Below are 475,307 nucleotides of genomic sequence, written 5' to 3'. Positions count from 1 at the left end.
CAGTCTGAGCCAGAACATTTGAAATGCTTTGAAAACTGACAGGGACTTTGATGCAACTGTAATCTCGTCTTCTAAAGTTTTATCAGGACTTATCGGGGGGGGGAAAGAGGAGGTGAGAAATGACATGCACAGGAATGTTGATCACACTGATAATATTCACTTTACTGGCTGGAGGGGAGAAAAAAAATTATACTAAAAATGTGTCTGGCATGTTTCTGAGAGAAGAGTCTGACCTCGTCCTTGTGTCCCAGAAACATCTCGCTGCTTTACGAGGAGCGGCGTTACCGCATCACGTGCGCTCTGCCAAGTTTTAATCGCAGTGTCGGGGATTTTACCAGAGGTTAACAGATGTAGCAGAAACTTCCAGCCTTATCTGACAAAACAAGATCCCTCATTCCTTCCTGTTCTGAGTCTTTATCTCACTTTTCCTGATAAAAATATCTCACTTTTCCAAAAAATGAAAGACAACCTAGAGAAGTACTCACTACATTCTGTGTCAAATATATATATATGTGTGTGTGTGTGTGTGTGTGTGTGTGTGTGTTGGTCTCCACTTTTCTAGTGCTTTACACTGGATAACATGAACCCATTCTCTCACACACACACACACACATACACACTCCAATTTTCACATGCTAGACGCTAAACAGGCCACCATCAGGAGCAACTAAGAGGTTCAGTATCTTGGCCGAGGAAACTTTGGTAGGCAGATAAAACCGCCAAAAATCTTATTGCAAAGGCACCCGCTCTACCAGTTGAGCCCCACCCTGCCATTTGTGTGTGTGTGTGTGTGTGTGTGTGTGTGTGTGTACACAATGGTCCCCAGTGATATACTGCTTTTATTGCCTTGTGGTTGCAAACACTTCACCCTGGTTTACACACACACACACACACACACGCACACACACACACACACACACACACACACACACACACACACACACACACACACACACACACACACACACACACACACAGATGGTGGCAAGGCTGCCATGCATGTCACTACCTAAACAACCGAGAGGTTAACTGTCTTGCACAAGGATGCTGAACCTAAGGATCGAACCACCAACCTTCCAATCAGAGGGATGCCCTCTATCTACACAGCTCCCCTGTCGAATAGGCACATTTATTGTTACAGATATAAATAAAAGTCAATGTAATGTCTTCTAAAAAGTAATGTAGCTCACTATTAAAGGGTTTTCCAAAGCTGAAGTCATGCTTTAGGAAGCTGGGGATGATCCATGGCCTAGTTTCATGCGGAACTGCAGAAAATGGAAAACACATGGAGTGCAATATGTCACATTACAGAGCTCTTCTTTTTTTTAAGCCAAACTGTCCATCAGTCTGTTCTTCATTAACTCCCTCCAACCTACCCGGCAGTTTTCAATGGAGATCTGACTTAAAAAAACTACAGGATAACCTGTCCTGTCGACGTGAACGCTCGGAGTTCCCCGATTGTTCTCTTGAGTCACTCGCATCGGACGGGAACATTGGTCAGAGTGAATCACTCCGCTGACCAGACAACGGCACGTCTCAGACCTGTTTCATGTGAGCAAACCGGCGTGCAGACAAAGCCTTGCTTGTGGCGGAGGCAGTTAAATCATGGTGGATGCCCCGTTCTCCTGACTCCGACATTCACTGGAATGCCCAGTTTTTTTTTTCCTTGACCAACAGACTGTGAGAATACAATATAAACAAGCTGGATTCATTGAAAACCTCACACAGAGTGACACAACGTAAAAGGTCAGCAGAGAGAGTGAACCCTAAACAGCGACGATGCATTATTTTCCTATATACAAACACACACATTCATAATTAAAGAGGTTAAAGCTACACAGAGGCTCATTGGGAGCAGCTTTACAATCACCATGGACATCTTCACCACCAGATGCAGAAGGAGGCCACATCATGAAGGACCCCACCCGCCCTGAACACACACACTTTTTTCTCCCGTTTCCTGCAGGGAAGAAGCTGTAGAGCATCCGGAGCAGGACCACCAGATCTTCTTCTCCACAGCGGTGAGACTGCTAAACGGGGGTGCTGCTCTGCAGACTCCTCAAGAGAACAAAAAACTATATTTTTTTTTCCTCTCATTCGAACTGTGCACGAACCAAACTTTGCACAATCCAAACTTTGCATTTTCACCTGACGTACTTCACCTGTAGGTACAAAGCACCTTCATCGACTATGCTGTATTATCTCCTGTATATTGTTTACGGCTATTTCTGTTGCATTCTTATTTTATTCTGTGACTTTTTTATTTTATGATCCGTGCATATCTCACACGCAGACGCGTCTATTGCACTTTATCTGTATCGCTGCAACTGGCTGTCAACCGGGAGTCTTTAAACTAATTTCATGATTTTCTCCCAGAGTGGAATGACAATAAAAACCCCCTTCAAATCTTTGAATCCTCTTGGAGACTCTTTATGAAAAACACGTCTACCCCGGCAATTATTCTATACCTGATTGGGACTGTTTCCTGTTTCCTGAAAACCTCCGCCTCGCTCTTAATGGTGCAGTTATTACAATAACGTTTGTTTATTTGACAGTTGCAGTTTTTACAAGCCCGGGGCGACCTCACACGTCGAGCCAAAAGGGCCCGAACACACCTGGGCAATCTCCTAATAAAACCTGTGATTTTCTACCTCGAAGCACAGCGGGGAGTGATTTCGGAAATAGAAAGTTTCTCCTCAGTGGTGTTTCTGTTTTCAAACTACGGCGCCCATTCTCATAATACATCTAATCGGACTATCCCTTTGGGTTTTTGCAAAAGGGCGTATTCCAGTGTGTGTGTGTGTTTACCCTTCATCTTGGTTAAACCTGTGACATCATTAGTGCAGCCCCGTCATATAAAACAACCCATCTGTGGATTTGAATTAGCTCGAGGACAAGATCGTATGACTACGGCGTTGATCAACGCATTCTTTTGTGGAGTTTTGATTGACAAGAGTTTGTATCTCCCATTCATCTGAAGCTCTCATCCCCGAGGCGCACGCGTCACATTTCCGCCAGTGAAGCGCCAGGTCTCGTCTGGCAGCAGAGAGCAGAACATACTAATCGTAGCATATGAGAGGGTCCTGGCGGTTCGCAAAGGGAGAGGCCTGTGCCAGTTTGTTTACGGCGTGATAATCAGAAGCAGGCATCTTGATTGTGTGCTGGCAGAACATCAGCAGCCGTGCCGTGACTGTCGGGCCACACGGCAATTACGCTGACCCCTTATCTGTATGAATAGCAGGTCTGTTACCGCGGTGAATCGGGCCCTAATGACAGATGGGTATCTGAAGTTCAAAAAAAAAAAAAAAGTTTCAAAACGTTTTGTTATTAAGTAAACTTGTCACTCGAGTCTAGAGGTGATCGTCTTCTACTGCTTCAGAATACAACACATTAGTGGCCAACATTAGCAGTACCTTTTGCTCGCTCTAAGCAATCTCAGGCAAAACCGTTCTCAGTTCTACTACCTCAGTGGTGGAACAAACTCCCAGAAGCAACAAGACTAGCATCATCTATCTCAACCTTCAAGAAACAGGTAAAAACGTTTCTCTTTCAGGACTTTTTACTGCGCTGATGCCCCAGATCAGGTTGGCAGCAAGTTAGGCTATGCAGTGTGTGTACGTTTGTGTGTCTCTGTCCAAAAAAAAAAAAAAAAAAAAAAAAAAAAAAAAACACTAACCCAAGCTTACTGTTCTGTATATCTCCTGTGCATCGTGTATTTGCAAGTGTATTTGGAGTCCCTATGTCCTCTATTGTAAGTCGCTTTGGATACAAACGTCTGCCAAATGCAATGTAATGTAATGTAATGTAATGTAAACAAGATAACCGGAAAAATCTTGGTTGTAAAATGATTACTGCAACGGACATCCAGCGAACATGGGGTTTTGTTTTTAGGGTTAAAATTAAGCACAAGTAATCTGAAAATCTGTGGATACAACTACGACTGAGACATAATAATAAAGAAGTTCAGTATCTGAATTTCCATGAGGTTTACTATCTGTTGCTTAAGGAAAAAGAAAAAAAAAGCTGGATATTTCAAAACATTCAAGATGAAAGCAATCAGGTTTGTTATTCCCTTGGATGCAAGCTGTGAGAGTTCTGCACAGATCACATTGCAATGAAAGATTTGAAAAATGGGGGGAAAAAAAAGGGGGGGAGGAGAAGGGCCGAGACTGAATCAAAAGTAAAATGCATCTTGTGTAATATTACCAAAATTACTACCAGCTTTTACCTACAAGCCCAACTTGCAGCTGTGGTTAATAGGGCCAGTGAGCAGCTACTTAGCAAATTTCCGGAAAACAAAAAAAAAAAAAGAAACAAAACAAAACACCATTTCAGAGTGTGGGAAAGGCAACAAACCTGTGGATGAAACTATATTTAAGAAGTGAATGACAGCAGTGATGAGGCGGTGGGTGGCAGTGGATCAGTCAGCTTTACAGAAGATTCTTTCAATATTTCCACAATTTTAAACCACGAAGGGCAGTTAAGAATAATTTTGAAATGATCAATCAATTGTAGGGTCAAAAACTGACAAGAAATGGAAAATGCTGACACAGACATTCCTGTTTTCCACCATTCATACTCACTAAGAAGCATGACATACAGCATATTACTGGATATAAGCTGACTCTAGTCAGTTGAATGTGTTCATGTGACCTAATAACCTAAACTATGACCTATATATTGTTTTTTCAAATCCCCTGATCAATAATATTCATTTCCATCTCTGTACATTAATTGTGAGTTCTGGTTTTACAAGATGAATGATAATATTTAAAAAAATATATATATATCTTATAAGAAGTGCTTCTTGTAACCGCTAGTCCCGAGGTAGGAACATGACTAACTACTTGTTGTGCTTCATTTGTGATGCAGGTGTGAAGAATCACATAATCATACCCTTTAAAAACGGTATGATCGTCTCAAAACGCCATGCTAAAATTAATTCGCTTTGCTTTGGAGCCCTCGGTGTGTGAATTTTTTTTTCCAAACCTCTGTTCAATCCATAGTTTGGGCAGCGGATGTGCACGTTTTCCCCCCTTTCTCCTCAAAATATTAATGTAACAAAGTGGAGGCTGTATTTCATTCATTCATTCTCCAGATCGCTTTTCCTGCGCTCAAGGGGTCGCAGGAGGGTTGAAACCTATCGCAGCTGTCACGGGGCGTCACGTAGAGAATTAAAACCATTCGCACGTTTTATAGAGACATATTTTGCAACCATTCACTTTCTAAAGACTGTGTTTCATTTATTCATTATCTACACCGCTTATCCTGCATTTTGGGTTGCTGGCGCCACTCCCAGCTGTCGCTGAGCGAGAGGCATTTCACCCGGTTAATCACAGGGCCACATATAGAAACATACAACTATTCGCTCACTCTCGACTATCCCTTTTGAACACAACTAAAGTCCGGGATGGGGGGGGTATTAGGGATCACGTCAATGACATGGCCGGTGTTTCAATCTAAAGGATCCTGTGCAACCTTATAAAACGGCTCCCCTGCAGCTAATTACCAGTAATCATGTTTTATAACCCAGCAGTCCAGGGATTTTATTAACTAAATACCAAGGTTCTAGTTTTATGTATCCGCACAGATGTTTTCTGAGTGATTCTGCTTCTTCAGCGTTGAGAATTTAATGAGCACGTCTTATGAGGCTCAGTTGCCTCCTCGGTGGAGCCCCCCCCACCCCCGCCTCTTGCATCACACTTTGAAACATTTTTTTAAAACAGAGGACGGCGATTTTTGTTTAAAAGAAAATGACACGGCCCACAAAGGACAGGGATTCTCACATGCTCTAATAATCCCCGTCCCACGCAACAGCCGCTCATTCATTCATTCATTTATTATCTATGCCATTCCTCGTGGGTGCACGGAGCAGTTGTGGGGCCGATCCCAGCTGGCAGTTCCCCGTGGATCACTCGCCAGTCGATCTCAGGGCTGCCAGTAATCATATTAATTGTATACAGATTCTGCAGAAAGAAAAACAGAGGTAGTTTCACTTTGCACACGTTATAGATGGTAACGGACCTGACCTCCCATAACGCGGAAAGATAAATGCCACGTTCCTATGCCTGTGTTTAGAATAGGGCTCTCTTTCATCTTGCGTTGGGACTCTGCCAGGAAAGAGTCTCGCTCTCCAGGGGTTTGACGCTTCCAGGTAAGAAATTCGAAATGTGTTTTTTTTGTTTTTGCAATTTAAAAAGACACCCTCCTCCTTTTTTTTTTTTCTCTCTCTCCACGGTATCTCACATTCCCTCTGTCATTAACTTTACGGGAAGGAATTCCATGATAGTAAAAGCAATTGTGTGAGTTAGGGAATTCATTGGTGTGTGTTTGTGTTGGGTGTGGGGGGGGTTTCTTAGAAACACAAGAGTTGATACCTCCTATTCTATTTCACAATGTTTTCCTTTGAACTGTGTACCAGTAAGTGATGACACGGGAACATCTGGATGCTACTCCTCTGGCAACTCATTCCTGTTACAATATTTTTCAAGCACTGAAGTTTATGTATTTGAGCTTGCCCCCCCCAAGAAAAAAAAAAAAAAAAATCTGATTCCAACAATAATAATATATATAATGCATTGACAGATGAACTCACTGGTGAAATTCTCTCCATATATTTTTTTTTTCCTCCCTCTGTGTTCACAATAATCCGACATTTCTCCACTCCACTTTTCTCCATGCGAGCCTGCACTCCAAGCCCCCCCATACGTGAAAGGGGATACCTCCTCTGTCAGCCTACAGCAGGGAGCACGCTCAACCATTGGCGGACGCCCCCAACACGCAAGGGGCGGGAGGGGGGGAGGGGGGGATATGAAAATATCAGAGTAATGGAAATCTTGTTTGATTTTGTCCTGCTTGTGTAGAATTTGTACACACTGTCAGGGGCACACACAAACACTTCTGGCATCAACTGCGGAGAGGGATCGGCGGCCCCCGTTGTTTAACACATTTCAGAAATGAAACATCGTGAACTTGGCTTTCCGTGAACTTATTTTGTCTGAGAAAACCATTACAAAGGAAAATATCGCAGCTCAACTGGTCTTGTTCATTTCTGCCTGGCCGCAATGGGAGGTAGATTGAATGTCAATGCAAATAAGTTTCTCCGAGTTTTCTGTCGCTGTGATGAAAAGGTCCCAGCTAGGGTTACCGGCTCTTAATCCACGCTACTGCGTTAACTGTAAATAACAGCAATGACGCAGCGCGGATCACTTGTTTTTTTTTAATAAAAAGGGCCTTTTTCATCCAAAAAAAAAAAAAAAAAAAGGTTGGCAGCAAAGAGAAGCAAGCAAAACAAATATATGTAGGACTAGAATGCAGAGTTCTCAACCCCGTTTAGTCAAATGCTTCACGAAGAAGTACAATTGTGCCTCAAAGGGTGGAAATGCCTCACATCAATATTCATTTCGATTCCAGAGCGGTGCATTTTCCCTTTGGTTCCAGTCACCGATTCTGTTGAACAAAGGGCAAGCGATAGGTCGCCGTTCCCTCTTTACAAAATTCACATAGATGTCAAGATAGGACGCTTTAGATAATGCTTGTTTTTGGACAAAAGGAAACCTCAAGCTGTGACTGAGGTGAAAAAGCAGCCACATGGAGCCCAGAGGAGAGACACTACACGCCTCTTTTTCCCCATTTCGGACGGGACGTTCCCAAAAAAACGTTGCTGTCAAATCAAGCGTTGCTGTATTTGAATATGTACAGACGGAAATGTGTTACTTTTATGACTAAGTGCTATAGAAAGTGTTAAATGACTGTCGCAATCTGGTGGCGGTCTTTTCACTCACAAATCTGGATAGGAGAGGGCTTTTTTTTTTTTTTTTAAATGTTAAATGAAACACTGACATCGTAAACCATATAATCAGCGAGTCTGTAACTGTAGAATAACGCAATGGTTGGTTAATCATAAACGGCCTCTGCACGCTGCAGCGTGTGTCTGGATTTAATATCCGCCTGTGTCACCGTAGGCAAACAATCTCAGACCTCCTGCACTTTGGACCTCTGGACACCGCTTGGAAATTCAGATGGAAGCGATTGCACGAAGCCAAGCATTTTCAACCTCAGCTCACAGCTGTTACTGCTCCTGATGCTCCAGCTGATGGGTGGGGCTGGACTCCTATATTTCCAGACAGAATAGAAGGAATTATATTGTTGCCTTCAAAAGAACGAGTGTCAGGTGATAACCTTGTCAAATGTAAGGAGAGATGTACTGTAGACGGCAGCTATTTGGATGCTCTAACAAAGACGTATCCTGAGAGTACTTTGGGGCCCGGTGCCGTCTCGAGGGATGTGTTTACTTGAGCTCCACTCCTTCACTCCATTGGAGGCCCGGTTTGATTTTGCAGGCTCCGCTAACAATGTTTGCTCTGCTTTACAGCCTCTGTGTTTGCTTTCTCCTTCACTGGAGCGACCGACTCTTAGTTTCGGCAGTGCTCAAGTGCTGGCATTTTCAGGGGGTCACCAGCCTAGGGCTCAGCCCACCCAGAATGTTGTGCATCAGGAGATAACAAAACAAAAGTCTTTAGGTGGTTTAGTGTGTGGATGTCACCCTTCCTGGTGCAACACACAGACACACACAATGCTCATTTAGCATTCATTAGAATGGGGAGAGCTTCCTTCAGACTAGGAGGTTTTTTTTCTGCATTCGTCAATTTCGAACCACTGGCTTTCCCTGGTGGATATGGAAAATTCATTGGTTATCCATAGTGGTTGCATTCAGGGTCATAGGGGGGCTGGGCGAGAGGTCCAGGTTCACCCTGGACCGGTCGCTAGTCGAGCGGTCACCAAGCACTACCTCGCTAATCGCACCTAGCTCCCAACCCCGCCCCCGAAAAAAACAAAAAAAAACAAATGTATGAATGTATATGGGTTTGAGATGGCTATTTGGTAGAGCGGTCACTTCAGACTTCCGACTACTGGTAGTTCGGCTCTTCGGTGACTGAGTTGCACTTTTTGCAAGTCGCTTTGGATAAAAGTGTCTGCTAAAAGACTGTAATGTAATGATAAAGAATCAGTCATTCACCCTCTCATTCACACTTAATACAGCGACGAACGACCATTTACTCCCTCATTCACGTCATATATTGGATATGCAGGCGTTCAAAAATCCTATAGTGACATACTATTCACCCTCTCATTCATATCATAAAGGCATGCAGCCATTCACCTTCTCATTTATGTTATATGGAGACGCGTCATACAAAGGCATGCAGCCATTCACATGTCCTATAGACATAAAATTCAATATCTCATTCACACGTCATATCGATGCATATTCTCGATGGCATCCGGACACAATCATTCATCTTCATATTCACACATCACAGAGACATGCAGGAATATATTCATGATATGGATAATATCACCAGATAATCAGGAAGTCAAAATTGTGCTTCCATTGGTGAATCCGGTTCTCAATCGAAGAACATAATAGATGTAATTCAGATCCACGGCGGGCAAGAAGATAGTGTATTGGAAAAAAACAAAGACATTAATCGTCCCCATTAAACTACACTTCGGCCCTACAACACAAATTTCAAGGATCTTCGTTATATTGTGAAGGTTACACGACAAAACTCAGAGTCACAACATTATCCGGTCTGTCTCCCCGGCAACTGACCGACAACTGCGTTTATTTCATGAAAACGCAAATGCAAGCGAAAGAAACAAAAGAAAAGAAGAATATGCCACGGACGAATACTTTCATACTCTTTCACACAGGGGAAAAAAAAAAAAAAATTGTTGCCACACACCTTTCCCCGCCAAACGGCCGCGGCTTGAAGTCAAAGTTTTATTTATCCTGATGCAAACGACACAGAGCTGTTATTTAGGCCTCCGACCCCTGATAACACCTTTGTTATAATTGTTGGGGGGGTGGGAATGGGTGGTATTATTAGTTCAGCCTGCTTGCTGGAGTGGGGAAGGATCACATGAGGCCTTAGGGGGGATGGGCAGCTTTCACGGTGCTGTTGTGGCTTTAAGAGTTTACTACCAATCACACACACACACACACACACACACACACAGTGCAGAAAGTTTTTTGGGAGAGCAGTGGGGCGATAGGAAGTGACGGGAGTGCTTGAGTTGCGAAAGCAAAGAGCGGGGAGTGGAGGAGGAGGAGGAGGAGGTGGGTGGAGAAAAAAAAAGGTGAATATCAACACAAAGCGAGGCAGAGGAGCAACGTGCCGGGCGGCGGAGCTCCAAGCGGGAGGCGGCGGCGGCAGACCGGAGCCCGCTCCGTGGGAGTGGAAGGTCCTGGAGCGCTGGAGGTGAAAAGTAATTTTTTTTTTTTTTTAAATTCTCTGCTTTTTTTTTTTTTTTAATGAAAGTTGGGGATTGTTGTTTCACTCTGTGACTGAGTTTGTTTTTTTTTTCTCCTTTTTTTTTTTGGAAGGGGTGAAGCGCAGCCCCACGGAGGAGCCAGACTTTAGGAGGAGGGGGGGGAGAAATCCAATAAAACGGCGGAGGAGGTGGTGCTGATATGAACGCGGATTTTTGGATGTCGCCCCGATTTTTCCCACTGTGTGTTTCCACTGCGCCCACGACGCGGGGATGTTCGCGAGTCGCATCGCCGCGGCTTCAGTGGGGATTCTGACCTGCCTGTGCGTCTTGGCGCCGGCCGTGGCTCCGGGGCTCGGCTCGGAGCTCCGGGTCCGGGTCCGGCTCTCCGACGGACTGGTGGCCGAGGAGGTGCTGGAGGCGGACAGCGAGAAGGACACGATATCCGTGGAATTCAAGCAGGGGGACGGCACGCTCATTACTTTCGTGGCTGATTTTAAACAGGTGAGTGGGTGGGCTGGTAAGATATATGCGTGGAAGTTCTCTTAAAGTCACATGATTGCGTCCCTAATCGATCTGTGATTGGTTATCAAGTCTTCACCCAGGAGGGGTCAGGTGTCAAAGTGACTTCAGGTGTGAGTTGTTTTTTTTTTTTTTATTTGTTTTTTCCAACAAAAGGTAGAGGTTGGAAACATCAAATCAAACTATTATTTGACTCCTGGGTAAACATCCCCTCACATTACCTCTCCCTGCGGTGATCAGTGTTGGAATCAGTGAACTCAAAGTTGGCCGCCCCCAGGCAGGGATGTAGTATCTCGCACACACACATACGGCAGAAGCTCAAAATAAAGCTTCGCAGACTCTCCTAACTCCCGCATCATCTGATGGGGAAGTCTTTCATCCCTTTTTTGCTCTCGTTTTGGCGTGAATATCACAAACGCGAGCGCAGCTGTTGCTACTTACACGTGGACTTGTGACCCCCCCCACCCCCAGGTTTGGGACCGACCTTTTGGGTCCACATGGTGAAGGTGTCTCTGAAAGCAGGCGAGAGCGTCCTTATCCGATCGTCCCCCCCCCCCCGAATAACTATCCCCGCCGCCGATTTCGGATTCATCGAGGACCAACGGGAGACCCGTAAATCTTGAACGCTGGCCGGAAAAGTATTTTATTGCCGGGTGTGTGAGGGGGATCGGGGCCACTTCCAGAGGCAAAGGCATGTGTGTGTGATGGTTGCTGTCACACAGAAGCTGACAAGCTGGTGAGATGTGAAGGGGGAGATTTACCAGGATTAAGTGGGCATGTCTGACCTTTTTGATCTGTAAGTCTGGTTCACTAACCAAAACAGCTAATTTAGAGTTGAAAGAGAAGAGGCCATCACCCCCGATAATTGGGGACACGCCGGTATGAAGACACGGACGCCGGCCTGTTTCCCTGCTTCCCCCTTCTCCTCGCGAACGCACAGGCTTCTACATATTTCCATATGGTTTTATTTATTATATAAAGCCAGCAGAACTTCTTAGATGTACCTCTCTGCTGCACTGATTTATCTCTTCCAGTTGTAGGTCAGCCTCCGTATCCCTCCTCTTGTGTTTCTTTCTCCCTCCCTCCCCCTTAATCTCAGCCTCTTGCTCACTTCCTCCTGTTCTCCCCCTCCGCATGTGGTTCTTATTCTGCTCTTGTTGCAGTATCTCCAAGATTTATGGAAAGTTGGAAGAGCTGTCACTTCCAGTTGCCAGGAATATAATGTCCAGATGAACCCATGTGGGATGGAGAGTGTTTTAACAGCGACGTTAAATGCCGGGGCAGCCTGATGGCCCGCGCAGACATATGGCCGGGTATCAGATGTATTTTAATCATTATTCATGTCACTCGTTGGGACGAGTAATGTATTTCATACATGCGTGAAAGTTACCGTTATCATTTTTGCGACTCATTGATTGTTGCGTAACGTGAATCGGGCTTTGAGAATCCTCGCCAGATTGTCGTAAATTGCCAGACCAAGTCGCAGTCAGCTGTTTTTATGGCGATGTGGCAAAGACAAAAATGGGAACCCGCGTTGCCATTTTGCGCCGGAGGAGGGATCTTCTGTTTGTGTTGATTTCAAGAGCGGTGAGACAGTAAATCACTGGAAGAATGGACCATGCTGTGCAGACCTTCAGGAAGATTATGTAGCCTCTTAAAATATGTAGCACGTCATGTTGAGTTAACCTTTTTGATATGTTGTCTTAGATAGGTGATTGTATTCCAAGATGTGTTTCTTAATATATCCCAAACTTGAATCCAGACTTGGGTGGAATTCATCATAAAAGTTCACATTTTTTTTCTTTAGTAGTTATCATTAACTTTGGACTCATGGCAGAAAATTCACAGAGGAAATCAGGGCCCAAAGCCATCGCGTTTCAGGATTTAGACAGTTTCACTGTTTCCGAAGGGTCTTCTGGGTGACGATGCGGCAAGAGTGTGAAATGATATTGGCCTTTTTCACCTCCCTGCTCCCTTTCAAGTGATCCTTGTAAATGAACTGTGGAAGAAAGACGTCAAAATCCCAACTGTTGGTCAAAATGTTGCCTGTTTCAATCAAATGGGTAACAAAGTGCCGCGAAAAAAAAAGCATAGAACTGGGTTAGAAACAAGAAGTTTGAAATGGTCCGAGCCTGTATACATCACATTTCTACATGGAACCTTGTGTGTGTGTGTGTGTGTGTGTGTGTGTGTGTGTGTGTGTGTGTGTGTGTGTGTGTGTATGTGTTTGTATATGTGTGTATATGTATATATGTGTATGTATGTTTACATACACATATATAAGTATATGTATGTATGTATATGTGTGTGTGTGTGTGTGTGTGTGCGTGTGTATACTCAGACATTCATGGTCACCGCAGTTGATGGCGGGCGGCCCATATATTGGACTTGGTTGCACCGTTGTTGTACACAAATGAGTGCTTTGAAATTCCAAATAGTTTTGCAAATTGAAAATAAAGCATTTCACATGCCAGTTGCTTAGGAGTTTCTATTGATACTATCGGCCTTGGTTTAAATCGATCTTTAATCGGCGGAAAGCAGCGCGTTGTTAGTATAAGTGCTTTCAGCTTTCACTAAGAATACCTGCAGTCTGCTGTTATTTTGCATTCGGCTTTGGATGGTTAATTATGTTTCTGTTGTAACCGCCTTGCAGTATTTTCATGGTCTGATCGCTGTCTCGGGCCTCCGGGCCAGAAAACTTTGCCAGGGTTGTGTTTTGTCTCCGCTGCGATCCTAGCTTTCAAAGTCTAGTACGGTATTTACATTGGAAACTCCAAATTATGTTTAACAGCAGCAATCTGTTTACAGTATAGGAGTATCCTTGATAGGACAGCCATGTAAACATAGATATTCCGTCGAAAAGTGGTATTCCTATAAACATGTTTGTTAGATTCCACTCCACCACAGCTTTGCGTTTTCCCCCAACAAGCACTGATGTAATTTATAGTCAAGTCTAAAGACCTTGAGTGAAACTAAAGCTTGGGATTAATCCAACAAAAATGTCTCACTTATTTATTTCTTTTTCGAAGCTGTTTTTGGTCAATTTATTCGGGTGAACATTGCCAGGAAAAAAAAAAAAAATGCTGGTCAGTTAATACTTCGGATGTCAAGTTCTCACGTCAAAAGTTGTGTCTTTGTCAATGCAGGAATGTAAGCAACCCATCTGAATTGACACACGCTATTCGCCAGATGTAATGAGGCACATCCTCGCACACATTTACATGCTCCGGAATCTCGGCTGCACTTGAACAAAGCCCCCGCTAATAAATCTAGATTCATGTAAAGAAAAACATTTTGTCAATGGGCCACAAAAGACAGCCGTATGGCGCTGTGGGGTTTAACATTTTCTGAATGCATTCCACAAATGATATAGAGTACATGCATAAAAATGGGATTCGCATTCCCCCGTTGAAATTGCCAGTGAAATAGAAATGCTGATTCGCATGCCGTTCCGAGTTGAATAACTGGCCTCTTGACGGTCGACGAGCTCTTGAAATCACCAACGGCAACAGTGCACCAGACGCCACCATTTATATTCACTTTAGTTTTGGTCTAACTCGGGTAACACGTTGGAAAATGCGCATTTTACAATTTATCGCCGAAGGCACGGCCAGAGCCGCTCCCGCTGCTCTCATGGGTCACATGAGAGGCAGATGTTGGCGGCTACCTGGAATTCAGTCTCACACTGCTAAGACTTATAATTTAGTAAACAATAACACTGGTGCAGGGGGAAAAAAAAGTAGGTTAGCTCATGTATCAGCTTTATTTCAGTCACCAAAACATGAGTTGAGACCAAGGTGGCCTTAAGTAACTCCAGTCAGACCTGGTTGTTGTTGGCTTTTCCATTTTATAGCTGATTTGCATATTTATGGATTCTTACCACTATATACACATACTGTGCTACATACACTGTATATATACAGTCATATTTTATGTATCTCTTGAATTGCCTCTCCAGCCTACATTGCACTTTGCATCGCTGTTTACCGCAATGTCAGTATCAGGTGTAACCGTGTACCGGAGCCAAATTCTTTGTATCTGTGAACATACTTTAGCCAGCAAAGCTGATTCTGATGAGAAGAGTAACCGTAGTATCTGCCACAAGAACCATTTTTTCCCTTCTACTCATCGTAGAAACCTTCAGTTGGTCCAGTCACCACTTTATCAGTTTCGCCACACCCAGACTGTTGTTCATTTTTTTTTTTTAAATCGCTGGGAAAAACTTTCCTCTATAAGCCAGTGGTGTCTTGCCAAGGATAATATTGTTTCAGATAGTGTTAAGGACACGCTGTAGTGTGAAATGACCCCACATACTGTTGTGATATTAAGCACAGTTGAGTCACTATGTCCCTATAACAATGTGAAATAAAAAAAAAAGCTTGTTGGAGTTTGCTATAAACCGTCAAACAAATACACTTCTCTCTTGGCTGAAGCCCAAGCCTGCAGAGCAAATATGTGTAACAAAACTAACAAAAATATGAGTAATTTAATTCGCACCTTCTCAACAAAATTAAACTCCCGAGTTGCAGCAACTCGGATGGATCGACACGATTTGCCTTGTAACCCCAATTTTTTAAATTTTTTTGGTTCGTTTTACACCGGTGTGATAAAAAAACCTCTCCCACGTTTTTCGAGGATTAAATGTAAAAATCAAGATAAACAAGTATACTTGTCATGCTGTGACTCGACGTGGGGAAATTTGAATAGTGTGATTCATTTGGAATTGCCACACTGTTTATTCGGAACGTGTCGGAAATGAATGAGCAGTCATGGCCTAATATATTCATGGATTTTTATTGTCGATGTTGAGGATCTTCTTTTTAATTCCCTTAATTGCTCACTGTTTGCCCATGATTGCAAGCAGCAGTCTTTCACCCGATAAACCAATACCGTTTCGGTCTTGAACTTCAGCACTTCTTATTCCCTATTGACTTTAAAAAATAGCTCCTTTGCTCTTGTCCTCGGCCTTCAAAGCTCACATGGGCCTCCTTTTGGCCTCTCGTGGCCCCTCAACCCCTGTTGATGTCTTTATCCTTCTCCCTCCTCCCACCCGTCTACCAGATGTTCATCTTTAATGCTTCAGATAAAGAAAAGGCTTTCAATTCCCACAGTCTCTCAAAGGCATTTTTCACCCACCTGATTCCATTTCCTCCCCCCCTTTCTCCGATGATCTGGGACGGCAGGGATCTGGAGTACCGGCGTTTGATCATCCCTGGTATTGTTGCTCTTTTCAATTTGCAAAGTCATCAGTTGTCTACCTCGGAGAATCTAAGATCGCAGTTGGCAACAGAAAAGCCAGCAAAGGTTTTCACTCAGCTCAGCAAAAGCCTTTTTTTTTCCCCTCCCTCTGCCCCGCCGTGTCAAGGAAGATAGTTAAATTCAATTCGTGGCTTTGTCACTCTGGTTTGCTTGGCCTGTTTCGTTTCAAACACACTAACTTGAATGAGTGCCCTGTGTTGTGCAGACATTGTGACCGAATATTTGAATTCTGAATGGAAAACTTCATTTCTAAACAATTCTTCAGTTCTCTGTGTATTTTTCTAACTGATTGAATTACAACTCTGCTATGTAAACAATTTAAGTTCATATAGGAAAGTCTGACAGCTGTATAGGCTGCCTCAAAGACAATAACCAAGTACTGTAATTTCCGAATCATAAGCTGCTACTTTTTTCACGCGCTTTGAACACTGTGGCTTCAACAGTGATGCGGTTAATTTATGGATTTTTTTTGTGGGGGGCTAACAAGCTTCATGCCGCCAAAACATTTAGCCTCGTCACATCGGACAAAACAACATTACCGTGAAATTCTGAAGCTGTTCAATTCCGACACAGAAGATGATTTTTATGGTTTTAGTGCGCAGGAGGAAGATGAAGATAGCGATCAGCTGGAGTAGGACAAAGCGGGGATAGAAATAGATGGACGGATGGATGGACTTTTCCTTGTTCCATAATTAATCTTTTTCGTCAGCCGTGTTACTGGCACTGTTTGGAGAAAAGCATTTCTAGTATGTATTTATGGATGTTACCAGTATCTATTTAATTAAAAGTTAAAAAAAGAAATTCTGTGTAAATATCTCATATTTCAACATGAACACCTGCAGCTTATAGGCAAGTACAGCCTATATATGTACACATATATGTATGATTGTATTTATTTTTAGCCGGTGCGTCTTATATCCAGGAGCGCTCAGTAGTCCGGAAATTACGATTTTGTAAAATAACGTGATCACTGGTTGCCAAGCCATGATTGATTGCTATCCACATATCAGATAATTTTCTTTTATGTTGATTTATATTATAAATTCATTCATTCATCATCTGTACTGGTCAGCCTGTACTCTGGGTCACTAGGGTCTGGATCCTATCCCAGCTGTCACTGGGCGAGAGGCAGGGTTCACCCCGGACCAGTCGCCGGTCAATCGCAGGGTCTTATACAGAGACAAACTTTCACTCTCTTAGTCACACTTAAGTGCAATTTTCCCAATTTTTGTGCAATTAACCTTCCGCGTATGTTTGGAATGTGGGAGGAAATCCGAGAACCGCGAGGAAATCGACGCAGACACGGGGAGAACATGCAAACTCCTTGTGGGAATTGAACCAGGCTCGCTCCTGCTGTGATGTGAAAGCTCCATCCCATTTTTCATATATATATATATATATATACACACACACACATCACATATCATCACTCTCTTAAAATAATCGCCTAAGTCATTTGTTTGTTTTTTTTACAATTTTTTTTTTTTCCTAAATTATTTCTACATGATGCTGACCACCTCTGGCAAAATTGCCTACATCCTCAGTTAAACAGATTCTACCCCTTTAGTAGAAATTACCTATGTCAAGAGTTCAGTTTTTGTGTTTCCTGAAAAAATCTGGAAAACAACTTAGGCGGTTATTTTAAGAGGGTGACGATATATTAGATACTGTATAATTTAAGTAAGCACCTATTAGTAGAGGAGAGACAATGTTAAATCCTTGTATCTTTCAGATAATGTGCCTCTACAAAGAGTAATGACTATATCTACATATCTATATATCTATACTATATCTACTATATAACTATTTCCTTTGGGATAAATAAAGTTGTTCTTATTCTTATATCTCTGAACGTCTCATTGTTGTCTCGTTTTTTTTAAAAAAAAAAGCTTTTAATTGTAGTGCTACAGGATATGAAAGCTGCAGAACAATAGTTACAGTGAATCAGATTGGGACACTAGTTGTCTCCATTGTTTACCCCCTTATCTATCCGCCTCATTTCCTTCCATGTTAACACTTGCTGGTTTTCTCCCGCTCATTTCCTGAAGGCAGGGTTTACGTAAACAGCTCGCGTCAGTGGATAATTGTGTCTACTTTACATGAATTAATAGTTCCCTCAGTGTGATCTGGACTTGTCTGGCAATGGTTGGAAGGGCTTTTTGCAGATCAAATAAACTTCAAGTATAAACTCCCAAAGTTAGCTACCTTTCACTGTGGAGAGGAGAAACGCCAACGGGAGCAGCTTTTCTCCCCGGTGTTTTTACAGTCCATTCACGAGCAGTTTTTTTGCTAATTGGTTCACTTTTTGGACAGCCAGGTGTCCGGCCACAAATGTGACTCTGCATTCCTGCCGTCGGAGCCTCTGTAATTAGGTTCAACTGGGGCATCCCTTAGTGCTGCGACTTCTCTCCTGACTCCTTTTGTCTGCGAGTAGGCCTTACCCTTTCAGCCTGATCTTTAATCCGCGTTCTTCACCTGCATTCTTTGACGAGGCTCCTCTCGTGCACCGCGAAAATTACCATCCCCTGTCACCAAATACGGTCGATCCTTTCTTTAGGAAGCTCAGTATATTTTGTCATTTATGAAATGACATAGACGTTAGCGGGATTGTTTGCAAGGCTTTGTGTAATTTTCATCTTTAATTGTTGAAATTTGTCAATTAATATACGTTTATCAGAAGTTTCATTGAAACGGCTGTTTAGAGTTTCTGGTACTTCTGTGTTCAGCCACCATTTATTTAATTAACAAAAAAAAAAAAAATTAAACCAAGGGAAAACTCACAGACAGTCATTCCACGGCCATCCCAAATGAATCATCAAATAGCGGCTGACTAGCAGGAGTCCAGAGCCAGCCATCAGCCTTATCAACCGACAGGGTCTTAGAGGGGATTGGAAAACAGGAAGAACCCCCCTGCACAAGGGATATGCACTGGCCCATGCACTGTGCGAGTGTGTGTGTGTGTGTGTGTGTGTGTGTGTGTTTGAATTACCATCCATGCATGCAAGTGTGAGGACAGTTTGGAGTGGCTTGAAGTGAATGGGACCCAGTAATGTATTCACTAGGTTATTTAAGTACTTGGTTTTATCGTACGCCTTCATATTACCGTCATTTTCGCACACGTTGAAGAGTCTATCTGGGCTGCCGGGCTGCAGCTACATTGACTGAGATTGTTCACTGTAAATGGCACCCTTAGAGTGTCTGAATAGGCTTTTGTGTTCCCCTTAAATAATCTGGCTCACCAAAGGTAACCGCTGATGAAACAACCCCCCCCCCCTTCTCCTGTTTAACAGGTCTCTCTGTGACCCACTAGTGAGGTTGCATGAATGCAGGCCTGTGTTTGGCTGCTGGCCAGTGCTAGTTTGTCTGCAAATGGTCCAAGTCCTGGGTGTCACGAAGCAATGCGAAGGAATCTGTTCTTGTGTGGATTATTTATAGCTGTGGTGACATTTAAACTGCTCTGGTGGGGGCAAAAAAACTCAAGACTACACTGTCCTTTGATTATGGTATTTCTTGCCTCTTTCAAGATGGGAAAATGCCACCCTTTTAATTCTTAATGTACCTGGTTATTTTCTCTTAAACGTTGGGTCCGCAAACCTTTAATTTCATTTAAGTCTGGGGGTAATGCAGTTTTAGGGAGTGACTCATGTTCATGACTTTGGGCTGCATTTCACCATGGAGATTTTGGAAATTCAAAAGATCGAGGTTTGATATTCAAGAGCATTAAGTTTAATTGACCACAATGTGCCTAAAGTGAATTAGAAGTCCGTTTGCTTTTAGCCTCTTGGGCGTATAATATGTCTAACCTGGAATGCAGCCACTATGAGGTATTCTTATTATTTGCAGACAGGGTAGCAGTTTTGCTTTGATTTTTTATTTATTTTTTTATTTTTTTCCAAACGTATTATGCAAAAGCGAGATAAAACCGCAGTACCATTTTAATTCAGCATGAACTTGGCACTTTTTTATATTTGGCTTAATCTATTGCAACGTAAGACCTATTCTTTTGTATCGGTTTCGTGATCAGAGCTTATATATTCATGATATTTTGCACATTTATTGTTATATACCCTTACTATTGCAGTCACGCAAGCATATCTTGCTCTCTAAATTCATGTAACAATGGCCTTGATAAGGAGTCATGTTTTTTTTTTTTAAAGCCACATGATAAGTGAGGAATTCTTTCAAGAGAATCGATGAGATATGGATCACGCCTGTGTTAGTTTTGCACACTTGTTTTAGAATTGTCAACAGCTGCGGTATTATTGAAGATATTTCCCACTGATGCTAATTTCACTTCCTTTTGCTTACATATCCATCCATGTCATCATCTTTGCTTTGACTGATCAAAGATGAAGATCAGAACATCACATAATATTTCTATGAGGGAGCACTTCTTAAAACCCATGCATTTGGGAAATTATTAACCATATTAAGTTTCACGGAGATAAATTCGGGTGTAGGTTGTGAATGACTCATTTAATACATTTTGATAGCTGGCTAGGCCCAATGCCAATATTGGCTTTTTTTTTTTTAATGAGTAACTACCATTAAAGTCCTCACACTCCTTTAATTCCCCACTGTTTTCTTTTACAAACAAATCCCCATGTATCTTCAAACTGAACCTTTAGGCGAGCAGACATGAGCCACCGCTTCTGTCTGGGTATTCACAGTAGCCGTGATGTCACTGTTTGCTTTTGAAAGCCCCGCTGATTATCATTTCTGCTGCACCTCAACGGCTGAGAAATAGACCGTTATTATTACTGATTTAACCCCGCCAGTAACCTCAGTCCGTTCATAATTAACTGGAAAGGTGCTTATTTTGGTAGAAATGTTGGAAACCCGAAACCCCAAAAGGTGCCGGTCTAGACATTTCCCAGAAGTTTTGACACCAACTCCTCGATGTATCATTCAGAATTCCTTTTAAATATATCCCATAGTCAAAAGCCAAAAGGTCACACTGGGCCGTTTAACATGAACAATGGTCCCAGGATGATATTAGCTGGACACGAGAAGTAACATCGGTAGCTGTACCCTCTTCTCGACCTTTTGGCAGGAATCCAGTCTCCGGACACTACCAGGAGATAATCATTAATCTGGACATATAATGAAAAAGAGGAGGAGGAGAGCTAAGTGTCCGCACTTTAGCGTGGTGTAGTCTCCGAAGAAGCCGGGGTTGGTGGAGCCGCTCTCCTCTCTGTAATTATCTGGAGGACCCTGGGGCAAATCCATGTGGCTGACGTGAATGTCTTCCCCCTTCTCTGTCTTTCTCTGCCTATACATGTGTGTACACACACACACACACACACACACACACACACACACACAGTGTCCTTGCATAGCGCCATGTGTCTGCAATATGGGAGGTCTTGAAGTAGTGGCCTCTGAGTCTCCCCACACTTGAAGGCAAATGGTACTTTTGCCTGTTTCTCTGTTGGCTTTGTACCGTATACTTATTATCTCATTCTATTTACCGCTTTACCGGTAACTTCTCTGTGCTCGAGGGCTCTTAAATCGTTCTGCCGTAAAAAAATAAATAAAATAAAAATAAAAAAAAATCAATGCGGGATCGTTATGACAGTATGGGGATGTCTGAGATATTTATTTTTGACTCCCTTTTGCCTCCATGTTCCCTGCAAATCCATCTTTTCATTGGGCTTCACAGAGGCGCGTGAGGTTAATATCACACGAAGGCCACAAATCAATATTTGTTCAGTAATTTGCTCTCCAAAGGTCACGGTATCCCACAATTGTCTGCCGGAATACCCCATGCTTGTATTGTATCTCTGCCAGAAACTCCTTTCAGAGACAAAAGTGGTTTCTCACAATGAGGAACCAGTGATGGTTTATGAAAAGCTGCAGAGCTTCTGAGACCAGCTGTGTTCCTATCGGTCCTTCGTACAGTCATTTCATTCTGGCAGCGGCTCCGGCGAGTTTCAAGAGAGCTCTCAATGAGTTATCTGTGGTCTGTTTATCGTTCCAGTCCCCTCTGCTCGGGGAGTGAGAGCCTTGAAACGTCTCCTCTGGAGCCTGTTTGCCTCAGATGGGAGTGTGAAAAGTGGAGGAGGGGCATTCGGGACCAGAGCTTAAAGTGGGAAGGGGGTGGACTCGGGGTCGTGTCAAATGAATAAGAAGACAGGTCTGTTGGAGCTTCCCATCATGCTTTGCTGGTCTACTCACAGAACTCTTTATGGCCTTGGGTTTGGTGCCAGATCTCTCACGTACTTGCCAACACCAACATGTTTTCTCGGTAAACTCTCCGTTATCATCATTCAGCTTCTGCAGTCTCTCATAGATTAACAGGAGAAAATGTGTTTCGATACCCCTTATGAGAGATTTTGATGATCCTTTTCAGACCTCAGCCTCTTTTTGAGAGATAAAACAGCACAGTAATACTGCACAGGCTTGCAAAATAGAAATAAACTGTCAGATGTGGTTCTTTGAGCACAGCGAGTATAATTTACTTTACCAGACAGTTGTTTGGACAACGCTTAAGTCCATATATTAAATTACTTAGAGTAAATGGAAAAGTTTAAACGTAAGCGCCAAAATGAAGTTTGCTCCTCTACGAGTTTGCATTTATAGACAGTAGGACATTTTAGCGCGGCTTCACACCGATGGCTGGAACGCAAAACCTCCTATTTGACAAAAAAACACTTTTTTCAGGAAATGAAAAAACATTTCATTTGATTATAGTATGGTCTTTGTTAAAGATATTTAAGAATATTCTATTGTTCAGACTATATTTCTGTGTTATAAATTAAAAATACATAGCATGTTTTTTTTACCACTGACAATGCCGATGAGTGTTTTTTTTTTTTATTTTTATCTGCTTCATTGTGCGCATAGGAGTTTAGTCATGTGACATTTATGTCAAAAGAAAAGGCGGGATAATCTTGCAGATAGACTGAAAATGTGAAGCCATCCCGTTTCTCACCATTCAATGCCGAAACCCAAAATCGAAAAATTTGCAGATAGGAGGTTTTGCATCCAAGCCATCGACACGCCACCTCAGCCTCTTCTGGAAGTCGTATGTTTATTCATTCGGCCGGACATCTCTCGCCCCTCGCAGGATGTGAAGATATTCCGAGCGCTGATCCTGGGCGAGCTGGAGAGAGGACAGAACCAATACCAGGCCTTGTGTTTCATCTCTCGCCTCAACCGCAATGAGATCATTCCCAGCGAGTCCATGGCTCGTCTCAGACAGGTACACACACGACAGATCAAAACACCCCGCCGCGGCATTCATTTGTTTGTGTGACAAACGCCATTACTTGCTTTTCATCAAAAGTTTCTGATGTAACGTGTTCTCTTTCATTCTCCAGAAAAATCCTCACGCTATCCGCCTGGCAGAGGAGCGGAGGGGGCTGGAGCAGCTGACGATGGGCGCGTCGGTCAATCTCAGTCGGGCCTGGCAGCTCAGCTCGCACATCCACAACATGTGTAGCGAGGCACGGGAGGCAATTTACACAAGAGAGGCCGATGTCAAACACTGGCTGGCCAAAGGTCGGTGCTCACTTGGTTCTCTTTTCCGATGTTCGTCGGAACAGATGCGCTTTGTACGCAATCAGTTCCAGAATATCTCGCTTAACCCGCCCCCATTTTTGCATTCTCCCTCTTTCACTTCACCGACCAGTCGTTATCACCGCAACACTCCCGTTTCTGGTCCGTGTCACACAGAGCGTTCTTTCCAGTCAGTTATAGTTTATAGTTTGAGCCTCGAGTTTTCGTCACCTTGTCTCTTTACATTTCCAAAAGATTTTCTGGTGTCGCTTCTAAGAAATTTGTTACCGGGACACGGTTAAAGGTCGACCCTCGGTAAAGACAAATGCACCCAACCTCTTGTTTCTGTAATCCAGTGAAGATAAAGAGATGGGCTGGCTGTTAAGACATAATCCTCCATTTTTTTTATTCAAATGAACACTTTGCCACGGTAGTCTTATTTCAACATATAAAAAAGAGACCCCTTAGTATCTTCTACTCGGAAAAGATTGTATTGTAACGTCGACAAAAAACACTGCAGCTTCGCTTTATAATAATGACATCTCAAGTGTTTCACCAAACCTTTAGTGACAGATTTTGCAATGTTTTGGGCTCTCTTTCTCTTTTTTCTCTTTCCTAGAATAAGGGAAATCATTGTAAATCCCAAGGTATTGCAGTATCGCCACCCACATGTTTTGCCCAGTTAGTGTTTTGTCCCTTGCCTTTGCCCTATTTATTTAAGGATACGATAGGGCACGATAGGGGTTAGCGCCACCTCAAATAATACTTTATCATCTAAATAACTGAAAGTGGTAACAGCCTCCTAATGGCTTTAGTGTAAGACAGTTGTTTTTTTTTTTGCTCCGCATTTAAGTAATATTTTGGACGATGGTATAGGCTGATAATTCTAATGTAATGAATATATGACTGGAACAATGACTAGATAACAGAACACAAGAAATTCGCGTTCGGTTACCTCAAAAAGATTTCGAAAAAGAATGGCGGCATATGCTGGGAAATCTACCTTTTAACAGGTTCAAAAAAACCTGCTCTAAATATGTGGATGAACACGTTGCATCATCATAACAACATGAAACCACATTGTGAAATTCAGAAAAAACCTTTTCCTTTGCACAAACCCAGAACTACACGCCATACAAGCTGTGTGTTATCACTGTAATCCGTCTGTCGCGTGTATTTTCCCCCGTAAAGCAAGGACATCCATCTTCTTGTCTCAGCATCGGGAAGATGGCTAGTTTTCTTGAGTAGAAATGAAGTCGAAATTGTCCCGGGTGGGGAGAATCGATATGACGGCGCTACTGTTCTTTTACAGCACCACTCTGGAGGAAACAATGTTGACGGTCACGGTTCTACGCCATTATCTGTGAAGGCCATCACCGCAGCATCTCCTTTGCATAACAAAGCTGCCCTTTTACTACACCATCTCCCCTCTTTTTAGCCTTTTTGTGATCCTGTTTGAGTTCATTACAATTTGTAATCGGTTGAAATCTGAATGCCCCGTGCAGGCGCGGATACTGTATCTCTCTTTTGTTTTTCAAACGACGAGCTGTGATAATAAAACGCCTCTTCCCTTTGTTGTAGGTGTGGATGGCTCCATATTCGAGGTCCTGCCCCAAACAACAGACGTGCAGAGTATTCAGGTCTGTCACTCTACTAAGGACTTGTGGCAGCCGTGTCTCTGCACATACAGCTTGCGTCTGGAGTGGTATCCGTGTCTGCTGAAGTACTGCCGTAGCCGGGACACAACGGGCAAAGGCTCCACCTACAAGTGCGGCATAAAGAGCTGCAGCAAGGGCTACCATTTTACCTACTACGTTCCCCAAAAACAGCTTTGTTTATGGGATGAGGAGACCTAACATTTTGTTACGGACCAAATACACTTTCCCCGACCAGGCCAACGCTGCTCCACCCATGCTACTCAAAGTAAACACAGTAAAACTGGGCCACAGTTTATATAATGTTAAGTGAAGCGGTCTCAGGTGGGGGGTAGTGGTGAGCTCCAGATGTTCAAGCTGAAAAAAAAAATCCAGGTTCCAAATGAGAACAAAAACCTTTGTGCAAGGAGAAAGAGCGATATAGCACAATGTTGCAAGAGGAGCCGCCAACTATAAGCTGTCTCTGGGAAAATGGCATATAACTGGCGAATAATGTGATGCTGCCACAGGGCTGTCATTTTTGTGCCTTCAGCAGGAGAAATTATCGGGACAAATGACAGACCGACAACAGTGACCTTTTAATGAAAGCAACAGCCTAGAGCTGACAAGCCAGGCGAGAAACAACGGCCCGTGTTTGATCCTGCAATCTCACTCTTCAATTCTATTGAAGGCAATTTTGGATGGCAGGCATTTCTATCTCATCGTTCAAAGAAATGTTGCTGGCTAATTTAAAAAAAATAATAATGCATCTCCAGTGCTAGCTTTATTTATTTTGGTTGCAACGTGAAATTATGGATGACTATTTTTGTATCTTTTTTTTTTTTTTGTGTACAAATAACCTCATGCAGATTCTTTTTGCATTAAATAAACTGTTCAATACCACATTTCTAAACCGCAGGTCCTCATCTCAAGAAGTATTCAAGCTCAATCGGAAAGACTTTGAATTTGAATGTCGTATCTATTCTCATCTTATTACCATTATTTTATTTTATTTCTTGTTTCTTTTGTGACCTAATACAATGTAGATGAACTGGATATATTATTCTGTTTTGATAGAGCAGTTCCATCTATGTATTATCTACCGCTTATCCTACACTCAGGGTCGCGGGGGATGCCATAGCCTATCCCAGCTGTCATTGAGCGAGAGGCGGGGTGCACCCTCGACCGGTCGCCAGTCAATCACAAGGCAAAATATTGAACCAGCCAAACAACCGTTCACTCTCTGATTCACACTCAAGGGGACTTTCCCCTTCCCCCCCCGCCCACCCCCAATTAACCTTGTGCATGTTTTTGCATGTGGGAAGAAACCCACTCAGACACGGGAGAGCTTGCAAACTCCACACAGAAAAGTCCAATGTTGGAATTGTCCTTCGTGCTGTGAGGCAGAAGTGCTAACAATTTATTTCTAATACTTACATTCTCAATCTGACATAGTGTGCCAAATGAACCAAAGTAAAACAAGAAATAGTAGAAGACTTTTCAGATTTCGGAGGAGCGATCCAGGATTTTGCCTATACTTGTTTGGACTTGTTGAAGAGTCACACTGGTACGTGACCATTTTGGATGATCTCCACTGCCACCTTCTGTTCATTTTTAAATTTTTTAAATTGCCCTTTTTTTTAATAATTTCATGCATAAACCAGTGGCAGCATTCTGGACTTTATTCCATTTATTTATTAATAACCCTGGTTAATTATAATATATATGTCAAGGACCACTTCTTGAAGGCATAGGACCAAATTTTTTTTAGAGCAACAAGTTAATTTTGATTCACCTTACTGCCATCTGCTGTCTTTGGTATGTTCTGCTAACTTAAAAACCAAATGAGTGAAAGCATTTCTATTTGTGGCCATTTCTCGTTATGCCCTTTTCTAGAGAGCAAGTGCCTTAATATTTCCCACCTTTTTTGCTTTGTAATTATAGATGAAGTTGTCAAACGTTTTTTTTTTTTATATAAAAGAGTTCTACGTGCTACGACGTAAAAGTCGCCTAAAGGATAAAAATGAAGCATCTGGACAATGTACCTTTTCAGAGTTGTGTTTTACATTTAATTGTTTCAATAAAGTTTTCTTTGCACTGCACATCTTGCATTGTCTCCTTTCCCGTTGTAATACCACTTAGCACCGCTAGATGTCGCCATATACCGCGTTAGGATGCGGTGTTCCAGCTGTCCCCATCGCACTTGGCAGGCATCAAGGATGATAGCATGTTTTTGCCATACATTCGCGTCTGATATGTAAGATAAAATACAATTTAGGATAATCCGGGCGAAGCACATGCTAACTTTCCGAGAATAAATACGTGGGGGAGGTGGAGGGGGGGATTCATGGATGCTGAGGGCGCCTCGGCAGACTGCCACCGGTGGAGCTCAAGCGGAGACAGCGGGGAGTGTATCTGCAAACAAACCTTCGTCGGGCTTCTTTTGGAGAAACATCTCGGTCGGACGCCGTGTGTCCGAGGCGCCGAAGCAAGTCACGACCTCATGTGTCGCATCGTAGCACAGGTATATTTGTCATTTCGACATCAGGATGATCGTTGGAAGTCCGTCAAGGGGGAGGGAGCGCTTTGTTAGCATGCTACTGGCTAGCAGCTAACCACGGAGTTGTGATTGTGACAGCATCACCATGTTGCTCCTGACTGCAGTTTCACTCCAGTTCTTTCCTCCAGTTTCGAAACATCGGTGTGCTTTCACAATCTTCTACCCATCGGGAGTGCTATTTTTTATTTTTTTTTATTATCATTTAGATTCCAACATGAAATTACACTCGGATCCTGCCTGATTGTTCCTTTTTACTTTCATCCCAATATCATTTTAATGATCTAGAACCGAAACAACCAACGTAGGCAGTGAATAGGGGATGTAAAAACAAACTTTTAAATGTTTTCTTTTTATTTTATCTGATTAATGAATACATCTTATTAATAGATATCAGGCTGCTTTCCACCACCAGGTCACCCACTGCAGGATAAATCTACCCACCAAATAGCAACAAGATTTCTAAGGAAATATTTAGTTTGGGTGGAACTGTTTGAATAGGACCAAATCTTATTCAATGAGCTCTCATGAAACCATAACTCTTCCCAAGGAACAATATAAACTCGCAGGAGAGTATTCATGTGAATAACGAACATTATGTTCTTAGTATTTGAATAGAAGCCTTGTAACAGCTTTTCTGTCCCATAACCAGAAGATAGTGTGTATCAAATGATACAGGGTAAATTTTCACCGGTATGGTTAAAATAAGGTGCCTATTTAGAGACAAGCAAAAACTTTCAGAATCAAATGGTAGATTTCAAACAGCTTGATGGAATGGCTTGACTTTTGATCACTCTGTGGGTTATATGTAGTTAACTCTGTGGACAGGCCGGGGGCGGAGTACCCTGTGACCTCTCATCTAGTTTCGAATCCTGCTAGAAGTCCGCGAGAAGCCAGAATTCCTCGTCGCTGCTGTCCAGCGAGGGTGGGGACGGTCTCACCTCTTAGTACGAACGTCACAGCAAGGGGAAGAGACGTCCCCCTCACCCCACCAGACGCTCCAGCAGCCAACTGTAGTGCTATTATAGTTCAAGCAAAGACTAATTGTTGTTCGGTTACAAAGAATTTCACAGTGCAAGGCTTTGGATGGTAATGCTGTCTTGCTCTACTGTAAGTGATATTACACAGCGAGATGTGACTCCTGAACTTTTTTTTTTAAATTTGATTCAAAAGCCATGCTTACATCTGTTGACATATAGTTTATTTTCTTGATGTTTTTTTTTTTTTTCTTCAGAGGAGAAGATGCTTGTGGTATGCGCGCTCTTGTGCTTGTCCGGGTGGGTTTCCCTCTACTTCATCCTGTGCAACCTCAACGCGTGCCGGAGTTATGAGTGGAACTGTCGCCTTGTAACCCTGGTGCACGGCATCCTGGCGATCTGCATCACAGCATACATAGGCTATGTGGATGGACCTTGGCCTTTCACTCATCCGGGTAGGACAGCTCACCTTCTGAAACAAAGATAAATGTGACTTAAGTTTCGGTGATTCCCATTGTAACATTATGAATGCTATTTCACTAAAGTATTGGAATAACGTAAATCCAAGAATAGCTGTCAAATAGGAATGTTTGCTCAAGCATTATACCCGCCAATTATATATATATAACTATGGAGCTGTCAGTTTGACATGTATCTACCAGTTTCCAGAAAAACACACACAGACACACACACACACACACACATATCTAGGTGATATTTATATTTCAGTTTGTAGTGTCAACTTCCATAATCAGCTGAGTTTTTGTCTCTTCAGATTTCTCTGTGCTTATGAAATAGTATAATAAAATTTCACGATATTTGACTCAGTATAGCGGTAGCAAAATAATTTGATTTTTCTGTCTTAATATTGTACCAAGTCCCTAAATATGTATTTATTACTCTTTTTCTGCATTGTAACATTCCCTCATGCTTGAAAATGAAGTGACTGACTGATTCATGTCTGTTTCTGGATGCTAGGCACTAAGAACACCCCTCTGCAAATAAGTGCCATGATGCTGAGCCTGGGCTACTTCATTTTCGATATGGGCTGGTGTGTGTACTTTCGTACCGAAGGACCTGTTATGCTTGCCCACCACACCATGAGCATCTTGGGAATCCTGTTGACCCTGTGGTTGGGGGAGTCGGGCATTGAGTCTTGTGCGGTGCTCTTTGGCAGTGAAATCACCAACCCCCTCCTGCAAACACGCTGGTTCCTCAAACAGACAGGACACTACGGGACCTTGCTGGGGGATGTTGTGGACGTTCTGTTTGTGCTGCTGTTTGTGGTGATGCGAATCTTTGTGGGAAGCACAATGCTGTACTGTGAACTCATCTCCCCAAGACCCAGATTCTTTATCAAGTGCGGGGGAGTGGCCATGTATGCTTTATCGTGGGTGTTTATGGTGGACATTGTTCGATTCGCCATTCGGAAGAGCAAGAGTTGGCACAAACAACACAGAGACCAACAAGATATGATAGCAGCCAATGGGCATGAGGGGAAGATGGACTGAATGGGTTCTGTGTACTTTAAAAGTAACTGTAAAAGTAACATTATTTGTTTTTTGCACACTGGAATCAAACAGGAAAGAAGGAATATTAAGTTTTGATACAAAAACTGATCACTTGGAATCATTCTCCACATCATATGACTTATATGAAAGATGCCACCCGAGCACATCGGCTAAAAACACGCATACAGGGATGCTAATTGCATGGCGGGTCAAACGAAACGCTGAAAGCCAACGCACTTTTTATTAACATGAAAAGAAATGTTGATCTCACTCGCAGTGAACCACGTCTTGCTCAGTGCCACTCAAAAGAGAAGCTTGCTATTTAAAAAGACCTTTGATAAAATGTAAAGATTTTGTGAGTTTATGTGTATCATAGTACAAACTCTTCAGTGCATGAGAACAGAGCAGATGTTTAATAGCTCTTCTCAGGGAGATAAAGAAAATGATTTCCCTCATGTTTTTAAATCACTCACAGTCAATACTCTCAGCTTTTGTATGTTGATGGAAGTTCTATACAGGCCAGTCTTCAATTTTCACATATCATGTTGTCTATTCATGAGAAGTGCAGATCTCCCAATTACACAGACCTCTCTTTGAAATCAATCAGACTCTACACACTTGTCCTATTTGCATCTTGTGAAGTGTGGCTTGTAATGGGAGATTCGCTGTTAGAGTGTGCCAAGTGTTGAAAAAAAACGTCCAAACCTTTGAGTTCGTAGTCAGACAAAATTACCTACATTGTTAGCAGTAAGCTCTCAAGTGACAAAATTGTAAGATATGTCAATTCTACATTTGCCTTTTATCAGTGATTTAAATTTAATTTACTATTTTGTCTTCGGACACAGGTGAAAGTCTGAAACTTGCAGTTGTGTATTCAAGGATATATACTTTCTGGCTGTTAAATTGTTGTACTGTGTGAAACACAGAGTTATACCTAATGTTTCATGTCTTTTGTGTTACCTTTATAAAGAAAAAGGTCGTCCAGTTTAGGGATCGTAAACTGATGTTGAAGACACAAATGAAAGGATATTTTATTTTCTGATTTACATAGCAGGAATTTGAATAGTGGTTTTATCTAAGTGGCGTGAACAGCAATTTAGATATTTTAGGTGTCATTGCATAATTTATTTGATATACTCTTTAATGTGATATTTATCTCAGTCAAACTGTCAAGACACGAAAAGTAACATTGGATGATGGAATGCAAAGTAGGATGCGACACGTTGCTAAAGTTCAAACAAACCCCAGTGTAGCCAGACCACTGCTGTGCTCATATATTTGTGTGTATTGTTTTACATGTCCTGTATTTTATTTTAGTACATATAAATGTAACATCTACATCTCCCCTTTCATAGATAGCGCATTAATGTCTGTGTGATGTGCTGCCTTCATCCCAGATCGAAAACCTCGGCTTCAGCAATTGAGTCACGTAAGGATCGATGACCTTTTTCAACATATGACAAGAAAAGCAAAAACGGAACTAGCGTGTGCCTTAGCTGCTGAATGTACTGCCCTTTTTAGTGTGTTGTTCTGTAATGTGAAACCAACAGCATTAAAATATAAAAACACCAGTACTTAGGTAATGAAGAATTATTTCTACCTTTAACTTTCAGGATTTCTGTACATTTTTGAGCCATTTGTGGATGGAGTAAAAGATGACATGAAAGTAGTTGATGTGAGAGGAGAGGGTTACATTGAGGAGGATGATTCTCTGATTCTCTGCGGCGATCTCTGTAAAATTGATAATATGCCGTATGTATTAAATGTTCAAGATCATGCAGTAAATACAATCTAATTCAACCTTTCAAACTTGGGTTTTACCCCTGATGTCCACAAGGTGGGACTATATCAACGTCAGATGAGGAATCTGTGAGGAAACCTGTTATTTGACAGCTAAAATCCATCATTGTGTATGTATAGGTTTTAATTATGAATCAGTTAAAAATAGATAAAGAAAGATTAAGATTGATGATAAATAAATAACACAACATTTGAGGTAACATGCCAAGCACAATATACTGTGTGGAATGAGTTTCCTGAAAAACAATTCCATGTGCCTTCAATACACAACGAATAAAGGAAATCATGTGACAGGATCCACTGTCAATTTAGTAAAAGGGCTAATTGTAATATTTATGACGTTTATATACTCATTAAATATTGTCGTGTTGATAGGATTTAGACGGGTTTGTTACAGTGCTGGAAATCCTGGGCTTTTCACTGGCCAGCATCACCCACATCTCATTAAAATTGATTTTTTTTCCTTTTATTCTTTTTAGTAATGGGTTTGTTCAATGTTAAATATATTTTTCTAATTATTTTGTATAAAGAATGATGTGCCAATGAAAAGTTATTCATGGGTGACGACAGGATCAATAGACATTATCTGTACTTAACATTAATCTTGGTTACCAAGTCTGTGAATACACTTACATATTTGCTTTTTCTTCAAATATATATATGTCTTGTTGTTGGACTGAGGAGACTGAATTTGGAAATAAAAATATCCCATTTAAAGAGTAAAGACTGGGCTTGATAATAGAGGCAACAAATGTGAATTGCCTATTTGGAATGAAGATATAAATAAGTAAAAATGAATCTTGAATATGTGAAGCAGCTGGAATGTAGGGCATCGTCTGTGAAAACATTGCCTGACTTCTCTGCCATGAAAATGAAAAACCCAAGGTTTTTTAAAGATTCAAACAATTAGAGTTGCCCAAAGAATTATAACAGCACCAACAATAATAAAGAACATTGAAAAAAAATAATATAATAATGATATTATTATTTAATCAATAGTTGTTCTTTGCCATGAAACACCATAATTGTCTTTGAGATAAGACAACGACTCCATATAAATTTAGAATCAGATTAGCCTTTGAAAAATATATAAAAATCAATCAGTATATTTGTCAAAACTTACAATGTTCTTGCCAAAAATGCAAAAATATAATATCTAGTGCAAATGAAGTTTCTCTCTCCATTAATTCACCATTAGTACTAACTTGCAGGTCGAAGTTTAAAACGGGCCCTTTTTGATTAAGACCTTGTCTATTGTAAAAACCTGAAAATCCCCGAAATGAATTCAAGGAATCGTGGCAAGTCTGGATATAGTAATTAATGTATTTTATATTTCTTAAAAAAAGTATATCTCGGAAAGCTACGGTGTGTGCTATTTAGCAGCCCCTGCTGCTATTCGCCTCTGAACCATATAATGAGTTTTCCCCTCTCACGGCGGAAGTGGTTTGTGGAAGCGGCTGTTGTACTCGAAGCTAGCTGGCTAGGGCGTTGCTAGCGGCACAAAAGTGTGAATCTTTCGGTAGCTTTCAGAAAAGTTATGTCCTCGTACAAATTACGCCCTCCGCGTGGAAAAATCTGCGTTTGACGTTCTCCGGAAGTTCGAAGCGCGTCGGGTTTTTTTCGGAATTGTTTTTTTTTTTAATTTTTGTGTTTACGGATAACGGGTTGTTACTTTGTCCCGTTAGCTGGCCGCATAGCCGAGCTAGCCAGCTTTTCCATCCACGGGAATTCTGCCCGAGAAACGACTGATATCTGGAAACATGGAGTCAAGGAACGCTGCGCTGTGCTAACCGACTTCACTGGATTTTTCTTTTCCTCAAGGAGACTCTATCGAGGACACAACACTGAGACGAATCTCCAAGCCAGTCGACATTTATCCGGTGTATATATATTTTTCGTTCGTTGTCTGGCTTATTGTCGTAAACGGGAGTTTGCTTAGTTTGCACTCGAAACAGGAGCCCACGAAGCAAAGTTTTTTTTCCCCCTTCTTCTGAAAGAGCTCATCTGTTTAGCAAGCAGGGAGCAAGCACGGAACATCCAACGCCAGCTAAACTAACCGTGAGGACAGATTAGTTGAAACCAATGTGTTTTTATTTTAAATCGTCCACCGAGCCAGTGTTGCTTTTGAACGTCCCCCCGGTATAACATTAGCTTGCGGTGTTTTTTTTTTTTTTTTTTTTGCTAATTTGTAGCACGGGTCGTTTAAACTCGGTATCGAACGACTCTCGTGGTCACGGGAGGATCGTTCACACTGCCGCAGACAGGCGTTTCTTTTTCGGTGCAGGAGGGGGGACACACACCAAATGGGACTGGAGGAATTTCCAGCATCTTCAACGATCATTTAGAAGCCACCGGGGGGGCTACCAAGCCGAACACGGGTGGTTGCAGACGGGACTACATCGCTGAGCCACGACGTCTGTTGCGTTGGAATACCGATCGTGTGCACACTTTTTTTTTCAATATCAGCGGAAAAACAAATTGGGATGTGAAAGCAAAGGATTCTGACAAGGAGTTCATACATGCACGACAACTTGTGCCGGCTGAATCAGTGGTATTGTTTATAACCGGGGTCGGAGACAAGCAGGCTGGACGGCTACCACGACAGAGGCCCCAAATATTCTTTTAAGGTCTGCACAATGAGATTTTTTGCTGTCATTCACAATTGACAGGGGGTATTGGTTTAGACATTGCTTAAAAATACCCCCCTCCCTACCACCACCACCACCTCTGCTGATTTACACGTGTCTGCAATTCATTTATTCTCAAACGTAATTCTCAAAATCCTTGGCTTCCATAGACGGATACCAGAAAAGGACGCAACACGAAATCGCCTCATCACGCTCTGGAAAATGTTAATCGGATATAAATTGCTGCAAATTTAGAACCGGAAGCCCAATGAGTGACACACAGTGCAGCCTCACTGACAGGTAGGGTAACAACCTTTCCGCTTTATTATGCATGCATTTTAAGTGCTGTTGATTCACTGAAGAAATTCAATAGTGACTTTGCAAGCTTGTTAAGGTTATTACCATAAAACCCGACTTTCATGCTGATTTTGACGTTTTTACAAGTAATTTGCATTCTTAGCTGTGTGCTAGTTAATAACTGTTATACAATCTAATTACCATGAAGGGTTATCCGATCTTGATGGAAACTCTGCTGATCTCAGCATGGTTAATGGAGTTCTCTGCAGACAGTAGAGTACAACTTGTCCAAAGAGACGGAAGGCCACCGTTTATTGGACTGGGACCAGTCATCTGTGATCCTTGTAGACCTTTGAGTATCAATATTACCTTTAAGCCTTCAAAGCTAACCCTCTTTTACACCTATTAAAACAATCTCTGGATTTAGACAAAACCTGAATTCCGTCAAGTAATCACCTTATCCCAGACATCAGTGAGCTTAACTTCAAAGCTTGGACACTGCTGTCAAGACTGTCTGTGTCATGGATGCTGTGCTGGTCAGTAAACATTGCAGGTATTCAGTTATTCATCCAGGAAGAGGTGGTGTTTTTTTTTCCCCTCCAATTTGATTCAGTGCGATGAATGTTGTTTGCAGTCTGTATTCTTTTTATCATCACAAGATCCAATTCTGCCACAATTTTGATGATGGAAAATACAGAGGATTCTCCCCTCAATCAAATGTGCTTTGGCAGGCCATCGCAGGCAACTGTGGTTAATATGAAAAGAAAATCTGTATCACACAGGTTGGGTTTTGAGTTTTCATGGCTAGGAAACAAGCTTTTCAGCTTTCAGCTGTTCCAGGCCCAGCCCAAACGACCCCCCCTTCCCCCACTGCAGTGATCACAACAGTAGCTGGAACCAACTGATGCCATTTCAATATTATTGCTTACACAAGTTCAGTTTCTATGATGACTCTGGAGGCCTTTATCAGTAGGCTGTGAAAGTCCTCAGTCACCTCAGCTAACCTGTATTTTATTGGAGATTTGCAGCTGAAAAGCTGACAAATCAGATACTAGACGCGTATAACATATAAGAGGGGTCAGAGGATTAATACTCATGGTTTGATGCACTCAACATATGTATTTTGAAATACATTCAAGCTTTTTTGTGAAATATCATTTTTTGTATCAGTTTGGGGACCATTAGTTCAAAAAATACTTTCTTTTATATTCTATACTCTAAATTCTAGAACAAAATATTTTTCCCTGTTTCACGTAGAACTAAGAACCTTTGGATAAACAATGGAGTTCAGCAAAACATAAATACACACTTCACCTTTACTCACATTCATTAATTTTATTAATATGTAGTTGAACTGACAGAATACCATGACTTGTATATTGTAAATATACAATATACTTTGCTTATTCCATCTAGCTATGGGATAGCTATCTTTCTCACAATGCTAAAAGATGCAACATATCAAGTGCAAAAATATACGCTTTGTCAGGGTAGTTCTTTGTACTCATTTACTTTGATAGGCTATGAGAAATTTAATAGTTTGCTCGTGTAATAGTGAGTTTTTCTGTCTGTTGGCTTTAACCAGTGTGTCATAAGTGTGTCTCCCTTTATTGTAGCTGAGTTTGATGCAGATCATTATCTTCATGCAAAAGCTGTGAATGCTATCCAGAGTGCTTGTGTTGAAGTTTAACTACCTGGTCTGTGATGGCACTTTTTTGTCAAGCTATACCCGTTTTGGAATGTGCGTGTGCGTGTGTGTTATCCAGTTTTATAAAGAATTTTTACATTATTCATTATTGTTATTAGTATGTTTTTGTCGCTGCAAGGGGATTACAGATATCCTTGCTGTTTGTACCTGGCCGTGTGGTCAGTGCATTTTGTTTTTCATCAGTTTGCTTTGGTTGGAGTGTACATCTGACATCTATTGGGGATGGGCCGATGGGTCAGTGTAGTGTGCTGTTAGCTCTTTGTCATAGAGTTTGCTGATCTCCACGTTTTTCCCACCCCCTCACCCACCCTGAGGCCCTCCCGGGAAGTGGTACTGGTGACATCACTAATAATTATAATAGATTTCAATGAGGGCAAACTGGTAGTCCTCTATGGCTCTCCCAGGTCTCTCAGGTACATTCATGGAAGCTCATCAGCATTTGTCTTCCTCATTTCTGCCTTTGACAACGCTCCAAAAATAATACTTTGAAAAAGAAAGGAAAGCAAAAAGTGTGTTGGACATACTTATACTCTGTATCATGTTTGAAGAAATAGAAATCATTATAATATATTATTAACATGAAGTATTCAACGTGGAGTAATAATAATACTGCCTTTGAATTTGTTTTATTTACTGCAGTAGAATACATTTCTGTTAATACTGTATGTGTTTTCATATTTAAATTAGACAACTAAGAGGGTTATTATGTATCTCTTGTATTTGTAATCCCTCTGATAATGCAGTATACGACTACTCCATCTACTCAGCACTTACACTGGGTAAGCTGTGTCTGCTGCCCAGACTTGTGCATTAATGAATGTGCAGAAGTCATTTAGAGCTCTTACCTTTTTTCCCTGCATTTATAAATTAATATACAGACATTATCTACAACTAAAAGGAGCTGAGGTTAATATACAAAGTTAATATCAGAATTCTTATAATCGTGACCTCTAGAAAAGAATTGGCATCTGTAAAATACAGTGGAAAATAGACATAGGACAGACAGAATTACGCAATTACTGGTACTGTTTAATCATCACAGGGTAAATGATCAACTGGCGATGCTGAGAAAGTGGTAGCATTGTTGTTTTTTAATTTTAGCATATTATTATTTAAACAATCCAAATGGTAAAGCTAACCTTTTTCTCTTCCTCGAACACACAAACACATCATTTTCCAGGATAAGTCACACTTGGTCATTAAGCATTTTGAAGGATTATTTCTTGAAATATTTTATTTAGCTCAAAAGAAGACACAAGTTGAATGTTAAGTGCTATTCAGCACATTGTCTAACATTAGCTTTTTATGTGTGGCTTTTAGCTTAACATTGTAAGGGGGGCGGGGTTGTTACTTGGAATGTCATTACATTGTATTATCGACAAATGTGAATTTTGTAAATTGCATTCATTTGGTCATGAGCACTATATTCTATGTGCCACCCTGTGATTAAGTTTGCTCTTATTTGAGACTGAGCTAAGCCATAACGAGAGAATAAAGATGCTAATCAATGAGACGTGGCCTCAGAGGTTTTTTGCGCAACCTCCGTCTAGAGTTGCTGTTTGCTGTTAAAAACCTATATCCTTATAATCATGCATAGGCTGAGACTTTGGGTCTCTGTGATGAAGTATTCTTCTGCCATGTCAGTATTCTTTTTAATCGTAGGTGCACTCATTGTATTAGCTCACAGGAAATGTGTGCTCAATGAAAGTATGTATATTTATCATTGTTGTCAGTTGTTGCAGTATAACATTGTTTGTATTGTAATGCAATGAACTCACACAACAGAAAAAGGTGTTTAATGGTGAAATTGAGTGTTGGTAAAAAAAAACTTTTGGTCTCAAATCTTGCAAGTTGTTCTGTGAAGACCTTATTTAGTCATTACTAAGTGCAGTTTACTTGATTCCATGTTTGTCTGTTTTCTAAGCTTAAATAGGCTTTCATTTTATGCAACCTGAGCAATCCCACATTTGTGATTATAGCAGGTTCCGGCAAAATAATTGTAGCCTGGAGAAGCAACCTTTGCCACTGGTGTCACACTGCTAAATACAACTTCTATTGCATTGCATTTACTGAGGCTGAGTCATGAGTGTCTGACAAGTGGTGAAAAGAGCAACTGTCAGTAGCACTGGTGTGTGTGTGTGTGCGCGTGTGTGTGTGTGTGTGTGCGCGCATGTGTGTGTGTGTGTGTGTGTGTGTGTGTGTGTGTGTGTGTGTGTGTGTGTGTGTGTGTGTGTGTGTGTGTGTGTGTGTGTGTAACAAATTTAATTTATATGTTTTTGGGTTTACCCATGGCAGACTTTGTCTCAAAGAAAACTTCAATATGTTGGATATCAGGATGAGAAGAGAAAGGCAAAACACCTAATTTGCTTGGCCACCCATTTCCCCGTGGCAGAGCTAACTACCATTAAGGACAAAATGGGGTATAAAGTGGTCATTCTGGCAAAATAAACAGACCAAATTACAGAGGACTGACAAGACATGGGTGAAACCTCTCATCTGCCACCTCTGAAAATAAAAACTTATGGAAGTTGTCACAGTGCCACATCGGTTGTTCCGGTTAACTGTCGTCATCATCCCCAGGACCACAGAGGAGAAATCTACAAACGAAGTCTATAAGATGTATGTGAAGGTTCTCAATCATCCAGGTCATGGTCTTACATTGTCAAATCTCATTTAACTACACTTTGTTTAGTTTCTTGAAGACATTTCTACTCTCATCTGAGAGGCGTATTTGGTTCTCACAGGCCTTTAAGAGTTTTTGGTATATAACTGCAAGGGGAGGGGGGTTCATTGGTAGAAGGCAATTACTAAAAGATATTCTGCCATTTAGAGAAGAGAAATATCATTAGTTGCACTTCCAACCATAAATAGTTAGGTGAATTTGTATCTAAATTATTAAGTGTTTCAAAAAGCAGGTAATATTAACATACTTCATAGGTCTCTCATAACAACATAACACCACCATTTTCTCACCATCTTCCTTATTTGACCCAGTAAAGTCATATGTGCCTGAATGTACATTGCTCTCCCAGGGTTCCCTAGTGTCTGAAAAAGACTTTGCAAGTGGGTCTTTTTGTGCACCAACTTTGTGGAACAGTCTGCTTCTTGACATCTAGCAGGCCTACTCTGTTGTTGTCTTTAAAGCAAAGCTGAAGGCCAACTTATTTGCTGCTGCAAGAGAGTCCTGAGTTGTGTTTTTGTTTTTTTTATTGTGTTACTTTTTGTGGTGGCATGGCACAGTGGTTTGTGCACATGGTGGCGCATGGTGGCTTCCGCCTCACAGCAAGAAAGTTCTTGGCTCAATATAAAAAAAACTTTATATATCTGTTGATGACCACATCAAAAAGGAGAAAAGTCCTTGTCTCAAAATAGGAGTGCTTTCTGTAATAAATAAATGTGTTGAAAAGATTGAACCAACAACCAATGGAAAAATACCAGTCTTGTGGGACGCAAACTGAATTACTCTCTGATTTTTTGCTCTTGCAAAATAATGTTGGAGGGGCAGGGGTCATTTTGTGGGGGAAAGGTTTCAACTATTCACTGAAAGACCTTAGCAGGCCTGCCTTATCACCAAGTCCATAACTTGTCAAAACTTGCTGTTTTCAGTGTGTAACTTACCACATGGTAACTGGCTCAAAAGTCTGTGTTTCAGTTTATGAAAGGCAGTGTGAAAAAACATGAAGTAATCAAGGGTTGGCCAGTTGCAAGCTTATCACATCACAGTAAATTGAACAGCCAGCCAGAACAATCCTGATTTTGAAAATGTACATTGTTTGCTCTGACAATTTCATGGAAAAGTCTGATTCATTTGATCATCAAGGCAAATATATCCTCTAACATTGTCTGTTATACTTGGTTGGTTAAACATTTTGCTTGCAGTTGAAGAATAAATGGTATATCTCTGACATAATAGAATAGAAGTTAATGGACCATGCATGCACACACACACACACACACATACACACACACTATATATGTACATACACACCTATATATGTGTGTGTGTGTCTCTCTCTCTATCTCTTTCTCTCGATAGATAGATGCATGCACTTACTATTTGTGAGAATGTGCACTCAAGAGAATCTACAGTGCCTAGGTAGTATATCAGAAAAATAATGCGGGAGGTCTCCAAGGTGCAGCTTCTGTCCATCTTTTGTCTGTGGAGGTTCTCAGTCATCAGGGTCATTTTGAATTCTTGTCAAAATCTTCTTGTCGTGGCAACTGGACTTGAATTTCTTCACTTGAAGACATTTCACCTCTCGGATGAGGGGTGAAATGTCTCTCTTGTGTCTATTTGGATTGTTGTTGAACAGAACTGGGATTCACAATAAACCCCCCAGAGCAGACAATGCTTTAACGTTGTTGAAGAAGGCTCCTCGTGTTTTCCCTTTTTTGGTGTAGCTGTAGATTCTGCAGTTTTGGAGCTTGCCAATGGCTTTACTTACTTTTACTTTACTTTACTAATGAGACATGGAACCTTAAGTGTACATGGAAGTTTAATGTGTCTCTGTCTTTCGCTATAACTTTTTGGAGCTGGCATGCCAAAATAATTCTGCTTTCATGGTTGGTGGAAACCATCCCATGGGTGCTCCCGAGAGCATTGGGATGCCTAGCAATGAGGGTAAATAGTGCTCAGAATTTGGCTGATGTATACAGAAGTACATTTTTGTTTAACAAGTCCTATTGTATTATACCATCAATCTACCGGTACCTGTAGCTAGCTCTGTCAGGTTGTCTTAACCTGTTCCCCCAAACAGAGAATAGATACTGAACATGCACTATTTGCAGTACAATAAAACACAGCATCTTCATTTATCATTTTTATAAAAATGAGGAGCATTTTTTTTGTGAAACTGTATGGAATAATATACAGTTCTTAATATCCTGTAATGCCATAATTCTGTCAACCAACCAAAAACCTTGCCAATACAAACATTTCACAGATAAGTATCCCACTAAAGTTTAGGGATGGAGTATGATCTCTTAGCTTCGTTGTAGTGTAACAGAATTTTTTTATTTGGGGTTTGCAGGGCTGTATAAAACTGTTAAAAAGATTGATAAACAGAACTAAACAAATAGTTACTTGAGCCGGTATCCATAGTCAGCACTTATGACATTTTTTGCATGTTTTGCTGATAATATGAATGCATTATTAGACAATACATAATTAATGATTTTCCACATGGCCTTATCAGCAATTTGCATTTGTATTGGCTCTAAAAATATAGATTTAGTCCAGCTTTGGTCCAGAGTCGTGAAGTGCCTGAACTCTTTACCTGTGGCTTGCAAGTCTATCCATGGTTTGGGTAATTTGTTTTTGTTAAGGATATTTTATTGTTTGGATGGAGGGAATTAATATGCAGTTATAACAAACAAGACGATGAGATGTGGGGAGAGAAAGAAAAGCAAGTCTGGTGTAGTTATGTTCCTTGGTGGGTGGAGTTTGGGCATTAGTTCTCTTGCTGGGAGAGTTGGGGTCCATCACCCTGCACTGTGATGCTGATGCTTGTGGACATTATATAGTTTTCCCCTGTTGGCCCAGAGAGCTACTGTGCCTGGACATTACTTTCAGTCCACAGAAGACCAGATCATTTATAAAAGAAAAAGGGAACAGGGGAGAATGTTTGTGTGATGTCTTCACATGTCCTTGTAAATACTTTGTTGTCAGATGGACATTGGAATCGGTGAATAAGGCTAGTTACTTATTATTGTAAACTTCAAAGTATGAAGAGTTTGTATTTCAATCATCCCGTCTTGGAAATTAATATTTAAAAAAAAAAAAAGTATAAAAGTAAAGCCACTGCATCTATCCAAATCATGTGACAATTCCACTGAATCTGCAGTGAATCCAACAGGGGTGCATAGCTCTCAATGATTAAAAAAGAAATGTAGGTCAAAGTGAATGAAGAAACAGTAACCATGTGGAAATAATGGCAAAAAAGTCAGCGACAGAGAGAGTGATTTCAACTCTTAAAAAAGCTCCATTTGTAAGTAATTTGGATAGTAATGTGTACAAGGACTATTGAATAACATATCATTGATGGGGTCATGACCGAGAACTGTCCCATTCTCAAGTTTCATTTCTGATCACACCAGTGCATGTGAGCAAGTGACAATTATCAAACATTTGTTTAATTTAAGTTTGATTTATGACTCCTTTTAACCAATAACATATAATTGAAAACTAGATTGCAGTCATTCTACAGGTGACAGCTGGGAGCTGTGAATGACAATAGTAGCAGCGGCAGCAGGAGGAGGACAAGAGGCGGAACTTTGAATTTGGCAGAATCATCCTGGCTGGCATGTTGAAGTCTGCCTGTGAATGGTGACAGCAGACAAACAGTGTACCAATCAACCTTTACAAAGTTGGGGTTTCACTTAACTGTGTCCGTTCAGTCATGAATATTGCACATATACAGCTCATGGGACATTTTTTTTTTTGCCAAAAGACATTTGAAACAAATTGAACCTTCAGTAGCTTTTTTTTTTTTAAGTTTACATTTTGCTCACTGACGCTGCCTTGGTTATTTTTTTGAAATGTTTGAAAAGTATTATGTCCTTATTCAAACACTGGTAGATTGTATGCTGTCTGTCTTGATGATATACATTGAAACACATTTATTTATAACCAGCAGGCTTGAATAATGCAAAGCCTCCTTTTTGGCTCTCATGAAAGTAAGCTGCCCAAGTATTGGTGAAGATGAGTCAAGGACACATGTAACCACAATTAAGAAGTGAATATATTGGTCGACCATCATCTTTACATTTTGTTGTTTGACTATTGAAGGATTTAAAACAAACACCTGCTTATCTCTGTGTCATTTCATGTACTGAAGTAGCCCTTTGGATCCTTAGTTAGTGGCCTTGTAATTGCCTTGTAAAAGGAACTCAGGAATAAAAATCAGTAGAGTGCTTTGGCAACTGTGACCTTTGTCTGGATTGGAAATTACTTGTTTTGGGTGGGTGGATTTTAAAATCTACCAGTGGAGACAATTCACCATCTGCCAACTGTATCAAGCTCACCAGTTAAAAAATAAAATTCCATTATGCACTAAATCCATCAAGGCATCCAAGAGATATTTAAGGAGATTAGAAATACCCTCCTGTCATCAAAGACATAGGGAAGGGAATTCATCACTGCTATTTGATCTGATACCTCAACAATTTTGTTAGATTCCTGATCAGGTTAAGACATGGCAAAAGGAGGTTTCAGTATCAAGAAGAAATTAGCGGCATTTCACCATTTCACAATGTATTTTCCAAAACAAGTGCATTGATATCAGCCCTTTGTATGTGTAGATCATCAGGTGAGTTGATCATTTTTTGCACCTCCTTTCTTCCAAGCATTGACTACTGATGTATCAATCCCAGTCTGTTTGGCTTGATCAGTAGTACTCATGCATCAGTCAAATGAGGTGTGTTGGGATACGACTGCTAAGTCTTGCCACATAAATAAATTGATCAAAGCAATAGTTAAATGAGAGCATGCTTCAGTGGTAAGTTATTAATTCATTTCACTGTTACCAAGGTGAAACGATATATGCCATTTGATATGATCTGTGATTAAATATCAACATAAAACAGAAGGATGAAACTGTACGGATGAATAACAGCTGATCATTTGTCGTCATGACAAATCGATGTGACACAGTTTGTCTCTATATTGACTAGACAAACCATTATTCATTTAATACTAAGACACATTCTTGACTGTGTGGATGATTCATCATCAAAAAAAGAAACACATTTCATGAATCATATTCTGGCTATGAGAGGAAGTAATGAGACGTGCTGTTGTCTTAGTGGTGTTGTGAAAACCTTGAGCAGACAGTTTACCCAGTTTTTGTCTGATTGTCTTCAGCGTCGATTTCTTTCACGAACCGCCTGAGACCACTGCCATCTTTCACCTTGAAGAATTATTGTTCTGGCCTTATTTTTGTGTTTATAATATTTATGTATGCAGGAAGAACCCTCTAAGACATTGGTGGTACTTGGCTTCTATTAATTTATCAGGGTTCTGTTCTTTCAATCATATTTATGCTTAGCATTCTTGAAGAGAACTGTTGTCAGGGCATACTCCCTTTCATTTGCTGAGCACAGGCTTAAGGAATCCTCTTCCACCACACATCACTGACCCTTTAATTGTTTTAGTAACCTATTTTTGCTAGATTTGTTACTAGGCGTGGTCCAAAATAACCTTTTGATGCCATGATAACCTAAAGCAAAATGCCATACTACCACAGTACCTAACTACCATTAAAAAAACAAACAATCAATTTGACCTTTGGAAACAAAAATAATGTGCTAATTTGCTGGGGTGTGATGTTCTACCAAAAGTGGTCATTGCAGATGTATGGCTCATATCAGGTGGATAGTTTTAAGTGTAACCGCTGCGTAAAAGAGAAGGTTTGATATTTTTTGCTTTCCTGCTGCCTTGTAGCTCTCTATTGAAAACATTTCCTCGTAACCATTATGAATCTTGAAAGACATTTGCAGTAGCAAGTGCTTGTTTACCTGTCAGATAGTGAGTGAGCGTCTGCTCATTGATAGTTGGGAGCATTAGCGGGGCTTATGACCAGCTGCAATGTTCGATGGCGTAGCATGGTAAACCACCTCTTTTTCTTTCTCAGCGCTGGAGGACAGCAGACAGCATAGCGTGAAGAAATGTCTATCCCCCAGCCTTCATGTCAGGAATCCTGATGAGGTTTATTGGGGCAGAAAGGGCACTGTTTTCCCCCTGAGGCTTTAGCCTGAGCTCTGAAGCTATTGCTCCTGCCTTTGCAACACACACCACACCTCTCTTCATCAGTTTGTCTCATACGCTCACTTAATGCTCTCATTCTTGAAATGTTTACGGTCACACGGTAAATTCACGGTCACATGTTGAGTGACACCAGTGTTTTAAAATTTGACAGAATTGTACAGAAGATGGTTTAAGGAGGCCAAGTATTGCTTCGTGGCTGTAGACCTCTCCTTTCTCTGTGGCATAGAGGGGAAAGTAGTGACGTCTTGTGCTTTGCAACCACATTCTGTGACTCAGGTATATAGATTAGATAACCAGCAGTTTCTTTGCGCCGTCTTATTGGCAAACTGCAGGCACGCATTACGCTGTTAAAAAGGAGGACGCACAACACCGCTGCGACAGAATCACTTACCATTATAAAGAAGTGGCATGAATGGCCAACTGAAAAGAAAATGTTGTCATTAGTTTACTTTGCAGATTAATAACATGACTCAGCACAAAGCACAGCTGAGAAGACAGCCACCCCTGAGCCCCCTTTAAATTTCTGCCATGTTTTCCATTGCCGTCTTATTATTTGAGGACATCAATCCTGCAGTGCACAAAGTAATGTTGTATTTCAGCTCCTGGAATGGAACACTCCTCAGCTTGATCTTCGCAGCCTGAAGGCAACTCCCAGGATTGTCCAATCCCCTTCTAGTTCCAGATAGGCCCCACCTGCTTGAGCTTTAACAACACTGAAGAGTTGCCTTGCTCAGTTTCTGATGGGAAACCAGTCCACATTACTGCAATCCATTTGAATTTAAAATGGGGGTAATGTGATGGAGCAAAATGTATCTAACATTCTCCCTTACTTTGTTTCATTGTGACAAGATTCTGCCAACTCTCATTCCTATCCAATTCCTCTTTTTTTGATTATGTAGACTTTAACGTTGTATTAAACACAGTGTTTATTTAAATGAAGTTAATTTTGGGAGGAGCTATAAATAGTCTGAAGGGCTTCCCTTTGGCTCAGCACTTAAGTGTTCCCTGTTTTACTTCCTCTTCAGTTTCAGGAGAATCTTTCACAGAAATAACTTTGTGTCAGTCTCCTGCTCCCATCGGGCTCTTCATCCCTCCCTTCTTCCCTACACACTACTTTTCTCTCTGTGCTCTTGGTCTGGTCCTGGCCTCTCTTGTTGCCACTGCTGAAGTTGGCCCAGCTCTGCCACAGTTTTCCATCAAAACACCAAACCTCAATGGAGCATTCAAGCCCAGGCCCGTTTCAGTCCTTCCCCTCCCTCCAACCCCACCCAGTTCTAACTCTGCCTCCCTTCTCTTTTTTGCATTCCCTAAAAATGTCATGGCCATATGCAGGAGGAGCTCCTAGTCTATACACAGAAGTTTTATAGCTTGATCTTAGGAATTAAATGAGATGTAGAGAATTGATTAAAAATCTTTGTCTATTGGTTTTGCAGAGAGGAAAAGGGCGGTCTTTGATAGACTTTTGGTATATTGCACTGCTCTTGCATGTTTCCTCTAGATTCTGGCCAAATAAAGTCTTAAAATCCTAAACTGGTCACACAATTAGAAGAGCTTCACTTGTTTTTCCCATTCTTTCATACAAAGTGATACATTTTATTGTAGATGATGAAGTAAAAGATTTGTGACTGTGACGTTTGCCTCCCTCGAAAGATGACCTGTAGCACCTCCACCTCCTCACATTTATTTTAGATTATATACTCTTTTGGGTTTATGATTTAATTCTTGAAAGTAGCAAAAAGGGGTACGTCACCTTAAAAAAAAACATGATAGTTCATCAGTGCTGAGCAGCATGAATTACAAAAGCTGGAAAAACGGCAGATTTACCACGTAAATGAAATGTATTTATGTGGTATTTGAAACTCAAGTACATTGAAGCGCCGCAAATCAAAATACAATATGCTGTCTTTTTATTGTACTAAAAAATTTAATGTAAAAATAAGTGTGGTAAGATCTAAGAAGTCATTTTAAATCAGAACAATTAAGTCTTTTCAAAACAACTTTTTCAAACTTTGACACTCATAGGTTTTGTAAGCAGACTGCAACCAGTTGTATTTCTATTTATTTATTTTTTTTTATATATTTTTGAAAGCTATTTATGGTAAGTATTGCAAATTAAATGAAATGTATGATTTAGCTTAAAAGCAAAATATTTGTAACTAACAAGCTGTTTTATGTTAGTAACTACAGGAAAAGCTTGAGTCACTTATGGAACAGCCTGTGAGGTACAATGGAATGTCCCTAAATAAAACTCCTCTCGGGGAAAAACTTTGTCTCTGTGGCAAACTTAAGTTTCAGACTTATGATAGTATTTGTAATACTGATATTTTGATGACATGGTGCTCTATCCAAGACGGAATTGGCTACAGATCTCAGCATTTAACTGATCTGTTCATATTTATTAATTTTTTTCACAAGCAGATTACTGCCCTGTAGGAACTGACATTCTGAGATTTTGTATCGTTGTACACTTTAACTTAAGGCTCATCTCATTATTGATTTCTGTCCTGGGTTATATAATTGAAATCAGTCAGCATTTCATTCCCAGTTATTTCAAAATACAAAGTGTACCTACAGGTTTTCAGAGCTATGGAAGAAAACTGCTTTGAGAAATTACAGGGAATGAAGCGGTTAACCACTGCTGCATAAAGGAAAGATTCACTAACACGTAAAAACTAGTGTGTCACTACCTTGGCGACTGCAGGTGAAATATACAACATGGGTATAAGCCAATGAAATGTATATGCCAATGAAATTTTAGGTAAGCAATCAAGAGCGATCAAAGCTTATCTTTATGTGAGTTTGTACACGAGATGGACAGATTGACAGTTTCACTCAATGATTCTTTTTTTAAACATATATAATGACATACAGAAGATAATTCAAAATTTCAGTTTGGTTAATATGTTTACTGTTAAATCTCGCTCAAAACATGTGAATTGAAGAAGTGTTCCATATTCCAGATTAAATACATTTGAAAATGAATGAATAACATGCTCCTCTGTAAAGTAAACTGGTTCAACAGCTCAACAAATTCACCCACTGCAGTATATTTATACCAAGGCACGCTAACGAGTAAAACATAAATTTACAAACATTCAATTAAAAACTGTGTGCTCTCTCACTAGTTTAATCAAGTGCAGCAGCTAATGATAGAACCGTATTTATATTTCAAAATGTGAAATAAAGGAATGTGAATGGTTACAGTTACTGCCCAGCACAAGCCCATTGATTAGTAAATAACTGGTATTTATTTTTAGTAAACCTTTTTGGACAAACAATTGTAATCTAATTTTTGTAAATTTGAAGTAGCACCGAGAAGGAATAAAATTCAACTTAAGCACAGAGAAATTAACAGAAGGCTTAATTTCAAATAAGTTTTGGTTTATGAGTAATGACCTCAAGTGACCTTTATTCAATGCATGTGTTTGTCGTTTGCTCTTCTCTAACATATATCAAATCATGACAAAGGTTAATATATAGGCTTAATCATACTTTGGCCATTATCGGGTTTTCATGTTTTAATTTAGTCCTTAAACCAAATTAGGCTTTAGATGTTGGCCTTTGTGTTTTGAATAAAATGTCATAATTGCACTCACAGTAAAAATTATAGACAGCCTGACACATCATCCAGCTCCTTAAAAATGATCCATGTGACCATCTTGTTCCTATGATCAACCAGAAAACAAACAAAACAAAACAAAAAAAACCTTCTGCCTACTCAGTTTTGCCATCTCTCAGCTTGTGCTTACCCATGCTCCAGTTCAGCCTGTGTGTTTATGTGCTCACTTTTCCATCCCTTCAATTCAGAGGTTTCATGGGAGTGGGCTACTTAAAGCTATTTTTTTTTCTTTCTTGGAGGCTCTGGAACTTATTACAGCCCTAGGAATTTTCATAAACGTACCATTCAGCTGCCCAGCATGGCTCTGAATGGGACACACTGTCGCCAGAAGAAAGAGTTAATGTGGGCTAGTTAGTAGTCAGACTTCCCCATTATGATGACTGTTTTTTTGAAATGTGTAGTTACTCATTCGTCTGTTCATAACTAATGATCTGGTCATTACTTTTCAGTGTTAATCAGTGCAAGTCAAACTTTCCTTCTTTTTATATCTCTATATAATAGCTATACATTTTATGATCAAAACCACTTTGTGATTAGATTATTTTTTTGTTTCTGCTGTTACCCCTAATTCAACTGTTTGCTCTCATTGAAATAAATCAAGTACACCAAACGTATCAATCAATCTTTAACTTTGGCTTGTGAGAATATACCATGTTATTTACTAAAACGGGCAAAACATGGCTTCCCCTAACTTTAGAAATACACTATGTGACACCCTTTTTATGATTATTATAGATTATTGCACAGAGCATTTTTTGCAATATATTCATAATGCAAAAATTGACAGGGTTAGCTGGGCCACGTTTTGGAAATGGCCCTAAGATCCAAGGGAGAAAAATGTCAGTCGCTATTAATTGCAGCCTGTTTTCTTTACCCGCACAAACTCTGTCGATGCACAGTACAGTATCATCTGAAATACAAATTTCCAAAGTGTCTGCCAAGCGCCAAGTCAATGCTGAAAAATTAATTTCCAGGAAAATCTATCTCTTTCCATATGGTGCTAATAGTACTCTGAAAATATTTAATCCCTCAATCATTCCATTGCACTAATCAGTTTCAAGGCTTGGGGCCTTGAAGGAAACAGGCGATTGATGTGATTAGGATTTGATTATTACATTCGTGAATTCTGTATGGAACTAAATCGAGGCATACACAAACACACGCCGCACACATATAGCTAACATCTGTGAGACAGAGTACACTTGACCTGGAAATGGGTTTAATCTGCAGATGAAGAACTGTGTTTGATCAGGATTATCATGTTTACCACTATGTGGGCCTCAGAAGCTTTCTGCTAGGCATCAGGTTTTGCTTCCCCCATATAGCTAAAAAAAATCTTGATTTGTTTATTTATCTTAATGATTTAAAGAGGAAATTGCAATGCTGACGGTCATTTTTGTCTTATCCCACAGGTTTCCCAAGAAAGCAAACAGGTAAGAATCTTAATTTTCCTTAAAAAATTGATTGTATATATGTTTTAAAACCAAGGGGTGGGCTGTTACACGAACCACCAGCTTACAAACCATTGGTTTACGTACACAGAAAACCAGATGAGGGAAACAAGGCAGGGTTTGCAAGACCTGGTGCAACAGAAGAGTCCTCAGAGTCCGAACTAAACATACCCCCTCTCTCACCCCTTCCAACTCATGTTCATACACATATACACACAGCAAGGGACAAAGGAGTCCCTCTTCTAAGAGCGGCCCATCTCTGCTTTTCACAGTGAGCAGAACAGTGGCCTTTCACAGCTGGGGCTGGTATAGGCAGAAGCAGCCATACATGGCCTGCTGAGGTTCAAGCTGGAGTTTGGCCTTGTTGCACCTCCTCTGAGGAGCTTCCTTTCTCTGGCGTTGCACTCTGGGCACTCAGCAGAGCGGCTCCACATCCTCTCTGGCTGTCACATTATACAGTAGACACACTCAGCATGATTCATACAGTAGGAGGTCCTCCAGCCACATTATTGTCTGTGCTGAAGTGAACAATTGCTGGTTTTGTGTGTCACTCTGATTCCTCCTGAACTTTCACTGGCTTATGCAGCGCAGGCAAGCTAGTAGTCTAACAAGATGGCTTCATTTGAGTTGCATAGCCTTTTGAAATTAAAAGGATACATTGTTGTATGGAAAAGCACATCCTGCACAAATGCCACAATTTTGCTCTGTTTGTTTGAAGTGAGTCTGCCTGTTGGCTAGTGAGCAGACTCAAGGATATTTCTCTTTCTTTAGAACCAGCAGCATTCTCAGTAAGGACCACCCCCCAGACAAGAAACCTAAAAGTGATAAACCGTCACTTCCCTCCCATGAGTTTGACCCTACAGGTAATGTCCGTCTTCCATTTTCCAACTGATCTGACTGTTTTCATGGTTTTGCTCACTCTTTTCTTCTTTTCCAATTGCTTAATGCATCAACATATATGACTGTTTGTTTGTGTTGATTCATCTGAATGATATGTTGTTCACTCTTTCTCTGATATACCCATTCAAACTGGTTTATATCCTGCACATCGCTTAGAGTTGACGTTTCATTTTTAACTGATTTAATTAGAAAGGTCATTCAGAATTATGACATTGAAAACAGCAGAAATGTTCAGTTTTGCATGTAAAGATATATCCCAATTTACCATAGAATTGCATATGAGGATAAGCCTGCACCCACAAAGATAAATGGGGGAAGGGATGTGGCTCTTGGTTACCATGACACATCCAAGACATACATTAAAAATCAGTAAATCTGAGAAAAATGTGAAGCCCTGACACCATAAGAAACTCTTTAGCACATTGCTGGGGTATTCATGCTCGAACAGAAAACAAACCACCTTATCCTGATGCATCAGTGGTGAGTCTTGACTGTAAAAACAAAGCATGAAAAAATGTGTCCTTTGGTGTAAAAGGAATCTTATTAATGCTGCAAAAATAATAAAATTATTTTCATACGTTGGAAGGTAAAATTACTCACGTCAGCAATTACCAGCAAACAAGTGTGTCTGACAATCCATTATACAATGGCTTCATTTGGAAATTCACTTTTAATTTAGACAATAACACCAAACAGGATTACCTTGGGAATATTCAATATAATTAGGAATCAGCAATTTAAATTCTACACCGGTCATGATGTGTCCCCCAGTGCCAATGTTCTTTCCCCCCCTACTATCCCTCTTCCTATGCCCATGTCCAGCATGGAGTGTGAAGAACCTCTGAAAGCACAATTATGCACATGCTTCTCCTCCATGTGCACATGAGAGTTGTATTAAGTTGAGTCTCTGAGCTGTAAGGCCTCATCTCCATTTCACATTTGCTAATTTACTCTTTGCATCTTTTTTAGGGGACAAGTGTGTAATATTCAGCCCAGACAATGGATACTCTCTGCCTGTAGTCATGCAAGAAGAATGTTTGTCCATGTTCTATGAAAGATTTATGATTTTAAATTTAGATGAGTTGCAGTCAGAAACCCTCATAGGTTATACATTAGCAATTTTGCAACATGTCACGCTTTAAATAGAATTCGATTAATAAAATCCCAACGTCATGCAACTGAAACAATAACAGTTCAGCAATATGTACGTTGCAGTCAAATGTCTTTGTATTCAAATCAAATGTAAATTTGTATGGTATTCTCCTTTGCTTTTCTCCTGAGCACTCCAGATAGAGAAGACATCTTCCCTTGCTTTAAAAAACAAGAATGCATTGAAATGCACTTTCACAGATGGCTACCATCTAGCTGTATATGTGAACCTGCCTCTTTGGCTTAGTTGTCGGTAGTATTTGGTATTTTTCATTTTTGTTAGAGACTAGATTTGATGTGTTTTGATGCATTATTCTACCTCTTGTTTCAATGGACCTATGTAACAATGTTGCAAGCTGCGTGATTTCAAGGTGGGCACAAATTTTTACCAGTTGTAAATGCAATCTGTTTAAAATCATTTTGAAGACAAAGTCTGGGTATGTTATGCATTTTGAATGTCAAATGATGGTTACCATTTGGGTTGGATCAATCAAATATTACAACAATTTTTTTCTATTAGAATGCGTTTTCATTTTGAAATATTTGCTCTCGCACTGGTATGGTCATTATGTTATATTGCAATGCAATCATTTTAATTGTTAATATGCTACATGCGCTTTATATTGTATGCATTGTTGGCCAATACGTTAAGGAAAAGTACTTCTAGAGGTGGAACATCTGAAGATGTATGTTTTAGTGTGGTCGTTGCTATTTTACATGTAAGGGTATGAATGTGAATTGTATGTATGGTTCCAATGCAAAACCTTAAGAAAAAGACAATAACTCTTGATACTTTTGAACATAATATTGTGATGTTAATGCAGGGTGAGACTGTTCTTTTTTTTGCTGTGGCATTTTCATGCTCTGATGGCAGTATGATTTAAAATATGACTAAATCTTCTGTAATCAAAACAAAACAGAAAATCCTCTGCAGTACATGGTGGATTATCTCTGTTGACTTGACTTCTAGAATTGCTGAGATAACAATTGTCTGCACCCCTTTTAAAACTTACCAGATATCTTTTTTCTGGTCGATTCCCCTGGGTTTGCCATGTGTTGATGAGGCAAGTTGGACACTAGACACAGGGTAGAACAAGTTTTGATAATGCTTATGTCACAAGTCATCGTTTTTTAGACAAGATTCATACTTTTATTTCTGACCTTTTCACACATGCATGATTTACTTTTATTCCTTTTGTTTCTTGCTAGCTACATGAACTCTTAACATCCTTTTTTTCCCCAATATTCTTTCTTAATATAAAGAAGTTTGGGCTTTTTTTGGATTGGCAAGAGCACTCAGTCACTGTGAATTGATGTCAAAGCTGACCTTTGATTTTTTTTAATTTTTTTTTCATGACTATTTGAAAATCACCTGGGTTACAACTATTCATGACATTTTAAAGTTTATTATAACTCGTAACAGATATTGGAAATGGCAGACAGGCCTGTCTATGTAACTGTAGCATCATTAGCTGTAGCGTGTAATGCCATGTTATCATCATCATCATTATTAATATTATTATTATCATTATAAGTAGTTGTAGTAGTAGTTGTTGTTGCTGTGTATACTTTACTATTCAACTTAAAGTAATTAATGATAAGTTCATTAATTCCATTCATGACCAATAGTTGACAGAATATTTAACCTCATCTCCCAATTTTACTCAGTAATGTTTAATAGAACATCAGACATTAGTTCTCATAATTAAGGATACAATCAATAAACATTCAGTAAATGAGAGAGGTACAATATTGACAGTTTATAACTTATCAGAGGTGTATTTGGAGGCCTCTAATAAAATGTAATCGAAGTCTGTGCACCTAGTCCTGATTGATTTTACAATCATTAATTTGAGAAATGCAGTTGTCCGTCCATTTTCAGAGACTGTCCTCTTGCCTTTCTAAAAATGTCAGACTGCCTGTATGTTCATTTATTTAGTCTTTTCCCATGATCATTTCTCCCTCATGATTTCTATTTCATGTTTTATGTTTCCTTTCCTTGTGTCCGTTTATGTTCTGTGTGTGCGCGCGTTATCTGCGTGGTTGTGGCTGTGAGCAGAAGCTCTGGTGGTGCAGAAGAGTGGCAGCAGCAGTGTGCTAGCAGAGGGGAAGCCTGAGTCCTGTGGTAAGATGTTCCTGGTAGAGTGGCTGGCGTGACAGCTGCTTTTATACATGCTTCAGACCGTGGTGTGAAAATGCCTCTAGATGTTTGATTACACACAGTGAGTGCACTGTTTTAATTTATTTTTATATCATGTCATGCCATGTCACAGCTGGAGAACTCTTGAGAGTTGGCACAGAATAACATCAACCTTGAGATCACCTGAACTGTAGTTCAAGTATTACTTTTTGAACAGGAAATGAAGGAAGTAAATTATTTCTCATCATTAAATTCTTGTCTTCCTTAATTAACTGTCATCATTTAGTCAATTGTTCATTTCAATTAACCTTACAGTGATCACACATTAAAGTCTTTTTATGTCCTGGGCCTGTTTAGGGGGCCAAGTAACAAACATAAATGTAGCAGGCTTAAAAACCAGCGGCAAAGAAGAAAACAATACTAACAACAAATAGAGAAACCAAAAATTTGGACCCACATACTGTATCACTCGCACTTCAGAAGTGTAAATTTGTGATTGTTTTGGATTATAGACATTCTACATGCTCAACTCCAAAGGATTCATGAAACAAAACAAAGATAGAAAATAATATCCAAACAAGTGAAATGCGATGATGATAGTTTATTGTTGTAATTTCAAACAATACAATGTTTGAGAGAGGGGATAGAACTGATTTGTTATACATACTATCTCCCTTTTCAATATCAGCTATTCCTCAATATCGCATTTGTGCATGTGCTGTCCATAAACCTTGAAAATTGTTTTTCTGAGTCAATCTTAAAAGCTATATATAACACCAACACTTGGGATCTGAAGTTATCTATTAAAACCAACACAGCATGTACATTGCTCGGCATAATATCCAGGCAAATATATGTTATACCCCCATGTTAGCCAGCAGACTTACGATTAATGATTGAAATCTGAGACATCCTCTTTCCTCGTGGACTACAAAGTCATCTTTTTCTCTCAAATTATACAATACATGATAGTTTTCGTATTTTGTTTATTTTGCGTTCAGTTAAATGAAATGACCTTGAGGAGCATTCAAGCCTTCACAGAAATAAGCAAAATTACTCTTTCATCAGGCATCCACCGTGTCCTCGACTGGTGACAATTTTCACGTTTCCAGTAAAATATTAACATTTTCAGAATGATTTGACTTTCAAGATTTACTCTCTAACCTTCGTAGGATTCGGATATTTTGAGTTTCTGATTTGTGATTTTCTGATGGCAGTGTTGTGACTGTATTAAAGGTCAGATAATTCTCCAGAGCATATCCTCAAAAACGGTGCTGATAACTGATCAGTTAAACCTTTTGAATAATACATTAGTTGAGATGGATTACCCTCATATGTGATGATGTCACACTCCCACTGATGGTTAATATTTGCCTACACAGTGTTCTGTTAACTTTGAAAAATAAAACAAAAAAAAAAATGCATCTTGAGGCAAATTCACCCTTGATCTCTAAGCAATATGGCTTCTCATTTTCATAAACACTTTGGTCTCCTCCCTCTTCCTTTTCCGTCCTATTCCTTCTGCCTACTGCTCTATCATACCCTTTATTCCCTCACAAGCTAGATTGTTGTGTCCCCTAACCGCTCTTCATCTACTAGCTTTTGCGCCTTTCAATCTCAAAAATCCGTCCCGCTATCGCCCTTATCGATCCACTCGCCCGTGGTTGATGCTGCACTTGCCTGAAAAACTCTTGACACAACAAATAAACTTGTTTTTGTTGTGTCACAACTCACAGTTCAGCACAATTTACAAACCATTTTAGAAAGATGTTTGAGGCTGGCACATTATTGCTGGAAGATCTCCATGGTATTACAAGTCGATATGAGCATTTAACATTCTTAACATTGTGTTTTCTTCCTTGTTTTGTTCGGTCTTTCCAGTTATTATCAACCCAGACAGTAGATAAGATGCAGTCACTTTTTGTCATGCCAATGAAACACCCAGAGTGATGTCACAAGTGTCTGGGTTGCCTTATCGGTTTTGAACATCACCTCGAATGACAGGCTTAGCAAAAGTATTTGGATTGGAAAATTTCATCCACGTGGATTATTTTGTTGTCAATTCAGCTATTTGGATAGCTGCTAATGTAGATTTCGTTTTCCTTAAGCCCAGTAGACAAAGTCACTGTACAGATTATCTCTCTCATCTGGTTTCTAGTTAGCGTCAGAGCTACTGGCTAGTTCCGTCAGTCTGTTTACATGACATCATGCATCCTACATCACTGAAAATGGCTTATATGAGGGGTCCAGATCTATGTCTCGAAGTGACAGCCAGTTTTTTCAAAGCATTCCCTGTGACTCATGAGAAAAAAAAACAACGTTCATATATTGTATTATTTGCAAAATGCAATTTTTCCCACTAAACTGAGGAGTCGGGAAGTATGCATTTTCTTTTAACTTGACGAGACAATGTTATGTGTTTACGTCCTGTCCATTTTACTTTTAGGTCTTGTCCAGCGATGTGTAATCATCCAGAAAGATGAAAACGGCTTTGGGCTCACAGTCAGTGGTGACAACCCAGTGTTTGTGCAGCTTGTCAAAGAAGGTAAGCTTTAGTTTCAACCTTTAAAGGAGACGGAACATGATATAATTACAAAGACAACTCTTGATCGTTATCACCACTCTGGAATTTTCGTAACGTAGTCATCATCTGAACCCACTGAGTGGTTATTTCCTGATTTGTTGAAACTTGTGTCCTTTTGCTGACCGGTTTTATCCACGCAAGTGGACTAGTTGTATTCTTGCTTCTTAAGTTCGTCACCTTCAAAATATTGGGCATGTCTAGTTGAGATAAGATTTATCAGCAACTGTAGTGAAGTAGATAAGGACTATTTTGTTTCTTATATACATGAAGAAAAAAACCATAATAATATAATTGACTTTCTTTTATATTTTCTTAACACTAGTGGGATGCGAAAGTGGGAAGAGAAAATTCCAAAAAGTTTTATATTTCCACACAGATGTAAAATTTAAGATCTAAAAAATCAAATAGTGATCAGTCTTAAGATTTAATAAAAACAGACACAAATCATCAGCTTTATGCTGTTTGCTATAGCGTCATAATTGTATGTCTCATACGCAAATCCCTTTACTTCTGGTAGAGCTGTGAAACGGGTCTTTCTTGTAATATAACCACTGTTATGGTGTTTCAAGATTGTTCTCAAATAGTCCCTTTGCAACATCTTATCTGTCAAAGCTACATGGTGCATCTGTTCCACAGAAATGTCAGCAGCTCCGCTTGTTCTACATGTTTTCCTGTTTCTTGAACACTCCTTTTCTTTTGTGTTTGTCAGATGGCGCTGCAATGCGGGCAGGTGTGCAGACAGGGGACAGGATCATCAAGGTACTATGGTTTTGTTTTTCTTTCTGTCGTCAGCCTGTAGTTTGTTCGGTATTAATACAAAGGCTTTAGGCTGCCACCTTGTGGTTAGTCAGTGTTGCTCCTCCCTTTTTCAAGGAATCTAATTGATGCAACCGACTATCGAGACTGTTCTCTAGAATGAAATCAGGATTTTTATTTTTATTCTGCTCAAAAATACACTGCTTTCCAACAGGTCAACGGAACCCTTGTTACCCATTCTAATCACATTGAGGTGGTGAAGCTCATCAAATGTAAGCCCTCCCGCCTTCTCGATGTCATTGCATGTAGTATTTACTTTGGGAAGCATCTGAAATATATATTTTTTAATAGATTGCATTTAGACAAGTGGCTTCTCAAATAAATCTCATATCCCTTTGATGTGTCTGTCCTAGCCGGCTCATATGTGGCCCTCACGGTGCTTGGTCGCCCTCCAGGGCTTGCCCAGATCCCTTTGTCTGAAGGAGAGTCTGAAATGTTGGGCGTTAGCATTTCCTCTCCAAACTCTCCAGCAGCAGAACGCCCCTATAGTCCTCAGGACCGGCTCTCCTCACAACCACCATGGGTACTGTCTTCGTTCATCACTTAACGTCTGTTGCCCGTTTCTCGTGTTTTCCAGTCGAACCAGGGTCTGGTGTTTTTGTTTGTTAGTTTGTTTTTGGACTTTTATATTACAAATTTGATATCTCGTTCAAAATGGGGTGCCTTGAATCTCATTCTCATACTTTTTTTTTTTTTTTTTTTTGACACTTACAGCATGTTTCATTTCTTCTACTCATTGTACTCGCGTAAATACTATAATAGATGTTTTCTTCTTGCCAATGCAAGTTATGTTTCTTTTATAATGTAATTTAATCCATTTCACTCTAGGATGAGAAAAACCTCTTTCGACAGGGCTAGTTTAGTACTTTATGTGCCACAACACTTACAAAGTTAATATGAGGTCACTAGTAGAGCCCTACTCCTGCTTTTATTTGAATTTCACTTGTTTTGGTGTCAAGGCTGTGAAGGAGGAGTACAACAGAAACCCCTCCCCCAAACTACTGAAAGACATCCAGGAACCTAAGAAACACATTCCACAGCCGCAGGGTCAGCTCTTCAGGACCACTGGGGCAACACAGGTACAGCCTTACCAGTCCACTTGTACATTTTCCCAGAATGCCAAAGTAACAAGGCATGAAAGGGATGTTCATGCACCAACAACACCTGTACATTTTTTGTGATCTTGTGTTGACTGTTCAAGCGAAACTGTAATTCCAAGCTTATTAGAGTATCTAATAAGAGTCTTTTTTCTGTGGAATTCCAAAAGTGTTGCCACTCTACTTGCTTGAGTTTGCTTCTCTGTATTTTAAAAACAGATGATGACATTTGTCTAATTACTAAAGTGTAAATAACAGTTTAAGCTTTTGAAGTTTACTGTTCTGTGTATAACTTTGGTCAGTATAAGTAATGAATCCTTAAACTTTTAGGAGGCTGTTCCAGGTGGTGATGCAGATGATGGTAGCACGTTTGAGACAGAGCACACACCCTCCTCAAAGGGAGACCACAGTACAGATGTGTCCTGGAGCAGCACACATGTAATTAGACTCCTCTTAAAATTCTAACCCCTTTAGAATTAATGATGACTAATATTGAGAATGTTTGTTAATGATCCAAACCACCAGCAGGTATCTTGTGGGTTTGGTCTTGGATCTCCAGAGAGTTTCTGCCCAAGGGAAACCTCCTGCCCCAGCCCAAAGAGCACACCCAGGAACAGCTTCAACTCCTGCCACTCCCCAGAAACAGAGGATGCCACTGACCTGGTAACTGCATATTTTGGGCCCATGGAAATACTTGTAAACGTTCAGTCCACTTTATTGCTCTTTAATCTGGTTAAAGCATTGGTAAAATGAGATTTGAGAAGTGATAGAAAGTCACCGGAAAAATTAAATCGAGAGAAATGTTTATTCCCTCACTGTACCATTTTGTTGTCTGCAGGACTCTCTGTCTCCTACAGTCAACAGTCCCTCCTCTTCTCGCCTCGTCTCACAAATTATTGGAGCTGAAGATGACTATTTTGATTCAGATCAGGAGCAGGTAATCTAAAATGGCTGCATTAGCATTGATATCACCAATATATAAATGCCAGTCGAGAGTAAATTAAAAAGGCAGTGAGCCATTAAAGAATCAAAGAAACGGTGGAACATAGCAAGTTTGAAAAATATTTTATGTAGATCCTGAATGATTTAAAATGTGAATTTTTTTTTTTTCAGACAAATGGACAGTGTAACCGTTTTAACAGCATTGAGCAGCTGAAGTCCCGGCCCGCCCACCTTGCAGCTTTCCTGCATCATGTCATCTCTCAGTTTGACCCTGCTCCTTTGGTAGGACCCCATTTTCTTCACAACTCGTGAAAGAATGTTTTGTTTTGTTTAATTTAATGTTTTCTTTCTATGTGTCTCTTCCTCGCTGCATTTAATATTCACAATTCTACATTCCTCAGCTGTGCTACCTCTATGCTGACCTTGTCAAGCAGACCAACTCCAAAGAGACAAGGCGGGTCTTCCTGGACCTTCACACCTTTTTTGTGGATCGGGGAGCAGTAAGCATTTTTTATGTTATACCCTGTGGCAGCAAGTCAGTTTATTATTTTCATTCTTTTCTGATTTTTTTTGTTTGTTTTTTTTTTGTCCAGATTATTTAGCAACTGACCTGTGTTTTAATTTCAGAATTTAAAAGTTGCTGTTCCAGAATCCATCTCTGTTGATCTAGGTTTGTATTTTAGGCTTTTGTCATGCTTCATGTGGTTTTCTACCCTGTGTGTCAAGTGATATTGAGGTTTTTTTTTGTTTATTTACACATACTGAACTTAAGTACTTCAGTTGCTGTCATAAAATACTTTGATCATCCTAATTATATCACTGTAGCTTGTATCATTACTACAAATTTCAAGTACTTTGCACTTATTTTGGATAATCATATTTAGTCCAGTTGTAAGGATTTGAGAAGCGCTTATTATGAAAGAATTATGTATGCATCTACATATGTTCACAGACCGGCGGCGGACAGAACTAATCCCGGAGGAAATAAACAGACATGTTCAAACACTACAAGACTCTTTGCTTCCAGACATTCAGAAGAATCTTGAGGATTTTCGGTAAATGCCTTTATTTTTTTTTACTTTTCATGAGTCGCGCCACTCAAGAAACCGGAGATTTACCAAATAAACGATCAAGAATTTGTGTCTAAATATGTAATTCTTTAAAGTCTTAATGTCATGATTCGTCGTATTCAACGGACCATAATTTATAGCACAATGTGCTTTGGCTTTCAGACAGAAGCGCAGTATGGGTCTTACAGTGGCAGAAGTGGAGCTATCCAGATTGGATCAAGAACGAGTGAGAGACCGTGTCACACTTGAGCGTGAACGCTCATATGCAGAAAATATCATTACCAAGATTGAAGATATCCTGTAAGTGACTGATACACTGATGCACACGTGCTGCCACTGCTTTCATTATAGCAACTCATGTATTTTTCTTTGCCTTAAGGGTTACTACTCAGACAGCAGAGGAAGAGAAGTGGTAAGCAAAAAAAAATTGGTTAGCATTTTTGGAAGTGAAAGAATATTTTTTAAAGGCGCACGGCTTTTTTATTTATTCATTGATTTTCACTCTTGCTTACGGATTATTGTAGAAAGCTACAATAGCTAAACTAATATCTTCCAGCGATTAATCATTGTGGGGTTTATAAGGATTAGAGACTGGACAGATGTTGCGGTGCCATTCATGCCACTAAAAATGTTGCACTTGGATGTATTTTTGTGACGTGATTAGAAAAATATATTTAAAAAGTTGATGGATGAAAGTAGTCTTCATTAAAATGCCATATGGCAAAAGCCTGCCACTTGTGGTTTGCGTCGAACTTGTACAAGGACGAGAAAGACACATGGCGTGAGCCACCATCTGGACATTTCTTTTGGATAGTGCCATTCCCTTGTGGTTTTGGTTGTATGTCACAATTGAGCAGCTGGCTTCAGGTATTGTCTTTCTTTCTTCTTTTTTTTTCTCCCAAACTAAGCACTACAATGCAGTATGTTATATACACATACATGAAGCACCTTGGAGTGAGGGTCAAGGAGCCTCGGAGTCTGGAGTCCAAAAGGGTCCGGATCAACTTCCTTCCTAAGATTAAGGTATGTAATTTCCCCCTTTGCTCAGCCAGGCTCTTGTTCCCTTCCATGAACTGACAGTATGTTATTTACCTTGATTTTAACACATCAGAAAAGCATAAAGCCAGAAAAGGAAGGAGAGGAGAAAGTAAAGAAACCAAGATTTCCAAGCATCCTGGGGCCTCAGCGCAGACCTAGCCGCATTGAAGCGGCATCAGGCAAGTTGAAACCAATTTAATCAAACCACATTTATGAGAAAACTATAGAAGCGTTTTAAACTTCTCACTTCACTTCTCCAATTATTCAGTTGGTAAAGCCCTCGATGGGCGCCCCCGACCTCAGAAACAGTTATCTCAGCCGACATTGGGAGCCAATGAGAGCGCGGAAGCCGTACGATTAAGAGGAAGCCAATCCAGTGAGGGCTCTGAGCTCATACACTCCACGTCGGTAGCCTCCTCATCCCCAAACAGTAACACCTATAGCTCAGATGGTAGCCGTGACACTGATATAAGTGAGTGACCAAGCCAGTGAATTCCACTTGTATACCGACAGAGCAGCCAATTCTAACTGTGTATCTCTTCCAGGTGGGACCCCAACCTCAGGCCCCACCAGGTTGAGTGATGGACTTCAGTGTGACACCCTGGATGGGTTGCCGTACCCAACATCACACTTAGACCTTTGCAGTTTGGACCAGTTACAAGAAGAAGACCGAGAAAATGACAGGTGGATTTACAGACCTATTAACAGCATTACCTGTGTTTTTTTTTTTTTTCTTATAAAGCAATCTTGCTTTACTATTGTTTTCGCTCTTCATATTTTAGACCTCATGAGGGAACACCAAAAGCCATAAGAAGGTGAGCATGCCTGTTAGATTGTCACGTCTCACCTAAATAGACGTGGAAAATGTGCCAGATTAAAACCCAGTTCCGTCTGTCTTCACAAGGCTCGAGGGACTTGGTGCGGCTGATGTACAGAGCGAGGATGACCAGGGAACAGACTCTGAGCATGACCCCCCAAACTGGCAGCAGCTGGTGGGACGGGAGGTCCTAGCCGGTCTCAGGCCTCATGAAATAAAGCGGCAGGAAGTAATAAATGGTGTGGATTTAATTAAAACCTCTTCCAAGTATCATGAATGACAATTTAATATTTTGAAATACCATGTTATGTGAAAAAAGACATCTGCATCATTTGAGGGTTGGCTGGGAAGTTTACCAAGTTGTTGCCAAATACTTCTCATGCTGAGTTATGTAAATGATCTCCCATATCAAATAACCATCTTGCATTGTGTCTGCAGAGCTGTTTTATACTGAACGGGCGCATGTGCGAATGCTGAAGGTCCTGGACAGTGTTTTCTACCAGAAGCTCTCGAAAGAGGCCATCCTGCCTCCCACGGATATCCGAAACATTTTTACCAATCTTGATGATATTCTGCATCTTCATGGTAAACACGCATACACTTGGAATAGTTTGCAGTTCATGGTTTTTACCCCGTGATTGTAGAAATCCAAAAGTGGCGCCAAAGGTTAGATGTAAAACCAGAAAATTAAATAAATAAAAGTTAAGTCTCAAGGATTTTTGTGCGCACAAAAGAGCGAGAACTTATTTCAACTTATTTCCATTTGTATTCATCTCCTTTCTTGCTTCCTTTCTTTCTCACATGCACACACTGATTGTCCATCGGCGTCTCCTCTTTGAATTTCAGTTTCAATACTGGAGCAAATGGCTGCTGTTCGAAAGAGAAATGAGACTTCGGTAATTGATCAGATAGGAGATGACTTGCTCTCCTGGGTGAGTACAGCTCTCAGGTTGAAATTGCATTTCTTTAAAAAAATTTTTATTGAATACATATTGAAGATGGCCGATGATGTGGGAAACGTGTATTGTGGACAAAGAAACTAAAGTGTTACCCAGCTTTCTTTTGCAGCAGGAAAAATGCTGTGAAATGGCTTTTTGTCCATTCTTATATCTCCTTTTTGTGTGTTTTGTTGTTTTTTTATTGTGTGACTGTAAATTCCGAACGTTAAGCTGTGGCTTTTTTCACATGCTTTGAACACTACGACTTAAACAATGGGGGCTAATGAGCTTCACGCCGCTAAAATGTTTATCCTCGGCACATCGGACCAATTCAATGACCGGGAAACTCTGAGGCCGTTTAACTCCGACACCGAAGAAGACTGCTTTGACGGTTTTAGCGCGCAGGAGGAAGCCCAAGATAGTGATCAGCTCGCCGGTGCGGCTTATATTGGGGCGTGCTCAATAGTCTTGAAATGTGCGTGCGTGCGTGCGTGGTATAAAAGCATTCAAAAATGTTCTTCACTTTTACAATATAAAAAGTTTCAAAGCCTTAAGAATGGCATAACAAACACTCTACTTAATTGGAAGAACTTTATAGAAGTAGTGTATAATAGGATAAGTGTGAAATGGAAGCATGCTTCTCAGTAAATGGACATTTCAAACAGTGGCCCAGATTTGCCTGACATTTCAGCACTAGATATGTTTGATCTACACAAGATTTGAGACAGCCATGTATCAGTTGGCAGCGTAGTCTAAGATATCTCTATAGGGGATAAGTAGGGTAAGTGGTCCCCCGAGGGTCGGAGCATTGATCGTCAATGGATAAAGTTGAGCTGTCTCTGCAGCAAGAACCTAAGCCTGGCCCCCTTCTGGGAATTACTACTGAATTTGGTTAAATACTAGTCATCTCCATGGCAACTACCCCTGACCCACATCGACGGAGTGACTGATCTGTCCGTCTTGTTCCTCTTGTCTTGGTTTGGGTGGTCGCAGTTCAGCGGCGGAGAGGAAGAGAAGATCAAGCAGGCTGTGGGGACATTCTGCAGTAACCAGCCTTTTGCTCTCGAGATCATCAAGACCAAACAGAAAAAGGACTCACGTTTCACTTCATTTATCCAGGTAATAATGGCCTCAACTGAAGTAATGGTCAGATTGATGTGATGAAATTGCGGGGTTTTGCTCAGAATATATAAAAAGGAAATACATGGGATTCTTTCAATTTAGGAATTTTGCTAATATACTCTATTTTGATAGTTCACTCACAAACCGAAGTTGATTTTGTTGGTTGTATATTTATTTTCCTTTGTAGGAAGCGGAAAGTAACAGATTGTGTCGCCGACTGCAACTCAAAGACATCATTCCTGTAGAGATGCAAAGAATCACCAAATACCCCCTGCTGTTAGACAACATCTTGAAATACACAGGTGCTCTACAGTCTTTATTATCTTTAAGAACCACCACCCGGCATGTCTCATTTAATTTTTGGTAGATTACGACAGTCATGCTACTTAACTTTTAAAAAAGTCATATAAACGCTATCCTGGAACGGATTTTAAAGGCTATGTAATGCGAATGTACTAAATTATTTAATGTGATTGGAAATCTGCTATTTCAGTTGAAGAAAAGTGGATAAAAATGAGACACTTGATGTCTTAAGCAGGGGTCTGTAGAGCAACATGCCAGTGAACTGTGATCTACAGTGACAAATGAACAGATTAGCCTGTTAATGGTCCTGGGGCAGTGGTGCGCATTTTGGAGAATGTCTAACCCGTTATTTGGATCATCATTCCAGTCTTGGCTTGGTTTTTGGTATCACACAGAGACAGCACTAACAATAAAATATAACCAGCTATTATGCCAACATAATGCCCTTCCCCACTCTATAATAATTGATGAGAGTCGCAATGTGTTAATGGACAGGGGAAATATCAATTTGCTGGACGGCCCCCAGTGGGGGAAGCTGGCTGGCTGTAGTTCTTAGTAGATATCATTGATGCCATGATATCTTTCAGATAACACAGTGGAGAAGGACAAGGTGAAGCAGGCGGCCGACTGCTGCAGAAAGATCCTCAATCATGTCAACCAGGCTGTAAAGGAATCTGAGGACAAGCAGGTGGAGTGGTGTTTTTTTTTAAATCACAGTTCTGTTTTACTTCATTTTATACTTTTTCTTGCCCTCCGCCCCTTCCATTTCATTCCAAAGCCCAAATATTATCCCTTACCTTCTCTCCTCTCCAGACAGTGGTCTCATTTTGAAAAGTTCTTATTTAACCTCTTCTGTTTCTCCACTGTTGTTCCACTAGAGGTTGGAAGACTACCAGAGAAGATTGGACCTGTCATCTTTAAAACAGACAGACAACCCCCTGATTGTGGAGCTAAAGGTGAATTACCCACATTATCCTTTCTGCATCAGTAACTGTACATCTAAACTTCTTTTAATTGTCTGCAAAGTGAAAAAGTACAGTTGTGTGGGAATGGCTCCAAAGACTCTTAGCCAATTAATTCTAATGTCTGCTTTTTTAAACATTCTTGTCACAAATCAATCAGAACCTGGATCTAACTAAGAAGACAATGGTGTACGAGGGACCTCTGTCATGGAAAGTGAATAAAGACAAAACTATTGGTTCGTAATCACCACATTTAAGCAATTTTATAAATGTGAATGATTTTTCTGTCACATCAACGTTCATATTTATCAGTCGACTTAAAACCCGTCTCTTTTTCTTCTTTAAGAGTTATACACTCTCCTCCTTGAGGACATCTTGGTCCTACTACAAAAACAAGATGAACGTCTGATCTTGAAATGTCACAGCAAAAACCTGGCCGGTACTGCAGATACCAAACAGATCTTCAGTCCCATCATCAAGCTCAACACTGTGCTGGTGCGCTCCGTGGCCACAGGTTAGTTCACGCCAAGGCATATTGTGCTGGAGGTTTATGAGATAGGATAGTTTTTTAAAAAAAAAAAGGATTCAGTTAGAAAAAAAAAAAACTCTCCAGACTCTCCAGAGTTAGCTATGCTGAAGATGCAATGTGAAAAATCGCACATTAAAGTCAGGCTTCATATGAGGGACATAATCCTGATTCACCTCAACTCAATTCTTCTTTCCACATTCTCCATTACCAGACAACAAGTCCTTCTTCGTCCTCTCAATGTCGGACAACGGTGCCCAAATCTATGAGCTGATGGCGTCCACGGTCTCAGATCAGAGAACGTAAGACAAAATAAGACAAAAGATCCATCCTTTAGTCACTTTAATTGGTCTTGTTTGTGAGTAAACTGATTTTTTGTTTATTTTCTCTGGCAAGGTGGCAACGTTTAATCACCCAGAGAGCTGATGCCATGAAAGCTAAACCTCACAGTGACATGCCATTACCTCAAACGGAGTACGTTGATTTATCTAATCTTTAGACTTTTATGTTTGGACTGCTGTCCCATCAAATGATTCTGTCAAACCTGTCATTAACTATTATAATGTATTTGCATGCCAGTGGGCAGCGAGACAGTGAAGAGATCATCACAGCTGGTGTCTCCAGGCCAAGCAAAGGTCCAGATCGCACATCTACAGGCAGCACTCAATCGACAGGTAATTGAAGCTGCTTTACCACTTTTGCTCCCATACTTTTTATTTACCGCTTATAATAGTCCATGCTTTTCAGCATTGTAGAGGGGTCCTCTGAAATTACAGCTCTTTATATGAATGCCATTTTATCTCCTCAGATAAAGAGAGCAGTCCAGCAGCGAGAAGTGTAATCCAGACCTCTCTGTCAGGTAATAATCCTTTTGAGGTTTTGAAAGCGGAGGAGGAAGAGGCAGACGATGACGAGGAAGAAGGTTTCGTTGATCCAGAACTTCCCTACCGAGTGGCTGAGGATGGCAGAGAAGGAGACTCCTTTAACCTCTTCCCCTCTAGAGCAGATGAAGCACTGAAGACATGTAAGTATTATGAATGGACTCTAAACGGATGCTACGGGTACAATTATCAATCATATAAGACAATTTGATTTTATGGTCAACTTGCACCGGGGGGATTGAAAATGGGCCCTGCTCTTGTCGTTTGCATCACAGTGGCAGCATTAAAACAGGTGTTGGTGACCCAGCTCATGTCACAGGAGGCTGCGGAGCGAACCAAACGCTCCACAGGGGCTCGTCTCCTCAGGACCACCTCTCTTCGGACCCCGGTAGATAAATGTGCAAGGGTCATGGTCCACAACGGCTCCGAGAGGAGCAACTCACAGACGGAGGATCCAGCTCAGGACCTGGGCTCCGGGGACACCGGCTTCTTCGACTCTCCTGAAGATTATGGTGAGAGTCCTATGTCTGAGGATTTGTCACTGCAGATCGAATAGGTATAAATTATAAGTAGCTTGACGTGAGATGTACAATCGCACTTAACACCCTTTTCACTTCTCTCAGCAGGTTATTTGGTTTTGGAGGGCTACGGCGGCACAGGGGAGACCAGCACAGATGATGACATCTTGGCATCGCCCACAGGGAAGCAGTTGAGCACGTCACAGGGCTGTGCCACTGATTCTGGCATCAACCTGAGGTTTTCTTCAGCATCACATGCTGGCAGCCTCTCCTCTTTTAGCAGACAAGTCCTATCTCATCTTAGAAACCTTCAGGCCAACCTCAACTATCTGAAGGTATCTGATAACCAGTCAACTTTTTTCACCTCATTGATGTACAAAGATGTAATTTTCATAAGAGATATGCTGTCTTTTTATACATTCATTATTTTTTCTTTTCTACAGGAGGTTGAAAACAAGTATAATAATCTAATACGCCAAAGGCCCGAGAGGTCAGCAGCAGACACAGATAACACAGGTAGCGCAATAAACGCAATAAAAGTCGCCGATGATTTCCTTGTTATCTGCGGGAAAATGTAAATAATTTCACCGCAGGTCATTTTTCTGACTGTGAACCTCAATTCTTTTTCCCAGATAAGAGATAGTGGGGGTTCTCGATGCGGCTGCTGGCTCTGGGCCCAAAGAGGAATTACTGACTCGTTGTCCGTTCCTACTTCATGAGTCCTGGACTTTTTGGACGTTCTATAAGCTTGTCCTCTCACTGCTGAGCCCCGCCCCCCCCCCTCCTCGTCTTCATCACAGTTGTCCCAGAGAATGAGAGACTGAGTGTGAGCAGAAACATTCAAAGGGTGCAGTCATCTTTGTGATGCCATAACCTCCTCCGTCAGCACAAGGCAATCAGTGAGGTGGAATTGCCCGGAAACCTCACCCATCTATTTACCCCCCTCCTCACCCCCAACCCCCTGCAAGAAAGAGAACTTATACCAAAATGTACAAAGATATGCATGTTTTATATATATACACATATATGTGTGTGTATGTGTGTGTTTGTATAGATGCACACACATATATATTTGTATATGTATATATATATATATATATGAAACACAAAAGAAGAAAAAGGAAAATTTTAAGATAATGTATTAAGATTTTTTTTTTTATCCCAAGATGTATTTATTTTCTTTTGTTTCATTTTTAAAAGTGTTTCCTGCATTGCTTGCATGCTTTTGGCCATGGTGTTACTATTTTGGCTGCTTCTCCTGCTTCAAGTCTCACAGGGTTAGTGTGAGTGTTTAGTGCACACTAGCATATGAGCATGCTAGCCTAGCTTACCCTGATGAAATGGTAGGAATATACTCAGACTGCTAGAGGCCAGAGTTGCACTGGTGATGGATAGATCCAATTTAAAATCTCTTGAATTGTGTTAAAGTCTAGAATTTCAGACAAATTCTAAGTGTGGTGTTAACTAGAATGAAGAGTCTGAAGGCTCTGATCTGGTCCTGTTACATTTCTGTGCCGCCTCCTTCATCTTCCTCTCGGTAAGGGGTACAATGCCTCTCCTATGCTCCTCTTCCCTTTGTGATTCTTTCCCTCCATTTCCCTGCCAACACGTATGGGTGTCATCTCTACAGCCGTGTGGCTTTCATGCTTACTTTCCCCTCCCTTATTCTGTATGTCATGCTTTCTCATCTGCCTTTGGGTGTCTTAACCCAAACCTCCTTTTCTGCAAGGAGCAGTGACGGTCTCTCTGTATGGGCTCCTGACAGAAACGCTGCTTCTTTCTGCTTCTCTTGGCAATCCTGATCTAAATGCCCGATACACTAATAATGTCATGAAGTTCAACATATACTGTACAATGATCCAGTTGGAAGGTTATGCATAAGTTTAATAAATAAACGGTGCCACAACATGTTCGAAAAGAAATACAGACATCTTCTGAGCATTGCCATGTGTATTGCTTTTCGGGTCATGAGATGTTCAGAGATGTCCAATGCTCACGGGTACCGGTTGAATATGCGGCTTACATATTACTAAATCAATTTTCATTTAATGGGGAAATGATTAAAACACTTCCTGAACCAGCTATGACAGAACATCCACAAAGTCATCTGTCACTTTTGACCTGAGAAATGAAACCGCAAAAAACGTTCAAAATTTTCCTATGTTTGGTTCAATTTGCTTGCGACAAATCTATTAAAATCAGAAATCTTTTCCATCATTCTGCTTTTGTCAATTCCCCTGATGATTTTTACTCGACCTGGGAGACGTGAGACTCCTTAATACTAAATTCCCCCTGATGGTGGTTATTCAAACTTCAAAACAGATGGGTTGTGTAAGCCACACATAGCTGCATAACCCAGGGAAAAATGTATGTCTGATGCAGCTTCTCTTGACTATACAAATATAAAAATGGACACGCAAAACAGAAATGCAGCAGTCAGCCTCTGCGTGCCCTGCTGCCTTGTTCGTGGACATGGAGCATAAAGTGGCGATCCTTCATTTCACAGTTTGCCTGCTGAATCAGGATTTGAACATATTCATCATTTTTATATAGTGTCAAAGGTCCTAACTCATTAATTTAGCTCAAATTAATTCTTTGGCAAGTCAATGACCTAACTTGAAAAAAATAATTAATATTAAAAGGCTTTTAACTTATAATAAAAGTTCACCCCTCCCCAACCCCCCACCTCTCCCACCCCAATATCATCTATTTTGGTTGTTAAAGGTCTGTACTTGGTAATAATTTAATGCTTTATTTAGCATTTTAATTTTTTTTTTTTTTTTTTATGGATGTCACCATTAACAGCTCTTAAATTTCAAAGCAAGGTCAACATTTCTAATTTAATCTATAGATTATTAATTTGTGAAAATAATGATACCTCATCTCAGAAGTGACCGTTCAAATATTTGCGTAGCTACCTTTATTTGCTAACGGAAAGTTTTGACGTTCACTGTCTTAACATGGGACTCGATCAGTGTGAATACTCAGATATAAGAGCTTCTCGCAGCTTATTTTAATATATACACATCAAGCCATTACATTTCAACTCAATATATTTCCAATTTTTTCCTCCACTGCATATATCTTTCGGTCTCAGACGTTCCCTGCAAGATGGTTTGCAATATATGATTTTTTTTTTTTTTTTTTTTTAGAATAAAAGTCCAACACAAAATGTACATTTTTGTGCAGTGTACAAGTGTTAAAAAAAATTCTAAAATGGATCTAAAGACCTTTCAGAGGAACCGAGGGCAACTGCCACAGTTCCAAGATGCTGCTGAAACCGTTCTCATAGGGTTTTGTGTTTTTTTTTTCAAGAACAGCAATAAGAAATCGAACCCAGTGGCTGCACTTATATTTCGTTTATAACACTGTACAACTACTTAGATAGGTTTTTATTTGTTGGAAGGTTTTTCTTTTGAAGAACTACTCATCATTTTATGTGAGTAAACCAATCCATCTCCTCCCGTAGTTATCCTCAAGTCAAATGCCAAGAATATCATTTGACCTTAATATCATGAAAAGGGGCGGTTGCATTCACAAAGAAGTAGAGGATTATTACCAGCAGGTGGCAAACTTCCACCATTAAAATCATGTTTAGAGGACCCACCCTGAAACCTGCAGTGACATAAGTCTTTTAAATAAGCCAAGGTACCCATCGATTTTCCAGATATGACTCCGTTGTCTGACAAATAAATTGACTAAGAAACGGTCCACTTTGTCTCTCTTAAGCAAGAGAGAGAGGAAAACTGGTCGAGAACGTAGCATTAATTGTGACTTTGGAGATGAGCTGTTGCTGCAACCTGTAGAAAAAGTCACATCACTGTGATGTCTGGCAGTTTTTTTTTTTTTTTTTTGCTTCGTGTGTCTAAGAAAGTAGGAGGAAGATGCACAGTGTCAGTCTGGATTACATTTTTCCTCTTTGACTCTCTCCGTCACCCTGACTGTCGGCATGCTGCAGCAAAACAGAAGAAGGGGAGCGAGCAAGAGAGAGAGAGGATGTGTTCTGAGACAATGAGAATGCAGACAGGGTATGAATTGGATATTGGTTAAAAAAAGAGTGGGATAAATAGAGCAATACAAAGGAAGAGGCAAGGGACGGCGTGTTACAAAGACACAGGGGAGGATGAAGAGGGGACGGAGAGGAGAGACGGACCATAATTGATTGTCTGATTTCTCCCCATGCACCTGTCACCGAGCTAATTGGAGCGGTGAAGGCAAACAGGAGAGAGGTGTCAGTCACATCTGAGGGGCAGTTCATGTTGAGCCTGGATGAGAGAAACCAACCCCCCCCTTCGCCCCCTTGGCGCTGTTCAGATATGCAACAGTTCTACAAGCGAGGCGGGTGCACCGGTCTTGTACGGGAATTCGACATTGGCCCTCGTTTGAAACCCAACGCCACCATCTGTATTGATACATAGATTTGTATCAATACCTGCTTGATACCGAGGCTTTATTTAACTCTGCTGATAAAGGGATCCCCCGGTTGATTGCAGGGTTGCACATCATTATGGTTGTTTCCATAGGGATTAATTCCAAGATAAGGATGCTTGACTAAACAATTCACCTGTGACAGGAAATAAACAAGGCAGGCTTTCCGTAGAATATGCATTAGCATTTCTATCCGCATCTCACAACCTCTTGAATTCGTTAAATTCTAAGTAAAGGTACATATGACTGAATCCACATGTATGTTAATCACACACCAACATGGTATTTGCGTGTAAGTTTCTGACCCGAGAAAATTTCTCATAAGTATGCTAATGCATCAACGGATCTATTATTATTTTCATATGTATTCACCCAACAGTGTCCGTCAGCAGTTCTGTACATCACGCTATAGAATGTATCATGCACTTATTGTTGCTGCCTGACTGCCTGCACTTCTGCCGCTGTCATATATTCAGTGTCACTGTCCGTGATAAAACTTGAAGTTGCCACTCGGCAAATCATGCAGAGCATTGGCTTCATTTTCTACCCCGCAAGGCTCTCTTTATGGGTTCTGCGGCGTGAGCCACATCAATACTCATCCGTGTACATCCTGAGCCTCGGCTTTTATCGCTCTATAGTCAATCACCGGTGTAATTATCAAACTTTGAATCATCCCTCAAAATGATTAGTTGTATTCATGCACGAGTCCTGGGTGATTTTTCTGGAGTTGAAAACAGAGCTTTTTTTTCTGTGTATTGAGTCAGAGCGGCGTAGTTGCACGGTGCACATCGACATACGTATAAACTCATTTGCTGCTGTGCTTTTCTAAGACTGGGTTAAACCCTTTATTTTCCCTCCCATCTGCAATAAACACAATATACATTCAAAAAGCAGCTGAAACCATCCTCACAGAGATAAGTCCATAAAATTAGTTCATTTGTAAAAAAAAACAGATCCAAGAAGTGCTCCGAACTGGTATACAAGTATATTTTGTTGAGGACTTTCTTGAGACGAGGTAATGGCGGCGACTCCCGGGAACCGTGGTGGGTCCCCCTCGTCCTCTCAGTCCAAGGCCAGGGTCCGATTCTCCTAGCCGATGGTGGCTGACGCTTATTGCATCAGAGGTTAGTTCGTACATATGGGGAGTGGAGAGAAACAGACAGATATTGTGTCTGCTTTTCTTCCAGCAGGACTCCAATTTATTGGTTATCGTGAACAATACATGCATTGAGAAGTACAGAGCTGCACTTACACAAAGGGTGGTATGTATAAGGAGAGGAACGTGGAAAGGTACCTATCTTCAAGACCGGTGTAAAAAGGAACCCATCTCCAAGTCCGTTGCGAGACCTTGGGATGATTTAATGGGGGTGAGAGCATCGACGGGAGTGTGTCTTGGAGAGGAGTAGAAAAACTACAGGGAAATCTTCAAACAATAGGATGGTAACAGAAAATTGAAAAAGTCCCAGCTGTACCACCACAACAGCTGGACTTCCATGCATTTTTTTTTTTTTTTTGTTATTGTTGTAACTCTCATTCCTTCCTGCACATCTGATGCGATCCAACCAGGTGAGGCCCAATGAGGCTCGCACATCTCTGTTGTATCTATTGCTCATTCCTGACTGTGGAAAACCAACAATGTGGGGCCATGTGGGGCAACTAGGTGCAGTAAATCTTTGAATTCAAGTTGTGTTTTGTAGTTGCAGAACTCCATTCCAGCCAGGCCGCTGTTGCACGGGGACCGTTAGGTGTGCCGAGGTATTTAAACTAGCCTAACCTTCTTGAGATTGTGTTTGCCAGGTGTGACAGTTGAATCTGTCTGCATTCTACATTCCATGTCTCTGCAGATTTGTAACCAGAAGCCTTGCCATCTTTATCTCAAAGGTGACGTATTGGAATATCGTGAATATCGTGGTGTCGGAGAGCAGCGTAGTCGTCACCTTCGAGTAAGAGGCACAAGCTTTGCGACACGCTCGCTTTTTGAATCCAGCCGTCAGGGAAAGGTTGTACTGCCTTCACAAAGGGACGGACACGGAACAACATTGGTGTCATAGACCAGGGGTCCCCAAACCCCAGTTTCCAGACCGTTACTAGTCCGATCATTTAATACCGGTGCGCAAAGAAAATGTTTCTTGGTACAAATAGTTTTTTTCATTAGACCCTCTGGATCTTATTTTGAACGAATAAGATAAACGACTGTTTTCGACTGTTTACTGCTGCATTTAACTCCTTCGCGCCGTTTCACACATCGGACACCGCGAGCTAGCCCTTGAAAACTTTGAGCCAAAAACAAAAGTCGTTGGAGAGCTTTTTTGGGAGGAAACGCGCAAACGATGAGCCGGCAGAAGCGTCGCAGACTGCCAGCAAAAAGAAAGCCGCATTTGAAAGAAAATATCAAGATCCCCTCCTTAAGCTCCGCGCCCGCTATGTATTATTTGCAGTGAACGGCTAGCTTATGAAGCTATGAAACCTTCAAAACAGATTCGCCACATTCAGACAAACATGTGGCACAAAAAGACAAGGCCTTGCATTTTTTTTGAAAGAAAAAAAAACAAAAAACTCAGCTTGAAGAACAAAAGCAGTTATTGAGGGCCACCACTTCAACATATTTCAACATATTTCACACGGTCGCAGGGATTAGAGAAGAGACTGAGGTCAAAACTTTAATCTGCCAGTTGGTGCATGACCACCTGATGCAGCTTTCAAAAGAATTTGAGCATTACTTCCTTATCGAAAAAGACCCCAAAATGCTAAATGAATGAATCCGCAACCTATTTGCAAACAAGAAAGGTCAATCAACCCTATCCTAACTTAAAGAGTAACAACTGATTAAGATTGCAAATGACAGTGATACTCCGTTCATGTTTGAGACGACCTCAACTCTCTTTGCATTCTGGATTAAAGTCAAAGCAGAATATCCTGACATTGCCAAAGAAGCACTGAAAGTCCATCTTCCATATCCAACCACATATCCTTGTGAGGCGGGTTTTTTCTGAAAACAACGCAACGGAGTAGTGGATATACGTAACACGATTCAAGTGTAATTGACCCCCAAATTGGGCCGTCTAGTATCAGTGAAACAAGCCCAGGGCTCCCACTGACTCAACGAGAGGGTAAATTGATATTGTAGTGTCTAATATAGTCCAATATAAAGTGTAATTGTTCTATTCAGATCAAATACTGTGAGACAACCAAACTTTTTATCATTTGAACCAGTATGTGGAAACATTTTAATGTATAAAACTGGTTCCTGGTACAAAAAAGGTTGGGGACCGCTGTCACAGGTGATGCTTTAGTTATGTTTTAATGAAACCAAAGCTGAATTGTTGATACAAGACTGAATGCAACTGTACTTCCATGCCATTTCCCTTCAATATCTGGCTGCACCATCGCAATGAGTCATTTTTGAATGCAGCCATGTTTTCTGTGCTTCACCTGACAAGTCTGGCGCTCCCTGACATGGTGCCGTCCGGCCGTGATTGTCCACCCATGTCAAAGTTCGACATGTGCATTCAGAGATGGTCTTGGTCGTTCTCAGTGGTTATTTGAGTTACTCTCAGTTTGAAGCAGCCCCCTGCCATTGATGAGACGCAGAAAGCTGCCACTAACCGAGTGTTTTCACGTCTTCTGAACATTTTCTGGAGACCCGGGATCAGGTGGTTTGTGACTTCGGCGTGTCCGCCTGACCTCATCCACACACCTGACTGCTTGTACACTTGGTTGAGTTTCTTCCGTGGGGTTGGCTGTTTTTGAAATATGTAAAAGAAAAGGCCTGCAGAGTGTATGATATTAAAGAGGAACTGAAATAGACAGCTATAATACTTTGGCTTCAAATAAACAAACTTTGCAGATAGTGATTTATAGCTATGGCTCTATCTAGGAGGGATGATGGTAGTCATTACAGCTTGTCCATCCTCTTTCAGTCTTTTCTTTCCAATATTGATATTTCCCTCTTATGAAGTAATTATGAAGTAATCTCCTCACAATGACCAATTTAAAGTTCGAGTATTCGTCTAAAATGCTACCTCCTTGCCTGTTTTCAAGCAGGACTGTTGAACTCATGTCAGTTTCCAAAACCTGTAAACCTGTAAACATCACCTGTGTACTTCTTCCTCTCTACCTGCACATTGGGCAGATGAGTAATGTATATTTCAGTCACGATATATTGAGAATTTTGTGTTATTTCATGTGATATAGCCAGACAGCTTTGAGTCCATCGTCCAGTAAAAACACAAGCTATACACCATTTGTGCATTCTTATTGCGCCTTTGACGAATTTCACTGATCTCTTTGTTTAAGAAAAGGCTTACAACCTTCTTTTTGAGCAAGCTTATAGTGGTGCCGTAGTCTTAGTTTACTGGATATCCTATGATGCCCCTTTCTCATGCCTCCCACTCTTCCCATCCTGGCTGCACTCATGTCTCATTACCACTGCTTGATAGTAACCTAATTTCTTCATCCTGGGCTCTCGGGCTCTCATTTTGGAGATTCCCGGAGGGCGTGGCTTGATCTACTGCAGTGTCTCGCCAGGCTTCCACAATTGCTATTCCTTGATAAGTATTAAAGCTATCATGCTATCATTTCATGTAACTGTCAGCTGCTTTTAGAAGTAATAGATAATTTGGACCATCTGTCCTAACCCTCATACCACCTTCTGTCTCTGTCACACTCTGTCCGTCTTTCTCTCTCTTTTTAACTCCCCCAGTTGAGGGAGAAGGCCGCCAACATTTAGTTGGGATCTGTTCAAGGCAGTATTTACTCGCCATTGTTGCAAAGAGCTTGCTCCTAGAGGAATTTGGGATTTCTGTAAGTCGCTGTAAAGTTTGTGGTTTGGACCTGCTCTACATGGAAGGTGTCATCAGACAACTGTTATAAACAAAATCTGACTTGACTTGACTTTCTAAGCAACAACCGTGGAAGGAAAATACAAACAACGATAAATAAACCCAAACTAACGAAAAGCAAACTAGAACTGTGAGAAGAACCATATGAGAGTATTTTGTAACATTTACTAAAAACTACAAGACATTGACATCCTTAGTTTAAATCAAAATATTTCAGTGCTGGTTGAAAAAAGTAAAATAATAAAAAAAGATAATAGGGATGGGATATTTCCTTCGGGATAAATAAAGTTGTTCTTATTCTTATTCTTATTCTTATTCTTATTCTTATTCTTATTCTTATTCTTATTCTTATTCTTATTCTTATTCTTATTAACTAGTTAATTTTGAAAGACCAGTTACAGAAAACATTACATTACAGTCTTTTGTCAGACGGTTTAATCCAAAGCGACCTACAAAAAGTGAAAAATAAGCTAACACATTTTAATCAAATTTGTATTGTGGAAAATTTCTCAGCATTGGAGTTCCAGAGGGTCAACGCGTGAAGGGGCAAGGCAGATGAGACAACACTGGCTGAAGGGAAACTCAAATAGAAGAAACATCCAGGTGAAGATATGAACAAAAATGCCGTTTTTTACAATTTATGTGGGAAGAAATTTGCCTATCACAGTAGCACCTCCAACCTCCATCACTATCTCAACACTTACTATGCTGTTGCTAACATGTTAGCTTTGTTCTAGCATGTAGGTCACTGATTTTAGCTTTAGCTAATGTTAGCTTTATACAGCAAGTAGGAAGGCTATGTTAGCTTTGTATGAGCACTCAGTTTGGTAATGTTAGCTTTGTACAAGCACTTAGGTCGGCAATGTCAGCTTTGTACAGCGCTTAGGTTGGTAGTGTTCACTTTTATGCAGCATTTTGGTTGGGAATGTTAACTTTGTACAGCAAGCAGGACGGTAATGTTGAAGTTTCTACCGGAGACGACAGCTTTGCTAATGCAAGCAATCACAGTGTCGCCAGGCTACACTCGACTGCATGCCTGGGATCAAATTCAAAATTGCGAACTGCGAAGCAGAAAGAGGATAGCAAAACAAATCCAGCTGCTGTAGGAGTAAGAAAGAGAAACACAATAGGTTATGTTGAAAAGACAAACAAATGTATATTTTCAGAAATCATCTATTGGTCTGTGTAGTACACTGATTGGAATTATGTTTTGAAGTTAAAGCAAGCTGATATTGATTCATCGTCACACAAACTTCCGTTTGTTTTTCGCTTGCCAAAAATTGAAACAAGATTAAAATAGTTCATTCTGGTTGATTAATTAATTTCAAGTCCTACGGTGATTCAATTTCCACCATCTATCTGTCTATCTTTCTATCTGTCTGTCCATCCGCCCATTTTTCCATCAAAATTTTGTGTAAAGATAACATTAAAAAAATGACAAATGAAGGAAATCTTGAATCTTGAGCAGGAGCCAATACTAGACTGATTGGACTGAAGATCAATGTGCTCCCCTCAGACTGATTAATCCATAGTCTCCCTGGAGTAATCACTGTCCCAAGCCCAACAATGAGCCACGCAAGATGTGTCGAGGAAGTGTTCAGCTGACGGAGAGATAAATTAACTATCTCTCAAAATGGGGGAATATGCCAAAATGTGTTACTGAGGTAGCACTAAGTCATGTATTTCAAACAACAACGGTAGCTGAACGTATTGAGCTGCTGCTGTGGGAGGGGGAACACACTAAATAACCCATCCAATAATAAATAGAAACCTGTAGCTTGGCATTAACCCTGTCTAATTACCACTCCGCACTTTGATTGAGTATCTGGGTAAAAGGCTTCAGGCAAGCCAGCTGGCAGTAGGCTCCCCGGGATCAGTCTGCTGTGAAAGAGAAGCCAGTGAGAGCGCCACCCGGGCTGAGCGCACCTCAGAGTCACAGCAGAAATCAATGTGGTGTTGGCAGGCCTTCTCCTGCTGCTGACCAACACCTGCTTCTTCTCTCTGCCAGGTTAGCCGGCCAGGGCGTGTGACTACTTTTGTGTCCGGCGTGATGTACGAACCAAGAGAAATAAGTTAGACCATAGATTAAACTGGAGGAAGACGTTTACAGCCCATTTGGAGTGGCAGTAGCACAGCTGGAATTGCTGCTCAGCATTTTCCTGAGGGGACGCGGCCAGCTCCCGGCTACCCATACGCGACAGAGACGAACGGAGACCGCCCTGCTCATCTTGATGCTAGATTTGGGTGAGAGTAAAAAATGATCAGACATTCATCATCCTTACAGCCTGTCATCACAACACACATCAAGGGGAGAGTAATTCAAAACAGAAGCTCGTTTTAATTATGGACTTGATCCGGGGTATTTTGACTTCAGGGATCCAAAATGGAACCGGCTATCAGATCCCAGATCTCTAATTATTCGTTATCTACGGTTCACATAGTTTTCCACAATATTAGTGTGTACTCTTTGCCTTGTTCTCTATTATCACATTTGAGTGTTTAAAGCAGAATTATGTAGATGTGTTGAGGAACACTGGAATTACAAGGTGTTGGCACAGTTATTTGTGCAGAATATTGGACGCGAAGCGACCCTAAAACCGAAGGCAAACAAAAGACCGACATAAAAGTCTTCCTTTTTACAATGACTTTGGGAAGAAGTGAATCATTCGTGCTTATGGATGAACTTGTCATTGTTATCGCAGCAGCTTTGTGTTATGAATGAATGACTTGCTAGTTTCAAACTTCTCTTTTGGGGCTCTGATCTTCCTCTGCCCTTTAGTTTTTTTCACCTCTGCTTTGCCGTTCACGCCGAAGGCTTTTTGATAATTGCGTTAAATGACGACGGCCGACGGCAAGGGCCTACTGTATATCAAGAAAGAAATTCAACCTGTCCGGGATCTCCTCAGAAGGTGCATCTCGGCGGTATCACAAAGGACGTTGTCGCCTCCCTTGGCGAATTCAGGTCTCGCTGATCTAGTTTCTCTAGATTGTATTAAAGGAGGACACTGAAAACTAAGGATGGGGATAAAAAAATCATACATTAAGTCACATAAAACACACATCAGCATTGAAGCACCAGTCGGGTCAGAATCTACTTAGATGGCACCAAATCCAAACACACTTGTCCGATGACACTTTCCATGCACAGTAGGTTTGGACCGCCGCCTTTAGTATGATTTACAGAAACCCATCACTCCCCCATCGGTAAGCACTTGGCAACGGTGGCGAGGAAACACAGCCTTTTACCAGGCTGAAACCTTGGACCGATCCCAGCTCAACATGGGACGGCCTTCTGTCTTGACCATTTGGGGTAGAAAGAGAGAGAGCGGGAGGGAAGGACAGAGAGACACCAATGATACAGAGAATTTCAGTAGCACCGAAAGTTACGTGATTAAATGACACAATAATAACATTGTTATTCATAAAAGAAATGCTAACGGTGGAACACTGCACTGGATCAAGCCGTGCCCACGGGGAACCGGCAAATTGAGAAAGGTGCAGGATAGGAGGAGTGGGAGGAATGAGAGAAGTGCATCATGGGATGTCCCTCCGCATAGAAAACACATGGCTTGTTGTGACAATTTGTGACTCCAGCGTGCATCACAGAGCCTCTCATATCCCTTACCATCGTGATGATTTCAAGACTTAAACTAATAAGTGAGACCATAAACTGGAGGAAATGCTTGCTGTGAGACACACAGTTACTGGGTTTTTCTCCTTTATGCAATAAAATATCTGTCTCCATTCGCTGTCTCCATGTACTTTGAAAAGGAAATAACTGTCTCAAGAAGATTTCCTCTCTATAATTTATAATTCAATTTTTAAAGTATTTTAAAAGTGTAACCAAAATATTGTTTTTGATAGACTTTTACTTTTAGTAGCCATGAACTTCTACAAGGGAAAATAAATGCTAATTTTTACAACAAATTTAAAAAATTGGCAAGAATTAAAATCTGTTGAAATAAACTTCCTTTTGGAATAACCTAAAAATGAATAATTCAAAATTTCAAAAATGTCAAATTTAGTTGTTCTGGATTAAAAGGAAAAAAAAGCTTGATTACATATTTGGATAGTTTGTAAATTGAAAAACTTAAATGTTTGAGAATAAATGAATAAATGAAGCATATGCAAAATCTATTAAATTCATTGTTGAAGTTATGTACAGGAACTACTGTTTGTATGAACTGTGGTTTGATTATATTGTTGCACCCTAATATGATACAAAAACCTTTTGAAACATGTTGGTTTTTTGGAATTGATGTTTTGCCTTTTCTTTAGAGCTTTCTTTTGACATAGTAGACTTTTCAGGGAGCCATTAAACAGAAAAAAATCACTCACCATAAAATCCTTTTTATTTTATATATGTGTATATATATATATGATTTTTATTATAATTTTTATATATTCATATGTATGTGTATGTGTTCATGTACATATCTATGTATTTATTCATTCATTTATTTCTTGAGAGGATATCTGTTTACCCCGACTCAGTACAAATGAGTCATTTCTAATCCAGACAGACAGTGAGACGGGAAAAAAAAGGCATTTCATAGACAGTGAGACAGCATCCATCCGTCTGACTGGTGAGTTTGCTTTCCGGTCTTGTATTATTAGGCTTTGCCACCAGCTGAACTTTGCGCTCCTCCCCTGTAGAGTTCTGAGCAGGTAGCGGTGTTCGACGGATCACGTCAATCAAATCCACCGATTTAACCTACATTTTCACGATTGTATAACTCTTGCATGTATGTGACAGTATAGGAAAAAGCGTGGGCTCATTTTATTCCTCCTCATGCTGTTTACGCTGCTCAGGACGAGTCAATTAGGAACAATTCCTCTTCCCTCCTTGACGATACATAGTTTGCTTCACTGTGCGATCAGTCTTTACAGGGGTGTTCACTATAAGCAGGCTCTGGCAGAATTCTTTAAATCCCACTGCCATAATTAAAACATGCTGTCCTCTAATGAGTTGCTGATGCCCGGCTGCTCGCCTGCTTTATGTTTTAAGCATGAGCATGAATTTAACATAAGCTTTGAAGCCGAAAAGGTTTGTTTTACATTGATGCCGTTTGTAAACAGCGAATCATAAAAACGGCCTCCAACTTAAGATGTAAGGGAGCGAAATGCAGTCTCTGGTTACCAGTGAATCTCTTCCCTTTGACGAGCCAGTATCTAATTCCTGCAGCCAAATTAATTCAGCGAGAGGATTCTAAAATATTCTGGGCGTCCAGAGAGCAGCGCCGAGCCTTTGCCGCAATCTCATTTCACCTTTTGCGTATCTTTTCGGTTGTCCATCTGAATTTCGGTGCTCATTTGTAAAACAACCTCTCTGTTTCTGTGTGTTTCCAGTGTGGTGGTGGTGGTGGTAGTAGGGCTTGAAAGGAAAGCATCATCTCGCCCAGATCTCCCAGCGTCAGCGGCGTCACAGCTTTGGATCAGACGGCCGTAATGCATGCTTGTCTAAAAGTCCTGAAAGTATGCAGAGAGATGAAGCCGGAGGAGGGTCAGGAGATTTAATCTACCTGACATGCTCCTGCAGAGTGCTGATCAATAATGCTGCAATGTTAAAAGTGTGCATCAGAAGACAATGAATCTACTCGGAGAGGGAAAAAAAAAAAAAAAAAGAACGAGATAAGACTGAGCAAATAAGAAGCGATGCCTGACTAGAATTGAAAATGAATCTTTTGTTCGGTCAACTTTTGCTATTCTCTCCACAGGCCAGAGGCCTAAACTACTCATTTGAAACATCCACGAGGGTCTCCTGCTGTCCGCTTTCATCTGCCAGCATCCCGCTGGCTTTTGAAAAGGGCATGAATTCAGTGGACTTAACTAATCCCCGGAAAGGCGTGAAGGTGAGCTGTGTCTCAGGAACTACTGGAGCACAAGTTCGCGCCGGGTTTCTGTGGAGAATAACTCGAGACAGAGGCCCCGCTAATCCCACTAAACTGCCTCACAAAAGCACTCCTTGAAAGAAGGGAAGCAAAAGATGGCCACCTATTTAGTGGCCACCTTATATTCTCCTTGAAAAATGGTTAAAAAGATGCTTTTTTAAAAAAAAAAAAAAAAAAATCTTTTCAAAGCAAAAGTGTTTGGCTTTTCTTCAACCAATATATTTGTAATTTTTTTTCACATGAGGATGTTTTCATTTGCCAAAGAAGACGTGCGCCCGAGTTTCGTGAGACACGAAAACAGCAGTGCTGTCCAGAACAGCAAATCCATTGTGAAAGAAAAACAAAACACACGCAGGCACAGAAATAAACACAGTAACATTAGATGAATAAAAATAGAACACAAATGACCTCAACATATGGTTGTTAACCCCCCCCAAAATGCAATGTTATTACAAAAACTTCCTTTGATTAGTAGTGTTTTACATAATTACACCCTGTGTGAAGTAATTCTTTACACATTAGTCTTTCTTTAAGTTTCCACATACACAAAAAAAGTTATAAATTGAATCAAATCAGCAAAAACCCTTCGCCTAACAAGGAGGACACTCAAGATTTTTTTTAATCTCTTGAGCAAAGCAATAACACAAAACTGGAAGGAAAGTGCATAATAAAACAGGCTCTATAGAGAAATTGTTTTGGCAAGAATATGGCCTATAGATGAGGACATCTTCAGAAAGAAGTCCTCCGTACTGCAACAGAATATTAAATAATGGAGTGCCTGAAAATACACGTTTGACTTTTTTTTTTCCTTTTCTTAAATCTGTCAATTATATGGATTGTATCACAAGTAATGCAATTTCTCGACTTCGCAGTAATGCATTACATCGCTGTGTTACAGATAAATATAACGGGATTAGCAGCATTGGTATAACACCAACACAAGGTTTGTAGGTTTTAATCTTTGTGTAACAGAAGTGAACACCATGCCACAAAGATAAGGCTATGACTTTTTCACACGTGAGCAAAGATGTTTTCATCATGTGGAGCTCAGAAGATACCATGCATTGTAATTCTGGGAGGGGTCTATGGACTTACTGTGGTGTTTGTGTGTGTGTAGAGTGTGTATAGAGTGTGCATAAAAGGAATGCTCGAAAAGGGACAAATTTTTGGCAGGACTGCATTTGAAAGCCTGTCCCTTGTTCCTGTTTGCAGCTTTAACACATAAGGCTAAAGATTTGTGTGGTGGTAGCCAGTTTAGCATTCTCAGACAAATACAATGATCACTATACTTTCCAAAACCATTGTCCTATTGCTCTCAAATAGGAGCTATGTAGGGATTTTATTTATCCATAATATGAATATAGATCATTGAGACTCTGCTAACCTTCAAAAAAGAACCCTGGCAAGAAAAGTGATGAGTAGTTGAAATATTTGCAATTACTTTAACCCGGAAAGTGCCTACTTTTAAGAAAGAGAGAGTGTTTGCAGATGTTAATGTACGGGTGTTCGATGCTATGTGACAGCAGCGCGTCATACTCAGTACAGTCTTAGTCAGGTAAAAATAACTATATACCAAAAGTGATGATGTGATTGGTGTTAAATGTATGTTTTTCTACATACTTAGGCATGTTTTAAACTGTTTAAAATCGTGCACGAATTGATAGGACATTAACGACTGAGTGCTGGGCGCCAGCACAGCTTTTCTCCCGTTCATTACGGTCTGCAGCCGCACAGAGGTCGCCCCCCCCCCCTGCAATCGTTCAACCCCAGGGGACACGCAGGCTTGTCTTTCTGAGCGGGGAGGGGAGGGGGAACCCGTTTTTAGATAATAGCTGATCAAATAGGCTTTTAATCCATCCCTGTTGATAGGGGTCAGCCGCCGAAAGTCCCTTTTCACCGGCGGCTACGATGGAGTTCACTGATAACAAAACACACTCTCCATGTACAAAGCCAGTTCTCGAGAGAAGGGTAATTGTGATGTTATTTATAACCCCGAATGAAGTCATGAATGGTGATTGACACCAGGACCAGATTACACCCGAGGCAAATGACGCAATCATCCCTGACTTACTCATTTGGGGTTAAAGAAGCAGCTACGCTGTTCTCCCGAAAGGCCAGCCGAGGCTGCAGACTACAGCGATGCCTCCCACATCTCAGAGACAGAATGTTAGCGGGAAGGTGCACACTTCACTGGCTGCACTATTTTCCCGGAGATTGCTATTTGATGTGGCTTATTCATTTGTACAGTTTGAGAGTTTTTGCGTTTGTGTACCATCTGAAGTGGGGCCACCTACTTGCCGAGAAGATCCCTCTTGAGCACGAGAATCTTCCCTCAAACTGTCACTTAAATCCTTTCACCTTTTTTTGTCATTGCTCTTTCATTCCGCCCGGTATTGAGCACGAGAGACACTTAAACTGCATCCCTTTGAGCAAAATAATAGCTGCTCGGGGGTCTTTTGTGAGTCGGACGGTAGTTTGCGATGAGCCACAAAACAAAGTGTTCACATGTATGTTGTAAACACGGCAGAACCAGTAACCATCTGGTGGTGTGATTGTTTTCACATCTGCTGCACGCCATGTTTGCATTTAACGGTCGTGACACCGGCGACAACAACGACAACAACGACAACAACAAAAAGCTATTTGTTTTGCAGCTTCGGATACTTTTACTGCTTTATTCCTAATTACTCGCACTCTGTTTTTCTCCCATCCCTCATGTTTTGTCTTCCCATCTCTCTTGAGCCACTGGAAGAAGGCCAGAGCCATTAGCCTGCTGTCGGTCTGAGGGAGGATGGGGATATATCCTGCTAGCTGATGCAAAAGTGCCACTTTGGTCACACATCACAAGAGGACTTTGGGGAATGAATGTGAGTAATTTCACAAACACAAACACACACACACACGCACACATCTCGATACATCGATAAAACAGTGCTGCCTCGCTACAGCAGTATTCTGGTTCACAGTTAATGAATATTTACCAACTGGCCGCGCAGTGTCTGCACTAACTCGCTGGGGAAACCCAGCTGTTGTAGCACTTGTGGTTCAAAGTTGTTAATCAACCTTTAACTCGAACAGCTGTCAAGGTGTGGGGTTTTTCCCTCCATGCTTGTACGGACGTGCATCGGTAAGAACTCCCGCTCCGATCTTCACCGTACGTGCATGTGCGATTATGTTTGCAGCATTCGCTTTCTTTCATCCCCGGTAAGATCAAATAATGTAACGTGATTGAAAGCTGATAATCCCCTGAGACTGTGTATCAGCATAGGCCATCTGTGCTGCAAAATGCCTGTTTATTCTATCATTTGATAAACCAGATCAAAATTTGAATATTACTTATATGCCTTGTTAATGTGCAGTCCTACACGTTGACCTCGTTTACTTGCAAGCGGGGTGGGGTGTAATGCAAAAAAAAAAACAAAAAACATAAACATAAATGCAACACAATGTAATGCCTTCCTGCAAAGTGCATTGGAGGTTTAATTATTTTAGATTTTGCAACTTTGCAACAAGCAAATGTACAATGTAAAGCATGTGTGCTGTAGGTGGGGTTGACTTTATGAATGCTTCCGTTCTCCAAAGCAAAACAAAAAAAGGCTTATCCGTTGCTATTTGTTGAGACGTATTGCTTGTGAATTTGGTCCTGTTTAAAAAAACAAACAAACCAACGACAACAGCATGAACAATCGCTGTTTCTGTAGTCATAGTATTCATAGTATGTGCTGTCTCATTGCGGTTTGCTTGGTTCGGCTCAGTTCTGTCAGAGGAAATGAGCCTCTCAGGTTGACAAGTGAATGGAGGAGCTGATGCCAAAACAGCTGTCTATACATTACCTCTATGAATGCAAATTAGCGAAATCGCTGACAATTGGTGTTTTGATTTGTCAGTGAATTGTATTCCCTGTTAGCGCACCTTGCCAGTTTCTGTCAATCAATACGCCAGTAGGGATGTGCCCACTGTCTGACTTAAGCATAAATGTGTCATCCATTGTGAGTTGCACTGCGCACACCATTGTTCACATCATTGTGAGGTGACTGTACCCTTGTGCTGCCATTTCAGCTGCCGCAGCCTCATTCGCAGCTGTCCCGCCCACGCATCACTGTAGCTCATTTGGGATTTAAGACTTTGTCAATAATGCCTATTGCACCATCAGTGTTCTACGTAATTACACAAAAAAAGAGGATCTCACTCAAACATGGCTTGTTTAATATGTGATGTGGTCACGCGGGAAAAAAAAAAAAATCGAAGACTAAAGATTTGCTCTTGTTAATGTCAGGCCACTAAGAGACACGGACAGACTCGAGATGAAACAGTTTCACAACGGAATATTAAGCATCACACCGACTTTGGCAGGGTTTATTCCCCTTTTTCTGTGGTTTGGTTTTCAGTAACGGCCAGGCTGTCGTGCGTCTCAGGAAAAATACCTTGCTTAGCGTGCTAGTACCGTAACTCCAATGCTCAGTCAGGGTTAAGATGTTTCAGTGCCTCATTAGCCACATTTGTCCCATCAGGAAACGCACACATTTATGTCCGTATCTAAAACGGGACTGCGAATATATATCTGTTCCCGTCGCAGGGACCGTCCTGATTCTGTCCGGCTCCGTGGCCATTTGGTGACCCGTCAGCCATATTACTGCTCTGCGCTGAGCTTTGAAAAAGTTGACAGTGCATTTATAGCTTCACTGACTCGCAATAATGTAGGAATTGTGCCTTCTCCTAATTGCTTGTAGGGACACTATGGGCTTTATACGGTGCCCAGTGTGAGCGGCCAAATGGGATTTGCAAGAAGTATTGCTAGTTTGGGTCAAGCGCAGCGGTCATTTTCTGGCACAAAGCCGGAGTGGCGAACCTACCCGAGGCTCCTTCTGGACAACTGGGCATGAGGAACATTCCTGGTGTTATCACTCACACTAGTCTAAATATGAAAGATTGTAACGCACGTACAAATATTATTAATTTCATCCATGTAAATAGCACTAAGTTTCAACCTTATGAATTTGCAACACATTTCGTAATATATTTCAGATCACGGCAAGAATCAAAATAGCAATAATTTAAGCGGATTATCCCGGTAATTATGTGGCGAAGTATGCACTCTGCAGTTCAAAAACATGCAGGAGGATAATTGGAAAAATTGCCCAGAATGTGTGAATGAACAAGTGAATGGTTGTTTAACTCGATGTGCGGTGTTGTGATCGACTGGTGTACCCCAAATCTAGCCCTGATGACGGCTGGGTTTGGCTCCAGCACCCCGGAGACCCCAAGAATTGGATACGTGGTAGATAATGGATGAATGGTTGGGAATGAGAGAGTGGATGTTTGTATGACTTTACAGGAATTTTTGCATTCTTTTCGAAGGTCAAAGATAAAATCAATGAGTTTTGTCGCCCCCGCCCTGCAAATATTGCAGTGAGTCATGAATGTTGGGGTTTATGTTGATGCCTGTTTTCTGTGTGATTTTGGGGTTGCTAGAAATTTTGTGGGTGTGGTTTGGGGTGCAAGGAATTCTGTTTTTTTTTTTGTTTTGTTTTTTTAACCTGGAATTGAGCAGGAACAGTTAGTTGTATTGCAGGCTTGTGTGGCGTGACTGTGGCCAATAACTGCTATTGCTTATTAAATGGACGTTTTACCGTCAACCGGGTGACTAAAACGCAACAATATGTTCAAATACTGACATGTAAGTGTTTCATTTTTTCGCTCTATTTTTTCGATCATTTTGGTTTTTGAACCGCTCCTTCCATCCCCACGGTTGAAGCGAGTGGCATCACAAACCCACCTGCATGTTAAAGGCTCAGCAAACAACCTTCCGATTGGTTCATCGGTGTTTCACCAAGAACACACTCACGTATTCATGACGTGACTTAGCACGGTTCTTTTAAACCACCCAAATGACACATTGGTTGTAGCATAGCTATATGTGAAAACGCACAATGCGGTTTGCGAAAGGTGCTTTTGATCATCAAAACAAGAAAAAAAAAGAAGAAATGAAGCGTGATGATTCCCTGGTTTCATTGAAATCGCTCAGTTTGAATCAGTCGGAATGAAATGCCATTCAAGTTTGTTTATCAAGGAGATTGATTTTGTGCTTTCAGATGCACAGGCCTATAATATAATACAAAACAAACAAAAGCAAAACTTGTGGAAAAAATGGAGAATCAAGCAGTCAACTGATTTATTTTAAAAGGGTAAGAAATGGGATTAATAGCACATGGAAGAGGCTGCGATGTATGCAAATCAGACTTCCCTCCTTTCAACTGTTCACTTTTTCATTCACATGGCTGGGTCTCCAATGAACCAACTGCATTTTTTTGGACTGCGGGAGGAAACCAAAGAACCCTGGAAAAAACGTACGCAGACAATAATAATATTTATAATAAAGTCAAACGATAAAAATAAAAAAAAACACAGGAATTAATATAATTTTCAGTGTTTAATTGCCCATTTCAGACAAGACGCAATACATAAAACAATAAAAAGAGTAATCTGCAGATATCCAAGGATCAGAGGCTGATTCAGACCTGAAATGTGAACCTGAACCAGCCTCACATTCGCCCTAGGGCTGATTTAAAACCCCAGACAAATTGAACATGTTGTGGCTGAAAGATGTTGGAGGTTTTTAATGGACAGAGGAGGGTGGGGGGATAACATTGCAGTCTTGTAGTTTTAAAATAAAGCTTTTGATAAGAAGACCACCTTTGGAAAGAGTCAGTATTCATTAAAGATCACAGGGCTGGGTGGAGGGATTTCTCACGAGGAGTTACGGTCACTTTGATGCACCTTGCCATGCCACACTGTTCCATCACAATAGAAGGATTATCTTGTATATCACCTCGCAGGCTGAAGGTTGCAAAAGTAGCGATATTTCCTGCATGAACCTGAATGCACCATACAGGTCACGGGGTACCGGTATGGGGTTTTTGCTTGTGTGACACTGCACAGTTTTGTCGTGTCATTTTGTGACTGACTTTCGTTAAACAATATTTTATTTGACAATATCAGTTCGAGGGTGTCACAGGGGTGAAGGCTTCAGGGGAGGTCCCCGATTCGATTCGGACAGGGAACTTTCATGTGCGGACTTTGCATGTTCTTCCCACGTCTGCTTGGAATCCCTATTGGTTCTCCGGTTTTCATCCATCAGTCCAAAACCATACATTTTCTTCACCGGGAAAGCTAGCAAACCAAGACACGCTAACAAAAAAAGTGAATGGCCCAATGTCTCTAAATGACGAGTAAATGGATGTATGTCGCGATATTACCCGTGAACGACAGGGTGAACAGTGATATTTTTCTACATAACGTGAATGAGTGAGCGAATGGTTGTATTTCTCTATAATATCGAGAAATACATGGACCGTGATGTTTGCAGATGACGGGATCTGTAGTGAGAGCAGAGAACAAATTGAGGAAAATCTAGAGAGGTGGAGGTATGTGATGGAAAGGAGAGGAATGAAGGTTAGTCGCAGCAAGACAGAGTATATGTGTGTGGATGAGAGGACGCCGGAGGGAATGGTGAGGCTACAGGGAGTGGAGATCAAGAAGTTGGAGGATTTCAGGTACTTGGGTTCAAGCAAGTTGGAATGGGTGGAGAAAAGTGTCAGGGGTTCTTTGCCAAAGAAGACTATCAGCCAGAATGAAAGCAAAGGTGTATAAGACAGTGGTGAGACCAGCGATGCGGTTTGGCCTAGAAACTGTGACAATGATAAAAAGACAGGAGGCAGAGCTGGAAGTCGCAGAGATGAAGATGTTCAGCTTCTCTTTGGGAGTGACCAGGATGGATAGGATCAGGAATGAGTCCATCAGGGGAACAGCATATGTTAGATGTTTTGGAGAGAAGGTCAGAGAAGGCAGACTGAGATGGTTGGGTCATTTACAGAGGAGGGAGAGTGAATATATTAGTAGACGGGGCTGGAATTGGAGGTCTCAAGGAGGACCAAAGAGAAGATTTAGGGACGTAGCGAGAGAGGATATGAAGATAGTTGGTGTGAGACAGGAGGATACATAGAATCGGGTTACATGGAGAAGGTTGATTCCCTGTGGCGACCCCTGAAGGGAAAAGCCAAAAGGAGAAGAAGATCGAGAAAAACATATTTATAATATAGAGAAATACAACCATTCACTCTCCTGTGCATGTTATACAGGACTGTCTCAGAAAATTAGAATGTTGCGATTAAGTTCTTTATCTTCTGTAATGCAATTAAATAAACAAAAATGTCTTTTTTCATGATATTCTAATATTTTGAGACAGGATTTTTGAGTTTTCTTAAGATGTAAGACATAATCAGCAATATTACAATAATAAAAGGCTTGCAATATTTTAGTTGATTTGTAATGAATCCAAAATGTATGACATTTTTGTTTTTGTAATTGCATCACAGGAGATAAAGAACTTTATCACAACATTCTAATTTTCTGAGACAGTCCTGTATATAGACATACAGCCATTCATGATGTGTGAATGAGAGAATGAATGGATGTATATCTATATATCCCGTGAATGGGAGAATGAATAGTTGGATGTCTCAATATGACAATCCCCGCGACCCTGAGTGTAGCATAAGTAGTATAGATGAATGAATGAATGGAAACTGTTTTCCCTTTACAAGAACCAAATGTTTTGGTCCGCTTAGTGGAAAATCATGTGCTGCAGAGAGGTTGCACTTTGAGACTTATTTTTCCTTCTTGAGCAAAAGCATGTCTGTGACACACATTACCCCCCCCTGCTCTTCACTCCACACAGTTACACTCTCTGTCGTTATATTCTGGCCAGAAACTGGTGTTTAGCCAATAAGCGGTGAATAGCAAACAGCTAAAAAACATGTTCGGCATGGCTTTGTGTTTGTCCCACAGGGCTCATGAAAAATTTATATCAGCCCCCCCGCCTGTATTACTCCACACAAATACCCCATTACTTTTCCATTTTGGTACATATAATGGATTATGGATGATGGGTATCATTCCACCGATTCCCACTCCGGGCATGACAATTTCATTTTTTTTTCTGTCAATAATAGTTTATAAATTACTTAACACATCACCACTGAATACCGCAAATTGTATTTTGTGATAATGCACTCCAGGACAAGGCGAGTTGACTCCCGTGCACGACCGTCTTTTTGTGCTTATGACAGCATTCCTCTTATTCTCGCAGCAATATCTGAACATGTCAGTGGATATCTCCCCGCTGCAGGTGATTTCTAAGGAATAAAGTCCTTCTGTAGATGTAATCCAAGTGCGATGCAAAACAAAAAAAAAAAAAAAAGAAACATAGCCCAATCTGCTATCATGGGAAAAGCATTGCTCAACTGATTTTCCTCCCACCCGCTCGTACGTGACAAGAATCATCAATTCTCCGAGCAACTCTCCTTTGCGGTACGGCTCTATGTGGAAGGGGTGCTTGTTGCGTTAACAAGTATAATATGACTGGCGGGTGTTTTGAGGATGTGCTGCCGTGATAATGTCTAGATATAATCCCCGAGATGCACCTTCTCGTCTCCTCTGCGCGGACACACCGATGATCAGTGTGTGTGTGTGTGTGTGTGTGTTTTGGAGTCCTACCAGGACGGTCGTCCCTCAATTTGGAGCTCGCGTAAAGAAATGGGTGACGCACTCGAGGGCGGCGGTCACGACCTCTTCGCCGCTCACGACCTCCTCGCCGCTCACGACCTCCCCCTTGTGCATCTGCAAGGTGCAAAAAAAAAGTGCAAAGCTGCGGGATGTTTGTCGAACCACGGTAAGGTCACCGGGAGCTCCTCTTTGGGAAGGCTATCGTTTACTTTTCGCCCACGCTTTTTGAGGGCCGGAGGGGGGAGGGAGGGGCTGACGTCTCTTGCATCTCCAGGAGCCATGATAAACACACCAAAACATCTCGACCCCAATGGGTTGCAGGAACATTAATAGATAAAAAAAAAGGAAGTTGCTCAAGGAAATAGAACATGCGACCATGTTTAAACAAGTTTATCCCTGCTGACCCCCCACAGCACCACTCCCCCACCCTTCCCCCTTTTGCTTTCCACGTCACTTTAGGTTTTGTGATCTCACATGTTGAAGGATCTGCATCCCGACGTGAAGAAGTCCCGGGCTCCTTCCCTCTTTTCACGCTTGGTCAGCTCCGTAGGGAGGAGGGGCACAAAAAAAATCAGTGTGTGTGTGTGTAAGCGAGAGAGAGAGAGAGAGAGAGAGAGAGAGTGTGTGTGAGTGAGTGAGAAAGAAACAAGGTTTCGTCGCTCTCCTCTCAGTCTGCTCCGGACCGCAGTGGATCCAGCCGGAGGAGGATCGCACCGACAACCCAAGATGTGAAAAAGAAAATTACAAACAAAAAAAGGGAGGTTTTCACAACGTCGGATGAACAGGAGCAAAAAAAAAAAAAATTAAAGAAATAACAAGAAAAAAAAAACAACATTTTTTTTTTCTCCCCCCTCCTCCCTCCTCCTCCACCTCTCCCTCCTCCTCTCCATCCTCGGCGGTAAGTGGGATGCAGGAAACGCAGCGTCGTTAGAATAAAGCTGCGCCTCCCGGTCAGATTCCCCGGTGCTCGGCCGGGATGTGGACTCAACAGGAAAAACCCAACTCTTCATCAGGGTGAAGAAGGACTGCCTGTTTCCAGTGAGGGGTTTGGAGGGGACAAAGTGAAAAGGTTTTTTTTTTTTTTTTTTTTTCCTCCCTCTCTCTCCCTCTCTTGCAACTATTCGGGATGTGGATTATTTATTTCATGTTTATACCTCGTGAATAAGGAAAGGGTGGTTGGTGTTGGTGTTGGTGGTGGGGGGGATCATTTTTTCCCCCCTTCCGTTTAGAGAAGAGACACCACCGGAATAGTGCTGGACTGACCGGCGGAGCATCTCATCCGCCTGGTTGTCGGCGGAGGGAGGAAGAAGAGGAGGAGGAGGAGGACCCGGAGAACTGGATGGAAGTGAGTTGCTTCCGTTGCAGAAAATAATCATCGTAATATTAATAAGAATATTAAAGAGAAAGAAAACACGCACGGGAATCCTGCGGTGGACACGCAAACTACACAGAATCTGTTGGAGGGGGAAAGGCGGAGAACAGCAGCAGCAGCAGCAGCAGCAGGTAAGACACACAAGTTTGTCCTTCTTTTTCTTTATTCCTCTCACCTTCTGAAGTCAATACAGATATCGGTTTTGCACGCGCGCGGGGAGCCGATCGCCGGCGATCGCGATTGATCATTCATGCATTCATTCATTCATGCATTCATTCCGAACTTGGTCAGTCACGCATCCGCATCATGATACAGATTTGCGGGATGCAGGTGCGTCGCTGTGGGAAACTAGATGCATCCTAATTGTTGCGTGGAATTGATCACCCCCCCCCCACACTCCTTCTTTGACCCCCCCTCCCTCCCCTTCCATCCCCTCCCGTGCGTCAGAGGAGCGGAGTGAGACTCGGAGTCTCACTGGGAGGCGCACAGATCATTAATTGATGAGGGGGAGGGAGGGTGGCGTAACCCCGATCGATTATTATTATCAGTGATCGGCCGCCGGTGCCGTGGAGCAAATCGTTAAAATTCTATCCCCACCCTCCCCCCAGTCGATGAAACTCTATTTAATTTGTTTACTGATTTTTCTTTCTTCATCCGCTGAGGTCATAAAAGAAGAAAAAGAAAGTCTTAAAAGTATTTTCTTTCGTTTGGAAAAGGAAATAGTTGGTGATTGCCCAATGGTGATTTTGGCGCCCCCTTGTGGCGACAACTGGAAGTTTCTCTTTTTTTTATTTTATTTTTTTTTGGCTCCGCTTTGCATCTACTTGTTTTGAGATTTCCAACCTAATTTCAGGTTGTAGCAGTACTACATGAATAAATAGTTAAAGATAATAAATGAATAAAGAATATACTAGCCAAACAAACTTGCCCGTCCGGGGGAGCTAGTCCTGCGTCCCCCGGATATTTATGTCACAGTGGCAACATAAATAATAGCCCTTTATTGGATCTTTTGCAAAATTAATGTTTAATGTAATGATGCTGTTGTAAATAATTGAAGACTAATTCTCACCCCGGGCGACACCCGTATACAACTTATTGGTTTGACTGCGACTACATTTCCCTCTGAGGAGCAATTCTTTATCTCGTGTCGCTTGTAATGAATTTTTTAAACCGGCGTATTTGGTTTAATTTCCCTCCCTTTTTAATCATCAGAATTATGGAGGATTTGATCGGCGTCTGTGCGACGCCGGCTGATGGGAGAAGGTGAAGTGTAGATTCCAGTTTTGCATAAATATCAACCGGTTTAGTGAATCTGTCTTACAAGGAAGGCGTTGGGGCGGCAGAATCAATCGTATGTTAATAAGTTCATTTGTAGCTTGGCAATTGAACTGCACACAGTGTTTGTTGCCAAGTGCTACAGCTGATGCCTGAAAGGGAACCTTGATTGCTAGGAAATGGATGAATGAATGTTGATAAGGGTTGAAATAGACTCGAACAGTGAACTGGGCGCCTTAGCATCAACTTTTATTCATTCTGACATTTCTTTTCCTATAAAACTGGTTATTTCCAATGGCCAGGATCTGTCCTTCAGGGCTTCATGGAGGAGCAGCACTGAATGCTACACAAAGAAAAGTCCCATAAACCCAATGGATAAATCCACTGGCTGTCTCTCTGGGCCCAACTCTTGGAATACTGTAAAGACAAGATGTTTGTTTTGACTCCATGAAAAGTGAATCAGTGCTCCTCCGTGGCCTTCTACTGCGTGTCAGGCTTTAAAATCCACTTGAAATCTGCAATACAGGTGAAAAAGAAACCTAAGACTACTCACACTTCCTCTCACTTTGGTATGCGATAGTCCCTCATTTATCGAGGAGGTTTCGTTCCAGAACCGGCCACGATAAAAGAAAATCAACGAAGTATCGACCATATATTTTTTTTATTATTTACATATATTTAAACAATTTATGACTCTCTCCAAACTCTTACAAAACCTTTACTCATTTAAACACTTCCTATACTCTTAAATAGAGAGTGACACTGCAAGTAGTGATCGTACATCGATGTGAAATGGACAAGGCTAGATGCTGAATGCATGCTTTGTGCAGGAGATGCAGAGGAATGATGTTACTGTCGCTGAGCTAATCAGAGCCCAGGATACAGAACAACATGCTCTGGTTGGTCGCCACCTGCCTTTACCGTGGAAATAATTGAAATAATAAATATGTAAAATTGCATTTATACCACAAAAACCCATGGTATCGTGAAATGTCCATGAAATAGAATGAGATGAAAAAAAAAATACAAATTTGTAACACAGTAAGATGCGAAAAGGTGAACCATGATGTGCCGAGGGACTATTGTAGTGTTTTAATCCCATATTCATTCATTCAGCAATTCACCCATCCATTCTGTCATTTTCTATACCAGTGATCCGAGGATCATTTTGGTATCGGTCCGCAAAGAAAATCTTTCTTGGTCCAAATTATAGTTTTTTCATTAGACCTTACGGATCTTCTTTTGAGATCCGACTGTTTCTCCTGTCATGTAATTTTCATACATCAGCTACCCCAAGCTAGCGGAGTAGACTGGATAAACGTAAGACAATTCGAGTGTCACTGCCACCCCAAGATAGGACCGTCTAGTAGCGTGGAAACAATCCCACTGAATCTACATTAGGGTGAATTGATATTATAGTGCAATATTATTGTAATTGTTGTATTCAGATTAAATACTGTGAACTGACAAAAGTTTTTATTATTCAGTTCAGTCACGTCAACACAAAGGACACAATATTGTTTTCAAAGATATTTATTCGGTTTTAATCTTTTAAATGATGTTTTTTGTAACAAGTTCAGCTTAATCGGTTTTAAAATTGACCCAGACGAGTGATGCCGATTTTAGCAGATGTTGTTGCGTCAATGTTGGATCAATTTTCAGGTCTTTTTCTTTTTTTTAAAGGCCTAAAAAACATTGGAGGTTTAGATGGCAAATGAAAAAAAAAAACACAGCGCACATCAAAAGCATCACCTCGAAATCACTGTCAGCTTTCATCTTCTGACTCGTTTTTCACAGGAAGGGAAATACGAGGAAGTGTCCTCACTCTAGACCAGGGGTGTCAAACTCATTTTGGTCTGGGGGCCACATACGGCCTAATTTGATGCTGAGGGGGCCGGACCAGTAAAATCATTACCGAGAAGTGACACTAAGTCCAAATTTTTCCATTGTTTTGGTGTAAAGGAGGTTGTCAGGTCAATGATAAAAATCTTTATATGTAATGAACTGCTCCTCTGAAAAATACATGACGAATATTAAAAATGAATATTAAAAAAGAATTCATGAAATGACACCCTAAAAATGTTGAGTTAAAAGAGTCACAAATCTTGTCACTGTGGGAAAATTTTCTGCTAGAATTTATTACAAAATTGATTGGTAGCATGTATAAGAGGAGGTATAATGTTTACAAGGCTAGTGGTGGCTATTGTACTTATTAAATCAATCTTTTTAATTTTGCCCATCTTTTTTGCTATTGTTTTTGTGTTTTTTTTTTATAGTAATAAGAAAGGAAGATCATTTTAACAATATCACTAGACATTTTCTCATCCAAAAATCATTTGTTTTCAAATTTTAAAGCAAAAATACATAGCAAAGTTACTTTTTAATTTTTTCCTTGCCTGTTTTTTTTTTTAAACACACTGAATAAAACACCCTGATGCATGTGAGAAAAAAAAGCACGGACCGTACTTACACAAAGATTTGATTTCAAACAGGGGGCCACAAAATATTGTTTTGAGGGCCCTGAGTCTTTGACCCCTGGTCTAGATGCTTAGGATCAGATCTATCGAACGTGGCAAATTTAACCCCCACTCATGTTGGGACAGATCTGGTCAGCGTTCATTTACAAGACGCAAACTGTTATTCAGCTTCGTAGCGACTGAGAAAAACGGTTTAAAGCCTAGAAATTGTTCCAGAGAATACGGTCTCAGCTGATAGAGCGCTTTTACACCTTTCCGATTCAATGCGCTTTACACCGGATCGCATTCACCCGACGGCAACGAGGCTGTCATGCAAGGCGCTAAACCGACCCAATCAGGAGCGATTTGGAGTTTGGTGTCTTGTTTGAAGCTCAAACCACCAATCATCTGACTGGAGGGACTACCAACACTCTACCAATCCCTAACATTTAGACCTTCATTCAAGATGGTGTGACCAAGCTGTTGTTTTTTTTTTTTTTGTGCATGAGTTCAAGTGACATCGAATCATCACGCTTATTTTCTTTGTTCTGATAATTATGATCAGAGTACGTCACAGCAAGAAGGTCACTGGTTTGATTCCAGAACGGAGAGATGGAGTCTCCATCTTCTCCATTGCCTTTGCAGGTTTCCTTTGGGTTCCTCAGTTTCCTCCCACATTTAAAAACACGCAGCAGTTTCCATTGGAGACCCTCAGTTCCCCTAGATGTGTGAACGTGAGTGAATGGTTATGTTTCCATATATCGTGGGTGTCAGGCTTCTTTTTTAGCGAGGGGCACATCAGCATAATGGTTGCCCTTAAAGAGCCACATGAACTAAATGTAATGTCAAATCAATGATGAATATGAATAGCTCATTCAAATTCAAAATGTTACATATGCATTTACATAGACGTAAAAAAAATGATGTTTACTAATTGCTCTGCTACTAGCTTTTGCTACTACGGTGATTTTGGATGCAGCTCTGGTGAACATATTCTGCTGCCGTCGTAGTTTGGATTTTAATTCTTGGATAATTTGTTGTTTTTCTGGAAGGCTAACTTTAGCATACTAAGCTCCCTGTTTGGACGTAGATTGGACTCTTTGACAACAGACGCTGCCTCATAATGCAAAAGACATACCGGTATTTCTCCTTCAAACACAAACATGTATTCGTTTTCCCATCTTTCTTGAAAAGGGCTTCCATCTGCATCAACTTTTCTCTTCCTGGACATTAAGGGATCATTTGTACCGGTAGTTCTTAATTCCACTTGTTGAAACTGGCACTGATGTAGATACACTGCGATCTAATGGCGGGATGCTGTCATTTTGCAGGTAACATGATCAGCATGAATAGCGGAAAATGTAGTTTATGGTCAATGCATGTGTTTGACTTATTTATTTTAAGACAATCAGACCTTTCAAGACGTTTTCGCGGGCTGCATAAAATGACGCGGCGGGCCACATTTGGCCCATGGGCCTTGAGTTTGACACACATGCACTATATGATGTGTCAGTGAGAGGGTGATGCAAGTCCTGAGGGGCTGAATAAGATTTGGAAAGTAGGTTTTATATAAAAAATAAAAGATAAAATCGGAGCCTAAAGCCCGGGACTGTTTGACACCCTATGTCTCACATCAGCGGGCAGTGACATTGACTCCAGTTACTGGGTGAAGAGACAGCGAGATCAGAAAAGCCGGGGCAAACAGCCTGAGGAAACAGATAAACAAACAAGCAAAAGAAAAAAAAATGTTGGAATTCTACAAAACAGCACGGAGGGAATGAATTCAGCCCTTCTGATTTTGTAATGGTCGTAAATGCCTGTCCGCTTATGATACGAGCCCATAACCATGAAAGAGAGAGAGGTGTAAACTCTATTCTCGACTATAACCAGGCGTGGAGCCATTGTTAGCCGGACGTATTCCTCCACCTATTGCATGTTTACCCGAACGCAGCAAATTCAAATAAAAAAATAAACAAACAAACAAAAAAAGTTCAAAGACAAAACACGCACGCTTGTTGTGTGAGGACGTGTAAGTGCATACCAGTACAAAGATGTCTGTGGAGGTTCTCAGTCATCCAGATCATGGTGAATTCTTGTCGAAATCTTCTTGTCGTGGCAACTGGACTCGAATTTCATTTCACCCCTCATCCGAGAGGCTTCTTCACTTCTAATGACCTGTGGGGAGTTTCCGAATATAACAGTCATATTCTGAAACTCCCCACGTATAACTGATAGAACAGTTATATTCGGAAGCTCCACACAGATCATTAGAACCGAGGAAGCCTCTCGGATGAGGGGGTGGGACGTCTTTCAGTGAAGAAATTCAAGTCCATTTACCACGACAAGAGGATTTTGACAAGTACAAGTACAGAGAGTTGGGTTTGTACCGGTCATCCTTCTTAGGCTGTCTTTTTTCAGTACAGTGAAGTTTCAGATACATGTATTTTGGATTATCCAGTTGCAAAGTATAGAGTTTCAATCATTTAATCATTTAATTAATTGCCTTGATAAATACTGGCCATTTGCAAATATTATTTTGAAGGTGAGGCGACTTGTCGGAGACTCAAGGCCAGATTTTTCTCTCTCTCTCCCACGCAAAGACCTCTGTTGACCCAGATTTATTGTAAATAATGACTATTTTATCAGGACCACAGGCCAGTCACTTAAAAAATGAACATGCACTGTCTCACAAGCTCTCAGTACTAACAAAAATCATATAAATTCACATTAGCTTTTTTGGTTAAAAATGACTTCTGTCCTGTCTATTAATAAATGTCAAAAAATAAAACAGCATTTTTAAAACTGGCTTATTGAAAAATTACTTGCTTTTTCCAAACTTTCTCTTTCCGGATGCTGACTTTGTAATTTTGGCAGTTAAACCTTCCACAGCTTTAAACAAATCCTTTTTTGTTCTTTCTGTGAACAATTTTTATTACTTTCAGGATATTTTTTGCATAACATTGTTTTGACCAAAATTACCAATTTATTTAAAAACTTAAAAAAGGTTCTGAATACATTGACTGAATGCATTTACCCTTAAAAATACCTTTTTTTCTTGAAAGTAATATTTATCAACAGGGGATCAGAATCGCTTTTTGTTTTTTTAACCACTTTCCTCATACTTACTGGTGAAAAGGACTTCTGGCGTTGTTTTCCTTGAACAATTCTTTTTGAAAGTGGTCGCAATTTTCCAAGCCAGTTGATATGATGCAGGCATTACGGCCTCTGAGTGCTCCGTATGTTTTTTGAAAAACTATTTTGACTGAATTATCAAACCCACCAAGTTGTGCTTGTGAAGTTCAGTCCCCTTTGGAAATTCCCGATCAATGTCGGCATGAAGTGAACTGAAGAGGCGCCAAAGATTTGATGCCTTGAAATGCGCTAATGGCGTCTGACATATGAGGCAGAATGCCCCGACATTGCGTTCGATATTATATATATCAATATTTGCGTCAATGCATGTGTGTGACATGAAAATACCGTAGCCCATTGAACTCAAGCTACACATACATATAAAGAAAAAAAGTCACAGACACAAAATTTGCCGTGAACATAAAATCCACATGCGGTTCGGCCAAGCCTTTGTATTCTATTTCTCGGGCAGTCTGGGTGAGTGGGACATCCCTCCAATCCGAAAGCTTGTAGTTCAATTCCCGGGTTCTCCTGTCTGAATATCGAAGGGTCGTTGGGAAAACAACAAACCCGAGTTGCTTCCAACGGCCTGGTTCGGCACAGTGCCTTGTATTGCTGTTTTTTGTGAATAGGTCAACGCTATCTTGCGTGAAGCAGCATGAAAGTGTAAGATTGGCTATAATTGCAATGATTGAAGGTTAAAAATAGGTCACTGCTTTGAGCGATTTATTTATTTCAAGCTTTTGACCCCCCTGCCCCCTTCCACCGCCATTAACCCCATTACTTTTTTTCCAAGACCGTCCAAAATGTTTATGTGCATTTAGCGTTCAGAACGTCCGAAAACCCAACAGTCCAGTGATTCTAAAGAACTCCAGCGGGACGTCGTGCACTCGTGTCATATTTATCCATAGGTGCTATTCATTTGAAAAAAAAACAAAACAAAAAAAAAACGACAAAAGACAGACGTTGTTATAGGTTATGTAAGAGTTACATGATGAATAGGGAAATGATCACAAAGGTGGTGGGACTCGCTCACAAAAACCTCCCTGTCTATTTTGAGCCTGTCGTACGGACCTACCGGACGACTCTGCGAGGGTCGACCGCGATGCTCGGTTCATTTTAAATGTTAGAATTATAAAGCAAATAAGAAGGCTGACGAGAGATTTGCAATTCTCAAAGCAATTTAATTGGCAGCGTGCGCTTTCTCGGGGTGTATTTAAATTCCTCCAGTGTTTCTGCTTTGGTGAGTACGAGTCCAGATGGACTCCGTTTGCATCTCTGAATTTCTTCGCCTGACGCCGAAACCCCGTGTTTTTTCTATCGTAGACATTCATCAGGTTTCGCGCTACTACTCTCAGCCGCTCCAGACGGATGTCACTCAGATGCATTTTGTGATATTTTAAGTTGAGTTTTATTATGCATTTTTCAGAACGTCGCCGAGGGTCCGCGCGACATTGCCTCTCCAGGTCCGCCTCAATAACGCTGAAGGTTAATTATCATCAAATGCTCTCCGCCTCCCACTGAAGGACAGAGTGACAATCACAAGTCCTCAGCAAAGTCTTTCTCCTGTGGGAAGGAGGAGCAGAGACGCTGTACCCTGCATGCGTCCTGCTTCATTTAGCCAATCCACGGTTGCACGCTCACACACTAAGCAATCAGCATACATTAAATATGGTTATTTTATCCCTATGCTGAGCACACTCTGTTTTAATCCTCTCCTCTACGGGTCATATTTACGAAGGGTGTCTCGGTCAGGTTTTCTTGGCCAAGGGTATCTGTCTGTAAATCCCATAGAGCAGCATCGCGGCAGAGTTGCTTACTTAAACAAGCTGGATGTTTTTCACACTGCAGCTATTATGCCAATAAGAGAGAGAGAGAGAGAGCGAGAGAGAGAGAGACTTTGGAGAATCTGCGTGTTTTGTCTGCCAGCAAATCATTTTTCACAATTGCATGAATATACTTTTTTTTCATAACTAGGAGCAAACGCTGAACTTCAGGTCGCATTAAAAAGAGAACCCAGCGAAAGCAAAGCTAATATTTTCTTTTTTTGAATAGCACCCCGACGGGCCCGGAATAATGAACTTCGGGCCATCCCAGCATACATTAAATCTAATTATTTGATATATGTCATACTTATTATGGCCATTGTCCTCCCCGTCCAGTTTTATTTTATCATCATTTTAGCTCTTTCTTACCTATGTTTAAGACACTTTTTCGCTTTTCGATTGCCTTCGCGGGCGTCCCGGTGGTTAGAAGGTTGATGGTTCGATTCCAGGCGACTCCCGCCTGCGTGTCGTAGTTTTTTTTGGCAAGACGGTGAATACGAAGGTGCTCCCGATGACCTTGTCAGCGCCTTGCACGGCAGCTCAGCCACCATCGGCGTGTGAATGGTTGAATGCTTTCTTTTTTAAAGCGCAGTGAAAAGGCCAAAGTGTAGACCATATATACCGCGAGTATCATTTCTTTTCAGAAAGCAATCTTGAACAAGAGTGTTAATATCCAACCATAATTGTTATTTTTTAAGTTAAATTTTTTTTTTTACATAGAACTTTTAACATGCGCTTTTCCAGACCCTCAATTCTTCATTTTTTCTCGCTGTCACATTACTTTTTCGGTGGCTCATTTACCTGCTGAGAAGGGAGGTATTTTCCATCGGTCATTTTGAATTTTAGTTCAACTGAAAGTGAATTAAATACAATTGACGGATAAGTGCAACTGAAGTGCTGCACTTTTCAGCTGCGATTTTCAATTACAACTGCCCTGGACCTCACTTTTAGCACAGCAGCAGGAGATACTCATCATCTGAGAGGACAGCAGCTGGCCACACCATGTTCACCAGGCTAAGTGTCACGAGAAACTCCCTGAACAATAATGGTTCCTGAACGGCTCCCCAGGAAGAAATATCCATTGTGATCCAGCAGAAAACGCACAAGTCTGAAGCTAAACTGGAATATCAACTGAGCAAGGGGAGCTCTATGTGGTTTTATTTAGATGTGGCATGGTGGCACTTCCACTTGCAACAAGGAGGTGTATGGTTCAATTCTGACAGGGTGTCTTTGTGCGTGGAGTCTGTGAGTTCTACCCGTGCAAGGGTTTCCCTCTACGGTCCAAAAACATGTTTATTTTAAACCAACTGCCTAGACTTGTGAATGAGATAGTGAACGCTAGTATGTCTCTACAGTATGTGATTAGTAAATGTTTCAGGGGTGTCAAGCTCGTTTTGGTCTGAGGGCCACATACGACCTAATTTGATGTCAAAGGGGCCGATCCAGTAAAATCATTACCCAGACGTAGCACTAAGTCCAAATTTTTCCTTTGTTTTTATGTAACGGAGGTAAACAGGTAAATTATAAAAATCTTTATATGTAAAAAAATCTAAAAAATACATGACAAATTAATATTAAAAATGGATATTAAAAAAGAATTGATGAAATTGCACCCTAAAAATGTTGTTGAGTTAAATCTTGTCACTGTGGGAAAATTAGCCACTAGAATTTATTAGAAAATTTATTTGTAGCATGTATCGGGCAGTTATAATGTTTACAAGGCTAATGGCGGTTATTCTGGCCCGTTTTTTTTAAGTTAAGAAAAGATCATTTCAACAGTGTCACTAGACATTTTTTCATCAAAAAATCAGTTTGTTTTCAAATTTTGAAGCAAAAAATATATTGCAAAGTTACTTTTTAATTCTTTTTCCTTGCCTGTTTTTTTTTTTTAACCCCCAGATGCATGTGAGAAGAAACGTGGGGCCGCACTAACACAAAGATTTGATTTCTGACAGGGGGCCACAAAATATTGTTACGAGGGCCGCAAGTGGGCCGCGAGTCTGACACCCCTGCTCTATATTATGCGTGAATGAGAGTGTGAATCGTATGCGTCTATATGACATGTCGAAGAGAGAGCGAATGGTTTTATATCTGTGACGTACAGTGAAGTTCATGGCCGGTGAGGCATGCCTTCCATGAGGCAGGAGAACTGCGTGCCTCACTTAGTGGCTCTTCACATTCGTTTTATGATTGCTCAGCACAAGAAACTAGTAACACACGCACAGCTGTCGATGAAAAAACAAAAGTGCAGCATGTATAAACATTTTAATAGCGACATACAGAGAGTATTGCAGAGCGTAAGCCGTCATTGCGCGGTCTACGTTGAGGCTCAACAGTCCGCGGCCTCACCACACGTCTCTTCTCAGTCGAACAATAAATGTGCTCAGTAAATAATCTAAATATTGGTGAAGTTTAGTGAAAAATACTTTGAAGTGCAAATCACTTATAAATACAACCATTTGATTCTTTTTTTTTTTTCCTTCCAAGTGAGGCAAGGCTTCTCCTGCCTCCCCTGACTGCACGTCCCTACTGGAGAGAATGGTTTTATGTCTCTATATGACGTGTGAACGAGAGAGTGAATCGTACGCGTCCATACAGAGAGAGCAAATGGTTGTATATCACAACATGACTTGTGAATGAGGTAACGAATGCTTGTATGTCTCCATACGATCGATTTACAACCGTCTAACAACCGATGAGATCGGCTGCCGTGGCCTGAGCGCAGTGGTATAGATAATGAATGAATGCATGAATGTTTGTAGCGAGCAATTTGACGAGATCCTTTCAAAAAGGAGAGGGGAGGGAGCGGTCGCCTTGTGATTCATGTCATCCACTGTACTCTGCATAGACTGACAAATGACACACTCGAAGCACTTCTCTCGCGTGAGACGTATGAGTGACAGACCAGAGAAATGCTTCTCCGAATGCTCCTCGTGACGTGCATGAATTGCATCGCTGACATGCAGCGTCCGTGATGTGGTTCCACTGAAATGTTTACCCAGCAAATGTTCTTTCTGCTTTGGAGGAAATGAGCAGCGCTGTTATTTCCTACTCATTTGTACTTTCTTTTTGCATGGACACCATTTATGAATTTGTAATCACATTGTAATTCAAGCCCCCATAGGCCGGTATTGATCGGCGACAGATCGCAATTATGCAAAATCGGTTCCAAGTACAGTTCCAAGCACAACTGATATTTTCTCTGTCATACTGGTTTATGTTAATCGATAGTAACTAAGTCTCGTTATGGGTTGTATAAATGATGCTCGCTGTGTTTTGCACAAAGGTACAAAGTAAACTTGCCGCTAAGACGCCGTAGGAAGACCAATTTGTCTTTTTCCTTTGCGGGGATCAAAGTCTGCTCTTACCGGGGTGCATTTTGCAGCCCCACACTGTAATATTCAGCCACATTTAATGGACTTTTCTTCTGGAGAAATAGAGAATACAGAAATGCCTTTATGAATGCTGCTCACGGCTTTTACTCAAATTCAAATTAAAGATAGCGTTAAAGAAAATAGAGGAAAACACGACTCTCGGCAAATTACAAAAGAGGCTCGACCCTTTCGAGGTCCAGAATTCGAGATTCCTCCTTGAAGACTGTAAATGCATTCATTTACAACGAGTATTTAGTCTTGTAAAAAACCCGGCCTTCATTTTTCATGAAGGCAATGATCTAGTTTACTGCGCACGTGCACATGTAACATCTTGTGGTCTTCGGGAATCTCAAATTTCCTCTGGGAGGTCCAGTTGATCCCATACAGAGCGCGGCCTTTAAGTTTTCAAGACTTTCACATGGAGCCACTGTCTCCGTGACAACCCTCGATAATCCTGGGGCGCGACTCGTGTTCCGGAGGTCTCGCGTGAAATGGAAAGCTTTAAAACATGTCTCCATCCTCCATGTCAGAGAGGAGCGAGGGGGATTCAGAACAAGGGCGGATATATTTCGTTACACAACAGGTTGCGAATAAAATACTTGCTTCCTATCTCTCTGTCCAACGCTTTCACTCTTTCTACGCCAACGGGTCGAGACAGAACGCCGCCACATTGAGCTGTGGGATCTGTCCTGGGTTTCTGCAGCGGTAAAAGGCAGTGTTTGCGCTTGCTTACGGGGGACTGTCGGGTTTTTGTAAATCTTTTGAAAGAGTTTTGTCCGGAGCTGCTCCACATGCAAAGTGTCATGAGACAGCTGTGTTGGGATTTGGTGCCATATAAATAAAATCGAACTTGAGTTGACTTGACTATAAAAATTACGGCGCGATCAAGCAGGAATCTAATTTAAAAGACCATTTTCCTATTGATGGATACCCGGCGTCTCGAAAATCAGTTTCCTGTGGCCCGTGCATTATGGGATAGCTAAGTCCCTTAATGTTTATAGCTGCTAGCCATACAGCTTTACGGTCAAATTCCTAGAGATGATCCAAAAGACCCATTTGGTGTGGTAATCAATTTAAAGTATTATTGCAGAGAAACTTTCTTTATGTACCAAATGCAGGCCAAAGTGCAGACATTGTCACACTTTGTTTTCTTTCTTCCGTGCGTCTACATTTTTCATTTTCTGCTTTGCAATGAATAAAAAAAAGGCAAAACTGTGGGCTGAAACTTACACCTCCACGGAGGCTTTTTGTGCGATCGGCGTGGGTTGTTACCCAGCTCTAAATTAAAATGAACTTAGACTGTATTGAAATACTTCATTATGAAATACTTGAACAAATCAAGGGCTTTACAGTTTTTAAAAAATAAAGTTTTCCCCTGTTTTTAACTTTTCTGTTCCCCACCGATGACCACTATCATCACACTGATTTGAACTTTCGAAGCCATCAAGACCTTTTCTCTCTTAACCGATGGTCTCCTCAGGCAACCATCAAGTAGAGTGATGGGGGAGTTTGTCAGATGAAAGTAAATAAACTCCAATATTATATTCCAAAGATAAAAAAAACTGCCTGGGTGAGCAACTATGATATTATGTTTGCGAGGCCCTTTTGCAAAGTATGGACAAGACGAGTAAAGGAAGATTCATGATCTCATTGTGTTTCTGATCACTTGATGGATTGGAGTGTCCAGCATTGTGCATTAACCGACTACCATTACCGTCCCTTTGAGCATCTGCGAAGTAGTACGAGCCGCGTTGTAAGAAAAAGCCTCGTCATGTACAGTTACGCCGGGGAGGTCCCGAGCAGAGTTGGACACCGATTGCAAAAGAAATAGAATACAAGTAGTCTTACTACATTTTTCTGTTCGGATTGTTTTTGAAAATGAGCTGAGATTGTGCGTGGATTGTACAACCCTCCAGCTAAATGTGAGGACGATGATGATTACGATGATGATATCTGCAGGTACCTGCAGGGTAAAAGGATGATACTGTGGTGTTTTTGTTTTTCTGAATGTAGTATTCACACGCATTCATCGAACATATCGTGCCTACCGGGGCTTGCTTTTCGATTTGCAGTCGATATGTGAATGAGAGGGTGAATGGTTGTGTGTCTCTCCATGAGGCCGTGTGATCAACTGGCGACGGCTCAGGGTGACCCTTGAACCCCGCTTTTTGCCCGACGACAGCTGGAATAGCCTCTAGCCCCACTGCAAACCCACAAATTGCAGGAAAAGTGGTATAGATCATGAATAAATTAATTTCAAGGTTGTTTTCAGGTTTGGTTTATAGCCTAATTTGTTTTGCATGTATTTTCAGAAAGTGCCAGGCTCAGTTTTATGTCAGTGTATTCCCCGCTATAAGTCCATGTTCATTTATGACTTTGTGAAGGGACATCCATCCTTTGTTTGGTTTCCCTCCCAGGTGACCGCCTCTCCTGTTCTGATGTAGTTCACCTGTGTCGCACAATCAGTCCTTGTCAAGGCTTCCTGTTTTCTAGTGTGTCTCTCACCTCCCTACCTTCTCTCGCGTCTTGTATTGCGAAATTAGCTGAGCTTGTATTTTGGCGCTGTCAAGAATTTGTTTTTGCCCTCCGCATTTACTCCCATTGTTTCCCCACCCGCCTTGTCCGAGCCCTCTGTTAACTTCACATGTTGTTATCAGTTTTACATAACGAACTCAGTTTCTATTTCAGTTTCCGGCCGGATTCTTTTTGCATTTTGCAGATTCTGACATCCCAACATTAATAAGCACCTCCTCCCCGCCCTTCTGCTTCAACAATCCGTCTCCACTTGACCCTCGATCCCTTAAATGGGGAGGTGAGGACGAAAATAAAACTGTCCTTCTGTCAAACTCTGTACTGTCACTCAACAAAACAAACAGATTAGACAAGTCTATAATCTTTTCTGAGAAGGTTTCTTATCAGTTGACATATTCAGACTAAAAATAGGTTAATTTGTTGTCTTTTCAACACCAGTGTTATTCGTCAAGTGCTATTTTAGTTGCAAGCATCATGTTTTGCAGTCTTCATACAGAATGATCCAGATTCAATGCATGTTTGCATGTTATTTCCATGTCCGCATGGGTTTCCTTTGGTCTCCTGCCGCAGTCCAGAAAGATTCAGTAGGTTCATTGGAGACCTGACATTGCCTAGCCTGGTGAATGGGAATGTAAATGGTTGTATGTCTCTATATGTGGCCTTGTGATTTATTGGCAAGCGGTTTGACGGTGGGCTCCGCCCTTTGGCTGAGGACAGCTGGGAAAGGCTCTGCGATCTTGAGCGCAGAAAAAGCGGTACAAATAGTGAATGCATGGAAACTTATTTGTATCCACGATTGTGTTTGTGTCACAAACATGTTACTACTTGCAGTACTCCTATGCGGCAGCCGTCTTTCTCGAAAAGCGAAGCTGTACTCATGACTGCAGATTAATTCAAGATGATGGAGTGTTATCCGAGGAGCAGCCCTGGCTAAGAAAGACTCTTATACTCTCAACGGAGAACAGCTTTACCAGGAATTTGTATTCGATTGTTGTTAATCATCTTGCTGTGTGCAATTAGGATAAAGTTTATGATGGCTGACTGAATATTCCTCTCTTTTAAATGGCAATAACAATCACAAGTCCCCAGCGTAATGTTCAGACTCCATTTGTCTATTACTCCTGTACTGTACATTAATGAGTTTTCCATTAACGATAAACATTTCACTTGGACTTGGTACCAAACGATTAATTCATAGCCGTTGACATCGGCTCTCTATACAGCCGGTCAGAGGAACATCTCTTGAATGTAAGTAGAAAAAAATCGTCGGATTGTCACGACTCTGCCATCGTGTATAATCTCACTGGACTGTTCGTAGGACGGCGTCAAATCCATACCAAGAAGATTTCAGGTGGTCCAAATGGTGAAAGGTCAGGTCCAACCACCAACGAGTACCCGATAAAGTGCAGGGTGAGTTCTTGTTCACACTAACATATCAGAAAGACTTTAACGACTTCCCCTTCGGTCTCCGATGTCTTCACTGAACTCACGGCGTGCTCGAAACTGGGCCAACGGTGCACGTCTTCAACTCCCCGATTGAACACAATGAACATGTAGCACTCTTACAAATCCAGTTAAGTGAATTTCCATGATTATGCTTACGTTAGTGGTATTAATCTACATAATTAGCTCAATTATCGCCCCCCTCTTCACAATTGCCAAAGCATGACTCTATTAAACACTGGAGGATAACCCGTGCACTACCAAACGCTCCACCTGCCCCAGCAGAACCAATCATCCTCACCGCCTGCTTTCTAACAACAGCAATGCACCACTGGAGCTCAACCCTGGGTTGCCTGCAAATTTGTCAGTCATGGTTGTTACCGGCTCGTTTTTAGGACCCGAATGAGCCCCGTCTAAATCCAGTAAGTGTGCATAAAGACTGCTCCCATGCCGAGTAGATGGTTTTTCACTCACTGGAGATCACCAGGTGGCTCACTCTTCTTTTGCAATGTACCTGAAAGTGTCCCATTCTTCGTGCACTACAAAAAGCACTTTCCCATCAAACGCAGCAATTACCCCATGATGCACAGATGTAGCCGCTCCTGCGCCGACCATATGGACCCATAATTCTCGTTCTCAATATCGATCCTTCATATCTTGAAATGTTCCTTTGCCGCCAACAAGCTAGGAGGTGATTATGCGACCGGGGACCTCACCTAGGCCGGTGGCACGAAAGAAAGTGTGATGATGATTGAAATGAGTGTGATGTGAATGAAGATAGTGGATATTGGACGTTTTAATCTAGGCTACGATGGATCGTGTTCGAACGGATGATTGCAAACCGTCAGCTGCTCAGATGGAAAATCATGAAGTCCAATTCGTTATCAGTGATTTGTTTATCTGTCCTGTTCAGCGCCGCGCGTGTTCCTGCTTCATTATTGTCGTTACTAAAAATCACTTGCACGTGAGTCATTTGTATGGGTTGATTGTGTCTTGACTGTTTGTTTGTGAGTGTCAAGCCACGCAAGTCATCCGTGACTTCCTGTTCTTGGTTTATTGCTTAAATTGTTTATTTTTTTCTGCTTTAGATTTTATCTACCTGCAGTTTGGGTAAATAATTTTTAAAATTCATAACGCCTAACATGGTTCTCTATTGGCCTGATATATCAGTAGCTGTGCTGTTGGTTGACATATAGACGACTGCGCTCGGTGCCTCTCCAGAGCTTCACCAAATAATGGCTATAAAATGCATTTACCGGGAAGTGGGCAACCTGATGCAACGTTTACAGTCGACACAACAGCCTTTTGAGCGTGAAAACAAATCATTCAAGTTCTGCTGTGGTTTCAGAGGCAGGAGTCAGAATATTCGATGTTTTGCAGGCTTTTGTATGTTATATGATGAGATACAAATGAATGTAAATCTGAGGTTGTCATAGTCATGTAAAAATAGACATTTACGCATAAATTACGAAGAGATGCTTCACTTGTAAAGTCGATGGTTAATCCTGGCTCAGACCTCAGTCGGTGGGGTGAATAGCAGGGACGGCGTGGTGAAACAGGAAGCTTGGAAAGGGGAGGTTTTATCTGCGGTCCATGATGTTAAAAGGTGCACCAGGACACCAGGGGCCCCGTGTTCAAGTAAGAAAATATGGCCTACAATTTACCTCATGGAGTCTAAGCTCACAAGCAAAGATTTCTCTCAGTCACACCACACAGTATTTACATCCTACCAAACTTGAAACTCAATTCGAATAATGATAGGTGTACATTTTTATGAAATATTAATGCATATTATACAATATGTAATGGAAAAAGGAGGGAAGTGATAGCAACACAATGTAAGACTCCAGATGGAGCTTTCTTTCTCCATGATAGAGCTGGGAGTTGTATTTTTCTGTTGTTAGAGACCAGGCAACGTCTCTTACTGCCCGTCTCTCGAACCTCCCCCCCTATAGCCGTGCCTGTGTCCATGCACAACACTGTACGCTTGTGTTTAAGGGCACCGACAAAAATGTTTGCACGGGCACCCGCAACAATTAGGCTTTGTCACGCTGCTCATCCAGCTGTCACCCGGCTGCACGGTTTCTGTCCGGCCTCCAGGAGGACCGTGAGGATTCTGCACTTGTTGGTGTTTTTTGTTTTTTTTGTTTTTTTTGGCAGGTTCAGCAGGTCTAGGTCAAAAATGCTAGGGGTGTTACATTTCATTTTTTTTTCCCTTACTATCCTGGTTTACTCCTGGGGACACAAAATGCCTTCTAGCCGAACGGGCTTTTTTGACTCTTTTTTTGAAAGCTCGGAAACAGAGGAGCTGATGGAGGAAGCATATCTTTCAGTCGGTGTTGCCATTGGCCATTGCACCTCCTGCTTCTTTTTCACAACTGTTGCCCATCCAGATCTGTGTTCCCGGGAATTAAATCAATTGAAAAAAGTAACTGCTTTAAAACTTGATCTCATAGCGGTATGTTTCTATACCCTTGTCTCGGAAGTGGTTTTCTACATAAGATGTCAGGACGATAGGTGGTTGGCTCAAAGCGAGAAGGTTTCTTGCTTTTAGTCTCATCACGGCCCTTTGTTTCTGAAAAACGTAGTGAAGGATTGTTTACTTGTCTCGGTTGGTTTGTTGCCCTGTGATTGGCCGGGGCCGGCCTTAGGTGAACCCAGCACCATGCGCTAAGATAATACGGATAAGATGAATGAATGAATGTTAGGATTGCATCATATTCTGAACGCTTGCAAAGATGGCTGCACGTTGCTATTCAACTCCGGGTGCCGAAAGTGCTTTTACTCGACTGTTATTTGGGGATTATACATTCTACTTTGATGATAACTGTGTTTGGACTGATCACGCTGCTGTGTGAACGCCTGTCTCGGCTAACACGTTACTAACGTGTCATAGTCAGAAAGATGTCTGTTTTTATCACATTTTTCTCTAGCGTGTGCATCTGACCGCTGCCAGGTCACGGTCCGGGTGAAAATGACAGACCTCCAGGCCATGGCTCTTTTCACATTTTTCTCTCGTTAGTCAACCCGTGTGTGCGTGTATGTGTTTGTGTGTGTGTGAGTATGTACAGAATGCCATTGGGAGTGGTTCATCTGACTGTCAGAGATGATCCATATTCACTCCACTAACTGTCAGCTGTTTAGACAGTGATAAATGAAAGGGAGAATATGTGCATGGCAGGCTGCCATAGATAAAGCACCTGTGTGGATGCTGACCTATCTCCGGTCAGGAGAACAGCTAGATGGACACTTTGTAGATACAGTGAATGGACTGTATTTCTTCCCAGCATAACAAGCAGTCCTTAGATAAGAATTTGTGGCTAACTTTCTTGAAGGTTTATACGCAGGCTTTACATTATAGCAGTTAAAGCACTTTGAAGCGATGCCCTTTTCTATATTCAATTTTTTGATTCAATGCAACTGGAAAACAAAATGTCAAATACTCCTTCAGATACTCTTTAGGCTCATACGTGTTCACCGTGAATTGATTAACTAACAATATGTAAGGCTTCTCTGTTTGTCCCTGGCAGATTTAATGCAGGGGGGGAAACATGATCTCCCCAGCACACAACATTTCTATTTCATATTTTCTTTCTCTCGGCTTTATCACCGGGTATGTGTTGCCATATCTCTAACAATATGTAGTTAATGCAGGGGTTTCCAGGTGGACCGTTATTGCAGATTAGCCGGAGTCGTCGTGAGCTGCTTTGATTCGATAAGCCGAACGTCTGATGTAATGATAAGCGCCGCGGTCAACAAGGGACACTGAGCGGTCTCAGTATTTGCAGCTTGCAACGGATGGGATGAATTGTTTCTCAAAAGCCGAACCGAGCTGGATGGAGCGTTTGATTTTGTGACAGGCAGCGGTTAAATATGATGGCATTATTTTGTGTTTTCCTGTAGGAGAAATAAAAAATGAGGCCAGTTACTTGATTCGGGCACTTGGAAGCGATTGATTCGGTTTCGCAAAGTCTTTAAGGTCAGTGTGAATCAGTGTAGATTTGAGAGGGCCTCTGAAATGGTCTGAGGCGGAATGAAAAGGAAGGAAGAGGTGCGCATTTCCCACCGTAGGTTGTTGACACAGATAAATGGTCCTCTCCCCACAGCATCACCCTCATTATTATGCTACAGGGGAGGTCAGATTTTCAGGACTGCAAATCGATAACACATTGAAGTTGTGCACCACTAAAGGATATGCGAGTGGACAGATCTTTCTCACATTTCTTGAGGTAATCATCCATTTACTAATAGCTAATTTTCACTGATGACCTGAAGTGCCACCCGATTGTTTTTCAGAAGAGCGTAAAGCAGCGTCAATTGTGCGATGAGGTGTTTGTTGTCTGTTGTTTGTTGCGACGCGCCACAGGACCGTCCGTATTTTGTTGTTTTTACTCAAAGAAGGTATTCAAACCTCATAGTATTTTCAAAAATTAAATAGCTGCTAGGACTGTACAGCTTTTTCTGCTATATTTTTTTTTTTGCTTCACAACAACATGATGTCATTTGGTTTCATTAACGTGTGTATATAAACTCAAGACTTGCTGTAGTAGCACTGGCTTATTCCTGACGGACCAGCGGTTGCAAACATACTCTGGCTCAAAATACACTGCCAACGCAGCAAATGTCTGAAACATGTTTGTACCCAGACTTTGACTGTTATGCTTACTCATACAAAAATTAATTTAGGGAAAGCAAGACCGGCAAAAACAGGGAAAAAAGAGGGACTGAACACACAAGTTGTCTGGCCAGCTCACAAAAATCAAGTGGGGATTTTAAATGAATAATTTAAGGGCAATTGGAGATACACTGCTTGTGCTTTACTCATGCAGGACAGCTGGAGTGGTCTGATGTTGAGGATAATGGGAATTCCATGGCAATGAAATCCCACTCGAACTCAACTCCTCTGGGAGAAAATCTACTCATTTCCATTTGTAAGCAGTTCTTTTCCCCCAAAAGATATTTTCTATTAATGACAGAAACCGACGACCATATCCAGGTGAAACTTGTTCGCTCTAACAACCAGATGTCTTCTGCGAGGAAAGCGGAGAACTTAGTAGTAGACATGTGGAGAATGTGCAAACTTAACACAGAAAGGTCCCCTGTTGGAATCCTACCCAGGACCTTCTTGCAGCGAAGCGGAAACGCTATCCGCTGCGCTACCATGGAATCCTGGTCCCATAATTGTAAACCTCAAAAGTACCATTTTCGGTATGGCTGCATATTATAAAAGAATGCGGAGGTCGGGGGGCAGTCCTGCTGCAGAGAAGTGGAATGTGAAAACACCAAGAACATGACGGCTAATACATTTTACTGTGCCCAGCATGGAGCGCTGTGGACTGCTGCTTCCCAGATGAGCGCCACATCTTTTAATTAACTATAAATATTCTCTATAATTATTACATCAATGCTGGACTGATAAGTTGAATTGGTAATGGTTTAGCTGTGGCTCGGTTGCCAGAGCTTCCAAGCGGAGGGTCGGCGGCTCATTCCCGGCTCCTTCTTCCTCCCGTCTGCGTGCCGAAGCGTCCTCGGGCAAGAAACCGAAACCCCGGTCGCTTCCGATGGTCCGATAAGCGCTTCGCAAGGCAGCCCTGATGACATTGTTGTGTGAATGGCTAAATGTAATATAGTGTAAAGCGGCCTTGAAACCGCAAGGTGATAAAAGCGCTATCTAAGTGTCTAAAGGTTCCCATCTGTAGAATCCGGTCTAAAATGGTGTCGGTTCATCATTCACTCGTCGCGCAATCATACATCAACATATCAATGGCAAAGGAAAGTACTGGCTCGTCGAGTTGCTATTTAAATTATTTCCATGAATGGCCAAAGCCACAATGATGGAGAAATGTGAGAAGCATATGGCAGCTGGATCGCGAAATTCAGTATCAGACTATTTATTCAAGCAAAGCCCGGGCTTCCCTCTCCAGGTTTCAGCTTTGAGGACTTTCGTGTTAATCTGTCTGTGTTTGACAACTTCTCCTGTCAGTGTGCACAGAAAATGAACATAGTTTGAATTGATCCGGGTGTATCGTTCCTAAATCTCAGCGACCGGCTTTCTGTGCCTCCCCAATTCCTCCGGGCCCGTGTGCCAGGCTGTTCGTCTGGCAGCGCCGCACTTCACTTTGATTTAGAAATGTGAATTCTATCAAGCATCAATATTCTCTTTTGAACCTTATCCAAATGGGTATTTTATAGAGCTGTAGGCTTTGCGCTTGATATTAGGTCTTTCCCAGCATTGCCTGTCCACCCATCATTCCCTCTCCAGTTCAAGATGAAAATTGGAACTCTGTTTCACTCGAACCTGCCTCAGCAAGATAATCCATGAAATGGACTTTTTTTGTTTTCTTCTGATTTCTATTCAAGCGACACCATGGCGCAGTGGCGAGAGACTCCATGGTTCAATTTTGTGTTGACTCTTCATGTTATCGGTTTCCTCCCACCGTAGGTTCATTGGGGAGACCCTACATTGCCCAGATGTGTGCATGAGTGACGGCCTGTGAGCGCGAATGGTTGGATGTCTCTATATGTGACCCTGATATCGATCCAAGGTTAACCCCGCCTATCGCCCAATGATAATTAGGATGGACTCCGGCATCCTGGCGACCTTGAGCGCGCTAGATAAAAATTAAATGAACCACTGTCTGTTCACTGTTGTCCTCAGGTGTCTGAGATCAAAATAGGACGAGCTGGTTTCAAAGTAGAGTGGGGCTCTTCTTGTGGACTGGGGAATATTGTACAGTCACGCAGGTTTACGACCCAAATGCCAACAGTGGAACAGGTCTGAAGGCATGAATGTGTCGGCTTATCTTCATTTGAGCGTTAACGCTGCTGTAACACTTCTGTCAGTTGATTATAAGTTGACGTATAGTGGGTTTCAGGGAAGCAGGAAGGGAAAAGTCTTCTATTGTGGGCCCGGGCAGCAGGACCCTTCTAAATTTGGCACCTCTGACACACCGTGACAACCTGGTTGCCGCCTTTACGTGAAAATCATTTATCCATTTTTGGGCATATAAACTTTTGAAGCTTTTTTAAAAATTCCCCTTTATTGCATTTTTATTTATCCATTCAACTACATTGTAATTTTTTTCTCAATAGTTTTGTCATTAAACACTCTTTCGGGCCTCCCACTTTGCCTCCCTGTGTTCTCGGTGGGGACATGATTGAAACAACCTCATACTGCGGCCAGTTTGTTGCCTCCATTATGCGCATTGTCATATTTTTCAAAAGGACAAACCTCACAGCCACAGCGGATCATGTTTTCAAACGAAATGCAGCTACGTGCACGGCTTTAACCGAGTCTTGGATTCAGTCGCCTTGGTTACGTAATCGCCCGGCTTACATCCTACACTTATTACTCATTGTTCTCTTGCTTAATTATTTCGAGTCCTCCCTGACTGTTCTATATCTATGGCTTGTTGGAAGTTTAGCACTTCGCTTGGAAACTTTTTGCCAGCGACCCCCTGTCCTTCCTTTGTCCGGTCGAGTTGCACAACGGCGTCCGTCCCCACAGTCCTCATCAACTTTCGCTCGGAGCCCCAACTCTTCCGCTCAGGAGCCATTATGTGCGACATATGCTTTGCGGCTTGCCGGTCATTCCAACAGGCGGGTCGGGGGTCGTGAATCAGTGCGCATCTGCGCTTCCAAGTTTGATTGACATATGGCAGTGGGGAGCAGCCGCATCCCAGGTGCGCAGGCAGTATGTCCCGGCTACTTTTTAATCATGTTCTCTCGGCCGGGGCTGATAAGAGATGTAAGGGCGATTAGGGTTCAAGGAGGATGTCCTTGTGCAGGAGCCTTGGGATTACGGCTCGTCAATGTGTTCTTACAGAGAGGATATATATACATCTGTATTCAGACGGCGGTCTCAGCAGGGGTTAGAGAGTTACCGGGGATATTTTGAATGGCGAAAAGAAACCAAGAGAACTTGCACTGAATGCCCGGGGATTGTGTGAACTAACTGTATGCTGAGGGGGCAGAGCATATGTATGTTAATATAAGTTTGGGCTGCGATTCTGAGTTAAATGGTGAAGGTATTTGGGGATGTCAAGGCATGACTTTTTTTTAATGATCGCTTCAGGGCTATGAAGAGAAGGCATTAAAGAATGAGCTCAAAAAAAGTCGCGCAAAACACTCACCTGCTGTTAAAAGCACACCGTGATGGGTCAAGTGACTCCGCAAAGGCGCTAGATTGGGACCAAATCGGCTTGCGGTGCTCCCATTCCTTGATTGCAAAAAAATAAAATAACCAACAGTGATTCAATTTCTACAACAAAACTAGCACATGAAAACATACAGAATGGTATTAAATAAGGTCTTCTGTTACTTGAAACAACATCAATTGTCTTCATACTCTATGGAATAACTGCTAATGTTGTTGTAAACGCGGAAAATGCTTTATGTGCCAGTTTTTCCTGAGGCACTTATGAACTTTACGCAAATCTGCCATTTGCGACAGTTACCTGAGAATGCAAATGATTGTTTTCTCCTCATACCCTGAACCTCTGCTCCATCTTTGATCACCCTTTTCTCACTCCGCAAGTATAAGAATCTGCCTCTTTCGTTTAAAGCTGTAATATAAGCAAATTTATGAGAGAAAATAAAATCCCATTCAGTGAGATGTTGCAAGCTCAGCAACTAAGATAGTATGTGCCTCCTAATACCTGTCTGGTTTTGTCCATCTAAGTGTTGAATGCACGCTTTTCACGTGCTGGAATCGGCGTAGAGATAAGAAGATGCAGAACAGAATGCTCATAATTACTCAAAGGTCCGGGTCGATCACCGCGAGTGACCCGCAAGGGGTGGAGACTGAAAAAAAATTATCGCTGCCTCACTGCCCGAAGCTTTCTATTTAATCCACAGCGTGTGCGTGCACGCAGTCTCTACGCCTAAACCACTGTGCCCACACTCGAACACTGAACATTCGCTCCCCCCCTGCTGCACGAGATACTTCATCATTACGGGAGCATATTTGACCTTTTCAGGCGAGACATTCATGAATGTCTGGGTAATTTTTCTCTATCTCACATTAAGTCATCACTGTTAGATTAAGAATAGTGTTTCGCATTGGGTACTAATCAGCCTGGTAATGGACTTTTAATTCCCTCCAAAGTGATTTTCAATAGACATGAAAGAAACATCAGAGTGAAATCATTTTATCATGGTACATTTTGTTTGATTTAGTCTGCGAATTGTTTTATGCCCTTTTATCAAAACTTAAGCTGCTTCTCTGCCGGGAAGTCGCCCATCCCCCTCCCTTTAAAACACTGAAATAGACTTGTTTCTTTATTTGTTTGTGGTTTATTTCCATCATATAAAAAAAAAAACAACAGACAAAAGAAAAAAATGCAGATTGGCTGTCCACTGCAGGCAGTCAGTGGTACACAACATTTTGCAATATAGGTTTAAGAGTTAATACAAACCCATTACTCCCACTTTCCTTGAACCAGGGACCTTCTCGTGAGCACTGCGCCACCATGTAGCCTATTTCTTTCTTTTTCTTTTTAAATTGTTTTATGTTTATACATTCTTTTAAACTCCACTCTCAAACCGTTTAATAGTTTGACTCCACACACAGAAACAGAAAGACCTCTTTTTTGTTGTACACACATCCAGATAATTATAATTAAATTCTTCCTTTTCATTGTGACACACTTCCCTCCCAATGAATAATTTCTGAATAATATTTGGTAATGATTTTTTGCTTTAAATATTAATCGTGCAGTTTGAAATAACGAAATCATAGTTCTTGCCCCAAACCCTCTTCACAGTAAGTGATATTTGGAAGAACTATTGAACAGTAAATTATCCATGATCCAACCCTTTTTGCACTGTTTAGTGCTGATGTGCTCTTTGAAACTTGTGTTTCAAGTTGAATGTGTTGCGTTTATGAATAACACATGGAAGATGATTTAAATTTCATTTTTTTTTTCATTATAGTTTTAATCCTGATCATCCAAAACTACCTCAACTTTTATTCCCGTGACATGCAGGTTTGACAAAACAGTTTATATGATTTTTTTTACATCAAGCATTTTATCGAGACAGAAAAAACACATAAATAAACAAAATTGAATGGTTGATTGAGGAGCTGCATTGTAAGCCAGTTTATCCAAAATGCTGGGCATTCAGAGCAGGACGCAGGGTTGACTAATGGCGTATGTAATTTATTTACAGAAAACATTTGTGTCAATCACAAAGGGGTAAAAAAAAAATCAATAAATACATGCATTTACAGATAAATAGTTGATAACCAACTTTATTTAACACACTGTGAATTCCCAGCAGGACATAGGTTCAATAAAACAACTTATATATTTTATTCATAAAAAAAAAAGCAACACATTTTTCAATCAATCACCGAGAAAAAAAATAAACCAGGAAGGTCATCAAGCTTTTTATCAAGCCAGAGAAAATACACAAATCAATAAAAATTCATAAATAAATAGATAAATAGTTGATAAAGGAGCTCTATTAAACCCCACTTTATTTAACATGCTGGGAATTTCCAGAAAGACATAGGTTCAACAAGACAATTTTTATGATTAATGTAAAAAAAAACAAAAAACTTTTTTTATCAATCACAGAGAAAAATAAAATAAAATAGGGGCGTCATGAAACTTATTATCAAGACAGAGAAAATACATCAAATCAATCAATTGATCGATAAATAAATAGTAGAAAAAGGAGCTCTATTATAACCCGCTTTATTTACGCACTGGTTATTCCAGGCAGAACATAGGTTCAATAAAGCAATTTGATTTATTTATGAAAAAAAAAAAAAACAACAAAAAAAACTTTTTTTTTTTATCAATCCGAGAAAAAAAAAAAAAAAAAAAAACAACAGAAAGGTCATGAACCCTTTAAAAAAAAAAAAGCGATCAAATTGTTACTTGATGTCAGTGAACGCAGCCGCTCCGCGGGAGGCCTCTCTGGTGAGTATCGGTCGGATCGTGTTTGTTTGTTATGAAAGTTTTCCGACGCCGCGAACAGCTACAAATCCCTTTTTATTTGCACAACACATCCTCTCGTCTCACACTGAGAGGATCCTCCACAAGGAAAACACGCAGACCGTGCAGGTGTGCGTGTGTTCGCGAATCCGCCCTCCTCCCGCTTGTGTTTTTCGGAGACCCGCCGGGGGCCCCCAGGGGCCCGGAGTGCGCGGCGGGTCTGTCTCTCTTTCTGGCTCGCTGCTAAAAATAAAAAATCTCGGCTTCCCGAAAAAAAGATATAAGTTAAAAAAAATTATTAATGTTAAGGGAGACCTCGCCCGGAGTCCTGTTTGTGTAAGTCATTTGAATTTTTAATGTTCTAATTCACCTCGTTTTGTTTTGCCATTAGGTATTCTATCAATTTAAAGGACTGAAAATATGAATATGTTTTAATTACTAGTATTATTTTGTTTCACGAATTTTTCAAAAGCCACAAGAATTTTGTTTCTTATTGCCGCTGAAAGACAATTTGATTGTTTTTTTGGGGGGGGGAGGGGATTTCAAGCCGTCGGCCATTTTTGGTATACTTTCCTACTGTTCCGCTCATTGAAGACATTGAATAGATCCAGAAGATTCTAGATAAAGGAGATAGTGAATGGTTGGATGTCTCTATATGAAGTGTGAACACGTCACTGAATGGTTGCATTTCTCCATATGACCTGTGACTGACAGATTGAATAGTGTATGATTCAGAGATCCTCTAAAAAAGACGGTGACGGTTGCCAAATGGTTTTTGTCGTCCCACGCGCTCCGTACGGACAAATATGCGCTCGAAGCATTTCTCCTACGTGATACGTGAGAGTGCCAGACCTGAGAAATGGTTGTACAAACTGACCCTGAGTCGGCTCCTTGTGACAAGCGCGCTTTGCATATGGCGTTGGTGATGTGTTTGCAGTTGAATGTCCACCGAGCAAATGTTATCTGAATGCGGCGGAGGAAATAATCAGAGGCGTTACATCCTGTAAGACGTGTGAGCGACTTGTCGTACGTCTCCATATGTGCCCCTTGATCGAGTGGCGATCCTGGTCCAGGATGAACCCGGCCTCTCGCCCGGTGACAGTTGTAATAGGCTTCAGCACCCCCGCGACCCTGAGCGCAGGATAAGCGGTATAAATAATGAATGAGTGAAAATGCATTGAGCATGAGTCAACAGACTGACATTAACTGAACGTCTTAAATTACGGGTTTAATCTGGACTGGCAACTGCAGATGTGAATTTGTCCTTTCACGTGGGTGGAATTCGTGTTTGTGCGCTTGGTGACTCACGATATGGGCCTGCTGCATTCACATCTGCTCCGTGCGAGCTCGTGTACGCCCGGCGCCTCTTTTAAGTTTGGAAGCAACATCTGCTAGTGTGCGCTCTGTATTATCTTTGGATAAAAAAAAAAAAAAAAAAAAAAAATGAAAACTGCCACTTCACCTCGAGAAATGCAAGTTGCTGCAGCATTTTTGGAGGTACTTCTACATGACAACAAATATGCTCTGGTGGCTCACTGGTTTTCCTTCTAACATCTGTTGGGATTTTACGTGGCCCGAGGAACAGTGGCGATACACGCAGCAACGGAGAGGCATGTGGAAGGGTGTTTTTGTGACCAATAAAAACACAGCTGGGAAAAAAAACAAAAAAAACAAGTAGTATGATTTAAAAAGTTCTCCGGTCTTTCTTGGTCACTCAGCTGCTGGGTCCTTTTTCAAACGCTTTGCTTTTTTCCCCCCCTTTTCTCACAAGATCTTCTCCTCCTATTACCATCCTAATTAGCCTAATGAGTTGAGCGGGCAGGAAAAAAAAAGAATGTTAAAAGCTGATGAGTTTGTTGCAGGCAATTATTGTACAGTCCTTCCTGTACTGGTGTTATCTGATGGGTGCAGATGGGGATCAGTGGACTTGCAGCTTCCTCCAAACCAGTGTGCGCTATGAGGTCTGGTATTGATTGGAGGGGCAGTGGCAAGAAAGCTGCAGATTCAGATAACTGAATTCAGGTGTCTTTTTTTTTTTTTTTTTCTTCTCCCCTGCCATGCAAGGTGACCAGGCGTTTTCCCGTTTCCATCAGCGTGGCCCCCTGCTGGACAGTGCATTCAGTGCAGAGTTAAGGTACCCTTAGTATGGTCTTTTAATCCAATGTACAGCTCCAACTCATTCATTCTTATTTCTCCTGTATTCATTTTCAGTAAATCCTATGACGGTATATTTTTCTTTTTCCAATAACTTTTATTTTACTGCCTTATTCCGGTGTTCACACAGTGTCATTGCACTTGAGCACCTCAAGCAGTAACACTATGTTGTACCTTTACCTCGGCAGAAATCAGCCCTTATGCACATGCATTGCGCTTAAACTTTGTCTGCGTCTGTCATGGCCCGGCACTAATTCACACACCCTCTTGGGAAGTTTTCTAATAGAATTGTGTAAATAGATGTTGAGGTTGGGCAGCTGGATGAAAATACATTAGCGTGTGACGGTTGAGTGCATCCACTTCATCACTTTTTTTCACGGAGAGGCGCCATTTTATTTTAATATACAATTAACCTGTAAAGTGGATTTCCGAGCACGCATTAAGTGGCAACTGTCGGGAGTTTTGCGAAACGACGCGTTTGGATGTACTGCTTTCCGATATATCATAAAACTGGGTTAATAGCAAATGACAATGATAACATCTTAAAATGTTGCTGTCTGATTAAATTAAGCTTTAAAAAAAAAAAACATTTGATTCATAAACCGTATTGAGGGACTGCATCCGGAACTGGGTGGCGTCGTGGACACCGATCATTTGCATGCGTAGTTCTATCACCGCCCCCGGGTTTATACATGTGGTTGCTCGTTTGTCAGACAGCTGTTCAGCTGCTGCTATACGTTTCGCAAAGATGCTAAATTGCTTAATGTTGGTTCTTAGCCCTGCCAGTTATATTCATTTTAGAGCCCAAACAATTAAACCCAGGTTGTTTTGTGTTCTGTTTTGACAATGCGGCGTGTGGAGTTGCCACTCCCCCATGCAGGCTGCACTCCAGCCAATGGCTGGTTTGGAAATCTTTAACCGAATGCCAGAAGCGGACTCCGACAGTTACCAATATGTTTGGAATTTTTTGCAAATAAGCGTTTAACCGAATGCGATATTGTGATATGGAATGTACCTCCTCAAAGAAAACCCAACTCACAACATTCTTCCAAATATATCTCATGTGATTTAAATTCACTTCTCTTAAGTGAAAATCTTTTACTGACACAGAGTCTGGGTCACTGGGAAAGAGCAATGGAGTGGAGATCCAAAACCACCGCTTTTCCGCTGAGCACAACCGTATGTATCAGACCGTAACGCAGTTCAGCTGTGAACTTATCTGCCGGAAACAAGCATAAGGTAGCTGCCGCTCGGCAAGCTCTCTAGTGCACCGATGAGAGTCGTTTTCCGAAAAGGACGAGAGATGAATCGGCCTACGGCGCTCTTGCCCTCTGCCATCGACATCCTGGATAGCTATGGTTTGCTTAAGCTCCGGGAACGATAATATCTTCACGCCGGTCGTTACTTTGACGTTTACCCACGATTGCGAAGACGTGAACCTTTCATAGCGCTGCTGCTGCGGTGAAACGAGTCAGGCAGAATTTTTGCCATATAATGTTTGTATAATTTGCAGAGCTCAAAAGAACTCTGGATTCTCAAATAATGGCGTCTAATGAGAAGATGGTTATTTTATCTTTTCAGTATTTTTTTTTCCACAATTGTATTACCTTTCCCTTTATAACAGGGTTTTTTGCCAGATGGCTTCTCACACATAAGAGACAGATGGCTTCTCACATGTAAATGTATCTACATTCATATATTACTCCAGGGGTCTGAGGTTAAGAACCATCCACGTATCAAAAGAAAAGTACCAAACGCCCTTCTTGTCAACCTCAGTAGGTAAAACCCGCACCGTCTTCTAGAATGAGACCCTGAAGCTCATCTTATCTGTATCGCTGCCATTCTATCAGCGTCTGGAGGATGATTGAGGAGGCGCGCACGTTTGTGAACAGAGCCCTGGCTAGGCGTGTTCTATGATCTTCACCTTCACATCATGATTGACACCGCATGGCTACTCTCACATGATGAAAATGATTTCTCCCTTAATAGGATACGATAATGTAACAATTTTTACCGAGTCCATCCAAGGCAATTTCAGGGACGGTGAATTGTGAAGGTCTGATGGCTTGTTCTCATCGGTGACATACTGTGGACCCTCACTGTAAATGGTGTTATTTTGGCAATTATTGTATCTTTCATTTTTATTTTTAACTCCTGGCTGTAACCCTGTTCGGGCGCAGCTCTACTTTTCATCGCTCTAAAATCAGTCTTCTATTTACACCTCAGTGACTGTGACACTTTGTCCTCACGTCTAATAGAATTAACAAGCTCGAAACTGTGTGAAAGTAGAAGTTCGGCGGTTGAAGTCATGCGATCCTCTGGCAGAACTTGCTCATAAAATTAGGAACGGCTGCCGGATTGAACCCGCAGTCTGCGCCGTACAAACGTCTTACAAAATTAATTTTATACAGTTGTTAATCCCATTGTTGTTGATGGATATTGTTTCGCTAAGTGTTACCATTTACATAAACCTGACCTGCTGCTTTTTATTGTTAGAATTGAGGATATCTCAGAATTTCAAAATAATCGCAAGGGACGGTAAACCGCGGTTTGCGCTCAAATCAACAAAGTTTCATGCTCCGTTTTACAGTTTCCACCCATCGTCCAAAAACACGCAGTAGGTTCACTGGAGTCCCTAAATTGCCCAGATGTGTGAATACAGGACTGTCAGAAAATTAGAATATTGCAATAAAGTTCTTTATCTTCTGTAATGCAATTACAAAACCAAAAATTGTCATACATTCTGGATTCATTACAAATCTACTGAAATATTGCAAGCCTTTTATTATTTTAATATTGCTGATTATGGCTTACATCTTAAGAAAACACAAAAATCCTATCCTAAAATATTAGAATATCATGAAAATTGTTTTTTTTTTTTTTTTTTTTTTTTTTTAAATTGCATTACTGAAGATAAAGAACTTTATCACAATATTCTAATTTTCGGAGATAGTCCTTTAGATGTTTTTATATCTGTCTTCCTCTTTACCTCTCTGCTTTTCCCTTCTGGGGTCGCCACATCGAATGAAACTTCTCCATCTAACCTGATTCTCTGTATCCTCCTCTCTCTTACCAATGTGTGTATGTCCGTATGAGGTGGTACTGAGAGAGAGAATGGATGTATGCTTCTATATGTAGCCCTGTGATTTGCTGGGAGAACCCTTGCCTCGTGCCCAACGACAGCCGGGCTGGGCTCCAGCGACCTTGGGTGCAGGGAAGAGTGGTATAGGTAATGAATGAATGAGGTTCAGCGCAAAGGTGCTTCAATATTAGCCTCATCTTGAACACGGGGTCAAAGCCTTGCACAGCTGACATTGGGCGAGAGACAAGAACCAACCTGGACCGTCAAATAGAAAGATTCAGCTATTCGCTCTCTTATTCACACCTATTAATAGTCTAACCTTTGGATTCTGAGGGCAACGCAGAGAACCAGAAGAACATGCACCCTGCTATACACACACACACACACACATACACACGAAAGGCCTCAGTCAGAATCGAACCAGGAACCTTGCGTCGAGGTGTGAGCGCTAACCACCGCTCTGGTTATACTCAGTTCTATAGCTAGGAATAGAGGGAATGGATTTTTGAATCCATGAATATTAATAACAGATCAATTAATGAACATAAAAAGTGGACTGTCTTTTTCATCAGAATGAATGTGAAGTGATTTTCTATTCTAACATAAAACTTAAACAGTGTTCAGTTTCTTTTTGGTATTCAATATTTTGTTCACAAGGAGGGGATGACAAATTCCTATCTTTGTAGAATTTATTCCAAATGACATCACTGGATTTTTATTATGTGCTTGTGTGTAATATATGTATATATCTGTATAAATGTGTGTTTCTCTATTATTTTAAACCCTTCCCTCAGAAAATTTAAATTCTGGAAATGTTTTTTCGTTTGTATTTCCATAAATTTTTGGGGGGTTTAATCTTACAGTCATTAAACAATTCTTCCAACTGAAACAATGGAAGAAGTTGAATTTCCAGTTTTCATTTTAATAATGTATTTAAGACATGAATATTGACGATCTGGGCTTGACAATGACTGCTTCCATCACCAGCCACTGCCGCTAGTGAATTCCCAAAGATGCTAGCCACTGTGCGATTTCACTAGCCACAATTTTGTCGTTGACGTTTCGTCCATATAGCGTGTACATCGCAAAAAGAAGAACATGTGTCTTCTTTAGCTTGGTTGACTCGGTTGAGACTTTAACGCCACACTGTCCTGAAGCAAACCAGCTGTCTTTGCCCGTTTAGTCGCACTGCTGTGGATATGACCGATGATTATTTCTGAAACTGCTTTTCCAACCACTAAAGAGAGACCCTTTTTTTCACCACCATATTTCTCCCAGCTAATGCAGTCCATCACTTCCTCTTCGTGGTCATATTGTAGCTGTTTTCGCGAAGAATTGCAGTTTTCGTTGAATCATTGACACGACACGATGTGCAGATCGCTCTTATGGGAGTTGCAGCCTTACATTCTTGTATGTTTATTAGCTCAGATGCCGTTTGACAAAAGTACAATCCGGCCAAAGTGGCTTTTCAGAGCTGCTGTCTTATTGGCTGCTGCTGAAATCCATCCAACATTGGCCGAATTGGCCTTGTTGACAGTCCAAATGATTCATTTTCTCGCGGCTAATTTTCCTGCCCAAAGACTGACAACCCCACACTGTCAGGTAAACTGATTCTAGACATATCGGGAAAATACCGTCTAATTTGGATTTAAAATAATCACAAAACACTTGATGACAAGATGAATCAGCAGATTGGGGGACGACTAATCAAGGGAAAGCCTTTAGCACATCATTTTGGTCTCATCTGTATTGACTGCCATGTCTGTCAAATGAATGTCAATTAGCTTTGCGATGTTTAACCCGGTTTTGAGGACGACTGAACGCACGTACAGTCGTTCGATCAATTCATGGAAATATTCCAGTTTTATGGTTTAAAAAAAAAAAAAGCGGTTGACGGAGCGGGATGTAGATGGAGATTTATTGCATGATCTACAGTTGTGACCTGCAGCAATGTCAATGTCACCTACGTATTTGATTTATTTTACCGTAAGTGGTTGCATTTTTTTTTTTTTTTAACACTGCCTGGTTTTTATTTGCGTTGAATGGACAAACAAATCCCGCCGAAGTACTAGAGCAGCCGTTGCCCCTGTAATATACGGTTTATTCAAAGTTAAATGGTTGTATCTTGCTTCCCCCCGATTTAACAACAAGTTAAAACCATACAGGCACTTTATCCTGCCATGTTTCTCCGAAACAATATTAGAATATGTCACGTTCAATTGGTGGATTGCAGTTATGTCATATATTGCATGAAGACTGTGAATGGTCTACTATTAATGCTTCTGAAGAGGGTAAGGCCTCTATTTTTCATTCCTGGCTTTTCATCACGCCACTGAGGTTTATTAGTAAAGCCACAATGAATCACTTTCCAGTGTGATTGCCTATGGGCCTTCTGGGAAAGGCAGTATGTTGTTCAGAGGGCATCTAGCCAAGTTGTGTTAAAATAGGAAGCATTCTTAATGAAGGCAGAGTGCATTATGGGTCAGTTGCTGTGGACAATTGCTCTCCGGAGACACAATCCATTCGCCCATAGACATTTCACCCCTTGATGCTCACGTGCCCGGGAACATAATTTGCACTTATTTAAATCAGCACATTGAACATTTCCCACCGTCGTATACAGAGAAACCTGTGTGTGTGTGTCTGTGGTAAACACACGGAAAGGCTTAGCATCAACGTTTAGAAGGGAAATGATGATTTTTTTTTTTTGGTATATGACGCATCTCACTCTATCAGGACTTCTGATCGTTCGATGTAGGAATCGAAGCAGAGTTACGCCCAAAACTGTTTTCTAACTCCCATTGCTCATTAGAAGCATGTCATGTCATGGTTTACTTTGGTGGAAGACGGTTAGAGAGGAGCTTTCTGCTGCTTTCTTCTCTCATCCTGAGCTGTGATATAACCATGAGGTTAATTGCAGCGCCAGTCTGAGCAGGATGAAAAGCTTTACAAAGCTCACGACATATTTGTTGTTGGACATATTTCCGTATAATGAAGGTTTCTACTTTGGGGAAAAAAAAGCTTGGAGGTTCAGAAAAAAAAAAAAAAAATAGATAAGCACTCATTGACTTATCTATATGGGAGTTCTATCAGAAATCCAGAGAGTTTCTTCAATCATTGAGCAAAAAGTCAATCAACACCTCCTTATTGGCTTTGGCTTTAAAAAGACTGAATGACGAGTGATCGCCGGCGATGTTTCATCCATTCACCTGCCTGGTGCTCCTCTTCAGTGTTTCTATAGTAGCCTTTTAAGATAGGTGTTGAGTAACAAATCATCCGGGTTGTCAGGTTAACAATGAACCTGCTAAGTCCTTAAACGCACCCCAAGTCCCTGCCTCACCGTGATTTATTCAGCGTACCGTGACCCGATAAGCATCGGCCCATCATGTACCGCCACATTCTGTCTGAGGACGTCTACAGCGCCGGGATCTTCGCTAGCTTTTGCCCAGGAACGCTATTGAATTGGACGGTCCCTCGTAAAATTAGAAGGGATCCTCTTATCCCTGCAGGGATGGCTTGTAGTATCTCATACCTAAAACCGGGAATGAAATGTCAGGCATCTCGCACCATATTAAGATGAGAATACGTGAAAAGGTGCCGTATGTGCAGCCGTAAAACACTGACCGACCTGCGGTTTTCCCTGATATTCAACATCACAATTGGCAAAAAGGCACATATAGTGGACGGCGTGCTGTAAATTCCGCTTTTAGAACGGCAGGATCTTGTCGCGGTTCTACGGTATGCACAGCATGTAATTAAAATATTTGAGAGGAAAGCTTCCTGAATTAGTTCATTACCAATTCTGTTGTGGACACTCCGGCTCAGACAAGGATGTTAAGGGTATCATTAGTGCAGCCATGTGATGCTTGAGCCGGAATAACAACTGTCGTTTAACTGGCGATTAGAGGTTCACTTCGTCACTCTCATTATCATTTTTGATTCGTATCCTTTCTGCTCATGCAGTTGATTCTGGATAATGTAGGACACAAACTTTGGCTCTCGCCGGGTTCATGGCAATGGAGAACATTTTGCTTTCCGAATTGAAGGTTAACCGTTGTAAAGATTCTGCACAGAGGGGAGGAAAGAGGGGGGCGCCCAATCATGTTGACCCAATGATTCATCTTGCCCTCCCCTGTTTAGTGAGTTGCGGTTTGGTGCGCTTTAGCCTTGTTGTCGGTGGGTGGACAAGGTGACCCGTGCTGTAGATCAAACTGCTGAACAACTGCTTGGGGACAGGGTCCTGCCCGCCTGACTGGACATCATTTTTCTCCATTTAGCCCCATCTCACACCTGTAATAGGGTGGTCGTCCACATGAATGCTCCCGGCCCCGCCGCGATAGAGCCGTGTTTTCACTCACATCGCTCCGTCATTAACAACCAGACTGACGCCGGTTCGTCTTTCCCTCGAAAGGACGTTAACTCTGTGCTTTGAGTTCAGATGAGGGAGTTTGAGTAGAATTCGTCAGAAATGCAAACCGATATTGAATTGCTCAGTGAAAATTGTCCATTGATCTTGGATTTACTGTCATATTTAATCAAACACTTTTGCCGGAAAAGCCTAACGCAGACAAGTGAAAATAGCCTGCACCTGGCAGAGGCTGTCAGGATGATGAAGGCTGCCATTTTTAAAGCGAGAAACCCATGGGATTTCCACTTCTCAGACACGTTGACATTTCCTTCACTGTATTCATGACTGATGCTCTTCCTTCAGAGATCAGTGCATTTGTAGAATCCACGTGGAGCAACGTGAATGTTGACAAATCTTTAGATCAATCTGAAATATCCACCGGTCTTGTTATGGTTGTTAACAACACCAGGAGCCCACAGATCACTCTCTGATACCCAATGCCATTTTTGGAATCGTTTTTAAAAACGGTCTAATTTCCAGTCATCTTTTGCCGACACATTCTCTTCTGCAATATCGTGCGTGTGTGTGCGCGCGTGTGCGTGTATGTGTGTGTGTTTAATAGCATTTTCTGATGTGAACTTGAGACTTCAAATTGGGTTCAGGGCTGGTCTTACACGCGAGTGGGGATTGCCTATGTCACACATCTGATTTGGGAAAAAGCTGGTGTGTGTGTGTGTGTGTGTGTTTGCAGGAGGCAGGGAATGGAGCAAGACGTAGTAATCTGTATTCTATGTTGGGCGCCTGCTACAGAATCCAAATCTGTTCCCGCACGAACTTGATTGCACATTTCACAGTCTTTGTTCAAGAGAGCTGACAGGTTAATGTCCATGAAATGACCTGTGAGGCTGCTTTGGATATTGACGTTCTCAAATTCTTCTTGTGATGTCTTGATAAGTTCAAGTTTCTGATTTGTAGTTAGGGGAAGAAAAAAAATAATTTCATGTTGTCCGAGCGTCAGAGCGGCGGAGCGCTCGAGGACATCAGTGAATGGCTTTTATCAGTTGTCTTGAAAATCTTCAGAAATTAAAAGCAAGGTCAGGGCTGGAGCGCCGGGGTGTCACATCACTCAAGGCCAAGTTTCTGTGTGATTCACATCCAAATTGTTCAGAAAAATGTAGCCACGAGGCATTTTTTCTAGTTTCCGACCATCTGTGCGGTGCATGTAGAGTCCATGTTGTCACATGAATGGGAGAAAAATGATTACGGTAACCTGTGGTCAGCAAAGCAAAGGGATAACATAACAGTGACTGTCATTATTTAGACCAGGGGTCTCAGACTCGCAGCCCAATTGTGGCCCTCGGAACAATGATTTGTGGCCCCCTGCCTGAAATCAAATCTTTGTGTTAGTGCGGCCCGCACATTTTTTTCTCACATGCATCTGGTGTTTTTTATACAGAAGATTTTTAAAAAAAAAATAAACAGGCAAGGAATGAAAAAGCAACTTTGCAATGTATTTTTAGCTTCAAAATTTGACAGCAAAATTATTTTTTGATTTAAAAAAAAAAAAAAAAAACATCTAGTGACTTTGTTAAAATGATATTTTTTTTTCTTATTTCTATAAAAACCACAAAAACGATAGCAAAACAAAAACAGGCAAAATTAAAAAGATTGATTTAATAACCAGAATAGCCACCATTAGCCTTGTAAACATTACACCTCCTCTTATACGTGCTACCTATCAATTTTCTAATTAATTCTAGTGGCAAATTTTCCCACAGTGACAAGATTTTCTCTTTTAACTCAATATTTTTAATGTGTAATTTCATCAATTCTTTTTTTAATATTCATTTTTGATATTAATTCCTCATTTATTTTTTTAGAGGATCAGTTCATTACATATAAAGAGTTTTATAATTGACCTGTTAACCTCCTTTAAACTGTAACAAAAGAAAAATTTGGCCTTAGCGATACTTGTAGGTAATGATTCTACTGGTCTGGCTTGACATCAAATTAGGCCGTATGTGGCCCTCGGACCAAAATGAGTTTGACACCCCTGATTTAGACACAGGCATGAAATCAGCAGGGGCATTTGGCTCGATTCCATCTATTTAAACACACACGAAGAGCTAATCCATCAAACACGTGTGCCCCGAACGAAATCGGAACAGACATGACTTTCAGTAATTAAAAAAACAAACAAAAAAAAATCTTAGATCCATGGAAAGGGTTGACGGTTGCTGTATTTATCGCTCATCGAATACCAAAGACTATAACATTTTGCACCTTTTTAGCAGTATGTTGCTGGCTAAAATGCTTTTTCTCATTTTCTGGAAAGGATCAAAAAGGAGCACTCGACCCATATCTTTATTGGACACAATTCGACAAGTCAGGATGATACATTTAGTCAGCAAAAGCCGCGTGAAAAACTTATTAATCATATTTATGCATACATTAAGTGCACGGGAACTCAGCAGGCTCAGCCAGTGCCAGTCCCAGACCTGAAAGCTCTCAATTCACTTATGCATAAACGTCTTTGCACCATCAGATAGCTGCTTCACAATGGAGGTGAAAAGCTGCTTTGTGAATAACCACACATAATTCTACATTACAAAAGGTAACCTTGTTGAGCGAGCTCTTTTAGTTGCATCTTTCAACGAAGGTCAGAGACGCATGTGAATGTGAATGCTTTTTTTTTTTCTAGTGAGTCACAATTAATGATGGCTGCTAATCTCTTTACCGTATTAAGAAAGTGTTTTGTCTCAATTTATGTTAATCAACAAATATGTCCTTGGCAGAGGGCTCGTGTTTGTTGACCCTGACGTGAGAACCAATGACATCATAATAATGGAAGCGAGTGTGAATCGGCTCATGTTCTTTCTTCGGCTTTCTTATAGTTAGATCATATTCTGTGTGTGTGTGTGAGACACACACGGTCCCCTTGTTAGCTTTTGACTCAAAGCAGTCTAGTGCTGGTGCGCTCGGCCTTGTTGGAACATCGACTGGGTTGACAATGGAGACTGAGTTCTGTGGAGACACATCGTTTTCTGGCTTTTCAAAGCGCAGTGGTGAAATGGTCTGCGGCATTTTAGTCGGTTGGTGGTGGGTAGGCGTTTCATTTTGTCACGATTATTTATGGGATTTCTTTTGTCATCTATGTCCAAGACAGAGGTGCGGTTAAAAAAAAAATAAAAAATCACCGTTTAACTGTCATTGTATGAAGCGTCTGATTGATTTAAGTGCTCGATCAGAAGATCATACACGATAGCTGGCTTTCACTTCAGACATACCAACGTCGGGACTGTCCATGCCATCTCTTTCCCGATCATAATAGACATCGCTTCTCTCTTCACCCTAAGATTGTAACCCTCCTCACTTTTTCTTTACTGCCGCTCGTCTCCTCAGTCCCTTTACTCACCTCTTCTCATCGCTTATCCTCGCTAACATCCATCCTTGAATGAATTGCTTTTCATTCACAGTGTCCTTCTTTTCCAATTGCTGCAGCGAGAGCGCCGTTTCAGTCGTGTCCGTGAACTGTGTTTAGAATTCACTTTGTGTGCACAGCTTAACCTCATAATAGTAATTGTATGCTCCCTAACTTTTGTTTATTCCCTAAAGTGGAGGCTGTTGTTTTTGTGTCTCACCGCCCCCTGTTATTTGACACTCTGACATTTATTCAGGCATAGAGCAGGGGCCTCCATCCTTTTTTTTTTTTTTTTTTTTTTTTCTTCCTCCAAGAGCAACCTCTCCAAAATAACAATGGCCGAAGCTTCCTCGCGTTCGGTAGCATTCATTCTTATCCCTTGTTTCAACCCAAACAAACTCAGTAAGCTCGTTTTCCTGGACATTTACCAAATGCCGGTGTCGGCATCTCACAAATATTGTTCTAAAACCTCACAGACAATATTTGTATCGCTGGAGTCGACAGACTCGTCACAGTGAATTGAAAACAATCGTCCCGGTTCACATCCGATTTACCGCGTCTGCAGATGGTGTATACGCTGTCCTTGCGAAATCACAATATTAGCCCCAACTTGTACATCGGCATTAGCAGAAAAACTTTCTGTCTTAAGGTTCATTTAGGCTCAACGTTAAATATGCATACAGATGGAGCCTCCTGTTCATCCTCTGCCTATATGTCGTAGTCCTGTATGTTTTTCGGCGGGCATTGCAATTTTTTTTTTTTGGATCAAGAAGAATGATGGTAGTCATTTATTTATCTAAATGTCCACAGCAAAATATCTTGCCTCAGCTGAGGAGCCTTGCAGCCCAAAGAACTTTTACATAACTTGAGGAGTAATAAATTGGTCTTTTATTGGTGTCAGAGGTGCTTCTTTTTCCTTGAAAGTTTTATATGTAAAACATTTGAAAAAGATGAGTTGCCAGCAACTGCGTTCTGAAAGTTTTGGACATTTTCTTTTCCTTCATGTCGCACTTCTGCTGCAATTTATCCATTTGATATAGTGCAATCATTTTTTCTGTTCTGTTTTTTTTTTCTTTTGTTTCAAGTTACCCTCTGCTCTTACGCCAACCCTGAAATAGCGACATAAAGTCGAAGCAAAAAAAGTTGGCCCTTAGCATGGCTTTCTTTTCCCTACCAAATAATATGTTTTTTTTTTAGTTTTTTTTTGCAAGCATCCTCAAACATCAAACATGACTGTCTGACAGCTGAAGGTCTTTAAACTCCCCTATCAATGTCAGCGTCTGGCTTCTTTTTCTGTCACTTTGAGATTATCACAAGGCCAAACAAAGGCCACTGTGAGAGATGCTAGCATAAGTTGTAGCTCATTTTAAACCAAAATAAAAAAAAAAAAAAAAAATAGCTTGTACAATTCATTAATGTGCCATTGCATACCTGGTGCTTTCAAAGTGCATGATTTTAGAAAGCTTTCACCTGTTTAGAAGTGCACTCAAAAATAAGTGATGGCGGCAGAGCTGCCATACCAGGCGCTAACGTTGTCTTTCCGTCCCTCCTGCAGACAGGATGGGTCGGGAAGTGGACCGCCGACTTTCCGATTTGAGGAAGTGAGCTGCCTCTTTCTCAACATGTACCGTATTGACCTTTATCCCCACGTTCGGCTCCGACGGACTTGTCAGGGAAGCAACCAGAGACCTTTCAGTTGGTGACAACAGTCCACCAAAAATGACCAGGAATCTATTTCCCTGGAGGGGAAAAGAATCCCTGGCCATCCTTGAGGTCTGCCTTTCCAACACAACTCAAGTTAGTAAAAGTTCCTGTGGTTGAGAAGGGGCTTATGATTATCTGTCCAAAAAAACAAGGGCTATTTTGCAAGCTTGAAAATACAAGAACGATTATATTTTGTAAGTGCGCTCTAAGAGTTACTGAAAATATAACAATTATTCTACGAAAACGCCCGAAGTGGAGTAAATGAAGTGCTTTCACATCAAGCGTAGCAAATCGTCCATGAGATGAAAAACTTTATTCGTCCAAGCAACATTGTTATCATTCTGTTCAGTGGAGGCTCGTGCCACTGAAATCTGGGAGTGGAAACCATAACATATCAAACATTACATTTGCCATATTGACTTTATTTTGAGTGCAGCCCTAAATCAAGATGTTATTCATGCATTGTGTGAAAGCTTAGAGTGTGCCTTTTTCAAATATGATCTTGAAATTCAGGACTGCGGTTCGAAGCAACCCGATCTTTCCAAATTGATTTCCCCTGTTTTATCGCACCGGGGTATAATTCTGCAGGGCAAGATGTCCTTTCTCTCGAGAAGATGTCGATGCCGTGTGTCAAGGAAATATGAAAAACACTGTTTCTGAGCCGTGTATGGCGGGTCATAACGGAAGGCATGACATGAAGTAAAATGTGTGGGCTTAGACATTTCATAAACTGTTGTTTTAGTTCTTTTCAGGGCATCGCTGAAGCGATAACCTTTTTAGCAACTAGACTGTTGTTTTCTTGCATTAGGACTGCATGGAACTAGAAAACATGGAAAACTCTGCTCCAAAAAACATTTTTACTCCTTCTGCCGGGCAGTTTGTTTTACAGTTCTGTAGGAACACATGGCTTTGGTGCTTTGTGATTGGTGGTACTCATAAACCACAGCCATTACCAGATATTTCATGTGTTTTGACATTTTTAAGGGAGTCCTACTTGATCAATATTTGTACATGCTACATAAAACAATTGGAAAATCTCTTGACATGGTTTAGATTGTGTAAAATTAAAAAAAAAAAACAACAACTTTCACTGGTAAGCTGCCATTGTTGTTTATGTCACAATAATGTTCTGGGTAGCGATGTCACTGTTCTATTTATTTTACCGTCTGGTGCAAATCCATATCATCTGTGCGACCCTTCCCTTTTGAACCCGAGAAAGACGAGAGGGAGCAGGATAACGCTGAAGACCGAAATCAAGATGAACTTCAAAATGAAGACAAAGAGGGAAGAGTCGGCCAAAGTTGTGCGTGAGGCAACTTGGTGTTGCTATGCTAACAGAGAGATAGCGTCCGTTTTAAGGAGCTCCACTTTTTTGTCATCCTCCGTTCACTGTAGACTTACGGACCGCTGTGCTGACCGACCGGGCGACTAGTCGTCCGCTTCCTCCCCGATCGTGTCGATCACCGGCGTTTTGTCATCAGATGCTACTTCTGGAGTGGCGAGTTTCTGACCTCCACTCCGGAAAACATCTAGCGTCTCCTGCCTGTGGCATTTCTTCAAACAGGCTTCACTCATTTCCCGAGGGCCTTTTCTCTGCTCGTGAAAGAAAACTGTAGTCATGACGTTCGGTTTGAGTCTCCGTTGAAAACTAGCGGCCCCCCGTGAGCTCTTTCAGCAGTTTAGGTGGGCTAAATGCATCAAATACATCCGGAGAAAAGTGGCAAGAACACATTTGCGGATCCTTAGGAAGTCGTGTACGTCCACAAGCCATTTCCAACTCCTTTCTTTTCTCCTTGTCCCTTTGAAAGCTGTGTAGACTAGCATCAGTCCCTTTGTTTCCCAGAAGCTGCACAATGTGGCATGATTACCATATATACCGCGCTGTACTGAGAAGAAGTTAACGCTAGAGGAAAGCCAAAGTTAACACAATGCCACCTGTTAACGTCATCAAGCCAGCATGTGCTGTGCTCGTAAAACAATGGCTGCATGTGTTGGTGAAAATGTGTTATAGATTGTGATTTTTAAAGAAATCTTCATGCTTTTATCAACAACACATTTCAGTTTAAGGCACACATGAGAGCATATTTATGCTTAGTAGTCCTCCCAAGCGGGTTCCTTTTTAAATAGCATTGTGGCTACAGGTAACCGGATTCATGAGAATTGCAACGACATGGACAGAACCAGTGAGAAATGGACAGATGACGAAGCCCAAGCTGTTCTAACCAAACAGAGGGGTTATAAACCGTTTCACCAAAATAAGTACGGAGTGAGCTAACCCAGAAGCACTGCAGAGAGAAAATAAAATCCCACCGTGCCGAACACGTGGCAGCTTCGCTCGCCATGTTCCCCCTGCCGCCTTCCTCTTCTCAGCGGGGGGTTTTGTTTTCGAGTGTCGTGTTCAAGGCGCTTGTCACGGGTGACCCCAGTCCCGACTGTGGTCCCTTACGACCTGTGCAAATGCAAAACTAAAAGCACCCCTCCCCCCTCCTGGCGTGCCATAGTTCCTGGAATCAAATTCGAGCTTGACGGTTCTTAAAAGTGTGTTCTGAGAACTTTTCTGTCTGAAAGCGGCTTGGAAAAATTTCCATATCCATCAGGTCTGAGTGATCCTGACCTGACAGCTGACTTGTAAAAGACGCTGATGCCAACCCATTCGGACCTGTTGAAATACCATAATTTCCAGACTATTGAGCGTACCTGAATGTAACCGCACCAGCTAGAAATTAATAAATATGTTTACATATATAGGTTGAACTTGTTTATAAGCGACAGGTGTCCGTGTGTAACATGATATTTACACAGACACATTTTTTTGTAATTTTTAATTAAATACATACCGGTAACATCCACAAATACATGCCTTCAATGCTTTTTTTTCCGAACAGTAATAATTAATAATTTTATTATATGCACTCCTTATCTTTCACCTGGTACTTAAGACCTTAAGACACTTTATAGCCTTGACTTGTTACTTAGACACTTTATAGTTTATTTGTATTTCTTACCCCCCCCCCTCCCTTTTTTTTTCTTCTTTTTTTTTTTTGCTGTTTATAAAATTTTCTACTATTATGTATTATTGTTATGTTTTACTTGTGACTCTGGCACAAGAATTTCCTTCGGGATAAATAAAATTATTCTTATTCTTATATTAATAATAAATAACACAAGGAAAAGTCCATCCATTTTCTATCCCCGCTTTGGCGTATTCCAGCTGATCGCTGTCCTCGTCTTCCTCCTGCGTACTTAAACCGTTAAAGCTGTCTTCTTCAGTGTCGGATTTGAACGGCGTCAGAATATCCCTGTAACTTCATTGGTCTTGTGTGATGAGGCTGAATGTTTTGGTGGCATGAAGCTTGTTAGCCCCAAAAAAATCCATAAATTAGCCGCATCATTGTTTAAGCCACGGTGTTCAAAGTGTGTGAAAAATGTAGCAGCTTATAGTCTGGAAATAACAGTACTATCCTATTTAGATAGATGATGGTGGATAACACTCGAGCATGACAAGGAGCATTGAAGTGTAAGATTATTGTAAATAGTATTCAAACTTTATTTGTCGTTTCTATTACACTGTCTTGAACTGTCACATCTTCGTCTCATGTTATTTCACATGCTAGGTTTACCTGGACTCCAGTATTCCATGTGTTCAGACGGTGAAGGGTTAATTTTTATGAATTTTAACAAGATCTTAACAAGAGGAACAAAGAAAATGTCAGAAAACATCAGTTCGATTCCAATAGCGAGGAGCAGGGATGTTTTCCTAATTTCCCTAATAGTATGCCGCAAGTGTACCCAGACATATCGTCTTGTTTCTATTTTGCATTTTCATACTGTTGAATCAGAGTGTTGCCATCTCTTGTTTCGATGAAGGTCCCGCCTCAGATAAATTACCGTAAGAGCTGCACGGTTTATCAATCGTAACCGTATTCCGCCGGCTCCTTTTGTTAAATGATTTAACTTTCTTTTAATGGCTGTTTTTTTTTTGCACATGCCCCCCTTTTCTCATTGTTTTGTAGACACGCTTATTTATTACACGACACTGTGAAGATTCGCTCCGTCTTTGATTCACAGAATGTGTCAAGAAATAGAACAAAATAGTATGAAGAAACAGACGGCGCGCCGAATGCGACCGGAGCGAATCAAAGCGGCTTTGCATTGCACGGGAACACGGACAAGGCGAAACCTGGAACGCTGCTCGCAGAGGAGGAAGCAGAGAGATACTGGCTTTTTGCAACGGCGTTTGATAGATAATGAGACGGTCGTGACTGGTTCTGCATTCCGACTCCACGATGGACGCGGAGTAGAATTGCCAAGGTGTGATACGGTGCTATTTCAGTATTTTACAAATGGTTGCATAGAACAACGTCTTACACTAACCAGCGTCCTCTGATAGAAAGCTAATGACCACTGGTTGAAGGTCATGTTCTCACTCTTATTACTCATAAAAAAAGCACCGAGGAACGACCGCATGAAATTTTGAAAGCACGTTGCAATCATCGTATAATAATTTTCCTTTTTTATTTTCAATTTTTAACCTGACTTGTCTAGATGGACCCGTACCAAACTATGACTCATGCGAAACTGTGGATGATAAAAAGCCTCCATTGTAATTTCTGATGGGAGATTGTATTATTTGGGGGGGGGGTGACATTCAAATTATTAGTCTGCCGAAAGCGGGACGCTCGTGTTACTTTGGCCGTGTCCCAGTCGAAACACGTGACACCCGTGTTATGCTGACTCATCCCTTTTCCACACGCCGACTGAAATTAACCTGAGAATGTAAGGTGCACTGCATCCCACCGCTATCTACTGACACACACACACACACACACACACACACACACACACACACACACAGATAGTCAGCCAGAATTTTATTGCAGCCGATGTTTATTTATTGGTTAAAATCAAAGCCTTTTGCTCTGCCTCGCTTCTTTTTTGTAGCATGATTTAAAAGGACGGGAGTAAGAATTTACTGAGACTGCTGGAAAGCAACCATGTCTCTACTCCTAACCCGAGCTGACTGGAATCTGTCTCATGAGCTGCCTTCATGAAATATTTCGGTAAACATTTTTTCCACAATTGCTGCCGTGTAGACGAGAGTTCCAGTTATATTGATCGGTGAAGGTTTCGGGAATCAGAAAAAAAAAAAAAAAAACTCCACAGATTGTGAATGCAACAGATTTTTGATGGAAATGTGTAGGTGTCAAATCGACGCCTTGATTGTTTTTCTCTGAAAGAAAAAATAAACCCTTATAAGCTATTTGCCATATATCAGCGCTTCTGAGTGCATTGAATATCTGCACAGTTTTGGTTAAAGCGCAATATGTCAAATTTCATATCTGAGGCCGTGAGTACCGCCCCTGCCTCAAAATGGTTCGATTCTAGTTACCCTCTTTTTGCGTGGCGTTAGCAAGTTTCTTTGTGTTCTACGATTTCCTCCCGTGGTCCAAAAGCATGCAGTAGGTAGCATTGGAGACGCTAAGTCGGCTAAATATGTGGTTGAGAGGGCGACCGGTGACACGTAAAGCATTGATAATGAATGAATATATATATCGAAGAGCTTATAAAGCTGCAACGTATCAATGGATTTTGTTGAGAAAACAAATAATCCATTAACTCTTCCAGAGGCCGGAATTCTCTCGGAGTGATTACCTGGGGTTGTTTCTCTCCCCTTCAATCAGCGGAGCGTCTATCCTCCCCCAGCCTTCTCGTTCCTGTCTCCCATCCTTTCTCCTCTCTCCATGGCGATGCGTCGCTCCCTCCCCTTCCCGTTAACCGCCCTCAACACTGCGACTCAATTATACAAGACCCCATACAAACAGCTATCTACACATTCCACCCAAAAGTTAGATCATCCACAAATCCCAGATTTTCATTATAGATAATCCCTACACATGGAAATGCTGTAAGTGTAATGTTCTGCTCTACTTAATCCTTAATAAAGTATGAATTAATCTAAGAGAAGTAGAATGATGTCTGATAGAGAATGAGAGAGATGAAATGAGTATTATGTGCAGATTTCAAACCGCCACTTCTAATCCCCCACCCCCCACCCCCCCCAAGCCAAGGCTGCCAGTCTATCTGGCCCGGCTCGGTGCTGCTGGTGGGGCTCGGTGTGAATGCGGTGGGAGTGACAGTAAACTCCCACGGAGAGACAGAAGCTACAGCGGCAGCCGCTGATTAATTCTCGTGCCGGAGCCGCTAATGATTTATTTATTTGGAAATTACAGAGCCCTGGGAGAGCTGGGCGCGATTGATAACGAACCCTGAGTGAGAGCAAGCGGAGGGAGGGCGGTGGGGGATGCAGGCCCGGAGTTTTAACTCTTCATCCCACCTTGCCGCGTCTCTGCGCATTCATTATATATGTGCGCCTGAGGATCAGTTCCCGGGGAGTGTACCAAAATGTCTTGACATCGGTGAAGAATTTCCTGTAGAATATTTTGTACATGAGTAATACAGTGGTCTGTTCTGCCGCAGGCAGGAGTTTAGCAACAGCACAAGACTCCCGGAGTGAGAATATTGATGTTTGATCATGGGGGTGCCCGGCTTTAAACACAAGGGCAAATAAGTCTTTTTTTTTTTCTCCCCCCCCTCCTGACAAAATTCAAATCTTTATTCTGAAGTGAAACACTGCCGTATTTGAACATCTGAATGAATTATTATTTCTTGCAAACTGTAACGCAGCCCCGGTGCCTGGTGAGACGCACTCAATGGAAAGTCACATTTCAATACAAAGCAGGGTGAAGGTAGAGTGGAAATTCAAAACAAATTAGAGCGGAGGGGATCAGTGTGCCGTCACATTATGCTCTCCGAGGTGACACCTTTGAAAAACCATTCCAGCATAGCGTGTGTCAGCATGGACGGGGACCAGAGTGATGATCTTTCCATCTCTGTGTACTAAAGTGAATCACTGCTGGCAAGTGATTCACTGGCTTTGAGGGAGGAGGCGAGTGGGAGACGCATGCACACACACACACACACACACACACACACACACACACACAATCAATTGAGAGTAATTTTTTTTTTCGGACTACATGTACTTCCTTCTGTAAAATTTGTAAAAGGTGACTTGTGATTGGTTGAAAGGTCAGGGGATTATCCTCCGCTGAGCTATTCTTCATTCAGTTGAGTTTCCTTGACAGCACAAGAGGAAGTAGTTTGTGATTGGTTGTTCTTTTTGATGGAGGGCAAAGCGGTTTTGGCCGCAGGGTGACGTCCGAGTCAGAGCTCACAGGACTCCTGTGGTAACGTAAGCCGATCGACAACACCGCAGCAAACGCAATTGCTGAATTTGTTATTTAGTAAATAAGCAGAATATTGTTGTACTTTCATTGCGTGCACATACACACACTTTTTTTTTTGGTCATTTTGGTATCAAAAGGGGCTTTGCCATCCATGCTTTCTTTGATAAACCACTGCTGAATTCAAGTAGCTCATTTTCTTACTGAATCTTATGTAACCACCACCGGGATCACGGCGGATGAGGGAAGGGCATGACAGCCTCACAGACTTCTTAAGCAGAACTTACAAATCAGTTTTATGTTAAACCTGAGGTTGCCTAGAAATAGATCACATACAATAATACTGGAATGTGAGGTTTCGTTCACTTCTTTCGATAACATTAGCTGCTTTCGGACAGAAAAAGTTCAAAGAACACGGATCCAAGAACCGTCCGGTACGAATTTTCGTTCGAGGAACTTCCCTCCTCCAGGGGAACCTTCTAGTTTTGCATCTGCAAAGGCAGCAAGGGACCACGGTTAAGACTGGTATGATGCAAGCGTCTGCGACGGTGACGTGCAACTCCACGCTCAAAGGTGACCTTTGCATCCTGGCAACATGGAGAGCCAAGTTGCCATCACATTCATGTTCAGCATGGAGGAAATAATGACTATGAGCTATCAAAATAGTTAAATTTGGTTTTAATTATCTCCCTGAGTGGCTCCGTTGTGTAAAAAAAAAAAAAAAAACTGCTGTTAGGAAACTCACAAAACTGTTTATGTTCCGCTGAAAATCCAGGAAATTCCTGTGTGGTGTTGCAGGCCAGGAGAGATTGGGCCTTTTTGTTGTTCTTTTTCTTGTTAAGTCTTGAGAAAAACAGCCAACCAGTGACCAGAATAATTTTTATAAATGGCGCTCCGCAGCTTTGGATAAGTATCTGGTAATATCCTTGGCATATAAGTTCAACCAACCAACAACCAACTGTAGTGGCCCCTTAAAATACGAATCACTTGATATACAATTTTTTGACGGCATGAAGCATGAGTTGAGCAAATTTTATCCTTGAAATAAGAAAAAAACGAGTCCTGGAGCGAGAAAATCAAAATTCTGAATTAGCCCGGTATGCGCCGAACAAACTCCCATGTGTTGAATATGCTTCGTGACGCCGCAGTGTCTTCTGAATTCACGCTGCTCGCCGCTCTAACCTTGAAGAACGCCTCGCAGCTTCCATCCCTCGGCCATTTCGCCCTGGTAGTTCGTACAGTATGCATACCTCGTGTCGTCTTCCTGTCTCTTTTCTATCTTTTTGCTTATTTTTGTCTATTTTTTTTTTTACAATCATCATGGGCCCTAAGAAAGCAAGTGCAGAAAGAAGATGCTTTCTATGGAAATTAAGCATGAAATAATAGCGAAGAACGGACGTGTTGTACGTGTGACCAATACCGCACATAAGGGGCGGGGGGGGGTGGGTGGGGGGGGGGGGGGGGGTGTTGGAACACATTAATTTTGTTATTTTGAATAGGGAAAATGAATTTAAGGTACGAAAAAAATCAACATACGAAGCCACTTCTGGAACAAATTGAATTCGTATCTTAAAGGGCCACTGTACTTCACATGAGTTCCTATAGAACTGTTCCTATAGGACTTAAAATGGTCCCACATCCTAGACCCTATGCTGACTGAATGCAGAAGAAGCAGCCTAATTCCTGAAATGATTCTAGGAACTGCAGAAAATTCCTGGAGTGCGTGAAGGGTTACAGGTTCCCATGTTTCTATTGCAGGAGCAAGGATGTTCAGAAGTAACTTTATCTTCAGAAACATGACAAGCACATATGGCTGTTTCTTTGTCTATTTGACATTTTCATAAGTCAATATTGAACCTGAGCAAAGTGCCCTTTTTTGGCAAAAAAAAACAACCAAATATTCATAAACATACTAATCTGAAATGAGGGAACTTCCCATTATAGTGGATTTGCCTGTTTTGTCAGTGTGGTCTAAGCACATTTACTGTGGGAACTGCATGGTTGTATTGTGGGTGAAGGAGCTGAGCTGGAAAAGCTCCCGATTTACCAGCCAATTTAAATTCCAGCTCTCACCTTACAGAAAGAATGAAATCACACGCACAAGTGGCTGAAATGAGTTTCCCTCATTCGGCAGCTTGGCTTCGCCCTACAGATTGGGTGGGAAGGCGGGATATCTGGAGCGGCCTTGGAGTAGGCTGCTTCACTGCGAGACGAGTCAACTTTGGGGTTTTTGACATAATCAAGAAAGAACAGGCTTTGACCTGGTTTTTAAAAGTGATCCTTGTATGATAACTTAAAGAAAATCGCAACGTGGGCAACGCTTTTGTGCTCTGGCTTCTCATTTTTTTGAAAAGCAAACAACGCTGCCGCACACCGCAAGCTAACATGTGAACACCGGAGCGATGCCCAATGCACAAAATAAAGCGCAACCACAGCCCCTTTTATCTCACACCGAATGATCATTATCTAAAATAGGAACCGCATACTCATTACTTCCAACAAGTGTCAATGAGATGTAATATTTCTGATGTAAGTGCAACTGAACAATTATGTTATAGGGAGCGCATGTGGACGGGAGCAGCCCCGACCTCATCGCCGGCTACGGCTTTTCGCGCAGTGTTAAACAGAACGTAGACCCGATCTGACACCATGACTCAGCCTAATTAATCCTGATCTCATGTAACGCAGAGAGGAGAATGCGTCTTTCTTTCCCTGCCCTTTCCTTTCACAATTTCAGGTTTTCTCACCATTGTGTTCATTCTTTTGCTGTGATATTTCCCTTCAACCGTCCAAGGATTAATATTCTTCCTCGCTTCCCTTTCCCCCCGTCCTCTATTCACGCTCTCTTTCTTCCCTCCCTATTTCTCTTAACTCCTTTTCCTCTGACCTTGCTCCCTCTCTTCTTGTTTTTTTTTTTTTTTTTTTTCTTCGCACCCCCTCGCATAGGAGATAAGTGTAGCCTTTGTGTCTCGGGATTAAGGTAACTCTTTTCGTATGCACCCTCACTTGGTCCTCGGGAGTCGAGGGTTGCAATCTGCTCAATAGAACGTGACAGCTCCCTTAATTAAAACCACCGTGTCAGGATTTAAGAATACGTCGGTGTGCGGTTTGGACTCGCTGTCCGTGCCCCGGTCGGTGGCCGGGTCACCTCACCTGCTAATTTTTCGTTCAATTTTCCCCGGTTTCGCGACAGGCGCTAATTCAGAAAGCGTCTTGGACCCGATCTGCCGAGTCGGGCGCATCGGTGACCTTAGATCTGCCTCGACGTGATTGTTATTCAATTTAAATCGCCGTTGCCGTTTAGGATGTCGACGTAGCGATAATATCCCTGTTTTTTGTAATTATGGTGTTTTTTCCTCTTTTTTTTTTTTTCCCCAGCTATCATATTGCAAGTGATTTAATGACTGACAAAACCGACTGGCCCACGAGCTCAGGAGGAGTCCATCACAACTACTGGCTGACGTGTTTACCGAAAATCTTATTTACTTTGTTGAAGACAGGGTTGACAGTCGGCCTGACATCTCACTGTCTGCAAGTGTTTAAACTTGACTTTACCCCTCCTTCCCCCCATAACATTCCCCTTTGCACACGTGGAGTCAGCTTGGATCTCTTCATTGATGTTAGTGACCCACAAAATATGAATTCCATATACCGCGCTGACCATTATGGGCTGGCAGAACATCTCTTGCTTTGAATGACACAGACCTTATCAAGATGAATGCTTTCGTTTGGAACGAGGGAAACTTCGCAGACTCGTTCGAGGATCCAATCCATCTCCTGTCGATCCTGACAGGATCAGAAGAGCTCTGCTGTGAAATGGTCATTGAGCCGTTTGAGACCGCATACTGTCTAAAACAGTATGCAGTGTTAGGCAGGTAACATAATTGGTTTATTTTCTGCAGTCTGCTGGTTATCGTGACCTCTGTCTCGTCTGCTTTAAGAAGCTATGTAACGTGCAAACAAAAGATGGCCGCGTGTGCATTCCCATGCGTGTTTTTTCCTTCACTACACATCACATCTTCAGCAGATTATCCACCTTGTCACTCCCAGACAGTTGCCATCATAGTGACAGGACTTTACAACCATTGTCACTATATATGTATTTTATATATTTTTTTATATATTTAATTTTATATATATGTTTTTTATTTCTTATATATATTTTATATATATTTATATATATGTGTGTATATACACTGCTCGAAAAAATAAAGGGAACACTTAAAAAACACATCCTAGATCTAAATGAATGAAATATTCTTATGAAATACTTTGCTCTTTACACAGTTGAATGTGCTGACAACAAAATCACACAAAAATGATCAATGGAAATCAATTGTATCAACCCATGGAGGTCTGGATAAGAATCACACTCAAAATTAAAGTGTAAAAACAAACTCCAGGCTGATCCAACTTTGATGTAATGTCCTTAAAACAAGTCAAAATGAATCTGTGTTGCTTCCTGAGTGGACACTATGATTTCACAGAAGTGTGATTGCCTTGGAGTTACATTGTGTTGTTCAAGTGTTCCCTTTATTTTTTTGAGCAGTATATTTTTTTTTTTTTCTTTTTAACTTTAACATAATTTTCCACAGTTTCTTGGGTGTCTCGTTGATTTAAAAGATCAACGCGGGGCACCGATAATCGAGCGAACCAAAGGAAAACAGAAGGGTAAAACAAAAACCTAATTCTGTGACGGTTACAGACTATTAGGTCTTGTTCTCCGCTTACTGTGGTTTTGTGATCTGGAGAGGGGTGGAAAAAAAAATGTCTGAAGAAGAAGGAAAGAGAGGCCATGCAAGGATTGGTTTCATTTGGCAAGAAGGGTATGGATAAAATGACCGCTTCATCCATCAGCTCCCAAATAAAGACCTGTTTTACTGTTTAATAGCCCCTCCATTCTGCCTCTATCACACAAATGAGGCCGGATGACATTTCCTCCCCCAAGTCCCATTTAACACAAAGGCCCATCTTATTTCCATACCAAGGATTTAAGCCAGTAATTGTTGTTTTGGTCATCGTAATTGCTACCTGGATTGATTTGTCAAAACCGAATCGATCCGACTGAAAGACAAGTGATTAACTTGTGGAAATGTGTCAAGTCCCCCCTCCTTCTCCCCTCGTGTCCATGGTGAAGGCCTTCAGTTGCAGTATCAAACTGTATATACAAATCTCGTTGGCAGTCTATATTTGTACGCTCTTAATCAAAGACGGACACGGCTGAATGAGGTCTTAGTGGCGTTGATTCAACAAGGTATTTGAATTGTTCCTTTGGGATTTGAGTTCATTTTAATACAAAGTGATTAAGTCCTGCAAAGTACAGAGTCGATGGATTAATTTGTCATATTGAGAAACCGGTCTGATATGGGCTTTGTGGCATAATGCATCATTCTCTTGAAAGTAGCCATTAGAAGATGGGCACGCTGAGCTCATAAAGGGAGCGACATTGCCAGCAATAATACTTAGTTAGGCTCCGACATAAATTATACTGGGCCTGTGCTAAGGGGCCCATATTGTGTCAACTTTCGAATTATCCTCACAAATTTTGTCCTCTTTTGGATGTGTTGATACAGTCCACGATGGATCTGAACCAACAGATTTTTTCATTCCAAATCCCAAATGTCGACACAGAAATCTCGACTGCACAGACAAGACACTGTTGTCTGAGTCATCGGTTGAGACCGTCGCTACTTCGGAGTCCGATTCTTTGTAAGCTGACGGTTGTGGTATTAGTTAGTATAGTCTTCTGCTGCCATCTCCGCTGCCGTTCTGCTTCTAGGTTTGATGTGTTGTACATTCAGAGCTGCTCTTACCGGAGCCACCGCTGCCTTTGTACCGGCTTGATCCGAACCCTATTTATGTTCTACTGCTCTTGCATGACAATTGAATATAGTGCCTTTGGGAGCAGGCTTTGTATGGTTGATGTGAAGAACTGCAGATAAAAGCAGCAGTGTGGAAATTTAGTTGTCTGTCCACCCTCTGAGCTAATTGGCTAACTACTGGCTCCTTAAATGATGATAGATTTTACCACAAACAACATCAGTCTAGCAGCGGCATGATTTTTGGCCTCGAGCCTTCCCGGGATGCCGTCAGAGGCTTATTTTTAAAGTGGTTCGTCACATTAGTGAGCGTCATTCAATTTACCCGTGACATTTGTTGCTTGTCTGAGTAAAATTGTAACAGCTTGAGCTATGGGCTTAATTTTTTTCATCTTTTTGTAAACTTCAAGCCGTTAACTAATCGAGAAACTTTCAGAGACGCGTTTATGAAAATGCGTCCTTTCATAAGTGCGCACTCGATTATCATAATGTCCCTCTTTCCGGATTGCCTGAGAAGAGTGTCCAAACTGTCCAGAACGCGGCAGCCCGTGTTCTTACCAGAGCAGGTCCATTTGAACACATTACTCGGGCTCCAGCCACGCTTCACCAGCTTTCAGTTCGGGCGACAGCGGACTTGAAGGTACCGCTTCTCACCTATGAATTTGGCCGTGGCACTGCACCATATTATCTGTCTGATTTGGTGAAGCCATGCGTGCACTGTCCTGCAAGGGCTCGAGGTTTTGCGTGTCCCTAAGGTTTCGACGAAAGGGCCTTTTTCTTTTTGTGGTTGACCGTCCTGCTCCTTGACATCAGGCAGGCCTGCTCTGTTGATATCTGCGTGGGTTTCCACCCACAGTCCACAAACGTGCAGTGGTTTCCTCGGATGCTTCTAACGCCAAAGGGTCCCTGACTACAGAATAGGTGGTATAAATTCATCAAATGTGTGTTTTTGGGTGTTTGTGTCCTGCTCTTGACCCTGCTCACTTGCATAACAATTTAATGGAAGCAGGTCTATGAATATGTTTATTAGCAGTGTCTAAAAAGGAGAAATTCACCCTCACCATCCCAAATAAACCCATCATTACTAAGAGTTTACTTTCAGAGTAAGCTCTTAGTCTTAAATGACAATACCAACTGCTCCTGGTAAGATGGTCAGGCAAGAGTGCGCATTTGTTTTTTTTTGTAGTATTTCCTACACTTTACAGAAGTCTTTATATTTAATCTTCAGAGGTTGGGCCTTTTACAAGACCTCGGGGTAGGATCCCATGCATGGCAGTAGTTTTTTGTTTATTTTGCTGCCTGAGCTTTTTTATTGGCATGGTTCTATAACCACAGCTTGAGTAGTCTTCCCTTTTTTGTCTTTTATTGTGCTCAATTTCACATCATGCCTGAGAGGAACAGCCCCTTCCTCAGTGGGTTACGATAAAAATATTGACCCACGTGCAAAAGAGTTACTATTTAGAAAAGAATAAGTGAATGAATAAAAATCTATGAATAAATGCCATCTCCTAGGGGACCAGCATAGTGTGTGGCTTGTTATCGCATCTTGTAACTCTTGTAATGAGCACTCTTTCTCTCTTTTTTCTTTTATTTTCTTTTCTAAAAAGACCATGTTACGTAAAAGAAAAAGTACATTGAACTTCTGGGTTTGAAAAGAATGGTTCATATCAGCTTGTACCTGACTGAAATGAATGCTTGCAACCTTGACCTGTGTCATAAATAAGCCATCGCATTAGTCAATTCATGAACAAATTCCTTATTTTTATTATAATTTAGCTAGATTCTTTACCCTGACTTATTTAACCCTAAGTGGCAGCAATTCTCCAGGCCCATTACTGTTCATTGCAGTGTTTTGAGCAAAGCAGGTTAAATGTAGCATCCTTTTAAGGATGCTATTTATTTCAAATCTTAATATGATTATGCTATTCCTGGTTATTGGATCTGCTTTTTTTCTTTTTTTTTTTGCAAATGCAGCAAAGCTGAAGATGTTTCAGCTTTTGCTCTATGAGAAATATTTCTTTTTTCATGTTCCCACCTCATTTAGAGTAAACAAAATTGAATTAATCACCTCCCCGGGAGTACTTTAAATACATCTCTAATAGTTCCAGGGTCAGATGCAGAGCCATCATCATGCATTCAATATTCTTTTATGGCTGAGGTAAAGCTGCATGCCACAGCATTTTGTAAAAGATTAAATCACCAGTATACATCATTTACTGCATATCACATAAGCTAGTTATTATTAGATGTACACCACATGATCAGATGCAATTCCAAAAGAAAGGGGATGTCTTCTAAAATGATTTATAGAGAGTGAATCAAGTGGCAGACAATTTTGGGATTTGGCTACTTTCACAATGTTATGTATGGCTGTATAGGTTTAAGGCACACACTATCCACACTTATTTAAGTGGGTCTCAATCTTGGGTTGAATCTCCTCCAAGTACAATATTATGGTTCTTGGTACACCACTAATACTTCTAACAAGTTGAGTAAGAACACGTAAAGAGCATATGAAAATATAATGGTGGCATTTTTATTGAGCTATTAATTAACCATTTAATCAGTAAAGCTGCAAAGAACTATTAGATTTGGTTTAGCACACCTGTCTGGATTGATAATCACACAAATATCCAAGTGGTCTCACTTAGCGTGCATTGATATTTGATAAATGACACAATCGAGAAATAAAAGTGAGGTTTAAATAAAGCCGAACTAGGGATGCAAAGCCTCTGGCTCATACCTCCCTTTAGTAAGTAAATAATAGAGACAGTGGGTCTTTTTTTTTGTCTTCAGGTTTATTTTGTGTGCAAGTTTCTGGCCTATTTTTCCAGCTAGCAGGGGAAGAACTGGTTTTGCTGGCATCTAGTTTAAGCGTTGGCCACGGCAAGTCATCCGTAGTCTATCCAACTGGCAATTTTCTTGATGTAAGGTGACTTTGAAATGCATTTACATGAAATGCACATTTCGCAAGCTGTTTAAGCTCTGTCAGTTATCTCATGGGTCCTGTGTTTACAATTACCATCATCTACAGAGCGCTTGAAGCAGTGTGACATTCACCAGAGTTGATGGCATTTTTTTAACAAAGCTCTTTTAGCCTTCTTTTCTGAAGCCACTTTATCATTTATCAGTAGAAAAAGTGAAAAGCGACACTCCCACGCGCCTTTTGACCTCGACTAACATTGGCAAAAGAGATGATGTTTGAATATGTTCTTTGTATGGTTTATTAAATTATCCTGCCCACGTTTTGCGATTTGTTTGAATAGTGATGTTGTAGAGATATCGGCCATGGTCTGTCTGAAGTAGGCAGGGTCAAAAATTACAGTTGCGGTGGCTCTGATCAATTGCCTGTAAGGAACTGCTATAATAGGGACAGCTTTTTTACGAACCTTGTAGGAACTATTGTAGAACACACCTCCGAGCGGGCTAGCTGAGCCCTGTGACGGAAACAGAGCGGTGTCTCAGGCTGAGAGTACATAGCTAATAGATACTGAAACAGAGGGGTATGTGCAACAGTAACATGCAGTCAGGGGAGGCAGGAGAGGCTGTGCCTCACTTGTCAATCTTGGAAAGAAAAAAATGTAAAATGAAAAAAAATATTAAATGGTTTTATTTATCAGTGATTTCCACCATAAAGGTATTTTTGATTTAACTTTGCCTGTTTTTTTTTTTTTTTATCAAAATAGCTGGATTTTCACATTTACTGTTCAGGTACTCAGAAGAGCATTGCTGTCTCTCTGTATGTCCCTATTAAAATGTTGAAACACTTTTGCTAAATGAACTACATTTCCAATGTGCAGTATTTTTTGTGAACATCGGTAGGTGTGTTGCTAGTTTCTTGTGTTGAGCTATCATAAAATGGCTGCGAAGAGCCACTAAGTGAGGCATGCAGTTCTCCTGCCTCATGTTAGGGGGCACTTGTGATTCCAGAGTCTTCGGATGTCCTCGCCCTGTTCAGTGAATATGCTGGTCTGTAGGATTCATATGTTTATTAACTGTATGATTTTTTTTCAATAGCACATCTAGCTTAATGTCACACATCAACACCATTTTATTTATTTATTTCATGTGTTGACATGGGAACAAGAGTATCTGGGATCTGCTCAGTAAATCCGCTGCCAGATAGTTCACTTCCCTCGTGTTTGCTCTGGAAACACACAAAATGAGATACACTCGCTCATAAAAAAAAACAATTAGGGATTTGTTCTGATTGCCTGTGTGCACCCTGTTGACATTCACACCAACATGTTATTCTCATTGAGATCTCACCATTGAAATAACACAACAGATATAGCAGAAAGCATAGTCAATTTCAGAATATGAAGACTCAACGTCCCCAGATGTTGCGTGCACGCGTATGACTCGTAATGTTGTTCTATAACTTTCCACTGCTCACATTATCAAGGCTTGCATCCCCATTTTGTGTTTGCAAGTCACTATAGTTGGAGGCTCTTTGTGTGTGTGTGTGTGTGTGTGTGTGTGTGTGTGTGTGTGTGTGTGTGTGTGTGTGTGTGTGTGTGTGTGTGTGTGTGTGTGTGTGTGTGTGTGTGTGTGTGTGTGTGTGTGTGTGTGTGTGTGTGTGTGTGTGTGTGTGTGTGTGTGCCCATGTCATTTACACACAAAAGTGTTATGTCGAACATGCAGGTGTAAAACGTGTGTTCAAGGGGTATTGGTGTATTTTATCTCCACTTGTGTTTGTCTGTATTAATGAGCTAATTGCCGATTGCATGTAATTGCAATGTAAAGTGGAGGCAGACAATGGTGACTATTGATCAATCAATTAAACATTCAGGTCCACTCTTGTTGTTAATGGTTGAGCTTATATTAGTGGCATATATGTCATGCATCTTGAAGGCAAGGATAATAGATGAGAGGGCAATGGATTCCAGGCTCCGGTCGCCCTGTTGCAGAATTGTCCTCTGTCTTCCCCTGATTAGCCTTCAACATGTAGAGCGGCGTGCTAAGGTGTGTTTACCCCTGCAGCGCACACACTCCTGCCCTCCATAGGTTCACTTTGGAGAATTTCAATTCCCTGCTTTTGCATTTAAGATGAAAGATTATGAGGATTTGCCCTGGATAAACAACATGAGGATCCTCTGCATTTTTAATGGCGTCATAATGGAGATGCTTAACCTTTTAAAACTTGGAAATAATATCCTAATAAGTGCTACGTAAGCAAGATGTTTATGAGAAACGTAGCCGCATCCTTTAAAAAGACTCACAAAACTACATTCCCCATGGTTATGAATAGATTCACTCGCTACGTATATGCTCCACATAGCTACACGTTATTGATTTTCTATGCATTAGGAATTTATTAACTTTAACCTTTATCTTTTATTTATACAGTCATCTGACTTAGGGTGATATTTGTAAACTTCTCCCGTTGACAGTTTTGAAGTAACTCCCCACCTACGAGCTGAGAATATACTTTACTGTCAGCATGAACCATCACAGTGGGTTTCCTCCAGTTACATCAAGAAGCAATGAGTGCGATATAATGATGCACAATTACAGACATCGGCACTCCAACTTTACTGCTAAACAAAGTTTATTTTACATGAATTGAGTCCCCTCTGTGTTTGTGTCATGATACAACTGAATCATTGATATCTATCTTGAACATTGAGTTGCTAAACATTGATCTGAAACATGATGTTTTATGTCTAATAACTTTCCAATATTTAGGATTATTGTTAGTTCTTATTTGCCACATCTTCATCCTATGAAAAATGCACAAAATCCTGTTATGGTGTGTTCCAACTGGGAAGTTCGAGTCAGAAATAAAGTAATAATGAATGAATGGATGAATAATAGCAGCAACAATAATGGTGATAAAAGAGTGAACTATTTATTGTATGACTATTTATGTGTCTCGCCAGTGAGCAGGGACAGGCTCCAGTCCCCTTGGATTCAGGATAAGCCGTATAGAGCAGGGGTCCCCAAACTTCTACCTGCGAGGGCCAAATAACTTTTCCCTTCTCTGACGGGGGGTCGGGCCAGTTTGACGATTGCGGAGGTGTCTAAACGTAAACATTTTTTGTTTTCCCTAAAAGCCACACACAACCAAAAAATAACCTTTTCTGGGATCTTGACAGGAAAAAAAAAAAAATCAGAAAATAAATAACATTAGTAATGACATAAATAACACTATTTATGAAATAAATAAGAACCAAATAACCCTTTTCAGGTTTTTCACAGATAAAAAGACCAAGGAACATTAACTTTCTTGTGGAGACAACTGTTTGCATCTCTCTCATGTCAAATTCGAACTCATACCAACACCTACCAAGTTAAATAACGCATTAAATACTGCATTCTGAATCTATTTTTCTCTTACCTAATCTTTTCGCCATTATTCCGTGTTATTCGACAGGGGTTGTGTCCAGTATTTTTTTTTTTTTTTTGAGGGAGGGCTTTCAGATGAGACACAGACTGCAGAAGGGCGGAATAGAATGTTATGTTCTATGCATGTACAAGTCACGATTACGTGGCCAGAATGGTGGAAAAAAAATCATAATGCATCTCTGGTATTGTTCAGGAGGAGGGCCGTATCCGGCTCCAGGGCCGTAGTTTGGGGACAACTGGTATAGAGAATAAATGAATGAATGAATATTCCAAATGTATGAATGTTTTAGGATACAATATATCAATGGACCACTTGAGAAAAGCAATAACACACATTAACTGTTCCAGAAGCCAAATTCTTCTTTGAGGGAATCGATTAACAACAACAATACTAATAATCCTAAACAAATGAATGTAGGATTGTGTTATTATGTTCTCAGAGGAGTTTTAGTGCTTGCAGCTGGTGGGTTACTGTCCGTCAAAGACCGAGTGACGGTTGGAAGCCCGGCTTGTCAGGAAACATGATGTTAGACATACTCCTCAAATCCAGAGATTACCTCTGACAATCCTCAAGTGGACTTAAGTGAAGTGTTCGCTGGCCCTGAGAATGTGAGCACCGATGTCAACGTTGTGAGATAATCGTCTCTCTGACCCTGGCTATACGTCCAGATGAATGACTTACTTGACTAGTCAGTACTTTTCATAATGAATGATGGCATACGCCCAGTAAAAGCGCATTACATTTGAAGCGGCGGTATTCCTCCCCTGTCGCTTTCAAGATGGTAGCAGTAGGCCTTTACAAGTCTCAGCAGTCCCTATCTCTAAAAGTAGTATAATTCATTCATAACTCCTTTGCTGTTGTGATTAATGAGCCCACACATCAGCAAACTGCCTCCAGAAGGCGGAGGCAATGTACGAAGTGTATTTAACAAACAGCGAGAATTGTCATCAGTCTCTGTGTCAAGCTGTTGCAATGCTCATCAACACCATGGGCTTCCTTCTCGTGTTCTACATTATTATCTTCAAGGATGCATGGAAACGTTGGGAATAGATTCAGCTCCGTCTTGCAGGGTTGGTTTCTCTCACCAGTATGCCTCCTTCAGGCTTTTTTTCTGATTCAACTTTAATGGGAACACACATAGGAACTGTAGAGCACATTTTCAGCCTGCCTTGATCTAAGTCTTCTCTGACTGCTAATCATCACCCAAACTCCCCCCCGAAAAAAAAGACAGATTTAAAATTGGGTCTGTTAAGACCCATCGAAATAGTCCCTCTGCAGAATTTTTGAACGCCGTAATATAGAACTAATGAGTCTTCATTCCCTAATGATAAAACTGAATTGAATTCAAAGATTTAAACACTGCATTTGAGCAAATTTGCATTCACGTTAGATATTTGGGGGGGCGAGGGGTGTGTTCCCCCCCCCCCCCCCGCATCTCAGAGCCTCATTGAGCAACTAGCACACATTCATGCACTTCTCTTTACTGTCATTAAGCACATACCTGGGGTGCTTGGCTGCAGCAATGATGCTTGACTTTAGCACTCGCGTGCTATTTTCTGGCGTCGGCCATCAAACTAAACAACCGGAGTGCGGTGTAGAACCTGTTGAACCCGTGATCGCATGCTTTCTTTTTCTGTATCTCTAATTATGCACTTATTAAGAAACCAACCTGGATTCTCCGGCGCAGGTTTGGTATACAGACAGCTCAGGATCTATCTCTGAGTTTAGTTTGTTAACAAATGATAATTGAAGCTGTTGGCAGTAAATTTGAGTAAAATGAAGACGCAGTGGGGCTCACAAATATCTTTTCATCTTTAATTTTTTTCTCCACTTCTATAAAATTCATATTGTTCTGATTGTGCTTCGTCACGTCTCGCCTTATTTTCCTCAAGTCGGATCACCGCGGTTGTCGATCTTAAGCGCCCGCTATCACGGAAAATTAAAGAGATGGTTTGCTTTATAGTGCCTGAGCTTAATTGTGTTTAATAACACAAATCCTTTTACTGTCAAACTCCTTCCAGTTACTGGATCGCTCTTTCTCGGTGCTTCTGTTGGACCTATTACATTGCCCTTATTCCGTGTCAGCTTTGATTGATTCTGCAATCTATTAAGAAATGAAAGGAGTAAGACCCATTCTTATCTATCTTAGGTCTGCTTATAGTATATATATATATATATATATATATATATATATATATATATATATATATATATATATATATATATATATATATATATATATATATATATATATATATATATATATGTGTGTGTGTGTGTGTGTATATATATATATATATGACTATATATATATATATGACTATATAGGACTGTCTCAGAAAATTAGAATATTGTAGTAAAGTTGTTTATCTTCTGTAATGCAATTAAAAAAACAAAAATGTCATACATTCTGGATTTATTGCAAATCAATTGAAATATTGCAAGGCTTTTATTATTTTAATATTGCTGATTATGGCTAGCATCTTAAGAACACTCTAAAATCCTATCTCAAAATATTAGAATATCATGAAAAAGTAATTTTTGTTTATTTTAATTGCATTACAGTCTTGTGTCGGAGACAGTCCTGTGTATGCGTTCTGAAATATGAGATTTTACAATAGACGGCAGCGGCAGGTAATAAATAAGATTCAGATATTGAAGCCCGACTATTCACGGCACCTAAGTGTTAAATTTCTCTGGCTCTGGCAGTGTTTTCAAAGAGTCGGAGTGAAAAGATATTCACCTCACTAGGAATACAGTTTCACCATGAGTTCTTTTCAGAGTGAAGGGGGTGAAATTATGTTTAGAGCGGTGCGTGAGATATTGCATGTGGCAGGGCAATTTCCATCCTGAGCCGAAGCAGCCTGTCTACTCCACGGTTTAATTTTCATATGTGATTGCGAAAGATTTTTCCAAGAGGCGACTGGTTGTATGATTTTGTCAGATTAGTGTCAGTAGAATTGGCACCTTTCTAATAAGTTATCTGGCATGGAGTTGTCACCGCAGTTGCGCGTTCGCTCAATCTGAAAGCATCTCCTGATCACAACCCCCGTGGAGGCAAGACAAGTGTGCATATTCTTCCCAAGGCGCAGACCCGTTTTGTTTCTGATTTGGCGTAACTTCTCGCGTCACGAGCGCTTGATAGTTTGGTGATGAGCAGCTCTCCCGGAGAAGGTGAACGTAAATACACCGACCATCTGCAAGGCGACGTCGGCAGATAGCACGCTGCGGCGTGGCTCCCGCCCTCCTCCCTTCTTACTTCTTCATGCTGTGGGAAGTGAAGCTGCACAAAATCCACAACAGCATCTCATTATCCACTAAATAGTACCAAATTAATTACAATGACAATGACAGATGGCTTGTTACTGGATCATTGAGACGGCGCCCAGGGGAGGAATAGGAACACGCAGGTATAGAACATTGAATCGACAGCCGCCACACGTGTCCTATGCACTCTTTCAATCTCTTTGACAGACTCATATTTTTTACGGCGCCGTGTGATTTACATCACCCTCCTCCACAAAACGTGATTAAATACATCAGAGGAGAGATTCAGAATTGTTATCGATGCTCGCTGCATCTTTACCCTCCCCACCCGCAGCTCTTATAAGACGTGCGCCAGTTATACAGAATTGTGGATGACTGAAAAGAAAATGTCGTTTAGAGAGAGATATCGCGAAATTATTATAAATTCTATTAAACATTTCCATTTGCTACGGAGCGACTGATGTGCAGCATTACCAGAATGTCTTTTGTGTTTCCGCCTCTAATTTATTCTCTAAAGCTACACTGAGCGGTGCTCGCCATCGGTCTCCTTATTGAAATCGCTTCACAACAGATCACGTGGAGTTCAGGTGGAAAGTCAATTTAAAGTCACGTGATGCGCTTTGAAGGATGAATCTACGGCTTTGAATTTTCTATATTTCAGCACTTGCAAAGGAACATTTCATAATTATTCCGGTGCTCTGGGAAGGTCGCCTCACATTTGACGTGCAATTGTCTTGCTCCGAGTGCTGCACTCATCCTTCTCCGGCGCCTTGATTCTTGATCCTCCACTTTTCGCGAGCCCTCTCCCTCTCTCTGTCCGACTGACCGACTTAAAACTGCAGAAATAAATTGAATTCACGTCATGTCGGCGTGCTAACTGCGCTGAATTAGTTGCTCCGGTTGCGCTTTGCAGAGATTCGCTGACGAAAGCAAAGGATTCGAGGATTTAATCCGTTCGAAAACAAGCTTGCAGGTGACATTACCGGAGAAGTACACATGCGATTGCGTCATTACAACCTAAATTTTAAATCACTGGAAAACAGGGGATAAAACATGAAACGGAACACAGCTATATCCAAGTCTATACAAGACTGTCTTTCATTAACTATAATTGGTAGGCGGTCACAGGCTGGGGAGTGCCGCTGCCAATCACAGCTATCATTTGGCAACCGGCGGAGCACGGCCTTTGCACGTTGCCAGTTGATCGGAAAAGCGCATTTAGACCCAGCCATTCGCTTGGGAGACTCACCGAAGCTGTTTTTTTAAATCTTCCAACTGCCTTATTTTAGACCGGGGAGGAAGTCGGGTGACCAAATAAGAACCCACACAGGTATGGGGGTAAACGTGCTATCTCTTAACAGGAAGGCTCCTGTAACCTTCTGGCTGTGAGATAGCGGTGCTCATCACTGTAGCACTGTGCTGCCCAAAAACAGAGGGCATTGCATCGCGGTGATAAATCACCCTTTCTCTTAACGATATTCATCGAGGACACGAACCGTTTAAGCTTTCAGTGTGGAATTGTTTCCTATTTTTTGCCGAGAATGATTTCAATCTCTCAACAGGGTGAGGTCTTACTTGCCTCGCTTTGTGCGTCTGGACTCTCCAAATGCTTTCAATGGCTGATGTGCACAAGACCGCCGTCTAACATGTTCGCAGTGTGGTTTGTTTTGTGTTGCGGTGCCAGAATAAGAAGGAGCGCCTCTTAAGAAAAAAAATGAAAATGTTCTGTACTGCAGCACAGATTGTCCTATATTTACCTTCCATCACTTAATGGTACTCTCACAGAAGTTCAATTTTCTACTGCCAGTGATGGCAACACCTTTTATACCTCTGGACATTTTTTGCTGGTTATATTGACCCGGCTTGCCATTTTCCAGTCTAGCCTGCAGGACCTGATGTTAATATCCAAATTCAATCAAAATATGGTAGTTTGATAGTTAATCTGGAATTAACTCAGCTGCAGAGAGGTCTGCAGCAGCATCCAGCGTTGGTGTTTGCCCCCTTACTCACAGAAATGTTTAAAACATGCACCGACTTTCTGTGGCAAAATCCCTAAATTGCTTTAAAAGTGCATGTTGAGCAATGTTGGTCTTAAACTGGTGGCTCCCAAATGTGCTTTTTTGTGGATTTATTTAATCATATCTTGTGAATCACTGAAGGAACCCCGTTCTTATCTGGTAATGATGCTGTCAGCCTTTCACCACTTGGCCTCTTTATCCATGGATTGCTGCAATTTCCTAGATATTGTTGCATGAATTCAAAGTACAACAGATTGTACAACTAAAAAAAAACAACCAAATATGTTAATATAAATGTACAATAACCTCTGAAGACCAGATTGTTTTTTGGCTCATATTTTTAATCTATCTTTGCAATAAGTATAAAAACTAAGAAACATCTTTGACATGATGTGTTTTTTTGTCAAGCCAAAATGTGATGCACATGAACCTTTTTTGCACCAGAGACCAGTTTTATGCACAGCGGGCGCAGAGCTCGTGTATCACCTGTTGCAATGAACCCGTAACATAGATAGGAGTCTTGATATTTTCTTTTAAATGCAACTTTCTTTTGCTTCTGCTGTCTTATCGTTTGCTTGATCCTCCCAAAAAACCTCTCAGGTGACTTTTGTTTCTGGTAAATTTTTTTCAAGGGCTAGCTTGTGGTAGCTAATGTGTGAAATGGTGTGAGAGATAAGGGCGAAGGGGGAAACCGACGTTTTTTTCAAAATAACATCAAGGTTTAATGAAAAAAAAAAAATGTTTTCTTTGTGGACCGGTACCAAATAATCTATGGACTGGTATTGGTCCGGGGACCGGACGTTGGGGACCCCTATATTAGGAGGTAAATAATGAATCAATAATTGAAACTAGTAACTGTTGCAATGACAAAGAATGTGCACAATTGACTTTATTTCCTTATGTATATTTTGCGATGTCCATGCGTTTGACGCAGTGTGTGTGTGTGTGTGTGTGTGTGTGTGTGTGAGAAACTGCAAGACACTATGAGTGGAGACCATTTTACTAAACACAACGTCGCTGCTCTTTAGACTTTCTGTGCTGTAACAGAGCACGCTTTATTCAAAATAAATAAGAAATATCCTGCTTGAGGCGACACCACCGACTGACTTATAATGAGATATTAATAAATGGAAATCAAACTATGTTTACAATTGATCTCTAATATCTACTTGGACAAGTCAATTCAACACAGTTCTTGGGTTCTTATTTGTTCTGCTAGTTTTTCCATTTCAATGTTATTGCAGGTGAGTTTTTTTCTAGATTCACATTGTTATGATAAACTAGAAATGAAGAAAGAAACAAGTTATTATATGTGTGTGTGTATATATATGTGTATATATATATGCATTTTGCAGCTTTTGCTGCCTCTTTACCTGTATACAGTATCCAGTAATTCCTCGCAAATATGTTGATTTTGTTCAGTGAGTTATTTTCATGAACAATAATAAAACATTATTAACCCACTGAGAATGTTTATAATATGAATTTATGAATTTTTAATAAAAAATGTTCTGGGCTTGGTTACTAAATGAGATGGGCAAAATGTGAAGAAAAGCCATTTATAAAGACCCCTTTTTACCGTCTCCAAACTCCAGCCTCCAAAAGAATCAGTAGATTCAGTTAACACTTCTAATAGATTAAATAAAAAACTAAACATTGCAATCCTCTTGAGGGCAAGATTAATTGCAGGGCGGTTGTATGATAGTGCATTAGTTATTAGATGAATAAATAAATTGTCAAAGGGGAGTGTAGGCAATATATGTATAACCCAATTATTAATATTTAATTTACAGCATAGTCATTACCTTTTTCTTTAGTCCAACATGTAAATGTACCGCTCTGCTCTCCTCATTACCCCCACATTATCTGTTCCCTGGGCAGCACTTTTTATGAGTGCTGTGAATAAAATAAACTAAAAAAAAAAACACCTAAAAGCATCCTAAGACATATTTATCTGTGAACAGTTGTTGTAATAAAACATCACCATGCCGGTGCTTCAGGTGTGAAAACGAGTCACAATTGGGATTAACTTCTCTATCACTAGGGGATCTTTTCAGGGATCTTTCCCGCACTATTAGTATTCACTAAGCATGAAATGCTATTCTTGAAAGCATTGGAAAAATGGTTATGGAGGGACTTACTTAAGGACTTCAGAGTGGAGGAGAGGGCCTTGTCTATCACACCTCAGGTTATCGCAGTACACGAGTGCTACTGTGAACTAAATGAAATTAAAAAATAAACACGACCAATGTTAATCCATGTCATATATCACCTATGTGTGTGTGTGTGAAAGACAGCAAGTATGAGTATGTGAACAGCACCTTACTGCCATCTGATATGGTTTTCATCGGTAGAAGTCACACATCCTCCCCTCCACTTTTCATGTGAATCCGCTGCCCGAGGGTGAAATACTATCTCCTGTGGGTGTTTATTGACTTTGAGCGGTTCGAGCGGCGGAGGGTTAAACCCTGCCCATGTAAATACCTCCGTTCCCAGGAGGGCGAAAGAAATTTACACACCCTCGACCTGCTAAACTCCCAGAGAGTCCAACTGAATATAGGCTCAGATTAGGTCACTCTGTACCCTCTTATCTGTATAAACTCCTTAATTGCCCTAAACTTTGCCATTTGGCAAGTAGTTAATAGTCAGATTTTATACGCTATATACAGGACTGTCTCAGAAAATTAGAATGTTGTGATAAAGTTCTTTATCATCTGTAATGTAATTAAAAAAAGCAAAAATTACTTTGTCATTATTCTAATATTTTGAGATAGGATTTTTGAGTTTTCTTAAAATGTAATGTAATCAGCAATAATAAAATAATAAAAGGCTTGCAATATTTCAGTTGATTTGCGATAGATCCAGAATGTATGACATTATTGTTTTTGTAATTGCATTACAGAAGATAAAGAACTTTATCACAATTTTCTAATTCTCTGAGACAGTCCTGTATACCAGATATGATACGATCATTTGCGCATGCTTGAAGCACAATGATTTAACCAGAAGACGGCTGCAATGATGAACAGTGCAAAGACAACAAACAAAAATGGACTAATTGATGATGCTACTGCAAGACACTACTTTTGCAAGAACAATTAATATATATATATATATATATTAATTCTTCCCTTTTTTTTTTTTTTTTGGCATTGCTCTTACTCTGTCTTGAAGAGTTGTTCAACAATGTCAGGCTGGACAGGTAAGAATCAATAACCCCATCAACCTTTAGGAGAATCTGAAGGCCGTTGCCAGAAGCAGAGAGCCTGCTGGTTTTTGTTGTGTGTGTGTGTGTATATACATCACCTCACTTTGCGGATAGATTTATTAAAGCTGTGTCAACTAAAAAAAACAGCAGCTTCCAGCTTTAATGTACTTAAGCTTGAGGATCAGCTTTATGTTTGTGTCAATTAGTGGGGTTGGTGGGTCTAGAGAGGCAGATGCAAATTTCCTTTAAGCCCCGGTTTGAGTCCTCTCTGCCAGTTAAACGTTCGTATTAAAAACAAATAGTTTTTTCCACAATATTTCTTATGGTATGAAATTGTAATATTAAGTCACACACAATTGAACGTCTTTTAAAATGACAATTTTGCAATCATTGGCCGATGGGCTCCCTCATAAAATCAGCACCGCCGTGATTTAGTGTGCTGACAAAACGCTAGGTGCTAACATAATAACAAGAAACAACCATATAATCATAATGTGCAATGAAAGTCATCCCATTAGCATTACAATATATATGAGCAGACAGCCATCTGTGCGCCCCAGCATGGAAAGTTTCACCCGTCCTGCTCATGCAAATGCATTTTGAGGAACAACTGAGGGACAGCACAGTTTTTGTATCATAATAAAACAAAGCGGTGCCAAAGGAGAGGTTGGATGTTTCAGTTTATGTATGGAATTTGAGGGAAACAGTCCTTGACAAGGAACACTGCCATATTAAGTATTAAAGTGTCTCTATGCCCTGGTTACTTTAATTGATTTTGGCTGTTTCTGCCACTTTTTAAGAGGTATTCTTTAGAAGTAGTTAAAAAAAAAAAAAGAAGAAAGTTTGTGGTCCTGTTTGGCTCTTATCGGCGCTTTCCTTTGAAAACGGTCACCAACCGCAGTCAGTCACCAAAACTTTTTTTTTTTCCCTTCCCTTATCCTCGTCTAAACACATGCAAATACCGAACCTATCTGTGTATTTTGTATTTTAAAAAGGACAGCGGCTTAAAATTTCCAGACCTCATCTGTGTAAATATTTAGTGTATTTGTCAAAACCAAACAGTTTGGGGAAATGATCCATGTTGGCAATATTTTTGCCAAGGTTTTGAGGATATCTTCATTTGTTTTTTTTACCCTTTTTGTGTGTATAGATATATAAATCATGTGATCTATTGCCGACTGGTCCAGGGTGAACCCTGCCCACTGACAGCTGGGATAGCTTCCAGCCCCACCGTGACCCTGACTGCAGGATAAGTGGAATGGGGAAAGAACAAATAAGGATATAGATATATCCTGTGATTGACCGTCTCGGCGTCTATATATGCGCAGTGTCCTCTTCGCCAGTGACGGCTGGGGTGGGCTCCAGCTCTGCTGCAACATTGACTGCAGAAAGACAAGGAACATGTATGTATATATATATATATATATATATATGTATATATATATTTTTTTTTTTTCTCAAAATTGACGATAGAAGTAGAGACAAACTCAGCCATCTGGCTTCCCATGTGTGCAGGATATAAGACACTTGGTCGCCCAATCTGTCGATGGCGGTGTTTCGCTCATGGACACACTATGTAACGATGCCTGTGACCTTACATGGAGCGGCTGACTGAGTTTGCTGTTGAATTTTCTGGATTTTTCTCAGAGGCTGGAATGATGGTTTGCCTGATCACTCACTCACTCACTCAGTGAAGCAAGCGCTACTTTGATTAGCATTTGAATGTCTTGTTTATTTTCCATTTAAAAGTATAAGTCAAACAATCTTGAATTTAGCTAACGTGTCCATGCCATTTGTGGGAATTTATTTATAGACCTTTGACTTTGCTTGTTGCGGCTGGAGAGGATATTTAGATGTAAGCGGAAGAAAAATCGACCGGTTTCATGTCTCCTTATGAGTGTTTTTCTTTTCAGTGATGTTCACCTGATGCAGAACCATCCAATTTGGTCTCCAGGCCATCTTTCATATTTTGTGATTGCACCTTCAACTATATCTGTGATTTATTGTTGGCCACTACTCATTAGAAATTACCATCTTTTCAGGCTTAAATTTTCTAAATATACATATACAATACTATTTGACAATAGTTAGAAATGCCATAAAAAATGAGCAAGCCAGATCTTGCATGGATACTTGTGAGTGGAGTGGTATCGAGAAGCAAACAAAAAAAAAAGTGTATTTCCAACTCAACAGTCTGCTCTTAATAACAATATTAAAAAAAAAAAAAAAAAAAAAAAGTCATAAAAGTTTTATTTTAGGATTTCCAAAGTGCAGCCCCAAAACTAACTGGAGCAGTTTCACACGTATTACAGTATCAGCCTTCATATTTGTGCTCTGACAGGCTGGACAACTATTGGTCCCTTCTGTCTTTTTCTCCACTGTTACATCAGATAACGTCTGCAAAATGGAAGCAGCGTAGAAGTTATCCAAACCAGGGCCTGGAACAAGTCAAGAGTCTTGTGTACTCGGTGGTGTGCAATCACTGCGATTAAATATTTGGACGACTTGCGGGGTGATGGGAGGGGTGGATAGAGCCATGGGTGTGTGGGTGGCGGCTGGAGTGTGACGGGACCTTCTTTGTGCAGCACATTTTCTGCCTCTCGCCGACCTGCAGGATGTTCATTACGGCTGGCATCCAACCTGAGCCCAAAATAATTTACTTTCCTTTTAATTAACCCATCATTCTGCGCCATCGTTTTTCAAGAAACCGGTGTGGATCTGTGAAGTTGTCATCTCCTCATCAATATCGTGAGGTTTTCAATGTCTGACTGGATGTCGGCGGATCAGCAGTTACTGTGCGGGTTCGGTCTCTGTTTTTGGTGCTTCAGAAAATCCCATATCCTTGTTTCTTTATGATCTGTCGAGCTCATAATGGTAGCAGTAGTTTTGCTGTTGCAGTGGTCAGTCGACGTTTTACATGCCATTACATTTTAGGTCACTCTGGGAGATGCTTGTAGTTGAAGTTGGCAGCTGTTTTTTTCTGTGAAGTTGTTTTGCTCGATGGTTGTTTACTCATTTAGCCTTTTGGCTTCATCATCATACATGATCCATCATCCTAAGTACTGTCAGGCAGGCCTGGGATAATCTGACCTTGGACCAGGGGTGTCAAACTCAAATACACAGTGGGCCAAAATTCAAAACTGGAACAAAGTCATGGGCCAACATTAATATTTATTGAAAAAAAAATCTTCCTCCAGATATAACAATGAACCTTTTCATAGGGACCCAAACAAGTTTTGCTTAAAAACTAAATATGGAACAAGCATAGCTTAATTCTATCCACGAAATAATTTAATATTTTTCAGAGGGGTAGCACAGAGCCAGTATTAGCATAAGGTTGTTATGACCACTGTACACAGAGGAGAGGGCATTTATGGGTCCTGTTGTGATGTTCGTGCCAAAACACCAGCAGAAAATTCTGGGATTTGTGGAATTTGCGATACATGCACTGTACATACTGGCCGGCCAGCTCTAATAGTCATAAGGTATGGCTTTGTGGGCCAAATATAATTACAGTGCCAAATTTTGCCTGCGGGCCAGAGTTTGACGCCTATGCCTTAGACTCACTTTGTTCTAGATCAAGGGTAGGCAGTTATTTTGGCCAGCGGGCCACTTTTCCTATTTAATTTTTATGCGTGGGCCAACTAGGTATCATGTAGATTGCACAAAATGAAAATTACAATTTAAATTTAAAATTTTTTTGGCATTTTATTTCAACTTTAAAATCATGAATGTTCATATAAATGCACTGACATTACTTTGTATGTAATCATCCTTACAAAATTTAGAAAAAAAGCAAAACGGGCCAGATGTCACACGCAGCTGAAAAATGCCCTGGTCTGTTCAAGATAATAGTTATTCAAAATTCAAAGATTCACAGTAATAATTATGATATGTACAGTGTGGAAACGTGTTTCCCCATATGATGAAATTCTTACTTTGCTGTCCGCATTTGCCGTGTTTACATCTCCGACTTCATTAAATTTATCGTGAGAGATAATTTTGTCATGAGGATCATGATTTTAAAAATAAATACACATTTTTTGGATGAGAAGGCGAGAGAGTCGTACTTTCTTTTGACAAGAATTGTGAGCAGTTACAAAGCCATGTATCGCTTGTCATTCCGCTTTTCAGTGCAAATGATTGACAGGAGAAACTTGAATTGTGATTAATAATAAAACATGGAAGGGGGTATCTAAAGTACAAGCACAGATTTGTCGAAATAACACAGTGAAAACTTGTTCAAAACATATTCTGTGTCACATTGGTATTTTAGTTTGTATAATGTCTCCTGGGATCGGCACAGGATTTTTTTTTTTTTGCGTGTGTTTATATCAAATGAGTAAAACAAAATGTGTTCGTAATTTAAAATGTATTAAAATATTCATGGGAAATAAAACAAAAGAGCAGGTTATTTATCACACTTTTCAAACATGAAATACCATTTAGTTTAATATGCAAATATATGCCATCTAAGCAATCCGTCAATGGAATGACTTTGTGTGTGTTAATAATAAATCATTGACTGACTTGAATAACATTAAGATCACTACCCAACATCACACATGCCTTGTTTTCGATGTCATCGTTTTAATCTCAAGATGGCAGCCAGCTCTTTCTTATCTCCAGAAAGTATCACTCCACCATTGGAACATGGGCCGTGATGAATTGGAATCCCCTCTGAGTGGGAGCAGATTGAACGGTATCCCACATCACTAAAAGTAAAGAGCACTTTAAGCAGAGAGAAAGCGTGAATGGAAGTGAGGGGAATGAGTTGTAGAGCAATTGATATGTGTTTACGCCGGAGCGAGGGGATGTAATCGCCGCTGAGAGTCCAATTTCGTTCACCTCGGAACACAAATAGTTCGAACGCATCTAACAATTAGGAAGAGGACGATTTCCAATGGTCTCCACTTATCGAGCATTTTTGTCACCTTGTGGATTCAAAGGGCTTCACAGTGGATTTCAAGTTCACCCATTCATGCATTTATACTGAGCCGCCACGGGACGTCCATTGAGGTCGGAGACGCTGTGATCGGTCGGAAAGCGCCTGTTCGATTCCCGTATCTTTAAATACGTGAGAAACTGCGAGCTTCTGAAAGCGCACTACAAGTGAAGACAGTATAAAAGCAATTACAAAATGAAAATAAAAAAATAGGCAATTAGGCTGAAGGGGACGGTAAATAAGAGCGGAGTGGCGTAAAAGATGAAACATGTTTGTATAAACATAGTTTACCAACACCGATTCAATGGTTGACCTTCTCTTCTAAGTTTAACTAAAATCCTGCAACTTCTTTTTACAACATTTATATATTACCAAAACTTTCTTTATATGATAAGTGTGTGATAGATGTCTTGCTGTTTCATCATTTAACTCACGTATATATTAGTATGTATTATGAGTCTGTGCTGTCCATTTGAATGGTCTTAGCATTTGTCAATGTGTATATATTAATATGAAGTGATATCCAACTATAAGGAAAATTAGCTTTTGGCTAATCACATCGTTCATCCTGAACAAAGACGAGTGCGTACACACATTAGAAGCCAAACAAATACAAAGACATTTCAGAACTCTCTGTCCTCTGTCTTTGAGATGTCATATTTTCCTTGAAAAATCGAATTAGTATTGGATTTCTCATTCATGCATCCATCAGGCACACAATAGCAATGAATGAATACTGTCAGGGTTTGCAAATACAATAACGTATTGTCTAGCGCGGATTGATTCTCCCCGCAATAGGTCATCATTTAAAAACAACAACAAAACATTGACGACGAACAACTTTTTGGCTCAGTGCGAGCGTGCACCAAAGAAGAGGAAGATGGTGCAGAGCCCCTTGCTCCCTGCAGAGATGTATTTTGGTTGTGGGAGAGTTCAGTGCAGATCCGCTGAGGTAAAATACATGCAATCTCATCCCCTCTTTTGGTTAGGGACATTGGGACAGACCTATTTCAATAATAGCATCCATCTACTTGAGCTTATGCAAATGCAGGAGACTGAAACATAGGACTTTTCAGGCAAAATAATTATTTGTTCTGGAGAGTCGGACCATTTATCACATATAACGTGATGGAGTGGCTGCGGAAAACTCGGGAGAGGTGGAGATTCCAATGAATTTAATTTGTGGGGCAGACAGCGGAGCACCTCCGCATATGGAGGTACAAACATTTCGGAGATCCTACAGACTGTTTTTAAATTTCAAACAGGATGGAAAAAGGCTGCGTGCCATTATCTCATTCAATGCAATTACCATGGTGGATTTTCACAGGGGAAGATTTCCTTTTATCAATTTCATTCAAATGTTTATGTTCCTTTCTGCCGTGGAGTGTGCAGGTTGTTCTCTTTGTGCATGTGTTAAGACTTCTCTCCCTGGGTGGATTGTCTGAGTCCTCATACAAGTTGAGGTGGGAATAAATAACCATATATATATATATATATATATATATATATATATGTATATGTATATGTGTGTATATATATATGTATGTATATATATATATATATATGTATGTATGTATGTATGTATGTATGTGTATATATATGTATGTGTATGTATATATATGTATGTATATATATGTATGTATATATGTGTATATATGTATATATATGTGTGTGTGTGTGTGTGTGTGTGTGTATATATATATATATACACACACACACACATACATATATGTGTCTATATGTATATATACATATACATGTGTCTATATGTATATACACATATTTATGTGTATATGTGTATATATATATGTATATATATAAATACGTGTGTGTATATAGATATATATAGATATATATAGAGATATTTGTTCAGTATATGCACAGGTGTCAAATTAAATGAAGTGTACGATTTTGGGTGTCCAGAACAGCTTCGCTGTGTCCCAGCACATGAATAATAGGTTGCTGAGACTTCAATGCTTGAAGGATGGACACATTTTCTTTAAAAAAAAAAAAAAAAAAAAGAAAGAAAGAAAAAAAAATGGCCTCCCTCTTGACCGCGATGACGTTGAAGAGCGAGGGTTCGGTAACTTCGAAGGTGACAGGCCGCGCAAGCTGTTGAGGGAAAGGGAGGGAGCCCGGAAAGAGACAGATGATCTGGGCGCTGGGAAGGGAGTGGGGTGGAAGTGCGGTTTTGAGAAAAGTGAAGAAAGGGAGGATGGAAAGTGATGGATAGCATGAAAGGGGAAAAAGATAAGGAATCTGGAAAAGCTGTAGAGAAGGAAAGGATGGAGAAAACATAGAGGAGGAGCACTTCTCCAGTAAATTACTATGCATTCTATTTTTTTTTAACATTTTCAATTGTAAGCTTCATTTTTTTGTTTGTTTTAAATGCTCTTTTAAGTGAAGGGTGTTTCAAAGGATGGCTGAATCACAGGGGGGAGGAAAAGGCTCCGGTGTTTATCATGCTGTCATGATATGTGTTGAGGAAATATCAAATAACATCCTGCTCTATAAATTCACAGAAATGTGCATGTCATAAATTTACGTCCATATATATATATATATATATGTATATATGCAGTTTTTGTTGTTGTTCATTTTTATCTATGAGTTATAACCGACCTCCAAAATGACTACTTAACCATCGGGATTTGGTTTCTATGGCTGGCCTGATAACATTTTAAAATTTTAAAGCGGCTGTAAGATTAGATGTTAACAGCGGCAGAAGTCTCCGGGGGACTCGCCCCTTAAGCGCCCCGCTGCGAGAAAACTGAAGATGGAAGGCAAACAGTGTTTCGTACGCTGTTCCCTCTAGCATTCTTTTGTGAAATGAAAGGAGTAAATCAAATATAAAATAACGATGCATGTAAATCCAAAACAAAGATGTATGTCGATTAAAGGTGTCAATCTATGGAATAATTCAGTAATTGAAATGAAAACTTGTAACACACTTAATAGATTCAAAACCTAAAGAGAAACATTATTATTTAAAAAAGATAGAAAACTGAAGTACGAATGCCTATTGCATTCCTATTTTGTCTTGTCTTAATTTCTAAAATGAGCTGATGAAATAAGAGCACGCAAAATAAGCTCAAGCTTCAGCCAACACCTTTTAATTTAAAATTAAAAGGCTTAATTTTTTTTTTTTTTCATATGAATGACTGTTTATTGTTTACTTATGTTTAAATCCTGTTGCTTTTATATTGACATTTATTTATTTTTGTTTTTAATTAAACAAGTGGAAAAGACCAAAATAAACCCACTAAATTTAACTCAAACAGAACTAAGTCTCTAGTTCCTACAGACAGCCAGGACCCTATCTGCGTGTTGTAACTTAAGAAACAGCGAAGTTAGAAGTGATTTCATCTTCAATGTCTCTTTTTCAATTGACTTCCACAGCTGGAGAACAATTTGATGCAGAACAGAATGAGCATTACAGGTTATTTTTACCCCCCTTGAAACAAATAGCTGACGTCTACTTATGTTTGGTTTATAGGCCTTCAATGCGTACCTGCGTAGAAAGGGGCAAAAAATTGTCACTCTTCTAAACTACCTGCCCCCTTTACACACAATTAAACATGAAGTTAAATTATCCTAAAAGACAAATCTTATGAAAGTACATTGAAAACATGTATTTCAGTGGTGGGCCATCAGGGCCTGCAACGCCTTCTCTGCTGGCCTAAAAAAATATAATAATTAAAGACTGATTTTTATTCTATTTTGTCCATGATTAGCTTTATCCTGGCTGTGTTGCTTCTAGACATGTATTTTCATATGAAAGGCCTGCAGAATCAGATTCAAAGGCGCTTGAGCAAAAAACAAATGTCGATGAAACTGTTGCTTCAACCAATCCGATTTTGAGTTGTGACACCGACGCCTTCTAAAAGGCTACGCTAATGTCAGCATGTTACACGCCTTTTGATTGGATAGTCAGAGAGTGTACTAGCCAGAGCTAGCAGGCTGCGTCTATAGCGCGCTGCATGGACACAAATAAAGTTGTGTTGATGTAATAGCTAATTTGTCAACTCATTTTTGAGATGGATTTTTAAGGAAACGTTAAGAAAGGGAGTTTTTATAGCCATGAAAGAGTTATTGAGGAGTGGATTGACAATTGAAGGCCTAGGTGTGAAATGCACGCCCCGCCACTGATGTATTAACATGATTGTATTCTTGCATTATACACAATAATATATGATAATTGAATAAACACACCGATGTGTTTTGTTATAGAAGAAGTACGTCTGTCAAATGACGGCCATGATGATGCTTTCAGATACTTTGTACAACTTCCTTTATCGGCAGTTTGGATTTATGATCGATTGGCCTCGGCTTCACCCCAGTTAATTCCTTGTCTCTCTCGTCCTCTCTCTCTCTCGAATACAAACCTATCCACACACACACACACACACACACACACACACACGTACACACATACACACACACATACACTAGCTGTTGTTGACCATTACAGCAATATTGCTGCTATCTCTTACCCCGCTTCCATAATTATAAATTGGTCCATGTTCCTCCGTCGCAAATTTCCCACTTCGCCACCGTTGCTGGAGGCCACCTCTTGGTGTGGATGAAGGCTGATTTAATTAAAGTCAGTGTCTGACAGAGGTAATAGACGAAAGGAAAAGAAGACTAGACACCGGGACATTAGCTGGGAGAAGTGGCTCGTTCGCTTTCATCACAGAAGTCAAGCCGTGATGAGGCAAACAAGGCTGTTTCACCGCGGCAAAGGACTTGATCGGTGGTTACCGGATCGCTTTTGATGCTTTTAACAAAGCATATAGGGAAATCCTACCTCATTTGAGGACATGAGGGATGCCTCCGGCGACTCTGCTGAGGTTGTCAAATGGATGGATTGACCGGAAGAGGATATAAGACAAATCACTGCATGAGCTAGGCCACTTATTTACTTTACTTCCGTTCAATATGTTGGTTAAAGGATATCTTTTCAGTGTAAACAGAGGTCAGTCAAGTGCCATGGCTGCAGTCTCATAATGTAGTCTCTTTTTACTTCTAAACTGCCTTATGGATGAACCATTCTTGTCACTCTGAGTTGTTTCCTTCTTGTACAACTTACCCCGCTAGTTAATGTCGATGGCTTTTGTGCTCGCAGTCATAAAATCCACGATAATGCTTGGCGTGACGTACAATTTCCAGATTACCCTCACAGAGATGTATCTGGTCCTCCCGTACTTCCCGTCATCACATTGGCATCGGTGCTTTCAGTAAGGTGAGGTGTCATGTGGTCCGACCAACCTCGTGTATTATCTCATTGAGGGCTGTTACATGTGTAATGGAATCATTTGCTACCAGTCAGCTGTCATAATCCAGTCATGAGTCATGGAACATAAACCCGAAGAACGATTTCTAGGTCCGTGACAGGGCTCCCGTCTTGGAAAAATGGGTCTACCTGCCTGGGTACATTGGCCCGGCACGGCTATTTGACATGTGCTTTCAAGTAACTTAAATGAAAAAAAGGTGTTTAGAAATAAAGTGAAATAACCAATGAAGAAAAAAGCTATGCGGCTTTCACAGCTACCGCCTTTGCATTTGCATTTTAGTGAGAACACACAAAGGCGACGCAAATGATAGTTGTGACATTTTAAGGACATTTATTGTCTTGGCGCCAGGGTTAATGACGGAGAACATCTAATAACAGTTGTCATGGTAGCACATTGGTTCCGATTAACTCTATCGAGCCTCTAAATTCATCGTAATTTGGTTTACAACCACTGTTGGTTGGAACATCAGAATCAAAATCAGAATTGATTTATTCTCCAAACAATTCTACAGCTACAAGGAATTTGTTTTGGTTAGCTGTGCTAAACAGACAACATGCAACAGGCTTTGAATACAGTAAAATCAGGCTGATTGTGGCGCAAAAATGGCAAGTTGTGCAAAGTTGTGCAATAGAGGGGGTTGGGACAGTGTCAATGGGGGACCAGGGCATTGTCGATGAGACTGGCTTCATCAAATTCACACAAAAGATTAGGAAAATAATAATAATCAAAGAAATTAATATTGTTTCGCTTCACCTCGACCGGGTGGATGGACTTTGAGGGTTCCTGGAAGCCATCCTACGTGTGTTCCATACGTATGCGGGATATATCGCTCAATCGCCCGACACTTCCACTTTTACTTCCTCTTCACCCCCCAGAAGTGCATTCAATCCATCCCTCCTTTTACACGCTCGGATCTCGATCAGCGGTGTCCATCATAACCGACCCCTTTGCACTAAAGTGTCCATCATATGTGAGCGCTAGAGTATCAAAAAAGAAGAAGCTTTGTTAACAAGCATCATTACAGAGAACCCCTTGTTGAGGAAAGCCATGAAAGATAGCCGATGAACCTTAAAGTATATTTTCAAGGTCCGTATCACCCAGTGGACTACATAAGTGAGTTAAGAGCCAAGTTGAACAGCTCCCCCATTGGCCAGTCTGCACTTGCGGGGAAGATGAGGATGAAGGCGGGGAAGCAACTGAGCATACCAGTCTCGCGCCGCAGCAGGGAGGCAGAGCTGATGAGCTCTCTATGGCAGGGGGTGATCGATGGAAAAAGCCACACTCTGACTTTCGAATGGAATGAAAAATACTTTGCTTTTTGGGCTTTTTTATTCATCTATCAGATTACTCATAGCATTGAATGTATATACAAAGAAAACAATCGCTAAAATATGCTGCTGTGATGGAAATCTGACACATCCAGTGTGTGTTCTGCTTCTCGCTAAATGACAACGGGAACTGGCTCCAGCACCCCTGTGTGCACGTGATACTACGTGAATGAATGAATGAATGAATGAATGTTATAAAACATCTACGCTGTATAAAGAACGGCAAGCCCATCAACATGCTCTTTCACAGTTTCTTTAAAGTAGCGTGAACTCTGGAATTGCCTTCCCTATTATTCCACCCACAAGTGTGATAATCCTCAATGCCTGAAGTTTCACCTCTATATGCTTGCATATATTTTATCATGTTTAAATAAATTGTTCATCAGATTCATCAACCACTTCATAAAATTGCGCCAAACACATCGCTCTTATTTTTGTATTTGGTCAGCCTTTTATGGAAATCTGTCTGACCGAGGATAACACATATAGCTTTATTCTTAGCCACATCAGCGAGTGTTAATATGTATTTTGTGTAAAATTACACATTTTATTTTATTCGTCCCTCCAGCACTAAATACCCGATCAATGGTTTGCTCAAACAAGCCTCCTTGACAGGTGCTCATTTCAAGTACGCAATAAAGGAAATGAGCTGAGAAAACCTGCTGTGTATTTTATGTATCCTTATTATTTTTATATATTTTGTGTGCCAAAATACTCTGTACAATCTTTGAACTCAACTCGGGGGTCTCTCGTGAATTCAGACTTCGTTTTGCATGAAGTAAATCAATTACCGCCAGGCAATACGCAATTGAAATGATCAAATTAGAGGGGAGGCAGTGGGAGGATGTGAGTGTGAGAAAGGGTGGGCGGGATTGAAAGTGATACATGAGAGGGTGAAATGAGAAGCTCGGATAGAGAGGGAGGAATCGTTGGAAATAAGAAAGCGATCCAGCAAGGCTGGAAGACACAGGCACAAACAAATGGCCTGTTTTCTGTGAACCCACAGAAGAATCCACCTGCCAATACCATGAATATATTGCACTGATTGGTGACACTGCTACAAAGGGTCATGGGAGTGATTTGTTAGCGCTAAAATATCCATGTTTTTTTCATTTTTCTTGTAGTGTTTTGACACCGTTATGAGTTGTGGTGCCTGCAAGTGAGACCTGGGACGGTTAAAGTCAGGTTTGATTTACCTGCAAAGCGGTCAACGCGGCTGGGACACTTTATTGAGATATGGTTCGTGTTCTGTGGCTGTTATTTAATAAAAGCCACTCCCTGTTGTTGGTGTGCGCTATACTCGAGGGGGGTGGGGGGCCAAAAATGCAATCTCTCTCTAAATTGCTCAGTTTATTTCTGCTCTACTTAAGAGCATGACATCTCACGTGGCTCAAACGTGCCGGTTTTCCCTTTGTTTTTTGGTTTTCTGATCCAACTGGGTATAAACAGGCACATAAACAAACTTGCTGACAAAGGCAAGTTTCCTGAGCTAGGATTCTCACATGTGACTCCGGGATAAATTTTTTCATTGGCAGGTCTCGAGCCACGGGAGCCAATAAGGGGTGTTCGCAGTGATCCATTTCCCTGATCACAAAAAAAAACAAAGACAAATCTTAGTTGACTGGAATTAGTCAGGAAACCAAAGACCATAAAGGTCAGGCTTTTACTATTATGATCCAGACGCCATCTTAATGTCTGCTCCAGTTTCTGCGGTAGCTTCGAGCGGGACTAACTTACTTAGGCAACAAGTTCCATTTTTTTTTTCATAGGGAGTAATATATTTTGTCTGAGACTACAAATTTCCACTATTTTTATGATTATTTTCTCTCAGATCCTCTCTGCCAAATGACACAAAGCCTTAAAGTCCCTGGAGTTTGAAATAAACTGAACGTTCTCCCCGCACTTATAAATCACTCTGCTTTGATTGAACGATGAACACTAAACAACTAATATTTCTCGAGTGACAAAGAAAGCTTTTAATATTCATCCATTCATTGAACTGCTTATACTGCGCTCAGGGTCGTCCATCCCAGCTATCGTTGGGCGAGAGAGACGGGGTTCACCCTGGATGACAGGGCGACTTAGCATAGGTGTCAAACTCTGGCCCTTTGTGTATATTTGGCCCGCGAAGCCATACCAAATGACTGTTAATGCAGGGATTTCAACCTATGAGATGGTTTGTCTGATGTAGCTTTTTATTCTCATACATATATCTATATTGCTTATTCTACATGCAGGTTTGCGGGGGTTGTCATTGGGCGAGGCAACATATAGAGCAGGGATGGGCAAACTACGGCCCGCGGGCCACATCCGGCCCATTGGTCTTTTTAATCCGGCCCGCCACATATTTGTACAGAATTTAAACTTGATGTGAATGATTGGGTCAATGAATATGGCAGCGCAAACAGGAGATTATTTTCTTTTTGGAGCTACTTCAGAACACTTGAGAATTTTCCTGAGTCGAAAGACACAGATTGGCTTTGTGATTTAGCCTTTACTGTGGACACACTGACACACAGTGTGAGCTGGATGTGAAGCTACAAGGGAAAAACTGGTTTGTGGATGAAATGCAAGCAAACGTCAGAGCCTTCAAAACAAAGCTGGTTTTATCGTCAAAGCAAATGTCAAACGAGTCTGATATGTACTGTGAATTTTTTTTGTAAATGTATCGTATCTTGTGGTGACCCGGCCCGTCTGTCAAATTTTAACAGTCAATGTGGCCCCGTTGACATCAGGCAGAAGTAATAGTTTGCAGCATAGATGTCAGAGCAAAGGTCTCAAACTCCTGCCCGCGGGCCAAATTTTGGCCTGCGGTGTAATTATATTTGGCCTGCAAAGCCTTACCAAATTATTTTTACAGCTACAGCTTACTGGTATTACAGCCTACAGTGCATGTAATGCTAATACTACAAATCCTAGCTTGCTCTGCTAGTGTTTTGGCGCAGAAATCAGGACCCATAAACACCCTCTCCTCTGTGACAGTAGTCATGGCGACCTTATGCTAATACTGGCTCCTTGCTACCCCTCTGAAAAATGGCGTAAAGAAAATAGGAGCTATCTGGACAGGTGGGAGGCAGAATATCTGTTTACATGTAGATGACAGACCTGTTTGTCTTGTATGTGGAGCCAATGCGGCTATAACCAAGGAGTGCATTATTACGACACTATGAAATGAAACACCAAGACAAATACAGGACATTTATTATTAGCCTGTGGAAAAAGGTTACCGTTGAAATTGAATTCAGAAGGGTGCAAATAAAAAGAGGCATATGATATTTATTCAATTTTTATTTCAGAAATGAATCCCGTTGATGTGTTTTTTTAATTTGAATTTCGATTTGTGCAAGTTATATATTGTATAGTATGAAGCTTTGCTTGTTCCATATTCAATTTTTAAGCAAAACATGTTTGGGTCCATATGAAAAGGTTCATTGCTGCATTTGGAGGAAGGTTTTTTTTTTAAAATAAACATAAATGTTGGCCCATGACTGTGTCCCAGTTTTGAATTTCGCTCCACTGTGTATTTGAGTTTGACAACCCTGACATAGAGCGACATGCAACCATCTTCTTTGTCCTTCACATGTCATATAGAGCCATAAGACAGTTCACTTTTTCTTTCACACATCTTGGAAATTTAGTCTCCAATAAACTCCTGCATGTTTTTTAGACAGAGAGACAGAAAACTCCCCAGCTTTTTTTAATATTTAACTTATTTTAGCAAACAGCTCACCACAGGTCAGAGAGGACATTGTAGAGTGAGGGCGGATGCCGTACCAGACAGCTGCATCTATATTATAATCTTATAGTTATGGTAAACAACTGTCTGTGTCTGGGGCTTTTCATCAGGCAAAAGTAATAGCTTGCAGCAAGGGGAGAGCGGCGGATGAAGCGAGCCATCCTCCAGGAAATGTGTTTTTGGAGACTTGGTGAATGAGTGGTTCCTGCCTTTGCAAAACTTATTCTCGAAACACGTGTGAAATAGTCGGAATTTGGTGAAAAAATGTCGGCCGGTTTTTCCAGCGCGATTTTGGCGATTTGAAAATGCAGCAGCAGGTTCTGCTCTATGAAAGCTTCTGTAACGATCAATAGCCATTGGTTTTATCCATTTTTTCCCCATCCTGTTCTTTCTTTTCTTTTTGGACATTTTATTGATATTCTGAGTTTGCCTTCACTTTTGCAACAGTTTAATAGGTTATACTTTTTTGAGATGCGAACGCAGGTTTGATGTTTCATCCTTCTTGAGCCACAGAGATTTTCAGGGGAAAAAAAAACCAAAAAACTTCACATTGCTTTATCCGTTGATACGAAATCCAAAATACTCACAAAAGGGTGGACAAGCGTTTTTTTGTTTTTGTTTTTTGTTATTTTTTTATACAGGGTTTGTTGCATTTATCCCCCACTGCTGGCTGTTGCCAAGTCTCATAGTCTTAAGTGCATTGTTCAGCAATAGAGAATATTCTGGCAAATACTGCACAAGAAAACATCACCTATGTCCGTATCAGTTTTCTAGGAAGAGGAACATCTAGCCGTTTTGGAAACGATACTTTCAGGATTGGTTCATACGGTAGCATATTGCAATACGGTAGCTCTGCACGAGCCCAGTGACCGACGCGCCGGTTCAACTACAAAGCAGATCTGCTAGAAATAGGTCAGAATCTCTGAACATTTGGGCCACCAGCAGATTGCCTGTCCCAGCAGACGGCATGCAGCACGGCCTGCTGTGGTTCACGTGCAGATGCGGATGAGGCTGCTGCTTCTGGCTCGGAGGATGCGCTCCTGGCTGGAAGGCTGCGCCGCTGCACTTTTAATGCCCTTGCAATTTCACACGCCGTTACGTCACAGTGGTCTTCACATATTACTCCCGACATAAAATAAAGAAAACTGAAATAAATATACCGCCATGGGTTTAAAGTTTTTGCCGCGTTCGGTCTGGAACTTTGGATGTTTTCGGAGGAAAACTCTATTTCTGCTGAAATGGCGGTAAGAAAATGAATATGGAAATTACGGCCGTGTTGATGTGATTGAATGTGCTCACTGCTGTAGATGTTAAGGGTGTTTACTTGTTGAAATATCGTCATTCGGTGTCGTTATTTATGTTGCTTATTAGCGTGTTATGTATGTTACTCATTAGCATAAGTTAATAGGAGACATTTGTTATTAATGGTGAAGGACTGGGGCTTATCATTTGAATTATGTTTTCATAATCAATCAGTCAGTCCGGGGAATTCTTTTCTTCGTATGATGCACGAAGCAGCACATTTAACTCGCGTTGTAAAATGCTTCCGGTCTCCCAGCGCTCATCATGGGCCGATGCTGGACTTTGGTGACTTTCGAATTCCTTTAACGCTTGGTCATCTAACTGTCTCCTCCGCATCCTCTTCTCTCACACCATCTAACTTCATGTCCCCTTTAACTCCATCAATAAATCCTCTCTCCGGTCCTCTTCTAAACCTCAGCATCCCTCTACCCAGACCTTCATTATCTCTCCTCTGCACACGTCCAACCCATGTCAGTCTAATTTTATCACCAGAACATCTAACATGTCCCTCTGTTGGATCTATTCCTGATCCTATCCATCCTCCTCAGTCCCAAAGAGAACCTCAACATCTTCTTTTCCTCAGTGGTCTGCTCTCATCTCCTGCTCCGACGCCTTTCCTTTCATTCTGGTTGATACTCTTTTATCACACGTCGTATCTGACACTTTTCTCCACCCATTGCAACCTGCTTGCACATGTGTCGGCACCTGGTCATTTTACCGCTTGTCGACATTTTGAGCCATAACGGACGTTTCTTTCAAATCCATATACATGTAACTTTTATCTGTGGATTTGTTTAATTCATCTGTTCTGTGCAATTGATGTATTGGATATCATATTTAGCAAAACATCCATTTGTGTGTGTTTTGTATTGATTACTAGTCCTCCCCCCAATTTTCCTTCATCATTTTATAATGTATTGAGCTCTGAGCCAGTGAAATTATGAATGTTTCTGTGTGGTTTAATTGCATTTTGATTCGACCGTCACGTAGAATTTCTTGAAAACTGTGCCGAAATATAAATTACTTGCTAGAAATGTTGAATTTTGAAGTGTAGTGTTCAGTATCTCACACGTTCATTGTTCCATATCATAATTTAAGCTAGTTAGGACGGTCCCTTGAGGGTCATGCAGAATGTGCACGGAAAGAAGGGCTTGCTTGTAGGAAGCAAGTAGGGGTAAAGGTTTCAAACTGATCTTTTTCATGCATATTCTGTAGGATTTAATGCTATATAAAGCAAATTTTATTTTAAAATAATTTATGCTTTATTTGATTTATTTGATTTAATGATTTATTTTAAAATTAATTATTTCTCAATTTTACACTAAATAACCTTTGCAGATAATAGCTTGGTTTGATTTTATCTGTCTTTCCTGATTTTTTTTTTTTTTTTGTTGTTGGAAAAAAAGGCAAAAATCAGACAAGCCGAGTCACGCGGCAGCAGATAAAATTGCCCGTGAATATATATTACAAAGACTTTGTTACTTTGGGACTGTAATGAAATCAAAGCTGCAGATATTAGATAATCAGTGGAACAAACCAAAAGAGGCATAATTGACAATAAAAAAAAAAAAAAACATTTTCGTGATCATACTTAATCAAGGCAATTGATATTGAGCTGAGATTATGCTGTAAAATACGCCTGCAGGGTCAATCATATGAAGGCTTATGGTATCAGGAAGGCAATTTTAACAAAAAAAAAAAAAAAGATGAGGTTCATGGAAATTGAATGAATAGATTAAATATTACACCCTAAAGCCTTTATAATATTGTCTTCTCAGTGATCATTGATTTTCTCTGCTGCGTCTGTGAGTGATGAAGGAAATATTAGATTTAACGTCGTAAATACCAGCCCGTCTAAAGCGTTAGTGTCAAAGGAAGATAACTGCTGTAAGTTCAGAGCCACAGCTTATGATTTGTGTTTATTATTCAAATAGTATACCAATATGATTACAGTTTATTATTTTTCCAGTTAAACATTATTTGCGCATTTGGGTGTTCATCAGATTTTCCACAAACCTGAGATGAGATTTGGTGCTCGAATGGACGAATCTGGCGTAAAGGGCTTCGAAACCTCAAGGGCCATTTACAATTCTCAAATGTTCACAATCTGGAAAATATCCTACTCACTATCGTTGAAAATTAAACAAATCATTAAATTCTTAGATTCGATGAGTGGGGGATTTGAATATTTTAACTTTTGTTAAATATCAATCAATAAATTTGAAAATTATCAATAAAGTTGACAACTAGTTGATCATTGGTTCCTCCTGCAGGCTTATTCTATACATATGCATGCCATTAAAACTTGATGTCAGGCAGTCAAAAGAAGCGTTTCTTCATGTCAGCATGTGATCTCTATATAACCCATTATTTAGCTGATGTTCCCAAAACCGGACACCCAGTGATGACATATCAGTCACTATAAATTAGTAATAACCATCATGTTTAGTCTACAGCTTGGGCGCCGCCCTTGTCCTTAACTTGCGACGTAACATGTTTGTGATGTATGTTTGAGTGTGTGAGCATGTGAGTTCATAAAATAGTGCAGATCTGATTTACAACATGATGTCCGAGCTAATGCAGAGGCCTATTGGCGTTACTTGAATTTTTTATGTGCCCATAAATTAAAAAAAAACATCACACACACACACTCACACACTTCTGTGGCTCTCTCAAGGCTCTTCCTCAATGTCAGCGTTGTCGTCACGGTCAAGCATCTCATCAAAGAGCCATTAGAGTGTGTTGTTCACTGTGTGCGTCAGACTGTGGCAGGTTGTGATGGGCAAACAGATTAGAAGAAACTAGACTCCTGGCTAAAAAAAACAGCAAACAAAAAAATAATAATAAACAAATTAAAAAAAGTTAGAAGGTCCTCAACATAACAGGACTTTGAGAAAGGGCTGGAGGCTTAGGTGTGTGTCAATTTGTGTATTCCATGCATATATGCTAGTGTACTGGACGGTGGATTCAAATGACTTATTTCAACATCAGTGCCCACCGAATGCCACCCATGTTGTATCACTTAACAAATATGATTTACCATATTTTAACGACGATAAGGCGCACATAAAAGTCTTAGATTTTCTTCAAAATGTGCTGCCTATAGTGCAGTGCGCCCTGTGTGTGTTGTTTGTTGTAAGGCGGACATAGTAGAGAACACCATGTGAACGTTAAAGGGGGAAGTGTGGGCGTTGATTGTACGAGTATGTGTGTTATGCAGAACATTGTTGTTTTAACAACCCTGAAAACATTGCCTACAAACACATCTGGCCCAACATGGACGAGGTGCCGCTCACTTTGGACATCCCGGTGAGTCACTGTGTGGAGTTGAAGGGGACCAGCACGATAGCGATACGCATAACGGGGTACAAAAAGTCTCTTCGGAGACCACAGTTTCACAAAAGTGGAAGGCAGCGCCGGGCGAGTTACGCCACAGTTTGCGTATGGATTGTAGATGCTCGGGCTAACGTGTCTGCTGGCACTGTTGTTCGAGCTTTCGCAAAAGCCGGCATTATTTCCGAGGAGCCGCGCGGCACGGAAAGTGACTCTTACAGTGAAGAAAGTGAACCTGACATGTTTGATGGAGATTTAGCGCAGCTGTTCAAATCAGAAACAGAGGATGATGACTTCGATGGGATTGATTGTTGGTGATTATCGGTAAAAAAAAAAAAAATGTGAATACCAAACTCAGTTTTGCTCCCGCTCTATTTTTGAAAACGCAAACTTGTATGCTTATGTGTTGTTGTTGTTGTAAGGCGGATGTAGTAGAGGACACCGTGAGAACGTTAAAGGGGGAAGTTTGGGCGTGGATTGTATATAAAACCCGCGCCCTATAATCAGGTGCGCCTTATGTGTGTGTTAAATACAGTGATGCTACACATAACTGAGACCGCGCCTTTTAGTGCGGTTCGCCTTATGGTCGGGAAAATACGGTAACGTACTGAGAGACCTTTACAGTTTGATGAGTTGGCTGCAAAATCGGGGAAATCTGAGAAATAGACTCACCGAGCCCCCCTTTTTTTTTTTTAGCTCCATCCTCTTTAAACATGGCTGGAAATTTTCTCACATGCTCCCCGCGGTAGGACATCTTCCGTGTTCCATGTAGGGAGGGGGAATTCGGAAAGAGCTGCGGAAGGCAGGATGTGATCCCAACACTCCACTTCTGTGATCGCTGAAACCGAAACCTCGAGTTCCCAGATCTCTTCATCACTCCCCTGGGATTTATACACTTTGTTGGCTTCCAGTTGCCTCTTGGCAATTTACATTTCTTTAGCAGCTGAGGTATGTGCTTTCCTACTGTGATATGACAAAGTCATCCCACGCAATGTGAATATGGAGGAGAAAGCGTTGGTGTGGACTTTTTTTTAAAAAAAAAAAAAAAAAAGAAGAAATAAATAAAATATAATTAAAATAAATAAATAAATAAAAAAAAGAAGTGTTAATGCCTGAGCTGACTTATTCAGACATATACCCAGACCATCAGGGCAAAGAATAAATATGCATTTCTTTGATATTGTGATTATTATTATTATTATTATTATTTTTGTCGTTGTTGTTGAATTTAAGTTTTTAACAAAGCAAGCATGGGAATAGATGTTTTTCAAATAACTTTATTCTCATATGCATTAATTTTCATGTACATATATTTATAAATGTATATGGGTATGTTTCACATTATAATTAGTTGCTGTTGTCCATCACACAAAACGTTATTTTAACATTATAGTGTATTTCTTCAATAACAATAATACATATTATTTGATGGGAAACTAGGTTTCTGACACTTGTAAAGAAATGTAGTATAGATACTTCTGCTCTGATTGGATTCATGGAAAAAGAAAAAAAAAATCAAAAAGTGAACAATCATGTGTCAGAGCGATGGGAGGGGCAGCGTTTAAGATGAGGAAGTTAAAAGTTCACGCGAAAGACCTTCGGCCGAGAGGAATTCCCAGTGAAAGATGTTAGATAAATGCCGGTTGCACAGTACAGTTAAATAGACTTCGTGGTGAATGGACTTATTTTATGATCCCCGCAGAAGTCCGAGGCGCTTGAAAGTGTTGCTTCATCGGCCGGGGTCTGGCGTGCAGCTGATCAGAAGCACCGAGGCGCCGCGAGTCAGGGTTTCTGTAGTTCAACTGATCGAACTGGCCCCAATCTTCTGAGAATAGTTTTCCAATTGCTTGGGATTGAAAAAAAAAAAAAAAAACAACAACAAAAAAAATTATATAAATCAAAGTTAAATGATATAAAATCAAATAAAAATAGATGGAGGTTAATATATTTAAAACAAAATTAAATGAAATATTGGTGATTTTTTTTCTTAAATCAAAGTTAAATGATATAAAATCAAATAAAAATAGATGGAGGTTAATACATTTAAAATAAAATTAAATGAAATATCTGTGTTTTTTTTTTTTTTTCTTTGATCATGATGAAGGAAGCAAAGCAAATTGCTGAGATATTCAAGCACATGATATTAAACTGAACTCTGTCTGTCTCGCTCTTGCTCTCTCTCTCTCTCTGTGGGATTTCCTACTGACTAAACACATTCCTCACTCTAGCGCTACGTGCCGTCTGCTTTCATTGAATCGGCGTTAAATTATGCGCATACCTGTGTACCAGCCGCCCCCGGGGAGGCATCTAGTACTCCAGGTCCTACATAATAAATGACCATGGACAAATGTATGATGCTTGAGCACCTGGTGTCCTCAGGTAAGGTGAGAGCCCAACAGGATTCAAAGTCATGTTGCGTTAGTAATTCTGCTCACCTGGGGAATTGTGGCAAGGACACACTAACAGTCTGGAGTTCTGCGCTCTCAATTGCTTTTCGAGTGTTTCGTTTGAATCGGCCCGTCTGAACACTCCCTGCGGCGGGAGGGAACACCTCGGGCCTACTTCATTAGTTTATGGAAAGTTCCACGAGACACCCGTCATATCGAGATCGCTTTCTTAAAGCGTCACATCGCTGACCGCTGTTTCATTACCGAAGCTGCTTTAATACATTTTCTTCCATATGAATCTTAGCTGATTCAATATTTTCTTCCAAGAGCTGCCACGGGGTCACAGAGAGCAAATGAAGACCTGCGGTTGTCCATGAGAAAGAGACCGAGAAGGAGAAACAGTGGGAGAGAGTGTGTGCGTGCAGCTGCTCCTTGGTGTGTCCAGGGCAAAACTGATTTAAGGCCCCAGGCCACAGGAAGAAGGCTATTCAACACTCCGGGCACGTCCCTGAAAGCAGCAGCAAAGGAAGCACTGCCGCTATTCAGCAGCGTCGACTGCAGACACCTAAATGAGTCTGTTCTGTCGTGCAATGCCCAACGTGGCAGACCGCCATGCGATGCAACCTCTCCAGCTCCCAACACGCCCTCCCCCTCTGGCTTCTACCTCGCTCTCTCCCCCACTTTTTTCTTTCCCTTTCTCTTAAAAATCTACCTGTCAGCTTTTTGGCGTGCTCTACCATCACACTTGTCAATTCCTTGTTCATCCGTGCAATTTATCTTGCCGTTACCTTTTCCGTTCATCCACGCTCTTACCGCGTGAACACGGGGAAGCTCTGATTGGTCGACCCTCCTTTACGATCTGCGACGTTCCCAGATGTGCCGTTTGTGCCGGGGAACCATATGTCGCTATTGATGGCCCGCGACGATTCCGGATGATTCCGGTCGCTAATTTGACCGAGCAGGCGCACTCGTGGTCTTGTAAAGCAATGCTGGCCTGGACACATATTGACACAACGCTATAACACCAGGCCCCTGCAACAGGATACCATTATCAGTTACAACCAAATACATGAGCTGCGATGCAATCTGAACATGTGAACAATGTACAAAGAGAAAAATTAAAGCTGTTCCGAACAGACACACACAAATCAGCAGGTGTTTTAAGGTTTTAAACCCCCAGTGAGATGTTGGCGTTTTCTTCATTGTCAAATCTTCTCATGGCCACTGGATGTTTGTTTTTTTTTTCCCCAAGACCTTTCACCTTTCTTTAGGGAGGGGTCTTTAGTATTAGAAGACGAAATACCTTTCCTGTCACCTTCAGTTATACCATGATTTCTGGACTATTGAGCGCACCTGAATATAAGCCACACCGGCTAAAAATAACTAAATAAATATATGCGTATATATATTGGTTGCACTTGTCTATAAGCCGGAAGAGTCCACATCGTAACATGAGATATTTACACAGATTTTTTTTTTTCTCTTTTAATTAAAAACATATCAGCAACTTCCACATATGCATATTGGAAATGATTTTTTCCGAACAGTGCCTGTAACTCTGCTGATGAAAAAGAATAATAATACGCCTATAATACTTTGTCCTACTCCAACTGATCTCTATCGTCGCGTTTCTCCTGCACACTAAAACCATTAAAGTTGTCTTCTTCAGTGTTGGAAATGAACAGCCTCAGAATTTCACAGTAATTGCAGTGGTCCGATGTGACGAGGCCAAATGTTTTGGTGGCATGAAGCTCGTTAGCCCCCAAAAAATCCATAAATGAGTCTCATCATTGTTTAAGCTTCTGTGTTCAAAGCGTGTGAAAAAAGGAGCGGCTTGTAGACCAGAGATGAAAGAATATAGAGCACACCATCAGTGATATTTGACCGCTGCATTTAACCCATCACGGATGAACCATGAGCAGAAGGCAGCTAAGGGTTCAGTGTCCATGCTAATGGAGCGCGGAATCCAACCAATCGACCAAGGACAGCCGTGCTAACCCCCTTAGCCACGCCGCTCTGTGGGGAGTTAGCGCACCTGTCTTTGAATCTGAATTGAGATGTCGTTGCCCAGATGACAAACACCAATGTACAAATTGGTACATATTAATATAACAACCCCAGTCAACCCAGTTACTGCACAACAAATCACTTCTTGATACCAAAAACCCATTCAACTTGGACCAACACCAACCCAAGCAGTCACACAGCGGAAACCCCAAGATTTTTTGAACTGAAGAAGCCCAAGTCCAAAATTTGCCACCTTGAAAATGATTAACCATGACCTAGATGACTAAGGTCACACTTAGACACGTTGGAGTTCTCTTATTTTTCAATCGCAGCTGCTGTTTAATATTAAATTTCCGAAAAGCAGGAGGGTGGAGCGGTTCTGCAAACCACTGAGCCATATCATCGGACAGTCTGTCTAAGATTATGATTAAACAACTTGTTATCCATCAAGTCGTGGACTCTGCCTGACCTCCCATGTATGCAGTTGAAGGAAAGCGTGTTAGACGTTCGCTTCCATGGATCAGACTTGTTAATGCAACACATTTAAGGAATCCTAATATCAATCTGGCAAATTCGGAGCCCAGGCCAGCATCTCGGCCATTGGACCAGACGATTTCTGTAGAGAATACATTCTGTCTGCTTTACTTCCCATGGTTCGGCCTCTGTAAAGGATGAGTGATGGGTGTGTGGACACCGTTGTTCGTGATGTAAAAGCAATTGTGAATCATCACATGGTTCTAATGCTCACATGGTCATTGTAAGTGTTTCAAGCGTCAGCACGGACACTCTGACTCGGCCTTTGACTTTGCGGCCACTCACCCATTGAATTGGTATGCGCTGTGTGTTACGCCACCTTTCTGCTGCAACTTTCTATTTCTCCTGTGTTGAATCAGACAACATAGGCAAACCTTCACTTCACAGACTCATCAATGAGCGTTGGCGGCCCATGACCCTGTCATCAGTTCATTGGTTTTCCTTCCCTGAACCGCTTTTGACAGCTACAGACCACTGCAGACAGGAAACATTCCACAGGAGCTGCAGTTTTGAGACACTTTGACCCACTTGTCCCTTGTCATTTGCTCACATTCTTATGCTTGACCATTTTTTTTTTTTTTTTTTTTTTGGCTTCCAATGCTTCAGCTCTGAGTTTACAACTTTGGTGCCTCATAAGTTGAAGTCAAAGTCAACTTTGTTGTCAATACTGCCGTACGTTCACACATACAGGGCATTGAAATAGCGTTAAGACCCACGGTGTAAAATTACAAATAATTATAACTAATTTGTCGCGGAAAACGACGACCAGTTATGCTGTGGTAGCTATGGTAAATCCCCGCTGAAATGACAAGTTGCCATAGTAACGAAATAATCACTGTAACTGATGACTGCTTACGATGTTATCGTTGAACTTTTAGTTTCAAATTTCAGAAAGTGGTGCTCCCTTAACTCCCAAAATAAAATCACAAATTACATTAAATCTAATTAATTTATTAAAATATTAATATTTACTCGAAGATAAAACTCATTGCAAATTATGCATACGTTGATCTCTCTAATTCCCTAAGTTTCAAACTGGATTTCAAATACACTTCTTTTCATGCCATTTTTGCCCATTTCTTTTTTTTTTTCAACCTAAAGCAATCATTTCAATGCCAGCTATTCAAACTCTTCAGTATAATATTTAAACAAGTACCATCATCTGTGGGGCTACTACTCCAAATCCCCACTCCCTTTCAACAAATAAAGAAAAACTAATTTATAAGCAGTGGCATTAAACACATGATGTTGCTTTGTAAAATGAACAAATGGCACCATTCCTTGTTCAATTGGAGTATCTAGCTTTTCATTTAAATTGTACGACTATGCATGCCAAATGCTAACGCTGTGATCAAGACTCCAGTCGTGTCTTAATAGATCTACATCAAAACTTTTGAAAAAAAAACCCATATATATATATATATATATATATATATATATATATATATGTTTTTTTTTTTCAAATAAAGAAATAAAAGCAAAAAACATAAGCCGTTTTGATATCTATCTTTTTTACACCTTATTGATGCCTTTGTGCTTCTCCACATACTGTCGTATCTGTCCTCTTCTGCAGACTATTTGTAGAAAATAAATGTCAAAAAAAAAAACACGCATTTTTTTAACTATGTAATTTATGTGAGAAATAGTATTTTCATGCCCTTCGTATCAGCCGCAGTCCAATAACTCCTGTCAAGACACACAATCTGGACCCTCATTTCAGCGAGACACACTTCAAGTGATTCATTATCTTGGTCCGTAACTTGAGTAGCCAGTGTGAGATATTATGATTAGCCAGGGTGGCATAGAAAATTATGAAAACCGCACAAACCCGTCAAAACCGACTTTACGTTGAACCCCCTGAAAATGCCTCCATTTGCCCGTCTTTTTATAGACTTTTTCTTTTCACACATCTCCTTGTGTTTTTTTTTTTCTCACTGTACTCATTCTGTTTGGAGTGAATAGCCACAGGATTTCATCACCACTGGTTTTAGTAATAGTCTTAACGAAAACGGTTACGCAGCAAGATTATAGACAATAAAGGGATTTACTCTTTGTTTTGATTAAATCGGCTTCCTTTTATGAATGCAGTGTTTAGCGTCGGCTGACATCTGAGCGAGCGGAGAAAATGGCGAGGATGCGGTTCTTTAAGCCTGCATGTTTGCGCGGTGGTACTATACACAACTTTTCACCTAATGGCCCGGTGCCACCTGGGAGTTGATGGAGGAGGAGAGGGGTGGGTTAGTATCATGGATGGTGTGATGACAGCTCGTGAATTCTAAAAGCTTTATCGGTCCTCTGCAGCCTTCGCGGGCAGTTCACCGATGCCTTTCATTTCTCCTGTGTGTTGCTTTGAATATGGCTCTCCAATTGGGGTCACGGCACCAACTGATAGGGAACTATATTCCCTTGTAACTGGAGGCAAAGTTACAGAGTTCAGTTTTGAGAACGGAGACAGACTCGCCGTCAAGCTGACAGACATACCTTCCACGGCCCGGGGTAAATATTACAAATTGAGAAATATGAAACGCAGCATTTTCATATGGAAGTTGAAAACCTCATGTCTCGGGGCTGTAATGCGCCTATAGTTTACATGCCTATAGTTTACTTGCCTTGCTCTGAGTTGGGTCAAGTTTGTAAACTTAGCTTTTTGGATATACTCTCAGTTGAGTGGAAATCGAAAAGAAAAGTACAAACTAAGTTCTACAAATGGGAAAAAAAAGGAATGTGAAATCTTTTTTTTTTTTTTTTTTTTTTTTGCTAGGCCAAGTTTCGCCTCGTTTCTCGGTTTAATGGGCGGTTAACCTACGATCTCTGTCATCAGACGAGCAGGGATTAGGACGTGTTCCACTCGGCCCAGTACGTCACCTCCCGACCCTCAGTCCTGTTGAAAGAACACTTCACCCAAACTAATGAAAGCTCTGTAATTATCCCCCCAACCAAAGAGAAGGTCAACATTAGACAACCAAATGCACACAATCCGAATTTGTTCCCAGACACCCAAAAGGACCAATGAGTGCCTATTCAAATAGAGTAAAGCGCCTGAATCTTGTTAGCCAAAACCAAGTTAAATGTTTTTTTTAAGAAGATTATCCTGTTGGTTGTTGTGATAATCATTTCAGGCACAATTGCGCGTTTGTTTTGGAGTGCCCCTGTAATGTCACTACGGTTTTGAGTCAGACTACAGTGCGGCCGCAGTGCTTTATAAACTCCTAATGTGCATTAATTCAAGTGCAACACAGTAGCAGGAGCGATGCTAAAAAGACATGATGTGCGGCTCTAACTGCGTCCATAAACAAATCGATGCGCATACATCGCAAGCGACATCCTAAATCAGCCTTTCCTGTTAATGCAAATGACAGATGGTGATGATGTAGCTCCTAGAGACTCACATCCTGAACATCTTTTGGAGCCACCGGTAATGTTTCCTTGTCAAGTACAATATATCTACATTACAACACAATTGAATCCTCTCCTGAATGAGGGAGGCCCTTAAATCTTTTGCCTGGACTTTTCACTTGAAGTTTCAGTAATGGGAAATATATTTCCTTCAGCAAATGTGGTACAGTGGCAAGTTAACATACCCCTTGCGATAACGGGTATATATATATATGTACAAATATGCATGTATATCAAAACATTTTCGAAAACATCACCTCAGCCGTGGTGGCTCTTAGCGGCTGTTTCGCCAATCCTTCCCTGTTGGTTCCCTCTCCCAGATTACTGGCGTGTCGGTCAGTGGGATTGATGGTCTTGCCAAAACAAAAACAGAAAAATCCATACCGCTCTTTTGGCCTTTCCATATTATATTGATTTTATGGTGAAATAGCAAGCCGCAGTGTCATGTACCGTTGCTGCCACTCGTGTTCCGGAGTCGATCCAAGTAAAGCAGCTCCAATTTACTTGGTTTCTTTTTCATATATTACTTTAAAAAGGCTAAAAAAAAAAAAGAAAAGTGAGTCTAATAAAAAATGCATCTGCTGACAGATTGTACTCAAGTAGAGAATGCAACATTTATGAGCACCCGTAATCTATATCCACTCGCCCGCATATATGCAACATGCGTAGATGCAACACGAGAAAAACGCACCGTCTCATTAATTTCATCTGTCACTGCATTGTTTACAAGGGGGAAAAAACATACCGCAAATAAGATTCAGTTCTCACTTGAGGGATTCAGCTGACAATTAAAGTCTTTAATCATTACTAAGACTTTTATGCAACCTCCATGCTATTTAATATTTACCATAATTAAATTTTAATTTTCAATGGAGGAAGTTATATAAAACACGTAAGATGCATAACACTAAGTATGATTCAGTAGACCGCTGCGGCTCAGTTGGTGGAGCCGACATACCTCCAATATGAAGGTTGGCGGTTAAATCCCAGGCTCCAGGATCTTCGGGCACGACACCAAATCGCCTCCAGTTCTTCCTGATGGTCTAGTTAGCGCCTTGCTTCGAAGCAATTACAAAAACAAAAATGTCATACATTCTGGATTCATTACAAATCAACTGAATTATTGCAAGCCTTTTATTATTTTAATATTGCTGATTATGGCTTACATCTTAAGAAAACTCAAAAATCCTATCTCAAAATATTAGAATATCATGTAAAGTCATTTTTTTTTTTTTTAAATTGCATTACAGAAGATAAAGAACTTTATCACAATATTCTAATTTTCGGAGACAGTCCTGTACAACGTTGGACAAAGGTTCTGAAACGACAGTTCACCTCCTCTTGGTTGAATTATATACTGCTCAAAAAAATAAAGGGAACACTTGAACAACACAATGTAACTCCAAGTCAATCACACTTCTGTGAAATCATAGTGTCCACTCAGGAAGCAACACAGATTCATTTTGACTTGTTTAAAGGACATTACATCAAAGTTGGATCAGCCTGGAGTTTGTTTTTACACTTTAATTTTGAGCGTGATTCCTAATCAGACCTCCATGGGTTGATAAAATTGATTTCCATTGATCATTTTTGTGTGATTTTGTTGTCAGCACATTCAACTGTGTGAAGAGCAAAGTATTTCATAAGAATATTTCATTCATTTAGATCGAGGATGTGTTTTTTAAGTGTTCCCTTTATTTTTTTGAGCAGTGTATTTTTAGTTCCTGATTGAGATTCTCTTTCCGTCAAAAATTGGTGGCGATTCAAGAACTGAAGGGACCTAGTTGAACAATGTTGTGATAAAACTTTAACAAGACACATCCAAGTGATCCAAATCGCGAGTTTAAGTGATTGATACTGGCCAATATGCAGTTAAAAGGCAGTTACACTTTGTAATGAGTATTTAACATTTTACTGTCCCTTTTCACTTACGAAAGGACTTGAAGCCGAAGATAAGAATTAATTAAAAAAATGATAAGAAATTAAATGATTGATAAGAATTTAAGAATTTTTCCCACGTCGGCTTTCCGTATTTTATCACAAAGTAACATAGCACACCACAACATACCGTGTTTCATCACATATTACTTTAAATTATGATGCATTCTTTGAATATCAATGCAGGGTTCCTGCCGGGTTCAATGCAAACCACTAGTGTGTTTGTATTTTCACTTTGGAATATTTCGATTTAATTTCAATGCAGACCTGATTTAAGACACGGATTCAGTCCCTAGATATTTATATGTGGGATTCATTGAAAATGCAGCATGTCGATCTGTTGCAAAGATGTTTTACCTGCCCGGTCGGACGTTCGACGCCAAAGGCCCGAGGTCCTGCTAATGAACCGACAGACAGCTTCCCATGATGTCATTCGCAGATTTCGTTCCCTCTCGTGGATTTAATTTTGGAATGAGCTAGCGGGAATGAGCTAATGTGTGTCTTTCAAATCCCCTCCAAGATTTATGTATTTAATAGCTGCTGTGTTAGTTGTTTGTGCAGCTTGCGCTCAATTATCCGTTTCAGTCATCGGATTTCACCAGTATTACACTGCTCTGTAAAAGACTCGACTGCTTCCATAACATCTGGACACAAAGCTTCATCTTTCCATTATTTTTTACCGCTGCAAAACAAAGTTCTGTTGAGAATGTGAGTTAGCATAAAATATTGAAGCCTGCGGGTAAACATTCCTCCTCACAGATGGTCCAAAATACATGAAAACTATTTCATAATGTCATTTCAGAATGTTGCTCTCTCCATGCAGCGGTTGTATTTTAAAATGTGCCTCGCAGCAAACATTTTTACAACATCACACACGCACACACACACACACACACATATAAACACATACGCAAACAAACAGAATAATTGCATATTTGTCTGAGCCTGCATAATTACATGCACATGTCGTGGTTAATTTGCAAACAAATTCTCCACCTGCGATTTAATCTGTATCAATAGCTGATCGGAATTATAAGCCACAATGTGTATTGAACGGCGGCATGTTAGCGCTTTGTTTAACGTATCCGCCTCACGGCAAGACGGTCCGTGGTTCGATTCCTAAACGGGACTTTTCTGTGTCGAGTCGCCGTGTTCTCCTCTTGTCTGCATGGGTTTCCCTTCGAGTTCCAGGTTTTCTCCCACAGTCCAAAAACATGCATGAACTGTAACATTGATCTCTATATATGTTCATAACTGTGCAATATTTCATAACAGCTACATGTAAAATATTTTTTTTATACTCTTGTGCACTCCTTGTCTATCACTTGGTACTTAAGACCTTAAGACACTTTATAGTTTATTTGTATTTCATACTCTCCCCTTTTTTTTCCTTATTATTTTTTTATATTATTATATACAATTTTCTACTATTATTTATTATTGTTATATTTTTCTTGTAACTCTGGCACAACAATTTCCTTCGGGATAAATAAAGTTGTTCTAATTCTTATTCTTTTTATTCTTATGAGGGTTCATTACACAGCCCAAACCAGACCTGGGCATTTTACGGCCCACGGGCCACATCCGATCCGTTTTGCTTTTTTAGCCGACCCGCCAAACTATTTTCTTTGAATATTTTAATTAGTATTTTCAATCACTATTGAATTTAGAAACTCATTATTTTTTACCTTTTGTTTAATTTTGTATGGATGATTATATACAAAATGGTGTCGTACAGTTATATGATAATAAATAATCTTAAAGTTGAAATAAAATGCCCCAAAAATATTTAAATTTTATATATATATTTCAAATTTCATTTTGTTCAATTTACATGATACCTTGTTGGCCAGCGCATGAAAATTAAATAGGAACTGTTACCCGCCAGTCCAAATAACTGCCCACCCCTCGCCTAAACCATCCACATGTGAATGCTTGTATGAGAGTAAGAATAAGAACAACTTTATTTATCCCGAAGGAAATTGTTGTGCCAGAGTTACAAGAAAAAATATAACAATAATAAATAATAGTAGAAAATTGTATATGATAATATATAAAAAAAATAAAAATAATAAAAATAATAAAAATTAAAATATAACAATAATAGATAATTGTAGAAAATTGTATATAATAATATACAAAAAAAAAAAATTGTATGTCTTTATATGTGGCAATATGCGCGACTGGGGACTGTTTCTGGGTGAACCCAGTCTCTCGCCCAATGACAGCTGCCTCCCCCTGACCTTGAGTGCAGGATAAGTGCTGTAGATATTGCATGAATGAACTGGTGTCCATTGAAGGACCAACACCGTTGTTTTGTGAACCGTAGTCTTCTTCTTTTCCTCTTGGATGGAGGAATAATCGTCAACCGACCTCCGTCCGACCCTTTTCTCTGTATTGTCTCATACCGATCAACTTGGTGGCCGCTTTCACTCCATCCGTTAATCTCTTCTTGGTCTTCCTCTAGACCTCCTGCCTGGTAGTTGCAGCCTCTACATCCCTCTAGCTAGATCTTCACTGTCCTTCTTCGTGTCCATGTCCAAACCGTCTCAGTTTGACTTTTTCTCCAGAACGTCAAACCAGTGCCGTCCCTTTTGATGGACTCACTCATGATCCTATCCATCTTCCCAAAGAGAACCTCAACCATCTTCACCTCTGCTGCCTCCAGCTCTTCCTCCAGTCTTTTCCTCAATGCCGGTTTCTCTAAAACGTACAGCATTAAGTTCAACGATGCTAACGATGCTAAGGTTTCCAGTTGTCCTCCTTTTTCCTCCCTCCTCACTGTAACAGGGCACTTTTCTTTTTCCAGCGCGCTTGTTAACACTGAACTTGAACACGTGTTCTGCTTTCTTAATTACAATCAACGGGATAAGAACCCTTTCTGGTTGTTGAGTGTGTTTTGCATTGCTGATTGGCCTGTCATGGCAGACTGATGCCAACTTATGACGATGTCATGTGTATTTTAATTCCACTCTTCATACCGTGAAGTATCACATGTACCGAAAGACCAAAAAAAAAAAAAAAAAAAAAAGTCTGATGTCGGTTTGAATCCTTCTGGATGATATTTGACGGGGAATGGATTTCCTAGCTTTGACTTTCAGCTTGCAAGTTAAAGGCAAAGAGATAAATGGGGGAAGAGGTCGAAGAGGAGAACGGAGAGGGGAGGGAGGTAACCGGTGGGAAAAGAGATGAGAAGGCATTTTTATTTATATTTTTTGAAACCTAACATCTGTTCCCTTGTTTAAAAGCCCCCATTATTATTTATCCCGCATTACCCCACAGTTTGAAATATTAACTGAACGTCACCTTTTTATTCCGAGCCCACTGTAAATCGTCTGGGGCCGGCCACGCACGTATTTCAGCTAATTATTGAAAAGTGGACTTCTTGGCTGAATAGAATCGCACTTCCGAAGCCGTAATTGATTCAACGCCGTAAAAGGAGAAGCCGAAGGACTTCGGGGACAAATCGACGTGGGCATTGTGGAGCTTTCGATATCTTGTCTTTTTCCTCTTTACCTTTACAGATGCTTGAGATCAATCCAAGGAAACACCAGGGGCACCAAACGAACCGCAAACCTCTGTGGTTTAAAATTCACAAGAGCGCATCATGTTCAAATAAAATTCTTCATTAATTATAACGGCAGAGCTTATGGAGGAAAAAAAAAAACAAAAAAAAACATTGAATTTCATCCCATTAGTAAAGGGCATTCTTTAGGTATTAACTGTTCAGAGGAATTAAAAGCGAGTATAATGATTCAATGACTTGTAGTTTGTGCTTTCGCTGGAGCGTGCCTTCGCCCTTCACGAATTATTTCCAAAGAGCGTCAAAGCGTCCGTTTCTCCGCTCGTTCGATTCCGCCCGTGCTTTTCGACACTTCCTGCCGTGTGATTTCGCCGCGGTGAAAAGCGATTAGGTCGGCCTCGATGAGAAATTCGATTTTCCCGCGAGTTAAATCCGCCGTTAGAATGTAAAGACACGAGATTACAACGCTCATCGTTTATATGACTTTTTTTGATTTATTAGATTTTATTTACTGTAGAATTAAATGCGTCCAGGGGGGAGGGGGCCCGTGTTTTCGTCCGTGTCTGCTGCTGATGCCCGGCAGAGTTTGTTGCGGTGACAATATGAAAAAATGCTGGATGTGCGATGTTAAGAGGAAGGGTATCTAGCTGAGCAAGGCACAAATGATAAAACAAGACCATCAGCAAAACAGGACAGTGAACTTCGGAGCTGCAGTTTACGGTGCAGATTCTCCTCGTTGGTGAATGTGATAAATCGGACGTCCCCTGTCGTCCTAATTACTACGGCTGATCCTGAACCAGAAATATCATTTAAAATGCATTACTGCAGCTCTGATGTTGCTTTTCAGTGTACATTATTTTCAGGGTATTAAATGCGGCGCCGCGTCTTTTTAATTGCTTGTGTGCTCAAAAGGCAACGGCGAGAAAAGCCTCACGTCTGAGGATTACGAGTGGATTTTTCTTCGCGTCGATAAAACGACATTCCCCCTTTTTTTTTTTTTGTCTGGTTCTGATCCTAATTGCCCGTTTCTGTCTTTTCCTTTTCCTCCCTGCAGCGCGACCGGATGCGGAGAGGCCGGCGTGCCGAACCCCGAACCGCGAGCCGGCGTACCTGCGAGAGAGCTGTGAGAGCACATACTGTATATCGGCGTGTGTGAAATGAGGAGAAGCTAAGTGGCTGCTGCAACCACCCAACTCAAGACAGCTTCCTGCGCCGCAAGATGGATTAGAGTCCCACACCTCACGAGATCAAAGGTAGGAGAAGATGTTTGGTAATCAGCCGCCACTCACGCGTCCGGCGCCGCGGACGCTCGGAGAACGACGAGACGAGAGACAGAGTAATGAATGATAATGAGCTCCGGCTGCGGGGCTTTCTGCCATCTTTGCAAACTCCAAAGATCCATCATCTCGTGTAAGCCTCGCTCGGCCCGCGACCGGCGTACGAGGGGAAGTCTAATGACGGTCAAAAAGCTATTGATATTTAAAAAAAAAGGCCTGTGTGTTAATTAAATAGCGAGAAATCATAAATTGATACGGCCATTATTGCCGTTTTTAGTCTTCGGCCGGGCTTCGACTCTTAGATGACCTTTTTTTTTATCATTTAAATGCACGTCGTTCCTTTTTCACCTGAACCCCTTTTTTACCTCTTGTCATGTGCTGCAACTTTCTCCCGCGGGATCGCGTTTTATGCTTTCTTTCCAGTCTTTGTTAGATTATCCGGGTAGTTTTGCCACCGTCAGGTTGTTTCGTTCTGCTCAGGCTGTTTCCCCGTTTTGTATCTTTTTTTTTTTTTTTTTTTTGTTAGTTGTGTAATAAAGTTTGAATAATTCAAACTCATACTCTTAGAGTTGGATTTGTCAGCCTCCCGTTCATCAGTCAAATGGGGGAAACATCATTTAATTCAGTTGCCGCAATCCAACTCCATACAAGAAGAGCAAGTATATATAGCTAAATGTAAGAAATGTAGCCCCCATTCTAACAATTCTCTGGAAAATATGTTGAACAGACAAGGCTCAGTAGTAGTAATAATAATAATAACCCTAATGATAATAATCGTAGGCCCTGTTATTGACTGGCGATCGGTCAAGGCTACTGCAGAATAAACAGTAGAAAAAATGTCTGACTGACAAAGTGTAATAATCACAAGAAAAATAAGACTATTAATTAACTATCATAACGATACCTGCTGAGTCAGGTAAGGTGAATATTACCACGTTGCGTCGTAGAAGAAGAAAAAGTTCTTTGTGACTTACTCGTTAAGACTAAACCTACATCCCTGATTGCAAAATGTTCTCCGTCTCCAGACAGTTCTTATCCGTCTCAAACATTCCATTTTTTGCATGGAAATGTATAAATATAAATTATTATTTTATTGAGATTTTATGGAACACTGTGGTTTCTGTTTATCCGAGGGAAATGTATCCACAGAGATGCACTTTAGTCGTGCCTTACTGGCTTCTCCTCTTGAGCTGCTTTGGCAGGACCATGAATTAACTGAAATACGGCGTTTAACTTTTGACTTGTTTTATTTGGAGAAGTAGAAGTAGTCTTTTCCTAATGCCAGAGTCATTCTGTGCAGAGTGTACGTGAGCTCCGATGTTATTGGTTCTGCCGGAGAGAGCACAATTAGAACCGGAGGTTGTAGAAAATAGGAAAAAAAAAAAACAAACAGGTCATTTTTTTTTCCTGATGAAAAGGAAATTCGATTTGGAAATCGGACAATGAAATTGAGGAAAACAACCTCTTGGACTTCCTGCTCTGAGGCAACAGTGCCAACCGTTTCTGGACTTTGCTTATATAGCGGTTTCACAACTTGGGGTTTATGCTCACACATGCACACACACACGCAAGCATGCCATGTATTGCAAAAACCGGGCCATCTGGGGCAACTAGAGGGGGTTGAGTGTGTTGCCCAAGGATGCTTCAACATGCAGACAGAAGGAGCCAGGGATAAATATGTGCAAATAGTAGAAAGAATATTTCAAATGAAGAATCCGAATCAGAAAAAAACATTTTTTTTTTTGTCTCCGGGAGGCAAATGGGGGGCATGTGGGGTAGCAGCATCAAATTGTGAACGTCAATAAATATATGGTATAATACACTACTGTACAGAATTGTGCAAATTGTGCCATTGGTAAGAGACTGCGAGGTAAGCTGCGCTCTGCATTTATATAATAATTATATTGGTTGGACATCTCTTGGGACAAAGGTTGACCTTCTCCACTGGGGTTTGCAGGCGCGGCGGCCGAGTCTGCGACTTGAGTGGTTTAGCCACTCCAGGCCGGGTGTAAGATTTGGGACTGATTTGCGAGGATCTTTTTATCTGTTTTTAAGATTTGACTGTGAGAGAGAGGTCTGATGGGTTGGCCAATTATTTCGGAGCAGACCAAGGTAGTGCGCTCCAGGCGATTCCTTTCAATGGAACGGAACCAGCAGGTGAAGGAGAAGGTCATTAGGTTCTCAATGAAGGTGTAATAGAACATGAATGAAGGATAGAGGTACAAATATAAAAAAACTATGTTCAATATAATCAATAAAATAGAAAATAAAAAAAATAAATACTAAATAAATTTAACTAAATATAAATAATAAATATGTGCCTTACAGGTGAACAGTTTGAAATGTAACACCAAAAGCTGCCCGAATCAAAAAAAAAAAAAAAAAAAAATCTGAATTCTACTCGACACATGCCTAAAGATTATAAAAACACTGAAATCAATATTTGAATATATACATTCAGAATTTGTAAGAGTAAAGTAAATAAATAAAACTCCACTCGCCGTGTTTGGAGAAAGATAAAGGATGAGTACAACCCCAAGAACACCATCCCAACTGTGACGCATGGAGATGGAAACATTATTCTTTGGGGAAGCTTTTCTGCAAAGGAGACGGGACGACTGTGCCGTATTGAGGGGAGGATGGACGGGGCCATTTATCGCAAGATCTTTGCCAACAACCTCCCTAACTCCGTAGGAGACTTGAAGATGGGTCGTGGCCGGGTCTTCCAGCATGATAACAACCCAAAACACACAGCCAGGGTAACTGAGGAGCGGCTCCATAAGAAGCATCTCAAGGTCCTGGAGTGGCCGAGCCCGTCTCCTGAACCCAATTGAAAATCTTTTAAGGGAGCTGGAAGTCCATTTTGCCTTGCGACCGCCCCGAAACCTGAAGGATCTGGAGAAGATCAGGAGCGGGCTAAAATCCCTGCTGCAGTGTGAAACGTCTGATTTCTGTACCAACCACTACAGGTTTCTGTACCAAATATTAAGACTTCTATTTTTCTGATGCATCAAATACTTTTGTCATGCAATAAAAAGCAAATGAATGACTTAAAAAAATCATACAATGTGTTTTTTCTGGATTTTTGTTTTAGATTCTGTCACCCACAGTTGAAGAGTACCTATGATAAAAATGACAGAACTCTAAACGCTTTGCAAGTGGGAAAAGCTGAAAAATCAGCAGCGTATCAAATACTTGTTCTCCCCGCTGTATTTATGTGTTTGTGTGTGTATATATACACGATATCGGCTTAGGATAGAGGCTACTGTTGAACTAAAGGCAAGATAGTTTTGCGATAAAGACCACATGTTGAGCATACAGTGCAGGATGCTTTAAAACTTCATGTCGCGATGCTGTTACATAAATTCAGTCGCCCCGCAGAAGAGCTTGATTTATTTATCTTCGGGCACAAATCCATCCACCCGCTGTCCCCTTTTTTTTTTTTTTTTTTTTTTTTTGGAACACTAAAGTGTCAATAGAAAGGAAGATTGTCTTCAGAGCAGCTTGTGGTCTTTATGTGGTGGGCAAAATATACTGTTACCTGGAGGCTTCGCTGCAACCGTTACCTGCTGTGCTGTGTTCTGTAGAACAAAAAAAAAAAAAAAAAAAGCAGCTTAGAGGTGAAAACTGAAAGGAGAGCTGGATTTACCAAACCACCAACAATGGAGTCAATACGTTTTTGTTGAACAAAACTGGGTTTTAGAGAACACGGTAGCCTAGTTCCTAGAAGCTCATGGTTTTGCTGCATATGATGTCATAGTGCACGTTTCTCTTTTAAATATATATTTGCGGTTCAGTGTTTCCAAGCTTAATACCTTCCATGTTGCTGATATTGTCCCAGGTAATCAGGCTTACACGCCCCGAACATTCACCCCGATGTGCTTAGCTTATAATATATTACAAACGCTTTTCCGTTTGGAAAAGGCTACACGCATCCTTGTGACGGGTAACATGCTTTTCCTATTTTTCAAGCCGCCGTATTTCCCTCGCCTGGCGGCTCCAGTATGCTGCGAATGCAAATGCCAAAACACGCACTCTCAAACACACCAAACACAAACACACACACACACACACATTCCATGCTCTAAAGACACCGGGTTTCTCCGAGGCGCCGGTGTCCTGTGAAATCTGCCGCTGACTTTTCAGTAACTTTGGCTCAAGGATAGCGCTTTTAGGAGATGGTTTCAATTTCATTGCCCACATGTGCGGTCTTGCATGAGATGCAAGTTTTGAATATCACTCCGGTGCAGATGGTGTATTATGGCCCCTCAGTTTGTGTCAACCACAGTGTTCCGTTTTGCCATTGGGTAAATCCGTTTGCTCAACCCGCGGTTTAAAATGAAAAGTAGTGGTGGTATGTCACGCTCATTAAAATGAATCTTTGTTGCGCTTTGAATTGTGGAAACCCTCAACACCGCCTGTAGTAAATTCTTATTTCCCTGCGTAGTAAAAAACACACGGCGTGTCGAATTAAGTTAGTGTTTTCTTTCCAGAGTTGGATGTGGTTCGCATGTGTGTTTGCGGCTGTAGTTTCGACTGTGGACGTTGACATTTTTAATGAATTCCATTTACTTGTGTGTGTTGAGTGAATTCTTGAACCCGCATCAGCTCTGTCCGTGTTTCCTGCCGGGCCACCTGCCTTTCACTTCCCTCCTTCCTGGTTGCACCTGAGAAGTAGAGATAAGACCAGCTGATGTTTGTCTGCTCCCTAGCAGATTACCGAGGCAGACAGGTACAAGAGCTCCGGCATCCAGAGTGTACTGGAGGCAAAGGAAAAAAACCTGCTTGAGAGGACTAAGCTGACCGCAGCATCCTTGTTTTCCTTGACGTGCACGGTTTTTGCTCGGTCAATTACTCTTCAAAGAAAAACAACACACTGCAGAGGATTTTTAAAAAAGTGTCTTGGTGAGGCGAATTGAATATATTCAATGTTATAAGAATTAAACATATATAATTACAATCCATTTTATTTAAGGTGCCTTACTTGACACTCCAAAATACAAATTACAAAAAAGGAGCTATAAAGATAAAAATGATAGTGACAAAATAGTTTGGGAAAAAAAGGTAAATTAAAAAAAAATATATAAAAAAAAAATATATATATATATATATATATATATATATATATATGGGCGCCTTACTTGACACTCCAAAATACAAATAAAACAAAAATGTGAGTGTGTGTGTGTGTGTGTGTGTGTGTATATATATATATATGTACACACACACAGACACACAGGTATATATATATATATATATATATATATATATGTGTGTGTGTGTGTGTGTGTATATGTATGTCTCTTAAGATACAAATGTAATTCGATCCAGAAGTGGGTTCGTGTGTTGATATTTTTTAAATTAAATTAATGTTCCACCTTTAAATAACAAATTAATTTGTTCCACCCCCCCAAAACTCACAAAATAAGGATATTTATATTAAAAATAAAAACAGAAAAAGAAGGATATTAATAATGCAAGGGACATCAGAGAGAAAAAAAACATTGTTATTGTAAACTTATAGTGATGTAATATGAATCCTTACCTCAGACACAGACAACTTCAGATGGCGGCGAGTGGTTACGAGGGTGCGAGAGAGGCTACGAACATAAACACTGAGCGATAAGCAATCGACTTGACCTTACAATAAACTTATGATGATTATTAATAAATTTAACTTATTATTGCAATAAACATATGCTGATGTGTTCACTGGTTGTCCTACCACTTGCTTTCTCAGAGCCCAGGATGATTATTAAAAAAAAATACACAAAATAAGCACAAAGATATTAAATGTCTGTACTGTACGAACTACCTGGAAAAAGTAGCCAAGGGATGCTGGAAGCTGTCAGGCTGAGGTGCAAGGTGAGAGCGGCGTGGGAGCTCGCTTGCTGCGAACCACGCAAATTTCGTATCATGAACATTGTTTTTGTATTTCAAAGATAAAATATACTAGAATCGTCCTTCGTATCTTAAAAAAAAATTGTATAGAACGTGATTCGTATCTTAAAGGGCCACTGTATATATATGTATGTAAAATATATATGTAAGATTATCAGAACGATAGAATGATTAGATAAAGTGAACAGAATACAGGAAAAACATTCATTTATGAAAATCAGTCAGTTTTATTGACCATTTCTCTGCATGTACTAGACATACGTAGGAATCCAAAAGACGTTTCTCACAAGTCCACGATTTCCTGAAATTAGCAATAAAACAATAGCAATCAAATGCAAATTATCAGTGAAGGGCACTGTTACATTAGACAGTTAACCAGTAACTATGAGGTATATTCATTATCATTATTTATTATCTGAAATGCTCATCCTGCACTTATAGTCACCGGGGGGCTGGAGCCTGTCCCAGCTGTCATTTGGCGAGAGGCGAGGTTCACCCTGGACCGGTTGCCAAGCCCAGGGCCACATATAGCGACACACAACCATTCACTCATTTATTTACACGTCACATTGTGACATACTGGGAAAGCCAGAAGAAACCAGAAGTGTTCTCCCTGTATTTGCCCCCTGTTGGAATTCAACCAGGGACCTTCTTGTTGTGAGCCATTAAAAGATATTGATTACATTGTCAATGCATCAAATTATCCATATCTCATCTACTTCTGCATGCAATTTCAAGTAATTCCCTCAAACATGCCATTGCTACAATCTGCAGTTGATGGTGAGAAAATAAACTACAATATTTTGAGAGCGTATTATTTGTTTTTCTTAGCCTCGATGAAAATCCGCTATTATAGTGTTATATAATTGCCAGAACCATTTTTTTTTTATTCGTGTATCTATTTTGCAAAAGAAAAACAAAACAGAGGCTCATTTCACATGAGAGCGAGTCTTCCATGAGTGATGACCTGAATAAGATTGCACTTCAAAAGCCATCTCCTTGTGCCCGTCTGTGTTTACCTTTTTATTTGTCTGTTCTTTTCAAAGCATAAACTAGTATAGTCAATACTTAATGTAACAAAGTGGCCTAATTAGTCATTTTCGTCTCCTGCTTAGATTCGGGGTGGAAAATTACTGAACCTTGTACTGCAAGTCAGAGAAAGGCGCCAAAATTGGGGGGCTCGGGTGGGATGGGTTTGGCGGGGGGGGGGGGATGCTGACGTTAAAGAGGAGCGGGTTTTTAGTTTTTCATCTAATCTGGCTCCCTTTTATAGCTGAGAAATGTTTTGTGCAAATCATTGAATTAAAATAAATGGAAAAAATTAAATGCCACTGAAGCCAGTAGACACGAACATTAATATTAATGCAATAATGGTAAAACCAAAATTGATTTATTCATTCATGCATTCATTATCTATACTGCATATCCTGCAGTCCAGGTCATTGTAGGGCTGCAGCTTTTCCAAACTGTCATTAGGCAAGAGTCTGGGTTCACCCTGTACCGACGGCCTGTCAATCATATGACCAAAAACAACCATTTGCTGTCTCATTCACATGTCTGGTCGATTTAGGGTCTCAGTTTAGCTGCTGCATGGTTTTGGACATAGGGAGGAATCCCATGTAGACAGCGGGAGAACATGCACTCTCTGCTCAGTAAGGCCCCTGGTCAGAATCGAACCAGGACCCTTTTTGCTGTGAGCAGAGGCCCATTAGGCAATATAGGCGAATGCTAAAGGCACCACAAAATCAGGACAAATTCGGCTTTATCCATCCACCCATCCATCTTCTGACACCTATCCGAAGTCGAGTCGCAGAGGGCAGCAGCCGAAGGTGCAGGGAGACCTAGACTTCCTTCTCCCCAGCCACATGGTCCAGCTCTTCTGGGGAATCCCAAGGCGTTCCCAGTTCAGCCTAGAGAAAATCTGAGAAAATTTGTCTGTAATATAATAACATTAAAATTTGTCATTGTTATTAACTCTTACAATGGAAAAGCCCACGTTGATTCACATGTAAAGTAATGCCCAATTAATATAGCTTCAAATGCTAACACAGTGATCCCTCGCTATAACGCGGTTTACTTTTCACGGTTTCGGTACTTCACGGATTTGCATCGTGCATTGTGTTCTGCATTCTTATTGGCTAAAAAGTCACTCCGCTTCTTCTCTACCTGTGCGTCAATAACGTTGCAGTTTATTATGTACGTAAAACAGCTTGCCAAATTTACATTACGTACGTGCAAATTCTCTTGCCATTTCGAGTTTCTCTAAAACCCATAATGTTGACAAAACGCTCTGGACCGACAAAAGCACCTGCGTCAGGGCCCAAAAGGCAGCGGAAGATGCTATCTATCGCAGATAAAGTTAAACTTCTGGACACGCTAAGGGAAGGTAAAAGCTATGCGGCTGTAGGTCGGCATTACGGAATGAATGAATCTTCCGTTTGTTCCATAAAGAAGGAAGAAAAAAATTAAGAACAACAGCAGCAATGTATGATAGAGTATTTAATTGTATAATAATTGTAAAGAAAATAAAGGTTTCTACTTTATGGATTTTGCCTATCTCAGGTACTTTTTGGAACGTACCCCCCGAGAAAAACAAGGGTATACTGTACCAAATATCCCCCTCCTCCTCCTACACCTCATCGGTACCTGGAATACTTAGGGGTATTCATTTAGGAATTCAGATTTTTTTTCTATTTATTTGTCATTTGTTAAACTTATAAATTGGGTGACATGTCTTGACAATGGTAAAAACAATGCTTTGATTTTTTTTTTTTTTTTTTTTTTAGTAAGAGTAAATCTCCGATGGAGCGGATGCCATTTAAATCTTGCTAAGGGCACCGCATTAGGTCAGGCCGCCTCTGGCTTTGAGACCGAAGTTTTATGAAATTAGGATTTGAATATAGGGCCGCACGGTGGCGCTCCGGCCTCACAGCACGAAGGACCCCGGTTCGATTCCGCAAAGGGGACCTTTCCGTGTAGAGTTCACACGTTCACCCTCTGTCTGCGTGGGTTTCATCCGGCCGTACCCCGCCTCTCAACCCATGACAGCTGGTTTAGGCTCCGGCATCCCCCGCGACCTTGAGTGAAGGATAAGCGGCTGAAGATGGATGGTTGGAGTTGAGTAAAATGTCGTTTTTTTTTTCTTACCGCATACAATACGGGTAACCATAGGAACATGATGTCAATTTGCGAGAAGCTGTTAAAGCATACCTGGAATTCTCGGTTTGAAGTCATGTTTTACTTGAATGACAAAGCAGGTGGACAGAATTTCTGTTTGGGAACCACAGCGGAATGTTGTGAAGCCATGTGTCGTAATCAGAGGAATAATGGAAACAATGAAAACAAGATAGTTGTGCGATGATTGGCAGATCCCGGCTTCATGGTCGCTACTCATTGGTTAAGGTGAATCAAATCCCCTCCATCTCTTCCCTGAAATCATTCACGGCGTTGACATTGTCAGACTGCAGATGGAAATAGGGTGCAGTGGGTTTACAATTAAGTCCTGTAACTGGCAAGGCTCAATCTTTCTGCTACCTGGGATGTACAAGAATAGGATATTGTTATACGGTTTTACCTGGAATAACATCGGAAGATGATACGGTCGCTTTTATTTCTAGATGTGTTTGTTTTCCCTTTGCTGTGTGTTATTATTATTATTGTTTGAAATGCTCTCATTGACTGACTCTCCTACAGTCTGAGACCGAGGGTCTCGGTATTTCTGTGGACAAATGTGAAGATGCTGCATGACTGCGCCTCAACTGGCACACAGATCCCTCCACATGTCTGACAGCTCCACCGGAAAATGAAATTAGAGGAAAGATTAGACGTAAGAATAGCAGTGGACGAGGGATAATGCATTATTCAGTCTGGGTAAGCCTTGGCTATCGAACATATGCGGGGGGCGGAGGGGATCTAAGACTTTACAGAAAGAGTTGGAAGCAGAATTTTACAAGGATGTGCGGCGGGGGAAGAGAGCCAACACTGAAATCGACATTAAGCGCAAACTCTCAAATAGTTGCAAATATATTTGCATTTCTTTTGGAAGCTGTGAAACTTACCTTTCCCCGAACCTAATTCCTCAAAAGTCAGTATGGAACAATTTAAGTCATATTGTTTGTATGCAAACTGCATACCAGTTCCAATTGAGTGGAATACACTCCATGTAGAAAAGTATGTTTTATGGTGCAATAAAGTTAGTGTAATTAACAGCAAACCGTTGTTAATATGATTGAACGGCATATGGTTGATGACCAGGGGCTGTTTTCAGCTGGCTGTCAGCATCTGGTCAGCAGATCATATTCAAGCTCAACACAAGCAGAGAGATTTATAGAAGTGTGAGTGGTCCGGCAGAGAAGCCCTTTCATGGCAGTAAATGTAAATGGACGTCAGGAAGGCTCAGATAGATTCAATCTCTTAAAAGAAATGATGAAACTGAAATCCAAAACGTGATAGATGTATTTATTATTAGGGGGGATAATAAAATAATAATGATACCAGTCCATGTCGTACTGCACCTCTAGTTCAGCAGCAACTGGGATAGGCTCGGGCATACCTTGTAACCCTGCGTGGTAGACAATGAATCAGTGGCTAATGATAATATAAATATAAATAAAAATGATAAAAATAGTAATAATAATAATTATGATAATTATGATGAATATAATTAATTAAAAATGCAGTGAAAAACCTGAATGAATAATTAAAAAAAATGATTACATGGTCATAATAACAGGTGTCATCATATTAATTTACAATAACAGTTAGTAATAACTAAAAACAGTAATAGTTACATTTATCATTAATAATAATAATAATTATTATTATTATTATAATTGTTATTATTATTTACTGCAGTTGATGTAATGTATGGCAGAGCACTTGAGACTTTTTGTGGCATTTTCACGAACATTTCACAGACGGATTCAATGTGTGTGTGTGTGTGTGTGTGTGTGTGTGTCTGTGTGTGTCTGTGTGTGTGTGTGTGTGTGTGTGTGTGTGTGTGTAAGAGAGAGAAATAGATTGTATTTCTTCAAGGCTTCCCCTTTTGGCTTTAGCACAGTATATTTTTGGCCAGCCTGCACACGCGGAGCAATGCTTTTTGTCAATATTATTAACTGCTCCTCTGTTTTATCAGAGCGTGGCTGCATAACAGGAAAAACCAAGCAAATCAAACTCCACGTGTTTCTCTGCCACTCGCATTACAGTTATTTATGAAAGAGCAACATAATTCTTGCTATCTTGTCTCAAAAGTACATAAAAGACTCAGTTGAACTTTGTAGCAATCTATAGTGTGATAATTTACTGGTAGTCCCAGTTTTCCGGCATCATATTTCTTCTCCCCCAGCGTTAGTGCTTTACTTCTGACTGCCTGTGGGATGACAGCAACTATCCTCAACAGGTATTCCGTGAGACGCGGCAAGATGGAGTTATTTGAATTCGGAGTCAAATAAGAAACCAAGGGGAAAACCGAGAGGGAGAAAAAATTAGACAGAAGATAGAGTACGAGCGGTAAGACAGAGGAGCCTGTCATGCGATTGAGAGAGAGAGCAACTGAAGCAACGAGCGAAGCATGACAATTTCGATATTAGAAAGAGTGCAATGGAATCAATAGAGAAGGCTCACTTTGTTGAATGAGTGAGTGCAGCTGGCAGTCAACGCCGCATCTCCAAATATGATCAGTGTGTGGAGGTTATAGAGGGGCGACGGCTTGCTGGCGCCATTGGTGGCGAAACGCGGTTTTTGAGTCAGCGTTTTTTTTTTCCCCCAGACATTCCCATTTAGAAATGGAAAGGCCCGACGTTTGCGACAAAAGAAGAATTATTTGCTGTCACTATTAAAGCAAACCGAAAAATGTTTTTCTTTTTCTTTGACTGACAGTTCTGAAGATAATGAGGCAGAACGGGCTAGACTCGGATTTTGACCATCTGATGGCGTGACAGTTTGTGCCAACTGATAATATCTGCATTGTTTGATTGATTCTGCGGATGGTTACCCAGAAAACCCCCCAAAATGGGGCCCCGTTTGTGCCTTATATTTGCGCTAATAAGTCTTCTTCAAAGTAACATACATTTATTGGATCCTTGCGAGGTAAAATTCCGCTTTGGTACCATCTGTTGTCGACAGCAGTGTAATGAATTCTGAAAAAGCGCTTCATGGTAGCAAAATACCTATTTGCCAAAAGAGTACATTTAGAAATCGTTTTTTAAGAGTTAGACAAACGAGAACAAGGTATTTCAGTATGCCATTCGTGTAGCTGAGAGGGAAATAGAGCACATTTAGTGCACAGCCTTGCGCTTATGGAACAGAGAGATTTGTTCTTTTCTGTCCTGCTCTGCGTGACTGAGATTCATACCGCAATACTGATGTTATTTCAGGCGACAAAGAATCTTCAGATGAAGTCATATTAAGAAAATCCATTACATGATTGACAGCATCCGTCGGTACCTGATGTCATCTGTGTCTCGCCTCCTTTCCACAGGAAATGTGAAGAGTTTGGTGTATTACACTGAAATGATGAAAATCGAAGAAAAAGATTATTGTTCAATAAATCATTTTAAATCTTAAACAAAAAAAGTCAAAAAGGTTGTTTTTTTCTCACATGCATCTGGGGGTTTTTATACAGTGGGCTTAAAAAAAAATAATCAGGCAAGGAAAAAATGAAAAAGTAACTTTGCTATGTATTTTTTTGCTTCAAATTTTTTAAACAAAATGATTTTTTGGTGAAAAAACGTCTAGTGACATTGTTAAAATCATCTTTTCCTTTCTTATTTCTATATAAACCACAAAAATGATCGCATAAAAAAATGTCAAAACTATAAAGATTGATTTAATAACCAGAATATCCACCATTGGCCTTTTAAATATTATACCCCCTCTTATACATGCTACCAATCAATTTTCTAATAAATTCTAGTCGCAAATTTTCCCACCATTGCAAGATTTTTAGGGTGTAATTTCATCAATTCTGTTTAAATATTAATTTTTAATATTAATTCGTCATTTATTTTCAGTTCACGTACATATAGAGATTTTTATAATTTACCTCTTAACCTCATTTACACTAAAACCAAGAAAAAATTTGGACTTAGTGTTACAGACATACGGCCATTCACGTCCTCATTCACTTGTAATATGGAGAAATACAACCATTCACTCTGTCATCCGTGCGTCATGTAGAGAGACACAAAAATTGACTCTCTCATCCATGTCATATGGACCGATACAATCATGCATCCTCTCAAGTGACGTGCAGTCAGGGGAGGGAGAGAGGCCGTGCCTCACTTGTCAATCTTGGAAAGTATAAAATGTAAAATGAAAAAAAGTAATGAAAGGGTTATATTTATCAGTGATTTGCACGATAAAGGTATTTTTCATTTAACTTCACCGGTTTTAGATCGCTGAGTTTTCAGATTTACTCTCAAAATACTGAGAAGGGACGTGGAGTGAGGCTGCCGGCAATCGAGCCTCAACGCAGATTGCCCAATGACAGCTGGCCGCTAGCATGCTCTGCACTGAGACCCTATTAGCGTCTCTTTATACGTTGCTATTAAAATGTTTAAACTTTTTTGCTAAATGAACTTCATTTCTAATGTAGTCAAGAACTGGATGTGTGTTACTAGTTTCTTGTGCTGAACGATCATAAAATGGCAGCAAAGAGCCACTAAGTGAGGCACACACTTCTCCTGCCTCACCAGCCATAACCCTCACTGCACATCACTGGTCCTCTTATTCACAGGATCCATCCATTCATTGGTTACTGCTTATCCTACTCACGTTTTAGGACGCCAGGATGAAATCGGAGAACCGGAGGAGAACACGTATAAACAGTGAGCCCGCCTCCCATCTGAATCGAACCAGGGACCCTTTCGCTATTTTTAAAGTAATAATCGATGCCAAGACAACAAGAATCAATCTAACACAGCCTTTCAGCTCTGAGAGAACGACAAGGTTTAGCTTGTTTTGCTTTCACCTGGATCCACAAAAGTGCAGGGCTAATTTCATGAAAGCCAGCGATGAAACACAGCACTTCCCTTCCACCCTGTTACACATTAATTTGGCCTCCAGAAATCCTCCGCCGTCCACACAGGATAAATCGGAGAGCAGGGATGAATGAGCAGAGCTCATGTGTCATATTTCCATTTTCAGTGGTTTTTCAGTTTACCACTCACCGTGGAGGGGGTCTCCCACATGCAAGCGGAGCATCTCTAAATAGGGGAGAGAGGTTTTTTTTTTTTTTCTGCTGAATAACCCTGGCGTTTGTGAATGACAGGCCCTTATCACAGCTCCTGCTGGCTGATCAAAGTTGAAAGGGGGTCAGGCTGAATTAAAGACGAGCTAATTAAAATGTCCAGGGAACATGCCAACCCTCATTTCATTTATCTCCTGGAGCACATAAAGCGAGAGGTGAGATGGGGTGGAAGCAAAGAAAGCGAATAAAAGCACGTTATCCCACAAGTTGCGCTTTATCCGATACGAGCAGATGGATTGTTAAATGCTCTCTCAGTCTGTGATTATTAACAATCAAAGATGTTTTATTCCCTGCCATCTTGATTCAATAGTCCCACCTGTGTGCCAGTCAGGAGCCAGACAGAGTGCGGCATTGAGCAAATGAAGAGGGTAACAATTTGTCGAGTGAGTTTCCCAAAAAGCCGAATACTTAAGATTGATATATTGAGGCCCTGGGCGAAGAAGCAAAGCATGTAATGAGACATCCATAAGAGTTCTATTCTGTTTTTAGTCCGCTCTCACTTTGTCTCGTGCCATGGCCTTTCTCGAATTACCCATTTTCACAGCCTGCTAAAGAACAGAGACCCTGGGATTACCAGTGGTGTCTTTGCATATTTGTGTTTTGCAGCCTGCGGTTTCTGGCGGACTAAAGGTCACTCCGTGGATGAGCTTTCCTCCGGGGGATCCCGGGGTTGCGACCTGTCAGTGCGATTTCACACTTACCGCAACTATGAACTCTGACTGTTTAATTGTATATATCAATACACGACGATCAATTCAAAGCCATTACAGTAATACCTTGACTTTAGGAGTTTAATTTGTTTCGTGACCAAGCTCGTAACTCAGTTTGTTCGTACACCAAATCAAATTTCCCCGTTAAAATGAATTGAAATGCTATGAATCCGTTCCAGCCCCTTGGTTTTGTTGGAAAAAGACAAATTTACTTTATGAACAACAAGTCATGTATGAAAAATGAGAATACGTAATAAAAGAGAATGTCAAAAAATAAATTGGTTTTATTAAGTGTGTTGACCTTGAAGATTAAGTTGCCGGCGGTGGCAGAGGAGGCTGGGGGAGTTTTCAATTTCGCTTAACTCAATCGTTCGACACTAAATGCTATAATGTATTGCTAAAGTTAACTTGCAGATTAAGCTGTATTTTATTGCTAAATTTAACTCAGCGACGGAGTGGCCGTCGGTCAGAAATGACCAAACCATCCCCAAACTGGCTTTGAATCAGTTTTCTGATGCCTCGATTTGTACCGAATCCCCATGAAGGTCTTGCGCCTTCTCACAGATGATGCTCTCCCTCACGATATCTCACCAACAACAACTTCTGTCTTTTCACGGACAAGTGATATTCACTGGGTTACCTGGTGGCAGAGGCGAGTCCCACTGTCTTCAAACAGCCCTTCACGGTCGGTGACGGACACGTTGGTTTCACTCATCCTGCTCGCTCCTAACCCAGATCGAGACTCGTATTGCAAGGCAAAAAAATGAACTGAACGACGGCTCATATCTCATAAAACTCATGAGTTGGGGCACTCGTAAGTTAAGGTTCCTTCTTATTTCATCCAGTCATCCCTCTCCCCAGCCACATGATCCAGCTCTTCTGGGGGTCTCAAGGTGTTTCCAAGCCAACCTAGAGACATAGTGTGTCCAGCGTGTCCTGGGTCTTCCTTGTGGTCGCCTCCCAGATGGACATGCCAGAAATATCTCGTCCAGGAGGCATCCTGACTAGATCCCCGAGATCATCTGACTCCTCTCTATGTAAAGGAACAGCGACTCTACTCTGAGCTCCTCCTTGAGTCCGACCGCCCTGCAGAGACAACTCATTTCGGTCGCTTGAATCCGTGATTTTGTTCTTTGCTCATAGGTGAGGATAGGAACGCACATCAATCGGTAAATTCAGAGCTTCGCCTTCTGGCTCAGCTCCCTCTTCACTTCACTACGGAGTCGGCATCACTAGAGACGCTGCACCGAACCCCCTGTCGAGATCCCGCTCCGTCCGTCCCGCTCTTGTGAAAAAGATCTCAAAGATCTCTCTTGAACTCCTCCAATCCTCCGTGTTTGTCCAAATTTTCCAGCATTTTGAGTTGTTAAACTTCAGAGAAATTATTTGCAGCGGTGTCTCCTTTCTTTCCTTCTTCAGACGTTAGGTCTTTTTGCAGTTGCAAAGGAACTCCTCTGTCGTAGGTCCTCTGTGATTTGCGTCCATGACCACTTTTAAAAGCAATGGCGTTAATGACGTTTTTAAAAACAATCCCGTTCTCTGGTCAGCTTTTTTACGGCCACTTGCTACAAAATGGACGTAACCAGCGGGAAACAGAGCGATGAAGAGGTCCCAGCTTTTCTCGCTTGCTTTGCCAGGTTTCCAGGGCTCAAAGCAGAACATGAACATTTTAGCCAGACTAGTACAGAGTTAGCTAACGGCAAGGTTTTTCACACAGCAGTGCACGGAGAAAATAAAAACGCTTCAACCCATTTGATAGTCAATGGTTATTATGCCACCTTGTAGAACATTGTGGCAACTTCACTCTCCATGTTGCTGGTGTTTGTCTTTCTCCTCTTCGCAGTGGTTCGTTCTCTGTTGTGGTGCTGCAGGGAACATCGCATTGGTCCATTGCCAGCCATACAAGATCATCTACACATTTTATCACCAGGAATAGAAGAGAACTTTATTAATCCCGAAGGCAATTCTTTTGCCGGAAGGCTCCAACATTACATACGTTCGCTCAAAACATGATATTCATGTCATTGCTTTCAGGTTTCCTTCTTGGAGAAAGCGGAGGAGTTATATAGTTTCATGGCCATACGTAAGAAAGACCTACAGACAGTAGATATAGATGTAGTTCAATGGATTGTTTAGGATTGTATAACCCTCATTTTTACCAGTCTATGGTATAGAAATGCAAATAAAATCTAATTATGGAAATGGTGAAAAGCTCAACAGGAATGAAATAATTCATTGTTTTACTTTGGGATGATCTTCTCCATGAAAAGTTTGTTTTAAAAATGACCCCCCACTAACAACGTTTGAAGGCCTCGTGCCTTTTGGATATGTCTAATGTTTTGCGACACAGTTTTGTTGTGAAGGTTTCTGAGGTTTGACTGACACCAAAAGTGAATCAGCCTAATGAGATGCCATGTTCCTCTGTGGAAATGATTACCTCAGGAGAGGAAGCATTAGATTGATGAGGGCAATCTCTTGCCTCTGTCCTGCAGACGCACCTTCGCATTCGCCTCTAAGAAAGAGACAAGTTCCTTCCTCTCAGCCTAAATGACCCGTCACATTTCCTTTGGGGAGTTTGCAAAAAAAAAAAAAAGCGCCCCCACAATGGAAGCGTTTGCAAAATCAACATACAAATAGTGTTAGAAGTTTTGCATTTTAAAGACAGAGTTTCTTCGCCAACTGCAGTCGCCAACTGCTTGCTCATCGGGGAATGTTGGGTTTCAGGAAATCATTTTTAAAGAATGTGGTCGAGACTTAACTTGACATTTTATGAAGTCATCTGAGTGAGATTGACTGGGATCCAGATGTCCTTGGTAATATATTTACTTACTGATAAACATTAAAAAAAACATTTATTTGTGCAGCCTGTAAATAAGAAAACAATGAGCGAGCGGTCGAATTAATGAATCCATTCATTATCTATGCTACTTATCCTGCACGCGGGTTCTCAGGGGTGCTTGTGTCATTGGGCGACAGACGAGGTTCACCCGAGTTGCCAGTCAATCACAGACCACATACGGAGACAAACAACCATTCACTGTCTCATTCACATGCCCAGACAATGTGCACGATTTTGACCTGTGGGGAGGAAACATGCTCGCATGCGGGGGTAACAGCCCCTGTGGGAATCAAACCAGGAACCAGAACAGTCAAAATGCAGAAAGTGTTTTAATCACTGAGTAAGTCGTGCTATTTCATCTATTTCATAAAGTGAATGCCGTTCTTTAGCGTCAACATCTTTTTTTTCTTCATGCAACTGATCGCTGGCATTTTGGTACAATGGACATAGAGAGCTCAAAAACTAGCGTGCTAGCACTGCTACCAACACTGACATTTTGTTCTTCTGGAAGGTTAATGATCATCGGATTATATGAGAATTTGATAAGGCGCAACTTATTTCACTTAAACAACAATGCGGCTACTATATGGATTTTTTTTTTTGGGGGGGGGGGGGGGGGGGGTTACGAGCTTCACGCCGCTTAAACATTTATCCTCGTCACATTGGACCGATGAAAGGACCAGGAAATTCTGAGTCCGTTCAACTCTGACACCGAAGAAGACGACTTTAACGGTTTTAGTGAGCAGGAGGAAGCCCGAGATAGCGATCGGCTAGCCGGTGCGGCTTATATTGAGGTGCGCTCAATAGTCCGGAAATTACGGCAATTACATGCCAACCAATCATACATACCTTTGTTCAGGTTGTAGCCATGGTAACCCAAACTCAGGGATGTTTTTTGCAAACCCTCTGTTATGTCCTCTCATTGCCCCTTTTCCCCCTCAAAAAGGCAAACAGGGAACTTTACAACTGCGGTAAAGACATTTCGCACATCAACAATGGCACAGTGTTTCTCCTCTAAAATTTTAATGCTCATTAATCAATAACCGAGGCTACTGATGCAGTAAAGTGTGATTGCTCCTTTCTTATTGTTTGGCCTAAACATGTAAGTGAGATTGCCCTTCGGGGAGCTTTAGCGACCCTTTTATTAGGGCTTGGCTGATCACTTCTCCAGTCAACGGTGATCTGAAAAGTAAGATCGTAGAGGTGAATTTAGTCACAGTTTAATAGCTTGCGGTATTGCGGCAAATGTTTGACCTTATTGTGTGTGGTTATTTTGATGTCATTGTTATGCTAGTCTAAATACATTCTTTAAAATGGTTTACACAGGAAAACAGTCATCGGGAGAGATGAGTTAATGTACAATTTTTTTTTTTCAGAAAAAAAAAAATGTTTAGATGCCGACTTCATTTGGCATCAAGTGGACTCATTATAGGGTTCAGGCTTATTAGTGCCGGTAACATTATCCCCGAGACATGTCACCATGCCGCTACACGCAGCTTTACAAGGCGACACATTGCCGGCATCCTTTTCAGAACAAATGTGTAACCCACGCAGGGCACAGCTCACTGGGCTGATAAATGAGTAATGTGAAATATGACAGAGTTACTTTTTGGCACGGCTATATCAACAGTGTGATGATAGTCAGAGATGTACATCTGCGATCGTCGGCTTCGAGGTATTCATTCTACCTGACCTTTAGCGCTATAATTATTCGGAAATACGATTTAAATCCCAAACACGACCTGAATTGACCAACAAGACACATGTGTGCAGCGTGTGTCACTTCAGGGTTTTATGTAGTCGGGGACCAAAAATGAGCCAAGATATGTGGTGGTGTAAAGGCATATTTCTGTTTATTGTGTAAAACATCAATTCAAACATGATAGTAGAGCATGGTCAATACACAAGCAGCGGGGGTGGCTATTTTTTACTCTCATATATTTATTCATTTCTAATACCATCCGTAAGAGAAACTGCCAGATAAATACTTCTCCGTTTTGTTTCACAGCCTGACTTTGCCCCATGATTCCTGCCAATACCGCTCCTTTTTGTCTGAGTCTGTAAGCTTCTGCAAAACGCACACAATGTTTTGTACATGTCTTTAACCGAGTTAAATGTTGATGTTAAGGTTTTATTCTTTTTCTTAAATCTGAGGTTTTTTTTTTTCCTTTTTAGCTTTTTTGGTACACTGACAGCAATCCAGTGCTGGGTTTATGTACACCGCAGATCAATTTGTACCATTTCATTTCCCAACCAGATGAAACATCAGTGTGAGAGAGGCTTCACATGACAGCAACTGAATCATATACCGTATTTTTCGGATTATAAATTGCAGTTTTTTTTATAGTTTGGCAGGGGGGTGCGACTTGTACTCTGGAGCGACTTATGTGGGAAATTATTGAGCTCTCTTGCCCTGATGTGTGTGTGGCTGTGTCTGCATGTGTGTCTTTAATATAACGGCGATCGTCACACACACACGCTAATCAATCAACATTCAGCGGGTCATGGCAGAAGTGTGTTGTGAAAAAAAGATGCTAAATCTGTACATATGAAAATTGATAGTTTCAACATTCGCGGTAACTTATGAAAACAACTGTGAAGGGCTGAACAAAAATGGCACGGAAAAGAAAATCGTATTCTGCAGGTTACAAGGCGGATGTAGTGAAATATGCAGTTGAAAACGGCAGCCGAGCAGCAGAAAGAAAGTTCGAAGTTAATGAGAAACTTGTAAGGGACTGGCGAAAAGCAGAGGTAAATCTTACTGAAATGAAGAAAACTAAAAAAGCTAATTGCGGGCTAAAAGCTAGCTGGCCACGGCTAGAGGAACGAGTTCACACATGGGTGCTTGAACAACGTGCTGCCCGGAGCGGCTTGTCAACAGTACAGTTGCATCTTTACGCCCAGGTAGTTGCCATGGAGATGAATATTAATGACTTTGCGGGAGGACGTTCCTGGTGTTACCGCTTCATGCAACGTAATTACCTCTCTATCAGAACAAGGACACAATCCTGTCGGGATTCAGAAAGGCTGGAATAGTTGGAACCGCAAGCAACGACGACTGTGACGTAAGCGACGAACCGGTAGAAGGGGAAGCGGCGTATTTTCTACCTTCGGAGTTGGCGGAGTTGTTCAGACGTGACACCGAAGAAGATTTTGTTGGATTCAGTGATGAAGAGTGACACTGATTGTTTGGTTGTAGCATGTGCTATATGCTATCGTTATTTGAATGACTCTTACCGTTACGTTAACATAGCCTACCAGGCACATTCGCAGTTCGTTGTTTATGCGTCATATAGGCTATACTAGGCGATAATTATTCAGCTTGTTGTTCTCTATTTTATTTTTATCTTAAATTGCCGTTCAAGACGAAATGTCTATTCTTGGTGTTAGATTTGATCAAATAAATTCCCCCCTAAAAATGCGACTTATACTCCAGTGCGACTTCTGTGTATTTTTTTTTTGTTCTTTATTATGCATTTTTGGCTGGTGCGACTTATAATCCGGAGCGACGTATAGTCCGAAAAATACGATACATCTTTAAGAAACGATAACAAAAAAATGAATGGCTGCTTTGTCTTTGAATCTTTAATATTTCAGTGAACACTAAACTAAACAGGTCAAAGTGGGAGCCTATCCAAGCCACCATTGGGGGAGACGGACGTACAACCATTCTCAAGTAGACGCCTCGGTAATTTTGGGGTCTTCAATGAACCTCCTGCATGTTTTTGGACTTTGGGAGGAACTCTGAGAGCCTGGAGGAAACCCGTGCAGACGCGGAGAGAAAATGGAGAAGCTACGCTGAAAAGCTCCCTGTCGGAATCGCATCCAACCCCCTCGCTGTGAGGCGGACGCGCGAACTGCTGTGCCGAGCGTCACATTTGTATTTTAAAACCCAGAGCGGCAAAATGATAAAGACAATTAATCTAAAAGGCAACAATGTGAGAAAATATGGGAAGGGTCGCCGTAAATATGGTGGCGGCAGTCACAGCTGATGGGCCAGCGAGGGGAGATGTTAAAACAAGCATGTCTTAAATCACTCTTGATCGTCCCACTTGGATGGACGTGCGTTTCTCGTCGAGCCTCATTTCGACCGGCTGCACTGATAAATGTCTCCCAACACGTCGCTCTTTCCTGTTGGTGAATATCTTTTTTTAATTTTTTTGGGGGGGTTCAAATCTGACTGGCTAATGAGATAGTGTTTGAAATATTTCAATTTCTGATACAAGACTCAATTACCATACAGATAATCACTTTGTTTGATATAGTATGTTAAAGACATTCGGTCCTCTTCCTCTATCTGACCTCAATCTTAATAATTACATATTGCAGAGATGTAGCGATAGCGGTTTAATTTTTGTCGCCTGTTCCTTTAGTGTTTATATTGAAAGTATTTGCATTGCTTTTATCTTTATTCATTAAGCGTGTATTTGTGCCATGTGCATGCATACGTATACGTGTCTGTGTGTGTGTGTGCGTGTGTGTGTGGGGGGAATGATTAATGCCAATGCAAAAGTTGAAATTGCGGCAGAAATTGTTGCATACCTTCCAGCTGCGGGATAAACTTCATGATGGAGGTGCTGTTACCCACTGGGGCTTATTAAGGAATGAGTAGAAAATGTTGAAAACAAAACAAGATTTATGTTCTAAATGATCAATTACTCAGAGAGACATATATAATACATTTATGTCATCCTTAACATTTTTTGTCGGTGGAATATTTCCTTACATAACAATGCCTGTCAAACTGAATGACTCCCAGAGGTTGTGTGGTGACAGATTATGTCTCACTCCCTTTTTTTTTTTTAATATTGATTCAACTGTTTTCATAGGTAAGAAATTCACATTATATAAGAACTCTGCCATTCCATTCAAAATATTTCCACAAAATGAGCACAACGCCCTTGAGCTCAAAGTTTCCTCTGCGAGCACAGGCAAGAAAGATCTCAGTATCCTCTCCTCCTCTATCACTTTCTCCTCTGTTCCTTCTCTCTCTCTAAAACTGATGTTTCTTTTTCTGCTACTACCCTACGCAAACCTACTCTTCCTACCCGTTCCTCTACTATTCTTCTGCTATTCATAGATGATACACCTTCCCAGAATATTTCTCCTTTCGCGTGTGCTGGAGGTTCAAACTGTCATTCCGAGGATAATATATATATATCTGTCTAATAATCAGCGGCGCCTGAAGCTCCAACGGCTAACAATGCACTAAAGGAGCTGCTCCCAAGGTCATAAAAAATACATCTATTAATTGGTAAAAACATTGGCTGGTCTTCCTCAGCTGACTTTCCTTGGAGTGCTTTTAGCATAAATAAACACGTCCCACAGTGTGTGCAGTATTAAGCTGGATTTAGACCATTGCAGTGAGAATTGAGTTTATTAATATAAAGGGAATTAGCCATTCCACCTCCGCAGCGTCCCCCTGGCACAAGCACTACAAATAATTCCGAGAAATTTGATGAATTCTATCGCTAACTATGAATATTTTCTTTGTTTGCCCGTTACTGGCACGCATGGAAGAAAAAGCGACCACTCGGCGTGAAGTTTCCCGTTGCCGCTGTTGGGATTTGCATTGATCTCCACAGGTGATGAATGGGCGTAATGATTTGTTTACACAGCCCTGTGATGATACACATACAGCGCTGCGTTTTTGGAGAGTCAGCTTCATGTATTATATTCCCCCGGCGTGCTTTGGTGGGTTGTTTTAGCTGCTCAAATGAGTGAGATCCAATTTTAGAGAATGATCTACTTTTTTACCTATAAATAGCAACATTCTTCATACATCCAAAGGCAGAGTAGAGGCGTCTTTGCCACGACGCACCTTTAGCCCGACACCACGGTATTTATAATTTTGTCCAACTTTTTCTTCGTACTGGCTATAACGACATCTCACCTGTCAGACATTGTTACGGAGATCTGAGAAGGCGGTGACATTCTGTTACTTCGGCGTCCCTCGGGGGGGGGGGGGGGGGGGGAATAAACAGTGAGCCAGGCTTGAAACTTTATTCCCTGCTCATTCCCGCTATCGGACTCATTTACCGTCAATAACACTAACACAATTACCTTTCATGAAAGAGAAGGCTGTGCATGGATGTCAAATTGACCTTTGAGACAGGAAGTAAATGTGCATAAAGTAATTGAGAGCTGCGGATGACAGTTTGGTTAATGGCTTAAAATCCCTTACACAAATGCAGCATCTGCAGGAAAGGGACATTTTCCCTGTATTTTTAGTCCTGCGGCGCATTTTTTTGTTTTGTTTTGACGGTATAGTGACGCATGAATGAAGAAACGGCACCTGTGAGGGAAATGTGATCGTGCCCCCCCCCCCCCCCCCCCCCCAACCCTATCCCTCCCCAACGTGCGAATCCAGGAGGTTGCTGAGAATTCTCAGCTCAAAACAGCTCGGGACTTTCATAGGGCAAAGCTCATATGTGGGAAAATGAGGGATATTAAACTATGGTATGCTTATGTACTTTTAGAAGCAAGCGTTTTAACATCGTAAAATCTATTTTACTGTTGTTCTCTGCCATGGTTTTATTCTTAAAATCACATTATGTGTTGTAATTCCAAGACTTTCTTTTTTATTATAATTATGTCACAATCGGAAATAATACCGAATGTTCGGTGCTGAGAAATTCTCTAATGTTCCCACTATGATCTTTTTTAAATTCCCTAACAGCATTAGGCGATTGAAAAAGCCAGTTGCAGAGTGATAAGAACATCTGACTGAAACTATCAAAAGAATAATGTCTTTAAGTGACTATTGTACCGAAAAAAAATTTGAATTTAATCGATAAACCCCCCCGTCAAGGCCCCGTTTTTACAAACGGACTTCCGCTCCTTGTAAGAATTCGCTCTCTTTCCCGGTGTTTCCTTTGCGCGAATGTGATGTTGCCACTGACCTTCAGACCTGTGGAACTTCACAAAGGACCTGACAGTAGGTTTGACATTAATAGGTGAAAAGGGGTGTTTGTGAAAGGACTGAGACAATAACAACGGAGTGCAAGAGACACTGCGAAATGACACGGCGAGAGACAAAGAGACGAAACGCGAAAAGCGCTCGCCTTTCTCTTCGGTGAATGGATTCCATTCTCGTTCACGCTTAGGAGCTGTCAATGCCGCGGCAAACAAACTGACATGCCATTGCTTCTTCGTCTCTGTGTAATTACACCTCTTCCTCATATCCAGTGCTGGCCATATTTATCCCGACTGCTCCCACGACATCGAGAGTCTCAGTCCATCAGTGTGACAGTGGTAATCCACTCCAAGGGAACTGAGACAACACAGATATTTTAAAACACGGAAACAGATGGCCATTTTTTTCCACCAATGTGTGTGAAATGACAAGAAATTTAACCTTTGCCATACCGTTGGTTATGTTTGTTGATTATGCGGGGCGGCCTTTGGCTCTGATTGTTGAGTGGGGGGGTTATCCAATCTGAAGGTTGGCGGTTCGCTTCCTGGTCAAAGCGTAAAACTCTGAATTCCAAGTTGCTGTTTTGCGACCTTGTTTTGCAGCTCTGCCGCCATCGGTATGAGAATAGTTGAATGTAATCCGGCACAAAGGGCTTTGACACTGCAAGGCTTTTTCAGTCCTTGAGGCCATGTGCTTGATATATTTAGCATGGCATGAATGGCTTTTGTATGAAAGGTTCATACTAAAGCTGAACAGACAGCATATGTAACTTATTGAAAAAGAGCCTACCTAAAAACTATTATTTATGAACGTAGGATTTCAGATGGACGACCTGGAAACTATAGATGCTTAGGAGCTGAGGATCCTGCAATCCGCTCACTAAATAATTATGTTCAGTGCGGATTAATGACGGGAAGCTTTTTCAAGCGGAACATGACAAGGACTTTTTTTTTTTGATAGAAGGAATTCACGAAGCGGTTCTAGAGAGTTCAAGCTGTCTGGAGATAAAGTAATATAATCTCGATCCACTGTTAGATTTTTTTCAAAATCTTAATGGGCCAAACAAATAAAATGGCGACCAACGGAAATGACTGTCACAGAAATTAATGATCAGGTCTATGCAAATAGCCAATGGCAAAAATGCAACTCCAAAATTTTGCCAAAAAAAATCTCTTATTTAGCTTCTTTAACATGTCCCTGTTTGACTTCCTTTCAGCTTTTTTTTTTTCTGAGAGCTGACCTGCGGACAGAGGCATCGCCATTTTACTATTTAAAGACACCGCACGGATAATGGCCCGAAATTATTGACTGTCTAGACGTTTAAAGAAGAGATTAATGACCAGAAAAGCGTCACTTTTTGAAAAATTTCGAACTGCTCCGGTTGCCGGCTGCTTTGTGCTACGCATCAGGGAGACAAAGTATTGCATTATAACTTGTCCGACAAACTACAAAAGCATTTAAACTTCTGAATATCCAGTCCACATCGCACCATTGCTGCAGCCCACTCCTCCGTATTCTTTACTTGACAGTGCTATACCTATTTCTCTTTCTGACAGAACTACTTTGCTGGTCTAGTGCACCTAATTTATATAGTCACTGGCTTTACATTTGTAGATTCTCTACCCAAGACTATGCCAATATTAACAAATTATTCTTCTGCTGTCGGGCAAAAAAAAACCTCTGCTAAAGAGAGAGCATTAGCGGCAACATGGAGACAGTTAGAGAAAATAAGTGTTCCATTATTTATGCTCCCCTCACTAATTTTATGGTACCGTTATGTGGCCATGCTGTTGTCCTCTTTTTCCTTTTATTAGCCGCGGAGCTCCGCTGCATTTTAATGTACACGCCAAAGCAATGCCTTTCTGTATGGCAACGGTCCAAAGACGTCCTTATCGTAGGCTCGCTGACGCAAATTGATATATTGTCTGCAGAATTAAAATGGTTTCGAGTTTGGTTTGGCTGCTGGAGAACAACCAATGTAGCTTGTCTTATCAGTTTTGCTCTGACGTTTATGAGGATTCTGATCATGTTGTTTTTTTTTCCATGTCTCCATTTTCCTCATGATTGTATCTTTGTTAAATTATTATTATTTTTTTTGCTTAACATAGCTAAGGTTTTTTTTTTTTTTTGCTGGTATTTTCTGATCCCGCTTTTCATTATATGTTATTATTCGGACTTCTGTATTAGAACGTGTCAAATTGGCCTCCGATGCAATCATCCTCGGTGTGACGTCTCCTTTCACTTGCTTCCCGGACTCCTTTTGTTGCTTGCGTGCGGAAGGTGAAAAGCACGAACGCAGCCCAGCTAGCAACATCAGGCCAATGCGCCTCATTTTTTCCGGGAAGGAAAAGCCCGCTCAGCAGCGCCTTCTTTATTTGAATTATGAATCGACAGGATTCAGGCACTGGACGTTCAATTTTATATATAAAGGCACCAACGCATTAAAATGTAAGAGCAAGCTACGCTATATAATTAAGAGAGACCCTGCAAATGAATACACATTGCAATGGAAAAATAAAGAATAACTCAGTTTCAGCAGGAATAAAAACTGTTTGGATCCACCGTGAGCTCGCCATCTGCTTCTGTTGAGCTGACAGAGAGAGGAAGAGCGACTCGCAGGGGAACGCAGCCTAGTGTATTGTTATGTTGGAATTGTCCAAAATAATACACAGAATGTAAAAAAACAATATTTTTATAATCATAAATATCGCTCCAGCCACTTGAAAATATGTAAATTTACAATAGTTCACTTGTATTGAAATTATAATTATAACAATAACACTGCTTGGTTAATTACTGTGATCATAGGGAATAATATACGAAACAATTGGACATTGTAAAAATGACAATACCGGTGTTGGGCGTTGAAGCTGTGGGTATCAGCAGTCAGTCCCAGCTTTTGGCCGGAGACAGAAATACCAAAGCACATATGCATTAATTGGATGTGTTTGCAAATGGGCTAGACTAGGGGAGATGGTGAAAGAGGTGCATCATGGGAGATTTCCCAGCAGTCGGCCTAAAGGAGCTTAACTGGAGCACGATTCAAAACAAACCTGTAATCGGCCTGAAAAGCTCGCTCAAAAAGTATGGTTGTAAGTCTACTCTTGAACACAAAGAGGCTGTCTACTTCCTTGAACCAATCTGGAAGACGGTTTCAGTGAAAAAGTAGCCATCGCCTGAAATCTCCTCCTTGACTTTTGGAGACTCGAGAACGTGTTCTGTTTTGGCGAAAACAAAAAGTCCCGGATGTTTCGTCTCCACAAGTTACAAGAGACATTTACTGACCGATGAGAATGATGGACATTCCCGATGCAGATGCGAGAGTAAAAACATCACGTCTGTCTGAATTTAATAGCTTACAATTGTTGGTCATCCAAGTGTTTAATGCACACTGGAACATTTGGTTCGCGTTTTCTCTCAGGTTATGAGTATAATTGATGTTGCCTGGCCAAGGATGAAAATGTATGGGATATGTTCACATAAATTTGCAAGTGAAAAGCATATCCAAGGTAAATAATGTTGATCCAAGCAAAGAACTTTGTGGACGAGTGTGCTTAGATAGTGTCTGGGATGATCTTTTTTGTTTAAACAACCGAAGCCAACGGCCTGTTTATGACCGAAACCAGCCGTGTCCAGTTACTTTGATATCAAATTAAAGATTCAAGTCACTGAAATAGGATGTGAAGGTCACCGGTATCGAACGCTGCGAAAAGACCAAACAGGGAGAGTCCAGACACAAGACTCCTATCTGATTAAACCAAGACGTCATTTACCACTTCTACCCGCAACACGCTCTGAATCTGGAATGCAGCTTTGCCCGTAAACTATTGTTACGTACAACTTCCTGGGGGATATTTGAAGAAAAGGGAAGGTAAAGACGGCCAGTCACGTCGCATGAGATCAAGATCCCATCAGTCGAGAGGTGGCGAAGTGCATCCGAGGTTACTCCGACCCTTGATTGAAATCTCCAACATTAGCAGCCTAAAGCAGATTTTGCATTAAATTACAGAAAATTACCCAGAATTATCAAGATAATTAGGAACCAAATAATTATCACCCGATGGCTTCTCAGTTAAAGCTTAATCATATATTGATTGAGCTCACTTCTGTTCCACCAATAATTTGGTTCTTTTCCTCCTGGGGCCTCATCTCACTCCCACCACTGCCTCACTGCCTCCTCTTGTTTAAATTTCTCAACTGCTTCTTTATCATCTCCTTCCTCTCCTCCCCTTTTTTTTTTTCTCCCCACTTACTCTCCTTATCCACAGGGTAATCCCCTCTTCATTTCCTCAACGCTATCTCGCTCCCTTTCTGTTTTTTGGCTTGAGTTTTCTGATCGTTTAGCCGTCTGACTTGCAAAGTATTGCCAAACAGTTTCCACTTAATTTGCTGAACTCTTTTAACGGAGTGGCCGCGGTTAGAAAATTGGGCAGTGAAAGTTCATTCTGGATGTTGAACCCGTTGGTACGCTGGGAGATTTGAGGTTTTTAGAGGGAACACAATGAGACCTGCTCAGGGCCTCTGGTTATAATGATGGTGGATTTGCAGCAAATGGAAATCCACCCGTGTCCTATTAATTTGTTGTATTGAATCACAACTCCTGACGATTTAGTTTCTCAGGGTTTGTTTGTGAGTGACATACGGAGCAGTGATGCTGACTCATCGGTCCACAGTGGTGAAAGAGGCGCCGAGCCAAAACATGAAGGTCTGGATTCGCAGGTCGATTGATGTTCCAACCATCACGAGTTCTGGGTACAGACCAAAAGAACCAGATCAGGAGACAGGAGACAACCACCGCCCAACCGCATTGAGATGAGCCAGGGGAAGACCTAGGACATCCTGGACGGATTATGTCTCTGGGCTGGTCTGGGATCACCTCAGGATTCCCCCTTAGTGGCCGGGGAGACGGAAATCTGTGTGAAACCCAACCGTCGATGGATGGATTACGGCATTACATGTCAAAAACATCAACCTTAAATACCTCGACAGCATAGGAGAACATAAAACTTGTCAGATGTTGCTGTGGCAACTGGACTTGATTTCTTCTGTTGAAGATGTTTAACTTCTGAAGAACTGAACTGAATGTTTTCAAAAAATGAACTTGAGATCTTGATAGCGTAAGAAGTCTCTTGGATGAGAGGTGAAATGTCTTCAACAGGAGAAATCTAGTTGTCACAATAAGACCTGACAAGGAGAAGCTCTGAAGACAAGAGAACAATATAGTTATTTCAGTCTTGCAAAGATTGTGTTTCTTCGAGCGTGTTGATAGCGAGTGTTCGGTCACCTTGACTTTATGTTCTGACCATTTTCTATCGGTCTTTATATGATGTGGTTCTCCAACCGCTGCATCTTCATATCTATTCCTTTCATTTTCCTTGAAGATTCGAGTTCAATCCCGGTCGGTTGGCCGCCGTAGAAAGGAAGCACTCAACCGTTTTGAAGTTGTTTAAGTAGAAATAACCAATCCCGTAATTTTCTTATCTCTTTGTGAACAGGTGGTTTTTCGTTGCTTTATTTGTGTTATCTAGTTTGTCCTAATTTTATTCTATTTTTCTAAACTGTGCCTTTGTTGTCTTTCTCAATGTTTCATTCCTGCGCTTCCATTTAGAAACCTTTGTTATTATATAGAGTTTTCAATCCGCTGAATGCAGTTTTTAATATTGTAACTTAGATTTTCTTTCACCAAAACTGAAGTTTTTATCAAGAAAAAAACTTCATCGTTTTATCGGCGTATGTTCGGTAGCTCTCGGCCTTTTTCTTCATTCGCACTCTTCTCGGCTGCAAGGTGACCGATTCAGAAGATTAAATCCTGTTTGTTTTTTACCCACTCCTCATCTTTGACATGTTATTTTCCTGGTGTCAGTACAGTGCATGAAATTCATAAATACTTCATGAATGTTGTGGTTCCTGTGCGGTATTTCGTCTGACTAATTCCCACTGCTATGCACTAGACATTGTACATATTTATCTCAATGTTTATAGTTATAGATTGCTGTCTCTTTTGCCCTGCTGCTGTAACACAATAACTCTCTTCATCTTTTGGTTCTCTTTGGGAGTAACTGGATGGATAGGATTAGAAATGAATCCATATGAGGGACAGTACTTGTACATCGGAGGGACGATGAAGATCTGGGTAGAAGGATGCTGAGGATGGAAGTACCAGGCAGGAGGCCAGGTAGAAGATTTGAAAGTGAAAGTGAAAGAGAACATGAAGTTAGAAGGAATGAGAGGAGAGAGTATAGAGCAGGAGTCGGCAACCCTTAACACCCAAAGAGCCACTTGGACCCGGTTTCCTCGGAAAAGAAAACACTGGGAGCCGCAATTACTTTTTGGCGTCTAAAATAAAGGTACCACTGTATATATTGCTTTTTATTACCTTTACACTTTGTACAAACAAGTGTGTAGTGTGTTGCTTCTGAAATTCACAAAGTATGACGGAGAAAATTAAATTTTATTTATGTAATGAACCCATTTTGAGCTTTGGGCTTTCAGAGCGTGTAGCGGAGCCTTGACCTGAATTTCAAAAATAAATTGGGAAAAAAATCACTGTGTCAGTAAACAATAAGAAATAAATATTTGCAAAATATCTTCATAAATATTTATTTTACCTGGTTTATGGGACTTCTGCTCCTGAACTTCTGCGCACAGCATCTGCAAATCTGGACTTTACCGGCTGGCGGGTATACCGGCTTCCGCGAGTGGGACATTATTTTGAGCGGCGAAAAATAATAAATGTGATTTTATTCAATATTTCAAGATCACAATAATCTTCCAACTTAGAAATAAAAGTGAAAAAAAGCAATTAACACAAATGAAATACACTTCAATTAGATATTTATAATTTATTTTCCCAAGCCAGTCGGAGTCACAGTGTAAAGACGAAAGAGCCGCCGGTTGCCGGCCTCTGGTATAGAGAAGAGGGTCAGCTGTCGATTCACTGTGGCGACCCCTGAAGGAGGCAACTGAAAGAAAACAAAGAATTAGCATGTTGCAGAGCATAGCGGTAGCCTAGTGGTTAGCGTTTTAGCTTCTCAGCAAGAAGGTCCCTGACTGGATTCCGACAGGGGCTCTTCTATGTGGAGTTTGTACGTTCCCTCCTTGTCCGCATGGGTTTCCTCCAATGGAGACCCTAAATTTCTGAGAACAGTGAATGAGTAAGTGGCGACGAGCCCAGGTGCCTCTTGCCCAGTGTCCGCTGGGGTAGGCTTCAGCAACCTAAGTGAAGGATAAGCTGTATGAGTGATACGTAGCATAATCACATTTTGATTTGCTTTTTTTAAAGGCAAATGTAATTCTATCTAATCCCATTTATGTTTGCGATGTGGAGCTCATGTATTTCCTGGCCAGTACGCAGCCTCCAACAACCGGGTTTGTGTGTCAGATACACACATTGTCAAATTCAAGAAGTAACACTGGATTAAGCTTCCTGCTTGATGGTCCTGCCACACCAAGGTGTCCTGCCTCCCCTGCTTACAGTATACTTAAAGTTCACATGTTGGTTTTGGATATATCAGTCTCATTATTACGACACCCTCTGGAAAGTAAGCAGAATACAAAGAATGAAACGTTGTCTCTTTCGTAGCTAAATATCTCAATGCCCAACAGTCTCCCTCCGAACAAAAGAAATCATATTTCTTAACACCAAAGTCACTTTGTAAGTTGGTCCTAATTCTTTTTCTTACAGTATGCACTTTTATTCGTCTTGAGTAAGTCTCTTATCTTCCCTTCTGTTTTTCATCTCAAGGGTTCCTTACTTTTAACAATCACATTTAATTTAGCGCCCACATTTGGCCAAGAGAAATATGTAAAAGAGCCGAAGCCTTAGAAGAATTGGATCAGCCAAGCCGGGATTTCGGCGTGGGCAGACGGTAAAACCATGTAATTCAGATTAAAAGAACTGAAATAAACGTGTCTTGAAACTCGTTATGTGGGCCAGTTTGTTTTGCATGTTCTACAAATTAGTTATCTTTGACCTGATAATGAAATGTAGGTATGTACGGCCTTTCAGTGCTCAGTGCTTGAGGGTGGTTTGTATTTCCTCTCAGAAACTGCTTATATACGTATATAAGCTCTTTTTGATCACGCTTCACAATTGTTGACCTTCACTCCTCTGTCTCTTCCTATCAACTCGACACCCTGACTAAACCTCGCTTCGCGGCATCACACAGCAGCCCGGAGACCAAAGAAAGATCATGTATTTTCATCTTTTCACCCCCACCCTGAGCACCGGTAAAGAAAGCTACACGTGGGTCCTGCTATTACCTCCAATAGCTCAGGTCACTTATTTGATTCAAGGAGTCGTATTCGGCATTAAGACCGGGGGGGATTTGTTGAAAGGTATTTATCGGCCGCCCTCATTAGCGGCACTTAAACACCCTGCAGACGGTTCACGTCCGCCCGCTTTCTGTTGGTTCCCTGCCGTACTTCCACCATTTCCTCTGTTTCTAGTTGATTTCCATAGAGATACTGATGTAATCCGTGTAAACACCTGGCATCATCCGCAGGTTTGGAGCTGCCTCTTTCTTGTAGGTTTTCTTACAAATTTTGTGAAAGGTGCTTCTGCCTTACAGCATGATGGTCCCCTGGTTCACTTCAGACAGGGAGCCTATCTATGTTGAGTTAGCATGAGACAGTCTTGGGGTTTCTTCCGGGTTCGTTGGTTTCCTCCCACAGTCCAAAAACACGCAGTTTGTTCATTGGAGGCCCTAAATTGCCCAGATGTGTGAATGACAGGGTGAATGATTGTTTGCCACTATATGATTCAAGATTCAGATTCCAAGTGTTTTTTGTCACATTTCTGCTTTGCTGTCCGCTGTGCATAGGGATATATGCTGGTGGAATACTGTAAATGTTGTTATAAATATGCTTATAGATATGAATGTGGACATTGCAATAGAACAGTGAGTAGAGTACAGTGCAATAACATGTTTGAGTGCAGCTTGATGTGCAACCCACAAAGTGCAGGTGCAAGGATGAGTGCAATGTGAGTGCTGTTCTACATGTGACCAGTCCATGTTGGGGGTAGGTGTGGTCGCTGGCGATGGAACTCTCCTGTGGTAGGTGTTTTGCATAGAAGGCAGTGGGGTTTTGGTGATCCACCCTGCAGTCTTTACCACCTGCTGCAAGCATCTGCGGTCCAGAGCAGTGGCGCTGCTGTACCACACAGTGATGCAGCTGGTCAGGATGCTCTCAACAATGCAGCTGTAGAAGTTGCTGAGGATCTTAGTGGACATTCCAAGCCTCCTCAGGAAGTACAGCCGCTCTTGAGCCTTCCTGACCGTCTGCGTCGTGTTGAGGGACCAGGTGAAGTCCTCCCTTATGTGGACACCCGGGTATTTAAAGCTGCTCACCCTCTCAACCTCAAGGAGAAGCAGTGGCTAATGAAGTCTTCACTCCTTCCTCATGTCCACTATCATCTCGTTGGTCTTGTTTGTGCTGAGGGTGAGGTTGTTGTCCTCACACCACTTCACCAGACTGGCCACCTCCATCCTGTAGGCCGCTTCATCTCCACCCGTGATGCATCCTATCACTGCGGTGTCGTCTACAAACTTTAGGATGATGTTGTTCTCATTGGGGGGCGACACAGTCATAGGAGGATAGGGTGTAGAGGATGGGGCTGAGGAAACATCCCTGAGGAGTGCCCGTGTTCATGATGATGTTGGCTTAGGTCCTGTTACCTATCCTGACAGACTGGGGTCTGCCAGTCAGGAAGTCCAGGAGACACTCACAGAGGGTGGGTTTCAGGCTAAGGGGAGGCATTTTGTGTTTGAATTTGTGGGGTATGACCATGTTGAATGCGGAGCTGTAGTCCACAAAGAGCATCCTGATGTAGGAGTCTTTGTTTTCTAGGTTGGAGAGGAAGTAGTAGAGGGTAGCGGTGACAGCATGTGAGGTGGACCTGTTGGGCCGGTAGGTATGCGATTTGCAGGGGGTCTATGGTTTCCGGTATATTGTTCTGAATCCTGGCAAGTAAACTCGCTCCAAGCACTTCATGATGATCGGAGTGAGTGCTACTGGCCTTTAGTCATTCAGACAGGTTCTTGAAGCATGTGAGGTCGGTGCTCTGGCTGAGGGAGAGATTGAAGATGGCGGTGGAGGTGGACTTGTAGTCCATGATGTGCTGCAGGCCTTGCCAAATCTGACCCCGACGCCCAGGGTCAGCAGTGGGGTAGAAGCCATCCAGCTTCTCTCTTTACTGCCCCTTGGCCTTCTTCAGCAGCTCTGTGCTCTGTCTCATTGCCGGACCTACATGTATGAGAGCAGGCACGGAGCATGTGGCATACCTGACGGTTCAGCCATGGCTTCTGGTTGGGCAACTTCCTGAGTTGTATGGTGGGCACAATGTTGTCAACACAAGTGCTGATGTACCCGGTCACATACTCAGCATACTCTTGTACGCTGACTGAAGAGTCCTCCTGAGTGGCTGCGGTCTTGAACACATCCCAGTCAATCATAGCAAAACAGTCCTGCAGGATGCCCTTTGAATCCAGGATCCAGTCTTTGATTTCTCTGGGTACAGAAACAGAGAGATGTGGTCTGACTGTCCAAAGTAGGGGAGGGGTGCAGCCCTGTGCACGCCACGGACGTTGCCGTACACGTGGTCCAGGGTGATCTTGTCCCAGGTGGGAATGTCCACATGTCGGTGGTACATGTGGAGTTTGGTCCGTATGAGAAGAGAATGGTTGCATGTCTCTTGCAGCCCTGAGATTTACTGGTCCAGGGTGTACCTCACTTCTTACCAAATGACAGGGTGGACCATGAGTGCAGGATAAGCGGTAGTGAATGAAATAATAGCTTTTAGTGTAACTGAGGATTGAAAAAAGTCTGCACAGCAAGAGTGCTCCAAAAAAAAGATAAATTATTTTATGTATAGTACAGAAAACTTATTCTCACATAGAGTTTTGAGCAAACATAGGCTCTTCCTCAGATGCTTACCAGAAATATGTGTTAAACATGGTGTGCAAATTTTTTTTTCTAAAACCTCTATTCAGTGTGCCCATTTTGATCCAGTACCCATAATAAGAAATAAATAATCTTGCGTGTAATTTTTTTTTCAACCCTTTTTTAATGTAATAGAGACATTTAGTATTGCACAGGTAGAAAAAAAACGAAACAAAAAAAAACAGAGACAGGTGAAGCTTATTCATGATCATTTTTCCTTTTCATCGTAGCCACTCTTGAATCTTGCACTGATGAATGTGAATGAATATGAACACGACCATAATCCCAGGCGCCATCATTCTTCCTGTCTGCCTCTGTGGCAAACTAAAGCTAAATAAACCAATTTTCTGCAGGTGATTATTCACTTTCTCAGTTCACTTCTCGCCACTCCATGATATTATAGTCCTTTTCTTTCTCCTCTTTCTCTCTCTCTCTCTTTTGAGTCTGACACGGTATTATAAGTTGAGGTTGAACTATTGGCTTTCGGTTCTCGGCCACCTTTCAGCCCAACATCATAAGATTCAGCTGCTGCTGCTCCTCCCTTTTTAAACATTCAATACGATGTCCATTTCATGAGCAGGGTGTTGTTGAAGGGAGAGAGGAATTGTTTTACTGGACTTATACCCATGAGGTCTACCTCGGTTAGGTTAAAGGGATGACTTTCTTCCTGGCTGACAGGTTTGGATAAGTTCTCTCCTCCGAAATTGGCTGCCGAGTCGAGGCTCTGGCCAGACCGGGTCTCACGCATGACCTGAAACACCAAGATTTTTTTTTTTTTTTTTTTCACTGACCCTGCCATACCTTCTTTTTCTTTTTTTTTTTTTAAACTTCTTCTCATTTATCACCCTCAGTCACACGAAGACTCTGCTGCTTGCAACTCTGTGCCGAGACGCGGTGGCACGCAAGGACAGTCCGTTACATCACGGATAGATTTTCAAAGCAACATCAATAAGTCATGCTCCGTCAGTGTATCCCAAGACGAGACCGTCACAATCTGTTGGCTGACCTTCCAACAACGCTGAGATTCCTAGTTTAGAGCAGGATACTTCTATAATCTACTTAGAAGTTCCACCAGGAGCCATCGTTCTGTTTACTGTCGAGAAATGCTAGATGTAGCCGAGAAATCCATGTGAGGCTTTTCCTGGTTTTGTGTGCCGGATTGCAATCAACAGACTTTCTGCGCCACTGTTTGCATTCTTAATGACTGATAAGGCAAATATGTCACTTGCAATGATTTAATTATTATAAGTCTCTTTAAGTATCTTGTTAAGTAAGAGACAGTCAGGTTATTCTAATATCTCAGTCAGCCATCTCAAGTACTATCTCTTATCTTTGGAAAGGAAAAAAAAAAGCATCATCTCCAATTAGGCGAAATGTTTGTGCAGCAAGAAGGTCCCTTGTTTAATAAATGAAAATTCTCAGTTCTGTCCTTTTATTTTAAACTCCTTCCATCCAAAAGATGACTCCAGTTAGGATTAGCTGATCCTTCTATTGTACGTACATTCGAGTTGTACTTCTCGTTTGTTTACTATCAGGTTTATTCTCCTTTATCCAGACGCGAGCAGTGAACTTATTCAACGCGAGACTTTCATTTCAAGCAAAAATTCAAATCGATCAGTCAACTCGGTTTTTAATCCTCTTGTTAATTGACCATCGATCCGAACTCGTTGCTGACCGGGGACAGCAAATAACCCCTGCGATGTAAATAGCGGAGAGGATTACAATTCTCCTGCTCAGTATCTCCTCTACAGAAATCCTGATGTTTAATCCTGAGATGATTTAATAGTGCAGCATTAGTCTCAGAGCCCACTATGTTTCAAATTATATCTTTGAGGAATGTATCGAAGCTCTTTGACAGAGTTTATATTTTGAAAATAAATAAATACATACATTAACAAATGGATACATACACAAATGAAATCTATAAACATGTAAAAAATATTACCATCTATTTGTGTCTTGCCATTCAAGTGTGACAGTTGGGCGTACCTTTTCATTATTTTGCAGTTGTCACAGTTGTTCTCTTTCAAATGCGATTATATTCTTCACCTTTTAACGCAGTAGATAACAAAAAAATAGGACAATTGGACCCCTGTTCAAAATAATTTTATATAAGGTCTAACAAATACACATAATGCAATTTGCTGCATCAGGTCAGTGCCATACAGAATCAAGTATTATATAGGATTCTATGTATTCACAAAAAAGGGAAGATAGAATGAATCTTTTGCAATGAATTTATTCAAAGCAAAATTACCCCAGAGAAATTAGCAATTGGCTCAAATCTGCCTCACCCTGATTGGTTGAGCTTATATTGATAATCCTTGGTGGTTTTCCGTTCACGTCACAGGTGGAAGCGAATATGGAATTATCCATCCATCCATCCATCCATCCATCCATCCATCCATCCATCCAGCTTTCAGCGCATCTTGAAAAAAAAAAAAAAAAAAAAAATATATATATATATATATATATATATGTGTGTGTGTGTATATGTATGTATGTATGTATGTATATATATATATATATATATTTCTGCGGTTGTTCTCTCTGCCGTCTATTTATTTGATAATGAAATTCATATTAATTGACATAACTGTTACATGACAAAAGAATTTCCCTGTATTGAGATCGATAAAGTTTATCTTATTTTATCTTATCGTAAATCCTAGTAAAGGGTGTGGCCGAAGTGTAACCACTGTGCCACCGTGCCGCCCGCAATATGGAATTATATGATCCACAAATGTATTTTGTGTAAGAACTGGAAATGAAGAGTAACAGGCCTTTGACAGAAGTAACAGAAACTACAATGTAGGAAACAGAGGCACAAATTTCATTTCTGATTGGAATCTGTCATCTTAGAATTCGCAACACCTGCAGCAGAAAGATAGCACCCTGCCCTTATGCACATTTACAAACTGGTTCTTGATGTTTGAGTGGGATTATATTGATATTATGCCCTGAACCCTTCCACCTTCTTTTGCTATTAAATTTGAGTCCAAGTCTGCGTGAGCGAAGCGACCATCGCAGCCTCCCGCTTTGCTTCCAGGGCCACTGACGATATTAAATGCGCTCTTAATTCTCGCTGTGTCTGTTACAGTTGCTGTTAAATTCTCTCACACTGGGATCGCAACTGAGATGTTGTCTTTAGAACTGGATTCATGCACAAACTGCGATGGAAGTATTTTCCCGTGAATGTTGTGGTTTTTAAACGCCTCCCACTCAATAGCGATGACGCTAATAAGGGGAATGGCAGAAAGCCCCAGGAAGTGTTCTGCAAGTCCAAATGCCATCCTCAGGAGTGTTGATTCAGGCAAAATGCCACACTTTTCTATAGGCATAGAAAGGATTCATTCTTTTCTATTTTATATTTCAAACAAGGGCAAAGAGAGAGGGTGATAAGGGATAGGCTATGAATATGGTATTGAAATGCCATATGAAAACAGGGTAATGTGTCCGGTATACATTTCAGCACAAAAACAGTATGTAACTAGGGGATAAGCTTTGTTCATTTTCTGGTTATTCTTTACATGTATTCATTTATTTTAATCTGCAGCCGACTTAAAGGAAAAAGCAAAAAGGTTCATGGTTCATTTCTGTTCTTGAGTCTTTCTACTTGGAGTTTGCATGTTCTCCCCGTTTATCTGGGTTTTATATGATAAGATAAGATACACTTTATTGATCCCCAAGGGGGGAAATTCTTTTGTCACAGCAGAATAACAGTAATGTCAATAAATATGAATATAAATATAAATAGAGAGACATTTAGAAAATAGCTAAAGAGAAAATTTCAAAAGAAGAAAAAAAAAACCCACAAATAAATAGACAGCAGAGAGAACAACAACAGCAACAATATCAAGGATAAGAATGGACAACAGAATGGAGAAAAAGAAAAGGACAGTAAGGGTGAAAATAGAAAACAAAGTGTTTATTTTCACATGTACATGTACATGTACATGTACAGTGTAGAGACGAGTTTCCCTATACAGAGAAATTCCTACTTTGCTGTCTGCAGTGCATTTGGATATGTGCTGGTAGAAGAGTGTAAAAATTGTTATAAATATGATTATAGATATGAATGTGAACATTTCAATAGAACAGTGGCAGTGCAATAAGACATTTGAGTGCAGCCTTGTGTGCAATTCACACAGTGTAGGTGCAAGGATGAGTGCAATTTGAGTGCAAATGAAGTGGCAGTAGACTTTAAGTAGACTTTACATTTTGCGGCCATGGTTTGGAAAATAAATGAATTTATAAATGTTTTAAAGTGTCTAAATTCCCACTTAATTCATCTTCCTTGTGACTCTGTGCACCGGGGCTCAAAATGAAGTTGCTAAAGTCACCATAACCACTACATGTAAACCTGATTTGTTGCAGTCCTCATATCTTTAGGTTGTGTATGAGCATGTAGAAAATACATTTCTTTGAAATGTCAGATCATGCTTTGTTTGTTTTCCCTTTGACTTTTTTTTTTTTTCGAGTTTCACCTACACAGTTCTTCTCTCGCTCTTCCGGTAACTCAACCCTGATTGCGTGCTCTTCGAAATAATGCCAGGTCAAGGATTGCTTATCACTTCGAGCAACACTTCACTCTATCGTGTCCCTACTTTGAGGAAAAAAAATAGCATTTTGTGGAGAAAGGCTTCAAAAAGCACAACACACAAATAAATATTTCTGCATGCAGAGGAGTGCGTATACTACACGCCCACATGACAGGGTAACATTGTGTTTGAAGAAGGACTTCAATTGGACGGCCCTGAATCGTGCACAACTCAGTATCCCACACAGCACATCCCTGCTCCCTCAGATCAGCATTCAAACACTATCCCATGTGAGTAATGCTAAGAGAGAACACAGAACCATGATGTAGCCACGCTGACAGGGGCAGCGCTGGCCACTTGATGTAAGAGAGTAGAGTGCATTTAATTTACTGGTTATTTTTACAGTTGCGAAATAAAACTGATTATTGCACCATAAGTCAAAACAAGTGGACACTACAATATAAACCAGCGCTCTTTTGGATCATGTACGTTGGTATTCACATTGTTGATAATGAAAAGGATTTATTATCAATATTTCCCTCCGTTAATCTGTTTCCTAGCTTTTTTGGTATCTGTAATCATTTTTAGTTTTGGTAACTAATACCGTCTGTTTCCCCAAGTTTCCCCAAGATATGATCTAAACTTCACATTAAAGAAATACAAAAAAAGTCAAAATATTACAAAAGGAAAGAAATGGTCATTTCAACCATGCTTAATTGGAGGCATTACCATGGCAACAGGTTTAAAGTTAGAAATGGTCTCTGGTTACATGAGCTTTCAGATCTTGCGGTTTCAAAGTGCTTTACACTAGATCGAATTCAGCCATTCACACACACACACACACACACACACACACACACACACACACACACACGCACACAAAGACACACACACACACTGATAGCTGCAGAGCTGCAATTGAAATGCCCTAACCAGGCCTTTGGGAGCAAATGGGGGTGTTCAGTGTTTTGTTATTTTGGCATGCGGACGGGATGAGCTGAGAATAGAACCGCCAACCGTCCTATTCAAGGGGGGGGGGTGTGCGCTTGTGCCAGAGCCGACCCCCGTGGGTTTTTTTTTTTTTTTTTGCAAACATACACCCATCTGAACGCCTTGACTGCAAAATGCTCCGTTCATTTTTTTTTTTTTTTTTTTTTTTTTTGCGATTTCCAATGCACCGCCTGTCCTAGATGGGGGGCTGCAGGCGATGGAGAACCACTCTGTTACCACAAAGTCACATTGATGCAACACAGGGCAGAATGTGGCTTGAAAAAAAAAAAGTATATATATTTATATCTATACATAGGACGACATCACTGGCAGCAAAGATCCTTCAAAATCCTGTATGAACTTTCCATATTCACGGACAGGAAGGTTGCATGTGCCAGCGGGCTCCCCGACCCAACCCCCACCCTCCCCGCCAAAACCCCCCCCCCCCCCCCCCGCTCCCATATCGTCGCAGATGCTCTCTTTTGAACTTTGTGCCGGTTACAATCTGGTTGTTGCTTTTCCTCTTCAGCCCGGAGGACATGACATCCGTGATTTCCAAAAACAATCAGAAAGGCGTTCGGTGCCTGCTCTGATCTCTGCTACATATGTCCACCGATGCACAAACATCCTCTGAATCTGTTTGTCATTTTCTGAACCTTATGGTGAAATACTGCCTTGAAAAGTCGAAGAATCTTTTCGTCATTCGCGTCACAATTTGCCAAATACTCATACATACTTTCACGACCCTACCCGGTGACATTTTGCAGTGAAGCTCCTTTTTAATCAGTCATGGTGCGATAAGCTTTTTGTTCTTCACCTCATTATCTTTGAAATTTTCCACTTTATTATTTTAAACATCTCTTTGAAAACATGCTGTTGCCAGTAAATCATTTGCCGCATGAGGCGAAACATTAAATTATATGTTGTCTTTGCTTTGTTATCAAATCAAATGACTGCTCATACAAATCAATTTATTTTATTAAAAATATATATATTTTTTACTTAACACAGCATTGCAAGTCATTCAGAATGAGAGTTGTCTGGATTTTGACATGTTGACAAAACACTAGTTTAAAGATTTTAGTGGTTGTGTTATATTTAAACACCCAACTAGTCAACATTTCAAAGATGCCTATTTGTCAGACGATTGCTATTAAGCATTTTAAACCAGAACTAATATCTTAAGCTGAAATAAGTGAAATTATTAATATGATAGGGTCTTTGTCTTTTCTTAAGATGGATTTTAAGTGAAACCCTCAGCAGTATGACGGCAAATATTATAATGAGAAGGACAGGGAACCTCCGGTTTCCTCTGCCGGCATGCCGCTGATGTTGACTCCATTGACATAAAAAAAGAAACTCTTGGAAGACTTCACCGTGTAGCTGCCCAAAAACCTGAACATATTCATGAATGAAACCGAAACAGAAATCACCAATTTCTAACTCGCTGACATGCTGGAAAAAGACAACTGTTTCTGTCATAGCATGGCTTATCATAGACAGCACAGCCTGCCCATTCCCCTGGATATCTGGATCCGTAGAGCAAAAATCCCAATAAAATATAAGCTGCAACGGTACAATGCTAGAGGCATCCCACTAAAATTATACAACTGCAGAGGCCGGACGGCCCCAAGGCCAGCCATGGAGGGATGGATGCCCGCCACAGAAACCACCTGTGCACACTTACCGGACACCAGTGGGCAAAAAGCATAATGTCAACCATTAGACTATACAAGATATGCAATGCTACCACACGGTCGGTCTATGTTGAGACATGTAAGGATCCAAACTGGCACACCAGCACAAAAAAAAAGCCAGATTTCACCACAATAGGGTCCTCCAAAGGACAACACTGCATAAACCTAGGCTTGCATTGAAAACAGACAGGATTAGAAACCTTGAGAACTGCAAGAAAGCTCCGGATGATCGCTGGGAACGAGACACGGTGGAACAAAATGAAGAAACACTGACAGTTGCTATGGGATATTCTCTGCAAAACACAGTCAGTCACCGTACGAAGTGTATTCGATCTGTTGATGTCATTGGTGGAAAGATACTTTTTCTAAATGATTTTAATTCATATCTGAAATGACAGCAATCGCTACAACAACTCTGTAACACTGCTCGTAATCAAGTCCGGCCGGTAAACCCGAATCCAGTAATAAGAAAACATCTTGTACCGTTTGCCGGCTTAGTTTGTCTTTGCTGACGCCGGGTTTGCAGTGTTTACTGCAGCTCTGTTTTACAAATTTATTGCCGCTTTCCTCGATAAATGCGATGCAGAAGTCGTCTCTTTGTGCTTAATTTGTTCCATGTGAATCCAAATATGACACCGAACCATTACGGCTGCGATGCAAATGGTCTGCGCGGCCATTTAGTTATTAAGGATGACTTCAATTTGACTCGAGCACCATAAAGTTCCACACACTTGTAAATATTGATCTCATCTCCCGAAACGAAAATAATTTAATGAGGCCAGACAGGAGGTAGAGGTGTTTGCTTATGCAATTCCTATTATTTTTCCCCTGATGCGGTTGCTCATTTGTCGCGTCTTGTCCGTTTATTCTCAAAATGACAGATTCGGCAGGGTGTGTGCATCTTGTTGATATGGAGACGAGCGTTCGCCCAGATGCCGCAGAAATCAATCTCGGTGTAACCGATTCGAGATCACTCTTGCCGCTTTGTGCTCTGCTGCCCTTTGGGATATTCAAGATGGTTGTCGTTTATAAGCGGCGCAGCTCGGTAATACACACACACGTGATTTTACAGACGCTTGCACACCTAGAAACGGCCTTTTTTTTTGTGGATTTTCGATTCTTCTGTGTGATGGCCAAAAGTGGAACCCAGATGTACGTTATAGCACCTTGATACATTACCGGCCGAGGATTTAATTTCCTAAAGGGAAACTGCAGACGGATTCGCACGAAGAGGTGGCGTGGTGTGTGTTAGACAGCTGCGTGTTTTATATACATGTGCAAGTTTTTCTTTGCGGTTATTAAAACACCTCGGAGGCTTCGCATTCACCCGCCTCAACGGTGTGGAAAACGATGTCGTGTCGGAGAAATGTGCTCCGTATTGTGTTCAAAAAGTGACACATCTACATTTATTTTCATCTGGATGGAAAAAAAAAAAAAAAAAAAAAAAAACATATTCAAAGGGTTATTTTTTTTTCCCACCCAGCAGCTCAGCAGTGGGCGGATTTGCGTATTGACTCAGTCTCTGACTGAGCCAAGATTGGGTACAGCTTCCCCCCTTCTGTTTAAACCATCGCTTAAACTCATCAGTTCCTTTTCTAACTCGGAGAATGGGAAAAAAAACTATATTCTCAGACCAACCTGTTTTTTTAACTCTTATTTTTTATCTCTCCAAGCAAAGACACCCATTGGTCGTTTCAGCTGTTAAGTCACACATCCGGGGTTTTGGACGGCGCATTTGGCGGAAAGGTCGACTTTTCTTTACCCCCGTTTTTTTTTTTCTTTTCAGTTTCTTGGCGGAGCTTTTGATATTGTCAAAATAGGTGATAAATGTAATATACCGAGTGCATTTCATTGCCAAGGCATTTGTCCTGAATAAGCCTGCCAATTCATCATGATGAATAGCACTTTAATTGCCAAAAGTTATAATTGGAAATGACGATGTTATACCGAACAAGGGTTCATCCCACGCGAACAAAATATACCTCATATCGGAGTATTTTTGAATAATGCAAGAAGAGGCAAATTGCGAACACTTTTTTCGAAATGTGAGCGACTTATAAAACGTTAAAGTCAAAATTATCCTCCTACCATAATTTCTCGAAGATAAGCTTTTAAGCTTAAACAATGATGCAGCTAACTTATGGACTTTTTCGGGCAAATAAGCTTCATGCCGCCAAAACATTTAGCCTCTTCACATCGGACCAATGAAATTACAAAATTCTGAGGCTGTTCAATTCCGACACTGAAGAAAACCACTTTGATGGTTTAATGGAGGAAGACGAAGATAGCGATCAGCTGGAGTAGGACAAAGCGGGGCTAGAAAATGGATGGAAAGACAGACTTTTCCTTGTGTTATGTATTATTAATCTTTTTCACCAGCCGTGTTACAGGCACTGTTCGGAAAAAAAGCATTTCCAGTAGGTATTTGTAGATGTTACCTGTATGTTTTTAATTAAAAGTTAAAAAAAAAAGTTTACTTGTAACATCTTTCTGCATACATTTTCTCATGTTACTATGCGGACACCTGCAGCTTATAGGCAAGTGTGGCCTAGATATGTACACAAATATTTATTTAGTTTTCTTTAGCCGGTATGGCTTACATTGAGGTGCTCTCAATGGTCCGGAAAGGAGGGTACTATAAAAATGTGAAACATATTTATTTATAAATATATTGTCTTTATATGTACAATTTATGTTGGTGTACCTTGCATGAACTCATATTGCACAATACAACTCAGTATGTTTTTTTGTCATTACCTTACTCTGATGACTTGAACTGAATGGAATCAGCTCGGGATATATAGTCCGAACAATAGGTACTGATAGCCAGCCTCAAGCGCACATCAAAACTATCATCGCAGTTTGTATGAACAGTCCAAAAATGCCACTCCACATTTCCCTTCTTCATTGTCGCGATGGTAGACTAGCGGGTGAGGCAAACACTCTTTGAAAATTACATAATGAAAAGAAAAGTCCTCCCCCTACTCCCTTTGGAAGTCGTAAGTTTGGTGTTCTTACTTGGTCCAACTCTTCCACCACTCATTTTAATACCCTTTCTTAAGTGGAAAAGAAATACATTAGAGGATAACTAGGTAACTCGCTAGCTTGCAAGAGTTTTGCACCATGCAATCCACCCACACTGCCTTTGCGATGGACCAGTAGATCACGATTGACGTATCAAGCACCCCTGTTGTAAATCATGTGAACTCACGCTCCTCTGCCACACTTGGTCCTTTCTATGTGACAAAGTATCCCAAGTCCCAGAGAGAGTATAACGCTATCAATTCAGAATGCTCATGAGGAAACCGCTTTGTTCTTCAGACAAAAGGAGGTGTCTCGTGGGGAACCCTTTTGTCGAGTTACTCACCCTTTTTTTTTTTATCTTTTTTTGTTCAGTTATATCTAATAAATGGTCTTCAGCTGCTCAGAAATCCCCAGGTTCCTCCCACACTTAGATTCTGCAGTATACTACGTCAGGGTAAAAAACTAAAAAAAAAAAGACTGGTAGGCAAAGTAAGTTCACCCCCTAGAGTATTTGGGAATAGGAGAGAAAACAGACAAATGTGTGTTCACAGACACACTGATATACACACCGAGGCACAAATCATGTCTTAGTAAAGTCTATCTACAAAGAGAGAGAGTTTGAGTTAAGGTAGAAAGACAGAACTTTTACACATGGCTACCCCTTTGGGGGCCAAGAGATTAAATCAGAATTGTAACTTGTTCTCAATTAAAATGTGCAGCACGGCCAACCACAAGTTTCTGCCTTTATCCCCCTGCAATCCTTAACTGTGACATTTATTTATCTATTTTTTTACCATTAATTAATTCACTCGCTCATTCATTGTGGATACTGCTTATCCAGCAATCATGATCGCCGGGGACTCACATTTGGATAGACACATGCAGCCATTCACTTACCCATAAAAAAATCAACTGAAATATTGCAAGCCTTTTTTTTTATTTTGATATTGCTGATTATGGCTTACATCTTAAGAAAACTCAAAAATCCTATCTGAAAATATTAGAATATCGTGAAAAAGTAATTTTTGGTTTTTGAATTGCATTACAGAAGATTAAGAACTTTATCACAATATTCTAATTTTCTGAGACAGTCCTGTACATACAGTTAGGCAAAAAAAAAATTTAGTCAGCCACCAATAGTGCAAGTCCTCCCACTTAAAAAGAGAGAGAGGTGTGTCATTTTCATCATAGTACACTTCAACTATGACATAATGAGGAAAAAAAAATCCAGAAAATCTCATTGTCTGATTTTTAAAGAATTTATTTACAAATTATGGTGGAAAATAAGTATTTGGTCAATAACAAAAGTTCATCATAATACTTTGTTTTATACCCTTTGTTGGCAATGACAGAGTTCAAACCTTTTCTCTAAGTCTTCACAAGGTTTCAATACATTATTGCTGGTATTTTTGGTCCATTCCTCCATGTAAATCTCCTCTAGAGCAATGATGTTTTGGGGCTGTTGCTGGGCAACATGGACTTTCAACTCCCACCAAATTTTCTGTGGGGTTGAGATCTGGAGACCGGCTAGGCCCCTCCAGGACCTTGAGATGCTTCTTACGAAACCACTCCTTCGCTGCCCGGGCGATGTGTTTGCGATCATTGTCATGCTGAAAGACCCAGCCACGTTCCATCTTCCTTTTGCAGGTCCTTTTACATGACTGCTTTTCACACCTTTACACGGGCCGTTAAAAATTGGATTCTGGAGCACCAAACATGCTCACACTAACAATGCCAGACGGGTATTTACAAAATACCCATCTGATGGCCCCCAGATGACCAAAGTAACAATATCACAACAATAGCACTTTCAACTTCCAAAATACATATTTTATGGCCTGTTTATATATTGTATAGTAATTGTATTGCCTATCTGTATATTTTATATATATTGTCTATTTTATACAGTTTTATATTTATATTTTCCAGGACTAAAGATGGAAATTAGCTATGAGCTATAATCTGGTACAAACATCTCTGCCTCTGTGCTTAATGTATTTGTACACTGTCCTAATAAACTTCTAAACAAACAAACAAACAGAAAAATAACCCCAAAGCATAATGTTCCCACCCCCGTGCTTCACAGTGAGTATGGTGTTATTTGGATGCAACTCTGCATCTATCTCCTCCAAACACGACAAGTTGAGTTTGTACCAAAAAGTTCTTTCTTTTTTTGGTTTCATTGGACGATAGGACATTCTGCCAATCCTCTTCTGGATCATCCAAATGCTCTCTAGCAAACTTCAGACGGGCCTGGACATGTACTGGCTTAAGCAGGGGGGGGGCATTTCAGGCACCTCAGGATTTGAGTCCCTGGTGGCTCAGTGTGTTACTGATGGTAGCCTTTTTCTACTTTGGTCCCAGCTCTCTGCAGCTCATTCACTAGGTCCCCCCGTGTGATTCTGGGATTTTTGCTCACCGTTCTTGTGATCATTTTGACCCCACAGGGTGAGATCTTCCACGGAGCCCCAGATCGAGAGAGATTATTAGTGGTCTTATATGTCTTCCATTTTCTAATAATTGCTCCCACAGTTGATATCTTCACACCGAGCTGCCAAGCTATTGCAGATTCAGTCTTCCCAGCCAGATGCAGGTCTACAATTTTGTTTTTGGTGTCCTTTGACAGCTCCTTGGTCTTGGCCATAGTGGAGTTTGGAGTTTGACTGTTTGAGGTTGTGGACGGGTGTCTTTTATACTGATAACCAGTTCAAATCATTAATACAGATAACATGTGGAGGACAGAGGAGCCTCTTCATGAAGACGTTAAAGGTCTGTGAGAGCCAAAAATCTTGCTTGGCTGTAGGTGACCAAATACTTATTTTACAGAGGAATTTACCAGTTAATTCATTAAAAAACCTGCAATGTGATTTCCTGGACTCTGCCTCTTATAGTTGAAGTGTACCTATAATGAAAATTACAGACCTCTCTCTCTTTTCAAGTGGGAGAAATTGTACAATTGGTGGCTGACTAAATACTTTTTTGCCCCTCTGTAAATGTGTGTGTGTGTGTGTGTGTTGTTTCCCCTGCATAACAGCATGAACATGTATGGCACAACACAATTCTGTACATTCTTTGCGGTTGCCTTACTCCGATGATGTCTTGTACTGAACGGACTCTGTCAACTAACAGGCAGCCCAGCCTCAAACACACTTCCAAATGCCCACGAGTTATGGGGGAACGGTCTTTGGATTGTGATCTCAAATTGTCAATGAAGCGCATCAATGCCACAGTGGCGATGAATGATAGTTTAACAGTTATTTTTAATGACATGCAATCTACACTACCTGTACTGTAGTGTATTCTGTGGCTCGTGGATGAGTCTTTTTTTTTTTACGTTGTGCGGTAGAGTTTATTTTGAAAGGCAGGGCTCCACGATCGACCCGCGTTGTCTTTGCAATCGACCAATAGAAAGGGATCGACGTGTTGGGCGTCCCTAGTCTGGGCAATTTAAGGTTGCCAGTATGCATGTTTTTGAATTACCGAATTCATCCATTCATTATTGGATGAATAATGAATGGATTATTAGAGGTTGCCGGCCTGGAGTCGGCAGCCAAACCCAGCTGTCACTGGACGAGAGGCGGGTTTCACCCTGGAGCGGTTGTCGGTTGACCACAGCCCGACATATGAATAAAATTATTTTTCCATTCTCTCACTCATTCACACATCACATAAAGTCACAAACTGTTCAGTCTGTCAATTCACACATCTGGGCAATTATCTGCACCAAACCAGAGAACCAGGAGGAAGCCCATGCAAACACAAGGAGAAAGATGCAAAAAAAGTCCCCGTAGGAATGGAGACGCTTACCGCTGCGCCGCCGTGCCTCCCACTAATTCAATCTTCTGCATGTCATTTGAAGTTATTACATCAAGACATTAAATCAAGTAATGTGACACATCATCTCATTTCACTTGATGAACCTTTATTGACAAAAATCTAATCTGTCATTGATTTGCAGAATTCATTGTGAAATGCTGTGCAATAAGAATCCAAAGCAATACAATAACAGACAATAACACATCCTTCGATCCAACCCACAACCTCCAGCAGTACACCAGGACACCATCCTTCTGTTTTTGACGTCCATTCGCAAATGCACCACGATCGGATAGTCAAATTGATTACTATCTCATTCCATTGCGTCGAGGCTGAATCCCTGATGAAATGTTTTCAAGGTATATGTGCCTTTTTACAGCATTTTTGTGAAAATGGAGTCATTTTAGAGAAGCTGTGGAATTGAACCTGAGGTTCCGTAACAGTTCTTCATACTAATACCCACAGAGTTACAACATTCAGAAAATTTGTTGTTCATCTTGATATCCCCAAACTCTGAGCATTATACATGCCAAAAAAAATACTGTACAAAAAAAAATATACATATGCAATCCAAACCTACCATATCAAACCCTTTCCGTGTGAATCACGCACCTCCATGTTTTCCTGCTGTACTGGTCTCTGACTGTTTTCCAGTAACGTGTCTTTACTGCTTGACACATTTCACCAACCCCTCAGTAGTATACTTAACACCTAAACTTGCAATTATAGCCCATTATAGCCCATTGTTTACATGATCACAAATTATATAGGAGGCATGGACAGACAAAAAAACAAAACAAAACAAAGAGTGAGCATTTCATAATGCTGCCAAGGTATTAACATACCAAAAGACACACTTATTGTAAACAAAATAAATGACTAAAAATATAAACTTGAAAAATAAAATTTCCAAAATTTACCTGTGGGGAAACTGTTTTTCCTCGCTCTCTATGCTGTTTGTCTGCATGCATTTAATGATTTTAATTCATTTGTCTATTTGTTTGTTATTGTTGCACATCTATTCCTTGCCCTGTGTGATTCAAATGGCTGATACGTAATGTGTCAGTTCCACTGTCACTTTGAATCGGCGTCTAGTTGAATTACTTTCACTTGAGCCACTATGACAATTGCCTGAAGTGCCGCCAGTCACAACACTGTGCGGGATCAATACCTCCCAGCACTGCGGAATCCGGATGATTCTGATTAAATAATGAAATTGAATTTTTTTCATTTCATTATTTTGATGTTACCCATTGTATTCCACTACTATGCGGGCAGTTCTACGGTTTCAGTCATTAGAACATTTTGCAAAGAGGATGATTTTCAAACCTTGAATTTAAAATGAATACATTTGAAAAAAAATGCTGTTCTAGAATATCACAAGGCTCCTCAGTTTGAATAGCATCGGCCCCTCTTTCAAATTGTAGATAAGCTTGATTTATACAATGCTTTTTTTCCTACTTGTGCTTTATTTGAAGCATATTAGCGGCCCAATCACACACACACACACACACATCTTTATTCAAGCATGGCAAAGTCACCATGCAAAAACCCCAAGCTGTTAATCAGGAACAAAAAATTCTATCCCCCAAACCCCAAGCTATGTCCCCAGCAAAGTCCTCTTTTTCATTTTCTGTGATTCCACCCCAGTCATCTATTGATACCCAGTGCCTCCATTGATGAAGCTACCACAGCGTGCACGGTAAGCACCGGGCCTCCACTCGCATCCGTGCAGCTACCAAAAAGACAAATGATGGTTCAAGTGAAAATAACTCACGTAAGAAATCATGTGACTGTAAAATGTCCTTTTTACAAATTCAGAGTCCGTGACCAGCAAACAAAGCCCGGTGATCGATCAGACGATGGGTTGGCAAATGGGCTTGTTTCCAAATGCGCGGTGATGACGTCCCCTGTGACAAGGGGATAGATCGTGCATTTTAAGCCGCGAGGAGGCGTGGAAGCGAGGCTGGAAGAGAAAGCATCACCGTGTGGGCGGCACCCACACAGCTCGGCTAAGCCAGCCTCGCATCTCTTACAAGGTGGTGAAGGCCTGTTCGTCAGAAATCTCCAAGGAAGGGACCGATCAAAGTCGGGGCGAGGGGCCACGACGCAGCTCACACACTTCCAGAGGCGCCGTGTGTACGATAATGTTTGCAAGCGCAAAGAAAAAAACACAAAACGCTCTCGGACCCACGGCACCTATTGATTGGCTCCCGTATCGCTCCGCTCTTCTTCCAGCTGCGGAGTCCTCGCTGAAAAGGGCCAGTGTGACCGGCAAAGCTTTTAGCAGTCGGGAAAAGTCGACTCTAGCCCGCAGCCAAAGTCTTTGCACAAAGCAAACAACAGGACCTTAGATGTCTATTCTTTTATATCGGTTGCAAGTTGACGGTCTATAGGTATTATCCATTAGGGTTCAAAAAATTACCGTTGTTTATCATTTCAACCGGTATTAGCTCCGCAGCTGGCTCTGAACTCGTATTCGTGTTGATCTGGCATCGTGTACGTCTTAGATAACGTCGCAGCTCGACATCTTTTCGGTTTGAAACACGACTGTCGGCGAAATGATGGTCTCGCACGTAAAATCTAACTGACAAACAAGGAGACGAGTGTGATGTGTATCGTCCTCGCCGAGCTTCGCCGCTGCCGCTCCAATTGCATCATCACTGTATGAAAGGGAAGCTTGTTCTTTTATTCCACGGATCGCTAAGTGGATGGCGTGAATGTATATGCAAAGAGCCTTCTCTTCCGCCGGTGTTCGTTTTTTTTTTTTTTTTTTTTTTTATAATTTCCGCATGTGAAATCAGCTCCGTCCGCCTGCCAGGCTTTCAAGATCAAGGAACACATGGTCCCAAGGGACTCGCTGTGAATGATGTACATAATTTCCATCATCCCAGGTTTTTTTTTTTTTCATCCTGCACAGACACCTGTACATGATATCTTCTCTTACATGTCGGCCCAAGATGTCACAGCATTTACCATTTTATCTGTTGCTTTAGTTTGATACAAATACAATCCAAAATATTTGAACATGCTATTTTTCTTGGACTATTTTGGCCCAAACCAAGGAATGTCGTCTGGTTCGCAATCAGCGGCATAGAGGAAGCGCTCGAGGCGATAGAAATGAAGATTTCGAGGTTCTGTTTGGGAGTGAGGAGGATGGATAGGATCAAGAATGAGATGTTTTGGAGATAAAGTTAGGCTGAGATGGTTCGGACATGTACAGAGGAGGGATGTTGAAGATCTGGATAGACGGATGCTGAAGTTGGAACAGCCAGGCAGGAGGTCTAGAGGAAGATTTATGGATGGAGTGAAAGAGGTCATGAAGTTAGTTTGATGCGGGTGCAGAAAGGAGGGTTAGTTCGAGGCGAATGATTGGCTGTGGCGACCCCTGAAGGGAACAGCCGGAAGGGAAAAGAAGAAGAAAATAATCCCGGACCAAACCGATGAATCTTTGAGACAAATATAATTATCTCAAAGATAATTTCTCCCCCGTTTGACTTTTTTTTTCCCCACGATACTGAGGGAAGTTAGGTTTGAATGATTACTCGACATAAACCGTCTTGATTGACAGCTGCACAGAGGGAAGTAAAGAGTAGATGTTAACTAACTTTCCACGACCGTAATTGTCCGTCTCAAATGATAGAAAGTCGGTAAATCCACCACATCCCAATTGTAATTTACTTCGACGAGATATCCTTGAATTGCTGGTTTGCAGAAGCAAATCCTTGCCGATACCGGTCGGTATAAGCCGGGAGTGTAGATATCCACCATTTTTGTACAATTATAGAACCATGCTCCGTCTATATAAATAGTCTTTTCAGCACCATTTTTTTTTTTTTTCCAATTTATTGCTCTAGTTGTTTCTTCTATTACGAACAACGACTTCAGTCTCCTCGTCCAGTTCGATCCCAGTTAACGGCATCTGACTGTCAGAGTTCACATAGTTAGTTGTATCGGATCAAGGTCAGATTTGCTCAACGGGTCAGTTTGAAACCGCCGCCTCGCCAAAAAAAAAAAAAAAAGGGTCTTCCGGCAGGTTGTTTTCATCCCACGGGTCAATTACTGACCAACCCAGTTGCACAAGAAAGAAGAAGAAATACCTTTTTTGTCACATTCAGTTATACATAGAGCACAAAATTTGACCGGATTTCACGGATGGAACCATGAGCAGAAGGCAGCGCTAGAAGACGAGCCCAAAAACACTTCCATTGGCTAGGAGGAACGCAGGAACGATACCGCGAATGTTGATGACGACCCCTGAGCCACGCCTTCCAACAAGGGAGGGCAGGCGTCTTATAACAATCTTCGCGACAACCAGTTAGAGCAACATTAAACTCTGTAAATCCTAGGAAATATTTCAGTGGCGGTCAGAAGGGAAATGGTTGGTTCTAAGGCTGGAGTTATAGAACGTGTTCACAGTGATAAGTCCAGCCTTTATGCATCCAGTTGATAAACAAGTATGTGTGTGTGTGACATGTAATGAGTCGCACTCCCTGCCTAATGAGCTCTTATGGCTTGTCACCTCCTCCGGAGCCTGACAAATATTGAACAGGCAGGTGGAGACAAAACATGTCATATCAAATGATTAACTTTTTTCCTCACAATCTTTGCATTCTTCATCTAATTTCCCGCGTAATTCGTGTGTGCGCACGTGTGCGCAAACCTGTACATTCCCTCTGACGCGCGCTCAAGATGAGAATTTTTCAATCTGTTCCTTGAACGTTCTATTAGCTCAGAAATATTTAAATCAATCGAGAAGAATCCTTTGGTTACAGGGTGAAAAAGCCAGTTAATCCCAAGAGGGAAGTCTACACACACACACACACACACACACACACACACACACACACACACACACACACACATATACACACACACGCACATGCGCACCAGCTCATCATTAATCTTATCAAACCTCAGGGACAAAATACCTTAACAGCCTAGATAGCGCGTTCCTGGTCCGATATTAGTAAAACTTTTAATTGTAAATTAAAATTATAATTGCTGTAGCGTTACTTTAAATTATATGTTGATGGGTCTGACTGGCAGTCAGTTGATTCTTTTTTTAATCAAATCACAAGCTTTAATTCTCAATTCAAATTATTATCTAATGTTTTAATTCCCTACTATTAAGTATTGAATGACAGCACTGCATTATGTGCAGCTTGATTCACATGAGCCATGTAAAAAAATAACTTTCAAGGTTTTGTTGCTAAACCATCTTTATTTATCACCTTGTCCTAAACACAATCGTGGAAATATATTTTGTCCCATTAACATATTATTTGTATATATTAAATTACTCTTAGCGCATTGCCAGTGATTCTGAGCGGTACATTAGTTCTATCATAGCTGAACTTTTTTTTTTCATGGATGGGTTAATATTGCTGTAATAGGATGTATATCTTGGTGTGTGTGTGTGTGTTTGTGTGTGAGTGTGTGTGTGTACGCGCCCACGTTGCCTTTTCTTTACACAATCCTTTGTATTTAGGTGGCAACAGGATGGCCCTGTATAACAACTCTCTAACATAATTTACTTTGTAAACACACACTTTTAGCAAAAAATACACACTTGTCTGTGCGAGTCATGAATAAAATATCAAAGATGTGAGTGCATCCACTCCAATCTGATTGATCAACAGTATTTAAAGTGATGCGGTCAGAGTACTTCTTCGACTTCTTCATTTACTCATGGTGATGCATTCAAATCCTGCAGCAGACAGGGAGGTTTAGGCACTTCCTTCCCTCCCTTATTATCTGCTGTTCCAATCCCCTCGCACTTAACCTTTACTGAAGAAACTGCAAAATATCCTCATATATTTGCAAGCAGAGCCAAAGCCAGTGGAGGAGTGTTTCTTTTCTGTTTTTTTTTTTTTTCTTTTTTTTTTTTCCAGTCATCAACCCCACACTTTTTGATTAACTACAAAGAGTATCATTCATATTTATGATTATTCAGACAAGTCAACCATTTTTTTTTTTTCAGAATAAGTATTATATCATGAATAAGAATTTTTTTCGTTCGTCTGACAAAAATACTGATAAGTCATCTTTGGCTCAGAGATGCCAAATTTTAGAAAAATAATTCTAGTTCTTTTTTTTCAGAATTCAGAATCCTCACAATTGATGTGTTGGTTACTCTTCCTTTTCCTTGGTGCTGCAAATCATCTGCCTCCTTTTAACCCTTTTCTTCACTTCCTCTTTCATTTCATCCATAAATCTGCTCCCATTTGTCCAGGATTCAGCAACCTTTACCTGTGTGAAAAATTAAAAATAAATTAACATGGCATATGACGGTATTTTTTGCCTCTATGCTATGTATAAAAAAAGGATTTGTTGCATTTTTTTCAATGAACAACTGCAGAAGACATGAAATTACATTTCTGCATTCAACAAAACATTTTGAACTCCAAAAATAAAGACATTGAGTTGAAGGTTACATTTAAGCAAAATATTGTTATCTATTTGATACCTTGTATTTATAAAAACAAGCTGAACTTAAAATACCGTCCTCTCTTTGAGTGCCGTCATCCTTTTACTGATGCATGCAGAAAGACGCCAAAAATATTCAATAAAACACATTTTATTTAGATGTTACAAGAGAGCCATAATCTTCAAAATTTAAAATTACTATTTAAAAAATGAATGAACTAAAATAAAATTCATTTTAACTAAATCCTAATTTTTTGATTTAATTATTATTTGTCGGAAATTTTTTTCAAAAGCCACAGTTCCAACCGCCTGGCAGTTCCAACCTCATCATCCTTCTCCCGGCTTCGCGATCCCTCCTCTGTCCATGTCCATACCATCTCAGTCTGACTTTATCTCTAAAACATCTAACATGTGCTGATGGACTCGTTCCTGATCCTATCTATCCTCCTCACTCCCGGAGAGCGCCTCAACATCTTTATCTCTTCCTCCTGCCTTTTCATCAACGCTGCTGTTTCTAAACCAGATACCGCTGCTGCTCTCATTGCTCTCATCCCCAGTTGATTTTGGTTTCTGACCGTTTAATTTTTCACGTTTTTTTTTTTTTTTTTTTTTTTTTTTTTAGGAACCGGTCGACTTTGGTTTCTGTCTGCTTTTAGGGGAAAAAGGAGCGGTCGTTGTTTTTAGAACGCTCTTGCTGAGAAAACAAAAGCTTTTTGTTTTTTTTAATGAAATGGAAAATAGGCTTTTTCCTGCCAAATTAAGTATCAGTATGTTCAGATATTATGAGTGACAGTAACTGACAATTGCACCGTGCCATTTGGAAACACAGGGGAAACATCTGTTGGACTGTTTTTTTTTAGTGCCTCTTGTAAAAAAACTGCTGTTTTACAATAGGTTCCTGGCCCATCGGAGGTTTTGTGATTTTTCTCTGTTGAAGGGATGTTGCAGGTGCGATCTACTCACCGGGTTGTTGTCATCCTTCTTGCAGAGGCAGCTGCGTCTCTCCACCATGTTAGGAGAGAGTCTGGACAAGAGGAGCCTGGGAGGGGGGGGGGATTGAAACAGATTAAGGGGAATGAATGGGGTTGGAGTGGGGAAACATGAGATGGGTTGAGAGGGGCGACGATAGCGACGTGTGTGAAGAGGTGTGGTGGGGAAAAAAAAAAGCATAAAGCAGGACACGGATGGAAGAGAAATGTTGAAACATTGATATGTTCAAGGTGAAATCAGACATGTTTGAGCGCTTTAGCAGGAGTGTCAAACTCATCTCTCATCGTGGGCCACATACGGCCTAGGTAGATGTCAAGTGGGCCGAAGTGATAGCATACTCAGAAATAAACAACCAAAATATCATATCTTTTCTCTGTTTTGGTGTAAAGAAGTACAAGGACATTAGGAAAATCTTGGAATTCAATGAACAATTCTTTTACAAAACATTTCATGAAACACCTCATATTTCCTAAGACAAACGTGGAATTTACTTTTATCATTCACATGCATTGCAACATATCCCACTGATCGTACAAAGGCACAAAACTTTAACAAGTAATCGTTATTGAAAAAAATAGTAATGCACTTTAAGATTAAATAAGACTTATAAAGAAAGGGATTTTTAAATAATTTGCACATGTGCATATAAAATCTAAATTGAATCCCTGCCTACACCTTACAAACTAAAGAGAGTGCTATTAAGCGTGTAAGGAAGAAAGTCTTCACCTGTCCTGTAAATGTGTGAACTTTATACATGAAACATGCATACAGATACCATATATACTGAAAATGTATGGAGTTGCATGAACAGTAGAATTCCACCATACTCTTTGTAGTGAAGCTGCTGACTAACATTAAATTGCACATTTTCGCTAGCAATTAGGTAGCTGGCTTTTACTGCTGCTTCACTGATTTCTCGGCTATGGGTGAAAGTTGACTGCCGTTTCCTCAGACCCGCCAGCAGTTCGTTCATCTTATTTCTTCTCAGTTGTCCTTGCAAGGTGTCATATATTTTGCTGTGATGAGTCTCGTAGTGGCGGCGTATATTATATTCCTTAAATACCGAAACTTGTTTGCAAACACACCAAGCACAAAGGTTTCCCGTGTGTCTCCGTAAATAGATAGGACGTAGTCCATTTTTCTTTGAAAATTCTACACTCTTTATCTACTTTTCTCTGTTTTGATAATGACATTTTGGCTAATGAGGGAGTAGCAGGGAGGTAGAGAACAGGGTAGAAGCAACGTTGTAACAAGCAGCAGATGGCGCATTGATAGCGTCTGCTGATTGGTCTGTTTCAGTGATGCGGCTTGTCTTCTACTCTGACCAAAATGGTGCGCCCCTTAGTGGTAAATTCTCGAATTTCATTTAATTTGTCTTTTATGATTTTTTTTCACTTTCAATTATTCTGTGGGCCTGATCGGACCTCCTGGCGGGCCGGTTCCGGCCCGCGGGCCGTATGTTTGACACACCTGGCTTTAGCATTCAGCCCTGCCATGGGTAACAAAACCCCGGTTATGGATAATGAAATTCAACAAAAAAGTGTGTATAAGTGAGCTGTGAGCTTTTTATTTCATTTTTTTATTTATTCATTTTTGGGATATTTTTTACCATCTTTACGTACAGATAAAGTGCTCATACACGCACACAAACACGCACACGTCATGAACATGTTAAACTAGCAGTAAACAACTCTGGTTGTCTTGGATTCTGTTGGTGAATGATCAAAAACATGATCAACTCATGTATTTGACATGACATATTAAATTAAATTCCAAATTAGATTAAAAAAACCTCTTACTGCATCTACTGAAACAACAAATAATAATAATAATAATGATGATGATGATGATAATATGATAATAGAAAATAATAACAATAGTAAAAATAATGATAATAAAAAATAACAACAACAAGAGTAATAACAATAATAATAATAATAATAATGATATAAAGATAGCAACAATAATAATAATTATGATAATAATAATAATAATAATGATGAATAGCAATAGGGAGCCCAGCAGTGGTTAGCACTTACACCTCACAGCAAGAAGGTCCTTGGTTGGATTCTGACAGTGGGCTCAGCCAGTAGGTTAAAATCGGAGACCCTTAATTTAAGAGACGCGTAAATGACAGCAAATGGTTGTGTGTCCGTGGCCCTGTGAACGGCTACCTTCCGGCCCAGGGTGAACCAGGGTGAGCCTCTTAACTGCTGACAGCCGGGATACACTCCAGTCACCCACAACCCCGAGTGCAGGATAAGCAGTATTAAGAATATGGGAGGCTAACATGGGAGGCTAGTACGGAAAGTAATACTAATTATAATACATCAATGCAATATTTGGATGTGTCTCCACAGTTATCTTTTTGGTTTTGTACAGCTCATACTCTCATACTAAAGAACATCAAGTATCCACAGAGAGTTGCCTTCATTACATCAGAATTATAAACTCCCCTCAAACATCTCAAACACTGATAAGTGCAGGCAGGAGGAGAAAAAAAAAAAAAAAAAAATCAAGCTTAGATTCCATTAATCCAGCCTGGTATTTCCGTGCTTCATCAAGGTCAAGGGCTCTGCAGGTTTGATTGGTGCAAGTTAAATCTAATTATAGATTACTCGGGTCTTTATACATTCATTATTGTGCACATGAAAAACAACATAAAAAAAAGACTGAATAACATTTTAATGAAAGGCAATTTTACAACCATCTCTTTGGTTTTGAATTTTAGTTTTGGTGTAGATTTGAGAATAAATCCACTTCTCTTGATGGCCTCTGACTTTCTAAGTAGTACCTTTTATCCTGTTAAGAGGATAATAAACAAATAAAAAGGAAGCTGGGAAGATTCAATGGAGTTATCCTGAGAAGGAGAAAACATAATCAGTTAACACGAAGCGCATTGTGAGAGCCGCCATCATTTAGATCGCTCCCTAAAATTGAAAAGAAGACGACCTTACATAAATGTAAAACTATAGCGGGGTCAGCAGCAATATAGCAGAGCAGTCAGGGGGGGAAAAAGAAAAGGAGAAGCGAAGAGGATGAGCCGCAGCAGCACGAACAGTGTTATCATCTTTTCTGATGAAAGCCTATATATTCTACGAGTGTTTGGTCCTGTCAGTCCTAATGATGCTGCTTGACTCTAATGAGCATATCAGTCCGCTGCTTTTACACTGAACGGTTGTTTTCCTTGCATGGAGAGACATTTGTTTGAGGCACGTCTTGTCTTTGCATCTCGGATTTGACACAGATATCGGGCGAAAACAGCTGTAATAAAAGTCAAATATAGATGCGTGTTTCCTTAATCATATTTTAGTAAACAGCAGATCTTTGTGGATTAGTTTGTCTGCATGGAGGATTTATTCCCTCATTGTTAATTGCATAACTTTTCTCTGCTAATTTCATCAAAAAATAATCATGATCATTGTTTACCCCATGCTGTATTTAATAGATAACCTGATTAGGAACTCTAAAAATATATCGCAAACATACTTGATTTAATCACAGAAGTTAATATCATTTTATTTAGTTTCCCAGGCTGATGCTCACAAAGAACCATCTTAGCTGCTAATAACTATCATCTGGTTGCCGTGGACAACCAAACTTTGACAACGGGTGTTTAGAGATTCCGAACTTTCCGTGGAAGTTTAACATTTCCAGATTAGATCTACATCTGAGTCGTCTTGGCATTTGCTCATATTGTCTGTGGAAATTAGCAGTGGAATAAAATGAACTTTCACTGATTACAATCAAATGTTTTGACTGAGGCAGAGCGCTGACAGGCAAATGGCGCTCCGACCCCAGTGACTGTCGCCACGATTCTTAAAGTCTTTACTTAAATTGGCTGCTGGCAAGTGTTAATAAACAAACACTGTCCATCACCTCTCTGCTCGCAGTGCCGGGATATTCTTTGTTATACTGCAGTCTGTGCAATACTCTGTCACTTGAACATTTTACAATATTATTATTATTATTATTATTGTTATCATTATTATTAATAATAATAATAATTATTATTATTATTACCGGTATTATCAGTATTATTATTGCTATGGTTATTATTATTATTATTATTATTATTATTATTATTGCCATTCATTGTTATTTATTGTTATCATTATAATTATAATAATAATAATGATAGTAATAACAATACTTATTATTATTATTATTATTATAATTATTATTACAAATAGAATAAACATAATATGAAACTAAATTAACATGTAAATAAATAAAGCAAAATAAGTGAGCCAATTGTTGCACTAAAATTATTTGCCTCGCTAATTGCGCGGGAGACTCGAGAATCTGCCAACCTTCAGGGCACCTCGAAGCCAAAGGTTTAGATCAAGGTCAAAACCAGATTTATTTTATTTACTTATTTATTTATGTTTTATTTATTCAGTAAAGCATCTGTTGAGCATCGTCATTGGTGTGAGAGAAAAGAGAGAGAAAATGCATTATGCATGTAACAGGTAGCCACCATTTAAGCATCAATGGCAGTTTAACAAAACAAAAACATTAAATGCGGCTGATGGCGTGAGTTAAAGTGTCATTGGTAAAATGTTTCATATTTCAAAGTGACTTACATGGATTGTGTGTTACGCAACTGAAACATACTGTTCTCCAGTATTTTCCAGTGGATCCGTGGATAGAAGTGACAAAATGGAAGTCCACTGCAGGGAATGAGAGACTCCGTGGCCTGTGGCTGACATATCGGCTTTTCTATTATTGATCAACAAGTCTCACCAATATTTAATGGAAACTCACCTCTTTAGGCCAGCCTTTTTTTTTTTTTTTTTTTTTTATAGTCACCACAGTCCGCAGCGACCTTCATATCTCTCATTTAGTTTGCACCACAAGGAAATGTATTAGTGTATTTTGTCCCCCCTGGTGCAATTGTTAAGCATATGCATATAATATAATGGATCTTAATTTTTATTGTTAACATCGAAATGGTTCTTTTCAGGCTGCCGTTGTTAGGCTAATAATGGTGTGAAGCCGTAAGGGGAATTGAGCCAATAGGAGAAAACATCCTTGTGCAGGACGGCTGCTGCCACTCCTCTTTCTTCCATGTCTCCGCTCATTATCTGAAAAGCCCCTTCAGAGATTCACTTATAAGAGACTCAGTTGGAAGCGAGCCTAGGACGTGTGATCACATGCAATATCTCTTTTTCTTCTTAAAAGCTCTGCGCGTAATTGAGAGTGCGTTTATTTCTTAAGGCCCTTTTTTTAAGGTTTCGAGGACCATTAATGATACAAACACGGTATCGGAGCGGCTCGTCCCGAGGGGAGGGGGGGGATTCGGTCAGATGTCACGTTGAATTATGTTATTAATGAGGTTATGATTAAGTTTAAGATTTGAACTGAGGTCAGCGTTAGGCTGCACTAATGAACGGGAATCAATTCCGTGTCCTCGTTAGGTGGCATTACGAACAAATTAATCGTCATATTGATCGCCACATTGTGTTGGTCTGGGAGTTTGATCGCTCTTTTCTCTCATATAATGTTGTCCCGCGACCCCTGACCAGATGTCTCCAGACATTTTACCAATTGGCTGACTTTGACTCAATGCCGGCCACTGAGGATTTGGTTCTCGCTCCGGAAAGGATGCCTACGTATTACCGGGATTGAGCTGAATTGTAGAAGACCAATCTTTCCAGCTCAGCAAGTTACTATTTGATTTATGTCTCAGTGCTCTCTCATGGCAGGACAGTGCCGCTCTGGAAAGGCCATCACAGCACCAATTAGTTCATCTTAACTCTAGCTTGTTCAAATGCTTCTTCATTCTGCGGCCGTGTTTTTTTTTTTTTTTTTTTTTGGGATCAGTAGCTTGTACGGATACCTGACTGGTCCCCAAAGTCCTGCTGAATTTTATCAGACTCGACCGAACGTGGTGTGTGTCTATATGTTCTCGTATATAAACTATACATCTATTTTTCTAGTTCTGGTATTTTTTTCTGCTTCCATCAATGATGATAAATGGTGAGGCGGCGTGTTCGGTGCAGAGCCTCACTTGTTCTAAATGAGATCCAAAGATAGCAGTAACATTGTGTGTGTGTGTGTGTGTGTGTGTGTCTGTGTGTGTGTGGATTAAGGGGGCCCTTTCATCCTCTTAAGGGATCATTTGTGGTATAAACTTTGACCTTGTTGGTACATGTTGTTCTTATTGGGAGTATGTGTTTGTATTTGTGAGTTTGATGGCAAATTCCTCCTCTGGTCACCCAGATTTGACTGTCTTCTCTTCATCTCTCCAGGCTATGAGAGTCTCAGGAGGAATCTTCCTGCAGCCCTTATCCACTACTCTTCTTCCCATTTTTGCTTTCCTTTTGCCCTCTTCCTCTTCACCCGGCCAGGCTCTCTGGTTTGACCAGCGCTAAACAGATCATTGGACGTTCACTGATCTATCTGACCTCCTCACAAATCTCATTTTCCAACTCAGTCAACAGTTTTCTGACCTGCTAATACCTCAAGCCCAAACAGTGTCTGCCGCATATTTATTTTATGAGCTTTCCTTTCCTCTGATTTACCAGCTTTGACACGAACATGCAAAAGAAAAAGAAGTAAGCTATAATAATAATTATTATTATAATTTATTATTGTTATCATCACCATTGTTATCGCCATCATAGCTATCATTGTTACTATTTTACTATTACTTATTAAAAGCGCCTTTATGTTTATCAAAATTATCATTGTTATTGTTATTTATTATTAAACAAATAAAAAGACATAGGAAAAAAAAAAAAAGAGAAAAAAATTGTCCAGTTCACTTCACCTGTCAAAGATGCAGGAAATATACACACTAGAATTGAAGATATGTGGTTATATAAAATAGGAACTATGGTAAATACAATAAGGAATATTATTTCTGGAACATGCAACAAAACGGATGTTATTGTACATGTAGCTTCGTGAGTGCTCACAATGTGTTGCCTTGAAAACACAAAAATCTGCCTGCGGGTTATTTGCTTTTTTTTTTTAGACCCAATGTACTAGTTTAGTACCTCCATATAAATATTTCATAATACACTAAACTAAACAGGCTGAACAAAATCACTTGACTTATATGTGGCAGATTTTATATGATGATTGACAGAAAAACAGTGCCGAGGCAATTTTGTTAATAACCTTGACGGCTGCTTTTGTGGAGCGGTCCATTAATCTACTATTGAGAGAGAAAAGACAACATGTCTCTCTCTAAATAAGAATTATGCAACTACACGTAAAGGCTTTTACTAATAAGGAAAAAAAGAGGTGTGTGTGAACCTTGAATTTATTCTTACGGTGAGTGGCAGTAGGATTGTAAATTGCATCTTGTGGCATTTTTATCTGCGACTATTTATAGAGGAGCAACGTCGAAAGTCCATGCATGTATGTACTTCCGACACAAACATAAAATACCCTGTTCATGCACGGTCTCGATTTTCAAGTAAACCCTCGCTTGCAGCCGTACATGTCTGTCCCCGATAACACTCTTCCGGTTTACTGTGGTCGGAGAGGGCGACTGTCTGCTGTTGGGTTTTTTATTTTTTTTATTTTTTTTTTGCAGCGCTGTCCCTCAGTCGCCTTCCACTGATGTTCACACAGCTTGTACCACAAACGTGCGTTTCCAAAAAGAATATTCATTTGCATGAGATGTCTCATTCTCGCTGTGCTTGTCCCTCATTTCCAAGTTGTGGCAGAAAACTCATCTGTTGGCAAATATCTTATTTTTAATCTTGCAATATGGAGGTTCAAAGTTATAAAATCAGACTAAAGTAGGTTTTTCCAATATGTAATCTGTTGTAAACACCTTAGCCTGTATTCCTCTGGGCAGGTGGAGACAGGTTGAACTACCTCCATAGCAATTACATTAAATAACACAATCATTGTGCTTGGTGTTTGCCCTGTCAGTGCAAGTAATATATAACATGAGCTTTGCTTTGCACAATCATTATACAAACCAACTGTGGTAATCTCATAAATTCTGCAGTTCTGCTCCAAGGTGAGCAAAGCATATTGAATATAATGTATTATTAGATGTCAGTATGCTATGGCTATATAACTCCATCATTATGCCCTTCGTTCTTGCAGTCTAGTACTAATGTAACCAAAGATAAGAGCAGTAAGAAAGTTTCAGGTTGAATGTAACGTTTAAATTTCTTGCCTTCATTCCTTCAAATAAATAAATAAATGAACAAACAAACAAACAAACAAACAAATAAATAAAATAATTAGAAACAATTGGTTCATTTATTTTGCTTTATTTATTGATATATTAATTTAGTTTCATGTTACGTTTATTCCATTTATATTAATAATAATAAATGATAATAATGAATGATAATAATGTTAACGATAATAATGAAATATAATAATAACAATAATAATAATAAGTGTATCAACATATTTTTTGTTAACAAATATATTATTGTTATATTATATTATTGTTTTGTATTTATTTATTATTCAACAGTGTTTATGATTATTATTATTAGTACTTATAATTAACTGAATTGATTATGTATTGTTTCTGAAATCCTCACCAATATCATTGACCAAAGCAAGAAGAAAAAAGCTACAAAAAAAAACAGAGCTATAATTAAGCGGTATTCAAGCAATAATCCTATTTCAATGACAATAAACTATAGCAACCACAGAAACAATAGACCACATATCCTCAAGCCATGGACTGCGACAGGCTTTTCAGTGCAGCAGCATGGACTGTGGGTACATTGAGATAAAAGATGGCTTCTACAATCCATACCTTACACACTCATATACACAGAGACGGAGCAATAGAACAATTCTAAATTATTGTTTACTGTAAGGATACATTTGGATTTATGATGTTTATTTCCTCTTTTCATTTAGAAAAACAACATGAGAATAGCTCCCTTTCAAGTACTAACGCCGCAGCGAAACATAATCCTGTCATTGTCATTTCAGGCATTAGTAAATTATACTTTTAGAATCCTCCTCGCAAACTAAGCCTATGCATTGTTGAAATAATGCATGTAAGAATGACAGGAACTGTACATGCTACACCTAAACGTTTTGAAATAGTCAGTAATGGTTACTTTCCGGTATCAAGCATTAGTGGGAGATACGAGGCGCGTGAGGTGAGTGGAGGAATGAAAAAGAAACTTGCAACCAGCAGAAATCATAAACTTAGCTGCCTATATATAAATATATGTTCCTATATATTTTAAAGTACCAGAATTGTTTCATACAAAAATACCTGGGCTTCTTTTTACCAAAGTTCACATTCTTTTTTTTCCCCAAGTATTTGTCTCTTCATGAGAGTGAGAGAAAGAGGTGCAGAAAAATATCATGCTGTAATTCAAGTTTTTCAAATTAGAACCATAGCTGATCAAATAAGACATCATAGACAACATTTATTCAGCCTAAACAAAAAGAAAATGTCTTCATTTTCTTGGTTTATTTTCTTCCACTGAGACACCTACTACATCTGTAGCTCCTCTTCAAAACCGGGGAAATCGCATTTGAGCTCTTCTATATGCTTATGTGTATACAGGACTGTCTCAGAAAATTATAATATTGTGATAAAGTTCTTTGTCTTCTGTTATGCAATTAAAAAAACAAAAATTCCTTTTTTCATGATATTCTAATGTTTTGAGATAGGATTTTTGAGTTTTCTTAAGATGTAATCCATAATCAGCAATATTTAAATAATAAAAGGCTTGTAATATTTCAGTTGATTTGTAATGAATCCAGAGTGTATGACATTTTTGTTTTTGTAATTGCATTACAGAAGATAAAGAACTTTATCATAATATTATAATTTTCTGAGACAGTGCCATATATGTAATGGCACCGGAAGGTCTACAGTATTACAACAATGACTAAATGTTGTTATTGTTGTTATTTTTATTATTATTTTGCCCCTGTGGCTCAATAATTTCAATATTTATATCAATATTAACCCTAGATGGTGCAGAGAAGGGAATGCAACCGCCATGAAAACGGCGTGTAGTCTGTCTGTGCCCGTCCGTGTCCGTGTCAGACCTGCATCCTCACATGACTCCGTGAAAATGTGATTGCTTAAACCCCTGAGAAGAGCAAGTAATGGAATTCATCGAAAATAATCTAATATCAGTTTGATCTACAGTTTCCAGCGTAGGACAATGCTTTCCCTCTGATGGGACCTCTTGAACAGTTTGTGAATATCAGTCTTTGCCTCATCTGTTCCATTGTATTATTAGGAATTACATGCTAGATACCTGTTTTTAACTTTTTTGTATATTCAGTTTACATTAATGCATTTTGCTTTTGTTGTCTGTTTTATTTAATTCACTTCATTTCTCCTTCCTTTCCATACGCTGTCTCATAAACTCCTTTTTGATCACTTTTCGCCTTCCCGTTACTTTTTGCGCAGCAAACCATCTGCTGCACCGTGTCTACCTCGAGCTGACGTTTATTATTTTCATTTGTTGATCTGGCTGCTTCTTGGCTGATAGCCTGACAACTTCTTTATCAAGAATGGAGGATCTTTGAGAAGATAGCATGACACCGACGATTATTCGTTCAAATACTTAAAACGACTGTTGGTTTGCTTTTTTTTCCTGACAAGTAACCTCCTGACAACTTCCCGCTTATCAACTTGACAAAAGACAACTGTCCCGTCTCTGTTGTCGAGAAACTGGTCATCTGAAGTTATTACACAGCCGCAGTCGGTTTCCCGTCATGTACCAACAGTCTTTCTTATTTTATGCTTTATCAGAATCTTCCTATGCTCCTCACTGCTCTTTCATGCAGATTTATTTGATAAATACAAATACAGGACTGTCTCAGAAAATTTGAATATTGTGATAAAGTTCTATATCTTCTGTGATGGAATTAAAAAAAACAAAAAAATATTGCCATAATCAGCAATATTAAAATAATAAAAGGCTTGCAATATTTCAGTTGATTTGAAATGAATTCAGAATGTATGACATTTTTGTTTTTGTAATTGCATCACAGAAGATAAAGAACTTTATCACAATATTCTAATTTCCTGAGACAGTCCTGTACAAGGTTTTCCCTTCAACCGTGAGAGTGCATCAAATAAGACTTGACCTAATGATGGTTGAATTTATGAGGCCGAATATGACCTCCTTTGATTTATTTATTGTCATTTAGAAAAACAGACTGTGAAAACAAATAGTATTATCTCCAAACTTGAAAATAAGTGCAGCTTTCATATTGGGGCGCAATTATTAAAACCTAAATAACGTGATGAGCAGGTCACTTATTACAGCGATGATCTAAAAGACATGAATTGAGGGTTTTTATTGTTTGACATGAGTTGCTTTGTTTTTCTTGTGAATTTTGAGAGAAGAGTCAACATGAGTCGCTTTGGGACAAAAACCATTAACATGCAGAGTTTGGTCTATGAAAACAGGGGTTTTCAAGGCAGGTGGTTGCAGTGTTTGTCCTGTTATGTACCTTCTGTGTGGCTTAAATGAAAGATTTTAGACTAGCCAAGGCTAGTGAGCGTCACAGAATAGCAAACTGAGTTTTAACGCATTTTCAGTTTTTAATGCAGTTTAATTTTTTTTTTTTTTTCTCTTGCAACAAGAGGATATTTGTTTTTTCTTTGAAGGAAATTATTTTTTGGTTGTTGTTTGTCTGGAGAAAAATGATTTCACTTGGATTTACTCTCGGGAAGTTGTAGACAAAGCCATCACAAATAAATGCAACTGATTTTATTTGTTTCGTCTCCTTGCATCATTTATTCAATGATTGATGTTTTTTTTATAGGCAATATCTAGTTGGCTTTTTTAGTTCTAGCTTATTTTATGTGCAATAAATTAATTTCAATAAGTTTTCAATAAACATCGCCGCCAGTCTGGCCCTCGACTTTTACCAATTTTTTTTTTATTTTTCCCCTTGTGTATTTGAGTTTGACAGCCCTGTCTTCGATGGTGTTTGATAGATATCCTTGATAATAAATTGTCGGTGCAAAGAGAGGTGCTACTCAATACACTATGGAACAGTGTTGACAGGGTAACCCTTGACATTTTCATTTATTAGTCGGTGTTAAGACATTCTATTTTAATGATATGCATGATCACAAAAAGTACCTTGTTTGACCAAAAAATGACTTCAGTGAAGAACGTATTCATATTTAGTGAGGCTAATTACACCTCTCAGCATCCCATTAGACTGTCTGTCACAGGTTGAAGCTTCAAACTGCTGGTTTGGTACCTGGAGTTTGAGTATGCAGAGCAATCGAGAGCGACTCTAAGTCAATTGATTTGATGACACGGAGGAAAATAAGGATTAATGAACACCACAGCTATTTTTGACTGCTGAGAGCTACATATCAACCTTCTTTCACACTGTTTCATGTGTCAGTGCTGTCTGAGCTACTGTTTAGTGTTTCTGTGTTCCATGAACTTCTGGACACCTTTGCCAAGAAGCTGACAAGGCGCAAGTGATATGTCTAAAAAAAAAAAAAATGTGGTTACTAGATGTAATTTGACAGTGCTACAGCCAATCAATGCGACGGGATGGAGACTCCATGTACACAGAAATGTATTCAACTCTGTCGGAAACGAAGCGAGCACATCTGACTTCAATGCGACAGCATTAAATTGTTTTGTTGTTTAGTCAGCTTTGACGACTGCAACCATTTTGTAATTAAAAAAGAAAAAAGGGAACAGGAAAGAAAGAGAAATGTTTTGGAAAGCTATAGGCCACTTCTGGCTTCAGTTCTTTGGTTTTCATAGCTGTTGCCATATTTGGTGAAGTAAAAATGTGTGAGGGCCGACCGTTCAGCTTAACATTCTTTAAACCATTGACGTTAAATGCGAAAGAAGTATTTCATGAAATTTTATTCCAAATAGCATACTCTTTATGTCTTAACACAGAATACAAACTTCTACACGAATCACTCTGTTGTTCATTTTTGAATACTACATAAAATGAGGAAATAGCCGGTCTTGGGGAAAAAAAAAAAAAAAACTTTCAGAAAGATCAATCGTGTCTTGGATAATTTGAAACATTACGTATTATTCACCAATAAATGCCCACTGTGAACTTCTAAATCAAAACATGTGACCAGAAAAATAACACTAACATTGCTATTAAAAAAGCTGAGAAATGCAGTGGAACACGGGCCGGACTTTGGACACGCCTGGCTTAAGGAATTTGTCTGGCTATCGGGCTACAATATCTAATTATTTATTTTTCAACTCAAATCAATATAACAAAGAAAACAATTTTATTTATGTACAATCTCAGGAGTCAGGAGACTGTAGTCTTGCAAAGGTTCCACAATTCATTGTGAAATGTTTAAAGTCCAGACACAATTAAGTGCATGCAGTGAGCCGCTTTAAAAAATGTGAGATTGTGGTGAAATCTGAAACATTGCCGCATGACCTTTAGGGGTGGTTCAATCGAAAAAAAAGCTGCTGAGCTTCCATTGAAAGCTTCCTTTGCTTTCTCTGATCTTCCCCTCCATTATCCTCCGCCCTGCAGGTACAAACCATTTCTCTTGCCGGATGTGCACTGTTACAGCGGTAGGTTAAGCTTGTGATTGTTTTTCAGCCGGCCTCCTATGACAAATGACTAGAATTGCTTTTTGATATGAGGCCTATGCACTAAAGATATCTCCAGCAACAGTGTGTGGATGAACTTTACTTACGACATCGGTAGGTTTCAATTTTCCATTGGGCTCAGCGGTGCGTCGTACAATCGATGCGGGGCATTATATTGACGTATAGCATGTGATATATAATATTTTTTATAGTTGCAAAGCATGCCCGGATATAAAATATACCAGATGGCTGTTAATGACTGTTGAGAGGCATTAAGCAGATGTTGATATAACTTCCGCTCTTGTCTGGGGTTTTTTCTCTTCTGCCAATCCACACACTTGTCAGGATGTACTCCGGTGTCTGCTCATGTGAACTCCGAATTGATTTTGTTGAGTAACTTTGAATCGAGGAGTACCATTGCCAAAGAAAGCCGAAAAATTTTCAGCTCACCGAGTCCTACCACCGCATTTCAAACGTTGCTAAAAATGTTCTGAAACCAGATTTCCATTGGCAGTGGGCTGTTCATTCATGTCATTATGGTTTCAGCTACACACACAGAGTAATTAAATGCGGGTTCAAGTGCCACGACAAACAGTCTTTAGTTAATTACATAGGATGTTTGACCCATATTGGCATCATGGTTTAAACCTATTCAATTAATTAATGAACAACAAAATCTACATTCAGTGACCACCGGCCGTCATTACTTTCATGCAAGACTTATCAAATGGATTTCATGCATCTCTTTTCATTACTTTATCATTGGCTTTCTCTGTGGCCTGGTGAGAGAGATTTATGTGGCTGGACTACAGTGATTAGGGCCAGACTAATACATTAGTTTGCCAAATGGGCCTATCATAGCTGTATCAGATGGTTGTTGTTATGGCTGTGAACTATGCTTTCAATAATTTACGAAATGAAGTCATTATATCGTTTTATTTTTTTTCCGTCAAAATTGCCTGTGATTCAATCGGTTGCACTCCCAGAGCTGCCTGTAGCAAAGGCAGAGCTGAAATGAAGAAGAAAAAGAAGATAATGTAGTCTCACATTAGCAGCAAAGCTAATGGAACTGCATCCAAGTATGTTTCTTGGGAGACGTTGGAATGGTGATAGACTTAATCGGCAGAGATGATGACACCAAATGGCAACACTAGCTATTAGTCAAGGGAAAAAAACAATACTACAATAATACGTATTCTTTCATCAAATTATTATTGATTTTTTTTGATACCCTTGTATTGTTACAAACACACAGCTCTGCCCACTTAAAAAGCTTAAATCACCTAAATCAACCAAAATCAACAAATGTGTATTCTTCCCTCGATAAATGTAACACTGGCATTTGTCTTAAAAATCAGCAGCAACAAGCCGTCATTTAAAATCCGTAACCAAAACCCTTTCGGCTGAAGTTGCACGAACAAATGAGCGATGTTGGGCAGCATTAGAGGGTGAACAAGATGATCTGCTTACTCCTGTTTATCAATAGAGGGTATTTTGAAATTAGTGAAAAAAAAAAAAGAGGGGGAGAAAGTCTCTCTAAATCTCAGTGTAAGAGAAGTGTGTCCTTAATGGCTGGGTTTGAGCCTCTCTCAGCAAAGAAAAACATGGAACACATAGGTGGCATCAAATAGAGATCAGGCTGGTACCTCATTAGGAGGACAAAACAGAGGGCCTTTTAGGACAGCATTTGGACAGAGAATTTTAGCTGCTTATTCACAACAGGCACAAAAGCCCACCACAAACATTTAAATACATAGACCCAGCATCTTATGCCCATGGAGTCATAGGTGCTGTGTAAATGCATGCCATTATTGTACCAAAGGCTCATTTTGTATGAGCCTGATGGTAAAAAAAAACAATGATTAGACCCGCTACATAAACCTCCATCCAAGTTGTTACGGTGTCAAGTTGAATAGCACATATTTTACCAAAACCAACTAACCAACCAACCGAGCCAAGAAACAAAAATTGCTTTTTTCATAACAGAGTCCATTGACAAAGAATAATAACAATACATCAAAAAGGTTCCACTTTACAAGTAACACGAAAATGGTTTGGAGTTGCCAAGCATCAGTAAACAATGTTTATATTATTTTTTTCCCCATTGTTTGAGAGAAAGTTGCAAAAGTTGGTTAATTTTCAGTCCCTGAAAGTTTTTTTTTTTTAATTTGTTTTTTTTCATATGCCTTTAGAGAGATATTTGATTTAAACAAAGAACAATAAAATGAAATGAAATAAAATAAAATTTCCATCAAAAATGTTTTTGTGAAGGCTTTCAGTTCTGCAAGTCATGGCTTTTTGTCATGCTTTGACATCCACTCTCAAAAAAAAAAAAAAAAAGCCTTAAAATAATTATTAGTAATTTTAGAACACCAACTCTTAAACTTGGATTTGCTAAAACTCTAGCAGTGAACTTTTCTAATTAAAAAAAAAAAGAACATGCAGTAATTTCATTATTAAGTCAATGGCTGTTGGTTACAAAATTACTTCTCCTTTAAACGCTAAAGATTAACAACTTGTATCTATACACTGATCAGGTTGACCTTTCTATGCCCAGTCAGCGAGACAACTGCTTAATTCTCCATGACTAGTGATATTTGAAATACTATCCCACTTCTTGTTTGATATCTCACCAGGTACAACTGAACCAGGTAGTGTAATACCTTTCATTGGCAACCAATGAATTGTTGAAACCTGCTTTTTGTAGAGGCAGCTTTAATAATGTGTAATTACATGAGTAAGGTAAAGTCAAAGTATGTTAAAATATTAGTTAATTCATTTGTAAGTGCAGGGGTGGGCAATTATTTTGAATGGCAGGCCACATTTTTAATTTAATTTTTAAGCGCGGGCCAACTCGGCATGAGGTTAATTGAACATAATGAAACTTGCCATTTAAATATTTTGACATTTTATTTCAACTTTAAGATCATTCATGATCGTATAAATGTGCCGACGTTATTTGGTATGTAATCATCCGTACAAAATTAAACAAAAGGAAAAAATAAGGAGTTTATAAATCGTATATTGATTGAAAATACTTATAAAAATATTTAAAGAAAATGGTTTAGCAGGCTGGATAAAAAAGAGAATTGGATGAATGTGGCCCGTGGGCTGTAAAATGCCCAGGTCTGTGTTAGTGTGTACAGCATGGTTCACTTAAGAAACCTGTGATTAATCATTTCAACCCCGAGGATGAGAGCAAAACTCAAAAAAAGAGCAAAAAACTGAAAAAAAGAGGAAACAAAAACTTCCTTTAGGGATTGAGAGCAAAACTATACATAAATAAGTGGCATATTTTTTCATATTATCACTAAAGTTTTGGTGGGTGAAATATCCAAAAACAACTAAACATGCAGAAAAAAAAAAAAAAAAAAGAGAAAAAAAAATCCTGTTGGACCATCACAGCTGTTGGAATGACAAACTGTGACAAGCTGTGGCAATTTAAAGGGACATTGATTTTTAAATGAAGTTTGTTTCTCTCAAGTGGTTCCTGACAATAGAGAGCTACAGATCCCTCAATCTCCTAAGGAACCGAATTTCAGGCTACACTGCTCGGCTGCCTATGTCTTGTGTTTCTCTTACTGTTGCCCTTGGTGTTGCAGTCTTGTAAAGTATGACTGAGAGTGCATCTCCCCCTGGAGCATTCAACGCATCCAAGTCATTTTGTAGCAGCAGAATGTGATGGGCATCGTACAACTAAAAGAGCAAGTAAACACGTTGAGGTCAACGTCGACTGCATAGCAGTTTGACCCCTGTGTTCATATACACGTGTGCACATACACATATACACACTCACACACTGTTGTAAGCTGGTTGTGTGTTCAAGTGTAACAATAGAGAACAGCGGGCTGAAGCAAGGACACTAAGACGTAGATCCTGTGCTCCACATTTGCCCTTTTCATTTCGTTCTCTTCAATCTCACCAGGTAAAACCCATAAAAAAAAAAAAATTAAAAAAAAACATAGATTTTTCCTTTTCCATAGGCCACTAGTGAGGTTTTCTGTCCCACAGAATTTTGCAAAATCGTCTAAAAATTAGTCCTTTATGCTTGTGTTATGCAGGTAAACATTACAACAAGGTTATCATAAGTCACAGCCCACATGTCTGTGGAGGTTCTCTCTCATCCAGGTCAGGATTCATTCTTGTCAAAATCTTCTTCTCATGGCAACTGGATTTGTTTTCCCTTGAAGACATTTCACATCTCATCCGAGAGGCTTCTTCAGTTCAAATGGACCGTGGGGAGTTTGCGAATATAACCACCATTTTTTTATGGTTTTTCCAAGGTGAGATGAATGAGATGACAGGTGAGATAACAGAATGGAGCAAATGTTTGCGTGATCTCTGTTTTCCAGTGTCCTAGCCTTAGCACAGTGTTCCGCATTGTTGTACAGTATACCCTTGTTTTTCGCGGGGGTTACGTTCCAAAAAGGACCCGTGATAGGCAAAATCTGTGAAGTAGAAACCTTTATTTTTTTTTACAATTATTATACAATTAAATACTCTATTAAACATTGCTGCTGTTGTCCTTATGTTTTTTTCTTACTTCTTTATGGAACGAATGGAAGATTCATTAATTCCGTAATGCCGACCTACAGCCGCATAGCTTTTACCTTCCCTTAGCGTGTCCAGAAGTTTAACTTTATCTGCGATAGATAGCATCTTCCGCTGCCTTTTGGGCCCTGACACAGGTGCTTTTGTCGGTCCAGAGCGTTTTGTCAACATTACGGGTTTTAGAGAAACTCGAAATTGCAAGAGAATTTCCACGTACGTAATGTAAATTTGGCAAGCTGTTTTACGTACATGTACATATTAAACTGCAACATTATTGACGTACAGGTAGAGAAGAAGCGGAGTGACTTTTTAGCCAATCAGAATGCAGAACGCAATGCACGATGCAAATCCGTGAAGTAGCGAAACCGTGAAAAGTAAACCGCGTTATAGCGAGGGATCACTGTACTTGAACACACTACCAATATTCAAGTGTGTGTATGTGCGTGCACATACACACAAGAAGATTTTCAACATGAACTCAATGTGTTTACTTGCTCTTTTAGTTGTACGATGCCCATCACACTCTGCTGCTACAAAATGATTTGGACTCATTGAATGCTCCGGGGGAGATCCAGTCTCAGTCATACTTTACAAGAATGCAACACCAAGGAAAGAAAACAAAGTCCAGTTGCCACAAGAGAAGATTTTGACAAGGAGTCACAGCCTATATCCATACTTCATGTTGCTATGAGGTCGGTGCACAGTTCAGAATTCCCGTCCCATCTCTGAATTCCGCGCTCCGTTTCAGCCAACGGGAAGAGACACAAATACACCGTTCAATTAATGGCGGCATGTGGACGGAGAATTCATCTCCGAGTAAATTCCGATTGTGGTCTTGTTCTCTGCTCTTGCTGCTCTTTGCATTTGAGCGTACTGGCCGAAATACTTCCTGTAGCACTGGTCCAATTGCTTTGTTCGGCTACACTTCCGCAAGCTCCCCGAAAACTTTTGGAACTCCGTACGAAATGAAGGCAGGACGGACAGAAGGCTCTGCTGTAAATGAGCCCTTCAACACCAACGTCACAGATTTAATTGCAATAATCGGTGACATGTTTAACATCTGACGCGCTGATTCGACACAAAAGCGCTAAAAAATCGAATGTATCATTGTTATCATTATTATCATGATTAAGGGGAACTTACATTACACTGCCAACCTTTTTGATACTGAGCAGTGACAGCAGGGGAGGCAGGACGGACCGTGCCTCATTTGCCAATCATGGAAAGAAAAAAAATGTGAAATGAAAAAAAAGAATTCAATGGTTATATTTATCAGTGTTTTGCATTATACATGTATTTTTCCTTTTAACTTCACCAGTTTTAGATTTTTTTTTTTTTTTTCATTCAAAATCACTGGATTTTACATTAACTGTTCAAATACTGAGAAGAGACATGCTGTGAGGCCTGGAAATGTTGAGTCTCAATGTACATCGCGCAATGACGGCTGACTGCTGGCATGCTGGCGTACTGTCTCTCTGTATGTTGCTATTAAAATGTTTAAACACTTTTGCAATATGAACTACATTTCCAATGTACAGCGTTTTTTTTGTCAACAACTATATGCGTGTTACTAGTTTCTTGTGCTGAGTGAGGCACGCAGCTCTCCTGCCTCATGGTAGGGGAAAAAAGCTGTTCTGAGATTTTAGATGTAACCTGTCGACTGCTGCTAATCAAATGGTGAATTATCTACTCTTTAGGGTTCATATGCTTGTAAATCTGATTGTAATGAAGTCAGTGCCTCACCAGCCATGAACTTCACTTCCCGTCGATGATACTGAGTGATTCATGAGGTTTAGAGAGTCAAAGACTTGTGAGATTTGGGTTTGAAATTACAAATAACCTAACACCTTGTTTACCTCCAATTATAACTGATAACTGATTCCGTGTCATTATTTATAACGATAAGCACCCCGTGCCCTACCGGCTACATGGTGTAACCCACTTGAGGAATTTGTAGTATAGATTATGAATGAAAAGACTGAATGTTTTAGCAAGTCATGATGAGAAGTCACAAACACATCACATTCCTTCAGTCTGTTTCCTCCTCCGTAACACTTCATCATACAGGCAGAGTCGGGGCTGTTAACTGCACTTAAGGCCGGGTGGTTTGATATATGGAATCCTTCATGGGTTTTGGTTTGAAAATCAGTCAGCTGCTCGTGCCGTGTTTACGTCTAAATTCCTACCCAGCTCCATCTGGTTCGTACAAATTGACACAGATTCCATCAGAAATAATTCATGCAAAACAGAGCGGAGACATGCCTCCGGGAGAAGAAATAGAACAGTCATGATCAGGTTGGGCAGAAAACACAGAACAGCCACTGGCCCATGGTGTGTGAGGGCCAGGTCGGGTACCACTGTGTTATACACATGCCGTATTTTGCAAGTAACCGAGTAATGGTAATATAAATCATATGTTGTAATCACTCGCCGATCATTGTGAATTATCAATAGTAATCCATTACCATTCTTTGGTTATGTAAAGTAATATACTTGCTTAGAATGGCATATGTTATAAAGTTATTTTATATAGGGAGCAAAGATAAAGTTCTGGATTACCGCAGTTGATATACGTCAATTATTAATTCTCATATCAATAACTACATAAAGTGTGATTTATGCTCAGTTTTATACGAGAGTGCAGTAACAGCAAATGGTTGTGCCATACATTACATCTCATCCATCGAAATATTCGGATTTCATGTAACGCGTTTTATATCGAAGGTTTCGTTGAGGCCGGTGTAGTTTGCAGTCTCACGCCAATGAAAAAATGGTTTCTGGTTCAGTCGCGACTGGGGGCTTTTTCCACATTTTCCCTGCGTCTGAGTGGATTCTCTGTGGGTTTCCTCCCAGAATCCAAAAATGTGGATTCAAGTTAACTGAAGACCGATGGAAATAAAGAGAAACCGTCTCCTGTCTCTTATCTGCCCCTGCCTTTTTACGCTTCATTTTGCAACATATCCAGCCCGCTGCTATGGAGTGATCATCTTTTTGTGAGCTCATGAATTTACAAAGTCATATAATTCAGCACTGCAATCACAGAGTCAAAAGAAGTACCATCAATGACGATGGGCAATTATACGTAGGCATTCTCAAATAAATATTTAGTGAAGTCTGTATCAATCATCTAACTGCTGTGCAGTTTCTAAGTTAGGGTTTTAATCAGCAGCAGTGACTGCATTACATTTCAGCATTGTAACATAGGAATAGGCAATTTCATTAAAATCGAATGAAATAAAAGACAATAAAGGCATAAAACAAACAAAACCAGATAAAGCCAAACTAAACAAAACAAAATAAATGAAACAAAATAGGATGAAATGATAGTAAAATTAGTCATGTGACATATAGCTACTAAATTAACTGGTTCATACAAATGATACATTTGTGTAAATCTTCTCTGTACAAAGAAAATTAAACAAATAAGATAAAATTATAATAAAATCAGTCATGTGACATAGAGCTATTAAATTAACTGGTTCATACAAATAATACATTTGTGTAAATCTTCTCTGTACAAAGTAAATTAAACAAAATAAGATAAAATTATAATAAAATCAGTCATGTGACATAGAGCTATTAAATTAACTGGTTCATACAAATGATACATTTGTGTAAATCTTCTCTGTACAAAATAAATTAAACAAAATAAGATAGAATTATAATAAAATCAGTCATGTGACATAGAGCTATTAAATTAACTGGTTCATACAAATGATACATTTGTGTAAATCTTCTCTGTACTATAACTACCGTTAAGCAGTCCAGTGTGACCTGATTTTTATCATTTCTTCACCTTCACAACCATAAATCACCCTTTTGATCACCTTGAGGGTGCTACTCACGACTTGTAACTATATCAAGAAAACAGGAATAAATGAGCGTGTAATTGAGATTGTTTCTTTGTGATGTATTTGAGAATACCTTAATGGAATCTCAGCATTTAAGACACACAGGAGATATGTGAGCTTTTGTCGGGTGGTTATGACACAAAATTCTGGACCAGTTCCATAAAAAAAAAAAAACAAACAAACATCAGATGCCCTCCTATTGGGCTTGGGCTTTTATTGCATGCTTTTTTTGGCTAAGAAAAGACAGGATCAGCTTGATTGCGGTGCTAATGTGTAGAAAATGCCTTTTCACATTGGCACACAGTTGGACTCGCGCAAGTCCTCGGGGAAAACGCCAGCTTTTCATTTTTGCATTGTGGTCACAGGTGTTGAGGCAAGGAAGGTACTTTCAAACGTTGACTTCACACAGAGCTTTTGTCCGTTGGTATGATAAATAAATAACATTACTATCACGATCTATGGTAACATGGGGATACTTTTAATATTAAATGACCGTGTACTGCTGCAGTCATGACTTGTTAATCTGAATGGCGCTACTAAAAACATAATTGCCACAAATATAAACAATTTATAACTGAGTGATTTGGTTTATAAGCAGAAAAAAAGCAAAATATATATATGTATATAATTTTTTTTTTACCACCATGTAGTGGCCAAAGCCATTTGTATTGTCCAGCTTCCCCACCATTAATTGCTCAGCTATCTTGTTATCTTTGTGTAAGTTAGCATCTTGTAACGTCAGCGCGGCTAGCACTGTTGAAATTATTCTTTCCGTGACGGCTTTTTGGAAATGTTTCTGATTCGCCTTTTAATGGCGGTCATCCTGTTTGTGAACACTCGGGAGCGTTCAGTCTCCAAAGCGCTTTTAGCATTTCTTCTCTGCATCAACAATTACATTTGGAGAGAAAAATGGTCCTGACATAGATGTCGTTTTGTGACGGTTGTAGACGGACCGCACATGTTTCATACCTTTGTGGCTTCGGGGCAAACCTTGTGTGGGCGCTCTCGCACGTGTGAGGACAATTTGTTTTGCGTGCCGACTGCAAAACTGGGCAGACGGAGTGGAGATGCTTAGCTTTTTGTACGGTTCCTTGCCGTTGACGGGGCCCTTCGGTGGCAAAATGATGCCATCAAGGAAAAAGGGAGCGTTTGTTGTGTTTCGGCCTTAATCGGGCCAGTCTAACTCTGTTGCTCATCACGGGGGATGACGGAGACGGCCCTGACCAAGTCGCACCATTCTATCGCTTTATACATTGTTGAAATGTGTGAAATTTGAATATCCTTGGTGGCAGGCTGCTGTTTAAGTGTGATTGAAATGTCAATTTAATACGTCATAGCCTTATGTTGTTGTTTGTGTTTGGTGATTATGTATCGCGCCCCCCTTCTTCATGTGGTAATGGTTCTGACCGCCTCCTATATGTATGTCGCTCTAGTAGCATGTCCGGGGAGACAGTTGGTTTGCTGAGTACGTGTCCTTGCTGCATAGTTGTTGTCTGTTTATATCGGAGACTTGGCAAGGTTATTTTTTTGGGGATATGGTGACAATTTGACATGGGTTTTCTGGTAATAAAGCATTGTACAGGAACTTTCCTCTACCGCTGCCTTTTTGGCCTGATCCACCATCGCCTAGCGGTGTCCACTCCCCCATCGCGTCGCATAGTTGACACGTTAAATAGGCTAAAATAAACCAGATATTCCAGTCTTTACTGTCTTTTGTGTATTTATTTATTTAGGTTTGAATAATAAAAAAAGGCTAACAAATTGTTTACTGTACTTTGAAGTTGCTCTGTAATAAAAAAAAACAAACTTGCATTCAAGGGGTTGCTATTGCTTGCTATTCATCTTTTTATGATTCCCTGATCAGACAAAAAAAACAACAAAAAAAAACACTGAGCTATATTCTAACCCATAGCAAAGGAAACACATTTTATTTCAGCCTTGAGGTGTTCTCTCTCTGTGTGGTCTCATAATGTTATGAAACCCATTTTTCTATCTGAGTGTCCGCTCTCTCGGGAATGATAAAGCTGATGTGGCTGCTGTGGCTTTGCGTCCCGGAGTCGGATGATGGCAAGGCTGATTCGGTGACTGTAACAAAGATAGCACGCGTCCTGAAAGACAACAAAAGGGGGGGGGGATTCAGTCACACATAAAGACACCAAGGACAAGTGTGCACACATTGCTATGCAAAAGCTGCACACAGTAACACCAGAAAGGCAAATCATGTTTTCAAAGCCATGTACACTAAGAATAGTTTTTTTATTCATCCCTATTAATACATCACATCTGTTATGGATTGTTGCTATGAGGCAGATGAGCTCATAGCAACAAGGTCCCTGATTCAGTTCTGATAGGAGTTATTTCTATGTGGGGCGTCCATGTTCTCCGTGAGTTTGCGTGGGTTCCCTCTGGGCTCTCCACTTCCTCTCCCATCGTCCAAAAACACGCGGGAGGTTCATCGGAGACCAAAATGACAGACTCTCGATCAATGACAGCTGGGATTTGCTCCGACTCCCCCGCGACCCCGATTGCAGGATGAGATAATGAATGCATGAATGAATGAGTTGGATAACTCACCCTTTGCATGGTCTTCCTCAGAGTGAATCATATTTTTAGTCATTTAACCAAACAGCGATGCCAGAAATGTGAAACTTTGTCATTTTGGCAATGTAAGATTGTAGGATTCCTTTCCATTGGATAGGAATGATTTTTTTTTTTTTTTTTTTTGAAACTATCGAGCAGTTTAGGGAAAGGATCACACTTTATGAGCACGGAGGAAACGTGCTATGTAGTGTTAGAAGCATCAGTTGGTCCCAGGGCATTACTTCTATCCACGATTGAGTTGAATCCCCATATCAAGACAGGGGATCCTTACAATCTCTTACACAGTCGGTATGCAAATGTGGGTCTTTGTGTGTACAAACAGTTTATGCATCAAGACCCTTGACTCATTACTCATCAGCAGGATTAATGAAGGCTCTTGGAATGGTGTTGAAACATCTTCCAGATCAAACAGGGAGTCTCCAGACTTGCTACTACCAGACTTACTGATCCGTGTGGCGTTGAAGTATCACATCAGTTCTAATCAGCGCCGCATTACCCCGACAAGACGGCCACGACGGTTAGGTGTTAATAGAAGGCGAGCGCACCGCTGTGAGATGTCGAAGAGTGTCACGCTGGGAGTGATGGTCCGGTTCTCTCCATAAAAGAAACACTCCAGGTGATTGGAAAGGGCTGAGCAATGGAACAGATTGAGATATTTCCCTTCTCCCACATGGGGATCATTGTTTTCACTCCTGTCTAGACATTTCAAACAAAGAACCTCTTTGAACTCAATGCAAATATTCACCTAAGAAATATACATACCTCATGCATATTCATTTTCTGCGTATTGCGACAGTCTCTCACATATACTTGAACACTGGTCGCACGTAACTTGTTTCCATCCACAAGTTGCCTCGACGCCAGTTGTTAGACTCCCATCGCAGCAGTACATGAATATATGGAAATAAGTGTTTCTCATTATGCAACTGACTTGCATTTGGTTCAAAGTGTCATTTTTAATGGTCCATTTGCGGCTGAATTACTTAGTGTTTGATGTATGACTGACAGTTTTGATATTTGAATTGTGTAAACTGTTCGTTTGACAGACAAGTCAAATAGCTGTCAGGCCAACACGCTCTGTCAGCTGTTGATCCTCCTCATCTTACTACGTTGAGACAGTGCAGACAACTACAAGACGTGAATGTTAAACCAAGCCAGCGCCTTTTATTTGTACTGACAAGACATGTAATAGGTTGATCGAGCTTCGTTTCACCAACTTGCAAAAGCTGCACATTATGATATCCCTACTGATTTTATTTGATTGTATTTTATTTGTTTTTGCCTTGATTTATCATTATAATAATACATGATAATGTTTTGGGTGCAAATTCTCTCAGAAAACAAAATTAATTAAATAGAAAAAAAAAATATTCATATATTTATTTATATTAAATACCAACATGATAATACAGTCATCAACTCATACTGCAGATAATCTAATAAGCTTTGTGTGCAATTTTTCTGTATTATGTTCAGAAAATGAAAATGACTTGAAAATGGGGCCATAATGTCAATTATTCATTTACACACGTTTTCTTCTTTCCTAGTTCTCGATAATAAAGTCAGAAAAGTAAGTTAAAAAAAAGATAAAATAAAATGAATAGCCCAACTGTGAGATATGCAATCTCTGGAAAGTGGCCTGTCCCCTGACATACCCATAGTAAATCACTAATATCACTGGGTATATTTTGGCTATTATAATGAACTTGGAACTGTCGGGGTGAGCAAAACCTCAGAGAAGCTATTTTGATTCAGTCCCAAGTATCAGCTTACTGCAAAAAAAACGAAAGAAAATATACAGTAAATAAATATTACATTTTTTCATTTAAAAAAAAGAAGAGAAAAATAATCTGCAATGGGCCCCGTTTACATTGTGATTTACAGAGGCCTCCATTACTCTTGTATGATGACGTAAAATGGTTACACCCCTCAGTAAGGTGGAATAATGGGTGGCTGTCAGTAGTTGATCCATAACCCGGTCAGAGTTCTGGCCACGGGAGTCACTTGCTCACAGGAATGTGTCTGCGCTCAGAAACCTTGTCTCGGCCCTTAGTCGAACAGCGTTCTGATTTTCATCGGTCTTCTGAGCATCTGGTTGTGCGCCTGTCCTCCAGCACCATGTGTCTCCGTCCTGAAACGGCGAGAGGTCACCACAAATGGCAAAACCGGAACTGTATTTTTCACATCTTCTTGGATTTCAGGAGTTATAATTTGAGAAATGTTTCTTATTACAAGTGTATATGTAGCCCACAGAGGATAGTCCTGTTTTTTTTCGGCGAATTCTACCCGGCAGTCTCTTGCTGCCGAAAGTCTGGGTGTGCAGCTGCTTTTTTACTTAAAGTCAAAACAACTTTCTGATTGGAGGAAATTTCAGTTAAAGCTTAAGGCCCATCACTCACCCCAAAAAGCTCTCCATGCTAATACAAAAGCCCTTCACACTATCTGGGCTTAACCTGCTGGGCTTAACCTGTTCTGCTGCTCCCTCCTTGTCTTGTCAAGCACTTTCAACACTGTTTACCCCAAATCCTTACATCTATCCTTCGCGGTAACACGGCATTTTGCAATCTATCTAATACCCTCAGAATCTTTTCTGCATACAGTAGTTTCTCAATATCCCACACTTGTCTCTAAGTCCTCTTTGACCAAAATGCCTTCTGATTACTCTTACTATTTACGTTGTAGTTTTTTGCAGAAAGATATTGTTCTGATTGGGAAAAAGTGATGATGAAGGGTCTCCTGATGTTACATATCAATAAATCTATAGCGATGTAAATATTTTCATGTATCAGTGTTTGTCAGCACTCGCGTTTGTTGCTCGAAGAGAAAAACTAAGAAACTATAGAACATTGTCTTCAGTTTGTTCACTAGTGTTGAGGAGAACTTCACCAGGCATTTCACTGACTTGTACTGATGCTAAAAAGACATGATTAAAACCTCTTGATGGAGGAGATGTTTGAAAGCCAGATCTTCCCATGGGATGGTGACGTCTCACAAAATGTAGAAAGCGATAAAAATCATGGTAGAACCATTTTTTATACCCCATAAGCTGGGAATACTGCCAAATCAAACACTATTCTAACCTGGATGACAGAGAATCTTCCCAGACAATATGATGTTGGCTTTGTTAATATTCATTATATAAATCACTTATCCTGCTATCAAGAGGGTTCGGAGGTGTTCATTGGGTTAGAGCCGACGTTCGCCTTCGACCAGTCGGCAGTTGATCACAGGGCGGAAGACAAGCATTCACCATCTCATTGACACTTCTGGGCATATCAGGGTCTCCAGTGAACATCCTGGATAGTTTTGCACTGTTTTAATAAACCAGAGAATCCAGAGGAAGCCCAAACAGACTTGAGGAGAACATGGAAGCTCTGCACAAACCAGGGACCTTCTATCTGTGATGCAGAAGCACTAACCACTACATCACCCTGTTACCCGGTTACTGTAATATAAATCATGCAATTAGAAATATTATATACTGTAGGTATATATATATACCCAAAGAGAGCGGCCACTGTGAGGCCAGTAGAAGGATTAACACCATTCTGATGTCAAGAGTGAATTGGTGCCACGGCCTGCTACTCCGCAAGACTTTTATCTAAGGTCAGCCTTCGGTTACGGGCTGATGAGTCATTACCTCCATCCATCTCTGAGGTGAGGGTCATTGCCACATTTATATCCTTTTACAACGTCCAAAGCCAAAGCTGATACCACTGTTGGTTAATCCGCTCCTGTTCTGATCTGTATAATAAAAAGGGTCTCCTTAAACTTATACCGAAATGTGCTTTGCCTTGAACTTCTTACTGCAGGGATGGAAATATGCATTTTGTTTTTTTTCCTCGATTGTAAATTAGAGATTCCGAAATCAGGTTGTCAAAACGTGGTTGTGTTGATTTGAAATATCTGTTATCCACCATATGCTATGGATAAAGTATATAAAGACCTATTTGTCAGTTATTTAAACAAAGGGTTAACAGAATGTTGTTCTGATGCCTGAAACTGAACCATAAACAATGGTGGTCTCCTGAGGGTCTCTCTCTCTTTCTTTGTCTTGCACATATTTTGTGTGTGTGTGTGTGTGTGTGCATATGTATATGAAGCATTGAAGAGAATTATTAATCATTTTAAAGATGGAGAAACCAGTGTGCCATTTCTGAAAATACATTAATTTTTTTTTTGTTTTTTTCCCCTTCTCTTCCTAAATCCCATTTTATCAAACCTGCAATTCTGCATTTAAAAAGCATTCATGCAAATGTGGCAAAGTGCACTTTATTTCCACATTTTTTTTTGAGTGGGGGGCATATTGTTTCTTTTATTACTCCTGCACAAAACAATTATTTTGTCCTTTAAATGTTTTAACTGAGTTCCGTCCTGTGGAAGAGAAAGAAACGTAAGATAATTAGAAATGCATTAGAAATGGGTGACAGCTTTCTTATAATCAAGGGATTTTAAAGAAACCCTCTTATCACTGTTGTAATCCAGTTCACCGGGGAAAAGGAAATCAACATAAAACCAGATGTAATTGGTATCATAAAAGTTTTTATTGTTAACTGCAAGTAGGAGTAATGAAAAAACACGACAGCAACAACATAACAGGGCTAACAAAAGCACAGTGATTAGCAACATCCAAAAAAGAATAAATAAAGCTGAAAATGTTAAACTCTGTTTTTAAATAAACATAAACACAGAAGGGTACCGGTTCACTCAGTTGATCCAAACAGAAGCTGAAAGTATGTAAATGAGCGATAACAAACAGTATTTCCTTTGCATTTCAGCCAAATGAGAAGCTCAGCAAGCTGCGACCGACGGAACGGCCAGCTATTTAATACATCATTGCCCAATCACACTAATTTATTGATTATAGTCTCACCTCCAAGGGCGATCTCTGTTGTCGACTCCATGACCGGTTTTCAAGTGTCATCTTCGTCAGGGGTCGCCACGGCGAATCAACAGCCTCCATATAACCCTCTCCTCTCCGTCTTCACACCGACGAACTTCACATCCTTTCTTACCGCATCCATAAATCTCCCGTGTGGTCTTCCTCTCGGCCTCCTGCTTGGCAGTTCCAGCCTCGTCGTCCTTCTGCCCAGATTTTCACCGAGTCCGACTTTATCCCCGGAGCATCTCGTTCTCGATCCTATCTATCCTTCACTCCCAAAGACGAAAGTATAAAAAATAGAAAGTCGCTTTACGTGGAAGCTGCGGCTCAGTTGGTTGATTGGGTGTCCTTCCAATTTGATTCCCAGCCGAAGTGTCCTTGGGTAAGACGCCGACCCAAGACGCTCCCGGTGGCCTTGGTTAGCGCCTTGCATCGTTGGTGTGTGTATGAGTGGGTGAATGTGTTCTAGTATGAGCTGATATCTGTCATATTCTGGATTCAAAAGAAATGTTCTTTGCTGCGATTCAGCTTCATTGTTAAAAGCTGTTGGTGGTTGATGTTGTGTAACTATACACTTGTGCTGCCGGTTCAGGTCTACTAACAAAAACTTGCAACGTTGCAAGACCAACATTGTTCCATCCGATCAGGGGGTTGAGTTTCTTGCTGTTCACGGGGAAAAGCAAGTACTTCACTTCGTATGCTCGGGGCTTTATTTTACTATATTTTATTTTCCTCGGTTCATCTGTGCAGCCGCTGGCAATTTACCAGGGAGGGGTTTTGAGGAATATGACAAAAAATGTGTGCTATTATAACCTGCACTTTAACTTTGGGTTGGGTGAAAGATTGAACAAGTCAGATATTTCCAAAAAAAAAAAAAAAAAATTGCTGTTTTTTTTACATTATACATCGGATGTTAATCATCTCATATTTCACTGCAATATATCCACAATCAACTAAACTCTGCAAAGCAACTTTTTTGATAATGTAAAAATATGCCACATGCAATATACTGCGTACTACATCATAAACTTCACTGTTTTTACAGTCTTCTGCAAAAGTCTGTGATTACACCGCTGCCTTCTTTTTTTTTTTTTTTTTTTTTCTGATTACATCCTTCCGGCTTCGGCTGTGCTGGCTTTTCTGCAAGCAAAGAAACAAAAGGAGGGTTACAATAGCCTGCATTTTATTTCACAATCCTCAGTCTATTCAGTATTCAGGGGAGGCTCATAGTGAAAGTGAAATACAACTCTATACAGTATGATTGCCTGTCTCCACCAATTCATGCCGATGCGCGGTAGACAAAATCTCCGGAATTGTTCATGCCGTTCCTCAGCAATCCAGTCCAGAGCAGTGGAACGTTCGAGTTGTGGTGTTTTTCCGGGGCCTCCGGAAGAATTGGAGTGTCATGTTATCAGGACGCTGCTGTCCAACCTTCCGCTGTCACAAGATCCTAAAATTAGGGGCCGGGGTTTCAAAGTGTCATAGTGCGAAAGTATGTAGTTGAGAGATATATTTTGAAAATGGCAGTACTAAGGACACGTTTAACACTCCCCCCCCCTTTCATTCTCTACCACGGAATAAAATATTTAACCTTAACCTTCCAAATTTGACCTATACTTTATGCAGGAGCCACAGGTATTTTATTTTAAGTTTGCTGTGTTACTATTACCAAGCAAGAAGCAGGGTTTAAAATTAAAACAATACCTTCAGGAGCTTCAGACAACAAAGTGTCAAGCCTCTCTTTTTTTATTTTAACTTTGTTTGGAGTGAATTGTAGCCTGTTGATCCCTGATACAAACACGTACGTGTCTCTCTGGAGAGTCATTAGTGTTAAGAGATTTTATTGACGAGCAAACTGAAGCTGTGTCTTTTCAAAGTCCCTGAAGAAAAGATAGTGTTTTGTATCTATAGAAGGGGTTTTAAATGATGTCTCAAGCGTTCATATCTGATTTATCCAGCAAATGACATTCTCTGTAATCATTTTGTAAATCATATTTGTGGTCATCCGTTATGAGTTTGATGAAAGTATTTTATGTTTTTAAACATTGAATATTAACAAATTATTCATGTGAAAGAGTAATGAGCGAAAGTAACCTTCCTGCCGGCATGCCGGCATTAGCTGGATGGAAATTTCACCTCCTCCCAATTTTTTTCGTTGTTTTTGTGTTCTTTGCTACTTCTGAAACCCTTGGGGAAGAGTTTTGACAGGTGTTCCACAGTTTACCTTGGAAAGGTCTGTGAAATGATCTTGATGTGTTGACAGTCCAATCCAACTCCTCCCCAGGGCTCTTCTGAGCTGTAACACAGCGAGGTTGTCTGCAAACTCACAGGATCTGTCTTATTGCCCATCACCGGCAGTGAACCTCTAAATATCCAGACATCCCAACAGAATAAATCATTGGCATATAAAAAGTTTCAGAAAAATAAAATGAAAAAAACGATATCATTGTGCATGCAAAATTTCTCAAATCTGATCTCAATGTAATCTCACTAACACTGACTGGTGATGCAAGAAAATTTCCATCTCCACAGATATTGTCAAATATTTATCTGCACACCAATCACAAAAGTGGTGTCTGATTTTAATCGCAGGCAAAAAAAAGTATAATATATATATATATATATATATATATATATACACTTATACATATATACACTTATATACATATATACACTTCCGGCGCTGTCTTGGGGGGCTGCCTGCCAGAGTTTCTCTTCACCTTAGTGTCTAGTTAAGACAATTCATATTTCATTATATTTCTTATTCTTCCTCCTTTCTACTATTGTCTATTACTGTTATGTTTTTTACTTGAAACTCTGGCACGACAATTTCCTTCGGGATTAATAAAGTTGTTCTCATCTCTCTCCTCTCATCTCAAAATTAAATATATATCATTCATTAAATATATATTATTAATTAAATGGATTTATCATCATAATGTTGTAGCCATAGTCTCAATGAATACCTGAGGGTTGCGGGGAGGCATCAAACATAAACAAACACACACACACACACGCAAGAACATATTTTCACTGTTGCCAGTCGTTCATATTTATTTAAACTTAGCCAGAGAAACTTCCCTGGGAGTCACTGATAAAGGTCACGGTGCACTTCTTCCCATCGGCATATAGAAATAGATTTTTAATTGGTAGCGCTGATCGAAAGGGCAGAGTGATAATGCTATATTTGCCGGAGTACCATCCACTGGAACCTGGCACTCGCTCTTATATGGCAAAAATTATACTGTATGTAGACCCATCAGACCCCAAGCACACCCCAAAAAATAAAAATGCATTCACATCATGAAAAAACATTAACACACTGCCCACAGCTCATTAAGTATATCGGAAAATAAAAAATTAACTAGGTTCATTTAATTTTACGCTGCAATTTCTTTTCCATGACATAAAGCATACATGCATTTTTACAGTCAGCATTCTGAGCACCTTTGCACAGTCACATTAAAGCAAACTAAATTAATCACTCTGTTTCATATCAATTTTTAATCAATTTAATATATTTGCAATTTTTTTAGCATCCCTCCCCAGTCTGATGACACGCAGATGCTCGGCTTCCAGAAAGAAAAGTTTCCCATTTCTTCTAAACCCTGCTGATCCATTTATCACCATATTTGAATATAACTGACAAAATGCCCATTCCGATCCATTCCCGTCCATTATCGTGGCTCGTTGGCTCCCTGTTTTAGCTCAACCACTTTTTAGTGACAGACAACTGCCGCATTCCTTTTTAGTCGTTGAAATTGTCATAAAAGTTAAAATATAGTGTAAACCGTAAAAAAAGGCGGCGGGATGAGCCGCTGAGCTCACGACTTCAAATATAACGACAGCCAAACATGTCCAGAAATGAAGTATACAGATGGCAATGGCGCCAGCAGACATCCTTTATTCATATGACAGGTTGTTAAAATCTACTGCTCCCTACCCGTTTCTGCAGATTATTATTATAGCCTCCGTGCATTTACTAGATGCATGGCAGGATTTCGTTTTTCCCTCATCCATTTCCACACTGGGCCGTCAGAGCCGCCGATGCTGGCCTGGCAGCTCGCACCTGGTCGCCTTGGCTTGGAGAGCCACATGTTTGTCCATTTGGTCAAGCGCATTTGCCAACACGGATATTCAGGCTCAGGTCAGAGATTCATGTAAATAAATATTGAACAACGTGAGAGAATCCCTCCGGAGGCTTATGCACTGCCGACACAAACATTTGGCGAACGGAGAATGTCATCGGTGCAGATTCAGCTGTCAGACGTATTGGACGCATTTAGCCACAACACTGGGCTCTGTGGACGGCAGTCGTCGAAGTGACTTCCGAGTATGTATACACGATTAATACAAAACTGAAAAACGCCCTTTCGGCCTGAGGTGTGTTTCAGGTTATGGTTTATGACGATACAAAATGTGTTAGAAGGGAAGCAATTAAGATAAAGTTCATTCATTCAACATCTATAATAATGAGGGTCTGGAACCGATGGGACAGTTTCGGGTTGATCACATATCAAGTCGTACAACCATTCACTCTCCCGTTCATACGTCTTGTAAAAACATACAACCAGTTTTTTTCATGGCAACTTCCCTCAAAGATGTTTCACTTCTCTCACCCAAGAAACCTCTTCAGTTTGAATGGACTATGGGGAGTTTTCTGAAAATAACTGGCAGGGTTACGGGCTGGTCTAAGTCTTAATGGCTTATTTTCCCAGAGGTCGACAACCCCATTAACAGAACAAACCCATTCAAGCTCATTTCTGCCAAACAAATCTTCATTAACATAATGAACCATTGCAACTTATGCCACTCATACATTTAAATTCTCTGAAAAGATTTGGAAAAGACTCATGTAAAACTATCATCTCACACCAGCTTGCATCTAAAGACTAGTTTTTAGAGTTTCAGCCTTGTTTGAAACTAGGCTGAGACTTGGATTTAAAAAAAAAAAAAACTGTGGATCTAACATATTTTTAGGAAAGGCTTGTGGAAAAAAAAAACCATAACTAGATTCTTTCATCAATTTTTTTCCCACCATGCAATGTTTTTACCGGTTCTTGCAGAGCCTCTGCTATTTCAGTCCATCGCTTTTCCTTCTCCATTCGGTCATGACCCCAACTGCACTCCTCTTTCTAGACAGTCCTCACTGTTTGGGCCTGTTCCCGTTCATCCGTACCGCAAAGAAATACCGTCTTTGACACCAATACCAATCGTATTTTGGTTTACTTGGAGCTCATTTAGTGGTTGTTGATTGTGTCACGTCACTGTAAAGACTGAAAGACCTGTGCTACTATCAAAAACGATTGATATTGTTGTAAGCCAATGACTAGGAACATACTGAGCTACGACTGCTGTAAGACTGTAAGATTACCGCCTTAGACTTAACAACCAAAAGATGACGGGCGCACAGGAAGGAGGACTCCTTATGTTTCCGTCCGACTTCCTTATGGAGTTGAAGTCTGCCACTGTGAAAAGTGTAGCTCAAATTTGGAGAGCATGGAAACTCCTCACAGAAGCGGTCAGAATCAAACCATTGGACTGTCTTACCGCTGTGCTATCGTACCTCCCTGACATAAAGTTGGATATGTTTCACAGATGACTTTTTTTTTCCATTTCTGAAGGCGGATGGAAAGCAACTTCTGCTGAAAGCCACCATCTGGTATCTCGATCATCCCTTGCAAGCTTTTAAAGAGATTGTTTTTGTCACGTGTAATTATCGCAGTGTTTTGCTCTTCACCATGAAGCTCAATGCATTTTGCTCCATAAAACCCCAAAATAGAAATAGACAGAAATAGAAAAGGACAATCTCTTTGCGACACGAGCCACAAATATGTGAGAAAACTACTTATTTACCCGATAATGCAGTAGGAGCGGTGTTAAAGAAAGAAACCTCCTCAGGTACTCTTCAGTGGCGGTTTCACGCTGGGCTACAGAAATAGCAAATATAAAATGAGAGCACGGCGAGCTTTGCGGATATCCAGTACACGCTGTGCGCTCTCAATGCCGGCTTGTTTTGTGCGTCCCTTGTCGGCGGTTTTCCGTGTTAAAAAAGTTTCCTTCACTCTGTGTATTTTCCAGGTGGCTGTGACAGGGGCATCCCCGGGGCAGGACCCATGAGGAGTTATAGAAGATGCTCACAGCCTGGGCGCTTCTGCTCTTCTTAGCCATGTGGGTGACAAGCACCTCTGGTGGCCCACTCTCCTTCAGAATAGGTAAGTGTGAGACTAATAGTGCGATCGGGTGACAGCTAAAAAGCAGCTTCCTCTGGGAGAATATTTCTCTCCCGCGTTGGTTCAGAGGCTTCATGATGATTTCCATCTCTGACTAAACATCTGCTGAATGTCTTTTCCACATATTTGAATCATACTTTTTGGCTCGCATATCAGCGCTGCCGGTTGTCACACCGGTAGTCACATTTGATATTGTTTGTTGATGTCGCACCGTTTTCGTGTGATATTAAATTCCTTCATCAGAAATAAATACACGAAATAGTTCATTGGTGCTGATTAAAAACCTTCCACCCACAGCTGTTCTACTTTTGGCTGTACTTGAAGTGAGAGGTAATGCAATGATTTCTTCAATCAGATCCAATGTTAACCGTATGAGATTCAAAAATTAATTACTAGATAGATACACTTGTTTTTAATATTGTTTATTGGCACGACTGAATACACTGGTGTTGGTCATACACAGCACCAGTATCTGATATAAATAACCCAAAATACCTGAGATACGTGAAAAAAATGAAATGAAAATTGCCAAATGCAATATAAACTAATTCAGCAGTCATACAGGAAATGGTTGTCGATTTTGTCAGAGATATATTCAAATCAGCGAATAGCATAATATAAATCATGTCTAGGTCTGATCTCACGACAATGTCTTCACCTAATAATATTTTCACACATTTGTTTTATTTTTTCCCCCAAAGAAATCGCCTGTACTAATGCTGGCAAAGCCCTGAACGCTTGAATCACGAATGCCGACCCGTAGCGTGAGGGAAAATCTGCCTCTTTGTCCTTCTAATATTTTGAACCCCGATCAGATTAGCTTTCATGTGTGAATGGTGTCGACATCTTGCTATTTCTGCATCACTCAGAAGTCATCTCTCCTGTCGTGCTCTTGTCGCTCACATCACCCACTGCACGCATACGCCAATTTGGATTTTTTTTTTTCCTTTTTAATGCGCTACTTTGATATTACCGTGAAGTATTTTGGGTCTCGGTAGAAAAAAAAAAAATCAAAGTTATTGGTGCCACCAATAAAATCACCCTTTCTTTCATTTGTTTAATGACAAACACCTCCATGCCTTGTGTCTCTGCTCAATCGCACCTCGCACCTGACCTTACAGCACCTCTGCTGTGTGCACGGTTTATATATATCCCCGTCAGGTTTCATTGTTGATGGATAATTAGGCAGTTGGCCTTGTTTTTTTCCCTTCTCCTAATGTCATCAGTGCACACTTCCAAATTTTGTGCGCAATTGCACAAATACACACCAAAACACACTCGGAGGCACCGAACACAGACCCCCGAACGCTGCCACAAACTCCCTGCCATTTGCACTGCAGGAGATGGTATTTAACATGGCTGTCCCTCGAGTCCTGCCTGGCTGGCATAATGTCACTGTCTGGCCTTCTCTCAGTGTATCAGGGCCAAAAACAACCTCCCATCCTCGCCACATCCCCCGCCAGGACTCGCCAGCGGCCAGCTGCGAGCTCAGTGCAGGTAAACTCTTCTTTGTCCCTGCTGCATTTTTGACAGTCCTTCATATTGCGCGTTTGTTTACAAATCGATCAGATGATCACGGCGGTCGCGATCAGGTCCCGATATACGTTCTGATTTAGCGTTAACCGGGGTTTTATCTCCCGTTTATTCAAAACTCCAGACTGACAGACACACATTCGGTTCCCTTATCTCTCGGAAGCAAAAAAGAGCCCCCCCACCCGCCCCCCCACGAGGCCAAATCTAAACTCTGCCAGTGGCGCTCACTCAAGAGTCGACTCATTGGAGTGCTGTGAAATCCCCTCTGTTGATGTCCTCCCGCTAACCTCGAATTGACTCTTTATTATACCAAAGTGATATCCAGTATTTTGTTTCGTTTAAAGGTAATATGGCTCTGCGATCTAGTGGCAACCGACCGCCTCTCCCCCAAATGACAGCCGGGAGAGGCTCCAGCACCGCCGCATGCCGGCTGCAGGATAACTACACACAATGAATGAATGGAAAAATTAATCCATTTCCTTTGTCATCAGAGTTTACGATGAATCCCGGCCTGTCGCGTGAAACAGTTTGTCTTATGAATTTTAAATGTAAATGGATTAAAAGAAATATTGGAAAAAAATTTGCATAGTTACTATGCGTTGTGAAAACTTCTTCACTTCATGTAGACATTGTTATTTGAAGGTATGAAAAACTCAAAGATGAAATATGAGGAGGAGAAATACAGTATATCCATCCATTGTGGAGGGCATCATGCCATTTTAATTGGGAGAAGTGTTGGTCAGGTGACGGAAAAGTAGGACCAGATACTTCCTGATCAGATAGCAATAAAATGCAGGAATGGGGGCCAAAAGTCATAGCAAGAATAAAGAGGGACATGAATAAGAGACAGCATTGGGAAGATGTGGGGTGGATCACGAGACGATGATAGAAACGCTGACTACAGAGGTTGGTTAACTCATGAAGGGCACTACTGACAGGAGGAGACCATCAGAAATGGACAAATAAACCCCTATAGGGTTTATTCGGACGAAGAAAGGACCTATTAGGAGACGACAGCAAGGAGGAGGTCCGGAGAGGATATATGGTGGTGAAGAACTGTCGATCTTACAAACTGACCCACACGCTGCGCCAAAAATTGAAAATCGACCTGGGTCCCGGAGCTTCTCAACTGCTAACTGCTGAGCTTATATATACATTTTTTTTTTCAATTGCTTTGTTGTGTTTTGCGGGATACTTGGCAAGTAATGAATAAGGAAATGCAACTGTTCAGGTCATTTCCTTCATTCTTCGTAAAAGAATGCGCTGGAGTACTGGGGGAAAGGCACCACACTCTGACACGATCCACCCATCCATCCATCCATCCATCCATCCATCCATCCATCCATCCATCCATTATGTTCTTATTATCCTGTCACAGGGAAGCTGGAGTGCAGTTTCATTGGGCAAGAGGCAGGGTACACCCTGGTTGTATACATACATAGATATATAACTAATGTAGTATAGATAACTAGTTCAGAAATTGACTATATCAATAATTTGTTTGCTGGTTGATTTATTGATGGTTTATTTATCAATTTCCAGCAAATAATGTTTCCAAGAACAGCCCATATTCCTTTCTACAGTTTAACCAGCCCAGGGCCCAGCCTGGGACCCAGCTTGGAACGGTAGATAAAAGGTATAGCGAGCGCAGGCAAATAGGAAAAACAAGGCACCGAACCCTAGTGTAACTCACTGTGCATTAATACTTTTTAAACTTTCAAATCACACTTTGGATAAAACCATGATTGTTTGTAAGTGCCTCATCGATGATCCGTGCCAAGAACCACCCTGAACAAGTCAGAGGCATTAGCTCAAGGCAAGGCATATCTGTAGCGCTTATCCTCGAGACAGAATATAACTTTTCCAAACTACATCAGCAAGTGCAGCAAAGACAAACCTGTCCACACACACATAATAACCCAGCTAATTAATCCAGTCATCAAACTGGTCACCAAAGACAGTAGAGCCAGATCCTATCCATCCCAGTCACTCCCAAAGAGAACCTCAACATCTTCATCTCTGCGACCTCTAGCTCCGCCTCCTGTATTTTCGTTCTTGTCACTGTTTTTAGACCATGCAGCATCTTTGGTCTCACCACTGTCTTGTACACCTTTCCTTTCATTCTGGCTGGTAGTCTTCTAGTGCCTAGAACCCTTGGCACTTTTCTCCACCCATTACTGAATGGTATATCAAGCTTGTGATTTGTATTATGAATATAGACACATTATTCACAGTCAAGTTTTTCTTCTTGCAGTTTGAATAGATAATGACTAAAAAATGGGGGTCAGAGCCTCCAGTCTTGTCACCAAAAGGTTCTACCTTACTCACTGGCCCATGTCCAGGTCCTGAAGGGACAAATGGGAGATGTTTTGTAACTCCCTCAGCTGGCCCTTGTTTTGCCTTGTGTTCTCCCGCCACATGCGACCAGTAAATTGCATACTTATATTTAAGGTGACACACTTAGATATGATATTACCTCTGAAACTGGATGTGGATTTGCATTTTGTCCCTCTTGAACACACAACTTCTTTTCTGTTGTTCCTCTGCGAACCTCTTGCCGGGACTTGCCTCTATAAGAGGGAAGGTCTACCTCTGAGAAACATCTCAGATGTTGGCAGTTTTGGTCACTGTCACTATTTTAGACTTTTCTGATTGTCGTATGTTGAAGTTGAGGCTTTTTTTTTTTGTGGAGTTCGGGTTTTGGGGTTTATTCCATCTTGCTTCTGGGTTTTTTCCCCATGTACCAATGCTGCTCTGCACAGTTCCCGCCTTGCGTCTGCGTCCTATTTTATTTAGGTAATTCTGCTCCCATGGCATTCCAGTTTGTTTTATCTCTTTTCTGTTTTCACTGTCTTCACCTGTTGTCAGTGCTTCCTGTTCTTGGTGTGTCAATCCAATCAGCTCCCTATTTGCCCACACGTCTGCGTCTGTCTCACATTTTATTTGTTGTTTTTTTTTTATTTTAAATTTTTCTGGAATCCAAGTGTTTGTCAGACCCTCTGTATTACAGTATTTTTCCTGCCATATTGATTTTCACATTTGTGTTTTTTACATTTTGTTGTAGTAGTTTGTTCTAACTCTCTATTTTTCCCCCCCTGTTTTTAAATAATATTATCCGGCAAGGCTGTAAGGTTCACGATCTCAGCTCAGAGAAAGAAGGTACCTGGTTATTTGACGTGTAAATTAGAGGTTGAATGGTCTTATGTCTCTTAATTTGGCCTTATGAATGGTCCAGTGGGGAACGCCGCCTGACGCCTAACAACCGCTGGGATAGGCTCCGCACCCCTGGGACCCTGAGCACAGGATAAGTGGTATAAATAATGAATGAATTATCCAATAATCATGTACCTTCTTTCTGCTGATTTCTGGATTTTGGGCCTACTCATCTATCAGCGTGTCTCATCAGTGCAATATTATTAAATGCACCACGTTTGGAATATTGCTTTCACACTAACCTCAGGCATTTCCACAAGAGATGTTAATATTTATAATCTGCCCTCAGATTTTTTGTCTGGTGCGGCTCTGACTGTCTAATCCCATTATTTTAAAATCAATTTTTAAAAATTCCTTGGCATACACTTCACAATTCATTACTGATCCCAACTGAAGTATGAGCAGTCAAAAGATGTTTGTGTGAGGGCTTCTCCACCCGCCTGGAAAGTGAATAAAGTTTATCTTTAAAACATCGGAAGTACCCAAGACCTTTTTTGTTTTTTTTTTTTGTTATCCTTATTCAATGCTCGGCGATGCCTTGAGGCATCTCTGAACATTAATATGCTTCGTTTTTCCAAATGAGGTACTCAAAACATTTAAATTAATTCCTTTAATGTTTTATAAAGTTAATCTGGGTGTGAGCTCCGCAGTGGGTTTGAACTGGGGATGAAATTCGGACCTCGAATTTTATTTTCCCCAAAAAGAAATTGGCGTATCTTATTTTGCATTATATATGTTTGGACACGAGACTTGTCCGTTACCGTATTTAATCCACAATCCATTCTGTTACGACCTCCTCATTACTTTACATGATTATAAATCTTTTTGAGCTACAACTAAATAATGTAACACACAAACTGCAATAGCATTCACACAGTCACACACACACCAATTGGTACACGAGGCGCTAAACCACGCCATCGGGAGTAACTTGGTCGATTGCTGCCTTGCTCAAGGGTACATTGACACTCTGAGAATCAAACCACCATGTCTACATTTAAATCCCCTCAAAAGATTGAACTCGTGCCTTGTAAAACATGAGGATTCTTTTATTTTTTTTTTAACTCTAATCTCTTGCAAAGTATCCCATTGCGGCGCTGAAGCTGGGCCCTGCTCTTTCCTGTGTAGGAGTTACAAAAGTCTTGGCCATGTTTTTTTTTTTTTTTTTCCATCATGCTCTGTAGTAGAACCCCAAAGTGGATTCTCGGAGGGCTGAATTCAATTGGCCCCACTTTCTTCGCAGTAAAAGTATCTTTGCCGACATAATCTTTACCCGGCCTCACAAGACGGACATCACTGGAGCTCTGAGTCATGGCGGATTGCAGTTTGACTTGTGATAGATGAAGGGAAGACAAATGAAGTTATTCTCACTGGACGGCAGATTTATTTAGTTAAAAGACTTGCACTATATGCACAGGCTTCTTTATTTCTTTTCTCTTCCTGTTTTTTTTGTTTGTTTTAGCAACTCACCAGCCATCGATGTCTGGAAAAGCACCCATTGCACCAGCTTTGTTTTCCCACAGTCTTCTGTTTGTTTAACGCCCCTTTATGCAACTGCATTAACTGATTTTGTAACAACTTGGTGGAAAGTCAAAGTACGGGCCAAGGACGCTCCACTGAAAGCCAAGACGTCACACCCACACACACACACACACACTCTCAACCTGTCGATTTGGTTCCTTGTTAAACTGTCAGCCTCAAGACCCGTGCCGGTTTTTTGCTGCTTAACAAACGCGAACGGCCTTCTTTCGCAGGATGTCGGTGTTTTAGTGTGACAACTCACTCTTGCTCTTTAACCTTTGCAAGGGAATGACTCCATAGCTTCATTGAAATGCATTTATTAGAATCTTTAATTGGATCTAAGGTTTTTCTTTTTGCAAGGTAATGATGAAAATGTTCCATCTTTCAGGTTAAGTAAAGCTGGTTCTTTCAAGAGCAGTTATTTATTCATGTATTTTAAGTATATACGTACCAGAGAGTACATCTAAGGAAGCTTTTACAATTATTTTTTGATATTAGGTAAAATACTCAAGCACAAACTGCAGGAATAAATTGAAATTATTGTCAAACTCGAACCTGCAATGAAACTGTTTGTTTTGCATCATGAAGAACGTGTTGAATGACTTGAGTTAAGTTGTGTTATAACAAGGGCCAGCAGGTTTGGGCAATTATGAGCACTTTCACCGCATAGCAAGAAGGTCCCTGGTTAGATCCCGCATGAGTTTCCTCTGGGTTCTCAGGTTTCCTCCAGCAATCCAAAAGCATACAGCATGGTCGGCAGAGATATTGGCAAGATGCATGAATGAGAGAGTGAATAGCGGTCTCTATATATGACCCTATAAGCCACATGTGTCAAACTCAAGGCCTGTGGGCCAAATGTGGCCCGTGAGACTGCCTTAAAAGGTCAAATTGTCTTAAAATAAATAAGTCAAATGTGCATTGACCATAAACTACATTTCCCACAACCCTTGAACACCCATTGTCCTGCCATTAGATTGCAGTGAATCCACATCAATGCAGTTCTTAACAAGTGGAATTGAGAAATACAAATGATCTCTAAATGTCCAGGAAGATAAAAGGTGATGCAGATGGAAGGCTGTTTCAAGACCGATGGGAATGCATATGTAGAATTTTGGATTTGAATGAGTCATAAATTCAGAGTTATTTAACCTTTAGGAGTAGTTACATTTATTTTACATTTAGTTACATTTATACTGTTAGCGTTACATGTGGTCCTTAGAGGGCAACCATTACGCTGATGTGGACCTCAAGGAAAATGAGTTAGACATCCAAGCAGTATAGGTACTGAATGAATAACATTGTGCAATCTGTTTCTTTATTCATTGGAGCTGCAGTGTTGAACAGGTAATGGGTAGTGTCCCATATTTGAAAACTGAAAATTAAATAAAAATGCGCCCATCTATTGAAAAACCCCATTGTGGAATAATTAAATGCATTTTATTCTATTCAATACTGCAATTGATCTCACTGACCGAATGTACCAAAATCAGCAGCACCAAATTGTCAATTGCTAAGATTGAGTGTTTATAGAGAACTACCACAGATGAACTACTGTCTCTGAGCAAGCAGTTAAGAGATGTGATCCCAAGATGGAATCTACAAATGCATGTAAATTCCTGTTACTGGTAGAGTAAAGTCGGTAATGCAAATGACGACAAAGCATTAGATGTGTCTTTTTGTTGCACTGGTGGTGCAGAAACAAACTGGCTTCCAGCCCGGCAGCCATTCGAGCAGACGTCTGATTTTTAATTACATAGCCGTGGACTGTGCAAGTCATTTAGCAACACATGGACCTGCTGAAACCCAGAAACGCATCTATTCAAAAGTTGTCTTTAAAGCGCTCACTTGTCAAAAGAGAACAACTGTCGATTTCTTTCTGTTTTCTTTGCATCCAATAAGTGAAATTAAACCAAAGTAAATACATCTTCTTCTTCTTCTCCTTTTGGCTTTTTCCTTCAGGGGTCGCCACAGCAACTCAACTTTCTCCATCTAAACCTATTCTCTGTATCCTCCTCTCTTACACCAACTACCTTAATATCCTCTCTCACTACGTTCATAAAGCTTCCTTTTGGTCTTCCTCAAGACCTCCTGCCTGGCAGCACCATCTCAGTCTGGCTTCTCTGACCTTCTCTCCAAAACGTCTAACATGTGCTGTTCCTCTGATAGACCCATTCCTGATCATACCTCCACCTCTCTAGATTTTCCTCTACCTGTTCTCTGCTCTCACTACAGATCACAATGTCATCCGCAAACATCATGGTCCATGGGGATTCCTGTCTAACCTCATCTGTCAGCCTATCCATCACCATTGCGAACAAGAAGGGGCTCAGAGCTGATCCCTGATGGAGTCCCACCTCCACCTTGAACTTCTCTGTTACCCCTACAGCACACCGTACCAGTGTCTCACAGCTAGCATACATGTCCTGCACCAGTCTAACATACTTCTCTGCCACTCCAGACTTCCTCATACAATACCAGAGCTCCTCTCTTGGCACCCTGTCATATGCTTTTTCTAGGTCTACAAAAACGCAATGCAACTCCCTCTGGCCTTCTCTGTACTTTTCTATTAGCATTCTCAACGCAAATACTGCATCTGTAGTACTCTTCCTAGGCATGAAGCCATACTGCTGTTCACAAATGCGAACTTCTGCTCTCAACTTTGTTTCCACTACTCTTTCCCATACCTTCATTGTATGGCTCATCAGCTTTATCCCTCTATAGTTGCGGCAATTCTGCACATCCCCTTTATTCTTAAATATTGGCACCATCAAATTTCGTCTCCATTCTTCAAGCATCTTCTCACTCTCTAAGATCCTGTTGAATAATCTAGTCAGAAACTCTACCGCTGCCTCTCCTAGACACTTTCATGGCTCCACAGGTTTATCATCAGGACCAACTGTCTTTGTACTCTTCATCCTATGAATTAAAAAAATAGAATAAATTAAAATACAGAGATGAATAGTTTGAAAAGAAAGTTTTGGATAGACAGTGGTGACAGATCCCCACCCATGGCCCGGATTGAAAGGGAAGGAAGTGCGATGAATCTTTAAGGTTTTAATTACAAGGGTATGTGCTCGGACACATCGTTTACCTAATGGCAGGAATGACAGATAGGAGTGATGCTATGTAATTATGCATACTGCTTTTCTCCTGAGCTCTCCGCATAAATTATTCAAGAAATTTAACCATGACACGGTGCACAGCCATTTTGACAAATTGTGTACATGCGTGTGTGTGTGTGTGTGTGTGTGTGTGTGTATGTATATGTTGCATATGTACATGATCCTGTTCAATATTCAATCAAAATTTCATGTGGATTGTTGTGTTCTTTCAAATAAAAAACAGGGACGGTCAGTGGCAATAAAATGAGCATGCATATATATATATTTATATATATATAGAAACATGTAAAAACATGTGTATGTACCATAATTTCTCAACTATTTAGCGCACCTGAATATAGGCCACACAGGCTAAAAATAACTATATGAATAAAAATATATGTGTACATATAAATTATAAATATTCACAACTATGTACTGGAAATGCTTTTTTCCTTAACAGTGCCTGTAACACAGCTGATGAAAAAGATTAATAATAATTAACAAAAGGAAAAGTGCATCCATCCATGCATCAATTTTCTATCCCCGCATTGTCCTACTCCAGCTGATCACTATCTCTTCCTCCTGCGCATTAAAACTATTAAAATTGTCTTCTTCAGTGTCGTGAAACAAATGTGAAACAAAGTCTCACATTTCTTTACATAGTTGAATGAGCTGACGACAAAATGACCCGAAAATGATGTATGGAAATCAAACATATGAACCCATGGATGTCTGGATTCGGAGTCACACTGCTTATTAAAATGTAACACATAATGTCCTTAAAGCCCAAATGAATCAGTGTTGCTTACAAAGTGGACAGTTTGATTTCACACAAGTGTAATTGGAGTAACATTGTGTTGTAGAGGTATTTTTTTAAGCCAGTTATATGTGTGCAAAAATAGTGTCCTTGTGTCCTTGTGTAACGTGAGATATTTGCACAGAAAGGTGATCATTATCTTGGTTTTCCTCCTGCGCACTAAAACCGTTGAAGTCGTCTTCTTGGCGTTGGAATTTCACGGCCAGTTCATTGGTCCGATGTAACAAGGCTAAATGTTTTGGTGGCATGAAGCTTGTTAGCCCCCCAAAAGATCCATAAATTAGCCGCATCATTGTTTAAGCCGCTGTTTTCAAAGCATAGAGAAAAAGTAGCAACTTATAGTCCAGAAATAACAGCATATATACAGTATATATATACCACCAGTGGGCCGTCAGGGCCAGAAAGGCCTTCTCTGCTGGTGTAAAAAAATATCTGAATCACAGACGTTAATTATGTTTTGTCCATGAATACTTATTAAATAATTCCAAATGGTCTGTTTACTTCCTTTCATACCTTTTCCTCTGGTTGTGCCGCTTCCAGACAGGCATTTTCATATAAAAGCATTTAAGCAATCACATTTCAGCCATCATCTGTTGCCAGGCAGGGTCAAAGTCAAAGAAATCTGCCTGGGGGGGGCCTGCACAATCAGTTCTGCTAGCCCTTTACGCAAAAAAAAATAAGTGTTGATGACGCTGTTGCTTCAACCAATCAGATTTTGAGTTGGCGACATCAAAGCCTTCTAGCTGGCTAAAGCAACGTCAGAGTACTCACACCCTCTGATTGGATAGTCAGAGGGTGGACTTGTGTTTTAGCAAGGACAAATATACTAGTGAGCTGTGAACAGAAATATAGTTATGTTTGTTTAATATTGTTTTTTTCAACCCACAATGGCTGAAGCAGGAGAAGAAACAGATTTAGTTACTAATATATTGTTAAAGCCATTGTCTAGATGGAGTTTTGAAGAAAAGCTGGACATAGTAAAGAAAGGTCTGCAACTCCTAAGCCAGCGAACCTGTCACAACCAGGAAAAGGATTTGCATGCATATATATATATAATTGTGCTGAGAGAGGGAGCGAGCGAGTAACTAACAGTGTCACAAAAAATAATAAACAAGGGCTCATCCTGTACTTACAATACGTTCATTCATTAACTATCACAAAAAAAATTGCACTTTATTGCATTGCAGATGTAAGCAGTACAAATAAATGTAAACAGCATTACCAAGAAGTCCAAGTTGAAAGAAAGAGTGAAAATTCAAATGTCAAGAGTTTATTTACAGGATACGCAAATTGAAAACGTGCAGACTCCTCTGTCGCACATGCTCTTCTGTCTTGTGGAATTTTATTTGAAGAAAATAACAAAGAATGGTCAGCATGGTCTTTGGAGGTTCATTTTGAGGCCCCAAAAGCTACAGAGTACAGAGTAGACTGCAGAAGAGCACAAAAAACACAAGGCGGGCTTTTTTATACATGGAGAGCAGGCCCCCTCTTGAAGGACAACATTTCGTTGGTTAAGAAATGCACCTGTGCGGTTGTCTAACGGTCCGGACATGAGCAGGAAGAACACTCCAAGCATAGACTTGTTTATAAGACGGACAGTTGGCCAAGCAGTGGACACCCTGTTCGGAAAACATGCTACCGTTTTGACTTATCGCCCCTCCAGGTGAGTTTCACATGCTCAGTACTTTCTCACTGGCTGTATTTTTCCACTGAGAACAGGATGTTTTCAACAGCATCGACACGGATTCAGATAAGGATAATTTCACTCACATAGAACAGTAAAGCTAGTTATATGAAATATTTTCACAACAACGTCCTTCGCTCTTTCCGTTCATTCATAACCACCAACAAATACCGTCTCTGCCGCCAATGCCATTCTGGTGATTGTTTGTCTACCAGGTCTTTTTCTGGTTTTGTTGGAGCTCATTCATTGGTTGTTGATGGTGTTATGTCACCGCAAAGACTGAAAGACTCGTGATCATATCAAACATGTTTGATTTTGATATTGTCGTAAACGCAAGACTAGGAAAAGACTTATCTAAAACTGCACAGATTACCACCTTACACTTAATAAGCGCGATGAAAGGTGTGCACCGTGACTCCTGTAAGACTCCGGTAAAAGATTTCCCAGCATCTCTTGCATAGTATTTTACACTCTGAACCAAGTTCTCCTTTCATTCAAGTTACAGGATATTAGGTTGCTATTTTCAGCCTTGCCTCCCATTTTCTTGTCAAAGAATAGTTGATCCGTGAGGGCTCGCTTGCTTTAATAGAACAGCTGAACTTTGACCTCGACAAACCGAACCACAATTTTCCCAACACGGAAACAAGGGGCTTATTATTTGGAGGACGATGCCATTCCGGTTTTCTAAATTAATTCGGATGCAAGGAAAGAAAAGTTCTTCATAATGTGCTGAGTTAAATGTAGACCTGCGGGCTTTTCGACCGTGTGCCGCCTCCGGGGATTCACCTGCAGGGAGACCCCGTCAATACACCCAACGGGGAACTGCTTCTCTATTTAAAACCCCAGCAAAGACCTGCTGCAATCCTGGATGCTCAAGCAGAGAGGTTCTGCCCCGAAAAGAAGACAGTGATTGATAAGAAGTGCTTACTCCGGATAGACCAGCAGGGGGGCGATGCCCCGTGACCTGCAGAAGTGAAGCAGGAGTTAAACCGGTGGAGGATATAACAGGTTCTGAACAGTGGAAGAAGAAGGGGGGGAAAAAAAGGAAAAAGAAACAACACTGATGCCAAGGTTCCTGGTTTGATTGCAACGCGGGGCGAGTGTTGCGGTCGCCCCCACGGTCCAAAAACGTGCAGTAGCTGCAATAGAGTCCTTAAATTGCCGAGATGTGTAAATGAGTTAATGGCAGTATGTCTTAATATGACATATAAGTTCGTGAAGAAATGATTGTATGTCTTTGTATGATGTTTGAATGAGTGAATGAATGGTTGTACGGTTTGTTGCCATTTGATGTATAAGTTAATAAGTTGAAACTCTGGCACAACAATTTCCTTCGGGATAAATAAAGTTGTTCTTATCTCTTAAGAACTCTTAAGTTGTTCTTAAGAGTGCTCTTAAGTTGTTCTTATCTATAAATAAAGTTGTTCTTATCTTATCCTAACAAATAACTGGTTGTATATCCCTATGATGGGTCAGCAACCCGCGGCTCTTTGATACGTCAGATTGCTCTTTCTGGTTTTTTAAAATAAACTAACAAGTATTTAGTTAAAATGTATTTTATTTTAGTTTGTTCATGATAAAAATGTCATTTTTTTTTTAATTTGAAGATTACGGCGATCTTTTAACATCTAAATAAAACGTGTTAAAATATTTTGTTGGTCTTAAGTGACCGCACGTGCCAGTAAAATGATGAGAGCGCACAGAGCAAGGACGGTATTTTTGATTTGCTGCTGGTGGATAATTGAAGAACTCAAATAGACATTGAGCATTTTGCTTAAAAGTAACCTTCAACCAATGTGATATTTATGGGTTATACTTTTATGATTAGTTCCACAATATGCTGCTTAATTGCTGAGGGAAGTAATAATAGAAGGTTTATACAAATAAATACAAATACGCAAAGACTATATACAATATTTAGAACACAAAAATATCTAATGAAATAAAGAAATGCCCTGAGCGCAGAATGGTTATAGAAATAAAAGGTGTACAATGGGAAATATGGGTAGTAAAAATGAAATGATAAGGTAAGAATGTATAAATATAATGAGAGCGATCCATAGAGATGGAGGCAGTGGGGCAGTGCATAAAAACATTTTGGTTGATGACTGTAAGCAGCATCAACACCATGCTACATTTAAAGAAATGTTTTTAAAGAAATGTTTTATACATTTTTAATGTATTTATGGATATAGTTCCCTACTACATATGAGTCAGTGAGTTTGTTGCCTCAAAAGAAGGGGTGTCCAAACTTTTTGCAAAGAGGGCTATATTTGTGTGTGTGAGGGCCGACTATTCAGCCTGACATTCTTTGAATCATTAACATTAAATGTAAATGAATTATTTCGTGACATATTTTTATTGCAAATGGCATACTTTTCATATCTTTAACAGAACACAAATCTAAAGTTTTTACTAAAATCACTCTGTCTTTCATAATTCAATATACACATAAAATGAGGAAAAAGTCCATCTGGAAAAAATAAACTTTTCAGAAAGATATCTAAGTTCCTTTAAACATTACGTATTATTCACTATTAAATGCTCACTCTGAACTTGTGAACAAAACATGCAAACAGGAAAATAACATTAACAGTGACATTATTCAGATGCGCAAAACATTGAACACCATATGAGTCCTTGTATTACTCAAAAAGGAGAAACGCATTGTCAATTTTAAACTCAGATGAAAAAAACGAAATAGAAAAACGTGCTGTCGGACCAAATTTGATTTTATTCTTGATATTATGACACAGAATGCGGGCCTGTGTGAATTTGAGTGGGCCGCAAACTTTGGATATGGCAGCTCCAGTGGATGTGTGAATGAGAGAGTTGCATGTCTATATATGTAGTCCTGTAGGGCACTGACGCCAAGTCAAGGGTGAATCCCACCTCTTACCATCGGCAGCTGGGATAGGATGCAGGATGCAGGATCCAGAGTGCAGGATAAGCGGTACAAGGAATGTAGTAATCAGTGACCTTCCTAACGTACGCATCATATCAAACTGCTCCAACCTACCAAGACGTTTGAACCAGCAAGTAAGCATCTATGTCAGGTTCAGTTTAAGTGAAGCAAAATAGTGCTCTGAAAACCGTTTTACTTCAACCTGAGGAAAACAAGTTCATTTATTTTTTTGGACCATTCAGCGAACCTTTTGCCCCGCCTGGATTAGCCTCGAAGAAAACCCAGGATATTCTTGCTTGACTCTTTATTTTGCCCATTTGTGAAACTTCTGGTATTTGATTTGCAACTATCATTTATTATTTGCCCGCTGTGTTTTGTGCGCCTGACTTTAAATAGCATGTACATTTAATATGTTTACTATTGATGTTTATATGTGGAAAGAGGGGCACATTTTTTATTCATCTCGCATTTGTGCCTCACAAAGCTATGAGTCTCAGACAAGGACATCAATTTCCTCCCTCGCCGCAGCAGGCAGATCTGCACGCGTCTCATCCGTTACATTCGGCGCATTGTGCAGAAAGCTTTTAAGGAGAGTTCGAGGAGATAATTTGATTAGTTATGATTGATACCGGGCAAGCATGTTGTCATAATCCTGCTCCCGTTTCCTTTGTCCTGTGCCGTTTTTACACCTGCAGCACTGCACCTTCAGAGAGGATGTGATAACGCCATGGTCACAAAATTACCAATTAAGCATATCCGCAAACAAGAAACTCTCTGAACTCGTGGCAGTACTGCTGCTGCTCTCGCACAAAAATATATACTGGAAAAAAAAAAAAAAAGCTGAAAAAGCTATGCTTTTCCTCCTGTGGAGTGCCATTATCTCCTGGCAGCTCGCGGGGGAAAACAGCTCTTGCTGCCTGGGTTTTGATTAGGGCAGAAAAGCACAGCATCATTGGCAGAAAAACACGCATTCATATACTGGCTCATGGGTGCCTAGTTATGTTTTACAATGGAAACGGAGGGTATGATATATAAATATGGGAGGGTTGCCGTCCTCCCGCTGGGGAGACAAAACAAATCCTCAAATTTAAAACAATATCCTGCATTTCTACAGTACCGCATGAGTTCTGAAGTAAGCTCTCATGATACTAATCATGAATAGTTATACTGAGGCAGTTATGAAAACAAGAAATGCCCCACTGTGTGGTTCCTAGCTTCCTATTTTTAGGATGTTTGAAAAGACAGAGATGACACGGTGGTTTGTGCTTCTGCTTCACAGCAAGAAGATCCCCGGTTTGACCCCGACCTGGGATCTTTTCTGTGTGGAGTCTTCATCTCCTTACTGTGCCCACATGGGTTTCCTCCACTTTGTCTGGTTTCCTCCCACAGTCTCGATATAATGTGTGAATGAAAGGGTTAACTGTTGTACATCTCCATGTGTGGCCCTTTGACTGCCCAGTGACATATTTGTATGTAAATATATGTAAAAATACATATTTGATATATTTAAAAAAATGTGAGCCAGAGCAGTCTTGGATTTAGATTTTTTTTGAATAACAATAGTTAAACATCATTACTCACTTAAGAGACCGCGAACCCCATAATTTCTAATTCTAACTAGAAATTTTGTTTCCTTTAATTAAAAGGGCAAAAAACTTTGTAATGTCATTGCGACAGCAAACTAATTCCACTTTTACACAGCGTAGATTTACATTTCATGAGGGAGGGAGGCAGTGAAGAAAGCATTTTACATTAAAAGCACCATCGGGTAAAGGAAGGCCTTTTCTAAGCGAGTTAAATGGGTTATTAAGGTAAAACATACAGGAAGCCTTGACGTTACATCAACAGGACTTCTACAATAACATAAAGCAAATGGAGGGAGGCATCCAATTTGATTTGCTTCAAGAACAATGAGAAATATTAACAAGAAATAATAAAGACCCAAGACTAATCACTATCCTTTATTCAAGAGAAACCTAAAATGCTGTATCCGTGCTTTCTATCCTATCAATTGTGTAATCCAACATTTTTTTTTTTTTTTCGAAGTTTTTTAGGACAGTGTACAAATACATAAAGCACGGAGGCAGAGATGTTTGTACCAGATTATAGCTCATAGCTAATTTCCATCTTTAGTCCTGGACAATACAAATATTAAATACAAATACAATACAAATATTAACATCAACAACATTTTTTCTTCATTGAAATAGAATAATAAAATAAAATAAAATAAAATATGATTAAATAAAATGAAATAATAATAATAATAATAATAATAATAATAATAATAATAACCCTGACTCCCAGGACATCTTTTAGATATTTTCTCACGAATCAAAAATTGCAGTTAAGGATATTTCGATCCAACATTTCACAAGATCACGTACAAATGCAACACCTACGATGTATATACAGCTTTGCTACGCTCATATCTTTTATGACCTGCTGGCCCCATTAGTGGGGGGTAAAGAAGATCACAAATGGCTGCCATTACTGAGAATTGTGCCTGGTCAATTCATTTAAGATAAGAAGATTCTCGTTCTCTCCGTCACACACACACACACACACACATACACCCACACACAAGCAATGACCTTCAGTATGTGAGAAAAGAGTGTTTCTTACATGGGTAGAAGCGTGGTTTCTATTGGTCTGTAGTTAAAGAAAAAAAAAAGAGGCTTGAAAGCAGAACATGTAAGATATAAATAAATATATTTATTTGGCAAGCATGAAACAAAGTTTTTAACTGGGAATGAACAAACAGAAACAAAGAGGAAGAAACCATTGCATGAGCTTGGCGGCCATCGTGAAAAAGACAAGATAAAAAAAGAATGTGAAGATTAAAAGCAGACACAGAACAAATAGACGAAATCTTCTAATTGCACAAAAAAACAGACAACTTATAAAACATATAAAACCCGAGATTCCAACTGACACACACAAACCAACACGCATACACGTGTGCAGTTGGGAATGGCAAACCCAGGTCGATGCTGTTTCTTGTGCGCTGAAGAGGAAAGTGTTTACGAACCTTTCGTCTGAATCGTGAGAAAAATGGCTGCCATGCTTGACACTAATGGGTGTGCACGTGGATCATTTTGATGGGGATTTTATGGGATTTGCTCCGTCGCAGCAGAAAAAACTACAGATCAGAACAACAAGCAGATAAAGCCAATTTTTATGGCAAATGGCCTCTCAGTACACATTTTTTTTTCTTTCCCAATTTTTTTTTTTTTTTTTTTCTTCTCATCCGAGTCCCAGGCACAGTAAAGCGGCAGGTGTTATATTTCCCCATTTCTTTGTCTGAGTGTGTGTGTGTGCGTTTGCAACTTTTTGTCACATTTATTCCCCAGCATATTTTTCTTAAGCCACTGTTTTTTTTTGGGGGGGGGCGGTTAAAAACAATGTAAAAGTATTCATTCACGCAAAATCAACAACTGCAGCTGTAATGTGTCAGGTGAAACGTCCCTGCCTTCCCTGCTTGGTCCCCGCACAAATATTTTTTTATTATCTTTTCCAGTTACATTTATTGTTTGGAAAGTACGTGCAAACTGCCCACACTGTGCAAATCTATTTATTTACTTTTTGTTATTTTGTCAGATTTGAAACCGTAGTACCAGATGTGTTTGGATTTTTGTAGCTGTGTTTTCCCATTGGTAATTGCGGAAGAGGTGGAAAAGAGCTGCAATCGCAATTTAACAACCTGAATTAATTAGATAATTTACAAATTAACAAAGTTGCCAGTGGTTAGCGCTCAACTTAGAAGGTCTCCGGTGTAATTTTGACAAAGGGCCTCTCTGGGTGGAATTTGCATGTTTTCCCTGCACCTGCGTGGGTTTCCTCCATGTTTTTTGGGAAATAAATCACCCAGATTTGTGAATGAGCGGGTAAATTGTTGTATATCACTATATTATGTGACAATGACGGCGTGGAATGGTCATATATCTATATGTAGTCCGGTGAAATACTATATGAACCCTGCATCCAGCTGACTGGAGATTTAGAAGTACAGTGGTCCCCTACGATGTTAATTTAATTAGTTCCAGAAGTGGGTTCGTACGTTGATTTTTTTTTTTCGTATCTTAAATGAATTTTCCCCATTTAAAATGACAGAAAACAAATAACTTTGTTTCAACCCCCCCAAAAAACTGACAAAATAAGTATAAAGATATGAAATGATGCCACGCAGTATGTATGATATGCATATTGTAAAAACTATTCAGACAAAGTGGCTGAGGGAACACGAAGCGTATTCGAGTTTCGGGAACTCGCTTGGCTCATGCTGCACCTATTCCGAATTTTGATTTTCACGCTATCATATTCGTATCATGACATTTTTTCATATTTCATCGATAAAAATTGCTCGAATTGCGCGTTGTATCTTAAAAAATTGTATATAAAGTGATTCATATCTTAAGGAGACACTGTATAGATAATAAATGTTTGATTTAATGTATGAATAAATAAATAAGCCTGTGCTTCAGTTTAAGACATTATAATCCAACACTAGACTATTTGAGTCAGTGGCAATAATGATGGTATCGATATATCCAAGTTGTCAAACTGAACCCCACAGTTTTTGGGTGATGTTGCAAGATGGTCTTCACACAGTGTGCATACAGAAGGAGCCACAGTCCCCTCAACCTTTATCAGACAGGGAATCATCGACCTGATGGTCTTTTCAAAGCGTCGTCAGCGCATTTAACCTCCCTTTTGAGTGAATGCCCAAATCAGTACAATTCAGCATCCGCTTCTTCGAGACCACGCACCTGCAGAAGCATTTGTATTAAAGATCCACTACATCGGAAACCATTCTGACTTTTGATTATTATAAGACAATTTGATTGATTAAAAACATCACTTCACTACAGACTTTCCACTCTGACCAAAGAGCTTCCTTTCAGTGGTTGGTTTGTTTTTTAACAATTGCAATTGAGGAGTGAGTGTAGTTTCTAAATTAACAATAGTCGCTATTAAGGATGATTGTGACTCAGAAAACTAATTCCTTCCTGTTTTTGGTGTTTAATATAGTCGCGTTTTAGTCAAGGAAACACCGGGATGATGGTAAAACGTCTGTTTAATGAGCAATAGCTGTTGTTGGCCACAGCTATGCCACACGAGCTTGCAAAATAACTAACTGTTCCCCCTCAATTCCAGGTAAAAAAAAAAAAAAAACAGAATTCATTGCACCCCAAACCACAATCACACAGAAAAAAAGGCATTAACATAAACCCCAACATTCGTGACTTGCTCCAATATATTCAAATTTGGGATCTGACTCCGTCTTAAAATGGAAATACTCCCACAACACGAGACCATGCTGTAGCAGAATCATTCTCAAACCATGTGTTCAATTGCAGTCGAATGGTCTCTTGAAATAATTTTTATTTGAAAATGGTCTCCCTGCATTCCAACATGAAGAAGAGAGAACGCTCAAAAGCAAAAGTTGATAAAACCCTTTGCTGAACCACAGCAGGGTCACACAGATGAGAACGATGGAACAGCTGAAGCGCCAAAAATAACTGGTACAAGCCGGTAACGAACACACTTACGCGCGACACCGGGGGCAAAAAATGCCAGAGGCACGCAGAGGTAACAATGACAATCTGGCGAGGAGTGGGCATGACCCGGGGGCAGGAACCGATATGATGTTTATTGGCAGAAAGAGGAGGAAGACGGAACAGGTGTGGGGATTTAGGCAACAGAAGGATGAATAGTAAAAAATCCGGTTTCATGAATCTCGAGACGGAGGCCCTACAACCGTTTCAACGGGTGTCTCGCTCAAGTATTCGTCTTTTCGTTCATTTTTTGTGTCGAGTTGTAAGACTGTAGCCAGTACATGTAATAGACTACATACGGCAGCCTTTTAGTCCACTTTGTCAGCATCCTGTATAACTCAAGGTCAATTTTCACAGTAAATTAGCTCATTGCCCTTGCAGTCAGATGTTTTCCTCATCTCATCCATCCACCTTGCACCTACATCAGCAAACTACCCGCACATCAGTAGCGTGCAGTCAGGGGAGGCAAGGGAGGCAGGGGAGGCAGGAGAGGCCGTGCCTCACTTGTAAGTCTGGGAAAGAAAAAAATGTAAAATGAAAAAAATAATTATAATAGTTATATTTATTAGTGATTTGCACTAAAAAGGTATTTTTATTTTAACTTCACCAGTTTTGTTTTTTATTCAAAATCGCTGGATTTTCATGTTTACTGTTCAAATACTGAGAAGACACATGCAGTGAGGCCACGGACTGGTGAGCCTCAATGTTGATTGCGCAATGACGGCTGACTGTTGGCTAAGACCATATTGCTGTCTCTTTGTATGTTGCATTTAAAACATTTAAACACTTTTGCTTTATGAACTACAGTTCCAATGTACAGTGTTTTTGTCAACAACTGTATGTGTGTTACAATCTTCTTGTGCTGAGCGATAATAAAAATACTGTGAAGATCTACTAAGTGAGGCACACAGTTCTCCTGCCTCATCGGGATTCCAAGGATTCTTCTTTCAACTCCTCGGCTGCAGAATACAGCGACAGCAAGCTTGAGTTCGCAGCCGCACATTTATTTTTCCTCTCTTCACTTTTAAAATGGAGGATTACATGGCCAAACTTGGACAATTTTCTAAATTAGACCCACATGGACTTCATTTATAAGTAAAGTTAAGACCATAATCAATCAAATGATGAATAAGCTACTCTTTAGGGTTCATATGTTTGTAAATCCGATGAAGTCAGTGTCTCACCAGCTTCTCCGACAGTCGCTGCCACACATACATATAAGAACACGCCGCTTCCGTGACACACCTATCCCTCGACGCTGTGTTCCGCCGGTCCCCCCCCATTATGTTGCATCTTTGATCACGGTTCACGGTGCAGAGTTTGGCGAGTTGTCAGAACCCCCAGCTGTTGCTAGGCCCTCTGCCATTACTATTGGCTGGCACGGCCATTGACACTTGTCACTGTTGCCTTGAGAACCACCTCTGGCTACATACCCGCCTGATATTGTGCTTGTTTACCCGCCTGTGAGTGTGTGTTAACAGGTTTTTTGTGCACTCACCTGTGCACACACACACACACACACACACACACCTCCATTCATCGCACCAGGTGTACATCTGTGGCATGGCCTGCTGTTTTATTTGAAATTCATTGCCATGTGTTAATGGCTAATTTACTGGCCACCACTGTGGGAGGCAAAGGATGGCTGATAGCCGAATGGCAGTGAAACCCTGGGCGGGCTTATTCTTAAATGTAGGCAAGCTTCGTGCTGATACCAATATGTGTGTGTGTGTGTGTGAGTGTGGGCTGCTCATTCAAAATGAATAAATAAAGATAATCATAACAAAACAAAAGTGTAAGTGACATGAGCATTGTAAGCACTAAAAAATGTGGCGAGGGAAAAAACGGTCATGAACCCATCGCTCAAGTTGTTTGAATTTTTTTCTTTATGAAGTTTGGGATTTTTTAGCGGCTAATTGCTTATAGTAACACTTACTTAAGAAGATGTGTGTTTGCTCTACTGTACAAGCGGGGCTCCGTCTTGCCTTTGTGATTTCACATTGTTTCTCGAGGTGACAGTGAGTCCTGGAACAACTCCTTCCTGGTTCAGAGCGGCAGAAATCAAACACCGGCTTTTCAGAGATCTGCTACTTGTTGCAATTTTGACATCTAGTCTCAAATTTAATACCTGACAAAGTTTAGCCTGAATTACTGCAAATAGGCTTCTGTTTTAGGTCACTTTAGCACTGACAAAGTCAATGTGCATAGTTTTAAAAAGCCCCCAAGGAACATAGTCTCTGTTTTTTAGTTAGTTTGTTCCCCCGTTTTATTTATTCACTGATTCATTTATTTACTTATCTATTTATAATTAATTGTATTTGCGCTCCCGAATTGGCACTCGCACGATATTCTGAGTCACAATATAATCCTACTATTTTATTCTGGATTAGGGAAGTGAATGAGCAAACTTCTCATGTCAGGACGATATGAAATCCTATCTCATTCGAAAAGCCTTGTGAAAAATTCAACATGACAAGTATTATAAGAAAACCAACAAACTTGAATCAAGTCTGGGGAACGTAAAAAAAAAAAAAAAAAAAAAAAAAAAAGAAAGAAGTGGCCTTTCTGGAGCCGGGCCAAAAAAAAAAAAGGATGTGCTGACCAAAAATAAAACCTTTGGCAGACAAGGGCGAGGGATCTAGAGACTTCAAAGCTGATTTCTTGAAAGTAACAAGACGGGAAAGCTGTGAGGCCACTGAACCCCAACACTGAGAACTAAGCCTGATCCATTAGTGTTTGGTGCAGGGCTGAGAGGATACCGGAGGACAGACTGATGGCCAGGAATCAGGAAAGGGCTGGTGGGGTGGCTGAGAGGTATTACCTTTAGAACAAGTAGCAGCCTCCTGGAGATGCACAGGAGAGGTAAGTGATGGCTGCAGCATGACTGTCGAGGCTACATTTCGTGTTGTTTGGAAAAGGGGACTCTTTTGGGACAACAGACTTTATTGGCGAGACGGTTTTAGGACCGTGGGGTCGGTTTGAAATTATGCTTCACGGTCAATAAATGGCACGTCTATCTATCATAACAGTCTGTTATTTGAAGTGTTACAGGAAAGCAGATGCGTAAACATCCAGGATCAGGTATTTTCAAAATATGTCGTATATGAGGATTTAGCAAAAGACAAACATGGCGCAGACAAAATTGAAGATGAAGGAAAAACTCAAGATGTGAGTGAAAAATGTGGCACAACAGCTGAGACGTTGGACGATGTGCTAAGGTTGAATTAATACATTCGGAAGCTGAGCACAGAGCAAGGAACATGCATTAAAATTGCTATTAAAAGGATTATTTCTTGATGAATACATTTGAATGACTATATTATTAAAATGGAATCCTGTTGACATTTGAAATAGTAATAAGTTGGCCATCGCTGAGGTTTTTACATGTAGATTTGGGAAAAAACAGCTGGAGCGTGTTACCTTCAGCAGTTAAAGATGGGTGTTATTTAAAATTTAGCTCGATAGTTAGGGCATGTCGAATAATCCGTAAAACAAAACCCATGCAGAAGGACATTATGTCATCTTCCCTAGCATTTAGAAGATGAGAAATTCTCATTAATCAGTAGATTCTAAAATATATGCTTAATATCTGTGCAGAGCAGGCGATGGCGATATCTATTGATTATTTGTAGAAATTAAAAGCATAACATAAAAGTAAAAGGTTTCATCAGATATGGTTGATAGGTATCGCATATATATCAGAAATATATCATTGGAAATGCACCAGCAAGTCATCTTCCAAAAAAATATAAAATCCATAATGATAAATGAAAAACTCTGATGCATGAAGTTGTAATTAAATTGTGACATGCACAAATTCCCAAAACCCCTAACAGGAAAAAAATGCAATCGGAAAAATCGCACAATAGAAAATGAAAAAAAAGAAAAAAAAAAGTCTGACGCACAATGTCAAAATCCATTGAAATGCAAAAAGAAGAAATGACACTTTCCATCACGGGACATTGTGCACACCGACGGTATGGAAAAATAGGTCCAATGAACATGTAGACATGTATGATTCGGGCTCTCGGGCTGAGCTGCAGCCCTTGAACTGCACACACAGGTAGGCTTTTTTATCCTGAGCAGCCAACTGTGTTATTAAGACGCTCTTTGTTCAATCAATTTTCAGGGCGTTAGATGTCACAGCGTGGGTAACTGCAAGTTAGCATGGCTTCTATTCTTCCCTCTCTTGCCTCTCTCATCTCCATCAGCAACAACCTGCCCGTCCGAGGTCGCAGGATGCAGGCCTTTGTTATATTCTTCCTATCTCTTAACCTCAATTTACAGATTAGTCCCATTGGACTCCTCACCTGTGTCTCTCCTGTGATGCCCCAGTATGTCTCACCTTATCAGGCTTATACACACTCTGGTCGGGACTCCTGTGAGGAACATCTGTCTGACTGGAGATATTAAACCCCCATGATGAAAGCATTTATTTATGTATTTGCTTGTTTACTTACTAGAATTATTTTTTTTTTATTTTGAAATAGTTTATTTATATATTTATTATACAATGATGATTCTTATTCTTATTCCTATTATTGTTGTTGTTGTTATTATTATCATTATTATGATTATTGTTAATAATAATAATAATAATAATAATAATAATGTTTACCATAGTATTATTGTATTATTACTATTGTTATATTTATTATTATTATTATTATTATTATTATTATTATTATTATTATTATTATTATTCTATTTATTATATTTATTATTATTATTATTAATGATAATCATATATTATATGATATATATAATGTATAATATATATTACAATAATATATTATTATTATTAGTAGTAGTAGTAGTAGTAGTATTAATAATAATAACAATAATAATAATGATAATAATATAATTAGCTCCCAACATAGAGACTCTTACCTCGAAATCAGTATAAACACACAGTGCACTCTGGCAGATTTCTTGTGTGTCTACCTGTTTTATATGAGCTCTCTTTTGATTCAGTTGGAAAAATGATAGTCTGTTGCCTTTATTACAACATTGCACAACTATTGCAGCTGCGTGTATAGTTTTACAATAGAGGGATAATGTGCAGGTTTTCAGTTTCCTCCCAGGCCCTGTATAGACATCTTGGTCTTACTCAAATAGGTACTGGGATAATAAGATAGAGGTGAGTGTAGGTTGATGCGGAAGCTAGTGGAAAAAGACAGAAGGGGACAGAAACATTACCTGTGGGATGCGGTGGTTTGCAGGAGAGAGCATGAGTCGACTCGCTCGCAGCGCTTGCTATGAAAGGAAGATGATAACACTCATGCATGCAGACACCGGCCGGCAGTCTGTACACGTCATTGATCCACGGTTGCCCTCCCTGGAGTTTTATTAGGCTCTGCTCTGGACACTTCGGATGCCCTGAGATACATCCTGACCCTGCTTGCGAACAACCCAACACTCACAAATGACTTGTCTTGCTTTCCTCCCCCTGGACACCTTTTCTTGCCTTTTCTCAGTATATCACCTAGTTCACATCCTTCTTCCTATCTTTGTGCTTTTCTTTTTTTAAAGTGCACTTATTCTCCTGAGAAGTGCCCAGGTTTCCTGAGGCCCAGTTTGAATTTCTCACAGCCATACTCACTACAAAGATAAATGCAGCCACATCACTATTTATGGGTCCTCGGCAAAGATCACATTAATTCGAAACCGGTGTTAATCCGATCAGACTGTGAGTTCTGTATGCTACATTAAACCACTGTAGGTTCAAACATGGGCTACCTTCACCTCTGAGGTAGAAAGGTATATATATATATATATATATATATATATATATATATATATGTATGTATAAGAAGCAGAAGTAGAGGAGGACGAACGATACCAACAATAATTCTATAATAAAAAATAAGATAATACAATAACAAACTGCTTGTACCAATATTTAACAATACAATATTGTTATAAATAAACAAATTTAATGTAAGAATATAATAGTTTTCTTATTCTTTGGGCAACATATAAGATAATGCCTATCTTTAGAAGGCAACATGCTCCAGTTGTGTACTTCCAAATCTACATGTAAACACCTCAGCTCGCGCCAAAGTAATTATTAACTATGAATTATTAATTTTCATATTCTGGCCATTCATATTTATTCATCAAGAAATAGTAATTTCAATACCAACTTTAACACACTGCAATGCAAAAATCAGGCAGGGGGTCTGTTATTCCACATTGAATACCTAGTGAACTTATAAATTAAATACATGAAATTAAAAAAAATTGAAAAACATTCCCAGTAAGCAATAACTATTGTAGGTAAATTGACACCTATCAAATGCTCGAGGCAGTTATGCTGTTATAAATTCCCAGTGATTATTTAATTTTAGTAGCTATATATCGGTTATATCTGTAACTTCTGAACTGTCACTTTAGCTGCTGATACTTTGCTTCTCTAAGTGAACAGAAGAGGGAAATACAAAGGAGACATAACTTAAGGGGTTCTGATACTATTGAAAGGCTGGAAAGCTTCGGTTTGCCTCCTCCTGTCTCAGTCAAAGGGTGATTAAGATATCTAGCCAAATATCATGCCCCGTGTGTAAAAGAATAGAATCAAAGGAAGAATTTTAAGAATACCGTTAATCCTTTTTATATCATCCACTAAATGAAGCGTTGCCCTTAAGCAAAGGTCACCAGCCTGTTGCTTATAAAGTATCAGTTGCTTTTTGTCTCGTCTTCTGCAGCAGATCTTTAACATTTCCAGATGATACAAGTTGAGTATGCGTTCACAGAAAACATGAATGCTATGTTGGCTGAATAAAATGATTTAATCTGCTACTCTTCATCCCTATGGCTAAGCAGGGTGGAAATCGGCAGGGCTAGTGCGGTGAAATTTCAGACAACACTGTTTCTTATTGTAATTTCCTTTCAGTATCAACCAGGAGGCCGGGATTTAACAATTATTGGATGCAAGGAAACAAAATGTTACTGGATCTAATGCATTATCTGCCATGCGGTTGAAAGGATAGGACTGACGTGCAAAGTCATTCGCTGTGGGTTGTGACGCAAACGTCACTGATTAACTGCGACCTCCAACAAAATCTGTTCAATTGGTTTAGGCTTTACTAATCAAAATCTTCTAATATTGTGTATGTGTGTGTGATATGAATAGATATATACATTGTATACTGTATATATGCATATATATATATATATATATATATCTTCTTTCTATTACTTCTTTTTTCTGAATACAGTCTGGAACAGATTAGATCAACCACAGTTAGTTTAGACCGAAGAACATTTTATTTTATCCTAAAATTGTTTCTATGGAAATGCAATTTTGAGCCTTATCATTTTCAAAACGGTTTGAAGCTTATTTTATGTATTGATTTTGTTTAGTTTTTTTTTAAAGAAATAAAAACGTAACAGATTTCGTATTTTCATTTTTACCTCACATATCTTTTATCACTTATCAAGGCTGCAATGGCTTGAGTGTGAGTAGAATAAAAGCGTCACGGTTAAAATCATTTTTTGCTTTTTTTTCCGTGTGTTCAAGTGGGCAGAGCTGCTTTGTACTGACATTGTAAAGCAACAGTTGGAAGTGGCTGTTGGCCAGAGGAGCAGCTTAACATCTCTCTCATATTCCTGGACGGTCCCGCGGCAGGAACCTTATCGACAGCGCAGCTCTTAAACATACGATGATATAGTATTACTGTTTCTTGACCGTACACTCATAATTGACTTTGAATCTTTCCAGCAAAGCATAAACACAGTGGCTGAGTGATAAACTCAAGCTCAGCGGACTACAGATATCTGTGGACCGCCTTATTTACCGGAGTATCTTTATCAAAGTTTTTCTCCTAAACACTGGACAAAGCCTTTCTATTTTTGGGAAGTAATAGTAATGGCTTGTTTGTCCATCAATTCCTGATTAAACACAAAGGAGGGGAGTTGTAATATATTGTCGTTTTCAACAGACTGCATGAGATGGGGTATACACTCCTCTTCTCCTTTCGGCTTTTCCCCTCAGGGGTCACCACGGTGAATCAACCCTATTCCCTGTATCCTCCTCTCTCACACCAACTCACTTCATATCCTCACTCACTACGTCCATAAATCTTCTCTTTGGTCTTTCTTGAGACATCCTGCCTGGCAGCTCCAATTCCAGCATCCGTCTACCAATATATTCTCCATCCCTCCTCTGTACATGACCCAACCATCTCAGTCTGGCTTCTCTGACCTTCCCTCCAAAACATCGAACGTGCTGTTCCTCTGATCAGACTCATTCCTGATCCTATCCATCCCGGTCACTCCCAAAGAGAACCGTAGCATCTTCATCTCAGTGACCTCCAGCTCTGCCTCCAGTCTTTTCATCATTGTAACTGTTTCTAGACCATACAGCATCGTTGGTCTCACCACTGTCTTGTACACCTTTCCTTTCTTTCTGGCTGATACCTCTTCTATGGTATTGTACCCCTAACACTTTTCTCCACCGGTTCCAACCTGCTTGGACCCGTCTCTTCACCTCTTTTTCACACTCTTTGTTGCTCTGGACTGTTGACCCCAAATACCTAAAATCCTCCAACTTCTTGATCTCCACTCCCTGTAGCCTCACCGTTCCACCTGGGTTTCTCTTATTCACACAAATATACTCTTTCTTGCTACAACTAATCTACATTCCTCTCCTTTCCAGAGCATACCTCTACCTCTCCTGATTTGCCTCCACCTGTTCTCTACTCATACTGCAATGTCATCTGCAAACATCATGGTCCATAGAGATTTGTGTCTAACCTCATCTGTCAGACTGTCCATCACCATTGCAAACAAGAAGGAGCTCAGAGCTGATCCCTGATGGAGTCTCACCTCCTCCTCCTCCTCCTGCTTGAGCTTCTCTGTTACCCCTACAGCACACCGTACCAGTGTCTCACAGCTAGCATACATGTTCTGCACCACTCCAACATACTTCTCTGCCACTGCAGATTTCCTCATACCATACCACAGTTTTTTGCTTGGACCCCTTAATATGCTATATCTAGGTCTACAAAACACAATGCCGCTCCCTCTGGCCTTCTCCGTATTTCTCTATCAGCCTTCTCAAAGCAAATACTGCATCTTTAGTACTCTTTCTGGGCATGAAGTTATACTGCTGTTCACAAATGCCGACTTCCGCTCCCAGTCAAGTCTCCACCACTCTTTCCCATGACTTCTTTGTGTGGCTCATCAACTTTATCCTTCTATAGTTGCCGCAATTCTTCACATCCACCTTATTCTTAAAAATGGGGATCATCAGACTTCATCGCCATTCTTCAGGCACCTTCTGACTCTAAGATCCTTTTGAGTAATCCAAGCAGAAACTCCACCGCTGCCTCTCCCTGACACTTCCACACCTCCACAGATATATCATCAGGACCAACTGCCTTTCCACTCCTCATCCTCTTCATGCCCTCCTCATTTCATCTTTACCAATCTCTCCTACTTTGTGGGCTACAAAAGTCACCTCTTCTACCCTTGCCTCACTTTCATTTTCCACACTCATCAGCTCCCCAAAGCACTCCCCCATCCTCCCATCACCCTTCCAGTGTCCAATAGATCTCCCTCTCCATCCTTTATCACCCAGGCCTGTTATACATCCCTTCCATCTTTATCTCTCTGTTTCACCATCCTGTATAGATCGCTCTCTCCCTCCTTATTATCCAGCTGAGCATACAAGTCATCGTACACCCTTTGTTTTGCCTTTGTTACCTCTATCTTTATCTCTTTCTCCCTGCACTCCTCTCTGTTCTCCCCACTCCTCTCCGTACCCCACTTCTTCTTTGCTAATCGTTTTCTCTGTATATACTCCGGCACTTCCTCTCTCCACCACCAAGTCTCCTTATCTACTTTCCTTCCAGATGATACACCAAGTACTCTCCTACCCGTCTCCCTGATAACACTAGCTGTAGTTGTCCAATCATCTGGAAGCTCTCGCTGAACACCCAGAGCTTTTCTCAACTCCTCCCTGAAAACCATACAACGCTCTTCCCTTTTCAGCTTCCACCACTTTGTCCTCTGCTCCGCCTCCATCCTCCTGATCTTCCCTGCCACCAGAGCCATCCCACAAACCACCATCCCATGCTGTCTGGCCACGCTCCCACCCACAACCACTTTGCAGTCACCGATCTCTTTCAGGTTACCTCATCCATACAAGATGTAGTCTACCTGCGTGCTCCTACTGCCGCTCTTTAAGTTACCCTATGTTCCTGTTTTTTCTGGAAATAAGTGTTCACCACAGCCCTTTCCATCCTCCCTTTCCATCCTGCACACCAAATCTACCCATCACTTCTTCATCCCCTCCACCACCTGCACCAACATGCCAAACAAAGTCTGCACCAATTACCACTCTCTCATCTCTGGGGATATTCTGTATCACTTTATCGAGCTCATTCCAGAACCTCCCCTCCTCCTCAAACTCACATCCCACCCACGGGGCAAGGCCACTAATAACAGTGAGCATCACACATTCAATTTCCAGTTTCAGACTCATAAGTCTATCTGACATTCTTTTCACCCCCGGATCATCCCCAACAAACTCCTCCTTCAAGATAACCACTATTCCATTTCTCTTCCTGTCAGTACCATGATAGTACAACTTAAAGCTTGCTCCTAAGCTTCTTGCCTTACTACATTTCCACCTGGTCTCCTGGACACAGTTTATCCACCTTCCTTCTCTATATCATGTTGACCAACTCTACCTTTTCCTGTCATAGCCCCAACATTCAAAGTCCCCACCCTAATTCCCAGACTCCTGCACCTCCTCCTCTCTCTGCTTCAAAACACACCTTCCCCCCTCTGTATTCACATATTTGCATTATTTATTAAATCAAAACAATTGCGTTAAAGTTCTTTTTAGCTGTTGTGTTACAGTTGCACCCATGCACTGTTTTAGAGACAGTGGCATTCAGGAAAAAAAAAAAACAGAAGGCAGAGCTGGAGGCAGCAGATGCAGATGTTGAGGTTCCCTTTGGCATTGAGGAGGATGCAGAGGATCAGGAATGAGTCCATTCTAGGGACAGCACATGTTAGATGTTCTGGAGATACGTATGTACAATGGCCATGGGGATATGATCCCAGCGCATAAAGTATTATAATACACTGATTTAACATCAATGAATCTACGTTTAGCCACATTATTCTTTCATTGACATGAAGCCACAAACTAGAAATAAAAAACTGTGTCTCGAGATACCTCTTTTATCTTGATTATTTCATCCTTGCTTTAACTTTAACTTATTGGTCAATCTCATTCGTGATGAGGCTTCAATTTGATAGATTTTACTATCATAACGTAACCAGCTATTTATAGCTCCGTAAAAAAAAAAAAAAAAAAAAAAAAGACTCAATATGTTTTTTTGTTTTGTTTTTCTATCATACCTGCATGGCCATATGTGCATTTGCTTTCTGTCTGCAGTTTCAAAGGGTATTTAAAGCTTTTCAACCACCATGCGGTATAAAGCTTTTACTTTCCTTTTTCCTCTCCACTACCTGATGCCTCCTAAAACAACTGCTCCTCTTAAATCAATATTATTCCACTCTCTTACCCCTTTCCAACCTTTCCACTCATCAAGCTGTCCACCATTTTCCTTTCACCTTCCAGACAATTACATGCCGGTGGCTCTTTCTGTAGGGGCAGACCCACAGAGGTATATTGGTTGACGGACAGGTAATGACACCTACTGAGAGCTGGAAGTCCCTGAAGGATACACTGCTGCTCGCCTGCCAGACAGTCTCCCGGCCCTTGTGTTCAAAATAACGGAAAAGAAAAAGCATTCTTCGTCGTATGAAGCCGCCTTTCTCTTGCTCATCATTTTCGTGATCTGCATCGAGATCTTCCGGGTGCTGCAGGTATTCACAGCGTGAGGCCGACCTCACTTTCCTTCTCCGTCTCAATCCATCTTCGCCCCGATGTTTATTGCCCGGTGTGCCCCGATCCCCCTCGCCCTCTTTATTCATCCCTTTCAGTCACTCCAAACTATCTTCCATTTTCTCCCAATTTAGCCTAGAAGAGAGAGAGCGCGAGTATCAATAAACTCCACTTTTCCATTTCCTTTTTTCGCTTCCTGTGGTTGTTTCAGTTTTGTTGGGGAGACTTACTTAATTCCTCCTGTGGTCTCGTGACTGCAGATGTGGAGGTGTAAAGGAATAGAAAGTAAATTCCTATGTGGATGTAAGAGTGTATGAGCGTATGAATTATAAACAGGGCAGGACTGTGTGTCTTAATTCCTTGAAGTAATGGAAGAATTAATGAGAATGTTAAAACTTATTACCCTCCCTTGGAGAATTTTTTTTTTTTTTTTTTTCGAACAATAACTTTTCAGAACGAAAGGGGTAAATAATATAACATGACTTCAGGTAAGGAGAACCTGCACAGTGTTATTGTTCAAAAAGAGTTGCTAATATTTACCAAAATATAGTGGATTTGGGAAGGGTCAAAGTCAAAGCATTGAATATAAAACAGTAAACAAAAAACACAAAGCAACAGCATCAATCACCGAAAGCATCCAGGCCTAATTATATATATCTGTGCGAGATTTAAACATTATTATTTGCATGAAAGAAAAATGCAAAATGTTGATATAAACTTATTGAGCTGGGTTACTTTACATTCTGTCAACAACAACAACAAACAAAAAACAGCCAAATGTATTTGGATATTTTTGGATCGTCATCCTCATACATAGAGTACATATTATAATTCAAAAGAAAGTGACAGAATAAGGAAGGGGGGTTGACTTTGGCAACAGGCATCAAAAGAAATATCAACAGAATATGTAACTGTAATAAGACACTTTGGTCTAATTAATGTCATGACTTGCAGTGAAGTGGTTGAAAGCAGCGTGTCCTTAAACACCCTGTCGTGCTGTGCTGTGTCCTCAGGCGTCAGAATACACACTTTGTGTGCATGTAACGTCCATTCAATATCCGTTGTAAGTGACATTTATCTAGACACTCACGGCTTCACAGTTTGCCAAATGGCTCGACAGTAGCAGCTTGACATCTGTATGAATAAGACTGCAAACATTCAGTAGCACCCGCATGCTGAAAAACTATATGATGGATGATATGGCAGAAACCATCAGAGCTACTGTAACTATTTTATCACATTATATAATAGTATCGGTGTATCAGCTATTTGTGCCAAAAGTGGAAATCATGAAATACAATTTGCGAATATACTGTCATTTCCGAACTATTGGGCGCACGTGCGCACCGCCGAAAACTAAATATATGTGTACATATGTAGGCTGCACTTGTCTATAAGCTGCTGGTGTCCACATTGTAACATGAGACATTTCCACAGAAAGTTGCAAAGAAACATTTTTTTTTTTCAACTTTGAATTAAAAACATATAGGTAACATCCACAAATGCGTAGTGGAAATGCTTTTTTTCCGAACAGTGGCTGTAACACGGCTGATGGAAAAGATTAATAATAAATAACACAAGGAAAGGTCCATCCATCCATTTTCTATCACCGCTTTGTCCGGCTAACCACTCTCTTTGTCTCACTCTTGCGCACTAAAACCATTAAAGTCGTCTTCTTCGGTGTCAACATTAAACAGCTTCAGAACTTCATTGTAATTTCATTGGGCTGATGTGATGAGGCTAAAGGTTTTGGCGGCATGAAGCTTTTTAGCCCCCCCCCAAAAAATCCATAATTTAGCCGCATCATTGTTGAAGCCACCGTGTTTAAAGCGAGTGAAAAAAGTAGCAGCTAAAATTCCGGAAATTCCGGTAATTTCTGACGATACAACAACAACACAGCGGTGTGTTGTGTCAAACATTGGCTGGTACTTTTTAATAGTTTTGGAACTCCTAATTGAAGTGAACACTTAGAAGATAGGTTCATTAAACACACATGTTGTAAATTGCCAAACCTCCCTGATGCCTGGCTGCAATTTGGTAATATTATTATTTCAGATAAATGACAAGCTTACGGATGAAACCCAACAGTTGTAACTGAGTAGATGTGAGATCTGTCCCTCTGTAAACGTTTATATTAAGCTCTTCAGGTGCATCCAAAGCCTAAGACAGAGCAGACGGTAGCTGTCTGCTTTCTTCAACAACAAGTGCTTCATTTTCAGGTCCGTTCCCAAGCGGCTTCCTGATAACGCCAGAAGTGATCACATTTACTCACAAAGCAAAACAATCGCAGCGGATCCGATCGCCTGATGAGGATGTTGAAGGGAACACGAATACGAACAGTTAGAACGGCATTCGGACAGACAGCTCAATAGGCGGTGCCCGAGGTGCACGGGAATATATGAGTTGGGACTCGCAGCTGCCGATCAAAAACAATTCCCTGCAGTGCGGTTAGTATAAATATATTAAAATAGGCTCCCAACGAAAGCTGCTTTTGTACTGTAGGAACTTTTGGCAGTTCCTAGAATCTTTTTAGGCAACAGGCACTATTGTAGTGCATTCGGACAACATATGAACAAGGGACAATGGACCTCAGTTCCTTGAACCATCTTAGCTCCTACTCTGATGTCAAGCATGGGAACTCATGATAAAGATGCTTGGTGATTGTCGGAACTCATAAGCCGATCCCAAGTATTGTGCTCATAGGTCAGCAGTTTTCTTGCGACTGGCGACAAAATGGACAGAACCGGCAAGAAATGGATCAAGGAAGAGGCCCTAGTGCTTCAGGCCTGCTATGCCACAAGGGGAATTTCAAGGACTCGCGGTTGAACATTTTTTCGCTGAAACAATTACAGAGTTAGCTAATGTTCGCAGTGCAGGGAGAAAAGATAAACCTCAACCTTACATGATAGTCCATGGTTATTGTTCGCGTAATGCAGAACATGAATGCTGTGTTGCTCTTCATCTTGTCCTCTTTGCAGTGTTTCTTTTTTTTGGGGAGTGTGGCGCTGAAGGTGCAAAACTAAAAGGTTCCCTGAGGATGGATGCTTTTTAGAACTGCGTTCTTAGAACTTTTCTGTCCAAAAGCAGCTAATGATACTGGGTGCAAGGTTTGCGAAACTGGGTTGCCTAAAAGTTTAAGGATAAAACAATTGGCTCCATGTCCATCGTTGAGCTGACATTTTTCGGATTTAATGCCTCTTTACTAACAGACCTATTTCTTTTCTTTCTGCTGAGTAAGTCAGAAGATGTGTATCACTTTATTGTTGCTCAAAAGGCCCCGCTGACATTTTAATTCCCGCACTCTTTCAGTCTTGTACGCTTGTAAACGAAAAACGGTGTGCACTTCAGGTTTACCGTGCGTCTGTGTACCGTGTAGGAGAGTCCCCGGGGAATGAACACCCGATTTCTTATTCACGATCAGAATTTAGCAAAAAGAGGCCTCATTATTTCTCGAGCCGTAACATGCACCCGCGTTGGAGCCATGAAGGAAATCATCGTCTCGCAAAAGTTGATTGAAGAATTGAAGTTGTAGGCCAGATAATTTACGTCCAGAGGCGCTTTCTTAGCTTGCCTATTTAATGAAAGATGAGACTGCGGTATCTGTGCGGTCGGATGAGCATGTGGTCCAACATTTGCGCGCCAAGCCAGCCATTCCCATGCTTGTGTTTGCTGCGATCCATCATAATATTTCTCTTGGGACATCTGCCACTCCCTAACCCACCTAGCCGTGTCTGTTCTCATCAGTCTGAGAGCCGTTGACGGCGTCTCCACTGCCTCCATTTTATGCTACATGAATGTCCTGTAATGGTGTTGACATTGGAGGTGTTCCACATCGTTCTAGCAAGCACTAGATCATTGCTATTTATCTAACTATTTTTCCAATGATGACAAGTCCAGCGGTGCACAATAACCGACTCTTTATTCCCTTTAAACGTTGACAGTATTTCTAACAGCCCTCATGAGTCTCTTCTAAACACAATGTGCGCCGGTATTTTAGTCTTTCATTAACCCTGCCATAAATCACATCTTGTGAATTTTCAAGTATCGCTATTGCTATTTAGGAAAACAAATGCTCTAAATATTCCTCCAAGGCAATCGCTGACATTAATTACTCTTGCGTATCACCTCTAACAACGAAAAGGGCCACTGTTCTCATGCCGGTAAATGACAGTCGCCGCGTCTACGCTCACGTAGATAAGTTGAAGCTGTTTTCTTTCACGCTGCCTTTTGACCTCAGATTCAAATAGACCCTCAGTCAGAGTTGCAACAGCGATATTAAGCACAGACAAATCCCTGTTCAACAGACAAAAGCCCATGATTGCAGAGTTCAGGATGGTGCGATGTAACCTTGACCTGTTTGACTGGTTTTACCGAACCATTAAACAATTTAATCATCTTTGATTGTCCATCCATCCATCCATCTTCCCCCGTTCAACCCCCCGCTTAGTCAGGTCGTGGGGGCAGCAGCCGGAGCAGTGAGGTCCAGACCTCCATCTCCCCCGCCACGTGGTCCAGCTTCTCTGGGGGGACCCCAAGGTGTTCCCAGGCCAGCCTGGATACGTCGTCTCTCCAGAGTGTCCTGGGTCTGCCTTGTGGTCTCCTCCTTGATGGACATGGAGGTATCCTGACCAGATGCCCAAGCCACGTCACCTGGCTCCTCTCAATGCAGAGGAGCAGCGGGTATCCGAACTTCTCACCCTTCAGAGGAAACTGATTTCACCAGAGTCCGGCCACCCTGCAGAGGAAACTAATTTCGGTCTCATTTCTGTGTATCCAAAAGCTCGTTCTTTCGATCACTACCCACAGCCCATGACCTTAGGTGAGGGTGGGAACGAAAATCGAGCGGTAAATTGAGAGCTTCGCCTTTTGGCTCAACTCCCTCTTCACCAAGGCAGAGCGGTACAGAGTCCACATCGCTGAAGACGTTGCACCAATCCGCCTGTTGATCTCATGCTCAATCCTTCCCTCACTCGTGAACAAGCCCCCGAGATACTTGAACTCCTCCACTTGGGGCAGAACCTCTTCCCCAACCCAAAGTGGGCATTCCACCCATTTCCAGTTGAGCACCATGGTCTCAGATTTGGAGGTGCTGATCCTCATCCCAGCCGCTTCACACTCAGCTGCGAACCGTTCCAGTGAGAGCTGGAGATCATGGCCCAATGAAGCCAATAGAACCACATCATCTGTAAGAAGCAGAGACTCGATCCTGCAGCCACCAAACCGGATCCCCTTGACGCTCTGGCTGCGCCTAGAAATTTTGTCTCTAAATGTTATGAACAGAATCAGGGACAAAGGGCTGCCCTGGCAGAGTCCAATTCTCTCCAGAAACGGGTCCGATTTATAACTCAGCAATGCGGAACAAGCTCCGACACCAATCATACAGGAACCAAGCAGACCCCATACTCATGGAGCACCCCCAATAGGATTGCTGGCGGGACATGGTTGAATGCCTTCTCCAGTTCCATAAAACACATGTAGACTGGTTGGGCAAACTCTCATGCCACCTGGAGGACCCTGCCGAGGGTATAGAGGTGGTCCTCTGTTCCGGACCAGGACGAAAACCACGTTGCTCCTCCTGGATCTGAGATTCAAACACCCGGGGACCTCTTCTCCAGCACTGCTGAATAGGGCTTACCAGAGAGGCTGAGGGGTGTGATCCCCCTGTAGTTGGAGCACACCCTCCGATCCCCCGACCTCATCCACCCCGGGACTCTGCAACTGATGAGCTTTTCGACTGCTTCAGCAACTCCAGCCCCGGAAATAGGCATGTGCGCTCCAGAGTCCCCCGGCTCTGCTTTCTTATTGGAGGGCATTTCAACGTGAAGTATTCTTGCCACCGATCTATGATGTCTTGAGTTGAGACCCTGTGCATCGAGGTGAGTCCAACTATATCTAGTTGGAATCTCTCAGCCTTGCTCGCCAACTCTGGCTCCTTTCCTTGCCAGAGAAGAGACATTCCATGTTCCAAGAGCAAGTTTCTGCAGCCGTGGATCGGACTGCCAAAGTCCCCCCACTCCGGTTACCGCCGGGCTCACACTGCACCCAACCCCCCTTGGCCCTTCCTGCAGGTGGTGAGCTCAGGGGAAGAGGGACCCATGTTCTTCCTGTTGGTTGTGCCCGAGCCCCATGGGTAAGAACTCGGCCACCAGATGCTCGCCGCAAAGTCACCGGGTCTGGCTCCCGGTGATCCGGGCAAGAGAAATCTGGGTCCTGTGATTTTCTTCTTTATGGGGGTCTTTTGAGCCACACCTTGTCTGGTCCCTCACCTGGGACTGTTTGCCTTGGTTGACCCTTCCAGGGGCAAGAAGCCCCTGATAACATAGCTCCCGGGATCACTGGGACACACAAACCCCTCCACCATGGTAAGGTGGCAGCTGGCGTATGAGATCTTTGATCGTGTCATAGTTTAATTTTGAAGCAAAGATGCTTTCATGTGATGGTGAAGACTTTTTTTTTTTTTTCAAATACTTTTTAAGTGTTTTTGCAGTTGGTTAACATTGGCTCATATCATTTCTCGTTATTATACAAGATATCTGGACGACCTACGCAGTTATACTTAGAGCAGGCTCTCTCCTCATTCTTATTCAACTAATGCCTTTAATATAATTTGAATGCAAAGTAATATCATGAGATTTTGTCTAATTGTACAATTAATCAGAATGAATTAAATTAATACTGAATTGATACTCATTATATCTCTAACATAATGTTATCTGCAGCACTTAAAAAAAATTGCATTACGTATCTGCATTTGGCCAGGTTTGCGGTTCTGCGTTGGCGCCGAATAATACACCGTGATGGATAAAAAACCTTAACAGAAATGCCAAGACGTGCACGTGTGCGTCATACACACACACACACACACACAGAATCACCTTCCCACTCATTCTATCTTGGAGACTCACTGAATGTGACCCTTGATAACTTAAGGTTACTCCCTTAATTTAAATGAGCCTCCAGCTATGACTCGATGTTTAGTGTGTGTGTGTGTGTGTGTGTGTGTGTGTGTGTGTGTGTGTGTGTGTGTGGTTATCCTTGACACGTTCATGAAGAGGTGTTCCCCGCATAACAAGATGACAAATAGCGCGAATGCAAAACAATGCATATTAAAACTTGAGCCAGTAATTACTCTAAATTGCACTCATCTGTCTGTCTTCCATTCACTGTAAGTACTCCGAAACTCTCTCTCTCTCTCTCTCTCACTGTATTGTCTTCCCTTACTGTCATTTTAATAACAGAACCTCATTTTGACTTCTATTCATGTGCTATGACCGGGTATCCGTTGCAGCTTTGTTTCGCAATTCCCCGTATCCCCACGTTATGCAGTTTCTCATCGTCACATGTAATGTAATGCTCGATCAAGCTGTAATCACACAAAAGTGTGATTATGTGATAATTAGCTGACCCGGCTCAGGATGACGGATGCATCCGAATTGTCTTTGTCTGATGTGTTTGGCAGTCTGCTCAGCGCTAACTATTTAATCTTCCGCCATCGGCCTTTGAGAGTTCATTGAACAGAGAATTTGGGAAAACAAGGCAGCCTCCACCCCATCCCACCCCAAAAGAGTAGCTCAGTGTTTAAAGCTTATACATCAACAGACCCGGGGAGACTCTATTCAGAATTTGCTTTTTAATCATAAATACCGGGGTCAATTATGATTATTACTGACATCTACATGCAAGGGCCGGCAGGGCGCTTGGGGCCTGACAGCGAGAAGGCCCCTGTTTCGATGCCGACAGTTCTGTGAACGTGTGAATGAGGATGTGAGTGGATTTATGCACCTATAAGGGACTGGCATCTGGTCACATTTTACCCAATGACAGCATGTCCTGCTTATCCTGAGTGCAGGATAAGCACTATAGGGGTCCCCAAAATTTTTCCTGCGAGGGCCAAATAACTTTTTCCTTCTCTGACGGGGGCCCGGGCCAGTTTGTAACAAAAAGTGCGACGATCGCAGAGGTGTCTAAACGTAAACATTTCTTGTTTTCCAGAAAGCCACACAAAAATTAACCCTTTCTGGGATCTTGACAGGGAAAAAAAAAAACTGGAAATAAATAATAACATTATTAATGAAATAAATAACACTATTTCTGAAATATATAATAACCAAATGAGCCTTTTTCAAGTTTTTTACAGATAAAAAGACCGAGGAACACCAACTTTCTTGTAGACACAACTGTTTGCATCTGTCTCATATCAAATTAACTGTGAAAAACAGAACTCAAGCAGGCTATGAAACCAAACTGATACAGACACCTACCAAGTTAAATACCCTGCATTCTGAATCCATTTTTCTCTTACATCATCTTTTCGTCATTATTCCGGGTTATTTGACGGGATCCAGGGTTTGTTTTTTTTTATTTTTTTGAGGGAGGGGTTTCAGATGAGGCCCAGACTGCAGAAGGGCGGAGTAGAATGTTACGTTCTATGCATGTACAAGTCACGATAACGTAGCCAGAATAAAAAAAAAAAAATCACAATACATCTCTGGTATTGTTCAGGGGCCGGGTAAATTGTGTCGGCGGGCCGTATCCGGCCCCCGGGCCGTAGTTTGGGGACCACTGCTGTAGAGAATGGCTAACAATAATGATGATAATAATACACAAATGCAATATTTGGACACGCATCCACAACCATGACTGCAAGTCTCTCATATCAAAGAACGTCAAGAATCAACTCAGAGTTGTCTTACTCGCATTACGTTACAAATGGAGAATAAGTGATATAAATAATCGATGAATGAATCTAAATTTAAGGCTGTATCCCTTCTCCCGTTGAAAATTTACAAAAGCAACGTGGATAAACTGGAGCCGCATTATGAGAAGTCACTGTGAATTCTCTCACACGCCAGGAAAGTCAGCCTCAGCGTCCGGCCGCACCTGCACACACCGGGCTGCGCAGGCTATAATCACATTATGCGATGGTGGGGAAATCAGTTTTCTTGTCACAGAGTCTTAAGTGAGTGAGTTTTTGTAATTATGTAAGGAAAGCTCTGGCTCTTCCTCCAATAGGACACACCGCAGGGTTCACGGATGAGATTGATTAAAGTGTTGCGCTCGCTATTCTACTTGCTAAGCAGTCTCTTAATCGCAAACAATCGGTGTTGTTTACAGTCATGCCGCATCGGGGGAATCAGAAAAAACACTTTATTGAGATATGATAATCTACCAACATACTGCATGTAATGCCTCATATCGTACGTGCATTTACACCGAAACAAGGTTTTTTCTTCAACTGGAAATGCACTTTATGCCGGGAGCCTCTGCAATGCAAATCCAGATCGACTGTCAATGTAGAACGGCTCATAGACCTCACTGGACTCTGTTCATAAAAGATGTAATAATAATATACATGATGATATATATGGCAACGGGAAAAGAACACAAATTTTTCACGTGAGTTCAAAAGGCTGTATGAATACGGGTCAATTCACCCTTTTTTTTTTTCTTTTTGCAGACTTCCACATTTGCTTGCACGTCGGATATTAACACCCATTCCGATTTTATGGCGACAGTGACGAGCGATTATAAAAATTAAAATGGACAATATGGAATACAATTCACTGATCTAACCTTGACCTCACTTACATATAATAGCCAAAAGAAAATAGTTTATAATAATGAATCATACTCTTTCGCAACTCACTGTGGAGTGTGGAGAGGGAAAAAAAAATCATAAACCCATTAAACTAAAAGGCTGCTGAATGGAGGTGCTAAGAGGAGGTGCTTCTTTGAATTTCCAATCTCAAGGTCATTGTTCCTGATATACACTTTTCTTCACAGCTAATTCATCTGAAAGCGCAACCTTATTTTGTTGAATTCAGAGAAATACAAAGTGAAGTATAACAGGCAATTACTTGGAAGCCCAGGAACAGGAAGTGCTACGAGTTCGATAGTAGACGTCTGTGAGTGTCTTCGATTATTTGTGTTTTTGAACAGAATCTTCGTACAATTAGGGGAGAAAATTGGGTTTCAGCGTATTTTGAGTGAAAGCATCACATTTTAAATGAATTTGCAGTTGGATTTTAGTTTGTTGCCATGATCACATAATAAATAAATATATATATTTATATAGATATATTGTGACATTATGGATGGATTGATAGATGCATAGAAATGGTAAAAAGGACAGTGGGTGTCAATGCGAAAGAATGGGAGCAAATGTTGTTGGTGCGTAAATATAACTATATAAACACTTTCTTGCACCGGCAGGCAGATTTACTATGATATATTATAATTTCCTATCCCCAAAATTTGGACATTAGATAACAGGATTTTAACTGCTTCCATTTTTGTTGACCTGATGGGGAAAATAAGCAGCACAAAATGGCACGCAAACTCATCGCGATTGGCCTCCATGAAAAACCGGTAGGTTTTTGCATGAGTGCATTTATCCGCCACCACGAATCGATTCCGGCTTCTCATTTGCCGGCGCTAGGAGGAGCAATAACGCAGAGGGTAATAAAAACTACCCAGAGCACGAAAACATGCATCGGTAACATGTCAACATTTGTAACATTTGAACGGAAACTGTTCATTTTCGATTCAAATAAAAGCAAAATGCGGAATCACCTCACGGCATTTAGCGAAGCAAAAGCAAAGACAGACTGATCTCGCAACTGCCCATCAGGAAACGGCTTTCCCTAAATCAGACCCTGTGAGGTGAAGAGCACATTACCATCAAATATATCGTATGGTAGAGGAAGAGCCGGTTCATTTGATGTGCATTAGGCCCTTTGCCCTGACGGACACAGAGATGTGCCGATAGAATTAAGAGGCCGCGGTATTCCTTTAAGGGATTAATGGTTTCTTGACCCCAACCGAAACTAGCAGAGCTTCGGATTTAACAGAACACGCAAGCCGGAGTCTGTCTTTTTGTGTACTAGAACGGAGCTTTTGTTGTGGGACCACCCCAATTGCTTTTGATTCTGATGCACATTTAGCATTGGTGCCTCAGTTTCACACACACACACACACACACACACACACACACACACACTGCTGACCTCTATGTGTCCTATGGTTCATTTTGAGGGGACAAGAGAAAGCAGAGAAGATGCAGCTATGGAAGGGATTTGAATTTATATGTCCTTATAATAATAATATGATTAATTTTGTGTGTACATCTAATGTTTAGAAGGGGAAAAAAAGCTTGGAATGACCTTTTGTTCATGCAACCCGGCCTCATTGCAGTTTCTGTGGTAAATAACATAGAAGGACTTATATTCCTGTGAATTTAATTGCAGTGTGCCATTTAGACAATCAAGCAAATGGATTAAAACTGCAACCTGTTCTTTCTCTGTATGTCGGAGCTTTGTGCAGTCATGACTGAGGATCGAGGCTATTTCAGCTTTGTGTCAAGTACAGTAGAAAAGGACATGTTTATTTTTAATAGTGTTTTTAAATGATGTAATGGCCATTTACATAATCTCACTGAGTCATCCAGCTGCAAAATGATCCGGTGCATTTTGATTGTGCACCTGAGTGCACGTGCATTTTAAGAAACGCTAGAAAACCAGTCAAACAAAATAAAAACATAAACAAAAAAAATGCAGCCGTATGAAATCCTGATGTTTGGTATATTTGATTATATCACAGACAACATTTGTTATGTCACTAATAATCTGAGATTATAGCAATTTTCTGTCCCATAATTTGAGTTGCTAGCAGGAATAACAAAATCCATTCAAAGGATAAAATTGTAGTTTATTATTACTGGCAGAAATAAAAAAAATATGTGCAGGTTCAGTACAGGGTCACAAGTTGAATGAATGAATTGAGAAGAGAAAAAAAAAATCAACGCCTGAGAAAAAATACCGAGAATGTTTAAAATGACTTGCAAGACCGCCATGAGGCAGGAATACTCACTCCCTTCAAATATTTAATCCAAATGTAATACAAATAACAATACAAATTAATAATACAAATATTTAAAATTTATCAGCAATAGTTTTGTCCATGGTCGAAGACAAATCCAAATCGGAAGCAGAAATACGAGGAATGATGAAGTCCATGCGCTTTATAGTTAATAGCCGAATGCTAAGTCCAAATGGTAACAAAAACATCTTATGAAGATGCCCATTGGCCACTGGAGATCCTCTTCCTCGGAGGAATCCTCATCCCGCGCACTACTCCTTCACAGCCCGCAGCCTCTGCACCGCCTCCGAGGGACTCATCGATTGGTTTGGATGGATCGGGGGCCGGCTCGTGTTTTCCCCGTGTGAAATCAGTCTTGCTTGTTTGCCAGCTGTCAAGTATTGATCACTCCGAAATGTCAAATCCTCCGAGACCGAGTCGTGTCAGAGCTATAAGTTTAATTCATAAAGCATACTTTTTGTATGGATGGGCTGGCAGCATGTGTTCCTACCGTTTATTTTTAAACATTTTACAGACCCTGTAAAGCGGCGAGGACGCCTTGGAGGGGCAGATATTGCAAACATTTTACTTCAAGTTCCTCACACATTTCAAGAGATAACAGAAAAGAAGAGGAGACTTGCAGTAGAAAGATAGGAGAGGAATAAAGTATTTATATATTCATTCATTATGTATTTATATATATAATTATTGTATGTTATACATTATTATATAATACATACATATATATGTATATATATGCTTTTTGCAAAAAAATATATTGATAGATAGATAGATAGATAGATAGATAGATATTATTTTTTTTTATTTTTTTTTAAGTGGACGTAGCTTTGATGAATATACAAAAAAAAACATAATAATATGCAATTTTAATGTAAACTCTGTTAATATATTATAGTTGCATTATCCAAAGTGCACACAAATCTCAATCTCCTCTTCCTTATGTGAATTGTCATCATCTTTATTTGTTTTGCTACGGATCAGCTGGATTACAGGGAGAAGTGAGTGGCACAGGTGTGTGTGTGTATGAGTGTGTGTGTGTGTGTGTGTGTGTGTGTGTGTGTGTGTGTGTGTGTGTGTGTGTGTGTGTGTGTGTGTGTGTGTGTGAGTGTGTGTATTTGTTGTGGGGGGGGTCAGGAACAGGAAGGGCGGGGGTGCAGGGAGTAGGATGACTCCTGTCAACAACGTAGCACAAGGAGTCGGGATCATCTTAGACCATCTTGCATAAAACTAGGTCAATCGTCCCAGATACGCACAGGTAATGAAGATCTTCCCGTGTGTGAGGATGCAGGAGAAAAACACGGGCTGTGTGCCGAACGCGATCCGGCCTCGAGAAACACGAAACAGGTGCACGGCAGCAGCAAACCTGGGTAAACTATCTCACCTGCAAGGGGAAGATACAAGGCCAGAAACACAGCAATACAGTTTCAACTGTTAATTATTATTGTTATTTGTGTACATTTAAAATGACTTTTCTAGGCCGAGGCACTTGAGGGTTGGCCGAAAGGGGGGATCGGTCACGGTGACGTATCCTGCGGATATGTGAATATACCCCGCCTTTCATCGGAAACCCGGTTTGTTTCTGTTTGTCGACGTAAGACGAGATTGGTCTTAAAATTATGGCGCTCAACCTGCCGTTTTTCTCTTTTATGGATAGTCTAGAGTACATTTGCCTCATAGCCAAATCGCACTTAATGGCTCTTTTTTGTGCCTTATTAGTTTTACTCTTTTGTAGGTGGATTGCTTTTATCCTCCGTCTGTGTTGTAGCTGTAAATGTAATCTAATTCAATTGAGCACCTTTATACAAACACAAAGTAATTGCAAACATTAAACCTACCTTTTTTTTGTTTAAGAAGCCTATTATACATGTTTCAGTGTCTTTTTACATTTGCTCTTTTGAAGGGCAGACTGATGTCAGGAAAGTGAAATGTTTTAACTATTATTTTTCAGTACTGTCAACATATGTCATTGGTTGAATTTACTGACCTGCGTCGGTGAGACTGCTGTATTATGATGTTGAAAATTAATGAAATTAGCAAATAAGTGTAATCAGTAAATATCCGGGAATTTATTTTGCACAAATGCCAGTCAAGTAATTTTGTGTTTGTTAGCAAAATTAAGATCATATCTGTTTTTACTGCCATTGTATCAATGTGAGTGTCCTTTTTAAAGGTCAGAGAATAAATCATGTTATAATGTTTATGGAATTTATAATAATTTCAATTAATAGCACCAGGGTTTCTGGTTTCTGACCTGAAAGAGATTTTGTTTGTCTTGAAATCATTTTATCACAAAGAGAATGCATCAAAATATCCCAACACTCTGTCGTCATGGAGAGGGAACCGATAAAAATCATTTTAAGAATTCCTCTCCACTGCTGGAATGACATGTTTCTTTCTGCACTCAAAATGAAAACAATGTAGTATGTACAGCCTTATAATTGATTCAGCGCAGCGATACGCTACTCTAAAACCGGCTATATTTTATTATCGTGCAAGATCCATCACATACAATATTGCATGCAAAATGAATTTCTTGTAAGTGAGTTACCATGTTGTTTTATCGGTTACAATGCTCTGGTGGCGAACCAATTTAATTCGGTAATAGACTTATTGTATATAATGCTACTACAGTCACTTAAGCAGCCGGGATGCGAAGATTGTGAAGATCCCATTACGCTAGGCAGATATGTGCATGAATTAGCAGCGATGGGCCAGAAGCTAAAATATAGTGTGAATTATATTTAGCGGGAACTAAAATGCACTCGTAGGCACTGGAGCTGTGCACAAAATGTCACTAAGTGCATTCAAACTGCAGCGGTGAGAGGGCTTTCGGTGGAAATGAACAGGACAGTCGGAGAACACAAAATAATCTTTAGATGCACAATTTAGGATAATGAGGTTTCTATGCAGGTTTTTTTTTTTTCTCACACACCAAATCTTTTTTTTTTTTTTTTGCAGCTGCCATTCTCGATGACCCTATGGAGTGCAGCAGGGGAGAGAGACTGGCCATCACACTGGCAAAAGATAGTATCAACAGGAACAGCAATCGCTCCACCACAGGCAAGCTGGAGGTGGACATCTTTGAACTGCTGAGAGACAGTGAATACGAGATGGGAGAAACAAGTGAGTGATTGCCCATTCATTCTTTGTTTTTGTTATTTAATTGTTTTTTTTTTAGGAATGTTGTTTATGCATGTATTTATTCATGAGAGTCAGATGGTAAGCATTTGCATGCAGTGAGTAAGAAAAAAAAAAAACAAGGGGGTCGACCTATTGACGGTGAAAAAAAGAAAATGCAAAAATGAATAGTTAGATCTGGTAGAATCCACCCTCTTCTCTTTTATATGTATTTGAAACTCTCGTCGCTTAAGATAACTTAAAGGTTATGAATTGCGATTGCTATACCGCACACACTGAACGCCACCATTCTCAATGCTCGGGTGAATTTTCAATTAAACTCTTGTTTAAACAATACAATTATCTAAGAGAAATGCAACAACGACGTTTAAGCAGCTATAACAGCGACTTTCCCACTTTTACAAAACTAAAGAGGCTCGGCGAAGCGGCTTAATCCATGGAAACAATTCACAATCGCTCTCGGAACAGTAGTACTATCTCCTGTGCGTATGTGTTCTTTGTACGTATGAATATGTTGCAGTGCGCGAGCTGCAACTGTCTTTTTTGAGCATTTTGCAAGCGTGGCGGGGTGCGATTTGTTAGCGACGGATGGTGGCGACAGCTAAACGCACGAATCACAGAGCCATCACTACCTGACCACTAATCTCCTCACATCCCCCCAAACCACCAATCAGCCCTTTCCTATGCTTAGACAGATCCAAAATGGATGGTCGTAGCCTTTAAATGCCTCACATTATGGGATGGAGCGTGCATTCGTTCATCACACCGGAGGAGGCTGGCTGCGATTTGGTGATTCTAATTTAATTTACGTTCGTCCATCACTCCTATTTCATGTTGCCAGCAAACCTGTCACGGATTTCTCAAGCGCAACTCATTCCAAGTTTCCAATAGCCCGTATTGATCAATGGAGATCAATGACAGGCAGGGAAATGGACTCCAGTCAGCTGAGTGGCTGTCTGGTCATAATTTGATCACTATGGGATGCTCAGTCCTTCCCTGACAAATCCTAGATGAGAACCTCGGCTCCGTCGTTACTATTACGATGCATGTGGGAGTTATTCCAGACTTTCAAGCTTTCTGAGTTTGGCTCTTCACTGACACACACACACACATATATAAACAAAAGCACGGACACACACACACACTTACCTGCTACCTCGGCCTTAATGGAGCATGTGCAAGCACCACAGCATGCTACCTTGCAGTCAAGTCACTCAGACATATAAATCGGTGAAGCGGTGCAGTCAGGTGCAAATGCGGCCATGTACTGTAAATCTCTGCATACGTGTGTGTGTGTGTGTGTGTGTGTGTGTGTGTGTGTGTGTGTGTGTGTGTGTGTGTGTGTGTGCAAGTGTTTGTGCAACGTGTCATTACCAACACATCTTAGTTGTCTCATGGGTGACTAAGGCATTTCTTATTAATCATTCGATTCACTGCTTCTTGATACACCAGACGGGCCCTTCAACTTGCACCCCCTCCCCATTGCTCTTTTCACACACACTCCCGATTAACACAGCATTTGCCTTAAAAACACACACTAAATTACCGTCACGTTTCACACACACGACGGAGGCCGCACACACTCACTTCTGTCTGTTTCACATCATTGAAGCCAGGGATTATAAACTCACAAGAAATGGCAATCTGTTTTCTTCCTTTCTACACATTAAGTGTCTGGCTTCTGTAGATGAGAGAGGAATTCGCATCCGCTAAAACATTTCTGTCCAGAGATACATTTCTATCCCCAGAGGTAATTTCTTCAAATCTTTCTTTGTAAATGCTGGATGTGGAAAAGCAAGTCAGGATTGTTTGTGTCATTTATGGGGGAAATTATGACATTGATCCGCGAGTGTTCACATCTTTTATGAATAAGCCTTCTGTTTCTGACTCGCTGCTTTTCTCACAATCTATCACCGTTCCCTGACGCCTTCTTTGTTTATCTTTCTTCCAATACACGTATGTCATGTGTCATGTTACCATCAGCTACCGACACGCTTTACACTCCAACGACAGGCGCTTTTGAATTCCCGTTGACCGCCGTCGACTGTCGGCACATTAAATGTGGACAAATGCATTTAGCCTTGCATGCTTCATCAACACATTCTGCCCGAGGTTCCCCTGAGAGGGTGAAAGGGCTCGCATGGGTCGATATATTTAAAGGCTAGTCGGGCGGTCATAAACAAAAAACAGTTTAACGTCCGGAATTTCTCTCTGATCGTATCCCGTCGGTTGATTTCTAATTCTCATCCCTCCTCCCCTTGTCTCTGTTTCCCCTCAGTGTGCCAGATCATGTCTAAGGGTGTGGTGGCGGTTCTTGGTCCGTCTGCCAGTCCGGCCTCCAACTCCATCATCAGCAATATCTGCGGAGAAAAGGAGGTGGGTTTTCCGAAATGAGTGAAAAGCGCGAGAGGCCGTGTGAGGCGGCGCCGGAGATGAAGTTACGAACGCTGATGAACATGAGTGTCTCTGCGGGATCTGTTTGAGACCGCGGGAGACTAAAATTAAATTTGTTTAACATAAAAATGAAATGCCTCTGCAATGTTTAAGAACTCTCCGGTTCTCCTGTGTCGTTCAAATCAAATTTCAAAAATTAGAGGTCCATCTGGACCGTCATCAGCAGGCCTCGGCACGTGGAGTATCTCCCGGCGAGTTTGTATATTTATCTGTTCTGCACAGTATTGGACTGAATATGCTGTTTGCCCCTGCGGCGTACAGTATACCCTCGTTTTTCGCAGGGGTCACGTTCCAAAAAGAACCCGTGATAGGCAAAATCCGTGAAGTAGAAACCTTTATTTTTTTTTTTACAATTATTATACAATTAAATACTCTATTATACATTGCTGCTGTCGTCCTTATGTTTTTTGTTTCCTTCTTTATGGAACGAACGGAAGATTCATTCATTCCGTAATGCCGACCTACAGCCGCATAGCTTTTACCTTCCCTTAGCATGTCCAGAAGTTTAACTTTATCTGCGATAGATAGCATCTCCCGCTGCCTTTTGGGCCCTGACGCAGGTGCTTTTGTCGGTCCAGAGCGTTTTGTCAACATTATGGGTTTTAGAGAAACTCGAAAATTGCAAGAGAATTTGCACGTACGTAATGTAAATTTGGCAAGCTGTTTTAAGTACGTGTACATATTAAACTGCAACGTTATTGACGCACAGGTAGAGAAGAAGCAGAGTGACTTTTTAGCCAATCAGAATGCAGAACACAATGCACGATGCAAAGCCGTGAAGTAGCGAAATCGTGAAAAGTAAACCGCGTTATAGCGAGGGACCACTGCACTTGAACACACTACCAATATACAAGTGTGTGTATGTGCGTGCACATACACACAAGATTTTCAACATGAACTCAATGTGTTTACATGCTCTTTTAGTTGTACGATGCCCATCACACTCTGCTGCCAATCAGAATGCAGAACACGACGCAAATCCGCGAAGTAGCGAAATCGTGAAAAGTAAACCCCGTTATAGCGAGGGATCACTGTATCCGCGTTGGATCTCACATGGTTGTAAACGAGAACGATGGCAAGTTCGTCATACACGGGGAAGATCAATCACATCCTCAAGATCAACAAGGGAGGCAGAGAGGCTGCTTATTACTGAAACCAAAACACGATGAGACACATGGCCCTGTTTCTGTGACGGTGCATCTAGGGCGCAGCGCAAAGTCTGAACAGACGGTATGAATTATTAGCAGGTGGTCTTGATCCAGACGGTCGAATCGGCTCACATTACTCCCTTTAAGAAACCGTCTGACTCGATGTCCTCTGATGGACTCGGTTGATTTTTCTCACTTTCTCTCGCTAACATGAATGGATGTCACTTAATTTTCATGCAATGACCCGATTTCCCTCAATTTCAATTAATACCGTTCATACTGGTTTTGCCGACTCGGCTTAGTTTCCGTCCATTCGGCTGCAAGACGGCTTCATTTCTTTTGTTATATCAAGTGGATGGAAACACATTTGTTCTCTCAGGGGAAGGAAAAAAAAAGAAAATGATTGAAAAGGCTGACAGTGTGGCTGTAGGGCTGAGTTACAGAACTCTTTAAGGACAATTTAAACCCTTTGTGAGCGTGAGCAGAAACATTACACACCTTAAATGTCCCGTCTGCTCTACATTTTTGGAGTATGTCAAAGGTGTAATCAGTTCTTCCTGGGAAAATGTCAGACCTTCAACCAGCTGTTCTGGTGGTAAATATAGCTGACGAAAAATATTTATATATAAATATATATATTTATGTATACATCAACACAGAGTCCAGCCCAAGAAAAACACTGACAGTTCATACCAATGTATATCAGTAATACAGACAGTCTGGACTACTTATGGATGAATTTAAATATAGATATAGATATAGATATAGATATAGATATAGATATAGATATAGAATCTATGACGTGCGGTGAGGTTCATAGCTGTTGAGGCACTGACATTTACTGTAGCTTGCTATTGCTAATTCTATTATTCTGTAGCCGAGTAGTAAGAAGGATCCCTGGAATCACCAGTGCCCCCTACCATGAGGCACCGTCACTGCGTGCCTCACCTAATGTTTCTTCGCAGTTGTTTTATGATTGCTCAGCACAAGAAACACCGTACACTTGTTGACAAAACACATTATACACATCAGCTTAACTATGGAAATTTAGTTCATATAATAAAAGTGTTTTAATAGTGACATACACAGAGAAGGCAATACTGTTAGCATAAACATTGTGCAATCCATAATGAGCTCGGCTTGTTGCTGTGTCACCAAATGTCTCTTCTTCATATTTGAACGGTAAATGTGATTTTTTTTTTTTTTTAAGCGATTTTGAAAAAAAGGAAACTAAAAATGATGAAGTTCAGTGGAAAATAATTTTTTGGACAAATCACTGAATAAATATGACCATTTCATTTGTTTTTTTCATTTTACATTTTTTACTTTCCGTGATGACAGGCCTGGCCTCACTGACTGCACATCACTGATATAGATATAGATATAGATATAGATATAGATGCAAAGTATCTGCAATCAAACAGGAATTACTGCTCATTAATTGAAATGAATCCAGAGCTTCATCAAATTAATCGATAAAAGTTTAATGGTATGAGAACTGTAATATATATGTATATATCATTTTATTGTTTCCCACTTTGAGACAATAGTCTCTTAGTGGCACATCCCACTGGTTTTCGCCTGAAACCAGCAGGAAGCTTCTGTCAAATTGCCAGTAACCCAGAAACTGACCGTATTTTATCAACATTTCTTATTTATTCAATTTTTCTAAAAAATCACTTTTGTAATTGTTTCCTTTTTTAGTATTTTTGCATTTGTCAAATGTTCCAATGATAAATTACTTTCAGGAGCATCTTTTTACCATCTCATAGGTTTCATGCTGATCACACCAAAGTACCTTGTATTTTTTGGCAGTGGTTTTATTTTTTTACAGTCGGGGGCATTAAAGTTAAAGTAAGTGATGTGTTCATGTCATCTTGTGACAGGATGGATTTTAGGCCTTTAAGTAACAGTCCCATAGTTTATGTATCGCCTATCGTTCCCCCAGGTCTCAGTTCAGGCTGTAGATTAATTAAAGACTGTATATTATCTTTTCAAGTAAATGGAAATGTTGTCCACCCACGACCATGTGATCAGGTTAGGGGATATATGATAACTTCATGCTTGCATAATTTTCCAACTTGTATCTTGCCTACGACGTTTGGAACTCCATTGATGTGATCTGTCGTAGAACGCGATCACTTAAGTTCTTGTCCGAATCTGCTTGTTGTGGCAACTAGACTTGAATTTCCTCACTTTAAGATGTTTGACCCAACATTCGAGAGGCTTCTTCAATGACCTGTGGGGAGTTTCTGATTATAACTGCCAGGGCTTTGGGTGGGTCCAGGTTATGATGGCTTGTTTTGTAGAACTCCTACATTTGCGAAAAAAGGCCAACATTACCTTGAACCGCCCAAAATCTTATCTTTTTGGAATCTCCAAATGCACGTATGAATCTGGGACACTATGTTTAAAAATATGAGAAAAAAAAGTTGATTATTAAGCACTAACCAGTCATAATTATCCTTTCTTTGATCAGACTTTTCTATTTCATCTTGTATTTTAATTACATTCTTTGGTTTAAGCCAGCGTTTCTCATAAACTTCATCGGACTGACTCAAATTCAAGGATGTATAAAATCATAATTTTGTGGTTGATCTCTCCACCAGTATGTGATACAGCATGTTCAGCTTGGTGAACAAAAGTGCATAAAATAAATTTGGTATCACATGACAACAGTTGAGAATAAGTGTTAAGTGGGTGTTGTGGTTACCACCTCTGTTGACACCAAAGTCCACGTTCTGGCCAGAGAAGACAGATGGTTCGAGAGAAGAGTCAAATGAGCTATCTTTGTCAAAACAGAAAAAACATCTCCAATCAGAGGAGAGGGCCTCAGACACAACCGTATAACACTGTGCTGGGATCAATACCAAGACGGGTTTGTAGACCAGGTCCATCTGCACCCTCCAAAATACCAGGAAAGATTTACCACCAGAACCAGATCCCAGTAACTTCCACATGAGCCTCAGTTCATGTGAACCAACAGGTTTCACTCCTGGGTTTAGTTTTACCTTTTTACATTCCAATCCAGGTAAATCCACAAAAATTGCTCGTTGGTCCCCAACGATCGACACCCTCATTAGCATAACAACCCCCTTATACCCTAGTTTCTGCTGATCAACTCCTACATTAACATCACAAGCCACCACAACCTAGACCCGCCCTCAAACCTGACAGTTATATTCATAAACTCCCCCAGGGTCATTAGAAATGACGAAGCCTCTCGGACGAAGGTTGACACGTCTTCAAGTGAAGAAATCCAAGTCTAGTTGCCACAACAAGAAGATTTGATCAAGAATTCACCAGGACCTGAATGACTGAGAACCTCCACAGACATGCCATCACTTAAAATCTGTCCTTCCCGGTTCACTCAGGTTTTGACCCCAATTAGTTAAGAAGGTGCGTTAAAGGCAATGCGGTAGTTTGTAGAATTTGTGTTTCCAAATGTATAATGACCCAGCACTTCATTTACCGTCCAATAGCAAATGGTTATAAATTACTTTCATAATAATTGAAGTGATTTGGTTATTTTCTGGAATGTGCCGTATGCTTGGCATCAAAGTTGGATGCTTTAGAGAGACGAGGTTTTTAAAAGACATGCATTTGTCATCACATTCCCCACCACGTCCTCTGGCAGCACCGGCCTGTCTTTCTAGTAAGACATCAGTTATTTAGACCGTTAGATTCCCTGCTGTTTAGCATCTCCAGAGCTACTGACTGGTGAAACTGGCTGCCTTGAAAGACCGAAAACCATGGTAAAAATGAATGAATTATACAGAGCCCCACCCCCCGACACGTCCCCCCGAACCTCCACCTGAACACACATTTGCATTAGCGTAATAGAAAGAGTTAAATTTTTCAAATGGGAAATGGTATTTGACTTTAGCTCATTTTGTTTTGCTTTTGGACTGATAGCAAACTTTCTACGGTTTTCATCAATTTCCTCAATTCTATTTTATGTAAATGGAACCAAATCACAACGAAGTCATCTCAAGACACTTTTCCGAGAGCGTGTTTATTATCACAGTACTGCTATTTTTACGTTGTTAGTTGTTTTTGTTATTGTGTAATTTCTGTTTTTATATCCCGACGCCTTAGAAATAATCTAAAAGTTACCATTATCACGATGATTTGCTGAAAAGACACTTGTTATGACATCAGTGAGACAGTGTGTAGCTTTTCATATAATTAATTTCATGATTGGTTGGATATCGCTATACTGAGCATTGTCCTGTGACTGACAGTTGGCTGGTCCCGGGTTGAACCAAGCAAGGAGGTTTTGGTCACAACATGAGCCTGTGTGCAGGAGAAGATCAACAAAACAATTGACAATTTAAAGTTTCGTACTCATCAAACGCCTTCATGAGGTCTTACGTTGATATTTTCACGCCGTGAAATCTGAACGACTGTGGCACAATCATCTGCAAACCAGCGGTGCTGAAATGTTTTGTTTTGCAAAATGGTGTTATGTTTTTGTTATCAAGTACTGAGGATGTTGCTTGATTACAGGGGATTAGTTGAAATTAAATTAGCACCAAGAATGAGAAATCAAGACCCATTAGGAAGAAGATGGTGTTATTACAGTTCCTCATATTTCGGTTTGGTTGCCTCGCCTGTCAATCAAATTGTCAGTTACCCAGGAGTGTAAGTGTTTATTTAATCAATCATGGTTTTTTTATTATATTTATTTTTACATCTATTGTTTGCTCCTGTTTGTTCCATTACAGTTATTACACATTAGGGTTTTAACACCAATCAAAACACTTACTCTCTGATGAAACCGCCTGAAGTGTTTGGTCAAGAAGAGGAAGCAATAATTTCTTAATAAGGCCCTTATTGTGAAACGTGTTCAGGAAAATGATCTCACTGTCCCCCCCGCCCCCTCTCCCCATTCCTCCCTTCCCTTTAAATTGTTTTAATTAACCAAATCGCGCTGCGACGTGTTGAAAGGTAGTTTTGCGTGTAAACTGATTGTTCCTTCTGTATGGCCCGTTATCTCAGCGTGTTTAAATACGCAATGCTAAACGGACGCAGTTTTCAAACATCGAGTAAAGAATTATATGATAATCGTCGCCCATCTCTCCCGCCTCCCCGTTGTTTATTGTTCAGAAAGACTCAGAGGAGCTAACAAGGATTAATGTCAATGTCAGTTTAGTTCCAATAGAAATGCGAGAGATATGATTTGAACAAAAAATTTATTCATTTTGTGCGGAAGGATTTCCCCTCTATTTATCTATCTATCTATAGTGCTCATCCTGTATTTCGTGGGAACGTGGGATCGTGGGATGGCGGGTGGTCAATCCCAGCTTTTATTGGGCGAGAGGCAGAGTTCGTTCCGGACCGGTCGCCAGACAAACGCGTGGCCTCACATTGCAACATACAATCATTCACACGCCGGCGCAATTCAAGGTCTCCAATAAACCTTCTGCATGGTTTTGTGCTGCGGCGGGAAACTGGAGAAAGTGGAAGAAACCCAAACAGAAGCAGGGAGAACGTGCAAACTCCATACAAAAAAGCCCATCTAAATCCACTGAGACAGATGCGCCAACCACTATACCACTGGGCTACCCTATTGATATATTTATTCATTTATTTTATATAATTGTATGTATTATAATGTATTATATGAACATGGTTCAATTCCCGGCTCGGTGTGTCGAAGTGTTGTTGGGCAAGACAACGAACCCCTAACTGCTCCCCCGGTGCTGATAGACGGCAAGCCAACTGCTCATAGTTCATCCATGATGAGTTAAATGTGGAGAATGAATTGCCCGCGAGAGATTAATAAAGTATATAAAAATAAAATATAAACAGCTCCAGACAATAAACAGTTTCCTCTGTGAAACACCGTGCGTGCTTTTGAAATCAGTGACAAGAGGCCGATTTGTCGGATGTTTCTGGAATTGTCTGTTATTAGTCCAAGAGAAGCTTCCTATTAGCACCTGAAGACAGTATAAGAAAAAAAAATATATATTGAACAAAATTTCCATTCACTTTGATTAATTAAGACTCACATATTTCGTGAGTTTTTCTATGTTTCCTGGAATCGCCAAATTTCCCAAGTGACTCCTTGCTCTGAATGATCCACGTAGATGAACAAAATGAACGATGCCTTCCCGACCTCGCGCCCTCATACGGAGTTGAGCAGAGAGGATATTTTTGCGTCGCCTCCCCCCCCCTGGCAGCGCGCACACAGACGCTCAATCCCTCACTATGAGGCTGCAGATGCTGGCGCTCCGGTGGCTGGTTGCCTGGGACATTGGCAGCAATATTGTGCCTGACGGACCCCGCTAAGTGATCAGCACATCATCGGCAGTTCCTATCAATCACCCCCTCCCCGATTCCACCGCTGCGGTTGCAGCCACCTTTACAGATATGACAGGGAAGTAGCATTACGCCCCCTGGGTTTCACTCTAATACTGACTAATAGGAGAGAAAAAGGAGCTCCTGCAGAAAAGTGGGTTGATCAAGTGTAAAATTGTCGTCAGTTTGTGTGTAACACGTGTGCCGAAGCAGTTTAACCTCGGGGGCAGGCTTTTGAGAAAGAGCAGGATAATATTGATGAATTAACATCTTGAGCCAGGTTCAAGACAAGCCTGCTTATATTTAGTCTTTAATTCATGGCTGTTTCAGCTTCTTAGAATAGCAGGGGTATAATGTGCATTTTAGAGCTAGCGTTGCTTTATTTCCTATAAATCTTACAGATAATATGTTTATAAAGTTCATCCAATTCCTCATATATGAAAAATTCAAATACTTTACGTCCGGCTCGTAGTCATACAACGCGGCAATTAAAATACTCCCCCCAAAAAATTGAGACGATAGAGTTGCTGCTTTCCCCTTTGGCTTTTCCCAACACCAACACCAACTAACTTCATGTCCGCTCAATCCATAAAATCATCCTTTTGCTAATTTATTATGCTCATGCTTATTTTTATGCATTTCGTTTATACGGCGTCTGCGTTCTATCCTGCATATTGTTATACATGTTTTCGTTACATGTTTTTTTTTAACTTGTTTTGCATGCCAGCACAGTTAGCATAAACATTGTGCAACCCATAGTGGGCTCAGCTGGTTGCTGTGTCACCACATGTCTCTTACTCATATTTGAACAGTAAATGTGTTTTTTTTTTTGTTTTTTTTTTTTTTCAGCAATTTTGGAAAAAACAAAACTAAAAATGATGAAGTTCAGTGGAAAATAATTTTTTGGACAAATCACTGAATAAATATAACCATTTGATTTATTTTTTCATTTTACATTTTTTTTCTTTCCATGATTCAATTTTTGATCCATTCTCATCACGGTTGAAAGACAATAAAAATATCCTTGAAACATGTGCTGTCCCTCTTATGGACTCATTCCTGATCTTCTCCATCCTCCTCACTCTCAAAGAAAACCTCACCATCTTCCTCTCTGCTGCCTCCAGCGCTGCCTTCCTTCTTTTCCTCTGCATCTCTTTTGCTCCTTTCATTCTTGCTGCGTCTCCTCTACGGCACCCCTGACAGTTTTCTCCGCCCGTTCCAACAAGCCTGCACGTGTGTCTTCATCTCTTTTCCACAGTCTCCATTGCAAATGTACATACAAATGCATGTGGATATCAGAGATTAAACTTTTATACGTCGAATATTTTATCTCCTCTGCACATACGGAGCAGCACTATACGGAGCTGATTGAAATGCTCATGTTCTCCCTCATTTCCAGTGTCCCCTACTCAACAACTGAGAATGAGATCCATATTCATCGTCAAAAAAGGGGACAAGCGTTTTCCCCCGAGGTGAAGAAAACAGGCCGTGAGGTTTAAGAGCGAAGTAGAGCTGATCCGTGGATTTTGTTTCACATGGTTAAGTGAGAATTAAAGAGCTAGAAGAAACAAAAAAGTTGACAGTGAGGCTTCTGTCTGTCTATCTGTGAAGCGGTAGGTGAGAGGTGGATTTCGGGAACCAAAATGATGCAACGTTTTTTTATGAATATTAATGTCCTGGATTGCTTTCGGGGGTTGAAAGCCACTTGCTTGCAGCAGTACAGAGAGATTACACCGGTGCTTTTTTTTTTTTTTTTCTATTTGGGTAGGGTGGTCGGATTTAAAGGTCGGCTAGAAGTTGCCCGAGCAAGTTGGATTGAGCTCGGGGGGGGGTCATGGGAAGAGCTCCGGCCCTGGAGATAAGTCTTAATGAGATGTATGCTTTCAAACACATCGGGGAATGTTCAGGGACGTACACTTTTGGACTCAATTTCGTTCATATAACCGAATAATGTGATCGTTTCTTGGAACCGAAGAGCCATTTTTTTGCTTTTTTGCTTTTCCAGCGCCTTGTGTCTTGTGATTCATTGTTTTGCTGCCTTTTGAATTTTGCCGCAAAGATAACAACGATAAACTGAATCTTCGCTCTCCATTGTGTTGATCAGAATTCTACTCCACAAAATGAATGTGAAGTCTAAAAACTTTTTTTTTTTTTTTTTTTGTCCTGGATAGTTTATTTTTTTGTCACCCGTGATGCTGTTTTTTTTTTTTTTTAAAGGCTCCCGTTCGTGCTTTATTGAACGAGGAAAAAACTCCAGACGTGTTTTTGTTCAGGAAAATCCATGAGATCTTTTCGGAAACCGAATTTGTCGCCCGGTCGTTTGAACATCAGCACGTTCATACCGTAATCCTTCTGTGCAGTCACGCGGTTTATATTGAGCTTTTTTTCCGAGTATATCTCCAAGCCCATTTAAATGGACACGTTCTCGAGCAGTTCGGCAGTGTTGTGTGACTCGATAAGTCAGCAGGCCAACCCGGCAAATCCCCTCTTGCTGGAGACCATTAGTAGAGAACCCATGCTTATCGTAGACCAGGTCTCTGCCAGAAAGCACGCCACAGCCGGTCGCAGCTAATCCAACACACCGGGTCTTCTCGTCTTGTGGAGCCGAACTCCTGTTCGGCTTTTTTTCCTGAAACACACCACGCATCGAAATCCTCCAGGTGCTGTATTTGCTCTGTAATGCCATGTAGTGCGCATACAAAGGAGAGGACACACACAAAAAAAAAAAAACATGTGACAAGATATGTATTGGTCTTTGTTGCCATCTAGAGTTTAATAACCTTCTTCAAGCAACCGCCTCAAGTACGAAGTTTAACTTCATGATGAAAACAGTTGGGGGTCCAGATCCGTCACCGAGACCCCCGATTGCAGAGACGTCTGACTGAGGGAGTGAACGGTTGTTTTCGTATTTTTCAGATTCAGGTCGGGAAATGACCCCCGCGCGAATCGTTTAAAAAAGTTTCCCCTCGCTTTGCCCTATCTGAAGTGTTTCAGAAAAAAATGTAAAGAAAGTGAAGTTGTGAGCATCTGATGGGTTCCCCAAATTGTCAAAGTTTGGAATATAAACAGAAAAGCAAAGAAATTTTTATTTCTCATTGTGATTTTGAATGTATCAAATACTCAAGTGTGACATCAAATGAACAACAGGTTTTTAGCTGTGTTATATGGAAGGTTACAGTAAAATATATCATTATTTCAATAAAAGCTGGCTCGAAATGGGAGGAATCTTGGTCTACGGCTTGAGTTTTGTCATTTCCTGTTTTGAAAATGTCCCCCCCGCTCCCCCTTTTTTTCATAAGGCAACTAAAGGTAATCTTAGCGGATCCGATAAGCCGCCTTCCTCTCCCTTGCATTATTACTTCAAACCCCTTCGCATCTTTGATATGTTTACACATCAAAATCTTTATCTATTTCCAATCTTTTATTTGACATGAAATTTTAACCCAAAATTAAGCTCTCGCATCAGTCTTTCCCCCCTTTTCCCCCGTCTCGTCCAAATCCTTATTTTCTCAATTTACCTCCGACACCTGCCTCTTTCCTGCCATTTCCCTTTTCACAAAAACTCCTACTCAGGCACCCACTGTGAATGATTATAAGGTCAGCCTTTCTTAAGGAAACTAACAGAAACCACGGGAAATTGTATTCCAAAGACTTCTTTCCTACCCCTTTCTCCCTGTGCCTCTCCCTAATCATTCTCTATCAGTCTCATGCTGAATCGCTGTGTCTGAAAGTGGAGTGGTATTAGTTCTGCTGTGTCGATTTTGTTCTGCTCCCAGGGTCAGCTTATGGTTCAGCTCCCCGTTGTAATTGGGCTTTAAAGGCACTATATGTAAAGTCCAACCCTCTCCAGCCAAAATCAATGTTGTTTGGCAGCGAGCGAAACATTATTACACCCAATTTGTCATTGGATGCGATCACGTGGAGTCGATTTGTGTTTTCTTTACAGTGTAATCCGACACACTCGAAGGCGGACTCCCGGTTTCGCTCTGCATGTCGTGTGAACTGGAATACCGAAGTGGCGGATCTTCGTATTCACGGCGGCATTGAAGCAGCAAGGTCTCTCGCGGAATCTCAATTGCATTTCTGAAGCACTCACGGATCGTTTCCTGGATTTTTTTTTTTTTTTCTATGCAAAGTTAAAATACATTGAAATAGGATGCAAATTAAAGAATAAAAAAAAAAAAAATCACTTGTCAGCCCAGAGCTGAAGTAATCCATTGTAATTAATGTTATTATCGTGGCAATTCGTTCCAACCCTGCTACAGTTAAAAGAGCACATCCTACATGTAATGCACGCTGTGTGACAAAGACCTCTTCTACAAAGTATCACTTTTTATGTATTTATTTATTTATCTTATTCCATTTCTTTTAATCTATGCATCGGTCTGCCTTTTCTCCTCGTCTTAAAAAGCCGTAAGAATTAAATCCCAGTGGTGAAAATGAAATGTTAAAACGGTAGGTACCCCACTGAAGAACTCTTAGAAGTGGAAATGCATCATCCCTCATGCATTTACTTCCCTTTATGGACTTCTAAGGACCGTTACTGTTTGCCTCAAACTGGGATTTATAAATATTCATAACCGCTTAATGACAGGTCAGTGGGTTTTATATTCTGCTTTCTTTTAGTGTTAATTTTCAAGGGGGGCATATCACGCTTCTGCTGCAATGAGTGGCCGATATTTGAAATTATTAACTAAGTACATGTAAATAGTTCACCTGTTCATCAAACCCAGGCTGTTCTGAATTACCACGGAAAAATTTGTTTTTGTATTTTCTCTAGTTTAACAAAGAGAACTAAGCCAATCATTAACGTCTTCTGCAGAGATCTGCTTGAAGCGCAGCGAGCCAACAAGCACAGGGACGTGCCCACCGTTTGCTAAATTAGCCTCTGAAGTTCTTGGCCGCTTCGTTCCTAGCTAGTTTCTTTTCGTGTTTTTGAAAATTGTTGGGTTTTTGAGACAGAATCGGCGTCTGCGGCGACACAGCAGAGCTCGCGGAGCTGATGGCGCGAAAGTCAAATTGTAACCGAATACGGCATTAGAGACTGGGCTTGTGATAACGAAAAAGGCGAATTTGTCATTTCAAGAAATTAAAGAAATCATGAGTTTACCCAACAAGCCGTCTAACAGAGATTACGATTCCAAAAAGAGTAAAAAGAGCCATCTCGTTCTCAAAGGAGCCCCGTGAAGGAAAGTCTTTCCAGCACCACGCGCATCATGTGACAGGTTCCAAGATTCAAATTACACAGTTTGGCCGCTTTGTGAAATTGGCTTCAAAATCTGCTGCTGCTTCTGCTTTCAGGTTTTATTTTACATCTGTAACAACCACCAAGTGCGACAGAAGAACATTTTAGTCACTAAAGACAAGTAATAAGAAGATCTTATCAAGTCATTTTTCTAAAATGAGGCAATCTTCTCTTATTATTAATCTGTAATGATCCTTAATTTCTAAATTCATTGTTCATCCTAGCAGTCAGGAGAAGATGTTCCTTCACCAATATTTTGGATTAAAAAATGTTTTTTTTTTTAATTTTAATTTTTACTTCTTAATATGGTTAACATCAAAACAAGTCAATTAGTTCATTTAAAATTATTTTCATTTAATTATTATTTTCGGCATTACCCTTCAAAGAACGATTTGATAAAATAAAATAAAAACTCTAAATAATAGCGGAGAGAAGGGTGTGTGGTTGTGTTTTAATAATTCACAAGTGGGAAACAGTTCAAATTGTAATTCTAGCATGTTTACCAGACGGCCCAACACGATGATTGTTATCTTTGATCCGACTGCTGTATTTTTCAGCTCCACACACGCGCAAAGAATATTCTCTCCGACTAACAAGCCCGTGTCGTTCAATGCCTGCGGCTCAGTTTTTTGGAAGGGGATGGTATCGGGCGATGTGGTTTCGGTCTCGAATGAAACCAACTCCAGACATCACACGATCAAACTGATAAACAATGGAGTTGCAAAATGTATAAGAACGCTAGATTGGCTTTGTGTTTGATGACGCCGGGCTTACACCTTACGATTTCCTCGATCGCTACCTAAAAACGGGAAGTAGGAAGTAAATCTTTGGAGTTTTAGGGTAGTCTTACCGGAGTCACGGTGCGCCCCTGTCATCTTGGTCGCTAAGTGTAAGCTAGTAAACATCGAACGTGTTTAACACAAGTATTTGTGTTATGCCGCTGTAAAAATTGACTCAACAATCAATAGATGAGTGTCAACAAAACCAGAAAACAGGAAACCTGGTGCCAGAGTGATTTCGGTGGCATTTCTTTGCAGAATAACAGAAATAGCAGAGGCTCTGCAAATACCATGTGAGGGTTCTAGTTATGCTAACATAATTTCCACTATATTGAATGAGGATACATGCTACTTAGCTCGTGTTTGCTAGTAACGTTACATTATTAAAAGCGTGCATGGAAGACAGAGACAAGAACAAGTGAGTCTTTTCAGTCTTAAGGTGTAAGACCTGGACAAAGTCTCAGTCTCCTTGTCCTAGTTTGGGACAAAATTAGTCTTTGAGATGTGAGATGACAGTTTTACACAAGCTTTTTCACAATTTTTTCAAAGTCTCAAGGTTTAAGCCCTGTATTAGCGGCATATGGGGCATGGAAAGCGTCATCAGACAACCGTGTTGTGACTTGATGCCAAACGAATAAAATCTGATTTGATATGCAAGCGCTATTTAAGTTTAGCATTTAAGAATGTTCAAGGATTCTTTTATTGTCGTTGCACAGAGTGCAACAAAATTTAGAGATAGCAGCTCTCATGTAATCAAAACAGACACAAACCTTAAAAGGCAGCAGCATCTCTGGGTCAGAGACATAACACAGAACAAATGTAAGATAAGAAATATATAAAAAGTAACAATAAGAAATATATAAAAAGTAACATCTAGAAATAGCGAATAGATAAATATGTACAAAGTAAAAAAGTAAAGAAGTGAAAGGTGGAAAAAAGAATGGGTTCATTGCACAGAACTGTATGTAAAGTTTAAGTGTTCAGAGTTGTGCCGAATTTAGTGCGATGACCACTCTGGGGTAAAAACTGTTTTTTCAATCTATTTGTTTTTGCATTCATTGTCCTAAACCGCATTTGTTATAGATGTCCTCAAGTGATGGGACGGGATGACTGATCTTTTTTTTTTTTTTTTTTTTTTGTTTAACAAAACATCATAACGTTGCATTAAGGGAAGATCCATCACTGCGTTTAAATGCTGTATCGTTTGCTACCGTATGCGTTCGCTGATTTTACACGACTGTGTCCTCACCATGCACAGATTGACTGTCGATAACACTGACGCCCTCCGCAAGGTCCCGCGAACACAACGGCGGTGATTAACGAGCAACAAAGTAATCAAATGAGGAATAATACCCACCACTGCAGAAATTCTCTTCGAGGTGATTTATGTAACAGGCACAGCTATAAGCCGATGTAGGTTTTAAACGTGTCCTGGCAGCCCTGCCCTTTTATGTTGTTATTTTTCTTTTAGTTCATAAACCTAATGCAGATGCGTTTCACTTCTCCGCTTGATTATAAATAATGTCGACATCTGTGTTTTTGTCGCACGAGGATTGCACGGTGAGGTCAGTCTCAACGGGGGCTCTGCCCAGTATTGCCGTTTTTTACTTATATTCATATTTGTTAGGCGGGTGATGCTGCGTGGTGTGTCGGTTGTGGAAGAAGCAAAAAAAAAAAAAAAAAAAAAAAAAAACGCCTCGGTGATGATTGCTCAGCTCTTCGCCAGCTGCTCTCCAAATGAAGGCCTCGCCTTTTTTTTTTTTTTTTTTCAGGGAGCGAAACTCGTGGAGAAACATTCGAGTCTCGTGTCTGTCGGTCACAATGTTTGTATTCGGGACAAATGTCGGCTTTCTCGAAGATTTGTTGACCGACCGCTTGCCAGTTCCATTGTGTAAAGTTGGGCTTGCGCTTTGTCGGGCTGGTGTAAGTCGAGAGTTTGGCCAGATTCCCAGAACCGGATTAAGCCCGCAGTTTGATTAAAGAAAAAAAAAACACACTTCCAATCAAAGCTCCCTACAGAACGTGACGGATGCAAAAACACAAACAAGTTATTCATGCTTGATGAATAAAACTTGCAGCGGGTGTTTAATTCCATATTTACCATTGACTGCAGCATCATTTAATCAGGTTGGGTCCCGGGACCCAGCCCAGATCCAATCACTATTTATTTCTTTATTTATTTCCCTGTTTTTTTTTTTTAATCTCAACCACTTAAAACAATACACACAGCTGGACAGGCAGTATTTCATTCGTTCTATACAAAGGCTTTTCTCTCTCTATCCATCTCTATCACTCTCTCTTCTACTCACCATTTGATCCCTCTCTCTCTCTCTCACACACACACACACACACACACATTCCTCATCATTCTCACACACTCTTTCCTCTCTCTCTTCTCACACACACATTATCCCTCTATCACCCTCTCACACACTCCATCCCGTTGTCTTACTCACTATTACACATTCTCTGCCCTCTCTCCCAACACACTCACTTCTTCTTCACTGTTTCACTCCCTCTGTCTGCTCCCTCTCTCTCACACACACACACACATTATCTCACACACTTCATCCCTCTGTCTTACTATTATACTCCCTCCGTCTGCTCTCTCTCACACACACTCACTCACTATTCCACTCCCGCTCATTCTCTCTCTCCGTCTCTCCACCGGGTGATCAATGAGATAGAGATCTTTTGGTCAATGTTCCACTTTCCTAAAAGGCGTCGTGGGATCCGCAGCGCAGTCCATCTTTATCACTGGTCCGCTGCGGCCACAACAACCTGCTGCAGACTCATTACCGCCGCAAATAGAGTCCGGGGCTTCCCGGGCTCGACCGGGATGAGCCGGTGGTCAGAGTCGGAGATTGTTGGTCGGGCGAAGTTGACACAACCTCTCTCCCGTCACCGATATCTGAATATACACTGCTCAAAAAAATAAAGGGAACACTTAAAAAACACATCCTAGATCTAAATGAATGAAATATTCTTATGAAATACTTTGCTCTTTACACAGTTGAATGTGCTGACAACAAAATCACACAAAAATGATCAATGGAAATCAATTGTATCAACCCATGGAGGTCTGGATTAGGAATCACACTCAAAATTAAAGTGTAAAAACAAACTCCAGGCCGATCCAACTTTGATGTAATGTCCTTAAAACTAGTCAAAATGAATCTGTGTTGCTTCCTGAGTGGACACTATGATTTCACAGAAGTGTGATTGACTTGGAGTTACATTGTGTTGTTCAAGTGTTCCCTTTATTTTTTTGAGCAGTATATTCACTTTTATCTAGTGGAGAGTTTTTGTTTTTTTCTTTTGTTCGCCTTTTTCTGATTGCCACCGGGCTAATCTGGATTCCTCCGGCAGGGGCGGGAATTATTTATCAGACTTACACCGGGATAAACTTACTTCATTCGTCTGTAATTCATGTTGTCTCTTCTAATCGTGTCAGTGAAGGTAACGCATTCATCCCGATGTCTATTAAATAACTGCGCAAAGTGTTTCAAGAACGATTTATCTATTGTGCGATGCAGGTGTTGCATACTAACCCATCCGCAGGTCACCGTGTGACGCGACACGTGTAATGGAAATTAGCCCTTTCAAATATCACTCACCGCCGGCGTCGGTGCCAATATTCTTCCATCACGTCTGACATGTTTGACCACCCATAAAAGTGCCATAATAAAGAGTTTTGTTCCGCTGGCCCTCTGAGTTCGAGCCAACAGATGTAGTCACTCATTATGTCTCCGCTTTCCATATGGCGCCCCGGCACATTCACCTTGCCTCGCCTCGGACTTCCTCCCAGAAGGCCGCTCACGAGTGCACGGCGGACAGGTGGCGGGATGATTTTCTCTCCTGTCATCTCAACAATAGTTGCAGCCCCAAACCTTGTTCTACTGGACGGAGGGTAAATTAGCTTTCACTTTCACTCCGGCTCAGCGGAGAAATCTTGCTAACTAATGCCCGCTCAGATTTGAGATTACACTTCTCCAATGTAACCTCAAAATTCCTATGGTGGAGGGTTTGTCAGAGCTTATTAGTAAGATATATACAAAGCAATGAAAAACCCCAGGCTATTTCCAACAAGGAGCCAAGACAGCATCACATGCTTTGCAGTTTTAAGAAAATGTAGTGGTTCGTTTCCTTCCTTGTTTTAATAGCTAATCCTGGCAGATCAGAGAGCAATCTTGGAATAATTAAGGCGAGTGTAGTGTAAGCAGATTGTAATTAGGCTAAGTTTTTTTTTCACTGAAAAACAAAGGTGCCTCTTTTTTTATCCACACACAACGTGTGCGTGTGTGCGTGTGTGTGTGTGTGTGTGTGTGTGTGTGTGTGTGTGTGTGTGTGTGTGTGTGCGCGTTTGCCGTGTTTCTTGTGCAAAGCCTGTGTCCTGTGAGAGCGTCCTCATTAAACGCCTGTCAAACCGCTGTCTGCAGACCTGCCAGCCTTTCTGTCACAGAGCAGGAAACACTGACGCACACACACACACACACACACACACACACAATCCAAACAAGTCAGAGTGCACATGCACACTCAAAAAAACAGAGTAAAGAGCAACATTTACTGTGGTTGGACTCCAAGACAAGGTATGACTACATCTTTGAGTGAGGACATTTTTTAACATTTCAGTGCTTGGTCACAGAAAAGATAGCAAAGGGTGTATGCAAAACCATTTTCTAAATAAAATTCAAGTTACTTCTGCAGGCGTATTTCAAGCACTAAACTATATATGCACATGATGATGACTAGGGATGTCAATCATTTCCTTTAGCAGTACAGGGCCACACTTACAGCAGCCATACAAGTCACTGGGCAAATGCAGAAGTGCAGCCATTCACGCTGCCTTTCACACAAGGGCTATAAATGGCATCCAATGAACCCCCTGCATGTATTTGGACTGTGGGAGGAAACTGGAGAACCCAAAGGAAGCCCACACAACATACAGTGCAGGTCCCCAAACAGGGACCTTCTTGTTGTGAGGCGGAAGTGGTAAATTCGTGTCGAAATCTTGTCGTGACAACCCAACATGAATTTCTTCACTCGAGGACGTTTCACCCCTAATCCGAGAGGCTTCTTCCGTTCTAATGATCTGCGGGGAGTTTACGAATATGACTGCCAGGGTTACGGGCGGGTCTAGGATACGGTGGCTTGTTATGTAAATGTATGAGTTGATGGGCAGAAACTGGGGTATAAGGGGGTTGTTATGCTAATGGAGGGGGCGTTCGTTGGGGACCAATGAGCAATTTTTTTGGATTTACCCGGATTGAAAGCCAAACACAGGAGTGAAACCTGTTGGTTCACATGAACTGAGGCTCATGAGGAAGTTACCAGGAGCTGGTTCTGGTGGGGAATCTTTCCTGGTTGTTTGGAGGGTGCAGATGGGCCTGGGCCATGTGTGCAAATCCGTCTTGGTATTGATCCAAGTAAGGTGTGATACGTTTGTGAAAGGCCCTCCCTTCTGTTCAGAGCTAGTTTTTCTGTTTTGACAAAGATGGCTTCTTCGATTCCTTTCTGGAACCATCTGTCTTCTCTGGCCAGAATACGGACATTTCTGTCTACGGAAGTGGTCACAGCCCAACACTTATTCTCATCTGTAGTCATGTGATGCCAAATTTATTTTATGCACTTTTGCTCGCCAGACCAAACATGCTGTACTCCATACTGGTGGAGAGATCGACAAGAAAATAATGATTTTAGACATCCTTGACTTTGAGTTGAAAACAAAGCAAAGAAAGTCTGATGAAGTTTGTGAGAAACTGTGGCTTAAATCAAAGAATCTAATTAAAATACAAGATGAAATAGAAAATTCTGATCAAAGAAGGGATAAAAAAGACTGGTAAGTGCTTAATAATGAACCTTTTTTTCTCATTTTTTTAAACACAAAGTCCCCAGGTATATAATGCATTTGCCATTGAACAACTAATTCAGTCTTATATAACATGTGCACAAGCAGCACACACACACACACACACACACACACACACACACACACACACACACACACACACTCACACCAGAAGGACGATTTTGTTGCAATTGCAAACACTATTACTTATGCTAACACTGAATGTTTATGATTCAGTCCTCTAATGGACAAATGTCTCTTCATCCTTCATGTGCATGCAGTGTTTTCCTTCTCAGTCTTGTGCTCAGCACGCTCAGCCCAAATCCACAACTTCCAGATAATAAGTATCACTGCTGTGTGACCCCTGCTCCCAGATTCAAGGTGTGTGAATAAAACATGAATTAAAAAAAAAGAAGACAGATAAACAAAAAAAAAAAAAAATTAAATTGCCCATGCCTGGATATCACTATCCCATGTGGCAGATATTCTCTCGAGGGGGATTTTAAGAGAGTGCTATGAACCCCACAATGTCAGTAATCAAACTATTAGGGAGAGGAAAAATTCTTTGTTTTTATGTGCATAATTTTATGATGTGGGTTGAGCACGACATCTATAAGTAAAGCTGAACCGTTCTCATCTTCCTTCAAAGCTTCACTTTGATGACACGTTGAAGTGTCAAGGATCACAACGTCCTCTGGAGCACCCACACGATCCCTCAGCTGCCGACACCTGGCTGTTTTGATGCTCCTGGCTTCATGTGAAATGTGTAGGTTGTGAAATGCACGCTAAAGTGCTCTTTCAGAAAAGAGATTTGTGCATTATCGGGGATAAAGACATTTAAAATGAAAAAAAAAAAAAAAAAAAAAAAAGCACGGCTCCTGAACAGGCTTTGGGGCCTTTCTTTTCAATTGTTACTTCAAGACCATTTCAGCTAGAATGGAGATGCGGGAATGTGTGGCATCCCTGAAACTCACCACATACAACACACGTAAAGACAGCGGAGCACGGCATGTTTGTTTTTTGTTTACTTTTTCCTCTTTCCGCTCGCTGTGAATGAAAAAAATAAAAATAAATAACTGTAGGATCACAGTGGGTCCCATTGATAGAGTCCATGGACTCAGTGCATCAGAGACGATGATGCAATTATTTTAATTGTCGTCCGCCGCTCTCTGTTCATGCTCTTTTTCCATTTCCTGCCCTATTATGCGTACAGAGGTTAATACAAATTCTGGATTGATAAGCTCGCGATGTGCCGATTCGCATGATTTCAAAAAACAAAAAGCGATAGCGGTGGAGTGAAATTCCCACGCGGATGCGGACGAATCCATATTTGAGGAACATTTCCTCTGCGCGAAGCTGCAACTGGGGACTTGCATGTACTTGCCATTTCAGACAGTATTACCAATCCACATGAAGCGGCGTGCAATTATGCACACTAAAAGTAATCGTTTTCCCGTAATGCACAATTGCACATTCATATAAATCACCTCGCACCGATGCCCACTAAAACCAGCTCCTTAAGTGTACTAGAAATAAGCAGCTACTTCCAGACAATTTAATACGAGTCGGTACTTTGCCGTCATACGGAAAACATCAGCTACCTACCGACACCAAGCAATAACAACGCTTTTGTTGTGCCCCCGAAACTATTAACAAATCAACCAATAAAAGGGAGAACATTTGGCAGATTACATTTTGAAAATAGATTCTAATTTCACACTAATACATCGTCGACTCTTTTGTCGCTCCCCTCTCTCTCTCTGTCTACCCGCTGTATAAAAATGTTATTTCTGGGTGCTTTTGGTGAACACAGTGTCCCATCTGTGAAGCTCACCTCACCTCGCTGTCCTTCAGCCGTACTGGCAGGACTCTTCATCTCTCCCTCCATTCACACCTCTTTCTCTCGCACCCTGGCGCCCTTCCCTCACCTCTTCACCCTCCTGCCACGTAATTGTCTTTATCCATGGCGGTCACCGTGATATTTAGTGCTTTTCTATCCCGGGAAAGGGTTCACTGTGAAGCTTTCCTTTATTCCCTTTAAACAGTTTTGCTCAAGCTTCAGTGTGTGTGTGTGTGTGTGTGTGTCCTCACAATCGCCACATCATTGTGCTGAGCACATATAAATGTCACTTTCACCTGCTTTTGAGAGATAATTCTTCCTTTTGCTGTGACTTTTTATATTACCATATAACAACAGACTGATAATATTTGTCTGGCATCTTTGCAGTTTTAATGACTCGATCTATTTAACCAATTGTTATTATTATTGTTATTATTTTTATTCAATAAAAGCTGGAAGACACCTGGTGTCTGATTTAAACCATGGAAATCTGTCCCCCTCTCTTTTCAGTGTTTTACAGAAAAATTTAAATCAATAAATGGATTTAGGGGTCTACTTCTATTGGCATCCCCCACCTGTAAATGAAAATTGAAATTATTTTTAAGTTGTCCAAAATTTGCTTTTGAGTGGCCCTGATGTACATGTATAGATGAAATAGCAGAGATCTTAGATATGGTCTCAGCGGGACTCCATATTTTGTTCGGAGAATCCCGATGAGATCGTTGCTATCTGCTTTACAAGCGCGGGGTTTTGCTTTTTATTGTTAATATTCACAAATCTTTTCAATGTCCCAAATATTCCCTTTGTCAATTCGTTGTTTTCCGGTTCTCCTTGGTGCCGCGTCCAAGGGAGCTCATGTTATTTTGAGCCGGTGAAATTGCTTTTGCGGACGAAAGCCCCAGGCAGTCCTTTTTCTACTGTACATTACACAGAGGCGTTTCAATAAATTGTTAATCTAAAGTGTTAATTGGTACAAATTAAATTATTTCTACAACCATAAACAAAAGAGTAATTGTTCATTATTGCGAATTAGCGGGTCGTGAAATGTATTCAGAAGTTGTAGTTCGGGGCACTTTGTTGATTCAGTTCGAATTACTACCCAGAACTGGCGGCTTTTTAAACCTCGGGTTAATGTGAAGGTAAGCGGTTCATTGATTTATATTTTGAAGCTGCAGAGCACAAAAGTACTTCTCTGTTTTTTTTTTTTTTTTTTGTTTTTTTTTTTGTTTTGGGGAGGAATGGACCAGAAGAGTGACTTATAGCTGTTGGTAGCAGATAAGGGGACTGGTAAACGGTTTTGACATTGCTGACAACACGCTGTTAGTGATGTGCAGAGCGGACGTCTTTCCTTTTAATGCGTCGTTTTTATGCGACTATTGTCTCAAAAGCAATTTGTCAGTGAGCGTTGTGAGGAAAACACTGACAGCTACTAATGAAATGCCAAATGACTACTATTGCTCTGACCAAGTGGAACTTATAGATCGCTTCCAGCCTTTTCTATCTTGTCTGTTTTATCAAACGGCAGATACCTCCAGATGTTTAACTTTGTAGAAAGTGATGCCGATTAATCAATAGCCTTAAGAAGGTGCAATTAAATCAATCAACGCGCGAGTTGGATGGATTCGGTGGACGTCACGTCAGTGGACCGGCCGACGCCGAGGAGTCTCATCATGCCGACATTTCAAGGAAAAGGATTCGACGGGCGAAAAAAGTCAAAGTGCTCAATAAGAGTATCGCAACGCGCGCGTTTATTTAAGCGGATTTGCTGCCTCACGTGGAGCAGAATGTTAAGTGAAAGAGGTGGAAGCGGTCTGAACAGAGAAGAGAGGCGGGGCGCAGCGGAGGGAGGGGAAGGGAGTAAACAATCGGGGTGCATAGTGAAACGTGAGGCAGGCAAAAATGAGAATGGGAGTGAGGAATTGTAAAAACGCAACATGGGAGGAGGACATACCGTAAGTGGGGCACATTTCCCCTGTGCAGTGTATGACTATTACCCAGGTTTTAGGGCTTTTTGAAAGGAATGAGCCGTGTTCCAGCTGGGGCTGTCACTACTATGCGCACTTCCATCCATCCCGACAGCCCGGGACTCCATTACACACCGATGGGCAGGGATGGAAAACCAATCGAGGGGATACGCGGACGAGGGGGGAAAGCAATGTATGGGTGCTGGAAACCACACAGACAGGCAATCTGCCATGATGAAGAGGCTCCCTTCGCCTGTTCCTCCTTCTCAGACCAACCACGTCCTCCTGTATCCCCTTCAAGCCCCACCGCGCTTCGTCGCAACGCTTCGCCAGCTGACCCGCCCAACGACTACCCACCTACTTCCCTCTCCCTCCGGGCCCCCCCCTCCACCCCCGAAAGCGCACATCCATTCACATCATCAAACGGAGAGCCGAAGCAGAGATGGATTTCATTAAGAAGAAACAGACGGGAATTGGGTTTGAATCGGGGCAATATGTGATGTTCCAGATGTTCGGGAGATTGATAGAAAGCTCTCGCGTGGATGTGTTGCTGAAGGAAGGGAACGTGAAAGATTAGCCGTAATGTACTTGACCCCCCCATCAGCCGGCGGAAATTACACCGTGTTAGACACACCGTTTAGCACAATGGGAGTTTTATAAATTAATTAGAAGTCACGGGGGACACAGATATTTCTTTAGCTTCAGCCAATCAACACGCTGGAGAAAGAAAGGGGAATCAATACAAAAACTGTTGAGCGTATAGAGGCGGGAATAGAAGAAGTGAATTTATCGATTCCCACTGAAGGCTTTGTTGTTTAGGTTTTCTGATTCCTTGTGACTGATCTTTGCTCTCGTTACCGACAATACAAGTACTTTTATGTTTTGGGTCATTGTTTCATTTATACCCCCTTTCTTTCCTTTTTTTAGCAAAGCCCAGAAATACAGTTGCTTTGTTTTTCTATGAAAAAAGGTTGGCTATAAAATGAACATTTTGCTGTTGTGAGTGGAACAATAATTGGTTTATACGGTACATAACTGATCACCATAAGCAATGTTCTGACACCGGGTTCTTCATTTTTACCCTGAATATTAAAACAAATGTTTGCTTCCTTCTGCCTGTCAACTGTAATTGGTCCCATTTTACTCTGCAGTTCACATGCAAGTTTTCCATACCTTTTTTTCATTCATTCATTAAATTCCACTTAAACTGCGCTCAGGGTCGCGATCCCTTCCCATATTAAGATAAACAACCATTCACGTGTTATATAGAGAAATACGACCATTTAGCATCTCATTCACACATAGAGAAATACAGTTTGAGAAAAAAAAAAATATGCTCATCCGCCGCTCAGTTAGGGATGGGTGCTGAGCCAGAAAAAGCATAGGCTGAAAATAATAAATCTGCACACCAACAGGGTTCCAATGCTAAGATAATTTATTTCAGCATTATTTTAGCATAACTTTTTGAGCCGCATTGGTGGCTGTCCTCGCAGAGGGGGGGATCTGAACTCTGTGCTTTTAAATTTTTTTGTATCTACACATTGGGAACACTGACCCCAAAAGGCTTAAACAAGGTCTTCGGTGTCGATTTTGTCTATTTTGCTGTTTTTGTCATGTTCTTTCTATTTCCTCCTCTGTAAATATATTATTTACCCAACTGTTAGGATTATTCATATTGCATCGAAGATCATGAATCTATTTTTTTTGTTGATTCTTCCATGCTCTGCGGTCATGATTTTCTGATCAATGATGTTCAGAATGTACATCAGGTAATCTCAAATGCCATTACATATATTAAGAGTATCTTTTTTGGTCCTATCTCTGAAAAGATGATAATATATCTTTAGTAAGGGTCACCGCTTGTAGTGTTTATTGTCATATGTACGGTGTGGAAATGTGTTTCCCTATACAGTGAAATTATTACTTTGCTGTCTGCAGTGCATTTTGATTTGTATCAATAATAAATAGTGTAAACATTGTTATAAATATGCTCACAGTTTTTCAGCATGCGAGCAACTTATAAAATGACCAAGTCAAAATGATCCACCCACAATAAAAATGCAAAATATTTTTTATATGTATAATGTATGTTGATGTACCTTGCATAGCCTCATGAGCCAATATTACACAACACAAATTATGTACATTTTTTGGTATTCCCCAAGTTCACTCTGATGACTTTCACTGAATTGAATCATAGTCCAGACAGTAGCTGCTTACAGCTACTTTTGAAAAGTTGTATGTTGTGTGAAAAGTTTGCTGTCCGAACAACTGGGATTTTAGTTCCTTCGATCCATAAACGCCGCACCGCATCACCCTTCTATGGGTATTGCGATGGTAGACATCGAAAATGTCATCGTGAAAAAAAAAGTCCTCCTCCCATGAAAGTGATCGGAAAAAACCGAGGGCTAAAAATTGGAGGTAACTTGCCAACTAGCTTGTTAGTTTTGCTGCACTTCGCGCGGTTGTTGGTGCATGCGCAGTCACCTCAGTGTCCGAAAAAATCAGATGTAATCCGACCGGCTGCCCTGTATATGAATTAGCGACGGGATGATTTTTTTTTTAATCTCACGCGATCTACCAGTATTACCTTTACGATATTTCGGTAGATCGGGATCGACCTATCGAGCACCCCTGCTCTGCAGAGATTTTGATACCAACATTTCCCTGCAGGTTCCCTATGTCAAGGTGGCTCCAGAGGACATTCTGAAGGTTCAGTTCCCCCGGTTTACCACCCTTGACCTGAGGCCGACCAACAGCGACATTAGCCTGGCAGTGGCGGGCCTTCTCACCTTCTTCAACAGCACCAGCGCTTGCCTTATCTGCGCACAGGCTGACTGTGAGTACGCCACCGACACCCCGTTCGACAAAATACACATCACGGATGCACACCGACGTCGCCGCATCTGCAAAACAAAGTGAAAACATTGTTCTTTAATGTGTCCTCCATTAAATGTGTTAACACAGCAGCACTTTAAAAACATCTCGCTCTAAAAGCATCTGCCGCGTCTTACGTCGCACAGCGGCTCGCCTGATGGCGCCGTCTCAAAATAAACACTCGCTGCAGATTCTTTTTCTTTTTTTGGCGTCTCCGTTGTCGTCGTCGTCATCATCTTGAAATCCAGGCAACGCCAATCTTTTTTTGTTTTTTTTTTCCTCGCTAGCCGCAGGAATATTCATTTTCTCACCGACGGCGCCCGCTGAATATTAAGACAAAAAAGAAGGACCGCGTGCGCATCTGCGTCTGTTTCCTCATCAAAAGCAGTCATTAGATTCGAAAAATACTCAACTGAAAAAGCTTCAAATAACAAAATAATCTCCTCAGGGGAAGTTATTTTCATAGATAGAGAAGGAAGATTATATCACGGCCTTTTCCCACCCTCTTGTAGTCCGGCGAGGAGTAATTACAGCTCCCCTGACAAAGACACCCCGACCCCGAGTGGCAGCGGCTAACCTTTTTTCCTAATCAGCACCACGCTTTGAAGAAATAGAAACAGTCGTGAGACATCAGTTGCATGCGAGACGGTGTATAGATAGTAATTTGCCACCCTGATGCAGTCACTCTAGCGACGACAGTTTTGCACTTCGCCCTTTTTCCTTCTGGTTTTTTCCTTCTATAACTTCCTTGTGGTCTCCTATCGCTCTTAAGAATGGCTTGTCAGTCACAGCACCGCGGTTCTCACAACCGGAATGCTTGATCGCGAATACAAGTGTACCTTTTCCTCTTAAATGTGTACAAAAGATGGCATTTGGTTATGCAAAAAAAAAAAAAAAAAAAAAAAAAGGGAGAAGAAAGATTACCCAGGAGTCAAAATCCTCTAAAAGATAATATCCCTAATCTCTGCAAAGGTCAGATATGTTTTTTTTTCCCCATACATTTTTCCGCAAGAGGCGCCGTAGCTTTAACTTTGTTTGTCTCACTCCGGTGCTCACACTCTGTTTCCTGGTGACATTTTATTAGAGTTCCTTCGGTGAGAATTGAACACCATATTCAAGAAATTGACAGGGGGCCGGTACACTGAACAGACACTGATTTTCAAATTATTTAGCATTTTTCTCTCTTTTTTTCGGGTAAACCTGTCTCCTGACTCCGGCTCGGTCTGCTAGGGGAGATACGAAAAGAAAATTAAAAGTAAATATAGATAACAACATCGGGATGTCAAGTTCTATCTGTATTTTTCACTCGAGCTGCGGCCAAAGTTCCTCAATGTATTTCTTTGTCCAGTTAGATTTTCTTTTCTTTCCCGACTTAATCGCACTTTATTGGTGTATTTCTTTCCTTTTTTTGCACATCCACAATCGTCTCCGGGAAAACACGCCGCTGAATCATACTAGTGATCGGCGGTACACACGATTGACAGGAATAGCACGCCGTTTAGAGCCGGGACAGCTGATTGGTTGGAGGCCGTTTACTGTCAGATTCGACTTATTCTGGCATTAGCTTTCACGCGCACAGAGCCCATCTGTAGCCTGGCAACCCCGGATCTCCGTTTCATTTAAATCTGTGGATCCCCTCCCCTACCTATTCATCTTCCAACAGCTGTTACAAGAAGTTTTTTGTTAAACGATGCGGTTAATAAGCTAATGGTCCCCATGGCTACTGCTCTTTTTACTATTATTATTCTCAAGTGCAAGATGGCTGTCATCGCAACTGGAGTTTTAAAATCTCTACGGTGTATTTACTTTTTTAAAGTCCAAATCCTTTATTTAAATCTTTGCTGTGATGTATTTGCTGATTGTATGAACCAGGAGCCTGATTTTTTTTTTTTTTCCCTTTTTTTTCCCCACAAATTTAGATGCATTTAAACCTAACATACTGTTGTGAATGGATAGATGGGGGCAGATGATCGTTCCTGTTATCATTCTGCTTTTCGACTGACAAATCAACACATCAGCATTACATTATTTACTATTACTATTTATATTACCTAACATATTGAATGATCTCAATCTGATCAGATTTGTCAGTTGTTTGGGTGCTAGTATTTCAAGTAGGGTTCCACAACACTTTCAAGCATTGGTAAGTTCACAATGAAGACAGCTTCTTTTAACCCCCTCTATTTTATAAAAAGTTAAATGACTACATCAGGGATGTCTGTTCTTTCTTTTTAATGTTGATTATCACGGTCTGTAAAGGTCCCAAAGAAGTCGACAGACACAGTTTGACTTTTCTTATATATATATTTCTTATATATTTGCTGGACTTTTGATCGTATGAACCAGGAGCCTGATTTTTTTTTTTTTTTTTTTCCCTTTTTTTTCCCCCACAAATTTAGATGCATTTAAAGCTAACATACTGTTGTGAATGGATAGATGGGGGCAGAAGATCATTCCTGTTATCATTCCGCTTTTCCTTTCGGCTTTTCCCTACTGGAGTCGCCATAGCGAATCACCCTTTTGCATTTAACCCTATTCACTGTATCCTCTTCTCCCACACCAACTAACTCCATATCATCTCTCCTTACGTCCATCAATCTTCTACTTGGTCTTCCTCTAAACCTCCTGCCTGGCAGCTCCAATTCCAGCATCCCTCTACCAATTCTACCAATCCCTCGACACCATCTCAGTCTGGCTTCTCAGACCTTCTCTTCAAAACATCTAACATGTGCTGTTCCTCTGATAGACCCATTCCTGATCCTATCCATCCTGGTCACTCCCCAAGAGAATCCCAGCATCTTCATCTCTGCGACCTGCAGCTCTGCCTCCTGTCTTCACGTCATTGTCACTGTTTCGAAACCTTACAGCATCGCTGGTCCCACCACTGTCTTGTACACCTTTCCTTTCCTTCTGGTTGATAGTCTTCTACCCCTGACACTTTTCTCTACCCGTTCCAACCTGCTTGAACCTGTATCTTTTTTCTTTACAACACTTTCTGTTGCTCTGGACTGTTGACCCCAAGTACCTGAAATCCTCCAACTTCTTGATCTCCACTCCCTGTAGCCTCACCGCTCCACCTGGGTTCCTCTCATTCACACGCATATATGCTGTCTGGCAGCGATTAACCTTCATTCCTCTCCTGTTATAACTGTTATCATGCAATCGACAAAAATGTTGATATTGGTGGCACAGCGGTTAGCGCTTCCGCTTCACAGCCCAGACGTGTGAGTGACAGAGTGAACGGTTGCTCGTCTCCGTATGAAGTATGAAGTATGAACGACAGAGTGAATAGTTGCACGTCTCTACATGCGGCCCTGGGATTGACAGGTGACCGGTCCACTGTGAACTCCGCCTCTCTGCAAACGACAGCTAGAATCGGATCCGGATCTTCTGAATGCTGGATATGCAGAACGAATGTTGATATTGGAACGGTATCGGTTGACAGGCTTCGTCCAACAGACTCACCCGACCTTGCACATTTAAGATAAAAACATGGACACAGGAATCCTTCTTTGAATAGCTTCGTACTTTAACACACAATAACAAGTTATCCTTATACATGACATTATGTCTAGTTTAATGTAAAACACAATTTAGTTAATATATATGAAATACATAATATTTGATCCAGATAGTAGACTAAGAAGCCAATGAAGGATGGGTGCTTTCCTACTGGTTAAGGCAGGGGTCAGGAACGTTTTTGATTGAGAGAGCCATAAAAGCCAAATATTTCTCAATATATTTCATTGAGAGCCATATAGTATTTTTAACGTATAATAAATTAAATATGTCTTACTTTTAATGCGACCTCTGGTGCTGAATGGATTTGTTCGAAGTGTCACTTTATATTTGACCGTATCATCAATGCAAATTTATCATTGCATATTAGACATACCGCAGATCCAAATGTAAATTCCTCTGCCTAGAATACCCGGTAATTATCGTCTTCTTTTGCCATCTTTTTCGTAACAAGGGTTGAAGCCGATAAACTAGTTGGCTATCTTATAAAATTGATTTCTTCACCTTTACAATGACACGGACGGGCTCGGAAGCCATCGGTTCCCGACCCAACCGAAATTTATGTTCCAAACGAATTTCTGTTTACTTTAAAATGACGCAGTATTATGAAGAATTATTTCAAAATCAGTTCCAAACTGATTTTTTTTTTTTAACTCAAAAAATTGTCTGGGAGCCATTTACCATCACCGGAAGAGCCATATATGGCCTGCGAGCCATAAGTTCCCGACCGCTGGGTTAAGGTTTCAGTTTTCCCCATAACGGTCCAAAAACATGCAGTAGGTTCATCGGTGACTCGACATTGCCAAGATATACAAAGGAGAGAGTGAATTGGCGACTGTTCGGGGTGCATCCGGACTCTTGGATAGGATCCAGCCTATACTGAGTGCAGCATAAGTGGTTCTCGATAATGAATGAATAAGGGAAAAAAAAGATTACAACTCCAGAATCATACAGTAAGACCGAAAAAGGCAGGATATCCAAGAAATGACATGGTAGGTTTCGTTAAACCATCTCTTGTGACCTTCACTGAGTAAAGATTTCAGAAACGGACACACGCCTGTGTGAGTGTGTGTATGTGTGTGTGTGTACATTCAAACCTCAGCAGTAGCGTCAGCTGCAACCTCGCTTTTCATGGCAACATACTGTCAGAGGCTCGTCCACGTGCGCCAACATCATTAATCACCCGGGCCAGTGACAGCCTCGCAGAGCACGGCCGATTCATGGCCAATTCATGGCTGATTTTCAGCTGTGGCTGGAGAGGCAGGAGTCGTAGAAGGAACCGCACCTCAAAAGCCACGGTGCGCGGGAGGACGGACGTTAATCGAGCGAACGTACACGATCCACCGCAGTGTGTGCAGTAGCAGCTGCAGTGCTGTTACTGGTACTTTGACTATTGTCCTTGTCATGTCGGCTGGCTCAACCCATCATGTGGTCGTGGCTGTAGTTAAACAAAAAGGGCATACAGCTCATCTACTCCCATGCAGACATTCATATATGCAGTTTCTGCTTTCAGAGAAAATGCATTTTATTAGCGGGCTGACTGGTGTATCTGTCAGAGATGAAAGAGAACATCTGAGAAGCTCTGAAATGTACCCAAAGCCTCAGCACAAGTAAAATGATTTTTAGAATTTTGCAAAGCAGTGCCAAAACCACTTGCACTTTTTTTTTTTTTTTTTGTACCACTGATAAGCAGGGGAAAGAAAAGGCTTGGCACTCTACATCTGCGCTGTTACACTGTTGCTTCAAAAGTAAACACTCCCAATGGCACCACATTTTTTATCAGGTTCCACTGTTACCTGCTCAATTATACAATGCACCAAGAGCAAGCTGCTTTTTGTGATAACTCATGTATGCTTATGTTATCTAATAAATTGTAAATCACTCTTTCTACACCTCTACTGTCTCACTGTTTGAGAACTGCCATCGGTAAACTCTAATCGGACAGAAAGGCGCTTACACAGCATTTATAATATAATATAATATAATATAATATAATATAATATAACATAATGAAAATAAAATATAATAAAAATGTGGTATATATTATATTATATCATATTATATTATTATATCGTATATCGTACCAAAAGAACACATTCAAATGAAAAAAATCAAAATGGTAGACACCACTTGACATTATTTGTATTTCCTTCAAGCAACTACAAGCAGCAATATATATATTCATAATTAATCAGAATCTCAACGGACTGGAATGTTGCTCTCCAAGCATAGCAATTTATACCAGACTGTTTTGAAAGACCTCACACCGCTCCAAACTAAAAACTTTAATTTCTCATGACGCCGTTCAGATACATATCGGGAGTCACAAACGAGTCGTCTTAAATACAAGACAGTTTAAATCAGTCTCCACTGCACTGACACCTTTCTGTGTACATTCATCCTGTGCTTGTGTTCAGCGGTCACTTTCCACCGTGGCTCACTTTACTGCGGGTCAATATATATTTTCCGGGAACAGTGGCACGCGGGTAGACTGATGCTTTCGAGCTGCTTTGGAGAGGTAACTCAAATGATTAAATCCTGTGTCGGACCACCAGGGCCTCTTGTCTGGATTGAAAAGTAAGCGATCCCCGCCGTAATTCACAGCCTGTTCGTACATGAGTTGAGAGGATGGCAGTCAGCCATACTAGCAGACAGTTTGCCTCTGGTAACACTGACCAGGTATCCTTTTGCTGTATATCTTTATTTTTAGATCTTTATTATTTAGAGTATAACCAATAAAGTATTATTTATACTTTTAATTCTTATTTTTTGAATTTTAATTTACTTTTTTTTTTTTTTTAATTTGTAATTTTTTGATTTTTGAGTTGATGATTTTCTTTTTGGGAAGTGCTTCAGAAAGATTGGTTGTCAATTGGAATATTTATAATATTAGACAGTTTATTTATCAAATTCTGTTTAGCTTTCCAGACCCATAGTGATCATTTTATTTTGTTCTTTTATTCACAGACTAGTTTGTATTTGTTAAGTATTTGCAATTATGATATCAGCAAGTTATTTTAAGATAGTTTGGCCAAGCAAGGCGTCTCTTCAGGCCAAGTCTTTATTACAAGAACTTAACACGCGGAGACATTTATTTACGCTGATTCTATCATAACTGGAACTGTTTTCGCATTTCTTTGGTTAATTTCTTCCCAATGTTTGCCAAGGCGTTGGTTTGTACCAATTAATTATATTTATATCATTATTATTATACTTCCAATATTTAGACTGACAAATCAACACATCAGCATTATATTATTTACTATTACTATTTATATTACCTAACAAATTGAATGATCGCAATCTGATCAGATCTGTCAGTTGTTTGGGTGCTAGTATTTCAAGTAGGGTTCCGCAACACTTTTAAGCATTGGTAAGTTCACAATGAAGACAGCTACCTTTTACCCCCTCTATTTTATAAAAAGTTAAATGACTACATCAAGGATGTCTGGTCTTTCTTTTTAATGTTGATTACACGGTCTGTAAAGGTCCCAAAGAAGTCGTCAGACACAGTTTGACTTTTCTTTGAAACTAAATCCACCGTTTCTCACCTTGCCACACTCATTTGTGAGCGTAAATGTAGCCGTCTCTACGGACAGGATGGATTAATACAGTGTCGATGGTTGCCGAATACATAGCAGTGGTATGATGCTCTTTTTAAACTTTCCCAGGACATAAAGCAGAAGGTGAGAATGGTCGTCAGGATAAAGCTCAGAATAACACATAGTATATTATTCACTATTCACCTTCCTGGATGGCAGCATAAGGTGGACCCATTAATCTTCTCCGCCCTGTGGACCCCTCGCTATTTTTGTTACTCTCTCAAATAAACTTGCAGTAAGCTAAAACCAATGTCAAATAGAATGGGTAATGCCGAATTTTTCGGCAGGACGTCCCAGAGAAATGTCATCAAAAAATTAGGAAAAAGAAGAAACAAAAAAAAAGAGAAACTGAAAATTCATTGAATGTTTTGTAAAAGGGCCATATATATGTGTATATCTATATATATGTCTATATATATATATATATATATATATATATATATATATATATATATATATATCTTTTATTATATACGTCTATATATCTATATATGGATATATAGATATCTATATCTATCTATATATATAGATATATATGGAGAGATATATCTATACATATCTATACAAATTTTACAATTTTTCGTTTGTCTATTCGTTCTTCACCAAGGGTATAATGGTTAAAAAATATTGTCTTTCACCATACTATTTTCATTTCCAACCTTCGACAGGTTTCTAGACGGCAGTTGATGGAAGGAGCAGATCTTTTATCTTTTACCCTCATCTTATTCCGATACAATTTTTTTTTTCTGTTATTAAGAGTCAAAGTTCTTCAAACCATCTTTAAAACCAACTTAGTTTCTTCGTATTAATGTGAATTACTTGTACAACCTGCAATTATGAGAACACATAAGGGGAACGAGATACATACTGTTTGCTGACGGCACTGTTGATTTCAATTCATAGACTCCTTGGCGTCGGTGCTTTGTTGAAAACAATCCGCGCTGATCACAGCAGCCTTGAGCTTCTGCAGCGGATAAAGTCGCTGATTATGAGCCCTCTATGCGGCGAACAGTTGGAAAACTACCTCAGTTTCGTGATCTCATTATCTGTATATCTTAACGGTCCAACTTTCCCCTTTTCGCCTGCTTTTAGCAATGTCGACTGTTTGCAATATCGAGAAAGAAGGTGAAAGATGCATCGGTGTCCCTGACAACCCAACCAAGTCGTTTAAAAACATGGTTCGTATTTCACTGACAGATGGATGTACAATGGCTAGCCTTAAAAAAAAAATGTATGTATGTATGTATCTATGCTTGTATGTACGTTTGTATTTATTCATTTATACGTCTGGTTCGTTGGTCGGTCAGTTGATCGGTTGGTTGGTCGATTGGTCCTGTCGGTTGATTGGTTGACATAGTATTGATTTGCAGCGCTTGCTTGTGTTAACGGTCCAAAACAAATGCATGGTAAATAAATCCCGCAGTTCTACCAGCGGTCTGCTCATGGGTGAGGGGCGGGAAAACCCGGGATACAGTTAGCTTCAGATCTGACACCGCTTACACGTCAGGGCTCAGAGGTCTGCAAATGAACCTTCCACTCAGATGAGTTATTGCAGTTTCCAGCGAGGTAAATGGGAATGTTATTTGCAACCGGAGTGATCAGTGAGAGCACACCAGATCAGAACGACCACGGTGTGTCAGGTGGATAACGCGCAATATTGATGGCACCGCTTACGGGTTGTTAGGGTCAACGGGAAGAGGAATATGCTGAAATATACTTGAATGTCTTGACACTTGATCCTGTCAACAACATTTTAAGCTAATTGCCATAAATGCCAGTAAGTCATAAACAGAGATCCCACTCTGCCGAAGGCTAAATGATGAGTCATCACAATGTTATTATACATTATTCACCTAAACTGCCCAAGGACATGAAATGAAAAAAAAAACTGCTGTTGGGTCTCCTGCTGATTCTTCTCTGAGATGACAGAATTCACTTTGAGATGAAAAGTACGTTCTTGCAGACACCCCGTGGTGACAGTGTGTTAAAATTCAGACTTTGCGACACGTTCACTCATTAGGGGAAACACGGTTGGGTTTCCTTTCAAAAGATTCCACCGACAGCCTTCGTCATCGTCTGTTCAAGTCGAAGTCCAAGTTCGCAGAGGTTTGAATTCAGATGGTGAAAAAACTATTGAGTTTACATAAATAATCCTGACCTGTTATTCAGCTGTATTTGGTCTAATAAGCCAGTGTTTCCCAACCACTCTGCCGCTGCACATTAGTGACCTGTGGAAAATTGCCCACTTTCTGCAGATTGGTCCAAAACGTATTTATTCAATGCAAATAATGTGTCTTCGTACATCTATCAATGCTCTTCCACTAAATGGCAACGGGTAGTGAATTAACCTGTGTGTCTACCTGCTGTGGGTCAAACAGCACAGTATTTAGCGTCGCTTTGAGTGAGACAGTGGCAGTGATACGCGATGGATAAATATTTTAAAAGTACTCAAATCAAAAAAAAAAAATTCTGACCCAGATGAAGGTCCACGTATGAGTAGAGGTCAGAAGAAAGTACAAAAGGTGAGCTCAAGAGAATACAATGAAAGTTATATAGGGTTTCCTCCGTCCATGAAAGAATATCAGCTTGTGTTCTACCAAACAGGGCCAGAGTAAATTGAGACTGCAGTTTCGTTGTATTTCATTAAAAACGTTTTTGACATATTTATTTGGTGGTGTGCCGTGTGATTTTTCTAATATAAATATCTGATGTGGCTCAAAATCGAAACACTGTAATAAGCACTGAGATGTTAACTCATCTAGCTAAGATACCAACAGTTTTCGGTGTTAATGTATATTGTTTTACAGAAATTAATAGAGGAATGTACAAATTCATAAACCTCTTTATCAACAGTGATAAATAAGTCACCGTCTCCCTGAGTTACCAGAAGGTCGGTTGCAAAACAGTTATCGTTAGGGGCCTCCAAGAGCCTGTTTTGGATGTGAAAAAAAATATGATAAAATGATTGAATAATTCTATGAATCAACTGGGTTATCATGAGTAAGCATTTCAAAATCGGTGCAGTGTTTGTCAGCCTTGCATCAGTCATACAACAGATCACCGGTTACAGCGCGAGGAGGACTCGCAGATTTTATGGAGATGTAACAATTCGTAAGGGCGAACAACATTGCCAGAATCACAGATGTATCATTTAACGGCGATCTGCCGATGAGCACGACATTTAGTATTTGTCCAAATCTCCTTGTCGTGGCAACCGGACTTGAATTTCTTCACCTGAAGATGTTTCACGCGTCATCCGAGAGGCTTCTTCAGTTCTAATGACCTGCGGAGAGTTCCGAATATAACTGCCGGGGAGTCTCGTCCTGAAGTGGTGTTGAGCCATTTGTTTGTGCAGAGGTTTGCTTGTTCTCTCTAATATGGACGTCATCACAATCCTCAGTGCACGTGACGGCACACATCGTATTCTCTATCTTATGCCTGGGTGTTTTGTCCTTGGGGTGCACCAGTTTTTGTCTCAGGGTGTTGTGGGGTTTAAAATGTACATGTACAAGGTGTTTGGTCGCACACCCTTCGGAGTTTCTCCGAAACACCGGCAACATACGGTATGACGATGTTCTTTCGTTTGTTGTCGTCTTCGTCCTGTTCTGCATTTAATTCCTGAATCGAGACTCGTGCAATGGATTTTATCAATATGACATCTTCTGTCAAGATTCATTGTGAAAATGAAACTGCAGACATATTGTCACCACCAATCAACGGCTCCCGTTGTTTTTATCGTAGCTGGACACTTCCAGTTGTTTGACAGATCGGTCATGAAGCTACGTAACAGCGGGGAACCTGCTGAAGACCTGAGTTTGCTAAAGAAGAAAATTGCTGACCTCAAGAATCTTCCAGAAATGTCTTTATGTATTAATTTTTATTTTTTTTTTTTTATTCGTTTTCAATGGAAGATGACAGAAGGCAGTCAGAGTCTATAACGGGAATGGAATCAGTGACAGTATCAACAGGATACGGTGGTCCTGTTGCTGCTGTTTGCTGTATCAGACACGGAGCCCCACGCGGTGTTGAAAGCTCGCCGCCGCGATCAAGACGGACAAACAAGATTATCTAAATTCTATTGAACTCACTCGATGCAAAAGTTGTTCTTCAATAACTGGAGAGAACCGCGGGTAGTCGAGCCTGCACCCTCTGCCCTTGCCTCTACATGTAGCTCGCTCACAAAATGTCACAAAATTGAACTCGAAATTGTATCTGACGCCATGCAAGACGCTGCGGAGCCTCGGAGCTCGAGGCAGACGAGGATGGCGGTTTAGCTGAAGCTATTTCAAGCTCATCAAAGTTGCTCCGCGTCAGAGCTACAAAGGAAGTCGACCTGACAGGTTGGAGACACAGCCAGGCTGCGAGCGGCAGCTGGAAGGGGTGTCTTGTGAGTGCACAAACACAGATATCCGCATATTGGTCGGCAAAATATCTCCGCGGCGGCAAGCCAAATGACAAACGCAGACCACAAGATCATTACAGACAATATTAGTAAGAGCCTCAGAACCCGCTCGCAATCCTTCTCACCCTTGACCGCCTACGGGCTTCATGTTGTTTGCGATCAAGCGTCGCTTGTAAACATATTTGCTCCACGCCTTCCGCCGTCTCTGTGTTCACGTCAGCCAGTCTCCAAGTTGAAAGTAGTTGAGCAATGAGAGCTTCATTCATACCCTGTTTTTTTTTTCTCGCGGTAAATGCGCAGGGGGTTAGAGCGATCGTTCTTGGAACCGAACATGCGTGGTTTGATTCCCCCCCTCCTCTTAGCAAAACATTGAACCCCTAACTTCTCCCGTGGCACTGCTAGCCAACTGCTCGTGGTCCACCCTATTGAAAAAGGTCCCAAAAAAGGTCAGAACAGCCGGGTCGCTGCCCATCTTTCGCCGTGAGCTAAAAACATACCTCTTCACCAAGCACTACCCTACTAATCGCACTTAGCCCCCAACCCCCTCGAGAAAAAAAAATAAAATAACGATGAAATGAATGTATGTATGTATATGCTTCCGAGATGGCTATTTGGTTGAGTGGTCACTTCTGACTTCTGAATTTAGATCTTCGATGACTGAAATGCACTTTTTGTAAGTCGCTTTGGGTTAAAAGCGTCTGCCAAATGACTGTAATGTAATGTAATGTAATGTAATGGTGGGTTAAATGCAGAGAGCGAATTTCCCATAAGGGATTAATAAAGTATCATAATAAAATAAATAAATGAAAGAAAAGCTGTTAAAAATATAAAATATATATGAGGATATATGAATGAGTGAGCAGTTGTATGTCTAACTAGACCTGAGAGAGTGAATGGTTGTTTGTCTTTATATGTGGTCCTGTGATCGACTGGCAACCAGTCAAGGGTGAACCCCGCCTCTCGCCAAATGATAACTGTGATAGGGGCCATAAATCTATATATATCTATTTATGTATTTATATGTGTGTGTGTGTGTGTGTATATATATATATATATATATATATATATATATATATATATATATATATATATATTTGCGGGAAGAGCTGGACCAAGTGGCTGGGGAGAGGGAAGTCTGGGCTTCTATGCTTCGGCTGCGACCCTGTGACCCCGGATAAGCGTGGGAAGATGGACGGAGGGATATATAATGAGAGAAATCACCACACTTTACAAAGAACCTTACCAAGAGGACCGCTCTGGTTTTACAATGTTACAAATCCATTATTAATCCATAGCATCCCTTAAAAACAAACCATGGAATGTCAAGTTGATGTTTACTTCATTGTATCGATCTCTTTGTAAATGCCAAGAGATAAAATTGTCATTATTATATTGTTATATGAGCGTTGTGCTTCGCCGTTCCCTGCTCCGTTCCTCCAGGTTCTACCTGTGGGTAAAAAAAAAAGCGCCTCGCAAATTAATTTAAGCTACTGAAAAATAAGCTCCGTAACCCCTTTTGCGTGGGCCAGTGTACTGTACGAGTGCAGAGTGACTTGTAAATGCCGCCAGAAGCACTTTGATGAAGTCAGCTATGCTTTAATTAGGTCAAATCCGTCTTAGCTCGCAGCAGTCAGTCAATTACCGTGGGACGGAGCACAATGGAAGTGACTGTAACGACCTTTTTTTGTCCGCTGTAATAATTCTAGTTCAAGGTAATTAATTCATTTGTCCTGTACTAGAAAAAAAAAAAAAAAAAACGTTAGGCAAATTTGCATGTGAGCAAACAAAGGGTTCAGTGGTTCATATTTGACTATTGTGTGTGTTTGAATTTATCCATTATTTGAGCCAGTACTTTCAGAATGCGCCTCTGTTAACTTTTTAGAAATACTTTTTCAGTACTTTAAAAAAAAAAAAAAAAAGAATTTGCAAAGCACCATCTGTTTTTCACAACTATCCCTCTTTGACTATGTGTGTGTGTGTGTGTGCTCGTTTCTTACCGGCAGGCTTATTGAACCTGGAGGAGCTCCTCAGGCAGTTCCTCATCTCCAAGGACTCTCTGTCAGTGCGCATGCTTGACGACAGCCAGGACCCAACTCCGCTCCTCAAGGAGATCCGAGATGACAAGACCGCCACCATCATCGTCGATGCCAACGCCACCATGTCCCACATCATCTTGGAACGGGTTCGTACGGTCCACACACACACACGCACACACACACACACCGGCCCCCGAGTGTTTCCCACCTAAAGAATCTCAAATAAATCTAAAGTATCTCAATAAAGACTGAGAAAAGCCAGTGGCTGTTTAAGCCTGAAAGCAATCCTATATGTAGAGTTCTACTTTCTTTCTTTGTTTTTTTTTTTTTTTTTGTCTTCAAGAAGAAGTAGATATGGTTGGTTAATCTTCACCTCCAGCAACATGAGTTTTATTTCCCACAGGAGGCAAAGAATATAATGCAGAGAAGAAAAGAAAAAACATTGAATTATCCATTGAGTGTAACGGAGTAATAAAGGGTCGAACCGCTTCTCTTTCGACTCCGACCGGAGAATCCGATTTTCTGACAGTTATTACGATAGTATGACTCACAATCGACGTTTCAGGTGATTGCATAAAATTATATACCTACTTTTCTGCTAATGTGGTGGATAAAGGTGTTTGCGGAAGCTGGGGGTCGTGTGGCAGCAGCATATGGCCTCGTGGTAATTAATACGCGCCTAATTCTCGTGAAAAGAGGATGGATGGATTCTCGGAGTGGAGGTGACAATAAGTGGAGACAGAAGCGGGTTCGGGAGTGACGGAAGCACCGGGGGAGAAAACCTCGCTTTTCTCGCTCATCATATTTCCCCTCAGTTACAACCTCTCTGCTATCGGTGGTTATAGCGGTCACCATAGCAACCGTGGCAAACCAAGGCCCCAAAGCATTGGGACCCCCGCAGAGAGAGACATCCCTTTCTTTTTTTCAGTCAGGGGTTGGGATGCTCTTTTTTTTTTTTTTTCTGCTCCCTAAAATGCCCGGGAGATGCTTTCGGATTATTTCTCCTCACCTCCATCCCGCATGCGGTTGTGTTTATCCTTCCCTCCATCACTAGCAGTTGTGTCTTTTTAATGCGGCGCGCGGTCTGTCTTTGTGCGTGTCGAGAAACACGGTGTAGCAGGGCGGCGGAAAGTTGTCAGCGCTTCTTCTCGTGTGGAGTGTGCACAGTTGCCAAAAATATCAAAGCTGTGTGCCGGCTTATTTGGCAGCCTCAGATGATGATAAGAGTGTCCGGCTCGCCTGGAGGGACGGAATCATCCTTTGTTATGAAAGACCTTCCATCTTATTTGTCTGTTTACATCTTACATCAAACCCTCATCAGACAAAGGCCTCTTCTCTCTGAGGTATTAGCGTACGGGGGGAAAAGGGGGTGGTGATTGGGGGGGGGGGGTCGGGTCAACCGCGTTCGCATCCTGAATGTAATCTTGTGCAGTCAGGCCTCATCTGTCAAGAGCAGTTGTACAAAAAGAGTGGTTTAGATAGTACCCTGTCGAGCAGAGGCGGCTGTAGAACAACAGTGAGATCAAAAAGCTAAAAAAAAACTTAAATAATTCCATTAATAAATAAAAAAATTACATATTTTAAATTAATAGATATATTCAAATTTATATTTACTATATATATAGTTATATTATGCATTTTATAAAACATACATTGGTTAAATATATCTTAATATTTAATTAATATAAAATGTGAAAAATAAAATTAAAAGTTTTCATTAATGAAAGAAAATACTAGACTGGAGACCAAAAAGATTTTATTTTTCCATCCACTGTTTTTTTTTTTGGGTGTGATTGAGGGGATGTGGGTTATAAGACACCTTAAATTAAAGCATCAGGTTTTTTATTTGTTTCCCAAAGTCTGAAGTAAGAGGTTTATCACTTCCTGATAGGGATGTTTGAGTATCTGTAAAAAAATCAATAATAACTATAATAATAATGACCATCATCACCATCGTCGGGAATGCAACATATATCACATCCACATAGCTATAATAAAGCTTTCATAGTCATTTTTAATTGTCAAATTAATTTCCAAATGATACTGTCAAAATATCAAGTCTATCAAATTGACACATACAGGAACAAAAATCCTAAAAAAATTGAAAAAACAGATGCGATCAAACAAAGTACAATACACATACCTATCAACTATGTGTCATCATTTAGTGTTGATGATTAACATTAATATCCGTACATGGTTTATTATATTACATTCAAGGAAAATGTCAGCATTTCAACCGGAGAACCAGACTTTTACATTGTATGTCATGACAGAACATTTGACCTGAAGTAAAATATGCTACATTACAGTAAGGTTGCATAAACTGCTTCACAAAAAACACCAGTTTTAGGGTAAGAACATCATTTTATAACACAATGATGTGTAACATGAAATAAACAAGTTTTCACATCAGCCTTTCGCTCGCTCTCTGCAAAGGCCCAATTTTCAAGCCCTCAATCTATCATTCTGAAGAGAACATTAAAAAGTGTCTAGATTTGCATATCTTTGAGCAATACAGGGCAAGAATGTTGAATAAAATCATGTCTAGGTTTGTAGGCATGAGGGATAAAGTTTGTTATGAAAGCAGAAGGTGTCGAGAGCGAGGTGAAATGCAAACAAATCGATTCCGCCGAGCCTAATTTCCTCACATGACGTCATATATCGATTGTACTTGCGATAAATACAGGACTGTCTCAGAAAATTAGAATATTGTAATAAAGTTCTTTATCATCTGTAATGCAATTACAAAAACAAAAATGTCATACATTCTGGATTCATTACAAATCAACTGAACTATTGCAAGCCTTTTATTATTTTAATATTGCTGATTATGGCTCACATCTTAAGAAAACTCAAAAATCCTATCTCAAAATATTATAATATCATGAAGAAGTATTTTTTTGTTTTTTTAATTGCATTATAGAAGATAAAGACCTTTATCACAATATTCTAATTTTCTGAGACAGTCCTGTATGTCAACATACTCTCTGATTAAAACCAAAAACTGGATAAAGATGAAAAAAGTTCAAAAGTGAAATTCTCCACTTCATTTGGAATGATAAAGCTACTTAATCCTGATTGATTTTCATTAGAGTATACGCTGCCGTGCGATTAAACACAAGCCAAAATCCCCGGTACTTTGTTTTTCCCCCCCAAAAAAAAACAATCATAATGAAATGAAACTATGAAAAGTTCGCCGCGTCCTTCACAACTGCTCCTCTCTGTGACTTTGATTTAATCAAATTGTAAGACAAGTGTGGCGCGGCATACTAATGCACCCCTGAAATTAATTGCTCCATTGAAAGCCATTGTCAGATAAGAATGTGTCTGTTCTTATCAAGATTTGGATTTGATCTGTCTGCTGCACAGTGAAGCCGGAGTTACACTGAATTACGCTGACCTCTCAACTCCGCTCCCCCTTTCTTTTCCTTTGAGCACCATCTTAACACCGTTTTGTTCAGAACCTCAATCACAGAGTTTGCGTCTCGCGCCCTCTGCACCCGCCATCTCTTCTCGCGTGTTTTGTTTATCTTCTGCCCTCTCACCCTTCTTCTTCTTCTTCTTCTCTTTTGTCGTGCAGGCGTCAGAGCTGGGGATGCTGTCAGTCTACTACACTTACATCTTCACCTCTCTGGTAAGGAACTGGAAGATTTTCACAAACGTAGTTCGGAAGTTAAGCTTTTAAATTCAATGAATGATTGGACGGGTAAAATCGAGCAAAGGGGGGGCTAAGACGGATAAATCACAACATCGGCCATAATATGGGATTGTCAATTTTCTCCCTCACTGCATGTGATTGCAAATTAGAGACCTCCTAGATGGAATGGTTATCCTTATCAATTCACGACGTGTTTGCTCTAATCGGTCGACTTTATGAATCAAGTCCAGCCGTGTAATTGTAATTATGCGCTATCGATGTCGGGAGCGGTGCGCGTGTCCGTTAACATCTGGAGAAGCGTCTATAAAAACACCCGCGCGCACGCGCACGGCAGGTTATCTCAACTGATTGGTTGATCGAGCAAAATTACGGGTGGATTGTTTGATAAGTGTTGGTGTTTGGACGCCATAATCTTTTAGCACGCATGCAACGTCCCTGCTGGAAATCCATCTGTCTGAGAGCACGATGTGTTCGCGCAACGCATTTTTGGGGGCAGCTTGAGAGTTGAGGGGAGTCGGCGCGCTAGTGACTCGGAGAAGAACAACGGCAGACGTCTCAAACTTACTTGTTAGCGGCCGCCAAATGGAAATTAATGGGGTTCAGACGACTTTGCTCTAAACGCCCTGTTGAGATGATATCAAGCTGATTTATGCGTTATTAAGAGTGAGTTGCTGATCACCCGCAGCCTTCTGTTATTATCACGCTCTTCTTTTTTTTTTTTTTTTTCGTCTTCACCAGCCGGCTTTCACTTGTCGTATTTTGTCTCTACACCAAAACGAACTTCATCACAGATCTCATCCGTCTTCCGCGGCTTACCCTTCAAACTTCCTTCTCAGGCTTCTGTCAGCGCAATTTCCTTAAAACGCAGCCATTTCTCAAGTAAAGGCATCTTTAAGAGCTCCACTTAATGGTCAGCAATGGGTTTGAGACATAATGTAGAGGCAGTAAATGGAAAAATAGAAGCCGCATCATCTTCTTAAATGTCACAATAAACAATTCACCTTATTTGTCCTGTTTATATTGCTCCGTCGCTCGTGCATTATGCTAACCCACCCTCATGTATGAATACGCCTCCGCATAAAATAGGAAGTAAAATTTTAAAAGTTGTGTTATGCATGCAGCTCTTTTCATTGTAAACCAATTTCCAGTTCTTTTTGTTTGCATATTTGAAACAGCGTTAATGCACTGGATTCTTTTTCTTGTTTTATTTATTTATTTTTCTTAATAAATCATAACATCGAACGGGATGCGTATGTCAGGAAAGAATTACAGATTTTGATTTGCCAGTAACGGCTCGATATAATTGAGTACTTTCACATCACGCAAGGAGGCAGGTCGATGTTCTCGACACGTTCCAAAAAAAAACTCAAGGTATAAAAACCCTGGTATTGAATGGTTGGCCCGGCAACCGAACCCTTCTGCCAATCTGTTTCATTTTAATGTGCGGGCCAATCTGACCCCCTGACATTTTTTTATTTCAAACAACTTCACTCTGGTGATTCAATTAAAACTGGTTCTCAAAGAACCTGAATTTGTCTGTGACCACTCACATCACATCGCCGCTGATGTGGATCGGACTGCCTCGAGGTATTTATTCACTCTAAATGATGCACAAAGGTAGCGCTTATGTGTTTTTGCTGTTTGCCGGACATCCTACTGAACTGCAGAGAGGAATGCAGGGTGTTTACATCCGCTGCATATCATAATATCACACATTCTATCTGTAACTTGTAATTTAATTGGGCGATCCCCTTCTTTTGATTGGTTTTAAGTTTTGTACAGCGTCAGATGTCCTTGACACTACTTTGTTTTCATGGTTAAAAACACCTGGAAATCTAAAGTGAACTGAGGCGAATCAGATTGAAATGCCCCGGAAGAACAGTCTAGTGGGAAGGCACTTGTGTCAGCGTCAATAATATATCTAATATAAATATAGTACAAGTAAATAAATACCCATTATTGTTATTATTATTTATTTATTTATTTTTATTTTTTTATTATTATTATTATTATTATTATTATTGTTGTTGTTGTTGTTGTTATTACTATTAGTAGTAGTAGTAGTAGTAGTAGTAATAGTAGTATTAGTATTGGTATTAATATTAGTATTAGTATTAGTATTAGTATTATTTGTTTATTTGGATTTAGTAAAATAAAATTTCTTGCAATGTGGTGTCTTTGTTATGACAGAATGACAGATACATCAAACAAAATTATCTTGATTCTAACAATTAGAACAACAAACTCTTGGCGTTGCTGGTTCAGCTGATCCATGAGGACAGTTATAGAATATATATACAGTATGTATATTTAGTTATATTACTGTATCTATTTATTTTAATATTTTTAATAAATGCTACTTATATTTATTTATTACATTTTAATTCATTGTATTTATTAATTTATTTGAGGTTTTATTTTGTTTTATTTTCTTTTTTTTATCTTTGATTTTACACAGAGATTGAAAAAGAAACTGCCAGCGAACAACAGTAAATTTTTGCCTTTGGAATTAAATGACAAATGTCGATAACCCATTTTGTCAAACCCAGCCCATCAGTTTAGTATTCTATGAGCAACGTGCTTTAGGACTCAAGCGAAAGTTACATGTCTTGCCTTGGTGCTACCCATGTAGAGAGAAAAAGAGGTTTTTTTTTTGTTTTGTTTTTTTATGTCGGCCTCACCTTCTTCATTCAGATGCAATATCATGAAGCATCTCATTTATGCCCCGATTCTCCACACAGGACCTCATCAGGTTTGGATTTGTCTCATCACATTGTCTGGGGTGTAAATCAGATGAGAAAAACAAAGACAGACTAGAAGTAACATCACCATGCAGTCAGACAAATTCCCCCCCCTCCGCCCGTGAATAGACTGTCTGCCAGAATTCACTAACAGATGCATCCAAGGATGCTCTCGCTCTTTTGCAAAGATAAGAAAGCATCCAGGTTACAGGCTCAAGTCCCGCTTTCTGCCCTTCATTGTTGCTTCTTATTCTGTTTCACTGACCTCCATTTGCTAGACTTTTAGGGAAAAGAATACGGTAATCTCACCTTTGCGCGTCTCCTTCCGATAAAAGCAAGGAAGAACGGCGGGACCGAAGAATAGCATCATTTTATCAGATGGATGATTGGCCTCTTAAGAGCCATTCTTGGAAATCCAGGACATCATTAAGGAGGCAACAGACGTGCGCAGCGTCACGCAGAGACACATTTCATTTCGACAGGGTTTTCACTCCCATTTTTTTGGGGTGAAAAGGAGCTCAAGTCAACGCCGAGCAGAGCTTGACACTGCTTTGACCGTGACTTGTTTAAGCCTCTGGAGGAAAGAATAATACCTGGTGGTTTGGCGACGGTTGCATTGTAATAACACGGCATTCAGTTTCATCTATGTTGGAATCGCTGCGTATTTTCATGTGTTTTTCCAAAATGCTAAACCCTCTCCCGCACTTAGTTTTATGGTGAATGCGATATTATGGCAGTCATTTATTCAGCGGCTCTGCAAATTATTCCTTGGGTTTATGGAAAAGGTGTTGAAACTGCAACGTGGGGGAAAGTGATCCGTCTAGCTTGCGCTAGTCAAAGTTCTTGGGTTAATGGTGATACATGTCCGGACGCATAGCATGTTTAATGAGCATAATGCGGATGTGTGAGGGTTTTATGCCAGCGCATGTGTAAAAAAAAAATTGAAAGAGCAGGCCGACGCTGCGAATGCAGTCTGTGATGTAATTGCGTTCATGACTGGTTTGCAGAGAACCGGGAAAATCTATGCAGTAGATGGATGAACCATTGCAAAAAGGGGCATGTGTGTGTGTATGTGTGTGTGTGTGTGTGTATGTGTGTGTGTGCCTGCCACGCTGTTTGGGCAAGCCTCTGTTTTGGATCCAATTAGAGTATATACAGTACATTATCTTAATAAGCAGGCAACAGTTTTTTTTTTTAATCTTTTGCAAGATCACATTTATAATTACCCCTCTGGAAAAAGAAGTTCCCATTATATGATCAGTTATCAAATACTTTTACCTCTTGCAACCATAATTAAGTCATGGCAATACGGTAATTACTGCTCTGTACGATTGTTGCATTTTTTGTAGTCTTTAATTTAAACGTTTAATGTCGAAGAATGATGCAGAAAGCACGCAAAGCCGAGGCTTCCCCTCTGTTGCTGTTTGCGAGATCATTATAAATGTCATTGTTTTTTTCAAGCATCTCATTAACTAATGCGGACGCGGAATCGGTCGGAATGTGATTCACTCAACGAACTTCACGTCTTTTTCACTCCGTAACCAATTTACAGAGGCGTGTAGGCACGGGCGGGGGCGGGAGGTGGGCGTCACCTTCTTGTGACACTTAATTAAAGTGAAATGTTGAGGCCAAGGTTCGACCAACGGGAGGAGGCTACACTGTGTCCTGATGCAAAGGACGTTGTTTCGATCACGTTCTGATATTGCGTGCGCGTCGGGTGAAGTAGTGAAAATTGTAGAAGGAATTGCGCTGGACAGTCAAACCGAAATCATTCATTCATTTATCGTGGAGATGATTTGACCGATGAAACCTTTGTATCTGCGTTAGCGTGATAGCATCGCCTGTTCGATGTGTGCATGTGCTTGTTGTTCGTGTTTCTACAAAACCCTTGTCGTCTCCCTGAATAGAAAATCATGCCTTATTAGTGTCTTTTTTTTTGAGTCGGAGACAATATTAGCGTGCGCATCCCCCGCTGAAAACTGCCTCTTTGGCTCAATTTGCGGCGCAAGGGTTCTGCGGAACGTCTAATGTAGGGGCCAAATGGTCTTGAGGAAAAAAAAACAAAAACACACACATCCGTTGCCCAGTTAGTGATGGGTGCTTGACCAAAAATATGGATTTAACAAAGGGTTTGAAAAAAAGTCTGCCCACCAAGAGGGCTCCAAAGCAAAGACAATTTATTTTAACATGAGCCACATTCAGCTCTTCTTCAGATGCTTTAAACAAAATAGTTGCCGTGTTGCCAATTTTAAAGGGTATGATCATGTGATTCCTCCCTCCAGCTATCCATTATGAATTAAACACAGGAACTTTGAGTAGGTGTTTATGTTCAAAAACTCACATCTTATCAAAAATATATCACCTTATCTTCATCTTGCTCCAAAATAGGGCCAAAAATAAAACAGGTACTTAATATATGTGCAACGATGGAACTGAACATAATCGATCAGAGGATTTGAAAAAAAAAAACATATTTATAGAAAGAGGAGGAACTAGAAAAAGAACATGGCGGGAACAACAAAATAGTCAAAATGATCTCTATAGACAAAGTCTCATATCGAAATCCTCATTTAAACCTTGTGGGGTCAGTGTTCCCCCTGTGTAGATCCAAAACAATTTATTTTCTAAAAGGATAGAGTTCAGGTCCAAATGATCTGACATTTACCTTCAGGTATTCAGCCTCCCCTCCTTTCAGTGTAGAAGGTGCACCCCACTGTGGTTACCGGACATGAAATCACCATTCAAGCTTTTCCAGTGATGCCTGTCCAGGGTTTTAGATGATTGTGTTGCAATGTGACTTTCCCCCTAGATCCGGCGTTAGAAACATTTTTCAGTGGGAGAGCCATAAAAGCCAGATATTTCTAAGTATATGTCATTGATAGCTGTATAGTAGTTTTAAAGTATAATAAAATTAAATATGTCTTGCTTTTAATGCGACGTCTGGTGCTGCATGGATTTTATACTGGACCGTTTCATCGATGCAATTTTATCATTGCATATTAGTCCTACCGTGGATCCAGATGTAAATTTATCTGCCCACGCAGCCAGGAATGCACAGCAATCATCGTCCTTTTTTTTTTCTTTTTGACATCTTTTCCGTTACAATGGTTGATCTATCTGATAAAATTGATTTCTTCAACTTTACAATGACTCGGACGTTTTTCGAAAGCCATCGGTTCCCGGCCCGACCGTCGGGCGACCCCGTGAAATTTTATCTTCAAACACTATTTTCTGTTTACTTTAAAGTGACACAGTATTATAAAGAAATATCACAAGTATTTTAAAATCAGTTCCAAGCTGATTTTTTTTTTCAACTCAATATTGTCAGGGAGCCATATACCGTCACCGGAAGAGCCATAGGTTCCCGATCGCTGGGTTATGGTTTCAATTTTCCCCATAATGGTCCAAAAACATGCATTAAGTTCATTGAAGACCCGATATTGCCAAGAAATCAGAAGGAGAGAGTGAATTGGCGATATTTCTAATTTCTGAGAAATACGGTTCAAGAATACGTCGCCGAAAATGTCGTCGGCGGCAGTTCGCGACGAGTCACCAACCGACGCATGAGGGCACTTAGATCAAATGTGCATAAATAACACTTGACAGAAATTATTACATCCATATAACTGATTCACCTATGGTTCAAAAATAAACATATCTACATAATTGCTTATGATGCACAACTCCACTTCAAATTCTAATCTTATGAACATAAATTAGCCTATTCATAAATATCACTACTCTCTCCATCATCTCTCTTAGTTTGTCCCCCCCCTCCATGTTCTTTTCCTAACTATTCCCTCATTCAAGCGTATGCCCACTCTTGTGACACCGCGTTTATCTCGGCTTCTGACATCCCTGACTAACGATCTGCCGGGCTGCTCCGCCGCCTAATCTGTTTTCCTCGAATCATCTCGAGACGCTCATCGACATCCTCGCATCAAAATTCGCTCCTTTTCCGCATGCCCACTCGTGGGTCGGAAGGCTTTTCGGTTCTTGTTTTGGTTTGTTTGCTTTAAATGTTTGTTTTTTATATATGGGAAGGGAGGAAATAATGAAGAGGTGTGATAAGTAGAATTCTTCCTGTAATGCGGTAATGAAGCAAGTTGATACAAACGTTTGTATGGAGTAATTGACGATCAGGAAACAACTTTTCATCCCCGGTTCCTAACGGTCGATGATTTCCGTCGACCGCGGCCTTGGGTGAAGACAAAGAGCCTTTATATTTGCCTGTCCCTTGATTAAACCCTCAATTCGGCGCTCATCTGTGAATGGCTATAATAGTTTGTCTCTCTCTGCATTTGATGGCAGCGACACCTATAAAAGTTAATGTTTAATCCCGAAACAAGTATAGCTAGTTAATGACGGCAATCAGAGTTAGACGCGCGGGTGGATTGGCGTCAACATCTCAAGGCGTGTGTCCTGCTTGTTTTCCGCGTGAAGCTAATCCCGCTCTGTGTTTTTCACCGCGCTCCATTACATCCGGTCCGGCCCGCCTGTTGACATCTTGGTCTTTTACCGTAAAAGCCGGTAAAATTCCTCGGTAAATGCGAAAGTCGGACGAAAAAAGGAAAGCAGGAAGGAAGAAAGAATGAAAGAGGCCATAACCGAACACCAGCGGATTTTTACAGGTTCTCTGTGTGTAGATAACAGTGTATGAAACAGGGTGAGAAGCCGGTTTAATACAGCTTCTCTGCAGCAGCTTAATACAGCGTGCACGTTGCAGCTGTGCACACGCTCGCGCCTGTTCCGCCCCATGCCGGCGGATCTGTGCGGACGAAAAAACCCCGAGCACGCTCGTGCTTGACATAGACACATTTTTAACACGCGTGCTCTCAGTCCTTGCTCCGCAGCTTCCATCTAAGTGATTTGTATCCCGCCACCCGAGCTACTCTGCAAGATTGAATAAATCACATCAGGTTGGCAGTGACTCATCATATGTTGACAGGACGCGTAATGTCATTTGAAGGTTACGCGAGCACGGGATTGGGCCCGGCAGCACCTCGCGCCGCACTCTTTGGCTCTCCGGTGTCATTTTGATGGAAGAATGTAGAAAGTCTTATTCTCGCACATGCATTCGCATCCACAGGAAACAATCAGGGGCGTCGTGCCGCACGCGGCGCCGGATGACAACAATCCCTCTCAGCAAAGCACGGGGCCATCAGCTCGAAACCTCTTCCCGCCCTCTACTTTTTTTTTTTTTTTCCTCCTCTTCTTGTTTCATTTCCTCCATGCACACCCACGAACACCGCCGTCACGACGTTCGTCGACATGCATCAATTCCTCTCGCGTGTGGACCGTATGTACGCGTAAAGCTTCGATATCTCGGCCTTCTTATCTGCCCCGCTGGGCGTTTTCCGACGCGGTTGTAAAACAGCCGTCCCGCAGAACGTGTTCTCCATGTTCTTATTTGAATACGGTACATTGGAGGGAGCCAGATAAGCAGAGGAACACGCATGAACATGCATAAATTGCCGAATGCACGCATGCACTGATTTCAACTTCTCTTATCAATGCCCATTCTTTCTCTTTGCCCCATTTTCGCCGTTGACATTCCTTAGAGCTGATTGGCAGGTTGGTGTGAAAGGGTGATGAGGGGAGTTGGCTTTGCTTCTGAAGCGTGGCTGATTCTGTTATTTTGCAAAGTTAATCCCCATTGTCTCCAAGACACCGCGAGGCTCTACGCCGATTGTTCTTGGCCGTGAGGTTCGAGGCTCAACATGCTTCACGCGTCTAATTATTCCTCCCAACACTGTAAAACGATAACACGCTTTTTATAATTGAAGGTACCGCTGAGGAGCAGACTGAATGAATGCCTACAGTTTGTCCCCAGACCATAGCAATCACATATATATTTTCTCAATTTTTTACTCCTTCAATGATTTTTGGACCTTTTTTCGCTAATGTTTGCTTGGAAATTACAGCTGAAGCTCTCGTCCTTGTCATTTCGCCTTTTCTGTTCTATCAAGGTTGAATTTCCACTCCCTGAAATCACCTCTCTCATATCCTGTCGTTGAGGATATATTTTCTTGAGTCTTCCTGCTTTAAACACTTCCATCTCCGAGACGTCAACGTCAGTATCACACATGTAGTCTTCAGGTCCTTTCTGAGCGAATATGAATTAACTAAGGAAACAATTAGATTTAAAAAAAGAAAAGAAAAGAAAAATAATGCGCCACTTCTCCTCCGCCTTACCCCTCAACAAACCTGTGCACTGTGGTACAGAAGATTTATGAATCCCGAAGAAGTCTTGTCAATCAAACTTCTTTAGAGGGCAGTCACTGTGACTGTGAAAATGATTGGGATTTAATTAATTCCCCTCCACGGCTTATGTAAAGTTCATATTTCCCTGTTTAGACACGGAGTTTAAGAATCAATCAACTGAGTAATAGAAAAGGTAATAGGCTATGTGGACGGTGACAACACAGACTCGCATCCAGCCAGAATGTAAACTATGTCATTATTATGTCACAAATAATGTGTGCCTGATACACACTTGTAATGCAAAGACACCACCTTCCGTCGCCAAGGGTTACATTTGTGTTTATGGCGCGGCGGTAAAGGTATAGATATCTCCACAAGAGCTGGGAGGAAAATTCAGCCCTACATTTGATCCTTTATTTAGTGGCAACACATTAAATGCGCTCATTCATCACAGGGTTAGTTTCTATTTTAGCCAGTTTTAAATTGATCCAGGAGAGTACACCTTTTTGTGGTATAAAGAGAATTTAAATAAGTTTGGCTCATTATTTCCGTGACTAAAAAAAACAGGCGCCGGATATTACCATAGCAGGTCGAAGCGACCTTTGCGAATTTCCCGAGATGTATTGCGACTGTTGGAAATGAGCGGAGTCCTTTTCTTTTAACCTACGTAAAGAAACGTTTCACCTTCAGCGAACCACGCTGGTGGAGCTCACTCAACAAAATAATCGAGGAACGCAGCGACGCTTTCCATTCCGTCAGCGTCAAGAATAAATATCTAATGTCAGATTGTTGTATTTAATAGAACGCAGATACGTCGCCGCGGTGGCGTGTCACAAATAGGCGAAGTCGGGTCACACCCGCCCTCTGTGGCTCATATCACTTGACATTGTCGTGCCTTCAAGGGTAATCAGATCGGAGGGCTTTTCAAAGCCATTACAAAATACAGTTGGAAAATAATGATGTGACGGCCCTATCGATAAAGTCTGGTTTGGTGGAAAAACACAAATGCGTAGGATTAAGGATTCAGTTTTGAATCAGATATTCACACGCTTGGCCGTTTCTTTGGCTTCATAAATAAAAACCTGCTAGATAGTAGGCGAAGCGGCTGCCATCAAATTAATGATGGAGTGATGCAGTGAGATCTCACTTTCTGAAAGGAACCCTGTTTTGAATTGGGTCAATATCTATCAATGTTACAACAACAACAACAACGGCAATAATAATAATAATAATAATAATAATAACAATGATAATGACAACAATGACAACAGTAACAGCTATTATTATTATTATTATTATTGTCATTGTTGTTGTTATTATATTATGTCAATATCAATTGTAAAGTATCAATAATAACAATAATGATGATAATAATGATACAGGTAAATAGTATTATTATCATCATTATTATTCTTAGCATTATTGTTATTATAATAATAATAATTATCTAAAATAATATTGTTGCTATGCATTATATGTATATAAAATCATTATTATTTATATATTAATTTATTTATATATGCATCTATTTATTTATTTATTTATTTAACAATGATACTATTTATAATAATAATTATTATTATATTATTATTTTTATCATTAATATTATCATTATTGTTTTTATAATAAATTTAACAGGAATAATGATAATAATGATGACGATGATAATCAACATGACAATATTTATATATGCATCTATTTATTTACATAACAGTGACGATACTATTTATTGCTTTGAGAGTGCTAATAGAAAAGTACAGAGAAGGCCAGAGGGAGTTGCATTGCGTTTTTGTAGACCTAGAAAAAGCATATGACAGGGTGCCAAGAGAGGAGCTCTGGTATTGTATGAGGAAGTCTAGAGTGGCAGAGAAGTATGTTAGACTGGTGCAGGACATGTATGCTAGCCGAGAAGTTCAAGGTGGAGGTGGGACTCCATCAGGGATCAGCTCTGAGCCCCTTCTTGTTGGTGATGGATAGGCTGACAGATGAGGTTAGACAGGAATCCCCATGGACCATGATGTTTGCGGATGACATTGTGATCTGTAGTGAGAGCAGAAAACAGGTAGAGGAAAATCTAGAGAGGTGGAGGTATGCTCTGGAAAGGAGAGGAATGAAAGTTAGTCGCAGCAAGACAGAATATATGTGTGTGAATGAGAGGAACTCGGGTGGAGCGGTGAGGCTACAGGGAGTGGAGATCAAGAAGCTGGAGGATTTCAGGTACTTGGGGTCAACAGTCCAGAGCAACGGAGAGTGCAGAAAAGAGGTGAAGAGACGGGTCCAAGCAGGTTGGAATGGGTGGAGAAAAGTGTCAGGGGTACTATGTGACAGAAGACTTTCAGCCAGAATAAAAGGAAAGGTGTACCAGTCAGTGGTGAGACCAGCGATGATGTATGGACTAGAAACTGTTACAATGACCAGAAGACAGCAGGCAGAACTAGAGGTTGCAGAGATGAAGATGTTGAGGTTCTCTTTGGGAGTGACCAGGATGGATAGGATCAGGAATGAGTCTATCAGAGGGACGGCACATGTTCGATGTTTTGGAGAGAAGGTCAGAGAAGCCAGACTGAGATGGTTCGGTCATGTACAGAGAAGAGATAGTGAATATATTGGTAGACGGATGCTGGAATTGGAGCTGCCAGGCAAGAGGTCTCGAGGAAGACCAAAGAGAAGATTTATGGACGTCGTGAGAGAGGATATGAAGGTAGCTGGTGTGAGAGAGGAAGATACAGAGAATAGGGTTAGATGGAGAAAGTTGACTCGCTGTGGCGACCCCTAACGGGAAAAGCCGAAAGAAGAAGAAGAAGAAGAAGAAGAAGAAGATGAAGTGACGATACTATTTATAATGATATTTTTTATTATATTATTATTTTTATCATTAATGTTATCATTATTGTTATTATAATAATTTAACAGCAAAAATTATAATAATGATGATGATGATTATCAACATGACAATAATGATGCTTTAATCAATTAATGAAAAGACAAGGATAATCATAATAATTGTCATCAGTATCATTATAGTCATCATCATAATCAATGTTTATGTAGTAACAGCACTTTTCAGAGTGCTTTAGAGGTGAGAGGGGTTAAGCTCTTCTATCCTGTCACTGTCCTCTGTCAAAAGTAACCGCTGGCCTACCTTCACTTTCTACACTTCACAATCAATCAGAGCTATTAATAACCACCGGTTTTGGCTTGATAGAATGTCGATTAATTGGAGGAAAAAGATCTGCTGCTTGGCCCCAGTTCCTTAAACCGCCCATTACCAGCTACCCAATGCATTCCTAACAATGCAAAACAATGCTTATTGACTTCGGTGTTGTCAAATCGCGTGGTGCCAGAAGCAGCAGACCTTTTTTGTTCAGGGAACAAGGCTTGAACACTCTGGGGACGGTTAAATATCTCTGACAGATACTCTAATTGAAATGGCAACCCAATCGCCTAACAAATTGGTTTGGAAATGCTCTATTGACACTGTCAATCACTTAATTATCACCCATATAAGATTTCTGGAAAGAAAATTAATTAGTTTTTGTCTCGATTAGACAACATTGTAATTCATTTAGATAATCCCCTTCACTGGATGCACGTGTGTTCCTGTTTAGTACTGTCAAAAGATACAAATTTAAATGTAAAGTACATTCTTGCTTACATTTACAATGCACTTTATTATACGGATTGAAAACAAATATATTAATACTGTAACTATTATTACTATACATTCCCATCATGTCAGTACTGGAATCTCATTCTGAACATTTCAATGTAAAATGTGTGCACACCTGTTGACCAAAGTGAGTCATATCTACCAAGTGCACATCTATACAGAGGTGCAGACACGGCCCCACATGCAAATACACACACATACACACACACACACATGCATCCCTTATATTCGCCTTGTATAAATTAGTGATAAAGATATTAAATATTTAATAAGAGGTTTTGAAAATGAAAAATGATAAAATCAAACATTTTTACAGCAATGCAACTTCTTTCCCTAAAAAAAAACATAAAGTTTTGAGTTTGGTGTTATCTAAATTAATTCATTCTTGCATTTATTGTCTGTATTGCTTATCCTGCAACCGCACGACAATCTCATTCTCTCATTCACGTAACACGGAGACGTACAACAAATTCCCTCGTTCATGACTTATGTAGAGACGTCCAACAACTCACTGTCATTCACACGTCACAAAAGGACGTGCAACAATTTACACATTCATTCACAAGTCAGGGATTAAATGTCTTCTGTGTTGCAAACTCAAACCGGGGTCCTTCCTGCTATGAGGTGGAAGCACTAACCACCGCGCCCTTGTGCTACCACGCTTATCGTTTATGTTTTTCGAGTTCAGAATAATCCATGGTTTATTATGTGTTAATTTTTCCTGGTATGTCATAAATTTACCTGTGGTTGATTCCCCTCATGTTTTGCTTCCCTTCCCTTGCTAACCCGAGTTCTGTCAGCATCGATTTGCTCCTCAGTGCCCCCCCATCACACACACACACACACACACACACACACACACACACACACACACACACACACACACACAGTCTGCCTTGGTGTGGTCCGCCTGCCTAAAGACAACCTTCCAGTGTTTGATGCTTTTGCAAAGACCTGCATGCAGCTCAGCAGTTCAATAATTCAGCAGGACTGAAACCGCCGTGTTTTCTTTAAACCTTACTATTTACCATGTGTATGTATCCAATTCAGCTTAAACTGTAAATGTGTAAAGGCCTCATAAAACATTAAATAAAATGTGCAAAACATATAAATGGTTACCTATCACATGACATTGCTCAAATCAGTTATTCTGTGATAGAATGCTATACAGCTTGCTTCGGTCGGGTTGTAGAGTAGAACCTTGGCTTGCGCAACAAATTGGCCAACAAACACAGATTGGATTTGTATGTGCGTGTATTCCATTGTTGGTTATTCCATATATCAGAAACGGAAGGCCCCTAATCACGGACAAAATGTTTTGGATCAAATTTTGAACCAACCTACAAACAAGCCTCGGTGCACAAACACAAACAAACTCAAGGGATTTCCTCATTGTGGTGTTGTATTGTTGTCGTGTTGCGGCAATCATGCGTTGTTCTCCACATTGCTTACATCGTCCATCCTTGTGTTCTGTTCTAACGCTTCTTCTGTGATTTTTATTCCCAGTAAATTAGCCCTCATTATGGCTTCCGACAATGTCCAAAGTCTTAGTAAAAGTGTTGTCAAGACTTACACTTGATCTGAAGATTCAAATATTCAAAGCGTTTATTGTCAATGAGCAGTGTAGAAACGTGTTTCCCTGTACAGTGAAATTCCTACTTTGCCGTCTGCAGTGCATCTCAATATGTATTGATAAGTAAACATTATTATAAATATGAACAGTGTTGGCAGTGCAACAAGACATTTGCAACTCACAAAGTGCAAATGCAAGGATAAGTGCAATTTTAATGGGCAGGAGTAAATGTGCAGATGAGCGCAGCACTGACTGTGCATGTAAAGTGCATAAAAAAAAAAGAAAATGAGCGTCAGCTGTTAAAGAGTCTGATGGCAGTCAGGTAGAGCAAATTCTTTTGTCATGTCGCTCAACATCTCACACTCCTGTACCTCCGGCCGGAGGGCAGGAGTGTGAACAGTCCATGTTGCGGGTGGGTGTAGTCCTTGGCGATGGAGGCGGTAGATCCTGCAAAGAAGGCGGTGGGGTTTTGGTGATCATCTCTTCAGTCTTTACCATTGGCTGCAAGCGTCTGTGCTCCAGAGCAGGAATGCTACCGTACCACACAGTGATGCAGCTGGTTAGGACGCACTCAACAGCACAGCTGTAGAAGTTGCTTAGGATTTTAGTCAACATGCCAAACCTCTTCGGCTTTTTCCAGAAGTACTGTCGCTGTTGAGCCCTCTTAACCATCCGCGTGGTGTGGAGGAGCCAGGTGAGATCCCTCAAAAAAAAGTGAGATTGGAGTTTGTGTTACAGATTTCGCCAAGCACAACGGTACGGCTGAGTCAACCATCTGTACAATCCTGCAGAACAAAGGTGCGCTAAAGACAGCTGGTGTGGCTAAAGGGTGACTACATTAACGAAGCACAGGTCTCAAGGCTAAGAAGAAGTAGAAAAGCTATTGTTAGATTGGATTAATGAAAGACAGCTTGCTGAACATAGCTTTAGCAAGGGACTCATATGCGAGAAGGCCTTGGTTTTTTCATGCTGATGGAGGGAAAAGCCTTGCACTAGTGCTGGCAAGAAGAGAAAGAACACCAGAAACACAGTAATAATTGAGGATATCTTTAATTTCGTTCTGGATTTTTGCCACAAATAAACCCATAAAAACATTTCAAAAGAATAGAGAAAATATTTCATTGAAATTCTTAAGCCAAGGTTCTGCTGTATTGGGCATTGAGCAAAGGTCATCACTTAATAACAGTTTTGCCATCAAACTCTGGTTTTACACCAGAAACAGAATTGTGTGGGATTTTTTGATTCGCTGTGAGTGAACTAAGTAAAATAACTAAGCCAAAAAGAAAAAAAAGTCCGTTTTTCTAGGGAGGGAGTAAAAGGTATATAAAATTACAGCCTCAAATGCAATAGTGAAGTTATGCACAACGGAGTCTGTGTGAAATGCAGCATGCACAACTTTCAAGTAATAATGAGGTCGGAGGTCTTTAGTCACCATTAATCCCTACAAATTAGACGGACAATCGGTGGATGAAAATGAAAGCTTTAAATAACTGTTGCCCTTTGGCTTTCTGACCCAGACCCTGATGTGTGAGCAGAGTAACAGATGATGTTTTGCCTTTTTTTTTAATTTTTTTTTTTTTTTTTTATCTCAAATGCTCCAAATGGGTTGCGTTGCCATATCTCTCATATCTGTTCTGCTTGAATCGCACGTGAAGTCTTGCTGACCGCGAACGTTATCTCATTTTTATGCATCTCCTAACTGATATAACTAGTGAATTCAGGGCTACCAAACACCCAAATAATCATTTCAAACAGACATTGGTTCATTGCAGCTCCCCACGAACAAGAATCCTTTTTTTTTTTTCCCTCCCGGAGCTTACAAAAAAAATACAAAGCAACATAAGCTCTCGAAATATTGTTGTACTTTACATTTAATTACACTAATTAGATGATTTTCCAACAAATACTCAAGTTTGAGGTTGAGTCGGAAAATCATCTGATTCATACAATTATACATAAACTTTGGGCAATATTGCAAGAGCTTATGTTGCTTCACATCAGATCCGGGGATTTCAGTCGCGTGTTTTTTTGAGAGTTCTGGGAGGAAGAAATTATTCTTGTTCACGGGGGAACTTCAATGAACATGAACGCATATTGCACCCTCTATAGGTGATGATTTTTTTTTTTTAGTATTTAGTTGCCCTAAATGCTTTTTATACATGGTGCAGTGGAAGAAGGTCCCGGGTTTAAATCTGATGAGAGGCCTGATGAGAGAACCTCTTTGGAGTCTTCATGTTCTCCCTGTTTCCTCCGGGTTCAAAAAACATGCAGTAGGTTTTTTGGAGACCCTAAATTGCTCAGATATGTGAATGGCTGTCTGCATCTAGATAGCGAGTGAATGTTTATATGCCTCTAAATCAGGGGTGTCCAAGCTTTTTGCAAAGAGGGTCGTATTTGGTGAGGTGAAAATGTTAGGAGGCCGACTCTTCTGCCTGACCATTAACGTTCAATGCAAATTTCATTATGCAAATGGCATACTTTGCATGTCTTAACACGGAACACAAATCTAAAGTTTTTACCAAAATCACAATCATATTTGAATACCACATAAAATGCGGAAAAAAGCTGCCTGGAAAAAAAAACAACTTTCATTTGAAACATTACATACACTATTAAATACTTACCAGGAACATCTAAATTCAAAACATAGGCCATTGGAATCCTTGTATTACTCATTTAGAAAAGGCATTGTTTTCATTATTTCAATATTAGACTATCAAAAATACACAATAGAAAGCAGGCTGCCGGACAAAATTCGATTTTATTGATTTTCTGACAGAGGCTGCGGGCCGCTGTAAATTTTAACACGGGCTGCATTTGGCCGTCGGGCCGGACCTTGGACATGCGTGCTCTTAATGATGTGAATGGTTGTATTTCTCTATATGACGTATAAAAGGGAGTGAATGGTCGTATGCATCTTTGTGTGGCTGTATGATCGAATGGTGACCATTCTAGGGCGAACCCCCCCCTCTCACCAACTGCAACCGGACTGCAGGATAAGACTTGTAGATAATGAACAAAAAAAAAAAATCCATAACAACATTTTTTTTATCTCTTATATCTTGTTTAGCTTCTTGTTTATTATTCTGTATAATGGTACTTTCATTTTGTCGAAATACGCGTCTTTTAGCGTATAAAATCTATGAAGCCACTTGGAAAGTTCAATAGACAATCAAGCAAATCTGATTGCTGCAGCGCTCGTGTCCAATCAGGATAACAGATAAAGCTGTTGTTTTGCAAAATGCTTTTGATTTTGCACTTGAAGCTGGGTATCATAAGTAATAGTCTTGTTATAATGTTGAGAATCTTCCAATGATGAGACCTCGGCTACCCACATATATTCATGTAATTGTATTTAAGCACAAATTTCTCCTCTTAAATGACTCGGCTGCAAATGCAGTATGAGTATCATTTTCTTTATCAGATTGATGCAGTCAGTGAACTGATTACACCAGCTCTCTATTCTGTGGGCTGAACGGCTTTTTATTCCCCCCATATTACACAAAACCCCTCTGATCCAATTAAAAATCTTTCCAGAATTGGCAGCATTTTGACCACACTGGAGGAAAAAAAAAAAAAGCACAAATTATTTAGAAGAAAACACTAAACATACGCAGTGTCGTTACAGGTTAACCAAACAAAGACTCTCGAACGCGATTATAATTACAACAGTAAATTTGACTCGATAGATGCTGCATTTTTCGAGGACGCAGTGTCGATAACGCGAGATAAATACACAAACAACACTTGGGAACAATAATGTAATAGGTGCGTGTATGCGGGGGATGGAGGGGTGCAAAGACAAAGCTAGTGTTTACGCAGGATTGAAAAGCTGCAGGGAATTTAGAGTCTGCCATGTTTGAGCTGAGGTTGCTCCAATGCCAAGTCAATAACCCTCCAAGGAAGTGCCCAAATCTGCAGATGTTGGAAAGCAGGTAGACAGAATGTCAACTGAGGATGCGCAGGGTCGGGAAGGGAGGGGATCGAATCCGGTGAATGTTGATTTTGCCGAGTCAAGTCCGATTTTTTTTTTTTCTGCAAGTCGCCAAATCCCAACACAGTTGTCTCATGATACCAAAATGATTCGCATAAACTCCGGCATGGAAACGCTTCCTTTTACCGATCAGAAACCTTACACTTGTTTCTGACACCTGGACGTAGGTTGCCTTCTGTCTCGACTGGTCGGGGTGGGAAGAGAAAGGGACAGCGGCGCCAGCAGATATACTTTGATAGCTGAAACGATACATCAATAGCTCCGATATTCCTGAAAGAAATAATCATGGTACGACCGCCGCGGTAGATCAAGCCACACCCCTGGGAACCTGCAAACGGAGAGAGTCAAAGGACTTCTCAAAGGGACATGAGAGCAGCGAGCTGATCAAGAGAAATTCAATTTTTGTCAGCTTTGTGTTTGAGGAAATGATGTTGCATGACGGCTCGAGTCACTGCGAGAGATTTTCGCCGTAGGTTGATATGATCATGACGTTTGTTTGAACGTCATCAATGCAACAACAAATTTATTTTGGAGATGAAGTGGCAGGTGTTTGTCTAAGTGGGAAGATGAGGAGGAGCTTGCCAGGAGTTTAAGACTCCAAGGCGAGCAACAACACTTTGGGTATAGGGGAGGGGGAGCAGGGGAAATGAGGAAAAAAATAGAAATAAAATAAAAAACTAAAATTAAAATTGATTTAAGGTAAATTCAATTTAATTGAATAAAAAAAAATTGAGGGTTATCAACAAGAGAGATGTCACAACAAAAAAAGGGGCTTAGTGAGAAATGCAGTTCATCACACAGCGTCAATATTTTCTTTACGAACATCTCAAATCAGCATTGATATCTTCAGAAATAAATAAGTTAATTAATTAAATAAAACTGTTCTGAAATCCCATTACATTTTAAGCAATATACTATGCAGAGGTCATATCTGAAACACTAAATAAAATAAATTGTCTTTAGAACATATGTTTTATGTGTGGTAGTTTAAAGATAATGGCAGTTGGAGGGGCCACTCAAAATTAACCTCAGACGCACCAGCGAGTTTTTATCTTACAGTTTGCTGAATTATATTTCACTGACTGCTTTGACTGCATGTCACAGCTGTCTACGGGCCAAAATGAAATTTAGTATTCACTCTGCGTTATCTTAATTGGCACGTTTTCCAGAATATAACCTGCTGCGTTTTTTCCTCAACACTTTTCTGATTAAATGCGTTAATTTTTGTCTTTTTGCCCCAAATTAAATTATATTTATAATTTATAATATTCAATATTATTTAATATGATCATAATAATTAATATAATAATAATAATAATTGATAATATTTCATATTATTCTGAGCCAGATGGGCCAATGGTTGGTAAATGGCGAATAAATGATAATTTCTCTAAAAATGAAAATTCCCGAGGAGCAAAGAAACGCGTTTTCCTCAACACTTTTCTGACTACACGCATTCATTTTTGTCTTTTTGCCCCGAATTAAATAATATTTATCTTTAATAATATTTAATATGATTAAATATAATAATCATAACTAATGTAATAATAATAATAATAATAATATTTAATATAATATTTAATAATATTTCATATTATTCTGAGCCAGGTAGGCCAATAATTGGTAAATGGCGAGTAAATGATCATTCCACTAAAACTGAGAAATCCCAAGGAGAAAAGAAACGTGTCTCCGTTATCCACTTTGCAACCGCACTGCTGAGACGGCAAGGCTCAAATCCCCTTAGCTTCTGGACAAAGATTAAACATGGTTTGAGTGTGTTTGGAACGGGGGAGCGCGGAAATCCTGTCAACTGTTCCCCGGCGCATCTCTGCACTTTTTTTTAAAAATAACGAAAAAATAGGATTAAGCAAGTATCAACATGACCTTTATTCAGTTTGACCGGTGTGATGTGAAATGTATACAGACACATCTGACATTTTCGTACCGTAGAGGCTCTCGTCTCACGAACGGAGGAATTGTTACACGGGTGACTAATGTGAAACACGGCTTTGCCGAGATGAGCGACGCTCGGATCGACGCGTTTCCATTATCCTCCGCTTATCCTTTTGTTTTTCGTTCTCACTCAACTCGTTTATCCCGCTGTCAATACGACAGACGGATCTAAATAATTTAACTCGTAGAATATTTGCGTGTATTTGTAAGCTCGGTTGTTTTGCCTTTTTGAGCCTCCTCTGATTCGATTTGCACCGATGGCTTCTCAGAAAAGTGTGTCTCCAGAACCAAACATATGCCGGTATCTGCAATATTCATGCCACTTTTGGGCCTTGCCAGCCTTAAAATTATTCCGGACATAAGGTCTGTGCCTCATAAATAGGCTGATAGTATTGCAGGTCAGACATAATTCTATGAATAATGCACTTAAAGTGTTCATTTGTTTCCAACGCTCTACAGGAATGCAGCCAGATTGTTTCTTGATATATGTGGCTATTAAAAGCGTTGAAACTAAGCTAATGTATCAACCACAACATGGTGTGACAAGATAAATGGTAATTTAACGCTGATCTCCAAGTGAATGGATTTAGCCGGCCATGGCGATGGATTTGGGAGACGATTCAGTTATCTGTGCACGTGCAACCGCGGCGGTATATTATCTGGAGTTTGTTCTCGACTGCGGCTAAAAAAATTAAAATTACGTGCGGGCTAAAGTTTGATTTTAAATCTCTTACGGCTTATTCTGTATTAACAGCCAAAAATTACTCGCAACGAGTGCATTTAACAGATAAGAAAAAATGATTATCTTTAGAGAGCTGGTTGCATTTTAAAGTACAACACCGCTATAATATATAAAACTCTCATTAAGAAGGAAGTGATAAACGCATTGAGTCGACCATTGATTATTTCGACTGCCCGATGAGTTTGTGGAGTTCTTCAACGCTTTTTTTTTAAGAATTATGCAACTGTGCCGGAAAGTTTTCTTCTTTTCCACTGAGCTTCAAACTACAGCTCATTGTTAATATTTATATATATATTTAGCAGCAAGCAGCTTTTTTAAAAGAAACCGATAAAAAAATTGCGTGTTTGTTGCCCTTCCGCGCCTTACAGCAAACAGGAGAAGAACCAAGGTAGTTTCGAGTCAGGAAGCACAGCAGAGCATTCAGCTGCACACGAGTACAAATGCTCTCACAGAAGACAACAAAAAAACATTTAAGGGAGGGGAGTGAGGTTGAAAATAACGAAAAAAAAAAGACTTCTCAAACCCGTGGAAACTCAATTCCAAATGATTACCTCTGTGTTTTTGTTAGACGGAACTTTATAAGGGTTATGTCATTTCCAGACAATAAGCCGTTACTTTTTGCACACGGTTCGAACGCTACGGCTTGAACGATGATACAGCGAATTTATGGTTTTTTTTTCGAGCCAAAACATTTAGCCTTGTCACAAAATTATTAGTTAAATTTGGGCGCAGGAGTAAGACAGCGTAGGATAAAGCGAGGATATAAAATTGATGGATGCATGGAGTTTTCCTTGTATTATTTCACATTTATCTTTTTCATCAGCCGTGTTATAGGCATTATTTTGGGAAAAAGCATTTCCAGTACGTATTTGTGGACGTTACTGAGTACGTATTTAATTAAAAGTTTTAAAAAAATGTTTCTTTGTAACATCTTTCGGTGTAAATATCTCATGTTACAACACGGACACCAGCAGCACACATATATTTATTCATTTGATTTTAGCCGGCGCAGCTTATATTCAAGTGCGCTCAATAGTCCGAAAATTACAGCGCTAGTCGGCGAAGGTATGAACTTTTGTTTCTTTTGTACCTTTGGCCCTTGACAGTAAGAAGAAATCGTTCCATCAAACTTTGCAAACAGAATTTCACGTACATATGCAATCATTCTATAGTGCATTTACATGCACAAAAATTTGCATAAGTGTTTATATCGTATACGTGTGTGCATCTGTGTGTCAGTAATATTTGAAGCTGAACAAACCAGTTGCCTCTGGTGTTTTTAAGGCGTGTCGATGTATATATACACCCCAACCCCATCTCCGGGGATCTGACAACTTTAGCTGTCTCCATTGAATTTTAATGTCACTGTGGCAAACTTCTTCAAACAAAGTATCGAGATGATACTTGAAAACTGTTAAATGCTGAGGCGTTTTGTGTTCGCACTGTGAATAAAAAGGGTCATTAGGAAATCTAACCGTCCTGGCACGACATGCATACATATTAATGTATTCCCCATACAGTCTAACTTGCATTTGAAAGTTTTATATAATTTATACATTGAAAGAACTTTCCAAAACTGCGCGAAGACTCATTTGAGATACCTAAGGCTCGCTGAGAGGAAGTCGTACCACGCATACTGCAGAGACACATTCAGCAGACGCCCTTGAAGCCGAGAGATTCGCCTTAGTTTTCCCATTTTCCTCCGTTTCGGAGAAATTGGAACACCAGGCATAGAGAGGAGAGGCGGCAGGAGGATGATTTATCTGATGAGAAGTTTTTTCTGCTTCGTTCTGGCATCCTATTTGTATGACGGTGGATTTCTAGCCGCTGTACTGATTAAGACTGCGTTAGTTAGTTTGTGTGTGTGTGTTTGTGTGTGTGTTTGGGAGAGTTCATGACAGGATATCTTACAATCAGCTGCAGCAGTACCCGTGGGACCTCATTATTCACTTGTGAAGCTGAATGCATCTTAACAAACTGCAAGTGATGACACATTTGGCCGCTAGTGAGTGAATGAGTGAGCGGCCTGCTACGTGAAAAGTGAAAAGTAAGCAACGTTGACGATTCATAACTGATATAAAAATCTATGTGACGTGATAAAGAGGCGTCCAGGAACAAACCAAAAAAGGAGACGGACATGTAGAATGGATGAGGCAAAAAAATAATATCCAGACTTGTGAGAAAAATATTTTTTCTTTTTTTTTTTTTCTGGAAAAAGCAAAGAATTGAGGAGGTGAAGCAACTGTAAGTAAGTGAACGACGTTGCCGATTCATAACAGATATAAAAATCTATGCGACGTGATAAAGAGGCGTCCAGGAACAAACCAAAAAAGGAGACGGACATGTAGAATGGATGAGGCAAAAAAATAATATCCAGACTTGTGAGAAAAATATTTTTTCTTATTTTTTTTTTTTTTTCTGGAAAAAGCAAAGAATTGAGGAGGTGAAGCAACTGTAAGTAAGTGAAAGACGTTGCCGATTCATAACTGATATAAAAATCTATGTGACGTGATAAAGAGGCGTCCAGGAACAAACCAAAAAAGGAGACGGACATGTAGAATGGATGAGGCAAAAAAATTATATCCAGACTTGTGAGAAGAATACTTTTTTTTTTTTTTTTTGGAAAAAGCAAAGAATTGAAGAGTGAAGTAAAATTGAGGAGGTGAAGCAACAGTAAGTAAGTAAGCGACGTTGCCGATTCATAACTGATATAAAAATCTATGGGACGTGATAAGTGATAAAGAGGCGTCCAGGAACAAACCAAAAAAGGAGACGGACATGTAGAATGGATGAGGCAAAAAAATAATATCCAGACTTGTGAGAAAAATATTTTTTCTTTTTTTTTTTTTCTGGAAAAAGCAAAGAATTGAGGAGGTGAAGCAACTGTAAGTAAGTGAGCGACGCTGCCGATTCATAACAGATATAAAAATCTATGCGACGTGATAAAGAGGCGTCCAGGAACAAACCAAAAAAGGAGACGGACATGTAGAATGGATGAGGATAAAAAAATAATATCCAGACTTGTGAGAAGAATATTTTTCCATTTTTTTTTTTTTTTTTTTTCGAAAAAGCAAAGAATTGAAGAGTGAAGTAAAATTGAGGAGGTGAAGCAACAGTTTTTGGTCGGCTGGCTCGGGTCCCGGCGGCTGATTGATGTCCAGGTGACAGTCGGTATCAGGGGCCCTCGGCCAGACTGTCATTCCCTGGCGCTCTCCCTCCTCTTCTCATCTTCACTCCGACGCCTTCTCCCTTTCTCCCCTCACTGCTCTTTAAAACCCTCGGTTGTGCCAACTAATCTCTCACCTTCCTCTCTCTCTCCTCCTACCGTCCTCATCATTCTTCTCCTTTGCCCTTTTCACCCCTTCGCCGATGACAGTCGGTCTCCATTCTACCCTCAAACCCTTCCTCTTTTATTCCCTCGCTACCGGGAGCCGACTGGCCTCCACTAACCTGCCTTTTTGGTATGCAAGAGACCGTAATTGCACAAGCGGGCGGATGTGGAATATGTTTGCGTGCCTGACTTTGAATGTATGCATGTGTAGCAATGCTGCGGATGCAGATGTGTTCCTATCCGTCAGACGTAGCCTCTAGGTATTCGCCGATTACGGTCGTCAGCGCGAACGCGCATACATCTCTCAATTATAGAGATTTCGTTTTCTCGTGAGTGGGTGTGTACATGCATATATACAGGCACCCTTGGGGGTGGAAGGGTGGGGTGGGGTGGAGGGTTGCATAATGTTAAGCTCGTTTGCGCAGCGCTCCCTCTAATGATCTATTAAAGTACACTTAGCCAGTAATTATATGGCCAGTCCCAAAACGCTCAATTGGCTCCTTAAGGGATAGCGAAAGAAAATCATACGCGGCGAATGAGTTTTATGCGATGCGCCGAACTGATGTTATTTTGGCCTTCTTAGCTTTGAATTTGCTTCTTTATGTAGCGAGATCCAAGCTGCTGCGGGCGGGTACTTCGGCCGGTCCGGTCGTTTAATCATGCAAGACAAGTTTGGAGTGTTTGCTCGGGTCGGGAAAAGCACGAGGCTAGCCGCACAGAAATCTGACGCCGCTATCCGAATTCTGATGATGGACCCCGATGTGCCCTTGATGGAGCAGCAAATAGAGTAAAAAATAGATAATTAAACAAACATATTGCAACAAAAATATTGCAAAAAACAAAAATATTGCAAATGAAACCCAAGCCGCTGTGTAAGTTAGCATTGTGTCGACATTTTCCGTGGCATTAAGTCTGTTATTTTCAGTGATGATACGTCCTCTCAGTTTACTTCATAATCTACATAAACAAAATAAAACTGCATTCAGGGAAGAGCAGCTGCCATTGAAGTTCAGTCATTTTAGGGTTGATGTGGTATATCTTGTATATTGCTATATACTGTATTTTCTTTGACCTATCGTCATACATCATCAAACTTGAATTTATATACTGCTCAAAAAAATAAAGGAAACACTTAACAAAACAATTTAACTCCAAGTCGATCACATTTCTGTGAAATCAAACTGTCCACCTGGGAAGCGACACTGATTCATTTTACTTGTTTTAAGGACATTACATCATAGTTGGATCAGCTTGTTGTGTGTTTTTCCACTTTAATTTGGAGTGTGACTCCAAATCCAGACCTCCATGGGTTCATACATTTGATTTCCATTGATAATTTCTGATTTTGTTGACACCACATTCAACGATTTCAAGTACAAAGTATTTAATAAGAATACTTCTTATATGATTTATTTATATATTTTAGTGTTCCCTTAATATTTTTGAGCAGTACATGCATATATATATATATATATATATATTTTTTTTTTTTTTTTGAGGGGGGGAGTAGAGAATGCAGATAATAGGGTTAGATGGAGGCAGGTGATTTGCTGTGGGGAACTCTGAATGGAACAACCAAATGGAAAAGAAGATTTCCTTTCTTTCTTGATGTTAAGATGGCCCCTGGTCGGGTTACGACAGGGGGCCTTTCTGTATGGCGTTTGCATGTTTCTCCCCTGTGACTGTATGGGTTTCCTCAGGGTTCTGCAGTCTCTGGCCATAGTCTAAGAACATGCAATATGTACGCTTCATCTTTTCCTTTAGGCTTTTCCCTTCAAGGTTTGCACAGCGAATCAACCTTCTCTACTGAACCCTATTCTCTGTATCCTCCCCTCACCACGTCCACAGATCGTCTCTTTGGTCTTCCTCTAGACTTCCTGCTTGGAAGCTCCAATTCCAGCATCCGTCTACCAATATATTCACTCTCCATCTCAGTCTGGCTTCTCTGACCTTCTCTCTAAAACATCTTACATGTGCTGTCCCTCTGATAGACTCTTTCCTGATCCTATCCATCCTTGTCACTCCCAAAAGGAACCTCAGCATCATCATCTCTGCGACCTCCAGCTCTGTTTCCACTTTTTCTAAACCATATGGCATCACTGGTCTCACCACTGTCTTGAACACCTTTTCTCTCATTCTGGCTGATAGTCTTCTATCCAATAGGACCCCTGACACTTTTCTCAAACCTGCTTGAACCCGTTTCTTTACCTTTGTTCACTGGAGACCCTGAAACTGACCAAATGTGTGAATGAGAGAGTGGATGTAATGAACCGGAGACCGTGTGTGTGTGTGTGTGTGTGTGTGCAGTTAGTTCCCCATGATTGCTTTCTAGTCTAAAAACTCCCTTTTTCAGGTCAAAAAGCATTGTACTATGATTAGATCTAAAATCACACAATTCGTCAAAAAACCTGCAATGTGATATAATGTAATGTAATGTAATGTAATGTAATGCTGTACCCTTTAAATTCACCACTATCATGATATATCAGTTGTTTTCAAACTCCGTGACCCTTTTTTTTTTAACAAAAGGAACATATCAAGTTTCATGTAGTTTTAGTCACAGCGGGGTTTTTACAGAAAATTGTTTCAGATATATGTATTTTTGACACTGGCTTCAAATGTAAACAGACGCTCAGATCTCACAGCCACAAAAAATACCGCAAAAATGCGCATTTCGAGACCCTTTTTTCTTTAACAAAAGAAATATATCAAGATTCATGTAGTTTTAGTCACAGCGGGGATTTTACAGAAAATGTTTCAGATATATATATTTATGACACTGGCTTCAAATGTAAACAGACCTTCAGATCCCACAGCCACAAAAAATACCGCAAAAATGCACATTTTGAGCAGCAAGAAGCCCCGTAGCAGGATCTGTATTTTAGTTACAATATTGATAGAAACAGGAACCTGCAATCTGCCTATAATTACCGGTTCGAGGTGTGTCAGAGGTAGAAGGCAGTACAATGGCAGTACCTTCATACAATGGTGAAGGTTTGCAGGCGTGTGTAGTATAAACCTTATAAACCGTTTATTCCGTCACTCTTGCTCGCAAACTACATATTGCACATTTGTAGGGCCCCTCTTGACATTCATCGAGTTTAGAAATAAAGTTAACGATGATACACTCAATATCATGTTGACACTCTGTATCTAAATATTTGATATTTCAATTTTTCCACCGGGAGATTGTAACTCCCACATCAAGTGAATTTCTACTAATCTGCTTTTTAGAGGGTAACAAATCATATATATTGCTTTTTGCACATTTTTAGAGTCAGCGTAACTCAACGCGGCGGCGCAGTTGTTGCCGCTTCCACCTCACAGCGAGAGAGTTGGTGGGGGTTCCCTTCACAATCTAAAAACATGCAGAAGGTTAACTGGAGACCCTAAATTTCCCGGATGTGTGATTGAGAGAGTTAATGGTTGCGTCTCTTATAGCAGTGACAGCGGGGATCGGCTCCAGCACCCACGACCCTGAGTGCATGTTAAGCAGCATAGATGATGGATGGATGGATGGACGGATGAATCAATGAATGAAAAACAATGGTTTACCTACTTCCTCTATCGTTATTCTTTTCACTGCTCCCAAAATAACTGTCATTATTTGACTTCACAATAAATATCAGCTGGTCCTCCAACAGTGGTACAATTGTCATGCACAAAATCTTATTCTTATTTTACAACTTAACCTTTCCTCCTCCAATCATTGCATTAAACCCCTCTTGTGGCCAGAGTTTCCGGCCTTGGTCGCTGAGAAGGATGCGGGGAATGATAGTCTGGCAGTCATGCATTAGATGGCACTCCGGCTGCCTGCCGAAGGAAGGCCACCACCTGAGGGCGGTCCGGGTTCTGACACCTCTATTAACCTTCAGGAAATGTCCGTTCCCTTTTACCTCCCCCTTCACTCCCTCATCTCAATCTCTCCTGTCACTGGTGTTCATCGCAAGTGAGGAAAACCAACTCATAGTCAACCTTCCATAAAGCAAAAGATTGCTTTTTTTTGAAAAAAAAAAAAAAAAAAGCAAATAACTGTATTTCTTTTTCTCTTAGTAACCTGGAGCATTTCAATATACCATAGATTTCAAGCTGCCATTCTCAATTATCTATCTCATTGTTCTTTTTTTCTATTCTGTGCGTGTGTGTGTGTGTGTGTCCTTTGATTATTATGAGATCTAGAATTGTAGAATAAAGGGTTTGAATAGAGTACTTTAGTTTTGTGCTGAAAGCTCTAAAAAAAATTTGGCACTGAGGACTTTATGTAAGTATTATTAACCATAGGAATGGGAAAGAATATTGATATGTTATGCTTAATGGATATGCCTGATGGATAAAGGCTCCTGACCTGGATGACTGAGACTCACAATAGATAAATAAAACATGCTGAAAATGACAATGAACAAGTGGTCAAAAAAAAAGCCATATTTTTCCTTTCCACATAAGAGACAAGCTTGTGTTAATTTATTTTATTTAATTCTATTTTATTTTATTTATTGTATCTTTTTTGCATTTTACTTTATTTTATTTTATTCCATTTTATTTTATTTTATTTATTCTATCTTTTTTTTATTTATTTTTATTTTATTTAAATAGTCAAATTCTTATTTGTATAGACTCAGTGCCGATCATAAAGACTGGTGTGTATTAAATTAAAAGTAGATGGGGAACAAACTGCATGTCATACTTCGTACAATTGATGTGATTTACCATGTCTTTATTTATAGATGACTTCACAAGGTGACATATTACAGCAGCTTCGTTTACCTCTCTCTCTCTCTTTTTCTGTTATTTATGCCCGTAGGAATTCTCTTTGCTGCGACTGGACGACGTGGTGGACCAGCGAGTCAACATAGTCGGTTTTTCCGTCTTCAACAAAACCCATCCATTCTTTCAAGACTTTGTGCTAAGCCTCAACCGCTCCTGGCAAGAGAACTGTGACCATGCACCATTCGCCGGCACCCCAGTTAGTTTGCATATTACACACACACACACACACACTCAGTCACAAATGGTAAAAATGAAGGTCTCCCATGTAAGAATACCGGATGTGATTTTGTTTCGTGCCTGTTTGACTTTTAGTTGTTCTGAAGCTCAAATTCTCGGCTTATTATGATTCATTTGTTTGATAAGGCGGGTCATTAGCTGCAGTTTTAATGCTGGACTTCCGATCTAAAAACGAGTCCCCGTCCGCTCAAACACAGGGCGTCGCCGTTTCCGCATTGGTTTATTGCGCTTTTTTTTTTTTACGACTTGACTTTTCTGCGCGAAGCTGAGGAAGTAAAATGTCACTGAATAACTGCATAAAGATAATGAGGTCCGTTTCCTGGTAAATGACTGCTTGTTTAATGGAACCAAGTGTGTTAGATGTTGTCCGACGTGTCGGTGACGGCGCTCTCGTCGAGTTGTGGGATGGAGAAGCTCATCGGCTGGTTCATCGGAATTCCTCCTCCGAGCCGGAGACAAATCATTTGTTGTCATCTCGTGTCGGCACTTAATCTATTGCTCTGTTTTTTTTTTTTTTTTTAACTAGTTTACTTAGTTTTACAGAATACCTTAAACATAATTTATGCCTGCTATTGAAAATCTATCCCTTTGTGAGCATATACCCGAAATATGCAGTGCTGAATTTGAGCCTGCACGCAGCTGACCCTATACATTATGAATGTGTGTTATAAACTAGTAATTTAGATTTTTTTTTTTTTTCCAAAAGTACAGGAGAAATGTAATAACCTCAGGGCTGCGTGTTTTTGATCATTTAATTCTCATCATGTAAAAATAACAAAATCCTAAATTATACATGAACATACATCTCGTTTGTTCCAGCCATGCAGAGGTGGAGATGCAGTTTAAGAATATTTTCAACGCTGCGTGAGATAATATTCTAGTCACAGCGGGTCACCTAGTTACTTCTGCTCTTTAAGCAGTCGGGATTCGCGACTAATTCGCCAGGAATATAGGCTGATGGCAGTCATGCAATGGAAGTGCAAAAGCCATTTAGACATGCAAAGAGATGATATCCTGTCTTTTCATTAACAGGTCTCTGAGGGAAATGTAACCCAGGTGCTCGCAGAGTGCACGTCACTTGCAGAAAACTGACCTTTTGATAGGACGCGTTGAATACGGCTCAGCATAAAAGAGAATATAAGAACTTTAATTGCTTAACATTTTATGAGAGCGGGTTCATATTAAAAGCTTTTTATTGAAGCCATATAATTACGCGGGGAAAAAAATTTCATATACTTCCAATTATAGAATGATATCTTATTTGAAGAATTGTAGAAAGCGCACATGGCGTCTTTATTCGGTATCGAGTTCAAATAAAACTGAGGAGGTTGAATAATATCACAGCCTGAAATGATGAGTGCAGCTCGTGCTGTCTCATGCACGCACTTCCATAGCAGTGGATTTGTTTACGGTTTTTATAGTTCAAAAAAAATGCTGTCAAACTGATCCCTGCTGAGTAGAACTTAGGAGCAACAATTATTCACAGTTCCTGTTTTTTATGCCGTCAACTTTGCATCTCTGGCTGCCTTTAAAACAGAATTGCTTTATCTCAAATGTTCAAAATCCTAAATTTATTCTAAAATTTTCACAGAAGACCACTTTACATAATACTTACTCTTGAACTGTAGCTACTCGACTAAGCCGAAATAGATTAAAGTGATAAATGATCAGAAATAGAGTTGTAAAGGCTCATTCATGCCCATGTTACGCTCATGCAGGTATTTCCGATTCAGATGTTGCCAAACGTCACCACCCTTATATTTCCCCGTGGATGTTTTATGTTGCTGAAGTTGTTGAGCAATTCATCCTTTAGAGGGCAGAGCAGAGCTCAGAATTCACCTCCACGTTCAGGAGCTTTTGACAATCTATGATCTAAGACAGACCTGGGCATTTTACGGCCACATCCGGCCCGTTTCGCTTTTTTTAATCCAGCTCGCCAAACTATATTCTTTGAATATTTTAACAAGTATTTCCAATCGATATTGAATGCTTATTTTGTATGGGTGATTACATACTAAATAATGTTGATCGGTGTATTTATATCAGGGGTGGGCAAACTTTTTGGCTCACGGGCCGTATTGACTTTTAAAATTTGACAGACGGGCCGGGTCAGCACAAGAAACAATACATATAAAAAAATAAATAAATAAAAACGCATTTGAAAACAGTGTTTATCATACTCGTCTGACATTTGCCGGTTTTCAAAACCTTCAAATGCTCTGACGTTTGCTTGCATTTCATGCACAAACCAGTTTTATCCCTCGTAACTTCACGTCCAGCTCATTCATGTGTGTCAGTATGTCCACAGTAAAGGCTAAATCACAAAGCTGATCTGTGTCAATCAACTCAGGAAAATTCTCAAGTAGCTCGAAAAATGATATAATCTCCTGTTTGAGCTCCCACATTCATTGATCCAATCATTCAATCATTCACATCAAGTGTTAATTCTCTCCCAATCTTTTCCGGGCCAGATTAAAAAGATCAACGGGCCGGATGTGGCCCGCGGGCCGTAGTTTGCCCACCCCTGATTTATATGATCATTAATGGTTTTAAAATTGGAATAAAATGCCAAAAAAATGAAATAGCAATTTTCATTTTTTTCACCTAGTTGGCCGGTGCGTAAAGATTAAAAAAAAAAAAATGTGGCCCGCTGGCCGAAATAATCACCCACCCCTGATCTAAGAAGAGGGTGCGGACATTAAAAACATTACACTATGTAATGCCAATTCCATGTTGGCTTCATGTTCCCCGTTCCTCCACTGGTCGAAAATGAGAATACTGCGCAACATTGCCCCCCCATGACTCTCGTTGTAACTTCTTCATTCGGTTACGCTTTCCCAACTTCCCTGAAATTACAGAATTTCGCTCGAGATGAACACAGAGGATGCACAGAAGGCGGCGTCTGTTTTTAACATTTAGCATAAACGTGTCTTTACAATGCTGGAATAGACATATCTATTTTATCGCCGTCCAACTTGTTGGATCTCAAATGCATCGACCATGAGTTGATACATCTCCGGACCCTTTCAAGCTCCGCGTCACCCTCGACGTTCAATCCGGCGAGTCCGCCGACCGAATCGGCGTTGTAATACATCACAGTTACGCGGCATAATAGCCTTTCTTACTTCTCCACGGCCTCCAACATTTGCTATGCACCACTCAATCACTCGGTATCAGTATCGGCATCAACATCGGTGACACTTCATCACTAGTTTCATTACTCGGATGCATTATAACAGTGCAGCTTAGACTCCCTCCGACTTGGGGTGAGGGGCATCATGAATTTTAATCAAATGTACACAGCACGATGCAGTGGCGGCGACGAGGACGCTGTTTGTACAGGAAAGATGAGAGAAGAAGCCGCTTCTCCTGTTTTTTTTTTTGTTTTTTTTGTTTTTTTGGTCTCCACTGGCAAAAATCAGGCGGTAATTGGAATGGCCGGGGTGTGCCAGCTTCATTGGGAATAAAAGCAGGAAGGACAGAATCTCCCCGAGACATCGAGAGAGCGAGAGAGAGTGAGGGAAAGAGATAGGGAGGCGGTGGCGGCGGTTTTCATCGCTGTCAGCAGATCAGAGTCTTTCTAATGATCTAATGGAATAATCTCACTGCCACTCTGGGGATGGGTTAACCCTTTACCGACCACCAAACTAACTGACATACAGCACTTGCGATTTCTGCGCCGTGAGTCCTGGTGCGTGTATGCATAATGTATTCACCTCCCCTCTCTCCCGGTTTTCTCGCACCGCAGCTCTCCTCAGCTCTCCTCTTTGATGCGGTGTACGCCGTGGTGGCGGCGGTCCAGGAGTTGAACCGGAGCCAAAATGTCGGCGCCACTCAGCTCTCCTGCAAGTCCTCCAAAATCTGGGAGCACGGCACCAGTCTTATGAATTACCTGAGGATGGTAAGTTTGTCTCCGCTGGCCCGAAACAAGAGCAGAGGGCCGCGTGGCTGTGGACATAGCTTTTAAGACAATTCTTTTTTTCTTTTTTTTTTATTTCAGTGTATACAGATTCTTCCATTAGCATCTTCTACAACATCAACCTCGTCTTTATCTATTAAGAACAGGCCGCGTCCAGCCGTGTGTGTGTGAGAGTAATGCTAAAAACATTGGTGTTTTGGCTGCAGAGATCAGTTCTCCTTACCTCTGCCTGTATAATCCAATAAAAGCCCAATATATTTGTTTCGTAAGTGAATAGATCTTTTAATACTACTCAACGGCTATGAAAACCCCCTTGGATCCTGTTAACATGTGAATTTTGAATCCTTTTCAATGCGATTTTAGAAAAGAAACATTTTTTTTCATTAATGCTAAGCTAACCAAGCCATCTCCCAGAGGTGTCTTCATACTAAATCCGAAAAGCAGTAAGTTACTTACGCAGTGTTTCGGCTTCCTCTTTGCAAGAAAGCAAGAATAATTGAAAAAATACTAATTCCAGTTGGAGTTTGTTTTGCTGTTTTGCTGTGTTTTTTGTTTGTTTGTTTGTTTGGGGGCCCAATATATTGTTTGCACTGACACAAAGAGCTGAAAGATCCACTCATTAGTGTCAAACAGTGGAGCTTCCTGACATGTTCATTAGCGCCTTACTTCCAAAATGTCAATTGGATATTTTAGAGCCAAGAATTTCGACGGAGACAACAGCTCATAATTTTTCGTCCGTGCTCACATCTCAGATACACTTCTTATCCGCTAGGTCAGTTTATATCAGCTTTCCATTATATAAAGAGACAATGGAGGAAGGAGATAAAGATGAGCTGTCACTGAGTAGAATGTGTTTTCCTATTACAGAGAAAAGGCTGTAAGTGATTGGGCTATCAGAATACTTAAATGTGACAAGGAGTCAATATCAGACTGTTTATCTTTTTTCCTCAAAGACATGATTTATGTCTCCCCTTTTTTTTTTTTTGCCTTCAGTTGAAAGCATTTCGGATTCATTTTTCTTTTATTCCTAGAAATTAAACAATATCGAACCGATCGCGCGAGCGAATCCCGGACTGTTGCGTGCCATTGGCGGCGCTGAGATCGAAGGCAGGATTTACCGTATGACGTAGAGGCCTTTAACACGTGTCTGTTTCTGTGTCGGATAGGTAGAATTGGACGGTCTAACGGGCCACATCGAGTTCAACAGCAAAGGCCAGCGCTCCAACTATGCCCTGCGAATCATGCAGAACAGCAAGGATGGCCTAAGGCAGGTAAAGTAACTGTCCGCTCTTTGTCTTAATATGACATGAATATCTTTTTTATGTCATCAGCTGAATTTTAAATAAAGGATGAAGACAATGCGAGGTAAAGCCAAAAGCATTTTTGAATAAATAGCGTATTATTGTCGTGAGGTACGAACATCAGCGGTTTTCGCAGTAATATGACCGTTATTGCGGATCAAAACGACCTCCTTCTCTCACGGCTGGTCCCTGTAGAGCGCCGCTTCCCGTCAATGTTACAGTCATCTTTTTAGCACTTTATGCCGAAGTGTGCGGCTGCGAGGTCGGTGATAACATTTGATATCTTTTGGTGCAAATATCCACAATCGTTCCAGGAATGAGTGTTGCCAGTGGAGCCGGGGGTACAAAGAACATTTATGCTACTCTTTGATTAAAAAGAGAAGATACTTATGTACTTCTTTTTGTTTATTTCTGCTGTCACTGCTGCTTCTGAGCTAGTGAGAATGGTTTTTAATGTTGTGCGAGTGAGATATAAAATGTAAGGACGTGGAGGACGGCGCGGCGGTTCAAGGTCCCCGGTTCGAATCCGAGTCGGGGTCTTTCTGCGTGGAGTTTACAGCACGTCAGTAGACCATTTCCAGCTCTGATTCTGATAGACATCTTCTCCTCATGTCTGCATGGCTTTCCTTCCGGTTCTCCGTTTTTTTTCTCACACAAAAACAGGCAGCAGGTACATTCCTACTCATAAACTTTGCAGATCTGTGACTAACATAGCGAATGGTTATATTTTTCTATATTTTTCTATATGACCTATGAGAGGATGAGTGGTTGTGCGTCGCCATATGATGTATGAAGTAGAGATTCTTCCCCTTTTCCTTTCGGTTTCTCCATTCAGGGGTCGCCGCAGTGAAATCAACCTTCTCCATCTCACCCTATTCTCTGTATCCTCCTCTCTCACACCAACTACCTTCATATCTTCTCTCACTAAGTCCATAAATCTTCTCTTTGTTCTTCCTCTCGACCTCCAATTCCAGCATCCGTCTACCAATATATTGACTCTCCTTCCTCTGTACATGACCCAACCATCTCAGACTGGCTTCTCCGACCTTCTCTCCAAAACCTCTAACATGTGCTGTCCCTCTGATGGACTCGTTCCTGATCTCATCCATCCTTGTCACTCCCAAAGAGAACCTCAGCATCTTCATTGTATCAGTTTCTAAACTGCACAGCATCCCTGTTCTCACCACTGTCTTGTACACCTTTCCTTTCCTTCTGGCTGATGGTCTTCTATCCCATAGGACCCCTGACACCTTTCTCCACCCATTCCAACCTGCTTCAGTCAGTGTCTTTACCGCTTTTCCACACTTTCTGTTGCTCTGGACTCTTGAACCTTAAGTATTTGAAAGCCTCCAACTTCTTGATCTCCACTCCCTGTAGCCTCACCGTTCCAGCCGGGTTCCTCTCATTCACACACATATATTCTGTCTTGTCACGACTAACTTTCATTCCTCTCTTTTCCCAGAGCAAACCTCCACCTCTCTAGATTTTCCTCAACCTGTTCCCTTCTCTCAGTACAGATCACAATGTCATCTGCAAACATCGTGATCCACGGAGATTCCTGTCCAACCTCATCTGTCAGCCTGTCCGTTCATCTGATGTGTGAATGTGTAAATGAGAACGTTGAATTTGTTTACATCGCGTGTGAATAACAGCGTAATTTGAAGACAGATAGTAGTTTGCAGAACAAGCAGTATAGAGAATAAATAGATGGATGAATAAATGTATAATGTATTCTGAATGTAACTGATTTTTTAAAAGGAAAACTTATAGTCCTTTGTGCAAACTTGTTGATATCTCTGCTCCACTGGAAATATTACTTGTGCACGAGGCGTCTCACTCCAGACGTAGGCTGTATTTAGCAAAGCATACACGAGTGCGTAGAATAGCCCACCTTGACATCGCTGACAGAGTTTTATGCCTGGCTTCAAATCTCTTTTGAAAAAGTGCTGTAACTTAGAGTCGAACATGTTCCGCGGGATTTCAAAGAACAAAAGGAAGTGTAATTGAAGAGCGGCGGTAGGGAGATGAGAATAAGTTTCCTATTAATGGATGAATGCTATAATTACCGATGTTCCTGTGTTATAAATAGGATCTTTCACTTGATAATATTACAAGATACCATGAGCTTCTAGGCTCGGCTTTAACAGCATACACATTATTGACTTTCTGAGTCTCTACCATTAGATACTGAGAGAAAGACAGACAGTCAGCAATTAGTAAAAGGTCAGTATGATGTTAAAATAAGCGTGAGACTGAAGTATTATACACGTTTATGGGAACCATCAGAAAAAAAAAATCTCCGTCTGGCTGAGGGAAATCAGTTTGGGCAAAGAGATTGCCCTCTCCCATCCTCTCCCATCCATCAAAACCATCTTAAAATGCTCCAGTGGAGCCGAGCAGTCACTGGCAGCGGGAAAAAAAAAAAAAAACCTATGGTTAATCTCCCAGATAAAAAATGGAGGTTGTGAGTGAGTAATGGATGGAGGGTAAAATGCAGAGGAAAAAGTAAACATCAGTGACAAAAATCCTAAATATTTGAATGACAGAGGAGTTATCACGATTCAGAAAAGCAGGTCTTTTATGGTAAGAAATCTGGATACTTACATATTATATAATTAAAGTCTGTGTGTTATTTATATTTGGTGTATTTAAAAGTAGTGTATATTTAAATGGTGACATATTTATTACACGCATCTTTTCTATTATTGTGAACACATAAGTGTAAGAGTCATATATATTTCAAAATACCGCACTCTGGAGCTGCAAACGTAAATGTCATTGTGCTTTTTAAATAATACAATGACAATAAAGGGCTTAATATGTTGCATTTTCCTGTATACTCAGCGAATACATCAATTTCGGAAACATTATTCCTCGTATTTCCCATCAGCCGCATTTGTAAAGCTACAATTGTGAAGGGTATTTGCAATTTATTTTTCAAATAGTGCCCTTTACAAGACTAATATGCACAACCGCAGACATGGACTGCTGAGGTCATGAGAATGCGTGTGTGTGAAACCATTGTTTTAAAAACAACCATTTTTTATGAATGTACGTGTAGTATGACTGAAATATCTGCACACATGGTGGCCGTGCCTTGCAGAGCACGGATCTAATTTTTGTGTTCACTCCTCTGAGTAAACGTGTGTTCTCCCGAGTCAGACACACTCAGCAAGATCTCCGGGTCAGTGCTCATCTTTTGGAAAAAAAAAAAAAAAAAACAGATACCGGCCTGACAAACACGACCCAGCAAACATCTGCACCAATTCTCCTTTTTGTGCGAATCATGTATTACTTGGACACGACGTTCTTCATGGCATATTCTTGGTTATTGGTTCAGACAGATCAGATCAGACAGGCTACATCTCCTAACCCCTCGCCCTTCCAGTGTTCTTAATCATTGTCAAGACCAGCGCAGAATAAACTCCGGTGAAAGTAGGAGATGTTCCATTGACGTCACCGTCGTGGCACCGAGACGTTGTATAGACGCGCAAAGGATGTGGAATCAAAATCAGAATAAACTTTATTTATCCGCGAAGGGCAAATGGGTGGCACAGGGGGGTAACAGCACTAAATAATGAACATCAAAATTAAATATAATAAATTACGGTGCAGAATTGTGCAAATTGTCTCATTGGTACTGCGCTGAAGCTTGAGCTGCCCCAGATCAGGTTAGGCACCAAGTTAGGCTATGCAGTGTGTGTGTGTGTGTGTGTGTGTACGTATGTGTATGTCTTTGTCCTAAAAAAAAACTAACCCCAGCTTACTGTTCTGTATATTTCCTGTGCATCTTGTATTTTCAAGTGTTATTTGCAGTGCTTATGTCCTCTATTGTAAGTCGCTTTGGATAAAAGCATCTGCCAAATGTAATGTAATGTAATGTAATGTAAGAGACTTTGAGGTAAAGCTGTGCTCTGCGTTTTTATAATAAATATATCATGAGCGGTATTACAGTTGGTTTGGGGGTCTGGAACTGCGATGAGGGGTTTGCAGGGTCAAAGGTTGCCCTTCTCCTCCGTGTTTTTCCAGGCGGGGCAGCAGAGTCCGCGACCCGAAGGGAGCCACTTGAAGGCCAGGTGTATCTGCGAGAATCTTTTTGGCTGTTTTTAAAAATTTGGCCGTCATGGAAGCGGTAGAGACATCTATGGGGTTGGCTAATTATTTTGGAGCAGACCAAGGCGGTGCACTCAAGGCGATTCCCGTCGTGGTGGGTGATAGAATGGAACCGGCAGGTGAAGGAGGAGGTCATTACGTTCTCAATGAAGGCGTATTAGAACACGGTGACCAAGAAATGATTTTCTTTACCTACCTCTCGCCCCTGGCGGTCTGGTATGGTTCCGGAGCCGGAGTTTCATTCGCAAGTGAGCAGAACTTCCTACTTCCTACCGACATGGTCTGGAGGGCGAGAGGTAGAAAGGTAGTCCCATGTGAAGAGAGGCTATTCAAGTGGACCATTAAGAGAGAAATTCTGGTGAAATAAGGATTTGCTCTTACAAATGTAGGAGGCTTAAATTAGTTTCCACTGCGTTATTCCTGACTTTAGGCTAACGGATTAGCAGAGGAGCTATGTCAACCAGCTGCTACTTGGCATTGAGAGCCAGCTGTGGGCTTTTAGGGTATCTCTTTAGGATGATTTGCAGACACCCTCTGGTTGAAGGGGCTCTAGACTCTTTCAGCTGACAAAAGCAGTGGATCCAGAACTCTCTGGAGAGATTATATACGTTGCCCGCCGTGGGCAGGTTGTGAGACGCCGGAGTGCATCGCGGGGGGGGGGGGGGGGAGATGAAGAGAGGGACATGTTGATTATCTCGCTCGCTCTGAGGTCACTGTGACTCAGCGTCGGATAATGAGCAGAAAATAGATGGATGGGTCATAAGACCCAATACTTAACCTACTTTTGTAATCCTGTGAGTTTTATTTTTCCTCTATTACGTCAACAAAGACTTCCCTCCACTTCCACCTTGGCTGCTCTTGTAATGCCACATTTGACGAAGTTGTGTATTGATTAAATCCAATGGTTTTCGATATAACGACGAATTATTATACGTTCATGCATTTTTTTTTTTTATTTTTTTTTTTTTTTTAGTTAAACATTTGCTCCTGTGAATCGCGGTAAACGCCAATAAAAGGTGAAAAGTGTTTCTGTCTGGGTGAGAAAAATCCTACCCAAGCAGCCTGTGAATCAGACAGTGGCCCATCTGCCTTTATTAACCTTGTCTCGGTCTCCTCGTGTCCCCTCTTCGTCCTGGCAGGGGTCCAGTGCAGCAGAAGGATAATGCTATCATGCCTAATGTGATGATTTCAACCAGAAGTATTATAAAGCAGCCATGCCAGTTATGTTAATGTGGTGAGGCAAGGTGTTAGACGGAGAGATGGGGGTGTTGCTTGTGTTGTTGACTAACACTTCCCACATGCGGTGAGCTTTGGGCCCTTCGGGCAAACTCGGGGGTGTGAGGGCCATCGGAAAGATTTAACAAAGGTGGCATCCTGCCCACGTACACTCGCACCTCCACACACACTCGCACGTCTGAGCAGAGCAGTTGAAAAATTTTTAATCGACGATTGGAAAGTTCAGGTCTTTTTTTTTTTTTTTTATTCATTTGGTGTTTAACTTGTGTAGTTGTATCATAGCCTGCAACTCCCAAACTGTGTCTAGCTTTTAGATCTCTTGGAGGAGAAAACAACTTGAAAAACATTAAGAACATCTTTGAAGAACTTTATCTGACAGTTTGGGGAGCGAAGTTGTCCATTTCTTCATTTCTCTTTGCTCCTTCTGTCAATATTCTGTAGCCCCCTCAATAGCAAACCCCTCGACAGCTACTTCAATATACCCAGTTATGTTTTGCCATACACGCACGGCTAAAGAGAAATATTTGAAACTTTTTATATTCTGATAAAGTCTGTTTCAGTTATACATAACACAAATCCCAATATGTTTCATAAATATATTATTTAATATTTATATTCCTTTTTATTTTGACCATTTCATTTAAGCGCTAAGCTACTATGAAAGCAGCCTGTCTAACATACCATTTCAAGGGAAATAAAATAGAATAAAGTTAAATAAAAAAAATAGTGATCAATAAAATATACTTAAATGAAATTAGATCAAAGGAAATTAAATTGAATGAAATTAAGCTGAATTACATTAAATTAAATTAAATTATATTAAATTAAATTAAACTGAGATACAGAGATTAGGGTTAGATGGAGAAAGTTGACTCGCTGTGGCGACCCCTGAAGGGAAAAGCCGAAAGAAGAAGAAGAAGAAGAAGAAGAAATTAAATTGAATTGAATTAAACTGAATTGAATTGAGAAATAATGACAGGTCTTTTTTAGCATGGAGTCTTCATGTTCTACCTGAACATGGTTTCTTCCCACAGTCCAGAAACAAGCAGTCGGCTCATTGGACACCCTGAATTGGCCAGATGTACAAATGAGAGAGCAAATGGTTGTTTGTCTTTAAATGTGACCCTCCGATTGAGTGGCTACCAGCAACCCCCGAGTGCAGGATAAGCGGTATAGAATGAAAAATAATGAATAAATGAAAGATGATCATTTGTGATGTTTTAACGCGCAGAAGAAGTTTCGGCAGCCGTCCCCGTATTTGCAGCCAGGAGGGCAACATCAACAGGAGCGGGAGCGGCGTTATCAACAACTCTGGCTGCAGCATCACAATCACTTTTAACTAAAAACAACCATAGATGGAGGGCGTAGAGAGAAAAGGAAGACGCGGGAAGAGGACGAGAGGACAACTATAAAAGCTAGAAATGTTAAAACAATTTTCCCATTTCTTGAGTAACACCGAGGCTCTCTTTTTTTTCCTCAAGCACTAATTTAACCACCACCATAACTCATACTTAAGACAACACCATTGACCTTCACTCCTATTTCCCAGTGGAATAACTAATCACATTATTTCATGGGAATATAACATAATCCTCTGTATCCTTTCTGTATGCTCATTCACAAGCTGCTGTAATGAGTTAGATAAAGGAGTATAAGGAGAATTATCTTGTCTTCTGTAAGTGTGTTTCAGAGAGTACAGTATATTTCCCCAGCGATGTGAACATCGAGGGTAGGATGTAAAACACTATCACTCTGGATGTATAAATGTATAAATATGAACGTGTGACCTCCAACTCATTTTTCTTGGAATTAATGACAATGTTTTCACGTTTAGAAGATCAGAATGATAAGTTTTGCAGCGGCAACTCTTATACAATCAGTGTAACATGAGTTTTGGTGTGTGTGTGTGTGTGTGTGTGTGTGTGTGTAGAGCATTTTTGTAACAATGCGCATCGATAGTTTTTAGTTATTTGTGTGTCAGTGCTTGTGTGTGAGCTGTGAAATGGGGCCATAGCCAGACCTCACCGCCTGCCTCTTGGCTCACGAGTCCGCCGCCATCTATGCTGCTACAGAAGACCAACAATTCTCCTCGAACACAAACACAGCGTACGCTGCCAGACGCTCTCACCACCAAACACACACACACACACACACACACACATAGTGACAGGACAGTCCAGCCTCTTTGCAGCCTCTGGCCTCTGCGGAATGGCCCTTATTTTCTGCATGGAGCTCAACGATAGCAGCATGCCTGTTAAATAGAGGAAGCTGTAAAATGAGTAATTATTGCAGTTTGGGATGCACAAGCTGTTGCCTGTTACAGCGCTAGGCTCTGTTGTGTGAATTGTGCACGAAAGGGGAAGTTTGTGCAGAATGATCACGCCATCACTTTGGCTTCTCACTATTTGCATGCGTGCTCGTGTGTGTGTGTGTGTGTGTATACATATGCTCATGTGCATGCATTTTTATTTGAATGCTGATGGTGAACCTTTAACTGCCGTGGTCCAATCCTGCAGGGCAAAGAATTTCAAGATCTGTCATATCATAGGGGTGATTAATGAAGGAAGGCTACGGGTTAGAGACTGTGTCAAAAACAAGAAAAGAGGATGGAAACAGGAGTCAAGCACAGAAATATCAGGGTTATTTGAAGAAGCTGGAAGAAACAGGTGCCGGATCGTGACACGGTAACAACAGGGCACGGTGGCACAAAGTGAGAGAGCCAGAGTTCAACGTGTAGCTGCGTGACTTAAGGCCAATTGTTTTTATTATCTGGTCTATTGGTCGGATTTGAAATAAGATGTTCAGAGCCGGCTCAGCTCTCGCTGACATTTTGACACAATGTTTTTCTTTTGTTTCTTAAAGCGTGCAAGGCTCCAAACAAGCTGAATTGCCATTGCTGAGGGGGGAAAAAAAAAATCTGTTTGAGAATGAATTCATTTTTGACTTCACTTGTTGTTCGGGAATTTAGTTTTAAAATGTCCTTCACTAATTTGGAGTTGTTAGACGATGCTGGAAAACAAAATCGTGCGAGGGTCTTGAACCCAAATTAAATACTTTTTCCAAAGTAAGAGAAATCACCGCTTGGGCAAATAATACCAGGAGTATTCCCACCGTAAGAGAGGGGATTCACGCTGGATTAAATCGGCTGCTTTGTAAGTGAAGACGCCAAATCCAAGGAACTGATTGCCTTCAAACCATAAATCATCAATAACCACTCCTTAATATCCTTCGCGTTGAATTCCTCCTCCAGACTGAGTAAAAATGAATCAACTCGATCCTGATTCCCATTTTGTTAATGTCCTTTAAAATGATCCCTAGGAAGGTGGCGGAGGAAGTGAAACTGGTTTTTTTTTTGTCTTTTTTTTTTTTTTATTTTATTTTTTTTCCCATGCGTGGAATCTGTCAAACACTGGCGACTGCACGGGCACGGCTTCGATCCGCATGAAATGATTTAAGCAGTTTTATTTACACATGACCATCTCCGGTTAAAGGCTGAACATGTTCCTCCAATGTCTCTCCCCTTTAGTCTTGAATTCATTTACTTTCCATCGGTGACACTCCTGTGTTTATAACACCAATCTGCTTTTTTATTTCATTTTTTTTTTTTTTCTCCGTCTTACCCTCCCCTTTCCTTTGCTCCCACCCGGTCCCTGAGAACACTATTACTCTCACTGCCCACGCCGCTGTGAATGCAGATGCACTCCGTTCAATTTCTTTTTGTTGCTGCAGTGCGAGGCGGGGAGGAAGAAAGGCAGGTACAGAGGGGTGAAAGAAAAAAAAAAAAGGGGGGAATGTGAGAGAGGGTGAGAAGGGCGGCGCCGCTCGACAGGACGGCGTGGTCGAGCACGCATCCTCTGTTTATTTATTAATTTTATTTTTTTTTTTGTTTTTGAAGGACATTATCACAATAGCACAGAGTAGCTCAGTTCCCCTGAAAGAAGAGCGCATCCGAAACAGGGCTGGTACAGAATCCGAATTCGGTTTTTGAAACCGTGACGGGCGTCTGATCTCTCCCGGCTGCTCATTACTAAAATATCTCTGATCTTTAACTCCGTCTGTGTGTATGTTTTGCCGGGGGGTCGAGTTTGACATCACGAGAAGTGGCGGCTTTTAATTAGATGTAATGGCTCTCCAGATGGACCCTAAAACAAGTTGCTCTAGTGTCATGCATTAAAAAAAATTTGGAAAAAAAAAAAAACGCTGACCTGCAAATCAAGTTTTATCATGAATCATTTTTTTTATGTGTTTTTTATGAGGGTCAGAGACTCAAGGGGAGCGACATTATCCTATTAAATTCTCAAAGTGACATTGAAATTTCAAAAATGCGACCGACGCCAGCGGATAGCAGTATTTCTCCCGCTAAAACTCGATGTGCCTGATGCTGAGGTGTGAATTAAATTTAAAGGTTTGTGTAACCTTGGTAACATTATGTGCTTTTTTTTTCTGAATCCACCATCATGAGTGTGCCATAATTATTAATATCACTCATTAACATTTATGTTACCCTGATAAGCTTGATTTTTTTTTATATGATAAATTAATTACAATTGAGAGCACTTCATGTTTTTTTATTATTCGTATACAGAATTTCAGCCAAAAACATCTCAATATTTGATTTAATGTGGTGTTTTTTTCTTTGTTTGAATTTTTTTACCTGCTTGTGCCCCATTTAGATTATTTTCCCACAAATGTCCATGGAGGAGGGCCTATAAAACTTGAAATTAACATTTTATTTTAATTAACTGTTTTTTTGTCTGTGATTCATTGCACGGGGTTGTTTGCATTTTTGGGGTCGGACTTCATTTAGCCGACCACATTAATCTCTGACGGTCGTTCAATAAGGAACTCCTCGTCTCCCCGATGGCATCAATACGGCGTCCTCAGTGCTAAATCCTGTGAAATAAAGCGTGAGGACTGCGGTTTATTCTTCAGGAGGGAATGCATACATAAGAATCAGCTTCCTGGAAGCTTAAATTAGTTGTGCGAATTCAGTATAATCATTCCCATTACTTCCTTAGACTACCCTTTTACAGGCCTTTTTTGTGTTATGTTCACTTCCTCCCAAGGGGTAGTTGCTTCTTTTATGTTGCCACAATTTCGCAGGTTTTAGGCATAATTTCTGTTTCAAGAAAATGTTTTTTGAAGTATGTGTGCGTGTGTTTGTATATATAGTTTCAAGATAAAAGCTCTCTGACTAATGTCAGGAATGTTTTATCGCACAGCCCGTGCATTGCTTTATCTTTATTTTAGTTTTTTTTTCTCCTCCAGTTTATTGCAAACCAGGCTGTCTGTGTTATGAGTTAAATGTCCTGCGGCAGACAGCCCCGGAGGTCAGGAGAGCTATATATTCTGACAAAATTACATCGAGACTACTTGCAAAAAGTCACCTTTATTAGATTTGATCGCATTTCATTTCCTCTCACGCGGTTGAGGACTGATCGGGAGTCGGAGATTTAATTTAATGTGTTGATTTCAAAGTAGGACTGGAATGCCTGATCTAACGTTGTTATTATGTTTGCTTTCAACAGCATTTATATAAGACACTTTTCTCTGCCCTTTTGCGCTGCAGTTCCTAAAACCTTTTCCGAAACTAGGCCATTTCTTCGTGCATTGCATCAGCATGGGAGGACTTCTAGAAACTCCTCCAAAGGAACTCCTATGACGGCCATTTCCAGATACTTCCCGTGGACTGCAGGGCGCCATATTTTAAAAACTATTGTGATCAGCGGTCAGCTGTTTTCTTGTGCCGAGACAAAAAAAAAAAAAAAAATCAAGAAATGGACCCGGAAAGAGCTCTTCAGGCCTGCAACGCCACAGCGGGGTTTCCGGGACTCGCAGCGGAACGTGAACATTTCCGCCAACATAAGGTTATCTGGCAGCAGGGCACTTCTTAGAACTTCAGTCCTTGAGCTCTTTTGTCTGAAAACTGTATAGGCGGTTCTTATTTTAATGAATTACATTATTTGTTATTATTATTTATCCCTGCAGACTTTTTGCATCTCGACCCAAAAAATGTATTCAAAGGCGGGATTTGATCCGGTTTCTTTCTTTCAAGGGTACACAGACCAGTTAACGTATCCCGCACGTCCTTTGTGGCGACGTATGGCGCTCTGGTTTGTAACCAGTCACGACGTAGGAGATGAAAAGTAATGCGATACGGTGTGAAAGCCGTTTCAAAGTCTTTTTTTTTTTTGTTGTTGTTGTTGTGGGAAATTTGCATCCGCTCATTAAAATTCACGTGGAATTTGTCAAAGCAAGGACAGAAATCACACAAGTCTTCACACACACCGGCATCCTGTATATGTTTCTACTTCTCCCCTTTGTTGGGTCTCTCAGAGACATTCAGCAGTCCCCTTTTCTCTTTTGTTTTTCTCAGTTTACTCTTTCCAGCCCGGAGATGGGGAATAGATCAAAAGCGGAATGGATGAGCTGTTTTGCAAGATCCCCCAGTCTTAAAGGATTTCGAGGCAGGGTGTGATGTATTGCTCGGCTGAATGTGCGCCTTTGTTTGGCTGTGTGTGTGTGTGTGTGTGAGTCTGAGTGTGTGTGTAATATATATGTACATGCAAATTTATGAGTGTGTGCCTACAAGTTTGCCCCTCTGTCTCTGTTGAAGCATTATGCCAGTTCACCCTTGAATTCCTACCTCGGTTATTTGTTTGTCTTTTATAAGCACAGACGGGTTCATTCTCGGATTTTGTTCCCCCTCGCAGTCTTTGATTCCTGGGTTGATTCACGATTAAGTGTTTAGAACTCAACGCGGGTCAGCAGAGAGCAAACACCTCAAACTTTCCGCCGGCGATTCTTTTCCCTTAAGCCTAGTCAGTTGGAAATTAAAAGAAGAGGGCATGAAAAGCGTTCATGTCACACCTGCTGGGAAGGAAATGGCGGTGGTTTCCTTTGCACCTCTGTTACGGTCGCCTCCTGACAATTCCGGGAATCGTTGCGCTCCAATAGCACGTAGGCTGTGGGTGACAGTTCGATTCTTTTCTCACAATTTGTTCCAGGCATTTCGGATTGTGTCGGCCCTGTGACACATTAGGTGGGACGGTCCATCTGGCATATAAATAGCCAGATGGCCTGTCTGCGCCTATTAAAACGCGAAGGTGTCAGTATTCTCTCAGATGGTCAAACCGCATCCCTCCCACCTGACATAAAGTTGAAACTGTTGGGTCATTTTAACACCTTTGTTTTTGAACAAAAAGTGGATGTTTTTAGCACCGCGCGCTCCAGGCTGTCTGTCCCGGTCGGCCCGAGCTCGTGATTTCGCACGATATTCATCAACACGGCTTCCCACGATATCGTGACACAATACATTTTGAGAGACTTTGAGACATCTGACGCCGAAAAAAAATGTTCAGCGGTCATTCCCAGACAATGCAATGTTATCAATCTAAACATTAAACAGTAAATTCCATCCCATCGTCGTGTCATGAACTCATGACCCGTAATGTTTTACCGCTCCACATCTTATCCTCCAGCAGTAGTGACACCTGAGGGGCCAGTAGAAAAGTAGGAATATATAAATGGATTTGCATTTGTAATAAATGCCAAGCTGTCTTGTTAACTTTGCCTCTGAGATTAAGATGTTTGCAAAAGCAATAACGCCGGAGCGCGCGGAATGAGAAGGGACGACGGCTACGGCGGCATCGCTTTTAGTCCTAAATCTTTACATCATGTCATGTTACATTGGTGGAACAACATTGATGAGCGGGTGTTATTATTGAGCTGTATCATGAGCCTGCCACTGTATGCATCTGCATCACGGTAATGTTAACCATATATTATCATATAGGTTTAAGTGTTTTTTTTTTCTCCATGCAATGCTTCACTCCACTTAACCCCGCTTTTAGCCAACTCTGCATTTATTCTGGCGAAAATGTTCATGTACTGCTGCAAGCCCTGATAATTCCTCTGTGGCGTAGCAGGCTTGGACCTCTTGTCAGTCCATTTTCCTGCTGGGTCAAGAAAACAGCCAACCAGTAGTCATGATTTAAAAATTGCACTCCACAATTGTCAAGATGTATCAAATAATGAGGGTTCCTGTAGAACTGTTAGAAGGCCGCTGCCATGGAGTAGAAGCAGAAATACTTGTAGGAACTAAAGTCCGCGTCGCTGGTTGCTGTGCTGTCCAAATGCATGAAGAAGCGGTTTAGTCCCTGAAAATGTTCTGAGAAAGTTTCTGTACTGCAAAAGTAGCTATAGATGCTAAGATGCATTGACAAATGTTCAAAAGTTGGTAGAATGTTTGAAGACCAGAAATGTAAGAGGTTTCCAGCATGTTCCATTTTTGACTTCTGCTCAATCGCTCCGTGACCAGAAGTAACCAGTTGCAAATCATTCCGTTGAAGGTTGAGTCATTTTCTTCAATCGGCACTAGAACCGATGTTCCTTTCCCATTGGCAAGGACAACCGCCCACAGCATCAGGTGTTCACCTCGTCCCTGAAGTTTGCCGAGAGCACCGCCCTAGTTAATTTGATTTTGGATGGTGATGAGTCATACCACAGAGAAAGGCTCTAAAGGCATTTTCCTAAATCGCATTTCCAGAGAAATAGTAAGAATACCATTGTGTCCTGCACAAAGCAACATGGTGCATTTCTTCATGCTCTGTCATCTTAATCACATGATCACTTAGAGCTTTAAATGTAGTAACTTTTTAGTTACTGCTGAGTTGGTATACCGTAATTTCTGGACTATTGAGCGCACCTGAATATAAGCCGCACCGGCTAAAAATAACTAAATAAATATTCGTGTACATATATAGGCCGCACTTGTCAATAAACCGCAGGTGTCTGTGTTGTAACATCAGATATATACACAGAGACTTTTTTTTTTTTTCACTTTTAATTAAATACATACCGGGGTAATGTTTTTTTCTGAACAGTGCCTGTAGCACGGCTGATGAAAGAGTTTAATAATAAATAACACAAGGAAAAGTCCATCCATCCAAACCTTTTCTATCCCCGCTTTGTCCTACTCGAGCCCATCTCTATCTTTGTCTTCTTCCTGCGCACTATAACCGTTAAAGTCGTCTTCTTCAGTGTCGGAATTGAACATCCTTAGAATTTCACGGTAATTCCATTGGTCCGATGTGACGAAGCTAATTGTTTTAGCAGCATGAAGCTCATTAGCCCAAAAAATCCATAAATTAGCCGCATCATTGTTTAAGCCACAGTGTTCAAAGGGTGTGAAAAATGTAGCGGTTTTTGGTCCGGAAATTACAGTACCCTTATAAAGTTCCATTTACCAAAAACACAGATGTACTCATTCAGAAATGAGCGTCCACTGGTTTGATTAGTGTGTTTTTTTGTGTTAAAAGCATGTGGAAAAACTAGCGGCTTATAGTCCGGAAATTCCGGTAATGCCAACCTCAGCAATACATCAAACACAGTCATGTACACACACCAACACACCGCCGGGAGTTCAGCTCCATTTTGATCCCAACTCATTTTGAAACCTGAATCCTTCTGCCCCTGTTGCTCTAAAATTAGGACTCATATATGCCAATTTTACGCACGAACATACAGTAGGTACATTTGTTAAATAGGTCAAAAAGTCATATACTGCCCATGAGCGCTTTACGTTTTCACCTTAGCATAGTTCGAGTCCAAGTTAAGAGTTCTGTGATCCGTTTCAGACGGTACGAAACATGGAGGACCTTATGATAGCACAGTAGATTAAGCTAGTCTGGCCGCCCACGACTTGTTGTTCCTTGCTGTTCTTCCTTTTCTGCATTCTGTGATCATCTGAAAGATCCCCCAAAAATAACAGTTAACAGTTGTTGCTGCTTCTCTTTAAGTCAGGAACTCAAACGGCATAAAGAGCCCTAAAACATGACAAATCGGTGCTTGCCCGTCTACAGCTACGGTGACTTGTATGCTTATCTTTATCTGAACGGTTTTGGATGTTTTTTTTTTGGCCTCGCTCATTCGGTCGGACACCCGACGGCATTTGTTTTCCACATTCGTTTCCAGGTCAATTGTGGCCACAACAAATTCTCCTTCACTCTATGATTTCTAGAGCGATATTTCCATGCCAGAAGTTGCGCCAATGTGACCATCACTGGGAGCTTTGTATATTTTTTAAATAATCGACTTCTTCACCCGAAGCTTGCGAAGATCAAGGCATTTGGGAGACTTCTGTTCAATATCAGCACAGAGATGGAAGTACGCGCTGTGCTTGAACTTTAAAAATGTTTTTCTTTACTTTTCCCCGACCGTGCCATTGCAATCCGTACAGTGGTGGGTGCTAAGCTAGTGCCCACTAGCTAGCGCCAACTAGCTTAGCACGGGCCCGTCGCTCCTACCAAGGGAATGCCCACTCAAGTCAGATGATTGGCAGTCAGAACAACGCTCGCCGACCCCTGTGAAGCTGAAGCTTTGACAATCGGTCACATTCGTTTCCAATATTTTGATATAGCTATTTTGTCAAGCGCTCACCATACGGTGAATCTAAATTTCAAATGTTGATTTATGAAAGCGGAAAACCCTCTGAGGACAGAGAGCCACGCAGCCTTCGAGCAAAATGGATGATTACGTCACACACTCATAACACCTTATTGGACGCAGCTTTTTTCTGTCACTAATATCAGCCAATCATGTGGCTTCAAATCTTCAAATAACACTTCAAATTCAAAATATTTCCAGGCTGCAGAATGAATCCTGGGTATTCCCTCACAGGGTGTGTCATTCACTTGTCATACCCTCTTCCTCCCTGCTTTTTGTCACCCTCGTGCTTTCTCTTTATTTGGCAGAAGCATTCGCTCTTCTGTCTTTCCTTTACTGTCTCTCATTTGCTGCCTCTTTGGTCTCTTCAGCACCCCAGCTGGCTTCTCCTCGTACTTCCCCTTATTTGATTCTCTTTTTCCCTTTGTCAGCCTCACCACACCTACTCAGAAAGTGATTGACATCCCCCAGTATCTCTGATTTCTCTTTCAAACTTACATTTGAACCTCCTCATATTCCCCTCTCTCCTATAGACGTCCCTTCTTCCCCTCGCCTCCCCGTATCTCTGGAAATAAATACTGCGCACAGCACACAAAAGCAATGTTAATGCTGTTTTATAGATTCAGCCGCTGCACCGCATAGCGACTGTTTATTATAGCAGTAATTTGAAATTCCGAATTAAGGAGACTGCATTTAGAAATCTCCAACAATTCATAGCGCACTCAAACATATTGTGGAGTACGGCAAGTTTCCCCTACATCTAACAGCTTATTAGTCAAAGAGATTCCTGGAGTGTGTTGCATGTATAATGAGATTTTTTTTTTTTTATTTTCTTGCCATTCTTTAACATGATTTATGCAGTGTTTTAGGGTTCCGTTCATTGTAAGTTCAAGTAAGAGTGCTGATTTTGTCTCCTGGCCTTCAGATAAATGGCAAGCTGCATCGGCGGTGATTAATAATTCAGCAAATTAATTAGTCGCGTGTATTTGTCTTTTCAATTATTACACTATCCTTTGTCATCTTTCTATTCTATTTGTTTTCTATAATGAGGCTCTTTCCGTGTTTACGAAGCAATAAGAAAAAGATTAAATTATTAAACTAATTTCATCAGGAATAATTGCAATATCAGGCTTTTTGTCCATCTCAATGAACATCACAGTATATTTGTTCACAAATGTGCCTTCCTGTTCGCACAGGCGGTTGTTTGTGTGTTTCTTTCAAAAGCGCCTCACGGAGAGTAGTTTTAGTTTTGACGCTCGCCATTTGTTGACAGCGAGGCCACCGTAGGGCCAGTCCTCCCATGATAGCATATGCTTCTTCTCCCTTCCGGCTCACAACTCCTTCATCTCCTCAGTTCCACCTCCAGTTCCAGCAGGAGTCACAATGACTCCACACCATTACCCTCTCCGTCACCCCTGTGCTCAGACCTCTGAAGGCACCTGCTGAGATCAGGCAAGCCTCAGGCTCCCGTCTCCCACCGCCTCCACAGGCTCCGGGAACTGATTTTGTGCACTGATTGCCGAACACCGTATTTCACGGGTCTCTTTTTGTGTCATGATACAGTATTTGCACATTTCCTCCCTCGCTGTTTCTCGGGGACATCATCTGTAGACGATGAGGTGGCGCTGCGTCACGCAGCAAGACGCTGAAGTCGGTTCGCCAGAGCAAGGTGATGTGTCTCCCAACAAGTACGACAGAGGACATCGCAGGCGAGATCCGTTTGAGCGTATACTCTCAAAGGAAATCTTTGATTACAGGAGCGCTCTCTTGTTTTTCAATGCTTCGCGGCCCCGATTCGTCGTCGGCGTTAACACAACGGGCAGACTACCTCCTGGAAACCGATCTACATGAATGCGCCGAGATCTCTGGAGGATCTCGACTTGAAGCGAGCTACGGTCAGGCTCAGTCAGCTGTATTTGTTGTAATTTATTCTTATGAAACTTCAATCACCGATCGTGTAGCAGTTTATGTTCAAAGAAGTCGAATATCTCCCGAAGGGTTTCCAGTATGAAACCGGGAAACTCATTAAAATTCAAGGCAGTGACAGAGTGAGCACGCTGAGGCATCAGTGTTAGATTAGATGCTATATTTTCATATTTACTTCACATGTATATTGTGCGTAATAGAGAAAAAGTGATTAGTGTGATAAATTGAATCGATTCAGTACAAAGGAAGAGGCGGTAATGTTTAAACATGATCGTCATATTTTCATCGACAGGTAGTTTTCAATAAACATTCCAATGGAAATCCATCCGTCTGTGGTCCAATTTATCACGAGAGCGCCGTCTGCAGGACGACCTCGGAGCTCGTAGAATAAACTAATTCAATTCAACGGAAGATAAGTTGCATCAATTAAAGATTCACAAAACCAATATTATGATATATTGTTTAGCCTGTTATCTGATCTGATTTTATCTCCAGGGTGCACACACACACGCACACACACACATGCACGCATCAACTGTTATGAATGACCTGCGTGTTTTTGCTTTTCTTTGTCGGATGCGGAATTAATACTTCGGCTTTCAGGTGAAAATGACGGGAAAGGAGAACTGTTTCGCTCCGAGTCCTGGTGGTCCTGGCTCTGTTGAGTCACCGGTGTTTTAGGGTCGGAAGTGAATAATAAATATCTCATATAATAGACCACAGCGCTGTTATAGAGGAAATTGTCAGTCAGAAAAAGTGAAAGCCTTGTCAAAGGAGCTGGTCTTCATTTTACTGGACAATTTTGCATGTTTCATTTTAACTGCGAGGGAAAAGATTTAATAAGCTCCAAGGTTACGGAATTAGACCAATAACGAGACGAGTGATTTACATCTTTCAAGGTCACGGCATACAAATCAGAAGTGTTTTCTCATTATCGCAAAAAACGACAGTAAAATGGACATAAGGGGCGAGTAAAAACTCATGCAAAAATCTCATAATATTGTGTTTAAAATCCTGGCCAGACACTAATTCAATTAAGAAACGGTGAGGTGCATCACAAAATGCAGGGGAGGAAATCCCGTGTTAGGTGGAAAGTGTGCATCCCCACTGGTGACAACAAAGAGAGTGCGTGTCCGTGCCAACGGATTTGGTGGTAATTGGTTTAATGAATGCATTCTGTTGCAGCGATTGAACACATGCCCTCCAGATCCTTCCTCAAGGACCTGCAAACGCGGTCATTTCTTTCCTTTTTTTAACAGATTTTAATTTCGCAATCACCGTCTTCGGGGTTATTGGTCTATTGATCCTTTCCGTCTTACACTGTCCTTTGTGCGGGTGATATTCTTTAAGACAAAGGGAAGCAATTCGGCACAGATTGTCTCTACTGGCCTTTTCCAGCTGATGGACTCGATGACTGATATGCGCGCATGTGTGTGTGTTTGTGCGTGCATGTACGTGCGCTCTGCAGATTGGCCTGTGGCACTCCGAAGCCGGACTGTCGATGGAGAAAAAGCTTCCATCCATCAATGTGACGGACACCCTCTTCAACACAACCCTTACCATCACAACGATATTGGTGAGTGTACAGTACAGGACTCACCACACACACACGTCAACCAGCCTGTATCATTTGATTAGCTCGTGTCACTGGCTGATCTACATACGGCTGACATTCTGCGGTTGACAGACAATTACCATATCAAAAACACGCTTTGTATTTTCAGAACCAAATCCAGTCCTCTTGAGATCAGAGAAACCGATGCCGCGCAATTGTTTTGCCCTGAGTAGATCAGATGAGGCAACGTCACAGTGCACCAGCCAAAACTAATAATTCACATTGGCAGCCTTTTCTGAGCTGCGGTTGTAAATATAGATTGTGCACGCAGCAAGTTCTCGCTTCCCTCTCTGTGCAACCTGTTACAAGTGAGATGAGATGAGATGTACTCTAATGATCCCATGATTGGGAAATAGTTTAGCAGCAGCAGCAAGACACGCAAGAACAAGACAGACACGAGCTAAGAATAAAAGTAAAAAAAATAAAATAGATAAACAAGAAATAAATAAATCAAATAATTAAAAAAAATGAATAAATGAACAAATTAAATAAATAAACATAATATTATTTATTTATTTATTAAAATGACTACATAAATTAAAGAAAGAAAGAAAGAAAGAAAGAAAGAATGTTTCTTAATACTTACCAATATACAGGAATATATAATGAGCAAAGTAGTATTGCAGTAACTGATTAGAGTGAATTATTGTATAGGGATATGGCATGACGTTGAAAACCTTTTTTTTTTTCTCGTGCAGCTACTGAATTATTGGTCATTTATGAAACCTTACGGAGTGCTCGCTTGTATAAAATCATGACTTTAAAACCTGTCGATCACGAATTCGATACTTTGTGACATATCACATTTTCAAGGGAATATGATAAACACATGTTGAAAGATTATCATTAATTTTGGAGAGATGTTTTGAACTTTAGGGAGCTTATCAGAATCTTGGTAAAGTGCGGTATATAGCTGTTAGACGCTTGACTATGTTTACCGGCTGTGTTTTTAAGCAGTGTTTTTTTTACCGAGCAGGCTGCGTCCGGTGGGTATTTAGATCTTCCTCGCTGTGGTCACTATGGCTGAAAAGAGCGAAGTGGAAATAAAACGTAACAGTAAACTTGCAGGGGCAGATAGTTAAACTGAAAGGCAGTATAACGCTTCATAAATTCGAGAGGAGGTACAGATTCGGTAGAAAATTATCCAGTTAATCAGACTCGGATTCAATGCTGAACTGCTCGCGCCATATATATGTACCGTTTGATTCGTTGTTATTTTAATACCGTCAATTATAGCGACGGTGCATGTAAGATTTGGCCAAAAATCTATAGAATAGACAAAGTGAGAACAGCCGTGCTTGCAAATGCACAGAAGCAAATCAACCGTTATCTATTATTTTTTGAGCAAAGGCAAATATTATGGGTGAAACCCTGTAATCTCCTCGCTTATGGTCGCTTTCTGCCAAAAGTCAGATTCGTAAAGTGTAGCTGGAGACATTTAGAGTTTGCACTCGCAGGTCTGATGAGCCCAGTGTTGCACTGTTTCTTAACCGCGAGTGAAGTCTATATATTTGGAATTTAATATACATGGAGGAATAACCTTCAGGTATCAATCAATAACAAACATAACCGGTGAGATTGCGATTCCGGTGATAAGCTCGCCCTTTTCTCTCTCACTATCTTTGATACGGTTCGTGTAAGTCGATGCGCTCCTGCGAAAACATCAAAAGCTGACAAATGGATTTATGATGGAAGTACAGGAAAACAGTATGAATTTCAATCAGCCACGTGCGTTTTCATGCCTTTCATCATCAAGCGGTGCACTCGCGAGTACGGCGGGAACACGCGGGCCCCGACCGGCTCCTCCCCCATCGCTGATGAATCAGACGATAAGACATAAAGTAGCTTGTAAGCAGAGGCAATTGGCCCGATGCGATACTCTCAGTGAATGGTTTATCAGCGGGCGTGCCGTGGGAATGGGCCGAGGACGCTGCCATATTTTGAACTCAACTACTCGCCAGTGTCACTGAAAGCGATTCAGATGGAACGCTTCATTTCACACACAAGAGGGGAAGAGGCAAGGGGGAATGAAGATGTGAGTTAGTGCACGGGCGCCCGGGTTTTGCGGGGAGGGTACAAATGAGACTTGTGTTTTCGCGGCAGAAGGAGGGTTGTGAAATAAAAGAATTGGCTAAGAATAGAGCTTTGATTTCATTTTGGAGATATAGAGTCCCTGTACCAAACTTTGGAAACCACCAAGGAGCAATTTTCAGTGACTATCAGAACTCATTCATCATAGTGTGATTGCCGTGTCGCTGTTATCTTGCCTGTGGGCGGCAGACGAGCCATAGCGGCGAACCTAAATAAGAATTTTCTTACCTGTGCTCGTGAGCGCGCGCACGCGCGCGTGTGTGCGCGCGTGTGCATATGTGTGTGTTCTCGAATTTGCAACTTAATGGTGTGATTTGCTCTTTCCCGATTGTATGTGTTCACTCCCAAGATCTTTTCCTGGCCTTTACGGAGCCGTTTGATTACACCTACACAATGCTGTCAGCTTCAGCGTCACTTTCACAAACAACAACACGTAATAATTTACTGCTTGGCCAAAAGCTATGTTGTTGTTATCAATGACAGTCTCATGTGGCCAGGCGCTGCCCCGGTTTTTTGTGAAATAATAGGGCAGCCACAAATGCAATAAAAAAGTCTACCGTCAGATAAAATTCTCTTTAAGACGTGTGCAGTCTTGTTATTTCTATATTTTGCAGCATATGAAGCATAAAAAGGAGCTGTTTATAAAAATACTTTTTTTTTTTTCTCAGTTCCTTCTGATCCCAGGTGATAGGAACTATGTCCGCGTAACATCTAAGCTAACAGCTGTGCTGTTGATGATGGAATTTGCTCCATAAAAGATGGAACCGTAGAAACTCTCCGACAAGATCGCTTTCTGTTTCCTTGGTTGATTAATCTTGCAAACAAGGTCCAAACATCTAATGAAAGCGGTGAAGATTTTACAGAGCTTTAATAGGCGCTGAAACCTGTTTGTTTGTCTCAGGCTACCTCCTACACTGCACACTAATTTCCGAGTGCGTCATAGCGCGGACCTTTTTATTTTTATTTTTTTTGAATATACTTTGACCCTTAAAAGCAAAAATAGCAGAGAAAAACATCGCCATGTCTCCCTTCTGGCTGTAATTGTGTAATTGTATCGGTTACATACATATATATATAATTGTAATGTTAATTGCTATACACTCTTTAACTTAATTATAGTGTCACCATGTCAGTGAAAGCCAAGCCTCAATGCAGTGGATTATCTTTAGCGTGTTGAACTGGTTTCTTTTAATTACCAAAAATTGATTGCGTGATGGTTCCAATTGTCTATCTGATGTTACACTTAAGGCAATCAAGAAAAGACAGGCGGAAGAACCTGAGGCAGCGGAGATAAAGGTATCCGGGGTTCGCTACAAGAGTGAGGATGACGGATAGAATCTGGAAAATTTCACCGGATGGACAGCAGCACATGTAAGATGTTCTGGTCTGGACACGTGCGATGGAGGGAAGGTGAATGCAAGGCGGAAAGCCGGGAGAAAGAGGAGATTTATGGATGAAGTGGTAGAGGACATAAAGTTAGAAGGTTAGATGGAGCAAGAGGATCCGCTGTCCTGACCCCTGAAGGGAACTGCTGAAAGGAAAGAAGATGAAGAAGATATTGTTGTGTAACAAGTGCGTTGGAGCCATTTTGATGTTCTGACTTCTCAACCCACGTCCAAGGCCAAGCCAAGCCACTCTACCGAGGAAACTTTTTGAAGCAATTTCATTCTTGGTCACACCTCCATGTCCCTCCCATGGCATGTCATGCAAAAAAACCCGACAAGATCCGATCACATTCAGGATCTCTGGATGAGTGTCATCCACATTCATTATCTTGCTCTTGAGGAGCTTCATACTGTAACTACTTCTCTAACCTCTCTTCAGAGCTCCTCAGACAGCTCCTTCCGCTCCTGAAAAATGTCCCTAATGGAGGTCAATAAGTCTCCTCTCCTGCAGTAAACAGTGAAGTCTTCATCTGGTACTTCCAGAACTTCCTCGAGCCCAACTGACTCTTTCTTCATGGTATCTCCAAACCTATCCCCTGGGATTTAGCGATCGCTAAGGCTTGAGCCTTTCTACTCCTGGGCCAGCCGGGCCCGAAAGGCCTACTGCTAGAGTTGCCGTCCCGACAAGCAACCCCGGAGCCCCCTGACTACGACTCTCTGACTACACTTCCATTTAGAGGGTCTTAAGTTGAACCCTTTTGGATTCCGCATTCCCGGTAATCCCCGAATGTGGGCCGTGAGCGGAAGACCCACCAGCTCGGAGTCCCACCACCAAACAGTCCCAGCCCACCTGAACTTTGTCTCCTGCAAAATACCCTGAGATCCTCTGTGCAGGATAGGGTATGTAGTTAACCACTTTTGGCCCCCCACAGAGGCCCCTGGCAGACTTGTATGCTCGCAACAATTTTGCTCTGCTCGGGGAGCAGTCAAGAATAATAGTTGCAGGGTTTAAGGTGGATATCATGAACGGGGTTTTTGGCAAGGTATACAATTGAACTTCGTCAAAGTGTTTGTTTCTTTAGATTGTAGTGTAATGGGTTAAACTGGGAACTTTTTGATGTTGACAGATTTAAAAGGACCTGCGTTATGATATGGTAGTGGCGGCTGAAATTGAACTTTATACAAGGAGGTACCTTTATGTGCTTATGTGAGTCCCTCCCCCCCAAAAGTTATCATTCCCCAGTCAGACTCTTCACAGCCTGGGAGTAAGTGGCTGCGTTAAAAGTTTGCATTTCTTTATTGCTTCTGACTCTTTGCTTTTATTGCTGTTTCGCCGTGCCGCAAAAGAAAATAGATAGAATATTCCCGATACTCTGCCTTCATAAAAGACGTGACTTGGATTCCCCCCTGCATAAAACTTTTCTTGCTTGATTTAGTTTAAAGAGGTTTCCTGTCCAAACGCTCAGTCGGTGATATTCTGTCTTTGTTTGATAAGGGTATCAAGTGGGTATTGCGATGGAAATTAAGAGCGACCAGCCGATCGAGAAACGGAGAACAAACTGTACAACCGAATTACCTGGACTATTAACTGTCGTATAGCTTGGCACTCTAACTCATTTTTTTACTTATATGTGTGACGAAACACTCTTCCAGTATATCGGAAGACCTCCCAAAGCGTTGAAATAATTATTCATTCATTCATTATCTGTGCTGCTGGGTGGGTCGGCAGTGGATCACAGAGCCGCAAATAGAAGCATACAATTGTTCTTCATTCACACATCTTGGCCTTCTTGCTGCGAAACGCTTACCGCTGCACCACCGAGCTGCTCTTGAAATAATCAATCAGTTTCTATTAAAAAGAGGAAGAGAAACTAATTTCACGATAGCGTTCCTCTACTTCCCGTGGTATTGATCATATTATGAGGCGAGATTTGATCAAGTGGAGTACCGATACCAATATACATCAATGCAGGTTTTTTTTTTCCTTTTTATTTTTTACTCTATACATCAAAAAAACCATATATTAACATGTGCAGGATTTTGTTTTTGTCTTCATCTCCCTCCTGTCCACTGGCCATCCAGCCAGCTATGTACAAAATAACTATTAAAAGGCCATCCACTGTTATAATGTGGCAGAAATTGGAAGGCCAGTGAAAACATCACACTCAGTCAGGCTTGCCTGAGAGTTGTACTTGAAAAGCTCCAGCGGCAAAAATTAGCATTTATATTGTGCCTTTCATTGAGCATGCGTAGATACGGCCAGCGAGGTGCTACGTGCAGCTGTTTGAAGGAGTTAATAATCAGAGACATAGGGTAACTCTTATAGAGTTGTACGAGTCACAAAATGGCTAAATGCTTGACTGGCTCTGAGTCGCGAAAGCCTTTCAGCTTTTATATATGTCTTCTAATATAAGCCCCATTTTTCTCCGCGCGTGTTATTATCATAAAATGTTTTATCCCCTGCTCTCTGGTATCTCGAGCAAACTAAATTGTGAAAAATAGGTTTAATTTAAACAAACCATGTAGATGTTCTATTTTTAGAGACCGCACATGTGACTTAGATGACGAACACACCGCTGTAAGTGCTTTTATTGGCTTGGATTGAACATCGGCTCATCGCTAATTCGAAGATTCGCTTATTTATTCGGCAACGTCGAGGCGCAGTGACGCAAAGGACGGAGCCGAATAAGGCTTTAGCGACACAGACTGTACTTGTTAGTCGGATCACTGTGGATTAGTTGACAAAAAAAATAAAAAACAGGATTCCATCCGCTCTATCCTTGACAAGTGAAGTTTGCCGTACTCTGTCAAAAAAAAAAAAAAAACACCACAATATTTGTTTCATAAAAGCCGACTGGATGAACTGTGTGTATGCAAAGTTACACATGATGACTCGCCTTTCTGTTGTTATCAGAGCAGAGCAGGACACCGCTGCCTCCTCTGTCCAGTGATGCAGCAACACGGGGTGGAAAAACCCTGGCAAATTCGGTGTCAGTACGACGTTGAACCCTGGCAACAGGTGGAACCGAACGGTTTCTATGACGACAAGAGACCATTTGCGTCTCCTAACGCGCACCGAGTTTTTGAAATGCACCTGTTTCAGTTCGTCTTCCCTTCCGACGGCCGTCGACGCGATGCGAATCAATTTTCCTTTCAACCTCCCAGTACATAAATGCGCATTAACAAGTGTGGCACCGACAGAGGAATTTCAGTTTTGTCCCATAAATAAAGCAGCAAAACACTCCCGCTTCCTCGAAGCTGCCGCAGCGGCTCTGAAAGGCTCAGAACTCGACTTGTTGGTTTATTATGCATTGCCGCAATATAAGCCTTTTACGTTAACTCTAACTGTCCACAATCTTTCTAAGTGCTTCGTCGTTGAAATTGCCGGCACAGTTTGCTTTGGGTTTTGGCAGGTTCACCAATTTGGTTATAATTATGGTTTCTTTATATCTGTTCATGTGCAGTTTTGAGATTAAAAAAAAAAAATCACGTGCAGAGAACACAATTGTGAATAGAAAATAGGAATAATGTGAAAATATCATTCTTTGTCATCTGTTGCGATGTTGTCAAAGCACTTTTCTTATTTTCAAGAGCAAAATATCCGGACAGCGAATCGGTAAAATTGTACATAACAATGTCTGTTTTTATTTATATATATATAATTTATTGGCACCTGGATCAAATGAAAAATAGGACAATTGGGAGACTGCGGAATACAACACTGAGACCCACTCAATCTTTGTAAAAAAAACAAGAAATACATAAACACCTGAAGAGAAAGCAGACTGTTAAGGATGGGTTATAAATCACACTGACTTTGGTTTTATGAGTGCGCTTGTGTGTGTAGTCTAAAGAAGACTGCTTTTTGTGTCCTATCCTATTTGTTGGAAGTGGCGGATGGGAAACTTCACCGACTCCTACTTTACAGTCCCGGATATTCGCGGTCTTGATTAAAATTACAAGCCCGCATTGAAAATTTATATAACTAAAAGTGGGGAGAAAAAAATTACCCAATTATTACTTTATTACACCACTATAGTCAGACTGATGGAAATTTAAAGAGAGAAAAGTAAAACCGTTTGAGAGTTTGTCAGTAAAAATGATAGTGCTCTAAATATGGTCTATTTAGCTATTAATTTGTGTTGTGTGCATTCCAATGTTGGTTATTTCAAATACTGTCATTTCCAGACTATTGGGCGCATCTGAATATAAATATAAAAATAAATCGATAAATATATGTGTACGTGTATAGGCCGCACTTGTCTATAAGCCGCAGGTGTCCATATTTACATATTTACACAGAAACATGTTACACAGAAACATTTTTTAAAACTTTTAATTAAATACATACCCATAACATCCAGTAATACGTACTGGAAATGCTTTTTTCCTAAACAGTGCCTGTAATAGGGCTAATGACAAAGATTAATAATAAATAACACAAGGAAAAGTCCATCCATCCATCCGTTTTCTATCGCCGCTTTGTCTCACTGCAGCCGATCGCTATATTCGTCTTCCTCCTCCACAGTAAAACCGTCTTCTTCAGTGTCAGAATTGAACGGCCTCAGAAATTCACGGCAATTTCATCGGTCCGATGTGACGAGGCTAAATGTTTTGTCGGCATGAAGCTTGTTAGCCAAAAAAAAAACAAATCCATAAATTAACCGCATCATAGTTTAAGCCGCAGTGCTCAAGGCATGTGAAAAAAGGAGTGGTTTATAGTCCGGATATAACAGTATCACAAACGGAAGGCCCCTCATCACAAACAAATCGGCTTACAAACAGTATTGGATCAAATTGTGAATCGACCTTCGAGCAAACCTTGGTCCACGAAAACAAACAAATAAACTCAAGGGCTTTCTGCATTGTAGCATAGCGGTAGTCGTGCGTCATACTCCGTGATTTTTCCATCATTCATCCTTGTGCTCTCCTGTTAAAACACTTTTTTTGTGCTTTTTGATGTAAGTTAGCCCTCATTATCGCTCCCCAAAAATGTTAAAAGTGTTAGTGATAGTGGTGTTAAGAAGAAGTTATGAATTAAAGTTGATCTGAAGAAGGAAAAAATAGCTAAATGTGAGAGTGGTGTTCGCGTTACAGACCATCTGTACAATCCTGAAGAACAAAGATGCGCTAAAGACGGCTGATGTGGCCGGAGGGGCGACTACATTAAAAAAGATCTCAAGTCTTAGAAGAAGTAAAAAAGCTAATGTTAGTTTGGATAAATGAAAGCCAGCTTGCTGGAGAAAGTGTTAGCGAGGGCCTCGTAGTTGAGAGGGCTTCACTTTTGCATCCTGATTTTAGTGAGGGAACGTGCAAGTGATGGCAAAAAAAGAAAGAACATCAAAAACACGGTAATAATCAAGGTTATCTTTTATTTGTTTCTCTACGTTTTTCGCAAATGAACCCATACGAAAAGTTTCAAAATGGTTTTGGGGCACTGGAGAACGGATCAATGGGATTTATATTGATTTCATAGGCAAAAATTGATTCGGTTCGCAAACATGTTAGTTCACGAACGGATACAAAGAAGAAATAAAATTCGTAGGTCGACGTTCTACTGTGTGCGTTTTTTGGGGGGGATCGTCTTTATGATCTATCGCTCCAACCTCCGCCAACACATCCAACAATCCCTTTTTTGTGATTACTTCCCCCTCGTGCTACAGTTTATTCTTTTCAAAGTAAGTGCCGCGTCGGTGATTCCTGGCCGCAACTGTACAGAGACATTTCTCATCAATTTAGTTTGCGGCAAATTAGCCTTGAAATCAAATCTATGCAGAAGAAAAAGTTTGTCCCTCCAGTATAACGGTATGTCCGGTGTACTCGCCTCTGGTTGTCCGGTATAACGGAAACCTGTGACTTTCATCGTTCTCGCTGTTCGGCCGATTACCGAAGTGGCGTGCTTCATCAGGATCCCTCTGTTCGGTCTCCGAAATCAAAAATATGATCCCACACTGACCAAAATAATGTGCCGATATCCTGCGGTCGTTTCGATTTCCCCCAGAGTGCAGTGCAACCGTTCACGCTCTTTTCCTTGCCCCCGCTCACACGAGCTGCGGAAAATCATCAAGACCAGTAATTTACTCATCTGTTGTTAATGGGATGTTTACGGCACCTAGTGGAATTCTGTGTCATTAGCTAAACAGCCCCTAAAAATACAATTTAAATTCGAAAAATGATGCATATAACACTTTCCTGTTCTTTTATTCATTTTCCGATGAAAGTTTAAAGCAGCCCATCGACCCCGTTTTGCAACTGCCGTACAATCACTACATCGACAAAAGTCTAATATCTCAAATAGTAAATATCTTTTTATTACCTGAGGCTGAACTCAGTCTTAAGGATGTTCACTACCATAAAGCTTCTGGGCCGTCAGACCGCGTTGCTGCCAAGTGCTTGTGGTGCACAAATGCAGCGCTTGTTAAAACAATACAATGCAAAGAGTGTGGCTTTTTTTTGTGTGTTTTATTAGGGCTTGTTATAACATGGCAGCTTCGTGGCGCAGAGGAAAGACCAGGCTTTATAATAACAAATTGCAGACTTTAGTGACTAATGCACACATATTGTGGATTGTGGATTGTTGCAAATGGGAAAACGCCAAATTTAACCCACCTTATCCTTGAGGTATCCAGATTTTTATTCTATACTTAATAATATATAATAATACATAAAATAAAAGTAAAATAAGTATAAAAAAATAGAGGTAAAATAAAAATAAAGTGAAAATTATAAAGATACAACAAAGTGAAAAATAAAGTGAAGTAAACTCTTACAGCTGTGAATAAACTATACATCTGCACAAATGGCTGTGCATCGTTATATAACTGTACATTTGTAAAAATGGCAGAAGAAAACTGTACATTTGTGTGATGCACTCTACAGTTTTACAAATAATACAATGAATATAAACATTATAACATATAAGAATCGTAGCAGATTTCAACCTCTTTGGCTTTCTGGTCCTCACGCAGGGTTCGTCACTTCATTCAGTCATCAAAATAAATGTGGTCACTCAGCTGATGTTGGAGAAGTGATTCATAGCATTAAAAAACATGCTTGTGCCATAAACTAAAAAATCTGAAAAATCAAACACGCAAAAAGAAGCCTGTAACATACTATCCCATTCTTTATATTCTGATTTTCACCATGAAGTCAAATCTAAATAAAAGTCCTGAGCTATTCATTGCTCAATGCATGCAACTCCTCTCGACACGCACGAGCAAAACATTATCATCTGCATACAGGGATAAATAATCCACGTGGCTCTAAAGGGCAGACGGTTGACTAAAATCATACTGTGATTTCAAACTGTTTGACAGAAATGTAAGATTAAGTCTACCTGGGAGCTCTGCTTTTCAAACCCAGAAAGTTGAACTTTTTGAGTATTAATCAAAATATATGAATGTCAAGGGTAGAGATACAGAAGTTGGAGGATTTTCTTGAGTGTGGAAGAGAGGTGAAGAAATCTGTGCATGCAGGATGTAACGGCTGGAGAAAAGTGTCAGGGATGATAAAAGAGTATCAGTTGGATTGAAAAGAAAGTCGTAGAAGACATGGCGAGACCAGCGATGTTGTCTGGTTAGGAGACAATGAGGAAAAGACAGGAAGCAGAGCTGGAGGTAGCAGAGATGAAGATGAGGAGATTCTCTTTAGGAGTGAGGAGGATGGATAGAATCAGGAATGAGTCCATCAGAGGGACGGCAAATGTTTGATATTCTGGTAGATAAACTTGGGCTGACATGGTCTGGACGTGTGCAGGGGAGGGATTGTGAAGACCTGGGTTAGAAGGATGCTGAGGTTGGAACTGCCAAACAGGAGGATCCAGTTTTTTGAATTTGGATTTGATGACCAGAGAGCAGTGAAAGAGGACATAAGTAAGTTGGTACGAGAGAAGAGAATGCGGAGGAGAGGGTTGGATGGAGCTGATTTGCTGTGGCGACCCCTGAAGGGAACCGCCCAAAGGAAAAGAAGGAAAAACAGATTACACCGTAAATATCAAAAATGTGTATGCACCCTTCAATTTAAATATGCTTTTGAAAATTACAGAGGTAATTGTAATTATGCCGATGAGGACAAACGTTGTGCCATCTTCCACTGTAAAACAACTAATATTATTCCACGGCATTGTTATATGTTACCTAATAATAAAGCTTTGTATTAATAGTATGCTATGGACAATATTTATATCCCTAGATCATCAATGTACCCAAGCCTTATATTTACGCTACTTAATTCAAGCAGCCATGCCATTCTCTTTGTTGCTATGCTACATGCTTGTGATGCTAACAGGTGGGTGGTGCTGACCCTGCAGTGATTAACTGTCTGCTCCAGACAGCGATCCAGCCGAAACATTAAAACCATTGACACATTGAGCAATAAAGGATAATATGTCCATGCCACGATGAATCCTCCCTCAATGATGTCTATAATGTCCGTGTTTTATTGAATGTTAGAGGGGACGCGTTGTTCTTTTGGGTGGCAGTAATTTCTCGTGCTTGTGAACTGTACTGTTACACTGAGAAGACGCAATGGGTTAATGGATGAACACACACACAAACACTGACTGCCCTTTTATTGGGGAATTAACACGAAGTTGTGTAAATGTGTATTTGCACTACTTTTAGATCCTTTAGTTCATGTAGAAGTCATTCTACATGAGAATAATATGTGTCTGCAACATTGCGTTGCATTACATTTGCCTTGCGTGTGGGTGCATCAAGTTTTTGTTACACTAGCATGCACATCATGTAACGCCTTTATAAAAGTGTTAACCAACACTATTCAAATTTTTTCAATAAAAATTCCAAATCATAAAAGTACGTCGGATCACCACATCAGTTTAGTGCAATGTGGGGTTCAATGTTTCCTCTTGCATTGTAGTCAGCCGAATGGGTTAAATGGAAATATATAATTGCAGTGGACTGCTTGGGAAAATGTACTCAGTTACTTTCCACCACTGCACACACAAAACACATAACGAGAATCTTGTCACCCTGGCCTTCCGTTCAAAGATGTTAAATCACACATCTAAATGTCAAAAGCTGAATAAGTAGTCCAGCTGAGTGGAGACCAGGTGTGCCTCCACAGGTCAATAAACTAAGTGCTGCCAATTCGCTCGCAAATCACGAGACAAGGATGCACTTAATCAAATCTCTCGGGCAGCCTACATCTCCAAACCACAGTGATATCAGTTTTCCCTCAAAGCCTCCCAACATGCAGCAGCTCGGCCCGTGGTTGGCGTTTGCAAAATAACAATGCCTAGAGGTAATGGCCTAGCTGGAATTTCAAAATAAAGGGTCGATAAATGGCAAAGGGGGCCAAACACTACAAAACCTGGCATGCAATGTGTTTATTAAACTAACTGTCAAGCATTTCCCTTTGGTAGGATGGCAGCGCAGTGATGATATACAGGTTATAAAAACAATATATTAAACAAACCCATATATGTATGGCTTATATATTTAAAATTCAACCGTTATTTCAGATGACACTTAAAACACTCTCTTTTTGTTTGTAAATTCACAAAACTGAGTTTCCTCACAAGCTCAGTGTCCAAACAGAGTTGAAAGTCTCAACTAACCGTCCCTAAAAAAAAAGTTCCTGTTTAACACCATTGAGATCCAAACAATTCTTTTCCAAACCTTTAAAAGATACTACTTGTTTATTATTAGATTTCTAATGAACCATGTCAATTTCTGATTTGAGTGTTGCTGTTGCTTCTCTGTCCTGTTTAATTCGTTACAATATTGGCACCATGACAAGGCCGCGCATTTTCATTTTTAAATATATTGTTTAATTTGTTCAATCGGGGAATGATAAATCCTAACGGTCAATCAACTCGAATAATTTTTATATCCTTTTTTGATCTCAAAAACATCACTTTTTATTGTGACCAAACAGCCAACAACCTAACAGTAACCTTATTCGTTGCCAAATGTGTACGTCTAACCTTGAGGAAGCTCTTCAAGTTCAAGGATTAATGGAATGCCTCTAATTTATTTCTTCTCCTAAAAGCCCGGATTAGATCATGTAAAATGCAACATAATTAAGCTGTAGTTTTCTTGTTTAATAAATCTGCGTGATGAATCGGACACCTTACTTGCAGCAGCAGTTCTTGAACCCTCTGAGTCTTTTCACACCTGCCTTCTTAATTCTGGTTAAATAGAGCTTGTTTTACCCCACGTTGGGGTCGGTTATAGGTTTGTTTGAACATAGTAGGCGCTATATAAAAATATATGTAAACAGGCAGGACTTGTTTAACAAGTTGCATTTAAACAATATGTTGACAATATATAAACAGTATAAACATGTACGAAAATCGCGACTAGCAGCGAACAACATCAAAACAGAATTTGGGGCAACATGTCTTCCTCTACAGTGTCAAGTGACAGCTTGTGAATGAAAAATTGCTTTCAAATGGATCCAAAGTTACTGTTTTTTTCAGGTATTTTGAGTTGGCACCAACATGGTGACCATAATCAAGGCTGTCCCAAGACAGATCAGCACATACACACACACATACACACACACCAGATGCATCGGATCAATATTCCCCCGAAATTTTCCATGTGTCTGAGCATGCATGCAAATCTCCCTGAGCAATAAGCAATAATCCCCACTCCCATCTCGCATCTTCGTGCAATTCCAACAGCATTCAAATGACTTTTCTGCAAAAATGTGTCGCTTGAGGTAGCCCGACTTCCATCCAGTCAACGCTTTTCCCTCTGAAACTCGCTCGCTACTTTGGCTTTGCAGCCCTTTCTCATAACCCAGTATTACCTCTTCTACATCTGTTCGCACAAATCCCGACATCTTCTTCTTTTTTACTTTGGCCGGTTTGATCTGCCATAATAACAGGTTAGCAGCATTTTCCTCTCTTGAAGTCCATCCCGACCGTTTGCTATATGCTAATCTGAAAAGCATTAAGCATAAAACACTGTAAATGACATTGATTGGCTGCGTCACTGCATACGTGTGAACTACATCCTATCATTAGCCGAACAGTGTTGGTCATTTTGCTGTACTTACCGCTCGTCACTTGTCACTCATTGAGCTGCGTTACAAAATGGTGCAGAATAAATTGTCGCTTGTTTATTTTAATTAAAGCTCATAGATTTTCTGTGCGTGGAGAACTCGGGAGCAGCATGTACACAGCTTACAGGGAACATTGCATCATTGCCAGAGCCTCAGCTCAAGTAGACTCACGAGTTCTTTGGTTTTATGCCATCTGTACATTAGCTTTACACTTACCTATTCAGATTGTAAATGAGATGAGTTCCTGGAATTTTGCGCTTTTGTTCACACATCAAGGTAACGACCTTATTCGACCGCATCGCCGGGAAACAACACACTTGTTAGCGTATCGAACTCTCTTGACTTGGACCAGCCTCAATCCCGGTAGTTACTGAAAAGACCCCACGGTCCAATAGACCTGAAGAAGCCATCTCGGGTGAGAAGTTAAACGTCTTCAAGAAATGAATACGTCTGGTTACCAACATATTATTTGCCAAGAATCAGTCAGGACTTGGATGACTGAAAGCCTCCAAGGACAAAACCAAGACAAAATACTATTTGGCACGGTTCATTTTAGATCGGCTGCACTCTGCGGAAAACCAACCCTGATAAAAACCGATTCAAGAACAGAACAAAGTGAGTTTGGTTGATGTATTTTTGGTTCACAAATCAAATGCAAGGAAAATACGACAAAGCAGGAACTCATCAAATGATAAGACCAAAGCAAATAAGCTGTAGATGTGAAAAGCTGTTCGGCAGCAATGTACATCAGTCCTCTAAAACCCTGTCCTTTCTTTCCATGTGTCATTTTTCCGGTCAGTTCGTATCCGTCACATTAGCAGAAACTGTTCATGTCGATGTATAATGCAAACAAAAAAAACAAAAAAAAAACATGTGTATTTTTCAGGAGAATCCATACGTTATGTTGAGGCAGAATCATCAAGACCTGGAGGGAAACGACCGCTACGAAGGATTCTGCGTGGACATGCTGAAGGAGCTGGCAGACATCCTGAAATTCAAATATCGTATCCGGTTGGTCGGGGACGGATTGTATGGCGTTCCTGGAGCCAATGGGACATGGACAGGCATGGTCGGAGAGCTCATTTCAAGGGTGTGTAAATACATTCGCAGACCCGCAGGCACCCTCTGTAAGCACCTATTATAATATTTATTTAAAATATACCTTGAACGGGGAAACCCGAGGCATCCTTGCAAATGGTTAATTCAGCTCTCGGTTCATTTCAACTTCATAGCTGGCAGCTCTCCTTCATTTCATATACTTTTTCACTCTTTGTCTCACTCGTGTTGGCCTTTTCAACTTGAGTCACAGCTTGTCAGGGGCTTGATCCTTGTCAACTCCTGTCCCGAAGCTTTCTGATCTGACCTTAACAGATTTTTCATCCGAACCAGCCCATGTTGTCGCTTGTGAAGTCGTACGTGAGGTCTTGTCTCGTATAGCCGTTAACAAACAAATAAGGCTACAGTGGCAGAGAGTGGGAGGAGGAACCGAGCCTGGAGAAAATAGAAAAAGTTAGAGGAGCAAGCTGTAAATATTGATTTAATGTATCTAATATGTATTTTTTTATTTAACTCATTTAAAACTAAATGACTAAAAGTCAAGTCATAGGCTTCAAAACACGTGATATAGCAGTATTTTCTATCAGTGCGGTAAAAGGTATTACTACATTATAACTACTTCAACCAAAAAATAAAGCTACTTCAAAATAAATTACCCAATATCTGTCTATAATGGTGCCAAAGATGAAGTTGTTGCTTTGACGAAGAAAATTGAAATGAGTCCGTTGTGAATTTGCCGAATCTATCAGGATATTTTCTAATGAATTTTATAAATAAATAGTGCCTTCCTAAGTGACAGTAACCACCGAGAGCAGAGGAGTTTGTCAAAAAAAAGCATTGAAAAATTTCTGCTGCAGAGTAACAGAATCAGTTGTTCATGGTTTCGGTTTCATTTAGTGATTTCCATTTGAGAAATTAAATGCTAAGAGTTTTTCAAAACAGGCATGTGTTTTACAGGCGGTACTTTTTAGTTCCTCAACCGTGGTTGGGTTCGGGAATAAAAACTCGCTCACTGCAAAGTCGTCTTTCTTTCAACTCGGCGTTACTAAAGCCGCAGAAGTTCATTGTCATTTGACATGAGAGGGCATGGATGGCACCCAAAATTCAATAGTTCACAAGCGTTAAAATAGGGGCGTGTGGGAGTGATGGAACAAGGGGAGATTGAGTTGATAAGAGGTGATCAATCTTAATTCTTGGGGATAATGGAAAGCGAGGCTATGAAGTATGTAAAGCGAGGCGTGTCAGTTCAAGTCACTGTCAGAGTCACGCACGCATCTCATCTCTTGTAAGATCAGCCTTCAGTTGGTTCCACGGTTGAAGGCTGTGCTGGCCTGGAGAGACAGGGGCAAAGCAAGAAAGTCAAGGTATGTTTTATTCAGCTTAGGAAATAGAAGGGTATCCTGGGGACGGGAGGTGAGTCTTGCAAGTGAGGAGAAAGGCCTCATCTTGTTTGGTTAAAAGCACGGAAGAAAAAAGGAAAGTACCGTCATTTCCGGACTGTTTAGCGCACCTGAATACAAGCCGCACCGACTAAAAATACATAAATAAATATATGTTCATATATATAGGCCGCACTTGTCTATAAGCCGTAGGTGTCCACATTGTAACATAAGATATTTACACAGCAAGATGTAGCACAGAAACTTTTTTTTTTTTTTTTACTTTTAACTAAATACATACCGGTGACATCCACAAATACATACTGGAAATGCTTTTATCCGAACAGTGCCCGTAACAGAGCCGATGACAAGGATTAATAATAAATAACAAAAATAAAAGTCCATCCATCCATCCATTTCTAGCCCTGCTTTGTCCTACTCCGGCAGATCGATGTCTTCATCTTCCTGCCCTCAGAATTCTACCATAATTCATTGGTCCGATGTGACGAGGCTAAACCTTTCGGCGGCATGAGGCTCGTTAGCTCCCCCCCACCCCCCAAAAAAAATCCAGAAATTAGCCGCATCATTGTTTAAGCTGCAGTGTTCAAAAATAGTAGCGTTTATTGTCCGGAAATGACGGTAGTGTTCATTCATTCATGAATTATCTAGATTGTTTATCCGACCTGGATCGGGCACCAGTCAAACACAAGGCCACATACTGTATAGAGACATCCAACCGCTTCCACTTCGATTTCTCTTTCACATGTCGGATAGAGATGTACAACTACTCACTTTGTCATTCGCCCATCATATAGAGATATTCAACCACTCTACCTGTCATTCATGCATCTGGGCTACTCAGGGTATCCGATGAACCTCCTGCATCCTTGGCCCGAAACCCCTGCAGATACGCTCATGCGAACCCTACACAGATTGACTGGAGTAATGTAAAATAAAAGAAATTAAATTTAAAAAAAAAAGATGCCTGTGCGAGTGCAACGGACATGTTGAGAGAACAGGAAAACGCACTCGGTAACAGCGAAGGAAGGGCAGCCCGGGGTTATTCAGAGACAACGGTCAGTTGAGTCACTGCCAGATCCTTTCAGAGTGAACAATATTTCACCACATGAGGGTTGTTGGTTTGACGGGTTTTGGACGATGTTGGCTAACAACAGAACCAGGAGCCAGGAGAAGTACGTGCAGGTTGCTAATGTTTCATCACATCCTTTTTAACAACCAAGATATGATTGAATGCAAGTGGAAAGTTTCAAAGCAACGGTATATTTAATTGTTTTTTTTTTATTTTTCTGGTTACACTAGAAGCCATAACAGTAGGCAGACAAAAAAAAAAAAAAAATCCAGTAATCAATATTAATATTCTACCATCACATAAATATTTCAGTCTCTGTTACGACTGTGTTCATTTTTCAAAGGATCGGTGACTTTCTTTGTTGAAATTGCCTCAATAGTTGTTCCCTACGCGTGGCTTCCTTCCGGCAACTGAGAGCAGGCGATCAGACTTTCAAATGACTAAAGAGAAAAAAAAAAAGAGATGAAGGGGAGGTTTGGGACTGCGGACGATGATGGGTCGGAGCCTGCGGGCAAAGGAGAGGATGGCGGGAGACATTAGACCACAGTGTGTGCAAGGTGTACTCTTGAGAAAGGTTAAAAAGGTGAACATTTTAAGTGTAGAGTGGTAATTGAAGCACAGACTGAGTGGGATCGGGCCACTTAGGTGACGATTTAAATGCTAGTGTTCTATTCGAAAGGGATAATTAAGGGCAAAAATGACCTATTCTGGACATTATAGGGAAGGTCGTTGATTTTGAGTGACATCTGCAGTGATGCGGCAGAGTCCCTCGCTTCATCCGAAACCTCCTATGCCTCTCAGTCTCCCCAATCCTCTTAGTTCTCCTGCAGTGGACAAAGAGCAATGTGTTTCTGCTTTTTTGCTCTTTGCTCCTCAGGGAGATGAAGAATCCCTTCTAGTTACATTGTGCCCGCCTGCGTTATTAGCAGGGAGCCTTCCAGCATTCATTGTACATTGACCATTTCTATTTGTGCACCTGTGTGTTTCTGAGTGTGTTCTACCAGCCTCTGGTATGTCTGGTGATTTGTCTTGAAAGTGTTTTCACCAGACCCCCTCCGCTAAGCCACCACCACACACACACACGCACAAAGCGCCAATGCTGGATTATCCCTATCACAGATAACACTATTGCTGGGTGTGGAGGCCATAGTAAAGGACATTATATGGGAATTAATGTGTAGTTGCTCACTTCTTAAGGAATATTAATCTTCTTCTATATAATATACATGAATGTTTATGTCATTTTGAAACTATCCGACGGTGTTTACATGTCGGGATACTTGTCAATGTCTGTTCAGAAAGCTGATCTGGCGGTTGCCGGCCTAACCATCACGGCGGAGCGTGAAAAGGTCATTGACTTCTCCAAGCCCTTCATGACCCTCGGTATCAGCATCATGTATCGCGTCCACCTGGTGAGTTATCTACCGCCCACTCTCATCAAAATGCCTCTCACTCAACAGCTCGCAAGGCACACAACAGGAGCACGTCGGCCATGGCGAATGGCCGGGAAAAAAAAAAAACTCGCTTTTGTGCCCTCGGATTCAAAAAATCTGTCTAAATCCCTGGATAAATTCTCTTGCTTTAGCCTTTATCCACTGCTTGACCTCTCAGTCACTCTGCTTCTCGGGTATCTTTGTGTTTTCAAGGCTATACCCATCAGGTACTTTTTTTTCTTTTTCCTTCACTATTCCAACCCTTTGTCGCACTTGCTCACATCTACTTTTTACCTCAACAATTTCCTCCTCCCTGTGGTCTCCACTCTTAACACGGCGGCTTTTTCTGCCTCTCATCCGTTACCAAGAGAGCCCATCCGGTTTGCGAAAGGCCGACATATTTCGTAAAAACGGACTTTCCGCTGCCCCCGCCGATGCGGTTCGGCTGGTATTCGCACAATTAACGCCTCGCAAAGAGCGGGTCTAAACAGCAAACCTCGAAACAAAGGCATCGCGGGGCAGAAATGGGCCGGGGTTTGTTGAGTCAGTGGCCCATTAATCATCCGCGCTCTTCTAAAATCCAAAGCGACAACACAGGAGTCAGCACGACGCCGGCCGCAGTCGGCTCCGAGGCGCTTCCGTCGTCTCGGAGGGACGTTTATTCACAAACCCAATTGTCACCTTTCTTGTAAAACCTCCCTCTTTTCTCATCTTCCCATAGTCAGCACAGAGAGGTAATGGGTAGAGCGGTGAGGCGCTCAATTGAGGACCAACGGTTGGGGGAGAATCAATAGACGTGCTCAGCGGGTGCCGGGCTAAAAGGGTCGTAGGGAAGTGGATCACCACCGAAGCAAGAGACGGGCGAGGGATGAGAAACCGGCGTCCTTCGGCGCCGCTCGTACTGAAACAAAGTTGAATAACCTTGTATCGAAAACCAGTTCTCTCCTTCAGTCCGGTTAAGTGGTCATTAAAAGAAAAATGAAAGAGGTTGTTCATATGAGGAGAAACAAAGGCTTTGACAGGTAGGAAATGGAAAGGTAAAAAGATAAAGAGGTAAAGCAAAGAAAGGTGTCTCTTCCCTTTATATCCCTTCCCTCCCCGCTTCTTTTCCCTTCTGCTTCATTTTCTTTTCCCCCCATTATCCTTTTTTTTGTATCGTCCGAACCAAGAGCAGCCGCTACAATGCGTCTGAAATTCGATGTTTGAATATCCATTACTGTACTTGTTTCTCTCCGGTCTGCCGTCTATTGATCTGAGACACAGTGATCCCTAAAAGGGAGCCCTGACGCTCGTTTCAAACTTCAGATAAAAAAAATTCAACGCGATCAATGTAAAACACCAATTCAATAAAGTAAAAATGCCTGTTGGGTATTAATTACCCTCAGAATGTCATCTATTTAATCTTCATTGTTGTTAGTAAACACAGATACACACTCACACACACACAATAATATAGAATTATATTTTACCCTCTATTGCTCCATAGGAAAGAGTCAGACAACTAAGTCTTTTCTTTTACTTTTCTTTTATAGTCTTATACGCGTTCAAATCTCCCAGGTTTACTTAAACGTCCAAAAAGTGTTTAACATCAGTGCAGACGACGGTGAATTTTCATTCGTTGGTAACAAATCAGTGAACGAATCGGTTCAGTCCAATTGTTACTTTGTCAGCAAAGAAACAACACGAAGAAAATCATATGTCGGAGTTATCGGCACACATGTACCGACGTGGAAAGCGCTTATTTGTTTTCCTCCGTTGTTACAGCAGGTCTTTATGCGCGGTTGCGATTTGTTGCCTTTATCCAATTTCTCAGACCATCAGCTTATATCTACCTTTAAACAGAGGGTTCATATCTTTATTTGCTATTGCTTAACAGTTTACACAATCTGCATACCATTGTGAGGATTTGGCTAAACTGCTGACACCAAAATAGTTGTAAATAAACAGTCGGGCAACAGATGCAGATAAAGGCAAAAAGAGGAACTGTTGTTTTCCGAAGCGTCAACGGTTCGGATATCTTGTCTTCCACTGGACTTTATACATTTTCCCCCAGTCCAAAACTTAAAAAGCCTTTTATCGTGGATGGGGCTCAACAAGGGGTCGGAAAAAAGAAACGCTTCTAAATCATCTGACCCCTATTTTATTCTGTTGGTGGTTTAATTGTCTTTAAATTCCATTTCCATTTTTCTGCTGTGTTACTTTGCTTTAATTTTACCATGCTAACACACAGTTCCATTAGTTGTTTTTCTTAAACACGTCTTTGTTTATCATTAGATTTTTTTTTTTAAATGCACATATGCACAGATTGTCCTGTGCTTTATTCAATACTTGTGTTTTATAAATCCTAAAACTATTTCATTATTTCATATTTTAAAATTCCAATTGTTATACAGCCTTCATATAATTACTGAAAAATACTATAAGCCTCACCTGTCTTATGTTTCCTGTCATACTCAAGAATTTGTGTCTGGCAGTATAAAGTGATGTAGAATGTCATGTCAGGTCAGGTTACATTATGTTATTTTATGTGACGTAATGTAATGTTATGTAATGTTATGTAAAATTACATATGTTACGTTACATTACGTTATGTAACGAAATTTAATATTACGTTACGTTATAATGTACTATTCAGTATTTTACAATATCATGGTACATTATGTAATGTCACATATGTTATGTTATACTGAACGTTATGTTATACAGGACTGTCTCAGAAAATTAGAATATTGTGATAAAGTTCGTACCTAACCTAACATAACCCAACATAACATAACATATAACATAACATCAAGTATTACAGGACTGTCTCAGAAAATTAGAATATTGTAATGAAGTTCTTTATCTTCTGTAATGCAATTACAACAACAAAAATATTATACATTCTGGATTCATTACAAATCACCTGAAATATTGCAAGCCTTTTATTATTTTAATATTGCTGATTATGGCTTACATCTTAAGAAAACTCAAAAATCCTATCTCAAAATATTAGAATATCATGAAAAAGTAATTTTTGATAAAGAACTTTATCACAATATTCCAGTTTTCTGAGACAGCCCTGTAATACTTGATATTATGTTATGTTATGTTATGTTATGTTAGGTTAGGTTAGGTTAGGTTAGGTTCGGCTAGGTTAGGTTGTCCTACATCATACTACATTATGTTACATTACGTATCATAACGTTACATGTTGTTATGTTATTGTTGTCAAATCTTGTCATGCCAACTGGATTTGATTTGGGAAAAATATCCAGACAACATTTGACAATGACGAACCATGATCTGGATGACTGAGCACCTAAATTGCTATGCTATGCGTAGCATAGACGTGGTATATCATCATACTGCAGGTGTCAGTAGTTTCTGAGCTACTGACACTCACGGTAACTTTACGTCTGTGCCACTTTCGACATTTCCTTCATTCAGGGGCCTCTGAGAAGTAAGTGCTTTGCTTATGAAAAAGACAAGGCAATGCTTAATTAGGCATAGGAGTTAATAAGCAGTGTGAAGAGCTGTGTCACATTCAGCAGCAGCCCTGAGGGTAGAGCGTGGCATACGGCGCTTTATTGACTCTCTGGCCACACATGATGTCACACTAAATTAAACAGTCACAAACACATGCAACCCCTCACATATAGCCGCGCGCACAGCCGTTCGCTGTCGCACACGCAGTGCAAGGAAATTCAAAGTTTTTAAAAGCCATCATGCAGGTTTACAAAAAAAATATGGCGACCCCAGTATGTTGTTGTAAATATGAACCGCTGACATGCGCCAGTTCAGCCGCATTACCCGGCTCGCCCCTGCCGACGCCGCCGTCAGCCTGCACGCTGACATAATTACAAAATGTAGACGCCCTCAAAGTTCTTTTGAGGTGCTAGAAAATGAGTAAATCTTTGAATTTGCAAAGACTTTTTTTTTTTTTTTTTTTATAAATCCGACAGGAAGATGGTATTTAATGAACCTATGTGTAATTAATATGATTAAAAGGCGATGGGAAAAGACAGGTTTTCACTGCCGGGAGATTTTTTTTTTTTTATTTGGGCTCAGATGGAGACTAATGAAGATCTCGTTTTAATTTCGAGAACACCTAAGAATCATGAATACTGACTGCGGCGTATTCCCTTCCTTTTGCTCATATCTAAAAACAAATTTTTTTATTTCAAAACATTTTATGTCTGAGGTCGTTCATCTAGGTTGAGGCAGGTTCGGCGCCGTGGCAGGCCACGTGCTTATTTCTCTTATTGTCACTGTTGAGAAAAATCAATCGAAAAGTTAATGGAAAAATTGAGAAATGCACAAATCAATGGGCGTCCGAAAAAAAAAAAAAAAAAAAAAAAGAAACACATTTAGGGACAATATGAAAGACAGCTAGGCAAGAGGGGAAGAGAGAGAAGCAGGGGAGGTGGTAAGAGGATTGAAGGATGGGAGGGGAGACTTGGGCCGGGGGACATGGTTGAAATGACAATGGGAAATGTCCTTCAGTGAGTCAGAATTCAGACTGGCAGCTTTAAGGGGGGGGCAACAATGTGGTCTGAATATGAAGTGCCAGGGTGACTTGGTGAAATCCTTGCCTAGCGAGCATCACCGGTTCCACCCCCTGCAACCCCCCCCACCCGCCCTCCCCGCCCCTCCTGCCATTCATTCGGTCCACCGAGGGACCGAGGAGGTGTAATGGCGGGACAGTGGGAGGTAAGATGGATGATGTCTCCGTGGTGAAGAAGCGGTGGGAATATACCCGTCGCGTGATAGAGATCCATCTCTCGTCCTTCTCTTTGTTAAATTGTTCTTATGAAAAACGAGTTCATGAAGAAGTTTCATTCCAGGTCTTCCTGGTGGTTTAATTATCCATTCACAGTTTCATCACTCTGATAATTCCCCTGCTGTAATGTAACAGAGCTACGGCTAAATGTTGAAGAATTTGTGTTTGCTTTTATCCATAATACGATCATTTTTTCTCGTGGAGATCAGGAGTTTACGCGTAGTTTGAAGGGTTCCTCTTCCGTCGAATGTCCTATTAAACAGCAACTTGCTGTGCCCTGACTGTACCTCCGCTTTGCCCTGGATGATTGACAGCCCAGGCAACAGCCAACTAGCTGACACACACACAGACAAAAATATTACCACTTGGAGACAGACATTTTATACCGCATAAAGTCACTTGCTGTTCAAATATTCCGTGCATATTACAATGAATATTCACTCAAATAAACTGTTGATAAATTATTATTGACAACCGCGGCTGTGCAGAAGAGCCGACGCAGTGTTATGTTTATTATATGATTCACACACTTTTGAAAAAAGTGTGTGAATCCTCTCTGAGAGTGACCTCCACTCAAACAGGACATCAACTGTGCACTAATTGTAGTACAAGGTTTAAAGCTTGTTTGTTGGAGCCCATTATATAGTACCTCCTGCCTGTTGCAGCGCCACCAAAGTTTGATCCAGGCAATGAGACTTAATCAAAACAGCCCTAAAACCAAATCCATGAGCTGAAATGAGAGGCATTGTGCAGTCGGCACAGTCATTTCATCCACTTTTATTATGGAGATATTTATTGGACAGCTCTCAACTATTTCGATATGGCAACGTAATCATGTTTTTTTTTTTTTTTTTTCCCAAAGACGATAATGCCAGGGGAGCCTGCAAGACTCAAATGGTGAGATAAATATGTGGGGAAAATCCAAGGTTGAGGAAAATGGAAGTAGGCAAAGATATTTAGGGCACATTAGAGTTTTAGATTAGACTGCATGCATTTGTGTGTCTGGCGCAGCCTCACCGAGGATATTTTCTTCCCCGGTGTCTATAAGCAGAAATTTATCTATGAGTCTTCATACGCACATAATGAGCTCCGGTCAAGATGTATCATCAGCCCACGTCCTCCTGCCTTCCTGTTCTATGTGCTCAATATCTCGTTTTCCTACATCTTCACTTCTCCACCATCTGTTGGCAAAGTCCCGCCGCTCTGCAGTACTCTTCATCTTAATAACAGCACCTCGGTGGAAACTTAAGGGGCAAAAAAAAAAAAAAAAAAAAAAAGCAGGGCAAGCAGTCGAGAAACCGCTGGTTCAGCAATTGGTCTAACATGACCAGCGATGACGAGGACTCATGTCAGCAGACGCGGTTCATACCGTACCGCTGTTACCCCGGAAACAACGGCTAGGAGGACAGCCTCTATGGTGTCGAAACACACATTTTATCCAATCAGAGATGTCCATTTGGTGTGTTTACTGACTATTTTCAGATGGCTGTCCTCATCATGGCAGGTATTATGAGCTATGTGTGGCCAGCCTGATATGAATAATGCTAATAAAGACGCTAAATCCTACTCATCCCTCCTTCTCCCTGCACTTTCTTCCTCACCCAGACTAATATACAAGTGGTTACAGGCCCATTAATGATTTTTTTATCACTATCCAAGTCTAAATTTCGGTTTGTTTATCCCAACAAATGCCCGACAAAGTGATTTCACCCTCTTGCAGCATTTTCTATTTTGGGAGCCCTGGAAATGTATGACTCGAGTGATTTGGTGTGCACCGCGTCCCCCCCCCCCCCCCCCCCTCCCCTGAACAGTAACTAATTGAGACTGTTTGCTTGTAAGTGATTTGAGCTTCAGGTGGGTCCTGCTAAGCTTGCTGGGGACGTCGGAATAAGAGATAAGGAATTTCTACATGATTGAGTTCGGGCAGTCGCTCGTGTGATCCACTCGGCTATTTAACCGTCCTGCTGGCCATAAAAGCCACTTTGATTTCATAGCTGTCCACAGATGTCGTACGTGCATCTGCGTGTAAATGGCTGATATTCCGCCATTAATGCCCGGGCAGCAAAGCTATACGACGTACATGCACACAGCAACGCGGACATGTGTGAGCGCACCGTGTGACACGAACCATTGTTTCAGAGGTAATCACTTTCATTTGGAGGACAATGATTGTTGCCGCTGGATAATGAAACCTCTGGAATTAGTACATATATTCCCCAAGGTCTATAGCTGCCGATCTTATCGGAGACATTTTTATCTCCAACGTTTGGTATCAATTCAAACGGCCTGTGTAGTTGCTTCTCTGGGAACTTTCATCGGGAAAAAAAAAAAAAACTATTTATCTCTCTCCTTTCTTCTAATACAGTGGAACAGTTGCACTGTAAATTTCACAATAAGTGAAAAAAAATAGCTTTCTGTTTGATCTAGATGCAATTTTTCATTTGATCTTTTGCCCCCGTACTTGACACGTGATCACATCTGGTCATTATTTTTATTCTACATTCTGGCTAGATTTCGCAATTAAATTCAATCAAATTAAAACCATATTTTTAAAACTACGTCAGTCATTTCGAGTCGATTTCTTTTTTTGTTATTCGCTTTTTCACTTCTTTTTCTCAACACCGTCCTCACCTAAGACACGACTTGTCCAAATAAAATATTTTAAGTTTTGAATATAAACAGGAATTGATACCACAACTTGTAATTAAGACCAAATGTAACAAACCTTTTAATTTGCTGTCAGTTTTGCAGTACCGGATATTTTGAGCCAAAAAAAACATGGTGTAAATGATATATTCTGGTGGAAAAAAGTTGATAAACAGCGTTATTTTGATCTAAAGCGCGAGGGGTGGCACCCATATAGTCCAGATGTCCACCGTGACAAAACTAAGTTAATGAAATACGGTGTCTGGCAATTAGCAAAAAGTAAGTTCAGCTTTTTGCAGAGCTTCAATCCAGCGAGCGGCGTCTCATGTCAGTGATGTTTATCAGGAGCCCATAAAGCACCATGCCCCTGTGTTGACAGCTCATGGAAGACTGGGTTTATGTTTTCATACAACGTTGATCAGAATATTTACATGCAAACAAGATTCATATCATTATATCGCTCTCAGTTTACAACAGGAAAATCTTTGCTTATCGCATCAAAAGCCAATTATTTACCGTCCCAGTCACCTTTTTTTTTTCCCCTTTTCAATTTACAGATGCGGCAGTAAATGTTGATTAACATGGACGAAACCGGGCCCGGGGCAGTAAAACAAATGCTGATTTTCAGCAACTAATTAATTTTGGCACTCGCTGTATGGCGCTGGTGCGCTAACTTGGATGTTTTTCTCATATGTTAATTTGTTCCTCTCGACCCTGTGTCCGCCAGGGTCGAATTGCTGTGTTTTGAAAGCGATATTATGCATTTATTTATCACCTCAACTTTGACATTGCTGCGATTCTGACTCTGCGCTGTGTGATTTCAGGGACGCAGGCCAGGATACTTCTCCTTCCTGGATCCGTTTTCCCCGGGAGTTTGGCTCTTCATGCTCCTGGCCTACTTGGCCGTCAGCTGCGTCCTCTTTCTCGTGGCCAGGTAGAGCTCGCAGAAAAGAAAACAAAACAAAAAATAAGTAATGCGTGATAGTGTGTGAATGGGTCGCCCCACATCACCTCCCAAAAAACAGTAAATTCAACAGTTTCATACTGAAGAAACATATTTCTACATCCTGTTCTCTCCAGTCTCTTGTAGATTATCTTGCTGGAGATGCAGGCCTACCAGCATCAGGTCTCTAGCATGACACTGACACCTGCTGGTCGAGGCAAGGATCCTGCATGTCTGCTGTTGATACCTTGAGTGATAAACAGCACGGCCAGCCACGACCGGCATTATTACATTACACTTTATCTCTTTGAGGCGTCTTATCGGAAATTCAAAATATACAGCTCATAAGGTCTGCCGTAGTGAAGCAAACGTGTGATTTTCTCATATTGGAATTCCAAAGAGATGTCCTCTTTGCAGGATGCGAGATGTGTGTGTGTGTCTGTGTCTTCATGTATTATTAAATATAGAATACTATAATAAATACATTTATAATCCTCTGATCGTGTCTTATGCACTATTGTCCTTAAACTCTTCACCCCCCCCCCCGCAAATCTGTACATCATTTTTGTTTCAAAGACAAACATTCACGCGTCTTTACATCCCCTGTTTGTAAGGTAACAAAAACAAGCCCGTGCTCTCTCGAGAGCTGAGGGTGACTTTGTGAACCGTCATTATAGTTATTTTTTCACCCGTCTTTCACTCCCTTCCCTCCTTTCCTCCCCCCCGTCTCCAGAGTAACGCTCTCATCAGAGTCTTCTCTCTAACTTTCATTCCCCCCAACTGCAGAGACGCGCACGTCTTTTTTCACCTAACCCCCGAATGATTCCTCTTCCCCAGACTGACTCCGTACGAGTGGTACAATCCGCACCCGTGTCTGAAAGGACGCTGTAACCTGCTGATCAACCAGTACTCGCTTGGCAACAGCATGTGGTTTCCTGTCGGCGGCTTCATGCAGCAAGGCTCCACCATCGCTCCCCGAGCCCTGTCTACACGTTGTGTCAGTGGAGTATGGTTAGTATCTTCCACGGCGATGTGTGTATTCTCGTGTCCGAGCCTATTTCTGTTGCTGGAGGATGAGATAAAATAGACTTTATTGATCCCGCGACGGAGAAATTCAACTGTCACGGCAATACTAGAAAAGTAGAAAGTAGAGTGCAAATACCAATAATGGAAAAAAATGGAAATAAAGGATATAGATATAAATATATGCAGTAGAATGCAAAAATATTAAAGGCAATGAAAGTAATGCCTTGTGCAGGGAATGATTATGGGGAAGTACAGTAGGAGAGGTTAGTAGTAAAATTGAAATGAAGGTATTGTCTAAATATTATAAATGTGAATATTGCACAGATGAGAGCGGTAAGTAGAGCTGGAGAAGTTAGAAAAACAAAATGTTGGTGAGGCCTGTTAGTGGCGTCACCACCGTGCAGCAATCAAAGGTATACAGTATTTGTGTATTTGTGATGTTGTAGAGCATAGGCGTCAAACTCTGGCCCGCGGGCCAAATCTGGCCCGCATTGTAATTATATTTGGCCCGCAGAGTCATACAAATGACTATTAGAGCTGGCCCGCCGGTATAGTCTACAGTGCATGTACCGCTAATTCTACAAATCCAAGAATTTTCTGCTGGTGTTTTGGCAAGAAAATCACAACAAGATCCATAAACGCCCTCTCCTTTGTGTCCAGTAGTCATAGCGACCTTATGCTAATACTGGCACCCCGCTACTTAGGCAGAAAACAGGATTTTGCATGTGTGCAATATTAAGTTATATATTGTATAGTATTAAGCTATGCTTGTTCCATATTTAGTTTTAAAGCAAAACTTGTTTTGGTCCATATGAAAAGATTTTTTTCAATAAACGTCAATGTGGACCCACGGCTTTGTCCCAGTTTTGAATTTTGACCCGCTGTGTATTTAAGTTTGACACCCATATTGTAGAGGTTCATTCTTTCACCAATACCATACCATCGTCGCACAGCCAACAGTTTGTCGACCCGCACCACCTTGTCACCAGGATTCTCCGGTAAACTTCCAATTTCACCGAGGCCACCTGTCTTCGTGCGACCCTTCTCACTCCCCCGTTCGTACGCACACTTCAGCTGATGAATGTATACAAATATGTTTGTGTCCTTTGCCTCTCTCCCTCAGGTGGGCCTTTACATTAATCATTATCTCATCATATACCGCGAACCTGGCTGCCTTCCTGACCGTTCAGAGGATGGAGGTGCCAATAGAATCGGTGGACGACCTGGCAGATCAGACAGCAATAGAGTACGGCACCATGCACGGGGGATCCACCATGACCTTCTTTCAGGTCAGAGGTTACACACATCGTTGCATATGATGAATTGTTTATACTGTCCAATCAGTGTCACACACACTCACACACACTACACACACACACACACACGGACTGACCTCAGAGAGCCCCGTGATCGATGGGCCATCAGCGATGTTATCCTCCTCATCACCTTTCTGTCCTTCCCGTCCCAAACCAACAGTTTTTATGTGTTCCTTCGCAACGACTATCAATACCCTTCTCCCCGGGGGGGGGATCGCGCTACGAGTGTCACACACACACACACACACACATCGTCCTCTTTCATGTCAAGTAGTGACCTCAAAGAGAAAATAAAACAGAGGAAGGGACGAGGAGTGTTACAAGGGAGAAAGACAGTGAAGGATGATACAGAGGAATGGGAAGAGAAACATGAGCCTTGTCCTCCCCTGCACTTTTATGTCCACTGGACCTTTGATAATGTCAAGGAGGACGGGCCAGGGGAGAATCGGGAACAATCGTCGGCGGTGTTGAGAAAAGATTCGGCTCCCATTCTCAAATGGAAATCCGACGATAGTCGAGGAGTCGGAATAATTCAGTCGGTCGAGAAAAATGAAAAATAAAACAGCCCAGTTCATCTCGACCTCCGCGGCGGAGACAAATAAGCGTCCTTGTCTTTTAACTTCCCTCGCCCGCCGAGCGACCTCCTCTTTTTCCCGACGGTATCTTGTCTTGCCGTTCCGCAGAACTCCCGCTACCAGACCTACCAACGGATGTGGAATTTCATGCACTCCAAGCAGCCCAGCGTGTTTGTGAAGAGCACAGAGGAAGGGATCGCCCGCGTCCTCAAATCCAACTATGCTTACCTACTGGAGAGCACCATGAATGAGTATTACAGACAGAGAAACTGTAACCTGACGCAGATCGGGGGACTGCTTGACACCAAGGGCTACGGTATCGGCATGCCGCTGGGTGAGTGAAAGAAAGTGGTAACTAACCGGGAAACCGGCCATGTTGGTTATATGGTTTCGATATAGTGGCATTGGGGATGTTGAAAATGTCGAGGTTCCTCTGACGGCGAGGACAGGATCAGGGGTCCCCAAACTTTTTCCTGCGAGGGTCAAATAACTTTTCCCTTCTCTGACGGGGGTCCGAGCCGGTTTGTAACAAAAAGTGTGACCATCGCAGAGGCGTCTAAACGTAAACATGTATTGTTTTCCAGAAAGTCACACATAACCAAAAATGAACTCTTTCTGGGATCTTGACAGGAAAAGAAAAAATCTGAAAGTAGATAATAATGTTGTAAATGAAATAAATAACACCGTTTATGGGATAAATAATAACCAAATAACCCTTTTCAAGTTTTTCACAGAAAAAAAGTACAAGGAACATTGACTTTCTTGTACTCTGATACCAAATTCACTGTGAAAACCAGAAAGCAAGCAGGCTATGAAACCGAACTGATACCAACACCTACAAACACAACACATTTCACTACCAGTGGTTGTAGAACGGATTGTATCCTAGTAGATTTAATTATGAATATATTTGTATTATTATTTGCATTACGATTATAAAATCATAATGCATCTGTGGTATTGTTTGGTTGTTTCCGGCCGCCGGGCCGTAGTTTGGGGGCCAGAGTCATTTATGAGTCCTGTTTAAGAAACACTGAGGAAAAGAAAGGAAGCAGGAACGGAGGCGATGGCAATGAAGATGGCGATGTTTTCTTTGGGAGTGAGGAGGATGGATAGGATCGAGTACGAGTCCATCGGACTGACGGCGCATGTTGGATGATCTTGGAGATAAAATCAGGCTGAGATGGTTTGGACGTGGTTTCGGGTCGAAGGTTGCAAGACCGAAGAGGAGGTTTATGGTTGGAGTGAAAGAGGACATGTAGTGAGTTGATGCGAGAGAAGACGATAGGGATACACGGAAGAAGACGATTGGCCCAAAAGTAACAAAGAAGGAAAAGAAGAAGTGACATGGAAACGTAATCTTAAGTAAAAAGTAAGACCATTATTTAACAGAGAAGGCGAGATGAACGTGAATCCAGTTTAAAGAGAATTCAGCAGGGGGACCAACGTCCGCCGCAATACTCGTTTTGAAGCAGGGAACAAGATGTGACGCGCAGGGGGTATTAGTCAGAGGATATACCATAAACCTGACTTTGGAGTGTTCAAATCAAAAATAAAGCTACAGCAAAGCCCAGCCTTTAGCCGCCATCGCAGGGTACGATGATGCAAAAAGACGCACGCGCCGGAATCGACAGCGCTGCTGGATGTCGGTGAGCTGCCGCCAGAAGCCAGGATGAGTGAAAAAGGATTTTTTTTTTTTTTTTACGATATTGTTCTCGTTGAATGTGAAGCTGCAGCGCTGAGGTTTCTCTCCGCTCGGTGTATAAACACCCGATTTGGTTACACTTTGATCTCGGGTGGAGTCAGATAGGGAACTGGGGGGGGGAAACGTATCTCAAAGTAAACAGGATTCATCCCGACTTCTTTGATGTTTGAAGGGTGGATAAATTGGCGTTTTAATGTCGTACGGTAATCTATAATGTGACCCACAGAACAGCGACGAACCTATTTCTTCTAACGGGGAAAAAGTCGTGAAAATGTCAAGTCGAGTTCGGAAAAACGAGTCCGGCGGTGGCGGAAACCGCTTTTTGAACTTCCCGGAGCTTGTCTTTGTCTCTCCGCTCCAGGGTCGGTGTACCGCGATGAGTTTGACCTGGCCATCCTCAAGCTACAGGAGGACAACCGTTTGGAGATCCTCAAGAGGAAATGGTGGGACGGGGGCAAATGCCCGAAGGAGGAGGACCACCGTGCCAAAGGTCAACTCCCTCGCCTCCGCTTCCCTTCTTAGTCTACAAGTCCTGCCCCCTCTCATCTACCGCCCGTCCCGATTTGTCGTCCTCAGGCCTGGGCATGGAGAACATCGGCGGTATCTTCGTGGTGCTGGTGTGCGGCCTGCTGGTGGCCATCTTCATGGCGGTGCTGGAGTTTGTGTGGATGTTGAGGCAGACCCCTGGAACTGAGGTGAGCGAGGGCTACTTAACCTGCATCTGCTTTGTCTCCCTCTCCCCCCCGCTCTGGCACCTCCCCTCCCCTTCGTGGCGCTCCGGGCTGTTCCGCAGTGAGGATGTCTGACAGGAAAATGACGTAGACTTTCTCTTGAGTTGACCTCGACATGCAGCTTTTTCACTATCCAGCCTATGAGACACACAGCACAAACCAAAGATATACCTCACTCAGAACTATGGCATATATGGATTATTTTCAATTTGTAGCAATAGATGAATCAGAATATGTGGCAAATAATAACCCTACAGAACATAATATGAATGCAAATACGGTGCTGGAAATAACTGCCTCCTGTACTTTTTAGTTTAGCCTTAATTAAAGCAAATTGTGCCGTAATAATGCCTTTTATTGTGTGAACACGATATCATTCCCTCCGTCAGAGGGCCAATAATGGACGATAATTTTATATTTGTTGCCATTAAACTTATTTTTCCTCTAACTTTAGCGGTAGTCGGCCACGGGTATGGCACTCATTAAATGTAGAAAATGTGATCTGTTTCCATTCGCGGACCGCCTTTCTGTGAGACAATGGACGCTAATTTTTCTCCTTAAAAATTGTTAGTATTATAAGCCCAGGAATCTTAATTTTTACGGTTGAAAATGTATTCTACAGTTCTACGCCATTGCAATATGTGCATTCAGTGGTTATAATGTGATTATTTAAAAAAGAAAAAAAACGGACTTCATAGTTGCTGTCTTCCTCCTCGCTGTGATTTGAAATCAATAAAAATGCACTGTGTGAAAGTCAACTTGTGGTTTGTTTCTTTGACCAAAGTGACTTTTTTTTTTTTTTTTTTTTTTTTAAGTAAGCCGTGTGTCTGTGTGTGTGCAGATGTTACACACCTGTATGAGTGTTTGTATCTGTTACCCTGTCAAGCATGTGTCAGTTAAGTTTTGCACTTCTGGAGTGTCCCGTTTGCCATTGTCCGCTCAGACTCTCGACAGAGGAGCGCTGCATGAGCCCGATGGATCGGATTTGGGTGGTCCCATGTCTGTGTGTGTGTGTGTGTGTGTGTGTGTGTGTGTGTGTGTGTGCCCGTGTCTTGAGATTCTGCACTTCTAGTTTCATGTCATATTCAGTCTTTTCAAACTGCACCGGTCATCTCTGTTTCTCCGTAATGACAAAAAGTAAATGCAGTTGGTATTTTGGATCCGTCGTCTCCATCAGTCCGCGCTGATTAAATTAGTCACTAAATGAGTCAGTCTCTCCCACTCTCATCCCCCCCCCCCCCCCCCCCCCCCCGGCCTCCCCTTCTTTCACCCCTGTGTGTGTCCTTGCAGCAGTCTGTCTGCCAGGAGATGCTGCGGGAGCTCCACGGGATCGTCCTGTGTCACGACAGTCTGCAGGTGAGGCGCCGGCGGGCCGCCTCCATGTTGAGGCCGCGACCCCTGCTGCTGGAGGAGCGGCGCGCGCGAGCCGCCGCCGCCGTCAGCCTCAGCAATGGGAAGCTGTGCGGTGGCACCGGACTACCCGAGCCCCTCTCCCACAGACTGGCGCACGAGGCGGCCATGGTCGCGAGGGAGTGCAGCCACATTCGCATTTGCCCCGAGTGCCGACGTTTCCAGGGACTGAGGATGCGTCCCACGGGGGCTTCCGGGGCCCTCCCGTCTCCCACGCACAGCGAGGAGAGCATAGAGTGGGACAAAACTACAAATAGCAGCGAACCTGAATAACGCCCGGCCACTTCGACACAACTGACTTTCCCAGCGGCCACCTCTTTCTTACCAGGGAGCAGATATCCTGTGGTGTTTTGATTCAGCAATTCAGCGCTTGATCATCAAGGGCAAGACAAAGCTGTGGACTTACTCATGCCCTAGAGGCAACAGCCAGCACTCTGTTCTGGAATCTCCTTGGGTGAATTTTTTTTCCTTGTTCATAGGAAAAATTGATGAGTCTGTCTCATTGTGGTCTGTCCCTGTTGGCCCCCTGTACTGTGTAAAAACAGGATGGACAAAAACAGCTTTGGGGCATTTGTACTATGCAGTATTTTCAGTCATTTAACATTGTGCCGTTTCTTTTTTCCTTATTAAATTATTCCTGTCCTCTGTTGGATTATACGTACTGAAATATTGTTATTCTATTGTCGTTGGGAGAAAAAGAAAAAAAAAAATTAAACAAGTTCCTTTTTTACCTGATGGTTGACTGTATGAACGTATATCGACTCCTGGAAGTTGAGCAGACAAATGAAAGGTCATCTTTTGAATCCTTTTTCTTTTTTTTTTCTTTTTTTTAAAAATACCAAAACCTGAAGTAGTAGCTCGTCATGACCGAAGAAAGCACCACGATATTTTGATCTCGATCTGGATAAACAGAGACGTGCCGACACGTGGACCTCTTTTATAGTAGTGATATTCTATTAGAACAACAAAAAAAAAATAAAAAATTTAACATGCGGTACCTCTGAAAGACAGTGACGCATGTCCCGAGGTGTTGGTCGATGCCGACCGAGCGTTCTGTTCCCACAGATGTCGATGGAAAGATCTTTTTTTTTTTTGTCGAATATTTGCATTGCGGTGGTCACATTCACAAATGTGAACACACAAACATATTCCTTGATTTTTTTCTCCTTCTGTGTCCCTACATCCTTTTATTTACATTGGTGATACCTAACATGGCACGGTTGCAGCTGGTGGCCTCAAACGCATCCACAATGAGTCTGCATTTAAATGTATTCCAGAATACATTAGGCTCATCCCAAACATGTTAAAGGTAAAGGAGTTTTTATACGGCCGAAGTTGACTGAGGTTCTTTTTAAATGTCAAGGCAGTTAAACTTTTATTGAATGTGATCAGTGGCACACCGCTCCAGGACCATTTCACTTCAGATCAACCCTGGATGCTCTGACATTTTCTTACATTCATTTTTTTTTCTTTTTGCAAAACCAGGATTTTGGAATATATTAATGTGGCATTTAAGAGCCCCGCTTTTTCTTGGACGACGGACAAACAACAGAAACGCAGTTTAATTCAATGTGCACGGGATTCCGCGGAGGTTTGACAAACTTGGAAGTTCAAATTTGTTTGTCATTTGCGATTTCAAACGACCACGCCTACAAAAGTAAAGACGAAAGAAGATTTAAGATTCATGATTTAAGAACATTCCCATTGAATTGCAGACTCTGAAAGTGTTGCCGAAGGACTACCTGGCCGTTGCTGAATGGGAATCACTAGCCATCTTTTTCGCATCGCTCCAGCTCATCTCCGACGTGTTCATCATTTTCGATATTCTTCAGGCGGTGTCGCTCGCTGCCGTTCATATTTAGGCCACAGCTACCAAGTGCCGCTCTAGGATAGCTCTCCTATTTTATTATTCCTTTCAAGGTCAAAAAGTATATTGACAGCACCACTTTCATGACATAAGTTTACCCAAAATACCCCTATTTGTACTTCTGTTACTGCTAGTATTATAGACCAAAACACTGGGATGCCGTTGTTGAACCACAGACAGTGCTTGTACTCACTCAAAATCGTTGATTCTGAACATTTCGGCCGGAATCTTAAATGAGCGGATTTTTGATCTGAGGTTATTTGCACGCGTTTCAATGCCAATCGCTGACAAGTACTTCCAGGATCTCAAATTGCACTTCAAATCAGATCTGCGGTTCGCCTCGTCCTGAACAAGAGCAAATCCGCGCTTCAAGGGCCATTAAATCTGCTTGATTCAGCGCCCCTTAGAAGTGATTGCAAATTTTCTTTATATTTTAATGAAGATTTACAGAGCTTATATATCTAATACTTGGCTGTGAGTGATACTGCCATTGATGGAGTTTGTGATAAGTGTATTTC

At 40.8% G+C, this 475,307-nt stretch overlaps 4 protein-coding genes across 15 annotated transcripts; all 4 read left to right on the top strand.

Annotated features, from left to right (window-relative positions):
- Window positions 1–7,776: 7,776 nt before the first annotated feature.
- Window positions 7,777–27,292, top strand: oafa (OAF homolog a (Drosophila)). Of its 3 annotated transcripts, none has more exons than XM_086164355.1 (5): window positions 7,777–10,265; window positions 10,391–10,779; window positions 23,126–23,260; window positions 23,379–23,559; window positions 25,138–27,292. In XM_086164355.1, exons 2-5 carry the CDS (start codon window positions 10,549–10,551, stop codon window positions 25,410–25,412), a joined length of 822 nt encoding a protein of 273 aa, XP_086020481.1. In that variant the 5' UTR covers window positions 7,777–10,265; window positions 10,391–10,548; the 3' UTR covers window positions 25,413–27,292. The 3 variants fall into 3 exon arrangements, with proteins under 3 accessions (XP_086020481.1, XP_086020480.1, XP_086020479.1); XM_086164354.1 differs by having other exon boundaries at window positions 7,777–10,272; XM_086164353.1 differs by having other exon boundaries at window positions 7,777–10,779.
- Window positions 27,293–27,391: 99 nt separating this feature from the next.
- tlcd5a (TLC domain containing 5a) lies at window positions 27,392–31,806 on the top strand. Of its 2 annotated transcripts, none has more exons than XM_086164351.1 (3): window positions 27,392–27,714; window positions 28,982–29,179; window positions 29,703–31,806. In XM_086164351.1, exons 2-3 carry the CDS (start codon window positions 28,990–28,992, stop codon window positions 30,233–30,235), a joined length of 723 nt encoding a protein of 240 aa, XP_086020477.1. In that variant the 5' UTR covers window positions 27,392–27,714; window positions 28,982–28,989; the 3' UTR covers window positions 30,236–31,806. The 2 variants fall into 2 exon arrangements, with proteins under 2 accessions (XP_086020477.1, XP_086020478.1); XM_086164352.1 differs by lacking the exon at window positions 27,392–27,714 and adding an exon at window positions 28,724–28,857.
- A 1,843-nt stretch (window positions 31,807–33,649) lies between these two features.
- arhgef12a (Rho guanine nucleotide exchange factor (GEF) 12a) lies at window positions 33,650–70,228 on the top strand. 6 transcript variants are annotated; one of them, XM_086164346.1, is made up of 41 exons: window positions 33,650–34,662; window positions 34,833–34,962; window positions 50,463–50,483; window positions 51,273–51,364; window positions 54,610–54,675; window positions 57,137–57,235; window positions 57,984–58,033; window positions 58,245–58,302; window positions 58,444–58,613; window positions 59,050–59,169; window positions 59,518–59,625; window positions 59,716–59,850; window positions 60,026–60,124; window positions 60,301–60,411; window positions 60,531–60,629; window positions 60,757–60,799; window positions 61,082–61,184; window positions 61,362–61,499; window positions 61,579–61,611; window positions 62,108–62,222; window positions 62,311–62,416; window positions 62,506–62,709; window positions 62,783–62,921; window positions 63,020–63,052; window positions 63,142–63,293; window positions 63,493–63,639; window positions 63,901–63,986; window positions 64,986–65,111; window positions 65,302–65,416; window positions 66,005–66,105; window positions 66,296–66,373; window positions 66,540–66,615; window positions 66,726–66,893; window positions 67,120–67,207; window positions 67,302–67,379; window positions 67,485–67,579; window positions 67,714–67,929; window positions 68,062–68,298; window positions 68,410–68,639; window positions 68,748–68,820; window positions 68,937–70,228. In XM_086164346.1, the coding sequence occupies exons 2-41, from the start codon at window positions 34,931–34,933 to the stop codon at window positions 68,945–68,947; spliced, it is 4,251 nt and encodes a 1,416-aa protein (XP_086020472.1). In that variant the 5' UTR covers window positions 33,650–34,662; window positions 34,833–34,930; the 3' UTR covers window positions 68,948–70,228. The 6 variants fall into 6 exon arrangements, with proteins under 6 accessions (XP_086020472.1, XP_086020473.1, XP_086020471.1 ...); XM_086164347.1 differs by having other exon boundaries at window positions 59,713–59,850; window positions 68,413–68,639; XM_086164345.1 differs by having other exon boundaries at window positions 59,713–59,850.
- Window positions 70,229–94,097: 23,869 nt separating this feature from the next.
- Window positions 94,098–473,655, top strand: grik4 (glutamate receptor, ionotropic, kainate 4). 4 transcript variants are annotated; one of them, XM_086164020.1, is made up of 21 exons: window positions 94,098–94,531; window positions 198,773–198,971; window positions 291,530–291,663; window positions 338,715–338,879; window positions 341,173–341,270; window positions 367,152–367,317; window positions 380,882–381,060; window positions 384,498–384,551; window positions 413,585–413,746; window positions 417,536–417,688; window positions 418,873–418,977; window positions 438,197–438,304; window positions 453,764–453,940; window positions 457,674–457,787; window positions 466,041–466,150; window positions 466,997–467,170; window positions 468,309–468,474; window positions 469,185–469,410; window positions 471,143–471,271; window positions 471,358–471,476; window positions 472,803–473,655. In XM_086164020.1, the coding sequence occupies exons 3-21, from the start codon at window positions 291,582–291,584 to the stop codon at window positions 473,193–473,195; spliced, it is 2,880 nt and encodes a 959-aa protein (XP_086020146.1). In that variant the 5' UTR covers window positions 94,098–94,531; window positions 198,773–198,971; window positions 291,530–291,581; the 3' UTR covers window positions 473,196–473,655. The 4 variants fall into 4 exon arrangements, with proteins under 4 accessions (XP_086020146.1, XP_086020145.1, XP_086020142.1 ...); XM_086164019.1 differs by having other exon boundaries at window positions 453,737–453,940; window positions 472,806–473,655; XM_086164016.1 differs by having other exon boundaries at window positions 453,737–453,940.
- Window positions 473,656–475,307: the final 1,652 nt, after the last annotated feature.

Source organism: Fistularia commersonii, chromosome 18 (assembly GCF_037954325.1).
Source record: "Fistularia commersonii isolate RoL2024-O1a breed Wild chromosome 18, RoL_Fcom_v1.0, whole genome shotgun sequence".
NCBI classification, from domain to species: domain Eukaryota; kingdom Metazoa; phylum Chordata; class Actinopteri; order Syngnathiformes; family Fistulariidae; genus Fistularia; species Fistularia commersonii.
This window is presented reverse-complemented; position numbering and strand designations above follow the sequence as displayed.

Excerpts from the sequence above, each read along its gene's own strand:
- tlcd5a (XM_086164351.1), top strand. The coding sequence starts at position 28,990 with ATGCTTGTGGTATGCGCGCTCTTGTGCTTGTCCGGGTGGGTTTCCCTC. Across the intron at positions 29,180-29,702 it reads TTGGCCTTTCACTCATCCGG|GCACTAAGAACACCCCTCTG; the intron begins GTAGGACAGCTC and ends TCTGGATGCTAG.
- oafa (XM_086164355.1), top strand. The coding sequence starts at position 10,549 with ATGTTCGCGAGTCGCATCGCCGCGGCTTCAGTGGGGATTCTGACCTGC. Across the intron at positions 10,780-23,125 it reads TCGTGGCTGATTTTAAACAG|GATGTGAAGATATTCCGAGC; the intron begins GTGAGTGGGTGG and ends CGCCCCTCGCAG. Across the intron at positions 23,261-23,378 it reads CCATGGCTCGTCTCAGACAG|AAAAATCCTCACGCTATCCG; the intron begins GTACACACACGA and ends TTCATTCTCCAG.
- grik4 (XM_086164016.1), top strand. The coding sequence starts at position 291,582 with ATGCTCACAGCCTGGGCGCTTCTGCTCTTCTTAGCCATGTGGGTGACA. Across the intron at positions 453,941-457,673 it reads TCGGAGAGCTCATTTCAAGG|AAAGCTGATCTGGCGGTTGC; the intron begins GTGTGTAAATAC and ends ATGTCTGTTCAG. Across the intron at positions 469,411-471,142 it reads CGGTATCGGCATGCCGCTGG|GGTCGGTGTACCGCGATGAG; the intron begins GTGAGTGAAAGA and ends TCTCCGCTCCAG.
- arhgef12a (XM_086164345.1), top strand. The coding sequence starts at position 34,931 with ATGAGTGACACACAGTGCAGCCTCACTGACAG. Across the intron at positions 51,365-54,609 it reads CCATGAGTTTGACCCTACAG|AAGCTCTGGTGGTGCAGAAG; the intron begins GTAATGTCCGTC and ends GGCTGTGAGCAG. Across the intron at positions 66,374-66,539 it reads CCCTGATTGTGGAGCTAAAG|AACCTGGATCTAACTAAGAA; the intron begins GTGAATTACCCA and ends CAAATCAATCAG.